We start from the raw sequence: 540,035 nt of genomic DNA on the forward strand, positions 1-540,035 counted from the left end.
CCGAGATTGTGCCACTACACTCCAGCCTGGGCGACAGAGCAAGACTCCATCAAAAAAATACAAAAAAAAAACCTCACAAATCTTTTTTTTCTTTTTTAGTACCTTTAATTAAAAGGCACAAATCTCAGGTGTTCAGCTTGATGGGTTTTTTCCCCTCTGAGTCTTCTAGGAAGACTTTTTACAAATGTATACACCCATGAGGTCTTTATGTAGAAGAAAATGTAAAATGTTTCTGTCATTACAGAAAGTTCCCTTATGTCCCTTTCAGCTTGATACCCACCTCCCAGAGATAACCATCATTCATTTAAATGGAATGTAATAATATAGCATAAATTCTTTTATGTCTGGTTTTATTATTAAGCATAATATTTTTGAGAGTCACCTATGTTATTCTCATGACAGTTTGTTCTTTTTTATACTGAGTGGTATTCCACTATATAAATGTTCCACATGTTGTTTGTCTGTCCTCCCTCTAATGGACATTTAGGGTGTGAGTTAGTCAAGATGGGATTAGATGTGCAAGAGATTTATTAGACGTTATGCTTTTTTTTATTGCATTTTAGGTTTTGGGGTACATGTGATGAACATGCAAGATTGTTGCATAGGTACACACATGGCAGTGTGGTTTGCTGCCTTCCGTCCCCTCACCTGTATCTGTCATTTCTCCCCATGCTATCCCTTCCCACCTCCCCACCCCCCCGACGTTATGCTTAATAGGGAACATGGAAAGGAAGCTAGGAGCTAGGGAAGACTCTGAGAGACATCAGATCTCAATGCAGATGAAAGAGAAAAGAAAGGAAGGAAGGTTGAGTGGAAGGGTTTTAGAGTGCACTGCAGTTCTAAGAAAGTTAGGCAAGACTAAATATACTCAGAGGAGTGCTGCATCTTCTAGGATGGGCCTGTCTTAGTACTCCTTCTCTGCACGGAATAATCAGGGGGAGCAGCCTGTGGAAAACATTTATCCAGAGGTAAATGCAGGGATTGATTTTGGAGCACAGCAGCTAAGATGGTCAGTAAAGTATGCTCCCCACAGCCAGAAATCTGCGAAGAGCAGATTTTTTTTTTTTTTTTTTTTTTTTTTTGAGACAGAGTCTTGCTCTGTCGCCAGGTGCCAGGCTGGAGTGCAATGGTGTGATCTCGATCTCGGCTCTCTGCAAACTCCGCCTCCCGGGTTCAAGCAATTCTCCTGCCTCAGCCTCCCGAGTAGCTGGGACACCAGGCGCGCTACCACACCCAACTAATTTTTGTATTTTTAGCAGACATGGGTTTTCACCATGTTGGCCGGGATGGTCTCGATCTCTTGACTTCGTGATCCGCCCGCCTCGGCTTCCCAAAGTGCTGGTATTACAGGCGTGAACCACCGCGCTCGGCTGAGAAGAGCATTTTCGTGACTGCCACAGTTCACCTCTTGTACCTCACCAATTTACTTCTTCATGCAGGATCAGGGAGCAGATTTTCCATAGTTCTCTTCCGGAGGGGAAACTCAGAAGAGGATAATTAATGGGATGAGCTATATTGCCCATTGTTACAACTAGTCTTGGGGCCACAACTGGAACTCATCTTTTTCTTCTTCCACCATCCATTCTGAATTCCCCTCACCCTCAGTTATTACCTCAGCAGGTCTCGGAGCTTGCTTAGGGATGTGATGCAAGCCCTCAGTCCTTAGATTTCTGAACCCTCAGCAATCATACCTTTATAGGCCAGTATTATTTCATATGTCTGTTCATAGTCACACTGGGGCAGGGAAGCACCAGGTAGATGTCTTCAGTTCTACATGTATTCCTTCCTGCCTACACTGTATAAAAGGAATACGGCCGGCCAGGTGCGGTGGCTCAAGCCTGTAATTCCAGCACTTTGGGAGGCCGAGGTGGGTGGATCAAGAGGTCAAGAGATCGAGGCCATCCTGGTCAACATCGTGAAACCCCGTCTCTACTAAAAATACAAAAAATTAGCTGAGCATGGCGGCGCGTGCCTGTAATCCCAGCTACTCAGGCAAGAGAATTGCCTGAACCCAGGAGGCGGAGGTTGCGGTGAGCCGAGATCGCACCATTGCACTCCAGCCTGGGTAACAAGAGTGAAACTCCGTCTCAAAAAAAAAAAAAAAGAATACTGCCTCCTTCTGCTTAAGGGTCAATGACTTCTGCCACTATGCTAACTCCTTTTCTCACCTGCTAGCCCCTGGGAACAAGGAGTCTCTGCTGCCCTGGCGGCAGCTGTAACTTAGGGTGCAATGGATTCGAACCTTTAGTCCTATAGAACCTAGAGTTGTGGGGTCAGAAAGCACAAAATCTCCCAGAAGGTCATTGTAAATGATGATAAATAATGAGGCCACTCTTGCCTCTACTCCTTGGTTTCTAAATCCATGTCTCCTTTCCGTTGGAGCCACAACACTATATAGAGGTGCCTAATTGATTGCATACTTATCGCCTCTAGGATGCCACCCCATCCCTTCAAAATGTGGTCTCTGAACTAAGCATATCAAATGTGTCTATAGAAGGCCATTTGAGCATTTTATAAGGTTGGCTGCTTCTATGCCTATAGAAGGTCTTTCCAGCACTTTATAAGGCTAGCTGGATAATGTGTTATATGATATGACTAGGGTATTCAACGGTCATGCCAGATGTCTTGTCTGTTTTGTGCTGCAATAACAGAATACCACAGACTGGGTAAAGAATATAAGCTTATTCAATACATGATTTGGAGGTTGGGAAGTCCAAGAGCATGGCCCCAACATCTAGTGAGGGCCTTTGTGCTGTGCTTTCCCGCAGTGGAAGGGGAAGTGAGCATGTGAGACAGAAAGAGGATGGGGGCCAAACTTCATCCTTTTGTCAGGAACCCACTCCTGTGATAACTAACCTACTCTCATGATAATGACGGCAGGGTCCTCATGACCTAATCACCTCTTAAAGGTCCCGTCTCTCAATGCTGTTACAATGGCAATTAAATTTCAACATGAGTTTTAGAAGGGACATTCACACTATAGTACCAGATGACTCTCACACACCTTTTGCTGTGAAGTGAGTTCCCTGGTTGGATGCTATTCCATGTTGAATTCTATGCCTATGGGTCAGGCATTTCAGGTGCTAGTTGAGATCTGTAGGCAGGAAAGGCAAACTCATATGCAGGTATCTCTACCTTTGAAAACAAACTCTTGATCCTTTTAGAATGAAAGAAACTGGTATGCTGCATCTGCCACCAGAGACCAGGTGGCCCATGTCAGGAACAGTGCTATATCAGGAGCTTAGTTGTTCATTTTGGTTGCCAACAGATTGGACATTTAAGGCAGCAATAACTAGATAAATCTTGATAGGCGGGAATGCCTGCTGTTGAGCCTATATGTAATTTCCACTTATGCCACCATGAGTTCTCTGTCATGTCCCCATCACACCAGTCCTGGGGCAGTCAATAACAAAGGCTGGTTAGCACCACATGGCCAAGTCATTTTTGTCTGCTTAACTGTTCAATGTCTCTTTCATGATGGATGCTTTTAAGTGGGCATTAATATGTGACATAAAAATCCTTTCCCTTTCAGGTCCCTGACCAGAGGGACCAAGCCCTCTGGTCACTGCCTTGTGGTCACTGCCCGGGAATCTATATTTTCACCTCCTCTAGCCACTTTTCACCTGCTCACAAAGCAGCTAGCCAGATGCATCACTCCAGCTCTACTCATTTGGAAGAGATTTCCTTTACAGTTTTTCAGGGCCACTGCTGAATATGACTATAATGCCATTACAGTCCATTTTTGGCTTGTATCCACATTCCAAATAGGCCTAGCCATAAACCAAGCTCGGGCTTTTTCTTCCTTTTTCAGCTATCATATCAGTCTTCCCTTCCCTCATTTAGATATAAACACAAGCTTAGGGAAGAGCAATAATACAACTATAGCAGGTGGTATGGAAGGCCTAGACTTCCCGCTCATGCTCTCTGTTCCTCTTAAAGCTCTTATAGTCCTGGATGTAATGTCTCTATCTAATGACAGATGTTGGGTATGGCTGAATTTATGAATTGGCAGGTCCAACAGAACGCAACTCATAATGGAAAGTTTCATACTCAAAGTCACCAGGTGCCCCAGAGTCAAGTGTCCTTTCTCTACCAGGGCCCAGTAAGGCACCAGGAGCTGTTTCTCTTAGAGTGTATAATCCTCTCTTGTGAATAACATGACCTTGTTCCAAATTCCTAGGACCTGCACTGTGATTCTTCCACTGGGGCTTGCAATAAACTTTATACTGCATCTTTTCCCACCACTGATACCTTCACCTGGACCTGCTGGCTTATATAGCCCAAGCATCAAGGCTGCTTCTCCTACTGCTTCGCCCTGCTTCAGAGCCCCTTCCTACTCCAAGCACCACGGAGGATGATAGCATTCTGCGTTACTTCAGTATAGGGGCTAGAACAGTATTCCTAGGTATGAAATCTCTTACCTTAAGAACCTCAGCTGGGCATGGTGGCACGTGTTTGTAATCCCAGCTACTCAGGAGGCTGAGGCAGGAGAATTGCCTGAACCCAGGAGGCGGAGGTTGCAGTGAGCCGAGATTGCGCCATTGCACTCCAGCCTGGGTAACAAGAGCCAAACTCCATCTCAAAAAAAAAAAAAAACCCAAAACAAAACAAAAAAAAGAAAAGAGAACCTGAAGAGCTTATGTAGCACTGTGCTTCTTTCTATGTACTTGGGATGCAAGATGAAACAATTTTATCTTTCACTTTGGAGGGAATATTCTAGCATTCCCTGAAACTGGGCCCCTAAGCATTTTACCAAAATGACATGTCTCCAATTCACTTCAGAATTTTTTCCCACCCTGCACAGTACATATGTGTCTTACCAAAGCCACCAGCGTCATAGCAAACTTTCGCTCATTCTGTTCAGTCAACTTGATGTTATCAATGTAATGAATCAACATCATGTTCTTTGAGATGGTCAGGATCATACAGCATTATGACAAAGGGCAGGAAATGTAATATAACCCCAAGGCAAAACTATAAATAACTGTAATGGTTAATTTTTTGTGTCAACTTGATTCTAGGCCCCAGGGTGCCCAGATATTTGGTCAAACGTTATTCCTGGTGTTTCTCTGAGGGAATTTTTGAATGAAATTAATATTTATTTATTTATTTATTTATTTATTTTTGAGACGGAGTTTCGCTCTTGTTACCCAGGCTGGAGTGCAATGGCGCGATCTCGGCTCACCGCAACCTCCGCCTCCTGGGCTCAGGCAATTCTCCTGCCTCAGCCTCCTGAGTAGCTGGGATTACAGGCACGCGCCACCACGCCCAGCTAATTTTTTGTATTTTTAGTAGAGACGGGGTTTCACCATGTTGACCAGGATGGTCTCGATCTCTCGACCTCGTGATCCACCCGCCTCGGCCTCCCAAAGTGCTGGGATTACAGGCTTGAGCCACCGCGCCCGGCCGAAATTAATATTTAAATCAGTAGACTGAGTTAAACAGATTGCCTACCTGGATGTGAGTGAGCCTTATCCAACTAGTTGAAGGTCTGAATAGAACAAAAAGGCTGACCTTCCCCTTAGTAAGTCAGAGTTTTTTCCTGCTTGACTGCCTTTGAATGGGGACATCAGCTTTTTTCCTGCCTTCAGACTCAAACGGAAATGTTAGTTTTTCCTGGGTCTCAAGCCTGCCACCATTTAGACAGAAATTATACTATCAGCTCCCCTGGTTCTTACACCTTCAGACTCAGACTAGAAATAAGCCATTGGCTCTCCTGGGTCTCCAGGCAAGGTAAACTTGCCAACTTACCTTCTAGATCTTCTCTGGAGAACCCTGACTAATACAATAACTACGTTTCATGTGAACGTATGTCATTCTGATTCTTTCTTGATTAGGACAGAAAAGAATGCATTTGCCAACAAAATGGCTACATACTATGTACCTGAGTCCATATTAATCTAATCTAGTGATAGTACCATGTCCAGTATGGCAGTTGCTACTGCCATATGATCAGGGCTGCTACTTGGTTAAGATTTCGGTAATCCGCAGGCATCCTTTGGAATCATTCTAGGTTCTGCAGGGGCCACACTGGCAAGTTAAATGGAGTTACAGTAGGGATCACAACCCCTTGCATCCTCTGCATCCTCTCAATCTTTAAACATGGCATTAATCTCCTGCACTGCCCCCACCCCAGCTCTGAGGGTTCATAGGGATGGGGCATTTTCAGAGGCATGGGGGGATCAGACAGGCAGAATGGTCAGATCATAATGTTAACCTTTCGAGGTCTTTGCCAGTCAACTAGAGGGCTTCGGGGCAAAGATTTCACTTTAAAGGAGACCCACATTAAGCACAAATGGCAAGGCACATGTACAGTCATTGGTTGGAGCCTCTCTGAGAAAAGCATTCCCTCAGCTCACAAACTGAGGTAGATCCTGATGAAGCTAACAGCTAGAAACCATTAGCTAAACAAATTCCTTGCAGTGGAGCTAATAGTCCTTCTCAAAAAGGGATATCAGTGACTCATTTGTGTGTCTGCCACCTTTTCCTTTCTTCCTATACACCCACCCTTATCAACTTTTCCAGGCACCTGGTAACTCTAAGCCCTGAGCTTTTCTATGGTTTGTAATATAAACAAACCTTTGTGGATTTACCCCCATGAAGCCTCCCAGGTTTCTTCTTACTCCATTCAGCAAAGACAATTTGTCCATCTCCTTTTCATCTTCCAGATTTTTAAAAAATGTTGGTCCTCTGTTGTAATCTTATTTGTTCTTTCCATGGGTTTATACTTTTCTCATTCTCTTTTTGCCATCTAGATCAGGGCTGGCAAAACTTTTTCTATATAGAGCCAGAGAGTATACATTTTAGGCTTTATAGGCCATGCAAAAAACAGCTTGTGGCTATAGTTCATCAGCCCCTGATCCAGAGCCTTACTACTAAAAATGTGATCCACAGATCAGTAACACTGGCATCACCTAGAAACTTGATAGAAACTTTAACATGCATTTTAATGAGCTCCCCAGTTGATTAATATGCATGTTAAAGTTTGAGAAGTACTGATCTAGAGAGATTCAGAGGAAGGAGCAGAGATAAATGCAAATGTTCAACCCATTAAAGTTACTCTGAGTTGGGGATTCTAATACTTGCAATTGAGGGTGTACTAATTCATATCTCCTTGGTGATGGAGCCTCATGCAAATCATTTCACTTTTCTTGACCTTATTCTCCTTTCTATATTTAAATGTTTGTATCAGACAATCCTTTAAGGACCCTGTGTCTCTAGTCTTGAGAAAGAAAGAGAAACTGAAGCCCTGGGCAGAAAATAAAAATAAAATGAACTCAGACACAGAGACGCAAAGACCCAGTCACTGGACTTTAAATAAGAGAAGGTTTGATCTCTGAATAAAAACAGATATAACATAATTACAATGAAGCTTAAGTTTCAAGACTCCTCATTTGCACTAGCTGCTTTTTTTTTTTTTTTTTTTTTTTTTTTTTTTTTTTTTTTTTTGAGACAAGAGTCCTCTTCGGTCTCTCAGGATGGAGTGCAATGGTGTGATCTCAGCTCACTGCAACCTCCCCCTCCCGGGTCCAAGTGATTTTCCTGCTTCAGGCTCCTGAGAAGCAGCTGGGATAACAGGCGCGTGCCAGCATGCCCAGCTAATTTTTTGTATTTTTAGTAGAGACAAGAGTTCACCATGTTGGCCAGGCTGGTCTTGAACTCCTGACCTCAGATGATCTACCTGCCTCAGCCTCCCAAAGTGCTAGGATTACAGGTTTAAGCCACTGCTCCCAGCCACACTGGTTGCTTTTAAACCACCATCCACCCCTACCGCGTCCCCACGCTTTTTTTTTTTAGGCAGAGTCTTGCTCTATCACCCGGGCTGGAGCACAGTGGTGCAATCTCGGCTCACTGCAACCTCTGCGTCCCAGGTTCAAGAAATTATTCTTCCTTGGCCTCCTGAGTAGCTGGAATTACAGATACACACCACCATGCCCGGCTAATTTTTGTATTTTGTAGAGAGGCATTTCACTATGTTGGCCAGGCTGGTCTCAAACTCCTGACCTCAAAAGATCTGCCCATCTAGGCCTCCCAAAGTGTTGGGATTACAGGCGTGAGCCACCGCACCTAGCCCCGTTTAAACTCTTATACTCAATTTGCTTTTGTGCTTACTCTTATATTCATAATTGTGCTCCTTTTCTTAAAGAGAGCACCTAGATTACATAGGCTCCTGGTCCCAAAAAATTTGGACCTGCCCCAATTTCTGAAAAGTAATGAGGAATAATTACCAGAACCATATATAAGAAGAGAACAAGAACAGGCCAGGCATGGTGGCTCATGCCAGCACTTTGGGAGACCCAGGCAGGAAAATCACAAAGGCAGGAGCTTGAGACCAGCCTGGCCAGCATGATGAAACCCGTCTGTACCAAAAATACAAAAATCAGCTGGGCATGGTGGCGTGCACCTGTAGTCCCAGCTACTCTGGAGGCTGAGGCAAGAGAATCACTTAAACCAGGAGGCAGAGGTTGCAGTGAGCTGAGATCATGCCACTACATTTAGCCTGGACGTCAGAGAGAGACTCCATCTTAAAAAAAAAAAAGAGGCCGGGCGCGGTGGCTCAAGCCTGTAATCCCAGCACTTTGGGAGGCCGAGGCGGGTGGATCACGAGGTCGAGAGATCGTGACCATCCTGGTCAACATGGTGAAACCCCGTCTCTACTAAAAATACAAAAAAACTAGCTGGGCGTGGTGGCGCGTGCCTGTAATCCCAGCTACTCAGGAGGCTGAGGCAGGAGAATTGCCTGAGCCCAGGAGGCGGAGGTTGTGGTGAGCCGAGATCGCGCCATTGCACTCCAGCCTGGGTAACAAGAGCGAAACTCCGTCTCAAAAAAAAAAAAGAAAAAAAAGAAAAAGAAATGTTTGAGCCTAGTTATAAGGATTTAAAATTCATGATCTGAAACTGCAATTCCTTTTGCGCCAACCTAATAAGTTTGCCTCGAATTTAATCATGGTCCCACTGAACATTCTTTTACCTAAAGACACACTTGTAAAGTTAACTTCTAACAACTGGTATATAAAATAAGTGGAAAAAAAGAGAGAGAATGATAAATAGTTAAATATACAAATAAACATACATATAGTAAACAAAGAAAAAATAGGTAATGGTTCTACAGTCCTCACTTCTATAACTGGCCATAGTTGATGTCTATTACTTCTTTCTTCCACTAATCATCTTGTTCTTTTATGTTGTAGAAGTGAGCTGAACCATCATTCCTGAAAGGTCCTCAATAGTCTTGTGCTTTTAAAAATTGTTCTAGGCCGGGCGCGGTGGCTCAAGCCTGTAATCCCAGCACTTTGGGAGGCCGAGGCGGGTGGATCACGAGGTCAAGAGATCGAGACCATCCTGGTCAACATGGTGAAACCCCGTCTCTACTAAAAATACAAAAAAAAAAAAAAATTAGCTGGGCATGGTGGCGTGTGCCTGTAATCCCAGCTACTCAGGAGGCTGAGGCAGGAGAATTGCCTGAACCCAGGAGGCGGAGGTTGCGGTGAGCCGAGATCGCGCCATTGCACTACAGCCTGGGTAACAAGAGCGAAACTCCGTCTCAAAAAAAAAAAAAAAAAAAAAAAAAAAAGTTCTAGTTTTCAGTAACCTTAACTTTGAGTGTGAAAGTATCAAAAGTAGCTGGGTGCAGTGGCTCATGCCTGTAATCCCAGCACTTTGGGAGGCCCAGGCGGGCAGATCACTTGAGGTCAGGAGTTCAAGACCAGCCTGCCCAACATGGTAAAACCCTGTCTCTACTAAAAATACAAAAATTAGCCTGGGGTGGTGTCAGTTGCCTGTAATCCCAGCTACTTGGAAGGCTGAGACAGGAGAATTGCTTGAACTCAGGAGGCAGAGGTTGCACTATTGCACTCTAGCCTGGGCAAAAAGAATGAAACTCTACCTCAAAAAACAAAAAAAAAAAAAAAAAAAAAGGAAAGAAAGAAAGAAAAGAAAAAGAAAAGATAGTATTAAAAGTAGCTCTAGAGTATCCCCTGCTGTCAGAATCATTCTTTCTGTTCTATTGTATAGCAGCAACTCAATTTTCCCATGGTGCTAAGGAAGTTATCAGTGGATAAAGTAATTGTATCTGCCTGTTGGTTCAGTGACATAGGGAGCCCAAATAGTCAAACGGAGTTTCATCTTCTAATTCAGTGGAATCATTGTTTTATTCCCCATTAGAACCAAAGATCTCCAAACCAATAGAGCTCAAAATAGCTAAAAGGGGAAGCAAAAATCTGGTGAGTGGGTTATTAGGTGTAATAGAGAAAATAGCCACTTTCATCCCTTGATTTCTGGATTCTAGTTATGGAAGAGACAGTGCCATATAATGGTCTCTGATTCAAAGCATATACTGCATGCTGTAAGACAAAATCCCATCCTTTTCATGATGTTGTCTTGTGACCTGATTATCTATAATCATTCTCTAAGATTTATCCAATTTCTGTAGAGGCCAAATATATATATATATATATATATATATATATTTTTTTTTTTTTTTTTTTTTTTTTTTTTGAGACAGAGTTTTGCTCTTGTTACCCAGGCTGGAGTGCAATGGCGCGATCTCGGCTCACTGCAACCTCCGCCTCCTGGGTTCAAGCAATTCTCCTGCCTCAGCCTCCCGAGTAGCTGGGACTACAGGCACGCACCACCATGCCCAGCTAATTTTTGTATTTTTAGTAAAGACGGGGTTTCACCATGTTGACCAGGATGGTCTCGATCTCTTGACCTCGTGATCCACCCGCCTCGGCCTCCCAAAGTGCTAGGATTACAGGCGTGAGCCACTGGGCCCAGCCCAAATATATATATATATATATATATATATATTTTTTTTTTTTTTAAAGATAGAATCTCACTGTGTCTCCGAGGCTGGAGTGCAATGGTGTGATTTTGGCCCACTGCAACCTCCACCTCCTGGGTTCAAGTGATTCTCCTATCTCAGCCTCCCAAATAGTTGGTATTACAGTCATGCACCATCATGCCCAGCTAATTTTTGTATTTTTGATAGAGACAGGGTTTCACCATGTTGGGTACGCTGGTCTCGAACTCCTGACCTCAAGTGATCTGCCACTCATCGGCCTCCCAAAGTTCTGGGATTACTGATGTGAGCCACTGTGCCTGGCCGAAATAGATATTTTGGATGTGGACATGAAGGGTAACAGCATCTCGGCTGTTTCAAGTCTTTGAGGGTGGTGCTAATATCTGCAATTCCTGTAGGGATGCAGTATTGCTTTTGGTTTGCTGTTTTGATAGACAGGTTAGGCCATTCTACCACAATGGTGCTCATAAACATGTTTATGTCAACTATATGTTCAGGAGATAGGGAAACAACCATAGGATGTATCTGTGGACAAACCAGTCCCACTTTAACTTAGGCTAAGATTCCATCTATCCACCTGTCACTGATAGCCCCCACTGTGAGCCACCCATGTCATTTTGAATCCCCATTACTTAGCATCAATTCAGAGACAGTGCCTGTTAATACCTTAAAGGTCTGGATATTCCTTTTTTTTCCTAGTGTACAGCCACTCTAGCAAATGGCAAAGGTCTCTTTGAATAAGGCCTAGGGAAAGATTTACAATGTATTCTTGCAGTTGGATGGAATATAATGTTTCCGGATCACTCCTTAAGGGAGAGAAGGCTCCCATTCAGTGAATGGCTCTACGATTTGTGAACTGAGTTATATATGTCAACTGGCTGAGAGGCCATGACTCTCCATTATGGTAACTCAAGTCAGGTTTTTGGCTACCAGACATAGGATAGGCTGCTCTATTTCACTCCAAGGAACATCGTAATTAATTGCCTAAAACCAAAGGTCATTATGGGTCTGCTATAGAACGAATGCTTATAGTTGTATTTGGTCAAGGCTTCATTGCGTTAGCTTTGCCCACTCCTCTACCAGAGGAGGAGGGAGGTTTGTAGTTTACCACGGCTCAGAAAGTTCTTCCCTGATCCTTCCTTCTGGGGTGGTGCTGCCACCTGGAGCAAGTAGGCAGGAAGCAGCCTCTCACTGTCACTATCACCAACACATACTACTTACTCTTGCCAGTTTGCCAGTTCCCCCCAAGTGTAGCCTGAGTGTTAGGTCACACTTCCCTAAGTCAACATGAATTTTTTAAATGCAGAAAACATACCAAGACACAGAGTCTGTTTGACAAGATGAAACCTAATAAGCTTTTATTTCTCTTAGTTGCCCCATTTAGAAAGAATACAAATTTAGGAGTAATGAAGCCTAAAATTTTGGAGAGAGGAGTTTTAAGGGAAAAAAAACTCTCAAGACCGTTGGCAATGACCCATGATGATAAATAGTGGATGCCTTAGGTCCAAATAGCACAGTGAAACAGTGCTATGGGGAAAGCAGTATTAGAAACACAATTGAGGCTGGGTGCAGTGGCTTATGTCTGAAATCCCACCACTTTGGGAAGCCAAGGTGGGCTGGCTTACGTCTGAAATCCCACCACTTTGGGAAGCCAAGGTGGGCAGATCACTTGACGTCAGGAGTCTGAGACCAGCCTGGCCAACATGTGAAACCCTGTCTCTACTAAAAATACAAAAATTAGCTGGATGTCATGGCACACATCTCTAATCCCTTTCTCCTGAGGCAGGAGAATTGCTTGAACCCAGGAGGCAGATGTTGCAGTGAGCAGAAATCATGTGACGGCACTCCAGCCTGGGCAACAGAGCAAGACTGCCTCAAACAAACAAACAAACAAAAACCCATAACTGAGTCACATAAATCATGTGAAATTTCTAGGAATTATCATATATTTACTGTAAGCCTCTTATTCTTCTTGGGCTGAAATGAGAGGTCTGAAGAAGGAAATATAGACAAGTGACATAGTCATCAGAGAATATATAAAATTTTGAATGAAAAGCGCATCTGGAATCTGTGAATTGAATATGTTCGTACCTTCTTCTTGGTTACACTAAAACATTACATCTCATGTCATGCTCTCTATTCTGTATATTAGGTGATACATCTTTTCTGGGCCTCTAAACCATATTGTCTCCCACATCCATCAAGAAGTAAATTATGAACTAGCTATGCTTCTTAAATTCAAACCTTAGCTCTCTCATTTTAACCCAACAAATGTCATTTCAACACCTTACTTATATGGTGAGTGGAGTGCTGGTCATGAGGACATCAGGACTCTTCACTAGAAAATATGTCCAGCCAGCTAATTATTAGATTGGTGCAAAAGTAATTGCAGGTTTCCATTAAAAGTAATGGCAAAAATCACAATTACTTTTGCACCAACCTAATACTTTGTATTTACATTAAATTCACTTGTTTTTTATGTCACAAGTTCTATGGGAATCAGCATTTTTAAATATAGAAAATTTGTCGATTGACAGCATATTCAGATTTAGAAAAAAAAATCACTATCTCTTTCCTCCCAGGAACAAAAGCTAAGAGCAGGTAAGAACCCAGAAAGTTATTCATCAGTGCAGAATAATAGGCTTAGGGTCTTTCCTTTGCTGCCAGAGTAGTGCTGATTTCAGCATAAAGACATCCTTCAGTTGAGAGGCCTTGCCACTCATCAGTGATGTGCATTTTGGTTAATTAGAAATACTAAACTAACATGGGAATAATTCTGCTAGCCTAAAAGAGCATTAACAAATTATATAAAAGCCATGAATAAACAGAACATTCACATTAGCTTTTCATAATGATTCCCATCTCAACTTTACAGACTTGAAAAGGCTCCAAAGTTCAATGTGATGGAAAGTCAGACTAAGACTCAACCAGGCCCATTCACACTTCAGATACATAACTAGCTCGTATGCAACAGACAGCATGCTGCAGGGGTAAGGAATCAGTTTCCCTAAAATGCATTTTTGCCACGCTTTCATGTATACTTAAATAGAAATAAGAGGTAGATTTTTGGTCAAGAATGCAGTTATGATAAGTTATTTTCCTGTGAGATTCCATTTCAGAGGCTTTGGTGAGATTGGGGAAATATAATGAACTACCTTTCTCTGAGGTCCCAGAAAGGTAAAGAGAATAGTGGTCTTGCCAGAATGAATGTTCTCACATAAAGGAGAACAGAACTCTCTTGATATACGGTTTCTCTCCTCCCCTAAGTGGGACAACCACACATCTGGTTAGGGCTGCCCCTAAAAAGTAAAGGGTATTGGAAAAAAACTTCTAGGGCCCCTACCTGTATAAACAATTTAATTCGCCGGCGCAGTGGCTCAAGCCTGTAATCCCAGCACTTTGGGAGGCCGAGGCGGGTGATTCACGAGGTCGAGAGATCGAGACCATCCTGTCAACATGGTGAAACCCCGTCTCTACTAAAAATACAAAAAATTAGCTGGGCATGGTGGCTCGTGCCTGTAATCCCAGCTACTCAGGAGGCTGAGGCAGGAGAATTGCCTGAACCCAGGAGGCGGAGGTTGCGGTGAGCCGAGATCGCGCCATTGCACTCCAGCCTGGGTAACAAGAATGAAACTCCGTCTCAAAAAAAAAAAAAAAAAAAAATTAATTCACCCCAAGTCAGCATGTCAGCACTATTTTGGTTGTTCAATTTCATGCAATTCTATGAAATAAATGCCTTGTTGGGTGGGGAGTATCCAATCTCCAGGCCACCTTTCTAGAACTGGGTCCCAGCCATGGAAGCCCGGAATTACCCCATAGCATGAGTCAGACAGTTCCTCAGAATATCTGATCAACTTAATGCATGAGGTATAAATAAATAATTGGAAAATGAGATCTAAAATAATTCAATTTTCGGCCAGGTGTGGTGGCTCAATGCCTGTAATCCTAGGAGATAATCCCTCCCTCCCTGTAATCCCAGGAGGCAGAGGTTGCAGTGAGCCTAGATTGTGCCACTGCACTCCAGCTTGGCGCCTGGGGACAGAGTGAGACTCTGTCTCAAAAAAACAAACAAACAAACAAACAAAAACAAAAAAACTCTAGGAAGCTGAGATGGGTGGATCACCTGAGGTCAAGAGTTCGAGATCAGCCTGGCCAACACTGTGAAACCTGGTCTCTACTAGAAATACAAAAATTAGCCAGACATGGTGGCAGATGCCTATAATCTCAGCTTCTCAGGAGGCTGAGGCTGGAGAATCACTTGAACCCAGGAGGCAGAGGTCACGGTGAGCTGAGATTGTGCCACCCCACTCCAGCCTGGGCAACAGAGTGAGACCATCTCAAAAAAAAAAAAAAAAAAATTCAATTTTCAGTAACATCAAAAAACATGAAATACTTAGGTATAAATTTAACAAAGCATATGAAATCCTGTACACTAAAAACTACAAAACAGCTGTAAGAGATATATCAAAAGATCTATATAAATGGAGAAATATATCATATTCATGGGTCAGAAGACTCAGTCATGTTAAGGTGTCAGTTCTCCCCAAACTTATCTGTAGATCCAATCAGTTTAGGCAGGTTTATTTTTAAGTAGAAACTGATAAGCAGTTTCTTAAATGTATATGGAAATGCAAAGGACCTAGAATGGGCTAAACAACCCTGAAAAGGAAACACACTAGAGGACTCATACTACCTGACTTCAAGACCTATTATAAAACTATAGCTTTAAGACGGTATGGGCCAGGCTCAGTGGCTTATGTCTGTAATCCCAGCACTTTGAGAGGCCAAGGGGGGTGAATCATTTGAGCCCAGGAATTTGAGACCAGGCTGGGCAACATGGCAAAATGTCATCTCTACAAAAAAATAAATAAATAAATACAAAAATTAGCTGGACATAGTGGCACACACCTGTTGTGTCAGCCACTCAGGGGGCTGAGGTTGAAGGATTGCTTGAGCCCAGGAGGTCAAGGCTGCAGTAAGCCATGATTGCACCACTGCACTCCAGCTTGGGAGACAGAGTGAGACCCTGTCTCAAAAAACAAACAGGCCGGGTGTGGTGGCTCAAGCCTGTAGTCCCAGCACTTTGGGAGGCTGAGGCGGGCGGATCACGAAGTCAAAAGATCGAGACCAGCCTGGCCAACATGGTGAAACCCTGTCTCTACTAAAAATACAAAAATTAGCTGGGCATGGTGGTTTGTGCCTGTAGTCCCAGCTACTTGGGAGGCTGAGCAGGAGAATTGCTTGAACCCGGGAGGCAGAGGTTGCAGTGAGCCAAGATGGTGCCACTGCACTCCAGCTTGGCGCCTGGGGACAGAGTGAGACTCTGTCTCAAACAAACAAACAAACAAACAAAAACAAAAACAAAAAACAAACTTATGGTGGCATAATGATAGACATATGGACCATTGGAACTGAATAGAGAACCCATAAATAAACATATATATGATGAGTCAAAGGCACTAATATAGTTTGGATGCTTGTCTCCTCCAAATCTCATGCTGAAATAAAATCCCCAGTATTGAAGATGGGGCCTGGTGGAAAGTATTTAGATCAGGAGGAAGATGCCTTATGACTAGCTTGGTGCCATGCTTGTGGCAATGAGTGAATTCACAAGATCTGGTTGTTTAAAAGAATGTGGTACCTCTTCCCTCTCTCTTGCCCCGACTCTTGCCATGTGACATGCTGGCTCCCTGTTACCTTCTACCATGATTGTAAGTTGGTTGAGGCCCTCACCAGGAGCAGTTGCCAGCACCATGCTTCCTGTAAAGCCTGCAGAACTGTAAGTCAATTAAACCTCTTTTCTTTATAAATTACCCAGCCTCGGGTATTTCTTTACAGCAATGCAAAAAATGACCTAATACAGAAAATTGGTACTGAGAGTGGGGCATTGCCATAAAGATAGCTGAAAATGTACAAGTGGCTTTGGAACTGGGTAATGGGCAGAGGCTGGAAGTTTGGAGGGCTCAGAAGAAGACAGGAAATGAGAGAAAATTGGAATGTTTAGAGACTGGTTACATAATTGTGACCAAAATGTTGATAGAGATAGGGACAGTGAAGGCCAGGCTGATGAAATCTCAGATGGAAATTGGGAAATTATTAGGAACTAGAGTAAAAATCACTCATGTTAAGCTCTACCAAAGAGCTTGGCTGACTTGTGTCCACATTGTAGAGAGCTATGAACAGTTGAACTTAAGAGTGATGACTTATGGTATCTTGCAGAAGAAATTTCTAAGCAGCAAAGTATTCAAGAATTAGTGTGCATTCAAGAATTAGTGTGGTTGCTTCTAACATCTACACAGAAGCAAAGTAATGACTTAAAGTCAGAACTTATATTTAAAAGGGAAACAGAGTGTAAAAGTTTAGACTTGCCACCTGGCCAAGTGGGAAAGAAAGAAGTCAAGCAAGCTGCAGAGTAATCAATTACTAGAGAGATTTGTATCACTAAAAGGGAACCAGGTGCTGATAGCCAAGACAATGGGAAAAGGGCCTTGAAGGCATTTTAGAGATCTGCCAGGTAGCTCTTCCCATCACAGGCCCAGAGGCCTAAGAGGAAACAATAGTTTAATGGGCAAGCCTGGATCACCAAAGCCCTGAACCACTCAGGAGGCTGCTCCCTGCATCCTTGCTGCTCTAGCTACAGCCACAGCACAAAGGGCCCCAGGTATTGCTTGGGCTGCCACTTTGGAAAGCACAAGCTTTGGTGGCTTCTATATGGTGTTAAGTCTGTGGACACATGGAATGCAAAAGTAAAGGAGGCTTGCAGCTTCCACTTACATTTCAGGGGATGTATGAGAAAGCCTGGGTGCCCAGGCAGAAGCCTGCCTTAGGCGTGGAGCACTCACAGATGACCTCTATTAAGGCAATGCTGAGGGGAAATGTGGAGTTGGAGCCCCCACACAGAACCATCATCAGGGAACTGACTTGTAGAGTTGTGGAAAGGGGGCTACTGCCCTCTAGACCCAAGAATGGTAGAGCCACCAGCAAGCTTGCAACCTGACTCAACTACAGCCTATGAAAGTAGTCACAGGGCTGGTCACGGTGGCTCACGCCTGTAACCTAACACTTCGGGAGGCTGAGGCAGGTGGATCATGAGGTCAAGAGATCGAGACCATCCTGGTCAACATGGTGAAACCCCGTCTCTACTAAAAATACAAAAAATTAGCTAGGCATGGTGGCGCATGCCTGTAATCTCAGCTACTCAGGAGGCTGAGGCAGGAGAATTGCCTGAACCCAGGAGGCGGAGGTTGCGGTGAGCCAAGACCGCGCCATTGCACTCCAGCCTGGGTAACAAGAGTGAAACTCTGCCTCAAAAAAAAAAAAAAAAGAAAGAAAGAAAGTAGTCACAGAGTCCTGCAAAACCACAGGGGAGGAGCTGCCCAAGGCTTGGGAGCCCATCTCTTGCACCAGTGTGCCCTGGATACAGGACATGGAGTCAGAGATTATTTTGGAGCTTTAGTTTTAATGACTGCCCTGCTGGGTTTAGGAGTTCTGTGGTGCCTGTTGCCCCTTTCCTTTGGCCTACTACTCCCTTTTGAAATGGGAATGCTTACCCAATGCCTATACCACCACTGGATCTTGGAAATAAATAACTTGTTTAATTTTATAGGATTATAGGTAGAAAAAGATGAGTCTCAAATGAGACTTAGGACTTTGGACTTCATGTTGGAATGAATTAAGACCTTGGGGACTGTTGGGAGAAGTTGATGATACTTTGCAATGTGAGAGGACAGCAGATTTGGGAGGCCGGGAGTGGAATGATATGGTTTAGATATTTGTCCCCTCCAAATCTCATGTTGAAATGTGATTCCCAATGTCAGAGGTGGGACCTAGAGGGAGTTGTTTGGATTGTGGAGACAGATCCCTCCTGAATGGCTTAGCACCATCCTCTTTGTGATGAGACTTCTCATTCAGTTAGATCAGGCAAAGCTGGTTGTTTAAAAGCATGTAGCACTTCCCCACTCTCTCTTTTGCTCCAACTCTAACTGTGTGACATGCTTGCTCCCCCTTTGTCTTCCACCATGTTTATAAGCTTCCTCAGACCCAGGAGAAGATGCTGGAGCCATGCTTGAGCATGTGTTGCAATACGTAAATATCTGGGATTGGGTAATTTATAAAGTCCTGCAGTCTCCAGCAGAACTGTGAGCCAATTAATCCTCTTATCTTTATAAACTACGCAGCCTCAGACATTTATTTATAGCAACACAAGGACAAGCTAACAGAAAATCAAAGCAATCTAATAGAAAAGGGAAATCCTTTCAATAAATAGAGCTAGAGGGCCGGGTGCGGTGGCTCAAGCCTGTAATCCCAGCACTTTGGGAGGCCGAGGCGGGTGGATCACGAGGTCGAGAGATCAAGACCATCCTGGTCAACATGGTGAAACCCCGTCTCTACTAAAAATACAAAAAATTAGCTGGGCATGGTGGCTCGTGCCTGTAATCCTAGCTACTCAGGAGGCTGAGGCAGGAGAATTGCCTGAACCCAGGAGGCGGAGGTTGCAGTGAGCCGAGATCGCGCCATTGCACTACAGCCTGGGTAACAAGAGCGAAACTCCGTCTCAAAAAAAAAAAAAAAAAAAAAAAAATAGTGCTAGAATAGATGAATATCCATATAAAAAATGAACCTCAACCCTTACTTCATGCCATATGCAAAAATTAATTCATGACAGACCTAAATGTAAAACCTAAAGCTAAAGCTTTTATGGGGAATAAAAGTCAGCTTGGGAGTAGACAAATTTTCTTAGATATGACATGGAAAGCAATAATAATTTTTAAAGTAATAAGTTAGACTTCATCGAAATTAAAACTTCTATTCATCAAAAAAATATCATTAAGAAAATAATAGGAGGTCAGGTACAATGGTTCATGCCTGTAATCCCAGGATTTTGGGAAGTCAACATGGGAGGATCACTTGAGTCCAGGACTTCAAGACCAGCCTTAGCAACAGAGCAAGATCCCATCTCCAAAAAAATTTTAAAACATTAGCCAGGCATTGTGGCATGTGCCTATAGTCCCAGCTACTTGAGAGACTGAGGCAGGAGGATCACTTGAGCCTGGGAGGTTGAGACTACGGTAAGCTATGATTGTGCCATTTCACTCCAGCCTTGATGACAGAGTGAGACCCTGTCTCCAAAAAACAAGAACAACAACAACAAAAAGAAAATAATAGGCAAAACCACAAACTGGAAGAATATATCCACAAAACATATATTTGACAAAGGACTTGTATTCAAAATACATAAAGAATTACTAAAATTAATATTAATAAATAGGCAAATTATTTGAACAGACACTTGTCAAAGCAAGATATATGAAAAGCCAATATCAACATCATAAAGTAGTCAATCTCATTACTCACCAGTAAAATGCAAATTTAAAGCGCTACACACCCACTAGAATGGCTATACTTTTTAAAAACTGGCATCCCCATGGCTGGGCATGGTGGTTCACACCTGTAATCCCAGCATTTTGGGAGGCCGAGGCAGGTGGATCACCTGAGGTTGGGAGTTTGAAACCAGCCTGACCAACATGGAGAAACCCTGTCTCTACTAAAAATACGAAATTAGCCAGGCATGGTGGTGCATACCTGTAATCCCAGCTACTTGGGAGGCTGAGGCAGGAGAATTGCTTGAACCCGGGAGGTAGAGGTTGCAGTGAGCTGAGATCTGCCATTGCGCTCCAGCCTAAGCAACAAGAGCGAAACTCTGTCTCAAAACAAAACAAAAAACTGACATCACCAAATGTTGGAAAGGATGTGGATCAAAGAGAACTCTCATACGTTCTCGTAAAAATGTAAAATACTGGCCGGGCGCGGTGGCTCACGCCTGTAATCCCAGCACTTTGGGAGGCCGAGGCGGGTGGATCACGAGGTCAAGAGATCGAGACCACCCTGATCAACATGGTGAAACCCCGTCTCTACTAAAAATACAAAACATTAGTTGGGCATGGTGGCGCATGCCTGTAATCCCAGCTACTCAGGAGGCTGAGGCAGGAGAATTGCCTGAACCCAGGAGGCGGAGGTTGCGGTGAGCTGAGATTGCGCCATTGCACTCCAGCCTGGGTAACAAGAGCAAAACTCTGTCTCAAAAAAAAAAAAAAAAAAAAGTAAAATAAAACAACCATTTTGGAAAAATGTTCTGTAAAATCAAATTTCACTCCTGGGTATTTAGTCAAGTAATTTCACTCCTAGGTATTCAGCCAAGATAAATAAAAACAAATATCCACAAAAAGAATTGTACAGAATGTTTGTAGCAGCTTTAGTCACAATAGCATAAAACAGGAAACAACCCAAACATTCTTCAGCAGTCAAGTGGATAAACAAACGGTGGAATAGTCTTACAGCTGAATACTACTAAGAAATATAAAGAAACAAGTTACTAATACATGTGCCAACGTGGAAAGACCTCACAGACATTGCTAAGCAAAAGAGATTTTGTACAAAAGAGTACATAATGTATGATTCCATTTATAGGAAGTTCTAGAAAAGGCAAAATCAGTCTAAAGTGAAAATGATCAGAATAGTGGTTCTCTCTGGGGGTCAGGAGAAAGGACTGATACAGAAAGGACACATAGAGCTTTCTGTATTATGAAGGTATGGGTTATAGACGTATATCTATTTGTCAAAATTATACAGTTAATTTTTTTGTATTTAAGTACATGTAAATTTTACCTTAAAAATAACTGCAGGGCCAGACGCAGTGGCTCACACCTGTCATCCCAGCTCTATGAGAGGGTGAGGCAGGTGGATTGCTTGACCCCAGAGTTTGAGACCTGCCTGGGCAACATGGTGAAACTCCATCTCTACAAAAAAGAAAAAAAATCAGCCAGGCATGGTGGCGCATGCCTGTGGTCCCAGCTACTCCTGGGGTGCTAAGGTGGGAGAATCATCTGAGCCCAGGAAGTCAAGGCTTCAGTGAGCCATGATTGTGCCACTACACTCCAGCCTGAGCAACGGGAATGAGACTGTCTGAAAACAAAAACAAAAACAACTGCAAAAGCAAAATAATAGCAATTGCAGGTGAGTGGGTGGAAGCCAAATAAAACAAAAATGACAGAAAGTTGATAATTACTGAATGTAGGTGATAATATGTTGAGTTCATCATACTATTCTGTTTGCTATGTATATGTTTGCAATTTTTCATAATAAAAAGTTTTAAAAATCAGCTGGACCTGCCACCCATCAGACAGCTCATCTTCCCTGGACCTGAAGACTATTTTAAACCTCCTTCTCCACTCTGCTCAAACCTTCCACCTCCCCTCCCATTCTCAGGAGTTGACTTTGTCTCCTATGTCACAAAGGAAACAGAGCCACCAGAGAGGAATTCTTCTGACTTCCTACCACCAAACCTACAGCTCTACCAGTTTCTCATCCACACCTTTCTTTTTCCTTCCTGTTCCAAAGAAAAGGTCTTTCTTCTGTCGAAGTTCAGTCGCTCTACCTGGGTCCTAGATGGGCGGCTCCCCCCCATCCCCACCCCACTTTCTCAGACATCTTGTGCCTTTGCTTATCCATTCTTCTATGTCATCTCTGCTGGCTCCATCCCATCAAACTTCAACCATATCACGTCTTCTCTCCTATCCTGAAAACAAAACGTATATCTTAAGTCCACATCTTCCTCTACTACTGCATTGTCCCCTCCTCTTCATGACCAGATTTCTGAAAGAATTGTGACACTTGTCTCCACCTCTTCTTCCCATTTCCCTCACTCTTTGGCTGCTTCAGTCTGGCTTCCACTTCCACCACTTCATTGAAATGGCTCTTACTAAGATCACCAATGACCTCCATGTCACTAAAGCTCAAGAATATTTTTCAGTCCTATGTTGCCTGCAGCCTTGTTTCACAACTCTTCCCCCAGTTTTCTATATTCTGGCTATAATAAGACAAATGTGGCAGTTGAAGCCTATAGGAAATAGACACTAAGTGGAGTCAGGAAGGCAAAGGGGTTACTGGGGAGTAGCACCTGTGAAAGGAAAAGGGAGGAAACAAGATCAGGCAGAAGGAGACATCAGGATGCACTGCAGATATGTCAAAGTCTTTACCAGTCTAGTCAGAAGCTCTGGAACAAAGATTGCACATTGCAGAATTCCAGATTAAGCAAAAATGGCCAGGATCCTTTACCACAGTCTTAGTCATTGGCTAGGCCATTGGGGAAAAGTATACTCTCCTCTCAGAAGCTGACTCAGTTAACAACTGGCAGCTGTCAATTAACCTTACTCTTCATGGACTTTTGTTGAGGGGGGACTATTTCAGTGTCTGGCACGAGGGGTAGTACAACAAAAGCCCCTGCTGAAGCCTAGGGGATTAGTGAACATTTCTCAAGGAAGTCATATTTAGACTGAAGACTGTTGATTGATTAAAGTTAACAAGGGAACAGTGAGAGTATTCCAAGCCGGGGAATAGCATGTGTGAATCCTCTCAGTGGCAAAGGTGTTGGATATTGAAGGAACCGAAAAGAGATCCAGATGGTTGAGTATAATGTGCTTAGCACACAGTGTGCACTCAAGAAATGAATCTTTTTATTTTATTTATTAATTTTAGCAGCAGCATCTTTCTAGGAATGAGTCATTTTCAGAATGTGTATAAGAATTCTTTGAAGACTTTTAGTTAAAAATGCAGATCCCGGCCGGGCGCGGTGGCTCAAGCCTGTAATCCCAGCACTTTGGGAGGCCGAGGTGGGTGGATCACAAGGTCGAGAGATCGAGACCATCCTGGTCAACATGGTGAAACCCTGTCTCTACTAAAAATACAAAAAATTAGCTGGGCATGGTGGTACGTGCCTGTAATCCCAGCTACTCAGGAGGCTGAGGCAGGAGAATTGCCTGAGCCCAGGAGGCGGAGGTTGCGGTGAGCCGAGATCGCGCCATTGCACTCCAGCCCGGGTAACAAGAGTGAAACTCCGTCTCAAAAAAAAAAAAAAAAAAAAAAATGCAGATCCCTGAGCCCTACCCTGAGATTCTGATTCAGTAGGTATACTGCACAGCTCAGTACCTGTATAATAATCACTTCCCCATACAGATTCCAAAATAAGTGGTTCATGAAAAACACTTCAAGGATTGGAATAAACAGTAACTGTTATTATTGTCTCTTTACTTGCCTGTCTTTCATAGACTGTGAGCTCCTCTCAGAGTGTTCTAGCACTTGGTATAATATATACCATATATAAAAAATGTTCTATATAATAAAGCCTCCATATATAAAATGTTCTATACCATAAAGCCGTCACTATCAAACTTTTGACCATGTCCTATAGCAAGAAATACATTCTACATTTTGACCCAGTACACACACACACACACACACACACACACACACACATACAAATGCACATAACTAAAACAAGAATTTCACATACCTGTGTTTTAATGAGTCATGAATGGGTCCTATGCAGTTTGTTTTTCTTTTCTTTTCTTTTTTTTTTTTTTTTTTTTGAGGCAGGGTCTGGCTCTGTAACCCAGGCTGGAGTGTAGCAGCATGATCAAGGCTCACTGCAGCTTTAACCTCCTGGGGTCAAGCAATCCTCCCACCTCAGCCTCCTGAATACCTAGAACTACAGGCACATGCCACCATGCCTGGCTAATTTTTTTTTGAGGGAAGAGACAAGGTTTTGCTATGTTGCCCAGGCTGGTTTCAAACTCCTATGCTCAAGTGATCCACCCACCTTGGCCTCCTAAAGTACTGGGATTGTAGACATGAGCCATGCATGGCTCAAGTACTGGGATTATAGACATGAGCCATGGCTCACATGGCATGAACCTAAAGTGCTGGGATTACAGGTATGAGCCATGGCTCAGCCCCTATGCAGTTTTAAAAACAATGAATAAAGTGCTTTCTTTGCCACTATCCCCCATCCACCCTGCCCCCACTCGCCCAATATGATCTGGTCTCCCTAAATTAGCAACAAGGATCCAGGAGCACGCTGACCTATTTCTTCTCAAATCTTGCACATGCTTCCTCCTCTGACTCAAAAGGCCCTTCTCCCTTTCCTTACTTGAATAATTCCCATTTTATTCTTACTGTCCTGTGACCTGGGGAGTTTTCCCTTCCATGGGCACTCTTACCTCTGTCAAACCACTTACCACTCTGCATGGCAACTGTCTGTTTACCTAATGCATACTCCTCAGCATGCTGTGAGCACTTGCAAGTTGAGGATTGGACAAAGTGAGCACTCAAAAAATGCTTGTTGAATGCCAGAATAAAATGCAAAGTGTTGTTAAATGCTATTTTGAGAGGGAAAATTTGGGTGCTATGGTGGGGAGGAGGCATGAACTGAACAACACAACTATGTTGTTAAAAACATAAAACTGCTGTAAATAGGCCAGGAGAAATGTCACTTTTTTTTTAGATCTCTTCTGGTTGTATGATTCACTAAAACTCTTCATTATTTTAGTCAGGTTTTAGTTCAAATAGAGGCAGGTTTTGCTGTGTGGTTTTCTTATAGGGCCTAAATATCTAAGAATTTTTTTTTTTTTTTGAGACGGAGTTTCGCCCTTGTTACCCAGGCTGGAGTGCAATGGCGCGATCTCGGCTCACCGCAACCTCCGCCTCCTGGGCTCAGGCAATTCTCCTGCCTCAGCCTCCTGAGTAGCTGGGATTACAGGCACGCGCCACCATGCCCAGCTAATTTTTTGCACTTTTTAGTAGAGACAGGGTTTCACCATGTTGACCAGGATGGTCTCGATCTCTTGACCTCGTGATCCACCCGCCTCGGCCTCCCAAAGTGCTGGGATTATAGGCTTGAGCCACCGCGCCCGGTGCAATATCTAAGAATTTTAAACATAAATATTAATAGAAATATTGATTCACTGAGACATGATAAACGCTTTGGTACTGGAATCAAACCAGATTGGGTCAAGCTCAAAACTGTAACCTCAAAGTGCCCAGTATTATGGCCACGAAATTAATGGAACACAGACTTTACAGGGGATAGAATCGTTGTTTCTCAGTACACCTGTATTAATCCATTTTCACACTGCTGATAAAGACATATCTAAGACTGGGCAATTTACAAAAGAAAGAGATTTAATGGACTTACAGTTCCATGTAACTAGGCCTCATAATCATGGTGGAAGGCAAAAGGCACTTCTCACATGGTGGCAGTAAGAGAGAGAACTTGTGCAGGGAAACTCCTATTTTTAAAACCATCAGATCTCATGAGATTCACTCACTATCATGAGAAAAGCACAGAAATAATAATTCAATCACCTGTCACTAGGTTCCTCTAACAACATGTGGGAATTGTAGGAGTTACAATTCAAGACGAGATTTGGGTGGAGACACAGCCAAACCATATCATTCTGCCCCTGGCCCCTTCCAAATCTCATGTCCTCACATTTTAAAACCAATCATGCCTTCCCAACAATCCCCCAAAGTCTTAACTCATTTCAGCATTAACTCAAAAGTCCACAGTCCAATGTCTCATCTGAGACAAGGCAAGTCCTTTCTGCCTATGAGCCAAAATCAAAAGCAAGTTAGTTACTTCCTAGTTGCAATGAGGTTACAGGCATTGGGTAAATACAGCCATTCCAAATGAGAGATACTGGCCAAAACAAAGGTGCTACAGGTCCCATGCAAGTCCAAAATCCAGCTAGACAGTCAAATCTTTTTTTTTTTTAATTTGAGATGGGGTCTCACTCTGTCACCCAGGCTGCAGTGCAGTGGCACCATCTCAGCTCACTGTAACCTCTGCCTCCAGGGCTCAAATGATTCTCATGCCTCAACCTCCCTAGTAGCTGGGATTACAGGCATCTGCCACCGTGCCCAGCTAATTTCTTGTATTTTTAGTAGAGATGGGGTTTCACAATGTTGGCCAGGCTGGTCTCGAACTCCTGACCTCAGGTTATCTGCCTGCCTCAGCCTCCCAAAATGCTGGGATTACAGGCATGAGCCACTGTACCCAGCCTAGTCAAACCTTAAAGCTCCAAAATGACCTCCTTGACTCCATGTCTCACATCAAGGTCATGCTCATGCAAGAAGTGGGTTCCCATGGTCTTGGGCAGCTCCACTCCAGTAGCTTTGCAGGGTACAGCCTCCCTTCCAGCTGCTTTCACAGGCTGGTATTGAGTGTCTGTGGCTTTTCCAGACACATGGTGCAAGCTGTCAGTGGATCTACCATTCTGGGGTCTGGAGGATGGTGGCTCTCTTCTCACAACTCCATTAGGCAGTGCCCCAGTAGGGACTCTGTATGGGGGCTTTCACCTGACATTTCCCTTCTGCACTGCCTTAGCAGAGGTTCTCCATGAGAGCCCCACCCTGCAGCAAACTTCTGCCTGTACATCCAGGCATTTCCATAAATCCTCTGAAATCTAGGTTGAGGTTCTCAAACCTCAATTCTTGACTTCTGTGCACTCGCAGCCTCAACACTACATAGCAGCTGCCAAAGGCTGGGGCTTGAACCCTCTGAAGCCACAGCCCAAGCTATACCTTGGCACTTTTTAGTCACAACTGGAGCAGCTGGGACACAGGGCACCAAGTCCCTAGACCGCACATAGCACAGGGACACTAGACCCAGTCCACAAAACCATTTTTTCCTCCTAGGCTTCCTGGCCTGTGATGGGAGGGGCTATCGTGAAAACCTCTGACATGCCCTGGAGACATTTTTGCATTGTCTTGGAGATTAACATTTGGCTCCTCATTACTTATTCAAATTCCTGCAGCCACTTGAATCTCTTCAGAAAATGGGATTTTCTTTTTTATCGTAGTGTCAGCCTGCAAAGTTTCCAAACTTGTATGCTCTGCTTCCCTTCTAAAACTCAATGCCTTTAGCAGCACCCAATTCATCTCTTGAATGCTTTGCTTCTTAGAAATTTCTTCCTCCCAATACCCTAAATCAGGCATCCCAAACTTTTTCCACAGGGGGCCAGTTCACTGTCCCTCAGACCGTTGGTGGGCCGCCACATACTGTGCTCCTCTCACTGACCACCAGTGAAAGAGGTGCCCCTTCCTGAAGTGTGTCAGGGGGCCGGATAAATGGCCTCAGGGGGCTGCATGCGGCCCGCGGGCTGTAATTTGGGGATGCCTGCCCTAAATCATCTCTCTCAAGTTCAAAGTTCCACAGATCTCTAAGTCAGGGGAAAATGCCACCAGTCTCTTTGCTAAAACATGAGAGTCATCTCTGCTCCAGTTCCCAATGAGTTCCTCATCTCCATGTGAGACCATCTCAGCCTGAACTTTACTGTTCATATCACTATTGGCAGTTTTGTCAAAGCCATTCAACAAGTCTCTAGGAAGTTCCAACCCTTCCCACATTTTCCTGTCATCTTCTGAGCCCTCCAAACTATTCCAACTTCTGCCTGTTAGTAGTTCCAAAGTTGCTTCCACATTTTTGGGTATCTTTTCAGCAATGCTCCACTCTATTGATACCAATGTACTATATTAGTCCATTTTCACGCTGCTGATAAAGACATACCTGAGACTGGGCAACTTACAAAAGAAAGAAGTTTAATGGACTTATACTTTCACATGGCTAGGGAGGCCTGACACTCATGACAGAAGGTGAAAGTCACTTCTTATATGGTGGTGGCAAGACAGAGAATTTGTGCAGGGAACCCACATTTGTTAAAACTATCAGATCTCATGAGACTCATTCACTATCATCAGAAAAGTGCAGGAAAAACCTGCCCCCATAATCCAATCACTGCCCACCAGGTTGGTGGAAATTGTGGGAGTTACAATTCAAGATGAGATTTGGGTAGGGACACAGTGAAACTATATCAACACCCCCAAAGATCCCTGGCTAATGTCTACATCAGGCATGCCCAAACTACGGCCTGCAGGCCACATGCGGCCCCCTGAGGCCATTTATCTGGCCCCCCCGCCGCACTTCAGGAAGGGGCACCTCTTTCATTGGTGGTCAGTGAGAGGAGCACAGTATGTGGCGGCCCTCCAACAGTCTGAGGGACAGTGAACTGGCCCCCTGTGTAAAAAGTTTGGGGATGCCTGGTCTACATAAAAGATGAGGAGTTACAATTATAAGGTTTTAAATTTTCTGCATTCCTAAGGTTACTTCTATTAGTTGAATTTATTTATTCTGTAGTGTTTGGACAGTATTAACAAAATCTCTGGGCCTAAAATTTGTATGGAACCAAAAAAGAGCCCAAATAGCCAAACCAATCCTGTGCAAAAAGAACAAAGCTGGAGGCATCACACTATTGAGGAAAGGTGTTCTCTTTCCAGGTCCACAAAGGGGCATAGTTTTAAGGGGAAGAACTTCCTAGCGCCATGACCCCCTCCCATTTCTCTCCATCTGGGAGATTTAATGGTTTATGTTTAAATTTCGTGGGCATGAGAAGAAACTAAGAGTTAATCACTCCAGTGGAAGTTCTAAGGAACTCCTTTCAGTGGCCAGAGGTCTTAGAGAAGGTGGGGGTTCCTCCCAGGTTAAAAGTCCCATTCTTCCACACCCCCTGGACTCCATGTTTGGGTCCCCTTCCATGAACACTCTCGTGGAAGCCATCTTTTTCTCTCCTGAATTTCCCCTCTGGATTCCCCTTCTGCACTCTCTCGTGGAAGCCTGTCTTCCTTTCCTAAACTCCATCTCTCTCTCTATTCCCTTCCACTCATTGTGGAAGCTGCTTTCCTCTCCTGGATTCCGTCTTGCTGGATTCTCTCACTCAGTGTGAGAGTTAGCTGTTTCTTTCTCTCTCCTTCTCCTGTTTCTCTCTCTCTCTTTAAATAAATCACTTTCTACAAACACTTTTGAGTCCGGCATTTACTGTGCACTGCACTGTGGTCCCCTCTCTCATTCTTGAGAGGGCAGGAGACCAGGAACCTGGAGAAACATCCTCTCAGGGGAGCTGAGGGCACCCTGAACCCCTGAACCCCAATATTACACTATTTGACTTCAAAAGATATTACAAGCTTATAGTAACCAAAACAGCATGACATTGGTATAAAAACAGACATATACTCATACCTGTAATCCCAGCACTTTGGGAGGCTGAAGTGAGTAGATCACTTGAGCTTAGGAATTCAAGACCAGCCTGGGCAATGTGGCAAAATCCTGTCTCTACAAAAAATATAAAAAGTAGCCAGACGTGGTGGTTACTATCTGTACACCCAGCTGTTTGGGAGGCTGAGGTGGGAGGATGGCTTGAGCCCAGGAGACAGAGGTTACAGTGATCCAAGATTGTGCCACTGCCCTCCAGCCTGTGTGACAGTCAGACCTTGTCTCAAAAACAAACAAACAAAAAACAGACATTTAGACAAATGAAACAGAACAGAAAACCCAGAAATAAATGCATGTGTTTACAGCCAATTGATTTTTTAAAAGGTGTCAAGAACATACACTGGGGAAAAGAACATCTTTTTCAATAAATGGTGCTGGGAAAAATGAACCCAGACCCCTCTCTCTTACCATATACAAAAACCAACTCAAAATGGATTAAAGACTTAAGCAAAGACCTGAAACTACAAAACTACTCAAAGAAAATGTAGGAGAAACACTTCAGAACATTGATCTAGGCAAAGACTTTATGGCTAGACCTCAGAAGCACAGATAATAAAAATAGACAAATGGGACTATATTGAACTAAAAGGCCTTCTGTACAGCAAAGGAAACAGTCAGCAGAGTGAAGAGACAATTTGTTGAATGGGCAAAAATATTTGCAAACTATTTATTTGCTATAGGACTAATATTCAGAATATACAAGGAATTGAAACAATAACAAAAAACAAATAATCCCATTAAAAAGTGACCAAAGGATCCAAATAGATATTTCTCAAAAGAAAACATAAAATGACCAACAGGCATATAAAAAAATGCTCAACATTATTAATCATCAGGGAAATAGAAATCAAAACCAAAGTGAGGTATCATATTACCCCACTTAGAATGACTATTATTAAAAGGAAAATAACATATGCTGGCAAGGAAGCAGAGAAAAGGGAACTCTTATATACTGTTGATGGAAATGTAAATTATGGAAAACAGTATGGAGATTTCTCAAAAAACTAAATCAGTACTGGAAATGGCGGCTCACATCTTTAATCCCAGTAACTCAGGAGGCTGAGGAAGAAGGATGGCTTCAGCCCAGAGTTTGACATTATGGTGAGCCATGATTGTACCACTGCATTCTAGCCTGGATAACAGAGCAAGAATCTATCTCTTAAAAAACAACACCAGCAACAAAAACTCTAAAAATAGAACTATCATATGATCCAGGAATCGCACTAATGAGTATTTATCGAAAAGAAAGAAAACCAGCATATCAGACAGATACCTGAACTCCCATGTTTATTGCAGCACTATCCACAATAGCAAAAATATGGAATCAACCCAAGTGTCCATCAATGGATAAAGGGATAAAGAAAATGTATTTGGGCCGGGCGTGGTGGCTCAAGCCTGTAATCCCAGGACTTTGGGAGGCCGAGGCGGGTGGATCACAAGGTCGAGAGATCGAGACCAACCTGGTCAACATGGCGAAACCCCGTCTCTACTAAAAATACAAAAAATTAGCTGGGCATGGTGGCACGTGCCTGTAATCCCAGCTACTCAGGAGGCTGAGGCAGGAGAATTGCTTGAAACCAGGAGGTGGAGGTTGCGGCAAGCCGAGATCGCGCCATTGCACTCCAGCCTGGGTAACAAGAGCGAAACTCCGTCTCAAAAAAAAAAAAAAAAGAAAATGTATTTATCCACAACAGAACACTTCTGAGCCATAAAAAGAATGAAATCATGTTATTTTCAGCAACATTGATGAAACTTGGGGTCATTATGTTAAATGAAATAAGCCAGGCACAGAAAAATAAATATTGCATGTTCTCACTCATATGTGGAAGCTAAAAAATTTGATCTCATGGAGGTAAAGTAGAATGATAGTTACCACAGACTAGGAAGAGTGTGTGAAGCAAGGGAGATGAAGACAGGTGGGTTAATAGGTACAAACATATACTTGGACAGAAAGAAAAAAGTTATAATGTTCAATACCAGAGTAGGATGACTATGGTTAATAATGTATTGTATATTTTAAATTAGGTAGAAGAGAGAATTTGAAATGTTCCCAATGAAAATAAATGATAAATGCTCAAGGTGATGGATAGCCTAAATATGCTGACTTACTTATTACACATCCTATGTGTGTGTCAAAGTATCATATGTACCCCATAAACATGTACAAATATTATGTATTAATTTTAAAACACCCAAAAAACCCAGTGGTGTATCTTCTTTCAGAAGAGTTATAAATAATACACATAGATATTCTCAACTTGAGGAGTTGGAGCTTAATTTCTACCATCTCCCTTTTAAAGATGAGCTATGCAGAGTAACTCTCTATAAAAGGATAAAGCAGAGAAAGGGAGAAATAGTAACTTTACAGTAGGCGTCCCCAAACTACAGCCCGCGGGCCGCATGCGGCCCCCTGAGGCCATTTATCCAGCCCCCCGCTGCACTTCAGGAAGGGGCACCTCTTTCATTGGTGGTCAGTGAGAGGAGCGCAGTATGTGACGGCCCTCCAACGGTCTGAGGGACAGTGAACTGGCCCCCTGTGTAAAAAGTTTGGGGACACCTGCTTTACAGTGTAGAAAGCTAGCAGAACCACTTTAACCAAGGGATGAAAGTTAACATCATTAGTGATATCATGTGGGTATCACTCATTGTTGACGGAATGTGATGAGAAGGGTACTTCACGTCTGTGATACTCTTTCCAAAAACCTAAAAGTCCAGTCTAATCATGAGAAAACATTAGACAAACCCAGACTGAGGAGCATTATGAAATACCTAGCCAGTACTCCTCAAGAAAGTCAAGGTCATGAAAAACAAGGGAGGACTGAGAAACTATTACAGACTAGAAAGACTGTGAAAACATGCCAACTAAATAACTAGCATGTAGACATACAGGTACAGAAAAAACATTGATGTATCAGAAATGTATTTAAGCTGGGTCCAGTGTCTTACACCTGTAATCCCAACACTTTGGGATTGCTTGAGGCCAAGAGTTCAAGACAAGCCTGGGCAACATAGCAAAATTCTATCTATATATATAGTATCTATACACATAGTTCAAGTATATATATATAGCATCTATATATATAGTTCAACTATCTATACATATAGTTCAAGACAAGCTTGGGCAACATAGCAAAATTCTATCTATATAATTTTGCTATATATTAAGTTTATATATATACATAAATTCATATATATAGTTATATATAACTATATATAGTTATATATAGTTAAATATGTTATACATATAGTTATATATATAGTTATATATATATAGTTTGCTATAATATATATTTATATATAGTATACATATGTATACTATATATACCAGGCGCCCCCAAACTTTTTACAAAGGGGGCCAGTTCACTGTCCCTCAGACCGTTGGAGGGCCGTCACATACTGTGCTCCTGTCACTGACCACCAATGAAAGAGGTGCCCCTTCCTGAAATGCAGCAGGGGGCCGGATAAATGGCCTCAGGGGGCCGCATGCGGCCCATGGGCCGTAGTTTGGGGATGCCTGATATATACACATGTATATATGTATACTACATACATAAAATAAATATATAATGTATATAAATTTTATATATATCGTAGATATAATATATACATATATTTATATACACATACATATTTATATATACATATACATACATATACATATATTTATTTTATATATATAGTATTTAGAGACAGAGCCAATAGACTTTGGTGTTGGAACTCATGTGAGAGTAAAGAAATTTGAGGATTCATGAATAAACCCCTTTGATTCAGCAACTACTGGATGGTGGAGCCATTTTGCAAAACAGAAAACAATGCAAATGAAGACGGAAGTGAGGAGAATAATAATGTCAGTTTTGTACACCTACAGCTAAAGAGAAAATTCTGACCTGGAGATAAAGTTGAGCACAATTGGCATATAGATGGTAACTGAAATTATGACAATAAATAAAATCTCAAATATATGGTAACTGAAGCGATGACAATGAATGAAATCATCTAAGAAGAGAAGCAAGTGTGGCAAGAAAAGAAAAGAGCTGAAGAAATAGTCCTAAAGCACCCTAACACTGGAGGATTTATAGTGGAGGAAGAGCCAGCCATTAGATGAGGAAGAAGCAGAGATACGTAATGAACTCCAAAAGGGAATGGCAGCATGGAGGCCAAGAATAGAAATTGTTGAATGCTGCTAAAGGTTGAAGCATCCCTTGGATTTAGCAACATGAGGTTATTGATAATCTTAATAAGAGCATTGGAATGATATAAATGAAAGATTAAGCGCTTAGGGCTTCTGACTTTAAGGTGGCAGAATGATCACTTACAGTAGTCTCCTAAAAATATAGGACACTCCTTTAACCCAAGCTTTAAGAAGGGCATTGGTGAGAGAAGCACTAGCATCCTTGAAAGGCTCTGTATTGGCCATTTTCTGCAAGTCAGGAATGACGGTGAGTGATATGGTTTGGCTGTGTTCCCAGTCAAATCTCATTTTGAATTGTAGCTACCATAATTCCCATGTATTGTGGGAGGGACCTGGTAGGAGATAATTGAGTCATGGAGGCAGTTTCCCCGATACTATTCTTGTGGTAGTGAATAAGTCTCACAAGATTGGATGATTTTACAAGGGGTTTTCCCTTTCGCTTGGCTCTCATTCTCTCCTTGCCTGCTGCCATGTAAAATGTGCCTTTTGCCATGATTGTGAGGTCTCCCCAGCCATGTGGGACTGTGAGTCCATTAAACCTCTTTTTCTTTATAAATTACCCAGTCTCAGGTATGTCTTTATCAGCAGCATGGAAACAGACTAATATAGTGGGCAATGTTGCATTGAAATGGGCTCCCTGAATTCAGTGTTTTTGATAAGATCTCAGAATGGCAGAGATCAAGTGGAGTGCTTAAGTGTCAGAGATAAGGTGGCCATCTCTCTCTCTCTTTCTGGTGTGTGTGTGTGTGTGTAGACAACCAAAAGCCCAGAACCAGTATGCTCTGGTAGAGACAGACAGAAGTACACTTTCACTATCTTGCCTCTGTTGATAGTTTCTTCTGTTGTGCAAAAGCCCTTAAGTTCAATTAGATCCCATTTGTCAATTTTTGCTTTAGTTGTGATTGCTTTCAGCATCTTCATCATGAAATCTTTATGTCCAGAATGGTATTGCCTAGGTTGTCTTCCAGGGTATTTTTTTTTTTTTTTGAGACAGAGTTTTGCTCTTGTTACCCAGGCTGGAGGGCAGTGGTGCGATCTCGGCTCACCGCAACCTCCGCCTCCTGGGTTCAGGCAATTCTCCTGCCTCAGCCTCCTGAGTAGCTGGGACTACAGGCATGCGCCACCATGCCCAGCTAATTTTTTGTATTTTTAGTAGAGATGGGGTTTCACCATGTTGACCAGGATGGTCTCGATCTCTTGACCTAGTGATCCACCTGCATCGGCCTCCCAAAGTGCTGGGATTACAGGCATGAGCCACTGCACCCGGCCTGTCTTCCAGGGTTTTTATAGTTTGAGGCTTTACATTTAAGTCTGTAATCCATTTTGAATTGATTTTTGTATATGATGTAAGGAAGAGGTCCAGTTTCAATCTTTTGCATATAGCTAGCCAGTTATCCCAGTACATTTATTGAATAGGGAATCCTTTTTCCATTGCCTGTTTTTATCAGCTTTGTCAAACATCCGATGGTTGTAGTTGTGTGGCCTTATTTCTGGGCTCTCTATTCTGTTCCATTGATCTATGTCTCTGTTTTTATACCAATACCATGCTGTTTTTGTTAATGCAGCCCTGTAGCATAGTTTGAAATTGGGTAACTCCAGCTTTGCTCTTTTTGCTTAGGATTACCTTGGTTATTCGGGCTCTTTTTTGGTTTCATATGAATGCGTGTGTGTGTGTGTGTGTGTGTGTGTGTGTGTGTGTGACAGAGTCACGCTCTGTCACCAAGTCTGGAGTGTAGTAGAACAATCACAGCTCACTGTAACCTCTGCCTCCCAGGTTCAAGTGAATCTCATGCCTCAGCTGAGTAGCCAGGACTACAGGTGTGTGCCTGCCATTCCCTGCTAATTTTTGTATTTTTAGTAGAGACAGGGTTTTGCCATATTGGCCAGGCTGCTCTTGAACTCCTGGCCTCAAGTGATCTGCTGGCTTCAGCCTCCCAAAGTGCTGGGATTTGATAGGAATAGCATTGAATCTGTGAATTGCTTTGGGCAGTTTGGTCATTTTAATCTTCCTATCCATAAGCATGGAATGTTTTTGCATTTGTGTTATCTCTTGTTTCTTTGAGCTGTGTTTTGTAATTCTCTCTTTTTTTTTTTTTTTTTTTTTTTTTTTTGAGACAGAGTTTCGCTCTTGTTACCCAGGCTGGAGTGCAATGGCGCGATCTTGTCTCACCGCAACCTCCGCCTCCTGGGTTCAGGCAATTCTCCTGCCTCAGCCTCCTGAGCAGCTGGGATTACAGGCATGCGCCACCATGCCCAGCTAATTTTTTGTATTTTTTTTTAGTAGAGACGGGGTTTCACCATGTTGACCAGGATGGTCTCAATTTCTTGACCTCGTGATCCACCTGCCTCGGCCTCCCAAAGTGCTGGGATTACAGGCTTGAGCCACCGCACCCGGCCTGTAATTCTCATTGTAGAGATCTTTTCCCTGGTTAACTGTATTCCTAGGTATTTTATTCTTTTTGTGACAACTGTGAATGAGATTGCATTCCTGATTTGGCCCTCAGCTTGGCTGTTGGTGGATAAGAATGCTAATGATTTTTGTACATTGATTTTTGTTTCCTGAAACTTTGTTGAAGTTGTTTACTGGTTGAAGGAGTTTTGGACGAGACTATGGGGTTTTCCTGATATAAAATCATGTCATCTTCAAACAGGGATTGAATTATCTTTATTTCTTTCTTTTGCCTGATTGCTCTGGCCAGGACTTCCAATCCTATGTTAAATAGGAGTGGCAAGAGAGGGCAAATAGGGGAATTAAATGGGTATATGATAGGTATTCCCATGTTTCAAGTGTTTGATGTGATGACACTACTCTCTGTAATTCCCTAGGAACGCTACATTGTTTCCAGTTTGCTATGTTGGTAAGAAGGGGAAAGTTCCAGGAGAACTTCCATTGAACACTACCATAATGACCTTCATCCAACGGATTTAGAGAGCCAGTACAGGAGTTCTCCCTTTGGTCAAGAATGTCTGTTCCAATCATTCTTTCAGGAACTGGGGAAATAGCTACCGGACGACCCTATAGACAAACTGGTTCCATATTTGATGAGCCACAGTGGCATTTTCGGGTCCCCAAGAGTTGTATCAATCCAGACATAGTGTCTAGTCACCTCCCAAAGGCCTGGATCTCTAGTAAATGTCATTAGGTCTCATTAAAAAAGACTCAGAGGAATACTTAATCATATACTTGTAGCAATTCTGCAGGCTTGTGTTTTGTTTTGTTTTGAGACAGGGTCTCACTGTTGCTGAGGGGTGCAGTGGGGTGATCGCGGCTCACTGCAGCCTTGACCTCCTCGGGCTCAGGTGATCCTCCCACCTCAGTTTCTTGAGTACCTGAGACTACAAGAATGCGCCACCACACCCAGCTAATTTTTCTGCTTTTTTTTTTTTTTTTTTGGGGACGGAGTTTCGCTCTTGTTACCCAGGCTGGAGTGCAATGGCGCGATCTCGGCTCACCGCAACCTCCGCCTCCTGGGTTCAAGCAATTCTCCTGCCTCAGCCTCCTGAGTAGCTGGGATTACAGGCACGTGCCACCATGCCCAGCTAATTTTTTGTATTTTTAGTAGAGACGGGGTTTCTACAAGAGTGAAACTCTGTCTCAAAAAAAAAAAAAAAAAAAAGAAAGTAAGTAATCTTTGGGCCAGGCATGGTGGCTCACACCTGTAATCCTAGGACTTTGGGAGGTTGAGGCAAATGGACCAGTTGAGGCCAGAAGTTCAAGACCAGCCTGGCCAACACAGTGAAACCCTGTCTCTTCTAAAAATACAAAAAATAGCCAGGTGTGGTGGTGCATGCCTGTAATCCCAGTTATTGGGCAACAGAGTGAGACTCCATCTCAAAAAAAAAAACTTTTGGGGCTCACACCTGTAATCCTAACACTTTGGGAAGCCAAGGCAGGCAGATCGCTTGAGCCCAGGAGTTCAAGACCAGCCTGGGCAATATGGTGAAACCCAGTCTCTACAAAAACACAAAAATTTGCTGGCCATGGTGGTTAGCTCCTGTAGTCCCAGCTACTTGGAGGCTGAGGCAGAAGGATTCCTTGAGCTTGGGAGGTAAAGGCTGCAGTGAGCCATGATCACGCCACTGCACTCCAGCTTTGGCAACAGAGAGAAACACCGTCTCCAATAAAAAAAGAAAGTGCCGTGCAGAAGCTGTGGAGTTTGATTAGGTCCCATTTGTCTATTTTGGCTTTTGTTGCCAATGCTTTTGGTGTTTTGGTCATGAAGTCCTTGCCTACGCCTATGTCCTAAACGGTTTTGCCTAGAGTTTCTTCTAGGGTTTTTATGGTGTTAGGTCTTATGTTTAAGTCTTTATTCCATCTGGAGTTAATTTTAGTGTAAGGTGTCAGGAAGGGGTCCAGTTTCTGCTTTCTGTATATGGCTAGCCAGTTTTCCCAACACCGTTTATTAAACAGGGAATCCTTTCCCCATTGCTTCTTTTTTTCAGGTTTGTCAAAGATCGGATGGTTGTAGATATGTTGTGTTGCCTCCGAGGCCTCTGTTCTGTTCCATTGGTTGATATCTCTGTTTTGGTACCAGTACCATGCTGTTTTGATTACTGTAGTCTTGTAGTATAGTTTGAAGTCTGGTAGTGTGATGCCTCCCACTTTCTTCTTTTTGCTTAGAACTGACTTGGCTATGTGGGCTCTCTTTTGGTTCCATATGAAGTTTAAGGTGTTTTTTTCCAGTTCTGTGAAGAAGGTCATTGGTAGCTTGATGGGGACAGTGTTGAATCTGTAAATTACTTTGGACAGTATGGCCATTTTCACAACATTGATTCTTCCTAACCATGAGCATGGAATGTTTCTCCATCTGTTTGTGTCCTCTCTTATTTCATTGAGCAGTGGCTTGTAGTTCTCCTTGAAGAGGTCCTTTACGTTCCTTGTTAGTTGTATTCCTAGGTATTTTATTCTCTTTGTAGCAATTGTGAATGGTAGTTCAGAAAAAAATTTTGCAGTCTACCCATCTGACAAAGGGCTGATATCCAGAATTTACAAAGAACTAAAACAGATTTATAAGAAAAAAACAAACAAGCCCATTCAAAAGTGGGTGAAGGATATGAACAGACACTTTGCAAATGAAGACATTTATGCAGCCAACAAACATATGAAAAATGCTCATCATCACTGGTCATTAGAGAAATGCACATCAAAACTGCATTGAGATATCATCTCACGCCAGTTAGAATGGCGATCATTAAAAAATCTGAAGACAACAGATGCGGGAGAGGATGTGGAGAAATAGGAACACTTTTACACTGTTGGTGGGAGTGTAAATTAGTTCAACCATTGTGGAAGACAGTGTGGCGATTCCTCAAGGACCTAGAAATAGAAATTCCATTTGACCCAGCAAGCCCATTACTGGGTATATATCCAAAGGATTATAAGTCGTTCTACTATAGGGACACATGCACACAAATATTCATTGCAGCACTGTTTACAATAGCAAAGACCTGGAACCAACCCAAATGCCCATCGATGATAGACTGGACAGGGAAAATGTGGCACAAATACACCATGGAATATTATGCAGCCATCAAAAACGATGAGCTCACGTAGGGACATGGATGAACCTGGAAACCATTATTCTCAGCAAACTGACACAAGAACAGAAAATCAAACACTGCATATTCTCACTCATAGGCAGGTGTTGAACAATGAGAATACATGGACACAGGGAGGGGAACATCACACACTGGGGTCTATTGGGGGGATATAGGGGAGGGACAGTGGGAGGTGGGGAGTTGGGGAGAGATGGCATGGGGAGAAATGCCAGATATAGGTGAAGGGAAGGAAGGCAGCAAATCACGCTGCCATGTGTGTACCTATGTAACAATCTTGCATGTTCTTCACATGTACCCCCAAACCTAAAATGCAATTAAAAAAAAAAGTGATCTTTGTTCTTACAGCATATGGTGTAAAAAGCACCTTTTTTCTTCAGGAATGATTGGATGTTCATAGAAATGCCCACTTAAATTCCTAGAGGCCAGGCATGGTGGCTCACACCTGTAATCCCAGCACTTCAGGATGCCAAGTCTGGTAGATCACTTGAGATCAGGAGTCAGAGACCAGACTGGCCAACATGGTAAAACCCATCTCCACTAAAAATACAAAAATTACCTGGACATGGTGGTGCATGCCTGTAATTCCAGCTACTCAGGAGGCTGAAACATGAGAATTGCTTGAACCCAGCAGGAAGAGGTCGTAGTGAGCCGAAATTACACACTACACTTCAGCCTAGGTGACAGAGCAAGAGTCTGTCTCAAAAAAAAAAAAGAAAGAAAAAGAAAAAGAAAAAGTTCCTTGAACTCTAGGCTGAGCTGGCAGAAAGGTGAGGGTGTGTTTATTTATTAGGGATTGTAGTTGGTGAGTAGTAACAGAGATCTAACTATGATGGCTTCTACAAATTTATTCTAGCACATAAGAGAATTCCAGAGGCAGGCAGTCTAGGACTGGAGTGCTCTAGAAAGTCACCTAGGATTCTAAAAAAGAATGGTGCCTCACTATTCTTTATGCAGTTTCTACCTTCAAGATCAAAATATGGCCACTGGCACTCCAGTCATCATATCATAGTTCTGGGCAGGGAGATGAAAGTAAAGGAATTAAAGTTAGAGGGCTTCTCTGGAAGCCCTACTGCTCATTGGCCACCCTATCTAAAAGAGAGGTTAGGATGTAAAATTTTCCATCTAGACATGTGGCCAATAAATTTTCCCTAATTAAGAAGGGAAAAATGAATACTAAATAGGCAATTAATAGTCTGTAGATCAGAAGAAACAAAACATGGCCTGGCACATACTGTGCCAGGCCAAGGAGGGTGGAGAAAGGGAGAGAGAGAGTGTGTGTACCATGAGATTAATTATAAGGAATTGGCTCAGTTACAGAAGCTGCAAAGTCCCATGATCTGTTATCTGCAGGCTGAAGACCCAGGGAAGCCAGTGGTATGGACTTCAGCTTGAGTCCAAAGGCCTGAGAACCAGGAGCACTGATGGTGTAAGTCCCAGTCTAAGGACCAGAGAAGACCAGCATCTCAGCTCAAGCCATCTGGAAGCCCCAGCAAACTAATATAGCCCCATTTAATCCTCCCACCAACCCTGCAAAGTCAATTCATTAGCTCAATTTTATAGGTAAGAAAACTGAAGCACAGAGAAATGGCATGACTTTCCGCCTCTTCCAGCCCATAAATGAGAGGCTAGGGATGACAGACCAGGTTTGCTTGACATAGAGACACATGGCAACCAGAGCCCTTCCTTCTAGGGGTCTGGGCTACTCAGAATTTGACAGAAATGTGGTGTACTCCCAGTCACCTCCCCTTCTCTCCCTGACCTTTGTGCGTTATCTTGACCTCCTTCTCCTTTTGAGTACCCCAGCCCATCCCCAGGCATTGTCAATGACTCTTTGGCACAATTAGCTCTTCACTTTCATTCAGGTCACTCAGAAATCTTCCAGTGCCCTTGTAGAGATGCTCTTCTCTAAAATCCTCGCATTTAGAACCTATATCACCCCAACATCCCCAGCTATTGTTAATTGAGAAGGATCTCTCCACCACTTTCTCCCTCTAGAGAACTAGCCAGGGGTCAGGACAACTAGGCAAGCAGGCCCTGCACCAGCTGCCCTCACAGCAGTTCCCATGAGACATTCTATTTAATCCTTACAACAAACCTGTGAGGTAGGCATTGTTATACCGTCATTTTACTGATGAGACAACGGAGGCACCAAGCAGTAAAGAAACTTCCCTAAGCTGGGCACGGTGACTCACACCTGTATTCCCAACACCTTGTGAGGTCAAGGCAGGAGCATCACTTGAGCCCAGGAGTTCAAGGCTACAATGAGCCATGATCACGTCACTGCACTCCAGTCTGAGCAACAGAGGAAGTCCCCGGTCTCATTAAATAAATAAATAAATAAATAAATAAATAAACAAAAGAAACTTGCCTAATGCCAAATAGTTAGTGACACTTGACCTAGACTAGGGTCAGAGAAAGCTTCCTTGAGAAGCTTTGAGCTGAAGTAGAAAATACAAGAATATTGCTATGGTCTGAATGTTTATGTCCCTTAAGTTTCATGTTAAAATTTTAACTCCCAAGGTAATGATATTAAGATAGGGGCCTTTGGAAGAAAATTAGATCATGAGGGTTCCTCATGAATGGGATTAGTGCCCGTATTAAAGAAGCTCAAGGGAGTTTGTTTGCTCTCTCAGCATGTGAGAACACAGCAAGAAGGTGCCATCTATGAACCAGGAAGAGGGCCCTCGCCAGACATCAAATTTGCCAGCACCTTTATCTTGGAGTTCTTAGCCTCCAGAACTGTGAGAAATAAAGTTCTTTTGTTCTATAAGCTACCTGATCTATGGTATTCTTACAGCAGCCCAAACAGACTAAGATGAATACCATGTGCAAAGGTCCTGCAGCAGGAGGTAGCCTGTGTGTTTGAGAGAACATGTGGCTGAAGCAGAGTAAAAGGAGAGCAGAGCAAGATGGGGCAAAGGCCAGGCTAAACAAGGCCTTGGCGGCCTCCCTGAAGTTTTGAATCTCTGTCATAAGAGCAACAGGCAGTCATCAGCTGGCTTTAAACAGGGAGATAATGAGGTAAAGCCATCAGTGGGTTTTAAGCAGTTGGGAAAGGTTCTTCTGAGGACAGTGTAGATAAATAATTGCAGGGAGAGTGAAATGCAGGGAGAAAATTAGGGTCCATGGTGGTAATCTAAGCAAGAGATGCTGGTAGCACAGATTAGGAAAACAATAGTAGAGATAGAAGTCGAGATGGAAAGAAGTCGATGTTTTCAAGAGCCATGTAAGAGAAAATTGACAGCATTTGGTGGTTGGACATGGCTACGGGGCAAGGGAGAGGTTGAGGTCCAGGTTTCTGGCTGGTGCACCTAGCTGGGTGATACATATTTCACTCAAATAGAGGATCCTGGACAAAGAAAAGATGTAGGGGAAACTGTGTTCAGCTTGAGACCTGTTGGATTTGAGAAAGACACCAAAGGGGAACTACCCAGAAGATAGTTGGATACGGGAGCTCGAAGGTCAAAACAGAGGTGTGGGCCAGAGGTATGTATTTGGGACCTGTAATCAGGACCAGCCTATCAGTAAGTAGAGACATGGGTGCCCCCATACTTTTAGGGCTCACAAAAATGCTTTAATTCCTGATATGGTTTGGACGTTTGTCCCCACCCAAATGTCATGTCAAATAATAATCCCTAGTGTTGAAGTGGGGCCTGGTGGGAGGCGACTGAATCACAGGGATGAACTTCTTATGAATGGTTTGGCACTGTCCTCTTGGTGCTGTCCTCACAATAGTGAGTTCTTGCAAGATCTGGTCATTTAAAAGTGTGAGGCACCTCCCCGCCCCACCCTCTCACTCCTGCTTTCCTCAAGTGATGGGCCTGCTCTCCCTTTACTTTCCACCGTGATTGGAAGCTTCCCAAGGCCTTCCCAGAAGCAGATACTATGATGCTTCCTGTACAGCCCGTAGAACCACGAGCCAAGTAAACCTCTTTTCTTTTTCATCTTTTTAAAATAATTGAGATGGGGTCTTGCCATGTTGCCCAGGCTGGTCTCAAACTCCTGGGCTCAAGTTATCCTCCTGCCTTAGCCTCCCAAAATGCTACAAGCTACCCGATCTATGGTATTTTGGGTGTGAGCCACTGTCCAAGCCAAATCTCCTTTCCTATAAGTTACCCAGTCTCAGGTATTTCTTTTTCTTTCTTTCTTTTTCTTTTTTTGAGACAAAGTTTCGCTCTTGTTACCCAGGCTGGAGTGCAATGGTACGATCTCGGCTCACCACAACCTCCGCCTCCTGGGTTCAGGCAATTCTCCTGCCTCAGCCTCCTGAATAGCTGGGATTACAGGCACGCGCCACCATGCCCAGCTAATTTTTTGTATTTTTAGTAGAGACGGGGTTTCACCATGTTGACCAGGATGGTCTCGATCTCTTGACCTTGTGATTCACCCGCCTCGGCCTCCCAAAGTGCTGGGATTACAGGCGTGAGCCACCATGCCCGGCTCTTTCTTTCTTTCGAGACAGGGTCTTGCTCTGTCATCCAGGCTGAAGTACAGTGGTGCAATCTCAGCTCACTGCAACCTCAGCCTCCTGGGTTCGAGTAATCTTCCCACCTCAGCCTCCCTAGTAGCTGAGACTACAGGCACATACCACCACAACTGGCTAATTTTTTATTTTTCTGTAATTTTTGGTAGACATGAGGTTTTTCCATGTTTCCCAGGCTGGAGTAATTTCTTTCTAGCAGTTCAAAAACACCCTAATACAATTCCCTTTAAATCAGAAGAAAAAACAACCTTTTAAGTCAAAGGTTTTTTTGTTTGTTTTTGAGACAGAGTCTTGCTCTGTCACCCAGGCTGGAGTACAGTGACATGACCTTGGCTCATTGCAATCTCCACCTTCTGGATTCAGGCGATTCTCCCTGGGAATCTGCCTGAGCCTCCTGAGTAGCTGGGATTACAGGTGCATACCACCATACCTGGTTAATTTTTATTTCTTTTAGTACAGACAGGGTTTCACCATGTTGACCAGGCTGGTCTTGAACTCCTGACCTCAAGTGATCTGCCCACCTTAGCCTCCCAAAGTGCTGGGATTACAGGCATGAGCCACTGCACCCAGCCTGTTTGTGTGTTTGTTTGTTTTAAGAGATAGAGTCACTCTGTTGCCCAGGAGGGAGTGCAGTGGCTAGATGGTAGCTCACTACAGCCTCGACCTCCTGGGTTTGAGGGACTCTCCTGCCTTAGCCTCCCAAGTAGCTGGGACTATAGGCTTGATCATGCGTGGCAAAAAAGATGTTTTAATAAATAATGTTAATATAATTCATCTTCGTGCTAATGCAGTCATAAAATATAATGTTAAAAAATGTTGGCCGGGCGCGGTAGCTCACGCCTGTAATCCCAGCACTTTGGGAGGCCGAGGCGGGCGGATCACCTGAAGTCAGGAGCTCCAGACCAGCCTGACTAACATGGTGAAACCCTGTCTCCAAAAAAAAAAAAAAAAAAAAATGTTTACATAGGAAGGGGCCCACAAAAGTCTTAATTCTACTCTGTTTGTAACAATAAAATGCTTTCTGGTATAATAGAAATCCACTGACAATGGCTCCAACAGTGACAATGTTTAACTTCCCTTGTATGAGAAAGTTCAGCATTAGTGTGGCATCCAGGGTTGGCAGATCAAGTGCCCTTAAGGGCAAAGACTCTTCCAGCTCTCCACTCTGCCATTTTTTTTTTTTTTTTTTTTTTGAGACGGAGTTTCGCTCTTGTTACCCAGGCTGGAGTGCAATGGCGCAATCTCGGCTCACCGCAACCTCCGCCTCCTGGGCTCAGGCAATTCTCCTGCCTCAGCCTCCTAAGTAGCTGGGATTACAGGCACGTGCCACCACGCCCAGCTAGTTTTTTGTATTTTTAGTAGAGACGGGGTTTCACTATGTTGACCAGGATGGTCTCAATCTCTCGACCTCGTGATCCACCCGCCTCGGCCTCCCAAAGTGCTGGGATTACAGGCTTGAGCCACCGCGCCTGGCCGCTCCACTCTGCCATTTTTACTGTTGGTCCCATCCTCAGGTGTTAGCAAAAGAGCTGCAGCAGTTCCAGGACACCTTCAGACTTGACAACATTCCCAGGAAAAAGAGATACTGCTGTTTACATCGCTCTCACCTAGGGATGAGGAAACCTTTCCCAGAAGGCCTTCAGCAAATGTCCTTGTTACGGAATAAACGTTGGTGTCCTCCAACATTCATATGTTAAAATCCTAACCCCCACGGTATGCATTAGGAGATGGGGCCTTTGGGAGGTGATTAGGTGTTTGGTGCCCTTATAAAAGAGACCCCCAAAGAGCTCTCTTCTTATTTTTATTTTTTTAGAGACAGGGTTTTGCTCTGTCACCCAGGCTGCAGTGCAGTGGCCTGATCATAGCTTACTGCAGCCTTGAACTCCTGACCTCAAGTGATGGTCCTGCCTTAGCCCCCCCAGGTAGCTGGAACTGCAGGTTCTTGCTATGTTGCCCAGGTTGGTCTTGAATTCCTGGCCTCAAGCAAGCTGTCTGCCTTGGTCTCTCAAAGTGTTGATATTACAGGTGTGAGCCACAGTGCCCTGCCCCCAGATAACTCACTCTTTCCGCCAAGTGAGGTCACAGCAAGAAGACAGTCAATGAACCAGGTAACCAGCCCTCACCAGACAGGGAATCTTCCTATGCTTTGATCTTGGTTCCCAGCCTCCAGAACTGTAAGAAATGCATGTGTACTGTTTAAACCATCTTGTCTATGCTATTCTGTTACAGCAGCCTCTACTAAGATGGTCCCTTTCATCTCACTAGGCAGGACGGTAACATATCTTCATTCCTAAACCAACTACTGCCAAGAAGGATGCAATGAATGTGATGGGTTCAAGTCAATCATGTGGGGTGGAAGAGTGCTTAGGGAGTCAATCCTATGCCTTCTCTAGAAGTCTTCCTCTGGGAGGTGGGAATTGAAGCTGAAAGTGTGGTTGAGTTCACAGAGAGTGTTCAGAGGGAGAAGCACAAAGGACCTAGGAGCTTCAGCATCTCCAGCTCAACTGGAAGGCCACAGAGGCAGAGACTGAATCAGTTATGACTCCTGCTGCGGAGGGGCTTCCTGTCTGACAGAAGAGACCACCGTCAAATGCAGTTACACAGGAACCGGAGATGTAGTTGGGTCAGCCTGTGACAGTAAACTGAATTTGGAGTCCCAGCTGTGTTAATAACTGTATGACTTTGGGCAGGCCACTTAAGCTCTCTCACTCAGTTTCTCCCTGTATAAAGCACCCTATACATAGTACATATCAAATAACTACAGTTATTATTATCTACATGATTATCGTATTTAGGTGGTGGGAGCCCAATGGATGGGATCTAAGCAGGAAAGCATCCTGGTCAGCTTTGCGTCACAATCAGGTGGCTTGGGCAGTCTGTTTTCTGTCCCTGCTCACAGGTACCTCTTCCCCTCACTGAGTTTATATGCAGCTTGCCCCGCAACTGAGACCCACCAGACCCCTTCAGGCCCTAGCAGCATCTCTATAAAATCTCTCTGCTGATTTTAGTTGTGCTTCTGTGCCTCGGAATCAGGATGAATTACTGTCCCTCATTTCACCTCTGTCCACTTCCATTCTTGCCGCTCCAAGAAACTAATCAGGTTTATTAAGCATGACCTCTCTTTTGTGAGCCCTGCTCCTGGCCGGCTGATCTGTACCTGTCTGCTGCTCTTCTGGCTCGGCTCAACTGGAGAGGCCTCAGCCTCCATTACTGCTTTGGTGGGGGCAGGGATAGGCGGCTGGGTGGCCACATCTTTTGTTTGCAGAGACTGACGCACCAGGCTGGATCAGAGACAAAGGCAGGACGCTCTGCTATAGTGAGCACAAGGCCCTTTGTTGCTATGGCTGTGGAAAAATCAGAACAAAAAGGATGAACGTTGCATCCAAGTATGCTAATAATTAACACTTAGCACCATGGATATAAAAAGCACTTAATGCTAAATTACAATAATCATAATAGCTAGTCTTTATTCAGCCCTACTCCATATGGCACCATGGCTTGGTAGCTAAGTATGTGTGAGCTGGAGCCTAAGTGCTTGGGTCCAAATCCTGGCTCTGCTATTTACTAGCTCTGTGACCTCGGGCAAGTTACTCAAGCTCTCCTACCTTAATCTTTGCATCTATAAAGTAATCTTTGCATCTATAAAGCACACATAATAAAAGTACACAGCTCATAGGGTATACGAGTTCACACCATGCTTAGAAAGCACTTCAACATGGCCTGCCACATAATAACCACTCAATGAATATTTTATTTATACATATATTTTTATAGACATTGATCAGCAAATTTAGACCTCAAAACAAACTTGTGACATAGATATTATTATTCCTATTTATCAGTTGAAGAACTCAGAACTCAGAGAGGTTGAGTAACTTTCCCAAGGTCACCCAGCAAGAAAATAGCAGAACCCAATTCTGTCTGACTATAAAGTTCTGTGCTTTCCACTGCACCAGGTGACTGTCTTCTATGAGCTCCTGGCAAGAAGCCGCAGGTCAGTGAAAGGATATATTGTTGCTGACTGTCTGTTTCCTTTTCCCTTTAGTCACAGTTGGAACACACTAGGTGTTTTCAGAATGAAGGACAGAGGAGTCCTGAGTACAAGGCAGCTTCATCAATAGTTTCTATCCACTCCAACCCTACATTATGCTCAGCCTGCCCTAGATCGTGCCAGGCCCAGATCTCTGGTAGAAGATGGAAGGCAAGCTGTGGAAGGACAGAGACATGACCCAGCTCTGATGAGGACTTGCTCAAGCTCCACCTGTCCAATGATGTGGCTGGCTGAGTGGAGCCACAGGGCAGAAACTGGCCGCAGGGTAACAGGTGACACCAGGCACAGGGGCTGGGTAGGTCTGGGGCCAAGGTAGCCTTGGACAGATTTTTGCACCCTAAGACTCTTGAACAGAGTCAAGGAAATGCAGTGAAACTGCACAGCCTAAAGCCCATTGCATTTGAATAGCAGCTCCCTGCCAGAGAACTTAAGATTCTTGAAGGATGTTTGTATTTTGTTTTTTAATATGAAGGAATCCCAGTCTGGCTTATCGTACCTCCTGTGGAGGGGGCATCTGGCTGCCAGACCACTGCCTATCCCAGTCAGTCCTCGGTCCATACCTGTACACAACGAACTTTTGTTCAATGTTCAAAAGCAGCTCAATTCCTAAGTGACTGCGTGGGCAAAATAAAACTCAGACTTACAATATCCCTGGCAAGGAGAGAAGCCTGGCTATGCAATTAACAGCAGCCATTCACTGAGCATGATCCTGGTCACAGCCCTCACCTAGCCCCAGCTATCACTGGTCCCTCCAGTTTATGGCAAAGTCCTGTGTTCTCCCATGTCCAGATGTCCTTTTGCAATCATAACAGTGGGCTGGGTCCATCCTGGACTCTGGGAAACACAGCCCTGGCTCCTCAGTTAGGACCCAGCCTGGTGTCAGAATAAGGGCCCATGAAAGAGCCTCCCTGGATGTCCCCAGGCTATGTCTACATTTAGCTCAAAGTGGCAGAGCCCACTCATGAAAGGATAAGCAAGCTGTCAATGCCATATGCCCATCCCTTTCCCCAAGCCCAGATCACAGGCCTTCCTCAACCCCTTCCATTCACACCTGCCTCTTGCTTTCCATTCACATCTCTGGGTTCCCAAATGAAGATCAGAGCAGCAGGAAAATGGCCAGGCTGCAGATTCAGGGAAAATCGCAGAAGCTCTGTGGTTGGACAGACACGGGTCTGAATTTCACCACTTAACACCTATGTGACTTGGGCTGGTCACTTCATCTCCGAGTCTGTTTTCTCATTTCTGAAAGGGGAGTAATCTATACTCTTAGGGTTACTATAAAGATTAGAAACAGTATGTATAAGTGTGTTATGCCCAGTGGTACTCACTAAATGGTAGCAATTGCCTGACAAAGGTGAGTCTCTTTGTATTTATTTACAGTGTCAATACAGTTTCTCTCTTAATTCTTACAACCACCAGGCTGCATGCAGGGTCTGCCCACCATGGACATTGCTGTGAGGGGCTTGGCTTGGTTGAAGCTAAGCCCTCTTGCCGGGCTTAGACCTTGGGCCAGGGCAGATATGGGAGTTCTGGCTCTTTTGTCTGTGGTTGGGTGACCAACTCACCTAACTGCCTGGGATTATCCTGGCTTTAGCACTGAAAATTCCTTGTCCTTGGAAAACTGAAAGTTCAGTCCTGGGAAAACTGGGATGGTTGGTCACCCTATCAAGGCAGCTGGCCAGGGCAGATGGAGAAGATATCAGACCTGTGAGAAGAAGCTGGGCTTTTCAACATCCTTCCCAGCTTGCTGGATGGACACATTAGGCTGGGGACCACTCAGTCTAGACCGAGTTAAGCTGAGGCCAATGATGACATCTACAGGTCATGTGAAAAAACTGCAGCCTGGGAATCATCCACTTGGCCTATAAGGCAGTAGTTGGTTTATTCACGTATTTACTGAGCTCTCAACACTGGACATGAGTCTCTGGGGTCTTGGAAGGCATCTGCAGGTTAAGTGATATTTATGCTGAGGCTTGGTGATCGAGAAAGTTTTAGCCAGGTTAAGGTGGGAGGGAAAGAAAGAGCATTCCGCCGGGTGCGGTGGCTCAAGCCTGTAATCCCAGCACTTTGGGAGGCTGAGGCGGGCGGATCACAAGGTCAAGAGATCGAGACCATCCTGGTCAACATGGTGAAACCCCGTCTCTACTAAAAATACAAAAAATTAGCTGGGCATGGTGGCACATGGCTGTAATCCCAGCTACTCAGGAGGCTGAGGCAGGAGAATTGCCTGAACCCAGGGGGCGGAGGTTGCGGTGAGCCGAGATCGCGCCATTGCACTCCAGCCCGGATAACAAGAGCGAAACTCCGTCTCACAAAAAAAAAAAAAAAAAAAAAAAAAAAAGAGCATTCCAGGATGGAGAGAACAGCAAAGACAAAAGCTCTGAGTGCAAAGGAACAGAAAACTTTCAAGAAACAAATTACAGCATGGGAAAGGGCACAGTAACCAAGAAAAGGCTGGAGAGTTTGTTTGAGCCTAACAGCCACGGAAAAGGTTTCTGTCTTTACCCTAAGAGCAATCAGAACTTACTGAAAGGTTTTAAAAAGCAGGACAGTAACATAATTAGATCTGCATTTCTCAAAGTTAACTCTGGCTGCAGGGTAGAGACTGGTTTAAAGAGTAGCAAGCCTATCACTTCAACCTGGGAGGACAAGGCTGCAGGGAGCGGAAATCATGCCAGGGCACTCCAGCCTGGGAGACAAAGTGAGACTCTGTATCAAAAACAAAACAAAACAAACAAACAAAAAAAAGTAGCAAGCCTAAAGCCAGGGAAGGGGAGCCAGGAAGGCAATTAGAATATCATTGCAGTGTTCAGGTGGTGCAGATGGTGGTGGGGACAAGGGGAGGATAAGAAAGGTGACCATTGTTAAGAAATAATGGAAAATTATCCAGGCATGGTAGTGTGTGCCTGTGGTCCCAGTTTTGTGGGAGGCTAAGGCAGGAGGATCACTTACAGCCAGAGAGGTTGAGGTTGCAGTGAGGTGTGATTGCACCACTGCACTCCAGCCTGGGTGAGAGTGACATCCTGTCTCAAAAGAAAAAAAAAGTCAGGGGGAAGAGATTATGGAAATAGAATGGGTAGGGCCACAGTGATTGATTAGAGGTACAGATCGAGGAATATGGAGGTTCAAAAATGACATGTAGGTTTCTGGGTAGGATCACTGGAAAGCAGTGGAACAGCTACTGAGATGGGAGCATAAGAAGGGGGAGGATAATGTTGGATAGGATTGACTTGAGGTCCCTGTGGAACATTCAACTCAAGATGACAAGCAGTTGAACAAAGGTAGGAAGGGGTGACTTAACTGTGTGGACCAACTGCATGTAAATGGTAACCAAATCCCTGAGCCACATGAACATTTCAGAGTGGGCAGAGGAAAGACAACATGGCTAGAGGAAAACCAGGAGAGTATGGCAAGAAGCTGGGACAAGAATGTTTCAAAAAGGAGAGAACTGTCAACTGTATAAAGTCTATTTGAGAAGCAGTGAAATGAGATCTGAAAATTGTCCACTGGACAACATGAAGATCATTGGTGCCCTTAGAGCCTTTGAAGGTGGAGTGATAGAGAGAAGACAAATTAGAATGAGTTGTGGAGTAGGAGGCAAAGCGGTGGAGAAAGCCAGTGTACACAATTTGAATAAATTTGGCTAAACAAGTCATCAGTGGGAGTGTAAATAGGTAAAATCATAAATTAAGGACACACATAGCTTTTACCCCAACAATTCTAATTCCAAGAAGTCAGCCTACAAATATACTCCACATGTGCACAAAGACCTACAGAGTGAATGTTTACTACAGCATTTTATAAATAGCTACAATGTTCATCAAGAGGGAGTTGGTTAAATAAACATAAGGCATTCACACAGGCCAGGCATGCTGGCTCACGCCTGTAATCCAAGCAATTTGGAGGCCAAGGCAGGCAGATCACCTGAGGTCGAGAATTCAAGACCAGCCTGACCAACATGGTGAAACCCCGTCTTTTTTATAAAAAAAAAAAAAGAGGCCGGGCGCGGTGGCTCAAGCCTGTAATCCCAGCACTTTGGGAGGCCAAGGCAGGTGGATCACGAGGTCGAGAGATCGAGACCATCCTGGTCAACATGGTGAAACCCCGTCTCTACTAAAAATACAAAAATTAGCTGGGCATGGTGGCGTGTGCCTGTAATCCCAGCTACTCAGGAGGCTGAGGCAGGAGAATTGCTTGAACCCAGGAGGTGGAGGTTGCGGTGAGCCGAGATCGCGCCATTGCACTCCAGCCTGGGTAACAAGAGCGGAACTCCGTCTCAAAAAAAAAAAAAAAAAAAAAGACATTCACACAGCAAGGTATTATGTGGTCACTAAAAAATATCATGGGGCCGGGCGCGGTGGCTCAAGCCTGTAATCCTAGCACTTTGGGAGGCTGAGGCGGGTGGATCACCAGGTCGAGAGATCGAGACCATCCTAGTCAACATGGTGAAACCCCGTCTCTACTAAAAATACAAAAAATTAGCTGGGCATGGTGGCGCGTGCCTGTAATCCCAGCTACTCAGGAGGCTGAGGTAGGAGAATTGCCTGAACCCAGGAGGTGGAGGAGGTTGTGGTGAGCCGAGATCGCACCATTGCACTCCAGCCTGGGTAACAAGAGCGAAACTCCGTCTCAAAAAAAAAAAAAAAAAAATCATGGGAGGGCTGGGCCTGGTGGCTCGGCCTGTAATCCCAGCACTTTGGAAGGCCAAGGTGGACAGATTGTCCGAGACCAGGAGTTCCAGAGCAGCCTGGTCAACATGGCAGAAACCCCCGTCTCTACTAAAAATACAAATAGCTGGCCGTGGTAGCGGACGCCTGTAATCCCAGATGGTTGGGTGGCTGAGACACAAGAATCACTTGAACCCAGGTGGTGTGCCACTGCACTGTGGCCTGGGTAAGACAGCCAGACTCCGTTTCAAAAAAAAAAAAAGTACATATGGTAAATATGTGTACTTTATTAAAACAATTCTTTATTTTTAAGACAGAGTCTTGCTCTGTCGCCCAGGCTGGAGTGCAGTGGCGCAATCACCGCTCACTGCAGCCTCAACCTCCCCCAGCTCAGGTGATCCTCCCACCTCAGCCTCGCTAGTAGCTGGAACCACAGGCCTGCGCCACCACGCCCGGTTAACATTTGTATTTTTGTAGAGATGGAGTTTCACCATGTTGGCCAGGCTGATCTCGAACTCCAGACCTCAAGTGATCTGCCCTCCTCGTCCTCCCAAAGCGATGGGATTGATTACAGGGCTGAGCCAGCACACCTAGCCGAAAAAGAATTTTTTTAAAGTCACCATCTCTGCAAGGTTTTCTGGGCCACCTCCGGTAAAATGTCAAGCCTTCACAAGCCGGAAGAGAGTCGGAGACCTGTGTGGGGAGGAAGGCGCATGCCCAGAAAGGCGAGAGCTTCCGGAGCCGCTTAGAGCCAAGGGAGTTCCGAGCCTCGCCGAGGCCAGAGGAGGGCGGAGTGGGGTGGGGAAGAGGCGGGTCCAGAAAAAACCGGAGCTTCCGAAGCCGCCTCCGCGGGAAGGGAAAGGGGCGGGCCCTTGGAGGGGGCGGGCCCAGAAAGGCGGGAGCTTCCGGGGCTGCCTTCGCTCGAAGGGAAAGGGGAGGGAACCTAGAGGGGCCGGGACAGTTGGGTGTCTGGGGTCTCTGCTGGCGTCCACTGGGACGGGCTAGATAAGGGAAGGGAAGAGGCTCACATTTTCGAAGCAATGGGAGCTGCTCGGCTAGCCGCCTCGCGTGGGTTAAGAGCAGCAGGAGGAACGTGGCTTCACGACTTAACCTCCTCGGCCCTCCACAGCCCCTGCCACCGCCTCTGCTGACCTGACCGCTGTAGAAGGCGGAAGAGACCTGAAGCCCGCAGCAGCCGCAGCAGCACCCTGTCCCGCCGCCTCGCGCGCCCCCCAGTGGCGTCATCACATTCGCTTTGGTCTCGACTGGCGCGCCTCCCCCAGCCAACGGCAGTGGGAGGGCAATCGCGGCCAAGGCTCCGAGGAGCCATCTTGGGAAGTTCCGCAGAGTCCTGACTGTAAGGGAACAGTGGTCGTACGTGGGCCACGGCCGGAAGAGAGACCAACATCATGACGACGTCTACCCCCAGCCTACCTCTTCAGAGCCCAGTCTCTGCCTTGCATCAAAGTCAAGCACAGGACCATGCAGGACACCGAGCTCCAGCCAGAATCACCCTTTTCTTTCAGATAGCCCCGCTTACTCTTAGAAACCTTACTCTCTCAGGAGCAGGGGGAAAGTGAAAGGCGAGAGGGGGACTGTTTCTGCTCCCTCTGTACTTGTGGCCCTTGAGTGGAAACCCCTGCCCCTGGACCAAAGACCTGGAGGCTCTAGGATTGCTCACTTGAGACCCTGACTTTGAAGGGTCAGGATAGGCCATTCTGCCCCAGCCCTCACAGAGCCCTATTACCAAGGCTCCTGCCCCAAGAATCCACCATCAAAACCAGGGCCCTGCTAGTGCCTTCCCAGTGCGCAGGCCTAGGGAGGAGCAGCCCCAGTATGCCTGTTATTCCTAATCCTACTACAGTCTCTCTCTGTGACCCCATGGCCTTTGCTGGTATGTCTGCCCTGGCCCCACAGAGAGCCAGGTCAGAGCTATCCTGGCCTACATAGCCAGGCCCAGGTTCACAGGCTAAAACCTAGGCCTCTCACCAGGCTGCAGCTCCCAGCTGCACACTACAACCTGAGAAATCTCAGCACAGCCTAGGAATTAGTAACGGGGACACTTCTGTCTTGGTGGGAAAGGGAGATGAAGGCCTCTAGGTCTCTATGCCCAGTCTCTCATCATCAAAGTCATTTAAAGCCGCAGCACAAGACCCCGGGTTCAGCAGCATCCTGTTCATCATGAACAGAGGGGTGACTTTGAATAAAACGGGAGGCAGGTATGCCCTGAGCAGTTCCCAACTTGAATTTTCCTTTGGGCTTAGTGATTTGGGGCTGGGTGGGACTGGGGGAGGACGGATATTTTCCTTGTACATGTGGGAAATCTTGGGGCCCCCAAAATCACTAAGCTGATGGGAAGAGGCAAGCTGGGAACTACTCAGGGCAAACCTGCCTCCCATTTTAATTCAGTCATCCCTCTCCTGAGATAGACACATATCTGATTGCCTCTTTTGGAGAGGCTTATCAGAAACTCAAAATAATGCAACCATTTGTCCCTCACCTACCTGTGACCTGGAAGCCCCCTCCCTGCTTTGAGTTGTCCCTGTCTTTCTGGACTGAACCAACATACTTCTTACATATATTGATTGATGGCTCTTGTCTCCCTAAAATGAATGAAAGCAAGCTGTGCCCTGATCACCTTGGGCACATGTCTTTAGGACCCCCTGAGGCTGTATCACAGGCACGTGTCCTCAACCTTGGCACAATAAACTTTGTAAATTAACTGAGACCTGTCTCAAATTTTCAGGGTTCACATTTTGGTAAACATAGACAGATTCTGAGTGGAGATGGCCCTGATCTTTGACAAATCTCCTATCTGTGCTTGGTACCAGAGTGAGCTAATTTTATGGCTCAAACAAACAGGAAAATTTGCTGAGGTCTGAGAGTACACACTCCAGAGTTGTTATTTGTGTCCAATAGTACCGAATATTAAACTCATTTAATAAAGAGATCTTCCAAACAGGCTATGTGTGTGCAACAAGGCCGTTTTATTTTGCATTTATGTGCAAGCTGGCTGAATCTGAGAAAGGACAGGTGAAGGGAGTAAGGGCCGGAATTGGTTTTCTAGGTTGGGGCAATTTTTTGGGGGGTGGGATGTTACAGAGTAAGATCAGTTATAGTGGTGGGGGGTAAGGGCAAGGAGTATACATTACCATAAGTTCAGTTACAATGGCAGGTGGGGTAAGACATAAGAGTAGTTAAGATGGTAGGGTGGGGTGAAGAGTGTTCATATTATCATAAGAACAGTTAAGATGGCAGAATGGGTTGAGGGGTATTCACATTATCATAAGAACAGTTAAGATGGCAGGATGGAGCCGGGCGCGGTGGTTCAAGCCTGTAATCCCAGCACTTTGGGAGGCCAAGGCGGGTGGATCACAAGGTCAAGAGATCGAGACCATCCTGGTCAACATGGTGAAACCCCGTCTCTACTAAAAATACAAAAAATTATCTGGGCACGGTGGCACATGCCTGTAATCCCAGCTACTCAGGAGGCTGAGGCAGGAGAATTGCCTGAACCCAGGAGGCAGAGGTTGTGGTGAGCCGAGATCGCGCCATTGCACTCCAGCCTGGGTAACAAGAGCGAAACTCCGTCTCAAAAAAAAAAAAAAAAAGATGGCAGGTTGAGGGGTATTCACATTATCAGAAGTTAAGGTGGCAGGGTGGGGTGAGAGGCTCCTGGGGGAACCTCCGCTGGGCGTTTAGGGTTCATGGCGAAGTCGGGGGTGGGTGCGATCAGCCGAGGCAGGCAGGACTTCAGACTTTCTGGGTCCACGCTTGTACGTGGAGACCTGACACAGAGAATCCCTCATCTTCCCAAATTTGGTCAAGTTCTAAAGCTGATTTTGCTATACAACTCCTCTTTTTCTGGAGTTTTACTTACTTCCAACACAAGGAAGGCAACTCTTTTTTGCTTCCATGAGAATGGAACGCAGGTAGATGAGGGTTTTTTGTATTTGTTTTTGTTTTTGTTTTCCTGCTTCTAGGATGGTAGAATGCAGTCCTCAGTCTGAGACTCATCTCTTGGTAAGTAACTAAATTGGTGTTTGTCTTGGATAAAATTAAGATTAACAACCAGCTGGTCTTAATTTCTCCTTACCATTAGAGTGCTCAGTGATCATATTGTTGGGGGTTTTTTGTTGTTTGTTCCATTCTGAAGTTATTGTTTAAGGATCCTAGTTCTAGTTCTGAGATGAGTTCTAAAGGGTCTTCTCTATTGCTTTTTCTCCCAAATTTAAACTTAATTTGGTTTGTGTGTGTGCATTTGTGTGAAGAAATTAACTGTTGTTTTCATATGTTAATGACAGTTTTCTCAGCTCCAAAGAGAAAGGGCATTTGTTCCTCCCAGCTGAAAGGCGCCCCTGGGTGACTGGGGACTTCATGACAGTCTCTGGGGGGTTGACCCCTTGCAACATGCAGCAACCCTGGAGGGAAATCCCCAACAAAAATTAATTTTAAAAATGGCTCATCCAGGAAACGCTTATAAGGCTGATCACCCAACCTCTCTGAGGTGGTAAACCTCTGGAGACAGAAACTGAGATATCTAAGAGGGTGAAACGACTCAGTGATGACATACTGTAGAGTCCTGCCCACAAGCAGCACATGTCAATCCACCACAGAAAAATCCTAGGCCACAGCTCAGTTCCTCCTAAGAACAAAAAAAAGGCAGGAAATAATCTAAGAATGAGGAGGAAACAAGGAGAATGACCCCCTTTCAAGCACTCCATAGGTTTTATGGCACCTCTACTTGCCAAAGTTTAGGTAAAATGGAAATAATACCCTCTTTGTGCACATTTACATTAACAAAAAAGAGCCCTAAGATCAACCTGCAAATTACAGAGTTCCTAAGTGCTCTTTTCCTCTATTTTTTCTTTTCTGCCTGCTCTAAACCTGCTGTTATTTTTCTATTAAGATAAAAACCACTGTATCGGGCGGGGCGCGGTGACTCAAGCCTGTAATCCCAGCACTTTGGGAGGCTGAGGTGGGTGGATCACGAGGTCGAAAGATCGAGACCATCCTGGTCAACATGGTGAAACCCCGTCTCTACTAAAAATACAAAAATTAGCTGGGCGTGGTGGCGTGTGCCTGTAATCCCAGCTACTCAGGAGGCTGAGGCAGGAGAATTGCCTGAACCCAGGAGGCGGAGGTTGCAGTGAGCCGAGATCGCGCCATTGCACTCCAGCCTGGGTAACAAGAGCGAAACTCTGTCTCAAAAAAAAAAAAAAAAAAAAGAGAGATCGAGACCATCCTGGTTAACATGGTGAAACCCCGTCTCTACTAAAAATACAAAACATTAGCTGGGCATGGTGGCACATGCCTGTAATCCCAGCTACTCAGGAGGCTGAGGCAGGAGAATTGCCTGAACCCAGGAGGCGGAGGTTGCGGTGAGCCGAGATTGCGCCATTGCACTCCAGCCTGGGTAATGAGCGAAACTCCGTCTCAAAAAAAAAAAAACAAAAAAAATAAACAAAAAAAAAACACTGTATCCAGCAAGTTTTTTGCAAGCTGGTGAATTTGTATTTATCTCATGGCTAAAAGTTCTGAAGTAAAAGCCATAAGATCTGTGTGTGTGTGCGTGTGTGTGTGTCTATGTGTGTGTATATTTAAAAGGTCTTTATAATTTCTACAATTTTATGCTTAATTGGCAATTAAATCTATTTTAATTTCCCTCTAGCACACCAAATGTTTTCTCTCCTACCTTATAATATAAATTTTGCTATTTGACTATCACCTGAGTTGTTTTCTTTAATATGCAAATTTAAGGATATTTAGCTGACAACTGCCCAGGATTATGAAACAGGTTTTCAAGAATCTGAAAGTCTAAGATAGGGAAAATAAAACGTTTTCATAAATCTGTAAAATGTACTTCTATCGACATGCCTAATATGTCTACCAATTTATGTGTTACATACAGTGTTTCACTACTAAAAATATATAAAAGAGCACTAATTAGAAACAAACCAAAAAAAGCACTAATTGTCTTAAAAATGAAATAAAAGCACTTAAATCATATACTACAAAATAAGACTAGTCAAATGCTCTTTCAAGTTTATGTAACTTAAAATGTTCAATAAATAACTAGCTTTAAAATCAATGGTAAATCTTAGAGATGTTTTAAGAATTGCCAGCATACATTTTTCTTTGCATGTATTTTGTTTGTTTGTTTGTTTGAGACGGAGTTTCGCTCTCGTTACCCAGGCTGGAGTGCAATTGGCACGATCTCGGCTCACCGCAACCTCCGCCTCCTGGGTTCAGGCAATTCTCCTGCCTCAGCCTCCTGAGTAGCTGGGATTACAGGCACGTGCCACCATGCCCAGCTAATTTTTTTGTATTTTTAGTAGAGACGGGGTTTCACCATGTTGACCAGGATGGTCTCGATCTTTCGACCTCGTGATCCACCCGCCTCGGCCTCCCAAAGTGCTGGGATTACAAGCTTGAGCCACTGCGCCCAGCCCTTTTTTACATTTTTTAATGTCTAAACTACACTCTCTTTAAAAAAAAAAAAAAAAAACCCTCTGTTTCAATAATGATTATAGTAAATAAATCAGGTAACACAGTACAAAAGCAAGCAGTTTAAAAGCCGAGATGAACTTGTCTGTTCTCATGTTTGGGGTTCCATAAAGAAAAACAAGTTTCTCCCCCAAAGGGAGAAACTTTTTTTTAAAGGAATCCCAGGCTATTATAAATTATTTTAGGTCCCTCATGCAGCAGAGGGTACAAGAGAAAGGAGAGATAGCAGAAGTAAATGAAGAAAACAGAATTCAGTCAACTTAGAAGAAAAAACTTCTGCTCAAAAAAAAAAAAAAAGGATCCTAGGAGAGCAAAAAAAACAAAAACAAGAAGGGCTCTTTTAAATACAAATAAACATGTACGCACACGTACACACATACCCGGCCCCATTGAGCTCCTTTAAAAAAAAGTTTTTGCCTAGCGCGGTGGCTCAAGCCTGTAATCCCAGCACTTTGGGAGGCCGAGGCGGGTGGATCACGAGGTCAAGAGATCGAGACCATCCTGGTCAACATGGTGAAACCTCGTCTCTACTAAAATTACAAAAAATTAGCTGGGCATGGTGGCGCGTGCCTGTAATCCCAGCTACTCAGGAGGCTGAGGCAGGAGAATTGCCTGAACCCAGGAGGCGGAGGTTGCGGTGAGCCGAGATCGCGCCATTGCACTCCAGCCTGGGTAACAAGAGTGAAACTCTGTCTCCAAAAAAAAAAAAAAAAGTTTTTAAATCGCATTAGCATATTTCAGCTGGGACAAATTGCTGCTATTTCAGAAGTACAGCCATTGCTCTTTCAGTGTGGGCTGGCTAGCAGAAAGGCAGCCTTGTTATACAAATAAAGCCCCTTTAGTAGTCAAAATAAAAAATCTGTCCTCTTTTTTTTCTTTTTGCTGGTCTTTTATCTCCCCCAGCACATGACCCCTCCTGTTTTGGAGGGAATTTGACAGTTTGAAAGGCCTCATTCCCCATAATTTGGAACTTTCCTTCTGATTTGATCAAGTCAGATCAAGTTGATCAAAACCAATGAGAGAAAGACTGAAACAACAAAAACATAAACAAACAACAACAAAAAACACAGTTAAGCAAAACCAACAATCACACAACTTAAATTACTACTGAGTGCTGTAATGCTAAGAGGAAATTAAGAGCAGCTGGTTGTTAACTTTAGCCAAGACAAAATCTCAATTCAGTTACTTACCTAGGGATGGTAGGTCTCAGGCTGAAGACTGCTCTCTGCCATCTAGGAAGCAGGAAAAAGAAAAAAAAAACTAATCTTCACTGTTGGAGGTGAGCTCAAACTCCATAAAGGAGTTACCTGCATTCCATCATCATGGAAACAAGAAAACTTGCCTTTCTTATTTTGGAAGCAAGTAAAATTCAAAAAAAAGGGAGTTGTTTAGCAAAATAAACTTCAGATCTTATCTAGGACTGGTGGCTAACACCTGTAGTCCCAGCACTTTGGAAAGCCGAGGCAGGTGGATCACCTGAGGTCAGGAGTTTGAGACCCGCCCTACCAACATAGCGAAACTCCATCTCTACTAAAAATACAAAAATTAGCCAGGCGTGGTGGCAGGTGCCTATAATCCCAGCTACTCGGGAGGCTGAGGCAGGAGAATCCCTTGAACCTGGGAGGTGGAGGCTGCAGTGAGCCAAGATGGCACCACTGCACTCCAGCCTAGGCAATAAGAACAAAACTCCATCTCAAAAAAAAAAAAAAAAAAAGGCCGGGCGGGGTGGCTCAAGCCTGTAATCCCAGCACTTTGGGAGGCTGAGGCGGGTGGATCACGAGGTCAAGAGATTGAGACCATCCTGGTCAACATGGTGAAACCCCGTCTCTATTAAAAATACAAAAAATCAGCTGGGCATGGTGGCACGTGCCTGTAATCCCAGCTACTCAGGAGGCTGAGGCAGGAGAATTGCCTGAACCCAGGAGGCGGAGGTTGCGGTGAGCCGAGATCGCACCATTGCACTCCAGCCTGGGTAACAAGAGCGAAACTCCGTCTCAAAAAAAAAAAAAAAGCTTTAGATCTTGATCAAATTTGGGGAGATCAGGATTCTCCGGAGGGCATGCTCCCAGACCTCAGCAAATTGTCGTATTGGTTTGAGCCATTAAATTAGTTCATGCTGGTACCAAGCACCAACAGGAGATTTTTCAAAGGTTAGGAGCACCTCCACTCAAATTTCTTCATTGTTACCAAAATGTGAACCCCCAAAATTTGAGAAAGGTATCAATGAATTTAGAAAGTTTATTTTGCCAAAGTTGAGGACACGTGCCTGTGACACAGCCTCAGGAAGTCCTGACGCCATGTGCCCAAGGTGGTCGGGGCACAGCTTGCTTTCACACATTCTAGGGAGACATGAGCCATCAATCAACCTTTCCATCGAAGCAAAGGTGGAAAGACTGGAAGCAGGGATGGGGCTTCCAGGTCATAGATGTATAAGAGACAAATGGTTGGATTCTCTTGAGTTTCTGATTAGCCTCTCCAGAGGAGGGAGTCAGATATGCATTTGTGTCAGCAGAGAGGTGGCTGACAAAGCAGCCAAACCAGGCCGGGCGTGGTGGCTCACGCCTGTAATCCAAGCACTCTGGAGGCCAAGGCGGGCAGATCACCTGAGGTCGGGAGTTCAAGACCAGCCTGACCAACATGGTAAAACCCGGTCTTATTTAAAAAAAAAAAAACAGCCAAACCGTCTTGGACCAGCACCACAATTTTAGTTTGACCTTCATCAAAGACTGCCTAAATCCAAAGGGCATCAGCCTAATGGCAAAGGTCAGCATGACCATAAACCACAAATAACATCTCTGACCAGAAACATTCCAAGCCCCTCCCCAACCACAGACATGCCAGCCCCAAGATAACCTCCCCTCTGACCAGAGACATTACAACAGTGCCATAAACTTCCCCACACAGAAACACCCCAAGCTCTCTCACCAATAAATACTCTGTCTGTAAGAGAGAGCACTCCTGACTGAAATCAGCCAGAAGCCCCTCTCATGTTTATTCTCCAAAATAAACTTGTCTTTGACTGTTGAGCCACTTTTCATGTTTCTGTCCTCTTTCTTTAACTCTTACATTTGATGCCAAAATGTGGGACTAGTGTTGTGGGTAGAGGCTGTCTTGCAAGCCAGGAAGCAGTGGACAGTAGCTGCTCATCCTGCTGGATCCTGAAAGTCTCTAGCCACCCACCCTGTCTTGTCTCTCACTTTGCTTTGCTCTTTTTTTTTTTTTTTTTTTTTGAGACGGAGTTTCACTCTTGTTACCCAGGCTGGAGTGCAATGGCGCGATCTCGGCTCACCGCAACCTCCGCCTCCTGGGTTCAGGCAATTCTCCTGCCTCAGCCTCCTGAGTATCTGGGATTACAGGCACGTGCCACCATGCCCAGCTAATTTTTTGTATTTTTAGTAGAGACAGGGTTTCACCATGTTGACCAGGATGGTCTTGATCTCTTGACCTCGTGATCCACCTGCCTCAGCCTCCCAAAGTTCTGGGATTACAGGCTTGAGCCACCATCCCCGGCCTAAATCAAATACTTTTAAGGGAAAAGTAAAATTTGTGGGACCTTTCAGTTCACATGACTTTAAAACTTACTGATACAATAAGATTAGAAATGTCTTGAGAGTTGCCAGTATACATTTTTGTTTGCATTTATCGATCAAGTAATTTCATACTTAGCTCTGCCAAATACTATAAGGTGTCAAAATTTGGCGTACAGGCTACAAAACTGTAACTCAGCCCAAACAGAATAATCTCCACTTATGTAACTTCTTAATAAGTGAAACATTAATATTAGTTTAATAAAGATAGCTACATCTTGAACTGTTTAGTGAAATGCCCTAACTTCTAATCCTGTGGCCTTAGGCAGTCTAGTCCACAAACATTAAGGAAGTTTGTTTTGGGAAAGGACTGGTATAATCTTTGATGTTAAAGAAAACAAAATTTATATAAAAGAATTTTATACGGTAAATTCTTGTTTTAAAGTAAATTAACTGATTTTTTTTTTTTTTTGAGACGGAGTTTCGCTCTTGTTACCCAGGCTGGAGTGCAATGGCGCGATCTCGGCTCACTGCAACCTCCGCCTCCTGGGTTCAGGCAATTCTCCTGCCTCAGCCTCCTCAGTAGCTGGGATTACAGGCACGCGCCACCACGCCCAGCTAATTTTTTGTATTTTTAGTAGAGACGGGGTTTCACCATGTTGACCAGGATGGTCTCGATCTCTCGACCTCGTGATCCACCCGCCTCGGCCTCCCAAAGTGCTGGGATTACAGGTTTGAGCCACCGCGCCCGGCAACAATAAATACTCTTAGTTTGTAAGAGAGCACACTCCTGACGGAAATCAGCCAGAAGCCCCTCACAGGTTTATTCTCCAAAATAAACCTTTTAAAGTGACTTTGAATGGAATGGGAGGCAGATTGGCCCTAAGAAGTTCCCAGCTTGACTTTTCCCTTTAGCTTAGTGACTTGGGGCCCCCAAGATTTTTTTTCCTTTCTCACTACCCAGGATTTCTTGGGGAGAGCTGCTCACTGACTAGGCTGCCTAGCCTTTGGCCCATGCCAGTGAAGCCCCTGCCCCCATCTCTCTAGCAGGCCACACAGCACCTTCTGGGAGGTGCCACTGGCATTGTATCATGAGATAGAATATAACAATACAGAAGATAACTACAATAGTCAGGCATTGTGCACCTGTAGTCCCAAGTTACTTGGGAGACTGAAGCAGAAGGATTGCTTAAACCCACGAGTTGGAGCCTGCAGTGAGATTCCAGCCTAGGTGACAGACTGATCATGCCACAGCACTCCAGCCTAGGTGACAGAGTGAGACCCCATCTCTAAAAAACTTTTTAAAATAAATAAATATTAGAACATGTGGCAAAATAAAATTTAAAAAAATTTTAAAAGAATAACTACAATAGCAACAGCTACTATTAACTGAACACTTACTCCACCTCATTTAATCACAACTCTATGAAGTAGGCACTATTATTCCCATTTTTACTGAGCAAAGTAAACTCAGAGGAGTTAAGCAGCTTGCCCATACAGACAGTAAGTGTTGCAGGTGAAATTCAAACCCAGGTCCATTTGGCTTTTGGAACCCATGGCCTCCCATTCACTGGTCTGCAGAGTAGCACCAAGTACCTTTTACCACCCTGACCAGCTCCTGGGTACTGCCCTCCTGCCTGCAGGCCTGAACAGCCACCCAGGCCCTTGTCCCCCATGACATCCTTCTCCCTCTTACCAGTGAAACCCCACAGATCATACTGCCTGACAAAGGAATCTCTTGTGATGCCTTGGGCTGTGGCATTCATCCTAAATACCTCCCTTATGGCATGCCCCTTGCTCCTCTAAGAGTTTGGCTCACCTTCTTAGTGAATTTTGCTTATGCCTTTTGCCCTTCTTGGATGCCCTTCCCTAACCCTTCAAGGGCCACTCAGTTGAAGTTCCAGAAGACTCCGAATTTCCTCAATCCACTCATCTCACACAATTTTGGGTTCCAGAGCTAGAAATACCCCCTGCCAAAATCTCCTCTGACTCAATGCCAAGTCAGGAAGCTGCAAAGAGCGAGGAGAACCTGAGTTCCAGTCCTTAGAGGAAGGGGAAGGGGAAGAAGGACAGCCAGGCAGCTGTTCCTTTCAGATCCCAAACCATCAGGTTTTATTCCTCCAAATCTTGCTTGGGACAAGGGGTTAAATGATGTTGACAGAAGTGGGATTGAAGAAAGAGACAGGAGTGGCTGAGAGATTGCCCAACACTTTGGGAGGCTGAGGTGAGAGGATTGCTTGAGCCCAGGAGTTTGAGACCAGTTTGGGGCAATATAGTGAGGTCCCAGCTCTACAAAACAAAAATTATTATTATTTCATATTATTTTATTTTTTGAGACTGAGTCTCACTCTGTCGCCCAGGTGGGAGTGCAAAGGCATGGTCTCAGCTCACTGCAACCTCCTCATCTCAGGTGTTACAATGTGCGAGCTAAATGAAGAGACCCCCTCAAACAGGCTTTGTGTGGGCAACAAGGCTGTTCATTCACCTGGGTGCAGGTGGGTTGAGGCCAAAAAAGGCATCAGCGAAGAGTGGTGGGATAGGAGTTGGTTTTATTATTATTATTATTTTTTGAGATGGAGTTCCACCCCGGCTGGAGTGCAATGGCACTATCTCGGCTCACTGCAACCTCTACCTCCCGGGTTCAAGGGATTCTCCTGCCTTAGCCTCCCAAGTAGCTGGGATTATAGGCGCCTGCCACCATGCCCAGCTAATTTTTCGTATTTTTAGTAGAGACGGGTTTTCACTATGTTGGTCAGGCTGGTCCTGAACTCCTGACCTCAGGCAATCCTCCTGCCTCGGCCTCCCAAGGTGCTGAGATTACAGGCGTGAGCCACCACGCCCAGCCAGGAGTTGGTTTTATAGCTTGCAGGGGTTTTAGTGGAAAGTTACAAAATTAAGTTTAGGGTGGTTCTTTTTTTTTTTTTTTTTTTTGAGACGGAGTTTCGCTCTTGTTACCCAGGCTGGAGTGCAATGGCGCGATCTCGGCTCACCGCAACCTCCGCCTCCTGGGTTCAGGCAATTCTCCTGCCTCAGCCTCCTAAGTAGCTGGGATTACAGGCACGCGCCACCATGCCCAGCTAATTTTTTGTATTTTTAGTAGAGACGGGGTTTCACCATGTTGACCAGGTTGGTCTCGATCTCTCGACCTCGTGATCCACCCGCCTCGGCCTCCCAAAGTGCTGGGATTACAGGCTTGAGCCACCGCGCCCGGCTAGGGTGGTTCTTTGCAAGCTGGGAGGAAGTAGTAGGTTTGCAAGTTGGGAGGGGGTCCTCAGGTGTGGAGTCATGAGGTTACAAAGTCCAATGGCCTTATCAATTGGGGCAGGAATGAGGAACAACAGAGAATATCTTAAAGTTAAGTAGGCTCCACAGGGGTTAATCGTTCTTCCTTCGAGCTACTTCAGGTTTTCTAATTCCGGAAAGCGCTCCAGAGGTGTACATGTGGTTCATGGGGGTCGCCATGCTGTCCACGGTGTGGGCAGACCTTACACCGGGTTCGAGCGATTCTTCTGCCTCAGACTTCCTAGTAGCTGGAATTACAGGTGCCTGTCACCATGCCGGGCTAATTTTTGTATTTTTAGCAGAGACGGGGTTTCACCCCGTCTGGCCTGGCTGGTCTTCAACTTCTGACCCTGTGATCTGCCCACCTGGGCCTCCCAAAGTTTACAGCTCCCTAGTATTACAGGTGTCAGCCACCGCGAACAGCCAAAAAATTATTTTTAATTAGCTGGGGTGTGGTAGCGTGGGCATGTGGTCCCAGCTATTTGTGTGCTGAGGCAGGAAAATCGCCTGAACCCAGAAGACTGAGGCTGCAGAGTGAACTGTGATTGTGCCACTGGGTGACAGAGTGAGACCCTGTCTCAAAACATGTGGAGAGCGAATTCCAACTCCTCTCTGAACCCGGGCTGAATCCCTTCGCTGTGAGGTTGGGGAGATAAGTGGGAGCCCAGCGTCTCTGGCGCCTAGTGAAGGCAGCCATTGTGAGTTCCCGGGCTGGGGAAAGGAGGCTCAGTGCCCAAGAACGTGACCGGACCTGAGGCCCTGGGAAGGAGCAGCGCGGCGACCCCGCAGTATCCTAGGCGACAGGGTGTGGGCAGAGGGTGGGGAGTCAAAGGCGGAGTCACGGGCTCCGCCCTCTTTCTCCGGCTCGGCTGGTGCACTGGCTCCGCGTGGTTCTCACAACCCGCAGCTCAGCTCAGTGAGACCCGGTGGTCCCGGGACTGCTCCTGGCTGGGGTGGCGCTGCAGGGAGAACCGCGAGCTCTCAGGGGTCGGCCGGTGACTTCTTTCCGGAAGAAAGCGAGGAACGTGCTCTGCGGGAAAAACTGGACTCCGCAAAATTCCAAGGATCAGCCCAGGACTGAGAGCCCCGAAGTCCCCAACCACAAGTGAGTGGTCCCAAAAGGACAAATCCAGGTTGCCATCCGGAGCGCCATGGCCGCGCCCGCCCTTCGTTTGTGCCATATCACCTTCCACGTGCCCTCGGGGCAGCCCCTCGCCCGGGACCTGCAGCGCCTCTTCAGCTTCCAGCCCTTGGCTTCGCGGGAGGCGGGTGGCTGGCGTCAGCTGGCCCTACGCAGCGGCGACGCGGTATTTTTGGTGAACGAGGGCGCGGGGCCAGGAGAGCCACTGTATGGCCTGGACCCGCATCACGCCGTGCCCAGCGCCACGAACCTGTGCTTCGACGTGGCGGACGCCGGCGCCGCAGCTCGGGAGCTGGCAGCGCTGGGCTGCAGCGTGCCCGTCCCTCCGGTTCGCGTGCGGGACGCGCAGGGTGCTGCCACCTACGCCGTGGTCAACTCACCCGCCGGCAACCTCAGCCTGACCTTATTGGAGCGCGCCGGCTACCGCGGACCCTTCCTGCCTGGCTTCAGGCCCTTGCTCTCTGCGTCTGGCCCCGGGTGGGTCAGCCACGTGGACCACCTGACCTTGGCCTGCAACCCCGGCAGCTCCCCGGCACTCCTGCGCTGGTTCCACGACTGCCTGGGCTTTTGCCACTTGCCGCTGAGCCCAGGTGAGGATCCCGAGTTGGGCCTCGAAATAGCAGCAGGGTTTGGGCTGGGGGGACTGAGGCTCACAGCCCTGCAGGCCCAGGCGGGCAGCGTTGTCCCAACTCTCGTGCTGGCTGAGCCCCTGCCAAGGGCCACAGCAGGACAGGACCAGGTGGAGCAGTTCCTGGCCCGGCACAAGGGGCCAGGGCTGCAGCACGTGGGGCTGTATACGCCTAACATCGTGGAGGCCACTGAAGGGGTGGCAACTGCTGGAGGCCAGTTCCTGACTCCCCCTGGTGCATACTACCAGCAGCCAGGAAAGGAGAGGCAGATCCGAGCTGCAGGGCACCAGCCTCATCTGCTTGCCCGGCAGGGCATCCTGCTAGATGGTGATAAAGGCAAGTTTCTGCTTCAGGTCTTCACCAAGTCCCTTTTTACTGAGGACACTTTCTTCCTGGAGCTGATTCAGAGGCAGGGAGCCACTGGCTTTGGTCAGGGCAACATCAGAGCCCTGTGGCAGTCTGTACAGGAGCAAGCTGCCCGGAGCCAGGAAGCCTAAGGAGGCCCAAAGGTGGTTGCAGCCCGTTGTCCTGCGCTCAGGAGGTCAGCACAGAGCTTAAGATCCACAGGAGGCCCAACTAGTGAAAAGCTTTGCCTCCTGAGGGCACGTATGACTTCCATCTCATCGGTACCTGCCAGAAGCTGTCTCTCTCACTGGGCTTCAAAGAGGTGGGACTTTTAAAAACTAAAACATTTCTTATATACAGTCCATGATAAATATGCAAGATACACAGAACAATAAAATAATCACACAACTAGAAAACAGAACCAAGTATTGGTTAATACTTAGGAATCCTTGTGTCCCATTGATTCTATTTCCTCCCACCCACACCTCAAATCCTGTCATTATTAGCCATTTGCTTTTCTGTAGTTTCACTCTACATAACATAGCCCAAAATAAATGATTTCCTACTTGAGGTAGGAATTTAAAACAGAACAAATCTTCTGTGCTTCCTCCCCCGCTAGGGAGCAAGCGCTGCAGGTGGGGAAGATCTGGGTGAGAGTTGAGCCCAGCTACCTGCTCCAGAGTGATGCCACCGCTCCAATCAGAGCTGACCTGAGACCTAGACAGAGGGTGTTGGGTGTCAGCCAGTGGCAGGTGCTCCCTGCAGCTGCCTTGCTTTCTCCTGGGGGATGGAGGACAGATCAGTCTGGACAGAACACGGACCCATCCCATCTGCCCAGGGCTGGCTGGGAGTTCAGCCAGAGGAAGTTAGGACCAAGCACAATGTCACCACTTTCTGCATCCCTCCCTCAGATGTGAGGAGTGAGGGGACAAGGGAGAGGGTGGAACGCTCCAAAACAGCTACAAAAGGGTAGGCGTGGTGGCTCCTGCCTGTAATACAAACACTTTAGGAGGCTGAAGTGGGAGAATCACTTGAGTTCAAAACTGGCTTGGGAAACATAGCAAAACCCACGTCTCAAAAATAAAACACAAAATAACTACAAAAATAAGCACTTTATTAACAACAGGATTCTCAGGGAATGGGAGCTTTCAGAGGTGTCACTGGGCTGCACTGTTGAGGCTGGGTGCATCAGTGGAGATGTGAGGCCGAAAGAAATCATCCAGGACTTGCTGGCCCATGCTGGGCTTTTTCCGACTGGATGGAGAGGACACCTGGGGCCTTTTGAAACCCTGTGGAAAAAAATGGAAGGAGGGAGCCCTTGTAGTAGTGGGGGAGAAGACAATCCTCTCCTTGCCCTCCTTCCCTTTCCCGGACTCTACGGATAGCTCAGGCTTAACCTGGAATGCTGTAGAGCTTTCATCCTGCCTCAATTATCTGCCCCACCAATCAAATCTCCAAAACGTTGCCTGAGGGAATAGAATTGTCTTAAAAATGCAAATTTGAGTCCTCTCTCCATCTAAAATGGGTCATTGGCCTGAGGCTCACACCCTGACTGACCCAGCAGGCCCTGCTCACCTTTCCAGTTAAAGCAACTGCTCACAGCTCCTTAAGCACTATTGCAGCCTGCACTGGTCCCCTCCTTTGCTCACACACTACTCTTGGGACCCGAAAGAACATTGCTACGGCTGATTCCCCTCCCAAACCTGAAGAAATGATTGATTTCTAGGACCCAGATTACCAGCTGCTTCCTCCAAACAGCCTTTCCTGATCCTTGCCTCCCAGATAGAACTGATGGCTCCCATGGATGGGTGCCGTGGCTCACACCTGTAATCCCAGCACTTTGGGAGGCAGAGGCAGGCAGATCACTTGAGGTCAGGTGTTTGAGACCAGTCTAGCTAACACGGTAAAACCCTGTCTCTACTAAAAATACAAAAATTAGCCAGGCGTGGTGGCAGGTGCCTATAATCCCAGCTACTCAGGAGACTGAATTAGGAGAATCACTTGAATCCAGGAGGCAGAGGTTGCAGTGAGCCAAGATCAGGCCACTGCACTCCAGCTTGGGCGACAGAGTGAGACTCCATCTCAAAAAAAAGGACTGATGGCTCCCCAGTTCATATCCCATAAAACCCAGCACATGACACATCTGTGACACTGGATTGTCCTCATCAATTTGTTCCTTTCCCTCTACCCTGCACCCCCTACTGCAAGGTCTCCAGGTCAAGACCTAGTCCTCTCTCCAGTGAAGCCTGGAGTGGAGAATGTTTACCCAAACATGCATCAATTAACTGACTAAAAACCCATGGACTCAAGCCTGGGGAAACACAGCTGGGAGGGGGCTAAGAGACTTACCTTGCAGGTCCCTGGCTGTTGGCCCTCATACACATGGAAAACCTAGTCAAGAAGACAGGGAAGACAGGGCTGGCACTTTCTCCAAAAGAGCCAAATTGGTGTTCTGCCCTTAACTTCATGTCCCAGTACTTTTTTTTGGCCAGGCATAGTGGCTCATGCCTGTGATCTCAGCATTTTGGGAGGCCAAGGTGGGCAGATCATTTGAGGCCATGAGTTCAAGACCAGTTTGGCAAACATGGTAAAACTCCATCTCTAAAAATACAAAAAAATCAGGGCTGGGCTTGGTGGCTCACGCCTGTAATCCCAGCATTTTGGGAGGCTGAGGCAGGTGGATCGCTTGAGGTCAAGAGTTCAAGACCAGCCTGGCCAACATGATGAAACCTCATCTCTACCAAAAATGGAAAAAAAAAAGCCAGGTGTGATGGTGTGTGGTAGGGAGATCCCATAAGCGCCAAGGCAGGAGCAAAAGGCCTCAGCCTATTTCCATATAAATAATGAAGAAGAAAGTAACTACAAATATAACTGTAGTAGTTACTAGTTATTCATATGTGATCTTAGTTATTCATAGGTGATCTTAATTCTTTTACTAATGCCTCTCAGGTTGGAAGTGTGAACCTGGGGTGACATTGTGAAATGAATGACACTAAGGGAAGATGCTTTAAGCCGTCTGTCACGCCCGCATAAAGGCTGCTGGAGGGCGCCTTGGCTGTGCAGCAGCGTCCACTGTTTAGCCAGCTAGGGAAGGAGACATACAAAATGGCCGAGAAATCTCCTTCCTGGGGAAGTTAGGAGAAAACTCCACTTCTCCAAGCTCTTGTGGCGAGGCCTGACTGCTGTCTGGTGGGCCCGCAGACATCCAGGGGCTTAACTGTCTCTATATGATGCTGTGCTTCAGTGGTCACGTTCCATATCTACTCCCATGTTCCACTTCTGCACCTGGTTCCTTTTTTCTTAGAAAAGATAATCAGTAATAGTAATAAAAATTGGCTCACTGCAACATCCGCCTCCTGGGTTCAAGCAATCCTCCTGCCTCAGCCTCCCCAGTAGCTGGGACTACAGGCACGCGCCACCATGCCCAGCTAATTTTTGTATTTTTAGTAGAGACGGGGTTTCACCATGTTGACCAGGATGGTCTCTATCTCTTGACCTCGTGATCCACCCGCCTCGGCCTCCCAAAGTGCTGCGATTACAGGAGTGAGCCACCACGCCCGGCCTAAAATCTTAATGTTTTAGTTCTTTCTTGATAAGTATGGAAAAGGTGCTGATGCATTAGGCTCCTTACCTCACTTCAGGTGCCAGAAATTCCTGACTCCCTACCTGAATGACACAAAAAGTACTTGACCCTATCACTGCCACATCCTACCTACCCTGCCCCCAAGTCTCTGACCACCAAGACCACGCCCTACCTACCTGGCCCCCAGATTTGCAACTCAATAAAAGTGAGAGTGTCTCAGCATTCAGGGCCACTGCTGGTCTCCATGATTTGGGTAGCAGTGGACCCTTGGGCCCAAACTCTCTTTTCTCTATCTTTGTGTCTGTGTCTTTTATTTCTACAATTTCTCATCTCTGCACCAGCCGGGAGAGGCTCACAGAACCCTGTAGGGCTGGACCCTATATCTGGCACCCAACGTGGTAGTGGACCCTAGAGTGGTGCACACTTTGAGGCAGGAGAATTACTTCAACTTGGGAATCAGGGTTTGTAGTGACCTCAGATCACACCACTGTACTCCAGCCTTGGTGACAGACAGAGACTCCGTCTCCCCACCCAAAGAATAAAAATAAAAAATTAAAATTAAAAAACAAAAAGTCAGCCAGGCATGGTGGTACATACCTGCAATCCCAGCTATGTGGGAGGCTGAGGCAAGAGAATCACTTGAACCTGGGAGGCAAGGCTGCTGTGAGCCAAGATTGTGCCACTGCACTCCAGCCTGGGCAACACAGTAAGACTCTGTTTCAATAAAAGAAAATATAAAAAGCGTGTATGTTTTTTTGACCAGGTGCAGTGGCTCATGCCTATAATCCCAGCACTTTGGGAGGCTGAGGTGGGTGGATCACTTGAGGCCAGGAGTTTGAGACCAGCCTGGCCAACATGGTAAAACCCCCATCTCTACAAAAAGTACAAAACAGCTGGGTATGGTGGTGCACACCTGTAATCCCAGCTACTCAGGACGGTGAAGCACAAAAATCGCTTGAACCTGGGAGGCAAAGGTTGCAGTTAAGCCAAGATCGCACCATGATACTCCAGCCTGGGCAACAGAGTGAGTCTCCATCTCAAACAATAAAATCAACATGCCTTTTTTTCCTGTTTACACAGTAATATGTTCATGTAGAACACGTAGGAAACACAAAGAAGTACAACAAAGACAACAAAGGTCATGCCTTTTTCATGGCGGTGGAGACAGCTGCGGTGTGAAATTCTTCCCGGGTCAGCCAGCGAGCGCCTGGTGGTACGGTGGTCACCGGGGTCTGCCCTTCCAGGGCAAGACCATAGACTTGATAAGTCAGCTTGATGTGAGAGAAGACATGGACAACCTGGAGGAGGGACCAAGGGCTTCAAATAGGCCTGTGGATATAGCCTCAAAAGCCAACATTGCTGGCCCTCCCGCTGCTCACTTACCTCCCCGAGGTGCCGGAGGTGGGTGGCTGGGAGGGGCCCAGCCCAACGCTGAAGTTCTTGCAGCAGGGCCTTGCGCTGAAGCTTCTCTGAGGGCTCCCAGGTCACAGACGGGAACTCCCACAGTCCTGCCAGCAGACCTGAGAGGGAGGGCAGGCAGGCAGGGGTCAGGCATCAGCTGCCAATTCCCTCCATTCTCCCTTGTTACTCATGCCACTGCCCTCCATGCACAGTATCCAGGTACCTGAGTTGGGCCTTTGCACCAGCAGAATTCGTGCACTCCCAAGGGCCCTGGACTGTTCCAGAACACAGGTGGCAGAGCTCTCCTCCCTGGGGGGCTTACGGCTGGCCTTTCTGGGGAAGTTGACCACTCCCAGGGTCTGGTCCCAGGGCTCCGAGGGAGGCAGGCACAGCTGGCACTGTCCAGTGCTGGGAGCTGGGAAGGGAGATCCCTGAGCCCTACTCAGGCCAAGAGGGCTTAGGTGTCAAGCCTAGAGAGCAGGCTTTGGCCGGGTTCTGCAGACTCTTACTCAGGTTAGAAGAGGAACTGGAATGAGGCTTCTGACAGGGCCAGGAAGGGCTGGGGAGAGGGCTAGGTTTGGTGCTCACCGCACTCCTCCACATCAGGACTGTCCAACAGGCTCCGTGAGGCTAAGGGCCGTTCCCGCTCCACCTGAGAGGCACAGGGTTGGGTGTCATGGGACAGAGTCACTCCTTAGGACTCCTCATTGCCCCTTCCCAATTAGGCTTACTCTCTGGCGTGCCCGGCACAGGCTCTGCACAGGGCACTGGCTGCACAGTGGGCGCTGTGGGGTACACACTGTGGCCCCTAGCTCCATGGCTGCTTGGTTGAAATCTCCTGGTCGGGCTGGGTCCACTAACTGCTGGGCTAGACTCCTAAAAGAAGGGAACACTGGGCCGGGTGCGGTGGCTCAAGCCTGTAATCCCAGCACTTTGGGAGGCCAAGGCGGGTGGATCACGAGGTCAAGAGATCGAGACCATCCTGGTCCACATGGTGAAACCCCGTCTCTACTAAAAATACAAAACATTAGCTGGGCATGGTGGCACGTGCCTGTAATCCCAGCTACTCAGGAGGCTGAGGCAGGAGAATTGCCTGAACCCAGGAGGCGGAGGTTGCGGTGAGCCGAGATTGCACCATTGCACTCCAGCCTGGGTAACAAGAGCAAAACTCCGTCTCAAAAAAAAAAAAGAAGGGAACACTGCTATGAGCCAAAGCTCCTTTGGAGACACCCCTGAAGTACCCTTGTCACCCCGACATCCTACCAGAGCTGCTGGGAGATGAGACTGCTGCTAGGATCAGCACCAATGGCCCGGACACGGCACAGCACCCGTGCTACGTTGCCATCTACCACACCGGTTGCCTGGCACAGAGGAGCCAAAGAGTCAGCCTGGGCTGGGAGGAAGGAGGTTGAGCACACACAAAATGGGGGTGGGCTGTGGGCTTACCTGGCCAAAGGCAATAGAGGCAATGGCCCCAGCCGTGTAGCGCCCCACACCGGGCAGGAGCTGCTGCAGGGTCTCTGCTGTACGTGGCATGTGGCCCCCTAGCTCCTCTACTACCTGATTGGAGTGTAAGACTCAAGCTTATGAGACACCAAGACTCCTAGGTTCCCACCCTCCTGCCATCTCCGTACCTTCCGAGCTCCCTCCTGCAGCCGCCGGCCGCGAGAATAGTAGCCCAGGCCGGCCCAGAGCTGATTCACCTCCTGTGGGTGGGATCAGAGGTCAAAGAGATCACTCATCAGTCCCTCCATTGTTCCTATCCCCCCTACCCTTGGGTAGCTCTCACCTCCAGGGAAGCGCTGGCCAGATCCTGCAGTGTAGGCCACTTCTACAGCCACAGGCAGGCAGAAAGAGACAAGGTCAAGGGTGAGGGTGGTAGAGGAAGCATTCTCTACACCCACCCCAAAGTAGAGGCTCTCATCTGGGGTCTGACCCATGACCCTCCCCTTCGTCCCCTGGAGTCACCTGCATCCATTTGATATAGTAGTTGATCACCGTGGCAACCTGGGTCTGCTGCAGCATGACCTCTGAGACCCACACTGGGGGAAAGGAGTTGGCATGAGGACACTGCTGACCTGCCCTATCCTGGCCCACAGCCCCCAGACCCAAGGTCCTCAACGCAAAGTGCCCTGCTCTCAGGAGATGTACTGACCAGCATATGCCCGCCTCTCCGGGTCCACCTCATCTTCTGCCTGTCAGTGTAATAACCCCAGATGAGGAGTTAGGGTGGAGGGGGATAGGTGCCTGCCTCCCACCTACTGTCCCTGTTCCTCGCCTGCCTACCTGTCTCCTCCATGGTAGGTCCCGCTTCTCTTGGTCGTACCAGCTTAGCAGACTTCCTCGGAAGGCTGTGACTTCGGCTATGTCTCTGAATAGATGGTATGAGGAGACAGAGGCCTGCAATACCACCTCTTCCAGCTGTCTGGCCAGGCCTGCTGGAGCCCCAGGACACTCAGAAATCATCCCTGCACAGGGTCTCGGGACACAGCAGCCTGTGGCAGTATGCTCCCACTTGGGGCTTCCTCCAACCAACCCCCTTACTTAAGCTTTGGAGTTGGAGTCAGACCAGAGTTCTGTAATTGCATGTAACTGTGGCTAAGTTTCTGGCCTTAATTTTCTCAGGGTGGTACTGTTGGCTTCTTTGTTTCTGAGCCATAATGAAAACCTAAGAGTTTTAGCCAGGTGTAATTTATACCTGAGCAGGGCTTTCTTATTTACAAAACACTTTCAGGCTCATAAACTCATTTGGTCCCATGAAAGCCACATGAGGGAGGAAATGCTGAACTACTGCTCCATTTGACTGGTAAGAAAGCAGCCATTCAGAGCAATTATCCTAATGTCACACAGCAATATAGTCAGAATTACACCCTTAGTGAGTCTCTCTTTTTCTTTTCTTTTTTTTCTTTTTCTTTTTTTTTTTTTTAATTTTTTTTTTTTTTGAGACGGAGTTTCGCTCTTGTTACCCAGGCTGGAGTGCAATGGCGCGATCTTGGCTCACCGCAACCTCCGCCTCCTGGGTTCAGGCAATTCTCCTGCCTCAGCCTCCTGGGTAGCTGGGATTACAGGCACGCGCCACCATGCCCAGCTAATTTTTTGTATTTTGAGTAGAGACGGGGTTTCACCATGTTGACCAGGATGGTCTCGATCTCTTGACCTCGTGATCCACCCGCCTCGGCCTCCCAAAGTGCTGGGATTACAGGCGTGAGCCACCGCGCCCGGCCATCTTTTTCTTTTCTTTTCTTTTTTTTTTTTTTGAGACAGAGTCTGGCTCTGTTGCGCAGGCTGGAGTGCAGTGGCACTATCTCCACTCAGTGCAACCTCTGCCTTCCAGGGTCAAGCAATCATCCCACCTCAGCCTCTCGAGTAGCTGCGACTACATGACGCTCACCACCACATAAGCATAGAGATGGGGTTTTGCCATGTTACCAAGGCTGGTCTCAAACTCCTGGGCTCAAGGGATCCACCCACCTTGGCCTCCCAAAGTGTTGGGATTACAGGTGTGAGCTATCACACCTGGCCCTTAGTAAGTCTCTTAATGATACTTATCGAAATCCCTTCCCAGCCTGAATCTGCCCCCTTTCATGGCCGATGAGCCTTGGACCACAACTGAGTTCCTTACCATTAGGGGCAGAAGGTTTGGCCTGACTGCTGCTCTTAGCATGTTTCTGCCTCCCTTCCTGGCTGGCTGCCTGCTTCCTGTGACCACTTCCCATGGCTGCTCGTGGTTTCCTCATGATGATCTGAAACAAAAAGATCCAGCCAAAGTAGTCAGTCACAATGAGGCTGAAACTTGAGGTCTTCCAGGGGTGATAGCCACTTCCCTCCCTACATCATTCACATAGGGTCTAGCTTTTCTCAAGCACTCTGAAGATGCTCATGGGTTTACCCCTGGCTGGCTGCAGCACTGAGATACAACTGGTAGAGATGAGCAAGTGGCCTCAAGGGGGTTAGCGTTATATCCCTGGAGACATGCAAAGATTGAGAGGCCAGGGCTGGGATGGATGCAGGACCAGAGCCTCCTGTTTGGGAGCATTTGTGTATCTCTGATGCTTATTGTAACTGTGTGTGTGGATAGGGGCTGTTTAGGTATGCCTGGGAGAACTGGGGTAGATGGTTTCTCTGCCTCTTAGAGATGTAGCATTTTTACACTGAAACAGTCTTTGGTAGTCATATAGTCTAAGACCTGCATTCTTTTTTTTTTTTTGAGATGGAATTTTACTTGTTGCCCAGGCTGGAGTGCAATGAATGGTGCAATCTTGGCTCACCACAACATCTGCTTCCTGAGTTCAGGCAATTCTCCTACTTCAGCCTCCCGAATAACTAGGATTACAGGCATGTGCCACCATGCCTGGCTAATTCTGTATTTTTAGCAGAGTTGGCGTTTCTCCATGTTGGTCAGGCTGGTCTCAAACTCCCGACCTCAGGTGATTTGCTCACTTCTGCCTCCCAAAGTGCTGGGATTACAGGCATGAGCCACCAAACCTGGCCCCAAAATCTGCATTCTATCCTAGAAGAAACCAAGGATAAGAGGGACAAAAGATCTGCCTAAGAACAGATGGCAAATCAGTGGGAGAATAGAGATGAGCTATTTTTATTCCTAATCTTTTCCTGATCTAGTAAACCATAGGTGGCTGACCATTAGCAATGAGAAAGTGTGCCTGGTTGATTTTCACTGCTCCCTGACTGTTCTTAAGGCTACCTTTTCTCTAACAGCTAAAAGGAGCTAATACTTTGTGAGTGCTTACTCTATGTCAGACCCCATGAAGAGGTTTACCAGATGTCTCAATTTCCTGGTAACTCCATGAAGTATGTACCAGTATCACCTCCATCTATAAGGAAATTGAGGTTTATGGAGATTAGGTAACTTGTTCTTTCAAATCCACAACATGCTGTGTGATAAAATGCAGTCCCTGCTAAGCCTCTGTATCAACCCCCCAACCCCCGCCAAACCTTTGATTTTACCACCTCATTTGCATCAAAAGAGCTTGCCTCCTCCTTCAAATCTACCTCCATTTGCACTGTCTCAACTTCCACCTCTTCAGGGTCCTGCTCCTCTAATCCTTTCTAACTGCTGGAGCTCAGAAACCAATACCCCAGGCTGGGTGCCTGTAATCCCAACACTGCAGGAGGCCAAGGCAGGTGGATCACTTGAGGTCAGGAATTTGAGACCAGCCTGGCCAACGTGGGGAAATCCCATCTCTACTAAAAACACAAAAAATTAGCCGGATGTGCTCACTTGAACCCAGGAGGCAGAGCTTGCAGTGAGCTGAGATCGTGCCACTGCACAGCCTGGGCAACAGAGACAGAGCAAGACTCTGTCTCAAAAAAAAAGAAACCAATACCTACAAATATGGCACTTTGACATGCTGAATTCGAGAAGCCTCAAGGTCCCTCTGATCCTTCCACCCCACACAGACTCTCCCAAAGCCAGGATGAAGTTGTTGTCTGGAACTCTTTATCTGCCTAAAGTCCAAACCCACTAAAAAGAATACTTGTTTTGTTTTCTCTTCCTGCTAAGACTAACACGAAACCATACCTGAACAATAATTCAAATTCCAAAGAGAACTATTTACAAATTAATCTCTGTCCTCATTCCATTCTCCCTAGTAATCCTTTATTGTCCTTCAACAAAATCTCCTTAAACAAAAAGGGCTGGACATGCTGGCTCAGACCTGTAAGCCTCGTACTTTGGGAAGCCAAGGCAGAAAGATCGCTTGAGCCCAGGAGTTCGAGACTAGGCCTGCAACATAGCAAGACCCCATCTCTACAAAACAAAAAACAGAATTTCTCTTCTACCCCTCCCATAATGTTTTGCCAGACAGTATATAAACTTCTGAACTCTTTAGGGGGATGGGTAATCACTTTGTGGTTCTTCCAGTGTGCATGTTAATACACTTGCATGCCTTTTCTCTAGTTAATCTGCCTTTTGAGTTGATTTTTCAGGAGATCTTCAGAGAGCAAAGGGGAAGTTCTTCCCTTGGCTCGTATACAATCAAGTCTCACCCTCCTTCCCTTCATAACCAAACATCCTTCACCAAACTTGCTTACTTCCATATTCATTCTACAATTCATTCTCCAAAGAGCAAAGCAACCTTTCTGGATCATGTCACTTCCTTCCTTTTTTTTTTTTTTTTTGAGACAGAGTTTCGCTCTTGTTACCCAGGCTGGAGTGTAATGGCGCCATCTCGGCTCACCGCAACCTCCGCCTCCTGGGTTCAGGCAATTCTCCTGCCTCAGCCTCCTGAGTAGCTGGGATTACAGGCACGCGCCACCATGCCCAGCTAATTTTTTATATTTTTAGTAGAGACGGGGTTTCACCATGTTGACCAGGATGGTCTCGATCTCGTGATCCACCCGCCTCGGCCTCCCAAAGTGCTGGGATTACAGGCTTGAGCCACCGCGCCCAGCCTGAGACAAGGTTTCACTATGTTGCCCAGGCTAGTCTTTTTCTTCTTCTTCTTTTTTTTCATCTCACGCATTTATTCTCTGAGGCTAGTCTTGAGCTCCTGGGCTCACGCGATCCTCCCAGCTTGGCCTCCTAAAGTGATTATAGGCGTGAGCCACTGTGCCTGGCCCAAGCAGTTCCGAATAATAAGAGAAGCTGAAGATGAACTATAAACAATGAGTAACCAAGGAGAGTTGGTAGGCAGAGGTGGATGGGAATCGGAGTGTCTGAGGAGGGACTAGTTTCCAATAGGAACCTCTTTCAAGTTCAGTCACCCTCTAGGTCGAGTATACCACCTAGCTGCTTCACAATTTGTCCCTTCCTCGCCATCCATACTGTCAGTCTTAATTCAAGTTCACATTATCACTTAGATTACTTATTTCCTTTTTTTTTTTTTTTTTTTTTTTTTTTTTTTTTTTTTTTGAGACAGAGTTTTGCTCTTGTTGCCCGGGCTGGAGTGCAACGGCGCCATCTCAGCTCACCGCAACCTCCACCTCCCAGGTGGAGCAATTCTCTTGCCTCAAACTCCCAAGTAGATGGGATTACAGGCATGCATCACCATACCCAGCTAATTTTGTATTTTTAGTAGAGGCGTGGTTTCTCCATGTTGATTAGGCTGGTCTCAAACTCCTGACCTCAGGTGGTCCGCCTGCCTCAGCCTCCCAAAGTGTTGGGATAAAAGCTTCCTTAACTAGTCTGTTGCCCTACCCCCTCCTCAGACTCCTCTGAAGGCAAACTCTTCGCCTCTTTCACTTTCTGGCGAGCACTGAGCTCTCTGGGAATTTACCGATGCCCAGAACACCGTCTTTCCCCGACACGACCCTCTCCTAGCCTAACTCCTGCGCGTGTTTTAAGCTCAGCTCAGGCAGCATCACCTTTTCTGGAAAGTCCAAACCCGGATACCCCAACACACCCCACCCCCGGCCCACGCTGATGAAGACAGCAGGACACCGAGGGCCCGCGTTTCCGCCACGAGCGCGGGAAAGATTACCTCCGGTGCGCTCTAGCGCTCCTGGCTTTCCGGCTCACTCCAGGGGGCGTGGTTCGAGTCCAACCCGGCGGCGAGGCGGCTGCCAATAGGCAACTAGCGAGCGCCTGGCTCCCTTCCCCGTGCCGGACCCGGGAGGTCTGAACGGAAGTCCGACCCCCCGGCGATGTGACGGCGAGACTCCGCCCCATCCCCGACTGTCTGAGCCGCGCAAGGAGACCCAGCGGAAGCTTTGCGTACCCACAGACGACTCAGGCGGGAGACGAGCGGTGTCATGGCCGCCGACAGTGACGATGGCGCAGGTTCAGCTCCCGCAGCCTCCGACGGTGAGCGGCTTCCCAGGGGTAGCCTTCAAAGCCTCTGCTCTCGGGAGAGGGGAAGGCCTCGCGTTCATAGTTCTAGAGACTCCTCAGGCTTCAGAGGATTACGCTTTCCGCCTGAACTAGCCACGAGGAGACTACGAGTCCCGATGTGCACCGCGGCTCGGGCTGCAAAAGCCTGGAGCATTGGGAGTATGGGGCTGATGGAGGCATGGCGGGAGATGTAGTCTGGAGCTTATAACGGTTAGTAACAGTTGTAATTCAGTTCAGTGGAGTGGATTGGGCGTTGTGGTGCAAAGGAATGTAGGACGTATTGGGAGCTCTGGAGTTGGGCGCTATCAGGCTCTGGGAACTGTTGTTTGTGGTGCTGGGTCACCATGAGAACAGTAGTATGGATCCCTGTGGGATATTAAGGAAGCTGAGATCCTCAAACCCTGCTAAATGTTTCCTGCAGGACCTGGGAAAAAAGAATCTCAAAGGTCATCTAGTCCAACTTTCTCCTCTACGGATTGTGACAGCGAGGTGGGAAGTAATTTTCCCAGTCTCGTATAAGCCATTGGAAGACCCAGGCTTCCTCTCCCCAAATTCAGGGCACTCTCCGAGTCCTGTGTGTAGAACGCGTGGGATACAAAGGCTTGTGGGAAAAGCTACCAGTGGAAACTACCACCATCACAGTGGCCCAGCTTGGGGGTGTCTGTTCGCCTAGGCTGTTTCCTTAAGCATGAACATCCGTCACCCTCCTTACCCCAGGTGGTGTCAGCAAGAGCACAACATCTGTGGAGGAGCTAATAGTCCGGGTTCCTGTAGTAGATGTTCAAAGCAACAACTTTAAGGAGATGTGGCCATCCCTCCTGCTAGCCATAAAGACAGCCAATTTCGTGGCTGTGGACACGGTGAGAACTGGGAAACAAGGAGGGCAGGTGGTTGTGAAGGGGCTGGTGCTGAGGGCTTGTCACAGCCCTCCCTTTACCTATCCACAGGAGCTGAGTGGGCTTGGGGACAGGAAGAGTTTGTTGAACCAGTAAGTATAAGCCCTGTTCTCTTTAGTGCCCACCCTCAACTGTGGAGTGGTGGTGGGAGGGGGGTCACAGACCTGGGTGGTTTGGGTCCTTCATGAGGCTAACTCCCAGCCACAGTAACCCCCAAACCGAACCCCAAGGTGCATCGAGGAACGTTACAAGGCTGTGTGTCATGCTGCCAGGACCCGTTCTATCCTCTCCCTGGGCCTCGCCTGCTTCAAGCGGCAGCCAGACAAGGTATGGGCTGATCTCACCCCTATCCTAGGTCTGGCTGTGGGGAGGAGGGTACAGAGATTCTGGAGAACATCAGATAGGAAGTTTTTTTGTCCCAAATCTCTTTTAACTTGATAGGTTTTTTTTGTTTGTTTGTTTGAAATTTCAATAGATTTATGGGGAACAGGTGGTGTTTGATTACATGAATAAGTTCTTTAGTAAGGTTTTGGTGCACCCATCACCCGAACAGTGTACACTGTACCCAATGTGTAGTCTTTTATCCCTCACCCACCTCCCACCCCTAGTCCCCAGAGTCCATTGTATCATTCTTAAGCCTTTGCATCCTTGTAGCTTAGCTCCCCCAAATCTTTATATAGCAGTCTTCCTTTTTCTCCCAGGGTGAACATTCCTACCTAGCTCAAGTGTTCAATCTCACTCTGCTGTGCATGGAGGAGTATGTCATAGAACCAAAGTCTGTGCAGTTTCTGATACAGCATGGCTTCAACTTCAACCAGCAGTATGCCCAGGGCATCCCCTACCATAAGGGCAATGACAAGGTAAGCCTCCAGCCTCCCTAGCCTCGAGGCCTGCCCCTTCTGTGACTTTATTTCTTCCTACCCTAGGCTGGATGCCTGGGGAGAATCTGCTTCTTAGGGAGTATGGGGAATCACTAATGGCAAGGCTTGGGAAATAAGACTGGTATGAGGAAGGTGGGTAGAGTTGGGTTAGGTAGAGAGAAAGAGAGCATTCCAGGTGGGGGAGCCTGGTAAGTGCCCAGCAGAAGAGGCTACCTGGGGGACTCTGTCCTTCTCATTGACCTCTTTATTTTCACCTAGGGTGATGAGAGCCAGAGCCAGTCAGTACGGACCCTATTCCTGGAGCTAATCCGAGCCCGCCGGCCCCTGGTGCTACACAATGGCCTTATAGACTTGGTGTTCCTGTACCAGAACTTCTATGCACACCTCCCTGAGAGTCTGGGAACATTCACCGCTGACCTGTGTGAGATGTTCCCGGCAGGCATTTATGACACCAAATATGCTGCTGAGTTTCATGCACGCTTCGTAGCCTCCTACTTAGAATATGCCTTCCGGAAATGGTGAGAAAATGGTTGAGGGAAAGGGGTGGGACCTGATACGAATTTATTTCATTCACTTAAGATATTTATTGAGCTCCTACCATGTGCCCAGGCAGTGTTTTAGGTGCTGAGGATTCAGCAGTGAGCAAAACAGACCCAAAAAACCTGCTCTTATGGAGCTTTTATGCTAGTGGACCATTACCCTCTTGCGCTGTTGCAGTGAACGGGAAAATGGGAAGCAGCGGGCAGCTGGCAGCCCACACCTTACCCTGGAGTTCTGCAACTATCCTTCCAGCATGAGGGCCCATATTGATTACCGCTGCTGCCTGCCCCCAGCAACCCACCGTCCTCATCCCACCAGCATTTGTGACAACTTCTCGGTGAGAGCACCCACCTATTTCTTGGGAAGGGAGGTTCCGATATCTGGAGCCCCTTTCTAAGCCTCTTTCCCACTCGTAGGCTTATGGCTGGTGCTCCCTGGGACCGCAGTGTCCTCAGTCCCACGACATTGACCTTATCATTGACACGGATGAGGCTGCGGCAGAGGATAAGCGGCGACGGCGGCGGCGGCGGGAAAAACGGAAGAGGGCTTTGTTGAACCTACGGGGTGCACAGACGTCTGGGGAAGAAGCTAAGGATGGTCCTCCCAAGAAGCAGGTCCGTGGGGATAGCCTCAAGGCTGAAGACACTGAGCAGGAAGCGGCTGAGGATGAAACTAGGAACCTGTCTCACTCCAAGCAAGGCAACAAAAATGACTTAGAGATAGGGATTAAGGCAGCAAGGCCTGAAATAGCTGATACAGCCACCTCAGAAGTGCCAGGGAGCCAAGCCAGTCCTAACCCAGTGCCTGGGGATGGATTGCACCGAGCTGGTTTTGATGCCTTTATGACAGGTTATGTGATGGCCTATGTGGAAGTGAGCCAGGGACCCCAGCCCTGTAGCTCTGGACCCTGGCTCCCTGAATGCCACAATAAGGTATATTTGAGTGGCAAAGCTGTACCCCTCACAGTGGCCAAGAGCCAGTTCTCTCGTTCCTCCAAAGCCCACAATCAGAAGATGAAGCTCGCTTGGGGCAGCAGCTGATGCAACTTCTACCTAGCACTCAGGTGTAACATATTTTGGGTCTCTCTAGCCTGTAAATGTCATACTCAACTACTAATGAGTTCAGGGGATGGGGAGTGTCCTGGAAGACATCAATGCATTGCCCTGGACCTCCTCCTTTATCTCAGTGTCTGAGGTACAAGTAAGAAGGCTGACCAGCACCTGTAACACCGACTTTATTTTTAAGTCTGAAAATGTCTTGGGAAAGTTTTGCAAAAAAAAAAAAAAAAAAAATCAACAGAAGCAAGTTATGAAAATATTTGACCAGCTTCATCTTTGGTTATTTCTTATTGCAGCTCTATAAGGAAAGACTGTTCCCAAGCTCCAGCCATAGCAGGAAGGGAAGAAAATCAGTCCATGTATAAACCATTTAACCAATTGAATGTATCATCACATGTTGACAAATACATAGAAGCAGGCCCTAGGGCCTACAAAACCAGCCCCACTCCCAACCACAAGGTTGAAAGTCTTACGGGGCAGAACATTAAGACTTCTTTATAAATATGAAAATAGATTAATCAACTGGAAAAGGTCTTTGAATAGGTTAGCTAAGAGCCATGACCACCACGCTACCTTGCCTTCCCGTTGCATAGAAATGTAGTGACGTGGTCTGACCATGCAGTCAGTGCAAACAGCAATTACTCAAGTGTCTTAGACATACTGGCAAGAAGCACCCCAATCTTCAGGTCTGGGAAACAGCCATGCCCATTATGGCCTCCTGATCAGCTCCATATTCCACTCAATAGCTTATATGCCCCAAGAAAGGGCAAGAGACAGACCTGGGGTGGGGAAAGAACCAGGGTAATAGCTACCTGCCAGCCCAGCCTAGAACTAGACATCCTCTGGACCTGTCTAGGGAAGTGCACTGGAAGGTCCGGTGGGAGGCAGACCTCCTTGCTGGATTTCAGAGGCTTGGTATCAGCTGTTGGCCCTAACTAGGAAGACCTCTCACTGCTGCCTCCCCATCATACACAGCCAATGGGCACTGGGAGCCCAGAAGTTGAGCCTGGCTTGGCTTAGCCTGCCTACTCTGTGGTCTCCAGGGAAGAGTCAAGGCTGTGTACCTACAGGGCCATATGGTTTCAGCTGAAGGTCCATCCCCAAGGTGAGACAGGGACTAAACTCCCCTCACCCATCCTGCTTTCCCTGGGTCTGCAGGCCGATGCCTGAGGTGGAGAAGGTAGCTAGAGTTGAGCCTACTGGCCTTTCTTCTATCTCCATCTCCTCAGAAGCACCTGCAGGGTGTGGACTGGTCCCCTGGGGCCTGGACCCAAAACCGTTTTCTTCCTGGAGACTGGAGCAGTCCATAGCCTCATGGGCTTGAGCAGCTGGTAGGGCAGATGCCCGGAATGGTGGAATCTCTTTTACTCTGTACTTGAGACTACTTAGGCGTGGTGGGGGCCCATCAGATAGCGATTCTTCCCGGCCCACAAATGGACAAGCCTCTTGATGCAAGAACTCGGGTGAACCAGGCAAGGAACGCCACCGGCGAATAGGTGGGGCCAGGGGTTCCTGCCAGTCAGCCAGGGGCATAGTTCCGGGCCCTGGTGCATCCAAGTCAAATACCAGAGAGATGACAGACTTGCTGGGCAGGTCAAAAAACTTGATCTTGCCCCCCTTGAGGTCCTGGCGAGCACTAAAAGGGTTGACTTTGGGGGTGCGGGCAGCACCATCTCGTGGACGGTAGTATGGGTCCAAGACGTTCACTGTACGTGGGGGCTTTCGGGAAAAGATGTCTGACTGGCTTCGAGACAGCCAGATGGTACGTCTCGGGCATGGTGACTTGTGGGGGATCTTGTCATCCAGTGAGCTTAGTCGCTTCACCCCAGGTGTTTTCTCCAAGAGTCCTAAAGAATAGTCGAGTCTGGGTAAGTCTTACTAGTCATAACAAATAAAAGCAGCATTTTACCACAAAATGTTTTCCCTCATGAAAGCAAAGTGTAGGTACCACTGTCTCGTTTCACCAATGAAGAAACAGACTCAGAGATGGGAAGCAGTATGCCAAGCCATGGCTCTTAAAGAGGCCAGTACTTTCTGTGTCATCTCCTTCCCCTCCCCTTTGTTTCTGGACCTGGGATCCCCTAAGAGGGGAAGGCCCCACATCCTAATTCCCTTAGGGTTAGGTTAGGCTCCTGGGTCTAATTTCTTACCTTTGGCTGTGGGCTGCAGCTTCCTATCCCTCTCCTGATCATCTTCCTGTAGGCGGCTTAGAATTTCCTCCAGGGTCTTCCCAATCTCCACAAAGGATGGGCGCAGTTTGGGGTCCATCTGTAGGCATCCACAACAACCATTAGCCCTGCCCTCCATCTCACACCCCAAAGATGAAAGTCTATTTCTAGCATCTTTTAAGATTCAGATGTGCAGCTAAGAGACCTTTTTAAGGCCCCAGACAATGGAGGTGATCCCTATAGCTCAGGTCAGGGAAAACACTTGTCTACTACCCTCCCTGTCTTACGTGTCTTTTTTTTTTTTAAACAGTCTCACCATGTTAGGCTGGTCTCAAACTCCTGAACTCGGGTGATCTGCCCATCTCTGCCTCCCAAAGTGCTGGTGGGATTACAGGTGTGAGCCACCACGCCTGGCCTAGTGTTTGTCTTATCACCTTGTCACAGAACCTTCCAAAAGTATGCTCCTATTAGTTGATTCTGTTCTTGAGTTCTGCTCCTAATGTGTTTCTGGGAGGTATCTGAACAAAGCCCACCTATCCCTTGATCTTAACAGGTAAGGTCCAGCCCCAGAGCTATATACATGAAGGCTAGGAATTGCCTTTCTCGGCCTGGTGCGGTGGCTCACACCTGTAATCCCAGCACTTTGGGAAGCCAAGGCAGGTGGATCACAAAGTCAGGAATTCAAGACCAGCCTGGCCAACGTAGTGAAACCCTGTCTCTACTAAAGATACAAAAAAAATTAGCTGGGCGTGGTGCGTGCACCTGTAATCCCTGTTACTTGGGAGGGTGAGGCAGGAGAATAGCTTGAACCTGGGAGGTAGAGGTTGCAGTGAGCAGAGATCACGCCACTACACTCCAGCCTGGGCAACAGTGTGAGACTGTCTTTTTTTTTTTTTTTTTTTTGAGACGGAGTTTTGCTCTTGTTACCCAGGCTGGAGTGCCATGGCGCGATCTTGGCTCACTGCAACCTCCGCCTCCTGGGTTCAGGCAATTCTCCTGCCTCAGCCTCCTGAGTAGCTGGGACTACAGGCATGCGCCACCATGCCCAGCTAATTTTTTTTATTTTTAGTAGAGACGGGGTTTCACCATGTTGACCAGGATGGTCTTGATCTCTTGACCTCGTGATCCACCCACCACAGCCTCCCAAAGTGCTGGGATTACAGGCTTGAGCCACCGCGCCCGGCCGAGACTGTCTTTTAAAAAAAAAAAAAAAAAAAAAAAGCCTTTCTCATGTGCCTCAGGACCAGTTGGGTCCACAGTCCATCCAACAAAAAAAACCTGTCCAGAGTTCCATCAACACTCAAGGCAAGGAGTGATGGGTCTAACCTACTGGCTGAGGACCACGTAATACAAAGCAATTTTTTTCTTTGCTTGGTCCAGGGCTCTGAATAGCTTAGCTAAGAGCCAGAGGGAGGAGGAGGAGGTGTGGTTGCTGTTAATACAGTGAAAATGAAGTTCCTGATGAAGCTAATTAGCAGCCTCTCTGTTCAGTCCTAACCTGGTGAAAATGGTTCAGCCAGCCCCTGAGGAAAAGCAGAGGGAAAAAAACACTCACATTACAGCAGTTGAAGGTGAGCTGCAGAAAGTCTGGGGGACAGTCTCCCACCATGTGCTGGAAAGCGTCATAGTCCAGCCCAAAATTCTATGGATGGGATGGAAAGCATAGGTAGACAGGTCATCAATCCCCCCCACCCATCCTAGCCTTCTCAGAAGAGCCTGGGAGCTGCCCCTAGGGTGGACCTGCTGGAACCAGCAACTGACAGTTCCAGCAAGTCCACCCCAGGGAACAGTTCCATTGCTTCAAACTAGCCCCATCCCAGTGACAACGATCCCCATGCTTGCAGCTCACCTCTGTGCGGGGAAGGTAGTCCGGATCGGCCTGGATGCGGGCGATGATCTCGCAAAGGATGATACCATAAGAGAACACATCCGCCTAGTGGGTAGTCAGACTTTGGTTTCCCTCTCAATGGGTTGAGGGGTAGAGTATCTGGTCCCCGCCCCCCCACCCCGCCACCCACATCTAACAGCCCAGGCCTGGGTCATATTGCCCATATTTCATCCAAGTCAGTCACTGGGCAGCTGCCAGGTACCAGCCCTGCTCTTAGTAGGAACATCTTGGACACTCTGCTAAGAGTAGATTCTAAGGAGAATCAGAGTTGAGCACAGTGGCTCATGCCTGTAATCCCAGCACTTTGGAAGGCTGAGGAGGACAGATCACTTGAGGTCAGAAGTTTGAGACCAGCCTGGCCAACATGGTGAAACCCCTTCTTTACTAAAAATATGAAAATTAGCTGGACACATGCTTGTAATTCCAGCTACTTGGGAACCTGAGGTGGGAGAACTGCTTGAACCTGGGAGGCAGAGGTTGCAGTGAGCTGAGATTGTGCCAATGCACTCCAGCCTGGGCAACAGGGAGACTCCATCTCAAAAAAAAAGGAGAATCAGACCTTGAGATCCTCCAAACTTACCTTCTCATTATAGGGCTCACCTCGGAGAACCTCAGGTGCCATCCAGAATGGGGAACCCACCACGGCCAGCTTCTCACTCCCCATGCTGTGGGAGGAGATTATACAGAAAATCAGCTTGCCACTGGCTGATGCAATGGAATCTTTTGACCATTGGGAATTCCTCTGCCCCAAGGATGGGTACAGACTAGGACTGACCAAATTTAGGGAGCTGAGGTTGAGCTGTGTCCAAGTCACAGCTCTAGGGAGGAGGCTAGAATTTTCCCTTCTCTTCAGCCCCCTGTCCTTGGACCCCAGTATCCATTAGGGCTACACACCTGACATCGGGGATCTTCTCAGCCAGGCCAAAGTCAGCTACCACTGCAGAGTAACCATTCTCATCCCTCTTTATCAGGCAGTTCTAGGGTTCGCACGAAGGAAGAGAAAATAATGTGGCTCAGAAGTGGGGATCAGCCAGCCATAGAGTTACCACCCATTCTTCCCTACTACGGGGCACCTTTTTCCTCTGCTCCTTGGTGAACCACACTCTTAAGCTGACCCCACTGGTCAGATCAGGAGCTCTAAGACAGCCAGGTGAGATGAGTTCGTCCTGGGTCTTGGGTGGCTGCCCTAGGATTTACTTCATATTCCAAACACAATTACTCATCTTTGCTTTCTAAGTGTTAGACATAGTTTCAAGTGCTAGAAATAGCTTGATGGGCAAAACCAATACCCTTGCCCTCTTGGAGCTTGCAATATAGGTGAGAACAATGGACCATCAGGCCTGTGGCCTCCCTTCCTCCTTCCTCAGAATACAAAGACCCAAAGTGCAACCCTTGCCAAGTTGATGTAAGCACAAGACAAGTGTCTAAATGTACACTAACTTTCACTGTTGACAGGATTACAACCAACCTCCTCTCTGGCATTAAAAGTCTATGATCTGGCTTTCTCCAACTAGCCTAGCCACTGTCCCCCTGCTCCTGGTGCCCCTATGCACATATCCTCATCCAAACTTGTCACAGACAAGCTTGACTTAACCAAACCTGAACCTTTGCCTTTGCTTAAATTGTTCCCTTCCATTTGAAATATTCTCCCAATTATCCTTTTTACCTAAGAAAATTTTGTCTTTTAAGGCAAGCTGTCTTTTTAGCCATGACCTCATCTTTCTCTCTCCCTCTCAATTCCTTTAGCTCCTCCTCTATGTCACTTCCTCTTACAGTCTAGCAGAAAAGCTATGAAGCCCTCAGGAGCAAGTTCTGGTTTGGGCCTTGCTTCCTCACAGCTTTCAATTAATAGGCTGAGAGCATGCTCACTCAACAAATGCTGTCTTCAGGTCAACCCAAATGACCTGCAAATAAACAAAAAGCAGCAACCAGCTCTCCCCAAATAGCTGCTTTCAAAATAGCCCTACACCGCTCTAGCTCAAGAGGCACCTCACCCCACCCCCTTCCTTCAGAATAGCATAAAAGCAGGGATCCTTGGCTCACAGCAACACTTCTGGAGCCAGCAAGGCCCCATCTGACCCAAACCGGCCCTCCCTCTTCCTTGCCAGCTTTGGCATCTAGTTGCTAAGACATGGCCAAGTCACTTCCTGCTTACTCCCATCAGGTACAAATCAATCCCCTACTCTGGCCTTGACATGATTATACTATTCCCCTTCCCCAAGCTGGAAGGAGCCTGTGATTTCATTACTTCTACCCTGGATCACAGGTAGATGTGCATCATCTCTGGCTTCCAAGCAGGACAGTCCTTATGCTTGTCCTGGCTTTGGCTCTCTCATCAGTCCTGCTGGCTCAGCATCCCCGGCTCCCTGACTTTGACTGTTTGTAAGAAGATGGGCCCTAGGCCAGCCTATTAGCCAACACCCCAACTACAGGGCACCAGCCTGTGAGGCAGTGGCAGCTCAGATATGTCACCTATGTCTCTTCCCTACTAGAAGAATACTTTTGAGTGAGGTACCCCTGCCTACAATAAGCAATAAAAGAGGCCCAGTCAGATTTCCCTGAGGCAAGAGGTGACCTTTTCAGTTTCAAAAAGCAGCCCACGCTTGTAATCCCAGCACTTTGGGAGGCCGAGGTGGGAGGATCACTAGAGGTCAGGAGTTCAAGACCAACCTGGCCAATATGGTGAAACCCCATCTTAAAAATAAATAAATAGCTGGGCGCGATGGCTCAAGCCTGTAATCCCAGCACTTTGGGAGGCTGAGGCGGGTGGATCACGAGGTCAAGAGATTGAGACTATCCTGGTCAACATGGTGAAACCCCGTCTCTACTAAAAATACAAAAAATTAGCTGGGCGTGGTGACGCGTGCCTGTAATCCCAGCTACTCAGGAGGCTGAGGCAGGAGAATTGCCTGAACCCAGGAGGCGGAGGTTGTGGTGAGCCAAGATCGCGCCATTGCACTCCAGCCTGGGTAACAAGAGCGAAAACTCCGTCTCAAAAAAAAAAAAAAAAAAAAAGAGAGATCAAGACCATCCTGGTCAACATGGTGAAACCCTGTCTCTACTGAAAATACAAAAAATTAGCTGGGCATGGTGGCGCGTGCCTGTAATCCCAGCTACTCAGGAGGCTGAGGCAGGAGAGCTGCCTGAACCCAGGAGGCGGAGGTTGCAGTGAGCCGAGATCGCGCCATTGCACTCCAGCCTGGGTAATGAGAGCGAAACTCCGTCTCAAAAATAAATAAATAAACAAACAAACAAACAAACAAACAAACAAAAAGCAGCCCAGGCACTGCTGCTGCCTGGTTCCCATTTCTCATTGTCCTCATACCTATTATATCACACTGCAGCAGTGACTTACATGTTTGCCTCTTTAAGGGCAAGGAATGATTCTATTGACTCTGCATCTGTAACCTAGCACAGGTACCCAGAAGGAGCTTGGCAAAAGTGTGTTAAATGAAAGTTTGGTCTGATGACTAAAGCATGTGTCAGGCTGGGTGTGGTGGCTCATGCCTGTAATTCCAGCACTTTGGGAGGCCAAGGTGGGCGGATTACCTGAGGTCAGGAATTCGAGACCAGCCTGGTCAACATGGTGAAATCTCGTCTCTACTAAAAATACAAAAATTAGCCAGGCATGGTGGCGGGTACCTGTAATCCCAGCTACGGGGAGGCTGAGGCAGGAGAATCACTTGAACCCAGGAGGTGGAGGTTGCAGTGAGCCAAGATTGCACCCTGCACTCCAGCCTGGGTGATAGAGGGACTCTGTCTCAAAAATAAAAATTAAAAAAAGCATGTGTCAAATGTATACAATAATAATACATTCCATTCTCCATAGTGAGGACTGAGCTGACAAGAAACTCAAAAGGGTGGCCATGGATGCACTTCCTGGAAACCAACACAAATTCTTCAGAACTGGGCCAGATCAGACACCTGAGAGAAGTTCCTGAAGTGTCCTGGAACAGCTGCACTGTCAGTATCAACACTGAATAAAACTATCTGAGTGGAGAAATGCCAAGTCTATTAATTCATGTTCACTCTAAAGCTGTTTCTGCAACAAAAACACTTTCAGTGTGGCATCACCTCTTTCTCCCCATACCCAACAAACTCACTCCATAAACCTAGTTAGGATCAGGCAGGAAAAGACTGATTCTACTGAAAGACTGAACAGTTAAGAGGTTCTTTTCATAGCACAGGGAGATCAGTGACCGAACTGCCGGATTCCTAAATGCCTCAGGGACTGCTATATTTCAAGTCTCTTAGAAGACTATCTATTTTGGGCTGGGCGCGGTGGCTCAAGCCTGTAATCCCAGCACTTTGGGAGGCCAAGGCGGGTGGATCACAAGGTCAAGAGATCGAGACCATCCTGGTCAACATGGTGAAACCCTGTCTCTACTAAAAATACAAAAAAATTAGCTGGGCATGGTGGTGCGTGCCTGTAATCCCAGCTATTCAGGAGGCTGAGGCAGGAGAATTGCCTGAACCCAGGAGGCGGAGGTTGCGCCATTGCACTCCAGCCTGGGTAACAAGAGCGAAACTCCGTCTCAAAAAAAAAAAAAAAAAAAAAAAAGAAGATTATCTATTTTGGTTTGATGTTTCCCATCTCTTGCCCTCAGTCTTACCATGTGATCCCCTACCTTTACCATAGCTCTTATGTAATGACCTGCTGATTTAAATGTCTCTACAACTATAGTAGAGCCCATGGAAGGTAATTGGATTCCCCAATATTGTGCCCTCTAATAGCCTGTCATAAATAATTCCCAGAAGGTGCTGATGGTTTTCTTTTTTTTTTTTTTTTGTTTGTTTGTTTGTTTTTGTTTTTTTGTTGTTTTTTTTTTTTTTGAGACGGAGTTTCGCTCTTGTTACCCAGGCTGGAGTGCAATGGCGTGATCTCGGCTCACTGCAACCTCCGCCTCCTGGGTTCAGGCAATTCTCCTGCCTCAGCCTCCTGAGTAGCTGGGATTACAGGCACGAGCCACCATGCCCAGCTAATTTTTTGTATTTTTAGTAGAGACGGGGTTTCACCATGTTGACCAGGATGGTCTCGATCTCTCAACCTCGTGATCCACCCGCCTCGGCCTCCCAAAGTGCTGGGATTACAGGCTTGAGCCACCGCACCCGGCCTAATGGTTTTCATTATAAAAATTAACTGCAGGGAACACTAACAGTCATTCTCTACATCCCTGCAGCATTTAACTTTCCTAATTTATGCTCTCCTCACTCTGAAAATTGGCATTTTCTATTCCTAGCTATGTGGCATAGCCCAAGACCATAGCTGAATAGGCTTTTCATTCTAACGAAATCACCTAAGTGGCTTCTATGCAGTCAACAATAACAACAGAAAACAACTGAGAACTAAAGGTGCAATTCATAATTCATACTCATTCCCAATAATAACCACAGAAGATCAGTAGTACTTTCCTGATGTTCGGCAGTAATGATATTACGCAGAAGCAAATTACTTTCTCAGCTGCCCTCAAGAGCCAAGGCTTGGGTATATGTGTACTGGTTACTCCTAGAGCTACTGAAAAAGCCTATGTGTGGTTATTGGTACTGCTTCATAGTGCTCATGAGCTGAATATATATATATATATTTTTTTTGAGACGGAGTTTCACTCTTGTTACCCAGGCTGGAGTGCAATGGTGCGATCTCGGCTCACCGCAACCTCCGCCTCCTAGATTCAGGCAATTCTCCTGCCTCAGCCACCTGAGTAGCTGGGATTACAGGCACATGCCACCATGCCCAGCTAATTTTTTTGTATTTTTAGTAGAGACGGGGTTTCACCATGTTGACCAGGATGGTCTTGATCTCTTGACCTCGTGATCCACCCGCCTCAGCCTCCCAAAGTGCTGGGATTACAGGCTTGAGCCACCGCGCCCGGCTAAGCTGAATATTTTTAAAGCCACACTGCCTCCCACTTCCAAGTAAGTTCTTAGCCTTGCCACTGCAAAAGTCTGTTTCAGGCTGTTTCTTAGAAGTAATTATAAAATTAGACTGAACAGCTATATCTGACAGACATTTTACTTTTAGAGCATTATTGCAGTAGCTGCTGACATGAATCCTATAAAGGCAATTTGCAGGAGGCACGGTGATAGGAAAATAGGGATCTTTTTGCTTCTACCACAGGCTTAGGATCATTTGGAAAAAAGCATCTACTTCTGTCTGTCCTGGTTTACCCACATGGAACATGTTACCTCTACTTTATTTATTTATTTATTTATTTATTTATTTATTTATTTGAGATGGAGTTTCGCTCTTGTTACCCAGGCTGGAGTGCAATGGCGCGATCTCGGCTCACCACAACCTCCGCCTCCTGGGTTCAGGCAATTCTCCTGCCTCAGCCTCCTGAGTAGCTGGGATTATAGGCACACGCCACCATGCCCAGCTATTTTTTTGTATTTTTAGTAGAGACGGGGTTTCACCATGTTGACCAGGTTTGTCTCGATCTCTCGACCTTGTAATCCACCCGCCTCGGCCTCCCAAAGTGCTGGGATTACAGGCTTGAGCCACCACGCCCGGCCTACCTCTACTTTAAATCCCTCCTGTCAGCTCTGGTCTGAGCAGTGTGGACCGATCACTCCTGCAAAGTCAAGGACAGCATCTATTTTACAAACTGGGAGCAAGGAGGTCCCAAGGGCACTGAGGTCATTCAGAGAAAGGGACAAAAGTGAGCCTGGGACCCAGAATCTCAGCTCTGGATTAGGTATTTTGGCCTCTTTGCTATCAAGCCCTTCTCTGAAATAGGCCCAGGAAGCCCCTACTCTCATAGGCTCTGTGCTAGGTGCTAAGCAAACAAATGTAAATAAGAGGAGCACTTGAGAAACTCTATCCTGGTGGGAGATACAGACAGAAAAATCAAGTAATATGAAGTGTACAATACTAAAATATAAGTAAACCTGATACGGTCCTTAAAGAAATCAAACACAGACCCAAGACGGACTATGAAGAGATAATTTGGAAACCTCAGAGCTCTCTACTGTCCCTTTTAGCCTTGTTTCTCCCTCGGGATTTTTCATTCTTTTTTTTTTTTTTTTTTTTTTTTGAGATGGAGTTTCACTCTTGTTACCCAGGCTGGAGTGCAATGGCGCGATCTCGGCTCACTGCAACCTCCGCCTCCTGGGCTCAGGCAATTCTCCTGCCTCAGCCTCCTAAGTAGCTGGGATTACAGGCACGCGCCACCACGCCCAGCTAGTTTTTTGTATTTTTAGTAGAGACGGGGTTTCACCATGTTGACCAGGATGGTCTCGATCTCTCGACTTCGTGATCCACCCGCCTCGGCCTCCCAAAGTGCTGGGATTACAGGCTTGAGCCACCGCGCCCGGCCTGATTTTTCATTCTTAAGTCCACCGCTACCACCACACAGGTATCCTTGGTGCGTCTTCTCTGGCCTAGGTGTAGACATACACTCCTCTCCCTCATTCCTACAATATAGTTACAATGAGACAAAACTTTACCAAAAAAATCTCAGAGATGATAAAAGGGCAACAAACACAAACAGTATCTCAAATTGGACAGTCTGGTTCATAAGACTCACTTGCCTTCAACTCGAGATCCCCTATAGTGTACTTCCCAGCCTTCCTCTAGAGTTTACAAAAGTGCTTTGTTCTCACCACCTGGAAGTATCCTCAAAACCTCCTTAAAGTGCAGACCCAAGAAAGCACAGCCCAGAAATATAGGGAGTTATTTCCCCTGTGTTCCTAGTTTCTTGTCTCAAGCCAACTGACACTGGGAATACCCATTCCCCATAAGGAAAACCAAAGGATAGTGGTCTTATCCTATAGTCCAAAAAGGTTAGTTATTTTTACAATACAGCACAAGGCCAGACAGAACCACACTTGTACACCAGCACAATGGGACAAAGTGTTTTTGGGGCACAGAGGGAATATGATGAACTCTTAGGGAATGCAGGCTTTCCTCCAGGAAGCCTGTCTACCCTGGCCTAGAGTGATCTTTCCTGATCTGAAAACTTGTAGTCTATGCAGCTAAACAATTATAAAATGCTGTGCACTACTTTTTAGTTATTTGCCATCAAGACTGCATGTACCTTCTAGGTTAGAAATTCCTCCTTTCTAATGTTCCTTCTTCCTTGGAGACAGGTACAGGAGACACTCGTCTGTGTGTGTGTGTGTGGTGGTGGGCGGATATCTGTGTGACTGATACATATTTTGTCACAAACTCCCTCTATCTTAGAAAAAAAATGTGCTTTCTGAGTAGGAAACAAAGATTAACTTTGGCTGGATGCCTGAGGTGAGAGTATCAACTTAAGGAAGTATCTAAGTTGATTCAATCCAATCCATTTGCCTGAAACAAATGCATTTTTCTTAGTCTTGATTTTCCAAAACATTCTGGGGGAGAATAAATGGCTAATGAAGAGATAAGATATCACCTTCCAGGTCCCAACTGCCTAACTGTGCAGTTCTTACAGACAGTAATGTAGATAAAGGGCTTCTTACAATTAGGCCTCAGCTGGTCCCAGTTTCTACTTGCCAGTCTTGTGCTCCTTCAGGAATAGTGCAGCTGACTACAAATGGTTCTGACACACCCAGTGGCCCTACAATCACAAAGCTACTTCCTGTACAGTAGTTTATAAACCAAGGGCAAGGGTCCCTCAGGGACAGTACTGGTGTTTGGAAAACCAGAACTACTCCATGTGAGGCATCCAGGTCCTTACTGCTTTAGGCTTTACTGACTCAGTAAAGTTACATTTGTTTCCTTTGCAAGCTTTTTCTTAAGACAGGCTCCCTTCCCCTTCATCTAGGGCAGAAGGAGTAGGAGTATGTGCATGCATGTGTGGATATGTGTACATGTATGTATTGAGGGGGGGAATGAAGTGTCAGCTACTGTTAGGCAGGTACAAAACTCTTATACACCCCCCTAGCAGACTTTAATTCAGTTCTTGAGCTAAATATTAGATATGTTAGAAGTCATATTAGATATGTTAGATTGCCTTATAGTTCCCCCATCAATAATCAAACAATACTATTTATATAAGCCTTGTCATGATGGTATCTTAGGCCATTTGGCTATGAGGTACCTGTTTCGCGAGGTGGCCAACTTCCTCTGAAAGCAACTCTTTTCTAACCTGATCACACAGCAATTTGGACAGCAAGAGAGTGCTACAGAGATCAGCTGATGCCAAAGAGGAACTGGCAGGGCAGCAGAAACTCAATCACACAGGCAGAAAATGGGTCAGTACATTATGGCCCTAAAAACCTGCAGTCAAGTGACTAAAAAGCACTGAACTCCTGCTCTTAGCTAAGAACTACATCCTGGAGGCCACGAGAAAGAAAATTAATAGGCCCCTATACTGCCTTGACTGCTGTCACTCCTATAGGGCAAGAATTTCTTAACCCTTCTCATGTTATTTGCTCCTGTAACCTACATTCAGGAGACTGAATTTAAACATGAAGGCTCTCAAGATGTATGTGTTGGCTGGGCACAGTGGCTCATGCCTGTAATCTCAGCACCTTAGAAGGCTGAGGTGGGTGGACTGCTTGAGCTCAGGAGTTTGAGACCAGTCTGGGCAACATGGCAAGACCACATCTCTATTAAAAATATTTTTTTAAAAAGCTGGGTACTGTGGCTCAAGTCTGTAATCCCAGCATTTTGGGAGGCTGAGGCGGGTGGATCACCTGAGGTCAGGAGTTTCAGGCCACCCTGGCCAACATGGTGAAACCCCATCTCTACTAAAAATACAAAAAATTAGCTGGAGGTTGGGGTGGGTGCCAATAATCCCAGCTACTCAGGAGGCTGAGGCAAGAGAGTCACTTGAACCTGGGAGGCGGAGGTTGAGGTGAGCGAAGATCACTCACTGCACTCCAGCCTGGGCAACAAGAGCGAAACTCCATCTCAAAAAATAAAACAAACAAAAATACAGCCAGGCGTGGTGGTGTGCCCCTGTTGTCCCAGCTATTCAGGAGGTTGAGGTAGGATAACTGCTTGAGCCCACGGAGTGGAGGTTGTAGTGAGCCGAGATTATGCCACTGCACTCCAGCCTGAGTGACAGAGCAAGACCCTGTGTCAAAAAAAAAAAAAAAAAAAAAGTATGTGTTGGTTCACTCAGCACTGAAAGGAACCTGCTATAAGAAAATATGGGCTTATGGTGGGACACAGTGACTCACGTCTGTAATCCCAGCACTTTGGGAGGTGGAGGCAGGTGGATTATTTGCAGTTGGAAGTTCAAGACCAGCTTGGTCAACATGGCAAAATTCTGTCTCTACTAAAAATTAGCCGAGTGTGGTAATGCGTACTTGTAGTCCCAGCTACTCAGGAGGCTGAGGCATGAGAATCCTTGAACCCAGGAGGCAGAAACATTCCGGCCTGGGCAACAAAGTGAGACTCTATCTCAAAAAAAGAAAGAAAAGATGTAGGCTTTCCAAGAACGAATTATAAAGTGTAATGAGTTATGTCCTCTGTGATTAAATGTTAAATCTAACACCGCTTTCTTGGCAGAAGAGAAGGATGGCATCTCTCAATGAGTTGTGAAAGTAAAGCCTTCATACCTTAGATGTGAGGTCCCGATGAAAAATGCCTTTGAAGTGAAGGTAGCTGAGGCCCACTGCTATGTCATAGGCCAGTTTTACCCTCACAGTCCAAGGCAAATGCAGGTTACTGTCTAGCAACTGTTCCAGGTTCCCGGAGTTGATATACTGCAAAACAGAAGGAAAATCCAGCTACCATTTATCAGAAATGTTTAGTCTAGTGGTGAAACCACTAGGGATTAAACACCTAGAAGAGAGAAACTATAGATATATATAAATTACTGAGGGCTTATTCTGCCTCCAGGCACTGTGGTAGGGGCTACACACAATGACACTTTCCTTTAAGGAGATCACAAGTATTAAGGGATATAGACAAACAATATCATATACTAAATGTTAAAATACAGTTATGTGCAGGTAGGACAACACCATGCAGTGCCAAGGATAAAGCTACTAACTGTCAAGGCATATCAGAGGAAGATGCAGAGAGGAAATGAATCGGATAGGATGACCTGGAGTAGCAGGAAAGAGGGACACAGAGGGAGCAGCATATGCAAAGTTACAGGTTAAGTGCATGATGCATTCAGGAACTTAATTTACTTCAATATGGCCAGAGTGCATTTACAGCAAGTCAGGAAGTAAGGCTGATATGTTTTGCTAAGATATGTGAACTTTATCCTGTTTATAGGAAACAAAAGAAGCATTTTAAGCAGGAGACCCACATGGCTACATTTCCTTTTTAAAGAAAATATTACTTTAGCAATGGTATGATAGATGGATTAGAGAGAAAAATACAGAGAAAGAGAAACAGGAGATTACTACAATAATCTTAATAAAAGAAGGGTATCTGAATCATGGCAATAGTGGAGGCATTGGAACAAGGCAAGATTTAAAATGTATTTAGATGGCAGAGTTTAAAAAAAAAACTTGATAGTTGCCTGGATTAGAGAATGAGGGCAATTGGCTATTGGTCCCTGGATATAATTATTAAATACTCAGAGAGAAAGAAGAGGAGCAGGTTTTTAGAAGAAGAGGCAATGTTAAAAGATAGTGAGTTCGGACCAGGTGTGGTGACTCATGCCTGTAATCCTAGAACTTTGAGAGGTAGGAGGATCGCTTCAGCTCAGGAGTTCATACTAGCTTGAACAGCATAGTGAGAGACTTAGTCTCTACAAAAAATAAACAGAATTAGCTAAATGTGTGATGGTACACACCTGTAGTCCTAGCTACATGGGAAGATTGCTTGAACCTGGGAGGTTGAGGCTGCAGTGAGCTAAGATCATGCCAATGCACTCCAGCCTGGGTGACAGACAGAGTGAGACCCTGTCTTTAAATAAATTAAAAAAAAAAAAAAGGGCTGGGCGCGGTGGCTCAAGCCTGTAATCCCAGCACTTTGGGAGGCCGAGGCGGGTGGATCACGAGGTCAAGAGATTGAGACCATCCTGGTCAACATGGTGAAACCCCGTCTCTACTAAAAATACAAAAAATTAGCTGGGCATGGTGGTGCGTGCCTGTAATCCCAGCTACTCAGGAGGCTGAGGCAGGAGAATTGCCTGAACCCAGGAGGTGGAGGTTGTGGTGAGTCGAGATTGCGCCATTGCACTCCAGCCTGGGTAACAAGAGCGAAACTCCGTCTCAAAAAAAAAAAAGTTCAGCTGGGAGAAGTTAAATTATTAAAGATGCAGATGCTTATTGGACAACCAAGGTGGCAATGATCTAAATAGAGTCAGTTTGAAGTTTAAGAACAAAGTCTGGCCGGGCATGGTGGCTCACATCTGTAATCCCAGCACTTTAGGAGGCTGAGGTGGGAGGATCACCTAAGGTCGGGAGTTCAAGACCAAACCGACCAACATGGCGAAACCCCGTCTCTACTAAAAATACAAAATTAGCTGGGCATGGTGGTGGGTGCCTGTAATCCCAGCTACTCAGGAGGCTGAGGCAGGAGAATCGCTTGAACCCAGGAGGTGGAGGTTGCACTGAGCCGAGATTCATGCCATTGCACTGTAGCCTTGGCAACAAGAAACTCTATCACACACACACACACACACACACACACACACAAAAGTCTAAGTCAGAGACTAATATTTAGGAGGCAAAAACACTGAGCTGAAGCAGTCATGCATTCCAAAGTCATGCATGCCCAGGGTTTAACATGTAAGATGGGAAATTAACAGAATCCCAAGGAACAGGCAAGAATGTCAATAGGAGAACATTCTAAATGTTCAGAAGGCCAACTGGGAGTGGTGGCTCATCCCTGTAATCCTAGCACTTTGGGAGGCCAAGGTGGGTAGATCACTTGATGTCAGAAGTTCAAGACCACCCTGGCCAATATGGTGAAACCTCGACTCTACTAAAAATATAAAAAATTAGTCAGGCATAGTGGCAGGCATCTGTAATCCCAGCTACTACTTGGGGAGCTGAGGCAGGAGAATCACTTGAACCTGGGAGGCGGAGGTTGCAGTGAGCAGAGATCGTGCCATTGTACTCCAGCCTGGGCAACAAGAGTGAAACTCCATCTCAAAAATAAATAATGTTCAGAAGTACAATGACACTCTAAATGTCAGAAGGAAAACATTCTACAAAGGAAATCACCAACTGTATCAAAAGCTATGAATGAGGAAGATGAGCCTGAAAGGTGTCCACTGAATTTGCAACCAGGAAATAACCGGCAACCTTGGACACAGCAGTTTCAGTAAAGTGGTTAAGACAAGAGTAAGACTAAAGTGAATGGAGGAGGAAGTAGCAGATAAGGCTACGGAGAAACTTTGTGAAGATAGTCTGGTTGTTCTTCATCATTCCTATATACCCATGAAGGGCAGCTTTGCTTTATTATTAAAAACAAAAACCAAAGAGCGAACTAAGGGTGGGCACAGTGGCTCATCCCTGTTTGGGAGGCCGAGGTAGGAGGGCCACTTGAGCCCAGGAGCTGGAGACCAGTGGAGGCTATGTGGCAAAATCCTATCCCTACAAAAAATACAAAAATTGGCTGGGTGCAGTGGCTCATGCCTGTAATCCCAGCACTTTGGGAGGCTGAGGTGGGCAGATCACCTGAGGTCAGGAGTTCGAGACCAGCCTGACCAACATGGAGAAAGCCCATCTCTACTAAAAATACAAAATTAGCTGGGCATGGTGGTGCATGCCTATAATCTCAACTACTCAGGAGGATGAGGCAGGAGAATCGCTTGAACCTAGGAGGCAGAGGTTTCAGTGAGCAGAGTGCACCATTGCACTCCAGCCTGGGCAACAAGAGCAAAACTCCATCTCGACAACAACAAAAGAAACAAAAAAACAAAAATTAGTTGAGCATGGTGGTGTGAACCTGTAGTCCAAGCTACTTACTCATGAGGTTGAGGTTTTGGGATGATCACTTGAACCTCAGGAGGTCAAGGCTATAGTGAGCCATGATTGTGCCACTAGATTCCAGACTGGGAAACAGAGTGAGACTCAGTCTCAAAAAAAAAAAAAAGTGAGGCCGGGCGCAGTGGCTCACGCCTGTAATCCTAGCACTTTGGGAGGCCGAGGTGGGTGGATCACCTGAGGTCAGAAGTTCAAGACCAGCCTGGCCATCTTGGTGAAATCCCATCTTTAAAAAATAAATAAATAAATAAATAAGTATATTTGTTTATAGATAATAATAGCAGCTGATATTTATATAGTATTTAAATTGTGTCAGGCACTGTTCTGAGAGCTTTGCATATATTATCTCATTTAATCTGCACAATAATCCTATAAGGTAAATATACTGTTACTTTCTTTTTCCTTTTTGCTTTTTTTTTTCATGTCAGACAGGCAACATGCAGACATTAACAAGGTTTGAGGGCAGTATACTTCACATGTGCACATGCAAATCCAATCACTGTGCTATGGACTACAATAAGACAAACAATTACTCTTATTTTAGAGAGGGCATTTAGAGATTAAGCAACTTGCTTAAGGTTATCCACTTGTTAATAGGCAGAGACTGGCAGAATCTGCAGACTGGCTCCAGAGTTCATACTCTTTACCACTATGTTGCATTGGAGAGTTACAGACCATAGCATCTGAGTCAGAGAGCCTCATGCAGCACAGGAGCTCAAAAATGAATTTACCCAAACCTTATATCATGCATTATCTCCCTCCTCTTCCCAAGGGAGAAAAAGAAGGAAATTCCTCTAAGCCTAATTTTTTTTTTTTTTTTTTTTTTTGAGACAGAGTGTTACTCTGTCACCCAGGCTAGAGTGCAGTGGCACAATCTTGGTTCACCGCAACCTCCACCTCCAGGGTTCAAGAGATTCTCCTGTCTCAGCCTCCGGAGTACCTAGGATTACAGGTATGTGCCACTATGCTCAGCTAAGTTTTTGTATTTTTTAGCAGAGACGGGCTTTCACCATGTTGGCCAGGGTAGTCTTGAACTGCTGACGTCAGGCGATCTACCTGTAATCATCTGAGACAGAGTGAGACTCTGTCTTGAACAAAACGTGAAAGTTGGCCAGGTGCAATGGCTCATACCTGTAATCCTAGCACTTTGGGAGGCCAAGGCAGGTGGGTTGCCTGAGGCCAGGAGTTTGAGACCAGCCTGGTCAATATGGCAAAACCCCATCACTACTAAAAATACAAAAATAAGCTGGGTATGTTGGCAGATACCTGTGATCCCAGCTACTCAGGAGGCTGTGGCACGAGAATCGCTTGAACCTGGGAGGCAGAGGTTGCAGTGAGCAGAGATCACATCAATGCACTCCAGCCTGGGCAACAGTGAGACTCTGTCTCAAAAAAATAATAAAATATGTAGAAGTGCTTCAAAAAAAATTTAAATGTGATGTATTTTCTGATGTGGTAATAATATAAGCACCAAAAAGAACCAGTTGGGGGCAGCACCATGCAGCACTTCAGATCCTTGGAAGCCTCGGATCAGTTTTGGCAAGGCAGAAAGAATGACTAAAAATAAATCTTCTAACTTCTCAAAAGGGAAACTTGTTGATCTGCTTCATCCTGCTTGATAATCCATCTTTGAAAAATCTTAAAATAAGGCATAATGACTACATAAGCAGTGTCTTGCTCTCTTCATTCTAGTTGAATCTGCCCAAGGTTCACATTTGAGGTGCCCATTTGCTGAAAAGAAACTGAGCTTGTGAACTTCAAGTTACAAGTGGGCAATGAAGCTGACATCTAATCAGGCAGGCAGATTGCTTTTGCTCTGAAAGTCAAAAGGTAGGCAGTGGTTCACTTCTTTAGCATGATGACAGTGTGATATAAAGGGCCTGTCTTCAGGAGCCACTCAGGTTTCCCAACTGAGTGCCAGGCAGAAGATACTATAATGAAAAGGCTATATGTGCACTCTCTAGAGGCCAGGTGAGGCCAGGACTCTTCGCTCTGGGAAACACTTGTTTACTCTGTTCAGCAATGTCTCTCTGAAGGCTAGAGAAATCCATATGCGAAGGCCAGGGAAATCCATATGCAAAACCAGAGGGTACAGAGCACAGGAAAAGGTGACAAAAGATGAAGAATCACACTTGGCTAATAGATTCTGGCTTTTCCAGGCAAAATGGAAAGAGCACAAACCAAGGGCCAGAGAGGGAAAACAAATGGAATTTGTTTTTTACAACCCATTTATCTTGCCTGCTTTTGGTGAATACATTAATTGGGCTGATAAGCCTCTAGGCCCTCAGAAATCACTTCTCAATGTTTCAAGACCTTTGCGTGTATGAGAAAATGAAATTTGAGATCCGTCAACAAGGAAGAGGTTTTTTTTTTTTTTTTTTTCTTTTTTTGAGATGGAGTCTCACTCTTGCCAGGCTGGAGTGCTGTGGTGCAATCTCAGCTCACTGCAACCTCAGCTTCCCAGGTTTAAGTAATTCCCGTGCCTCAGCCTCCTGAGTAGCTGGAACTACAGGTGCATGCCACCACTCCCAGCTAATTTTTGTATTTTGAGTAGAGATGGGGTTTCACCATGTTGGCCAGGATGGTCTCAATCTCTTGACCTCATGATCTGCCCGCCTTGGCCTCCCAAATTGTTGGGATTATAGGCATGAGCCACTGCACCAGGCCTTTTTTTTTTTTTTTTTTTTTTTTTTTTTTTTTTTTTTTTTTAATGAGACAGAGTCTTGCTCTGTTGCCCAGGCTGGAGTGCAGCTGGCGTGATCTTGGTTCACTGCAACTTCCACCTCCCGGGTTCAAGTGATTCTCTAGCCTCAGCTTCTGGAGTAGCTGGGATTACAGCCATGTTTCACCATGGCCAGCTAATTTTTGTATTTTTTGGTAGAGACAGGGTTTCACCATGTTGGCCAGGCTGGTCTGGAACTCCTGGCCTCAGGTGATCCACCTGCCTCGGCCTCCCAAAGTGCTGGGATTATAGGCATGAGCCACCCCACCCGGCTGGAAGATTTCTAGGTTGCTACACAGTCTCTGTGCCCATTAGCTGGAACATTCACTTCTTCATAAGCAACTCCCAGTGCAGACTCAGCTGGTGTGGGCTCTGAACAAATCCCTCTGCAGGAAGCAGAGACAAGATCAACTGCAGTAGCATGGTCAGCTTTCCCGGCTGGGGATAACAGCTGCTTTGCTTTCATTTTCAGCTAGATCACTCCCTCGGTCAGCTTTATAAAACAACCTAAGGCATTAGTAATACATTTAAGTAATACAGAAGTTTTAACATTTTTGTTATTTTAAAATTTCAAGTTAGAAAACTATAATACAGCCAATAAAATGTGTTACAGGTACTTCAATACCTCTCAGTGGGTGTTGTTACCTTTTTCTTTCTTTCTTTTTTTTTTTTAAGAGACGGGGTTTCACCATGTTGGCCAGGCTGGTCTTGAACTCCTGACCTCAAGTGATCCACCCACCTTGGCCTCCCAAAGTGTTGGGATTACAGGTGTGAGCCACTGCGCCCAGCCTGTTACCTTTTTCCATACCAAATTTACCTACAGCAAAACCTGCCTCTCTTCCTCAAGGTCTAATAAAATATTATAACAGAGTTTCTTCCATTTCATTTGTGTTTGATACTTGGTTTCATTAAATATACACAGCCTTTTCCTAGAAGGCACTCAATAACTAAAAGTGTATTGGTTATTCAACTATATTATATAAATAAACCTTTGTTATTAAAATATAAGAAATAGGCCGGGCACTGTGGCTCATGCCTGTAATCCAAGCACTCTGGGAGGCCGAGGTGGGTGGATCGCCTGAGGTCAGGAATTCAAGACCAGCCTGGCCATTATGGTGAAACCCCATCTTTAAAAAAAAAAAAAAGAAAGAAAGAAAAGAAATTACATGCCAACATCTTTTTTTGTTTGTTTGTTTTTGAGATGGAGTCTCACTCTGTTGGCCAGGCTAAAGTGCCGTGACACCTTCTCAGCTCACTGCAAGCTCTGCCTCCAAGGTTCAAGCAATTCTCCTGCCTCAGCCTCCTGAGTAGCTGGGATTACAGGTACCTGCCACCATGCCTGGCTAATTTTTTGTATTATTAGTAGAGTGGGGTTTCACCATGTTGGCCAGGCTGGTCTCGAACCCCTGACCTTGTGATCCACACGCCTCAACCTCCCAAAGCACTGGGATTACAGGCGTGAGCCACTGCACCTGGCCTCTTTTTTAAAGTCACCAAATGGACAGGGAAGTGGACACTCAATTCTATACTCACGAATATCAATTCAGGTTATTTCTACAAACATTTATGGAACACTTCTCCCCCTACTGCCACTGCCATATGAGAGTAAGAACTTGTCTCTTAGCCAGGCATGGTGGCTCTCGCCTGTAATCCTAGCACTTTGGGAAGCTGATGTGGGAGGATCGCTTGAGGCCAGGAGCTCAAGACCAGCCTAGGCAACATAGCAAGACCCCATCTCAAAAAAAAAGATGGTAAATTATATGTTATATGTATTTTACCACAACAGAGTATGTGTACAAGCGTCCCCATAGTACTTTAGTCCCTTCCACTATGTAGTGACACAGCAAAAAGACAGGTATCTATAAACCATGAAGTAGTCCGTCACCAGTGTTTGAATCTGCCTATGCCTAGATCTTAGATTGCGCAGCCTCCAGAAGTGTGAGAAATAAATTTCTGTTGTTTATAAGCTACCCAGTATATATTTTTTTATAGCAGCACAAATCTACCAAGACAATTGCCTAGGCTGAAGAGTATAGGTTCTTCCCCACATATCCCCTATAGGGTCTGGTAGGTACAAATTTAGGCACAGACAAGCACATAAACATATCCATACAGAGAATATTCTAGAGTGGCTCTAGGGAATATGTACCTCTCTCTGAGGTTAATGCAACCGGGACTCCAGTTCCCAATTCTTGCTGATCCTTGTCAGCTACAATAGTCTCAACCAATCATAACTAGTCAGAACAATAAGACAAAACGGTAGCTTTAAAAAAATGTTGAATTATCAATGTACTGATACCAGCAACCAAATAAGTTTATCTCTGAAAAGTGGCTCAGAGGCATTCAGAGAAGGTCTGGAGAAAATATGAACTGTAAGATGTATTATTCCTTTTTGAAAAACCTGCCCAACTGGCCAGGATTTAGGGCACTTACTCAAGGAAGATAACTGTGCCACCATCCTACTAGCAGAGATCATTTGCTACCATCTAATTACCAACACTGTACTAAGGAAGATTCATTCACCCTTCTACTCACCTACCCCAACACTGAAAACCTACAATGTGATATACAAAGACAAGAGGGGCCAGTCTCTGCCCACAGAGACTAGTCTAACCTAGAGTGTCTAGTAGAGATGCCATACAATCAACTAACATTTTTTTTTCACGCAGAAGAATAACATGATCAGATATGCTACATAGAAATATCATTCTAACAGTAGTATAAAAATTGTATAGAAAGGTCAGGAACTGAGGCTGGGAGAATAGTTAGGATAACCAAGTCCTGAATAAGACAATGGCAGCAAGAATGGAAAGGAGGTTAATGTCTGAGAGACATCAAAGGTAGAATTAACAAGATTTGGTGTTTTTTCAAAGGTAAGGAGTAATTAAAGAGATAAGGTGTAAATACAAAGTCAGTCCAGCATGGTGCTTAGCTCATAGTACACAACTCATTCTTCCAATTAACAATATCATTTTAAAATTTCATTTTCAGTTTTTAGAACAGGTAGAACCCACTATCAATATTTTTATCATTCTTATCCTTACACTAGGTTATTCCATTAGCTTTCTAACTTGTTTTCTTGGCCCCTTTCAAATCTTGAAAAGATTTAGCCCTCATTCTGGTCCATTTTCCACAATATAGCCAAGATAGTTTTTCTGAAATGCCAACCTGAAGCCACTCTCCTGTTAAAATTATTCAGTGACACTCTTATTACTTATAGGATAAAACCCATAATCCTTAAAGGCACACAAAGCCTTTCATTCCTGCTTATAAAAGTCTGGCTCCTGCTTACCTGCACATTTGTACACATTGCTGGTCACTTTACCTGGAATATCCTTCCCCTTCCCCCAACTAGGCCTGGCTAATATTCACTCATTGCTGAGGATTCAGTTCCATTTCATGGTAACCCATAGGCAAGGTTGGGAATACGAAAGACAGTCTATGCAAAAGGAACACAAAGATAACAATGTAGAGAAATTAGTAAGTATTCTCTCTCTCTCTCTCTCTCTTTTTTCTGTATAAGTAGGGGAGAAAGGATGAAGTTATTTAAAAAGTTAAGATGGGCAGTATAATATAGTGGAGACTGCAGTTAGACTGGCTAGGATTGAATATCATCTCAGACTATAATAGCCGTAGAGCCCTGAGTTGGTTACTCAGTTTGTTTAACACACATCTATAAAATGGGGATAATAATAGTACCTAACCCACAGCGTTGTTGTGAAGATTCAGTAAGTTGATACATGTAAAATGCTAAGAATAATGTCAAGAAAAGTGTTCAATATGTCGGTAATGACTATTCCTATTATTATTATATTTATTATTAGTGTAGAAGTTCTGGAATATCAAGATGAAGCACTTACAGTTAATTCAGCAGACCACAGGCGCCACAGAAGGTTTATAGGTAAAGGTATAATATGACCTAATGGAGGTTGAATTATATCCCCCTGAAAGATGCAAGTTGAATTATATCCCCCCCAAAAGATGTATGCCAGTCCTAAGCCCTGGTAACCATAAATGTGACCTTATTTGGAAACAGGGTCTTTGCCAATGTAATCAAGTTAAGATGAGGTCATATTGGAGTAGGGCAGGCCCTTAATCCAATGACTGGAATTCTTATAAAAAGAGGGGCAAGAGATACAGGCACACAGAGAAAATGTCATGTTAAGATAGAGGCAGAAATTGGAGTGAGACATCTACAAGCCAAAGAACACCAAAAACCTACCAAAAACTAGGAAAAGGCAAGGAAGGATCTTCCCCTAGAACCTTCAAAGAGAGTAGGTCCCTACCAACACTTTGATTTTGGACTTCCAGCCTTCAGAACTGTGAGACAATAAAGTTCTGTTATGTCAGCCACATTGTAATGCTTTGCTATGGCAGCTCTAAGAAACTAACACATGACCCAAACTCCATTTTAGAAAGATCATTCTGGTAGCAGGATAGAGAATTAACTAGAGGCAAGTTTGGAGGGTACTGCAACAGCCAGATGAGAGGTGACCAAACATCTAACTTACAGTGCTATTTATGGGCAAGAAAAAGTTGGCTATAGTCAGAATATAAAGGCTTTTAGCAACCAAGTGGTAGATATGAGAAATAAGGAAAAAGAGTCAAAGACAACTCAGAGATTCCAAATTGAAATGTTCAGACAGCAATGGAAAAAGATTTCAGAATCATCTTTCTTTTCTTTCTTTTTTTAAGAGGATTTCAGAATCTTTTTTTTTTTTTTTTTGAGACGGAGTTTCGCTCTTGTTACCTAGGCTGGAGTGCAATGGCTCGATATCGGCTCACTGCAACCTCTGCCTCCTGGGTTCAAGCAATTCTCCTGCCTCAGCCTCCCGAGTAGCTGGGACTATAGGTATGTGCCACCATGCCCAGCTAATTTTTGTATTTTTAGTAGAGACGGGGTTTCACCATGTTGACCAGGATGGTCTCGATCTCTTGACCTCGTGATCCACCCGCCTCGGCCTCCCAAAGTGCTGGGATTATAGGCCTGAGCCACTGTGCCTGGCCTGATTTCAGAATCTTAAATTACTCAATTTGCCATCAGTAAGTCAGAAACCTGTCAGAAACCAGTATCAATATCAAACAGCCAAATCAGTGGCTTGTCGGCACTCCACTCTTTGGAGGGGCTCTTTGCAGAAAAGAGCCTGGGCCCCGACCTATTTTCACTGTAGCCCAACAATGCTTTTGTGCTGGCCACTGTATGTTTGTTGGTCGGCTCTAAACACAAAGGCTAGCCGATATTCCATCCTGCTGGCTTGGGTTAAAGAAGAAAAGAAAGCTTTGTTACTGCTATGGGTAATTTCAGGACAGACATCCCAAGAGTGCCCTGTGGGAGGCTTGTGCTCCAATGAAGCCTGCTGTTCTCAGCTCGAGAATCCACAGCCACTACAAGCGTACATCCGTACATCTGCCAAGGACTGAATTTGCCTCCCACTCCAGGAGGTTCTCCAGGGCCTGCCTGACTAAACAGTCAGTAGTAATGAGCTGGCTCAAAAAGAGAATGGGAACACTAGTTCCAGCCACAGTGTAAAACATTCTTAATAACTCAAAAGATACTTCAGAATATTTAAGTGTTTAACTCGTTGCCTTCATATATGCTTACTACCCTTCTTAATGCCCTGAATACCCTTCTTCATAGCTTTGCTAATTCTTATCCTTATTTATTTTTATTTTTATATTTTATTTTTTTGAGATGGAGTTTCATTCTTGTCATCCAGGCTGGAGTGCAATGGCACCATCTTGGCTCACTGCAACCTCCACCACTTGGGTTTGAGTGATTCTCCTGCCTCAGCCTCCCGAGTAGCTGGGATTACAGGCACATACCAGCACGCCCAGCTAATTCTGTATTTTTAGTAGAGACCGGGTATCACCAAGTTGGCCAGGCTGCTCTTGAACTCCTGACCTCAGGTGATCCGCCCACCTCAGCCTCCCAAAGTGCTGGGATTACAGGCATGACAGATGGAGTATCACTCTGTTGTCCAGGCTGGAGTGCAGTGGCGTGATGTCAGCTCACTGCAACCTCCACCTCCAGGGTTTAAGCAATTCTCCTGCCTCAGCTTCCTGAGTAATTGGGTTTACAGGCATGGACCACCATATCAGGCTAATGTTTTGTATTTTTAGTAGAGATGGAATTTCACCACATTGGCCAGCTGGTCTTAAACTCCTGACCTCAAGTGATCTGTCCACCTTAGCCTCCCAAAGTGTTGGGATTACAGGTGTAAGCCACCATGCCCAGCCATTTATTCATCCTTCTAAACTCAACTTGAGCCCTTTATTTTGAAAAGCATTCCTTGATACTCCATCCCATTCTTTGTGCTAGGCTGCGCACAATGGTTCACGCCTGTAACCCCAGTATTTTGGGAGGCTGAGACGGGAGGATCACTGGAGCCCAGGCGTTCAAGCCCATTCTTTGTGCCACTTTAGCACCCTGCACATATTTCTACTATTGTTCATCACACATCACACTGTACTATAACATTTATGGCAGGAAGTAGGTCCTTCTCAACTTTATAAGCCCCTTTGTGAAACTCAGTGAAATTGTTGAACAAACAAATGCATAATTAAGTGAATTTAAATAAACAGAGGTGGCGTTTAAGTTTCCTTTTATTGGAAGCCCCAATTTAGTCATTTTGTCATTAAAATGTAATTTAAGATATAAAAGAGAAATGTGCTATTAATTTTCCAATAAATAGCATGCCAAAACAAATATTTTAATAATGCTGCTGGGTGCAGTGGCTTACACCTGTAATTCTAGCACTTTTGGAGGCAGAGGTGGGCAGATTGCTTGAGCTTACCAGTTTGAGACCAGCCTGGGTAACATGGCAAAACCTTGTCTTTACAAAAAATACAAAACTTAGCTGGACATAGTGGTGCATGTCAGTAGTCTCAGCTATTCAGCAGGCTGAGGTGGAAGGATGGCTTGAGCTGGGGAGGCAGAGGTTGCAGTGAGCCAACATTGTACCCCTGTACTTCTGTCTGGGCATTAGAGTCAGACCTTGCCTCAAAAAAATTAATTTAAGCCAGGCGCGGTGGCTCAAGCCTGTAATCCCAGCACTTTGGGAGGCTGAGGCAGTTGGATCACGAGGTCGAGAGATCGAGACCATCCTGGTCAACATGGTGAAACCCCGTCTCTACTAAAGATACAAAAAATTAGCTGGGCATGGTGGCACGTGCCTGTAATCCCAGCTACTCAGGAGGCTGAGGCAGGAGAATTGCCTGAGCCCAGGAGGCGGAGGTTGCGGTGAGCCGAGATCACGCCATTGCACTCCAGCCTGGGTAACAAGAGCGAAACTCCGTCTCAAAAAAAAAAAAAAAAAAAAAAAAAATTAATTTAATTTAATTTAAAAAATAAAATATTTAATAATGCCTACTCAGACAAAGAAAGGCTCAGGGAAAACACTGAATCTGATTTTCTACATTGAGAAGACGGTTGATTAGTGTTATGTTAAAAAAAAAAAAAAAAAAAAAAAAAAAACAGTTCCCAAGTAATACATACACAACTGAAAGAAGGAAGTATTCCAGCTGCGCCCTCCAAGTTTTCTACATCACAGTAAATCGCATTACTACCCACCTAGAAACTGGGCATCATTTGGTTCCTCATTCTCCTTCCTTTTTTTTTTTTTTTTGAGACCCAATTTCTATTGTCGCTGGGTTCAAGTAATTCTCCTGCCTCAGCCTCCTAAGTAACTGGGATTCAGGCACCTGCCAATATATCCAGCAAATTTTTTTATTTTTAGTAAAGATGGAGTTTCACCTGGTCTCGAACTTCTGACCTCAGGTGATCCACCTGCCTCAGCCTCCCAAAGTGCTGGGATTCCAGGCATGAGCCACCATGCCCGGCCATAAAGCACTTTTTTTTTTTTTTTTTTAATGGAGTTTCGCTCTTGTTGCCCAGGCTGGAGTGCAATGCCATGATCTCAGCTCACTGCAACCCCACCTCCCAGGTTCAAGTGATTCTCTTGCCTCAGCCTCCCAAGTAACTAGGGATTACAGGCCCCGCCACCATATCCAGCTAATTTTTTCTACTTTTTTTCTTTTTTTGTTTGTTTGTTTAATTTTTTGTATTTTTAGTAGAGTACTTTCACCATGTTGGCCAGGCTGGTTTCGAACTCCTGACCTCAGGTGATCTACCCACCTCAGGTGATCTACCCGCCTCAGCCTCCCAAAGTGCTGGGATTACAGGCATGAGCTACCACACCCAGCCTGATCATTGGAGTATCTTAAAACATTCTTGACATCTTTTTGTGTTTTTTTTTTCCTTTTATCTTTCTGTTTTTTGTTTTTGTTTGTTTGTTGTTTTTTGAGACGGAGTTTTGCTCTTGTTGCCCAGGCTGGAGTGCAATGGTGCCATCTTGGCTCACTGCAATCTCTGCCTCCTGGGTCCAAGCAATTCTCCTGCCTCAGCTTCCCAAGTAGCTGGGATTATAAGTGTGCACCACCATGCCCAGTTAATTTTTTTTTTTTTTTTTTTTTGTATTTTTAGAAGAGATGGGGTCTCACCATGTTGGTCAGGCTGGTCTTGAACTCCTGACCTCAAGTGATCCACCAGCCTCAGCCTCCCAAAGTGCTGGCATTACAGGCATGAGCCACTGCGCCTGGCCTGTTTGTGTGTTTGGTTTTTTGGTAGAGACTGGGAGGTGTGGGATGAGGGGCATCTTGCTATGTTGCCCAGGCTGGTCTCAAACTCCTGGTCTCAAGTGATCCTTCTGCCTTGGCCTCCCAAAGTGCTGGGATTACCTGTGTGAGCCACCAGGCCTGGCCCAGAGAATTTAAGTAACTTGCCTATGATTATTCAACTAGTAACCAGTACAGCCTGGATTTGCATCCAAGCCTTGTGCCCTGAAAGCCTGGGTTACTTCTACTATAGGAGCATACACTTATGTAGGGAAGCTAAAGCAAAAACAACTTTAATAAATGAAAGAATGTGTAATAACAAAGGAACAAAAATTCTATATAGAAGATGAATGGAGGGAAACATGACCAAATGAGTGGTGACAGTGGAGGTGGGTAGAAAGGAGAGGATCCACCAAAGAAAAAGAATCAGGAAAGGTTTTATGGGGAAATAAGTGGACTTTGAGCCAGGTCTTGAAGGGAAGATTCCTTTTTTTTTTTTTTTTTTTTTTTTTTTTTTTTTTTTTTTGAGATGGAGTCTTGCTCTATCATCCAGGCTGGAGTGCAGTGGCACAATCTCAGCTCACTGCAACCTCTACCTCCTGGGTTCAAGCCACTCTCCTGCCTCAGCCTCCCCAGCAGTTGGGATTACAGGTGTGCACCACCATGCCCTGCTAATTTTTGCATTTTTAGTAGAGATGGGGTTGCACCATGTTGGCCAGGCTGGTCTCAAACTCCTGACCTTGTGATCTGCCTGCCTTGGCTGCCCAAAGTGCTGGGATTACAGGTGTGAGCCACTGTGCCCAGTCAGGGAAGATGGTTTCTATGGGACAGAGGAAAAGAATATATTAGTTTCTTCATTTTTTAAATTTTATAAATCTTCGGTCGGGCGCGGTGGCTCAAGCCTGTAATCCCAGCACTTTGGGAGGCCGAGGCGGGCGGATCACGAGGTCAAGAGATGGAGACCAGCCTGGTCAACATGGTGAAACCCTGTCTCTACTAAAAATACAAAAAATTAGCTGGGCGTGGTGGCGCGTGCCTGTAATCCCAGCTACTCAGGAGGCTGAGGCAGGAGAATTGCCTGAACCCAGGAGGCGGAGGTTGCGGTAAGCTGAGATCGCCCCATTGCACTCCAGCCTGGGTAACAAGAGCGAAACTCCGTCTCACACACACACACACAAACACACACACACACACACACAAATTTTATAAATCTTCTAGGTAAGTGCAAAAGTAAATTGTTTTTGTTTTTGTTTTCTTTGTTATTGAGACAGAGTCTCGCTCTATCGCCAGGCTGGAGTGCTGGAGTGCAGTGGCGTGATCTCGGCTCACTGCAATCTATACCTCCCATGTTCAAGTGATTCTCCTTCCTCAGCCTCCTGAGTAGCTGGGACTATAGGCGTGCCTCACCATGCCCAGCTAATTTTTATATTTTTAGTAGAGATGGGGTTTCACCATGTTGGACAGGATGGTCTCGATCTCTTGACCTCGTGAGCCACCTGCCTCAGCCTCCCAAAGTGCTGGGATTACAGACGTGAGCCACTGCGGCCAGCTGGAAAGAGTATATTCTAGGTTGAAGAAACAATATGGATAAAGAGGCAGGAAAACACAGACCATGTTCAGTAAACAATAAGAAATTCAGTTTGCCTGAATTATAAAGTACTTGTTAAAGAAGAGGAGAACTAGGAGAAAAGTAGTATTATGATAGGGTATAAAAGACTAGAATATTAGGCTGAGTTTATCCTGAATTCCATTGTTAAACTATAGCTGTGAATCAAAATAATCTGTATAGAGTTTTATTGATTTATTAATTTTATTTTATTTTATTTTATTTTATTTTTTGAGACAGAGTCTCACTGTGTCACCAGGTGCCAGGCTGGAGTACAGTGGCGTGATCTCGGCTCACTGCAACCTCCACCTCCCAGGTTCAAGCAATTCTCCTGCCTCAGCCTCCCAAGCAGCTGGGACTACAGGCACACGCCACCACACCCAGCTAATTTTTGTATTTTTTAGTAGAGACGGGGTTTCACCATGTTGTCCAGTATGGTCTCAATTTCTTGACCTTGTGATCTGTCCACCTTGGCTTCCCAAAGTGCTGGGATCACAGGCATGAGCCACCGTGCCTGGCCTATTTATTTATTTTTAAATACAGATATCTGCACCTCACCCAAGACTTTAATCAATGAGGAAATCACTGAAGGTTTTTGATCCAGGAAATGCCATTGTTAATTTATTTATTCAATCAAATATGATAAGTAGCTACCATTTTTCAGGCACTGTGCTAGGAACCAGTGGATGTCAATGTAAATAAAACAATGCTTGCCCTCAAGGAATTTATAATCAGGCCGTGCGTGGTGGCTCACGCCTGTAATCCTAGCACTTTGGGAGGCTGAGGTGGGTGGATCACCTGAGGTCAGAAGTTCAAGACCAGCCTGGCCATCATGGTGAAACCCCATCTTTAAAAAAAAAAAAAAAAAAAAAAGAAATTTATAATCTACTTATCTGTCGAATAGTCAGTTGAAACCAATGATAAATTCTATTGTATTATAAGAGCTTATAGGAGGTGTATCAAACTAATCTTGGAAGATCAGAAAAGGATTCCCAGAGAAAATAAATTCTAAACTAGGGCCTGTAAAATTGGTTGGGTCAGGGGGGATGAAGAGGCATGTTCTGGGCAAATAAAAAAATCTGGTACAGAGCTCCAAAGGTAGAAAGGGTCATGTCCCATTTGTGGAACTGAAAGAAGTTCAGTACGCACAGTTGAGACAGGAGCAGAGAGGCCAAAGAAGTAAGCAGGGGGGCCACAGAGATAAGCAGTAGCAAGATTGGTTTTGACTTTACCCCGAGGACAACGAGGAGCCATAGAAGGGTTTTCGCAGGGAGAAATAAAATAGACGTGTATTCAACAGTGGTACTGGCATAAAAACAGACATATAAGCCAATGTAATGGAATAGAGAGCCCAGAAATAAACACTCACCTATCATTTGGGAAAAGACAGTCTTTGCAACAAATGAGAAATGCAAATCAAAACCACAATGAGAAATCACCTCACACCCATTAAAATAGCTACTATCAAGAAAAAAAAACCCACAGAAAATAACAAGTGTTGGTGAGAATGTGGAGAAATTGGAACCCTTAAAAACCCACTGTCAGTGGGATTGTAAAATGGTACAACTGCTACAGAAAAAAATATGGCAGTTCCTCAAAAAATTAAAAATAGAACTACTGTATAGTCCAGCAATCCTATTTCTGGGTATGTACCCAAAAGTCTGGAAAATAGGGTCTTAAAGAGATATTTGCATACCCATGTTCATTGCAGCATAATTTACAATAGCCAAGAAGTGAAAGCAACGCAAATGTTCATCAACCCATGAATGGATAAACAAAGTATGGCATATACATACAATAAAATATTTATGCAGCCATAAAAAGGAAGGAAATACTGTCACATACAACATGGATGAACCTTGTGAACATTATGCTAAGTGAAATAATGCGATCCCAAAAGACAAATACCATATGATTCCACTTATATGAGGTATCAAAAGTAGTCAAATTCATAGAAACTGAAAGTAGAGGCTGGGTGTGGTCGCTCGTGCCTGTAATCCAGCACTTTAGGAGGCCAAGGTGGATGGATTGCCTGAGTTCAGGAGTTCAAGACCATCCTGGCCAACATGGTGAAACCCTGTCTCTACTAAAAAATACAAAAATTAGCTGGGCGTGGTGGCGTGCGCCTGTAGTCCCAGCTACTAGGGAGGCTAAGGCAGGAGAATTGCTTGAACCCGGGAGGCAGAGATTGCAGTGAGCCGAGATTGTGCCACTGTACTCCAGCCTGGTGCCTAGTGACAGAGCAAGACTGTCTCAAAAAAAAAAAAAAAAATTAGCTGGGTATGGTGATGTACGCCTGTAGTACCAGCTACTTGGGAGGCTAAGGTGGGAGAATCTCTTGAGCCTTGGAGGCGGAGGTTGCAGGGAGCCGAGATCACACCACTGCACTCCAGCATGGGTGACAGTGAGACTCTGTCTCAAAAGCAAAAAGAAAATAGAATGGTTGTTAGCAGGAGCTGGAGAGATGGAGAAATGAGGAATTGTTATTTAATGGGTATAGAGTTTGTTTTACAAGATGAAAAAGGCTAGCCATAGTGGCTCAATTCTATAATCCCAGCACTTTAGGAGAACAAGGTGGGAGGACTGCTTGAGCCCTCGAAAGTTCGAGACCAGCCTGGGCAACATAGTGAGACCTCATAGCTACAAAAAATAAAAAATTAGCCAGATCTAGTGGTACATGCCTGTAGTACCAGCTACTCGGAAGGCTGAAACAGGATGATCACTTGAGCTTGGGATATCAAGGCTGCGGTAAGCCATGATGCATTCTAGCCTGGATGATGGAGTGAGACCCCATCTCATTTTTTAAAAAATAACAATTAAAAAAAAGATGAAAGGGCCAGGCGCGGTGGCTCACGCCTATAATCCCAGCACTTTGGGAGGCCGAGGCGGGTGGATCACAAGGTCAAGAGATCAAGACCATCCTGGTCAACAAGGTGAAACCTCGTCTCTACTAAAAATACAAAAATTAGCTGAGCATGGTGGCGCGCGCCTGTAGTCCTAGCTACTCGGGAGGCTGAGGTAGGAGAATTGCTTGAACTCAGGAGGCGGAGGTTGTGGTGAGCTGAGATCGTGCCATTGCACTCCAGCCTGGGTAACAAGAGCGAAACTCCATCTCAAAAAAAAAAAAAAAAAAAAGATGAAAAAGACCTAATGGCAAGGCGCGGTGGCTCACGCCTGTAATCCCAACACTTTGGGAGGCTGAGGCGGGCAGATCACCTGAGCTCAGGAGTTCAAGACCAGCCTTGGTAACATGGTGAAATCCCATCTCCACTAAAAATACAAAAAATTAGCCAGGTGTGGTGGTGCATGCCTGTAATCCCGGCTACTCGGGAGGCTGAGGCAGGAGAATTGCTTGAATCTGGGAGGCGGAGGTTGCAGTGAGCCAAAAATTGCGCCGCTGCACTCCAGCCTGGGTGACAGAGCGAGACTCTGTCTCAAAAAAACATATATCTGGCCTGGTACAGTAGCTACTGTCCTTGTTATGTGGGAGGATAAAGCAGGAGGGCTGCTTGATCCCAAGAATTTGAGGCTGTAATGCACTATGAACTCCAGCTTGGGCAACAGAACAAGACTCCGCTTCTTTCTTAAAAAAAAAAAAAGAAAAGAAAAAGGTCTGGAGATCTGTTGCACAACACTGTGAAAATACTTAGTGCTAACTACTGAACTATATTCTTAAAAATGGCTAACATACTTCAAAAGAAACAACAAAAAAAAGATTTGTATTTTAGGACCATTCTGGCTGGCAATATAGACTACAGATTTAAAGTGTGAAACAAGGCTGACAGACTAGTTAGAAGGTTATGACAAGAGATGTGAAGGTGCAAGAAATGGTGTTGGATAACTGATTCAAGATAGTAAAAAGGTAAGATGAAAGGACATGGATAAGATTTGGAAAAGAGACAGATTAGGGATGAAGTAAAAGGAAACTATCATTTGTAGAAGAGCTAAGTACTATATTAATATTTTTGCAAGTTATTAATTTAACAAAACCTTTATTGAGCAGCTACTTGTGCCTAGTATTACAGAAGATTTTAGACAGTCATTCTGCCACTATCATAGAATAGTTTCTCATTTTTTGAAGTTCATTAAACTGGCCTTTGACACTGTACCTGCTTAATAATTATTAAGTAAGAAATAGACATAAGCAATGAGCTAACATGAGCAAGTAAGGAAATAAATGCCTATAATTGACTCTGGAAACCACTGATCTAAGAATTTATTATCTAAGCAAATAATGGTGACCAGGATAACAAGAAAAGACCACATAAAGAGAAAGAGAAAGTAAACATAGAAAATGCAGACAGTGATTATGTATCAGGTGCAGGAATGCAGAAATGCACCTGAGTAGTAGCACCTGAGAGGTATATTGGGAGACCCTCCTACCATGGTCCTACAGCTCCCAGGAGCCAACAGAATCAATTCCTGGAAATGATACCACTTATCAAGTTAGAAAAATTACACTTGGCAAATCTATTAGAAGCACATCTAGCCTAAACTCAAAAAGAACTCTGTGAATTCAACTGTCACACTACTTTAACAATCATGAGGGGATTAGGAGAAAGATTAGCTAGAAATCCTCTGAAGAACTTTCCAAATCCTTCTGCTGTCCTCATACTACCAAAGCTGTAAAAGGATTCATCAAATGGATGGCCAAAATAACCTTGAAAGAGGCAGATATCTTTGCAGCTAACAGTTTAACTGTTAAAAGCTCAAGTGTTAGGAAGCAGTATTCATTTATCCATTTTCCACTTACCCAACAAATATTTATTGCATGCCTTTATGCTCCAGTTACCGACAATTCAGCAGTGAACAACAGCCAAGCCCAAGGAGCTCAAAGTCTAGTAAGTGCAGGATGACAGTCAGCCAAAACTTGATTTAAATCCTAGCTCAGCTAAGAGACCTTAGCTAAATTAATCTCTTTCTGAGCCTCAGATTTCTCATCTGTAAAATGGGAAAAATATCATCTATTTCATATGATTGTGAGCTAATTAAATATTGAGAGGCAGGAAAAAATGCTTAGCAGACTCTGGCACATAGAAAACATTTAGTATGAAAAATCACTTAATGATTTTTTATTTATTTCTTTATTCAGGAGATAATACAGCAGTTGAAAATGCCTCCTTTCAAATCAATGAAATATTCTCTAATGAAAAGTATTTCGATAAACAGGATATGAACAAGGAAGGCATCACTCAGAGTACTCCTTTAGACACCAATACTCAATGAAGATATCTCAACTCAAATGTCCAATAAACATCTCAAACTTAACCTGATCAAAAATGACCTCTTGATCATCTCCCACTGTGTACCTCCTATAGTCTTCCCCAACTGCATTAAAGGCAATGCTTTTCTTTAGGTGTTCAATCAAAAAAACCTCAGAGTTATCCTTGACTTCTTTCATCCTCTCATACCCCACAGCGAATGCATCAGGAAAGCCTATTTGTTTTTCTTCTACTTTCAAAATGGATCCAGAATTCTCGGCTCCACTGCTATCATTCTGGTCCATTACCATGAACTCTCACCTTTTTTTAAGTCTTTATTTATTGCACAGACTTTATTGTAACAGTCTCTTTAACTGGTTTTCCTGCTTTCTTCCACCTTTTCTCTTTTTTCAGTCATTCACCAAACAGAAGCCAGGATGATCCCACTAAAGTATAAGTCACAAAAACCTGAGTAATTCACAATTCATCCTGAGTAAAATCTAAAATTCTTACAATGGTATATATGAGACTCTCTGATCTAGCTGGTGCTTCCTCTCTGACCCCATCTATTACTGTTCTCTTCATGCTCTCCACTGCAGTCACATTACCCACCTTGAGTTATTCAACCAGACAAGGCACACTTCTGCCTCCACGCCTTTGCACATGCTATTCCAACTACCTAGAACACTTTCATATCCACACAGCTGGTTCCTTCACCTTAAATTTTAGCCTCTTTTGTGAGGCCTTCTCTGTCTACTTGTTGAAAGTTATAAACCACTTAGCACTTAATATCATATATATTACAATTTGTTTTCTTGTTTAGTTTAACTCCTCTGCCCACCCCTTGCTGATTAAACTATAAATTCTAGCTGGGTACAGTGGCTCATGCCTGCAGTCCCAGTGCTTTGGGAGGCCAAAGTGGAAAGATCACTTGAGCCCAGGAGTCCAAGATCAGCCTGGACAACATAGCAGGATCCTTGTCACTACCAAAAATTAAAAAAAAAAAAAAAAAGTTAAACTTAAAAAAAAATTAAAATGTAAATGCCATGAGGACATGGATTTTTATTTGTTCATTATTGTATTCCTAGTACCTGGAATAGTGCCAGACATGGTAGGAGCCAAATAAATATCTTTTAGATGAATAAATGAGCCAAAAGCAAGCAAGCAAGTCAGAGAAAAACTGTTTTAAGGATAAAGTAAACTAAATAAACTCTTCCATTATTTGTGGGCTAGCTTGCCAACCTCAAATTCTTGTTTCTCAAATGTCACAGGGAGTTACTAAAAATAAGAACAGAAAACATGTATCACAGTTTGAGAGTTTTTTATTACTAAATGAGCAAAGCAAAAATATAAGTTACTTTTTCCAAAAGTAAAGTATATGTCAAACTATATTCATAGAAATACTTTTTGCAGGTAGAAATTTAAGTGAAATAAACTTCTAATTATGAAAATGATTTGAGATGTAATATTTCATACTTTTTTTTTTTTTTTTTTTTTTGAGACATAGTTTCACTCTGTCACCCAAGCTAGAGTGTAGTGAGTGGCGCAATCTTGGCTCTGCAGCCTCCACCTCTGGGGCTGAAGCGATTCTCCTCCCTCAGCCTCTTGAGTAGCTAGGATTAGAGGCGCCTGCCACCATGGCTATTTTTTAATCTTTTCTTTTCTTTTTTGTATTTTTAGTAGAGACAGGGTTTCACCATGTTAGCTAGGCTGGTCTTGAACTCCTGACCTCAAGTGATCCACTCACCTTGGCCTCCCAAAGTGTTAGGATTATAGCCACTGTGCCACTGTGCCTGGCCTTCACACTATTTTTGATTTCTGGCTCTTTTTACTAGGGCTAATTCAGCTTTCTTAGAGCTGGGTTTACACTAGACCATCAACTACAAACACACACTAAGCATATACGATGGGCCCAGACACATAGGGTATTATTATACGCCCTATCTAGGAGACTGAGTTCCCTTAGAGAACCTGGGATTTCACACAGCTCTAAGATTGGGAGAGAGAAGAGAGATAAGGACATTCCTAGTCCTAGAAGGAATACCTAAAGCCAGAATGTATAGAAGAAAGCAAAAAAGACCCATGTAACTAAAGGAGGGATTCATATTATGAAACCAGATTAGAGAGAGTTTAGAATATGAAACAGGTTTTTTTAAATTCAATATTGAAGAAACAGAATTTTTTAGACAGAAGCAACACATTATCAATTGTGCTTTGATGAAGATTATTCAGATAGTAGTATGTTGAAATGAAGAAAAGAGGTCAGGTGTGGTAGTTCACACTGTAATCCCCACACTTTGGCAGGCCCGGTGGGAGGATCCCTTAAGGTCAGGAGTTCAAGACGAGCCTGGGCAATATAGTGAGACTCAATCTCTACAAAAACAAACAAACAAACAAAAAAAAAAAACTTAAAAATTAGCTGGGTGTGATGGCATGCATCTGTAGTTCTAACTAATGGGGAAGCTGACACAGGAGGATCACTTGAGCCCAAGGGTTTGAGGCTGCAATGAGCTATGATGGTGCCACTGTATTCCATCTTGGGTGACAAAGAAGCAAGACCTTGTCTCTCTCTTTTTTTTTTTTTTTTTTTAAGACCTTGTCTCTTAGAGAAAAAAATATTTTCAAGCCTGTAATCCCAGCACTTTGGGAGGCCGAGGCGGGTGGATCACGAGGTCGAGAGATCGAGACCATCCTGGTCAACATGGTGAAACCCCGTCTCTACTAAAAGTGCAAAAAATTAGCTGGGCATGGTGGCATGTGCCTGTAATCCCAGCTACTCAGGAGGCTGAGGCAGGAGAATTGCCTGACCCCAGGAGGCGGAGGTTGCGGTGAGCCAAGATCGTGCCATTGCACTCCAGCCTGGGTAACAAGGGTGAAACTCTGTCTCAAAAAAAAAAAAAAAAAAAAAACATTTGTAGGAATTGAGGCATAAAATAATATTATGGTTTTGGAATGAAGAGAAAGAAGAATAATCAGAAAGATACAACAAACAAAAATAGGATAAGACTGCGGACTGATTATATTCAAGTGATGAGAAAAAGTCAAAACTAATCCCAAAGAACAAAGGATTCTAATAAGAGAAATAATAAAAATCGGGCATAGTGGCTCACGCCTATAATCCCAACACTTTGGGAGGCTGAGGCAGGCGGATCATGAGGTCAGAAGCTTGAGACCAGCCTGGTCAGTATGGTGAAACCCCATCTCTACTAAAAATACAAATATTAGCAGGCTGTGGTGGTGCCCACCTGTAGTCTCAGCCACTTGGAGGCTGAGGCAGGAGAATCACTTGAACCTGGAAGGTGGAGGTTGCAGTGAGCCGAGATGGTGCGTGCCACTGCACTCCAGCCTGGGTGACAGAACAAAACTCCGTATCAAAAGGAAAAAAAAAAAAAAAGAGAAATGAAAAGAAATGAAGGTTGGAATGGATGGCCACTTCGGGGAGGGTAACAAGCTAAGCTGTACTGCAAACACTAGCAGAATAACTGACTAGAAAAAAAAGAATATGAACTATAATGAATAACAACTATTAATATATAGAGAGATCTGAGAGTTAACAGCATGGGATAACATTTTTTTTTAAACAGTTTCTAAGGAAGGGCACAGTAAGAATTTTCTCACTATCCCAGCCATTAACCATTGAGTTCATGAAAGACTGCAGTAGAATAAAGATGGTCATTAAGAGATGGAGTCTAATTCCCCTCCCCTTTAATCAAAGCTGGCCTTAGTGACTTGCTTGACCAACAGAATGCAGCTTAAGGGACATTTTGGAACTTGCAAGGCTAGGTCATAGAAGTCTTGCAGCTTCCACTTGGGTGGTTTGTACCACTCACCAGTCACTGCACGAAAAGCCTAACTATCCTAAGATCACCATGCTGTGTGTGGGAAGCCTAAACCATATGGAGATGATCTAGGGCAGGCTTCCCCAAACTTTTTACACAGGGGGCCAGTTCACTGTCCTCAGACCGCTGGAGGGCTGCCACATACTGTGCTCCTCTCACTGACCACCAATGAAAGAGGTGCCCTTCCCGAAGTGCGGCGGGGGGCTGGATAAATGGCCTCAGGGGGCCGCATGCGGCCGCGGGCCGTAGTTTGGGGACGCCTGATCTAGAGAATGAGACACCATGTGGAAAAAAGGAAGAGCCAAGGAGTACCATGGCACCAGACATGTAAATGAAGAAGCCATCTTGGAAATGGATTTGCCAGCTCAGTCACTGCAGCTGACACATATGGATCAAAAATCCAGCAACACCCTTCTGCAAACCTGACCTACAAAATCACAAGCAAAATAAAATTTAACAGCCACTAAGTTTTGGGGTAGTTTTTTGTGTAACAATAGATCATGGAAACAGGTCTCTTTTTATCCTAAACCCAGAGCCTAGCAAAGTACCTAGCCCATAGTAGATTCATTCAAAGTGGTGTGTATCAAGTGAATCTCTCTCTTCCCTTATATTTTCTAATTTACCTCTTTGTCATTTTCCCTCACTGTCCTTTAGGAAAACCTGAATCACAGACACAATCACTGTTAGTACCTCTGGTATGTCCTCTTAACTACCATGTGGTGGTAACAGCTGCCAGCCCCAAACTTTAAAGATAGGTATGTCTTTGGTGCCAAAGTTAACCCAAGGCAGGGCACCAAGCAACTTCACTTCTGGCTCAAGGTAAATAAGGCTAGGAAAATATTCTGTACTGGAACACACAAAAAAATAAGAAGCAGGCACAATTAATAACAATATCACATATCACAGTACACCAAAAAAACTGGAATCAGGGTCTGCCTGGCTCATTTTTCCTTTTTTTTTTTTTTTTTTTCTTTTTGAGACGGGGTATCACTCTGTTGCCCAGGCTAGGGTGCAGTGGCAGAATCCTAGCTCATTGAAGCCTCGCCCTCTTAGCCTCAAGCAATTCTCCTGCCTCAGCCTCCTGAGTAGCTGGGACCACAGGCACAAACTGTAATGCCTGGCTAATTTTTAAATTTTTTCTAGAGATAAGGTCTTACTATGTTGCCCACGCTGGTCTTAAACTCCTCCTGGCCTCATATAATCCTCCCATTTCAGCCTCCCAAAGCGCTGAGATCACAGGTGTGAGCCACTGCACATGCCTTGGTTTGCCCATTTTTATATATAATGCATGAGTTTGGTCACAGAACCCATAGAGTTTCCTTTCACTGTAAGCTATCTAATTATGCCTTCTTATAAGTCTGACGAAACAAACTCAGAAGCAATACATATCAACTCACATAAACAAGAAATTTCTAAAGTAACTACTACTCTTTAATAAAGAAAGAAGGTGTATGGTTGGGTGAGAATAGGAAGTGACATGAGGATCAGGGCTATGTGAATAAAAAACTCTCTCCAACAGCCTTCAGCTAAAAGCATTTCTTTCAGTACTAAGCATCTGCTCCACTGAGGTGGTTCTGTTGTAAAAAGACTAAATCACCTCAACCAGGCCAAGGAATATTCTGCAACTGAAGAACTGGCTGAGTGGTTCTCATCGCCACAGAAGAAAAAAAAAAAAAAAGTTTCTTTTCTTTTCTTTCTTTCTTTTTTTTTTTTTTTTTGAGACACAGTCTCGCTTTGTTGCCCAGGCTACAGCATAGTGGCATGATCTCGGCTCACTGCAACCTCCACCTTCTGGGTTCAAGTGATTTTCCTGCCACAGCCTTCCGAGTAGCTGGGACCACAGGCATACCCCACCCACTCCTGGCTAATTTTTGTATTTTTTTGTAGAAAGGGAGTTTTGCCATGCTGGCCAGGCTGGTTTCAAACTCCTGGCCTCAAATGATTTACCCACCTCTTCCTCCCAAAGTGCTGGGATTACAGGTGTGAGCCACCATACCTGGCTGGATAGTTTTCTTCATGGCAGAAAAGGCAAGAGAGACCCCCCAAAATATCCTTCTCACCAAGCAATTCATTTGCTGTCTCCCCTGATCAGAGAGTACTGTCATTTGAGATCCCTCTCCACAACCATATACCTTACCCAGTTCCCCAATCTTCTAGCTACTGAGAGGCTCTTCGCTAACAGATTCCCAAACTGCTTGACTGTGAGGATATTTCCTTCCCTGTGCCTTTCTTAACAATATTAAAATGAAAAAGTACTTTGAGATGACACACGATCTATCCAGAGGCATCTCTTTTCTCTTCTCTCATTGTTTCTCTCTCTTTCCTCTCTATCCCAATCTCCCATGAATCTTGCATACGCAAGAAAAAACATATACCATGTAAGTTTTTGGCAGCTACTTTTTGATTATGAATGATAGACATCTTTATTTTAGGATGAAGTTGACAACATGAAGACAGAGCAAAGAGAAAGAATAAGGTTCTGGACAGCATCACTTTAACCACTGAATTGTATTAATACTTAATCTAATAAACTGCCAACATTCCAGTTATATAAATCCTTTTGTTGTTTAAGGCCCATTTAACTATTTTCTATTACTTGCTCCCAAACACATCCTAATATACCCAATGACCAGTATCTTTTCCAAATAACCTAGAATACATAAAAAGTGAGTCAGAATTGAATTCTACAAACACTATGCATGCTACACATATAAGATCCTGTACTTAGCACTATGGGAAATATAAAAATCAATTAACCACAGCATGTTGTAATAGAAATTTGAAGTCAGATGAACCTGGATCCAATCCTACTTTGGGGAAGTAACTTAATTTCTCTAAGCTTTAGTTTTCTCATCTACAAAATGGAAGAAACAGGATTACAGCATTGTGAGAATTATAGTTAACATAAAGTACCAACCATAGCATTCTGCCCATAGTGGGAGTTTAATAATTAATAGTTGTTATGGTTTAAGAAATGGGAGAAATTCTTTACCCTCAAATGGGGCAGAAAACACAAATACTTATGATCTGCTGAGTGGAATATTTATAGGGCATGGATGATTGTCAAGGGTTCCAATTCTTCACCTCCTACTGAATTTGCAGGACACTCCTGATAAGGGCAGAGCATATTTCCTACCCCTGGACTTAAGCATGTGACTTGCTTTGTCCAATGGGATGTTGGCCAAGCAAACTTGAACATAAGGAAAGTCATGAAAAGTAGTTGTGCAAATGGATTGGCATATTCTTGCAATTCTATCATTTTAAAAAGGACAAATCCAGTCTAGCCCACTGGCCCCAGAAAGGGGATGAGCTAGAGCAAAGCTGCCCCAGCAAGTCCCAGACTACGGCAGACCACCAGCTGACCAGCAGCTGCATGAGTGAGCCTATGTTAGATCAGCACAACTGCTCAATCTAGCCCCGCTCAGTTCAGCTAACCCTGGAAATGTATGAGAAATAAATGTTTATTGTATGCTTTTGTGGCTGGATGGCAGTAGCTAACCAAATATAATTCATAGAGTTATATTTTCTGTTTAAAAAAAAACAAGGATTTACACTTCCCTGATACTTGTCACTAAGTGAAAGACAAGGTTAGCTCTTGTGAGTCAATGACATATTTATGTTATATTCCTATTCCTTTTTTTTTTTTTTTAAGAGGTCTCTCTCTGTTGCCCAGGTTGGAGTGCAGGGGTACAATCATGCCTAATTGCAGCCTCAACCTTCAACCTCCTGGGCTCAAGCAATCATCCTGTCTTAGCCTCCCAAGTAGCTGAGACTATAGGTGTGTGTCACCACATCTGGCTGATTTTTAAAATTTTTTGAAAGGTCAGGGTCTTACTATATTGCCAAGGCTGGTTCCAAAATTATGACCTTAAGCAATCCTTCTGCCTTGACCTCCCAAAAGTGTTGTTATTATAGATATGAGCCACTGCATTCAGCCTCAATACAGATTCCTATTTCAACTAATTAAATTTTAAAAGTTTCATGTGACCTTTCACCAAACTGTTTTTATATATTTTTTGAGACAGGGTCTTACTCTGTTACTAAGGCTAGAATACAGTGGTGCAATTATGGCTTACTGCAGCCTCAACCTCCTGGGCTCAGGTGATCCTCCTACCTCAGCCCCTCCAGTAGCTAGGACTACAGGTGCATGCCACTACACCTGACTAATTTTTGTATTTTTTGAAGAGACAGTCTTTTGCCATGTTGCCCAAGCTGGTCTCAAATTCCTGAGCTCTAGCGATCTGCCCACCTTGGCCTCTCGAAGTGTTGGGATTACAGGAGTGAACCACCATGCCTGGCCTATGCTTTCACTCTAACAAATACTAGTTTGCTTAAAAATGTGAGTCAGCTGGCTGGGCGAGGTGGCTTATACCTGTAATCCCAGCACTTTGGGAGGCTGAGGCAGGTGGATCACCTGAACTCAGGAGTTGGAAATCAGCCTGACTAACATGAAGAAACCCTATCTCTACTAAAAATACAAAATTAGCCAGGCATGGTGATGCATGCCTGTAATCCCAACTACTCAGGAGGCTGAGGCAGGAGAATCACTTGAACCCAGAAGGCGAAGGTTGTGGTGAGCCGAGATAGGGGCACTGCACTCCAGTCTGGGCAATAAGAGTGAAACTCTGGCTCAAAAAGAAAAAAACAAAAAAAAAACAAAACAACAACAACAAAAAACTTGACTCTATCCTAACTACAGGTAGTTTAAAAACAAAAACAAAATAAAAACCTAAGTGTCTGACTGTTCCACGTTCAATTAATGTCTATAATTACAAAGAAGACTCATGGAAATGGTTCAAGTCCACAAAAATGCAGATCACTAATATATATGAGAAATATTCTTCCTAATAATGAGTACTATGCTTGCCTACTGTAATGATTGACAAATAAATATGAAGAGAAATGACGAATGGTACTCATATCACTTTGGAAGATAAAAATTCCACCATCTGAAAAGTATTTACTGAATGTCATCTAAGTTTCAAGGGCTATGCTAGATATTATTAATAATTTATTTTTTATGATCCTTAGTGAAACCAATAGTTGTGCTTCCAAGGTAAATTATACGGTAATTAAACCTAGAAGTCTCCAAAGACCTGTGCCACCAAGGCCTTTGCTGATCCCCTTCTAAAAATAACCAAAAGCATTTGGCTATTTGGGCTTTATCACTATTAGTCTGTTAATATCACATTAAAAATTACTAATATCATAAGCTATGTCAAAATCTCATTAATGCTACTGGAAAGACTGGCAATAAATACTCTTTCATAAAGCACACACTGTATGTTGTAAATGGCTAAAAACAAGCTAACAAGCAGCAGATTAAGTACAACATGGCCAAGAAAATATTCCATTATGATCACTTATTACTGTCATTGCCACCATATCCTGCTTTAAAATATGCAACTTAACACAGATTTCAAAAGATGTTCTTCTTTATCAGCAAAACTTACACACCAGCCCTTTCAATGAATTTACATTTCAGAGAACAATCACATACACAGGGAATGCAACAAATATTTCAATGCTTCTTAGCATCAGAACTCTGGTGGGTAGAAGGAAGGGGAGAACTTTATCTTTGAAGAATTTATAGACTCAATTCCAAGAATAGAAATACATGGGAAATGTTTCTTGATCTGGGGTGCTGGTTATGGGTGTGTTCATTTGCAAAAATTTAGTGAGCTGTACTTTTCATATGTACATTTTTTCTCATATGTTATACTTCAGTAAAAGGTCTAATTTTTTTAAAAAACTTATTTTTACCGCTGCTTTACCAGGAAAAAGTCTAATTTAATGACACTAAGAGCAGTATAGGACTAAGTACAAAATGAAAAATATTAACAACTCAGAGTTCAGAAGAGGAACTAGTCATTGTTAATACAAGTTCAAAGAGTTAACATGTATTAAATAATTTCTATATGCCAGGCATTTTACTAAATATTTTATATATATATATATATATATATTTTTTTTTTTTTTTTTTAAAGATGGGGTTTCACCATGATGGCCAGGCTGGTCTTGAACTCCTGACCTCAGGTGATCCACCCACTGCAGCCCCCAGAGTGCTAGGATTACAGGCGTGAGCCACTGCGCCTGGCCATATTTTATATTTCATCTTCACAACATCCTTGTGAGGTCAACATGATATCAACAGCATTTGCCACAATTAATACTACCTCCTTGAACTCCTTCCTTTCCATTCCAGGCCAATGTGCTCTCCTGGTTTTCTTCCTACCTCACTAACTGCTCCTTCTCAGTCTGCCCGTCTCCCCAGACTTTCTTTCATCTATCTATCTATCTATCTATCTATCTATCTATCTATCTATCTATTTGGAGACAGGGTCTCACTCTGTTGCCCAGGCTAGAGTGCAGTGACATAATCATGGCTCTCTGTAGCCTCAAACTCCTGGGCTCGAGTGATCCTCTTGCCTTAGCCTCCTCAGTAACTAGGACTATAGGTGCATGCCATCACACCCAGATTATTTTTATTTTTATTTTTTGTAGAGACAGTCTCGCTATGTTGCCCAGGCTGGTCTCAAAATCCTAGTCTCAGGCAACCCTCTCACTTCAGCCTCCCAAAGTACTGGAATTACAGGTGTGAGCTATAGCACCCTGCCTTCCCTAGACAGTTAAAATTTAAATACTCTAGGGCTCAGCTCTTGGTCATCTTCTCTATCTATACTCCCTGGGACAGGCATTATTATTATTATTTTGAGACAGAGTCTTGCTCTGTCACCCAAGCTGGAGTGCAGTGGCACAATCTCAGCTCACTGCAACAATCTCCGCCTCCAAGGTTCAAGCAATTCTCCTGCCTCAGCCTCCTGAGTAGCTGGGATTACAGGCATGCACCACCATGCCCGGCTAATTTTTGAATTTTTAGTAGAGACAGGTATTATTAATTATTATTATTATTCCCATTATACAAACTTTGAGATGCAGAGAGATTCAGACCTATGCAATCAAGACTTCAGAGGCCATACTCAACCTCTTCACCATTCTGCCTTCTTTGGCTTTCCATTTAAGAGGCAGGGCATAGCTGCACACATTCCACATTCTAGTGCCTTCAGTAACTGAGAAAAGAGACAGAGAGAGGCACACGGGACCCTCTTCCATAAGATATGAAGGACTAATAGTAGACACCAAGCCAGTAGAAAACCAACATTCTTGCAAATTCTGTTAAACAATCTTCCTTCCTAAGTTTCTTCACTTTGTACTTTGGTAATTGCTTCTCAAGGAAGAATGTGAAAAGAAACTAGAACATACAGACTCCAATCTTAGATGCTCATGAAATAATCTGGGGAGCTTTTAAAAATATAGATATAATAGGCCCTATATGAACATATTAAACATAGAAGATTCCAGTAATCTGTGTTTCCAAGGAGCACCCAAGCAAGGTCTGAAGCTGACAAGTTGGCACCTGAATTTGCTCTCAAGAGAGTTTCTCTGATCCTCAAAGGATGAATAATGACTATCACATATTTATCTATCTAGCAGAGGCTGGAAATGAAATGAGAATGAAGATGTAAACTGATTCCAACAAATAATAAGACCAATGAGGAAAACCACAGCAAGGACTGTGGAATTCTGGTTCAGGACACCAAACATTACCATGTGGTCTGGTAATTTGTTGCCACAGAGAGTTTGTAGTCAAGTGTTGCTATCCCTTGGTTTCGGAGGGAATCATATCTGGGCAGCAAGAGCCAATTTAATATTTTAATAATATATATGCTCCGAGTATTCACCAAGTATTATGAGGCAATACAAGAATATTAAGAAATCCTGTCATTGTTCCAAGGCAACAGAAGAAAGCATTATTAACATTGCCATTTTCGCATAAACATAAATGCACATGCATTTTGTTTACATATGCAAGCAACACTTACTATGAAATTATAAATGCTGAAACTAAAGCAAATAAGTTACTTCAACACTTACTGACATCTTACCTCTGTAAGTGCATGCAGTTGTCCTTGATGAACACACACACCCATGAACCTAAAGAACAAAACGGAATTATTTTACAAGTGAAAAGGACACAAACTTAAATGTCAAGACCATCCTGGTCAACACGGCAAACCCCCTTCTCTACTAAAAATACAAAATTAGCCAGGCATGGTGGCACATGCCTGTAGTCCCAGCTACTCAGGAAGCTGAGGCAGGGGAACCTCTTGAATCTGGGAGGCAAAGGTTGCAGTCAGCCAAGATCATACCACTCCAGCCTGGGTGAGAGAGAGAGACTGCATCTCAAAAAGAAAAAAAGAAACCACCTGTGAAGTTCCCTGGGATCTTGTACAATCCTGTAGACTCTTAACCTTTTTTTTTTTTTTTTTTTGAGATGGAGTTTCGCTCTTGTTACCCAGGCTGGAGTGCAATGGCGCGATCTCGGCTCACCGCAACCTCCGCCTCCTGGGTTCAGGCAATTCTCCTGCCTCAGCCTCCCGAGTAGCTGGGATTACAGGCACAGGCCACCACGCCCAGCTAATTTTTTGTATTTTTAGTAGAGACGGGGTTTCATCATGTTGACCAGGACGGTCTCGATCTCTTGACCTCGTGATCCAACTGCCTCGGCGTCCCAAAGTGCTAGGATTACAGGCGTGAGCCACCGAGCCCGGCCACTCTCTTAATCTTTTTTTTTAAAAAATTTTATCTCGGGTCAGGTGCGGTGGTTCACGCCTGTAATCCCAGCACTTTGGGAGGCCGAGGCAGTTGGATCACGAGGTCATGAGATCGAGACCATCCTGGTCAACATGGTGAAACCCCGTCTCTACTAAAAATACAAAAAAAAATTAGCTGGGCATGGTGGCGCGTGCCTGTAATCCCAGCTACTCAGGAGGCTGAGGCAGGAGAATTGCCTGAACCCAGGAGGCAGAGGTTGCGGTGAGCCGAGGTCGCGCCATTGCACTCCAGCCTGGGTAACAAGAGCGAAACTCCGTCTCAAAAAAAAAAAAAAAAAAAAAATAGATGTCAGGCTGATAAATTTCTAAATTTACCATGAAATATCTGGTTGTAGCAAGATCTAGCGGTAAAAAGCAATGGTGGAAGAGGGACAGTAGGAAGTCTTGAAAATATCATGGTATAATGAAAAAAGCCCCAGCTGGGAGTAAGTAAACTTGGTGCTGGTTTCACCTCTGCCATTACCTGACTACATGCTCACACACACACACACACAAAAGTCACCAACTTTTTAGTTTACACACTTCAGTGATACTTGATGTTTTTCTCAACCAACAGGTTATATTTATATACATAAGTGATTTTTAAATAAAAACCATAAATGAATGATTATGACTGATGATGATCATAAAGTAGGAGAAGATAAATGCCTTAAAGACATTAACAGTACACAAGTCCCAAGTAAGTTCTAGTTTGGAAGAGCAAAGGAACGGGAAGAGACTGACTACAAGCAGACTGCAAGGCAGAGCAGTGACTGTGTTAGAACAGACCCTAAAATTTCCGTGAATACAGAGTCTATGTCCTCTTCTTCCCTGTGTTCACAGAACCTAACGGTACCTAGTAAACAGAGAGTAAGCAAATTCAGTAAATGATTGCTGAGTGAGAAGAAACAAAGTAGGAAGGATGCCTGGTTGGCTGTAATATCACAGCAGAGTTTGTAAGACATGCTGCTTCCATATTTCAACGAATGTGGAAATATGAGAGTTTCTCCAAGGGTTGGTTTCTGGACTGCTAGTTTTCTGTAAATTCATCCAGAGACTTGACAGGAATTTGAGAACGGAAAGAATCTAAGAAAAGATCCAGGTAGTACTAAGAGCTGGGCACAGACTCCAAAGACTAGTTGAAACTTAACCCTGGCTTGGAAAGAAGTGGGAAGTGAAATAATAGAGTAGTTAAAAGGACTCTGAAATTAGAGAGTTGGGTTCAAGTCCCACCTTCACTCTTTTATTAGCAAGCAATAGTTGCCCTCTTTGTTTTTTTTTTTTTTTTGGTGTTGTTTTTAGCCCTTTTGCTTTTTCTCTCAAGATGGAGTCTTGCTTTGTTGCCAGGCTGGAGTGCAATGGTGGGATCCTGGCTCACTGCAACCTCCGCCTCCCAGGTTTAAGCAATTCTCCTGCCTCAGCCTCCTGAGTAGCTGGGACTACAGGTGCACACCACCACACCTGGCTAATTTTTTGTAATTTTTGTAGAGACTGGGTTTCACCATGTTGGCCAGGCTGGTCTCAAACTCCTGACCTCGTGATCTACCCACCTTGGCCTCCCAAAGTGCTGGGATTACAGGTGTGAGCCATCACGTCTGGCTGCCCTCTTTGTAAAATGGGGATAATGGTGTCCACAACATAAGGTTTTAGAAAGATTGAATGAATAATAAATGTAAAGTGCATAGCATGGTGACTAGCATGTAATAAGAGTTAAAAAAAAATGGTAAGCAATTATCACTATTATAACTTAGAAGTGGACCAGGTAAGAATCAAACTTGGTCACAGATGCCTGGATAAAAGCTGGTTTCCCCATATATCCACTTTTCTCTCCATTCCCCAACCCTTTTTCCTACTCCCCTCCCTGCTTTATAAAAGTAGGGCATTTGACTTCATTCATCTGTTAGTTTCTTCACTATGAAACTCACCACCTAATATGGAAAGGAGAAGTTGGGAGGAAGTGGGGTAGGTCTAACAAACAATGGACGTAAGCACCATAGAGTACGAAGGACTGAATCTCCAATGCTGAAACTATTTCTGGCCAAACAGGGCACAGTATCTATAAGATGTACGGATAGAACATCTGAGAGGTTTAGTCAACATCAGAAACTTTAGTTGAGTAGATGAGTAGAAGTGAACAAGTTGCCCTGAAGTAGGAAAAATCTGGGCTAGATGAATGAAAAGACAATAGATCTAGGAGAGCTGTATTTGTATAGGTGTCTCTACAATAATAGGTCACTTTGGCCAAGCGCAGTGGCTCATGCCTTTAATCCTAACACTTTGGGAGGATGAGGTGGACAAACCATCTGAGGTCAGGAGTTCCAGACCAGCCTGGCCAATATAGTGAAACCCTGTCTCTAGTAAAAATATAGAAGTTAGCCAGGTGTGGTGGCGGGCGCCTATGGTCCCAGCTACTTGAGAGGCTGAGGCAGGAAAATCACTTGACCCGGGAGGAAGAGGTTGCAGTGAGCCAAGATCATGCCACTGCACTCTAGCCTGGGCAACAGAAGCAAAACTCTGTCTCAAAAAATTAAAAATAAATAACAAATAAAAATAAAATAAGATAGGTCATTTTTCTCTAAATGTTCATACAACTCCCCAATCACTGGAATTATGAGAGTGTGCCATTAAAATTATTTATTGAATGGCTGCTATTTTGAAAGTATTAAGGACAGAGAGTGAATAAAAACTTTCATTCTAGGATCATTATGTCGGAGGGAAATTATAATAAAAAGATAAATTATGTAGAATGTGGTTAAATTAGATACATGAACTGCTGTTTCTAGTTAGCCTCTTTTAGAAAGACTGCTTCTCTGAGATTAAATGATATCCCTGCCTAGGAATAATTCTATTCCCATTATCCCACTATAACAAAAAGAGTTAAAGTAAAATAAGATAAGCTACATTTTCTCCTTGAATAATGCTTTCCAAACTATGATGGATACTAGCAGGAGTTGGCTAACTATGACCAACCGCCCGTTTTTATAAATTAAATTTTACTAGAACATAGCTATAGTATTGTCTTTGATGTTACAAAGAGTTGAATAGTTGCGACAGGGACTGTATGACTTGTAAATGACTAAAATATTTACTATCTAGCACTTTATAGAAAAAGTCTGCTAACTACTATGGTTTGAATGTTTGCTCCCTCCAAAACTCACAGTGAAACTTAATTCCCAATGTGGCAGCAGTGAGAAGTATGACTTTTAAGAGATGATTGGGTCATGAAGGCTCTGCTTAATCTATTCATAGATTAATGGATTATTGCAGGAATGAGTCTGGTAGATATATAAGAGGAGGAAGAGACTGGGCACAGTGGCTCATGCATATAATCCCAATACTTCAAGTGGCCAAGGCAGGAGGATTGCTTGAATCTGAGAGTTCAAGACTAGCCTGGGCATTATAGGGAGACCTGAAACCAGCCAAAGTGGACAGACCTCTTGAGCCCAGGAGATGGAGACCAGCCTGGAAATATAGTGAAATATGATCTTTACAAAAAATACAAAATAATAAGTTTTCTTTTTTTTCTTTTTTTTAAAGATGGGGTTTCACCATGATGGCCAGGCTGGTCTTGAACTCCTGAAGTGTTTAAGACCTCGGCCTCCCAAAGTGCTGGGATTACAGGCATGAGCCACCGTGCCGGGCCAATAATTGTATTTTTATACAAAAAAATTAAAAAATTAGCCAGGCATGGTAGTATGCCTGTGGTCCTAGCTACTCAGTAGGCTGAGGCAGGAGTATCACTTGAGCCCAGGAGGCAGAAGTTGCAGCAAGGCAAGATCATGCCATTGCACTCCAGCCTGGGCAACAGAGCAAGACTCTGTTTAAAAAATAAAAATAAAAATCTTCCCTTGCCCCCTCCCTAAAATATAAATCTAATTCACTCTTTTTATTTGTTACCAAACTTTAAGAATAGGTTACATTTTCTATGTTTCTACATTTCTTACTTTGTTGCCCAAACTGGAGTGCAGTGGTGTGATCACCGCTCATTGCAACCTTGAACTCCTGGGCTCAAGCAATCCTCCCACCTTAGCCTCCTGAGCAGCTAGGACTAGAGATGTGCACCACCACACCCAGATATCATTTGTATTATTATTATTATTATTATTATTATTATTAGAGACAGAGTCTCGGTCTGTCACCCAGGCTGGAGTGCAGTAGTGTGATCTCGGCTCACTGCAACCTCCGCCTCCCAGGCTGAAGTGATTCTCCTGCCTCAGCCTCATGAGTAGCTGGGATTACAGGCTCGTGCCACTATGCTCGGCTAATTTTTTTGTAGTTTTAGTAGAGACAGGGTTTCACCATGTTGGTGAGGCTGGTCTTGAACTCTTGACCTCGTGATCCACCCAGCTCAGCCTCCCAAAGTGCTGGGATTATAGGCATGAGCCACCATGCCCAGCCCTTACTGTTATTTGTGTAGCAATAGGGTCTCATTATGTCACCTAGGCTGGTCTGGAACTCCTGGCCTCAAGCAATCCTCCTACCTTAGCCTCCTAAAGTGCTGAACTTACAACAGACATGAGCCACTGCACCCAGCCTCTATCTACATTTCTTTAACTTCCACTCCTTCCTAATTTCATTTTAATCTGCCTTATTCCCACATCACTCCTTTGCGAGTTTTTTTAGTTGTTTTTTTGGTGGCAGTGGCTGTTTTTTTTTTAGACAGGGTCTTGCTTTATTGTCCAGGTTGGAGTACAACAGTGTGATCGTAGCTCATGCAACCTCAACCTTGCTGGCTCACATGATCCTCCCACCTCAGCCTCCTGAGTAGCTGGGACTATAGGCACACATTGCCACACCTAGCTAATTTTTTAAATAGAGATGGAGTCTTGCTGTTGTCCAGGCTGGTCTTGAACTCCTTGGTTCAAACAAACCTTCTGCACTGGTCCCACATCACTCTTGTAACTTTTCTTACTATGGAAGATTCAGAGCTTTATTTATCTCTGCATTTCTACTACCTAGTATAGTGTCTGGCACACAGTAAGCTAGTTCTCAGTAAAGATTTATTGAATGGCATGAATGATTTTTATGACTTGGAAACTTGGTTGACGTTCCTTCCTTGAATGGAAATACTATATTTACTGAAAATCATCCTTCCAAGATCATCCTTCCAAGATGAAGTTATTTCATCTTCTCTATAAAGGATCTCCCGGATGCCCTTAGCATTAATCCCTTCTCTCTCTCCTTTTGTCTCTCCTTACCACCCACAGTATAACTAGCACTTTTCACCCTACTTTGAATGACTGCTAATTAGTATTAAGTGAAGTGGTCTAGATGTAGAGTTAGACTGCTTTGATTTGAATCCTGGCTTTATCACTTACTGATGACCTCTCTGCATTTCAGTTTCTTCACATGCAAAATGGAAATATTAATATTACCTAACCCATATGGTTATTTTGAAGATGCAATGAGGTAACTTGGGCTCCTGGAACATAATAAGCACTAAAAAATATTAACTATTCTTGCAATTCTTCTTTTAACATGTCTGACTCCTTCCCCATACTGGAATATAAGGTTTTTATTTATTTAAAAAAATTTTTTTTTTTTTTTTGAGACAGTCTTGCTCTGTCACCCAGGCTGGACTGCAGTGGTGCAATCTCACCTCACTGTAACCCAGGTTCCAGCGATTCTCCTGCCTCAGCCTCCCAAGTACCTGGGATTACAGGCGCCCACCACCACACTCAGTTCATTTTTGTGTTTTTAGTAGAGACAGGGTTTCACCATGTTGGCCAGGCTTGTCTTGAACTCCTGACCTCAGGTGATCTGCCAGCCTCAGCCTCCCAAAGTGCTAGGATTACAAGTGTGAGCCACCATGCTGAGCCAAGGCTTTTAAGAGTATAGATCTTGTCTCATTTGTTTCTATATACAATGTCTGACACAAAATGTTTTGTACACAGTTGCAAAACACATTTATTGAATGCAGAAGCAATAAATACCAAATTAACTTCACAATGTCAACTCATTTTACAAGAAAGAACATTAGAAGCAGGTACAAGGTGGCAAAGCCAAGAGTTATTTGATTTTCTTTAATCAAATATTTATAAATTAGGCAAGAGGGTTCTACTAGAAAAACAATGGCTACATTCTAAAATCATGGGTTTTCTAAAAGCTGTAAAGATCTGGTTTGGATGTGACACACCCTTGCTTTGCTTCCTCCCAGACCCACTATCATTTTGGCCATGCCATCTACAGAGATATCACAGATAGGACATCCAGGCAGGCACTGGCTTCATGTAACAGTTTTCTGTCTGCTTTCTTCCCACCCTCTATTCACATAACCATATCACAGTTGTGTCACACAACTCTACTTGTATGTGCGACTTTATTGCTTGACCTCTCCCACTTTATTCCTAACATAGAAATCCACCACCACCACCACATCCAAAATGGTGTCATGAGCTGGCAAGCTGAAACATGCATTAGCTTTATATTGGAAAAAGAGTGGCCCGGTGCGGTGGCTCACACCTGTTCCCTCAGCCTTTGGGAGGCCAAGGCGGGTGGATCACAAGGTCAGGAGTTCAAGACCAGCCTAGCCAGTATCGTGAAATCCCATCTCTACAAAAATTCAAAAATTAGCCAGGTGTGGTGGCGGGCACAAAACTCTGTCTCACGAAGCTTACAGTGAGCCGATATTGCACCACTGCACTCCAGCCTGCGCAACAGAGCAAGACTCCATCTCAAAACAAAAAAAGAGCTTGAACAGAGTTAATTACTTTAAATGTTATAAACAGAATATACTATAAAGGGGAAATATTACTCATTTTTGACAGGGAAGTGACATGTGCCTAGAAAAGCGAAAAGCATGTAATATCAACAGTAAGTTTTCACTGGTTTTTATTCCTAACTATACCAAAATCTAAATAAAGCCTGAAATCATTTTTGGTATAAGACAAGACCTTAACAATTATATTCTGAATGATTTTTTTTTTTTTTTTTTTTGAGACGGAGTTTTGCTGTTGTTACCCAGGCTGGAGTGCAATGGCGCGATCTCGGCTCACTGCAACCTCCGCCTCCTGTGTTCAGGCAATTCTCCTGCCTCAGCCTCCCGAGTAGCTGGGATTACAGGCACGCCCCACCATGCCCAGCTAATTTTTTTTATTTTTAGTAGAGACGGGGTTTCACCATGTTGACCAGGATCGTCTCGATCTCTTGACCTCATGATTCACCCGCCTTGGCCTCCCAAAGTGCGGGGATTACAGGCGTGAGCCACCATGCCCGGCATTCTGAATGACTTTTATTCCCCTATCCCCACACCCCACCCCAAATCAAACCAGCTAAAATTACTTAACTCAAGAAGGGAGGTGCTTTCTTAATGCACGTGCTTTGAGAGTAAGTGATTATTCAAGTTTTATTTTTAGTTTCATATGACATACAGATTCATGTTGAGAAGGAGGGTTGCTTTTTTCTTTTTTGAGGTGGAGTCTCGCTCTGTCACCCAGGCTGGAGTGCAATGGCACAATCTTAGCTCACCACAACCTCCACCTACCAGGTTCAAGAGATTCTCCTGCCTCAGCCTCCTGAGTAGCTGTGATTACAGGTGCACAGCAACCACGCCCCGCTAATTTTGTATTTGTAGTAAAGATGGGGGTTTCACCATGTTGGTTAGGCTGGTCTCAAACTCCTGACCTCATGATCCACCTGCCTTGGCCCCCCAAAGTGCTGGGATTACAGATGTGAGCCACCGCACCCGGCCATTTTTATTTATTTATTTATTTATTTATTTATTTATTTATTTATTTGAGACGGAGTTTCGCTCTTGTTACCCAGGCTGGAGTGCAATGGTGCGATCTCAGCTCACCGTAACCTCCGCCTCCCGGGTTCAAGCAATTCTCCTGCCTCAGCCTCCTGAGTAGCTGGGATTACAGGCACATGCCAACATGCCCAGCTAATTTTTTGTATTTTTATTAGAGACGGGGTTTCACCATGTTGACCAGGATGGTCTCGATCTCTTGACCTCGTGATCCACCCGCCTCGGCCTCCCAAAGTGCTGGGATTACAGGCTTGAGCCACCGCGCCCGGCCTATTTATTTTTTTAAGACAAGGTCTTGCTCTGTCGCCCAGGCTGGAGTGCAGTGGCACAGTGCAATAGTGTGATCATAAGCTCACTGCAGCCTCAACCTCCTGGGCGCAACTGAGTCTCCTGTCTTAGCCTCAGGAGTAAGTGGGACTACAGGCACACACCACCACAGCTGGCTTTTTTTTTTGGGGGGGGTGGAGAAAGGGTCTCACTTTGTTGCCTAGGCTGGTCTCAAACTCCTGGCCTCAAGTGATCCTCCTGCCTTGGCCTCCCAAAGTGAGCCAACATGCTAGGCTGTGGACTGCTTTTGTACTTTAGACCACTGTGAAAACAAATCCATGAGGGATCTTGTCAAAATGCAGGCTCACATTCTGTAGGTCAGGGGTGGGGCCTAAAAATCTGAATTTCTAAACTCCCAGGTGATACTGATGTCACTTGGTCTATGGACTGACTATATGTACTGAGTAGCAAGGCCTTGTCTAAACAAAGGCCTTGTTCTAAAGATAGTAAGACCAACAGGAAACTCTTCTTTTTTTTTTTTTTTGAGACCAAGTCTTGCTCTGTTGCCCAGGCTATAGTGCAATGGCATGATCTCAGCTCACTGCATCCTCTGCCTCCTGGGTTCAAGCGATTCTCCTGCCTCAGCCTCCCGAGTAGCTGGGATTACAGGCACCTGTCACCATAGCTGGCTAATTTTTGTATTTTTAGTAGAAACAGGGTTTCACCATGTTGGCCAGGCTGGTCTTGAACTCCTGCCCTCAAGTGATCCGCCCATTTCGGCCTCCCAAAGTGCTGGGATTACAGGCATGAGCCACCGCACCCAGCCCCAACAGGAAACTAATTCTTAACTCTGATACTACTGGTAAACTAGACTTTGTCCACAGACCAGAGTCTTTTCTATAGCATGATTTTCCATTCCCCCAAAAGTGTCATTATTAAGTTTTTCCACACCTTTGTCTTTTCTCAGGCTCTTCCCACTACCTAAAATGTCTGTCTCTTCATTTCCACACACCTCACTTAATGATGGGAATACATTCTGAGAAATGCAATCTTAGGTGATTTTGTGGTTGTGTAACCATAGAGTGTACTTATACAAACCTACATAGTATAGCCTACAGTACTCTCGGCTATATGGTATAGTCTATTAATCCTAGGCTACAAGCCTATACAGCGTATTACTGTACTGAATACTGTAGGCAACTGCAACACAATGGTAAATACTTGTGTATCTTAACATATCTAAACATAGAAAAGGTACAGTAAAAATATGGTATAATCTCATGGAACTACCATCATGTATGTGCTTTGTTATTGACCAAAACATCTTATGTAGTGCATGACTGTAGTTAGATTCTACTTATCCTCAAAGACCAGTTCAAATACTTCCTTCCCATGTTCTTGAACTACCAAGGCACCCATTTACACTCCTTTTCTTTTTTGAGACAAGGTCTCACTCTGTCACCCAGGAGTAAGACCTTATCTCAAGAAGTGCAGTGGTGCACTCCTTGGAGTGCAGTGGTGCAATCACAGTTCACTGTAACCTTGAACTCCTGGACTCCAACAATCCTTCTGCCTCACACTCCCAAACATGCTAGGATTGTAGGTGTGAGCCAACATGCCCAGCCTATACCACTTTCCTATAGCATCACCATTTCCAACCTTTAACAATGTTTGATCACATGCCTTATATCTTTTTTACTAGATCACAAGTTTCTTAACAGCAAGATCTCATTCTGTTGCCTGGCACATGGCAATATATAAACACCTGTTAGTCTTTCTCTGAAGGAGGTTAAAAATAAATAAAAAAACACTTGCCGGGTAAATTATGTTGTTGGGTTTTTATTTTTGTTTTTAAGGCAAGATCTAGCTCTGTCAACTAGGCTGAAGAGCAGTAGCCCCATCATAGCTCACTGCAGCCTCAAACTCCTGGGCTCAAATGATTCTCACTGGGTAAAATTATTTTTTTTATTTTTATTTTTTGAGATGGAGTCTCACTCTCTCACCCAGACTAGAGTACAGCGGCACTATCTCGCCTCCCAGGTTCAAGTGATTCTCCTGCTTCACCCTCCCAAGTAGCTAGGATTACAGGCACATGCCCCCACACTCAGCTAATTTTTTTTTGTATTTTTAGTAGAGACAGAGTTTAACCATGTTGGCCAGGCTGGTCTTGAACTCCTGATCTCAGGTGATCCGCCCACCTCGGCCTCCCAAAGTGCTGGGGTTACAGGTGTGGGCCACCGTGCCCAGCCCTCACTGGGTAAATTTAAAACACAATTAGAAATTTTTGCATGCCTAATATGTGCCAGGCACTAGTAATGATAATAACGATGACGGTATTTTTTTTTTTTTTTTTTTTTGAGACAGAGTCTCACTCTGCTGCCAGGCTGGAGTGCAGTGGTGCCATCTCGGCTCTCTGCAACCTTCGCTTCCCAGGTTCGAGCGATTATCTTGCCTCAGCCTCCCGAGTAGCTGGTATTACAGGCGCCTGCCACCACACCCATCTAATTTTTATATTTTTAGTAGAGATAGGGTTTTGCCTTGTTGGCCAGGCTGGTCTCAAACTCCTGACCTCAGGTGTTCCACCCAGCTCTTGGACTCCCAAAAAGCTGGATTACAGGCGTGAGCCACCACACCCAGCCTGGTATCAGCTAACTCTTAATGAACGCTGACTATGCAGGCATTGTTCTGAGCAGTTTACCTTATATTAAATCATTTAATCCTCACAATAACCCAATGAAGTAGTATTTTTATTATCCCAATCATATCAATAAAGAAACTGAGGCACAGAGATTAAGTAACTTGCCCCAAGTTATACAGCTAATAAATGGCAGAGCTGGAAGTCAAACCTAAACAGTTGGTTACAGAGTCTGTGTTCTTTATCACAATGTTATATTACCTCTTCATATAGTTATTAAAAGTATATAAAGATGAGCAAGACACAATCTCTTCCCTTGAGAAACTGCTACTCAAAAAGCTTTTGTGGCAGCTTACAGCTCCCGATTAAAGTCCAAATTCCTTACCATGTTAGTCAAAGGTCTGAATGATCTGATCCAAACTCTCCTGCTTTATCTCCTATTACGTTCACCTGCATTATCTCTCTTTTCATTTTACATTTTATAAAATTTTTATTTTTCCAACCTGGACCTGGAGCCAGCACCACCCGCAGGCTCTGAAGCCACAGGCTCCACCTGCATTCTCTACGTAACTTGCCACTTCTAAATATGTCCTGAATCCGCCCACTTCCACATTGTTGCGAGAGTGAGTCTCTACCTGGAATCCATTTTTCAAAGCTCTATGAATCCTTAAAAACTTGGCTCAAGAACATCTCCAAATAACAACAATAATAGCACAAAGCATTTATATAGCATTTAGTGTGCCAGACATGTCCACATATTAAATCACCAAACTCTTTTTGTTTTTTAAGAGACGGGTCTTGCTCTGTCACGCTGCAATGCAGTGGCATAATCATAGCTTACTGCAGGCTTGAACTCATGGGCTCACACGATCCTCCCACCTCGGCCTCCAAAGTAGCTGGGACTACAGGCATGCTTGTAGCCCATCATACTTGGCTAATTTTAATTTTTTTTTGTAGAGATGGGGTTTCCCTCTGTTGTCCAGACTAGTCTCGAACTCCTGGCCTCAAGCAATTCTTTTGTTTCAGCCTCCCAAAGTGCTGGGATTACAGGTGAGAGCCACTGTGCCCAGCCTGTCACTTAATTCTTAAAATAGCTCTTTCAAGTTGGTTACAAGAATGTCTAATTCAGAGATGTAATTTCAAATATTTCTAATCAAATTAATCTTTCTCAAGGTGGGCGAATCACTTGAGTTCAAGAGTTTGAGACCAGTCTGGCAAACATGGTGAAACCCTGACTCCACCAAAAATACAAAAAAATTAGCCAGTGTGGTGGTGTGTGCCTGTAGTCCCAGTTACTCAGGAGGCTGAGGCAGGAGAAAATCGCTTGAACCCAGGAGCCAAAGGCTGCAGTGAGTCGAGATTGTACCACTGCACCACTGCACTACAGCCTGAGCGACAGAGCAAGAATCCATTTCAAAAAATAATAATAATAAACACAAAAATAAACCTCTACTGGATCACTTATTAGGCTCTGCCTTCTACATCAAGTTTTACCTAATGTCTACCTCTTCCACTAAATTAAAAGGTTTTTGAGGGCAGGGATCCTGTGTGTGGAAGACAATACTCATTCAACAAATTTCTTTCCCTTTTCTCCTGAAGTATATTACATTTCTCAGTGTTCATTACAATTGATTAAGATTGTAACACTAAGATCTGGCCAGTGGTATATGGGCAGAAGTGATTATGTCATTTCCAGGCCTGTTCCATAAAACCTCAACACTATCTTCCACACCTTCTTCCTTCATCTGCCAGCAGATACAGAAGATCCAGTGGAGGAATCTGAGGCCCTGTTTTAGATGAAAATGAGCTCCCCTTCCACCTCCACCCAAACTGCATTGGACTAGGACATGACTAAAAAATAAGACTTTAAGCCTTTAAACCAATGAGATTTTAAGTTGTTTACTGCAGTAGTTAGTCCACCTGGACAACATATACCATCCAGTTTTGTGTCTCTCCGTATACTTAAAACATTGCCTTGTTCATAGTTAGTGCTTAATAGTTACTGAATTTAAATAATAGTTGAAATTCCTTTTTTTTTTTTTTTTTTTCTGAGACAAGGTCTCCATCTTTTGCCCAGACTGGAGTACAGTGGCACAATCTTGGCTCACTGCAGTCTCCACCTCCTGGGTTTAAGCAATCCTCCCACCTCAGCCTCCCAAGTAGCTGGGACTACAGGCACGCACCACCACACCTAGCTAATTTTTGTATTTTTGTAGAGATGGGGTTTTGTTATGTTTCCCAGGCTGGTCTTGAACTCCTGTGCTCAAGCAATCTGCCCACCTCAGCCTCCCAAATTGCTGGAATTTCACAGGCACGGAAACACTGCGCCCTGCCAAAAGTTGAAATTCTTTTTTTTTTTTTTTTGAGGCGGAGTTTCGCTCTTGTTACCCAGGCTGGAGTGCAATGGCACGATCTCGGCTCACCGCAACCTCCGCCTCCTGGGTTCAGGCAATTCTCCTGCCTCAGCCTCCGGAGTAGCTGGGATTACAGGCACGAGCCACCATGCCCAGCTAATTTTTTTTGTATTTTTAGTAGAGACGGGGTTTCACTATGTTGACCAGGATGGTCTCGATCTCTCGACCTCGTGATCCACCCGCCTCGGCCTCCCAAAGTGCTGGGATTACAGGCTTGAGCCACCGCGCCCGGCTGAAATTCTTACTCCAAGTCAGGACTTTTCCTAGGACCTACTATTAGCCAGCAGTCTCCAAAATGGGTAATGAGCAAGGTTATCCATTGGAGTATGGGAAGAAAATTAAAACTTTTACTTATTTTTTATAAAAAGAGAAATTTCATTTTACTGATATTTAATTATAGATTAATAGTAGCACATGGGGATGTGCTCAAAAATGCCTTCCTAATGGGATACTAAAGTAGGCAGACTAATGGTCCCCCAGAGATGTCTATGTCCTAATCCCCAGAACCTGTGACTATGTCACATTATATGGCAAGGGAAATAAATCAAAATTGCAAATGCAATTAAAGTTCCTGGTCAAAGAATTTAAAGAGAGATTATCCTGGACTATTAAGGTGGCTCCAAAGTAATCACAAGATCCTCATAGGCGGAAGGAGGCAGAAGAGTCAATATCTGAGTGATCCAATGTGAGAAAAACTCACTGCTGGGTTTGACGAAGGGATCTATGAACTGAGGAATTCGAACAGCCACTTTCAGTTGAAAAAAGAATGCAGCCCTGCTGATACCTTGATTTTAACCCAATGAGACCCCTGTCAGACCTCTGACTTATAGAACAGTAGGATAAAATAAATGTGTGTTGTTTAAGCTACTGGGTTTGTGGTAATTTGTTATAACAGCCGCAGAAAACTAATAGATACATAATAAAATGTAGGGGTCACTCTCCTGTGATACAATGTTCACAGATCTAAAATAAGGTTTAGGCTTTGACTCTTTGTAAACTAGCATAAGGAAAATAACATTAACATGTTCCTTGGTGGCATTCACATTCAGTCAAATTGAACGCACAGTTCTGCATAAAGCTCAGAGTTAAACATTAAACTATAAATGCCCCCCCTCAAAACTTTATTCCCTAAACAAAGAAATGAAGGAAGAGCCAGGCATGGTGGCTCATGCCTATAATCCCAGCACTTTGGGAGCCCAAGGCAGGCAGATCACCTGAAGCTAGGAGTTCCAGACCAGCCTGGCCGACATGGTGAAACCCCATCTCTACTAAAAATACAAAGGTTAGGCGTGTGTGGTGGCACACACCTATAATCCCAGCTACTCAGGAGGCTGAGGCACAACCGTTGCTTGAAACTGGGAGATGGAGGTTGCAGTGAGCTGAGATCATGCCACTGCACTCCATCCAGCCTGGCCAACAGAGCAAGACTCTGTCCAAAAAATAAGTGAAAAAAGGAGTGAAGAGGTATGACATAGTTTAAAACACATCTAGCTGTCCTTACTCTGATTTAAAAAACACTGACACTACTGGCCAGGCGTGGTGGCTCATGTCTATAAACCCAGCACTTTGGGATGCCACGGCAGGTAGATCGCCTGAGGTCAGGAGTTTGAGACCAGCCTGGCCAATGTGGTGAAACGTCATCTACACTAAAAAGAAAAAAATTAGCTGGGCATGGTGGTAGCCACCTGTAATCCTAGCTACTCAGGAGGCTAAGGCAGGAAAATCGCTTGAACCTGGGAGGCAGAGGTTGCAGTGAGTCGAGATCACACCATTGCATTCCAGCCTGGGCAACAAGAGCAAAACTCCGTCTCAAAAAATAAAAATTAAAAATTAAAAATTAAAAATAAAAAAACCCTGACACTACTATTATCCATGAACTACTGTTCATGGACCTCCTCAAGGCTGAATATCAGCCCCTGGTGGGAACAGTTCTGTGGCCACTGTATCAAAGCTGTCAAGAAAATTACTTACTGCTGGTTGGGCATTGTGGCTCACACTTGTAATCCCAGCACTTTGGGAGGCCAACGTGATGGATCACTAGGTCAGGAGTTCAAGACCAGCCTGGCCAACACAGTGAAACCCCATCTCTACTAAAATACAAAAATTAGCAGGGCATGGTGGCAAGTGCCTATAATCCCAGCTACTTGGGAAGCTGAGGCAGGATAATCGCTTGAACCTGGGTGGTGGAGGTTGCAATGAGCAGAGATTGTGCCACTGCACTCCAGCCTGGGTGACAGAGCTAGACTTTGTCTAAAAAAAAAAAAAGAAAGAAAGAAAAGAAAAGAAAAAGGAAATTATTTACTGCTTACCTACAACATATATACCTGGAAACTGAGCTAGGTGCTTTATAAATGTATTACCTGAGATGAAATTACTCCCACTTGTAAACAAAGTTGCTGGGAAGTTACACACACACACACACACACACACTCACACACACACACACTCACACAAAAGAAATTATCCCCACTTTATCATCTAGGAAAATGAGGTTCAGAGTATTTAAATAACTTGAGAAAGGTTAAAGAGGGTACTGGAATCTGGTGTTTGGCTCCAAAGTCTATGTTTTGCCCTGTGATAATGAGTAAGAAAAAAAGGCTAGTGGTTCAATAAAATCACTTTGATTTTTGATTCATAAAAAAGAACTGCTTATCTATGACCAATGAAAATCTAGCTGGTTTGCTTTATGAGCTTTTCTGCTGCCAATGTTGAGCAGTAGTGGCATCCATATTAAAGGGGTTCTTCTGATCCATACTGGTCTTTCCAGAAAAATGTCTAATTCTAAAGGTTACAGTAAGAACAATAAGAGGCCTAAATAAATCGATAATACAATATTAAAATGTGGACATAATTTTGATACTTACATTTTCTAAAAGACCTACATTTAAAATACTGAAACGATGCTAAGAAAATAACCACTTAAAAAAAAAAAAAAGAAAGAAAGAAAAGAGGCCAGGTACCGTGACTCACACAGGTAATCCCAGCACTTTGGGAAATCAAGGTGGAGGAACACTTGAAGCCAGAAGTTCAGGACCAGGCTGGGAAACACAAGAAGACCCTGTCTCTAAAAAAATTAAAAAATTAAATTAGCCAGGCATGGTGGTGTATGCTTGTAGTCCCAGCTACTAAGAAGACAGGCAGGAGGATCACTTGAAGTCAGAAGGTCAAGGTTATAGTGAGCTGTGATCATACTACTGTACTTCTCTGCCTGGGCAAAACAGTAAGACCCTGCCTTAAAAAAAAAAAAAAAATAGAAAGAAAGAAGAAAAAGAAACAGAGATGCATATAAAGATTGATGAAATCTACTTAAATTTGTTTCCCTCTTGTTGCCCAGGCTGGAGTGTAATGGCTCAATCTCAGCTCACCACAACCTCCGCTTCCTGGGTTCAAGTGATTCTCCTGCCTCAGCCTCCTGAGTACCTGGGATTACAGGCATGCATCACCACACCCAGCTAGTTTTGCAATTTTAATAGAGACAGAGTTTCTCCACGTTGGTCAGGCTGGTCTCAAACTCCCGATCTCAAGTGATTCACTGCCTCCGCCTCCCAAAGTGCTGGGATTATAGGTGTGAGCCACCAAGCCCAGCCCACTCTTTTTTAAAAAAGTATGTTTTTCCAGAATTTTTATCTAATTTCCTCCCATAATTTTGAAAGAAAGGGACCCGTAACACACTCTACCAGACTCCACTAACCTTTAACATGTAGCACAAAATAAACTGCTTTGCATTTTACGTCCAAATAATGCAAAGATACTATCATTTCTTGGACTTAGACTAGAAAAAAAAAAAATCACCATTAACAACATCAAAAAGGCCAGGCATAGCGGCTCACACCTATAATCCTAGTACTTTGGGAGGCTGAGGTAGGAGGATTGCTTGAGCCCAAGAGTTCAAGATCAGCCTGGGCAACATAGGGAGACCTCATCTCTACTAAAAATAAAAAAAAAATAGCTGGGTGTGGGTCACGCCTGAGGTCATAGCTACAGTGAGCCATGCTGAAGAAAAAAAAGAAAAAGAAAAAAGAGCAATAATAAGAGAGGGCAATGGCTCAGATCTCAAGTCCCAAAAGAACTATGAATCTAAACCCATAAAAAGGCAGTAATATACTCAGGTAAGGCTCACTGCAGTTCAAACATGTTTTAGAGGTATTACATCATGGAAAACTGGTTGTGCTAGGTCCTAGATATGAGAACTCATAAAGAAAACTCAGCTGAACAGACATTAACCACCAGAGTCTCACACCAGGTGACACTAAGCAGAGCTGGCTCAGTCTGGCTTTCTCCTTTTTGTCTATGGTTTTTAACAGTCCAATTTTAAGACAGCCAACGGCAGAACAAGCATTGCTCAGCAATCAGATCATGTCGATAGCACTACACATGATAACAAGAGGACCAATCAGGTTCATGGTCTAATTTTACTTTTTTGGGAAGAAGCAATACAAAGATCTAAAAAGTTAAAGTCAGATCTGTTGGCTTACAGATATTAAAGTAGTTTAACAAATAAAAAACATCCAAGATTTCTGGGAGGAAAGCAGATATCCTCTATCTTGAATAGCAAACTGAAATCAAACTAAGAATGACTTTATAAGTAGTTTAACAAAAATTTTAAATCGCATTGCTCAAAACTGCCATGCAAGCAAAAAAAATACCAAGTCTCCTGACAAAGGCAGAACTATTAATACATGTACATACAGTGACTGTAAATATTGCCAAAAGGTTTTTTTTTAATACAGGAAGTTCAAAACAGAACTAATATCCATGAACACAAGTATCTAAGTTGTCTCCCCAAGCCCTGAAAAAGTTTCTTTTTCTTTCCCAAATTTCTCCTTTATTCTAAAATTACTTATAAATTTACACCAAAATAACAAAATACAAACATAGGCATCAACTTATGTGAGCATACTTCTGAAACAATACTCTCACAATTATTTATTTCTTCTCTTTCCTAAAGTGAATGAAATGTGTAGAGGAAAGAAAACATCAATCTAATAAGGATATATCAAGCAATTAATATGTACAAGATTTGTGCTCTCCACAGATAAGTATTAGAATACTTGAAATTTTTTTACTGCCTGTCATATATATATTAAGCATAGTGCCATGCAAAGGGGTGAAGTTGGGGCTAGAGAAATAAATGTGATGTTCCCTTGAACAATGACGGTGATGTATAACACTTACTGAGCACCTTAAGAATATGTCAGACACTGTTCTAAATACTTTTAGAGTTTATCTCACTTAATCCTTATGAAAATATGTGATAAGTATATTTCTATTTTATTTTTATTTATTTATTTATTTATTTTTGAGACAAAATCTCACTCTGTCACCGAGGCTGGAGTGTGGCGGCGCAATCTTGGCTCACTGTAACCTCTACCTCCTGGGTTCAAGTGATTCTCCTGCCTGAGCCTCCCAAGTAGCCAGGATTATAGACGTGTGCCACCATGCTTGGTTAATATTTGTATTTTTATTAGAGACGGGTTTCATTACGTTGGCCAGGTTGGTCTTGAACTCCTGACCTCTGGTGATTTGCCTGCCTTGGCCTCCCAAAGCACTAGGATTACAGGCATGAGCTATCACACCAGGCCTATTTCTATTTTAGAGATAAGAAAAACAAAGATAAGTGGCTCATGCAAGGGCACATAATGAGCAAATGGCAGAGTCAGGGAGTGGATTTTTAACTTTTAAACTTTAAGCTATGCAGCTTCCATATATGATACTTCAGATTATGATGACAGTAGTAATAACAATTAAAAAAATGACTGGTAAGAGTTAGTGCCTTTGTACTGTGATCAATTCTTTATATATACTATCTCATTTAATCTCCTCATCAAGCTGATATAGCAGTACTATTTTTTTTATTTTTATTTATTTTTTTTTTAGCAGTACTATTGTTATGCCCTACTTCACAGATGAGAAAACTAAGGTTACAGGTATTACATAATTTGCTCAAGATCCCCTAAATTACTATGAGGCATAACCCTCCTGAATCTCTCCTTTGAATTCCAAACTTGTTTATCCAACTGCCAAGTTAATTATCTCCTGATCTCTCATTTCCAGAACTGTTTCCCCAGAGTCTCCACAGTACAGTACTGGCAATTCAATTTTTCCAGTTGTTCAAGTCAAAACCTAAGTAATCTGCACATGTGTATGGGGGTTTGAAATACAAAATAAATAAATTTAAAGTTTAAAAATTAACAAACAAAAAACCTAATTAAGAGTTGTCCTGGCCGGGCGCGGTGGCTCAAGCCTGTGATCCCAGCACTTTGGGAGGTCGAGGTGGGTGGATCACGAGGTCAAGAGATCGAGACCATCCTGGTCAACATGGTGAAACCCCGACTCTACTAAAAAAAAAAAAAATACAAAAATTAGCTGGGCATAGTGGTGCGTGCCTGTTATCCCAGCTACTCAGGAGGCTGAGACAGGAGAATTGCCTGAACCCAGGAGGCGGAGGTTGCGGTGAGCCAGATCCCACCATTGCACTCCAGCCTGGGTAACAAGAGCGAAACTCCGTCTCAAAAAAAAAAAAAAAAAAAAAGAGTTGTCCTTTGTGCCTCCTTCTCTTGTGCTAATATCCCACACCTATTCCCTCTTTAAAAAATATTCAGGGCCATGTGCAATGACTCATGCCTGTAATCCCAACGCTTTGAGAGGCTGAGGTGGGCAGATCACTTGAGCTCAGGAATTCAAGACCAATCTGCACAACATGGTAAAACACCATCTCTAAAAATATATATATATAAATATATATATATATTTTTGTGTGTATATACGTAGATATACATGTAATGTAGATATATAAACATGCCTGTAGTCTCAGCTGTTGTGAAGGCTAAGGTAGGAGGATCACTTGAGCACAGGAGGTCGAGGCTGCATTGACCCATGATCGCACCACTGCACTCCAGCCTGGGTTACAGAGCAAGGCTCTGTCTAAAAATAAAAATAAAAATAAAAAAATTCAAAACCCAACTCCTCTTCACCTCTACTACCACCACATGGCCCCAGTCAACATCAGCTCTATCTAGATGATTGCAATAGCCTCTTTAAGTAACTTAAGTTACACACTTACACAGCTTCAAATAGGCATATAATAAAAAATAACAGTCCCCTACCCTGCCAACACCACATTGAATCTCCTCCTCAGAGGGAACCACTTTGAACTCTTTTTAGCTATTTATTCTATTTACCTTCATACATCTAGCTAACATACACTGCCATTTCTGACCTTATCTACTGATTTTACAGTATAGCAGCTGAGGATTTAGCTCTCTTAAATACTTCCCTTCCAATACTGTGCAAGACAATTTGGGGTAAAATCAATATCCAGGGGGAAAAAGTCGAGACTCGGCATTGACATTGTTAAAATTCTTGTTATTTTTTAGAGACAAGGTCTTGCTCTGTCACTCAGGCTGGACTGCAGCAGTATGATTACAGCTTACTGTAACCTTGAACTCTTAGGCTCAAGAGATCCTTACACCTCAGCCTCCTGGGTAAGTAGGACTACAGGTACATGCCACCACAATGGGCTTTTGTTTTTCTTTTTTATCTTTTGTTGAGACAGGGTCCCACTATGCTGTCCAGGCTGGTCTCAAACACCTGGGCTCAGCCTCCCAAAGGGCTAGGATTATAGATGTGAGCCACTGTGCCTGGCCAGCATTTACATGATTATGATGGATTATAATCACTACTAGGCCAAGTACTATATTATGATTCCACTTTATTTCTTCTATAATTTTTTGTGTTTTACCCTTTTTTTATTTGCTTAGTTATTACATGCTATTAAACAAAAATAAAATTTTTTAAAATAAAAATATTGGTTTAGCTGTGTTTCCTGCCAAATCTCATCTTGAATTGTAGCTCCCACAAATCCCATTTTTGGAGGGAGCTGATGGGAGGTAATTGAATCATGGGGACAGGTCTCTCCAGTGCTGTTCTCGTGATAGTAAGTCTCACGAGATCTGACGGTTTTATAAAGGGGAGTTCCTTTGCACATGTTCTCTTGCCCTGCCTCCATGTAAGACATCCATTTGCTCTTCCTTCATCTTCTGCCATGATTATGAGGCCTGCCCAGGCATGTGGAACCATGAGTCCATTAAATTTCTTTCCTTTATAAATTAGTCTCAGGTATGTCTTTATTAGCAACATGAGAAAGGACTAATACACATGCCTACTGCTACTTCTTTCCAAAGCCTCCAACAAAATTGTAACATTCTTCTGAATACAGATTTCCACCCTGCCAAACATCAGGAAATCTATAAGTTCTTTCCTCGCTCCCAACTTCCCAACATCTCTCCTCAATCTTGTAATCCTTTCAACCCAATCAGAACTGCTTATTCTCTAGTCTGTTGCACAGCAGTCATCCTGGGACTTCCCATTACCTTTACATTACCCTTCTTTTTAGGTCTTAAGCCTTCCATTTTATTTTTATTAGGGAGTTCTGTTTACTCCCCTGTTTTGAAGGGACACATCTTCCAATAGCATCATGAGAGGCAATTTTTTTGTGTGTGACAATTTGCCGATCTAAAAATGTCTTCATTCTACTCTCATGCTTGATTGGTAGTAGAGCTGGACATAGGATTCTAAGTAGGAAATCATTTTCTCTCAGAAACCATCATTTCATTGCTCTAGTTTTTTTGTATGGCATGTTTTTTTTTTTCTTTTTTCCTCCATGAAAATGTTTAGAATCTTTTTATTACCTGTATTCTAAAATTTCATAATGATATGCTCTGGGTGTCTGTTTTTTCATTCATTATGCTGGGCCCTTTCAATCTGGAAGCTCATGTCCTTTGGTTCCCTGCTCTAGGTATTAGCCAGGCCCAGCACAATGGGTTAGTCTGCATAGTAAATGGTGAGAACTCAAAAGAGCATGAGTCTATGGCCGTACCACTTAGCTCCACCCTGAAAGTGCCTCATCTCATTTGATCTTAGCTAAGATCTTAGGTGGTATGGCCATTGACTCATGCTCTCTGGGTTCTTGAAAATGTTTTCTTATCAGTCAAAATTAAACTTCCCAGGTTAATCTTTTAATTTTCATATCTTTCCTCTCTTATCTTCTATTTTTTCCTACTAATGCAGGATTTCCTCAACTTTATCTCCTTAACCATCTATTTAATTTTTAAATATATTTTAAAATTTCTAAAAACAATAATGTTTGTGGTTTTCTATTCACATTTTATAGTATTCTATTCTTGTTTCATGGATGCAGTATCTTCTCCTTTTTTTTTTTTTTTTTTTTTCTGAGACGGAGTTTCGCTCGTTACCCAGGCTGGAGTGCAATGGTGTGATCCTGGCTCACTGCAACCTCCGCCTCCTGGGTTCAGGCAATTCTCCTGCCTCAGCCTCCTGAGTAGCTGGGATTACAGGCATGCGCCACCACGCCCAGCTAATTTTTTGTATTTTTAGTAGAGATGGGGTTTCACCATGTTGACCAGGATGATTTCGATTTCTTGACCTTATGATCCACCTGCCTCGGCCTCCCAAAGTGCTGGGATTACAGGCTTGAGCCACCACACCCAGCCAGATGCAGTATCTTCTCTAACCTCCTGAAAGGATGATAATTGTAAGATATTTTGGTTATTACTTTTTAAATTTTTTCATTTTTTCATTTTTTTTTTTTTTTTTTTTGAGATGAAGTTTCGCTCTTGTTACCCAGGCTGGAGTGCAATGGCGGGATCTGGCTCACCGCAACCTCCGCCTCCTGGGTTCAGGCAATTCTCCTGCCTCAGCCTCCTGAGTAGCTGGGATTACAGGCACGCACCACCATGCCCAGCTAATTTTTTGTATTTTTAATAGAGACGGGGTTTCACCATGTTGACCAGGATAGTCTCAATCTCTTGACCTCGTGATCCACCTGCCTCGGCCTCCCAAAGTGCTGGGATTACAGGCTTCATTTTTTATTATAGTGCCAAAGCCAAATACTTCTGAGAAAGGTTGACACTTTAAAAAAAAAAATCTGTCTTCTTTTATTTGGGGATATTCATTTTCTTCGGGAAAAAAAAAATCTATCAATTTCCTGGCAAGTGGCAGGGTTGAGGGAAGAATAGGAATGATTGCTGCATGCCTGAGAGTCAGATGATGAAAGGTGACTAGAAGTCTTATGAGCCTCACCAATCAAATATACAGACTATCCCCTCATCTCCTCTCTTAAGTATTACATTCTTCCCCATGTTCTATCAGATATTCACTAGTATGAACATTTGGTTCAATTTTCTCCAAAAATAAACCATGTCTTATGGGGATGGGTGATATTTAATCGATTCGTTGCAAGAAATAGGGATGGTGACTTCTAGGCCCAGGTATCCCTTAAAAGACTCAATAGCCCTCTTATTTTTAGCCCAAGCCAAACACCCACCTTAAGCTCCTAAGCTTTTGTAAGTTTCTGTGATGCAAACTGGTTTGGTTCTAACTGGCATCAGCTTCTAGAGATACTACACTATAAGCACTACAAATACAATGGTGAAAAAGATAAACTTCTACCCTCAGAGAGCTCACTCAACACTGGAGGCTTTAAGCAATAAGTAAACAAACAAATGAATATAGTGTTTTCAGAAGTAATGAGAATTTGTAACAAAGCATGGTAAAAGGATATATATAGTGATATCGATGTCTATTTTAGACTAGTCAAAAAGACTTCGAGGAGGAGCTATCCCAGAAGAAATATGTTATATGATTCTGGAATAAAGTAAGTACAAAGGCCCTGAAATTGGGGGAAAAGCTTAATGTGTCTGAGAAACAAGAAGGTTAGTGAGTATGGTTAGAATGATGTAACAAAAAAGAAAGAATGATTGGAAATACGGTCAGAGCCAGGTAGGCTAAATAATTTAGAGCTTGATAGGTTAAAGCCCAGAGTATGAACTTTATTTGAAAAATGACAAAAAGCTGTATTAGGAAATTCAGCAGAGAAATGACATAATCTGATTTACCTTCTTAAAACTCAATCTGGCTATTGTGGGGCAAAGGGGGAAGACAAAAGATCAATTAGGATGGTTGGGCTAGAGCAGATGTAGAGGTGGCACATAGACTCAGGACATATTTTCAAGATAATGCTAAACTACTTGATGGTTTGAAATAGAGTGTAAGAGAAAAATAATAAGGATGTCTGGTAAGTTTTTGGCTCAAGTGATAGATGAATGGTGGGAGAGGTCTGGAAAGGAAGAAATGGAATGCAGCAGAAAATTAATTAATAGTGCTCTATAATGGGTACTCAACAACTAGTAATCATTTTTTATATTAAAAATCTTCAGCCAAGTGCAGTGGCTCACACCTGTAATACCAGCACTTTGGGAGGCCAAGGTGGGCAGATCACTTGAGGCCAGGAGTTTGAGACCAGCCTGGACAACATGGTGAAGACCCTATCTCTACTAAAAACACAAAAATTAGCTGGGTGTGGTGGCACATGCCTGTAATCCTAGCTACTCGGGAGGCTGAAGCACGAGAATCTAGGAGGCAGATGTTGCAGTGAACAGAGAGATTGTACCACTGTATTCCAGCCTCGGTGACAGAGTGAGACTCTGTCTCAAAAAAAAAAAAAAAAAAATCACCTCACCAATATGCTAGTGTTACAAAAGATGCTTTGTGAAGTCTCTTAAGATTCTTTCACCTAGTTACCCACCAGGATTACAATTTTAAAATCAAAGAGATCCACTTTATTTTTATTTATTTATTTATTTGAGATGGAGTTTCACTCTTGTTGCCCAGGCTGGAGTGCAATGGCACAATCTTGGCTCACCACAAACTCTGCCTCCGGTGTTCAAGCAATTCTGCCTCAGCCTCCAGAGCAGGCGCCTGCCACCACAGCCAGCTAATTTTGTATTTTAAGTAGAGATGGGGTTTCTCCATATTGGTCTTGAACTCCCAACCTCAAGTGATCTGCCCACCTAAGCCTCCCAAAGTGCTGGGATTATAGGCATGAGCCACTACACCCAGTCTTATTTATTTATTTATTTATTTGATCATCAACAGATACAAAAAAAAATTTTAGGCGAGGTACAGTGGCTCACACCTGTAATCCCAGTACTTTGGAGGGCCTAGGCAAGCAGATCACCTGAGGTTGTGAGTTCGAGAACAGCCTGGCTAACATGGTGAAAGCCCATTTCTACTAAAAATACAAAAAACTAGCCAGGTGTGGTGGCGTGCACCTGTAATCCCAGCTACTCGGGAGGCTGAGGCAGAAGACTATCGCTTGAACCTGGGAGGCAGAGGTTGCAGTGAGCCGAGATTGCACCACTGCATTCCAGCTTGAGCAATAAGACCAAAACTCTGTCTCAAAAAAAAAATTTTTTTTTAAGATTTCCCATTTATTCTGGAACACACCCACCCCATTCACATTCACTTACCCTTAAGATATTTTAAAAACATGATCATTTAAAAATTATTCAACATTAGGCTGGGCGTGGTAGCTCAAGCCTGTAATCCCAGCACTTTGGGAGGCCGAGGTGGGTGGATCACGAGGTCAAGAGATCGAGACCATCCTGGTCAACATGGTGAAACCCCATCTCTACTAAAAATACAAAAAATTAGCTGGGCATGGTGGCGTGTGCCTGTAATCCCAGCTACTCAGGAGGCTGAGGCAGGAGAATTGCCTGAACCCAGGAGGCGGAGGTTGCGGTGAGCCAACAACGTGCCATTGCACTCCAGCCTGGGTAACAAGAGCGAAACTCCATCTCAAAATAAAATAAAATAAAATAAAATAAAAATTATTCAACATTAAATTCAATGTGATTTCTTATTTATTTATTTATTTTTTACATACAGGGCCTCACTATATCACCCAGTCTGGGGTGCAGTGGCACAACTGAAACCACCTTTGCAAAAGATAAATTTGACATAGTTAACTCTATCTTGCCTCCGACCTCCAAGCTGTTTGTCTTTGGTCATTCCTGGGGATAGGCCAAGCTAACTTTGGGAGGAATTTAATTTACAGTTTAACCTTAAAGCAAGAATGATAATAGCCCTTCCCAAAACTAAGCCACCTTTGCAAAACTAACTAAAGGCCACAAGGTTAGGATTATGAGAGGGGCCAGAATTCTGCTAAAATGTAGGTATAGTTCTACAGTCTCTTACTGTTCAGGAGTCATGTGGCTAGAGATCACAAGATTTGTGACTTCACCAATTGCTCCTATAGATAATATCACTATTATAGAACCTAACACTTGTTTTCTGAGAGGTTTTTTTAGACTGACCCCACCCAGACTGGTGACTCATCACTCAACTGGTCCTGTAGCCCCAAATTCCCCAATCTTTTTGGCACCAGGGACTGGTCTTATGGAAGACAATTTTTCACAGACTTGGGGAAGGGGTGGGTGGAGGGATGATTTTGGGATGAAACTGTTCCACCTCAGATCATCAAGGCATTTGATTATCATAAGGAGTACACAACCAAGATCCCTCGCATGCACAGTTCACAACAGGATTCATGCTTCCATGAAAATCTAATGCTACTACTGATCCGACAGGAAGCAGAGCTCAGGCAGTAATGCTCACTTGCCTGCTCATCTCCTGCTGTGCGGCCCAGTTCCTAATAGGCCACAGACTGGTACCTGTCCATAACCTGGGGGTTGAGGACTCCTGCTGTAGCCCTACACAGAGGTACATTCAGTGCACAAGGACTTTTTCCACACCCCCATAATTTCATCCCTAATCAAACAGCAGCACCCATTCCCTCAGCCTTGCCCATTGTCCATAAAAATTCTTAACATCTAGAGGGCCTTCAGGAAGACTGATTCGAGTGATAACCACCTCTTCAACATGGCTGGCCTTGAGTCAATTAAACTCTTTCTCTACTGTAATGCCATGATCTCAGGGAATTGCTTTTGTCTGTATAGCTGGCAGGAAGAAACCAGCTGTAATCTTGAACTCCTAGGCTCAAATGATCCTCCTGCCTCAGCCTCCCAAGTGCTGGGATTATAGGTGTGAGCCACCATGCCCTGCCTCAATGTGATTTCTAACCACTGATCTGGTCCATTCACATTTAACAGGGGAAATCAAAGCACAGAGGTTAAATAACTTGTCCTAGTGAATATAATTAGGAAATAGTGGAGCCATCTGAATTGTACAAAAGAAAGAGTGGAAGAAAAGGCTGGAAAACAGATTGAACCTTAACTGCCAGTCTAAAAGATTTTTTACTCAATTCTGAAACCAATGTGAGCCACAAAAAAATTTTAAGAAATAAACTATACAACTAGAGCTGTGTATCAGGAATAGTAAAAAAGAGGGCAAAGAGGGAAAATAATTCACTCCAGGTGAAAGTGAAGAAGGCTGAATTACGGCATACATATAAGGGAAGAAATAGATGCAAAAGCCTTTGAATACTTAGAATCACAGCTCAGCTTCTGATTAGAAGCAAGGAACACACAGAATAACTAAAGATGGCTGGAATTTTTCACGATAGATAACAGGAAAGATGCCTATCTTAATAATTGAGACAGGGAAAAATATCCTGCCATATTCTCATGGCATTAGCTAATGCTAGTCTATTTCCTACATAGTACAGTTTACTTCCTTTGGTTTTGTTGTTGCTGTTGTTGTTTTTGAGATGGAATCTCACTCTCTGTAGTGGCGCAATCTCAGCTCACTGCAACCTCCGCCTCCTGGATTCAAGCGGTTCTTCTGCCTCAGCCTCCCAAGTGGCTGGGACTACAGGCATGTGCCACAATGCCCAGCTAAATTTTGTATTTTTAGTAGAGATGGGGTTTCACCATATTGGCCAGGCTGTTCTCAAACTCCTGACCTCGTGATCAGCCCACTTCGGCCTCCCAAAGTGCTGGAATTACAGGCATGAGCCACCACACCCAGTCTAGTTTACTTCTTCTTCTTCTTTTTTCTTTTTTTTTTTAAAGATGGGGTTTCACCATGTTGGTGAGGCTGGTCTTGAACTCTCGACTTCAGGTGGTCCGCCAGCCTCGGCCCCCCAGAGTGCTGGGATTACAGCGTGAGCGGCCCTAGTTTACTTCTTTTTTTTTTTTTTTTTGAGGCGGAGTTTCGCTCTTGTTACCCAGGCTGGAGTGCAATGGCACGGTCTCGGCTCACCGCAACCTCCACCTCCTGGGTTCAGGCAATTCTCCTGCCTCAGCCTCCTGAGTAGCTGGGATTACAGGCACGCGCCACCATGCCCAGCTAATTTTTTTGTATTTTTAGTAGAGACGGGGTTTCACCATGTTGACCAGGATGGTCTCGATCTCTTGACCTCGTGATCCACCCGCCTTGGCCTCCCAAAGTGCTGGGATTACAGGCTTGAGCCACCGCGCCCAGCCTTACTTCTTAAGGACACTCTCTGGGAGACAAGAAGCCTCTATTTCTCTTGCATTAATCATATTACCTAGCACAGGAAGGAACTCAGTAGTTCCAAGTAAATATTTGGAGAATTGAAGGCTTAGCTGGTGAAGTGAAAGAGGAGTCTAAAAGAAATATTAAATTTCTCATGGCATAAAAGAACAAAAAAAAGGGACCCAGTGCAGTGGCTTAAGCATGTAATTCCAGCACTTTGGGAGGCAAAGGTGGGAGGACTGCTTGAGCTCAGGAGTTCGAGACCAGCCTGGCCAATATAGTGAGACCTCTGTTTACAAAAAACAAATTTCAAAATTAGCCAAGTGTGGTGGTATACACCTGTAGTCCCAGCTACTCAGGAAGCTGAGGTGGGAGGATTGCTTGAGCCCAGGAGGCAGAGGTTGCAATGAGCCAAGATCACGCCACTGTACTCTGGCCTGGGCGACAGAGTGAGACCCTGTCTCAGGGTCGGGGGGAGGTATGAGAACAAATCCTGGTGTATAATTCCTCAGAAAGGCCATTGGGGAGTGGAAGTGAGCAGGGCATGGAATTGGGTTTCAGATCTTGAGCATAAGACTTCCTGGCGTAAACAACTTTATTCACAAGAGACCTAAACAATCAGTCCCTGCACTCAACAAAGTACTTTATTGTTTTTTTTTTAACTGATAACTTTGAGCAACTGATAATAAAACAACCAATCTTAACTGAGCCCATATATAAACAGAATACATACACATGAACAAAATTTACACAAGTACTACCTCTATGACTTACCAGGCCCCTACTTTTCCTTCCAAATAGAAATCTTAGGAGGAAGGGTAATAAAAGGAAAAAGGGAAACTGGGAGATTGGGGTCAAGAAAAAGAGAACTACAAAGGTTCTGCTCGCTCATTCCTGCTGGGCACACAACAGTTCTGGCAGAAGAGAACCAAGGCATGACCAGAGGATTAAATCACTACCATCTGGCAGATCATGCAGACAGTCTTCTTTCCCAAGTAGACTTTCCAAAGCACTAACAGAGTAATTTTCAATTCACTCTTTTTCTTCTTTCTTCCTTTTCTTCCTTCATTTTTTTTTCTCTCTCTCTTTTAAGCAGGAGACCTTTTCTTCAAAACTCTTATACAAAAGCTCAATATAAAAAATAAAGTGGAACTGTTTTGACAAGATGAAGCCGAGAGGAGAACAGAAGTCTCATCTACTCAGCAACCTCTCACCCGGGGCCAGCACCTGAGAAGGCACATCTGTGTAATCCTAGGATTCCAAGAGATGGATTCTTCCCAATTTACATCTAATCTCAATTTGGGGGAAAACTCTGGTTCATATTTCTGCACCTATAAAAGAGAGCTCATAATGTTTACAGCTTGAAAATAAAATAAGAGCCATACTAACAAATAGTAACCAAAAAACTTAAATTCTAAGTGTTAACAGCAAATTTCTAAGACAACTAAAAAGCATCTAGAAAATACAAATTCTAAGAACTCTGAGAATGAAACATAGTCATGCTAGTTTGACATTTAAGGAGTCCCAGGAGGCTGGGCGTGGTGGCTCAAGCCTGTAATCCCAGCACTTTGGGAGGCCAAGGCAGGTGGATCACAAGGTCAAGAGATCGAGACCATCCTGGTCAACATGGTGAAACCCCGTCTCTACTAAAAATACAAAAAACATTAGCTGGGTATGGTGGTGCGTGCCTGTAATCCCAGCTACTCAGGAGGCTGAGGCAGGAGAATTGCCTGAACCCAGGAGGCGGAGGTTGCGGTGAGCCGAGATCGCGCCATTGCACTCCAGCCTGGGTAACAAGAGCAAAACTCCGTCTCAAAAAAAAAAAAAAAAAAAAAAGGAGTCCCAGGGAAGTATAATAAAGGTTTTTATTATATTAATATTCCTCTGGGTAACAAAAGCCAAGAGAACTTTGCTCTAGGCCACTGATTAGAATAATTTCCCTTTGTTGTATTCAAAATATATAGTGAAAGTGAAGACATAAAAACATAAAAGATATAAATAATTAGAAGCATCTTTTAAAAAGTAATCCACTTTCAGGCTTTTAAACCACAGTATATTTGAGACAGATGGCTTATGCACAACAAAAATGGTCACCGTCAGAGTACAAACCAATGTGGTTAACAAAAATGATCATTCTCATGTATTATACTTGCAGTGTGACAATTCCTGTGCCAGAGGCTTTATATATATCATCTCATTTGTGGGCTTACTAGGAAGATCAAGATAGACTAAATGCTACCTTTAATATACTAGAAAACTTAGCTGACAGCAAAGAACATTACTTTTAAGTTAATGGGGGTGAAGGTGGAGGTGAAGATCATTCCTAAGCAATAGGACCAAAAGGAGATAAGCTAAGAAAGTACATCAAGGAGATATGGAATAGGAATGGTAATGTTGGTCTCATCCCAACACTACATTTCTAGGCTGGAACACACGTACCTGCAGTGAAACAAAGGCAAAAATGTAGGTAGCCCAGCATTATCGAATACAGTAGGCACTAGCTTCAGCAGAAATACAGAACATTTCCATCACTGCAGAAAGTTCTATTGGACAGCATTGCTTTAGTAGAAAACTCTTGAATGTATTAAAAGCAGCAGTAGGCACTAAACAAGTGTTTGGTGATTAAATGAATTTTAAAAAGATAGGTGCTTTGTAGACACTGCTGCTGCTGCAGGGAGCCCTGTACTACCAGCCATGGTCAAACCCACCATGCTCTTCAACATGGTAGTAGATGCCAAGCCCTTGGACTGTGTCTCCTTTAAGCTGTTTGCAGACAAGTTTCCAAAGACACCAGAAAACTTTTGTTCTCTGAGCACTGGAGAGAAAGGATTTGGTTATAAGAGTTCCTGCTTTCACAGAATTATTCCAGAGTTTATGAGTCAAGTTGGATGGCAAGCATGTGGTCTTTGGCAAAGTGAAAGAAGGTATGAATATTGTGGAGGCCATGGAGCTCTTTTGGTCCAGGAATGGCAAGACCAGCAATAAGATCACCATTGCAGACTGGACAACTCTAGTAATTTTGACTTGTGTTTCTTAACCACCAGACCATTCCTCTTGTAGGTCAGGAGAGCACCCCTCCACCCCATTTGCTCACAGTATCCTAAATCTTTGTGCTTTTGTTGCAGTTCCCTTTGGGTATCATGTTTTCCTTCTTCCCTTCCATGCCTAACTGGATTGCAAAGTTAAGTTTATGATTATGAAATAAAAACTAAATAACAACAACAAAAAAAGATAGGCTATAATAGGCCACTGAAATAAGCAAAAAGAGGAAAAGAAACTAATAATAATAGCTAGCATTTACTGAACGCTTACCACGCACCAGGTACTATTCTAAGCGATTTATCTGTACTAATTTAATTAATCTTCAGTAACAACTCCATAAAATATTTATTGTCATTACCCTCATTTTATAGATGGGAAAACTAAGGCTCAGAGAGGTTAATTAAACTTTCCTAAGATCCAGGGTTTGAATCCAGACAGTTTGATCTAGAATCTAGAGCAAGCTTGTCCAACCCTCGGCCCACGGGCCACGTACAGCCCAGAATGGCTTTGAATGTTGCACAACACAAATTCATAAACTTTCTTAAAACATTATGAGATTTTTTTCCCAACAGTTTGTTTGTTTGGCTCATCAGCTATTGTTAGTGTTAGAGCATTTTATATGTGACCCAAGACAATTCTTTTTCCAGTATGACCCAGGGAAGCCAAAAGATTAGATACCCCTAATCTAGAGCCCCTCCCCAACTTTTTTTGAGACAAGCTCTGGTTCTGTCACCGAGGCTGGAGTGTAGTGGTGTGATCTCAGCTCACTGCAGGTTCTGCCTCCTAGGCTCAAGCCATCCTCCCAACTCAGCGTCTAAAGCAGCTGCAGCTATAGGCGCACACCACGATGCCCAGCTAATTTTTGTATTTTTTTGTAGAGAAAACATTTTTTCTACAAAAAATACAAAAGAAAACATCATTTCACCATGTTGCCCAGGCTGGTCTCAAACTTGTGAGCTCAAGGGATCTGTCCACCTTCACCTTCCATAGTGCTAGGATTATAGGTGTGAGCTACTGCAACCAGTCTAAAGCCTTCATTTTAAATCATACCATACTATTACTTTTAAAAATAGGTTAAACATAAATGTATACAGTATAGAATGATTAAATCAAGCTAATTGCCGGGCGCAGTGGCTCAAGCCTGTAATCCCAGCACTTTGGGAGGCTGAGGCGGGTGGATCACAAGGTCAAGAGATCGAGACCATCCTGGTAAACATGGTGAAACCCCGTCTCTACTAAAAATACAAAAATTAGCTGGGCACGGTGGCGTGTGCCTGTAATCCCAGCTACTCAGGAGGCTGAGGCAGGAGAATTGTCTGAACCCAGGAGGCGGAGGTTGCAGTGAGCCAAGATGGCGCCATTGCACTCCAGCCTGGGTAACAAGAGCGAAACTCCTCCTCAAAAAAAAAAAAAATCAAGCTAATTAACATATCTATTACCTCACATCATTTTTTGTGGTAAGATATTTGAAATTTATTCCCATTGCTGGATCATATAGCAGTTCTATTTTTCCTGGATTTTAAAAAAAATATATACAGTATTATTAACTATTGTCACTATGCTGTGCAACAGATTTCAGATATTTATTCCTCCTATGTAACTGAAACTTTGTGTCTCTGACCAACATCTCCCCATTTCCTCCTCCATCTCACCCCACTTACCCCTATCCTCTGGTAACCACCATTGTACTCTCTACTTCTATGAGATTGACATTTTTAGATTTCACATATAAAATTAGATCATGGGTTATTTGTCTTTCTGTGTCTGGCTTATTTCATTTAGTGTAACATCCTGCAGGTTCATTTCAACCAAGTTGTCCCAAATGACAGTATTTCCTTCTTTTTTTTTTCTTTTTGAGACAGAGTTTTGCTCTTGTTGCCCAGGCTGGAGTGCAATGGTGCAATCTCAGCTCAGCTCACTACAACCTCCGCCTCCCCGGTTCAGGCGATTCTCCTGCCTCAGCTTCCCTAATAGCTGGGATTATAGGCACCTGCCACTAAGTCTGGCTAATTTTTGTATTTTTATTAGAGACGAGGTTTCACCATGTTACCAGGCTGGTCTTGAACTCCTGACCTCAAGTGATTCACCCTCCTTGGCCTCCCAAAGTGCTGGGATTACAGGCATGAGCCACCTTGCCTGGCCTCCTGCTTTTTCTTAATTACATTTTTTTGTAGAGACAGGGCCTCATTTTGTTGCCCAGGCTGGTCTCAAACTCCTGGGCTCAAGTGATGCCCCCACCTGGGCGTCCCAAAGTGCTAGGATTACATCCATGAGCCACCATGCCCAGCCAAGTACTGCGTTCTTTTTAAAGGCCATATAGTACTCTATTGTGTATATATGCCACATCTTATCAATTCATTGGTTGATGGACACTTGGGTTGATTCCATATCTTGGCTATTGTGAATAATGCTGCAATGAACACGGGAGTGCAGATACCTCTTTGATATACTGGTTTCAATTCCTTCTGATATATCCCCAGAAATGAGATTGCTGGATCATAAAGTGTTCTATTCTTAGGTTTTTGAGAAACTTCATACTGTTTTCTATAATGGCTGTACTAATTTACACTCCAGCCAACAGTGTAAAAGGGTTCCCTTGCAAACACTTATCTTTCTTTTTTTTTTTTTTTTTTTTGAGACGGAGTTTCGCTCTTGTTACCCAGGCTGGAGTGCAATGGCGCGATCTCGGCTCACCGCAACCTCCGCCTCCTGGGTTCAGGCAATTCTCCTGCCTCAGCCTCCTGAGTAGCTGGGATTACAGGCACGCACCACCACGCCCAGCTATTTTTTTTTGTATTTTTAGTAGAGACGGGGTTTCACCATGTTGACCAAGATGTCCTCGATCTCTTGACCTTGTGATCCACCCGCCTCGGCCTCCCAAAGTGCTGGGATTACAGGCTTGAGCCACCGCGCCCGGCCGCAAACACTTATCTTTCATCATTTTGATAACAGCCATTCAAACAGGTGAGAAGTGGTAGTATTTTTTAAAAATTTTTTTATAGAGACAGGGTCACACTATGGTGCCCAGGCTGGTCTTAGACTCAAACAATCCTCCCATCTAGGCATGAACCACTGCATCTGGCCAGAGGTGATATCTCATTGTGGTTATAATTTTCATTCCCCTAATTATTAAGGATGTTGAGTATTTTTTCATGAACCTCTTGGTCATCTTCATGTCTTCTACTGAGAAATATCTATTCAGGTCTTTTGCTCATTTTAAAAATTGGGTTTTCTTGTTATTGAGGTGTTTGAGTTCCTTATACATTTTGGATATTAGCCCCTTATGGGATGTATGATTTGCAAATATTTTCTTCCACTCTAAGCATTGCCTCTTTATTGTTTCCTTTGCTGCACAGAAGCTTTTAGTTTGATGCAATCCCATTTGTCTATTTTTGCTTTTGTTGCTTGTGCACATCTAAAAAATTATTGCCTAGACCAATCTCATGGAGATTTTTCCATTATGTTTTCTTTTAGTAGTTTTACAGTTTTCAGGTTATACTATACCACTTTTATTATATTACAACTATATCTAAAAATTTCGCTGTAATGAAATAAAATGAATTTAAAGTCAACCTGCCATGCATTTCCTAGCTCAGTTCACAGTGAAGAGAATGAGAAAAGGAATGGTAGAATAATAAGCAGGAAAGATGCCAAAATGCTAATACTAGTTTTAGCCCTACATGCTGAGACTGAGAGCTAGTTTTGTTTTGTTGTTCTTACTAATTCTTTCTTTTTTTTATAAAGACGGGGTTTCACCATGTTGGTCAGGCTGGTCTTGAACTCCCGACCTCAGGTGATCTGCCCGCCTTGGCCTCCAAAGTGCTTGGATTACAGGTGTGAGCCACCACGCCTGACCACTAATTCTATTTTCTAAATGCTTCCATTGCAATCATGTATCACTTCTGTAATAATAAAAAAATTAAAATATGACTTTTTAAGCTAGATTATATTACTTAAAATATGATCATCTTAAAAATTCCTAAGCAGAATATCAAATCAAGCCTCATCTACCTCACTCTCAAACATAGTATAGGCCCCCTAACTGATCTCTCTGCTACCAGTCTCCCAAACACTAAACCATTCTACATCTTGTCATCAACTACCTTATCATTCTAGTTCCTGCTCAGAATCCAATCACAGATCATAAACTACAACTTTGGATTTATGCAAAGCATTTCTGGGTAATTTGACCCAATTCAACTTTTCCACCTTTATCTACCAATACTGTCCTATCAAATTCTCAGTTCTTCTAAGAGAATCCTGGTGGAAAGAACCCAGGCCTAAGAGGAGACTTTGGCCTAGGTTACATAATCTCTTGGCCTCAATGGAGAGTGAGTGTGAAGATTAAATCTTTAAATAAGTAACATACACAGTATACAACAAGCCTTCAATAAAAGGTCGTTATTATTATTATCATTATTAGCCAAATGAGTTTTTATTCACTGACTCCTCAAAAAGCTTTGCATTTTTATATCTGTGCTTTCTTTTTTTCTTTCTTTTTTTTTTTTTTCTTCCTTTTTTTTTTTTTTTTTTTTTGAGACGGAGTTTCGCTCTTGTTGCCCAGGCTGGAGTGCAATGGCGCGATCTCGGCTCACCGCAACCTCTGCCTCCTGGGTTCAGGCAATTCTCCTGCCTCAGCCTCCTGAGTAGCTGGGATTACAGGCACGCGCCACCATGCCCAGCTAATGTTTTGTATTTTTAGTAGAGACGGGGTTTCACCATGTTGACCAGGATGGTCTCGATCTCTTGACCTCGTGATCCACCCACCTCGGCCTTCCAAAGTGCTGGGATTACAGGCTTGAGCCACCGTGCCCGGCTATCTGTGCTTTCTATATCACTATTTGCTCTAAGTTCCTCCCCTATCTTCTAAAATTCTATTAAAATTCAAGGTTCATTATTACGCACTACATGCCTGCATCAAAATACCTTATGTAATCCATAAGTATGTATACCTACTATGTAACCACAAAAATTATAAGTAATTTTTTTAAAAAATTCAAAGTCCAGTTCAAGTCCCCTCCTCTTAGAAGGCTTCCCTGACTCTTCAAAGTTAATATGACCCCTCACTCATTTGAACTCCTATAGCACTTAGAGTTTATTCTACTCAAATGGTGGTGTCTTAGTTAATTTATTAGTTCTCTTTCCATCAGTGTAAGTCCCCAAGTAGAGCAAGTAAAGTATAAATTCCTTGCTAGCAGAGACTCCATTTTATATATATCTTGATACCTTTCTGATGTCTGAATATATCACCAGGCATATATAGTAGATGTTCAAAAAATGTGTTAATCTGGCCAGGCATGGTGGCTCACCCCTGAAATCCCAGCACTTTGAGAAGCCGAGGTGGGTGGATCATCTGAGGTCAGGAGTTTGAGACCAGCCTGGCCAACATGGTGAAGCCCTGTCTTTAAAAAAATACAAACATTAGCCAGGTGTGGTAAGCAGGCACCTGTAATCCTAGCTACTTGGGATGCTTGAACCCGGGAGGTAGAGTTTGCAGTGAGCCAAGATCACACCATTGCACTCCATGCTGGGTGACAAGAGCAAAACTCCGTCTCAGGAAAAAAAAAAAAGGGTTAATCTGACTTACACATTTGAAAGAAAGTTATCACAATAAAAATACTAGCTGAATATTTTTGTAGTAGACTAGGAAGCCAATAATTCTATATAAAAATTGAAAGTTTCAAGTAAACAGTGTAATTTAATTCCATAATTAAATACCATTGACCAAACATGTAAGTCATACTTAAGCCATATGAGTTCTCTCTAGAGAACATATACAAATTAGCAGTAAATAACCCTAAGTAAATAGCACTTTAAACTTTCCAAAGCACCTGCACATAAACCCTAACTAAATATACATTGAATTAATTAAATGTCTTATTTGGTCTCATTTGAAAATATATTTGGCCAAGTGTGGTGGATTACACCTGTAATCCCAGCCTGAGCGACATAGTGAGACCTTGTCTTATTTAAAAAAATATCTATCTATCTATCTATCTATTTATCTATGGGCTCTCGTCAAGATGGCATAAAAATATTTTTTTAATAAAATATATATATTTTTTGAAGACAGGGTCTCATTCCATCATTCAGACTGGAGTGCAGTGCTGTGACCATGGCTCAATGCAGCTGCAAACTCATGGGCTCAAGAGATCCTCCCACCTCAGCCTCCAGAGTAGCTGAAACTATAGGCACATGCCACCATACCTGGCTAATTTTTTTGGTTGTTTTTGTTGTTGTTGTTGTTGTTTTGTAGAGATAGGGTTTCATCATGTTGCCCAGGCTGGACTTGAACTCCTGGGTTCAAGAGATCCACCCACCTTGCCCTCCCCAAAGTGCTGATATTATAGGTGTGAGCCACCATGCCCAACCAAATAAAATTTTTTTTAAGTGGCCGGGCACAGTGGCTCACGCCTGTAGTCCCAACACTTTGGGAGGCCGAGGCAGGCGGATCACATGGTCAAGAGATCAAGACCATCCTGGCCAACATGGTGAAACCCCAACTCAAAAATAAATAAATAAATAAATAATAAATAATAAAAAAATAACAAAATAATTTTTTTAAAAAGAAAATATATTTGCCTGACTAAAATATCAAAATAATTAAAGTGAGAAAGATTCAGATACAGATTATTTAAAAGCAAATTATATAAACTTACAAAAATAATTCTCCACTTTGGGAGGCCGAGGAGGGCAAATTGCTTGAGCCCAGGAATTTGAGACCAGCCTAGGCAACATGGTGGAACTCTGACTCTACAAAGCATGCGAAAGTTAGCTGGATGTGGTGGCACATGTGTAGTTCCAGCTGCACCAGAATCTGAGTCGGGGAAGATTAATTGAGCCCAGGAGGTCGAGGCTGCAGTGAACCATGATCATGCCACTGTACTCCAGCCTGGGTGACAGAGTGAGACACTATCTCAAAAAATAATAATAATTCTCACAGGCAAAATGTGTCTCCTCAAGTGAGTGCTAAAAGTTAAGGATAGATAACTTGAGGGCGTAATTTTACTTTTATTGTCACTTATTGATTTAATTATAATTTCCCATAAAGCAATCAGGAAAATTAAATAACCACATAAAGACCAATCTTTCCTCTCTGATAAATTACCAATCAGCAATAGAAAACAACTATTCTCAGCCGGGCACGGTGGTTCATGCCTGTAACCCCAACACTTTGGATGGCTGAGGCAGGCGGATCACAAGGTCAGGAAATCAAGATCATCCTGGCCAATACAGTGAAACCCCATCTCTACTGAAAATACAAAAAAATTAGCTGGGCATGGTGGTGCAGGCCTGTAGTCCCAGCTACTCAGGAGACTGAGGCAGGAGAATTGCATGAACCCAGGAGGTGGAGATTGCAGTGAGCCGACATTGTGCCACTGCACTACAGCCTGGGCGACAGTGTGAGACTCCATCTCAAAAAGATTTAAAAAAAAAGAAAAAAGAAAAAGAAAACAACTGTTCTAATGAACAAATGTTCAAATGAGAGTAAAGCAACTTAAGAGACAGAGAAAGTTTCTTTATTAAATGCAGTTATTACCAATAAATTAAGTCTCGATGGGTAGAAAACAAACTTGAGTACTGCTAAACCCCAATAAGATAGATTCAGCATGATAAATCCTGAATCCCTCCTCTTTTTGCTATTAGTGCTAGTGTTGCGAGCCTCCAAAGTTTCAGTTTTCTCATTTATCAGAAGGAAGGAAAGGCCATTACCTAAGGATGTTGGGATGGGAGAGTCTATTCATGAGCTGTACTTCTTTCAGCATGTTTGCCCGGTTACTACTCAACGTGTTCATCTTAAGAGCCATCACCTGACCAGAAGCTCGGTGTCGTACCTAGAATATTAAATAGAACAAGAAAAGAGAGTCAAAGGCAATAGCTATATATGAGGTCAATATCTCCAAATGTATAATATGCCAAGATATTTTCATGCCACTTTATATGAAAAATACATCTAATTACATTAAAGTATCACTTCCATTAAGATGAATTATTCTGGCCAGGCGCGGTGGCTCACGCCTGTAATCCCAACACTTCGGGAGGTCGAGGCAGGTGGATCACAAGGTCAAGAGATTGAGACCATCCTGGTCAACATGGTGAAACCCCATCTCTACTAAAAATACAAAAAATTAGCTGGGCATGGTGGCGCGTGCCTGTAATCCCAGCTACTCAGGAGGCTGAGGCGGGAGGACTGCCTGAACCCAGGAGGCAGAGGTTGCGGTGAGCCGAGATCGCGCCATTGCACTTCAGCCTGGGTAACAAGTGAAACCCCATCTCCAAAAAAAAAAAAAAAAAAAAAGATGAATTATTCTACTCAAGACCAATATTATTTCACATTGAGTTAGACAGAAAAACATTGTTAATAACATCTCATGAAATTATGTCTGATATACACTATGAAATACTACGCAGCCATACAAAGGAATGAGATCATATCCATTGCAGGGACATGAATGAAACTGGAAGCCATCATCCTCAGCAAACTAACACAGGAACAGAAAAGAAATCACCACATGTTTTCACTCATAAATGGGAGTTGAACATTGAGAACACATGGACACAGAGAGGGGAACAACACGTGCCAGAGTCTGTTGGGCGGTGAAGGAAGGGAACTTAGACGATGAGTAAATAGGCGCAGCAAACCACCATGGGACAAAACTGCACGTTCTGCACATGTATCCCATTTTTGTTTGTTTTTAGAAGAAAAAAAGAAAAAATAAACAAATAAATCATGTCTGATTTGCTGTTGTTTTTGTTGTTGGTGTTGTTTTCTTTTTTCTGAGACGGAGTTTCACTCTAGTTACCCAGGCTGGAGTGCAATGGCGCGATCTCGGCTCACCGCAACCTCCGCCTCCTGGGTTCAAGCAATTCTCCTGCCTCAGCCTCCTGAGTAGCTGGGATTACAGGCACGCGCCACCATGCCCAGCTAATGTTTTGTATTTTTAGTAGAGACGGGGTTTCACCATGTTGACCAGGATGGTCTCAATCTCTTGACCTTGTGATCCACCTGCCTCGGCCTCCCAAAATGCTGGGATTACAGGCTTGAGCCACCGCGCCCGGCTGTTGTTGTTGTTTGAGACAGGGTCTCACTGTGTCATCCAGACTGGAGTACAGCACCCTTTGCCTCCGGGTTCAAGTGATTTTCCTGCCTCGGCCTCCTGAGTAGCTGGCATGTACCAACACAACTGGCTGATTTTTGTATTTTTAGTAGAGATGGGGTTTCATTTTTGGTAGAGATGAGATTTCAACATGTTGGCCAGGCTGGTCTCGAACTCTTGACCTCAGGTGATTCTCCTGTCTCGGCCTCCCAAAGTGCTGGGATTACAGGTGTGAGTCACCATGCCCAGCCAATCATGTCTGTTTTTGATACCTTAAAAAAAAATGAGGGAAAATTTCTAGGTTGGTTGGTCATAGCTGACCTTGGTGAGTCTTAAGACACCAACAGAAAAAAGTCCCTTCTGTGGTATTCTAAGTGTGCAAAAAGAAGATATATACATAAGCCTTATATAATACTTAATGAAACTGTCTTTATAAGATACTCAAAGTCTCCCCCAAGTACCATAAAAATACATCTATAAGAAAAATGCATACTCAAACCCACATACTCAAAGTCTCCCCCAAGTACCATAAAAAGGTATCTATAAGAAAAATGCATTTCATGTTAAATATAGAAAGAAGTCTGTAAAACTTTTAGAACTAATATTGTAGTAACTCTACCCAAAGCCCCTCATAATCATTTAAACACACTGAAGTTAAATACAACAAACACGGGGCACACCACTTACCCATATGCACAGAGGAAAGTCTCTTTTTTTTTTTTTTTTTTGAGACAGAGGAAAGTCTCTTTTTTTTTTTTTTTTTTTTTTTTTTTTGAAACAGAGTCTTACTCTGTTACCCAGGCTGGAGTGCAGTGGTGCAATCTCAGCTCACTGCAACCTCCGCCTCCCAGGTCAAGTGATTCTCCTGCCTCAGCCTCCTGAGTAGCTGAGATTACAGGCACGCACCACCACACCCGGCTAATTTTTGTATTTTTAGTAGAGACGGTGTTTCACCATGTTGATCAGGCTGGTCTTGAACTCCTGGTTGTGATCCACCCACCTCAGCCTCCCAAAGTGCTGGGATTACAGGCGTGAGCCACCGTGCCCAGGCGGAAAGTCTACTTCTAAAAGCATTCACCCTCTATAGAACTCAATCTATTGTGCATGTGTAAATATCATTTATCATTTAAATGCACACTCCACAGGTTTCATAAACCAGAATGCCTTACTTGCAAAAAGATTGTTTTCACCCTGTAAATTATGTGGTCTCATTGGCTGCAAAATAAGACCATCAGACTTGATTTGATTCAAAGAAGTTAAACTGAGATACGTGTGTTTCCTGCTTAGGAATTATGAATGAGGCAGTAGAAAAATCATCAAGTCACAAAGATCATTCCGGGTAAAAAAAAATGCATTTTATCCTATAGACTTCAGGAGTATTATTTCAGTATGCTATACTTGACCAAACGGAAATTCCAAAAGAAAACATGACAGCTTACTTAAACTCTTCAATAACCAAAAACTCCTTGAGATGTCAATAGTTCCAGAAGTTTATCATAGCTATTAATACAGGTTAGACATCACAGCTTATCTTAGAATTCAAAGAAGCAATGTTTCAGAGTGGCCAGACAGAAGAGGGAAGGTTTTTGATGGAGAGGCCGGGTCAAAACAAGCAGAGCCACAGGAACCCAGATCGGAAAAATTGAGGGAGGCAGAACACTGGCTGCTTCTCCTCTTCTAGATTACTGAGTGAGATTTGGAACCCAGCTCTCTTCTCAATACATCAATGATTCTGTTGTAATGAACCTCCTGACTGATGAAAGAGAAGTAGCTTTCCATTTCAGATCCTGCATGGATAAGTTAAAAGAAACATTTATACACAAAGAGCTCACTGACAGTATTTTTCTAACTCTATTTATAGAAGACATCTGTGTTTTAATAAGGGCTCTCCATCTGAAAGTCACTCCTTTTATTTTTCCATCATCTGAAAACTGTCACACTGAGATTTTAACAAAATGGTGAAACTCATAAAAAGATAGTCCATCATGACCAAGTAGGATTTACCCCTGGGATGCAAGGATAGTTGAACATAACGTAAATCAATCAATGTGATACCTCATATCAACAGAATGAGGGTCAAAAACCATATGATCATTTCAATTGATGCTGAAAAAGCATTTGACGAAATTCAACATCTCTTCATGATAAAAAAAAAAAACCCTGAAAAAACTAGATATAGAAGGAACATAGCTCAAAAAGCCATATATGACAGACCCAAAACTAGTATCATACTGAAAAACTGAAAGCCTTTCCTCTGAGATGTGGAACACAAAAAGGATGCCCATTTTCACCACGGTTATTCAACATAGTACTGGACATCTTAGGTAGAGCAATCAGACAAGAGAAAGAAATAAAGGGCATCCAAATCGGAAAGGAAAAAGCCAAATTATTCTTGTTTGCAGATGATATGACCTTATATTTGGAAAAAAACTAAAGACTCCACTAAAAAAACTATTATAACTGATATATTCAGAAAAATTGAAGCATACAAATCAGGCTACTGATTTTTGTATGTTGATATGCCAACAGTGAACAATTTCAAAAAGAAATCAAAAAAGTAAAACAATTTTTAATAGCTTCAAATAAAATTAAATACCTAGAAATTAAGGTAACCAATGAAGTAAAAGATCTCTAAAAGGCCAGGCACTGTGGTTCATGCCTATAATCCCAATATTTTGGGACACCAAAGTGGGAGGATTGCTGGAGTCCAGGAGTTCGAGACCAGCCTGGGCAACATAGTGAGACACCATCTCTACTAAAAATACAAAACAAAACAAAAAAAAATTTAACTGGGCTTGGTGGCTTAAGCCTGTGGTCCCAGCTAGTTGGGAAGCTGAGGTGATAGGATTGCTTGAGCCCAGGAAGTCGAGGCTGCAGTGAGCTATGGTCATGGCACTATATACTCCAGCCTAGGCAACAGAGCAAGACTCTGCCTTAGGTCGGGCATGGTGGCTCACGCCTGTAATCCAAGCACTTTGGAGGCCAAGGCGGGCAGATCACCTGAGGTCGGGAGTTCAAGACCAGCCTGACCAACGTGGTGAAACCCCGTCTTAAAAAAAAAAAAAAAAGACTGTCTCAAAAACAAACAAAAAAGAGCTCTACAATGAAAATTTAAAAACACTGATATAAGAAATTAGAGAAGAGGGCCGGGTGCAGTGGCTCAAGCCTGTAATCCCAGCACTTTGGGAGGCCGAGGCAGGTGGATCACAAGGTCAAGAGATCGAGACCATCCTGGTCAACATGGTGAAACCCCGTCTCTACTAAAAATAAAAAAAATTAGCTGGGCATGGTGGGGCGTGCCTGTAATCCCAGCTACTCGGGAGGCGGAGGCAGGAGAATTGCCTGAACCCAGGAGTCGGAGGTTGCGGTGAGCCGAGATCGCACCATTGCACTCCAGCCTGGGTAGCAAGAGCGAAACTTTGTCTCAAAAAAAAAAAAAAGAAATTAGAGAAGATACAAAAAAAGAAAGATATTTCATATTCATTAATTGGGATTAGAAGAATCAATATTTTTAAAATTCCCATAATAATCAAATAATACCAAACTTTATATGGAATCTCAAAGAGCCAGAATCACCAAAGACATACTGAGCAAAAGCAAAAAACTGAAGGAATCACATTACTTAACTTCAAATTACACCACAGAGCTATTGTAAACAAAACAACATGGTATTGGGATAAAAACAGAAACATAGACCAATGGAACAGAACAGAGAACCCAGAAACAAATCCATAAATCTACAGTAAACTCATTTTCAACAAAAGTGCCACAAACATACACTGGGGAAAAGGGAGTCTCTTCAATAAATAGTGCTGGGAAAACTGTATAGCTATATGCAGAAGAATGAAACTAGACTCCTATCTCTAGTAATATACAAAAATCTAATCAAAATGGATTAAAGACTTCAATCTAAGACCTCCAACTACGAAACTACTACAGGAAAACATAGGGAAAACTCTTCGATTGGTCTGGGCAAAGATTTCTCAACTGATACTAAAAAGCATAGGCAACCAAAGCAAAAATGGACATATGGGATCACATCCAGTTAAAAAGCTTCTGCACAGCAAATGAAACAACCAACAAAGAGTCAACCCAGAATGGGAGAAAATATCTGCAAACTATCTGTCTGACAAAGGATTAATAACCAGAATATATAAAGAGCTCAAACAACTCTACAGGAAAAAAAAAATCTAACAATGAGATTTTAAAAATAGGCAAAAGCCAATGGCCTCTGTTAGGAAGGGAAGGGGCTCAACACAGTGATGGACTGATCCAGATGGCTCCTGGGGATGAATGTGAGTGCGTGGCTTCTGCCAGCATGAATGCTTGGAGATATGTCCTTTGCTTTAAAAGAAAATATCTTCTATTTAGAGTACATAGGGCATGACGTGGATTTATTAGTCTGGTAGATAAAATGAAAAGCCACTCAGGTAAGAGCACTCACTCGTGGCAGTTTTTAAGCATGAAAATCGTCTTCTCAAAGTATCATCACTTTTTTTTTTTTCTTTTTTTTTTTTGAGACGGAGATTTGCTCTTGTTACCCAGGCTGGAATGCAATGGCGCAATCTCGGCTCACCGCAGCCTCCGCCTCCTGGGTTCAAGCAATTCTCCTGCCTCAGCCTCCCGAGCTGGGATTACAGGCAGGCGCCACCACGCCCAGCTAATTTTTGTATTTTTAGTAGAGACGGGGTTTCACCATGTTGACCAGGATGATCTCCATCTCTTGACCTCGTGATCTCTTGGCCTCGGCTTCCGAAAGTGCTGGGATTACAGGCGTGAGCCACCGGGCCCCGCCCACTTTTAAAAGAAGGCTGCTAATTGCATTTTGGTAGTTCTTCAGTCAAGAAAACTTGAATTGTTTGGGGGAAAGTGGGTTCAAAAGAGCATATATCTTTCACATCCACATTCAGAACCCAGCAACCTGGAGTCCAATTTTCAATATTTTAACTACCTCAATAATGCTATGAATGTAAGATACTGGGATAGAGATCCCAACTTGAAACAATAACCAGTGCCTGTAGTAACTTAATGTCTGTCAAATACTTTCATTGATTGGTTTATATGCCATTCTTGTTATAGAAGAATATGCCTTTTTTAAAAGTTTATTTATAACACTTTCCCAATTTATATTTTAAAAAGCTACAGAATACTGGATCAATAATCTTTTTGGGGGGTAGAATAAAATAATTGATTACTTCTGGATACCCAGGGTGGGAAGGGGTGGTTGGAAAACCAGAACTATTTTTTAAAACATTAGGTTTCAACATAAATACAACTCACAACTGCTAGATTTGGTGGGGGCAAGCATTGTGTGGGTTTTGTTTTGTTTAATTTATTGATTAGTCTTTCAGTAGGCTTTTTTTTTTTTTTGAGATTCCTGGACCATCATTAAATATGCACTGTGAAGAGATTAATATGTATAAAGGGCTTTACCAAAGTCCACTAAATAAACACTACTCAAGTATAGACTGCACACCAAAATGTATCTGTGTTATGACATTAATTGCAAATAGCAAGTATGGTGCTAATGTCTACGCCAGTGGAATTAGATGAGTGCTATGCACTTAATTTTAAAATAAAACTGGTTTTCAGTTAAAAAAAATAGGCAAAAGATCTCAATAGACATTTCTCAAAAGAAGACAAATGGCAAACAGGCACATTTAAAGGTGTTCAACATCACTGATCATTATAGAAATGCAAATCAAAACTGCAATGAGATATCATCTCACCCTAGTTAAAATGGCTTTTATCCAAAAGAAGGGTTTGAATTCTTGCAGGCCAGGCACAGTGGGTCAAGCCTTTAATTCCAGCACTTTGGGAGGCAAGGTAGGTGAATCACCTGAGGTCAGGAGTTCGAGACCAGCCTGGCCAACATGGTGGCACCCCATCTCTACAAAAAATGCAAAAATTAGCTGGGCTTGGTGACGCATGTCTGTAATTCCAGCTACTTGGGAGGCTGAAGCAAAAGAATTGCTTGAACCTGGGAGGCAGAAGTTGCAGTGAGCTGAGACTACGTCACTGCACTCCAGCCTGAGCAACAGAGTGAGACGAGCAACAGCGCAAGACTCCATCTCAAAAAAATAATTATTATTATTGCAAAGATATGAAGAAAGGGGAAGACTTGTGTACTGTTGGTAGGAATGTAAATTAGTGTAAGCCATTATGGAGACTAGTTTGGAGGTTCCTCAAAAAACTAGGAATAGAGCTACCATATGATCCAACAATCCCACTGCTGGGTATATACCAAAAGAAGGGAAATCAGTATGTCAAATAGATATCTGCATTCCCATGTTTATTGCAGCACTATTCACAATAGCTAAGATTTGGATGCAACCTAAGTGTCCATCAACAAACAAATGGATAAAGAAAATGTAGTATATACACACAATGGAGTACTAATCAGCCATAAGAAAGGATGAGAACCTGTCATTTGCAACAACATGGATAGAACTGACACTATGTTCAGTGAAATAAGCCAGACATAGAAAGACAAACTTCACATGTTCTCATTTATTTGTGGGAGCTAAAAATTAAAACAATTGAACTCATGGAAATAGAGTAGAATGATGGTTAACAGAGGCTGGGAAGGGTAGTGCAGGGTGTGGAGGATTGGGGGCAGTTATGGGTACAAAAATATAGTTAGAATGAAGATCTAGTACAATAGGGTGATTACACTCAACAATAATTTAATTGTACATTTTAAAATAACTAAGAGTATAACTGGAATGTTTGCAATACAAAGAAATGATAAATGCTTGAGGTGATGGATATCCCATTTACCCTGATGTGATTATTACAAATTGTATGACTGTATCAGAATATCTCATGCACCTCATAAATATATACACCTACTATGTACCTATAAACAAAAGTTTAGGCCGGGCAAGGTGGCTTATGCCTGTAATCTCAGCACTTTGGGAGGCCGAGGCGGGTGGATCATAAGATCAGTTCAAGACCAGACTGGCCAACATGGTGAAACCCCATCTCTACTAAAAAATAAAAAAATTAGCTGGGCATGGTGGCTCATGTCTATAATCCCAGCTACTTGGGAGGCTGTGGTAGGAGAATTGCTTGAACCGGGACCCAGGAGGCAGAGGCTGCAGTGAGCCAAGATCGCGCCACTGCACTCCAGCCAGGGCTACAGAGCGAGACTCCATCTCAAAAAATATAAATAAATAAATAAATAAAAGTTTTAAAAAGATGCCCCAACCATCACACACAGTTATAAAATAGCAATGACATAGCTAACATTTATAGCACTGGCTACATACTGCCGTGTAACTGCTTTATACATATTCACTTATTTAATCTTCAAAATAATCCTGTGAGGCAAATATTACTAATAACCTCACTTTGCAGCCATGGAAACTGAGGCACAGAGAGATTAAATATTTCTCAAGATCATACATGAAGTAAATGGCAAAGACACAATTTGAATACAAACTATGCAAAGAATATTGAGCCTCATACAGTGAGACCAACTGATTTAAGAAAAAAAACACTGTGTGAACACTGCATAAAAATTATTCTATCATTCAAGATGAGAGTTGGGTGAAAAAAATTAATTGTATCAAGGAATAGTAATCATGATCTTGCATGTATCTAACAACATGCTCTTATAATAGAGAAAACAAAAACTGACAATGTAAGGCAAATATGACAAATCTATGTTCTTTATTTTTTTTTTTTTAAAACAGGGTCTCGCTCTATCACCTATGCTTGAGTGCAGTGGTGTGAACTCAGCTCACTGCAGCCTCCCACTCCTGGGATCAAGCAATCCTCCCACCTCAGCCACTTAAGTAGCTGAGACCACAGGTGTGCACCACCATGCCCAGCTAATTTTTGTATTTTTTGTAGAGATGGGGTTTCACAATGTTGCCCAGGCTGATCTCAAATTCCTAGGCTCAAGCAGTCTGCCTGTCTTGGCCTCCCAAAGTGCTAAGATGACAGACATGAGCCACTGCGTCCAGCCCTAAATCCATTATCTTTATGAGACATTTTAACACATCTCTTAAAAACTGAAAGCTTGCTGGGCACGGTGGCTCAAGCCTGTAATCCCAGCACTGTGGGAGGCCGAGGCGGGTGGATCACGAGGTCAAGAGATCGAGACCATCCTGGTCAACATGGTGAAACCCCGTCTCTACTAAAAATACAAAAAATTAGCTGGGCATGGTGGTACGTGCCTGTAATCCCAGCTACTCAGGAGGCTGAGGCAGGAGAATTGCCTGAACCCAGGAGGCGGAGGTTGTGGTGAGCCGAGATCGTGCCATTGCACTCCAGCCTGGGTAACGAGAGAGAAATTCCGTCAAAAAAAAAAAAAAAACAGGCCGGGCACGGTGGCTCAAGCCTGTAATCCCAGCACTTTGGGAGGCCGAGGCGGGTGGGTCACGAGGTCAAGAGATCGAGACCATCCTGGTCAACATGGTGAAACCCCGTCTCTACTAAAAATACAAAAAAATTAGCTGGGCATGGTGGTGCGTGCCTGTAATCCCAGCTACTCAGGAGGCTGAGGCAGGAGAATTGCCTGAACCCAGGAGGTGGAGGTTGCGGTGAGCCGAGATCGCGCCATTGCACTCCAGCCTGGGTAACAAGAGCGAAACTCCGTCTCAAAAAAAAAAAACAAACTGAAAGCTTGCTGGGCACGGTGGCTTACCCCTGTAATCACAGACCTTTGGGAGGCCAAGGCAAGCAGATCACAAGGTCAGGAGTTTGAGACCACTGACCAATATGGTGAAACCCCGTATCCACTGTGAATACAAAAATTAGCCAGGCATGGTGGTGTGCACCTGTAGTAGTCCCAGCTACTCAGGAGGCTGAGGCAGAAAAATTGCTTGAACTCGGGAGGTGGAGGTTGCAGTGAGCCAAGATCATGCCACTGCACACCAGTTTAAAAAAAAAAAAAAAAAAAAAAAACAAAAAACAAAAAACTGAAAGCTCAAGAAGATAAGAAATTAGTAAGATCAATAACAAAACTGGCATGCTTTATGCAATCTTTCTTCATCAAAGGCAGGCATTTATTTTTTTCAAGTATATATGACAAAATTTACCAAAATGCTTCTAAACAAAAATTATAGGAGGTCATAGTTTTGGATTGAGTTCCTGCACTGGGCTTCAAAGAACAAGACTAAAAATGAAAACGGAGTTGCCAGGCATAGTCAATCACACCTGCAATCCCAGCACTTTGGGAGGCAGAGGCAGGCAGATCACCTGAGGTCGGGAGTTCCAGACCAGCCTGACCAGAATGGAGAAACCCCAACTCCACTAAAAATACAAAAAGTTAGCCAGGCATGGTGGCATATGCCTGTGATCCCAGTTACTTGGGAGGCTGACGCAGGAGAATCGCTTGAACCCAGGAGGCAGAGATTGCAGTGAGCCAAGACCACACCATTGCACTCCAGCCCAGGCAACAAGAGCCAAAAAAGAAAAAAAGAAAATGGAGTTACCCGTGCTAAAGTTCTACTAAGTCATTGTTCCACTAAGTTATTATCTGACCTTCCAAGAAATCAGGTAAGAGAGATAACACCCAATTACCCAAACTGGTCATCTTCAATCTTCAATTGGTATGGTAAAGTCCCTTGACTTTAACTCTTACACAAAAGAAGTAGCTTGAAGTAAGTTGATGTTAACAAATTAGTTACTTTTCTTTGGTTTTATACCCTGTCTTTGCATTATAAGAACTTTGTAAGGGCTAACAATATACTCTCAGGTCTTTGCTTCTACTTTTTTAAGCCCTTCTCTGTCTATAAAGCAAAATTCTTCTGCTCAGCTCATTGGTACGCTTATTCTATTTTAGGAAATGAAGTGTTGCCGAACTCTAGAATAACAATAAAGGCAATTTAAATCTTTAAATTTCTTGTCATTTTGTCCTTTAACAGATCCTGGCAGCCACAAAGGGACCTGAAGGAAACTGCTGAAGACCCTGACACTCTTGGAGAAACACAGAAAGGCTCTGCTAATTCCTTTCTGGAGGAGAATCTGTCTTCTCATGGAGCCTAAAGAGTTGAAGATGGGTATGTTGGCTTACAGCTGTAATACCAACACTTTGGGAGGCCGAGGCAGGTGGACTGCTTGAGCCCAGGAGTTTGCAATAGCCTGGGTCATACAGTAAAACCCATTTCTACAAAAAAATATGAAAATTAGCTGGGTGTGGTGGTGTGCACTTGTGGTCCCAGCTACTTAAGAGGCTGAGGTGGGAAGATCACTTGAGCCCAAGAGATCAAGGCTACAGTAAGCCATGATTGCAACACCGCAATCCAGCCTTGGCAACACAGTGAGACCCTATCTAACACAAACAAACAGAAAAAATAGAGTTGTGAATAAATCTCTCTCAGGTCTGTGCTCTGCTCTCCTTTGCCTTTGATTTCTCTGATCTCTTTGCCTTTTGGGGTACCAAGGGTTAGTTTGTGCCATGAGAGAGCACTTGACGGTGAGGCAGCTAGGGTTAGTTTGCTGTAGCATGGCACATGACTTTTGGGTTTGTAGTGAATGACAACTCACTAGCAAGGGTTGCATCTTTTTGCTTCCTCTTTAGAGACATTTCATGTGTAGTTCTAAAAAAGGCTTGAGCCAAGCCCCCAAGAATATGGCTGGACAGAAATGTGGATTGTACCTCACTTGCTACTACTATATGGATGGACAGAAATACAGGTTGTATTATATTTGTGGTTAAAGAGCTACAGTTTTATAAGGCACAATCACCCAAAAAGTTCTTAAGATAATCATCCACTGACTTATACTTCTTGGACAAAAACTGAGCTTATGGCCTGTAACCCATCTACTAAAAAGTAAGCAAATTAGACAATACTTTTTTTTTTTTTTTTGAAACAGAATTTCGTTCTTGTTGCCCAGGCTGATCTTGGCTCTCCGCAACCTCTGCTTCTCGGGTTCAAGTGATTCTCCGCCTCAGCCTCCTGAGTAGCTGGGATTATAGGCATGCACCACCACGCCCAACTAATTACGTATTTTTAGTAGAGACAGGGTTTCACCATGTTGGTCAGGCTGGTCTCAAACTCCTGACCTCAGGTGGTCTGCTTGCCTCAGCCTCCCAAAGTGCTGGGATTACATGCGTGAGCTATCATGCCTGGCCCTAGACAATACTAATTGTTTACCCAATACCAATTTTTCTCTTGTTCATGACTGAAAGAACCTCAATCTGGCAATATTCCTTGCAACTGGGAGAATCCATGTAATATAGTGCTAGTAAAAAGATGCAAGTGGGAATTGCTACATGGAATTTCTGGGAATACTATTGCTTTCTTGATAAAATTGTACTTTTTGCTTCCCCCTTATTACAGCTGGAGCAGAGACATGATGCTTATATCAAGAGTAGTTATTAGGGATGCTCAACCAGTAAGTATAATGCAAATACTCAAAAAAAAAATTTCCGAAATCCAAAACACTTCCGATTCCCAGCATTTTGGATAAGGTTTATTCAACCTTTTACTAGCCACCAGTAAAAACCTTATTTGAAGGAGTCAGAGAACACTTCCCAGAGAAAGTCGTCCTTCAGTTTTCTTAAAGGATCTAGAAATAGAAATTCCATTTGACCTAGCAATCCCATTACTAGGTATATGCCCAAAGGATTATAAATCGCTCTATTATAAAGACACATGCACATGTATGTTCACTGCGGCACTGTTTACAACAGCAAAGACCTGGAACCAACCCAAATACCCATCAATAATAGATTGGTCAAAGAAATGTGGCACATATATACCACAGAATACTATGCAGCCATAAAAATGACGAGTTCATGTCCTTTGTAGGGACATGAATGAATTTGGAAACCATCATTCTCAGCAAACTGACACAAGAATAGAAAATCAAACACCGCATGGTCTTACTCACAGGCGGGTATTGAACAATGAGAATACGTGGGCACAGGTAGGGGAACGTCACACACTGGGGCCTGCTGGGGAATGGGGGTGGCTAGGGGAGGGAGAGCAGGTGGTGGGGAGATTGGGGAGGGATAAAATTGGGAGAAATGCCTGGAGAGAGCAAATCACCATGGCATGTGTGTACCTATGCAACAATCCTGCACCATCAGCACATGTACCCCAGAACTTAAAGTACAATTAAAAAAATAATAATAATAAGAAAGAGCTTGTCAAATGGAACAAGCTCAAGAAGGACATACTGAGCAAGTATAAAAGCATGTGCAGAGGCTAGAGGAATAAGAGCATGGGATATTCTAAGGAATGGTGAGAATCTGGGTTTGGCTCAAGGCCTGGTGGGTACATACAAAGGAATTGCAAGCCTGTGATGAGTCTAGCATGGAAAGCAAGAAACAGAAAATATAAAAGATTTTTAGGACAAGGCACAGTGGCTCATACCTGTAATCCTGGCACTCTGGGAGGCTGAGACAGGAGGATCACTTAAGCCCAAGAGTTCAAGACCAGCCTGGGAAACATGGCAAAACCCCATCTCTACAAAAAAAAAAAAAACCATTATCCAGGCATGGTGGCACATGCCTGTGGTCCCAGCTACTTGGGAGGCTCAGATGGGAGGCTCACTTGAGCCCAAGAGGTTGAAGCTGCAGTGGGGAGGTTGAAGCTGCAGTGAGCAGAGATCACGCCTCTTGCCTGGGTACAAAAAAAATAGAAAGTATGAATTGGATTGTTTATATCACAAAAGGGTTATAAACAATCCAATTGAGGGGATGGATCCCCCATTTTCTATGATATGATTATTATGCATTGCATGCCTATATCAAAATAACTCATGTACCCCCCCATAAATATATAAACCTAATATTGTACCCACAAAAACTAAAACAAAAAAAAAGAAGGCCAGGCGCAGTGGTTCACGCCTGTAATCCCAGCACTTTGGGAGGCCGAGGCAGGCGGATCATCTGAGGTCAGGAGTTTGAGACCAGCCTGATCAACATACTAAAACCCCGTCTCTACTAAAAATACAAAAAATTAGCTAGGCGTGGTGGTACATGCCTGTAATCCCAGCTACTCAGGAGGCTGAGGCAGGAGAATTGCTTGAACCCAGGAGGCACAGAGAAGAAGAAATACTTCCTACATCAGCTCTGGAGCAAATGCAAAATGTACTGAAAATGACCAAAAACACACTGTTGTGTGTGAACCTTAAGTATCAATTCACACACCCCAAAACACTGAATTTTCCCAGGAAAGCTTTGTCTCTGAAACCTCTTGTACCTCAAAGGGATTACAAAACCAGATAAATGCAACAGGAAAAATAATAGGAAATTTAGCAAGAAGTAGTTTGAGAAGCAATAAGGATATGCAATGAAGACCATTTCCAAAGTGCAGAGTCCCAAGAAGCATTGAACTGTTATTATCCTTTTTGTCCCAGGCTTTTCAATGCCAAAATCTTTTTAAAAGGGTGGTAATTCAAGATCAAGATAATGGTAAAATAAAGAAAAAAATGAAAAAAAAAAAAAAAAAAAAGAGTGGTAAGAGGTGGGGAGGTGAGTTCTTTTCCCTCTTTATTCACTCTTTTGTAAATTCCTGCACTATGGTTTCAGCCCCTTGGAATATATGTTTGGGAGATTTGGCAACTTTCCTGACCGTTAGGAACCTATCTCTGACTGCAGCTCCACTCTCTTGCTATTTTGTTGTTGTTGCTCATTTAAGTTTGAATTGGACAAATCTTGTATTACATTTCTTTTCCTCTTCTCTACACCTTCCCCAAACAAAGAGACTCAAGGTTCAGTTCTTGTTGTTCTAGTCTTCTCTATTCACAGTCTTTTCCTTGACTGTTTCTGACATTGAAAACATTTTCTGATGGTAAAAATGGTCTCAATAACAACAACTTTATGTCAGAGAAGTATTGCACAATTAAGCATTTTCTCTACATTTGTTCTTTCTTAACCTTATTCTTTTTTAACTGATATATAATATGGAGTACATATGACATTTATTTATTTATTTATTTATTTATTTATTTATTTATTTATTTTGAGACGGAGTTTTGCTCTTGTTACCCAGGCTGGAGTGCAATGGCGCAATCTCGGCTCACCGCAACCTCCGCCTCCTGGGTTCAGGCAATTCTCCTGCCTCAGCCTCCTGAGTGGCTGGGACTACAGGCGTGAGCCACCATGCCCGGCTAATTTTTTGTATTTTTAGTAGAGACGGGTTTCACCATGTTGGCCAGGATGGTCTCGATCTCTTGACTTCATGATCCACCCGCCTCGGCCTCCCAAAGTGCTGGGATTACAGGCGTGAGCCACCGCGCCCGGCCGTACATATGACATTTTTTTACATGAATAGATTGTGCAGGGTTCAAGTCAGGGTATTTTGGGTTTCCATCACCTTGAGTATTTACCGTTTATTTATTTGATTATTTATTCTTTTTGTGAGACAAGATTTCACTTGCCAAGTCTGGAGTACAGTGGCGCAATCATGGCTCATTGCAGCCTTGAACTCACAGGCTCAAGCAATCCTCCCACCTCAGTTTCCTAAGTAGCTGGGACTACAGGCATGCACCACTACACCTGACTATTTTTATTTCTGTAGAGACAGGGTCTTGCTTTGTTGCCCAGACTGGTCTTGAATTCCTGGCCTTAAGTGATCCTCCTGCCTTGGCCTTCCAAAGTGCTAGAATTACAGGTGTGAGCCACCACACTAGGCCGAGTATTTATCATTTACATGTGTTGGGAACATTTCAAGTTCTTTCTTCTAACTACTTAGAAATATATATATTTTTATTGCATTTTAGGTTTTAGGGTACATGTGAAGAACATGCAGGATTGTTACATAGGTACACACATGGCAGTGTGATGTGCTGCCTTCCTTCCCATCACCTATATCTGGCATTTCTCCCCATGTTCTCTCTCCCCAACTCCCCACCTCCTGCTGTCCCTCCCCTATTTCCTTATTTCCTCCCTACAGACCCCAGTGTGTGATGCTTCCCTCCCTATGTCCATGTGTTCTCATTGTTCAACACCCAACTATGAGTGAGAACATGCAGTGTTTGATTTTCTGTTCTTGTGTCAGTTTGCTGAGAATGATGGTTTCCAGGTTCATCCATGTCCCTACAAAGGACACAAACTCATTGTTTTTTGATGGCTGCATAGTATTCCATGGTGTATATGTGCCACATTTTCCCTGTCCAGTCTACCATTGATGAGCATTTGGGTTGGTTCCAGGTCTTTGCTATTGTAAACAGTGTTGCAATGAACATTCGTGTGCATGTGTCCTTATAGAAGAACAATTTATAATCCTTTGGATATATACCCAGTAATGGGATTGCTGGGTCAAATGGAATTTCTATTTCTAGGTCCTTGAGGAATCGCCACACTGTCTTCCACAATGGTTGAACTAATTTTACACTCCCACCAACAGTGTAAAAGTGTTCCTATTTCTCCACATCCTCTCCCGCATCTGTTGTCTCCAGATTTTTTAATGATCGCCATTCTAACTGGTGTGAGGTAGTATCTCAATGTCGTTTTGATTTGCATTTCTCTAATGACCAGTGATGATGAGCATTTTTTCATATGTTTGTTGGCCTCATGTATGGCTTCTTTTGTAAAGTGTCTGTTCGTGTCCTTTGCCCACTTTTGAATGGGCTTGTTTGTTTTTTTCTTGTAAATCTGTTTTAGTTCTTTATATACATTAATAATGATAGTCACTCTACTCTTCTATTGAATATTAAAACTTTATTTTTATTTGTTTGGAGATGTAGTCTTGTTCTGTCACCCAGTCTGGAGTGCAGTGGTATGATCTCTACTCACTGCAACCTCCACCTCCCGGATACAAGCAATTATCCTGCCTCAGCATCCTGAGTAGCTGGAACAACAGGAGCATGCCGCCACACCCAGCTAATTTTTTTTATTTTAGCAGAGACAGAGTTTCACCATGTTGCCCAGGCTAGTGTTGAACTCCTGAGCTCAGCCAATCCGCTCACTTCAGCCTTCTAAAGTGCTAGGATTACAAGAATGAGCCACCGCACCCAGCGTTTTTTTTTTTTTTTTTTTTTTTTTTTTGAGACCAAGTCTTACTCTGTTACCCAGGCTGGAGTGCAGTGGCACAATCTCGGTTCGCTGTGACCTCCTCCTCCTGGGTTCAAGTGATTCTTGTACCTCAGCCTCCCAAGTAGCTGGGACTATAGGCAGGTGCTCGCCACATCCAGCTAATTTTTTTTGTATTTTCAGTAGAGACAGGGTTTTGCCATGTTGGCTAGGCTGATCTCAAACTCCTGGACTCAAGTGATCCGCCCTCTTTGGCCTTTGGTCTTTGTCTTTTTGATGGTAGCCATTCTAACTGAGGTAAGACAATATATCATTATGATATTGATTTGCATCTCCCTGATTAGCATTTTTATGATGTTCGGCATTTTTCATACACCTATTGACCATTCATATATTTTCTTTCAAGAAATTTCTGTTCATGTCCTTTGTTCACTTTTAAATGGGATTATCAGGGTGGGGGGAGATGGTTTTTGATTTTTTACTGTTGAGTTGTTCAAGTTCCTTGTATATTCTAAATATTAGCCCCTTTTTGGATCAATAGTTTACAATTATTTACTCCCATTCAAAAGGTTGTCTCTTCACTCTTTTGTTTCCTTTGCTGCGCAGTTTTTTAGTTTAATATAGTTCCATTTGCCTATTTTTGGTTTTGCTACCTATGCTTTTGAGGTCTTTGCCTAGACCAATGTCTTGAAGTGTTTCCTCTGTTTTCTTTTCCTTTATTTATTTTTTCTTTTTTTGAAACAAGGTCTCTCTCTCTTTCTCTCTCTCTCTTACCCAGGCTGGAGTGCAATGGCTCAATCACAATTCACTGTAATCTTGAACTTCTAGCCTCAAGCAATCCTCCCACTTCAGCCTCCCAAGTAGCTGGAACTACAGGTGTGTACCACCATGGCTGGCTAATTTTTTATTTCTCTGAGTCAGAGTCTCACTCTGTTACCCAGGCTGGAATGCAGTGGTGTGATCACAGCTCACTGCAGCCTCAACCTCCTGGGCTTAAGCAATTCTCCCACCTCCCAAGTAGTTGGGACTACAGGTGCACACTACCATACCCAGCTAATTTTTTTATATTGTTTGTAGAGACAGGGCTTCACCAGGTTGCCCAGGCTAGTCTCAAACTCGTGAGCTCAAGCAATCTGTGTGCCTTGGCGTCCCAAAGTGCTAGAATTACAGGCATGGGCTACTGTACCCAACCAAAATTTTTTTTTTCTAAAGACAGGGCCTCACTGTGTTACCCAAACTCATCTTGAACTCCTGGGCTCAAGCGATCTTCCTGCCTTAGCCTCCCAAAGCACTAGGATTATAGGCATAAGCCACTGTGCCCTAATTTTTTTTTGGGGGGGTGGAGACAAGGTCTATGTTGCCCCAGTATTTATTATTATTATTATTATTATTTTGAGATGGAGAGTCTTGCTCTGTTGCCCAAGCTGGAGTGCAGTGGCACAATCTTGGCTCACTACAACCTCCACCTCCTGGGTTCAAGTGATTATTCTGCCTCAGCCTCCTGAGTAGCTGGGACTACAGGTGCACACCACCACGACCAGCTAATTTTTGTATTTTTAGTAGAGACAAGGTTTCACCATATTGGTCAGGCTGGTTTCGAACTCCTGACCTTGTGATCCACCCACCTCAGCCTCCCAAAGTGCTGTGATTACAGGCATGAGCCACCACGCTCGACCTTTTTTTAAATTTTATTTTATTTTTAAGACTCAGAATAACATGCTGAAACCCCTATGCTTTCTTCTAGCAGTTTTGCAGTTCGGGTTTTTACATTTAAGTCTTTAAACTATCTTGATTTGATTTTTTTTTTTTTATTTTTGAGACAAGAGTCTCACTCTGTTGCCCAGACTGGAGTGCACTGGCATGACTGGATTTGATTTTTGTATATGGTAAGAGATCTCCATCTCTTGAAATGAAACTGGTCTCCAGTTTCATTCTTCTGCAAATAGATATACCATGTTCTCAGCACCATTTATTGAAGAAAGTATCCTGTTCCCAGTGTATTTTCTTGATGGCTTTTTTGAAAATTAGTTGGCTATAAAAATGTGGATTTATTCTGTTTCATTGGTCTATGTGTCTGACTTATACTAATACCATGCTGCTGTGGTTACTATAGCCTTGTAATATATTTTGAAGTCAGGTAGTATGATGCCTCCAGCTTTGTTCTTTTTGCTCAGGACTGCTTTGGCTATTTGGGCTCTTTTTTGGTTCCATACCAATTTTAGGATTGCTTTTTCTATTTCTGCAAAAAATGACATTGGTATCTTTTTTTTTTTTTTTTTTTTTTTTTGAGACAGAATCTCATTCCATCACCCAGGCTGGAGGGCAGATACTAGCTCTTTTAGTTTATACATCTTTGAACCTCAATTTTCTTATTTATAAAATGAAAGTGTAACTACTTATAAGATTGTTATAAATACTATGCAAGGGAGAAAATGTGTATAGGTTCTTAATACAGTACCTAGCTCAAAGAAATAGCTCCATAGATATTAGCTGCCTATATAATAGAAATAACTAGCCCTTAAATAGGGTGAATTATTTATAACATTATTCTAAGTGTTTTACATATACTAGTTCATTATATTTTCTCAAGAACTCTATAAGGTGGATATTGTTACAATTCTCATTTTGCAAATGAGGAAATGGAGTCACAGAAGTCAAGGTAAGAAAGTTTTTAAGTGGTACAGCCAAGACTCAAAACCAGCCAGACATGGTAGCATACACCTGTAGTCTCAGCAACTCAGGAATCTGAGATGGGAGAATTGCTTGAGTCCAGGAGTTCAAGACAAGCCTGGGCAACACAGCAAGACCCTATCTCTCAAAAAAATTTAAAAATTAGCCAGGCATGCTGGTGGTACATGCCTGTAGTCCTAGCCATTCAAGAGGCTGAGGCAGGAGGATCACTTGAGCCTAGGAGTTCCAGGTTACAGTAAGCTAAAATTGTGCCACTGCACTCCAGCTTGGGCTGGAGAAAAAAGAAACTTTTCTTTTTTTTTGAGACAGATTATATTGCTAGGTCACCTGGGCTGGAGTACAGTGGCATGATCTTGGCTCACAGCAACCTCCGCCTCAAATGATTCGCATTCCTCACCTCTGGAGTAGCTGCGATTATAGACATGCACCAATACACCATTTTGTAGAGATGGGGATTCACCATGTTGGCCAGGTTGGTCTCAAACTCCTGGCTTCATGTGATCCCCCACCTCTGCCTCCTAAAGTGCTGGGATTACAGGCGTGAGCCACTGCATCTGGCCAAGGCCCCCCCAAGAAAAGGTATCATTGCTCCAATAAAAGTCTGTGTAAAACAGACAGAAGGCACAAAGGAGGGAATGATCAATCATGCTAGGAAAAATATGATAATGGTAAGAAAACAAGGCATATCATTTCATATAATCATCAAAAATAAAATCACATCTAAAAAATAGTGGGGCTGGGGGCTGGGTGCGGTGGTTCACGCCTGTAATCCCAACACTTTGGGAGGTCAAGGTGGGTGAATCACTTGAGGCTAGGAGTTCAAGACCAGCCTGGCCAACATGGTAAAAACCCATCTCTACTAAAAATTAAAAAATTAAAAAAAAAAAACAGTCGGGAGCTATGGCTCATGCCTATAATCCCAGTACTTTGGGAGGACAAGGTGGATGGATCACCTGAGGTTGAGAGTTCGAGACCAGCCTGACCAATGTGAAGAAATCCCATCTCTACTAGAAATACAAAATTATCTGGGCGTGGTAATGCATGCCTGTAATCCCAGCTACTCAGGAGGCTGTAATCCCAGCTACTCAGGAGGTTGAGGTAGGAGAATTGTTTTATCCTAGGAGGCAGAGGTTGCATGCCATTGCACTCCAGCCTGGGCAACAAAAACAAAACTCCATCTCAAAAAAAAAAAAAAAAAAAAATTATCTGGGCGTGGTGGTGCATGCCTGTATTCCCAGCTACCCAGGAGGCTGAGGCATGAGAGTCACTTGAACCTGGGAGGCAGAGACTGCAGTGAGCCACAATCGCACCAGTGCACTCCAGCCGAGGTCAGAGAGCAAGATTCTGTCTCCAAAAAAAGAAGAAAAAAAAAATACTGGGCTGACCTAAGATCAAATTTGAACTGCCATGTAAAACTGAGAGACAATACATCAAAAATAGAAGTTGTTATTTCCTTGGTGTACTAGGCGTTGCACAAAGTGCTGTATATGTTTCATTTGATCTCTGTAACACTACAAGGTGGATATTGTTATACAGTACAGCTAAAAGAACACAAATTTTGTGCTTATCTTAGGTTCATATTTCTTTATCAAGTCTCTCTTTTTCACTCATTCACTAACACAGATGCACATATACACACACTGGTTCTCTCCTCTCTCTTGCTACTCCTATTGAGGTTCCTTTGCCAGTTTTTCCTTCCTTTATTCACTCTTTTTTTTTTTTTTTTTTTTGAGACGGAGTTTCACTCTTGTTACCCAGGCTGGAGTGCAATGGCGCGATCTCGGCTCACTGCAGCCTCCACCTCCTGGGTTCAGGCAATTCTCCTGCCTCAGCCTCCTGAGTAGCTGGGATTACAGGCACGAGCCACCATGCCCAACTAATTTTTTTTTTGTATTTTTAGTAGAGACAGGGTTTCACCATGTCGACCAGGATGGTCTCGAACTCTCGACCTCGTGATCCACCCACCTCGGCCTCCCAAAGTGCTGGGATTACAGGCTTGAGCCACCGCGCCCGGCCTGTTATTCACTCTTAAATGTTGGAGTTTCTCAATGCTTGGTCCCAGGCCCTCTTCTATTTTTGGTCTATTTCCAGACCTTGTATAATCTCATTTATATCCATGGCTTCAGTTACTCTACTGTTGTTGTGTGTGTGTGTGTGTGTGTGTGTGTGTGTGTTCTGTTTTTTGTTTTTGAGATGGAGTTTCGCTCTTGTCACCCAAGTTGGAATGCAATGGCACAATCTCAGCTCACTGCAACCTCTGCCTCCTGGGTTCGAGCAATTCTCCTGCCTCAGCCTCACAAGTAGCTGGGATTACAGGTACCTGCCACCACATCCAGCTAATTATTTTGAATTTTTAGTAGAAATGGGAGTTTTACCACGTTGGCCAGGCTGGTCTCAAACTCTTTACCTCAGGTGATCCACCCACCTCAGCCTCCCAAAGTGCTGGAATTACAGGTGTAAGCCACTGTGCCTGGCCTAGCGTGTGTGTGTATATGTTTTATTTTTTGTTTTTTGAGCTTTTTTTGAGACAGGGACTCACTCTGTGCCAAGGCTGGAGTGCAATGGTGCAATCTCAGCTCACTGCACCCTCCACCTCCCAGGTTTAAGTGATTCTCCTGCCTCGGCCTCCTGAGCAGCTGGGATTACAGGCATCTGCCACCATGCCTAGCTAATTTTTGTATTTTTAGTAGAGATGGGTTTTCGCCATCTTGGACAGACTGGTCTTGAACTCCTGACCTCAGGTGTTTTATCCACCTCGACCTCCGAAAATGCTGGGATTCCAGGCATGAGCCACCACAGTCAGCCATGTGTGTATGTTTTTAAGAAATGGCATGTCTCATCACATTGTCCAGGCTACTCTCAAACTTCTGTCCTCAAGCAATCCTGCCACATCAGCCTCCCAAACTGCCAAGATTACAGATGCAAGCCACTGAGCATGGCTCAATTACTCCATTTTAATGGCTCTTAAAACTACATTTCGGGCCGGGCACAGTGGCTCAAGCCTGTAATCCCAGCACTTTGGGAGGCCGAGGCGGGTGGATCACAAGGTCAAGAGATCAAGACCACCCTGGCCAACATGGTGAAACCCCGTCTCTACTAAAAATACAAAAAATTAGCTGGGCATGGTGGCGCATGCCTGTAATCCCAGCGACTCAGGAGGCTGAGGCAGGAGAATTGCCTGAACCCAGGAGGTGGAGGCTGCAGTGAGCCGAGATCGCGCCATTGCACTCCAGCCTGGGTAACAAGAGCGAAACTCTGTCTCAAAAAAAAAAAAAAAAAAAAACTACATTTCCAGGTTGCAGTGAGCCATGATCCCGCCACTGCAATCCAGCCTGGGTGACAGAGTAAGACCTCATCTCAAAAAAAAAAAAAAAAAAAAAAAATAGCCGGGCGCGGTGGCTCAAGCCTGTAATCCCAGCACTTTGGGAGGCCAAGGCGGGTGGATCACAAGGTCAAGAGATCGAGACCACCCTGGCCAACATGGTGAAACCCCGTCTCTACTAAAAATACAAAAAATTAGCTGAGCATGGTGGCGCGTGCCTGTAATCCCAGCTACTCAGGAGGCTGAGGCAGGAGAATTGCCTGAACCCAGGAGGCGGAGGTTGCGGTGAGCCGAGATCGCGCCATTGCACTCCAGCCTGGGTAACAAGAGTGAAACTCCGTCTCAAAAAACAAAACAAAACAAAAAAAACACACTGCATTTCCAAGCCAGATCTGTCTTCTGAGCTCCAGATTTGTATAAGCAATTATTTGTTGATCATTTTCATGTGGAGGACCCATAAGTACCTCACACTTTAGTACAAATCTGAAATCATCAAATGTGCTTTTCCTTCAGGATTTAAACATCATTGCTCAAACTTAAAATCATCTTTCAATCTTCTTTTCCTTCAACATCACATCAGCCATTCACCAAATGCTACAGATACCACGCTCTAAATCTCTCTCAATTTTTTTTTTTTTTTTTTTTTTTGAGACTAAGTTTCGCTCTTGTTACCCAGGCTAGAGTGCAATGGCCGCGATGTCGGCTCACCGCAACCTCCGCCTCCTGGGTTCAGGCAATTCTCCTGCCTCAGCCTCCTGAGTAGCTGGGATTACAGGCACGCACCACTGTGCCCAGCTAATTTTTTTTTTTTTTTTTTTTTTTTTTTTTGAGACGGAGTTTCACTCTGGTTACCCAGGCTGGAGTGCAATGGTGGCGATCTCGGCTCACCGCAACCTCCGCCTCCTGGGTTCAGGCAATTCTCCTGCCTCAGCCTCCTAAGTAGCTGGGATTACAGGCACGCGCCACCACGCCCAGCTAGTTTTTTGTATTTTTAGTAGAGACGGGGTTTCACCATGTTGACCAGGATGGTCTTGATCTCTCGACCTCGTGATCCACCCGCCTTGGCCTCCCAAAGTGCTGGGATTACAGGCTTGAGCCACCGCGCCCGGCCCCCCAGCTAATTTTTTGTATTTTTAGTAGAGACGGGGTTTCACCATGTTGACCAGGATGGTCTTGATCTCTTGACCTCATCATCCACCTGCCTCGGCCTCCCAAAGTGCTGAGATTACAGGCGTGAGCCACTGCGCCCGGCCTAATATCTCTAAATTTTTACAAGCTTATTTAAATTGGTAAATTTTACCCAGGTGAGGTAGTGCACGCCTGTAATCCCAGAACTTTGGGAGGCCGAGGCAGGTGGATCACTTGAGGTCGAGAGTTCAAGACTAGCCTGGCCAACATGGTAAAACCCTGTCTCTACTAAAATACAAAAATTAGCCAGACATGGTGGCACGCACCTGTAATCCCAGCTACTAGGGAGGCTGAGGCAGGAGAATTGCTTGAACCCAGGTGGCGGAGGTTGTAGTGAGCCAAGATCATACCACTACACCTCAGCCTATGTGACAGAGTGAGACTCCATCTCAAGAAAAAAAAATTGGTAAAATTTAAAATATGTTTAATATTTCAAATAATTTCACTTTTTTCCATCCTCACTGCCAAGCCCCCTACCCCACCTGTGATACACAAATCACATCACATCTTTCAACTGGACCACTAACAAACTGAATCTATTCTTACCCTCTCCAATTCATTTGATGTCTTGCAATCAGAGCAATCTTTTTAGAAAGAATATCAGACAGAACACATTATGCCCTGCTTAAAAGCAAGTCCTGTAAGATAAAGTCCCAAATCCTTCTCCCTGAGGACCTCTATAAATGATGAGATCTTCAACAACAAGCCTCTGCTTACCTCTGCAACATCATTTCATCAATCACCAGTCTCTCCTTCACCATCTGCTCTGGCCATCCTGGACTTCTTTCAGACCCTCAGTTGCACCTCAGACTTCACTCATCTAAGCCTATGAACAGACTGTTTCTTCTGCCTAGAATGCTTATCTCCAACCTACTCCTTTTGTAATGAAATGTCACCTGGCTAATTGCTAAGTACTCTGCAGGTCTCAGTTTAAACTTCACTTTCTCAGGAAGATCATCTCCCTCCTCAAATTAGATTATGTTCTTTTTGTACTCCCACTGTCATCTGTGTGTGGTTACAGACTCTAGGTTGCTCCCATGGTTCCCACTTCCTAGTGTTCATGCTGTTGTATAGCCCTCCTCCCCTTAAAGATAAGCAGAATCTGTGACTTCCTTCTAACCAACACAATATGGTAGCCTGAGCAACATAGCGAGACCATCTCTACCAAAAAAAATTTTTAATTAGCCGAGTGTGATGGCAAGTGCCTGTAGTCCCAGCTATCTGGGAGGCTGAAGTGGGACGACTGCTTGAGCCCGAGAGGTCAAGTCTGCAGTGAGCTGTGATCATGCCTCTGCACTCCAGCCTGGGTGACAGAGCAAGATCCTGTCTCAAAAAAAAAAAAGGCAAAGGTGATTTTAACCTAAATCAAAAACATTTGTTTAAAAATTAACTGTAGGGGCAGGGCGCGGTGGCTCAAGCCTGTAATCCCAGCACTTTGGGAGGCCGAGGCGGGTGGATCACGAGGTCAAGAGATCGAGACCATCCTGGTCAACATGGTGAAACCCCGTCTCTACTAAAAATACAAAAAATTAGCTGGGCATGGTGGCGCGTGCCTATAATCCCAGCTACTCAGGAGGCTGAGGCAGGAGAATTGCCTGAACTCAGGAGGCGGAGGTTGCGGTGAGCCAAGATCGTGCCATTGCACTCGAGCCTGGGTAACAAGAGTGAAACTCCGTCTCAAAAAAAAAAAAAAAAAAAAAAAAAAAAATTAACTGTAGGGCTAGGTGTGGTGGCTCATGCCTATAATCCCAGTACTTTGGGAGACTGAGGTGGGCAGATCACTTGAGTTCTGGAGTCTGAGACCAACCTGGGCAACATGGTGAAACCCTATCTCTACAAAAAAATATAAAAATTAGCTGGGTGTGGTGGCATGTGCCTGTGGTCCCAGCTACTTGGGAGGCTGAAGTAGGAGGATCACTTGAGTCCAGGTGGTTGAGGCTGCAGTGAGTGGAGATCACACCACTGCAGGTGACAGAGTGAGATTCCTGACACTCTCATTTTCTGACTTTAATGAATCAGGCAACCACATTATGTGCTGTCAAAGTCAAAAGGCCATAATGGCAAGGGACTGAAGGCAGCCTTCATCGAGAACTTGAGGCCCTCAGTTCAGTGGCCTGCAAGGAACTGAATGCTTCCAACAACCACATGAAGTTAGTAGCAGATCCTTCCCCAGCTGAACTTCACATGAGAGAGTAGCTCTGGCTGACACCCTGACTAAAGCTTTGAGAGACCTTGAAGAAGGCAATCCAGTTAAGTCAGACTGGGACTCTTTACCTAGAGAAACAGACATAAAAAAAACGTGCTCTTTTAAACCACTACATTTGTGGTAATATTGCTTTGATGTTGTGTTTTTCTGTTTTTTGAGACAGGGTCTCCCTCTATTGCCCAGGCTGGAATGCAGTTGGTGCAATCTCGGCTCACTGCAACCTCCGCCTCCCAGATTCAAGCGATTCTCCTGCCTCAACCACCTGAGTAGCTGGGACTACAGGTGCCCACCACCATGCCTGGCTAATTTTGTATTTTTAGTAGAAATGGGGTTTCGCCATGTTGGTCAGGCTGGTCTCGAACTCCTGACCTCAGGTGATCCACCCACCTCAGCCTCCCAAAGTGCTGGGATTACAGGGGTGAGCCACCATGCCTAGCCTGTTGTTTTTTAATAGAGACAGTCTTGCTATGTTGCCTAGGCTGGTCTTGAACTGCTGGCCTCAAGCAACCCTTCTGCCTCAGCCTCCCAAAGTGCTGGGATTACAAGCGTGAACCACTGCACCCAGCCAAATTGCTTTTTTTTTTCGAGACAGTCTCGCTTTATTGACCAGGCTGGAATGCAGTGGTGCAATCTCGGCTCACTGCAGCCTCCACCTCCTGGGTTCAAGTGATTCTCCTGCTTAAGTGTCCTGAGTAGCTGGAATTACAGGTGTGTGCTACCATGCCCGGCTAATTTTTGTATTTTATATTTTTAGTAGAGATGGGGTTTTACCATGTTAGCCAGGCTGCTCTCAAACTCTGACCTCAACTAATCCACCTGCCTTGGCCTCCCAAAGTGCTGGGATTACAGGCGTGAGCCACCGTTCCTGGCAAAATTGTTCATTTTTAAAGAGAGACTTTTATAGTATGTGAATTATTTCTCACTAAAGCTGTTTTTTTTTTTTGTTGTTGTTGTTTTTAATTTATATTGACACTTCGTTCTGGGATGAGATTCCAGGTTTTACACTTTTCATGATACATACCAACAGATTTATCTCATAGATAATGAAGTGTACTTGAGTTATCTCATGAGACTAGAACAATCTTTTTTTTTTTTTACAAGATTTCAAGGTAGGAGACTTTCAAGGAAGTTTCCAATTATACTCCCAAACAAAACTAGGACTATTATAAAAAGAAAGCAAGAGCCTTTCACTGTATCCCAACAGAACCAGCCTTTTTTCTTTCTGACATCCTTTAACAACAGAAGCACTCCTAATCTGAAACATTAAACAGATTGTCAGCTACTGCTACACTGCAGCTGAAAAGCTTTTCCATTTCCTAGAGGGTAGAGGCTGGCATAATTATGCCATTTGCTTTTACCTTCTCTCACAAATGCACACACATGTGCCACTCACACTTAAACATACTTCAGCTCTTCCCTAAACAGATTTCCCTAACATTCAAACTGTTCTCATTTTCTTTTTTTGAGATGGAGTCTCACCCCATCGCCCAGACTCGAGTACAACAGCATGATCTCGGCCCACAGCAACCTCCGCTTTCCGGCCTGAAGAGATTCCCCTGCCTCAGCTTCCCCAAGTAGCTGGGATTACAGGTGTGTGCCACCATACCTGGCTAATTTTGTTTTTTGTATCTTTAGTAGAGACGAGGTTTCAACATATTGGCCAGGCTGGTATTGAACTTCTGACCTTGTGATTTGCCTGCCTCGGCCTCCCAAAGTGCTGGGATTCCAGGTGTAAGCCACTGTGCCCGGCCAACTAAGGTCTATTTTTTAAGGATGACTAGATGATCCTAAATTCCAAAACTAAATTATTTTAAAGGAAGACAAATAAACTGGCTAGGGGTGGTGGCTCACATCTATAATCCCAGCACTTTGGGAGGTTAAGGCAGGAGGATCACTTAAGGTCAGGAGTTCAAGACCAGCCTGGCCAACATGGCGAAGGTGCCAACATGGCACCCGTCTCTACTAAAAAATACAAAAAAAAAATAATTAGCTGAGGCCGGGCGCGGTGGCTCACACCTGTAATCTCAGTACTTTGGGAAGCCGAGGCGGGCAGATCATGAGGTCAAGAGATCAAGACCATCCAGGCCAACATGGTGAAACTCCGTCTGTACTAAAAAATACAAAAAATTAGCTGGGCGTCGTGGCATGTCTATAGTTCCAGCTACTCGGGAGACTAAGGCAGGAGAATTGCTTGAACCTGGCAGTCGGAGGTTGCAGTGAGCTGAGAACGCGCCACTGCACTCCAGCCTGGTGCCTGGTGACAGAGTGACTCTGTCTCAAAAAATAATAATAATAATTAGCTGAACATGGTGGCACAAGCCTGTGGTCCCAGCTACTTGGGAGGCTGAGGCAGGCTAATCGCTTGAACCGAGGAGGTGGAGTTTGCAGTGAGTTAAGATCACACCACTGCACTCCAACCTGGGTGACAGAGCAAGCTCCATCTCAAATTAAAAAATAAAAAAAAAAAAAAAAAAAAAGAGGAATACAAATAAACTACATAAATCCACACTCTAAATGTAAAGTAATCCATCAACCAATCTTTATTTTGCTATCTAGGACAACTAAAAGTCCTTAAGTTACCTGCACAATTTGTATCTCCTACACTACAAGTCAAATATTTCCTTTTATTACCACTGATACACTTTTTATTTAACCTGACCTTTAAAGCTCAATAATCATCTGTACTTTGTAATCAAAGATAAAAACTAAACATCACCTAGCTGTGTACTGTAACTATTAGATCAAGAGTTGGCAACTTTTTCTGTAAAGGGTAAAACAGTAAATATCTTATGTTTTGAAGGCCAGGTACAGTGGCTTCTGCCTGTAATCTCAATGCTTTGAGAAGCCAAGGTGAGAGGATTGCTTGAGGCGGCAGTTTGATACCAGCCTAGGCAACACAGCGATACCCTGTCTCTACAGAAAAATTTAAAAATTAGCTGGGTGTGGTGGCACATGCCTGTATTCCTATCTACTTGGGAAGCTAAGATGGGAGGATCCCTTGAGCTCAGGAGTTCAAAGTTACAGTGAGCTATGATCATGACACGCACTCCAGCCTGTGTGACAAAAGTGAGACTCTATTAAAAAAAAAAAAAAAAAAAAAAAAAAAAGGCTTTGAGGGCCATATGATCTCTTATAAGTACTCAATGAGTGCAGATGTGTCCCAATAAAACTTTATTTCCAAAACATTGGTCCAAGGGCTATAGTTTACGAAATACTGTATCAGACTATATTACATGCACAGCTAATTTTGTGCATATAATTTTGTGCATGTAAACAAAAATAAACAGACCCATTCCTCCCTTTCCCAATGATAATGTTTTCACCGTAAAATTAAATAATTATGGCTGGGCCCAGTAGCTCACACCTGTAATCTCAGCACTTTGGGAGTCTGAGGCAGGCAAATCACGAGGTCAGGAGTTCAAGACCAGCCTGGCCAACATGATGAAACCCCATCTCTACTAAAAACACGAAAAAAATTGGCTAGGCATAATGGCAGGTGCCTGTAATCCCAGCTACTCAGGAGGCTGAGGCAGGAAAATTGCTTGAACCTGGGAGGCAGAGGTTGCAGTGAGCCAAGATTGTGCCACTATACTCCAGCCAGGTTGACAAAGTAAAACTCCAAGTCAAAAAAAAAGAAAATTAAATAATTACTTTCTAAAATATCACAAAATACATTTAACTAGCTTTCTCCTATTTTGTAATAGGTATTCATGGTGGGATAATGCTATCCCTATTGCCTCGAATGAAGAATAACAACCAACTAACTATGAGATTCAGGTTTAGGATTCAAATTTGAACCATACATATTATACAGAAAGACTGAGCCAAAAAATAAAAATAAAGCATTTAGGTTCAGATCCAATATCTATTTGACCCCAGCAGAGACAAAACTGAGCTCAACATATTGGAACATAACCACAACCTTTTTATTTTTTATTTTTTAATTTTTATATTTTTTAAGACGGGGTTTCACCATGTTAGTCAGGCTGGTCTTGAACTCCTGACCTCAGGTGATCCGCCCGCCTTGGCCTCCAAAGTGCTTGGATTACGGGCTTGAGCCACTACACCCAGCCGATAACCACAACCTTGAATAAAATAACTCCTAGAGAAAATGAAATGGCCTTTGCAAAATTGTAACTGTTAAAAAAATCTAACATCGCTGATTCCATCTTGCTTCTAACCACACAAGCTAACTGCCCCTGCCCATATCTGGGCATAAGCCAAGCTAACTATGGGAAGACTTTAGTTCATGGTTTAACTTGAAAAAAAAGATGGTAATAGTCCCTTCAGGAAACTAATCCCCTCTTTGCTTAGGATGAAACTGCCTTTATAAAAGTAACAGACTGGCCACACAGTTAGAATTATGGTTCAGGAGTCATGTAGCCAGAGGTTACAAGATTTTTAACTTCCCCCAACTGCTCCTAAGATAACATCACTACTGTAGGTCAGGCACAGTGGCTCACATCTGTATCCTAGCACTTTGGGAGGTCGAGGTGGGTGGACTACCTGAGGTCAGGAGTTCGAGACCAGCCTGGCCAACATGACAAAATCCCATCTCTACCAAAAATACAAAATTAGCCATGGTGGTTCATGCCTATAATCCCAGCTACTCGGGAGGCTGAGGCAGGAGAATCGATTGAACCTGGGAGGCCGAGGTTGCAGTGAGCCAAGATCACACCACTGCACTCCAGCCTGGGCAACAAAAGTGAAACTCTGTCTCAAAAAAATAAAATAAAACAGGAAATATTAAAGCTTAAATGCATATATTAGGAAATATGAAATATTAGGAAAAACTGAGATAAGAATAAAATTCCAGATCCTAGAAAAACAAAAATATAGGCCCAAGAAAGTAAGCAAAAGAAAGTAACAATGATAGAAAACAATGAACTATAAAATGCATATAAATAGTAGATAATCAGTACAATCAAAGAGTAATTATTTGACTGTCAGTTTCTGTCCAGGGTGAAGCTATCAGCAGGTATGGCAAATATACAAAGTCAAACTTCCCTAAGGCAGGTTCGGGGCAAAACCAAAGGGATTTCACAGCTATACCCCTGTCTCCAGAATCCATTTTTTAAGCTTTCCATTTACCAATAAACAACAGCTAGTTTAAAAAAGGGAAAAGGAGCCAGGCGCGGTGGCTCAAGTCTGTAATCCCAGCACTTTGGGAGGCCGAGGCGGGTGGATCACGAGGTCAAGAGATCAAGACCATCCTGGTCAACATGGTGAAACCCCGTCTCTACTAAAAATACAAAAAATTAGCTGGGCATGGTGGCACGTGCCTGTAATCCCAGCTACTCAGGAGACTGAGGCAGGAGAATTGCCTGAACCCAGGAGGTGGAGGTTGCGGTGAGCCAAGACTGCGCCATTGCACTCCAGCCTGGGTAACAAGAGCGAAACTCTATCTCAAAAAACAAAAGAAACAAACAAAAAAGGAAAAAGGAGGCCAGGCACAATGGCACAAACCTGTAATTCTAGCACTTTGTGAGTCTAAGGCAGGTGGATCACCTGAGGCCAGGAGTTTGAGACCAGCCTGACCAACATGGTGAAACCCTGTCTTTAAAAAAAAAAAAAAGAGAGACAGAGATCAAGACCATCCTAGCCAACACAGTAAAACCCATCTCTACTAAAAATAGAAAAATAAGCTGGGCATGCTGGTGTGCGCCTGTAGGTCCAGCTACTCAGGAGGTCGAGACAAGCACATCGCTTGAACCCAGGAGGCAGAGGTTGCAGTAAGCTGATATCATGCCACTGCACCCCAGCCTGGTGACAGAGCAAGACTCCATCTCAAAAAAAAAAAAAAGAAAAAAGGATATCCTTTGAAATAAAACATAAATTTGTGTTAAGTGTGATTTTTTTTAATGGGGACCTCAGCCAGGTACAGTGGTTCACACCTATAATCCCAGCACTTTGGAAGGCCAAGGTAGGAGGATCACATAAGCCCAGGAGTTAGAGACCAGCCTGAGAAACATAGTGAGACCTCAACTCTACAAATAATTTTAAACATTAGCCAGGCACAGTAGTATCCCCATAGTCCCAGATACTCGAGACTGAAGCAGAAGGATCTCCTGAGCCCAGGAGTTCAAGGGTGCAGTGAGCCAAGGTTGTACCACTGCATTCTGGCCTAGGTGACAAAGTGAGATCTACCTCAAAAACAAAACAGAATGAAATTTAAAAAACATAATTGCTTGATTCTTTCACAGTAACAATCAGCTTAAAACAAAAACCCATTGTACCAAGCTGTAGAAAAATATTTTCTTTCTTTATTCTGTACGTTTTTTCTTTTTTTCTTTTCTTTTTTTTTTTTTTTAAAGATGGGGTTTTACCATGTTGGTCAGGCTGGTCTTGAAATCCCAACCTCAGGTGATCCGCCTGCCTTGGCCTCCAAAGTGCTTGGATTACAGGCGTGAGCCACCACGCCTGGCCTTCTGTATGTTTTTTCTATTGAAAAAATTTTTTTTTACTCTTTAAACATTTATGTTAAAATTAAGACACAGCCTGGGCGCGGTGGCTCAAGCCTGTAATCCCAGCACTTTGGGAGGCCGAGGCGGGTGGATCACCTGAGGTCGAGATTTCAAGACCAGCCTGACCAACATGGTGAAACCCCGTCTCTAGTAAAAATACAAAAAAGTAGCTGGGCATGGTGGCACATGCCTGTAATCTGAGCTACTCAGGAGGCTGAGGCAGGAGAATTGCCTGAACCCAGGAGGCGGAGGTTGCGGTGAGCCGAGACCACGCCATTGCACTCCAGCCTGGGTAACAAGAGCGAAACTCCGTCTCAAAAAATAAAATAAAATAAAAAATTAAGACACAAACGCACACATTAGCCCAGGCCTACAGAGGGTCAGGATCATCAATATCACTGTCACCCATGTCCACATCTTGTCTCACCAGAAGGTCTTAGGAACAATAACACACATGGAGCTAACATATCCTATGATAAAAATGCCTTCTTCTGGAATATCTCCTAGAGGACCTGCCTGAGGCTGTTTTGTAGTTAACTTTTTTTAAAATAAGTAGAAGGAGAACACTCTAAAATAACAATTAAAAGTATAATATAGTATATAGAAACCATTAACATAGTCAATTATTATCATAATCAAGTATTATGTTCTGTACCTAATTGTATGTGCTATACTTTATATAGCTGGCACTGTAGTAGGTTTAGTAGCACCCTCAATACCACTATCATGAGTAACATATTGCACTATGATGTTACAACAGGTACAAAATGTCACTAGGCCACAGGAATTTCCCATCTCTATAATAACCTTATAGGACCACCATTTTATATGCAGTCCATCATTGTTTGAAATGTCATTATGACTGTATTTACAGGATCTATATGAGAAAAAACACAAAACTCTGATGATGAAAGACATCAAAGAAGAACTATATAAAATGGAGAGATAGTTCATGTTCATGGATAGGAAGACTCAACGTTTTTTTTTTTGTAGAGATCTCATATCTACAAAAAGTACAAAAATTAGCCAAGCATGCTAATGCATGCTTGTACTCTCAGCCACTCAGGAGGCTAAGGTGGAAGGATCACTTGAGCCTGGTAGTACAAGGCTTCAGTGAGCCATGACCACACCACTGCACTCCAGCCTGGGCAACACAGTGAGACCCTGTCTAAAAAAAAAAGAAACCAACCTGATTTAAAAAATTGAACAGACATATCTCCAAGTAAAATATACAGATGGCAAGTAAGTTTATGAAAAAATATTTGGCGGGGCACAGGGGCTCATGCCTGTAATTCCAGCACTTCGGGAGGTTGAGGCAGGCAGATCACGAGGTCAAGAGATGAAGATCATCCTGGCCAACATGGTGAAACCCTGTCTCTACTAAAAACACAAAAATTAGCCAGACATGGTGGCATGCAGTGGCTCATTCCTGTCATGCCAGCACTTTGGGAGGCTAAAGCAGGAGGATCATTTGAGCCCAGGAATTCAAGATCAGCCTGGGCAACATAGCAAGATTCCATCTGTACAAAATACTTTAAAATTGACCAGCGTGACAGTAACATGCCTGTAATCCCAGCTACTTGGGAGGCTGGGATGGGAGAGTCACTTGAGTCCAGGAGTTTGAGAATGCAGTAAGCTATGATCACACTATTACACTCCAGCCTGGTGACAAAGTGAGACCCTGTCTCTAAGAAAAAGAAAAAGAAAAAGAAAGAGGCTGGGCACAGCAGTGCATACCTGTAATCCCAGCACTTTGGGATGCAGAGGCAGGCTGATCACTTGAGCCCAAGAGTTCAAGACCAGCCTAGGCAACATCATGAAACCAAAACTCTACAAAAAAATATGAAAATCAGCCAGGCATGGTGGTGTGTGCCTGTAGTCCCACATACTCGTGAGGCTGAGGTGGGAGGATAATTTGAGCCTGGGAGGTCAAGGGTGCAGTGAGATAGCGCCACTGCACTCAGCCTAGGTGACAGAATGAGACTCTGTCTCAAAAAAAAACAAAAACAAAAACAAAAACAAAGAGAGAGAGATCAACCCTTGCTAACACAGTTGACTGTGACATGAAGGGTGCCAAAACCATTCATTGGGAAATGAACAGTCTTTTCAACAAATAGTGCTTGTAAAACTTGGTATCCAGGGCGAAAGAATGAAATTGGACCCTTATTTACACCATATTGAAAAATTAACTTAAAATGATCAATAACCTAAATATAAGAGTTAAAACTATAAACTCTTAGAAGAAAACGTTGTGGCAAATCTTCATTATATTGGATTTGGTAATGATTTCTTGGATTGACACAAAGCAAAGGTAACAAAAGAAAAAATTAATTGGACTTAATCAAATTTTACATCTGTGCAAACAATGACGCCATCAAGGGAGTAAAAAGACAAACTACAACTTGTGAGAAAATATTTGCGCCGGGCGCGGTGGCTCAAGCCTGTAATCCCAGCACTTTGGGAGGCCGAGGCGGGTGGATCACGAGGTCGAGAGATCGAGACCATCCTGGTCAACATAGTGAAACCCCGTCTCTACTAAAATTGCAAAAAATTAGCTGGACATGGTGGCACGTGCCTGTAATCCCAGCTACTCAGGAGGCTGAGGCAGGAGAATTGCCTAAGCCCAGGAGGCGGAGGTTGCGGTGAGCCGAGATCGCGCCATTGCACTCCAGCCTGGGTAACAAGGGCGAAACTCCGTCTCAAAAAAAAAAAAAAAAAAAAAAATATTTGCAAATCATATATCTAGGAAGGGATAAATATTTCCTATATAGAAAATAAATAAATACAACACAATTCAAAAAAGAGCAAAGGATTCAAATACACATTTCTCCAAGAAGATATACAAAAAAGATCAATAAGCACACGAAACGATGCTCAATATGACCAGTAATTTAGAAAAATGCAAATCAAAGCCACGAGACACCACTTTTCACATCAATTAGGATGACTATCATGAAAAAGAAAAAGAGAAAAATAAGTGCCAGTGAGCATGTGGAGAAATTAGAATCCTTATGTATTGCTGATAGAATTGTAACATGGCACAACCACTATGGAAAACAGTTTGGTGGGTCTTCAAAAAATTAAACATAGATTGACTAAGTGAAATAAGGCAGTCAAAAAAAAAAAAAAAGACAAATACTCTATGTTTTCACTTACATAAAAGATACCTAGGGTAGTCAAACTCTTAGAAATAAAGTAGGATAGTCGTTGCCAGGGGTTGGAGGGAATGGAGAAATGGGGAGTTGTTTAATGAGTACAGAGTTTCAGTTTTGCAAAATGAAAAAGTTCTGGAGTTTGGATGCACAACCATGTGTACATACGTAACACAACTGTTAAGTATGTACTTAACATACTTACATAACTACTAAGATGGTAAGAAAAAAATGCGTTTTTGTTTTGTTTTTTTCTTTCCCCAGAGACAGGGTTTCATTATGTTGCCCAGGCTGGTCCAAACTCCTGGGCTCAGTCAATCCTCCCTCCTTGGCCTTTCAAACTGCTGGGATCACACGTGTGAGTCACCATGCCCAGCCAAGATAGTAAATTTTGTATGTATTTTACCATAGTATTTTCTTAAAGTTAAACATAGAAGTACTCATACGACTTAGCAATTCCATTTATTGCTAAATACCCAAAAAAACTCCAAGCAGAGAACCAAACAGATACTTGTATATCAATATTCATAGCAGTATCATTCACAATAGCCCAAAGGTGGAAACACCATCAACAAACAGATAAAATATGACATATACATATAATAAAATATTAGCCAGAATGAAATTCTGATATATGCTACAACATGGATAACCCTGAAAACATTATGCTAAGTGAATTAACTCTGACACAAATGGATAAATATTATATAATCTACTTACATAAGATACTTAGAATAAGCAAGTTCATAAAAACAGAAAGTGGAATAGAAGATATTATGACTTCCCCTGTACTCTTTAACCAGTAAACAATTGCCACAGTTTGGCCCACTCCAAAACCCTTAAAAACCTTAGCCCCAAACTCCTAGAGAGATGGATTTGAGGTTTCCCTCCATCTCCTCATCAGTGGCCCTATGATTAAACCTTTCTCTGCTGCAACCTGGTGTTTCACCTTATTGATTTGCTGTGTGCATTGGGTAATGAACCTACTTACAATTACAGAAGGGAGAATTAGTGAGTTAATGTTTCATGGATACAGAGATTCTGCTTAGAATGATGAGGAAGTTCCGGAAAAGGATAATGGGGATGGTTGTACAACATTATACAATTGTTGTACAATTGTATAATGTACAATGGTTGTACAAAATATAATTAATTAATGACACTGAATTGTACACTTAAAAAATGACTAAGATGATGAATTTGTTATATACATTTTACTACGATAAAAAGTATTTTAGAGAAGGTATGTAGAGACAGTTTTGGAGCTGTTTTGGTCCAAAAATAAAAGACATGGAAAAGTATAGTTATTAATAAAAGAAACAATAGGGACTGAGTGTGGTGGCTCTTGCCTGTAATCCCAACACTTTGGGAGGCCAAGGCAGGTGGATCACTTGAGCCCAGGAGTTTGAGAATAGCCTGGGCAACAACGTGAAACCCCATCTCTCCAAAAAATACAAAAATTAGCCGGGCATGGTGTCATGCACCTTTAGTTCCAGTTACTCTGGAGACTATGGTGGGAGAATCATCTGAGCCCAAGGAGGTCAAGACTGCAGTGAGCCATGATCACACCACACTACACTCTAGCCTGGGTGACAGAGCAAGACCCTGTCTCAAAAAATAAAATAAAATAATAAAATAGGTTGGGCACAGTGGCTCATGCCTGCAATCCCAGCACTTTGGGAGGCTGAGGCGGGCGGATCACTTGAGGTCAGGAGTTCGAGACCAGCCTGGCCAAAATGGTGAAACCCTGTCTCTACTAAAAATATAAAAATTAGCCAGGTGTGGTTGTGGGGCCTGTAATCCCAGCTACTAGGGAGGCTGAGGCAGGAGAATTGCTTAAACCTGGAAAGCAGAGGTTGCAGTGAGCCAAGATTGCACCACTGCATTCCAGCCTGGGTGACAGAGTGAGACTCCATCTCAAAATACAAAATAAAATAAATAATAGAGCCAAAATGTTTTTTTTTCCTTAAAATAATTTTTTTAACATGCCAATGGGAATACTTAGTAGTGAATATACAATGCAGAAAAGAGAGGGGAGAATTTCTTAGGCAATGCCTATCAGTAGGCAAGTAGAAATGGGATGTACAACATAAACAGAAATAATGAACTTAGGAGCATGGGTAGTTGATCCATAGCACAACGCGTAAGGGCCAAATAACTGTGTAAAGATGTGTGTGGATAGCTATTTGTAGTAATGGGAGTCTGTGGAAGTTCTCTTCCGCTTGCTTCAATTTTCTCAGTGAATTAGGAAGCAATTCATTAATTACTGACAATAAGGATAAGAGAGGAAATACTGGGATTTGTTGAGAGAAGAAAAGACCCTCCTGAGGGAGGGTGTGAACTAGGGAAATATGAACGCTTAAGAGCATTAAGGGCTCATGTTTTTTTGAGACAGAGCCTTGCTATGTTGTCCAGGTTGCTCTTGAACTCATAGCCTCAAGCGAGCCTCCTGAGTAGCTCAGACTACAGATGCATGCCACTATACCCAACTATCAATTTTACTGAAGATAAGCAAACAAAAACTATGTATGTGGGTGTATATATATATAATCTTAATATATGTATATAAGGTATGTGCATGATGTATGTATAAGCACAGAGTTCAGAAGTATACACACCAAATTGTTAATAGTGGTTATTACTAGAGAATGTATGTGGATACATATACACATGTGTGGGTAGAGGTAAAGGTGAGGTGGAAGAGACTCCTATACAATTTGAATTTTTAACCAGCACATATTATTTTTGGGATTCAAACAAAATATCTTAATGTAGGTTAATAAATAGCTTGAAAGGAGAATTTAGAACAATGTTCAATCTACAGCACTTTGATTAGGCAAATCCTACATCCTAATTAAACATGACCATCAACCTGCAGTAAATGTGACCATAGCAAGACAATATGAGAAAAGCTGAAGTATCACTCACCTTGAACACTTCAGAAAAGAAGCCAGACCCTATTTTTTCACAGGTGAAATCATCCAAACGCGTCAGTCTGGAAAAGGCACTTATAAGAGCTCTATATGAAGATGGCCAAACTCTTCCGACCTGGCTCACATTTCCATCTCCTCCACCACCTCCTTCAAACTCTTCAAGACGCTCTACACGTGGAGGAAATCCCGCAATTGAATTCCGTTTGCTCCGATCCATAGTCTCAGTAATCACCTTTTTCTTCTTTTAAGAAGGAACTCCACACATAAATTTTTGTTGAATTTCACCTTTCTGGTTTGACACTAAACAAGAGATCAAAAAAAATTCCATTTAAATTATTTAATGAATAAATACATAGCATTACATGCTCAATGCAAAAATATTTCATTTCACATTCTAGTTCTCGGTTTTCAGATCTAAAAAATGCTTTATGTCTTTACCCTCAAATAACACTGATATATTTAGAGCCCAAGATACAGTCAGTCTTCGCCATGAGTAGAATATCATAAAGATCACCAATTACATTCTAAGTAACAAAATAACAATGATAATATCTATCATTCATTGAGCACCTGCTTTCTAGGAAACATAGTATAAGAGCTTGACACACATCATGACATTTGATTCTCAGATAATCCATGATATAAGGATTATTATGCTCATTTCACAGAGAGATAAAAAAATCAGTCACTAAAAGGCAGAGATAAAATTAAAATGGAGGCTGGGCACAGTGGCTCACATCTGTAATCCCAGCACTTTCGGAGGCCGAGGAGGGTGGATTACTTGAGGTCAGGAGTTTGAGACCAGCCTAGCCAACACAGTGAAACCCCATATCTACTGAAAATACAAAAATTAGCCAGGCATGGTAGCAAGCACCTATAATCTCAGCTACTCTATTATTTATTTGGACCTGGGAGGCAGAGGTTGCAGCGAGCCAAGATCATGCCACTGCACTCCAGCCTGGGCAGCAGAGTGAGACACTGTCTCAAAAAAAAAAAAAAAAAAAAAAAATTAAAATGCAAAGCCTGTCTGCTTCTTTTTACCAATGCCCTTTACAGCCTCATATAATTTTCTCTTTATTTGAAAAATTAATTCCAAATACATAAAACAAAGATTACAAGGAGACTTTAAAATTATATATTATATAATTTTTAAAAAGGAAAACTATATCTAAACGCAATCTAAAAATTCCCTGTTGATGAAACAGCACAGTCCAGTAGAAGTAACTATAGAAGGCTCCATCCCATCTGGTACATAACTAAGAATAAAGCATAAGCCTACTTTTTCTTTTCTTTCTTTTTTTTTTTTTTTTTTTTTTGAGACGGAGTTTCGCTCTTGTTACCCAGGCTGGAGTGCAATGGCGCGATCTCTGCTCACCGCAACCTCCGCCTCCTGGGTTCAGGCAATTCTCCTGCCTCAGCCTCCTGAGTAGCTGGGATTATAGGCACGCGCCACCATGCCCAGCTAATTTTTTTTTTTTTTTTTGTATTTTTAGTAGAGACGGGGTTTCACCATGTTGACCAGGTTGGTCTCAATCTCTCGACCTTGTGATCCACCCGCCTCGGCCTCCCAAAGTGCTGGGATTACAGGCTTGAGCCACCGCGCCTGGCAAGCCTACTTTTTCTTTTAGCCTGTCTCTCCCTATTTCTACTTTTTTCCATGAGACTCAATTTTAAGGGTTCTATGCAAAATACAACATTGTGATTCCTCAATTAGTGAAATAGTTTCATAAAGGAGGTGGCTACCTACCCAGTTTACCACTACCACTTCCAACCAAGCCCTGCAACTCAAAGAAAAGTGGCAAGAATCCCAGGGCCATCTTAACAACATGAGTCTGCCTTCTTAGACATTGCCAGAAGTCAGCACTGTATCCAGTGCGTACAACCACAGTTACCTTCCTGGCTATTTGCAATTGGAATAAGATATTCCAGTCTCAATGGCAGCTTTCTAAAATGGAAGCCATGTAAACTCAGGAGCTGCTGGCCAAGGCCATTTTCTACAATACTGCCTGGAAGGCAGAAGCCAAGAGATTGAGGCCAATTTACAGGGGGGAAACATTTCCCTATTCTGCTCTAATCTCCAATTCTTAAGGCCTAACTGCATCCTGAGGTTCCATGAGATCTCCCTAAATACTTTTGCTTAATCTAGTTCTACCACGGTCTTCAAAGAAGGAAGAATACTCTGAGTTCCCAAATAACAAAACATTTAAGTTCTTCCATTAAATCGGTGCTAAAAAATGGCATCAGCACCAGACCAAATATTTACATCCACAAGAACAAAAATTTAGGGTTGGCTGGCTGCAGTAGCTCATACCAGTAATCCTAGCACTTTGGGAGGCCAAGGCCAGAGGATCGCTTGAGCTCAGGAGTTTGAGACCAGCCAGAGCAACATAGTGAGACCTTGTCTCTACGAAAAAAATGTAAAAATTAGCTAGGCATGATGGCATACACCTGTAGTCCTAGCTACACAGGTGGCTGAGGCAGGAAGACTGCCTGACTCCAGGAGTTTGAGGCTGCAGCAAGCTACGACAGCGCCACTGTATGCCAGTCTGGGCAACAGAGCGAGACCTTGTCTCAAAAAAAAATTTAGGGTTATAAGACAAAAACTTTGCAGTCACAAAAAAGAATGAAATCATGTCCTTTGCAGCAACACAGATGCAGCTAAAAGCCATTATTCTAAGTGAACTAATGCAGAAACAAAAAACCAAATATCGCATGTTCTCAGTTATAACCAGGAGCTAAATCTTGGGTTCACATGAACATAAAGATGGAAACAACAGACACTGAGAGTTCCAAAAGGAAGGAGGCAGGCAAGGGCTAAAAAAACTTCCTATTGTGTATGTTCACTATCTGGGTGATAGAATCAGTAGAGGCCCAAACCTCAGCACTACACAATACCGTTGTAACAAATCTGCCATACCTCCTGAATCTAAAATATAAATAGAAATTTAAAAATAAAACACAGGCTGAGCACGGTGGCTCACACCTGTAATTCCAGCACTTTGGGAGGCCAAGCCGGGTGGATCACTGAGGTCAGGAATTCAAGACCAGCCTGGCCAACATGATAAAACACTGTCTCTACTAAAATTAGCCAGGCATGGTGGTGGACACCTATAATCTCAGCTACTCAGGAGGGTGAAGCAGGAGAATCGCTTGAACCCAGGAGGCAGAGGTTACAGTAAGACAAGATCATGACATTGTACTCCAGCCTGGGCAAGAAGAGTGAAATTCCATCTCAAAATAAACAAAGTAATAAAAATCAAAATAAAATAGCCAGGCGCGGTGGCTCACACCTGTAATCCCAGCACTTTGGGAGGCTGAGGCGGGTGGATCATGAGGTCAAGAGATTGAGACCATCCTGGTCAACATGGTGAAACCCCATCTCTACTAAAAATACAAAACAGTAGCTGGGCATGGTGGCGCGTGCCTATAATCCCAGCTACTCAGGAGGCTGAGGCAGGAGAATTGCCTGAACCCAGGAGGTGGAGGTTGTGGTGAGCCGAGATGGCGCCATTGCACTCCAGCCTGGGTAACAAGAGTGAAACTCTGTCTCAAAAAAAAAAAAAAAGAAGAAGTTACTGAGAAAAATTGCACAACCACCCCATAGTATACCATTTTTATAAAAATGTATTTTTAAAAGTATGCAAAACATTGGATACATCTTTGTAGCAAAAAATAAATAAATAAATAAGAAAAAAGAAAAAGAAAAATACACAATATATACTACTCATGAGCGATGGCTCACATCTATAATCCCAACACTTTGTAAGGCCAAGGTGGTGGACTGCTTGAGCCCAGGAGTTGGAGATTAGCCTGAGCAACATGGTGAAACCTCATCTCTACAGAAAATACAAAAATTAGCCAGGCATGGTGGCATGTACCTGTAGTCCCAGCTACTCAGGAGGCTGAGGCAGGAGGATCAGTTAGGCCCAGAAGGTCAGGGCTACAGTGAGCCATGATCACATCACTGCACTCCAGTCTGGGCAACAAAGCAAGACTCTGTCTCAAATAATACTAATTATAATATATATTATATATTATAGAAAAGCAGAATAGCATAGTGATGAATAGTATGATACCCACAGCCAAACAATGTAGTTTCAAATCCTTGCTCCATAACTTGTAGTTACCTGAACTTGGGATATGTTATTTAATCTCTCTAAATGTCTAGTTCCCTATTTTTAGAATGAAAATAAAAACAGTGCCTATGTTATATCTATTAACTCATTTAATCCTTACAATAACCACAAGGTTATTGATCAAGTAGTACCTGATCAACAATAAGCATTCAACTCATGTTATAATTATCATTAAAGATACTACATATTCATAGTGAACGTCTAAAAGCATGAACGAGGCCAGGCGCAGTGGCTCAAGCCTGTAATCCCAGCACTTTGGGAGGCCGAGGCGGGTGGATCACGAGGTCGAGAGATCGAGACCATCCTGGTCATCATGGTGAAACCCTGTCTCTACTAAAAATACAAAAAGGTGAGGCAGGAGAATTGCTTGAACCCAGGAGGCGGAGGTTGCGGTGAGCCGAGATCGCGCCATTGCACTCCAGCCTGGGTAACAAGAGCGAAACTCCGTCTCAAAAAAAATAAAAAATAAAAAATAAAAAATAAAATAAAATAAAAGCATGAACGAAAAATGAAGACCAGGCGTCCCCAAACTACGGCCCACGGGCCACATGCGGCCCCCTAAGGCCATTTATGGGCCCCCCGCCACACTTCAGGAAGGGGCACCTCTTTCACTGGTGGTCAGTGAGAGGAGCACAGTATGTGGCAGCCCTCCAATGGTCTGAGGGACAGTGAACTGGCCCCCTGTGTAAAAAGTTTGGGGATGCCTGATGTAGACACTAAATTCATAATAGTATTTGCCTCAGGGGGAAGGAAGAGAAATGACAAGGAAAGGAAACAAGAGACTAAGATTTTGTTTCCTTAACTTGAAGAAGTGGCCAAGTAATTAAGGTGATGAATTGCCAATAATATTTTTGTTTCCTTTTATTGAAAAATAAGGCAGGGTGTGGTGGGTCACACCTGTAATCCCAGGACTTTGGGAGGCCAACATGGGCAGATCACAAGGTCAGGAGATCAAGACTAGTTTGGCCAACATGGTGAAACCCCATCTCTACTAAAAATACAAAAATTAGCCAGGCGTGGTGGCAGATGCCTGTAATCCCAGCTACTCGGGAGGCTGAGACAAGAGAATCATTTGAACCCAGGAAGCAGAGGTTGCGGTGAGCCAAGATCTCGCCATTATACTCCAACCTGGGTGACACAGCGAGACTCCATCTCAAAAAAAAAAAAAAAAACCTATGACAAACAACACACAAAATGATATATCTGTTGTTAATCTGATCATTTTTCATTAACTAATATTTGTTAATTCTGGGTGGTGTTTATTACACTATACTCTTTTCTGCATTTATGTTTTTTTAGTTTGAAAAAAGTTTAACAGTTTTTTCTTTTTTTTTTTTAAGTCTATTTGTCATGCAACAGCTATGTAGCATGCTTAGGCCAAAAAATTGAGAACAATTTGGCAAATAAACAACATCCCAGTGTGCAAGCCAAGCCTCTAGACTCTCAAACTTTTATCTGCCAAATTTCCACTGTAGCTTTTGGTCCTAGGAGTATTTATATCTTAGGCTATAACTTCAAAATCATTAGGTGAATTTTTGGATGGCCTAACTTATTTAAGTCCACAAACTTAAAATACTAGGTAGGAGGCCAGGAGTGGTGGCTCACACCTGTAATCCCAGCACTTTGTGAGGCCAAGGTGGGCAGGCAGATCACCTGAGGTCACAAGTTCGAGGCCAGCCTGGTCAACATGGTAAAACCTTGTCTCTACTAAAAATACAAAAAAATCAGCCAGGCATGGTTGTGCACGCCTGTAATCCCAGCCACTCAGGAGGCTGAGGCAGGAGAATCACTTGAACCCGGGAGGCAGAGGTTGCAGTGGGCTGAGATCCCACCATTGCACTCCAGCTTCAGCAACAAAAGTGAAACCCTGTCTCAAAAAAAAAAAAAATAAATGGGTGGGAGCAGTGGCTCATGTTTGTAATCCCAGCACTTTTAGAGGTTCAGGCAGGATGACTGCTTGAGCCCAGGAGTTCAAGATAGGCCTGGACAACATAGTCAAACCCCTGCCTCTAAAAAAATACAAAAATCAGGCTGGCATGGTGGTGCATACCTGCAGTGAGCTGTGTTTGTGCCACTGCATTCCAGCCTGGGCAACAGAGCAAGAACCTGTCTCAAAAAAAAAAAAAAAAAAAAAATCAGAGAGCTCATAACAAACACTGATATTTAGTGTAGAGCCCCTATCACATGCTAAAGTAATATTAATGATTAGATAGTTGAGATGAGTGGTAAGAAGTAGAGTCCTCTCCATGAGAGTAAGAACTGTATTAATCCATTTTGGACAAGTCCTGAGCAAGAGAAAACTTCCAAACCATGCCTTCTGCTCCCTTGGCCAACATACTAAAGGACTACATTTTAAATTAAATCAACCAAGCTATAAATGGCTGTCAATTTAGTCTGATAAATTTTAATAACTAATAAAAGGCAGCAAAGGTGTACATGCACAAACTCTAAAGCCAAGCCTGATTTTACGAAATCTGGAAATGATTACTTTTAAAATAAGAAAGTACATACTTGAAATACACAACATTTTATGATGGTTTCTGCCTCTAGATTACCTCTCTTGGTCTTATTTATGGAGTATTATCTATTGATACTAATAGTGTCCCTCAAAGAATATACATTTTTTGTATGTTAATGCATATTAATATATACATTTTATATGTGTGTGTGTGTGTGTGTGTGTGTGTGTGTGTACCTCTCTTGGTCTTATTTATGAAGTATTATCTATTGATACTAATAGTGTCCCTCAAATAATATAAATTTTTTGTATGTTAATGCATATTAATATATACATTTTATGTATGTGTGTGTGTGTGTGTATATATATATATATATATATATATATATATATATATATCTCCACACAATGTATCTCTTTTGGAACAGAGATAACTACAGTTACCATCAAATTACCAGAAAAATATAAGGCGTTATTGTCACAATGGTGGAGGTGTGGGATGAGCACTACTGGTATTTTAGTGGGCAGGGGCTAGGGAAGCTAAATATCATACAATGCACAAAACAAAGAATTGTTCTTCGTTAAATGCCAATAGTGCCCTGGTTGAGAAACACTGTGTTAGAAAAGCTTAATCATTTTTGTTCTTAGACTAGAAAATAGCATTTAGCAGTCTTTCAAAAATGTCCAAATTATGTGGCTTATGAGGATACAAGTAATTTTTTACTGACCAAGTTCTCTACTTAAATATTATAAACTTGGATGTTCAAAACTTTTTCTTTTCTACACAGGTAGGTTTGTTTTTTCGAATATTAATTACAGTTATATAGAGGTTGATTTGTTTTTCACAAAGAAAATATAATTAAAAGCTTTGATTGGGGAAAGTAATTTGAAAAGCTACCAATAAAAAAAGTTGGTGAACGGCCGGGCACGGTGGCTCAAGCCTGTAATCCCAGCACTTTGGGAGGCCGAGGCAGGTGGATCACGAGGTCGAGAGATCGAGACCATCCTGGTCAACATGGTGAAACCCCGTCTCTACTAAAAATACTAAAAAAAATTAGCTGGGCATGGTGGTGTGTGCCTGTAATCCCAGCTACTCATGAGGCTGAGGCAGGAGAATTGCTTGAACCCAGGAGGCGGAGGTTGCGGTGAGCCGAGATCGCGCCATTGCACTCCAGCCTGGGTAACAAGAGTGAAACTCCGTCTCCAAAAAAAAAAAAAAAAAAAAAAAAGTTGGTGAACTAAATAGCCTATCTTCAATATTATATATATTTTTTTATCTTAACAAAGTAAGAATTCCACAAATTATTTTCCAGAAATATCAAGGAAATTTTTAGGACTCTCAGACCACATTCCTGTCTGAAATGCTTCTGGAAGTAATTACTGTAGCCACTATTTATTTACTATAGACCATGCATTCTACCAAGCGTTTTGTATGTTATCTCTAATCTTTATGACAACTCGGCAAAGTATGTATTATCACCTCTAAATAAAGAGAAAAAAATCAAAATCCTGAGAGATTATGACTTCTCCAGACAAATAACTAGTGACACTCAGGACTCAAATCCAGTAGTTTCAAACCTAAGCACTTCCCATTTAACATATCTCCTTCAAAAATACAGTCAAATTTCTGCGAAAAATGATTTGTGGGTTAGCTACGTAGAAAGCACCTGACTTCGCCGGGCGCGGTGGCTCAAGCCTGTAATCCCAGCACTTCGGGAGGCCGAGGCGGGTGGATCATGAGGTCGAGAGATCGAGACCATCCTGGTCAACATGGTGAAACCCCGTCTCTACTAAAAATACAAAAAATTAGCTGGGCATGGTGACGTGTGCCTGTAATCCCAGTTACTCAGGAGGCTGAGGCAGGAGAATTGCTTGAACCCAGGAGGCGGAGGTTGCGGTGAGCCGAGATCGCGCCATTGCACTCCAGCCTGGGTAACAAGAGCGAAACTCCGTCTCGAAAAAAAAAAAAAAAAGAAAGCACCTGACTTCAAACTATACTACAAGGCTATAGTAATCAAAAAAAAAGAAAGAAAGAAAGCTACTACTATTCCCCAATTTCTCTGAATAGGGAGACTAAAAAGTGTACAAATGATAGCTCTCCCAGTGTCTGAGGCAAAAGCCTTCCTTCATTCAATCATATTCTACAGACATAATTAGCATTGATTTAAACAGACTTTCTAAAGAATGGATGCCACGCTGACAAGGAAAATATAACAAATCCCAATCATTCTCTATTTTCCATTCAAATGCACATTATCTGTTATTTCTTACCCATTCATTTCACCAAAACAAGTAGATAAAACAATAGTGCAGACACAAACATAATCCTGGAATGCACTAAAAAGCTATCTACCAACAGGTAGCTGGATTAGGCAAAGTGTCAGCCAGCAATCAAAAATTGTCAATGTCCGGCCGGGCTCGGTGGCTCAAGCCTGTAATCCCAGCACTTTGGGAGGCCGAGGCGGGTGGATCACGAGGTCGAGAGATCGAGACCATTTTGGTCAACATAGTGAAACCCCGTCTCTACTAAAAATACAAAAAACTAGCTGGGCGTGGTGGCGCGTGCCTGTAATCCCAGCTACTTAGGAGGCTGAGGCAGGAGAATTGCCTGAACCCAGGAGGCGGAGGTTGCGGTGAGCCGAGATCGCGCCATTGCACTCCAGCCTGGGTAACGAGAGCGAAACTCCGTCTCAAAAAAAAAAAAAAAAAAAAAAAATTGTCAATGTCCATCTAAATACAGAATCATATGTACACAAAGTTGGTAATATTATCCCACAAAATAAGCAAAAAGGATTTCTGAGAATTCAGTGAACTTTTATACCCTAGATAGAAAGAGCAGAAAAAGAGGCCAGGCACGGGGTGGCTCGTGCCTGCAATCCCAGCACTTTGGGAGGCCAAGGCAGGCAGATCACGAGTTCAGGAGATCAAGGCCATCCTGGTGAACACGGTGAAACCCCATCTCTACTAAAAATACAAAATATTAGCCAAGTAGTGGTGTGCACCTGTAGTCCCAGCTACTTGGGAGGCTGAGGCAGGAGAATCTCTAGAACCCAGGAGGTGGAGGTTGCAGTGAGCTGTGATCACGCCATTGCACTCTAGCCTGGGTGACACAGCAAGAGCAAGACTTCATCTCAAAAAAAGGAAAAAAAAAGAAAAAGAATGCAAACATAACATATCAATATCCTCATCACATTGTTTTCTTTCTATAATCATAAAAAGTCCCTACCTAATTCAAAATAAATTCAGGATTCATTATGAGCAGTATGTAGCCCAGAAAACTGGCCATTTATTTTCTAGAATGAGAATACTGAAGAGTACATTAGCTAGGTGTCAATACCAAACACATGGCAAATCTATATGACAGGTCTGCTCAGCTGTTTTCCTTTCTATGGACCAACACAGCAAATACAGACACATTTCAGAATGACTGTCTAATTAAAAATAAAAGCAATACTGCTGAGCTTGCCATCCTGCTGTGAAATAATGAGTTGCAGTTTCCATTCAAACCAAAGGCAATCTAGCATAAAAACTGGCATCCCTATCTAATTAACCATGAATATACACAATGGCATATATTAGAAGTAGACAGATCAAAAGCCAGTTCTTAAAAGCATATTAGCTCTTCTAAATAAGCATCATTTTGCTGTGTAACTTCAATCCACCAGGCCCTAAGCCATGACATAAAACAGAAACTTAGAGGGGGAAGTTATAAAGGCAGTTAGAGGTGAAATAGTTTAATCTTTTGATCAATTCAGGAATCCCCTCTATTGACTCAAATTTTTTTTGGAACAGAGATAACTACGGTTACCATAACATTACCAGAAAAATATAAGGTGTTATTGTCACAATGGTGGGGTTTAGGATGAGCACTACTGGTATTTTAGTGGGCAGGGACTAGGGAAGCTAAACTGAGTAGACTAGGTGCAAGGCATTATGACAGGTGCCATAGTATTTACTGAGCATTTACTGTTATGTCCATAACAATCCTATAAAATAGATACTACTATTACCCGCAATTTACAACTGTGTAAATGAAGGCATTAAGGAATTATTTAACTTGCTCAATCTCATGACCAAGAAGTGGTAGAGCCGGCTGGGCATAGTGGCTCACGCCTATAATGTCAGCACTTTGGGAGGCCAAGGTGGGTGGATTACCTGAGGCCAGGAGTTCAAGACCAGCCTGGCCAACATGGTGAAACCCTGTCTTAAAAAAATATAAAAACAGGCCAGGAGCGGTGGCTCAAGCCTGTAATTCCAGCACTGTGGGAGGCCGAGGCGGGTGGATCACGAGGTCAAGAGATCGAGACCATCCTGGTCAACTTGGTGAAACCCCGTCTCTACTAAAAATACAAAAAATTAGCTGGGCATAGTGGCGCATGCCTATAATCCCAGCTACTCAGGAGGCTGAGGCAGGAGAATTGCCTGAACCCAGGAGACAGAGGTTGCGGTGAGCCAAGATCGCGCCATTGCACTCCAGCCTGGGTAACAAGAGTGAAACTCCATCTAAAAATAAAAATTAAAAAAAAATAATTTTATATATATATATATGTGTTTGTATATATATATATATAAAAGAAGTGGTAGATTCAAACACAGAGATTGTACTCTTAATCGCTACATTAATATTGCCTTTCTGGTAGGAGGATGTACAAAATGGAATAAAACATGACTCCATCTTTCCAGGAGCTCAGTCTCCCAGAAAGACATATGTAAATCAATGAATATAATGCAGTGCAATAAGATAATTATTAATGACAGATAAGAGGGAAGGCTTAATTAAGGTACTGGCAGTGAGGACAGAGAAGTGAGAGAAAATAAGTGATCTATTTTTTTTAGAGATGGGGGGGTCTCAGACCGGACATGGTGGCTCATGCCTATAATCCCAGCACTTTGGGAGGCCAACACGGGCGGATCACCTGAGATCAGGGGTTCAAGACCAGCCTGATCAACATGGCAAAACCCTGTCTCCACTAAAAATACAAAACAATTAGCTGGGCGTGACGGCAGGTGCGTGTAATCCCAGCTACTCAGGAGGCTGAGGCAGGAGAATCGCTTGAACCTGGGAGGTATAGGTTGCAGTGAGCTGAGATCGCTCCACTGCACTCCAGCCTTGGTGACAGAACGAGACTCTGTCTCCAAAAAAAAAAAAGAGAGAAAGATGATAGGAGTCTCATTATATTGCCCAGGCTGGACTTCACAGGCATGATTATTGCACACTACAGTCTCAAACTCATAAACTCAAGGGATCCCCTTGGCCTCAGCTTCCTTAATAGCTGGGACTACAACCCAGCATTACCATGCTGGGTAGAGATAAGTGACATTTTTAAAAAGGTGATCAAGGCTGGTCACAGTGGCTCACACCTGTAATCCCAGCACTTTGGGAGGTAGAAGAGGGTAGATCACCTGAGGTCAGAAGTTCAAGACCACCCTGTCCAACATGGAGAAACCCTATCTCTATTAAAAATATAAAACTGGCTGGGCATGGTGGTGCATGCCTGTAATCCCAGCTACTAAGGAGGCTTGAGGCAGGAGAATCGCTTGAACCTGGGAGGAAGAGGTTACGGTGAGCCGAGATCGTGCCACTGCACTCCAGCCTGGGCAACAAGAGCAAAACTCCATCTCAAAAATAATAATAATAATAATAATAATAGTATTTCTACTATTTCATAGGTATGAAAGATTTCAGCTGGGCACAGTGGCTCACACCTATCATCATAGCACTTTGGGAGGCTGAGGCGGGCAGATCACCTGAGGTCAGGAATTCAATACCAGCCCGGCCAACATGGTGAAACTGTCTCTACTAAAATACAAAAATTAGCCAGGCATGATGTCAGGTACCTGTAATCCCAGCTACTCGGGAGGCTAAGACAGGAGAATTGCTTGAACCCAGGAAGCGGTGGTTGCAGTGAGCCGAGATCGAACCACTGCAATCCAACCTGGGCAGCTGAGCAAGACTCCTACTCATAAAAAAAAAAAAAGAAAGAAAGAAAGATTTCAACAGCATTTCAGACTAGCTGGAAGGAAGCAAATCACAACCTGTAACAGTTCACACAATACAGGTGACAGTTAAAAATCTTCAATGATATCTATTGCTTATAAAATTATTTAGCCTGGCATTCGAAGACTCTGCTCTACTATAATTAGCCTAATCATTATTCCCACACTTAACCCACTTTTCTGATGTAGTGTTGACCTCCTACCTCAGCTTATACCTTTCTGATATAGTGTTGACTTCCTACCTCAGGTCATTCTGGCTCTCGTAGCAATCTGACTATACTACTTTCTTGGCACTCAATTAATGTCTTTTTGGTCTTCCTAGCTCCACTCTCACACCTTTTTCAATCTGTTTACCAGGCTAAGTAAATTGGCGAATCATTCATGTGTCATACAAAAGTTCTGCCTCATTTGACTCCTACCCACATCTCCAGCCTCATCTGTCTCCATTACTCTATCCACAGTCACAGTCTACTCCAAACATAAAGAACTGCTATATTTGTAGAGCCCTGCTCACACTTCAATATCTACGCGTGTAATATTCTTTCTCCCTGGTGTGTTCTTCCCAGCCTCTTCCACTTGACTCTGTCAGTAATCATCTCATGTTGGAGGTGTTCTCTGACCCTTCAATCTAATTTTCTGTGCTTTGATACCACCCTGAACAAGTCTTGGTTATTACAGTCATCATACAGTATTTTAATTGTTGCTTATCATCTCTTTTACTGGACTATGAGCTTCATAACGGCTTGGACTCAAACTTACCTTCAAACAAACTATGGCAATACAAAGTGTAATGCTACAATATTGAATCAAAATGTACAGTGGAGAAAAAAGAAAATAAATAGGACGTCGAGATTCCACATTTTCGATGTAAAAAACATACTCATTCTTTCATTCACTCAACCAACATATTCTCTGCCTCCTGGGTTCAAGCAATTCCCCTGCTTCAGCCTCCCAAGTAGCTGGGATTACAGGTATGCACCACCATGCCCAGCTAATTTTTGTATTTTTAGTAGAGATGGGGTTTCACCATGTTGGCCAGGCTGGTCTCAAACTCCTGAGCTCACGTGATCCATTTGCCTCAGCCTCCCAAAGTGCTGGGATTACAGGGGTAAGCCACAGTGCCCAGCCTGTTTTTAACTTTTTGAATTGTGGGCAAATTATCAATAATGTATATCTTCTCCTTTAAAATCTTCTGCATTTTCCAATTATTCCTTAATAAATATGCATTACTTTTATAATCACCAAAAAATTTTTAGCGTCCTCCCAAATTACAAATTCCTACCAAAGTAAATGCTATGCAATGTGAAAGTGAAACAAATGTTGACAACTTTTTGTCAGATTATAATTATACCTAATACAAAGAATAAAGAGACTAAACTTTAAAAAAAATTTATGATTTCTACAGTGAAATCATTGTGAAAGTCACTGTGAAAAATACTCTTGTGTAATTGCCCAAGGAAAACACTGACTACAAGATCAACACCACCCTAGTTTTCCACACTACAAAAAAAAAAAAATTTTTTTTTTTTTTTTTTTTTTGAGACAGAGTTTTCGTCTTGTTGACCAGGCTGGAGTGCAATGGCTCAGTCTTGGCTCACTGCAACCTCTGCCTCCCAGGTTCAAGCAATTCTCCTGCCTTAGCCTCCCAAGCAGCTGGGATTACAAGTGTACGCCACCATGACCAGTCCAAAAAGAAAATTATATCATTCTATTTTATTTAATGCAGAGGAAAAGAGAACAGCCTCCTTACTTGTTCCAAAGACAAATTAATAAATAACACCATATTTAATCAGTATAATGATTTACAGTTTACAGTTCACAGAGCACTTTGACCTTCACGATAATTGTTTTCTTGTTCCCATTGGATAGATTTTAAAACTACAGACTGAAATGCATAAGGCTCTTCTATTTTTTTTACTCAAAATCCAAAAGCCATAAAAGAAAAGACTGAGGACCAGGCATGGTGGCTCACACCATTACACCCAGCACTTTGAGAGGCCAAGGAGAGCAGATCACAAGGTCAGGAGTTTGACACCAGCCTGGCCAATGTGGTAAAACCCCGTCTCTACTAAAAACACCAAAAAAAATTAGCTTGGCATGGTGGTAAGTGCCTGTAGTCCCAGCTACTCAGGAGGCTGAGGCAGGAGAATCACTTGAATCCAGGAGGCAGAAGTTGCAGGGAGCCGAGATCGTACCACTGCACTCCAGCCTGGGTGACAGCAAGACTCAGTCTAAAAAAAAAAAAAAAACACTGAGAAGTCTCTCTATATAAAAATCTAAAACTTCTGCTTGGGAATGAAAGAAGTCAGGAGATAAATATAAAAATGAAGAAAATATCTCCAATACATATCACCAATAAAACATGTATCTTTTTAGAGAAATTCCTAGAAATCAGTAGGAAAGTGACCTATGACTCAACAAAAAACAGGTAAAGGATTTAAACAGGCAGTTCACAGAATAGGAAATATGAGTGACTCCAATATAAAAAGATTGGCCAGTCCGGGCGCGGTGGCTCAAGCCTGTAATCCCAGCACTTTGGGAGGCCGAGGCGGGTAGATCACGAGGTCAATAGATCGAGACCATCCTGGTCAACATGGTGAAACCCCGTCTCTACTAAAAACACAAAAAATTAGCTGGGCATGGTGGCGCGTGCCTGTAATCCCAGCTACTCAGGAGGCTGAGGCAGGAGAATTGCCTGAACCCAGGAGGCGGAGGTTGCGGTGAGCAGAGATCGCGCCATTACACTCCAGCCTGGGCAACAAGAGCGAAACTCCGTCTCAAAAAAAAAAAAAAAAAAAAAAAAAGATTGGCCAGGCACAGTGGCTCACATCTGTAATCCCAGCACTTTCGAAGGCTGAGGCAGGAGGATCACTTGAGCCCAGGAGTTTGAGACCACCCTGGGCAACACAGTGAGACCCTGTCTCTACAAAAAAATTTTGTAAAATTAGACAGGTGTGGTGATGCATGTTTGTAGACCCAGCTACTTGGGAGGCTGAGGTGAGGAGATCCCTTAAGCCCAGAAAGTCAAGGTTGCAATGAGCTGTGATTAAGCCACTGCACTCCAGCCTGGCCAATAGAGTGAGTCCTGCTTCAAAAATAAAATGTGTGTGTGTGTGTGTGTGTGTGTGTGTGTGTGTGTGTGTGTGTGCGCGCGCACGCGCGCGCACGCACAAAAGCTTAACCTTCAGATAATATTCTTAAAAATTAAAATACTTATGCCAGGTATGGTGGTTCACCACTGTAATCCCAGCACTTTGGGAGGCCAAGATGAGTGAATCACCTGAGGAGTTTGAGACCAGCCTGGCTAACATGGCAAAATTCTGTTTCTACTAAAAATACAAAAAATTAGCTGGGCTTGGTGGTGCAGACCTGTAATCCCAGCTACTCAGGAGGCTGAGGCAGGAGAATCACTTGAACCTGGGAGGTGAAGGTTACACCTCATGCCATTGCACTCCAGCTTGGGCAACAAAAGCAAAAAAGCCCATTTCAAAAAAAAAAAAAAAAAAAACGGCTGGGCACAGTGGCTCACGCCTGTAATCCCAGCACTTTTGGAGGCCAAGGCAGGAGGATCACCTGAGCTCATTAGTTTGAGACCACTCTGGGCAACATGGTGAAACCCAGTCTCTACTAAAATACAAAAAATTAGCTGGGTGTGGTGGCGAATACCTGTAGTCCCAGCTACTCGGGAGGCTAAGGCAAAAGAATCACTTGAGCCCCAGAGGCGGAGGTTGCAGTAAGCTAAGATCGCACAACTGTACTCCAGCTTGGGCTGGAGTGAGTGAGACTGAGTCTCAAACAAAAAAAAAAAATTAAATACTCTGAAGTATCATTTCTATCAGACTGACAAAAATCGAAGGTCCATAACAGCAAGGCATAATATTAACAACACTTATCCTTTAGCCAGAGTGATTTCTGCTACTTAGAGACTATGATTTGGGCAAGTCACTTAAATTATTTATTCATCAATGTATTTATCTGAAAAAAGAAGGTAATAATAGTACCTACCTCAAAAAATGTTATTAGATTGAATAAGAATGTATACAAAGCACTTAAAACAGTACCTGACACATAATAAGCACTGTGTAAATATTAACTATGACATAGCCAATGTTAGTGAGTAAACAGGAAACATATATTAGAACAACCCATAAAAAAGGGAACTTAGCAATATATTTCATAGTAATAAATGCATATATCCTTAAAAAAAAAAAAAAAAAAAAGACAGCGTCTCCTTCTGTCTCCCAGGCTGGAATGCAATGGTGTGATCTCAGCTCACTGCAACCTTCGCCTCTCAGACTCAAGTAAGCCTCCCACTTCAGCCTCCCTAGTAGCTGGGACTATCAGTGTGCACTACCACACTTAGCTAATTTTTTTATTTTTGTAGAGATGAGGTCTTACTATATTACCCAGCCTGGTCTTGAACTCCTGGGCTCAAGCGATCTTCCTGCATCAGCTTCCCAAAGTGCTGAGATTACAGGCGTGAGATATGGCAACTGGCCTACACATCTTTTAATTTAGAAATCTCACTTCTGTGAATTTATCCCACATATATCCTTGCACACACATAAAATGACATGTTCAATGATCCTTTTTACAGCATTGTTTATAATATCAAAACATAAATGTCCATTATAAGAAATTAGTTGCCGCTGGGCGCGGTGGCTCACGCCTGTAATCCCAGCACTTTGGGAGGCCGAAGTGGGTGGATCACGAGGTCAGAGATCGAGACCATCCTGGTCAACATGGTGAAACCCCGTCTCTACTAAAAATCCAAAAATTAGCTGGGCATGGTGGCGCGTGCCTGTAATCCCAGCTACTCAGGAGGCTGAGGCAGGAGAATTGCCTGAACCCAGAAGGCGGAGGTTGCAGTGAGCTGAGATCGCGCCATTGCACGCCAGCCTGGGTAACAAGAGTGAAACTCCGTCTCAAAAAAAAAAAAAAAAAAAAAAAATTAAGGGCCGGGCACGGTGGCTCACGCCTGTAATCCCAGCACTTTGGGAGGCCGAGGCGGGTGGATCACGAGGTCAAGAGATCAAGACCATCCTGGTCAACAAGTTGAAACTCCGTCTCTACTAAAAATACAAAAATTAGCTGGGCATGGTGGTACGTGCCTGTAGTCCCAGCTACTCAGGAGGCTGAGGCAGGAGAACTGCTTGAACCCAGGAGGCAGAGGTTGCGGTGAGCTGAGATCACACCATTGCACTCCTAGCCAGAGTAACGAGCGAACTCCGTCTCAAAAAAAAAAAAAAAAAAAAAAAAGAAAAAGAAATTAGTTAAATAAATTATGATATATCCATTCAATGGAATACTACGCAGGTGTTTAAAAAGAGAATAATAGGGGAGTGGGGAGTTGGGGAGAGATAGCATGGGGAGAAATGCCAGATATAGGTGATGGGGAGGAAGGCAGCAAATCACACTGCCATGTGTGTACCTATGCAACAATCTTGCATGTTCTTCACATGTACCCCAAAACCTAAAATGCAATTTAAAAAAAGAAAGAAAAAGAGAAAGAAAAAAAAGAGAGAGAATAATAAATAAATGAATAAATAAATAGTATATATAGGCCACAGTGGCTCATGCCTGTAATCCCAGCACTTTGGGAGGCCAAGGTGGGTAGACCACTTGAGGTTAGAAGTTCAAGACTAACCTGGCCAACATGGTCAAACCCCCATCTTTACTAAAAACACAAAAATGAGCTGTGTGTGATGATGTACTCCTGTAATCCCAGCTACTCAGGAGGCTGAGGCAGAGAATCACTTGAACCCAGGAGACAGAGGTTGCAGTAAGCCAAGATCATGCACTCCAACCTGGGCGACAAAGTGAGACTCTGTCTCAAAAAACAATAATAATATTTATATAACCAAAACAAGAAAAAGGAGTGAGGAAGCTCTCTATGCAGTGATCTGGAAAGGTCTCCAAGATATATGAAGTAAATAATCAAGATTGGGGGTGGGAAGTACAGAATAGTGGGGAACCATGGACAACTTTAAATGAAAGTGGGAAAAACAAGATTATACAATTGACCCTTGAACAACACAAGTTTGAACCACACAGGTCCACTCATGTGCAGTAGCTACTCAAAGTGTGATCATAGCATGCTACGGCCTCAAACTCCTGGCCTGGGACAATCTTCCCAAGTCAGCCTTTGGAGTAGCTAAAACTACAGGCAAACCTGGATTACACAGAGATTTTTTTTTTCAACAAATGTATTTTTTAAATTTTTGGATATTTGTTAACACTTTGAAAAAACTCACAAAGCACCTAACCTAGAAATATCAAAAATACTAAGAAAAAGTCTTAACTTATGCCATGAATGCAGAAAATATATGTAGATACTAGTCTATTTCATCATTTACTATAAGATATACACAAATCTATTATAAAAAGTTAAAATTTGGCCGGGCGCGGTGGCTCAAGCCTGTAATCCCAGCACTTTGGGAGGCCGAGGCGGGTGAATCACGAGGTCGAGAGATCAAGACCATCCTGGTCAACATGGTGAAACCCCGTCTCTACTAAAAATACAAAAAATTAGCTGGGCATGGTGGCGTGTGCCTGTAATCCCAGCTACTCAGGAGGCTGAGGCAGGAGAATTGCCTGAACCCAGGAGGCGGAGGTTGCGGTGAGCCGAGATCGCGCCATTGCACTCCAGCCTGGGTAACAAGAGCGAAACTCTGTCTCAAAAAAAAAAAAAAAAAAAAAAAAAAAAAAGTTAAAATTTATAGAAACTTAAGCACACAGGCCAGGCACAGTGGCTCACACCTATAATAGCAGCACTTTGAGAGGCCAAGGTCAGGAGTTCAAGACTAGCCTGACCAACATGGAGGAAATGCCATCTCTACTAAAAATACAAAATTAGCCGGGCATGGTGGTGTGTGCCTGTAATCGCAGCTACTTGGGGAGCTGAGGAAGAAGACCCGCTTGAATCCAGGAGGTGGAGGTTGTGGTAAGCCGAGATCACATCATTGCACTCCAGCCTGAGCAACAAGAACAAAACTCTGGCTCAAAAAAAAAAAAAAAATTGGCCGGGCGCGGTGGCTCAAGCCTGTAATCCCAGCACTTTGGGAGGCCGAGGCGGGCGGATCACGAGGTCAAGAGATTGAGACCATCCTGGTCAACATGGTGAAACCCCGTCTCTACTAAAAATACAAAAAATTAGCTGGGCATGGTGGCGCGTGCCTGTAATCCCAGCTACTCAGGAGGCTGAGGCAGGAGAATTGCCTGAACCCAGGAGGCGGAGGTTGCGGTGAGCCGAGATCGCGCCATTGCACTCCAGCCTGGGTAACAAGAGCGAAACTCAGTCTCAAAAAAAAAAAAAAAAATTATGCACACAAACACAGACCATACATGGTCCCATTCACAGTCAACAGTAAATGGGAAGATACGAACATGTAGTATTAAATAATAACTGCATTAAATCAACTGTAGTACCTACTGTACTTCTGTAATAATTCTGGAGCCACCTACTGTTGCTGTTTCAGTGAGCAAGCATTGTGAGTATCCCTTAAAATGCTATGTGATGCTAATTATCTCTACATGAACAGTTCCTTCCTCCAGTAAAAAGTGTCACAGTAAAAAGTGATCTCTCGAGGTTCTTGCATATTTTTCGTCATGCTTAGTACAATACTGTAAACCCTGAATAACACCGTGAGATCCATACCAAGTGCCACTAATGCTGGAAGTGCTCTCAAGAAACAGAGAAAAGTCATGACATTACAAAAAAAAAGTTGGCCAGGCGTGGTGGCTCATGCTTATAATCTCAGCACTTTGGGAGGCTGAGGCAGGAAGATCGCTTGAGCCCAGGAGTTTGAGACCAGCCATGGTAACATAGTGAGACTGTGCCTCTACAAAAAAATGAAAACTTATCCTGGAGTGGTGGCACATAGCTGTAGTCCCAGCTACTCAGGAGGCGGAGATGGGAGGATGGCTTGAGCCTGGGAGGTCAAGGCCCTAGTGACTCATGATCAGACCACTGCACTCCAGCCTGGGTAACAACCCATATCAAAATAAATAAATAAATAAATAAATATAAGACAAATTTGAATTGCTTGATATATACCACAGATTTAGATCTGCAGCGGCAGTAGTCAGCCATTTCAAAAAAAAAAAAAGGTAATTCATGAAGCCAGGCTATGCAATGAGAACAGCAGAAAAAGTTAAGTTTTGGGGGAGGTCAAAAATTATACCTGGGGCTGGGTATGGTCGTTCACACCTGTAATCCCAGCACTCTGGGAGGTTGAGGTGGGTGGATCACCTGAGAGGTCAGGAGTTTGAAACCAGCCTGGTCAACATGGTGAAATCCTGCTCCACTAAAAAATACAAAAATTAGCTGGGCATGGTGGCAGGCCCCTGTAATCCCAGCTACTTGGGAGGCTGAGGCAGGAGAATCACTTGAACCCAGGAGGTAAAGGTTGCAGTGAGCTGAGATCGTGCCATTGCACTCCAGTCTGGGTGACAAGCACAAAACTCCATTTCAAAAAAAAAAAAAAAGGAAATTCATGAAGCCAGGCTATGCAACACCACCAACAACAGCAGTAGTTAAGTTTTGCAGAAGGTGGGGGTGGGGTCAAAAATTATACTTGGGCCAAGGCACAGTGGCTCATGCCAGTAATTCCAGCACTTTGGGAGGCTAAAATGAGAGGACTGTTGATGCCCAGCAGTTTGAGACCAGCCTAGGCAACATAGGGAGGCAATCTCCACAAAAAAAAAAAAAAAAAAAAAAAGCTGGGCATGGTGGCATGGTCCCAGCTACTCATTCAGGAGGCTAAAAGGGGAGAATCACTTGAGTCCACAAAGTTGAGTCTGCAGTGAGCCTTGATGCTGCCACTGCACTCCAGCCTGAGCAACAGCATGATCCTGTCTCAAAAAAAAAAAAAAAATTGTACTTGGATTTTCTACTGCGCAGGGGTTGGCTATCCAACCCCTACATTGCCCAAGGGCCAACTGTCTATTCCTTTTTGTTTGTTTTTTTGATATGAAGTCTCTCTTGTTGCCCAGCTGGAATGCATTGGCACAATCTCAGCTCACTACAACCTCCGCCTCCCAGGTTCAAGTGATTCTCCTGCTTCAGCCTCCCAAGTAGCTGGGACTACAGGCATGTGCCACCACACCCAGCTAATTTTTGTATTTTTAGTAGAGACAGGGTTTCACTATGTTGGCCAGGATGGTGTCAATCTCTTGAGCTCGTGGTCTGCCCTCCTTGGCCTCCCAAGTGCTGGGATTACAGGTATGAGCCACTGTACCTGGCCATGATTCAATTTCTCTTAAAAAAAACAACTAAAGTTCACAAAGGATAAGTAATTTGCCTTTGTATTAACTATCATATAGTTAATAACAACAGAGTTGAATACACTTAAGACTTTCCTAATTTTCTTTTCCTTTTATCACACTGCCTTTTTGAAATTTTCAGGAATGGAAGATATAACACATTTTACAAGCAGGCTTTTCTCTGAAACTGCCACTGTCTCTGATTGTTCAGGAAAAATAACACTGGTGAGACTATAGTGAAGTCATCTCCATATGATGACTTGGTAAATAGTATAATGGCCATTGTTGGGTCAAAACATTCACCATCACCCACACAATACAATGTAATAATTGGGCTTCATCTACCAGAAGAAGATGAAACCCATAAATGCCCTTATCATAGGTTTCAAATTCCAACACTATATTCTTTTTGCAAAACAAAATGAAATGTATGACACTAAGAATATATCTATAAATACTTTCATACAGGGAAGAAAGCATAAAAGCAAGTCAGTTTTCTACTCTAAATAAGCCCAGGATGAGCATATGTAAATGTGTAATTTTCTTTTTACAATGAACTAAAACTGTTCAAGACCAGCCTGGCCAACATAGTGAAACCCCATCTCTACTAAAAATACAAAAACTATCACCGCGTGCGTGGCCCCCATCCATAATCCCAGCTACTCAGGAGGATGAGGAGCAGGAGAATCGTGTTAACCTGGGAAGCAGAGGCTACAGTGAACCAAGATCACGCCACTGTACTCTAGCCTCAGCGACAGAGCAAGACTCCATCTCAAAAAAAAAAAAAAAAAGAACAATTAACTAAAACCATAAAAAATTTTATTCAGGATCCTGAGGTGGAGAGTCCCTAGCCTCCCAGCACGTATATTTTTAAACAGAATCAAAGTCCATCATATGTCAAGTTTACAAAGGATTTTTGTGTTTGAGGGTCTATCCCAAACATATATCTGTAAGAGAGAATAACACATCGTATATCCAGGGCATCAAGTATCTGAAGATATCACCATTAATTCACACACAAACATCTGTACCATTCAGTACTACTTTTTAGCAAGTGCCAAGGAACCACGCCCCCAATTCTGGGTCCCTCCTTTGTGAGCAGGTCCACCTGTAGGTCTTACTATGTCGCCTGCTCAATAATCCTTCTATCACGCTGGACAAGTATGACATTCATGCTGATGACACAGTCAACACATCCCCTTAATCTCCTACTACTTTCATAACCTACACCTCCATTCCCCTTCAACAGCTTTAAGACAGTTAAGTCAGTTTTGTTTTGTTTTTTGAGACTATGCCTCACCCAGGCTGGGCTACAGTGACACAATCTTGGCTCACTGCAACCTCCACCTCCTGGGTTCAAGTGATTCTCCTGCCTCAGCTTCCTGAGCAGCTGGGATTACAGGTGCGTGCACCACCAGGTCCAGCTAATTTTTGTATTTTTAGTAGAGACAGGGTTTCACTATGTTAGCCAGGCTGGTTTCAAACTCCTGACCTCATGATCCACCCACCTCAGCCTCCCAAAGTGCTGGGATTACAGGCATGAGCCACCACACCCGGCCAGTTAAGCCAGTTTTTGTCTTTACCTTGAAATAATGAACTCTGAGCTATCCAATTATATATTTCTTACAAAATCTGGTCTTCAACCACAGTTCTGATTGTCTTTTCATTCTCCAAGTACACCAGCCTCCCTGTAGATTTTGCTTCTTATAACTCCCAGCTTGGTCCCTTGGACTCAAACATATCTCCTACACTATCAATAGCAGTGTAAAGTTGCTTCCCATTTTATCTTTCTGTCCTGCAAGTTCCAATTTTGAATCAATCCAACCATCTTTTTTGTCCTACTATTCTTAGGCTGTCAAAGAAAGTGTAAAATCCATGCTACTGGGCCCTACTACAAATATATTATTTCTAACTAGTAGGACCCTCAATGTGGTCAACAATCTTTTAGCTCCTGAGTTTCTTTTGCTTCCTTTTTTTTTTTTTTTTTTTTAAAGACAGGGTTTCACCATGTTGGTCAGGCTGGTCTTGAACTCCTGACCTCAGGTGATCCACCCACCTTGGCCTCAAAAGTGCTTGGATTACAGGCATGAGCCACCGCGCCCGGACTTTTTTTTTTTTTTTGCCCAGGCTGAAGTGCAGTGGCGCAATCTTGACTCACTACAACCTCCGTCTCCCAATTCTCAAGCAAATCCTCCCACCTCAGCCTCTCAAGTAGCTGGGACCACAACCAAACACCACTACACCCAGCTAATTTTTAAATTTTCTGTAGAGATGAGGTCTCATGATGTTGCCCATGCTGGTCTCAAACTCCTGGGTCAAGTAGTCCTCCCACCTCAAGCCTCCCAAAGTGCTGGGATTAAAAAATCCAAAGTGTGCCACCACACCTGGCCAACGATCTTTTTTTGTTAAATCTTTATTCTGTTTCATTTTCCATTTAAGATTCCCATGGCCATAATACTCAAGTCAGAAACTCGCCATAGTGTCTTCAGTCTCCAAACTGACTTCTCCACAGATAACTGATCACATCAATAAGACCATTTGTCAAACTCCCTCACCTTCCTTCCCTTCTACCGCATTGTTATCCATTTTCACTTCTATCTTTTTGGTGTCAAAGGACAAAATGCCTGACATATTTCCTAGATGAACTTTCTCCTCAACTTACAGAATTGTTTCACCTGTACTGAAAAGTAAAACACACATGGGCCATAATGGAAAGAACACAGGTTTCAGAACTTGACGTACCTGCTCAAATCCTTGTCTTCGGTATTGTCAACTGTAAAAGAGGGATACTGACATCTAAACGACAAGCCTGTTGTGATCTATAAAGTGTCTTTATGTACCTGGCATATAGTATATTCTCAGTAAAGACAAGTTTCACTAGTATTAGCTCTCCTTCACAACCAAACTCTGGATAATGATTTTACTCACTCCCTCTCATTAATAATTCATCATGATCTCACTACTGCCTTCACTGCCACCCTACCAAAACTGCCTTTCAGAGGAAACAAGTGACCACCTAATTGCTAAATTCAGGGCAGGTGGGGCATGGTGGCTCATGCCTGTAACCCCAGCAATTTGGGAGGCCGAGGAAGGCAGATAGCTTTGAGCTCAGGAGTTCAAGACCAGCCTAGGCAACACGGATTAAACCCCATCTTTACAAAAAATTATCTGGGTATGGTGGCTCCTGCCTGTGCTCCCAGCTACTCAGAAGGCTGAGGTGGAAGGATCGCCTGAGCTCTGGAGGCTGCAGTGAGCCAAGATTGCACCACTGAACTCCAGCCTGGGTGACAGAGTGAGACTCTGCCACCAAAGAAAAAAAAAGAAAATTCAGGGCTTTTTATTATTATTATTATTTATAAGACGGGGTTTCACATGTTGGTCAGGCTGGTCTTGAACTCCCAACCTCAGGTGATCTGCCTGCCTTGGCCTCCAAAGTGCCTGGATTACAAGCATGAGCCACTACGCCTGGCCAGGGCTTCTTAATTCTTTCTTTCTTTCTTTCTTTCTTTTTTTATAAGATGGGGTTTCACCATGATGGCAGGCTGGTCTTGAACTCCTGACCTCAGGTGATCCACCCACCTCGGCCTCCCAAAGTGCTAGGATTACAGGCATGAGCCACCGTGACCGGCCTGGGCTTCTTAATTCTTATTCAGCTGGACCTCTGGAGCACATGACATTGATAGTCACCCCCTCCCTTCCTGAAATCCTTTCTTTGGCTCCTATGATAATACTGTTACGTTCTAGTTCTTGCCCCATTCCCTTAATTTCTTTTTCAGTGTCTATTACCTTTCAAACAATGATGCTCCTTCTGGTCCACAGTGCTTCTCCTCTTTCAGTATTACCATTCCATACTAAGGCATGCAAATATCCCCCATATATTCTCTTGACCCTCTAAATTTACATATCTGGGTCCAAGCTTTCTCCCAATTTTCAGACCCGAATTTCCAGCTACCCACAGTGATATCAAAACATCTCAAACTCGGCTAAGAGCAGCGACTCATGATTGTAACCCCAGCACTGTGAGAGGCCGAGGCAGGCAGATCACCTTAGGTCAGACGTTCGAGACCAGCCTGGCCAACATGGGGAAACCCCATCTCTACTAAAAATACAAAAATTAGCTGGGCCTGGTGGCGCATGCCTGCAATCCCAGCTATTCAGGAAGCTTAGGCAGAATTGCTTGAACCCAAGAGGAAGAGGTTAAAGTTAGCCAAGATCATGCCACTGAACTCCAGCCTGGGTGACAGAATGAGACTCTGTCTCAAAAACAAACAAACAACCCTGAAACTTAACTTGTTCAAAACCAAATTCATGGCTGAGCGCGGTGGCTTGTGCATGTTATCCTAGCACTTTGGGAGGCCGAGGCAGGCAGATCACCTGAGGTCAGGAGTTCAAGACCAGCCTGGCCAACATGGTGAAATCCCGTATCTACTAAAAATGCAAAAATCGGCCAGGCATGGTGGCAGGTGCCTGTAATCCCAGCTCCTCAGGAGGCTGAGGCAGGAGAATGGCTTAAACCTGGGAGATGAAGGTTGCAGTGAGCTGATCGGGCCACTGCACTCTAGCCTGGGAGACAAGATCGAGACTTCGTCTCAAAAAAAAAAAAAAAAATTCATTACCTTCCCTTAAAATTGCTTATTTATGCTCCCTATTTGAGATGAGATCGGGCGAGTTCAAGGTGGTATGGCCAGACACTGTGTTCCCTATGTCAATTAACACTACCGACTCACACTATCACCCAAGTCAGAAACTTCCTACTATTCCACTCAACTCTATTTGAAACCTCTTGGAATTTCGTGCCATTCTCTCCCGCCTGGATAAGCACACTCGTTTTCTGCCTACCTGGCGTTTCCGCGTCTACACGGTCTTCACCTTCAATCCTTCCTCTATAGTTTCACCAGAGATAATGCAATCATACCAAACTCCTGCTTACAAAACCTTCAACGGCTCCCCATGCCCGTAGCATAAAGTCCAAATTCCTCCGTAAGTTCTTCTCAGCGGTATACAATTTAAAGCTTTTTAAATTACACAAACCTGGGTTCCACTTCTAGCAAAATCTGAACACTGGCTTAGTTCAGTCTTCAAACTGAAGCGTAAAAAGCAGAGAGGGGAAAGGAGGGGAGATGATGACAAGGAAGGAAAGAAGGGGGGACGGCAGTAGGGTCTGAGGGGAGGGAAGTGTTTTTCCGGGTAGAGGTGAACGTTTTCAAGGGAGGAGTGTGTCTGAGTGAAGTCAAGTGAAGAAGCCCAGATCTCTGGGGCAGGAGCGGGTATGGGAGCAGGGAGGCACTCACTGGGGAGCTGGAAGTCTCTGAAACAAGAGTTTTCCGAGAAAACGAAAGATCCCTAAATATCTGGAGTGAGAAAGGTCCCTAATGCGAGCGAGGTAACTTCTAACGGGTTCCCAGGTTCTAAGGGGGAACAGACGCGGCAGGGAGCCTGAGGCAAGTGAGAAGGAGAGGGGAAAGCGGCCGGGAAGGGAGCGTCCGCCGCCGCTGAGAGGGGGACCTCTGGGAAGCCGAGGGGTGCCGTCGGGTGCGGAGGGACGCAAGCGCCTCTGACCCGGGACCGAGGAGGCGGAGGGACAGCGCGCGCCGGCCGGGCGGATGCCGGGGTTTCTGTCCCCAGTCCTCTCTTCACTTTACCTGAGGCAGGACTGAGCAGCCAGAGGGGTGCCTGCTCGGGCAGGAGGGGGAGGCGGCGGCAAAGAGGGAGCATAGTAACCCTCACAGCTCGGTGGTGGCAGCGGCTCCTTAGCCTGCGGAGGCGGTGGGAGTCCCTTGCGCAGAAGCCGGCGACTCAGCGGAGCTAGCGGCGGCGGAGAACGAGGAGGCTACTGCCATGGCCCCACAGTCGGGGCCGCTCCCCCCGCCTGTTTGGCGGGGCCAGGAGGACAATCCGACCAGAGAAACCAAGAGGGCAGCTGGTAGCGCTGCTGAGCTCCCGGGCCGCGAGAGACTGAAACGCCCGCTCGGCCCAGCAGGGGGGCTGGGGGCGGGGTCTCGGATGGCCACGCCCCCTCAGGCCCTCCCTCAGAGTAGCCAATCAACCGTCAACTCCTGATAAACGAGCTAGTGGAATTGCCCAATTAGAGCTAGGAATGCCACGTGGTATGAGGGTGGGCACAATGGGCGTCCAGAAAAGCCAATGAACAGCCGTAGGCGCCAACTCCGGAGGACTAAGGGAACGAATAGGGAGGAAGGCGAGGTAAAAACAGAAGAAGCAGTGTGTGGGAAAGGCGGAACCGAGGAGGAGGGAATACACCTGGGGGAAACCCAAGTCCAGGCGCCTCTTAGAGGGCGGGGCGGTAAACACAAGATGGACCAATAAATATGTTAAACACAGAAACAATTGGTAACTTATAAAACGAATTGAAAATGGACTAGACTGGCGCGGCTTTCGGGTTGGTCAAGGTATTGGTAAGGAAAAGCGGTAAGAATGCGGCGTCCTGCAGGATCTAGGTATAGTGAGGAGGAAAAAAATACAAATAATAGCGACTCGAAATAAAGCAATCAGTAGAGCTAAACAAAATGCTAGAGAAGCAATTAAGCAGGACTAAGAGATTCGATTCGGTGAAGGCTTAGAGGAGATAACACTTCAGCTAGCTTGAAAACAGATTTTGAAAGAAAGCTGGTGGGGAATAAGTTGGGTTTTCTTTTTGGGTTTTGTTTTTCTGTTTTTTTTTTTTTTTTTCCAGAAGGGTCTCACTCTATCGCCCAGGATGGAGTGCAGTGGTGATCACGGTTCACTTGCAGCCTCAAACTCCTGGACTAAGATGATCCCCCCAATTCAGCCTCCAGGGTATAGCTGGGACTAGAGGCGCACACCACCATGCCCAGCTAATTTTTTTTTTTTTTTTTTTAGATTGAGTCTTCCTCTGTCTCCAGACTGGAGTGCAGTACTGCTATCTTGGCTTACTGCAATCTCAGACTCCCAGGTTCAAGCAATTCTCCTGCCTCAGCCTCCCTAGTAGCTGCGACTACAGGTATGTGCCACAACACCCAGCTAATTTTTTTTTTTTTTTTTTAAAGAGACAGAGTTTCACCTTGTTGGCCAGGCTGGTCTCAAACTCCTGACCTCGGGTGATCCACCCACTTCAGCCTCCCAAAGTGCTGGGATTGCAGGTGTGAGCCAAAGCACCTGGCCTATTTTTTTTATATTTAGCAGAGACAGGGTTTCACTGTATTGGCCAGGATGGTCTCAATCTCTTGACCTTGTGATTCACCCACCTCGACCTCCAGAAGTGCTGGGATTGCAGGCATGAGCCACCGCACCCAGCCCAATTTTCTGTAGAGACAGAGTTTGCCATGTTGCCCAGACTGGTCTGGAACTCCTGGACTCAAGTGATCCACCCACCTTGGTCTCCCAGAGTGCAGGGATTACAGATGTGAGCCACTGATTTCAGCTAAGAATTCTGCCCAGCTGTTCGACAGGCACATATTTCTTCTCTCTTTGCATGTGCCTGGACCTCAGGAGCTCATAATCTCATGCCTGAGGAAACTGGAACAGGAGGAGGGCAAGAGCAAGCAGTATGGGCTTTACTGCATCAGCACTCCCAGATGTTAGAGACCCCTTTTCAGACATCTTTAGACTCCCATCCTCCTGGAAGAGTATAGGTGGTATGCATTCCTAGTGGCAATAAAGTTTAAGAAATATGGCCAGGCATGGTAATTCATTTCTGTAATCCCAGCACTTTAGGAGGCCAAGGTGGATCACTTGAGGCCAGGAGATTGAGACCAGCCTGAGCAACAAAGCAAGACCCTGTCTGTACAGAAAAAAAGTTAGCCTGGCATGGTGGCATGTACTTGTGGTCCTAGCTGCTTGGTAGGCTGAGGCTGGAAGATCACCTGAGCCCAGGAGGTCAGGGCTACAGTGAGCTGTGGATGGTGCCACTGCACTCCAGCCTGGACAGCAGAGCAGGACCCTGTCTCAAAAAATAAAAAGAAACAAAGAAGTGTGGTAGGAGATATTGGAGAGAGAAGAGGCTGCATGTGGGTTGGGCTTAAATGCCAATTTTCAGATTTGTCCTTTGTTTTTTATGCTATGAGAGCTATTCTTTTTTTTTTTTTTTTTTTTGAGAAGGAGTTTTGCTCTTGTTACCCAGGCTCGAGTGCAATGGCACGATCTCGGCTCACCGCAACCTCTGCCTCCCGGGTTCAGGTAATTCTCCTGCCTCAGCCTCCTGAGTAGCTGGGATTACAGGCACGCGCCACCATGCCCAGCTAATTTTTTGTATTTTTAGTAGAGACGGGGTTTCACCATGTTGACCAGGATGGTCTCCATCTCTTGACCTCGTGATCCACCCGCCTCGGCCCCCCAAAGTGCTGGGATTACAGGCTTGAGCCACCACACCCGCCCGAGAGCTATTCTTGAGCAGGACCATAAACTAAACAGGGCAGTGTTAGGAAGATTATTTGGTAGGTAGCTCACAGACTCTCTGAAGGGAGAAGAGAGATCACCCCAGCCCAGTCCCCCTGACCAAAGGCTTCTGATCTCAAGTGATCCCCCTGCCTTGGTCTCCCAAAGTGCTGGGATTAAAGGTGTGAGCCACTGCGCTCAGCCTACAGCTGTACCTTCTGAGTACAAGCTCAGTGGAACTTGGAAAGAGATGGGAACAAATCATGTGCTGCCACCTAGTGACAGCTCAAATAACAATTTTCCACATTTCTATTTAGTATTTCTGTTGAGGTTGGGTATGTTGGCTCAGGCTGTAATCCCAAATTTTAGGCTTTGGGAGACTGAGGCAGGAAAATCACTTAAGCCCTGGAGTTCGAGACTAGCCTGGGTAAGACGGTGAAACCCTGTCTTTACAAAAAGTACAAAAAATTAGCCATGCATGGTGGCACATGCCTGTGGTCCTCACTACTTGGGAGGCTGAGGTTGGAGGATCACTTGATCCCAGGAAGCTGAGGCTCCAGAGAGCTGTGATCTCACCACTGCACTCCAGCCTGAATAACAGAGTGAAACTCTAACTCCAAAAAAAAAAAAAAGTGGACCCATGCAGTCCATTGTCCAAGTAGTGAAAGGATCAGGATCATTAGTCACAAGGCATTTTTAAATGAAATATAATAAATAGAAGATATCAGAGTATATCACTCCTACTAAGGAAAAAATTAAATCATAAAATTTTAGTTTCACTTAATAAATCTAAACACATATTTACTATGTCACAATATAAAGTGTATTTCTTTTTTTTTTTTTTTTTCTTGAGACAGAGTTTCGCTCTTGTTACCGCAGGCTGGAGTGCAATGGCACGATCTCGGCTCACCGCAACCTCCGCCTCCTGGGTTCAGGTAATTCTCCTGCCTCAGCCTCCTGAGTAGCTGGGATTACAGGCACACGCCACCATGCCCAGCTAATTTTTTGTATTTTTAGTAGAGACAGGGTTTCAACATGTTGACCGGAATGGTCTCGATCTCTTGACCTCGTGATCCACCCACCTCGGCCTCCCAAAGTGCTGGGATTACAGGCTGAGCCACAGCGCCCGGCCTTCTTTTTTATTTTCTTGAGACCGAGTCTCACTCTGTCACCCAGACTGAAGCACAGTGATGTGATCACAGCTCACTTCAACCTTCGCCTCCCGGGTTTATGCAATTCACTGCCTCAGCCTCCCGAGTAGCTGGGATTACAGGCACCTGCCACCATGCTCGGCTAATTTTTGTATTTTTGGTAGAGACCGGGTTTCACCATGATGGCCAGGCTGGTCTTGAGCTCTTGACCGCGTGATCCACCTGCCTTGGCATCCCAAAGTGCTGGGATTACAGGCGTGAGCCACCATGCCCAGCCAGTAAATTGTATTTTTTACTGTTGTATTTCTTTTTTTTTTTTTTTTTTTTTTTTTGAGATGGAGTTTCGCTCTTGTTACCCAGGCTGGAGTGCAATGGCGCGATCTCGGCTCACCGCAACCTCCGCCCCCTGGGCTCAGGCAATTCTCCTGCCTCAGCCTCCTAAGTAGCTGGGATTACAGGCACGCACCACCATGCCCAGCTAACTTTTTGTATTTTTAGTAGAGACGGGGTTTCACCTTGTTGACCAGGATGGTCTCGATCTCTCGACCTCGTGATCCACCCGCCTCGGCCTCCCAAAGTGCTGGGATTACAGGCTTGAGCCACCGCGCCCGGCCTACTGTTGTATTTCTTATTTCACAGCCAATTTTTTTCTTTTTTTTTTTTTTTTTTTTTTGAGATGCAGTCTTGCTCTGTCACCCAGGCTGGAGTGCAGTGGTACAATCTCAGCTCACTACAATCTCTGCCTCATGGGTTCAAGCAATTCTCCTGCCTCAGCCACCAGAAAATATCAGAGTATATCACTCCTACTCCTACTCTACTCTATAGCACACACCACCACACCCGGCTAATTTTTGTATTTTCAATAGAGACAAGGTTTTGCCATCTTAGCCAGGCTGGTCTTGAACTCCTGACCTCAGGTGATAAGCCCACCCTGACCTCCCAAAGTGCTGGGATTACAGGCATGAGCCACCATGCCTGGCCCCAAAATTTTTTTTTTTTTTTTTTTTTGAGATGGAGTTTCGCTCTTGTTACCCAGGCTGGAGTGCAATGGCGCGATCTCGGCTCACCGCAACCTCCGCCTCCTGGATTCAGGCAATTCTCCTGCCTCAGCCTCCTGAGTAGCTGGGATTACAGGCACACGCCACCACGCCCAGCTAATTTTTTTTGTATTTTTAGTAGAGACGGGGTTTCACCATGTTGACCAGGATGGTCTCGATCTCTTGACCTCGTGATCCACCCGCCTCGGCCTCCCAAAGGGCTGGGATTACAGGCCTGAGCCACCGTGCCCGGCCCCAAAAATTTCTTAAAGCCACTGGATTAAAGGTAGAGACACGGCCGGGCGCGGTGGCTCAAGCCTGTAATCCCAGCACTTTGGGAGGCCGAGGTGGGTGGATCATGAGGTCGAGAGATCGAGACCATCCTGGTCAACATGGTGAAACCCCGTCTCTACTAAAAATACAAAAAACTAGCTGGGCGTGGTGGCGCGTGTCTGTAATCCCAGCTACTCAGGAGGCTGAGGCAGGAGAATTGCCTGAGCCCAGGAGGCGGACATTGCGGTGAGCCGAGATCGTGCCATTGCACTCCAGCCTGGGTAACAAGAGCGAAACTCCGTCTCAAAAAAAAAAAAGAAAAAGGTAGAGACACTGAAAGAAGAGACCAGGGAAGAGACTGCTACAGAAATGCAGTCTGGGCTGCTAAGGATGATGTGTAGAGATGCTGGAAAAAGCCTCAAGTGGCAGAAGCTGGGGCCAGGTATGGAGCTCACACCTGTAATCCCAACACTTTGGAAGGCTGAAGCAGGGGGATCAGTTGAGCCCAGGAGATCGAGAACAGCCTGGGCAATATGGTGAAACCTCATCTCTACGAAAAATACAAAAAACTTAGTCAGGCATGATGGCGTGTGCCTGTAATCCCATATATTATTACTTGGAAGGCTAAGGTAGGAGGATTGCTTTAGCCCAGAAGGGATAGGCTGCAGTGAGCCAAGATCATGTTACTGTACTCCAGCGTGGGCAACAGAGTGAGATCTTGTCTCAAAAAAAAAAAAAGCCGGGCGCGGTGGCTCAAGCCTGTAATCCCAGCACTTTGGGAGGCCGAGGCGGGTGGATCACGAGGTCAAGAGATCGAGACCATCCTGGTCAACATGGTGAAACCCCGTCTCTACTAAAAATACAAAAAATTAGCTGGGCATAGTTGTGCATGCCTGTAATCCCAGCTACTCAGGAGGCTGAGGCAGGAGAATTGCCTGAACCCAGGAGGCGGAGGTTGCGGTGAGCCGAGATCGCACCATTGCACTCCAACCTGGGTAACAAGAGTGAAACTCCGTCTCAAAAAAAAAAAAAAAAAAAAAAAAGGCAGAAGCTGGAGATGAAGAAAGGTAGCCTCCTACTGTCCTGATCCAGGTCCCACCAGAATATCTCATCCTCCTTTGCATTCCCCAGCACTACTGCCCCAGAGCAGTATCCTACCTCATTCTACTCACTAGAATGGGAGCTCCCATCTCTTTCCAAGTTCAACTGAGCTTGCACTCAGAAGGTACAACTGTAGGCCAAGCACAGTGGCTCACACCTGTAATCCCAGCACTTTGGGAGGCCAAAGCAAGAGGATCATTTGAGATCACAAGTTTAAGACTAGCTACCGGTCGGGCGCAGTGGCTCACACCTGTAATCCCAGCACTTTGGGAGGCCGAGGCGGGTGGATCACGAGGTCAAGAGATCGAGACCATCCTGGTCAACATGGTGAAACCCCATCTCTACTAAAAAATACAAAAAATTGGCCGGGCGCGGTGGCTCAAGCCTGTAATCCCAGCACTTTGGGAGGCCGAGGCGGGTGGATCACGAGGTCAAGAGATCGAGACCATCCTGGTCAACTTGGTGAAACCCTGTCTCTACTAAAAATACAAAAAATTAGTTGGACATGGTGGCGCATGCCTGTAATCCCAGCTACTCAGGAGGCTGAGGCAGGAGAATTGCCTGAGCCCAGGAGGTGGAGGTTACGGTGAGCCGAGATCACGCCATTGCACTCCAGCCTGGGTAACAAGAGCGAAACTCTGTATAAAAAAAAAAAAGAAGAAGAAGAAGACCAGCTACCCTGTCTCTACTAAAAATATAAAAATTAGTCAGGCATGGTGGCACGTGCCCATAATCCCAGCTACTCGGGAGGCTGAGGCAGGAAAATCGCTTGAACCTGGGAGGCGGAGGTTGCAGCGAGCTGAGATGGCACCACTGTACTCCAGCCTGAGTGACAGAGCAAGACTCCATCTCAACAACAACAACAAAAAAGTACAGCTATAAATGTCTATGAACTTGGATTTCAAGAGTAGAGGTCATAGAAAGCACTTCAAGTAACAGGAAGATTAACAGGTATATCTGATTCTATCCCATGTGGTGCTGACTCATAGAAAACACATCAGGGAGGGTTAAATCATTTTATTGCAGTTTGAGGGCAAGGGTGGGCAGGCAGTGAAAAGCCTCAGTAGAGAGGACAGATAATAGCTACATCAAGAGGGAAGGGGCAGACAGCCCAGAAACAGCTTAGATTGGAGAACATGAATGGAGGTCCTGGAAAGGGAAACAGAACCAGAAACAGAGATGATGATGATGTGTCAAGGGGGCCCTTCCAGCACAGAACTGTCCTCCTGCCTGAGACTAGGACTCTGGTCTCCTCCCTTTTTTTTTTTTTTTTTTATTTTGAGACAGAGTATCACTCTATCACCCAGGCTGGAGTGTAATGGCGTAATCTCAGCTCCACCTCCTGGGTTCAAGTAATTCTCCCAACTCAGCCTCCCAAGTTGCTGGGATTACAGACACCTGCCATCATGCCCAGCTAATTTTTGTAGAGATGGAGTTTCACCATGTTAGGCAAGCTGGTCTTGAACTTTTTTTTTTTTTTTTTTTAAGACAGAGTTTTGCTCTTGTTGCCCAAGCTGGAGTACAATGGCGCGATCTCAGCTCACTGCAACCTCCGCCTCCTGGGTTTAAGTGATTCTCCTGCCTCAGCCTCCCTAGTAGCTGGGATTACAGGCATGCGCCACCACGCCCGGCTAATTTTGTATTTTTAGTAAAGATGGGGTTTCTTCTCTATGTTGGTCAGGCTGATCTCAAACTCCCAACCTCAGGTGATCTGCCCACCTCGGCCTCCCAAAGTCCTGGGATTACAGGCGTGAACCACCGTGCCTGGCGGTCTTGAACTTTTGACCTCAGGTAATCTGCACAACCCAGCCTCCCAAAGTGCTGTGATTATAGGCATGAGCTACAGTGACCAGCCAATCTCCTCCCTCTTTAACATCCAAACATATAAAGGTACCTCAGTGACTTCGTATCAAGTAAAGAATGCCCTTATGGGCTACAATCCAGATACTCATACTGCCCCCATAAACCCAAGCCAAATCTAGAACAGCTGAACTTTGGTCCCCAGTGGCTGACCTTTGAGACAAACCCCCTCCACTGGCACAGCGCCCACACTCCCTGACCTGAGGAGATTGTGCTTCCTCCAGGCATCTTGGTCCTCTGTCCTGGCAGCCTCCAGGGTATGACCCTTGCCTTCCTGGCCACTTTGCAATTGCTCCAACATCTGTCAGATCATGGGCTCAGGTGGAACCAAACCTCTCCCTCTCTCCCTCCCTATGACTGTCCTCTTCAGCATACTTGGAACCCTCATGTGGGCGAGGACAGTTTCTCATGGCAGGGAGCAGAAGGGTTAGGAAGAAGAGCTCTGGAAAGAGAGAGAGTCAGCACAGGGAAGAGAGGGATGGAGATAGGACAAGAGAAAGTATCCTGGCCTGTGTGCAGAACAAGATGAAGAGAGAAAGGAAGGGTCCTCCATAGAGAAATATGCAGACACGAGTCTGATCCTAGTCCTACCTTATAATTGCAGGCCTGAGACTGTCATCCCTCAGCCAGCTGTTTCAGCAGCAGCTCCTGGTGCTGGCCTGCAGATGAGAAAGAATGTAAGGGGGCTGTTCCCCAACTTCTTTCCTTCTCCCTCCCTGCCTGTGACCAGCCTGGTGCTGAAAACTGAGACAGAAACATTCTGGCTCACCTGTTGGGAAGCTTCCAAAGTGACTGAAGGGACTAAACTCACATCATGAGAGGCAAAGAGTGCGACAAAATACTTGGCCAGACTTCTCAGTAGCTCAGGCAGTTGGAGCCATGGTCACTTAATGGGAGAACAAGAAGACTTTCCAGGCCGGGTGTGGTGGCTCACACCTATAATCCCAGCACTTTGCAAGGCAGGTAGATCATTTGAGGTCAGGAACCTGGCTCAGAAGGCCCATCTCAGCCCTCCCCTTTGGGCCCCCCTGCAGCAATCTTAATGTGATACTACAGTGGGACTAGCTGGGGATCATCCTCTCTAAGAGTTTCAGAAGAGCCTATATACTCTACTTGCAAATCAAGATATATGTATTCATATAACATGTGTGTGGCAAAATTGTGTGCATACATATGAAGTTGTGTGTACAAAGAAAAGAACTGGCCAAATACCTTCCAGGACACTGATCTGGTACTTCTGCTGCTCTCACTCTTCTAGCATACCCTGCACTGCCTGCCTTAGTGCCTCAGTCACCTCCCCAGGCAGAAAAAAACACATGAGCTACTGTGTTAACAGATTTTCCCAACCCCTAGTATCCTCATATCACACAAACATCACATATACACACCAAGGACTCCAAGCCTCACCTCAGCCTGAGATGGAACCTAGGATCATAGAAGAGTAACTTCATCTTAGAGAGAGAGGATGGGCTATAGGACTCAGGCCAGCACAACCTTTGCGGGGCTGTGGGAGTCTTTAAAGCCCAAAGCTGTTGAGCTTGGACTCCTAACTGCAGAGGCAAGTGATGAGAGGAAATCCAGGTTTCAGACAGGTCCCCTATTGAGGGAATAAGGAAGGTTTAAGTGCAGGGTCTGTGTGGGGAAACAGAGTTTAGGAAAGGACAGAGTTGGAATTTGGAAGGAGTAATGGATGATACAGGCACTGGAAGAAGGCACAGAAAGAGAAAGGGGGTGGAAGTAGAAAGAAACATTACTCGCCTGCGGTGGAGACCCCCAGAAAGATCCGCCGCTATAAAAGAAACAGTTGCACGGGCCAATGAGCTCTGAGAGTCCCTTAACCTGCCCATGCAAACTGGGAGCCTCCACCGACCCCTCACCTTAATTTGGGACATATTTCCATCAGTAGCGTCGAGAAGCACATTGAGCTGCTCAAACCAGTTGAGGCTCCTACTCATATCCTGTGGCGGGGAGCGGCAAGGGTCTGGCTCCCTGGTGTCTTGTGCTTGCTCTCCCAGCTGGGAATATCCAATGCACAGCCCAGGAAGAGCCACCACGGTAGATGGAAAGAGGGAAGTGAGGATGCAACATTCGGGATAGGGGGATGCACTATCAGACCAAAACTGCGATTCTGGGACTAGTGAAAGGAGGGAAGCTCCTGGGGAACTGGAGGAAAAGCGGGATATTCTGATGATACGCAGACATCAGGTCGGGGTTGAAGGTGCCAGAACCTGATCGAGACCTCCCCAGAACAAGTATACTGACACTATCACGCCAAACGTGTGCAAGCCACAACTGCCGCCGCCGGGTTCAAAACTACGTGTTAGTTTTGAAAGTCCGACTTTGGACTGGCTGCCGCAGGGCCACCTGGGAAACTGAGTTCGTCTCTCGCGAACACAACCGGCGATGGAGGTGGAGGAACTACCTTACCCCGGAAGAGACACGTACATGCACACACCCACCGTGAAGCTTGCTGGGAAACTGAGTCCTCCTGACTTGGCGTGGCTGTCTCCAAGGATCAAACTACGCATCCCAAGATGCATCGCGCATAGCCAATAATGTCCCACTACTGGTCCCAATGCTATCTGGGAAACGTAGTCGAAGCTGCCTTAAAAAGAAACGGCCCAGTAGTCCTTGAGACTTCATTCCCCAGCAACCTCAGCGTGTAACGTGCGCTATGGAGCCGAAAGTAGCAGAGCTGAAGCAGAAGATCGAGGACACGCTGTGTCCTTTTGGCTTCGAGGTTTACCCCTTCCAGGTTAGTTTATCCCTCTTGCTGTTCTAGGGTCCTGCTGTTCTAGAGCGACATGATTGGCTTCGTTGCAATTAACATTAGGCCTCGGGAGCCTCTGATCCTCCTGGGTTCCTGTGGCCCGGTGTCCTTTTGACGACAGAGAGTTTCACTGGGGGCTTGGGTTAAAAAGGTAATGGTCGCGGCCAGTCATGGTGGCTCACGCCTGTAATTCCAGTACTGTGGAAGGTCGAGGTGGGCGGATCACCTGAGGTCAGGAGTTCGAGACCAGCCTGGCCACCATGGTGAAACCCTGTCTCTACTAAAAAAAAAAAATGCAAAATTAGCCGGCCGTGGTGACGCATGCCTGTAATCCTAGCTACTCCGGAGGCTAAGGCAGGAGATCGCTTGAACCCAGGAGGCGGAGGTTGCAGTGAGCCGAGATCTCGCAATGGTACTCCAGCCTGGGCAAAAAGAGTGAAACTCTGTCTCAAAAAAAAAAAAGTAGTTGTTGCATGTATGTCCTTTTACCTCCATATAATGCTGGATTGGTTAACGGGAGACACCATATGACCTCTAACTTGTGTGGCTCAGATTGTCACCTACATAAATTACAAAAAGAAAGGGACCTGTGAGGCAGAGTTACCTTGGAACTTCCTAAAGGATTTAGGAGAGGGCAAAGCCTAGAAGGTTTGCATAGCTATGATTTAGGTCAGCTGAGGAGAGAAAGGCATTCGTGGTGATGAACAAGCAAACAATTGGCTGGTTTGTTCCCTCTACCAACAGAAGGGTATTTCATGACGTTGCCAGTCATCGGTGCTGGGCTGAGTAATGAAACTTTGTGCATTCGCTTGGCACAGCAGTCTCGGCACTACACCCCCACCCCATTTACACAGGTACATTTCCCCACATCAGTGCCCTGTTCCCTGAGCAGTTTAAGTTACAAAGCTAAATCAACCCAGTTTGAGCCCTCTGCCTGATGCTTAAGAGAAGAGACAGCCCACTTCCAAATCCTTCCACTGAGTGGCTCACAGCAGTGCTGGAGGAGGATATAGAGGGAGAAGAAGGCTGGGTCTAGTTTGAGAGCGGTCTTGCCAGAAAAAATGGAATTGAGCTATATATAAAAAGATAGAATGAAAGGAAGGAGGATTATGTACATCCCAAATACCAGAAAAAGCTTGAGTAAAGGTGTGGAGACAGGAGTGGTGTTACCAAGTAAAAGGGCTGGATGCCTGATGTGCTAAAAGCCAGTATTATGACACTGGGTTTTTGTGAAAAGAAAAGCTATTTTTTGCAGATCAACCTTTAACTCTTTGAGACACTGTTTCAGTGGATGGCAGGTGAGAACGTCTATTCTGGCAAGTTGAGTACACCTGGGTATTAGGAGCTTTTGTACTGAACAAAGCCAATTGCAGCCCTGCCAATCATCCTAGGCTCCTACCTCTCACCGCCCTACTCCCACATCCAATCTGCCACCAAGACCTACCTATAAGACTGTCTACTGAAGCCAGGCACAGTGGCTCATGCCTGTAATCCCAGCACTTTGGATGGCTGAGGCTGGTGGATCACAAGGTCAAGAGATTGAGACCATCCTGGCCAACATGGTGAAACCCTGTCTCTACTAAAAATACAAAAATTAGCTGGGTGTGGTGGCATGCACCTGTAGTCCCAGCTACTGGGGAAGCTGAAGCAGGAGAATTACTTGAACACAGGAGGTGGAGGATGCAGTGAGCTGAGACTGCGCCAGTATACTCCAGCCTGAGCAACAGAGTGAAACTCTGTCTCAAAAAAAAAAAAAAAAAAAAAAAAAAAAGACTGTCTAGTGAATCTCCCAAATCCATTCCCTTCTATTCCACCCATCTATGCTGTGGTCCAGGACACCATTTCTCACTTGGATTACTCTAATAACCTCCTTGCTGTCATTTTACCTCCAGTCCATCCTCCACACTGCAGCCAGACTGATCTAAAACTGATCATGCTAATTTACTCCTTAAATCTTCAGTGGCTGTTCATTGTCACCAAATTAAATCCATATTCTTTAAATTGGTATTCAAAGCCAATCACAATCTCACTCCTATTGATCTCTCCAGCCTTCTCTCCCTCTGATCCCCTCTAAAGACCTTTTACTTCCACCAAACTAGACAATTTTCAAATATGCCCCGGAATTTTCTGCCAGTGTGTTTGCTTATGCTGTGACCTCTGTTTATTTTATTCTTTATTTATTTAGAGACAAAGTCTCACTCTGTTCCCCAGGCTGGAGTACAGTGGTGCAATCATACCTCACTGCCACCTCAAACTCCTGGACTCAAGAGATCCTCCCACTTCAGTCTCCCAAGTAGCTGACTCCAGGCATGCACCAAAACCAACACGCACCAACATCTCACTTTGTTGCCCTGGCTGGTCTTGAACTCCTGGCCTCAAGTGATCCTCCTGTTTTGGCCACCCAAAGCACTGGGATTACACACGAGTCACCGTGCTCAGTCTGTGACTTGTTTTTAAAATACACACCAGTAAGTTTTTTTTGGAGAAATATAAATAATAAATAACACCAGATTATCTTCCCCACATCAACCTGACAGTTGACTTTCCAGCCTTTAAGACTTAGCATCCAGGCCGGGCGCGGTGGCTCAAGCCTGTAATCCCAGCACTTTGGGAGGCCGAGGCGGGTGGATCATGAGGTCAAGAGATCAAGACCATCCTGGTCAACATGGTGAAACCCCGTCTCTACTAAAAATACAAAACATTAGCTGAGCATGGTGGCGCGTGCCTGTAATCCCAGCTACTCAGGAGGCTGAGGCAGGAGAATTGCCTGAGCCCAGGAGGCGGAGGTTGCGGTTTGCCGAGATCGCGCCATTGCACTCCAGCCTGGGTAACAAGAGCAAAACTCCATCTCAAAAAAAAAAAAAAGAAAGACTTAGCATCCAAGAAAGCCTTTTCTAATTTTAGAAGCCCCTCATCTGGCCCTGTCATTGCACTAGCCATAGTAGAGTCATTTCTATTGTTCTTAGTGGTTCTGCCTTTCTTTTTTTTTTTTTTTTGAGACAGAGTTTCGCTCTTGTTACCCAGGCTGGAGTGCAATGGCGCAATCTCGGCTCACCGCAACCTCCGCCTCCTGGGTTCAGGCAATTCTCCTGCCTCAGCCTCCCGAGTAGCTGGGATTACAGGCACGCGCCACCATGCCCAGCTAACTGCCTTTCTATTAGAACTCTCTGTAGCCAGGTGCAGTGGCTCATGCCTATAATCCCAGCACTTTAGGAGGCCAAGACAGGGAGCGGGGGTGGGGGTGGGGCACAGAGATTACTGGAGGTCAGGAGTTCAAGACCAGCCTGGCCAACGTGGTGAAACCCCATCTCTACAAAAAATACAAAATTAGCTGGGTGTGGTGGCGTGCACCTGTAATCTGAGCTACTCGGGAGGCTGAGGCAGGAGAAGTTCCCTGTCATATAATACATGAACCTATAGTAAACATGAAGGGGAACAGACCTAACCACAACAGTCACATTTAAGCAGATTTCACTTATCTGTTACAGCAGTTAATACCAGCTACAATCAAGTAAGTAATGGTTATCCCACTCTGTCCCATTAAGGCACAACCCCCAGGTATCCTGTGTAGACCTGTATAAAGTGTTCTGCACTATAAGTCAGAAATCCCCAGTAAGTGATGCAGGTATATCCATAGCACTTTGTGTGAACAGCCACAACCTCCACAACTATGTGATTTAGCAAGTTCATTGCAGGTTATGTTACAGGTCTTTGGTTCAGGCTTCTTGTGACATCTCTTCTCCATGTTCAGTGTGTGAATGTGGGTACAGACAGTGTGTTTCAGTGGAATCCAATTTCTTGGATGTACAGGCCAAGTAGACCAAAGCAAATATTGTGTATCCTAAAACTAAAAACAAAGTTTGCATTAATCACACCTTCGCTTTGCTGATTGGTCAACCTCGAAAACATAAGCTTGCTGGCCAGGAACAGTGGCTCCCACCTGTAATCCCAGCACTTTGGGAGGGATTATCCCAGACCGGCGGATAACCTGAAGTCAGGAGTTCGAGACCACCCTAGCCAACATGATGAAACCCCGTCTCTACTAAAAATACAAAAAATGCACCAAGCATGCTGGCAGGCACCTATCATCCCAGCTACTTGGGAGGGTGAGACAGGAGAATCCCTTGAGCCCAGGAGGCAGAGGGTGCAGTAAGCCAAGATTGCACCACTGAACTCCAGCCTGGGGAACAAGAGCAAAATTCTATCTCAGAAAAAAAAACAGGCCGGGCACAGTGGCTCAAGCCTGTAATCCCAGCACTTTGGGAGGCCGAGGCGGGTGGATCACGAGGTCAAGAGATCGAGACCATCCTGGTCAACATGGTGAAACCCCATCTCTACTAAAAATACAAAAAATTAGCTGGGCATCGTGGCTCGTGCCTGTAATCCCAGCTACTCAGGAGGCTGAGGCAGGAGAATTGCCTGAACCCAGGAGGCGGAGGTTGCGGTGAGCCGAGATCGCGCCATTGCACTCCAGCCTGGGTAACAAGAGCGAAATTCCGTCTCAAAAAAAAAAAAGAAAAGAAAAAAAAACAACCCACAAAATTGCTAATAGGGATTTTGTAGACTAATATGGTGTTGAGCATGGTAACAAGAAAGTCTGTCAAAAGTAGGAAAACCCCATCCTGGGCAACATAGGGAGACCCTGTCTCTATGAAATTTTTTTTTTTTTTTTTTAGACGGAATTTCGCTCTTGTTACCCAGGCTGGAGTGCAATGGCGCGATCTCGGCTCACCGCAACCTCCGCCTCCTGGGTTCAAGCAATTCTGCCTCAGCCTCCTTATTTTTTTGTTTTAATCAGCTATCCAGGTGTGGTGGCTCACACCTGTGGTCCCAGCCACTCAGGAGGCTGAGGTGGGATGATTGCTTGAGTGCGGGAGGTTGAGGCTGCAGTGAGCTGTGATCACATCACTGCACTCTAGCCTAGGCAACAGAACAAGACTGTTTCAAAAAAAAAAAAAGTAGGAAAACCCCTGATGGGCTCAAGTCAGAGGTTAAGTACATTTCTAGCCTCTTTAGTAGCGTCAATTCATTAACTGATAAAAATGTTTTCTTTGGCCTGGTACAGAAGCTCGCTCACGCCTGTAATTTTAGCACTTTGGGAGGCCAAGGTGGGCAGATCACTTGAGGCCAGCAGTTTGAGACCACCCTGGACAACATGGTGAAACCTCATCTCTACTAAAAATACAAAAATTTAGCCAGGCCTGGTAGCATATGCCCGCAATCCCAGCTACTTGGGAGGCTGAGGCACAAGAATTGTTTGAACCCAGGAGGCAGAGGTTGCAGTGAGCCAAGATCATGCCACTGCACTGTAACCCCTGGGTAACAGGGAGACTATGTACATTTTAAAAATAAAGGTTTTTGTTTTTGTTTTTGTGTTTTTGAGACAGAGCTTCACTGTTGCCCAGGCTGGAGTTCAATGGCGTGATCTCAGCTCACTGCAACCGCCGCCTCTCAGGCTCAAGCAATTCTGTTGCCTCAGCCTCCTGAGTAACTAGGATTAAAGGCACCCACCACCACGCCTGAATAATTTTTTGTATTTTTAGTAGAGACGGTTTCACCATGTTAACCATGGCTGGCCTCAAACTCCTGACCTCAGGTGATGCGCTCACCTCAGCCTCCCAGAGTGTTGGGATTTCAGGTGTGAGCCACCACAACTGGCCAGGTTTCTTGTTTTTAAAGACAGGTTCTCACTGTCTTGCCCAGCCTGGTCTCAAACACTTGACTTCAAGCAATTCTGCTTCTATTTAGCCTCCCAAAGTGCTGGGATTGCAGGCATGAGCCACCATGCCCAGCCTAAAAACAGTATTTTAAGAAACTGCCTGTTCTCTGCAAATTCTCTCTAGAGTTAAGGTTATATAGCCTGGAACATAATCGTGTCTTTGCTCTGTCTATGAAGATGCTTTGGACATAGTTCAAGGTTTTGTTTTTTTGACACAGAGTTTCCCTCTTGTCGGCCAGGCTGGGGCTGGAGTGCAGTGGCGAGATCTCAGCTCACTGCAACTTCCACCTCCCAGATTGAAGCAATTCTCCTGCCTCAGCCTCCCCAGTAGCTGGGATTACAGGGGCACACTACTATGCCTGGCTTTTTTTTTTTTTTTTTTTTTTAGTAGCGACAGGGTTTCACCATGCTGGCCAGGCTGGTCTGGAAATCCTGACCTCATGATCCACCCATCTTGGCCTCCCGAAGTGCTGGGATTACAGGTGTGAGCCACTGCACCCAGCCCCCATAAGGTAATCTGCTATAACCCTTTGATCTTCGACGTAGACATAGGTTGCTGCCACTGATGGTTTCCCCTGGCAACATATCAAAAGGGTAAAGTGCTGGTTGGGAAGGGATTGGTGAAACCACATTGTTTTGCGTCATTTGAAGATGAGTTGGGCTGTGGCATAAACAGCATTGAAGGTTCGGGTGGCTTTCTCCCTCTCAGGCTTGGCTGCAGCAACATGCTTTTCCAGATTAACAATATTCTTCTGAACAACTGTTAAGGCATCATATGCTTCTGCTTTGAGAAATCTCCAATCTTGCTTTTGTCTTAGAATGCCAAGGTGTTGGACTTGGAGGGCGAGTGTGTTGACAGCCACTTTGACTGTTCCCATGCTTCATGTACCTCAGTCAGTTGTGGATTTAGGAACTCTGCTCTGTTGGACCTTGTTCCTGAGTTTTTCATTTTCCTTTTTTTTTTTTTTTTTTTTTTGAGATGGAGTCTTGCTTTGTTACCGAAGCTGGAATGCAGTGGCACAGTCTTGGCTCACCACAACCTCCACCAACCCCCTGGGCTGAAACAATTCTCCTGCTTCAGCACCCTGAGTAGCTGGGACTATACCATACCCGGCTACTTGTTTTGTATTTTTCATAGGGACAGGGTTTCACTATGTTGGCCAGGCTGGTCTCAAACTCCTGACCTCATGATCCACCCACCTCGGCCTCCCAAAGTGCTGGGATTACAGGCGTGAGCCACCAGGCCTGGTGGAATTTTTCATTTTCATTGGCTCATTTGTAGTTGGATGAGGCCTGAATTCTTTGTTGTCAGTCAGTCCATCAATCAATAAATAATTCCCTGGGCCAGGCATGGTGGCTTAAGCCTATAATCTCAGCACTTTGGGATGCTGAAACTGGTGGATCCTAGCTAAGGCCAGGAGTTCGGGACCAGCCTGGCCAACTTGGCAAAACCCTATCTCTACTAAAAATACAAAAACTAGCCAGGCGTGGTGGTACACATATGTAATCCCAGCTACTTGGGAGGCTGAGGCAGGAGAATCACTTGAACCTGAGAGGCAGAAATTGCAGTGAGCCAAGATCATGCCATTGCACTCCAGCCTGGGCGACAGAGCAAGGCTCTGTCTCAAAAAATAATCAATTCCCTGTCAAATTCAGTTGAGTTGCTTATAAAAATATATCACATAGCATCAGTGAAAATTCATTGAATGAATAAGACGGATGCTGGGGCAAAAGTATGAGGCCTGAAGGTTAAGGTTTGGGCCAGGCTAAGGCCTAGACTGGCCCTCTCCAGCCTGGACTGAATTTTCTGTTTCAGGTGGCATGGTACAATGAACTCTTGCCTCCAGCCTTCCACCTACCCCTGTCAGGACCTACCCTGGCCTTCTTGGTACTCAGCACGCCTGCCATGTTTGACCGGGCCCTCAAGCCCTTCTTGCAGAGCTGCCACCTCCAAATGCTGACCGACCCAGTGGACCAATGTGTGGCCTACCATCTGAACCGTGTTAGAGAGGTGAGGAAGGCTGTTTTCCCCCAGCTCCCAAACCTACAGCTGCCTCCAGTTCCTCCAGGCTCAATGCAGGATCTAGCCTAGGGCTGGAAGCCACGTCAAAGGTGAAATGATACCCTAAAGCCAGGCTTGACATTCTGTGATATTTCCCCATTCTGCTTTCTCACACACCCAGGTTCCACCACCCTCCTCCAGCAGTCCCCCCGTGTGCAGTCTAACTCACCCTACACTGATGGGCAACTATTATGAACCTCACACCAGGCTTTCCTTGGCCTCCAAGTGGAATAGGAGTGAGTCCAACATTCCTGCAAGCTTTACCTTGTCTTTTTGAGGACAGAACAGTATAGGCCATTCTGGAAATAACTATAACTAGGTCCACATTGGAGCCTCCCAGGATAAGGTCATGTTTTCCCTTTTGAAGACAGTACCATGTTGACACACACACACACACACACACACACAACAAACTAAGGCTCCCTAGGACAAGGTTATAACTTCTCTCGTGCTAACAGTAGCCTCTAATGTGTCCACTATTCCAGAGCCTCCCAGAGCTACAGATAGAAGTCATTGCTGACTATGAGGTACACCCCAACCGACGCCCCAAGATCCTGGCCCAGACAGCAGCCCATGTAGCAGGTGCTGCTTACTACTACCAACGAAAAGATGTGGAGGCTGACCCGTGGGGAAACCAGGTGAGAAGGAAAATGTAAATAGAGGCTGAGAGACTGGTAAAGGCCTCTGCCTACCAGGTCCCACATTCTTCAGCCTTCCCTGGATGGATTTGTTTGACACAACTCATAGAGTTGCAAGCTGTGTCCTGGCCAGGGGGCAGTCCTGTCACATGCTTTCTGTTGTCTAACTGGGGACTTGAGAGTGAGAAAACCTGATGTGCAGAACTGTCTTAGGATACAGAGAGAATAGCAGTGTTCAGACTAGTGAGACTGGGAAGCCTAGCCCTTCCTTGTGCCCAGGGTAGTTTATAAAAGGGTTTGCCGAAAGAAAGACAGAGGTTTACGTAGAGTCAGTGTACACTGAGTGGGGAAATAAGTGAACAGGCCTAGCTTGCAGTGATAGCAGTTGGACTTGAGGACCTCCATGACCCTGATTTTCTTCACCCTCTTCCCAGCACATATCAGGTGTGTGCATACACCCCCAATTTGGGGGCTGGTTTGCCATCCGAGGGGTTGTGCTGCTGCCAGGGATAGAGGTACCAGATCTGCCACCCAGAAAACCTCATGACTGTGTACCTACAAGAGCTGACCGTATCGCCCTACTCGAAGGCTTCAATTTCCACTGGCGTGACTGGACTTACCGGGATGCTGTGACACCCCAGGAGCGCTACTCAGAAGAGCAGAAGGCTTACTTCTCCACGCCACCTGCCCAACGACTGGCCCTGCTGGGCTTGGCTCAGCCCTCAGAGAAGCCTAGTTCTCCATCCCCGGACTTTCCCTTTACCATACATACCGCCAAGACGCCTGGGAATCCCAGCAGAGCCCGGAGCTGGCTTAGCCCCAGGGTCTCACCACCTGCATCCCCTGGCCCTTGATAGCTTTCTCCCATGTCGACTCTGATTTATGGTGGTACCTGCTAGAACTTAATTGGCTTTAGCAAAGTAAAGGTTTTGAGTATAAGATTACTACTTTCAATATCTTCCATGAAGATAACAAGCTCAAGGAAATTAAGTTTGGCCAACATAAAGGCCAGGGAAGATCCAGAATTTCCATCTGCCTTTGGCTCACGCCTATAATCCCAGCACTTTGGGAGGCTGAGGCGGGTCGATCACGAGGTCAGGAATTCGAGACTAGCCTGGCCAACATGATGAAGCCCTGCCTCTACTAAAACTATAAAAAGTTAGCCAGGCATGGTGGTGCAAGCCTGTAGTCCCAGCTTCTCGGTCAGCTGAGGCAGGAGAATCGCTTGCACCTGGGAAGCAGAGGTTGCAGTGAGCCAACATTGTACCACCACGCTCAAGCTTGGGTGACAGTGTGAGACTTTCTCCAAAAAGAAAAAAGAGTGCCTATCTCATATGGACTAAAAAAACACACATAGCCGGGCGCGGTGGCTCAAGCCTGTAATCCCAGCACTTTGGGAGGCCGAGGCGGGTGGATCACAAGGTCGAGAGATCGAGACCAACCTGATCAACATGGTGAAACCCCGTCTCTACTAAAAATACAAAAAATTAGCTGGGCATGGTGGCGCGTGCCTATAATCCCAGCTACTCAGGAGGCTGAGGCAGGAGAATTGCCTGAACCCAGGAGGCGGAGGTTGCGGTGAGCCGAGATCGCGCCATTGCACTCCAGCCTGGGTAACAAGGGCGAAACTCCGTCTCAAAAAAAAAAAAAAAAAAAAAAAACACACATAAAGCAGTTTGGAAAAGTACCTGGGATCGCTTCTCGGCCTTTTGGCTAAGATCAAGTGTAGTATCTGTTCTTAACAGTTTAATTTAATAAATAAATAAATAAAAGTATCTGCTATGTTGGCTGTTACCAAAGGCCTGGGAATTCTGTACTGCTGTTCATGGGTATAGTCTGGGTTCTAGAGGAGGAGGGGACAGACTGGAGTAGCTGATGAACACAAGTGGCTGGAATAGCACCATATGATACACAGGAAGTCTCCTCAGTTCGAATCTACCCTGGCTTAGAGGGCCCAGGAGAATAACTTTTCCCAGCTGACAACCTCTGGGGAAAATGATGTTATGAATGAGGATCAAAACTGGCTTTCTGGCCGGGCACGGTGGCTCAAGCCTGTAATCCCAGCACTTTGGGAGGCCGAGGTGGGTGAATCACGAGGTCAAGAGATCGAGACCATCCTGGTCAACATGGTGAAACCCCGTCTCTACTAAAATACAAAAAAATTAGCTGGGCATGGTGGTGCGTGCCTGTAATCCCAGCTACTCAGGAGGCTGAGGCAGGAGAATTGCCTGAACCCAGGAGGCGGAGGTTGCGGTGAGCCGAGATCGCGCCATTGCACTCCAGCCTGGGTAATAAGAGCGAAACTCCGTCTCAAAAAAAAAAAAAAAAAAAAAAAAAAAAAAAACTGGCTTTCTTTGGCCAGGCACTGTGGCTTTCACCTGTAATCCCACCACTTCGGGAGGCTGACGTGGAAGATCGTTTGAGGCCAGGAGTTCAGAACCAGTCTGGGAAACAGTGACACTGAAAAAGACTTATCTCTAATCAAGGCTAGAACCCAGGAAAGGCTAAGAATTGCTCAGTACTATATACAACTATTACCGAAAGCCCTACCCAAGACCACAAGCCCTTTCTGTCTTCCTCTTTCCACCATCAGTTCAATAGGAACAGAAACCTCCAACTTTTTTTTTGAGATGGAGTCTGGCTCTGTCGCCAGGCTGGAATACAGTGGCATGATCTCAGCTCACTGCAATCTCCACCTCCCGAGTTCAAGGGCTCCTCCTGCCTCAGCCTCCTGAGTAGTTGGGACTATAGGCACGCACCACAATGCCCAGCACATTTTTTGTATTTTTAGTAGAGACGGGGTTTCACCATGTTGGCCAAGATGATCTCAATCTCTTGACCTCGTGACCTGCCTGCCTTGGCCTCCCAAAGTGTTGAGGATTACAGGAATGAACCACTGTGCCCAGCCCCTGTTTTTTTACAAAGCAGATACAGGCATTTAACAGAAGAGGCCAAGCTTTTGGTTCCCATGCAGCCCTTTGAATAGTGTGTTCAAGTAAAAATAGGTGTCCAAGTAATCACATTGAGACTTAACTGGGAACCCAGCCCGTGGCATTAATTCGCAGTGGTCCCACCAACACTATAGCAGGGCTTATTCTTCTCCCTCACGTGTAGTGAAACTAAATGTAACACTGTGGGTTCACTCAATTCCATTTCCTGTGTCTATATTATTCCCTGATTCTTAGGCAGCTCTCCTCATTTTGCCCTAAAGAGGAAAAGCAAAGAGCAAATTCCTCTTAAAATAAAAGGCTAATAATATGTCTCCTAAAATAGAGACTCATCAAGGTCTCAGTTCAAGTTGAATACAAACTACAAAAGATCAATGGGTTGATGCCCTCTACTGATACATCATACAAATCAATGGCCTGCCCACAACACAACTCTGGCTATTCCTATTGTAGGAAGAAAGGCTGGTCTCTCCACTCTCTGTAGCAAAGGACTCCCCTGTAACACACCACAATTCAGCTGAATCTGAAGTCTTGTGTTTTACTTATGGGGGGAAAAAATACAAAAGAGGTTTTGTTCTCATGGCTGCCCACTGCAAGCCTGGCATAAACAGCCCGCTCACTTCTGTTTGGAGAAATATTCTTTGCTCTTTTGGACATCAGGCTTGATGGTATCACTGCCAGGTTTCCAGCCAGCTGGGCACACTGCAAGAGAAAGGTACCACTAATTAATAACCTCTTATTATGGTGTGCACCATTCTCCTATGGACAAAACCAGTTCTGCACCCTAAAGGGCCCCTGAACATGTAGAAACCAGGAAACCTACCCCCGCAATCAGCCTAAGATCATTCAGCCTTTTAGTGTAAGCTAACCATTTTACAAACATTATGTAATTTAATCACCATAGCCTTAAGATGCTATTATTCCTAATTTATTCATACAGCACTTGAAATTTAAATGTTCCACCAAAAAGGCAAAGTTTAAATAATTTGCCAACATTCCCCAATCCTTAAGGGGAAAAAAAAAGCTAAATAAATGACACACATAGGACTATGTAAACCCTTAGCACTAAACTGCTGTTTCCCTCTGACAGTCCTTTAGAGCTCTGAAGGCAACAACCTCAGTTTGCCTTCTCAGCATTTTTTTTTTTTTTTCTGAGGCAGAATTTTACTCTTGTTGCCTCCAGGCTGGAGTGCAATGTCACAATCTTGGCTCACTGCAACCTCCTTCTTCCAAGTTCAAGTGATTCTCCTGCCTTAGCCTCCCAAATAGCTGGGATTACAGGCACCCCGCCACAATACCCAGCTAATTTTTGTATTTTTAGTAAAAACAAGGTTTCACCATGTTGGCCAGGCTGCCCTCCTGACCTTAGGTGATCCACCCACCTCAGCCTCCCAAAGTGCTGGGATAAATGGCATGAGCCATCAAACCTGGCCCAATTTTCCCACTGCCATGTGCTATCATATTCTAGGAGACATGCAGTCACCAAAGTACAGTAGAAACAGCAAGTGTCTCAACTGCTCAAGTGAGAGATGGGGAAGCCCCTTTTTGGTCCAAGGATATCATAACCTCAGATGTCCAGACTCTATAAAAAGAAGACTATAAACAGCTCTCTAGGCACAAAGTATAGATAGAACAAGAGCTAAATAGAAGGACGAGCTGCCATTATTTTTCTAAAATCTCCATCTGATTGTTAGTTACTGGCTACAGTAATATCAAAGGGTCCTAAAGATAAACAAGTTGCAGAGAACAAAGAACAGCATAAAAGCAAAGACTAGGCCAGGCCAGAGCCAGCTAGTGGTTTGCCAATAGGTGCTACAAAGGGACTAAAAAAAATTCCTCTGGCTGGGCATGGTGGCTCACGCCTGTAATCCAAGCACTGTGGAGGCCAAGGCGGGTAGATCACCTGAGGTCGGGAGTTCAAAACCAGCCTGACCAACATGGTGAAATCCCATCTTTAAAAATAAATTAAATAATAATTTTTTTAAAATTTCCTCTGTCCAGGATGAAATAACTGGACTATACAGATAAGTAAGACGAATAATGAACCAGAAAGGACCTTGCCAACTCAGTTTCCTGACACTAAGGCCTCATGGGTCTTACAATCATATTAGTGACAGATCCCTAGTTAAATGTTTCGCTCATACCCAACAGTGGTGGATTATTTTAAAATAATGGCAGCTGATCCACTTTCAAGTTCATCTAAAGTGCCATGACTCTCCAAAGAGAAAATTAGTCACATTTACCTCACTCAGTACAGAAGACCCTAAACAATGTCTTTTTTCAGCATTTTAATTACCAACAAGAGGCAGGTTTTGAATGTGGATCCCACTTCCACCATTTACAATGAATAAACAGTGTGTTTTAAATATTGGTTTATTGATCCTAATTAACATAGACTTATTTGTCAAACATAACACATATTAAGTATATATAAAAATAGTGTTTGGCAGCTGGGCACAGTGGTTCACACCTATAATCTCAGCACTTTGGGAGGCCAAGACAGGATTGCTTGCACTCAGGAGTTTAAGACCAGCCTGGTCAACATGGCAAAATCCCATCTCTACAAAATATACAAAAACTACCAGAACATGGTGGTGGAACACTGTAGACCTAGCTACTCAGGAGGCTGAGGGAAGAGAATCGCTTGAACTCAGGAGGTGGAGGTTGCAGTGAGCCAAGATCACACCACTGCATTCCAGTCTGAGCAACAAAACAAGATTCTGTCTCAAAAAAAAAAAAAAAAAAAGAAACAGTGTTTGGCATTCATAGGCTCTTAAATGGTGCCTATTTAAAAGGCTGTATATGTTCCAGTGGGATGGGAAGCAGCAGAAACCAAGAGTGTGAAGAAGCAAGCTTCAGACTCATGAAAGCTTGGATTCAGAAGACTAACCTAGGAAAGTGCACTTAAAGGGCCTACCTTTGCCATTCTCTGCTCCTTAATGCTGAACCTCATCCCCCACCAGGGGGCAGTCTCAGCAGGTGTCAGCTGAGCAACATGTTATCTGGCCAGGCTAATTGCCCAGACATCCTGCTGCAATGGGTACTTCCTGGTTATCAGTGCTCACTGATCCCTATATGTTTGGAAAGTCCCAAAGGTAGCACCAAGTACAGACATACACCACTAATCCTTCTTTTTTTTTTTTTTTTTGAGCTTTCTAAGGCCCATTTCAGCTCCGATCTTGTGATTTAAAGAAAATGGGGGCCGGGTGCCGTAGCTCAAGCCTGTAATCCCAGCACTTTGGGAGGCCGAGGTGGGTGGATCACGAGGTCAAGAGATCGAGACCATCCTGGTCAACATGGTGAAACCCCGTCTCTACTAAAAATACAAAAAATTAGCTGGGCATGGTGGTGCGTGCCTGTAATCCCAGCTACTCAGGAGGCTGAGGCAGGAGAATTGCCTGAACCCAGGAGGCGGAGGTTGCGGTGAGCTGAGATTGCTCCATTGCACTCCAGCAGCCTGGGCAACAAGAGTGAAACTCCGTCTCAAAAAAAAAAAAAAAAAAAAAGGAAATGAAGTTATTGGAGTATGGATTAAGGCCAGGCATGGCGACTCATGCCTGTAATTCCAGCATTTTGGGAGGCCAAGGCAGGCAGATCACGTGATGTCAGGAGTTTGAGAACAGCCTGACCAATATGGTAAAATGCCGTCTCCACTAAAAATACAAAAATTAGCTGGGTATGGTGGCAGGCACCTGTAATCCCCACTACTCAGGAAGCTGAGATGGAAGAATTGCTTGAACCTGGGAGGTTGACGTTGCAGTAAGCCGAGATCAAGCCACTGCACTCCAACCTGGGCAACAGAGCAAGACTCCATCTAGGAGAAAAAAACAACACACACATACAAAACAAAAATCATCCAGGCATGGTAGCGCAGGCCTATAATCTCAACCACTCAGGAGGCTGAGGTACAAGAATCACTTGAACCAAGCAGGTAGAGGTTGCAGTGAGCCAAGAACATGCTACTGCACTCCATCACGGGTAACAGAATAAGACTATGTCTCAAAAAATAATAATAATAATAGTAACAGGCCGGGTTCGGTGGCTCATGCCTGTAATCCCAGCACTTTGGGAGGCCAAGGCAGGTGGATCGATCACAAGGTCAGCAGTTCAAGACCAGGCTGGCCAAGACGATGGTGATACACCATGTCTAAGAAAACTAAAAAATTAGCCAGGTGTGGTGGCAGGTGCCTATAATCCCAGCTATTTGGGAGGCTGAGACAGGAGAATCACTTGAACCTGGGCAGCAGAGGTTGCAGTGAGCCAAGATCGCACCACTGCACTCCAGCCTGGGCAACAGAGTGAAACTTCATCTCAAAAAAAATTAATAGAATTATCAGCCAAATGCAGTAGCTCACACTTGTAATCCCAACACTTTGGGAGGCGTAAGTGGGCAGATCACCTGAAGTAGGGAGTTTGAGACCAGCCTGGCCAACATAGTGAATGAAATCCTGTCTCTACTAAAAATACAAAAATTAGCCAGGCATGGTGGCTCACACCTGTAGTCCCAGCTACACAGGAAGCTGAGGCACCGGAATCGCTTCAACTCAGGAGGTGGAGGTTGCAGTGAGCCAAGATTGTGCCACTGTACTCCAGCCTGGGCAATAGAGCAAGACTCTATCTCACAAAAAATAAATCAACACAAACAAATATGTAAACAAACTATATGGATTAACCTCTTCTCTCAATAAAGTTTTTTTTTTTTTTTTTTTTGAGACGGAGTTTCACTCTTGATACCCAGGCTGGAGTGCAATGGCGCGATCTCGGCTCACCGCAACCTCCGCCTCCTGGGTTCAGGCAATTCTCCTGCCTCAGCCTCCTGAGTAGCTGGGATTACAGGCACGTGCCACCATGCCCAGCTAATTTTTTGCATTTTTAGTAGAGATGGGGTTTCACCATGTTGACCAGGATGGTCTCGATCTCTTGACGTCGTTATCCACCCGCCTCGGCCTCCCAAAGTGCTGGGATTACAGGCTTGAGTAACTGCACCCGGCCCAATAAAGTTATTTTTTAAATGGCATGCTTTATCTCTAGATGTGATTCCCAACAATTTTGTTTTGCCCTAATACATCTGTGAGCTCCTCCTACATTCAGTAAATTACATCTTTAGCAGTGACTGATTCTATTTTTTTTTTTTTTTTTTTTTTTTTTTTTTTTTTTTGAGACGGAGTTTCGCTCTTGTTACCCAGGCTGGAGTGCAATGGCGCGATCTCGGCTCACCGCAACCTCCGCCTCCTGGGCTCAGGCAATTCTCCTGCCTAAGCCTCCTGAGTAGCTGGGATTACAGGCACGCGCCACCATGCCCAGCTAATTTTTTGTATTTTTAGTAGAGACGGGGTTTCACCATGTTGACCAGGTTGGTCTCGATCTCTCGACCTTGTGATCCACCCGCCTCGGCCTCCCAAAGTGCTGGGATTACAGGCTTGAGCCACCGCGCCCGGCCTAGCAGTGACTGATTCTAAATGAGCAGGGCAGAAGAGAAGAGTACGTATAGTTTGAATAAAAAGCCTTATATTCTCCTTCCCAAGCTTTTCCATTACTCTCAACCCTCACAACACACTTCAAGTATTTCTTGAAGAGAAATACTTACCCTCCTTTTCTTATTTGATAGCTGTCCTACCATCTTTCCCATTCTACCACCACTCTGTTGTCCTGTTGTCAAACAGATGGCTTACCTTCCCCATGTTTGTCAGTGAACTGGAAGGCCTGAACGAGTCTCAAAGTCTCATCCACAGAGCGGCCAACAGGGAGGTCATTTACAGTGATCTGCCGAAGAATACCCTTATCATCAATGATAAAGAGGCCCCTGGAAAAAGAGATGAAAGGAAAAGCAATGTGCTTTTGTTAAAATACAGAAGCTTTAAGTCTTAAGAAAATGGACTGGTCTCCACACTTGCACTGGCCTGGCCCTTAGTGAGGAGGCCCCTGCATAAGGGAATGAAATGACGAAGGAGTCTACAGATTAGGGCTCTAGACTTCTCCAGATAAAAGGCTTTCAGCCAACTGGATACTTGTCCTGATGACATACCTGAATGAGATGCCTTCATCAGCCTTTAAGACCCCATAATCCTGAGCAATGGTACGCTTTGGGTCTGATATCAAAGGAATGTTCATGGGTCCCAGTCCTCCTTGTTTCTTAGGTGTGTTGATCCTATGGCAAAAGGCAAACATACAGTTACATTCACTCAAACTCTTGCCTTAACTGTACCTATTCCTCTTTCCCCTTTCCCTTTTTTCTTTTTTTTTTTGAGACGGAGTTTCGCTCTTGTTACCCAGGCTGGAGTGCAATGGCGCGATCTCGGCTCACCGCAACCTCCGCCTCCTGGGCTCAGGCAATTCTCCTGCCTCAGCCTCCTGAGTAGCTGGGATTACAGGCACGTGCCACCATGCCCAGCTAATTTTTTTGTATTTTTAGTAGAGACGGGGTTTCACCATGTTGACCAGGATGGTCTCGATCTCTCGACCTTGTGATCCACCTGCCTCGGCCTCCCAAAGTGCTGGGATTACAGGCTTGAGCCACCGCGCCCGGCCCCATTTTTCTAATCTAACTTTCCCAAAAAACTTTTTTGTTTTTTCCTTTTCCAGCAATAAAGTGAATGCTAAGAACAGTTAAGGTAAGTCACTAGGGTACACTCAACTGCAACTAAAGCAGCTTCTCCTCTATTGCCAGCAATAAGAGAAAGTCAGACTTTGCACTCCTTCCATGAGAAGCCAATACTTGAAAGTCTACTGCCAAAGAATCCCAGTTGCTGTTTAAAAAGTTCCTATGGTGGCCGGGCGCGGTGGCTCACGCCTGTAATCTCAGCACTTTGGGAGGCCGAGGTGGGCGGATCATGAGGCCAAGAGATGGAGACCATCCTGGCCAACATGGTGAAACCCCGTCTCTACTAAAAATACAAAAAATTAGCTGGGCATGGTGGCGTGCACCTGTAGTCCCAGCTACTCAGAAGGCTGAGGCAGGAGAATTGCTTGAACCCAGGAGGCGGAGGTTGCAGTGAGCCAAGATCGTGCCACTGCACTCCAGCCTGGAGCCTAGTGATGCAGTGAGACTCTGTCTCAAAAAAAGTAATAAAATAAAATAAAATAAATAAATAAAAAGTTCATATGCCAAATGGACCAAGAGATTTACCATGCCAGGTGACAGAAGTGAGAATCCACAGAAGCACCAATCACTTGGCAGTTGAGTTTCTTAAATTCTTCTGCCCTATCACTGAAAGCAATGATCTCCGTGGGGCACACAAAGGTGAAGTCAAGAGGGTAAAAGAAGAATACAACATATTTTCCTGGGGGAAAAATAGGAGTCATAGGTTAGCATTTGAAACAGACTTCCTTGCTTTATATTTTTTCCCTATAACCACTAAATGCCAAGATGCTCAATATGGATGTCCTCCTAATAGCTACTTTTAGAACCTACTGTAGTAGGAAGACCTGAATGAAAAAAAGTTCCTTCCAATCCAATGATTTATTTGCCTGCCTCCATGTTCTTAGCTGCCAACTACAAAATAAACACTCTTCAGTCTAATTTTGATCTTTTCTGAGTGGTTAAAATAAACATAAATACCAAGTTCTCCAAAGAAGACAGCAAAAGCAAGGACACAATTATCTACTGCATGGCCTAATGCCAACGCTTAACAAACAGTGCCCAGAAAAAGCTGAACTGCAGAGCTCCTCTCCTGCAGAGATAAAAAACCAGTAAGAAGTCACAGCCTTTGCACTTCTCTCATGATGAAATATAGTAATGGAACAAGTATGGTTTACGTAATCATACGTGTGTTCTTACTCTGCCTGATAAGACAGGAAAAATTTTAAGCTAGGCACAGTGGTGTGTGCCTATAGTCCCAGCTACCTGGGAGGCTGAGGTGGGAGGATCCCTTGAGCCAGGAGTTTGAAGCTAGTCTGGGCAACATAGCAAGACTGTCTCAAAGCAACAAAAATATATACACACACACACACACACACACAAAAGACAAACGTATTAGTGAGTAACAGAACCTCTAGCTGCAATTTTAATGAAGTCACTCAGATTAACCATTGAAATAGCTCTTCAAACTGGCCAGGCAGCCTTCTAGCCACACCCAACAGGCCTAAATACTTAAACAATTCCAAATATTCACTCATATCCAGGGAGCAGCAATGTTTGAAAGTCAGACAGGCTGGGTGTTGTGGCTCAGTCTGGCATGGTGGCTCATGCCTGTAATCCTAGCACTTTGGGAGGCTAAGTCAGGTGGATCACCTGAGGTCAGGAGTTGAAGACCAGCCTCATCAACAGGGTGAAACTAGTCTCTATTAAAAATACAAAAATTAGCTGGACATGGTGGCAGGCACCTGCAATCCCATAATCCCAGCTACTCGGAAGACTGAGGCAGAAGAATCACTTGAACTGGGGAGGTGGAGGTTGCAATGAGCCAAGATCACACCACTGCACTCTAGCCTGGGTGACAAAGCAAGACGCAATCTCTCAAAAAAAAAAACAAACAAACAAAAAACAAAAAACAGAAAAACAAGAACTAAGGAGGCTGGGCAATGTGGCTCAGGTGCTGTAATTCCAGCACTTTTGGAGGCCAAGGTGGAAGGATTGCTTGAGGTTAGGAGTTCAAGACCAGCCGAGATCTCACCACTACACTACAGCCTGTGCTACAAGAGCAAAACTCCATCTCAAAAAAAAAAAAAAAAAGTCGAGTCAAATAAGCAGCCTTTTTGACATTTACCACTTTGTAGTATCACTGGAAACTAACTCATCTAAATAACTCCTCAGGGCTTTGCCTAACAAGCACCATGGGGCCTCAGCAGGTCAAGCCCTGGAGGGCAGAAAGCAGCTCCTCCTAGACCCTTATACTCCTGGACCAAGGTCACCTCTCTATGGTACAACTTAATCTTGTTTGCCAGGAAAAGCCCCAAGAACAAAGTGTGATTATGTTCAGGAAAAATAGTCAAATGCTCTACCAAAAGCTAACTCCCGGAACTGATGCTACCCCACTGAGAAAAGGACACTTTACACCTGAGTTTCAGGTTTGTATTCTAAGGAATCTATATCCTCAACTGCCCCAGGAGATCCAGCTGCTCTGGGACTACAAGACAAAGGGAGAGCCTCAACAGAACTTGCCAAGTGTCTGCATGAAACTATGACAACAGAAAGAAGAGCTGTTCCATCTGTAACATCAACTCTCCTCTGAGGTCAAAACAGTCTAGGCAAAGTGCCTAGCCCTCAGCCTAATATTAACAGCTCTGATATATACGTTACCCAAACAAGCTTTACAAGCAGTGTCACAGCTCCAAAGATTTGAGTGAGCTCTTGAGACTTTAAATGTAGAATGTCTCTTATAACGAGATAATGAGAATTTCTCCAATAATAAAACAGAGGAGGGCTGAATGCAGTGGCTCATGCCTGTAATCCCAGCACTTTGAAAGGCTGGGGCAGGCAGAGGGCCTGAGACCAGGAGCTGGAGACCAGCCTGGGCAACATGGTGCCCATCTCTACAAAAAATGCAAAAACTAGCCGGGCGTGGTGGCATGTCCGTACAGTCCCAGCTACTCAAGAGGCTAAGGTGGGAGGATCAGCTGAGCCCAGAGAGGCAGAGGCCTCAGTGAGCCATGACTGCAACACTGCACTCCAGCCTGGGTGATGCAATGAAACCCTGTCTCAAAAATTAAAATAAAATAAATAAAATAAAACACACAAGGAATACTGAAGAGAAAATTGCACTACTATGTCCAAACATAATGGAGCATGTGGTTTCTCCAGAAGTGGTCTGGTTCTAGGATATATATGCTGTAATCACTTGATTAATCACCACTTCACTTCAACATGAAAGCAACAACCAAAATACTTATTCCTAGGAGACAAAACATTTTACAGTCAAACACATCATTGACACAAATCTAACATGCCATTCCTAGAATATAAAATAACTCCATCTCAATGAGCCCAGTGTAATTACTTTTACCTTTGTAGTCAGACAGGCTGATATCTTTAAACTGACCATCTGGCATAACAGCTGTGGCTTTGAAGTTGGGGGCAGGGTGCCCAATTTTAGCATTTCCTGAAGACATCTTCTTATAAGCTAGAAAAGAGAAATGAATTAGAAACAAGCCTTAATTTTCTAGATAACCAGCAGCCTTCACCTACTAAGAGACTTAGCTGTAGAACAATCAAGGAATTGTCCAGTATGTCCCTGAATACATTAAATGTTGTATTAGTAAGAAGCTCAAGCAATCTGAGCTTTCCAACTTTTGAAAAAAAACAAGACTCTGAATCTCAGCCTTTGTTTCCATTTAAAAACAGCAAGGCAATTTCTTTATATACTGAAGTCACCTCTCACTCTTTCTGAATCATGATTTGTGCAGGCATCTTACTCATTATACAGAAGCAGAGATGGAGGCAGGTGAAGCCTCTCAAACCAGAATCCAAATGCACAATGCCACAAACACTTTTGTTTGGCCTGGAAAAAATCATGTTGACCTTTCCTTATGAAGGCTACTGGGCCTCCACCAGCCTTCATAACATCAGAAGCATATCTGACTTTTCTCCAGGTAGCTATGTCTAAAACAACACACACCTATAGCCAACCCAACTTTTTTTTTTTTTTTTTGAGACATAGTTTCGCTCTTTGTTGCCCAGGCTGGAATGCAATGGCACAATCTCGGCTCACCGCAACCTCAGCCCTCCAGGGTACAAGTGATTCTCCTGCCTCAGACTCCTGAGTGGCTGGGATTACAGGCATGGGCCACCACAACCGGCTAATTGTTTTGTATTTCTAGTAGAGACAGGATTTCTCCATGATGGTCAGACTGGTCTCGAACTGCCAACCTCAAGTGATCCACCCGCATTGGCCTCCCAAAATGCTGGGATTACAGGAGCGAGCCATCGCGAGGGTAAGCAAAGATCGCGCCACTACAGTCCAGTATGGGCGACAGAGCAACACACCGTCTCAAAAAAAAAAAAGGAAAGAAAAACACAAAAAGAAAAGAGACAAGACCAAGATATTGGCATCTGCTCAACTTCAAATCTTTAGGTATCCTGTACACCCGAGAAATCCCTTCACAAACGGGTTCCTAACCTCGGGGCTAATATCCCAGAACGAAAATAAGAACAAGAACAAACTTACTGCTGAAAAGAAATGTTGCGCTGGATTCATCCAGGTCAACACCAAGATAAGTATCGAAATTTTGGCCAAAAGCCCCGTCTCAAGCCTGTAATCCTAGCTACTAGGGAGGCTGGGGCAGGAGAAACGCTTGAACCCAGGAGGCGGAGGTTGCAGTGAGCCGAGATCGCACCACTGCACTCCAGCCTGGCTGACAAAGCGAAATTCCGTCTCAAAAAACACACACACACACCAGAGATTTAACCTATTAAGCCTCAGTCCGAAACTTTTTTCAAAGTCCCACAGTTCTTGGTTCATAATACCACAACCAAAAGAAACTCTGAGCAAGGATCTTGGCCAGCTTTTTACTGCTTTTTAAAAAGCCCTTTAAAAAAAAAAAAAAAGTCCTTAAAACCTTTAACGACAAAAAACAAAAACAGCCGGGTGCGGTGGCTCACGCCTGTAATCCTAACACTCTGGGAGGCCGAGGTGGGTGGATCACCTGAGGTCCGGAGTTCAAAACGAGCCTGGCCATCGTGGTGAAACCGCACCTTATTAAAAACAAACAAACAAACAAAACTAAGGCATACTGCAACTTGGTGACCCTATAAATGGCCTTCTTGTCCAAACCTACATTCCCGGTTGGCCCCAAAGCCCAAAACCCAACCAATTCTGGGCAAAGGCTGCTGGGTTTCAGGGCGACGCCGGGTCCCTTCAGGGGATCTGGCCAGTGCCGAGGGCCACAACCCTAATCTCCAGGTACCCGGCTCTATCACATCCCAGCACAAGGAAAGCACCGGCAGAAAGTGCTTCAGCGGGGGCATTTGGGCTCTTAACTCCATTCCACGTACAAGAAAATAAAGATGGGTAAAGTACCCGAAGCTCCGCATCTAGTCAAGGCTCAGGGACCGAAACAACCTTTACCCTATCACAAGAGAGACAAGTATAGGCTGTTTTCTACAGCCACGAGTCCGGATACAGGTCCATTCCAGAAGCTTCCCGAACCCACCCAGCCCAGCAGGAAGCTAGTGTTGGAGACCGCAGCACCAGCCCGCCCCGATGCCGCGTCACGTGCTCGGGTTGCCGGGATAAGATTCGACTCGCATGCACGATAGCCTTGGGATTCAACTGGCTGCCCCCACCTACGCAGGGCGGGGGGCACGTGAAGGGGTGCACGTAGCGCTCAGGCAGTCTCGGGCTCCGGGCCTCCCCCCACTGCCTCAAGCACCACAGAACCCCAAGCCGAGGGCGGGCGGGCCCGGGACAGGAGGAGGAAGAGGCAACAGACAAGTACGCGCCGCACCTCGCTCCGCCGAGGCCGCGCTGCCCACACTCACCAGTCCTGACACAAGTATCCGAGAACCAACCACCGGACAGAAAGAGGACCCGCAAAACTCGCTCGAGGCGCAGCCTTTATAGCTAATACGGCTCTCGCGAGAGTCGAAGCAGGCCGGGGGTGCTGGAGGAGGAGAGAGAGGAGGGGGATGTGGCAGGAGCCCCGCCCCACCCTGGCGCGCCCCGCCAGAATGACTCGGCGCTTTCCCTCTTGGGGGCGGGCGCGGAAATGCTAATCCCCCTCCCTGCTGCGGACCGCAGAGGTTGGAGTGAGGCGCCCTTGTGGCCGCTCCCAAACCCAAACGTTTAGGTTGATCCTAGATCTCTGCGGAAAGCCAGGATTCTCTTTACTTCCAGGACCACTGCGCACTGTACCCTCAATGCCCAAACCGGAGTAAGCCTCCTAGCTGCTGCCCACGGAGGACCAAGTCGAACCACACCAAGCCCTGAGAATTGTATATCCAAATATTTCTTAAGTTCGCAAACTTAACCCCACCTCAGATCCTGAGTAACCCTCATGGCTTACATCGTTTCCTTCATTGTTCTCTTTGATTACAGGGTTGCTGCTTTCTGTTGTAAAGGAAAATAAAGTCTGAGGACGCCTAAACTTGTGCCAAAGAGAAAGTTCAGCTTGGGAGGCTGACTCAGGTACACGACCATCCTCTCCACGGAAGAATAACTGACTTTACAGTCTTGGATCAAAGCATCACACATTAGCCATCCATCACACACGGTTAGGCAAAAGGCCTCAGTCATTTCCTGATGACTACCCCCAACAAACACACACAAAATCATTCCTAATTGTTTGCTACCCTGGAAACCGTTATAGCCTCCCATAAAACAAGGACGTGTCAACTGTTAGATCTTCAATCTAAAGTCTAGCTCCTACAACTAAAGTTTGTTCTATTCCACTTTTTTTTTTTTTTTTTTTGAGACGAAGTCTCACTCACTTTGTCTCCCAGGCTACAGTGCCGTGGCCAGGTGTTGGCTCGCTGCAACCTTCGCCCGCCCGGCTCAAGCGATTCTTCCGTCTAGACTCCGGAGTAGCTGGGACTACAGGCACACGTCACCATGCCCGGCTAATTTTTGGTATTTTTAGAAAAGATGGAATTTTACCTTGTTGGATTCCAACGCCTGGAATCCAACCGCACACCTTGGCCTCCCAAAGTGCTGGAATTAGAGGCGTGAGCCACCGCAGCTGGCCTCTATTCCAGAAATTCCATAAATGTTGACTACTAGATAATCTTTTCAGGTGCAGATTCCCTCACCCCTCCCTGAGTCCACCGCATGATTGTTTTTTTCCTGTATTCCCTTTTTCCTCAAACATTCACCTTATGTAAAAATGTACATTTGCTGAGCATTAGCTAAGGTCTTCGCCTCACTCTTTCCCACCCCCACTTTTCAAAGAAAATGTATAAATACTAAAAACCTCCTGAGAACCACTTGGGAAGAAACAGTCACAGAAGTGTCTCTGAGGTAGTTTAGTCAGTTTAGTCGTTCATTTCAATTAATGCTATCTCTTCTTCATCCCTTCCACTGCAGCTAAAGGAAATCCTTCTGAAATCTGATCATGTCACTCTTATTTATGGTTTAAAAGCTGGGGCTAAATTAAGAATAAAATGTTAAAGGAAAATTTAAAAAAGAAATTGAAAGGCCGGGCGCGGAGGCTCATGCCTCTCTAATCCCAGCACTTTGGGAGGCCGAGGCAAGCAGATTACTGAGATCAGGAGTTCAAGACCAGCCTGGCCAACATGGTGAAACCCTGTCTCTACAAACCAAAAGTTAGCTGGGCATGATGGTGGGTGCCTGTAATCCCAGCTAATCAGGAGGCTGAAGCAGGAGAATCACTTGAACCCAGGAGGCCATCCTGGGCAACAGAGTGAGACTCTGTCTCAAATAAATAAATAAATAAAAGCTGGGGCTCTGTAGTCAATTTACCGAGTTAAAACTCCTCACTGGCCAGTCACGGTGGCTCACACCTATAATCCCAACACTTTGGGAGGCTGAGGTGGGGGGATCACCTGAGGTCAGGAGTTCGAGACCAGCCTGGCCAACATGGTGAAACCCCGTCTCTACTAAAAATACAAAAAAAATTAGCTGGGCATGGTGGCGGGTGCCTGTAATCCCAGCTACTCCGGAGGCTGAGGCAGGAGAATCTCTTAAACTCAGGAGGCGAAGGATACAGTGAGCTGTGATTGCGCTAATGCATTCCATCCTGGGCAACAGAGTGACTTTGTCTCAAAAAAAAAAAAAAAAAAGCTCCTCTATGTCATTTTAGGTATGACCTTGGGCAATTCTTTTTTTTTTTTTTTTTGAGACGGAGTTTCACTCTTGTTACCCAGGCTGGAGTGCAATGGCGCGATCTCAGCTCACCGCAACCTCCGCCTCCTGGGCTCAGGCAATTCTCCTGCCTCAGCCTCCTAAGTAGCTGGGATTACAGGCACGCGCCACCACGCCCAGCTAGTTTTTTGTATTTTTAGTAGAGACGGGGTTTCACCATGTTGACCACGATGGTCTCGATCTCTCGACCTCGTGATCCACCCGCCTCGGCCTCCCAAAGTGCTGGGAGGGCAATTCTTAAACCCATCAAACCTTACTTTTCTCACCTGTAAAATGGGAATAATATTAATACTTCATTGTGATTACCTATGTAGCTCAGTATAGTTCTTAGCTCTTATAAATTAAAAATGTTAGCAGTTACTGTAAGTCTTCCATTCCTCTCACTTATAACACCCAGAACACAGCGTAGCTGTTTCAAGCCTTCAGACATTTTTTATTTATTTATTTATTTATTATTATTTTCTTTTGAGACAGAGTTTCGCTCTTGTTACCCAAGCTGGAGTGCAATGGCACCATCTCGGCTCACCGCAACCTCCGCCTCCTGGGTTCAAGCAATTCTCCTGCCTCAGCCTCCTGAGTAGCTGGGATTACAGGCACGTGCCACCATGCCCAGCTAATTTTTTGTATTTTTAGTAGAGACGGGGTTTCACCATGTTGACCAGGATGGTCTCGATCTCTTGACCTCGTGATCCACCCGCCTTGGCCTCCCAAAGTGCTGGGATTACAGGCTTGAGCCACCGCGCCTGGCCTATTTATTTATTTTTTGAGACGGAGTTTCGTTTGTGCTGCCCAGGCTGGAGTGCAACGTCGAGATTTCAGCTCATTGCAGCCTCTGCCTCCCAGGTTCAAGTGATTCTCCCGCCTCAGCCTCCTGAGTAGCTAGAACTACAGGCATGTATTACCACACCCGGCTAATTTTTTGTATTTTCAGTAGAGACAGGATTTCACCATGTTGGCCAGGCTGGTCTCAAACTCCTGACCTCAGGTGATCCACCCACGTCAGCCTCCCAAAGTGCTGGTATTACAGGCATGAGCCACTATGCCTGGCCCAAAAATATATTTTAAGCAATTTTATTTTTACATATCTGCCTCTGCCTGCTAGAGTGACTTTCTGGAGAGTAAGATGTGGGTCACATCTGTCTCTGTGTCCCCCAACTCACAACACAGCATCTGATGTAAAATAGAAGCTCACTCAGTGAGCATTCAATCAAAAGTATTCCATCCCTCTCTCTGTCCCCATCTCCCCAACTAACTCCCTTGGCTTTTATAGTAGGATAATGAATGAGAAAGTGCTATGTCATGATGACTGAGCATCTCAATTTTTGTTATTTATCATACAACCTTGCATAGTAATGATTTGTTTGCTTTTTCCTTCTTTGCTTGAGGCTGAATAGTTATTTGGCATTATTCCTCTCTCTTTTTTTTTTTTTTTTTTTTTTTTTTTTACTTTTTTTGTTTTGTTTTTGTTTTCTATTTCTGTCCTTACTGCTTATGCATTTTTTTTAACTTTTATACCACTTTCATTCAGGCAGCCACTCAAGCCAGTTTAGGCTCAGAGAGACTCCCCTTTCTTTCTTGAAGGAGCAGAAGCAGCATAAAAGTTGAGAGCTTAATAATGGAAGCTACGGCCAGGCGCGGTGGCTCAAGCCTGTAATCCCAGCACTTTGGGAGGCCGAGGCGGGTGGATCACGAGGTCAGGAGATCAAGACCATCCTGATCAACACGGTGAAACCCCGTCTCTACTAAAAATACAAAAAGTTAGCTGAGCATGGTGGCGCGTGCCTGTAATCCCAGCTACTCAGGAGGCTGAGGCAGGAGAATTGCCTGAACCCAGGAAGTGGAGGTTGCGGTGAGCCGAGATCACGCCATTGCACTCCAGCCTGGGTAACAAGAGTGAAACTCCGTCTCAAAAAATAATAATAGGCCGGGCGCGGTGGCTCAAGCCTGTAATCCCAGCACTTTGGGAGGCCGAGGCGGGTGGATCACGAGGTCAAGAGATCAAGACCATCCTGGTCAGCAAGGTGAAACCCCGTCTCTACTAAAAATACAAAAAGTTAGCTGGGCATGGTGGTGCGTGCCTGTAATCCCAGCTACTCAGGAGGCTGAGGCAGGAGAATTGCCTGAACCCAGGAGGCGGAGGTTGCGGTGAGCCGAGATCGCACCATTGCACTCCAGCCTGGGTAACAAGAGCGAAACTCCGCCTCAAAAAAAAAAAAAAAAAAAAAAAAAAAAATAATTATAATAATAATAGGCCGGGCGCAGTGGCTCACGCCTGTAATCCCAGCACTTTGGGAGGCTGAGGCAGGTGGATCACGAGGTCAAGAGATCGAGACCATCCTGGTCACCATGGTGAAACCCCATCTCTACTAAAAATACCAAAAAAAATTAGTTGGACATGGTGGCACGTGTCTGTAATCCCAGCTACTCAGGAGGCTGAGGCAGGAGAATTGCCTGAACCCAGGACACGGAGGTTGCAGTGAGCTGAGATCGCGCCATTGCACTCCAGCCTGGGTGACAAGAGCGAAACTCTGTCTCAAAAAATAATAATAATAATAATAATGGAGGCTACGGGCAGACTAAACCAATACGTAGTACACACAATCATACTTCAGCCCAAAGAAAATTGCCACCTATTGTATCCACCATGTGTCAGGCATTGGGCTGGGCACTTGAGTTTATTTATCTCATTTAAGAACCAAAAGAGGCCCAGCATGGCGGCTCACACCTGTAATCTGAACATTTTGGGAGGCCGAGGTGGGCTGATCACCAGAAGTCGGGAGTTTGAAACCAGCCTGACCAACATGAAGAAACCCTGTCTCTACTAAAATATATAAAAATGGCCGGGTGCGGTGGCTCAAGCCTGTAATCCCAGCACTTTAGGAGGCCGAGGCGGGTGGATCACGAGGTCAAGAGATTGAGACCATCCTGGTCAACAAGGTGAAACCCCGTCTCTACTAAAAATACAAAAAGTAGCCGGGTGCGGTGGCTCAAGCCTGTAATCCCAGCACTTTGGGAGGCTGAGGCGGGTGGATCACGAGGTCGAGAGATCAAGACCATCCTGGTCAACATGGTGAAACCCCGTCTCTACTAAAGATACAAAAAATTAGCTGGGCATGGTGGCACGTGCCTGTAATCCCAGCTACTCAGGAGGCTGAGGCAGGAGAATTGCCTGAGCCCAGGAGGCGGAGGTTGCAGTGAGCCGAGATCGCGCCATTGCACTCCAGCCTGGGTAACAAGAACGAAACTCCGTCTCAAAAAAAAAAAAAAAAAAAAAATACAAAAAGTTAGCTGAGCATGGTGGTTCGTACCTGTAATCCCAGCTGCTCAGGAGGCTGAGACAGGAGAATTGCCTGAACCCAAGAGGCAGAGGTTGCGGTGAGCCGAGATCATGCCATTGCACTCCAGCCTGGGTAACAAGAGCGAAACTCCGTCTCAAAAAATAAACAAATAAATAAATAAATAAAAATTAAAAAATAAAAATTTAGCTGGGCATGGTAGTACATGCCTGTAATCCCAGCTACTTGGGAGACTGAGGCAGGGAAATCGCTTGAATCTGGGAGGTGGAGGTTGCAGTGAGCCTAGATCATGTCAGTGCACTCCAGCTTGGGCAACAAGAGCAAAACCTTGTCTCAGAAAAAAAAAAGAACCAAAAAAGGACAGGTACAGAGGCTCACATGTGTAATCCTAGCATTTTGGGAGGCTCAGGCGGGCAGATCACTAGGTCAGGAGTTCGAGACCAGCCTGACCAACATGGTGAAACCCCATTTCTACTAAAAATACAAAAATTATCTGGGTTTGGTGGCGAGTGCCTGTAATTCCAGCTACTTAGGAGGCTGATGCAAGAGAATTGCTTGAACCCAGGAGGGGGAGGTTGTACTAAGCCAAGATCACGCCACTGCACTCCAGCCTGGGTGACAGAGCGAGACTCCTTCCCCCCGCCCAAAAAAGAAAAAAGAACCAAAAGAGAGTGGGGCACATTGGCACATGCCTGTAGTTCCAGCTACTTGGTAGGCTGAGGTGGGAGGATCACTTGAGCGCTGGAGTTTGAGCCCAGTTCAGGTAATTAATGCTGCAAGACCCAGTCTCTAAACAAACAAACAGGAAAAAAAAAAAGACCATGCGCGGTGGCTCACGCCTGTAATCCCAGCACTTTGGGAAGCCAAGGCGGGCAGATCACGAGGTCGGGAGTTAGAGACCAGCCTGACCAACATAGTGAAAGCCCATCTCTACTAAAAATATAAAAAATTAGCCAGTAATTCCAGTGATCCCAGCCGAGATCGCGCCATTGCACTCCAGCCTGGGTAACAAGAGCGAAACTCCGTGTCACAAAAAAAAAAAAAAAAAAAAAAATTAGCTGGGCATGGTGGCACATGCCTGTAATCCCAGCTACTTTGGAGGCTGAGGCAGGAGAATGGCTTGAACCAGGGAGGCAGAGGTTGCAGTGAGCCAAGATCACGCCATTGCACTCCAGCCTGGGCAACAAGAGTGAAACTCTGTCTCAAAAAAAAAAAGAAAAGAAAGAAAAGAAAAAAAAAAAAAGAAACACTGGAAGAGAAGAAGGTTTGAGGCTTTTTGTTGTTTTTTATTTTTGAGACAGAGTTTCGCTCTTGTTACCCAGGCTGGAGTGCAATGGCGTGAACTTGGCTCACCACAATCTCAGCTCACCGCAACCTCCGCCTCCTGGGTTCAGGCAATTCTCCTGCCTCAGCCTCCTGAGTAGTTAGGATTACAGGCACGTGCCACTATGCCCAGCTAATTTTTTTGTATTTTTAGTAGAGACGGGGTTTCACCATTTTGACCAGGATGGTCTCATCTCTTGACCTTGTGATCCACCCGCCTCGGCCTCCCAAAGTGCTGGGATTACAGGCTTGAGCCACCGCACCTAGGCTCTGAGGTTTAAAATAATGACAAACAGGCCAGGAGCAGTGGCTCACACCTGTAATCCCAACACTTTGGGAGGCTGAGGCAGGAGAATTACCTGAAGTCAGGACTTCGAGACCAGCCTGGCCAACATGGTAAAAGCCCATCTCCACTAAAAATACAAAAATTATCTGGGCATGGTGGCCCACGCCTATACTCCCAGCTACTCGAGGCTGAGGCAGGAGAAGTGCTTGAACCCAGAAGACAGCGGTTGCAGCGAGCAGAGATCCCACCACTGCACTCCAGCCTGGGCAACAAAAGGGAGACTACATCTCAAAATGGTAAATAAATTAAAAGTAGTATTTACATCATTGCACTAATTTGCTGTAGGAGACAGTTACCTGACTCATCAACAGCCATTATCTCTTATTCACAGCCAACTAAATGTAAAAGGTAAAGCAATTCTGTGTAAGTGCAAAGCCCATGTCTGAGGATAGCAATCATTTTAACAGTAGGACTTGCTAACCTAGTAGCAGCCTGCTATAAACTTATAAACCATTAAAATTAAACCCATAAGCCGGGCGCGGTGGCTCAAACCTGTAATCCCAGCACTTTGGGAGGCTGAGACGGGTGGATCACAAGGTCGAGAGATCGAGACCATCCTGGTCAACATGGTGAAACCCCGTCTCTACTAAAGATACAAAAAATTAGCTGGGCATGGTGGCACGTGCCTGGAATCCCAGCTACTCAGGAGGCTGAGGCAGGAGAATTGCCTGAGCCCAGGAGGCGGAGGTTGCGGTGAGCCGAGATCGCGCCATTGCACTCCAGCCTGGGTAACAAGAGCGAAACTCCGTCTCAAAAAAAAAAAAAAAAAAAAAAAATTAAACCCATAAACCATGAAAACCAAATGCTGTCAAAAAATTGTAACAACAAATACAAAATAAAATAATGGATGCCAGGCACGGTGGTGCATACCTGTAAAACCAGCTCTTTGGGAGACTGAGGTAGGCAGATTACTTGAGCCCAGGAGTTTGAGATCAGCCTGGACAACATGATGAAACCCCATCTCTAAAAAAAATAAAATATTAGCCCAGTGTGGCCATCTGTGCCTGTGGTCCAAACTACGCTGGAGGCTAAGGTGGGAGAATCACTTGAGTCCTGGAGCTTGAGGCTACAGTGAGCCAAGATGGTACCACTGCACTCTACCCTGGGCGAAAGAGTGAGCAGAGTTAGACCCTGTCTCAAAAAATAATAATAAAATAAAATAATGGGAACTAAAACCTCAAGAAAGCACTTTTTTCTTTTCTTTTTTTTTTTTTTCTGAGATGGAGTCTTGCTCTGTTGCTCAGGGTGGAGTGCAGTGGCACCATTTCAGCTCACTGCAACCTCCGCCTTCTGAGTTCAAGCAATTCTGCCTCAGCTTCCTGAGTAGCTGGGATTACAGGTGCCCACCACCACGCCTGGCTAATTTTTGTATTTTTAGTAGACACAAGCTTTCACCATCTTGACCAGGCTGGTCTTGAACTCCTGACCTCATGATCCACCCACCTTAGCCTCCCAAAGTGCTGGAATTACAAACATGAGCCACTGTGCCCCTCCTTTTTTGTTGTTGTTTTTGAGACAGAGTCTTGCTCTGTCGCCCAGGCTGGAGTGCAGTGGCACAGTCTTGGCTTGCTGTAAACTCCGCCTCCTAAATTCAAGAGATTCTTGTGCCTCAGCTTCCCGAGTAGCTGGCATTACAGGTGTGTGCCACCATGCCTCGCTGATTTTTGTTTTTTTTTTTTTTTTTTTTGAGACGGAGTTTCGCTCTTGTTACCCAGGCTGGAGTGCAATGGCACGATCTCGGCTCACTGCAACCTCCGCCTCCTGGGCTCAGGCAATTCTCCTGCCTCAGCCTCCTAAGTAGCTGGGATTACAGGCACACGCCACCACGCCCAGCTAGTTTTTGTATTTTTAGTAGAGACGGGGTTACACTATGTTGACCAGGATGGTCTCGATCTCTCGACCTCGTGATCCACCCGCCTCGGCCTCCCAAAGTGCTGGGATTACAGGCTTGAGCCACCGCGCCCGGCCTGATTTTTGTATTTTTAGTAGAAACAGGGTTACACCATGTTGGCCAGACTGTTTTTGAACTTCTGGTCTCAGGTAATGCACCTGCCTCAGCCTCACAAAGTGCTGGGATTACAGGCTGAGGCACCACAACCAGGCTCATTTTTCATACAGATGATTCGGAATATTTTTTTAGATTATCACTAAAAGAAAAATATTATATTCAACCGTTCTCAGAGAAGACTTGAATTCTCCAGTTTACAAGGATTCAATTTACAAAATTATATTTGAATTTACAGAGGCCTACAAATACCAATTTCAGAAACAGTCTTTCTTTTTTTTTTTTTTTTTTTTTTTTGAGGCGGAGTTTCGCTCTTGTTACCCAGGCTGGAGTGCAATGGCGCGATCTCGGCTCACCGCAACCTCCGCCTCCTGGGTTCAGGCAATTCTCCTGCCTCAGCCTCCTGAGTAGCTGGGATTACAGGCACGTGCCACCATGCCCAGCTAATTTTTTGTATTTTTAGTAGAGACGGGGTTTCACCATGTTGACCAGGATGGTCTCGATCTCTCGATCTCGTGATCCACCCGCCTCGGCCTCCCAAAGTGCTAGGATTACAGGCTTGAGCCACCGCGCCCGGCTTCAGAAACAGTCTTATTAAGGATGATCTGTTTGTTAAAATTGAATACAACTGGCCAAGTGCGGTGGCTCACGCCTGTAATCCTCCCACTTTGGGAGGCTGAGGCGGGTGGATCACCTGAGGTCAGGAGTTCAAGACCAGCCTGGCCATTTTTGTGAAACCCCATCTTATCAAAAAAAAAAAAAAAAAGCCAGGTGCGGTGGCTGAAGCCTGTAATCCCAGCACTATGGGAGGCTGAGGCGGGTGGATCACGAGGTCAAGAGATCGAGACCATCCTGGTCAACATGGTGAAACCCCGTCTCTACTAAAAATACAAAAAATTAGCTGGGCATGGTGGCGCATGCCTGTAATCCCAGCTACTCAAGAGACTGAGGCAGGAGAATTGCCTGAACCCAGGAGGCGGAGGTTGTGGTGAGCCGAGATCATGCCATTGCACTCTAGCCTAGGTAGCAGAAGTGAAACTCCGTCTCAAAAAAAAAAAAAAAAAAAAAAAAAAAAAAATTGAATACAACTGAAAGTAACAGATAAACTGCAAATAACAAGCTTAACCAATTAGAGGATTAATTTTTCCCAGTTAGCAAGTTGACAGGGCCAGGGTGCAGTGGCTCACAATTGTGAGCCCCCCTTTGGGAGACCAAGATGGGAAGATCATTTGAGCCCAGGAATTTGAGACCAGCCTGGGCAACATAGGGGGACCCATCTCTGTAAAAAATTAAACAAACAAAAAATAGCCAAACATGATGATGCATGCCTGTTGTCCCAGCTACTTAGGAGGCTGGGGTGAGAGGACTGCTTGAATCCAGGAGGTTTTTTTTTTGTTTTTTTTTTTTAGACGGAGTTTTGCTCTTGTTACCCAGGCTGGAGTGCAATGGCGCAATCTCGGCTCACCGCAACTTCCGCCTCCTGGGCTCAGGCAGTTCTCCTGCCTCAGCCTCCTGAGTAGCTGGGATTACAGGCACATGCCACCATGCCCAGCTAATTTTTTTGTATTTTAGTAGAGAGGGGGTTTCACCATGTTGACCAGGATGGTCTCGATCTCTTGACCTTGTGATCCACCCGCCTTGGCCTCCCAAAGTGCTGGGATTACAGGCTTGAGCCACCGTGCCCGGCCTATACACTAGTTTTAACAGGGAAGGGGAAGCAAACATTTTACAAAAGCAGAGAAAGCAAAAGGTTAAAAGATTAACTGATACATGAGAAATAAAACAGTGCCAGGTGTGAGGAGTAAAGCTGCCATGGAAGACAACTTATAGATAATGGGGTCTCTGGGCACTCCCTGCACCTGCATTTCCAGGCTCTGCTGATACTACTTCACTTGGCTTATTATTAACGAACGCATTCCTGGGTGCCCAGTGTCAGCCTGACCCAGCTTTATACTATAGTTACATCCTCAATGTGGAGAAAATAACTAAAATGAAGAAGCCAAGATGGAGTCTGTCCTGCTCAAGAAGCTAACATAAAGCCTGAACAGCTTTTAGTCTGGGAAAGGGAGAATTAGTTTTAGCTGGCAGAAAGCAGGTTATCACAGTTTAGGCCACAGTGAGCCATTAGTGAGCCTCTGCACTCCAGCCTGAGCAATGCAGCAAGACCCTGTCTCAAAAAAAAGAAAAGCAGTCTGGGCCTGGTGGCTCATGTCTGTAATCCTAGCACTTTGGGAGGCTGAGGCAAGCAGATCACCTGAAGTCAGGAGTTCAAGACCAGCCTGATCAACATGGTGAAACCCTGTCTCTACTAAAAGTACAAAATTAGCCAGGCATGGTGGCACATGCCTGTAATCCCAGCTGAGGCAGGAGAATCACTTGAACCAAGGAGGCAGAGGTTGCAGTGAGCTGAGTTCGCACCATTGCACTCCAGCCTGGGTAACAAGAGCAAAACTCCAACTCAAAAAAAAAAAAAGCAAAACAAAGTGATAAAAAGCAAGTAAGGCCAGGCACGGTGGTTCAAACCTGTAATCCCAGCACTTTGGGAGGCCAAGGCAGGCAGATTACTTGAGGTCAGGAGTTCAAAACCAGCCTGGCCAACAGGGTGATACCTCGTCTCTACTAAAATTACAAAAAAAAAAAGCTGGGCATGGTGGTGGGAACCTGTAATCCCAGCTACTCGAGAGGCTGAGGCCTAAGAATCGCTTGAACTGGCCGGGCGCGGTGGCTCAAGCCTGTAATCCCAGCACTTTGGGAGGCCGAGGCGGGTGGATCACAAGGTCCAGAGATCGACACCATCCTGGTCAACATGGTGAAACCCTGTCTCTACTAAAAATACAAAAATTAGCTGGGCATGGTGGCGCGTGCCTGTAATCCCAGCTACTCAGGAGGCTGAGGCAGGAGAATTGCCTGAACCCAGGAGGCAGAGGTTGCGGTGAGCCGAGATCGCGCCATTGCACTCCAGCCTGGATAACGAGAGTGAAAACTCCGTCTCAAAAAAAAAAAAAAAGAATTGCTTGAACCCGGGAAGCAGAGGTTGCAGTGAGCCAAGATCACATCCCTGCGCTCCAGCCTAGGCTACAGAGCAAGGCTATGTCAAAAAAAAAAAAGCAAGCAGACAGCTGTTGCAAGTATGTTAAGCTCCACAGAGACTACACCAGGGCAAGTGAGAGCCTGACAGGCACAGGGTGACTCTGTGCTTCACTGAGGAAAAATAAATAAACATGAACAAAGGAGATCCTCAGAAACCTAGAGCCAAAATGTCATCATATGCATTCTTTGTGCAAACTTGTTGGGAGGAACATTAAGTTCCCAGAAGCTTCAGTCAGCTTCTCAGAGTTTTCTAAGAAGTACTCAGAGAGGTAGAAAACTGTGTCTGCTAAAGAGAAAGGAAAATTTGAAAACATGGAAAAGGCAGACAAGGCCCATTATAAAAAAGAAATGAAAACCTAAATCCCGGCTGGGCGCAGTGACTCACACCTGAAATCCAAACACTTTGGAGGCCAAGGCGGGCGGATCACCTAAGGTCGGTGAGTTCAAGACCAGCCTGGCCATCATGGTGAAACCCCATCATCTTTTTTTTTTTTTTTTTTTTTTTTTTTTTTTTTTTTTTTTTTTTTTTGAGACGGAGTTTCACTCTTGTTACCCAGGCTGGAGTGCAATGGCACAATCTCGGCTCACCACAACCTCCGCCTCTTGGGTTCAAGCAATTCTCCTGCCTCAGCCTCCTGAGTAGCTGGGATTACAGGCACGCGCCACCATGCCCAGCTAATTTTTTGTATTTTTAGTAGAGACGGGGTTTCACCATGTTGACCAGGATGGTCTCGATCTCTTGACCTTGTGATCTGCCCGCCTCGGCCTCCCAAAGTGCTGGGATTACAGGCGTGAGCCACCGCGCCCGGCCTGAAACCCCATCTTAAAAAAGGAAAGAAAGAAAGAAAGAAAACCTAAATCCCTTCAGAGGGACAGCTTGGAAAATAAAAATTTAAAAAATGAAATTAAGAAAAAAAAAGGAAAACCGAAATCCCCCCTAAAGGGGAGACAAAAAGAAATTCAGGGATCCCAATGCACCCAAGAGGACTCCTTCAGCCTTTTTGTCATTCTGTTCTGAGTATTGCCCAAAAATCAAAGGCGAACACCCTGGTCTATTCACTGGTGATGTTGCAAAGAAACTGGGAAAGATGTGGAGTAACACTGCTGCAGATGACAAGTAGCCATATGAAAAGAATGCTGAGAAGCTGAAGGAAAAATAGGAAGTGGCTATTGCTGCATATCGAGCTAAAGGAAAGCCTGATAAAGCAAAAGAGGGAGTCATCAAGGCTGAAAAAAGTAAGAGAAAGAAGGAAGGGGAGAGAGATGAGGAAGATGAGGAGGAGGAGGAAGATGAAGATAATAAATTGATTCTATCACAGGTTTTTTTTTTTTTGTCTAAAAAGCATTTAATTACTACTTTTTTTTTTTTTTTTTTTTTTTTGAGACGGAGTTTCGCTCTTGTCACCCAGGCTGGAGTGCAATGGCGCGATCTCGGCTCACCGCAACCTCCGCCTCCTGGGTTCAGGCAATTCTCCTGCCTCAGCCTCCTGAGTGGCTGGGATTACAGGCATGCACCACCATGCCCAGCTAATTTTTTGTATTTTTAGTGGAGACGGGGTTTCACCATGTTGACCAGGTTGGTCTCGATCTCTCGACCTTGTGATCCACCCACCTCGGCCTCCCAAAGTGCTGGGATTACAGGCTTGAGCCACCGCGCCCAGCCACAAATTACTACTTTTTTTTTTTTTTTTTTTTTTGAGACGGAGTTTCACTCTTGTTACCCAGGCTGGAGTGCAATGGCGCGATCTCGGCTCACCGCAACCTCAGCCTCCTAGGTTCAGGCAATTCTCCTGCCTCAGCCTCCTGAGTAGCTGGGATTATAGGCACGTGCCACCATGGCCAGCTAATTTTTTGTATTTTTAATAGAGACGGGGTTTCACCATGTTGACCAGGATGGTCTCGATCTATTGACCTCGTGATCCACCCGCCTCGGCCTCCCAAAGTGCTGGGATTATAGGCGTGAGCCACCGCGCCCGGCCAATATTATTTTTTAATTTTTTTAGAGACAGGGTCTTGTTCTGTTGCCCAGGCTGGAGTGCAGTGGCACGATCATAGCTCACTGCAGCCTGGAATTATCGGGTTCAAGCAGTCCTCTTACCTCAGCCTTCCGAGTAGCTGGGACTACAGATGGGTGCCACCATGCCTGGCTAATTAAAAAAAAATTTGTGGGCCGGGCGCAGTGGCTCAACCTGTAATCCCAGCACTTTGGGAGGCCGAGGCGGGTGGATCACGAGGTCGAGAGATAGAGACCATCCTGGTCAACATGGTGAAACCCCATCTCTACTAAAAATACAAAAAAATCAGCTGGGCATGGTGGCACGTGCCTGTAATCCCAGCTACTCAGGAGGCTGAGGCAGGAGAATTGCCTGAACCCAGGAGGCGGAGGTTGCCGTGAGCCGAGATCGCGCCATTGCACTCCAGCCTGGGTAACAAGAGCGAAACTCCGTCTCAAAAAAAAAAAAAAAAAAAAAAAAAGAATAAACTTTTTGCTGGGTGTGGTGTTGTGTGCCTGTAGTCCCAGCTACTTGGGAGACTGAGGCTGGAGGATCTCTTGAGTACAGGAGTTCTGGGCTGTGTAGTGCGCTATGCCGATCGGGTGTCTGCACTAAGTTCAGCATCAATATGGTGACCTCCCGGGAGCCGGGGACCACCAGGTCGCCTAAGGAGGGGTGAACCTGCCTAGCTCGGAAACGGAGCAGGTTAGAACTCCCGTGCTGATGAGTAGTGGGATCGCGCCTGTGAATAGCCACTGCACTCCAGCCTGGGCAACATAGCGAGACCCCATCTCTTAAATAAATAAATAAATAAATAAATAATTTTTTTTTGCCTGGGTGCAATGGCTCACACCTGTAATTCCAGTGCTTTGGGAGGTCAAGGCAGGTAGATCACAAGGTCAGGAGTGTGATATCATCCTGATCAACATGGTGAAACCTTGTCTCTACTCAAAATACAAAAAATTAGCCAGGTATAGTGGCAGACACCTGTAATCCCAACTACTTGGGAGGCTGAGGCAGGAGAATCACTTAAACTGGGGAGGCAGAGTTTGCAGTGAGCCGAGACCAAGCCACTACACTCCAGCCTGGGCAGCAGAGTGAGACTGTCTCAAAAAAATTAAAAAAATAAAATAAAATTTTGGGGGGCTGGGCGCGGTGGCTTATGCCTGTAATCCCAGAATTTTGGGAGGCCAAGGTGGATGGATCACCTGAGGTCGGGAGTTCGAGACCAGCCTGACCAACATGGAGAAACCCTGTCTCTACTAAAAATACAAAATTAGCCAGGCACGGTGGTGCATGCCTGTAATCCTGGCTACTCAGGAGGCTGAGGCAGGAGAATCGCTTGAACCCCGGAAATGGAGGTTGCCCTAAGACAAGATTGAGCCATTGGGCTCCAGCCTGGGCAACAAGAGTGAAACTCTATCTCAAAAAAAGAAGAAGAAGAAACTTTTATAGAAAAGAAAAAAAATCATACAGTGGCTCATCATCTCCTAGCCCAGAATCCTAAATCCCACCAGAGTTGTCCCTTTGGTCTTTGTTCTACTCTAAATTCTGGAATTAAATCAACTGATTTAAAAAAAGAAGAAAGAGGCTGGGCGCCGGTGGCTCAAGCCTGTAATCCCAGCACTTTGGGAGGCCGAGGCGGGTGGATCACGAGGTCGAGAGATCGAGACCATCCTGGTCAACGTGGTGAAACCCCGTCTCTACTAAAAATACAAAAAATTAGCTGGGCATGGTGGTGCGTGCCTGTAGTCCCAGCTACTCAGGAGGCTGAGGCAGAAGAATTGCTTGAACCCAGGAGGCGGAGGTTGCGGTGAGCCGAGATCGTGCCATTGCACTCCAGCCTGGGTAACAAGAGCGACACTCTGTCTCAAAAAAAAAAAAAAATAAAATAAATAAATAAATAAATAAAGAAGAAAGAAAGGAAATCAGGTTCCCAAAGCCCAGCACTAGCAGAGCTCAGACAAGTTACATTTTTATCCTAATGAAGTAGGAAGGGCACCACTACCTACCCAGCACCTGAAGCGTTTAACCTTTATTCACATTCTGCCTAGAGAAGGAAGCCAGGTTGCAATGCAGAGATACAGTTCCTGAACTCTCTTGAGGCTGAGGCAGGGCTAGAGAAGAAATCTCTACCCCCACGTCAGGCTTGTGACCAGCCTCCTCCCTCATCTTGCGCAACCTTGATCCAGGGGCAGGAACTGGTAAATTGGCCTTTGGAAGCCATAGGACTTTGATCTTCAGAGCTCAAGAGAGCTGGTGCCAAACCCACTTTTAGTAACCCTGTAGTTTTTTTCCCCCCACTTAACAACATATCAAAGACATTTTTTCCACAACAATACTTACATATATACTTTATCCTTGTTGTGACTGTATTTACCACATGAATGCACAACAATTTATTTTGGTTATTCTCTTCCTACAAACATTTAGGTAATATGTTTTAATTTAATTTAATTTTTTTATATTAAAAAAGAGACAGGGTCTCACTATGTTGCCCAGGCTGGTCTTGAACTACTGGTCCCAAGAAATCCTCCAATCTCAGCTGGGATTACAGGCATGAGCCACCACGCTCAGCTGATTTGGATAATTTAAACAACACAGTAAACAGCCTTGTCACTTTTCTATTATTTCCTTAAATTAAGTTCCTTACAATTACTGAATCAGAGGAATGCACATTTAACATTTTATACATATTACCAAATTACCTTATATGGATGTTTTCTTTTTTTCTTTTTTCTTTTCTTTTTTGACAGCAAGGATTTGAGTTACTAAGATCTGGTTTTCTTTCTTTCTTTTTTTTTTTTTAATAGAGATGGGGTCTCACTATGCTGCAGCCCAGGCTGGAGTGCAGTGGCTATTCACAGACGCGATCCCACAACCAATCAGCACAGGAGTTTTGACCTGCTCCGTTTCTGACCTGGGCTGGTTCACTCCTCCTTAGGCAACCTGGTGGTCCTCCGCTCCCAGGAGGTCACCATATTGATGTCAAACTTAGTGCAGACACCCAATCAGCATAGCATACTACAGCCCAGAACTCCTGGGCTCAAGCTATCCTCCCACCTCAGCCTCCTGAGTAGCTGGGACTACAGGCATGCGCCACCATGCCCAGCCTTATATGTATGTTTTCTTTTTCTTCCTCCTACTTGTATTTTGAAGTATATATATTTAAATTTTTTAGTAATTTTTTTTATTTTGAGACAGGGTCTCTCTTTGTCACCCAGGCTGGGTGTGCAGTAGCACGATTATAGTTCACTGTAACCTCTAACTCCTGGGCTTCAATGATCCTCCCACCTCAGCCTCTCAAGTAGCTGGGACTACAGGTGTATAACACCTCTATTTTCGTAGAGACAGGGTCTCACAATGTTGCCCTAGCCTTATGTGAACCTCCCACCCTTTTTTTTTTTTTTTTTTTTTTGGATGGAGTTTCAGTCTTGTTGCAGGCTGGAGTGTAATGGCGCGATCTTGACTCACCACAACCTTCGCCTCCCAGGTTCAAGCAATTCTCCTGCCTCAGCCTCCCAAGCAGCTGGGATTACAGGCATGCGCCACCATGCCCGGCTAATTTTGTATTTTTAGCAGAGATAGCGTTTCTCCTTGTTTCTTTTTGGTCAAGCTGGTATTGAACTCCCAACCTCAGGTGGTCTGCCTACCTCAGCCTCCTAAAGTGTTGAGATTACAGGAGTGAGCCACCCACCTTTATTCCACCCCACCGTTTTTTTTGGTTTGTTTGTTTGTTTGTTTTTTGAGAAGGAGTCTCGCTCTGTCACCTAGGCTGGAGTGCAATGGCACCATCTTGGCTCACTGCAACCTCCTCCTCCTGGGTTCAAGTGATTCTTCTGCCTCAGCCTCCTGAGTAGCTGGGACTACAGGCAAGCACCACCATGCCCGGCTAATTTTTGTATTTTTAGTAGAGACAGGGTTTCACCATATTGGCCAGGCTGATCTCAAATTCCTGACCTAGTGATCCGCCCACCTCAGCCTTCCAAAGTGCTGGGATTACAGGCCTGAGCCACTACACCTGGCCCTATGCTCCCTTCTTATCAAAACACATGTAGTTCCTGGTATGTAACATCCTGCTTCTTTCTTCCACAATTTGGCACATATTATCAGTTCCTCTGCTCAGACTACCCATTCTCTAGCTTCCTTTAGCTCCCTTACCAACAATAGTTTATTTTTCCAAAACACTCCTGGTACATGGTAGATATCACTAAATGTCTGTCAGTTGAATGAATAAATCAATCACTTCTACCCACTTTTAGCACAGACGAGCCTCTGTGGGTAAAATGTGCAATAGAAGATCATAAAATTAGGAAATGCAGTTGACAGGGGAAATCCGCACCACCATATGACAGGCTGTCTACTTCCTTCAGTGGTTATTCCCTTGCCTACCAGCCCTAGTCCACACCACTTCCTCCTCTCCTCGCCACCCCCGACTTTCCAGCCCAGTCCTCCATTGGTTTCAGTTGGCTGCAGCCTCCTTTCCACTTTACTGCATCATTGATCTGTGTAACTGCCCGGATCTAACTGATTGATGTCCTGATATAACTATAGCTTCTATGCCAACAGCTGTAGCTCTACATAATCATGTGTATGCATATACATGTGGGAATGTGCTTGCCTGGGTGCATGAGTGTATATGTGCATGCCCAAGAGAGAAAAAGAGAATCCAACCCTGTGCAGAGTTCTCTTACTCTATTCTGGAGTCCTGTGTCTGTCAGGCCTGGGTAGCAGTTTTCAGCAGTTTTACTGGAAGGGGTAGGAGAAGAGAGGGAACAGTTTTCCTATTTCAGTCTAGCTTGTAGCAACCTATTTTTAATACAAATAATAATCATTACCACTCACTAAATCTCTACGTACCACCAGCCACTTTACATCCAATGTTTAATTTAATCCCCAAACAGCTCAGAAAAGTAGGTACTGGCCACCTTGGTGGCTCATGCCTATAATTCCAGCACTTTTGAGAGGCCAACGTAGGAGAATAACTTGAGCCCAGGAGTTCGAGACCACCTGGGCAATATAGTAAGACCTTGTCTCTACAAAAAATAAAATTAGCTGGGCATAATAGTAGACACCTGCAGTCCCAGCTACTTGGAAGACTGAGGTGGAAGGATTGCTTGAGCCTGAGAGGTCGACACTGCAGTGAACCATGATCATGCCACTGCACTCTAGCCTAGATGATAGAGCAAGACCCTGTCTCAAAAAAATATATAAATAAAACATATTTTAAAAACTAAGAATTGACTGTGCGTGGTGGCTCACGCCAGTAATCCCGGCACTTTGGGAGGCCAAAGTGGGCAGATCGTGAGGTCAAGAGATTAAGACCAGCCTGGCCAACATGGTGAAACCCCATCTCTACTAAAAAATACAAAAATTAGCTGGGTGTGGTGGCACGCACCTGTAATCCCAGCTACTCGGGAGGCTGAGGCAGGAGAATAGCTTGAACCCAGGTGGCGGAGGTTGCAGTGAGCTGAGATTGCGCCACTGCACTCCAGCCTGAGAGACAGAGTGAGACTCTGCCTCAAAAAAAGAAAAAACCTAATAATTTTGCTTTAGTGTATAATCAGGAAAAAAAACAATGAAATGGTTCTGAAGACCAAGTAACTCTGGTGGGATTGGAGCTCAGATCCTAAAGGATGAGGTAGCTAACTGCATGATGCAGTCCCCGGGGCCCGGTGCCAGCCTTGCTGGCCCTCAGAAGCCATTTGAATGGGACCACAGGATTCGAGGGGATTGACAGGGAGAATAATGCCTCAGTGCGCAGGCCCAGGGCCATTTCCAGTAGCTACCTGGGTAGGGACTTTCACTATTTGGGAGAAAAGGAGTCAGGTCTTGTCAAGTTGATTTCTGAGCTGGCCAGAGTTTAGGAATGATTCTCCTTAATAAGGGATTCGAAGGAGCTTAAATGTGTTCCTTAAATGTGCGCTCATTACAATGTCACTAGAAGGTCCGATAAAGTCAAGATCTTGTTCAGGTCCCCTTATCGCCTTTCTTTGCATATGGGTCCTCTGGGAACCTGAACTCTATTATTCATTCACACTCAGACAGCCTAGCCTACAGTAAGCAGGAAGCAAACAAGTCACTAGATTAGCCCCAGGATGAACTTGGAGACTTGGACAGCAGGTATTTATTTCCTCACCCTTTCCACCTGGCCGCATTCCTCTTAGGGTCTAGAAACTCCTGCCAAATGCTAAAACACTCATGAGGGGCGCTGAGAACTTAACCTTTCCCTCCTTCCTGCCTAGTTGTCCAGAAAGGGATGCTCCCTTCTCCTTCCTAGACAGCTCCTCTGATTTTCTGGTTCAGCTTCATCTGGTTCAGCCTCCTTCTCTTGTGCCACACAAGGCCACCCCTGCACACATACATCTAGGTATGCATTCTGCCTGTTGTTCTACATTAGCTCCTCTGGACTGTGAACCTTGAAGGCAGAGGACAAGGCTGGTTCATTTTTTTTTTTTTTTTTTCTTTTTGAGACGGAGTCTCTCTCTGTCGCTCAGGCTGGAGAGCAGTGAATGATCTTGGCTCACTGCAACCTCCACCGCCTGAGTTCAAGCAATTCTCCTGAGTAGCTGGGATTACAGGCACCTGCCACCATACCTGGCTAATTTTTGTATTTTTTGGTTTTTTGTTTTGTTTTTTGTTTTTCCATCTGATTTATTTCTTCACATTACAGCCTACTTTGCATATCAGCCCACACATAACAGATGGTAACTCTGGAATGGGTGGGTCTGTGCCATTGACCCAGCACAGCTGTGAGGGTGATGACAGGCAGGTTAACAGGTGCGCACAGAGGGGCTTTCTTTTAAACTGGAGTTCAGATTAGATGATTTGGATCCACAGAGCTCATTCAGTGCTCCGTGTTCTGGTGGCTTCCCTTGATTTCTAATAAAAGCTGTAGACTGAGCCACTCAGTTCCACATGGCTGGGGAGGTCTCAGGAAACTTACAATAAAGGTGGAAGGCACCTTTTCACAGGGTGACAGGAGAGAGAATGAGTGCCTAATTTTTGTATTTTTAGTGGAGATGGGGTTTCATCATGTGGACGAGGCTGGTCTCAAACTCCTAACCTCAAGTGATTCTAGCACCTCAGCTCCCAAAGTGCTGGGATTACAGGCATGAGCCACCATGCCCAGCCAAGGCTGGTTCATTTTTGGCCCCAGTGAAAGGATTATGGCATAGTAAATGCTAAGTAAATGTTAGCCAAATGCATTATTTCCCCCAATTCTTTTTTTTTTTTTTTTTTTTGAGACGGAGTTTCACTCTTGTTACCCAGGCTGGAGTGCAATGGCACGGTCTCGGCTCACCGCAACCTCCTCCTCCTGGGTTCAGGCAATTCTCCTGCCTCAGCCTCCTGAGTAGCTGGGATGACAGGCACACGCCACCATGCCCAGCTAATTTTTTGTATTTTTTGTATTTTTTTTTTTTTGAGACGGGGTTTCACTCTTGTTACCCAGGCTGGAGTGCAATGGCACGATCTCGGCTCACCGCAACCTCCACTTCCTGGTTCAGGCAATTCTCCTGCCTCAGCCTCCTGAGTAGCTGGGATTACAGGCACACGCCACCATGCCCAGCTAATTTTTTTTGTATTTTTAGTAGAGACAGGGTTTCACCATGGTGACCAGGATGGTCTCGATCTCTTGACCTCATGATCCACCCGCCTCGGCCTCCCAAAGTGTTGGGATTACAGGCTTGAGCCACCGCGCCTGGCCCAATTCTTTCATTTTTTCCTTTTCTTTTTTTTTTTTTTTTGAAACAAAGTCTCACTCTGTCACCCAGGCTGAAGGGTAGTGGCATGATCTCAACCCACTGCAACTTTTGCCACCTGGATTCAAGCTATTCTTGTGCTCATGGTCATGCTCACATTTCCCACATAGTGAAAAACTCTCCCTCCATCTGCATCAAGCCACTACTAACCCATTACGTTTTTTCCTCTAATTTTTTTTTTTTTTTTTTGGAGACAGGGTCTCGTTGTAGACTAGGCTGCTGTGCAGTGGTACAATCACAGCTCACTGAAGCCTCCACCTCCCAGGCTCAGGTGATCCTTCTACCTCAGCCTCCCAAGTAGCTGAGGCCACAGGTGTGTGCCACTACACCCAGCTAATTTTGGTATTTTTTGGTAGAGATGGGATTTCACCATGTTGCCTAGGCTGGCCTTGAGAACTCCTGGGTTCAAGTGATCTGCCTGCCTTGGCCTCCCAAAGTGCTGGAATTACAGGCACAAAGCCATTGTGCCTGGCCTTTACTATATCCTTGAGAAGTCCTTCCCCTTATTCTCCAAGTCTTCCTCTCCTGCTCATTCCTAAATTCAGGTCATCTGGCTCAGGATTAACCATTCCACGGAACGAGCTCTCCACATTGGTCACCAGTGATCTTCATGTCAACCAAATCCAAAAGTCTCTGCTGTGGATATAAGACAACATGACTATAAAGAGTATGGTAAATAGTGGATGCTCGATAAAATGCTGTTCTTATATTCTTATTTGCACTCTTCTGTTTGTTGTTGTTTATTATTTGTTTATTTATTTTTGAGATGGAGTCTTGCTCCATTGCCTAGGCTGGAGTGCAGTGGTGCCATCTTGACTTACTGCAACTTCCACCTCCCAGGTTCAGCAATTCTCCTGCCTCAGCCTCCCAAGTAGCTGGGAATAAGGGTGCATGCCATCATGCCCATCTAATTTTTGTATTTTTAGTAGAGATGGGGTTTCACCATGTTGGCCAGGCTGGCCTCAAACTTCTGACCTCAGGTGATCCGCTCGCCTCGGCCTTCCAAAACGCTGGGATTACAGGTATGAGTCACCACACGCAACCTGTTGGTTTGTTTTTAGACAGGGTCCTGAGTAAAAAAAATTTGAGGGGATTCTGAGGCCCTTTTTTGCCTCAGCTCGCCTGCACCTATGTGAATAAACAGCCATGTCGCTCACACAAAGCCTGTTTGGGGGTCTCTTCATTCAGAGCATGCATTTTAACATTTGGTGTGGGAAACCCAGGACAGGGGTACTCCTTTAGGGAGAATAGCCCTTTCCTTGTTCCTGCTCTCCCTCTGTGAAGAGACCTACCTGAGACCTCAACACATCAGACCAGCAGCTGGCGCTTAGTGTGCCGAACAGCTCTCTTGCCACCGGCAGATCAGGTAAGAAGTCTCTCCTCCTTTCTCTCTCTTTTCCTTTAGAGAACGGCCTCTCTCTCTTTTTCTTTAAATCCTTCTTCTTCTAGGTAGAGAAAAGGAGACAAATGTCTCCCTCTTTCTCTCTCTTTTCCTTTAAATCTTTCTCCTTCTAGTAGAAAAAAAGAGACACTCTTTATCCATATGGAGCCAAAGGAGGCAAGTCTTTCCCTCTTGCTCAAAAACTATTACTTCAGTCATGGACTCAGGAAGACAAGACTCTTCCCTTGGTGTCTGGTCAATTGCAGGGACACCTGCCTTGATCACTCACTCACATTACAGTCCAGGAATCAGTCAGGGATGCCTACTGAATGAACCAATAAATTTACTTCCTGTCAAAGAAATAAAAAAGAATTTGAGGGGAAAAAATAAGAAACAAGGTTTTGCTCTGTTGTTCAGGCTGGAGTATAGTGGCATGATCATGACTCACTGTAGCCTCAAATTCCTGGGCTCAGGCAATCCTCTCACTTCAGCCTCCTAAATAGCTGGGACTACAGGTATACACTACCATGCCCAGCTAATTTTTAAATATTTTTATAGAGATGAAGTTTCACTATATTGCCCAGGCTGGTCTTGAACTCCTAGGCTCAAATGATCCTCCCTCCTCAGTCTTCCAAAGTGCTAGGATTACAGGCATAAGCCACTGTGGCTGGCCTGGTTCTTTTATGTTTTGTTCTTGTTTTTGTTGTTGTTTGTTTTTTGAGACAGAGTCTCACTCTGTTGTCCAGGCTGGAGTGCAGTTGCGTGCCTCACCCTAACTAACCTCCGCCTCCCAGGTTCAAGTGATTCTTCTGCATCAGTCTCACAAGTAGCTAAGACTATAGTCTTGCGCCACCATGCCCGGCTAATTTTTGTATTTTTAGTAGAGACAGGGTTTCACCATATTGGCCAAGCTGGTCTCAAACTCCTGACCTCGGGATCTGCCCGCCTTGGCCTCTCAAAGTGTGGGGATTACAAGCATTAGCCATTGTGCCTGTCCCTTTGTGTTTGTGTATAGAGACAAGGCTTCACTATGTTGCCCAGACTGGTTTCAAACTCCTAAGCTCAAACAATCTATCTGCCTCAGCCTTCCAAAATGCTATGATTACAGGTGTGAGCCACTGCACCTGGCCTGGTTCTTTTATTTATTATTATTATTATTATTATTATTATTATTATTTGAGACGGAGTCTTGCTCTGTCACTGAGGCTGGAGTGCAGCGGCCCCATTTCAGATCACTGCAAGCTCCGACTCCAGGTTCAAGCAATTCTCCTGCCTCAGCCTCTTGAATAGCTGGGATTACAGGCACACACCATCATACCCAGCTAATTTTTTGTATTTTAAGTAGAGATGGGGTTTTATCATGTTGCCAGGCTGGTCTTGAACTCAGGTGATCTGCCTGCCTTGGCCTCCCAAAATGCTGAGATTACAGGCATGAGCCACCGTGCCCAGCCTATTTTATTTATTTTTTTGAGACTGAATCTTGGTCTGCTGCCTAGGCTGGAGTGCAGTAGCACGATATTGGCCCACTGCAATCTCTGCCTGGGTTCAGGTGGTTCTCTTGCTCAGCCTCCCAGGGCATGTGCCCCACAACCGGCGATTTTTTTTTTTTTTTTTTTTTTTGAAGACAGAGTCTCACTCTGTTGCCAGGCTGGAGTGCAGTGGCGCAATCTCAGCTCACTGCAACCTCTGCCTCCCAGGTGCAAGCAACTCTCCTGCCTCAGCCTTCCGAGTAGCTGGGACTACAGGTGCATGCCATCACGCCCAGTTAATTTTTGTATTTTTAGTAGCAACTGGGTTTCACCATGTTGGCCAGGATGGTCTTGATCTCTTTTTTTTTTTTTTTTTTTTTTTTTTTGAGACGGAGTTTCGCTCTTGTTACCCAGGCTGGAGTGCAATGGCGCGATCTCGGCTCACCGCAACCTCCGCCTCCTGGGTTCAGGCAATTCTCCTGCCTCAGCCTCCGGAGTAGCTGGGATTACAGGCACGCGCCACCATGCCCAACTAATTTTTTGGTCTTGATCTCTTGACCTTGTGATCCGCCCGCCTCAGCCTCCCAAAGTGCTGAGATTACAGGGGTGAGCCACTGTGCCTGGCCATTTTTGTGTTTTTATGAGATATGGGATTTCACCATGTTGGCCAGGCTGGTCTCAAACTCCTGACCTCAAGTGATCCACCCTCCTTAGCCTACCAAAGGGCTGAGATTACAGGCATGAGACACCGTGACTGGCCCTGACCTGGTTATTTTAAATCATTCTTTTCTTCTCTCTCTTTCCGCTTCTCATAAAATCAATATAGTTTTAGCTTGTTTCCCTAGAAAACCAGAACTGAAGGCAAAGCTTACATGCTAAGGACTTGATGGGAGGTGTAATCTCAGAACAAGAATGAGAGAAAAACAGAAATGAACCAGGGAAGAAGGGAAAGAAAATAACAGGTGGTGTGTCACAGACCTAGTTATAGCCTCATAAGAAGACAGCTAAGCACTCAGTTACATAGAACTGAGAGGCTATATGAAACCACTATTTGTATGGTGTCTGGGGACCGTGTTTTAGGGTCAACAAAGGCCAACTATCTGTTGGCTCTTTCCATCTTTCTCATTGGTTACTTTCCTTATACCCAATGACACATTAACTCCCTGACATTTACAGGTTTTGTTACCTAGCTCCTCCAGACAGCCTGGGGAGACTGATCCCAATTCTCACAGTAAGTGCTTCAGCTTACTCTGGAAGTAGTAAAAGTGGCAAGTCTCTTTGTGGAACTGGTTAAGTCAGATACAAGTGCCATAGTTGCTGCAGCTCCTGTTATAGCAGGTGCAATAAAGAAAGTACAGAAGTCCGGTCCACACACTTGGTGAGGTTGGGACAGACTACCGCATCAGGAGATGGGACAACAGTGATGACTGGGGCTCTCCACTGAGTAAGCGGCTGAGGCCTACAGCAGGTGAGTCCCAGTGAATCTGGAGAGGTACTAAACTTAGAACCCATTATACTAGCTGTTCAAAACTTAATACTGAAGGGTGCAGAAGCAGTTGCTGAACAAAAAGAAAATAAAAATAAAAATAAATAAATACTGAAGGGAAAGCAAAATAACCTACACTTCCATTGATCACATGCAACTGTGGTAATTAGTTTGGTATGTTTCCATCTAGTCTTTTTCCCTATACATACAGGTTTTTCTTTTTTTTTAATTTGAAATATTTCTCTCTCTCTCTCTCTTTTTTTTTTTTTTTTTTTTTTTTTTTTTTTTTTTTTTTTTTGAGGCAGAGTTTCACTCTTGTTATCCAGGCTGGAGTGCAATGGCATAATCTCGGCTCACTGCAACCTCCGCCTCCTGGGTTCAGGCAATTCTCCTGCCTCAGCCTCCTGAGTAGCTGGGATTACAGGCACGCGCCACCATGCCCAGCTAATTTTTTGTATTTTTAGTAGAGACGGGGTTTCACCATGTTGACCAGGATGGTCTCGATCTCTTGACCTCGTGATCCACCCACCTCAGCCTCCCAAAGTGCTGGGATTACAGGCTTGAGCCACCGCGCCCAGCCTCTTTTTTTTTTTTTCCTTGAGACAAGGTCTGATTCTGTCACCCAGGCTGGAGTGCAGTGGCACTATTGTGGACAGCTCAATGGGGACGCTCAGACTCAAGTGATCCTCCCACCTCAGCCTCCTGAGTAGTTGGGACCACAGGCACACACCACCATGCCTTGCTTTTTCTTTCTTTTTTTTTTTTTTTTTTTTTTTTTTTTTTTTTTGGCACAGACAGGATCTTGCTATGTTGCCCAGGCTGGACAACAACTCCTGGACTAAAGCAGTCCTCCTGCCTAGGATCGCCAAAATGCTGGGATTACAGGCTGAGCCACCACGACCAGCCAGAGTCTGAGTGGTTTTGTTTGTTTGTTTGTTTGTTTTGAGACAGAGTTTCATGCTTGTTGCCCGGGCTGGAATTCAATGGTGCAATATCAGCTTAAGGCAACCTCCGCCTCCCAGGTTCAAGCAATTCTCCTGCCTCAGCCTCCCAAGTAACTGGGATTACAGGCATGCATCACCATGCCTGGCTAATTTTGTATTTTTAGTAGAGATGGGGTTTCTCCATATTGTTCAGGCTGGTCTCAAACTCCTGACCTAAGGTGATCCACTCACCTCAGCCACCCAAAGTGCTGGGAATACAGGCGTGAGCAACTGCCAAGTCTGAGTGTTTTCATGAGAATGGCGTAATAGGTTAGACATTTGGTCCACCAGGACATCACTTATTTGGGGGAGACAGTAGGGGATAATGGGGGTGGGGAAATGGGAAGCGTGGCACTGGGGGAGCAAAGGTGTGGGGAAAAGCAGAGCCAAACTGAGGTAACCCGGCATCTTGCCCATTCCTGCCAAGGAAAACACATAAATGCAAGACCTCTCCATTCAAACAGCACAGGCGATTTCAAATCTCAGATCTGTCATTTAATTAATACCTGTGTGACTTTGGGAAAATTATAAATAGCTTTATCCTTGCTGAGACTGTCCAATCTGTAAAACAGATCACGAATACTTTCCTCACAGGTTTACGGCGTGCTGGTAATATCTATATCTTCATCTCGATGGCAGTTACATTGCAAAAAATAACAGTAATAGAACTGTATACATTTAAGATTTGTACATTTTCTTTCCTCCTGGATGTAGAATAGAAAAAAAAAAAGATTTGTGTATTTTCTGTATGTATGCTATACTACCATTTTAAAAGGCTTGTACGGAATAAAATAATATTCCTTTTCCAGTGTTATTGTGAAGATTCGATAAGATCATATTAAGTGTTAAGCACAGGGCCTGGCACATAACGTGCTGCACGGGTCCATGGTCCAGACAGAAGGGGGACCCAGGCACTTTCCAGCGTCTGGATCTGTAGACCCGACGTGTTCTCTATTCTGGCCAACCTTCAGGTTGCAGCTGCTCTCTGGGCCTGTTTGCTTTAACTAAATGTAAAGCGGCCAACTTAGGTGAACTTTGGGAATCCAGCCAACATGACTTTAGGGAGAGTATGGAGCCAGGGATGGCATTGTGGATCCGGAGGTCGGAAGCCAGAACCTGCAACGTGGCATCTGCGACTCTACTTCCCCCGGAAAAGCGCCAGCAATTGCGCCCAGGCGCGCGGTGCAATGTGGGCCAGCAAGAGGCGCGGCTGGCCCCGCCCTCCGGACCGCCCGCGAGGCCAGCGCCCCCTGCCTCATTACGCTAAGAAGTTCTCCAGACCCACGCGGCGGAGTGAGTGACCCTGTTCCGGCCAGTTCGACCTCGAGGATCCAGAGGTGAAGACGGCACTACTTCCCCGCTCTGGCTTCCATCCGCTTCAGGTCCTTCCTATGGAGGCGGGGAAGGAGGTACACCCTGCGCGTGATCCTGGATGCCCGCCCCCTGCCCCTCCCTCCGGGTGGAGCTGCCTCATCACCGCCAGACTTAAGCTGAGGCCTGTTGGCTCTCTGGCAGGGTGTAGAACTGAGCCCAGGCCACACGATCCTGTTCACGCTCTGCGCTTGTGCCAAGGTGAGTTTCTCCTGCTGCTAGCCCATCTTTCTCCTGGAGAAGATAGCCTCGATCCTTTACTACTGAGATGTCAGCCCGTGGGGTTGAGCGAAGAGCGCAAGGCACTGGAGGGGACGAGAGTTGGTTTCCGATTTGAGCTCCTGTTTTTCTCTGTATGATCTTGGCTAACTTACCAGTTTCTCTGAACCTCAGTTTCCTCACCGATAAAATGAGTTCCTACATTAGAGCTGTAGCAAGAACTGAGATAAACCTTTGAAGGCACACAGCGCATGCTAGGTGATTTATAAGTTTTAATTGCCATCTTTTTGTTTGCTCATCTACGTCCTTTTTCCAGACGCTCGGGCTTTCTTATGCAGGTGCAGGGATGCCTCTCAGCAGTGGCCAGAAGTGAGGATAAAATTGCCTTGGGTCTGAGAAACTCCGACACGTTATTCTGTTGCCCCAGGACTCTGTTAAAGTGAGACACAGATCAGAACCTTCACTGGATGAGGCTACTGTTAATTAACTCTTCCTCTTCAGATCGTTCATATTCAGGGCTGCGGGTCTGTTACTTTTCCAAGGTTTGTTTCCTTATCTGTAATAAAGGAGCAATCTCAGTATGATTCTATCTGGTCCATTGGGATTTTTTTGCCGAATATAGTAAAGTGCTTTTATATTCTCCAAGAGGATTATTTCCAAGTTTTCCAAGAAGTAAAGGAAGAGGGTGACAGAGGCAGTGACTTCCTCAAATGTCCTTCCAGCTGGTCAAACTCCACCTGTCAGGCCGGGCGCGGTGGCTCAAGCCTGTAATCCCAGCACTTTGGGAGGCCAAGGCGGGTGGATCATGAAGTCAAGAGATCGAGACCATCCTGGTCAACGTGGTGAAACCCCGTCTCTACTAAAAATACAAAAAATTAGCTGGGCATGGTGGCGCATGCCTGTAATCCCAGCTACTCAGGAGGCTGAGGCACGAGAATTGCCTGAATCCAGGAGGCGGAGGTTGCGGTGAGCCGAGATCGCGCCATTGCACTCCAGCCTGGGTAACAAGAGCGAAACTCCGTCTCAAAAAAAAGAAAAACTCCACTTGTCAAGATCTCTTCCCCCATTAGCCGTGTGTGTGTGTGTGTGTGTGTGTGTGTGTGTGTGTCTGTGTGTGTGTGTACATTGTATGTGTATATGTTTGTATGGGACAGATACTCTAGGAGTGAGGGGTTCAGGCAGGTGACAGCTCAGACCTCAAGGAGTAGCCGGGTTTGTGGGGTAAATTTATATATAAACAGAAAAATGCAGTGATGTGCACATGCTATCAGTACATGGAGGTAGCCATCCATTTATTTATTTATTTTCTTTTCAGAGATGGATGGGGGTTTCTCGCTCTGTTGCCCAGGCTGAATCCTTGCTCATTGCAGACTAAAACTTCTGGGTTCAAGTGGTCTTGCCCTCTCAGCCTCCCTTTGGACTAGAAGCACATGCCACTGTGCCCAGTTAATTTTTAAAAATTAAAAAAAAAAAAAATCTGCCTAACAAGCAGACTCAAAGAATTTATTTATTTATTTATTTTTGTAGAGACAGTTTCTCCCTTTGTTGCCCAGGTTTCAAGTGATCCTCCTGCCTCAGCCTGCCCAGGTGCTGAGATTACATGTATAAGCCACTGCACCTGGAAAGGAGCCAGAAATGTAAAGTGCTAGCTTAAGGATGAGCAGTAGTTAACCAGGCAAAGGAAGGGTTTGGGGAAGGAAAGTGTGCGGACACCTAGAGTCAGGTAAGTGGTGCAACCCTGTTGAGGGTTCAGAGTCTGGAATACAGTCTATCATGAGGAGGTGGTGAAATGAAGAAGATAGGACACAGGTTTCGAGGAGCCTGGAATTTATCCTGAATCCAGGGGAGAACTCCTAGAAGGGTTTGAGAGCGGGAGTCACATGGTTGGATCTGGTGATGGACTGTGGGAAGAGGAACCACATTAGAAGCCAAGATCTGTGGTTTAAGTAAACAGTAATGGTCAGCTGGGCACAGTGGGTCATGCCTGTAATCCTAGCACTTTGGGAGGCGAAGGCAGGCAGATCACCTGAGGTCAGGAGTTCCAGACTAGCCTGGCCAACATGGCAAAACCCTGTCTCTACTAAAAATACAAAAAGCAGCTGGGTGTGGTAGCACACACCTGTAATCCTAGCTACTCAGGAGTCTGACGCAGGAGAATCACTTGAACCCAGGAGGCAGAGGTTGCAGTGAGCCAAGATCATGCCACTGCACTCTAGTCTGGGCAACAGCAAGACTTGGTCTCAAAAAAAAAAAAAAAAAAACGCTGGGTGCAGTGGCTCACACCTGTAATCCCAGCATTTTGGGAGGCTGATGCGGTTGGATCACAAGGTCAAGAGATCAAGACCATACTGGCCAACATGGAAACCCTGTCTCTGCTAAAACTACAAAAATTAGCTGGATGTGGTAGTTTGTACCTGTAATCCCAGCTACTTGGGAGGCTAAGGCAGGAGAATCGCTTGAACCAGGGAGTTGAAGGTTGCAGTGAGCCAAGATGGTGCCACTGCACTCCAGCCTAGTGACAGAGTGAGTCTAAAAAAAAAAATACAATATATGCTGGGCCTAGTGGCTCACGCCTATAATTTCAGCACTTTGGGAGGCTGAGGCAGGTGGATCACCTGAGGTTGGGAGTTCAAGACCAGACTGACCAACATGGAAAAACCCCATCTCTACTAAAAATACAAAATTAACCGGACCTGGTTGCACATGCCTGTAATCCCAGCTACGTGGGAGGCTGAGGCAGGAGAATCACTTCAACCGGGAACCAGAGGTTGCTGTGAGCTGAGATCATGCCATTGCATTCCAACCTGGGCAACAAGAGCAAAACTATGTTTCAAAAAAAAAAAAAAATACAGTATAACACCTATTTACCTAGCATTTAGCATTTATACTGTATTAGGAATTATAAGTATTCTAGAGATGATTTAAAACAGGCGTCCCCAAACTTTTTACACAGGGGGCCAGTTCACTGTCCTTCAGACCGTTGGAGGGCCGCCACATACTGTGCTCCTTTCACTGACCACCAATGAAAGAGGTGCCTCTTCCTGAAGTGTGGCGGGGGACCGGATAAATGGCCTCAGGGGGCTGCATGCGGCCCGCGGGCCGTAGTTTGGGGACGCCTGATTTAAAATGTACAGGAACATGTACTTGGGTTATATGCAAATACTGTCCCATTTTATATAAGGGACTGGAGCATCCCAGGATCTTGATATCTAAAGGGGTCTTGGAACCAGTCTCCTGTGGATACCAAGGGATGAGTATACAGAAAGAAGAGCATGGGATGAATATACAGAAAGAAAAGCATGGGTCAGGCCTTGTGCAAGGTGCTTTAGATATAGTATCTCTTGAAATATCAGAACTAAGTGTCAAATAGCCTTAACTGTTTCCTCTGCACTCTACTACTGGATTTGATGAGTACAGTGTTGGACATGGTGAATCTCAGGTGCCTGTGGAACATACTAGTGGAGAGGTCCAGAGGGCACTGAATATACAGAACTGGGGTGGGAAGAATCAAAGCTTAAGGTGATAATTGAAGACACAAATTGCCTGAACCCAGGAGGGGGAGATTGCAGTGAGCTGAGATCATGCCACTGCACTCCAGCCTTGTGACAGAGTGCGACTCTGTCTCAAAAAAAAAAAAATAAATAAAACCACAAAAATTAGCCGGTTGTGGTGGCGTACGCCTGCAATGCCAGCTACTTGGGATGCTGAGGCAGGAGAATCACTTGAACCTGGGAGTGGGAGGTTGCAGTGAGCCAAGATCACGCCATTGCACTCCCGCCTGGGCGACAAGCGAAACTCCATCTCAAAAAAAAAAAAAAAAAAGATATCATGAGAGTTTTTGAATGCTGCCAGAGGTCCAGGTAGGTAGTTCATGACAAGCTCAGAATCTGGAATCTATTAATGCATGGCTAGTCTGGAAAGCACTAGTATTAAGCAGAAGATGAGGAAGTCAAGAGCTGGCTGAGGATGACTTTCTGTCCTAAAGAAAAACATCTATGTGGCACCTTCATTCTTAGGAAGCTCTTGTTCTTTGCAGATCTCCTCCTACCTCTTTTACCCCTGTCCCCCAAGCCTCATCCCTTTTGGTGTTCAGTTTCACCAGCAAAAGAAAGGGAGAAGCAAGATTCAGGTTTCTTCTTCCTTTTCTGCTTCACCCAGGGTGTTGTTGAAGCTCCCACCCCAGGTGTAATTTCAGAACCTTCTCATGTGTGGTGGGTAATCTGTGAGAGGCCAACAGGTCATTGGGCATTAAGCCCAGGAAACCAGCCTTAGACCTTGGTGGCAGCAGGCCACCAGGTTCCTCTTGTCAACTCCAGACTTGCTTGCTTGATTCCTTAGAAATTTGTGTCCTTGGCCAGGCACAGTGGCTCATGCCTGTAATCCCAGCACTTTGGGAGGCCAAGGCGGGTGGATCACCTGAGGTCAGGAGTTCGAGACCGGCCTGGCCAACATAGAGAAACCCTGTTTCTAAAAAAAGAAAAAAAAAAGAAATTTGTGTCCCTGAGAAGTTTGATTATAAAGAGATGCTCAGATTGAACAGTTTTGATTTTGTTTTAGCAGAAAAGAGTGGTTTCCAATCAAGTTATACTACACTATGAAATTCTTGGCTGGATGTAGTGGCTCACGCCTATAATCCCAGCACTTTGGGTGGTGGAGGCAGGCAGATCACCTGAGGTTGGGAGTTCGAGCCCAACCTCGTCTCTACTAAAAATACAAAATTAGCCTGGTGTGGTAGCACGTGTCTGTAATCCCAGCTACTCGGGAGGCTGAGGCAGGAGAATCACTTGAACCCAGGAGGTTGCAGTGAGCTGAGATCCTGCCACTGCACTCCAGCCTGGGCAACAATAGCCTAACAACATGTCAAAAAAAAAATAAAAATTCCTGGGTCAGAAGTATCAGGAAAGACAGTGTTGGTGTATTGGCTTTACTCACAACTTGGCTTTTTTTTCTTTTCTTTTTTTTTTTTCTTGAGATGGAGTCTCACTCTGTAGCCCAGGCTGTAGTGCAGTGGTGTGATCTCAGCTCACTGCAACCTCTGCCTTATGGGCTCAAGCAATTCTGCCTCAGCCTCCCAAGTAGCTGGGATTACAGGCATGCACCACCATGCCTGGCTAATTTTGGTATTTTTAGTAGAGATGGGGTTTCACTATGTTGGCTAGACTGTTCTCAAACTTCTGATCTCAAGTGATCCACCTGCCTCAGCCTCCCACAGTGCTGGGATTACAGACGTGAGCCACTGTGTCCAGATTAACTTGTCTTCTTTGAGACAGGGTCTCGCTCTGTCTCCCAGACTGGAGTGCAGTGACATGGTCTCAGCTCACTGCAGCCTCGACCTCCTGGGTTTGGGCGATTCTCTGGCCTCAGGCTCCTGAGTAGCAGCTGGGATTACAGATGAGCACCACCACAACTGGCTGATTTTTTTTTTTTTTTTTTTTTAATAGACAGAGTCTTGCGCTTTTACCCAAACTGGAGTGCAGTGATGCGATCTCGGCTCACTGAAACCTCCGCCTCCCAGGTTCCAGCAGTTCTCCTGCCTCAGCCTCCCGAGTAGCTGGGACTACAGGCATGTGCCACCATGCACCCGGCTAATTTTTGTGTTTTTATTACAGATGGGGTTCTTTTTTTTTTGAGACGGAGTTTCACTCTTGTTACCCAGGCTGGAGTGCAATGGCGCGATCTCGGCTCACCGCAACCTCCGCCTCCTGGGTTCAAGCAATTCTCCTGCCTCAGCCTCCTGAGTAGCTGGGATTACAGGCACGCGTCACCATGCCCAGCTAATTTTTTGTATTTTTAGTAGAGACGGGGTTTCACCATGTTGACCAGGATGGTCTCGATCTCTTGACCTTGTGATCCACCCGCCTCGGCCTCCCAAAGTGCTGGGATTACAGGCTTAAGCCACCGTGCCCGGCCAAAAGATGGGGTTTTACCATATTGGTCAGGCTGGTTTCAAACTCCTGACTTTGTGATCCGCCTGCCTCAGCCTCCCAGGCATGAGCCACTGCGCCCGGCCACAACTTGTCTTATTACTTACTCTATCCTATATCCTTTTAGATCCTAGAAACTAAAATTATATTTATAAAGATATTATTGGCAATTAAATCAGTCCCAAGAATGATATTCATGGTGCTGATGAGATCAAGGGAAAAGGTTGTATCTATCTTATTGGCTGTTTGCATGAACATTTTCTCTCCTTTCTCTTTCACTTGGATAACTCCTGTTCATTTATTCTTTAGGACTTGACTCAGGAAGAAATGGCCTCCAAGAAGCCATCCTAGCAAGGTTACTCTTTTCTTGCCATTCTTGTGCAGCTTTTGTGCAGAGTTTGATCAAATCTCTTAATCACAATGTACTAATATCATCTGTTTCCATTACAAGACCATAAACTGAAAGAAGGCAGGGACCCTATTTCAATATGTTTGTCTCTTGGGTTTTTTTTTTTTTTTTTTTTTTTTTTTTTTTTTGAGACAGAGTTTCGCTCTTGTTACCCAGGCTGGAGTGCAATGGCGCGATCTCGGCTCACCGCAACCTCCGCCTCCTGGGTTCAGGCAATTCTTCTGCCTCAGCCTCCTGAGTAGCTGGGATTACAGGCACGCACCACCATGCCCAGCTAATGTTTTGTATTTTTAGTAGAGATGGGGTTTCACCATGTTGACCAGGATGGTCTCGATCTCTTGACCTCGTGATCCACCCACCTCAGCCTCCCAAAGTGCTGGGATTACAGGCTTGAGCCACCGCGCCCGGCCCTGTCTCTTGGGTTTAACACAAAATTAGAACATTCAATTTACTGACTAAATGAGCATTTTTGGGCCATTTGGAGACTTCCTATTTTCATAACTCTCCAGAGGGGGAGGCTCTAGTTACCTGCTTTGCTTGGTTGGAAATTTACTTGTATCGGCCGGGTGTGGTGGCTCACACCTGTAATCCAAGCACTAAGGAGGCCAAGGTGGCCAGATCACCTGTGGTCAGGAGTTCGAGACCAGCCTGACCAACATGGTGAAACCCTGTCTTTATTAAAAAAAAAAAAAAAAAAAAAAAAAAAAAGAAAGGAAATTTACTTCTGTCTAATTTGTCATTTTTCTGCTATACTGAAGTCATGTATATAGTTTCTCCTTCCTGGAAAGACTTCTTCTTCTTGACTGTTGGGAATTCTTTTTTTTTTTTTTTTTTTTTTTTGAGACGGAGTTTCACTCTTGTTACCCAGGCTGGAGTGCAATGGCGTGATCTCGGCTCACCACAACCTCCGCCTCGTGGGGTTCAGGCAATTCTCCTTCCTCAGCCTCCTGAGTAGCTGGGATTACAGGCATGTGCCACCATGCCCAGCTAATTTTTTGTATTTTGAGTAGAGACGGGGTTTCACCTTGTTGACCAGTATGGTCTCGATCTCTTGACCTCGTGACCCACCCGCCTTGGCCTCCCAAAGTGCTGGGATTACAGGCTTGAGCCACCGCGCCCGGCTGACTGTTGGGAATTCTTTTTTTTTTTTTTTTTTTTTGAGACGGAGTTTCGCTCTTGTTACCCAGGCTGGAATGCAATGGCGCGATCTCGGCTCACCGCAACCTCCGCCTCCTGGGTTCAGGCAATTCTCCTGCCTCAGCCTCCTGAGTAGCTGGGATTACAGGCACGTGCCACCATGCCCAGCTAATTTTTTGTATTTTTAGTAGAGACGGGGTTTCACTGTGTTGACCGGGATGGTCTCGATCTCTTGACCTCGTGATCCACCCGCCTCGGCCTCCCAAAGTGCTGGGATTACAGGCTTGAGCCACCGCGCCCGGCAGCTGTTGGGAATTCTTAAAAGCCAATGTCAATGTTTCTTTGTCCTTGCCCTTTTCTGTAGCACATCATACATGTTTCTATTGTGAGGCGTAGTGCATATCTTCTTATAGGTTTGTGTTTATTTGCCTTTTCTCCATTAGCTCCTCCTTAGATCCTTGGTTTTGCCGCTTCTTAGCTGTAGATTTGGAGCAAATAACTTCAGTTTCACTTTTTTTTTTGAGCTGGAGTCTCACTCTGACACCCTGACTGGAGTATAGTGGCACAATTTTGGCTCACTGCAACCTCCGCCTCCCATGTTCAAACAATTCTCCCACCTCAGCCTCCAGAATAGCTGGGACTATAGGCGCATACAACTACACCCAGTTAATTTTTGTATTTTTTGGTAGAAACAGAGTTTCACCATGTTGGCCAGGCTGGTCTCTAACTCCTAACCTCAAGTGATCTGTCTGCCTTGGCCTCCTTACATACTGGTATTACAGGCATTTGCCACTGCACCCAGCCTAACTTCACTTCTTTGAGTCTATTTTCTCATCTAAAAAATTAAAGATCTGGACATGGTGGCTCATACCTGTAATCTGAGAGACTCAGGGTACTGAAGTACTTGGATAGCCTAAGGCCAGAAGTTCAAGACTAGCCTGGGCAACCTAGCCATACCTCATCTCTAAAAAAATTTTAAAACATCCTATTGGCTGGGCTTGGGGGCTCACACCTGTAATCCCTAGCACTTTGGGAGGCCGAGGCAGGTGGATTGCCTGAACTCAGGAGTTCAAGACCAGCCTGGACAATATGGTAAAACCCTATCTGTACTAAAACATAAAAAAATTAGCTGGGCGTAGAGGCATGCACCTGTAGTACCAGCTACTAGGGGGGCTGAGGAAGAATTGCTAGAATTGGGGAGGTGGAGCTTACAGTGAGCCGAGATTGTGACACTCCACACTCCAGCCTGGGCAACAGAGGGAGACTCCATCTCCAAAAAAAAAAAAAAAATCCAGTTTTGGTGGCATAGGCATATAGTCGCAGCTACCTGGAAGGCTGAGGCAGGAATATCACTTGAGTTTAGGAGTTCAAGGATGCAATGAGCCATGATCACACCACTCTACTCCAACCTAGGAGACAGGAAAAGACCCTGACTCTAGAGGAGAAAAAGATATACCTTCCCTGTAGGAGCCCACTCAGACCTACCAGCATGGCTGATCAGACCTCTGTGAGAGGTACTTAGAGAATCTCTGTAGTTCTGACAACCTCCTGGGAACATTCATTTCATTCTCAGAGAAGTGGCCCCCCTCCTGGGCCTATTCAATTACCTGGTCTCACTTTCTTTCATAATGGTCTTTGTCTGCCTTACACTGGCTTGAGACCTTATTAAGTCAAGACTGGGTACTTTGGTGTGGCCACTCTGCTTTCGTTTTTAGATAATGCAGTTTGTTTTTTGTTTTGTTTTGTTTTGTTTTTTGAGACAGAGTCTCATTCTTGTTGCCCAAGCTGGAGTGCCGTCTTGGCTCACTACAACCTCCCCCTCCTCGGTTCAAGCTATTCTCCTGCCTCAGCCTCCCAAATAGCTGGGATTACAGGCATGCACCACCACGCCCATCCAATTTTGTATTTTTTTAGTAGAGATGGGGTTTCTCCCTGTTGGTCAGGCTGGTCTCAAACTCCTGATCTCAGGTGATCTGCCCACCTTGGCTTCCTAGGTGCTGGGATTACAGGCATAAGCCACCGCGCCTGCCCTGATAGTACAGGTCTTTAACAGAGATCTGTAGCTTGGCACAAAGAAGGGCAGCCAGGCTGGTGGTCTGGTTAGTGTTCGTCCAGGACTTACTGGCCATGGTTGGTTTTGGGCACCCTGTCTCTACTGCCTTTGCTCACAGGCACATACATAACCACGTGTTTGTCCTCCACATCTGTCCCCTCTTCCCACCCCTTCCTGGCCCATGTTTTGCAGTAGTATTCTTTTTGAGACAGAGTCTTACTCTGTTGCCCAGGCTCGAGTGCAGTGATGTGATCTTGGCTCACTGCAACCTCCGCCTCCTGGGTTCAAGCGATTCTTGTGCTTCAGACTCCCCAGTAGCTTGGACTACAGGTATGCACCACCATGCCCAGCTAATTTTTGTATTTTTAGTAGAGATGGGGTTTCACCATGTTGGCCCAGCTGGTCTTGAACTCTTGACCTCTGGTGATCTGCCTGCCTCAGCCTCCCAAAGTGCTGGGATTACAGGTGTGAGCCACTGCATCTGGCTGCTTTACAGTATTCTTGAGAGTGGATATCTGAGACCTGAACAACAGCACTAACCCCTACACCATTCTCTTCCCATCTGTGTTTCAGAGGGCAATGGCGGTTTCCTGTGTTCTCCTGCACACTGGGCAGAAGATGCCCCTGATTGGTCTGGGTACCTGGAAGAGTGAGCCTGGTCAGGTGAGGGATGGGAGAAGAAAAAAAAACTTGTGGAGCCTCTGCCTGCATTTTTCTAGCAGCTCCAGCCCCATACTGCCCTTCCAGTAGGGATGACCCTGGAGAGCAATGGGAAGAGATAAGACAAGAGTACAGTTATACACCCTGGACTTCTCCAGCTGACTCAGAGTGGGCTGAGGGGCCCAGCAGGGCCAGGGCCATCGGAAGGACATCTTTCTCTAACTGGATCTGCACTGAGTGCTGTGGCAGACATGGGGCCCCTCTGTGACCATTCCTGTGCTATGACCCCTAATATGGCAGTTATTACCCTGTGCTGTGATCATGTCTCCTCTCCCACACTGGGCTCTTTGAGGGCTGGGCCTTTCTGTACTGCTCAGTCCAGAATTAGGCACAAAGCAGATGTCAAGATTTGAAGAAGAACTGGGTGAATTGTATAAACCAAAGGTCAGCAAGCTTTTTTTTTTTTCTTCTTGAGACAGGGTCTTGCTCTGTCGCCCAGGCTGGAGTTCAGTGGCATAATCTTGGCTCATGGCAGCTTTGACCTCCTGAACTCAAGTGATCCTCCCACCTCAGCCTCCTAAGTAGCTTGGGCAACTGGCATACACTAACATACAGGCCCAGCAAACTTTTTTTTTTTTTTTTTTTTTTTGAGACAGAGTCTCACTCTGTGGCCCAGGCTAGAGTGCAGTGGCATGATCTTGGCTCAGTGCAACGTCCGCCTCCTGGGTTCAAGCAATTCTTCTGCCTCAGCCTCCCACGTGCTGGAACTACAGGCATGTGCCACTATGCCTAGCTATTTTTTGTATTTTTAGTAGACTCAGAGTTTTGCCATATTGGCCAGGCTGGTCTCGAACTCCTGACCTCGTGATTCACCTGCCTCAGCCTCCCAAAGTGCTGGGATTACAGGTGTGAGCCACCATGCCCAGCCAGCAAACTTTTTTTTTGAGACTGAGTCTCACTCTTGCCCAGGCTGGAGTGCAGTGGTGTGATCTCCGCTCACTGCAACCTCTGCCTCCTGGGTTCAGGTGATCTTGTGCCTCAGTGTCCCAAGTAGCTGGGACTACAGTCATGAGCCACCACGCCTGGCTAATTTTTGTATTTTTAGTAGAGATGGGGTTTCACCATGTTGACAAGTGATTACCACAGGTGATCTATCTGCTTTGGCCTCCCAAAGTGCTGGGATTACAGGGGTGAGCCACCACCCCTGGCCACTAACTTTTTTCTAAAGAACAAGATGGGGTCGAGTGTGGTAGCTGATGCCTGTAATCCCAGCACATTGGGAGGCTGAGGCAGGAAGATGGCTTGAGCTCAGGAATTTGAGATCAGACTGGGCAACATATTGAGACCCTGTCTTTACAAAAATTTAAACAATGAGAACATGCCTGTGGTTCCAACTACTTGAGAGGTCTGAGGTAGAAGGATTGCTTAAGCCTGGGAAGTCAAGGCTGCAGTGACCTATGATCATGCCACTGTACTCTAGCCTTGGCAACAGAGCGAGATCATCTTAAAAAAAAAAAAAGTGGTCTGGGCACAGTGGCTCACATCTGTAATCCCAGCACTTTGGGAGGCAGAGGCAGGTAGATCACAAGGTCAGGAGTTCAAGACCAGCCTGGCCAACATGGTGAAACCCCGTCTCTACTAAAAATACAAAATATCGTGGTGTGGTGACATGCACCTATAATCCCAGCTACTCAGGAGACTGAGGCAGGAGAATCACTTGAACCCAGGAGGCAGAGGTTGCAGTGAGCCAATATCATGGCACTACACTCCAGCTTGGGCAACAGAGCAAGATTCTGTCTTGGAAAAAAAAAAGGTAGGCCGACGCGGTGGCTCACGCCTGTAATCCCACCACTTTGGGAGGCCGAGGCGGGTGGATCACGAGGTCAAGAGATCGAGACCATCCTGGTCAACATGGTGAAACCCCGTCTCTACTAAAAATTAGCTGGGCATGGTGGCGCGTGCCTGTAATCCCAGCTACTCCGGAGGCTGAGGCAGGAGAATTGCCTGAACCCAGGAGGTGGAGGTTGCGGTGAGCCGAGATCACGCCATTGCACTCCAGCCTGGGTAACAAGAGCGAAACTCCGTCTCAAAAAAAAAAAAAAAAAAAGAAAAGAAGGCCGGGCGCGGTGGCTCAGCCTGTAGTCCCAGCACTTTGGGAGGCCGAGGCGGGTGGATCACGAGGTCGAGAGATCGAGACCATCCTGGTCAACATAGTGAAACCCCGTCTCTACTAAAAATACAAAAAACTAGCTGGGCGTGGTGGCGCGTGCCTGTAATCCCAGCTACTTAGGAGGCTGAGGCAGGAGAATTGCCTGAGCCCAGGAGGCAGAGGTTGCGGTGAGCCAAGTTCGCGCCATTGCACTCCAGCCTGGGTAACGAGAGCGAAACTCCGTCTCAAAAAAAAAAAAAAAAAAAAAAGAAAAGAAAAAAGTTGATAATTGATTGACTCCTGGTGTAGACCTTTTTAGCTGATGGGAGTCTGGGAATGTAGACCTGCGTTCTTCTTTCTTTCTTTTTTTTTTTTTATTGAGATGGAGTCTCGCTCTGTAGCCCAGGCTGGAGCACAGTTGTGCGATCTTGGCTCACTACAACCTCTGCCTCCCAGGTTCAAGTGATTCTCCTGCCTCAGCCTCCCTAGTAGCTGGGACTACAGGCATGTGCCACCACAACTGGCTAATTTATTGTATTTTTATTAGAGACGGGGTTTCACCGTGTTAGCCAGGATGATCTTGATCTCCTGACCTTGTGATCTGCCCGCCTTGGCCTCTCGCCACCACATCCTACTGTAGACCTGCTTTCTTAGCATGGATGTAGCTATGAGATATGGCTCCTGCCTGGAATGGGGCATTTCCCCAGGGCTTTTTCCTTCTTCCTTGGAAATCTTGAGTCAGAGTGAAGAGAAGTCTGGGGATTAAGTTTGAGAGAAGCCCCAGCAGAGGACAGATTCTTCTGTCTGGGATTTAGACTGGTATTTGTGGTGTGCTTGGATGACATGTGCCTTTTTTCCCTTTTGCTTTCTTTCCTATAGCTGCCTAGGAGCCTGGAGTCAGGTTCCCTGTGCTTCAGGCAGGCACTTGACACAGCCTGGGATAAGTCTAGGACCTAGGTCAAGGCAGGGGTGGGAGCCAGAGCCAGGGCCAAGGTGGGGCATGGAACAGCAGGGGTTAGATATTAAGGGAAGTACATCTGCACCCAGGTGGGGATCTTGAATGCTATGCCAGGCATCCACAACAAGAGCTTTGGGTGCTTTAGTTCTGCTGCTGATGCCATGTTTCCAGTCTGGATTTTAGCAAAATTAACTGACCTATCATTCTACTTGACGCCTGTTTTCTTCTCTATCATTAGGGGGTTCTGGGTCCAGCTTCCAGCCCACTTATCTGCCTTCCTTAATCTTTTCCCCCTTCTCACCCCCTTGCTAGCCTGAGCTCCCAGAACTCCCAGAGTCTGTCTACATGAATCCCTGAGGGTCTTTCCCTGTGTGGCCTTGGCCTAGGAATTTTTTTCTTAAGTTTCTCTAACCAGCTCCTTAGAACTTGGAACTCATTTCCATGTTCTATACTTCTTTCTTTTTTTTTTTTTTTTTTTTTTTGAGACGGAGTTTCGCTCTTGTTACCCAGGCTGGAGTGCAATGGCACGATCTCAGCTCACCGCAACCTCCGCCTCCTGAGTTCAGGCAATTCTCCTGCCTCAGCCTCCTGAGTAGCTGGGATTACAGGCACGCGCCACCATGCCCAGCTAATGCTTTGTATTTTTAGTAGAGACGGGGTTTCACCATGTTGACCAGGATGGTCTCGATCTCTTGACCTCGTGATCCACCCGCCTCGGCCTCCCAAAGTGCTGGGATTACAGGCTTGAGCCACCGCGCCTGGCAAATTTTTACTTTTCTTTTTTTTTTTTTGAGATGGAGTTTCGCTCTTGTTACCCAGGCTGGAGTGCAATGGCACGATCTCGGCTCACCGCAACCTCCGCCTCTTGGGTTCAGGCGATTCTCCTGCCTCAGCCTCCTGAGTAGCTGGGATTACAGGCACGCGCCACCATGCCCAGCTAATGTTTTGTATTTTTAGTAGAGATGGGGTTTCACCATGTTGACCAGGATGGTCTCGATCTCTTGACCTTGTGATCCACCTGCCTCGGCCTCCCAAAGTGCTGGGATTACAGGCGTGAGCCACCGCACCCAGCCTTTTTTTTTTTTTTTAGACAGAGTCTTGCTCTGTTGCCCGGGCTGGAGTGCAGTAGCGTGATCTCAGCTCACTGCAACTTCAGCCTCCTAGGTTCAAGCAATTCTCCTGCCTCAGTTTCCTGAGTGAGTAGCTGGCATTACAGGCGTGCGCCACCATGCTCAACTAATTTTTGTATTTTTAGTTGAGACAGGGTTTCACCATATTGGTCAGGCTGATCTTGAACTCCTGACCTTGTGATCCACCTGCCTCAGCCTCCCAAAGTGCTGGGATTACAAGTGTGAGCCACAGCGCCTGGCCTATACTTCTTTTTTTCTGTCTATTTATCCATCTGTTTTCTGATTGAAAAATTTTTTTTAATTTTTAAAAAAATTTTTTGTTTGTTTGAGACAAAGTCTCGCTCTTGTCCTCCAGGCTGGAGTACAATGGCATGATCTCGGCTTACTGTAACCTCCACCTTCCGGGTTCAAGTGATTCTCCTGCCTCAGCCTCATGAGTAGCTGGGATTACAGGTGCCTGCCATTATATCTGCCTAATTTTTGCATTTTTAATAGAGACAGGGTTTCACCATGTTGGTCAGCCTGGTCTTGAACTTCTGGCCTCAGGAGATCCACCTGTCTCTGCCTCCCAAAGTGCTGGGATTATAGGCATGAGCCACCATGCCTGGCCTTAATTTTTTTTTAAAAAAAGGTGGAGAAAAAAATTAGCTGGGCATGGTGGCGCATGCCTATAATCCCAGCTACTCAGGAGGCTGAGGCAGGAGAATTGCCTGAACCCAGGAGGCAGAGGTTGCAGTGAGCCGAGATCATGCCATTGCACTCCAGCCTGGGTAACAAGAGCGAAACTCCGTCTCAGAAAAAAAAAAAAAAAAAAAAAAAAGGTGGAGTCTTGCTATGTTGACCAGGTTGGTCTTGAACTCTTGGCCTCAAGCAGTCTTCCCATGTCGGCCTCCCAAAGTGCTAGAATTACAGGTGTGAGCCGCTGTGCTCAGCCTGAAAAAAATATTTACTAAAGCCCTGTTTATGGTAGATGGTGGGAAAATATTATTAGTTTTTGCTAGACATTGCCGAGATGGCTTGAGTAGGAAGGCATCTTAGAGACTGACTAGAGTAGGGGCAGGGCAAAGGGTTTGGGGCCTCTGAACAGGCTTCTGGTTTCTTAGACTGAAACCATCTTCCTTTTTCTTTTTTTTTCTTTTTTTTTTTTTTGAGGTGGAATTTCGCTCTCATTGCCCAGGCCGGATTGCAGTGGCACGATCTCAGCTTACTACTACTTCCACCTCTTAGGTTCAAGCAATTCTCTTGCCTTAGCCTCCCGAGTAGCTGGGATTACAGGCGCATGCCATCACACCCAGCTAATTTTGCATTTTTAGTAGAGACAGGGTTTCACCAGATTGGTCAGGCTGACTTCCAGTTGGCCAGGCTGTTTTCAAACTCCTGACCTCAGGTGATCTGCCTGCCTCAGCCTCCCAAAGTGCTGGGATTACAGGTATGAACCACCGTGTCCAATCCATCTTTCATCTTTCACCTCCACTGCATGGAGGGCCCTGTTATATTTCTGACCCACCTCCTGCAACACTGACCTTGGGGTGGCGACATTAGAATGCGGAAACCAACAAAGCTGAAACCTCTGCTTCTTTCACCTGGCAGGTAAAAGCAGCTGTTAAGTATGCCCTTAGTGTAGGCTACCGCCACATTGACTGTGCTGCTATCTACGGCAATGAGCCTGAGATTGGGGAAGCCCTGAAGGAGGACGTGGGACCAGGCAAGGTAAGGACTGGAGTTGTCAAGAGAGGTGGAATAAAAGAACTCAGAAGCTGAAGCTGGGGCTGGGGCCCAGCTGGAGGGAATCTGGCATCAGCTTCCTTCCAGTTCCTCTCTCAGAGTTGAGGGTGGGTGAGACCAGGTGCTCGTGGCTCTCCTCACTGTGGGCTCTGCACCCTGCACTAGGCAGTGCCTCGAGAGGAGCTCTTTGTGACATCCAAGCTGTGGAACACCAAACACCACCCCAAAGATGTGGAGCCTGCCCTCCGGAAGACTCTGGCTGACCTTCAGCTGGAATATCTGGACCTGTACCTGATGCACTGGCCTTATGCCTTCGAGTGAGCCTTCCCAGAGCCTCATCTGGGGAATCGGGGTGGAACAGGATGGTGTTAGTAACTTACTATAAGTCACAGCAGCAAAGCAGGATAGGAACACTCATCTGTGTGGCAAGCTGAGGAGCTTGACATGGAATCTGAGCCTCTTCTGCTACTGCAGCTTAGTGGAACTACAGGAGTTTAACTCTAGAAAAAGGAAGAGAGCCTCACATGGCATGTACCCTAGGATGTATGCCTGTAACCCTCCTGCTCATTTATTCATGCAGGAAAGGTGCTGACCTTTCTGTTGAGCACCTAGAGTTACAGTAATAAGTAAGTCTCAGCAGAGGATGTGAGAAGAGCCCACCATTAGTGCTGTGCCCTGTGCTGGAAAAAGGGCGGAAGGGTGGATAACTCCCTGAGGACGAGTTAAGGAAGACTTCCGAGAGGAGAGGAGATATCTGGATCTAGGAAGAGGAGGGGGCATAAGCATTCCATGTAGACTTAACACTTGGGTTACAATCTGGAAGGATGAAAAAGCATGGCTTTTTAAAAATTCTTGGCCCTTTGTCCTCTCTGGGATTGGAGTTGGGGACATAGAGTAGCTGGATGGGAAGTCAGGGCAGAAAACTGGTATTTGTGTCCACACTTAGTGGGGCTGTCTCTCACTCAGGCGGGGAGACAATCCCTTCCCGAAGAATGCTGATGGGACTATACGCTATGACTCCACCCACTACAAGGAGACTTGGAAGGCTCTGGAGGCACTGGTAGCTAAGGGGCTGGTGCGAGCGCTGGGCCTGTCCAACTTCAACAGTCGGCAGATTGATGACATACTCAGTGTGGCTTCCGTGCGTCCAGCTGTCTTGCAGGTAAGGACAGCAAGCAGATGAGTGGTTAAGGGTTGTGTGCTCAAGAGCATGAGTGAGCAAATGATGGATCTGCTTAATGGAGATGGCTAGCAAGTTGTCAGAGTGTTGGTGCAGAAGTCCACTGCATAAAGATGGGCATTGAAGCACTGGGAGAAAATGAAATTGCTGATGGGAAACAGTGAAAAAGCAGGCTGAGGGGAAGTGGGGGCATGGGGGTCAGCAACAGGGGGCTGGTCCAGACATGGATGTCTGGGATGGAACAGGCAAACTGGGTGTGACCGCTTCATGGTGACAGGTTATTCCTTGGCTCAGGTGGAATGCCACCCATACTTGGCTCAGAATGAGCTAATTACCCACTGCCAAGCACGTGGCCTGGAGGTAACTGCTTATAGTCCTTTGGGCTCCTCTGATCGTGCATGGCGTGATCCTAATGAACCTGTCCTGCTAGAGGAACCAGTAGTCCTGGCATTGGCTGAAAAGTATGGCCGATCTCCAGCTCAGATCTTGCTCAGGTATGGAGCAGTCTTAGGGAAAGTGCCCTGGGTTGGGAGGCAAGGGTTAAGGGATTTTTTAATTTCAGTGTCTGGGTGAGGAGGGAGGCCACTCTAGGCATATTCCCCATTTCGATGGGCTCAGGTGCTCCAGGAGCTTAGGGAAGGCTGGATGGAGAACAAAATGATGTTTATGAATAATGATCCCTTTTCCTCATCTACCTAATCCCCCAACTTAGGTGGCAGGTCCAGCGGAAAGTCATCTGCATCCCCAAAAGTATCACTCCTTCTCGAATCCTTCAGAACATCAAGGTACTTGGAATGGTTCTATCTTCTTCAGCTCTTTGGGATATTTTCTTGGCCCTGACTCTGCCTGGCTAAAAAGGCAGTGTTGTGGAACCCCAGCTTCTGCTCACAAGACTGGCTTTCCTGAACCCCACTCTCCTCCTCAGGTGTTTGACTTCACCTTTAGCCCGGAAGAGATGAAGCAGCTAAATGCCCTGAACAAAAATTGGCGATATATTGTGCCTATGCTTACGGTAAGGATGTATCAGCCCGCTAGACTCGGGGCATGTGAAATTTGGGGTGGGATTCTGACCCAAGTGTGACCTCAGACTTGCTGGTTGTGAAAGGGACACAATGTTGTGGGTGGGATTGCTATGCTGGACATAGTGCACTCATTTCTCTTCATTGAGCTCAGGGAAGTAGTATGGCTCGGGGATAAGGCATATAACCTGTGAGTCCCAGTCCTGCTTCTTGATATCTTGCAACCCAGAGCAAGTTACTAAACTTCTCCAAGCCTCAACTTCCCATATGTAATATGAGCCCGATTCCTGACATATAGTAGATTCTCAGTAAATGATATGAGGAGAGCCCAGAAGGCACTGTTGACCTCCATCAAGGGGTTGGGTTGGGAGGAAAGTCTGCTGTACTTAGGGAAATAAATGGTTCCTGGCCTCTTGATCTCAGTTGAGACTGCAAACTCTTAGGAGAAGAGGCAGCTACATGTCAGGCTATAGGTTTGGTGCTGGAATGCTGTTGACACTTTGCTGTTCTCTGAGATGGGGATCCCGGCCACTGCCATCTGATACAGTGCTGTACACAGATGAATTTGTTTAGGAAGATTTGGGGAAGATGCCTGGAGTCTTTGGAATGGTAGCTCCTGCTGATGGAGTAATCTATCTGTCTCTCTTTCCAGGTGGATGGGAAAAGAGTTCCAAGGGATGCAGGGCATCCTCTGTACCCCTTTAATGACCCATACTGAGACCACAGCTTCTTGGCCTTCCTTCCAGCTCTCCGGCTAATGAGGTCCTATTACAACGGAAAGAGAGAGTTAATAAAGCCATGAGAACATTCGCATTGCTTGCTTGTCTTATTTGCTTGGTCAGGCCTGGGATGGAGGCTGTTTCCCCCAGGGATGACAGACCTAGGGCTGCTGGATGTGACCTGCCCTTGAAGCCCAAACATACATGCCACAGGTTCTGAAGGAACCTGTGAGGTGACGAATTCTGAATCCTTGCATTAGTCACATTGGGAAGTAGCACCATCTAGTGGCAAATCTTAAGTATTGCATGCTTCCGGGGAGTCTTACCAAGAATGCCTCTAATTGGTTACCTCAGGAATGAACTATCATGGCAATGATTGTCCTTTGGTTTCAAGGTAGTGCTGGACCTGGGCCTTGAGTTCCCATCCCCCATCCTGATCAGTGCCTAGGATTAGGAATATGAAGAGTCCAAACAACTTACATTCAGAAGTTAGGGGGATCCCAGCTTGCAAAATCACAAAAGGTGGGCATGGGCTTTTTCCGTCAGACACTGTAGTCAATGTGTGTAAGTGACCTGCAGGAGGCAGAGTCCAGCCCAGATCTTGTCACTCAGCCCTTAAGGCCCATCTTATGCACTTTTTATTAGTGGCCACCAGAGGCCACTGATAAACAGGTTGTAGGAAGATTTTTGGCAAATCTCTCTAAACTCCAGTAACACAAATCTCAGTTTACTTTCCCAAACCATTGCTCCTCATTCAAGAGGTATTTACTGGGTACGTATGCGTTAGGCAAGATGCTAGGCCCCAGGGATATAGCTATAACCAAGACATACAAGTCCCTATAGCCTACTTGAGGAGACAGACTAATTGCATAATTAGTTTAATTACAGTTGGAAGAGGTGTCATGAAGAAGTGTAGGGTGAGAAGCTTACTTATTTAATCAGCTAAGATCTGAAGATGAATAGGGATTAACTAGTTAAAGGAGATAAGAGTGGGAACAGCATTCCATACAAATTGGACAGCTTAGGGAGAAGTCTTGAAACTGGAAGAAGCTGCTGGAAAAACCTAAAGAAGACTTGTATTGATAGCAACTAAAAGTGAGTGAGGGGGACCTGGCGGTACAGGTAATGGCATAAAACAGTGCTGGAGGCTGGGCCGGGTGGCTCACGCCTGTAATCACAACACTCTAGGAGACCGAGGTGGGCGGATCACCTGAGGTCGGGAGTTTGAGACCAGCCTGACCAACATGGAGAAACCCTGTCTCTACTAAATATACAAAATTAGCCAGGTGTGGTGGCATATGCTTGTAATCCCAGCTACTTGAGAGACTGAGGCAGGAGAATTGCTTGAACCCTGGAGGTGGAAGTTGCAGTGAGCTGACATTTACATTGGCCTTTTAGACTGGCTTTGATGGAACTCTGTTCCACAAGGACCATCAGAGAAAAACTTTTTTTTTTTTTTTTTTTTTGAGATAGGGTTTTCTTCTTGTTGCCCAGGCTGGAGTGCAGTGGCACAATCTTGGCTCACTGTAACCGCCGCCTTACGGTTTCAAGCAATTCTCTTGCCTCAGCCTCCCAAGTAGCTGGGATTATAGGCGCCTGCCATCATGCTCAGCTAATTTTGTATTTTTAGTAGAGATGGGATTTCACTATGTTGGCCAGGCTAGTCTCAAACTCCTAACCTCGTGATCCACCCGCCTCAGCCTCCCAAAGTGGTGGGAGTACAAGTATGAGCCACTGTGCCCAACCAGAGAAGACCTTTTAAAGCCAAGTTCAGCCATGGGGTTGTATCCGCAAATACCTCTGAGCTGGGTGACCCTCTCCTCTTAAGGTCCCAAGATAAACTTGGAACTCCTAGGCCTGTTAGAAAGTGACATTCTTTACTGACCACAGGTCAGGAACTCTGTACAGGGACTCTGTAGGCAAGGGTATGAAGCCAGTTTTTTTCCCCCCAAATTTTTTTCAGCTCTGCAAGTCCAGCTTGACTGCTTAAAGGGAAGGGAAGCATACCCTTCCTGTCAAAGCCTTGGTAAAACAACCAGTTTCTCCAAATGCATCCTATTACAAAAGAAAATGGATACTTATTGCAGTAATGCAAACAACTATATTACCACAAGTTAAGAATACTCACAGTTTCCAAATTCTAGAGGAACAAGACCAAAAGAAACAAATACGCTCCAGATTTTGTTCACAAGAGTATACATAGCTAAGCTGGGCACGGTGGCTCATGCCTGTAATCCCAGCACTTTGGGAAGCCAAGGTGGGCGGATCAAGAGGTCAAAAGATCAAGACTATCCTGGCCAACATGATAAAACCTTGTCTCTACTAAAATAACAAAAATTAGCTGGGCATGGTGGCATGTGCCTGTAGTCCTGGCTACTCAGGAGACTGACACAGAATTGCTTGAACCGGGAGGTGGAGTTTGCAGTGAGCCAAGATCATGCCACTGCACTCCAGCCTGGGCAACCAGAGCAAAAATACCCTCCGAAAAGACAAAAAAAAGAGTGTAGCTAACTCAAATTATTAAAGGCCATAAATAGTTCAAAATAAGTTTCCTTGACTCTGAAAAACAAAACAAAGATCAGCAATATTCCAAGCAAAACTTAAAAAGGTTTCTTCAGTTTCCTGAGTACATTCAGTTAACTCTTGCTTTGCTTGATATTTGTGAATATTTTAGCTCTTAATGAGTCCTGTATGTTTTTCCTTTATTCCAATGTTACAGTCTCCAAAGTTATCAGAAGCCTGTATTTAAGAGCACCTGTCAAAGTTCTGTAGCTTATTATAAACAATGTTTTGAAAAGAATTAAAACAAAACAATAATTGTCTATGAATAACAAAATGTTCAGGGTAGTTACAGTTAGAAGCACAATTGACAAGGAAGTTTGATTATCTCCATGGTTTACAAAAACTTAACAACTTTAATTATGCTTGATAGCATATACTCAGACATTAGAATTTTAGAAATTCCATAAAATTTTGGAACATATGTTAGTATTATTCACCAAAATATAACCTAAAGAAGACTAAACACAGTTCCATGTATCTAAACATTTCTATTTTTTGTTTCTTATGCATTCCTCATAGAGACTGTCAAAAATTGCTATTGCGGACTATATTTCAAGTCGTCATGGCAGGGTATTGGGAAAGATTTTCAATTAGCAATAATCGTGCCTTGGATAAACCTCACTGGCTACGATACTGCCACTGTGCAAAGCATACCTAAACATTTCAAATAATCCTGTTTACCTCTGTTTTCTGGACACTCCAGGGGCTCTTCTGAAGTATTCGAAAACCCAGGTGTCAGGAAAGACAATTGTGAAACTGAAGTTTGATTTTTGGAAAGTCTGTTAAATATGTTAGAGGTTTAAAACACTTGATGTTATGAAATAGAATTCCAGACTACCATAAATTATTTAGTTTGCCAAAACGATGACTCAGAAACATAAAAAGAAATAAAACCCTTTTATAACCCTTTACAAATTTTGCCAAAGAGCAGATTAATGACTTAAGAGTACCTTGTTGTGCTTTTATTTCAATGCTCAATTTACAGAAAAATCATGTAATACCCTTTCAAATTTAGTCAAAATAATGACCTTTAGAATTTAGTCAGTTTTGTTTTTCAGTGTCAAGGAAATATTTTGAACTATTTACGGCCTTTAACAAATTGAGTAAGGTACTTTAAAAAATAAAAAAGAAAAGAAAAGAAAAAGAGAAAAAAAGCCAGGTGCAGTGGCTCATGCCTGTAATCCTAGCACTTTGGGAGGCTGAGGTGGGTGGATCACCTGAGGTCAGGAGTTCATGACCAGCCTGGCCATCATGGTGAAACCTCATCCTTAAAAAATAAAATAAAATAAAATAAAACAAAAAACAAATTGAATAAGGTATACTCTTGTGAACAAAATCTAGAGCATTGTTCTCTGCCTTGTTCCTCTAGAATTTAGAAACTATCTGTGAGTATTCTTAACTTGTGGTAATATAGTTGTTTGCATTAGTGCAAAAAATTTCTTTTGTAAGTTTAATTTTTATTTTATTTATTTATATTTTATTTTTTTAATTTTTATTTATTTTATTTAATTAATTTATTTATTTATTTATTTATTTATTTAAAGACGGGGTTTCACCATGTTGGTCAGGCTGGTCTTGAACTCCCGACCTCAGGTGATTCACCCGCCTTGGCCTCCAAAGTGCTTGGATTACAGGCGTGAGCCACCACGCCCGGCCCGTATTTATTTATTTATTTATTTTTTTTTTTTTGAGACGGAGTTTCGCTCGTTACCCAGGCTGGAGTGCAATGGCGTGATCTCGGCACACCGCAACCTCCACCTCCTGGGTTCAGGCAATTCTCCTGCCTCAGCCTCCTGAGTAGCTGGGATTACAGGCATGCACTACCATGCCCAGCTAATTTTTTGTATTTTTAGTAGAGACGGGGTTTCACCATGTTGACCAGGATGGTCTCGATCTCTTGACCTTGTGATCCACCTGCCTCGGCCTCCCAAAGTGCTGGGATTACAGGCTTGAGCCACCGCGCCCGGCTATTTATTTATTTATTTATTTATTTTTTTTTTTTTTGAGACGGAGTTTCGCTCTTGTTCCCCAGGCTGGAGTGCAATGGCGCGATCTCGGCTCACCGCAACCTCCGCCTCCTGGGTTCAGGCAATTCTCCTGCCTCAGCCTCCTGAGTAGCTGGGATTACAGGCACGCGCCACCATGCCCAGCTATTTTTTTTTGTATTTTTAGTAGAGACGGGGTTTCACCATGTTGACCAGGATGGTCTCGATCTCTCGACCTTGTGATCCACCCGCCTCGGCCTCCCAAAGTGCTGGGATTACAGGCTTGAGCCACCGCGCCCGGCCTTATTTATTTTTAAAGATGGGGTTTCACCTTGTTGGTCAGGCTGGTCTTGAACTCCTGACCTCAGGTGATCCGCCCACCTTGGCCTCCAAAGTGCTTGGATTACAGGCATGAGCCACCACGCCCAGCCAATTTTTTTTTTTAAAGATGGAAATGGAGTCTTACTCTGTTGCCCAGTCTGGAGTGCAGTGGCATGATCTTGGCTTACTGCAACCTCTGTCTCATGGGTTCAAGCAATTCTTGTGTTTCAGTCTCCTGAGTAGCTGGGACTACACGTATCTGCCACCATGCCTGACTAATTTTTGTATTTTTAGTAGAGACCAAAAAACAGTTTATAACCTTAAAACCTTTAGTCAACCTAGTATCTGACCTGTATAATCTAGTCCACCCATTTTTTTTTTATTTTTTTTTTGAGACAGTCTCACTCTGTCACCCAGGATAGAGTGCAGTGCCATGATCTCAGCTCACTGCAACTTCTGCCTCCCAGGTTCAAGCAATTCTGCCTCAGCTCCCTAAGTACCTGGGACTACAGGCACACACTGGCATACCTGGCAAATTTTTTGTATTTTAGCATAGACAGGGTTTCACTGTCTTGTCCAGGCTGGTCTCAAACTCCGGAGCTCATGCAATCCACCTGCCTTGGCCTCCCAAAGTGCTGGGATTACAGGTGTGAGCCACTGTGCCCAGCCCAGTCTACCTATTTACATTTTGATGACATCTGCTTTTTACCATTAATCTTTAAGGCTGTTTTCATTTCTCAAAGATTAAAGTCATGTGAACTGAAAACTACCGCAGCTTTTATCTCCCCCCCTTTTTTTTTGTGGCAAAGTTTCACTTTTGTTGCCCAGGTTGGAGGGCAATGGTGCGATCTTTTTTTTGAGATGGAGTTTCGCTCTTGTTACCCAGGCTGGAGTGCAATGGCGCCATCTCGGCTCACTGCAACCTCTGCCTCCTGGGTTCCAGTAATTCTCCTGCCTCCCGCTCCCCAGGACATCAGAGAGAGAACACCTAGTTCTGCCGCCAACACCCAAAGCTGAAGTTCTGATCTTAAACTACTCTCTGAGTAACAAATTGTACTAATTTATATTATTGATGGACTAACAGCAATGTGTTTTCCAAGCATACACAACACCGTTACCTTATGTAATTAGTGCATTAATGTTTAACCCCATGAATAATGCACAGTACTAGGAATGCTTAATCATACATAGCACATTACACCAAAATGTGCATAACTTACCAAACAACATGCTTACAAGCAAGAACTCTAATTCCACACAGGACCATAGCACATAACAACCTAATTCCCCATTAAGTCACACAACACATGGATATCATCCAGCAATGTAGATCATTAACCGTACATTCATACATCAAGTTATTGATCGGACATAGCACATTCTAATTCTACAGTCCTTGTAACCATGGATATCCCCTTCCCTATTTGGTCTCTTAATCTACCAACCTCCGTGAAACCAGCAACCCGCCCACATCTGCGGCTCTTCTCGCTCCGGGCCCATATAGACAGGGCTTGGTTATACTGAAACTATATCTGGCATTTGGTTCCTACCTCAGGGCCATCCCATCAAAACCGTGCATACGTTCCTCTTAAATAAGACATCATGATGGTGTAGCGCTATCACCCTCTTAACCGCGTCACTGGATGCATGTAGTGCCTATATGGGGAAGGGGGCGGGGGGAGGGAAATCCTCAGCATTGCCGTAGGCTCCGGTAGGAGTCCCCCTACCGTCTTGTGGGACCTGTCTGTGCCTTGCCAGACCTTATGCTATCATCGCACCTAAATTGAATGTCTTGGCCCCCAACCCACCCACTAAGGTGTTATTCAGTCAATGGTTTCAGGACATAATAAGTAATTGACTAGAATTTGCCCAACCAACTTTACACAATTTACCTCCACTCCCATCTCTAACCACCTCCATTTTCTGAGGTACATAATGATAAAGAGAGATTTTACTATTAATATTTAGCCACCCTAACCCCACAGGCTAAAATAGATAGCCACCCAGCAACAACCTGCCCATTCAAATAAATAGCACTAGCCAGCCCCCATCCTTCAGAAAGCATACTAATGCCAATATAACAGCGGACTAAGCTCTAATATCAACTAACCCACTGCTTACCGCCCCAAATAGGCCAAGTTAATGTAGCTTAATATTTAAAGCAAGACACTGAAAATGTCTGGAAGGGTGGCTACTGCCCCATAAACACAAAGGTTTGGTCCGAGCCTTTCTATTAGCTCTCAGAGAGATTACACATGCAAGCATCTGCAGCCCTTTGAAAATGCCCTCTAGAACGCCAGAACATGAGGAGTGAGCATCAAGCACGCACACATGCAGCTCAAAACGCTTTGCTTAGCCACGCCCCCACGGGAGACAGCAGTGACAAACTTTTAGCAATGAACAAAAGTTCAACTAAGCTACGCTATCAGAGTCGGTCAATTTCGTGCCAGCCACCGCGGCCATATGATTGACTCAAGTTAATAAAGCCCGGTGTAAAGAGTGTTTAAGATTTTATATCAATAAAGCTGACCTATGACCAAGTTGTAGAAAACCCCGGTTATAGTAAAATACCCTACGAAAGTGGCTTTAATATCCTGAACACACTATAGCTAAGGTACAAACTGGGATTAGATACCCCACTATGCTTAGCCCTAAACCTCAATAATTTAGACAACAAAATTATTTGCCAGAACACTACAAGCAACAGCTCGAAACTCAAAGGACCTGGGGGTGCTTTACATCCGTCTAGAGGAGCCTGTTCTATAATCGATATACCCCGATAAACCTTACCACCTCTTGCCCTCAGTCTGTATACCGCCACCTTCAGCAAACTCCCTAAAGATCGCAGAGTAAGCAGGAGTATTATCATAAAAACGTTAGGTCAAGGTGCAGCCAATGAAGTGGGAAGAAATGGGCTACATTTTCTAAACTAGAAAATTACACGATAACCCTTATGAAATCTAAGGACACAAGGTGAATTTAGCAGTAAACCAAGAATAGAGAGCTTGATTGAAGCAAGGCCATTAAGCACGCACACACCGCCCGTCACCCTCCTCAACCATCACACAAAGTACATTAACAACTAAGCCACTAAATACTGATGTAGAGGGGATAAGTCGTAACATGGTAAGCATACTGGAAAGTGCGCTTGGATGAATCAAAGTGTAGCTTAAAACAAAGCACCCGGCCTACACCCGGAAGATCTCAAAACAACTGATCACTTTGAGCTAACCCTAGCCCAAATCCTATTTAACTTTACTATATAAACATAACAATTAAACCATTTACCCCTTATAAAAGTATAGGCGATAGAAATTTCACCCTAGGAGCAATAGACGGAGTACCGCAAGGGAAAGACAACCCCATAAGCACAAAAAAGCAAAGATAAACCCTTCTACCTCCTGCATAATGAGTTAACTAGACATGGCCTTATATAGAGAACTTCAACAATGTCTCCCGAAACCAGACGAGCTACCCAAAGATAGCTAAAAGAGCACACCCATCTATGTGGCAAAATAGTGGGAAAATCTGTGGGTAGAGGCGACAAACCTACCGAGCCTGGTTGTCCAAGACAGAATTTCAGTTCAGCCTTAAACTTACTTATGGAATCGCCCAATCCCCCCGTAAGTTTAATTGTTAGTCTAAAGAGGGACAGCTCTTCAGACCAAAGGAAACAACCTTAACATAGAGAGTAAGACACTTTATCACCACAGTTGGCCTAGAAGCAGCCATCAATTAAGAAAGCGTTTAAGCTCAATATCCAACAATTCTTAATCCTGCTCATACCACCGAACTCCTAATATACATTGGACTAATCTATTAACTAATAGAAGCAATAATGTTAGTATAAGTAACATGAAATTATTCTCCTTGCATAAGCTTATCTCAGACCAAAACAGTGACCGTTAGTTAACAGCTAAATCACAAGACCCTACAACTTAACACGCCTATTATTCTAACTGTTAACCCAACACAGGTATGCACTAAGGAAAGATTAAAAAAAGTAAAAGGAACTCGGCAAACTCTACCCCGCCTGTTTACCAAAAACATCACCTCTAGCATTACCATTATTAGAGGCACTGCCTGCCCAGTGACACATGTTCAACGGCCGCGGTACCCTAACTGTGCAAAGGTAGCATAATCACTTGTTCTCTAAATAAGGACTTGTATGAATGGCCACACGAGGGTTTAACTGTCTCTTACTTTCTTTTTTTTTTTTTTGAGACGGAGTTTCGCTCTTGTTACCCAGGCTGGAGTGCAATGGCACGATCTCGGCTCACCGCAACCTCCGCCTCCTGGGTTCAGGCAATTCTCCTGCCTCAGCCTCCTGAGTAGCTGGGATTACAGGCACGTGCCACCATGCCCAGCTAATTTTTTGTATTTATAGTAGAGACGGGGTTTCACCATGTTGACCAGGATGGTCTCGATCTCTCGACCTCATGATCCACCCGCCTCGGCCTCCCAAAGTGCTGGGATTACAAGCTTGAGCCACCGCGCCCGGCCTCTTTTTTTTTTTTTTTCTGAGACGGAGTTTCGCTCTTGTTACCCAGGCTGGAGTGCAATGGCGCGATCTCGGCTCACCGCAACCTCCGCCTCCTGGGTTCAGGCAATTCTCCTGTCTCAGCCTCCTGAGTAGCTGGGATTACAGGTACGCACAACCATGCTCAGCTAATTTTTTGTATTTTTAGTAGAGATGGGGTTTCACCTTGTTGACCAGGATGGTCTCCATCTCTTGACCTTGTGATCCACCCGCCTCAGCCTCCCAAAGTGCTGGGATTACAGGCGTGAGCCACCGCGCCCGGTTGTCTCTTACTTTCAATCAGTGAAATTGACCTGTCCGTGAAGAGGCGGATATACACAAATAAGACGAGAAGACCCTATGGAGCTTCAATTTAATAGTACAAATCAATACCTTAAGGTACCTCAGCCTCCCGAGTAGCTGAGACTACAGGCATGCACCACCATGCCCAGCTAATTTTTGTATTTTTTTTTTTTTTTTTTTTTTTTTTTTTGAGACGGAGTTTCGCTCTTGTTACCCAGGCTGGAGTGCAATGGCGCGATCTCCGCTCACCGCAACCTCCGCCTCCTGGGCTCAGGCAATTCTCCTGCCTCAGCCTCCTAAGTAGCTGGGATTACAGGCATGCACCACCACGCCCAGCTAGTTTTTTGTATTTTTAGTAGAGACGGGGTTTCACCATGTTGACCAGGATGGTCTCGATCTCTCGACCTCGTGATCCACCCGCCTCGGCCTCCCAAAGTGCTGGGATTACAGGCTTGAGCCACCGCGCCCGGCCTAATTTTTGTATTTTTAATAGAGACAGGGTTTGACCATGTTGACCAGAATGGTCTCAATCTCTTTTTTTTTTTTTTTTTTTTTTTTTTTTTTTTTTTTTTTGAGACGGAGTTTCGCTCTTGTTACCCAGGCTGGAGTGCAATGGCGCGATCTCGGCTCACCGCAACCTCCGCCTCCTGGGCTCAGGCAATTCTCCTGTCTCAGCCTCCTGAGTAGCTGGGATTACAGGCACGCACCACCATGCCCAGCTAATTTTTTGCACTTTTAGTAGAGACGGGGTTTCACCATGTTGACCAGGATGGTCTCAATCTCTTGACCTCGTGATCCACCTGCCTCAGCCTCCCAAAGTGCTGGGATTACAGGTATGAGCCACTGCACCCAGCAATGGTGTGATCTTGACACATCACAACCTCTGTCTCCCAGGTACAAGTGATTCTCCTGTCTTAGTTGCCAGAGTAGCTAGGAATACAGGCATGGGCCACCATGTCTGCTTAATTTTGTATTTTTAGTAGAGATGGGGTTTCTCCACGTTGATCAGGCTGGTCTCAAACTCCCAACCTCAGGTAATCTGCCTGCCTCGGCCTTCCAAAATGCTGGGATTACAGGCATGAGCCACCACACTTGGCCTATCTTCCCTTTACGAAATATTTGATTCAGCCAGGCATGGTGGCTCATGCCTGTAATCCCAGCACTTTGGGAAGCTGAGGTGTGTGGATCACTTGGGGTCAGGAGTTCAAGACCAGCCGTACTAACATGGTGAAACCCGTCTCAACTAAAAATACAAAAAATTAGCTGGGCTCCGTGGTAGGCACCTGTAATCTCAGCTACTCGGGAGAATGAGGCGGGAGAATCACTTGAACCCGGGAGGTGGAGGTTATAGAGAGCTGAGATTGTGCCACTGCACCGCAGCCTGGACAACAAGAGTGAGACTCCATCTCAAAAAAAAAAAAAAAAAAAGAAAAGAAAAGAAATATTTGATTCAAGTGCTTATTTTCCTTTTGGCTAATTAATTTGAGCTATTTTATAGACATCACACACACAACACATATATAACTCCACGGACTGGCAGAAGAAAACTCAGCCTCCACAAGATCCTTCATTTGCCAATCTCCTATTTGGACTACTGGTCTTTGGGTAATTTTAATTCCTGGGGTTTCATGAAGAAAGCAGACTGGACATGGTGGCTCACTCCTGTAATTCCAGCACTTTGAGAGGCTGAGGTGGGTAGATTACCTGAGGTCAGGAGACCAAGATCAGCCTGGCCAATGTGGTAAAACCCTGTCTCTACTAAAAATACAAAAATTAGCTGAGCATGGTGGTGCACGCCTGTAATGCCAGCTACTCAGGAGGCTGAGGCAGGAGAATTGCTTGAACCTAGGAGGGGGAGGTTGAAGTGAGCTGAGATCATGCCATTGCACTCCAGCCTGGGTAACAAGAGCAAAACTCCGTCTCAAAAAAAAAAAAAAAAAAAAACTCCAGCCTGGGCAACAGCCTGGGCCCAAGGGGCTGGGATTACAGGTGTCTGCCACGCATGCCCGGCTAATTTTTGTATTTTTAGTAGAGACAGGGTTTCACTATCTTGGCCAGGCTGGTCTTTAACTCCTGTCCTCATGATCCACCCGTCTTCACCTCCCAAAGTGCTGGGCTTACAGGCGTGAGCCACCATGCCTGGCCTATTTATTTATTTATTTTTGAGCTGGCGTCTGGCACTGCCGCCTGGGCTGGAGTTCAGCGGTCTGATCTTGGCTCAATGTAACCTCCGCCTCTCAGGTTCAAGTGATTCTCCTGCCTCAGCGTCCGGAGTAGCTGAGATTACCGGTGCCTGCCACCACTCCCAGCTAATTTTTTGCATTTTTAGTCCAGATGGGTTTCACCATGTTGGTCAGGCTGGTCTTGGACGCCTAACCTTGTGATCCACCCACCTCGGTTTTCCAAAGTACTGGGATTACAGGCTTGAGCCACACACCTGGTCCATTAATTTTTTTTTTTTTTTTTTTTTTGAGTCGGAGTCTCGCTCTATTGCCCAGGCTGGAGTGAAGTGGTGCGATCTCCGCTCACTGAAACCTCCACCTCTGGGGTTCAAGTGATTCTCTTGCCTCAGCCTCCAGAGTAGCTGGGATTATAGGCGCCTGCCACCACGCCTGGTTACTTTTTGGATTTTTAGTAGAGATAGGGCTTCATCATATTGGTCAGGCTGGAAACTTGGGTTACTATTTTTTTGAGATGGAGTCTTGCTCTGTCGCTCGGGTTGGAGCACAATGGCATGCTCTCGGCTCACCGCAACCTCCGCCTCCCTGGTTGAAGCGATTCTCCTGCCTCAGCCTCCCTAGCAGCTGGGATTATAGGCGCATCGCACCACACCTGGCTAATTTTTTTATATTTAGTAGAGAAGGGGTTTCACCATGTTGGTCAGGCTGGTCTCAAACTCCTGACCTGCCCGCCTTGGCTTCCCAAAATGCTGGGATTACAGGCTTGAGCCACTGCGCCCAGCCTGGTTTTTGTTTTTGAAATGTAGTCTCACTCTGTTGCCCAGGCTAGAATGCAGTGGCACGAACTCGGCTCACTGCAACCTCCATCCCCTGGGTTCAAGCGATTCTCCTGCCTCAGCCCCTCAAGTAGCTGGGATATCAGGCGCCTGCCACCACACGTCTAATTTTTGTATTTTTTAGTACAGATGGGGTTTCACCATCTTGGCCAGGCTGGTCTTGAACTTCTGACTTAGTGATCGCATCCACTTCGGCCTCCCAAAGTGCTCTGATTACAGGCGTGAGCCACCACGCCCAGCCCCTTGGCTTATTTTTCTAAGAAACAGACTAACACCGATCTCACTAGTAGCATTGTTAAGACTGAATAAGATGGCGAATAGCTTTAAAGCGTCTAATCACAGTACCCCCACATGTAGTAGTCACTGAGCAAATCAGCCAAGAATGGACGAAAAGCACTGTGCGCATTAAACCAGCCAGATTTGGAGTCTGGGCAGGGCCTAAGAGGATGGCATCAGCGGATTGGGCCAGCCAAAGGGGGCGGGTCCAAAGGGAGGAGCCAGACGTTTCCCGCTGCGGCCAGAGCTTTGAATCAAGAGCGGTAGCTTCAGCTGTAGCCAATCCTAGAACAACTGTTCTTGCGTCAGTTGTTGCCTAGGCCCAGATGTCATCCAGATCAGTTGTAGGAGCTGCAGTTGTACTCTTCCTCGCTCTTGAGTGTCCATCCGTTATGACTGAGAGGGCAGACAGAAAATCTAAGTCACCTTACTCAGTATCCAGGCTGGAAGGGGACTTTCGGCTACTCGCCCTACACAGGCAGAGCAGCACTGGCTTCCTTTTCTGTGGATGCCGCAGGGGCTTCCTGTCAGGAGTTACACTGTCAAGATTCCAGTTCTTACGCGTCTTGCTGGAGAAGTAGGAAGTTGCTGTTTATCGGAGAAGGCAGGCTAGGGAGGGCAACAACCCCGCGGAGCCATCTGGAGAGGGCAGGAGGTGTCCTTCGATAGTGGGAGGCCGGTTGGGGGCGGGGGTATTGAGTCCTGGCCCTTTAAACCCGGGGATGGAGGGGGGGAAGATCCGGAAGTTGATGGGCGGGGCCAAGGGCCATTGTATATAAGAGGGCCCAGCCGCGCGGGGTCTCCAATCTGCCATTTTCTGTCCCTGAGTGGGTCCTTGGCGTCCCAAATCGCCTGTTATCTCACAGGCTCTGTTCCGTTCGCTGGTTCGCCACCTCAGGGGAACGATGGCCACAGAGTCCACAGCCGCTGCCGCCGTCGCCGCGGAGCTGGTTTCTGCTGACAAGTAAGCGGGACTGTGGACAGCCTTAGGCACTGGCCAGTCCGCGGGGAGGGCTAATGGACGGGAGCTCCGGGGAAGGGATAGACCTGTGGGTGGGAGTACTTGCCTTCCCAGGAGCAACTGTCGCTGTTCGGGGAGGCCTGGTCACTGGAGCAGTTCTCTTGCTGAGCGCCTAGCGCTCTAGTGGTAACGGCGGTCGGCTGGCGCCCCTTGCCCCGCTTTTCGCGGCCGCCATCTTGCCGGGGGCAGCGGCGGCTGTATCCATCGCCTGCCCCTCTCTTTCCTCCCCCGTCCCGGGGCGGTTGGCCGGGAGGCGGGGCCGTGGCTCGCGGGTTGGCCCTTAACGCCCCTTCTGTCCCCAGCTTATGCCTCGGGTAGAATTCCTGGATAACCTCGTAATAGAACCAACGGAGATTTGGCGCCAAAAGAAAAAAAAAAACCCTGCACGAGGAAGGAGGCTGAACCTTAGGGGTCGGGATGGGCGGGGCCTTGCTGTGGGCGGGGTTTTGCGCGCGAGCGTTCGCTTCCCTCCCTGGCTCCGGAGCAGGGGGGCGGGACCTCGGAGGCGGGAAAACTCCATTGTTCGCGGCCGCAGCAGCTCCAACCGGATCCTTGGACTTGCCTTGGTGCGGGCAGCGAGGCTAGTTCTCCCCACGCCTCGTGCTGGGGGATAGTTATCGCTTCCTCCGACTCAGTGAGCCCCTGCCTGTGGTAGGGAGGATTGTAGTTCTTTTTTTTTTTTTTTCCCGAGATGGAGTTTCGTTCTTGTTACCCAGGCTGGAGTGCAATGGCGCGATCTCGGCTCACCGCAACCTCCACCTCCCGGGTTCAGGCAATTCTCCTGCCTCAGCCTCCTGAGTAGCTGGGATTACAGGCATGCGCCACCATGCCCAGCTAATTTTTTGTATTTTTAGTAGAGATGGGGTTTCACCATGTTGACCAGGATGGTCTCGATCTCTCGACCTCGTGATCCACCCGCCTCGGCCTCCCAAAGTGTTGGGATTACAGGCTTGAGCCACCGCGCCCGGCCCTAATTTTTTGTGTTTTTAGTAGAGACGGGGTTTAACCATGTTGACCAGGATGGTCTCGATCTGTTGACCTCGTGATCCACCCGCCTCGGCCTCCCAAAGTGCTGAGATTACAGGCTTGAGCCACCGCGCCCGGCCGATTGTAGTTCTTTATACTTTGGAGGTGGTGCCTGTTTTAGGGGAACGTTATCCGGATGCAAAGCGTCTTCAGGAAGCGGTGTCTGGAGCTCTCACCAGCAGTGTTTGGTTGCTAGGTGAATCCACAGTAGGATGCACGACGTGGAGAAGAACTGGAGGGAAATAAGATAGGATTGCTTTGAAAGTGGCACAGTGCTACTCAGGCTCATCATTTTTTTGAACAGTGGAGGGAAACACTACGTCAGTTCAAGGAAACAGGTGCTGTTTTCCATAGAGTAGTTCTGATTTCCCATTCTTGTCTTATCTTTTTGGGGATCTGGTTCAATTTCTTTTCTCTAATATGCACTTTAGAGGTTAGCTTCGTTCCCTGTAAAAGGGATGGTTGTGAAGTTTTTAAAATTAATATTCTATAGGCTTACACTGACATGATTATGTCTTAGTATATTTATAGTTACTAGAGATTTACTTATATTTCCGCTTACCCCTTTTTGTTTTCTCTGCCGTCTTGTAGAGCAGTGGTTCTCAAGTCACCCCGAGAATCACCTGGCAACTCATGGGAAATAAAATTTTAATTTCAAACTTACATAACCTGCCTGTTTCCCCATTGATTCGATAGGAGCAGTATAGACGGGTCGGGAGTCGTGCTATAGCTATTATTTAAAAAAAAAAAAAAAAAAAGCTTTTTATCATATTTCCTAGACAACTGCAGCATTCAGTATTTCACTGATAGGTGTCTGTTTTTGGAGACAGGGTCTGGCTCTCCAGGCTAGAGTGCAGTCAGTGGTGGGATCATAGTCTCTGCAACCTCGGACTCCAGTGCTCAAGCGATCCTCCTGAGTGAACCTCAGACTGCTGGGACTGCAGTCATTTGCCACCACGCCTGGCTAATTGTTTGTAAATACAGGGTCTTGATGTTGCCCAGATTGGTCTCAGACTCTTGGGCTCAAGCGATCCTCCTGCCTTGGCCTCCCAAAGTGTTGGGGCTATAGGTGTGAGCCACTGCAAAGGGCCAGGTGTTTTATCTCTTGTAGGTCCTCTGTGTCTAGCCAGTTAGGTCATTAGTGAACTTAGTCTCAGCTTCCTGGCAGGTTATACATAGAGAAAGTTTATGTTTATATGGCTAGAACGAACTATTTAAGTAGTTCCTCACACCATAAATTGAAAGCTAAAACTGAGCAATTATATGTGCTGGGTGTGTGTGTGTGGTAGGGGGCAGGATCTCTTTCACCCAGGCAGAAGTGCAGTGATACCACCTCGGCCCACTGCAACCTCTACCTCCTGGGCTCAAGTGATTCTCCTGCCTCAGCCTCCTGAGTAGCTAGGACTACAGGCACCTGGTACAAGTCCCAGCTGATTTTTGTATTTATTTTGTAGAGATGGGTTTCACCATGTTGCCTAAGCTGGTTTCCAACTCCTAGGCTCAAAGGATCTATCTGCTTGGGCCTCTCATCAAAGTGCTGAGATTACCCATGTAAGCTACCAAGCCCAGCCAGTATTTTCATTTTCATTCCCTCATTGCCCCATCTCATTAGTGTGAGAGAACAATGAAAGCAGTGTACCTCGGTTAAGTTAGTGGGGACATTTAAAAGTAAAGTTTATAAGGTACTCATGTTTGAGGGTAGGATGAAGAAAATGGTGTGAATTTAGACTTTAGGTAAGAATGTACATTATAATTTGAGGATAAACGTTGTAAGAATAAATGTAACTTCCAAACCAGTAGAAAGAAAAAAAATGGAATGAGAAACCTCAGTTCAGGTTTTTTAAATTTAGGAGATGGAGATCTTGCTATGTTGCCCAGGCTGAATTCCCAACTCTTAGGCTCAAGCAATCCTTCCACCTCAGCCTTCTGGGTAGCTGGGACTACAGGTGTGCATCACCTCACCTGGTTTGGAATTGGCTTTGATACCAGCTTCATTGCTTCAGTAGTGATAATGGACCACAATTCTGTAAGAAGTCTTAGGTTGGCTTTTGCCACCTCATGCCATTAAAACAGTATTGTTTAAGATAATGCATATCTAAATGCTAAAGTAATCCTCTCATTCTTAGCTTTCAAACTAGTTCTTAGTTTTTTGTTTGTTTGTTTTTTGAGAGAGAGAGTTTTGTCATCCAGGCTGGAGTGCAGTGGAATAATCTCTGCCCACTACAACCTCTGCCTCCCAGGTTCAAGTGATTCTCCTGCCCCAGCCTCCCAAGTAAATGGGACTGCAGGTGTGTACCACCACACCTGGCTAATTTTTTGTGTTTTTAGTAGAGAAGGGATTTTGCCTTGTTGGCCAGTCTGGTTGCAAACATCTGACCTCAGGTGATCTACCCTCCTCTGCCTCCCAAAGTGCTGGGATTACAGGTGTGAGCTACTGTGCCTGGCCACCACTTATAAAAACAGGTGTCCACTGGGTGCAGTGGCTCATGCCTTTAGTCCCAGCACACTTTGGGAGGCTGAGGTGGGCAGATCACTTAAACCCAGGAGTTTGAGACCAGCCTGGGCAACGTGGCAAAACCCTGTCTCTACAAAAAAATGTAAATTTGCCAAGTGTGGTGGCACATGCCTGTAATCCTAGCTTTTTGGGAGGCTGAAATGGGAGGATCACTTGAGCCTGGGAGATTAAGGCTGCCATTAGCTATGATGGTGCCACTGCACTTAGGCCTGGGTAATAGAGCAAGACCCTGTCTCAAACAAACGAAAACTCAGCAGTGACATAGCACCTCATACTCATAATGATGCTATAATTAAAAAAAAAAAAAAAACAAGGCTGGGTGCTGTGACTCATGCCTGAAATTCCAGCACTTTGGGAGGCCGAAGCAGGTGGATCATGAGGTCAGGAGATTGAGACCATCCTGGCCAACATAGTGAAACCCCTTCTCTACTAAAAATACAAAAAAATTAGCTGGGCGTGGTGGCACACACCTGTAGTCCCAGCTACTCGGGAGTCTGAGGCAGGAGAATTGCTTGAGCCCAGAAGGCAGAGATTACAGGGAGCTGAGATCACGCCACTGCACTACAGCCTGGGTGACAGTGCGAGACTGTCTCAAAAAAAAAAAAAAAGTGTTGGCAAGGCTATGGAGAAATTGGAGCCCTTGGGACACTGTTGGTTAGATAATAAAGTAGTGCTCACAGAGAGAGACCCTGTCAAAAAAAAAAAAAACAGTATTGTATGATTCCACACAGGAGGTGTCTGAAGTTTCAACATAGGATCAAGTCAGATTCATTGGAACAAAGTAGAATAGTGGTTACCAGAAGCTGGGGAAAAAGAGGGGAAAGGGAAGTTATTTAATTGGTATAAAGTTGAGATTTGCAAGATTAAAGGGTTCTGGAGATCTGTTTTATCGCAAAGTGAATATACCTAACTGTACTGAATTGTACACTTAAGATGGTAAATTTTATGTGTTCTTTCCCACATACGAAAAAGTTAAAACCATAGGATGAACAAAAGTTTGCCTCTTCAAATGAAAGAAACACTTTTCCTCATGGAAAAAAATGTAGATCACTGGCATCATTCATAATTATTTACAGTCCTCTTAACCTTTAATTTGAACTAACATGGTTGAGTTTAAAACTTGGAGCTACATCATCACTGGTCATTAGAGAAATGCAAATCAAAACCGCATTGAGATACCATCTCATGCCAGTTAGAATGGCGATCATTAAAAAATTGAGACAACAGTTGCGGGAGAGGATGTGGAGAAAGAGGAACACTTTTACACTGTTGGTAGGAGTGTAAAATTAGTTCAACCATTGTGGAAGACAGTGTGGCGATTCCTCAAGGACCTAGAAATAGAAATTCCATTTGACCCAGCAATCCCATTACTGGCTATATATCCAAAGGATTATAAATCATTCTACTATAAGGACACACGCACACGAATGTTCATTGCAGCACTGTTTACGATAGCAAAGACCTGGAACCAACCCAAATGCCCATCGATGATAGACTGGACAGGGAAAATGTGGCACATATACACCATGAAATATTATGCAGCCATCAAAAACGATGAGTTTGTGTCCTTTGTAGGGACATGGATGAACCTGGAAACCATCATCCTCAGCAAACAGACAGAAGAACAGAAAATCAAATACTGTATGTTCTCACTCATAGGCGGGTGTTGAAAAATGAGAACACATGGACACAGGAAGGGGAGCATCTCACACAGGGGTCTGTTGGGGGGAAATGGGGGAGGGACAGTGGGGGGTGGGGAGTTGGGGAGAGAGAACATGGGGAGAAATGCCAGATACAGGTGAAGGGGAGGAAGGCAGCACATCACACTGCCATGTGTGTACCTATGCAACAATCTTGCATGTTCTTCACATGTACCCCAAAACCTAAAATGCAAAAAAAAACAAAAACAAAAAAAACTTGGAGCTAGTGGAAAATAAAGTATATAGAGAAACATCTCGAAAACAAATGTGGGGGGAAAAAAAGCTGGGTGTGGTGGCTCACACCTGTAATTCCAGCATTTTGGGAGGCTGAGGTGGACAGATCACAAGGTCAGGAGATAGAGACCATCCTAGCCATGGTGAAACCACGTCAAAAAAGAAAACAGATGTGAAATCACGTTACCACTTTTTTTTTTTTTTTTTTTTTTTTTTTTTAATGAGATGGAGTCTCACTCTGTTTCCCAGGCTGGAGTACAGTGGCACAATAGTGGCTTGCTGCAACTTCTGCCTCCTGGGTTCAAGCAATTCTCCTGCATGAGCCTCCTGACTAGCTGGGATTACAGGCACCTGCCACCATGCCTGGCTAATTTTTGTGTTTTTAGAAGAGACAGGGTTTCACTGTCTTGGTCAGGTTGATGTCAAACTCCTGACCTCAGGTGATCCACCTGCCTCAGCCTCCCACAGTGCTGGGATTACGGGTGTGAGCCACTGTGCCCAGCCAAGTTACCATTTTTCTTATTTAAATCTGCAGTGGAAAATTGAGTTGACAGAGCCAGGTGCTGATTTAAAAGAATCGATTATAGATTTCTGCTATTTAACTTTAATTTTTGTTTTATTTTTTATTTATTTTGTTTTCGAAATGGAGTCTCACTCTGTTGCCTAGGCTGGAGTGCAGCACACCTGGCTAATTTTTGTATTTTTAGTAGAGATGGGATTTCACCAGGTTGGCCAGACAGGTCTCCAACTTCTGACCTCAGGTGGTCTACCTGCCTCAGCCTCCTAAAGTTCTGGGATTACAGGTGTGAGCCACCTCGGCTGGCCCAGTTTTTCTTTTCAAAGATTGGATTTCTGAGCCAGGCGTGGTGGCTCATGCCTGTATTCCCAGTACTTTGGGAGGCTAAGGTGGGTGGATCATCTGAGGTCAGGAGTTGAGTCTAGGCTTGCCAACATGGCAAAACCCTGTCTCTACTAAAAATACAACAGATTAGGTAGGTGTGGTGGCAGGTGTCTGTATTCCCAGCTACTAGGAAGGCCAAAGCAGGAGAATTGCTTGAACCCAGGAGGCAGAGGTTGCAGTGAGCTGAGATCATGTCATTGCATTCCTGGGCAACAGGAGCGAAACTCTGTTAAGGTAAAGGTACAAGGCAAATAATTGAACTTAAAAAAGTTAACCTTCTAGTTTTCCTGTATATTTTATAAAAATGTACTATACTACAAAGAATAGTGCACAAATGATGAGTGTACAAGTCAAGGAATTTCCACAAATGGAAGTAAGAAACAAAAAATAGGCCAGTTGTGGTGGCTCGTTCCTATTGTTTTAGTCCGTTTTTACACTGCTGATAAAGACATACCTGAGATGATGTAGTTCACAAAAGAAAGGTTTAATGAGACTTACAGTTACACATGGCTGGGGAGGCCTCACTATCATGGTGGAAGGCAAGGAGGAGCAGGTCACATGATGGCAGCAAGCAAAGAGAGTGCTTGTTCAGGGAAAATCCCGGTTTTAAAACCAACAGATCTCATGAGACTCATTCACTATCATGAGAACAGAGCAGGAAAGACCTGCCTCCAGCCCCAATAATTCAAGTACCTCCCATTGGGTTCCTCCCATGACATGTGGGAGTTACAATTCAAGATGAGATGTGGATGAAGACAAAACCAAACCATATCACCTGTAATTCCAGCACTTTGGGAGGCTGAGGTGGGAGGATTGCTTGAGCCCAGGAGGTTGACGCTGCAGTCAGCCATGTTCATGCCAACATGGGCAACAGAGCAAGACACTGACGGACTTAAAAACATATAAAACAATAACGTGCTAGGTGTGGTAGCTCATGCCTGTAATTCCAGCACTTTGGGAGGCCAAGGATGGCAGATCACTTGAAGTCAAGAGTTCAAGATCAGCCTGGCCAACTGGTGAAACCCCGTCTCTCTCTCTTTTTTTAATGTGAGCCAAATATTTATTTCTTCACTTCTTGTATTTGAAGTACTCTTCGATGACATCTTTGGCCTGAGACTCCTTGGCATAGTCCTTAATTGCTACACAACTGCAACCAACCACTTAATGGGGCTTCCCCTCTCTTGTCAGTTTTATTTATTTATTTTTTTTTTTTTGGAGACGGAGTTTCGCTCTTGTTACCCAGGCTGGAGTGCAATGGCACGATCTCGGCTCACCGCAACCTCCGCCTCCTGGGTTCAGGCAATTCTCCTGCCTCAGCCTCCTGAGTAGCTGGGATTACAGGCATGCGCCACCATGCCCAGCTAATTTTTTGTGTTTTTAGTAGAGACGGGGTTTCACCATGTTGACCAGGATGGTCTCGATCTATTGACCTCGTGATCTACCCGCCTCGGCCTCCCAAAGTGCTGGGATTACAGGCTTGAGCCACCGCGCCCGGCCTCTTGTCAGTTTTAAAGAGGCCTACCCATTCCCTTAGTTTCTTTTTGTCATCAACCTTAACTAGGTTGATTTGATGTTTAGCACAAAGGGCCTCCACCAACTTGACATACATAGGCTCATCACAGTTGGATGCAAGCACATAAAGATGGACTTGGTGCTTTGGCAGCTTTGCGAATTCCATGTGCTAGGCCATCATGGCAGTCTTCAGTACCTCTTATAAAGCAGTATTAATGTCCATTACACCACCAGCAGCAATGCCTTCCTCGGCCATGGCAGTGTGAAGCCAAATCTTCAATGCACCCAAGCTTCCTGCACGATTCAGCGGCGGCAGGAAAAGAGCAGTGAAACCCGAACTCTACTAAAAAAAGTTAGCTGGATGTGATGGCAGGCACATGTAATCCCAGCTACTTGGGAGGCTGAGGCAGGAGGATTGCTTGAACTCCAGCCAGAGGTTGCAGTAAGCCAAGATTGTGCTGCTGCTCTCCAGCCTGGGTGAAAGAGCAAGACCCTGTCTCAAAAAAAAGGAAGAAAACAATATAGGCAATCCAGAAACTTCTTTTTTTGGTTGCCTCCCCACCCAGCTCTTCTGACTTGAACATCACAGATTAGTTTTGCCTGTTTTCGAACTTCATATAAACTGAATCACAGAGTATCTAGTCATATTTGGCTTCAAATACTCAACTTTTGTGAAAATCATTTATGTGTTATTACAGTGATTTCTTTCTGCTCTATAGTGTTCCGTTTGTGTGAGTATATCACATTTTATCCATTCTTTTTTTTTTTTGGGATTGAGTTTCGTTCTTGTTACCCAGGCTGGAGTGCAATGGCGCAATCTCGGCTCACCGCAACCTCCGCCTCCTGGGCTCAGGCAATTCTCGTGCCTCAGCCTCCTGAGTAGCTGGGATTACAGGCATGCGCCACCACGCCCAGCTAGTTTTTTGTATTTTTAGTAGAGACAGGGTTTCACCATGTTGACCAGGATGGTCTCGATCTTTCGACCTCGTGATCCACCCGCCTCGGCCTCCCAAAGTGCTGAGATTACAGGCTTGAGCCACCGTGCCTGGCCTTTATCCATTCTTTTGTAGGTGAACTCTGAACTTATGTTTATTTATAAGAGCTTTCTACGGAGGATGAGAGATGATGCTAAATTTTTATGCCTGGAGGTCAGGAAAGCTGAATTCTCTCTGCCACTGTGGGCCTCAGTTTTCCTATTGTAAAATGGTGGCAGTAGCGGGGAGATTGAACAAGTTCAGATTTCATTTCGTTAGGAACATTTTGTGCGGCGGGTTTTTTTTCCCTTCCAGATTATATTTTTAATGTATTAAGCATTTCTTTTAGGTACTAGAGATAGATGGCTATGAAGACAGAAATAAGTTGACACTTAAAGAACTCAGGGCTGCCCGGGCTGGCCGGGCGCGGTGGCTCAAGCCTGTAATCTCAGCACTTTGGGAGGCCGAGGCGGGTGGATCACAAGGTCAAGAGATCGAGACCATCCTGGTCAACATGGTGAAACCCCGTCTCTACTAAAGGTGCAAAAACTTAGCTGGGCATGGTGGCACGTGCCTGTAATCCCAGCTACTCAGGAGGCTGAGGCAGGAGAATTGCCTGAACCCAGGAGGCAGAGGTTGCGGTGAGCCGAGATCGCGCCATTGCACTCCAGCCTGGGTAACGAGTGAAACTCCCATCTCAAAAAAAAAAATAAGAAGAACTCAGGGCTTAGGGTTGCTGACTTCCGATACAGTCAGAAATCCACATTATTTTTTTCATTATTTTTTCCCCAATGTATTAATTTTTGACTCTACAAAAATTTAACTATTAATAGCCTACTGTGGACTGAGCATCCCCCTTCCCTTTTTTTTTAAATTTTAAAAGACGGGATTTCACCGTGTTGGTCAGGCTGGTCTTGAACTCCTGACCTCAAGTGATCTGACCGCCTTGGCATTCAAAGTGCTTGGATTACAGGCGTGAGCCACCATGCCTGGCCTTTTTTTTTTTTTTTTTTTTTTTTTTTTTATGATGGGGTTTCACCATGATGGCCAGGCTGGTCTTGAACTCCTGACCTCAGGTGATCCTCCTTGGCCTCCCAAAGTGCTAGGATTATAGGTGTGAGCCATTGCGCCCGGCCCTCCCCCTGCACCTTTTTTTTTTTTTTTTTTTTTTTTTGTGAGACAGGGTCTTACTCCGGTTGTCCAGGCTGGAGTGCAGTGGCACCCTCTCAGCTCTCTGCAGCCTCAACCTCCTGAGCTCATGTGATTCTCCTACCTCAATCTCCCAAGTAGCTGAGATTACAGGCACACACCACCGTGCCTGGCAAATTTTTTATTAGAGTTTTAGTAAAGGGGTTTCACTGTATTGGCTAGGCTGGTCTCCACTCCTTGACTCAGTCCACTTGCTTCAGCATCCCAGAATGCTGGAATTACAGGCATGAGTCACTGCGCCTGGCCGTCTACTGTATTCTTAAAATAAGCTAGAGGGAAACAAAGGTTATTAAAATCATAAGGAAGAGAAAATATACTTACAGTACTATTCAGTATTCATCACAACTGTTAAGTCATGTATAGGATTATCTGTCTGAAATGATGGGCTGTAATTGCAGCTCTCTATCATACAAGCTGTTTAACTTTTTCCTGTAATGTCATGACTTTTCTCAGCTTCCTGGGGAAACTTCCAGGATTACCAGTGGCGCTTCATATAGGTCTCATGGTGTATTCAAGGTTTACAGTATTGAAATAAACATGAATAAAAATATGTGAAAACTTCTTGTTTCAGCAGCACAAATTTTTTTTTTTTTTTTTTTTTTGAAACGGAGTTTCGCTCTTGTTACCCAGGCTGGAGTGCAATGACGCGATCTCGACTCACCGCAACCTCCGCCTCCTGGGTTCAGGCAATTCTCCTGCCTCAGCCTCCTGAGTAGCTGGAATTACAGGCACGTGCCACCATGCCCAGCTAATTTTTTGCACCTTTAGTAGAGACGGGGTTTCACCATGTTGACCAGGATGGTCTCGATCTCTTGACCTCGTGATCCACCCGCCTCGGCCTCCCAAAGTGCTGGGATTACAGGCTTGAACCACGGCGCCCGGTCAGCAGCACAAATATTAAAATAGGAAAAAAATTCGAGAAGTGAGTAAGATCACTTACTACAATATACAGTTTACTGGAGAGACTAAGGGCTCATGCAGAGATGATTACTTTCACACAGCATTATGAGGGATACCTGCAGACCAGGTGTGGCTCATGCCTGTGATCTCAGCACTTTGGGAGGCCGAGGCAGGCAGATCATGAGGTCAGGAGTTTGAGATCACCCTGACCAACATGGTGAAACTCCGTCTCTACTAAAAATAACAAAAATTAGCCAGGCATGATGGTGCTCACCTGTACTTCCAGTTACTCAGGAGGCTGAAGCAGGAGTATTGCCTGAACCCGGGAGGTGGAGGTTAAGGTGAGCTAAGATCACGCCACTGCACTCCAACCTGGGCCACAGAGTGATTTTTTTTTTTTTGAGACGGAGTTTCGCTCTTGTTACCCAGGCTGGAGTGCAATGGCGCCATCTAAGCTCACCGCAACCTCTGCCTCCTGGGTCCAGGCAATTCTCCTGCCTCAGCCTCCTGAGTAGCTGGGATTACAGGCACGTGCCACCATGCCCAGCTAATTTTTTGCACCTTTAGTAGAGACGGGGTTTCACCATGTTGACCAGGATGGTCTCAATCTGTTGACCTCGTGATCCACCCCCCTCGGCCTCCCAAAGTGCTGAGATTACAGGCTTGAGCCACGGCGCCTGGCCTTAGAGTGATTCTTGTCTCAAAAACAAAAAAAGGAAAACAGGATACTGCAAGACTCTGTCTCAAAAAAAAAAAAAGGAGCTCATAGCAGAAGCAACAGGACGTGACTTAAGAAATTTTTACAGTATATACTATACTGAATTTTATGCAATTAAGATTTTTTATTTTTTGAGAGAGTTTCCCTGTGTTGCCCAGGCTGAAGTGCAGTGGTGAGATCTCGCTCATCGTAACCTCTGCCTCCTAGGTTCAAACGATTCTCCTGCCTAAGCCTCCTGAGTAGCTGCAACTACAGGTGTGTGCCACTATGCCCGGCTGATTTTTTTGCATTTTTAGTAGAGACAGGGTTTCACCATGATGGCCAGGCTGGTCTTGAACTCCTGACCTCTGTTGATCCCCCTGCCTCAGCCTCCCAAAGTGCTGGGATTACAGGCGTGAGCCACTGCCCCCAGCCTAGTCTGTTTTATTTTTTATTTTATTTTATTTTATTTTATTTTATTTTATTTTTTTTTGAGACGGAGTTTCGCTCTTGTTACCCAGGCTGGAGTGCAATGGCGCGATCTCGGCTCACCACAACCTCCGCCTCCTGGGTTCAGGCAATTCTCCTGCCTCAGCCTCCTGAGTAGCTGGGATTACAGGCACACGCCACCATGCCCAGCTAATTTTTTGTATTTATAGTAGAGACGGGGTTTCACCATGTTGACCAGGATGGTCTTGATCTCTCGACCTGGTGATTCACCTGCCTCGGCCTCCCAAAGTGCTGGGATTACAGGCTTGAGCCACCGCGCCCGGCCTATTTTATTTTATTTTTATTGTTTTTTGAGATGGAGCCTTGCTCTGTAACCCAGACTGGTGTGCAGTTGTGCAATCTTGGCTCACTGCAACATCCACCTCCCTGGTCCCAGTTCAGACAATTCTGCCTTAGCCTCCCGAGTAGCTTCGATTACAGGTGCATGCCACCGTGCCTAGTTAATTTTTGTTTTTTTTTGTTTTTTTTTTTTTTTGAGACGGAGTTTCGCTCTTGTTACCCAGGCTGGAGTGCAATGGCACGATCTCGGCTCACCGCAACCTTCGCCTCCTGGGTTCAGGCAATTCTCCTGTCTCAGCCTCCTGAGTAGCTGGTATTACAGGCACGCACCACCATGCCCAGCTAATATTTTGTAATTTTAGTAGAGACGAGGTTTCACCTTGCTGACCAGGATGGTCTCGATCTCTTGACCTTGTGATCCACCCGCCTCGGCCTCCCAAAGTGCTGGGATTACAGGCTTGAGCCACCGCGCCTGGCCCAATTTTTGTATTTTTAGTAGAGATGGGGTTTCACCATGTTGGCCAGGCTAGTCTTGCACTGCTTGCCTTGGCCTCCCAAAGTGCTGGAATTACGGTTGTGAGCTGCTGTGCCTGGCCACCTAGTCTGTATTTTAATGTTAGGGTTTAAGGATTCAGACATGAATAAGGTCCTGGTTCCTGGTCATCAGATCACAACCCAATAGGACAGGTAGCTACACAGAGTATACACATTTATTGAACCTGCTTCAATTTGACTTCTTTCCCTTCGCATCATTTGAATAACATTACTAAATGTAATGAACAATGCCAAATTAGTCCTCAGCATTCTTAGCTTTGTTATTAGTTCTTTTTTTTTTTTGGAGACTGAGTTTTGCTCTTGTTACCCAGGCTGGAGTGCAATGGCGCGATCGTGGCTCACCACAACCTCTGCCTCCTGGGTTCAAGCAATTCTCCTGCCTCAGCCTCTCTAGTTGCTGGGACTACAGGCATGCGCCACAATGCCCAGCTAATTTTTGTATTTTTAGTAGAGATGAGGTTTTACCATGTTGACCAGAATGGTCTCGATCTCTTGACCTCGTAATACACCTGCCTCGGCCTCCCAAAGTGCTGGGATTACAGGCATGAGCCACCGTGTCCAGCCGAAAACATAATTTCTTAGTATAGCTTTTTTTGGTTTCTCTTAAGAAGGAGCAGGAACATGTGGTCAAGTGTTTGTGTTTTGGTTTTTTTGTGAATGTGTTTGTTTATATTAAATCCAATCCCATTGGGCTTTTTATATCCCATTGATTGTGATTCTATGTGTATTTGCTAAGTTATTATTTTTTATTGCATTTTAGGTTTTGGGGTACATGTGAAGAACTTACAAGATTGTTGCATAGGTACACACATGGCAGCGTGATTTGCTGCATTCCTCCCCTTCACCTATATCTGGCATTTCTCCCCATGTTCTCTCTCCCCAACTCCCCACCCCCCCATCCCTCCCTCATTTCCCCCCAACGGACCCCAGTGTGTAGTGCTCCCCTCCCCGTGTCCATGTGTTCTCATTGTTCAACACCCGCCTATGAGTGAGAACATGCGGTGTTTGATTTTCTGTTCTTGTGTCAATTTGCTGAGGATGATGGTTTCCAGGTTCATCCATGTCCCTATGAAGGACACGAACTCATCGTTTTTGATGGCTGCGTAATATTCCATGGTGTATATGTACCACATTTTCTCTGTCCAGTCTATAATCGATGGGCATTTGGTTTGGTTCCAGGTCTTTGCTATTGTAAACAGTGCTGCAATGAACATTCGTGTGCATGTGTCCTTACAGTAGAATGATTTATAATCCTTTGGATATATACCCAGTAATGGGATTGCTGGGTCAAATGGGATTTCTATTTTTAGGTCATTGAGGAATCGCCACACTGTCTTCCACAATGGTTGAACTAATTTACACTTCCACCAAGTGTAAAAGTGTTCCTATTTCTCCACACCCTCTCCAGCATCTGTTGTCTCCAGATTTTTTAATGATCGCCATTCTAACTGGTGTGAGATGGTATCTTAATGTAGTTTTGATTTGCATTTCTCTAATGACCAGTGATGATGAGCATTTTTTCATATGTTTGTTGGCCTCCTGTATGTCTTCTTTTGTAAAGTGTCTGTTCATATCCTTCGCCCACTTTTGAATGGGCTTGTTTGTTTTTTTCTTGTATATCTGTTTTAGTTCTTTGTAAATTCTGGATATCAGCCCCTTGTCAGATGGGTAGACTGCAAAAATTTTTTCCCATTCTGTTGGTTGCTGATTCACTCTAATGACGATTTCTTTTGCTGTGCAGAAGCTGTGGAGTTTGATTAGTTCCCTTTTGTCTATTTTGGCTTTTGTTGCCAATGCTTTTGGCGTTTTGGTCATGAAGTCCTTCCCTATGCCTATGTCCTGAATGGTTTTGCCTAGATTTTCTTCTAGGGTTTTTATGGTGTTAGGTGGATTTATTATTTATTTGAGACGGGATCTTGCTCTGTCACCAGGCTGGAATATAGTGGCATGATCATAGCTCACTGCAGGTTCCATCTTCTGGGCTCAAGCAGTCTTCCCACATCAGTCTCTGGAGTAGCTGGGACTAGAGGCATATACCACCATGCCCAGCTCATTTTGTTTTTGGTAGAGACAGGTCTCGCCATGTTGCCCAGGTTGCTTTTGAGCTCCTGAGCTCAGGCAGTTCTCCCACCTTGGTCTCATAAAGTGTTGGGATTACAGGAGAGAGCCATTTCACCCAGTCTGATTTCTGGATTTTGGAAGGCCTTCTCCAGATAATTACTAAGTAATTTTCCTATGATTTCCTCTAGTACTTTGCTGGTTTCATACTAATTCTAAAAATTCATAATGGTTTTTTTAAGGAAATCAGAAATCCAGATTAAGTCATAGCTTCATAGTTTTACATGTAGTGACTACTAGAATTAACATTTTAAAAAGTAACTGGATCAGGCCTGGTGCAGTGGCTCACACCTGTAATCCCAGCACTCTGGGAGGCTGAGGCCGGAGGATCACTTGAGGTGTTCCTCAAGGTCAGGAGTTTGAGAATAATCTGGCCAACATGGTGAAACCTGCTTGCTACTAAAAAATATAAAAATCAGCTGGGTGTCATAGCAGGCACCTGTAATCCCAGCTACTTTAGAGGCTGAGGCAGGAGAATTGCTTGACCCTGGGAGTCAGAGGTTGCAGTGAGCTGAGATGGCGCCACTGCACTCCAGCCTGGGTCACAGAGTAAGACACCATCTCAAAAAAACAACTGGATCAGACATAGCTATTGCTCAGATAGGACATGAACATTCATCTATAATTTTTGTTCTAATCCAGTAGTCCTCAGAGTATGGTTGCAGAAACCGTGTGTGTCACCTAGGGAATGTGTCATCTGGGCAGTTGTTAGAAATGCAGATTCTTGAAACTTACCTGAAATCTTCTGACTCAGAAACTGAAGGGGGTGGAGTTCAATCTGTTTAACAGTTCTCCAGATGGTTTGCATACAGACTAAAATTTGAGAAACATTGCTTTAATTCATTTTTTTTCCAACTTTACCAGTACTGCCTTAGTTCAATCTCTTTTCTATTTGTCTAGGTTTCTGCTAAGCAAGAAGTAATTTTATCACTGATAAGTAGTGTTTTTGGTTCTTTGCTTTTAATGGTATTCACTTCAAAGAATCTTTTATATTGCAGTGATAGTGTATGAAAAGTAAATTTGAGGCCGGGCGCGGTGGCTCAAGCCTGTAATCCCAGCACTTTGGGAGGCCGAGGCGGGTGGATCACGAGGTCAAGAGATCGAGACCATCCTGGTCAACACGGTAAAACCCCGTCTCTACTAAAAATACTAAAAATTAGCTGGGCATGGTGGCGGGTGCCTGTAATCCCAGCTACTCAGGAGGCTGAGGCAGGAGAATTGCCTGAGCCCAGGAGGCGGAGGTTGCGGTGAGCCGAGATCGCGCCATTGCACTCCAGCCTGGGCAACAAGAGCGAAACTCCGTCTAAAAAAAAAAAAAAAAAAGAAAAGTAAATTTGATAATATTTTTAGTGACTCCTGACTTCAGAATAAAAAATGTTAAACCTCAGGTTGGCATCAAAAGTAAATGGTCTGGCTGCTGTCTACCTGTCCAGCTTTGTAGCTTTGTTCCTGGTTACATTTTGGGATAGAAAGTGGGAGGAGGAAAGTTTAGAAAAATAATTGTCCTATTCCTGGACTTTACATGATATATAAAGAAGTGTTCTTAAAAATAGAGAGTAATTAAGCTTTAATAATAGAAACAATTGACTTATGTTTTTTAGAGATGAGGGTCTTGCTATGCTGCACAGCCTGAACTAAACCACCTAGGCTGAAGCTATCATCCCACCTTAGCTTCCTGAATATTTGGAAATAGCAATGTGTGCCACCACATCCAGTTGACAGTTGCCTTATTTGTGACTTAATTTATCTAATTAAAACTAGCTCTTACCAAATGGATATATTTAAAAGATACTAGAAATTGCTTGGAGTCCTTGAAGGAATTTGGTGGCAGCATAGAGTGGGAGGAGTGAATTAGGAAGATAAATGGTAATCAAGGCCGGGCGTGGTGGCTCAAGCCTGTAATCCCAGCACTTTGGGCCGAGGCGGGTGGATCATGAGGTCAAGAGATTGAGACCATCCTGGTCAACATGGTGAAACCCCATCTCTACTAAAAATACAAGAAATTAGCTGGGCATGGTGGCGCGTGCCTGTAATCCCAGCTACTCAGGAGGCTGAGGCAGGAGAATTGCCTGAACCCAGGAGGCAGAGGTTGTGGTGAGCCAAGATGGCGCCATTGCACTCCAGCCTGGGTAACAAGAGTGAAACTCCGTCTCAAAAAAAAAAAAAAAAAGTCATCAAAACATTTCTAGACTGAGCACAGTGGGTCACGCCTGTAATCCTAGCACTTTGGGAGGCCAGGGTGGGTGGATCACCTGAAGTCAGGAGTTCGAGACTAGCTGAGCAAGAGTCCCATCTCAAAAAGAAAAAAAATTTCTTTTTCTAATTTTGATGAGAAATTAGAAACCCACAGATCCAAGAATCTACAAACCTAAGCAAAAGAAATCTGAAGAAAACCACATGTAATCAAATTGTACACTAGAATTAAATTGCTGAAAACCAGCAATTTAAAAAAATGCTAAATCAGGCAAATGAAAAGCCACATTACAAACAGAATCAGGGTTGAATTCTGTTTTTTGGCCCCGCCCCTGGTTAATGTATAAGCAGGACTTTTTTTTGTTTTTGTTTTTTTGAGACTTATTGCCCAGGCTGGAGTGCCATGGCACGATTTTGGCCCACCACAACCTCTGCCTCCCAGGTTCAAGCAGTTCTCCTGCCTCAGCCTCCCGAGTAGCTGGGATTACAGGCATGAGCCACCATGCCTAGCTAATTTTGTATTTTTAGTAGAGTCGGGGCTTCTCCATGTTGGTCAGGCTGGTCTCAAACTCCTGACCTCAGGCGATCCCGCCCTCAGCCTCCCAGAGTGCAAGGATTACAGGTGTGAGCCACTGTGTCCGGCTATTTTGTTTTTTTTTTTTTTTTTTTTTTTTTGAGACGGAGTTTCGCTCTTGTTACCCAGGCTGGAGTGCAATGGCGCGATCTCGGCTCACCGCAACCTCCGCCTCCTGGGTTCAGTCAATTCTCCTGTCTCAGCCTCCTGAGTAGCTGGGATTACAGGCACGCACCACCATGCCCAGCTAATTTTTTGTATTTTTAGTAGAGACGGGGTTTCACCATGTTGACCAGGATGGTCTCGATCTCTTGACCTCGTGATCCACCCGCCTCGGCCTCCCAAAGTGCTGGGATTACAGGCTTGAGCCACCGCGCCCGGCGCTATTTTTGTTTTTTAAATCAAATTTTTTTCCCCCCAGATTCTTTCCATGTTATCCAGGCCGGAGTGCAGTGGCTCTTCACAGGCAACATGCACTGCATCCTTGAACTCTTGATTCCAAGTGATCCTTCCACCTCGGCTTCCCTGGCACCCACCCCCCTCCTTTTTTTTTTTTTTTTTGAGTCTTTGTCTCTTCTTTTAGAATAGTTTCTAGTGCTATGTTTTTAGGTTTGTAAATTTTTTTTATTAGGTTCTAATTTATTATTCATCCTATGAGGTGTATTTTCATCTCTAAAAGTTTGACTTTTAGAGTTTAAAAAATCTTTTTTGTTTCTCTATGCTTTTAACTTTGTGAGCTTGTGGGATATATTTATAACTAAATATATCCATATCATCTATATATTTTTCTGGATCTGTTTCTGTTGTGCTTGTTTATTTGTGTGTGTGTGTGTGTGTGTTTTGTTTTTTTGAGACAGAGTGTCATTGTCGCCCAGGCTGGAGTGTAATGGTGTGATCTCAGCTCACTGCAACTTCTACCTCCCGGGTTCAAGTGATTCTCCTGTCTCGGCCTCCCTAGTAGCTGGGAATACAGGTGCATGCTGCCACGCCCAGCTAGTTTTTTGTACTTCAGTAGAGACAGGGTTTCACCATGTTGCCCAGGCTGATCACTAAGTCCTGAGCTCAGGCATTCCACCTTCCTGGGCCTCCCAAAGTGCTAGGATTACAGGCGTGAGCCACTGCACCCAGCCTGTTTAGTATTTTTAAAGGTGGTCTCAGTGTATTGCCCAGTGCAGTGGCTTGATCATGGCTTCCTGCAGCTTTGACCTCTTGGGCTCAAGGAATCTTCCCACCACAGCCTCCTGAGTAGCTGTAACTATGGGCACATGCCACCATGCCTGGCTAACTTTTATTTTTTGTATAAATAGATAAAATTTAAAACCATTTATTTTTTTGTATAAATACAAAGACCATGTTGTCCAGGCTTGAAAGACTATGTTGTCCAGGCTTGTGTCGAGCTCCTGGGCTGAGTGATCCTCCAAGTGAAGCCATCCAAAGTGTGGGGATTACAGGTATGAGCCAGTATGCCTGCCTAATTATTTTCCCTACAGGTTTGACTTTCTGTTTCATTTGTTTCCCTGGTAATTTTTTTTTGGAGCGGGAGGGAGGTATCAGAGATTATGAAATTTGGTATTGGTTGCCGGATGTTTTGTTTCTTTGGATATATTTTGGCTTTGTTCTAGGATGGTTATTTGGAAAGTTCAATCCTTTTGAGGTTTTTAAGTTTTCTTTAGGCAGGTCTGGAATACTCTTTAGTACTAATTTGGCTCCATTACTAAAGCACTACTTTCTGCTCTTGATTTTAGAACCTTTGTGAATTCTGAGGTTTCATCTACTCCTTTCTGGTGTTTGTCTTCCAGGCTTCAGTAGTTTTCTCATACAGTAAGCTGGTTGAAACCTAGCCATAGACTGAGGGGACACTCTGTAGATCTCTGGAGGTTGTTTGCTCTCTTCTCTCTACTTACTCTGTTCTACAAATTCTAGCCTCCTTGGTCTTTCTAAACTGTCTCTTCAATTTGGTGAGATTGTTGGACTCTGTTTGGGTCCGCCTGTATGCTGTGGATAAAACTCCACAAGGTAGCCGGGCGCGGTGGCTCAAGCCTGTAATCCCAGCACTTTGGGAGGCTGAGGCGGGTGGATCACGAAGTCGAGAGATCGAGACCATCCTGGTCAACATGGTGAAACCCCGTCTCTACTAAAAGTGCAAAAAATTAGCTGGGCATGGTGGCACGTGCCTGTAATCCCAGCTACTCAGGAGGCTGAGGCAGGAGAATTGCCTGAGCCCAGGAGGCGGAGGTTGCGGTGAGCCGAGATCGCGCCATTGCACTCCAGCCTGGGCAACAAGGGCGAAACTCCGTCTCAAAAAAAAAAAAAAACTCCACAAGGTAAGCTGGGATAGTCAGTAGGCTCACCTCATTCCCCTCACTGTCTCTGAGATCACTGTTGTGGGCTACTAGTTCAGTGTCTCCAATATTTCACGTATTTCGGGTATTTTTCTAGTTGTCTGAGTTAGAAGGGTGAGTCCTCTCCAGTTACATCCATCGTGGCTAGCTAAATAGTATTGTATTACAGTCTCTCACTGATATAGGTACAAAATATTTTGGATTTTTTTTGGGGGGGGCGTGCTGAGGAACGGAGTCTCACTCTGTCACCCAGAGTGGAGTACAGTGGTATGATCTTGGCTCACTGCAACCTCTGCCTCTCAGGTTCAAGCAATTCTCCTTCCTTAGCCTACGGAGTAGCTGGGATTACAGGCACGTGCCACCATGCCCAGCTAATTTTTGTATTGTTAGAAGAGATGGGGTTTTGCCATGTTGGCCAGGCTGGTCTCGAACTCCTGATCTCAGGTGATCCACCTGCCTCAGCCTCCCCAAAGTGTTGGGATTATAGGTGTGAGCCGCTGCGCCTGGACACATTTTGGGTATTCTTGTTGCCAGTGGTGCCTGAATGTTTGTAATGCATGTACAGTATTATAATGTTTTATTTTTAGTATTCAAACTCTTATTTGGACATTTGTGATATATTGTGTGGTTCATAGGATAGTGTTAGTTTGCTACTGGTCTACAAAGAGATAAGTACAAAAGTTTGGAGTAAGCATTTAGAAACAAAGCAATTTGATATCTCCCTGACACTGTATTTAAAAAAAACCTATGGTTACAGACTAGAAATAAAAGACTTAGTTCTTTAACCACAGGTAGTTTGAGAAGCTCTGTGCTAGATCATTTGGTCAAAATGACCCCTTAATAAAACTATTTGACATAAATAACTGGCTGTGACAGAGTTTGTAGATAAGGATCCAAGACCATTTCAAGATTTAGGCAAATGGCCCAGATAGCTTACTTAACCTGTATCTGAAAGCACTGCCTGCACTGCCCTTTAAGTTGTTCCTCATCCCTGTGGTTATAGCTGTGAAGTTACTACTTATTTTCAGCCCTGGATATTTGAATGAATAAGAATTAATTTTTTTTTTTAAGAATCACATAGTCACAGAATTAGAAGGGACCTTGGGGCCAACCGTTCCAACTCTCTACATGGTACTAATATTTTGAAATGCTCTCATCAGGTGGTATCCTACTCTGATTAAAACTGATGGGCACATTTTACCTTATTAGTCTGTCTCCATTTAAAGAGCTCTAAGTGTTTAAAAGCTCTTTATTATAATAATATGACTTCCCATGACTTTTACACACTGGTCTTGGTTCTGCCATCTGGTGCCACATACAATGGATGATAGCTGGAGACAGTCATCATTCCCCTAAATAATCTCTTCTCCACCCTAAATGACTGAAGTTCTTCTTTAACATGTTCCTCATATCCAAGATTGCTCATTTCTGGATAAGCTTGTTTTTCTTTGCAAGGATGGAATGAGGATTAGAGCACAATAGGATGTGAGCTTAAGCCCAGGAGGCAGACGTTACAGTGAGCTGAGATTGCACACCGCAGTTCAGCCTGGGTGACAGAGTGAGACCATGTCAAAAAAGAAAGAGTGAAAAGAGAGGAAGGAAGGAAGAAAAAGAAAGAGGAAGGAAGGAGGGAAGGAAGAGAAGGAACAAGAAGGGAAGAGAGGAAAGAAAACAGTACACTCAAGAGCTGGACCAATCTCTTTCTGTGTTCTATGCAATATATTTCTATTGGTGCCCCTACAATCACATTATTTTTTGTCCCCCTCCCTCACCTTGCTTTATATTCCTCTTGAAATCAGCATTGAAATCCCCTAAGATTTTTTCCCCCAGGCTTTGATATTTAGCTGTTCCTCCCTGATTCTGCATATATGTAGCTAGTTTTTTGGGCACAGGAGTAGGACTTCATGAAGATTCTTATTAAAATAGGCCTATTGTACCATTCTATGGAGACTTTTTATATCCTGACTCTATCACTAAATATATTTACTGTTGCCACTGGCTCCACATTGGCTGCAACCTCTATATAAACAGTCCTTGAGTCCTTTCTTAAAATTGTTGAGAAGACACTTGAGCATAAAATGGTGAAAAGGAAATCATTAGAAAGCTATACATTCTTACTGTAACATTTTGACCTATTAATGTTAAAAATTTTTTAAATTTTTTTTTATTGCATTTTAGGTTTTGGGGTACATGTGAAGAACATACAAGATTGTTGCATAGGTACACACATGGCAGCGTGATTTGCTGCCTTCCTCCCCTTCACCTATATCTGGCATTTCTCCCCATGTTCTCTCTCCCCAACTCCCCACCCCTCCGTCCCTCCCCCATTGTCCCCCAACAGACCCCAATGTGTAGTGCTCCCCTCCCCGTGTCCATGTGTTCTCATTGTTCAACACCCGCCTATGAGTGAGAACATGCGGTGTTTGATTTTCTGTTTTTGTGTCAATTTGCTGAGGATGATGGTTTCCAGGTTCATCCATGTCCCTACGAAGGACACGAACTCATCGTTTTTGATGGCTGCGTAATATTTCATGGTGTATATGTGCCACATTTTCTCTGTCCAGTCTATCATCGATGGGCATTTGGGTTGGTTCCAGGTCTTTGCTATTGTGATCTGTACTACAGTGAACATTCGTGTGCATGTGTCCTTATAGCAGAATGATTTATCATCCTTTGGATATATACCCAGTAATGGGATTGCTGGGTCAAATGAGATTTCTATTTTTAGGTCATTGAGGAATCGCCACACTGTCTTCCACAATGGTTGAACTAATTTTACACTCCCACTGACAGTGTAAAAGTGTTCCTCTTTCTCCACATCCTCTTCCGCATCTGTTGTCTCTAGATTTTTTAATGATCGCCATTCTAAGTGGTGTGAGATAGTATCTTAATGTAGTTTTGATTTGCATTTCTCTAATGACCAGTGATGATGAGCATTTTTTTATATGTGTGTTGGCCTCATGTATGTCTTCTTTTGTAAAGTGTTCATATCCTTCACCCACTTTTGAATGGGCTTTTTTTTTTTTCTTGTAAATATGTTTTAGTTCTTTGTAAATTCTGGATATCAACCCTTTGTCAGATGGGTAGATTGCAAAAATTTTTTCCCATTCTCTTGGTTGCTGATTCACTCTAATGACGATTTCTTTTGCTGTGCAGAAGCTGTGGAGTTTGATTAGTTCCCTTTTGTCTATTTTGGCTTTTGCTGCCAATGCTTTTGGTGTTTTGGTCATGAAGTCCTTGCCTGTGACTCTGTCCTGAATGGTTTTGCCTAGATTTTCTTCTAGGGTTTTTATGGTGTTAGGTCTTATGTTTAAGTCTTTCTGGAGTTAATTTTAGTGTAAGGTGTCAGGAAGGGTCCAGTTTCTGCTTTCTGCACATGGCTAGCCAGTTCTTCCAACTCCATTTATTAAATAGGGAATCCTTTCCCCATTGCTTGTTTTTGTCAGGTTTGTCAAAGATGGGATGGTTGTAGATATGGTGTGTTGCCTCCGAGGCCTCTGTTCTGTTCCATTGGTCTATATCTTTGTTTTGGTACCAGTACCATGCTGTTTTGATTACTGTAGCCTTGTAGTATAGTTTGAAGTCCGGTGGTGTGATGCCTCTCGCTTTGTATTTTTTTGCTTAGAATTGACTTGGCTATGCAGGTTCTCTTTTGGTTCCATATGAAGTTTAAGGTGTTTTTTTCCATTCTGTGAAGGTCATTCGTAGCTTGATGGGGATAGCATTTAATCTGTAAATTACTTTGGGTAGTATGGCCGTTTTCATGATACTGATTCTGAATTAAATTTGGTAAGGCAAGTATGTAAATAATACTTTGGTATTTAATAAATGACAGCTCTTTTTTTATTTTTTATTTTCAGGCTTAATGATTGCCTCCAGTTTTACCTTTTTCCCCCTTTTTTATTACAGAATTGAAGATGTTCCTGCTCCTTCTACATCTGCAGATAACGTGGAGAGGTAAGATTATTTACATGGTACAATTAGACTTGTATCTGAAACATAAGCTAAGAACAATATAACATGAGTACAGTTTCATTTTTTATTTTTAAATTATTATTATTATTATTATTATTTTTGATAGAGGCAAGATCTCGATTTGTTGCTCAGGCTGAAGTACAATGTGCTGTCCGGGCTCCCAATAGCCTTGAACTCCTGGGTTTAAGCAGTCCTCCCACCTCAACCCCTGAGAAGCTAGGACAACAGGCACATACCACTACACTTGGCTCACTTTAAATTTTTTGGAGAGATGGGGTCTTGCTATGTTGCCAAGGTTGGTCTCAAAACTCCTAGCCTCATGCAGTTCTCCCTGCCTCAGCCTTCCAGAGTTCTGGGTTATAGGTTTGAACTACCAGGCTCGTCTCACATACTTCCCGTAACTTTTCTATCTTGATATGACTGTGTTTTTTTTTTCTTCTTAATCTCAGATCTATATCTGCAGAGTTACTTTTTTTTTGGGGTGGGGTGGGGTGGGGAGGCAGAGTTTCACTCTTGTTGCCCAGGCTGGAGTGCAGTGGCGCAACCTCCACTTTCCCGGTTCAGGTGATTCTCCTGCCTCAGCCTCCCAAATAGTTGGGATTACAGGCATGTGCTGCCATGTCCGTCTGATAACTGTATTTTTAGTAGAGACGGGGTTTCTCCATGTTGGTCGGGCTGGTCTCGAACTCGTGGACTCAGATGATTCCCCCCGCCTCGGCCTCCCAAAGTGCTGGGATTACAGGTGTGAGCCATTGCACCCAGCCCATGGCTATGTTTCTTAATCAGAAGTGGGCATAACAATTAACTAAAAAGCTTACCCAGAAGGTAGATAATAGGTTGCATCCCTAGAGATTTTTGTTACTGTTTTAGTTTTTAGAACAGCGTCTTATTCCGTTACCCAAGCTGGAGTACAGTGATGTGATCATAGCTCACCATCACCTTGAACTCCTGGACTAAGATTCTTCTGCCTTAGCCTCTTGAGTAGCTGGGTAGGCAGGCACCACCACATGTGGCTATTTTATTTTCTTTGAGACGGATTCTTGCTCTGTTGCCTAGGCTGGAATGCAGTGGTACAATCTTGGCTCACTGCAACCTCCGCCTCCTTGGTTCAAGCAATTCTCGCACCTCAGTGTCCCGAGTAGCTGGGATTACAGGCATGCACCACCATGCCCTGCTAATTTTTTGTTTTTTTGGTAGAGACAGGCTCTCATCTTGTTGCCCTGGCTGGTCTTGAACTCCTGACCTCAAGTGATTCGCTTGCCTTGGCCTCCCAAAGAACTGGGATTATAGGTATGAGCCACCATGCCCAGTCTATTTATTTTTGAGATGGAGTTTCGCTCTTGTTGTCCAGGCTGGAGTGCAGTGACGCAATCTTTGCTCACTGCAATCTCCGTTTCCTGGGTTGAAGTGATTCTCCTGCCTCAGTCTCCTGAGTAGCTGGATTTACAGGCAGGCCTCACCAAATCCGGCCAATTTTTGTATTTTTAGTAGAGATGGGGTTTCACCATGTTGACTAGGCTGGTCTTGAACTCCTGACCTCAGGTGATCTGCCCGCCTTGGCCTCCCAGTGTTGGGATTACAGGCATGGGCCACTGTACCCGGCTGAATTATTTTATTTTTTGGAGTGGAGTTTTGGCTTGTTGGCCAGGCTGGTCTCCAGCAATCCCCCTGCCTTGGCTTCCGAAAGTGTTCCGATTAGAAACCTGATCTACCATGCCCAGCTGATTTTATTTGTTAAGTTTGAGATAAAAATTCTGTTTTCTTTGTTATGGAAAACCTTTCTGATAAAGGTTGAGAATTATTGCTGTTTCTGTTTAAACCTTGTGCAGAATATCTTAAAAATACTTTTTTCTTTTTTTGGAGACGGAGTAAAATGGCATGATTTCAGCTCACTGCAACCTCTGCTTACTGGGTTCAAGTGATTCTCCTGCCTCAGCCTCCTGAGTAGTTGGGATTACAGGCGCCCACCACCTCACCCGGCTAATATATGTATATATATTTTTATTTTATTTTATTTTTCCCTCTCCGAGAGTGGGTCTTGTTCTGTTGCCCAGGCTAGAGTACAGTGGCATGATCTCGGCTCACTGCAGCCTCTGCTTCCTGAGTTCAAGCAGTTCTCCTGCCAAACCTATGGAGTAGCTGGGATTACAGGCGCCTGCCACCACGCCCGGCTAATTTTTGTTTTCTTTTTTTTTGAGATGGAGTCTCGCTCTGTTGCCAGGCGCCAGGCTGGAGTGCAGTGGTGTCATCTCGGCTCAGTGCAACCTCCGCCTCCTGGGTTCAAGCAATTCTTCTGCCTCAGCCTCCTGAGTAGCTGGTACTACAGGCGTGTGCCACCACGCCCAACTAATTTTTGTATTTTTAATAGAGACGGGGTTTCACCATGTTGGCCAGGATGGTCTTGATCTCTTGACCTTGTGATCCACCCGCCTTGGCCTCCCAAAGTTCTGGGATTATAGGTGTGAGCCACTGCACCCAGCTTGATTTTTGTATTTTTAGTAGAGACAGTGTTTCACCATTGTGACCTGGCTGTTCTCAAGCTCCTGACCTTGTGATCTGCCCACCTTGGCCTCCCTGAGTGCTGGGATTACAGGGGTGAGCCATCACGTCCAGCTGTAATTTTTGTATTTTTAGTAGAGACAGGTTTTCACCGTGTTGGCCAGGCTGGTCTTGAACTGACCTCAGGTGATCCACCCGCCTCGGCCTCCCAAAGTGATGGGATTACAGGTGTGAGCTATCGCGCCTGGCCACAAATATGCTTTTTAAGTGTCCATACGGTCTTATGTTTTTCATGTTTGAAATCCAGTTGTCATCTTGGTTATTTAACCCTTTTCTTATTTGCCCCAAGAATATGTGCTAGTGGTGCTTGGGGCTGCAGCATTTACCCAGTGATAACTGCCACAAGATAGCTCCTCTTAATTGTTATTTTCACATCGCTCTAATACATCGATTTTGGGGAAAAAAAAGACATCATTCTATTTATAGCACTGTTTTTAGTAGTTGTATTTTCATTTACAGAATATAGTAATTCTTGATCACTGTCAATGTCAAATCCTAGAAAACATAGCATTTCTGTGTGTGATGTTAACACCATTCTCAAATGGTTGTTAGCCACAGATTCATTTGATGAATTCGATTTTTCTGAAATAGATGATTCCGATGTTGTGTTTAGAAATAACTCCAGCCAGGTGCAGTGACTTATGTCTGTAATCCCAGCACTTTCAGAGGCCTAGGTGGGTGGATCACTTGAGGTTAGGAGTTCAAGATCAGCCTAGCCAACATGATGAAACCCTGTGTCTAGTAATAAATACAAAAATTAGCTGGATGTGGTGGCAAGCGCCTGCAATTCCAGCTACTTGGGAGGCTGAGGTAGGAGAATCATTTGAACCTGGGAGGTGGAGGTTACAGTGAGCCAAGATTGCCCCACTGCACTCCAGTCTGGGTGATGAGCGAAACTTCATCTCAAAAAAAAAGAAAAATAATAATAATTTGTGAGTTAATCAGGTATTTGTATGGTATGAATACTGTTTAGGATTGATCCTAAACACAATACTTTCTTTTTTTAAGAAACGATATCTCACCATGTTGCCCAGGGTGGAGTGCAGTGGCTATTCACAGGCACTATCCCACTACTGATCAGCATGGGCATTTTGACCTGCTCCGTTTTCCACCTGGGCCAGTTCACCCCTCCTTAGGCAACCTGGTGGTTCCCCGGTCCCAGGAGGTCACCATAGTGATGCCGAACTTAGTGTGGACACCTGATCGGCATAGCGCACTACAGCACAGAACTCCTGGGCTCAAGCGATCCTCCCACCTCAGTCTCCCGAGTAGCTGGGACTATAGGCATGCGCCACTGCACCCAGCTAAACAATACTTTCAAGAGGGTTGCTCATAGGATATGCCATAGTATTTTAAGTTTCTGGACTGACTAAATGTAGCTAGGCTACCCAAAACAGTGCTTGATAACGTAATCATCAGTATTCAACTTTGTAGCCCAGGCTGCAATGTTAGTGGTGCAATCACAGCCCACTGCAGCCTTGACCTTCCCTGGGCCCAGGTGATGCTCCTGCTTTAGCCTTTTTTTTTTTTTTTTTTTTTTTTTTTGAGACGGAGTTTCGCTCTTGTTACCCAGGCTGGAGTGCAATGGCACGATCTCGGCTCACTGCAACCTCCGCCTCCTGGGTTCAGGCAATTCTCCTGCTTCAGCCTCCTGAGTAGTTGGGATTACAGGCACGCGCCACCATGCCCAGCTAATTTTTTGTATTTTTAGTAGAGACGGGGTTTCACCATGTTGACCAGGATGGTCTCAATCTCTGGACCTCGTGATCCACCCACCTCAGCCTCCCAAAAGGCTGGGATTACAGGCTTGAGCCACCGTGCCCGGCCTTGCCTTAGCCTTCCGAGTAGATAGGACCACACAAATGCGTGCCATCATGACTGGCTAATTTTTGTATTTTGTTTTCAGTGATGAGGTTTCGCCGCTGGCCTCAAACTTCTGGGGCTCAAGCTGTCTTCTCCACACAGCCTCCCGAAGTGCTAGGATTACAAGTTGGGGGACCACCGTGTTGGCCTAAGCATTTGATTTTTAAAGGATTAGAATATTCTTATTCTTCGAGAAATGTGAAGGATGGTTGGGAAACACATTTATTTGTCTCACCTTAAATTTATAACCTCTGACCTCAAGTGGGTTTTTTGTTTTGATTGGCAGTTATACCACATTTTTCTGGTCAAGTTATGTTTTTTTTTTTTTTTTTTTGAGACGGAGTTTGGCTCTTGTTACCCAGGCTGGAGTGCAATGGCACGATCCCGGCTCACCGCAACCTCCGCCTCCTGGGTTCAGGCAGTTCTCCTGCCTCAGCCTCCTGAGTAGCTGGGATTACAGGCACGTGCCACCATGCCCAGCTAATTTTTTGTATTTTTAGTAGAGACGGGGTTTCACCATGTTGACCAGGATGGTCTTGATCTCTCGACCTCGTGATCCACCCGCCTCCCAAAGTGCTGGGATTACAGGCTTGAGCCACCGCGCCCGGCCCTAAGTTATTTTTTCATTCTGCTCAACTGCTTAATCTCCCTCCCCCCGCCCCCACTTGAGTAAGGGTATTACTCAGCCACTTAGGCTGGAGTACAGTGGTCCTGATCCTGGCTCAGTGCAGCCTCAAACTGCTGGGCTCAAGATATCCTCCCGCATCAGCCTCTCAAGCTACGTTTTTTGTGTGTGTTTCAGAGTCAGGGTCTTATGTTGCTGACGCAGTATTGAACTCCTGACCTCTCTATGATGCTCTCTCATCAGCTTCCTGAATTGTTACAATTACCAGCATAAGCCACTGCACCTAGCTGATCAAACTCCTTTTCTTTACATTTCTTTTTTTTTTTTGAGACTGAGTCTTGCTCTGTTGCCCATGCTGGAGTGTAGTGGTTTGATCTTGGGTCACTGCAACCTCTACCTCCCAGGTTCAAGCGATTCTCCTGCCTCAGCCACCTGAGTAGCTGGGATTACATGCATGTACCACCATGTTCGGCTAATTTTTGTATTTTTAGTAGAGATGGGGTTTCATCATGTTGGTCAGGCTGGTCTCGAACTGACCTCATGATCTGCTCGCCTTGGCCTCCAAAAGTTACTGGGATTACAGGTGTGAGCCACCGTACCCGGCCTTTATATTTTCTTAAACTTTCAATATCATACTCCTCATCTTGCTTTTACCTGATGATTTTGCTTTATGTTTGGTTCTGGATTTTTGTTTGTTCACTGAATAAACTATACAAAGAAAAATTTCTTAACATTGTGCCATTGTTTGTACCCATATATTCTTTCCTTTTGAATGTCTGTTCATGCTCTTTTTCAGCAGTTCTCAAGGTTTTTTTCTTGTATACCCTTGGGTCTCCAGTACTGTTTCAGGAATAATGTAAGATTAAAACTTTACATAGTAGCAAGACTGCCTTTTTATTGTGTTGACCACTGGCACTGATATGCTAGAATAATGGTGGATAAAACTGCTGTTCTCTTAACATAAATCAGGGCAGTGTCAACAAACAGTAATCACTCTTGTGTTCTTCACTGTCACCTTCACTTAGAAAATGGCCATGATGAGGCCGGGCGCGGTGGCTCAAGCCTGTAATCCCAGCACTTTGGGAGGCCGAGGCGGGTGGATCACGAGGTCAAGAGATCGAGACCAGCCTGGTCAACATGGTGAAACCTCGTCTCTACTAAAAATTAGCTGGGCATGGTGGCACGTGCCTGTAATCCCAGCTACTCAGGAGGCTGAGGCAGGAGAATTGCCTGAACTCAGGAGGCGGAGGTTGCGGTGAGCCGAGATCGCGCCATTGCACTCCAGCCTGGGTAACAAGAGTGAAACTCCGCCTCAAAAAAAAAAAAAAAAAGAAAGAAAATGGCCATGATGAAGCACTGCAAACTTAAGTTTATTAATTCTCAGTCCTTGACTACATGGCTTTAAAATAACCTGGTAAAATAGGAATTATGGATGGAGTGCTTCAGCATATCAAAAATAAGTGTGGTTTTCTTTTTTTTCCCCCCTCCAAGATGAGGTTTTGCTGTAGTTGCCCAGCCTGGAGTGCAACGGTGTTATCTCGGCTCACTGTAACCTCTGCCTCCTGGGTTCAGGCACTCTCCTGCCTCAGCCTCCTGAGTAGCTGGGATTACAGATGTGCACCAGCATGCCCAGCTAATTTTTGCATTTTTAGTAGAGATGGGGTTTCACCATGTTGGTCAGGCTGGTCTTGAACTCCTGACCACAGGTGATCCACCCTCCCTGGCCTCCCAAAGGGCTGGGATTACGGGCTTGAGCCACTGCGCCTGGCTGGCACAGTGGTTTTCTCTAGGAAAAGCCCTTGTGTGATTTTAATTAAGAGTTGAGGCGGCGTGTGGTGGCTCATGCCTGTAATCCCCAGCACTTTGGGAGGCCAAGGTGGGTGGATCACGAGGTCAGGAGTTTGAGACCAGCTTGGCCAACGTGGTGAAACTCTGTCTCTACTAAAAATGCAAAAATTAGCCAGGTGTGGTGGCAGACACTTGTAATCTCAGTTACTCGGGACATTGAGGCAGGACAATTGCTTGATCTTGGGAGGCAGAGGTAGCAGTGAGCTGAGATTGCACCATTGCACTCCAGTCTAGGTGACAGAGCAAGACTCCATTGAGGGTGGGGGGGGGGGATTGATTGAGCTACTTTTTTTTTTTTTTTTTTTTTGAGACGGAGTTTCGCTCTTGTTACCCAGGCTGGAGTGCAATGGCGCGATCTCGGCTCACCGCAACCTCCGCCTCCTGGGCTCAGGCAATTCTCCTGTCTCGGCCTCCTGAGTAGCTGGGATTACAGGCACGCGCCACCATGCCCAGCTAATTTTTTGTATTTTTAGTAGAGACGGGGTTTCACTATGTTGACCAGGATGATCTAGATCTCTTGACCTCGTGATCCACCCGCCTTGGCCTCCCAAAGTGCTGGGATTACAGGCTTGAGCCACCGCGCCCGGCCTGAGCTACTTTTTAATGTAAGTTTATTTTTTTTATTTTTTTAATTTTTTTTTTGAGACGGAGTTTCGCTCTTGTTACCCAGGCTGGAGTGCAATGGCACGATCTCGGCTCACTGCAACCTCCGCCTCCTGGGTTCAGGCAATTCTCCTGCCTCAACCTCCTGAGTAGCTGGGATTACAGGCACGCGCCACCATGCCCAGCTAGTTTTTTGTATATTTTAGTAGAGACGGGGTTTCACCATGTTGACCAGGTTGGTCTTGATCTCTCAACCTTGTGATCCACCCGCCTCGGCCTCCCAAAGTGCTGGGATTACAGGCTTGAGCCACCGCGCCCGGCCAATGTAAGTTTATTTACTGGCTTTGTTTTGAAAGAATCTTATTTGAAAGTTTTATTTTTGAAAGAATGACCAACAGACAAACTTTTATTTAGACTTGATATTTAGCAGATGTTTTCTCCACAATGAATACGGTGAGCCTGTCTCTTTAAGGGAAGTAACTGACAGTATCAGGTGCCAGTGATAGAATGTGAACTTTCATATGAAAAATAGAAATTTTGGGTAAGTTATCAATTGCTGTTGTGAGACTGACAGTATCCTAATACTTTATGACTGTTCTGATGAAATTGATTTTTAAGTTGTGGTAAAATACACATAATATAAAAAGTTAGTGTCAAATACGTTCACATTGTTGTACACCCAATCTTATCTTACAAATCTGAAACTATTACCCATTAAGCAGCTTACTCTTTCTCCTATAGCCCCTGGCAGCCACCATTCTGCTTTCTGTCTGTCTGACTTTGGCTGCTTTAGGCACCTCATATAAATGGAATAATAGAATGTTTATCCTTTTGTGACTGGCTTATTTCACTTAGCATAGTGTTCTTAACATTCCTCCATGTTGTGGTGTCTCAGAATTTCCTTGCTTTTATTGTGAGTACTGCTGCTATGACCATGGGTTTATGTAATCATTTATAAGTAGATCCAGAATACAAGATAGACTGGTTTTTAATGTATCAGTATGAGGAGTTCATCAGTGTTCTCAGATTGTACAGTACAACTAACCTTTAAGAGATTATCACTTGTTGGCCTGGTAGAGTGGCTCATGCCTGCAATCCCAGCACTTCGGGAGGCCAAGGCTTCGGATCACTTGAGGTCAGGAGTTTGAGAACAGCCTGGTCAACATGGTGAAACTGTCTCTACTAAAAATACAATAAGTAGCTGGGTATGGTGGCGCCTACCTGTAATCCCAGCTACTCCGGAGGCTGAGGCAGGAGAATTGCCTGAACCCAGGAGGCGGAGGTTGCGGTGAGCCGAGATCGCGCCATTGCACTCCAGCCTGGGTAACAAGAGCGAAACTCCGTCTCAAAAAAAAAAAAAAAAAAAAAGTCATGTTAACATGTACCATTTTAAAATATTTAAAATTATTTATTTTAGTTTTAATTTCAGTATGGTGGATACTGATATAACTTGCATACACAGAGACTTTTGGGGGACTTCAGTAATGTAACGGTGTAAAGCAGGCATCCCCCTGAGGCCATTTATCCTCCCCCACCCGCCGCACTTCAGGAAGGGGCACCTCTTTCATTGGTGGTCAGTGAGAGGAGCACAGTATGTGGCGGCCCTCCAACGGTCTGAGGGACAGTGAACTGGCCCCCTGTGTAAAAAGTTTGGGGACTCCTGGTGTAAAGGATCCTGATACCAAAGTTTCTTTGCTCTTACATAACATCATCATCTCCATTTGTTCACAAAATCCCACTCATCATTTTCTTAAGAATAGAGCTCCTGTAGTTCTCTATGCAACAATACTACTCTTGTTTCCTATGAGATAAGTTGTATCAACCCACTAGGTATCACCGGGTTTAACTGTTGACTCCTCATACCTCCCTTCATCTATTACCTCACATCAATTTCTTTGACAGGAGAATATTTAACAGGTGTCTACTCTTTCTCTACTTCCTCTTTTGTTAATTGAAGCTTCAAGTTTTTCTCTGTCGTTCTACTAAAATAGTCTTGTTTGTGGTCATTAACACCACCCATATTCCTTACTCTAGTAGTCATCTCTCAGCTGAGTTAAGGTTTTTTTTTTTTAAGTAGTCCTATTGTCTGAGTTAATCTTGTCATTGGGAATTGACCCAATCCATTACTCCCATTACTTTATTTTCTTTCCTTTGTTGTTGTTGTTTGTTTTTGTTTGTTTGAGATGGAGTCTGTCACTCAGCCTGGAGTGCAATGGTGCAATCTTGGCTCACTGCAACCTCTGCCTCCTGCGTTCAAGCAGTTCTGCTGTCCCAGCCTCCCCAGTAGCTGGTATTACAGGTGTGCACCACCATGCCTGGCTAATTTTTGTATTTTTAGTAGAGACGGGTTTCACCATGTTGGTCAGCCCCTGCACCCAGTTCTGTTACTTTACTTCATATTATTTTCTTGTCTCTTTTCCTTTACTGACTTTTCCCCCAAACCCTTATTCTTACCTACATTTAAATGTTGGAAGGCTTCCTACTAATGAAGAGGTCTCAGTCCTACCTCTTCATTAGTAGCCACTCCATATGTATTCTCCCTGTTAAGTCCTGTGGCTTTAAGCACCTGAATCCCATTTGTATCTGTAGTCCCCACATATCTCCCCAAAATTTTCCCTTATAATATCTTGGAGGTCTAATAGGGATCTTAGAATTAACATATCCAAAGCTAAATACTGTACAGTAATCGATTGCCTTGTTCCTCACTGGATTTTCCTTCAACTGACTTTTTCTCAGTAAATGGCAATGTTCTAGAATTTTGAATCTAGATTGTGTAGATTTGAATCACTGACTGCCATTAATACTCAGTTTTCCATATGTAAAGTGGGGGTAATGATTCGACAATTTTATGAGGTTTGGATCCTAGAATTTAAATGTAGGTAAAAGTTCTACATAGTTCATTAATAACACTTAATACCAGTTGGCTAGGCCATAAAACGTTTGCTTGATCTCTCTTTCATTCAAGAAATTACATATCTAGGCTATTAGTACATTGTAAAGTATATTCAGAACCTAATCCTCTGTAATACTCTTCAGGTTCTTGTCTAGATTCTTATGGTTTCCTTCTTTCGTTTCTTATGGAAAAGGAATTTTTTGTTTTTGTTTTTGTTTTTTAAAGACCTGGAGTGCAGTCGTATAATCTTGGCTCACTGTAACCTCTGCCTCCTGGGTTCAAGCAATTCTCCTGCCTCAGCCTCCCTAGTAGCTGGGACTACAGGTGTGTGCCACTATGCCCAGCTAATTTCTTTATTTTTAGTAGAGATGAGGTTTCACCATGTTGGCCAGGATGGTCTCGATCTCCTGACCTCGTGATCCGCCCACCTTGACCCCACAAAGTGCTAGGATTACAGGCATGAGCCACCATGCCCCACCAGGCGACCTTTTTAAATTTATTTTTTTGACATAGGGTCTTGCTCTGTTGCTCAGGCTGGAGTGTAGTGGTGTGATCATAGTTCACTGCAGCCTTGAGTTCCTGGGCTCAGACAGTCCTCCTGCCTCAGCCTCCCAAGTAGCTGGGACTGCAGGTGCACACCAGGATGTCAGCTAATTTTGATATTTTCCTGTAGAGATGCTAGTCTGGAACTCCTGGGCTCAAGTGATCATCCCACCTTGGCCTCCCAAAGTGCTGGGATTGTAGGTAGGAGCCACCTGCCTTAGACTTTATTTCTAACTGGTTTTCTCCCCAATTCTATTCTTGTTCTGTCTTAAAGTCTATTCTAATGTGATGCTACCCTCTCCCTCTTTCTCTTTATTTCCCATATTTCTTCCCCAGCTTACTCTAGCTGGAAAATTTTTCTGTTTCTCAAGTATTTTAAGCAAACTTCTTTAAGCTTTGAACTTATTGTTGCCTCTGCCCTAGAGTGCTTTTTCCCTCCCTGTATTTCTTTGGGGCTTGCCTTCTTAAAGTCTTTGCTTCAATTTGACATTGTCTATGTGTTCTTAGTTCACTCTTGTTATAATCAGTGTCTTGAATTGTGCCCAGCAATATTAGGTGCCCAAGTATTGTTGATTGAATTAAGAAGAGCAATTATCCTTCCAAATAATTTGGTTTCCATTAATGGAACTGCCCCAGGATTTTCTTAAAGCTGTAAGAAACATTAAATGAAGGTGTAATTAACACACAGGAAACTGCATATAACTTTAAAGTAACAATTACGAGTTTTTATATATATACACTTGTAAACCATTATCACAATCAAGATAATGAGTGTATTCATCACCTCAAAGTTTCCTCATGTGCCTTTGTACTTCATTCCCTCCCCAGCAACCATTAATCTGCTTTCTGTCACTGAAGATGGGTTGCATTTTGTAGACTATTATCTAAATAGAATCATACAGTAAGTACTGTTTCTTTTTGTGGTTATTTTGATTCAGCACAATTATTTTGTGATTCATCCATGTTACCACATGTATTAATAGTACATTGTTGTTAGTGAATGATATTTCATTATGTAGAATTTGTCCATTTGGGTTTCCAGTTTTTGGCATACAAAAAAAGCTGCTGTGAATATTTGTGTGCAAGGCTTTGTATGGGCATTCATTTCCATTTTTGCGGTTCATACCTAGGAGTAGAATGGCAAGATAATATGGCTGGTATATATCTAAGAAACTCCAAAACTGTTTTCTGAAGTGATTCTACCATTATATTCTTTCTAGCAGTGTTTAAGAGTTCTAGTTGCTCTACATCGTCATCATCACTTGAGTCAGTCTTTAACATTTTAGCCCTTACAGTGAGTATAACAGTACCTTATTGTGGGTTTAGTTAGTAGTTTTTTGAGTGATGAGTAATACTGACATCTTTTCATGTGCTTATTTGCCATCCTTGTATCTTTGATGACATGTTTGTTAAAATCTTTGCCCCCTTTGTATTGGATTGTTAATTTTATTGTGCTCTAAGAGTTATGTATTCAAGTCCTTTCTCAGAAGTTTTGCATATATTTTCTCCCAGTTTGGCTTAAAACAGTGTTTCAAAAAGCAAACATTCTTCATTTTAGTGGTTTGTCTGGTTTATTGATTTTTTTTCTCTTGTTAATAGTTTGTGCTGCTTTCATATTTAAAAAGTCTTTGCCAAACCCAAAGTCACTAAGATATTCTTCTGTATATTTTTGTAGAAATTTTATCGTTTAAATCTTTTTTTTTTTTTTTTGAGATGGAATCTCACTCTGTCACCGAGGTTGGAGTGCAGTGGCGCGATCTCAGCTCACCGCAACCACCGCCTCCTGGGTTCAATCAATTCTTCTGTCTCAGCCTCCCAAGTAGCTGGGATTACAGGCGCCTGCCACCAAGACCAGCTAATTTATGTGTATTTTTACTAGAGACAGGGTTTCACCATGTTGGTCAGGATGGTCTTGATCTCTTTGTCATCCACCTGCCTCGGCCTCCCAAAGTGCTGGGATTACAGGTGTGAGCTACCGTGCCTGGCCGGTTTAAATCTTATATTTAGAAAGCCTATGATCCATTTCAAATTAATTTTTGTATGAGGTATAATAGCTGAAGTTCACTTTATTGCATGTGGATTTATAGTCACTGCAGCACCATTTGTTGGAAAGATTATCCATTCCCAATTGCATTGTCTTGGTACCTTTGTCAGAATTTCAGTTAGTCATATATTTGTGGATCTATTTTTGTACTCTGTGTTCTATCTGATCCATTTGCTTTGCTTTATGGGAATACTACATTGTCTTAATCTTAAAATCACTGCCTCTTGCCCTGTTTACCTAAATACTTCTTAATTTTAATATTTCTTTTAGCTAGTACAGTTTGTATGAATTTATGATTCTTTTATGATGCCTTTTTTGTTGTTTTATTGGCAAATATTTATAGTAACATACAATACAGGCTTTGTGAGTAGATGAGGCATTATGAGAAAATACTCTAGTCAAGTTTCTGAGAATGTTGCCTTTAAGATTTCTTTTGGTTTTGCGATGGTAAATACGTGTTATCCAGGCCTTGCCAGAGTAGTCCAAAAGTTTAAAAAAATTAAACTATTGTTCAAATGTAATAGGTATTCAGAAAATATTGATTTAAACAGTACTTGACACTATAAAAAAAAAATCTTTTTTTTTTTTGCAGTCTGGATGTGGATAGTGAAGCTAAGAAATTACTGGGTTTAGGACAGAAACATCTGGTGATGGGGGATATTCCAGCAGCTGTCAATGCATTCCAGGAAGCAGCTAGTCTTTTGTAAGTATTGTATATTTTGCTATGATGTAATATTATGTTCCTAATAAACCTTGAGTTATAAAAGATTGTTTAATAGGGAAAAAGCATGAAGAGCAAGAGTTTAAAAACATTTGATTAGCTGGGCATGGTGGCTCATGCCTGTAATCCTAGCACTTTGGGAGGCCGAGGTGGGTGGATCACCTGAGGTGAGGATTTCAAAACCAGCCTGGCCATCATGGTGAAACCCCATCTTTTTAAAAAAACCAAAACAAAACAAAACAGATTTGATTATTTTTCATTTAGTTTGTATCACTAACTGTAGGTGTAAAACCTAAATGTCACCTAGCAATTCTACCCTTTCATTTTCCTGATTAACGTAACTTACATTTCAGTCATCACAAATTTGGGTGACTACACCTTGGCCTGGTTTGTCCAGGACTTACCCCCGCCACACCCTCTCCACCCCTGACTTTTTTGAGACAGTCTCTTGTCACCCAGGCTGAAGGGCAGTGGGATGCTCTCATACTCACTTCCCAGGTTCAATTTATCCCCCTATGGACAACAGGTGTGTTCCACTATGCCCAGCTAATATTTGTATTTTCTTTGTAGAGATGGTATTTGTATTTTCTTTGTAGAGATGGGGTTTCCCCAAATTGCCCAGGCTGGTCTCAAACTCTTGGGCTTAAGGAATTTGTCTGCCTTGGCCTCCCAAAGTGCTTTGTAAAGGGATTGCAGGCATGAGCCACTGAGCCCAGCCTGGCTTTCCCAATTGTGAACACTGGAAATTCTATGTCTGTGGAAACCCTTTAGGCCCAAGGAAGTCATGATTGATAGTGCTGTTATTAGCACAACATTTTTCATACATCTTTGGCACATTTTTCTTTTTTTTTTTTTTTTTTTTTTGAGACAGAGTTTTGCTCTTGTTACCCAGGCCGGAGTGCAATGGCGCGATCTCGGCTCATCGCAACCTCCGCCTCCTGGGTTCAGGCAATTCTCCTGCCTCAGCCTCCTGAGTAGCTGGGATTACAGGCACGTGCCACCATGCCCAGCTAATTTTTTGTATTTTTAGTAGAGACGGGGTTTCACTATGTTGACCGGGATGGTCTCGATCTCTTGACCTCGTGATCCACCCGCCTCGGCCTCCCAAAGTGCTGGGATTACAGGCTTGAGCCACCGCGCCCGGCAGATTTTTCATACATTCTTAGCATTGTTGCAGTTGCTTAGAAGTTGGTCGCTAAACATTGTTTTTAGTGCTTTTACATATATTATTTAGTTCTTTCAGTAGCTCTTTTAACAAACAGTTATTAACATTCCCATTTGACAGATGAGAAAACTAAGGGACTTTGAGACTAATTTGTCTAAGGTCTCACAGTTAGTTATTGGTTAAAGATAGTATTTGAACCCAGGCAGAACAACTCCAGGTATTCTGCTCTTTACATCATGCCTTTCTGTGGGCCTTAATCATCTTCTAGGTCCCAGCTAAAGGTCCTTTAACTATTCTGGTCCATATTGACATCTTGTAGTAGGAGGAATACCTGTTTTAATACCTAAATTATATTACCAATTATAGCACAGTATGTCGCTTAGGATATATGTTGATAAAGAGCATACAGGATTTTCATGCATCGTTTCTTAACGTCCTTTTGATCTTGACTTGAAAGCAAGAGGGATATTGGTTTCTTTGGAAGGAGTATGTCATGGAAGAAATATTAATTTATAACTGAAGAACTAGAACTAAATGTTTTAGACTAGATGTTAATTCAGATTTTAAATGTTTATTCTCTTTGTAGAGGTAAGAAGTATGGAGAGACAGCTAATGAGTGTGGAGAAGCCTTCTTTTTCTATGGGAAATCACTTCTGGAGTTAGCAAGGTATGGATGTTGTATTTACAAACTGAAGTTTCCTTGTTAAGATTATTTACCAGCTTTGAGATTTAGCCAAGCAAGATTGCCTAGAGAGTTTTGAAGGAGCTCGAAGTAGTGTTGGAAGTTGTGAATGGCACTTGATGCAATTAGTAGTTATATTTAAGTTTTGACTTTTTGAGTCATTAGAAGGAAAGATTATCCAATAGTGAATGATCCAAAGTTCAATACAGAGAATCTTTATTTTTCTTTTCTTTTTTTTTTTTGTGAGACAGAGTTTCACTCTTGTTACCCAGGCTAGAGTGCAATGGCGCGATCTCGGCTCACCGCAACCTCCGCCCCCTGGGTTCAGGCAATTCTCCTGTCTCAGTCTCCTGAGTAGCTGGGATTACAGGCACGCGCCACCATGCCCAGCTAATTTTTTGTATTTTTAGTAGAGACGGGGTTTCACCATGTTGACCAGGATGGTCTCGATCTCTTGACCTCGTGATCCGCCCGCCTCGGCCTCCCAAAGTGCTGGGATTACAGGCTTGAGCCACCGCGCCCGGCCCGAGAATCTTTATTTTTATTTATTTATTTTTGAGACAGAGTTTCGCTCTTGTTGCCCAGGCTGGAGTGCAATGGTGCTATCTTGGCTCACCACAGCCTCTGCCTCCCGGGGTCAAGCAGTTCTCCTTCCTCAGAGTCCCAAGTAGCTAGGATTACAGCCATGTGCCACCATGTCTGGCTAATTTTATATATATATATTTTTTTGAGACGGAATTTCGCTCTTGTTACCCAGGCTGGAGTGCAATGTCGCGATCTCGGCTCACCGCAACCTCCGCCTCCTGGGTTCAGGCAATTCTCCTGCCTCAGCCTCCTGAGTAACTGGGATTACAGGCACACGCCACCATGCCCAGCTAGTTTTTTGTATTTTTAGTAGAGACGGGGTTTCACCATGTTGACCAGGATGGTCTCGATCTCTTGACCTCGTGATCTGCCCGCCTCGGCCTCCCAAAGAGCTGGGATTACAGGCTTGAGCCACCGCTCCCGGCCTTAGTTTTTTGTATTTTTAGTAGAGACAGGGTTTCACCATGTTGACCAGGATGGTCTCGATCTCTTGACCTCGTGATCCACCCGCCTCGGCCTCCCAACGTGCTGGGATTACAGGCTTGAGCCACCGCGCCCTGCTTTAATTTTATATTTTTAGTAGAGGTGGGGTTTCTCCATGTTGGTCAGGCTGGTCTTGAACTCCCAACCTCAGCTGATCCACCCGCCTTGGCCTCCCAAAGTGCTGGGATTATAGGTGTGAGCCACTGCGCCCAGTTTAGAGTGAGAATCTTTAAAAGCACCCTGAGCTAGCTCAAAACAAGGACTGAAAAGAGTGACAACTGGAAAGAACTAGCATGTAATACTGTTGAAAATAAACTCTTTCTATTGAAAAGGTCTTGGCTATGTTCTACTAGAATTTATTAACCAGAGTAAGTTCTGTTGAGGGTATGTACAAACTAGGAAATGATGTCATTAACAGAACTGTTAATCTCAGTTCTGGTGAGAGAGAGAGAGAGAGAGAGTGTGTTTGTGTTTTTGTTTTAAGACAAAGCCTTTTTTGGCCCAGGCTGGAGTGCAGTGGTGTGATCTCAGCTTGCTGCATCCTCCATCTTGTGGGTTCAAGCGATTCTCCTGCCTCAGCCTCTCTAGTAGCTGGGATTACAGGCATGTGCCACCATGCTCAACTAATTTTTGTATTTTTAGTATAGACGGAGTTTCACTATGTTAGTTGGGCTGGTCTCGAACTCCTGACCTCAGGTAATCAGCCTGCCCTGGCCTCCCAAAGTGCCGGGATTACAGGCCTGAGCCACAGTGCTGTGGTTCACGCCTGTAATCCCGGCACTTTGGGAGGCGGGAAAAACAAACAAACAAAAAATCCCAGCACTTTGGGAGGAGAAAAAAAAATTTTTTTTCTAAGACAAAAAATATAGGACTATATTTTTTGTCTTAGAAAAAATTGTTAGGTTCTAGCCATCAAACCTTTGGTGCTTTCTCCTCTTGTTCTTCTAGAATGGAGAATGGTGTGTTGGGAAACGCCTTGGAAGGTGTGCATGTGGAAGAGGAAGAAGGAGAAAAAACAGAAGATGAATCTCTAGTAGAAAATAATGATAACATAGATGGTATGTAGAGTTGCATGTGACATTCAAGAGATGCGACATTGTATATTTCTTGTATACAAGTGGTGGAAACAGGGCTCTACCTGTCCTGGATGGTCTCTCCTAAGATGCTTGGGGTGATGCCTGCATCTGGTGGAGATTGCAGTAGGGGTAGCTGATTACTGAAACTCACAGCAGGTTTTCATAAGAGAATAACTTAATTTCTTAAGTGAATCTGGTTATTTCAATTGGGGGTTTTTAAACCAAAAAGATAAAAAGCAAAATTAAATTGGTGTTTTAAATACTATTACAACCTTAAATATTTTTGCAATGCAGATTTTTTTAAACAGCCTGTGCAGTTCAGTTATTTTAATAGCGGTACTTTTAGAGCCCTTTTACATTTTTTAATGTCTATGAAATTTATATATAATTTCTAAGCTGAATTTGGCTACTAGAGTTTTACATACCAGATGGGGGAGAATGAAAAGCTTAGCATCTCTTACCTAACTGGTAATCGGAATGCTCAAGTAAAACAGTATCTAGTTTAACAAGCTTGGGTTTCTTTTGCAGTAAGTCGCTCTGCTAGCTGGGACGTTCCCTTTCCTTTTCTCTAGGGGGCAGATAATTTTTAGGCCATCTGCTAAAACTTGGTAGGCTTTTTGAGGGTTTAAAGGGAATGTATTTTTAGTTTCCATTTATGCCTTTATCATTAAACTCGAAGACATGTTTATGCTTCATGTTCTTTAACCATGTAGAGGAAGCAAGGGAAGAGTTGAGAGAACAGGTTTATGACGCCATGGGAGAAAAAGAAGAAGCCAAAAAAACAGAAGACAAGTCTTTGGCAAAGCATGAAATTGATAAAGAACAGGAGAGTGAAATGGAGAAGGGTGGAAGAGAAGATATGGAGATAAGTGAATCTGCAGAGGAGCCACAGGAAAAAGTTGACTTGACTCTAGATCGGTTAACTGAAACCTCTGAAGAGGCAAGAGGAGCAGCACCAGAAGGACCGAATGAAGCTGAGGTCCCTTCTGGGAAGCCAGAACAGGAAATACCAGATGCTGAGGAAGAACAGTCAGTTTCTGGAACTGATGTCCAGGAGGAGTACAGAGAAAAAGGAGGTCAGGAGAAGCAGGGAGAGGTAATTGTAAGCGTAGAGGAGAAGCCAAAAGAAGGTTCAGAAGAGCAGCCTATGGTGACTGTAGAAAAGCAGGGCACTGCAGTGGAGGTAGAAGCAGAGTCTTTAGACCCGACAGTCAAGCCAGTGGATGTGGGCGGGGACAAGCCAGAGGAGGAGGTAGTTACCTCTGAAAATGATGCAGGAAAGGTAGTTCTTGAGCAGCTGGTAGGTCAAGAAGTGCCATCTGCTGAAGAGTTGCCAGAGGTGACAACAGAGGCTGCAGAGGCCTCAGTTGTAGAGGTTGGATCAGAAGTCTCTGAAAAGCCTGGGCAGGAGGCTACAGTTGTCCCTAAAGATGGTGCAGTCAATGGACCGTCAGCTGTAGGAGATCAGACTTCTGTTGAACCACAGACTTCTATAGAAAGACTGACAGAAACAAAAGATGGCTCAGGACTAGAGAAGGTCAGGGCAAAGCTGGTTCCTAGTCAGGAGGAGACTAAGCTGTCTGTAGAAGAGTCTGAGGCAGCTGGAAATGGGGTTGATACCAAGGTAGCCCAGGGAGCTACTGAGAAATCACCTGAAGACAAAGTTCAGATAGCTGCTAATGAAGAGACACAAGAGAGAGAAGAACAGATGAAAGAGGGTGAAGGTAACCGGGATATGCAAGAGCTGCAGTGGGTGGAGTACATTCTGGATTTGACTCACTAATTATGGGTAAAAGTCAGCCTTCCATTCAGGATTTTCCGTCTGCCTTTGGATTAGGAAAGGGCTAAATGAAAAAGGGGGTAGTTTAAGAAGGTTGTGACAGTCAAGTAAGTTAAATCAAAAGCAGCAAGTCTAGCTGGCTTATAAACTAACACTTTTACTAACTGCAAAATAGGTCTTCTGTGATTTCTGAGACTTGGCTAGCTATTAGTAACTTGTTGCAGCATACTAGCCAATAAAGTGGGACGGAAAAGGTAGATGAGGGGAGGGGTGGGCTAGGCTGGCAGAGAATGCTGAATGGATGTTCACTTGCATGCCTCTGGATTTTTAAATTTATTGTTCACATAACTCCTTTTCTGTGCATTAGGAAGCAGGAACAGCAGTAGAATCCACTGAATTGGTACACTGAAGCAGGCATGCCATTTTAATTGAATGTTGTATCACCAGAGTTAAAGAATTCTGTTGCCCTTCTCTACGTTTAAGTCTTCAGGAAGTGTTTAGAGCCTTATTCATATGAGTTAAAACAGGCCTTCCACCTTCCTCAAGGCAACAAAAAACATAACCATTAGCTCTCTTGCTGCTTTTCTTCCTCATTTCATGCTTGCTTTGGCTGCTAAACTCAATTTTTTCTTACTTAGAATTTTATAAAGCGTGGATGCTTTCTATAGTGCTATTGGTCTAATTGTGATTAAATTTCATCAAGATGTATAAACCTCTATTCCATAATTGGCACGTCTGACTTGTGCTATCATTTGAGGATTCTACTGTATATAAGGTTCATCTAACATTGGCATTAATAACCACAGGTATATTCCAACTAATTTGTTACTTTTTGTAATTGCCAGACTATTTCAAGAGTTCTCTTTAAGTTTTAGATTTTCAGAGACCCATCTTCAGTACTTGGAGCTCATTCTGGTAAACTTCCTTCTACCTATGTGCAAGTCCCTGTACTCCAGCTAGCACAGGCTCAGTAACTGGAAGTGAATTGGCTAAAATGGTAGCACCATTGTGTTTGTCATTGAGCTTTAGGAGTTCTTTATAGAAAAAACAAAACAAAATTCCTATGTCTTAATCTTAATGATTGTGAGCAAGGATGGTAAAAAGCTCTGCTAACTGGCTCTCTTAAAGACCTTGAATGATAAGCTACAATAGAGATGTCATAGTCCCCTACAGTTTGTTCAAAAAGTAGTTGGATCATAATTAACATTGTTAGAGCTCTCTCACATGAATTACATCTGATTCTAAAACAATACCATGTGGTAGGTAGTGTTGCTCAAGTTACAATGATGAGGTTGAGGTTTAAAGGTTACATGACTTGTTTAGGGTCATAGTACTGAATCCGAACCTAGATCTGCCTTGAATATATTATTCTTCCCAAGTTGCTGCATGCACATCGGAGAAGGCAGTATTTATCCCTTCCCTATACCCACTTAGAAATTTTGTCATGGGCTAGCATGGTTGCTCACAGCTGTAATCCCAGCACTTTTGGAGGCTGAGGTGGGCGGATGACAAAGTCAGGAGTTCGAGACCAGCCTGGCCAGCACGGTGAAACCCCATCTCTACTAAAAATACACACACGAAAAATTAGCTGGGTATGGTGGCAGGCACCTGTAGCCCCAGCTACTTGGGAGGCTGAGGTAGGAGAATTGCTTGAACCCAGGAGGTGGAGGTTGCAGTGAGCTGAGATTGTGCCACTGCACTCCAGCCTGGGCAACACAATGAGAGACTGTCTCCAAAAAAAAAAAGAAATTTTGTCATTTATTAATAAAAATTACTATCTTTTAAAAGTCCCAAGCTTTTCATATACTGTATCTTTTGGCATTATATATCCGATATTGTTCTGCTTGTAAAGACAATATAGTTTTCCTTATTTTACAAAAGAACAAATGGGAGAAAGGAGTTTAATTAAATTGTCCTAGTCACACAGTAAGAAGGCTGGGTACCCAGACAACTGGCTTGAATACCCAACCACTTACTTTCTGTGCTTTGTCTTTATGTGGCAGCACCATTCTGCAGAAATCTTACAGGCAGTTTTGTTTTTATCTTCACTGAAAAATTAAAACCCGGCCGGGCGCGGTGGCTCACGCCTGTAATCCCAGCACTTTGGGAGGCTGAGGTGGGTGGATCACGAGGTCAAGAGATCGAGACCATCCCGGTCAACATGGTGAAACCCCGTCTCTACTAAAAATATAAAAAATTAGCTGGGCATGGTGGCGCATGCCTGTAATCCCAGCTACTCAGGAGGCTGAGGCAGGAGAATTGCCTGAACCCGGGAGGCGGAGGTTGCGGTGAGCTGAGATCGCGCCATTGCACTCCAGCCTGGGTAACAAGAGTGAAACTCCGTCTCAAAAAAAATAAAAAAATTAAAACCCCATTTACTGCCACCTCTTGACTTTTTGCCATGTCTTGTGCTGTACATACCCTTCTAATGAAGATAATTGGTCTGTTTTTCTCTTTGAATCGGGGTCTTGCTCGTTTGCCAGGCTGGAGTGCAGTGGTGTTGCAATCATGGGCTTACTACAGCCCAAACTCCTATGCCCAAGCCATCCTCCTGCCTCAGCCTCTTGAGCAGCTGGCACTACAGGTATGCATCATCATGCCCAGCTGTTTTCCCTCCTCTTCCCTCCCCTCCCCTTCTTGACGGTGCTTCACTCTTGTCACCCAGGCTGGAGTGCAGTGATGTGATCTCAGCTTACTGCAGCCTCTACCTCCCAGGTTCAAGTGATTCTCCTGCCTCATCCTCCCGAGTAGCTGGGATTACAGGCACATGCCCCCCAGGCCCAACTGATTTTTTTGTATTTTTAGTAGAGATGGGGGTTTCAGTATATTGGCCAGGCTGGTCTCAAATTCCTGTCCTCAGATGATTCATTTGCCTTGGCCTAACAAAGTTTTGGGATTACAGGTGTGAGCCATCATGCCTAGCCCATCATACATCTTTTTTTTTTTTTTTTGTATTTTTAGTAGAGACAGGCTTTCATCAGGTTGGCCAGGATGGTCTTGGTCTCCTGACCTTGTGATCCACCTGCCTCAGCCTCCCAAAATGCTGGGATTACAGGTGTGAGCCATTGTGTCTGGCCTATCTTTTCATCCAAATTTCCAAGTGGGTCTGGGCCTAGTTTCCAAACTTTAGACCAGATGAGTGGTTTTATTAACTCTGCCCATCCTCTAGCTGAATATGCAGAAAAGCTGAACTAGATGTATATATTTAGTATAATTAACAGAAAAATAAATACTCATCTTACCAATCTGTAGGAAAAATTAAATTGATACTATTTATCCTCTTATCTGGTATCTCTTCCTACTCATACCAGAATACTAGAAGACAACCTCTAATTTAGAAAATATCTTAATTACTTCAAAGTTTTACATTAAAATTTTAAAGTTCCTATAATTACCTCAGAGTTATATTATTGGTTTCTCTTGAGGAATCTACACTATCCTCAAAGAATGGTAGAGAGCTAACTTAAGGAGAAGGTCATTGCCATTACTTTAAAATCTTTTCCCACCTGTACTCAGTTACCAATGGCAATGCCCTGATGCCCCCAGTAAAGAAATTTGTTGAAATATTTTCTGAGCTTCTTTTTAGCTGCTGCTGATAAAAATCCTTTAACCCGACATTATTACTCTTAAGGCCTAATTGCCATATTTATATTCCCATGGTAGGGTGTTTGGGGATAGTATTTGAACTCTTTTGCTGGTGTTAAAAATGCTTAATGAAAGATGGCAGAGAGAGGCACATTATATCCAGTTCATGAATTGTTTATATCAACAAAAAGCCCATTTTGCTCACTTAACATTGTTGATTTGTCTTATCACTGACAGTAGAGCTATTGATAGAAGCCTAACCTTTAGATGGTTGACTTGTGAGTGTATTCAGTATGGTAAAATATACAGGAGTAAAATAGGGGTTATAGTATTCCTTACTCAAATTCTGTATGTGCTAGAGCTGGCTGGAGGCTGTGGCATGCTCATTGGTGCAGGTTGGTAAGGACTATGCTTTTTGCTCCACAGCTCAGTTGTGGGAAAGCTAGTCTCTTGAGCATTCTTGATCAGAATGGACTGGAATAATTTAACTTTTGGTAAAAAGTTATTTTCTCAGGCTGTTAGTATTATCTAATGAGTGGCTTAAAGACACCAGAAACACTGACTAAGGTCTCCACTTGCTTCTGGCTGAATGGATGGGAGCTTCTAGCCAGTGAAGAAGAGGCAGTAGCCAATGTGTCTTATTCTGAATGGTCCAGGTTGACTTTTATAAGAGAAACACTCAGCCTTTTAACTGCTGAAGGTCTGACCCATACACTATAAGATACACATTCCTAGTCTAAGTTACATTTGAATTAGACTGCACCTACTGACAGTATATTCACTTCAGGTGTTAACTCACTTGGATTAGCATCTGGCCTATCCTATCTCTGAATATAGGTTGACACGTGTATTGGAATGTCTGAGTAGTCAGAAGATACTCTTAGTTACATTCTCAATACTGAGGAATTTTTACTTCTAGAAACTGAAGGCTCAGAAGAAGATGATAAAGAAAATGATAAGGCTGAAGAAATGCCAAACGATTCAGTCCTTGAAAACAAGGTACATTGTTAGCCACTCAGTACTATTGTCAGCCTTTTTCCTTTTTGGGGAGACAGGAGCTCACTTTGTTGCCTAGGCTGGATTGCAGTGGGGTGATCATGATCATGGCTCACTGCAGCCTAGACCCTCTGGGCTTAAGTAATCCCTTCACGTCAGCCACTCAAGTAGCTGGGACTACAGGCTTATGCCAACATGGCCAGCTAATTTGCAGGACTGTAGCTTAACTAGTTTAGGCACGATGATTATTTTTTAAAGAGATAGAATCCCTGTTTCTGTTGCCCAGGCTGGCATGAACATGGCTCATTGTATCTTCAGCCTCCTGAGCTCAAGGAATCCTCTCACCTCAGCCTCTGAGATAGCTGGGTCTCTAGATATCTGCCACCATGCCTGGTTAATTTGTTCTCTTAATTTTATTTGTTTAGATGTTACGCTGCCCAGGCTAGTCTCAATCCTTGCCTCAAATATTCCTCCTGCCTCAGCCTCCCAAAGTGTTTGATAGGCATGAGCCACCATGCCCAGCCCTAGGAATGATTATTATAATTATCTCTTGGTTATGAATTAGGGACTCTTTATTCATGACTAGGATGTAAGGATATATTGATTAGGGGTCATGTGTGTTAATATGTGACCCAACATTTCACTGTTAAATACCACTGACGTGGTCATGATTTAGGATAGTATGTGGACCCATTCTCTAGATTATAGGGAGAAAGTTCAAATTTTGAATTGTATGTCAACTATTTTGTTTTTAGCTATGCTAAATTATACATTTAGATTTGTACTGTAAAAAGATGCCTATCTTTTTGATTTGGATATACTTTAGTCTCCTCAGGAAAATGAAGAGGAGGAGATTGGGAATCTAGAGCTTGCCTGGGATATGCTGGATTTAGCAAAGATCATTTTTAAAAGGTAAAACTCTTAGTGCTTCTAGGCTCAGGTTGGGAGCTTGGTGATTAAGTCGAAATCAGGGATAGACAAGTACCGTTAAGGTTTTCCATCAGCTTTCCTTCTTTTAGGCAAGAAACAAAAGAAGCCCAGCTTTATGCTGCCCAGGCGCATCTTAAACTCGGAGAAGTCAGTGTTGAATCTGGTAATGCATTTTCCATTTTATACTCTCCTACTCTGTTCATCTCTCCTGTTCTCCCCATAACAAATTCTCTAGAACCCAACTTGATTTAAAAAGACAGGTTTAGATTCCCTGTAGAACATGGAACAATGAACAGTCTCTTCCAAATGGTACTCTGATAGAAAGTCTTTGAGTAGATTTTTAAAAGTCATTTTGACATTCTTTATAGTCAAGGGGATTGGAAACATACTACATACAAAAATGAAATATTAAATAGGGATATATTCCCGTAGGATGGGTCTGAATTCTGGAAGTATTTTATGTTAAATGCTGTCCATTTACTTGCTCTTTCTCTCTTCGTTAGAGAACTATGTACAAGCTGTGGAGGAATTCCAGTCCTGCCTAAACCTGCAGGAACAGTACTTGGAAGCCCATGACCGTCTCCTTGCAGAGACCCACTACCAGCTGGGCTTGGCTTATGGGTACAACTCTCAGTATGATGAGGCAGTGGCACAGTTCAGCAAATCTATTGAAGTTATTGAGAAGAGAATGGGTGAGTGAAGACGAGCTGCTTCATGGTGATGCTGGATCCAGCAATTAACAAGGAAAAAAGTGGTTCTTTTTTGTGCTGTTACTTATCACTTCTTCTTTTTACAGCTGTACTAAATGAGCAAGTGAAGGAGGCAGAACGATCATCTGCTGAATGTAAGAAAGAAATTGAGGAGCTGAAGGAACTGCTACCTGAAATTAGAGAGAAGATAGAAGATGCAAAGGAGTCCCAGCGTAGTGGGAATGTAGCTGAACTGGCTCTGAAAGCTACTCTGGTTGGTTCCGTTTCCTTTTAAGATTTTGATAATAGTATGTTTGTACCATTTATGTTAGTACTCCATTTGCCGGGAACTTTTCATCATGACTTGGGTTCCACGCAGTTGGTGGGCTCATCTCATTATTCCTATCAAATAATATAGTGGTTAAGAGGAAATACCCTGGAGCCCCAGACTTATCTCGGTTTTAATTCCATACTTAGTGTGTGTGGCCATGGGCATTTCTCTCCCTCAGTTGACCCATTTGAAAAATGGATAATACAGCTTGAGTATCCTTACCTGAATGCTTGAGACCAGAAGTGTTTTTGCATTTCAGATGCTTTTGGATTTTGGAATACTTGCATCATACTAACAGTTGGATGTCTTTAACCCAAAATACGAAATGCTCCAGAGAGTATTTCCTTTTGAGTGTCATGTCAGTCCTCAAAAAGTTTCAGATTGTTGGATTAAGAGATGGGATGCCCAACCTGTAGTACATATGTATAAAATATAATACTTCTGACAGTACTGGACAAATAGACATTTCTTAACAAATGTAAGTTGCTGTTTCCATCTGAGAACTTAATTTGCATAAATTGGTGACTTACTGAGAGGCATTCACCACAAATTGCCTGGTACTGTTTTTGGCTGTCAGGATGTCACAGAGCTTTTTACCCTGCAGGTAGGATATGGAAGATTTAGTTTATTATGTGCACTCTGACTGTGCTTTGGGTGGCTGCTAGACAGGCATAGGTTGGCCAGGGTTAGATGATCTTCACACTACATGGAGGCAACTAGCATTTGAGGTCAGTTGTTTGGTTGGTGATTGGTACCTGTGAGTGGCTGGGTTCTATCCTGAAACCAATTTGGGTTTGTCATTTCACATACAGGTGGAGAGCTCTACTTCAGGTTTTACTCCTAGTGGAGGAGTCTCTTCAGTCTCTATGGTGGGTATTCAGGTGGTTTTTGGTCACTTACTAAGTCTCAGTATTGGCACAGTGTGGTGGCGCTTGCCTGTAATCCCAGCACTTTGGGAGGCCAAAGCAGGAGGATTGCTTGAGGCTTGGGAATTCAATACTTGCCTTAGAAACATAGTGAGACTGTCTCTAAAAAACTAAACACAAAAGTAAATCATATAAGCCTTAGCATTGCTCTTGTATAGCTTGAACAATTACTAATAAAGACTTATTTTGCCAGATTGCCAGTAGAAAGCCAACAGACGGTGCTTCCTCATCAAATTGTGTAACTGATATTTCCCACCTTGTTAGAAAGAAGGTAAGTCTGCATGCAGTGTTTTCTACCTTTTCCTCAGACTCCATTTTTAATACCTTTCCTATAAACCCCTCTCTATATAGTTGGTACATGTAAGACATTTTTTCCAAAGATTTGTAAGTGAAGACAGGTGTGTGTGTGTGGGTATGTTTTGAGACGGAGTATTGCTCTGTTGCCCAGGCTGGAGTGCAGTGGTGTGATCTCAGGTCACTGCAACCTCCGCCTCCCTGGTCCAGCAATTCTTCTGCCTCAGCCTCCCGAGTAGTTGGTACTACAAGTGCCACCATGCACGGCTAATTTTTATACTTTTAGTAGAGATGGGGTTTCACCATATTGACCAGGCTGGTCTTAAACTCCTGACCTTGTGATCCATCTGCCTTGGCCTCCCAAAGTGCAGGCATGAGCTACTGTTCCTGACTGTGAAGACAGGTTTTATTTGTACATCTCTTCTAGGAAAGAGTCCTGGCCTTTTAAAGCCCAAAGGACTATCATGAAAGCTGCAGAGGAGGATTGGATTAGCAGCTGGCAGGTTTTCTTTGACAGTAGTCATTCAGCAGCAGGCCTATTGGTACTTAGTCTGCCTTTTGCCTACAGTTGGCGGTGGCTGTTTTCTTTTGGTGGATAGGGGAAGTCAAACTTCCCTGACTCAAACACAGGAATCCAAACTTCTACAGTAATTTCCATTCACACCTCCTCACCCCAACCTTACCCCACTCTGCTTTTGGTACAGAGGCCTCGAGTGTTATGATGGGACAGATTTATTCTGAGAGTACAGGTTAGCATCTGTCTGTGGCTAGAGAGAGAGACCCTTAGACCTGTGAATCTTGGTGTTCAGGATCTTTGCCCCACAAGGATTGAGGAAATGTTTTTCAGTTGTCTTTTTAAAAACATTAAGCACATTTGTGAAGTCTTTATAATTATCTCTTCAGAGGAAACCAGAGGAAGAGAGTCCCCGGAAAGATGATGCAAAGAAAGCCAAACAAGAGCTGGAGGTGAATGGAGGCAGTGGGGATGCTGTCTCCAGTGGAAATGAAGTTTTGGAAAACACAGAGGAGGTGGGCAGTTAAGCAGGGGTTGGCCTCTTGCCTCATTCCTTGTTCTCAGGACCTGCGAAAAAAAACCATTAGGTCATTTCTCCTTTTCATGTGATAGGATTATTGGCTCTGTCAGCCCTATTATCACAAAGAATTCAAGAAATGTCCTTGTACATTGTGGTCACTGCCCTCTTAATAGAGGGAGCAAAGCAGAGTTTGGGTGATTTGTATGTAGTTCCTTTGACTGAGGCCTGACTTATGTAAGACAGAATGGCTTAAAGTAGGCTCACTCATGCCCAGGCTCCATTTATCTTCCAGGCTGAGAAACAGGCTGAAAGCCGAGTGGCAGTGGAGGGGACAGTGGAGGCTGGCGCTACAGTTGAAAGCACTGCATGTTAAGAGGGGGCAGAGCCTTCCTCCCAAGGGAAAGTGTTTTTGTATATAATGTATTTTTTCACTTTTGGAGGATTCTTTTTGTATAACTTCAATAAAGATTGTAAGCAAAGGTTGAGGCTTTGATGTTTTTTTTCTTAATTGACTGAATCTGCCTTGGAGCACTCCTCGTTTTATATAGTAGCTAAAGGTTTTGTTTTGGCCTTCTGTACCGATCTGTGTTGCAAGTCCTGATCCCTAATTCCTGTCTGTCTAACGTAGAGTTGATTAAGTGTGGCTGTAGGCCTTTGTTTTCCAATGGTGCTATATTTCTTTTGTTTTCAACTACTTCACTGAACCCAGCTGTCTTGCAACCTTCAGTGGTGCTGTCTCTGGATGGGGGCTACAAAAACAAGACTTGGTGAATATCTTGCTCTTTGGTGCTGAAAATGGATAATGGACTTTGGCTGTGAGCCAGGGTTAGGATGGTACTTGTCTTACATCCACCTCGTCTTCAACTGGGGCTATATTTCTGTCCTGGAAAACGAACTCTGAAGAAAACATGGGTTGGGGGAATGATCCCTAAGGAAAACAGTTTACACTTGAGCTCTGGTTTGAAAGTACAAGGGACTGATGGTGATGGACAGTTCAGATGTGGATGGAAGAATACGTGGGGAGGCTGGCTGGTTGAGTTTGTTATTTTCTGTATATAGAGGTTGGAATATATCAACACTTGGAATTGTTACCCATCTACAGAATTGACTTCTCAAATAAAGATGCTAAAAATCTCCTGGTCTGGAATTGTGTTTAAAGATCTTACAGAGGGATCCTAGGCTGTTTTTTCTTGAGGTGCAATCTCTGCTCACTGCAACGTCTGCCCCTCCTGGGTTCAAGAGATTCTCTTGCCTCAACCTCCTGAGTAGGTAACACTACAGGCCAGTACCACCACACCTGGCTAATTTTTGTATTTTTACTGGAGGGTGAGGTTTCACCATGTTGTCCAGGCTGGTCGCAAACTCCTGATGCAGAGTGATGTGCCCACCTCACCCTCCCAAAGTGCCAGGATTCCAGGTGCGGTACCGCACCTGACTGCCTGGAGTATTTCTATGTGCAGTAGAGGGTTTGAAAGACAGAAACCACCACCCCAAAGATGCTGCTGGTGAAGGCACTAGTAGTAATGCCATCCGGGTTGGGCTCTCACTAGTGTCTAGTGTTCAGGGCTTTCTTGAGACTGAACTGCCTCTGACCAGACTCAGTTTAAGAACCTGTTAGGATCTGAATTCCAAACAGTGCCTACCCTGCATCACCCAAGGGGATTCAATTTAGTAGTCTTGACACCTGTAGGGCTGCTCTAGGCCAACCCCTCAACTTAATCCCATTTTTCAGACTAGGAGTTTTTCTGGGCTGGTTATCCTGGCTTCGGAGTTTCTTCCTGAAAATGCCCTTGCAATATATGTTCCAGGTCCTGAGGACTCCTTGCCCTGCTCCCCCCGCCCCCCCTTTTAATAGCCTCATTTTTTATTTGTTTTTGAGACAGTTTCACTCTTGCTGCTCAGGCTGGAGTACAATGGCACGATCTCAGCTCACTGCAATCTCTGCCTCCTGGGTTTAAGCAATACTCTTGGCCTCAGCTTCCCAAGTAGCTGGGATTGCAGGCATGTCTCTGCAATCTGCTTTTTTCCCCTTTATTGGTCAGGACAGTCATGATGTAGTTTACTCCCAGGTGCTTGACCACCTCTGGTTGGCACTAGGAACTAGGGCTAGGCACAGTATCTCATTTTATCTAGGTCTCACATGTAACCCTTGTGGGGGAACAACCTTAGGCTGGGGCCCTATCCCAGAATCTAAGTACATAAGGCCGCAGGAGTTTCCTGTTTATGGGTATCTTGAGCAACCTGAAAGGTTTCCTGGCAGAAGTACTGAGGAAACAGATTTGAATAAGTTTGGTGATAAAACTGGCTTTACCAAAAAACCAGTGGGAATTTATAGTTAAACTTTCGTTGGAATTAAAGAATGCCCCCTAGTCACCTGTATATGTGCCAGACAATAGCATAAATACCTGACCACTCATTTAATCCTTAGTCTGCTTTATAAAAAACAGAAGAGGTATAGAAAAATTAAGGACTTGGGGGAGATGATGGTAAAGCTGTGGTTGGAGCTCATATTCTCAACTCAGCTGCTAGTTGCTTCTAGACCCAATGTCAGAACATAAAGTAGTAAAGCTGTAGGTCTGCAAATAGGCCTCCATCTAGGCCCCAGTTGTGTATGTTCAGATGCTCATCCCCTTATTCACTTGGGTTCAGAAACTCACTGGGGCAAGTCAGAACTGGTGAAGGCCCAAACCCTCATCTCTCCTTGATGCCACTGAGGGGCTCTTCTGTAGGAGGTAGGGGATCAGCAAACCCAACTGTGGGGGTGAAGAAGTTGGCTTCCAGTGAAGACGTGCTGGATACCTGTGGAACAGGGAGAAAGCAGGTTTGGAGCAAAAATGTAAAAGTTAAGCACATAGGTTTTGGAGTTAGGTCTCACTATGAACCAAGTTTAACTGATCCCGCTTTGATTCCCTTATCTATTATGTAGGACTTCATATAGATATGAGCATCAAACAAGGAAGCATTGCTAATGACTGACCACTCATGAGTGGTCAATAAAGGCTGGCTGTTAGCCCTACCAGCCACACTGGTACGGGTAGCTGTGGTATCCCTAGCTGTAGTTGGGCCCTCACCAGAGGTGGGTACTGGTACTCATGGACACTTGCTGGATTGATCTCTGCCAGTTCCTGGACAGCTGCATCTCTTGCATTTACCAGCCGCAGAAAGAGCTCAGCCTGACCTGCCTGGGGAAAGATGGAATAGTATTACATTTGTACCTTGGTGTATGCCCAATGCCCGCCCTCCACACTCACCTGAGGAATCCCATTCAGTTGCCCAAGGCTAAGGCTAGGGTCTAGAGGAAGGGCCCGAAGTGGGAGGCGCCAGCGGCCACTTAGCACCCGCTGATCTTGGTCAAATAGCCCAAGTGAGACCCAAGCCTTTGGCTGTGGTGCCCTAGTCCATGCCAGCCCCTGCCAGACCTGCAGCTCACAGACCAATGATACTGATGGTGAGGGTGGCAGTCTGTAGAATAACCAAAAAGCAGTGTTGGAAACCAGAGCTGCAGTCCCTTCCTAGGACTTAGCCCTTCAGAGCCAGTGGACTTTCTATACAGACGAGAAAACTTAGCAGAATGATGAATAAGCCTCAATTGTGGCAGAGTACCAGAGTCATGATCCCCACCTACTGACCTGGGCACAGGTTGCCTGCTAGCAAGGATGGCACAGTTGCCCGTGGGCCCGGGAGCGGGAGGTGGGGGCAGGCAAAGGGCTGGGGGCACTGCTGTGGTCCCTTCTGTATCCTGTCCATTGCATGCCAAGCCAGTCCTTAGCTGCACCCAAATCCAGGAAGCCTCAAGGCCCCGCAGAAAATCATAGAAAATGACCAGGCCAGCCCTGGGGGACATAAAAGTCTTAGCACAGACACACCCAACTCCTGTTAACCTCCCTCCTCTTAAGGCAGCTCCCCAATCCTATATGGCCCTAGTGGGCTCCCTTAACCAGCAGTGCTGGCCAAGTCACAGAGGGTGTCAAAGATGGCATAGGCCTCACTCAGGATCGTAGGGTGCAGGGCCCAGGACGTCCGATGTGGGCAGGAGGAAGTATGGGTGCAGGCCCAAGTTTCTGGTCATTGTTCCAGGAAGCTGTGGCTATGGGGAAGAGAGTTGACTCCTCTGGAAAGCCTTGTAAATGCCCATGTTCCCCCAACTGCTCAGACAGAGCTCCCAACCTGCTCCCCCCTCTACCAACTCCACCCTGTTACTCTCACAGCCTTTCCCAAGCCACTTAAGAACCGTACCTCCCTGAAGCTTGGAAGTGGCGGCAGCGGAGGTGCCACCGGCGGCGGTGGGAGGAGTGGGGGATTTCTCCTGCCCTTCAGTCGGTGGCTGGGACCTCCCAAGAGTCGCAGATCCTGGGGCCCTGGGAGCAGAAGAGTTTTAGGGTGCCCCTAAGTTGGACAAAGGGAACCAGCTGAGACACCCCTTCCCCAAGAGCTGGGCCCATAAATGGGTGGCAGATCCCTGAGGACACAGGAATACACACATGCAGACACGACCTAGGGGGTGACAAACACGGGTCTTGTTCCCCATACACTGCCTGAGCCAGGCCTGCTGGGGAGGGATAGGTGGGATGGGATAAGGTTGGGGTATTCACTGACCCAAGGGTGCCTGACCCCGCTGCATTTGCAAGGCGAAGATTTCTGCCTCCAGGCGCCGGTTTTCAGCCTCCACTACTGGAAGCTCCCCTGAGGAGGCACCTGCCCTTCCTGCAATGAACAAGTGTGACCTCCAGAGACCTGAGCAGCCCTCCAACACTAAGGCTCTTTGGATAAGGCTGGAGTTGACAGCCTACATCCTATCCACAGCCACAGGCCCTCCCTCGGGTTTTTTTCTCTTCCCAGGATTGACCACCGCTGCCGACAGGCCCTCCTGTTCACCTGGGCGGGTCTGCGACCGCTGCAACTCCAGTGCTGATGCCTCCACCTGCAACTGCCACATCTGGCCCAGCACGCCGGGGTCCCGTCCTCCACCTTGAATGTAGGCCTCCCGCAGGGCCCTAGTGAGTGGGGGACAGGAAGGCCGTCTTTCCAGAACTGCTCAGCGCTTCGCCCCATGCCCATTTCTGGACCCTGGCCCTCACCAGATTTCGGCAGCCAGAGTTCCCGGGTTGGCCTTTAACACTGGACAATAGAGTTCTGTCTCTCGCCCGGAGTTCAGTGTGGTGCTGGGGTGGCAGGCAACACTCAGACGGTGACGCATCAGAGGCCCGAGCAACAGCCAGCCCGCCACTCCCGCCCCGCAGCTGCACGTTCCGGGGGTGCGCTACGTCAGGCCTTACCCTGTCTCCGTCTGCAGCTCTTGAACGCGGGCCCCCAACACCTCTAGAGCTCCCTGCGTCTGCCCGGCCTCAGCTCGGAGTTCCCGAATCTCCCGCTCCAGGACAGATAGGCGGGCCATCCCGCCCCATGGGCGCGCCACACCTTGGAGGCGCTGGCTCAGTTCTGAGGGAGTGCAGGACAGAGTCAGAACCAGGCCGAGCAAGCTTAAGTCAAAGGGCGAGGGCAGAGGAGGTCCTTGGTCCCCGCCATTCTCCTTCACCCTCGCCGCGTCGTTGCAGGGCCCGGCTCTGAGCTTCCGTCTCCACCACGCGCCTTGCGCGACTCCTAAGCAGCGCCCGCAGCCGCTCGCTGGGGCTTCCCACCGCCTTGGACAAGGGGCTCTGAGGCCGCGCCTCGGAATGCGCCCAGGGCCGCGCGGACACCCTGGGGACCTCTGTTATCCAGGGCCACATTTCCTGTAGGGACAGCCGCAGCCACTGCACCTGGAGGTAAATAATCCTTGATCTTTTGTATGGGCAGAATCTGTCCCAAGTATGATCGGTTTGGGTAAGATGCTCAACATTTTGAGCCCTGGGGAAAGGTAGGTGGCCCTACCTCCTCTGCTAAACTCTTTAGAGCAGATTTACTGGTCTGCTGGTCTGGGAGGCCCTGGAGTTCTTGTGGTACAACCTGGGGACAGGGTGTAGTAGGATGAGGAATTGTAAGGTCCTGCTCCTTTCAATCCCCACCCATGGCCACAGAAGCCCTTACCGCAGCCTGCTGGAGTTCAGTGTCAACTGAGGCCTGTGCTCCAAATGTCATCTCTTGGGTCGGGTGGCCAATGCAGAAGCGCTGTGTGTGGGCGGCTAACAGAGCTGAGGAGCGGAAAACCATGTCACAGGTCCTACAGGGAAGGAGCTCTGGCTCCCCAGAGTGGGAGTCCATGGATGGGACCAGTTTCCTGAAATCAGCCAAGACCTGCAGAAGGGAGCAAGAGCAGGGGAAAGGCAGAAGGGGATGAAAGAGAAAGCAAGGTAGAGAAGAAAGGCCAGGTCTGTTAAGTCTGCGAGATCTTCAAGTTTATGTTTGGGGAGAGCCTTAGCTCCCTGGACAGCAACCACAGGCCTGGGCAGGTCAGGAGAATGGGTGGGGAAACCTTGGCTGTCTGGGAGGAGCCACTGGCTTGAAAAAGTAGTACGAAGTTTGAATGTGGGCAAATCTCTAACTGTATATTGGTTTCCCTGTTAATAAGGAGGAAAAACAGCTGCTTCCTAGACTAGCTGGACCCTTATCACTTACTCCATCATTGGTCATTTAATAGCCTCTAAAAGGCAAGTGTCATCTTTTTCACTGCTGTGTTAACAGTCTCTACCAGTCTCCAATCCAGAGAACTACTTTGTAAAGGAGGCACTCTGACCTTTCCAGCATTCTGCCTGGAAACCATGTCACACCAGGGATAGCAGTTTCTAACTCCCATTCCCTGATTTGTTTTTTAGCTGTAGATGGAGTTAATCAGCACAGTCCAAGAAATGAAAGCTGTGAGAGAACAGAAGGAATCTATCAGATGAGGGAATCAAGTCCAGAAAGAAACCCTTTCTCTTCCAAGATTGGCCAGAAGCCAAAAAGGACCTTAACTGTTGGTCAAATTCTTGACTCCCCTCTCTCAAAGATATGCAGAAGCTCTGAGATGGCCACGTATTTCTTAAGAAACCCCCTTTTCTAACCAAGATAGGGACTTGAGACATTTCCTTACACAGTACCTAAAGTCAAGGTATGACTGACCAGCAGCAAGTTAAAAAGTGTTCAAAGTATGTCATCTCAGTTCAGCTTAATTCCAAATGACATAGAATACATTTTTAGCAATACGTTCTGAGAGAATAATAGCAAAGTCTATTTTTCAATAACTAAGTTTGTCCCAATTTCAATGGTTAGACTTTTGATTGTTTTGACTTTACAATGGTGCAACAGTGATAGGTATTCAGTAGAAAAACTATTATTACCACCCCCCACCAAGAGATAGGGTCTCACTCTGTCATCCAGGCTAGACTGCAGTGGTGCCATCACGGCTCACCGTAGCCCTGAACTCTCTTGGAATCAAGCAATCCTCCTCCCTTAGCCTCCTGAAAAGCTAGCCTACAACTGTCTGCCACCATGTGGACCTGGCTATTTTGTTTTTGAGACAGAGTCTCTGCTCTTTTGCCCAGGCTGGAGTGCAATGCCACCATCTCGGCTCACTGCAAACTCTGCCTCTCAGGTTCAAGTAATTAATTCTTCTGCCTCATCCTCCAAAGTAGTTGGGATTACAGGCACCTGTCACCACACCTGCTAATTTTTCTTGTATTTTTAGTAGAGATGGGGTTTTGCCATGTTGGCCAGGCTGGTCTCGAACTCCTGACCTCGGTTGATCCACCCACTTTGGACTCCGAAAGTGCTGGGATTACAGGCATGAACCACTGCACCTGGCCAGATCTGGCTATTTTAATGATTTTATTTTTTTGTAGAGACAGGTTGCTGTGTTCCCCAGGCCGCTCCTGAACACTTGGCCTTTTCTTAGGTTACTGTCTATTCTCTCCCCTGCTGGGCTGGGTACTCCATGCAACCTTACAGCCTTGCATAATGCCTACAACTTACAACAAGGGATTAGAAAGTATTTGATGAATTAAAAAACCTGCTTTCTCCACTAGCCATCCAGCTAGCACCATTCAACTCTCCCCCAGTCCCCACTCCAAGTTCTTATTCAGTAGGAAAACAGAACAGACTTCCCTTAAAATATGTACATTGGTAAATACATGGGCACTAAAAAACAGTTTGAGAAAAAAAAAAATTTGGTTTCTGACTTTATTACTGAATTTATTGCACAGGTTTTTCTGCATCAAAAAAGTATCTGCTAAAAAGAGAAACAGTTGTGTCTGAAATTCACATTCCCCTCAACTTCTAAAAATATTTCCCCTAAAAAAGAATCCACTCATCTGATTTTAAAGAAAATATACTTCTTACACCAGACAATCCAAACTGATGCAAAATATTTATTCCAAGTTAGTTATTTTATGCAGTAGTTTCCCCCTCAAGACTTGTGATAACCGCATCTTTTAAATCTGTAAATAATGTTATCAAAATAATCTTAATCTTTGAAATCTCACAAAAATTTATATTTTACAATCCACCCTGAATATCAAGGCTGCAAGAATAACACAACATTTCCTATATCCAAATATTTTACAGCTGTACCCAAAAAGGAAAAAGAAAAAAAACAACAAAAAAACATAAAACCACATATGCTTGGTTAAGGGCTAAAGTTACCCGAGCAGCCAAAAATAAAATAAAATATCCAAATTATTAGCATTAATTTAATACAATTATAACTTCAATAGTCACTTTGTCATTGACAATGATTGCTTGAGCACAGGGGTGAGTGCCCCAAGGGCTGGTAGTAGAAGCTGTTGCTGCAGACCAGTGTCTCTTCTCTCTGCATTGCCAGCTCCTACCTGTGCATCGCCCCATATATACTATGTGTGTGTGTGTGTGCGTGTGTGTGTATGTTTAAAAAATCTGTTCCACCACACAAACTTCTCTCTATTAAGCAGATAACAGGGAAGAACAACAACAAAAGCAAAACAAGCCAATCGCTCTGTCTTTGGGATATGATTATTTCCCTTCTGAATGACGTATTCAACAATGTAAGAAAAGGAAAAGAACGATTTCTTTTGTATACTCCCTAAACACACAGAGTTTACTGGGTCTGATCTAATGGTGAGCATTATATGCCTACTTCCAGGCATCGTCATCTGATGTCTCACTGCTACTGGTTTCGGTATCTGAGTCCTCAAATTCTGCTTTGCAAGTGCTTCTCCAAGGGGAGAATAGGCTGGAACTGCGGTTCTGCAAGAAGCCATTCTTTCCAAAGCCATTTCTTCTCAGCTGTGGTTAGTATGGGAGAGAAAGAAAAAGAAAAAAAACATCAATGTCTGTACTGACCCATGAGCCCTGGGAAAGGCCAGGCCTCAATTCAATTATAGGTAGAATGTGGAGTGGGGGTGCTTCTAAGAAACCCTCCAAGATCCCTTATAGCAGTGCTTTCAAAACTTTAATGTACAATGAGTCATCTACCCATCTTTCAAAAATGCAGATCCAGATTCAGTATGTCTAGGATGGGGCCTCAAAGTCCTTTTTTTTTTTTGAGACAGAGTCTCACTCTGTCACCAGGCACTAGGCTGCAGTGCAGTGGCTCAATCTCAGCTCACTGCAACCTCCGCCTCCTGGGTTCAGGCAATTCCCTTGCCTCAGCCTCCCAAGTAGCTGGGACTACAGGTGCACTCCGCCACGCCCAGCTAATTTTTTGTATTTTTAGTAGAGACAGGGTTTCACCATGTTGGCCAGGATAGTCTCGATCTCTTGACCTTGTGATCCGCCCGCCTCAGCCTCCCAAAGTGCTGGGATTACAGGCTTGAGCCACCGCACCTGGCCCGGGGCCTGAAAGTCCTTATTCCTTGCTTTGTCATCCAGGCTGGACAAAAGACAGCCTTGCTCTGTTGCCCAGGCTGGAAGTGCAGTGGTGCGATCTTGGCTCACTGCAACCTCTGTCTCCTGGGTTCGAGTGATTCTTCTTCCTCAGCCTCCTGAGTAGCTGGGACTACAGGTGCACACCATCACACCTGGCTAATTTTTGTACTTTTGGTAGAGACGGAGGTTTCACCATATTGGCCTTGAACTCCTGACCTCGTGATCTGCCCACCTTGGCCCCCCGCAAAATGCTGGGATTATAGGCGTGAGCCACTGAACCCAGCCAAAAGTCTTTAGTTCTAACAGAGTTCTGAGTGTCAAGGTCTCACGTCAGCCTGTGCTGTGCCCCTTTTAAAGACATAGCCAATAATAATTTGTGCTATAAATATATGCCACCAGAAGTTCAAGGATTTTTGTAGAAATCTCATTTGTCTTGTTCACCCTAGATGTAGCAGTGTTTTATTCAGAGAAAGAATCCAAGCAACTGTTGGAAAAACTGACACAAGCTATTTAGCTCTGGCCAGAGGACCAGGAAACTACAGCGCAGAACAGGAAGCAGAGAAGGTGAACCTGCTTCCTTAAAGACCAAGAGCTCAGACCATAACTCTGGAACACAGCCTGTGGTTCTAGTAAGGAGTTAGAGCTGTGAGGATGAAAGAGCATAATATTTTCTAGAATCTGCTAATCACTGACACTTAGTTTTTGTATCCACCACTGGAGATCCTTATTTCCCAGGCAGATTTAGGAGCCCCACTATATTTCTACTAAGGTAATCTTTTTCCCCAAAGTCTTTCTCTCACATGAAACTAGGCTCCTTAATGGCAAGGATTGTCCTGACTCCTTATTCTCCAGGTTACGAACTGGTCTCTAGGAAAAAGGCTGACAACAAACCTGTTCTGTCTTCATGTGGAACTCTTTGAGCTCATCCTCTGTGAGGGGAAGGCAATTCTCATCATTTTCAGGATATTCTTGCCATCCCATTGCTTTCAATAACCTGGCAGACATAGAAGGAGAGGTAAAGAAAATATGCCATCATTAAGCCTAAGTGAACAGCTTACCACTTTCCACAGAAAACTTTTCTGCCCAGGGGCAACTGATATTAAAGAAGGAATTGTTTTCCTCCCTGTAGGATAAGCTTTAATTTCAGCTACTTAAGTGATTATAAATAACTGGAGGCTCTTCACTGTTGAGAGAGGAAGAGCTACAGAAGAGACAGCAGAAGCAGAAACCAAGATAGCATTAAGGAAGAAACAGCACTTGCTTTCTAAGAAAGGCTTTTTGTTGTTGTTGAGATGGCACCTCTGTCACCCAGGCTAGAGTGCAGTGGTGCAATCTCAGCTCAGTGCAGCTGTTGCCTCCTGGGTTCAAGCCATTCTCCTGTCCCAGCCTCCCTAGTAGCTGGGGTTACAGGCATGTACTACCATGCCCAGCTCATTTTTGTATTTTTAGTAGACAAGGTTTCACCACGTTGGCCAGACTGGTCACGAACTACTCTTGATCTCAAGTGATCCATCCACCACCTCAGCTTCCCAAAGTACTGTGATTACAGGTGTGAGCCACTCCGCCTGGCCTGAAGTTAAAATATATTAAAGTCTTGGAGAGCAGACTGTGAAAAAGATGGCTGAGTCTAGGAAAGAATGCTTGATGGGCAACAGACCAACCTGGGGCATACACAGAAAACAAGTTTTAATCGGGCCACTTCTCTCTGCATGTGGGCCTCTATCTGAGGTATCTTCTCCAGTATGTTCAAGGTCCTTAAGGGTCATATACTGCATGCCCTGTGATGTCTTCCCTCACTTACCTGTGCTCTGCTTCCAGAGAGTGTGAGAGAACCTCCCCTTCTTCCACTACAGGGAGGGCAAGACCATTCTGATGACAGCCTTCCTCCCCATTTTCCTTTGGTTCAGGTGTACTGTTGTCCTCCAACTGCAATAAGGAAAAGTAAGGACATACTTGGTTTAAGGTTCCTTTGTGGTAATATAAGCAACCTACGAATCAAGGAGTCACCACCCAGAAAGTGTTTTCCAAGATAGCCTCAGCCCATAGATTGTCCCCATTTATAAATGAGGTCCTGCTGTATCACCAAACTGATTCTAAAGTTTTTTTTTTTTTTTTTTTGAAACGGAGTTTTGCTCTTGTTACCCAGGCTGGAGTGCAATGGTGCGATCTCGGCTCACCGCAACCTCCGCCTCCTGGGTTCAGGCAATTCTCCTGCCTCAGCCTCCTGAGTAGCTGGGATTACAGGCACGCGCCACCATGCCCAGCTAATTTTTTTGTATTTTTAGTAGAGACGGGGTTTCACCATGTTGACCAGGATGGTCTCGATCTCTTGACCTTGTGATCCACCCGCCTCGGCCTCCCAAAGTGCTGGGATTACAGGCTTGAGTCACCGTGCCCGGCTGATTCTAAAGTTTTAATGAAAAGGCAAGGCCGGGAGCAGTGGCTCATGCCTGTCATCACAGCACTTTGGGAGGCCAAGGCGGGCGGGTCACTTGAGGTCATGAGTTCGAGACCAGCCTGGCCAACATGGTAAAACCCCGTCTCTACTAAAAATACAAAAATTAGCTGGGTGTAGTGGTGCATGCCTGTAATCACAGCTACTCTGGACGCTGAGGCAGGAGAATTGCTTGAACCTGGGAGGCAGAGGTTGCAGTGAGCTGAGATTGCGCCATTGCACTCCAGCCTGGGCAACAAGAGTAAAACTCTGCCTCAAAAGAAAAAAAAAAAAAAAAGAAAAGAAAAGAAAAGAAGAAAGAGAAAGAAAAGGCAAAAGATCCAGGACAGCTAACACGATACAGAAGAATAAAACCAGAGGACTGATAACTACCTGACATCAAGACTTAGCACAAAAGCTAGAGCAATTAAAACAGTGTGGTAAAGTGCTCATAAGAGGTGTGGAGGGAAAAAAAGTGGGGTGCTGACAGAAAATGACACAAATAGTTCAATGGGACAGAACAGAGAGCCCACAAATAGACAACTGATCTTTGACAAAGGAAATACAACGGAGAAAAGATAGTCTTTTCAACAAACGGTGAGGGAACAACTGGACGCTCACATAAAAAAAAAATCAATCTAAACAAAGACCTTATAACCTTCACAAAAATAAAATGGGTCACAGATATAAATGTAAAACACAAACTTTTAAAGGATTAATCTCAATTTACTATATGGTCTAGAAGGAAGTTACAGCTACAGATACTGTCTCTGTATATTTAAAAATATTGCCACATCTTTATCCTTTCAGAAGAAGCAAGCACCTATGTATGAAAGGAAAATTCCTAGGCTACCCCAGAGAAAGCCTATGCTCTTACATCTTCCAGCTTGTCACAGTCTCTGTTCTCTGAGAAGTCTCCATTCCGGTCATCCTTCAGAGTCTTCAGGAACTCACTCTTTCTGTCAGTGGTTCGGCGGGTCAACTTGGTCAGACGAGAGGAGCTGATCTCAATTGGAGGGGTGGTGCTGGAAGGACTCTGGGCAAATACCACAAATAGGTTGCTCCTGACAGCAAAGAGCAGGAACTGGGGTTCTCTTCTACACAGCACTGACTTCAGGAATTTGGTAGCCTATTTATCACTCTGTCTTAAACCAAACAATCCTTTTATTTAAGCAGAATTTAGTTTTGTAGGGTTTATATAGTTAAGAGTAGCTGGCTTACAAGGCACCTCTTTGATCTTTCTACAGACACCAGCAGAATGCCAATCTAACACAGCATGACCTTGGTCTACCACAGAGCATTTACCCCATTTAGCTACTGCCCACTTTTGGATGTGAACAGAAAACATCAATAAAGAAACAATTCTCAGCTATAAAAGAAAGTGTCACAGCTATACATGTTACACTGGTTATCTTAGTATAAGTGAATGGGAAATGGAAATTTCAGAAAAAGCTGCCTTGCTTTTCCTTACTTACCTCTTTGGGAGAACTCAGAGCTGCACCGCCAGCCAGTACCACTGGTTTAATAACAGAGATTGGACTGGTAAAAGCGGACTCCCGGCTAGAGGAAAGGGATCCTGACTTGTGCTCCATTCTGTTAGCTTTCCATGCATTAGGCTACAAAGGATGAAAGAACAAATCAGTCAGAACAAGCACACAAACAGAAGCTCAGCTTACAAAATCATAAAGCAAAGAGTGAAATGTTACATGAGAACATAAGTTTCCAGGGCATACCTGTCTTAACATGTTTGGGAAGTATGCAACCTCTTTTAGAGGTGAGGCACTTCAAGGAAAAAGGCAGATGGGATACAGAAGAGCCATGGGACAATAATAGGGACTTCTCAAAAAGAGGGCTCTAGCTCAATGAGTTTGGGAGGGACTAGGGTGAAAAAAGTTCAACACGGTTCTTTACTGTGCAATTTTTCAAAACATTAACTGCACATAAGAACTTGAGAGGTAGTTATACAGCATTTTCCAAATTTACTGAATCCCAAAACATTTTTTAATAGTGTTTAATTTTGGATGTAATCCTGATAGCCCACAAAATGCATCAGAAAATTGCTGTTTTCCAGGAACTCTAATGGCAATAGCCTAGTTCTAGGCCAGGGTAGCTATTTTTTTTTTTTTTGAGACAGAGTGTCGCTCTTGTTACCCAGGCTGGAGTGCAATGGCACGATCTCGGCTCACCGCAACCTCCGCCTCCTGGGTTCAGGCAATTCTCCTGCCTCAGCCTCCTGAGTAGCTGGGACTACAGGCACGCACCACCATGCCCAGCTAATTTTTTTGTATTTTTAGTAGAGACGGGGTTTCACCACGTTGACCAGGATGGTCTCGATCTCTCGACCTCGTGATCCACCCGCCTCGGCCTCCCAAAGTGCTGGGATTACAGGCTTGAGCCACTGCGCCCGGCCAGGGTGGCTATTGTAAATGGCCGAACAATCTGATTTAGTCTGGAGGCCTGTCTACTCAACCTTGCAAGGTCTGGGCCCATTCTGTCACTCTGGTCATATCCCCTACTATGATGGATAGCTGGAATACGGAGTTAACCACGCTGTCTGAGGAGAGGAAGGAAGATGAGGCAGGTCAATGGAATGGTGTTTCTCCAGAATAAACACTTAGAACTGAGGACCTCCAGGACAAAGAAGGGGCCTAAGTGAAATAAATTCACTTCCTGAGTGCTTTCTTAGTTGATTGGTATTAAACGAAGACACAATAATAGCTTTAGGAACGGAATTAACTTCACTATCTGCCATGTACAAGATGATGGTCACAGTTGTATTTAATTTTTAAATCAATGAGGTCTAATAATTGTTATGTTGACTTTTAATAGAGAATGATACTGACCATAAGAATTTGTTCAAGGTTATTCAGCTGGTAAATGAAATTGCCTTTTCACTATCCCAAAATGCCTCCAAAAAGAACAAGCAAGCAAATCAGAGAAACAATGACCCAACCAGAAAGAGGATTAATTGTTTTCTTGCACTGATAAAAATCTAAAGATAGTTGCTTGTGTCAGATTAGCTATCAAAGACAATTTGTGACCTTTCCTGAGTTGTAGAGTCACCAGATGTCCTGTCTTTAAAACAATGTCACTTCAGAGCACAGAAACACTTGGGTTTCTGCCACAGTAGTACAAAAGATTTACTCTGTTACATAAAACAGAGTATCTACATCTCTGTCAATTTTATTTCAACTTAATTGATAGTAACTTAAACCCTGTGGGATACCTGGACTACCCCCTGGAAAAATCATTGTCCCATACCTGTTTTTATTAGATGATTATATATGTAAAAGTCCATTAAAGTGAACTGTATAACCAGTTTTTGTTGTTGTTTTTTAAATGTTCTCTCCTTTTCCTCTAAATTCTGAATCAGCCCTAACTTGCTCCACTTCAAGTGGTCATCTTCTCCTACTGGACTGAAAATTCTAAAATCACTGGGCTCAAACTTTCTCCCACCCCCTCTCCCATTTGCCCCTCAAGTTCAAAGGAAATCCTTTCTAACACTGTTCTCTTTCAAGTTTACCAAATATGCTAACCCACCTTACTGAAATTAGGAGAAAAAAGCCAGACTTCTTATTTTCCCTCAATCTTATATATCACGTTCCTTTTATTGCCAAACTTCCGAGTAAGACAGTATCAACTTTCACTTGCTCATTAACTGCTTACTGCTTAGTTACCTGCAATACTCACCTCTATCCCCATTTTAGTAAAATAACTCTTTCATAAATAACCAACAATTTCATCTTTATTTTTCTTATTTTTTTTTTGAAACAGAGTCTCACTCTGTAGCCCAGGCTGGAATGCAGTGGCGTGATCTCAGCTCACTGCAACCTCTGCCTCCTGGATCCTAGTTCAAACAACGCTCCTGCCTCAGCCTCCCAAGTGGCTGGGATTACAGGCATGCACCACCATTTCCAGCTAATTTTTATATTTTTAGTAGAGACAGGTTTCACCATGTTGGCCAGGCTGGTCTTGAATTCTTGACCTTGTGATCCACCCACCTCAGCCTCCCAAAGTGCTGGGATTACAAGCATGAGCCACTGCGCCTGGCCCAAATTTCATCTTTAGAATACAAAGGCCAGCTCTAAAAAATCTGTCTTCTTTAGGAAATGTGACATTGCTCATTACAATATTTTCTAAACCTGTCCCTTTTTCCTTTCTTGAGTTCCGGATGCTTCACTCTCTTGGTTCTCTTTTTACCTCTTGAATTCCCTTCTTTTCAATGGATGTAAGGATTCTAGCATTCTAGCCTCAGTACTCTTCTTCTGCTATAATCTGTTCAACCAGGTGAACTTCATTAAAAAAAGCAATTACTTGTAACTGTTTATTCAGTTTAAAATGTTAAAATTTTGTAGATAATATGTAAAATTGCACCTCCTACCTACTTTAACCTCTCTATTATGCTTTTTATATAGGCCTCCATGAAGTCTTACTTCCCCATCCACTTTCACATACCAGCCAAACCAAACCCTATATGGTTCCTTTATTCCAAACATACCATATTCTGCATCAATTTTCTGGGTAACAACAGGTTCCCTCTGCCGAGAATGTCCCACCTACTTGCTTTCTAATGAACTTTTTTTTTTTTGAGATGGAGTCTCACACTGTCACCCAGCCTGGAGTGTAGTGGCGCAATCGTGGCTCACTGCAACCTCCACCTCCCAGGTTCAAGCAATTCTCCTGCCTCAGCCTCCCAAGCAGCTGGGGGGCACCCTTGGCTAATGTTTTGTACTTTTAGTAGATACAGGGTTTCACTATATTGGCCAGGCTGGTCTTGAACTCCTGACCTCGTGGCCTCCCAAAATGCTGGGATTACAGGTGTGAGCCACCACGCCTGACCGGTACTAATGTCCATTTACTGAAGAATTAGGATGATTCAAAAACTGTTTCCCAATTACTTGCTTCAATTTACTGTTAAGAAAATCTTGGCCGGGCGCGGTGGGTCAAGCCTGTAATCCCAGAACTTTGGGAGGCCGAGGCGGGTGGATCATGAGGTCAAGAAATCGAGACCATCCTGGTCAACATGGTGAAACCCCGTCTCTACTAAAAATACAAAAAAATTAGCTGGGCATGGTGGCGCGTGCCTGTAATCCCAGCTACTCAGGAGGCTGAGGCAGGAGAATTGCCTGAACCCAGGAGGCGGAGGTTGCGGTGAGCCAAGATCGCACCATTGGACTCCAGCCTGGGTAACAAGAGTGAAACTCTGTCTCAAAAAAAAAAAAAAAAGAAAGAAAAGAAAAAAAAGAAAATTTTAGCAAAATCAAATAACTTGCTTAAGATCACAACTCTAGAAAGTGTCACAACGATTTCAACTTAGTTAAGTTTGACTCAAAAGACTAAATTCTCACCTTCCTTTTCTATTTTTCATCCTTCAAGACAGAAGGCATTCTAGAACAGTAGAAAGGGGTCTGGTTTTGAAGTCAGACCTGGGTTAAAAGCCCGACTCTACCACTTATTAGCTATGTAACAGCACAGTAGGTAATTCCCTATATCCCAGGATTAAATGAGTAAATGCTTTAATATGTGTAAAAGGTCTAACAAAGAAACACAGTAAGATTTTAACAAATGGACATTCTCTTTATCATATATTTGAACCCCAGTTATCTGTAAAGACTCTGACAACCCTTCCCAGGCAGAAAAGGACAATTTTTTTTTAATGTCTGTTTCTTCATTAGATGGTAAACTCTGGGATTAAAGGCCAAGTATTATTTTGTGCATCTAGTGACACCCAGTGTTTACTACATAGATACTCAATAATTATTGCTAATGTCTAGATAGAATTAATGGATAAATCAACATTTGCTTATTAGTTATCTTAGGTCTTCCTCCCTCTAACATCTCACATTCTAGGTACCCAGAATCACAATCCCATTTCCTGAAACCAATCTTTCAGAGTTACCCCAATTTCCCAGGGTAGAATGTCTTCTGTTTTCTTTTGCTAATTTTCCTCTATCTTCCATTACCACCTACCTCCCTTCTCTGCCAACTTTCACCAACCTGTTCAAGCTTCAAGAGCAGCAGCTTTATATTTGTTTTCCAATCTTCATTCTACCCCTGACTTACAACAGGGCTAAAATGATCTTAAATTTTGTATCGTAATTTTTATCCTTGTCACTTTTTTACCTTTTATTAGATCCTTGAGGACACTATGACATTTTCTTACTCATTTTTGTATTTTCTTTTTTCTTTCTTTCTTTTTTTTTTTTTTTTGAGACGGAGTTTCGCTCTTGTTACCCAGGCTGGAGTCCAATGGTGCGATCTCGGCTCACCGCAACCTCCGCCTCCTGGGTTCAGGCAATTCTCCTGCCTCAGCCCCTGAGCAGCTGGGATTACAGGCACGAGCCACCATGCCCAGCTAATTTTCTGTATTTTTAGTAGAGACGGGGTTTCACCATGTTGACCAGGATGGTCTTGATCTCTTGACCTCGTGATCCACCCGCCTCGGCCTCCCAAAGTGCTGGGATTACAGGCTTGAGCCACCGCGCCCGGCCTCATTTTCGTATTTTCTATAGTCCTGCAGAATGCTCGCAGACATCTGAAAGTAACACTTAAGAAGTCTTTATAAGCGCTCAAGAAGTGGGATAAACACAAGGTGTGCTGGCAGTTTGGGAACAATAACATTTATTGGCACTTACATGCCAGTTTTTAGGTATTTCATGAAATTTTCTTATTTACTTCTCACCAAGAAAGGTGGGTATTATTATTATTATTATTATTATTATTATTTTTATGGAGACGGAGTTTCGCTCTTGTTACCCAGGCTGGAGTGCAATGGCGCGATCTTGGCTCACCGCAACCTCTGCCTCCTGGGTTCAGGCAATTCTCCTGCCTCAGCCTCCTGAGTAGCTGGGATTACAGGCACGCGCCACCATGCCCAGCTAATTTTCTGTATTTTTAGTAGAGACGGGGTTTCACCATGTTGACCAGGATGGTCTTGATCTCTTGACCTCATGATCCACCCGCCTCGGCCTCCCAAAGTGCTGGGATTACAGGCTTGAGCCACCGTGCCCGGCCTCATTTTTGTATTTTCTATAGTCCTGCAGAATGCTCGCAGACATCTGAAAGTAACACTTAAGAAAGTCTTTATAAGCGCTCAAGAAGTGGGACAAACACAAGGTGTGCTGGCAGTTTGGGAACAGTAACATTTATTGGCACTTACATGCCAGTTTTTAGGTATTTCATGAAATTTTCTTATTTACTTCTCACCAAGAAAGGTGGGTATTATTATTATTATTGTTATTTTTGTGGAGACGGAGTTTCGCTCTTGTTACCCAGGCTGGAGTGCAATGGCGCGATCTTGGCTCACCGCAACCTCTGCCTCCTGGGTTCAGGCAATTTTCCTGCCTCAGCCTCCCAATTAGCTGGGATTATAGACGCGCGCCACCACACCCAGCTAATTTTTGTATTTTTAGTAGAGATGGGGTTTCACCTTGTTGACCAGGATAGTCTCCATCTCTTCACCTCATGATCCACCCGCCTTGGCCTCCCAACGTGCTGGGATTATAGGAGTGAGCCACCGCGCCCGGCCAAAGGTGGGTATTATTATCCCTAGTTTATACAAGAAGAAACTGAGACTTGGAAGTGAAAAAATCTGCCCAAGGTCGTAAGACGAAGAAGGAGCAAGGTAGGTAGAATCTGTCTATTCCAGAGACCGACAGTTAACTTCCATGCTTGGCTGTTTCCTTCTTTGTAATTGCTCTCTTCACCTGAATTCACATTCTTTTTCTTCTACATCAGAGGGAAGTAAGTATCCTAAACCCTTTTCAAAGATAGTTGTACTTGTCAATTAAGTTTTATTTCCACATATTTGTTCTTGGTCCAAGACCCTTTACTGACCTCCTCTCTTCCAAGTACATTTCAAGTTGCTTCCAGTGGCTTCTTCCTACAGATTTCCTCATTTATGCACTTATCCCTTCCACCACCTATATTTGATCTAGTTCCTTTTACTGTCAAGGTTAAAAGGTGCCACTACCTCCACGTATTTGCAAAAGTCCTTGAAATATTGTTTCAGATCTACTTTACCTAAAAAAATAAACTCAAAAGTCTCCTGGACACCAGGGGGAAATGCCTGATGTAGGTGACTGGGGGAGGTGGAGATGGAGACAGCAAACCACCATGGCATGGATGTACCCCATGCAACAATCCTGCAGTATGTGCACATGTACCCCAGAGCCCAAATACAATAAAAAAAAAAGTCTCTTGTAACTTTCTAATCACTAAGGCTTTTTTTTCAGTTGTTTTCCTCAACTTGCTTCCCCTGTTGCTATTGCAAACTCACCCACTTGTATTTCTGTGATAGTTTACCATTTTTTTCTGAAATACAGTTTGTCAGTACTATCCCACTCTGTACTCCTCTTCTTCTATCCTCTTCTCTTGTAGATCTAATCCATCTTGAAAACGCCAATCATTATCAGTAGAATAATTATTCTCAGTGAAATTATTAAGAGACCAGGCTTGGTGGCTCAAGGCCGTAATCCCAGCACTTTGCAAGGTTGAGGCCGGAGGATGGCTTGAGCCCAGAAGTTTGAGACCAGCCTGGGCAATACTGTGAGAACCCATCACTATTTAAGATAAATAAGTATTAGAGTTTGGCTATGAGAAAACTTCATGTGCCGCTGCTTAGTCTGGACACTGATGAAAAGACTGGCAAACTATGATCCATGGGCCAAATCTTGCCTGAAGCATTTCTGTATATTCATGAGCTCATGATATTTTTTCACATTTTTAGGGAGTTGAAAAAAAAAGCAATGTGTAACAAAAATCATATGTATCAAGCAAAGCTTAAAATATTTATTATCTGGCCCTTCAAATAAAAGAATTTACCACTCGCTTCTTTTTTTTTTTTTTTTTAAGATGGAGTTTCGCTCTTGTTACCCAGGCTGGAGTGCAATGGCGCGATCTCTGCTCACCGCAACCTCCGCCTCCTGGGTTCAGGCAATTCTCCTGCCTCAGCCTCCTGAGTAGCTGGGATTACAGGCACGCGCCACCATGCCCAGCTACTTTTTTGTGTTTTTAGTAGAGACGGGGTTTCACAATGTTGGCCAGGATGGTCTCGATCTCTTGACCTTGTGATCCACCCGCCTCGGCCTCCCAAAGTGCTGGGATTATAGGCTTGAGCCATTGCGCCCGGCCACCACTCCCTTCTATAAATGGTTTGGAGCCACTGAAGGGATTCAGGAAGGAATGTGATATATTCAGTTGTTCTGGGATGATCATTCTGGCAGTTCTGCAGGACACAGAGACATGAGAAAATAGAAAGGTATACTACGATAGTAAATGTGAGAAGGCAAAGTCCTGAACAAGGACAGCATAGAAAGAGTAATAGGGACTTTGTAATTCCTTGGCTGAGAAGAATGACTAAGGAGGAAGAGAAGTAGCCAAGGTAGTCAAGCTGAGTGATCAGATGGATGTTGTTGCTCTTACAGAAAATCAGAAGGGCCACGTGCCAATTTCTCGGTGCTTTGGGAACCTGAGGTGGGAGGATTGCTTGAGGCCAGGAGTTAAAGAGACGAGCCTGGGCAACAGAATGAGAAGATCCTGTCTCTACAAAAAATAAGCCAGGCATAGTGGCATGCACCGGTAGTTCCAGCTACTTGGGAGGCTGAGGTTATGCTGAGCCATGATTGTGCCACTGAACTCCAATGTGGGTGACAGTGAGAAACTGTCTCAAAAAAAAAAAAGAAAAAAAAAAAGAAAAGAAAGAAAACTGCAAATCAGGAGAAAGATTATGAAATGATGAAGCTAATGAGTCTGAAAGGTTTACTAAAAATCCAACTGGCAGGAGTAGAATCTGGAGACAGTAAAATACTATACATATAACAGGTACTGAGTATCTGGTGACTGATTTGGTAAGAAAAAACAAACTTAATTATTTTTTTTCTGATTTATTCCCAAACTTGTCTTGTACAAGGTTCTTAACCTGATTCTAATCATACCTTAGAAGGAGGTGGTACAGGCTTAGGAACCAGGTTCTTATAGACACTTGGAACCAAGGATGAAGATTTGTTCCCATTTGCATGGTGAGATCCTGGTGAGGTGAATGCAGCAGAGAAGGCAGCAGCAGGATCCTCTTTGGAAACTTTTTTGATAACTAGCATCTTGGAGGGTTGCTTGGCACTAGGTGGGTTTTCTGTGAAATATAATAGTGGAGAGACAAAAGAATGTCAAACCTGTTGTGTAACATGAAGCATAGTTTACAAAGGCCTTAGTCAACAAAACAACTCACAGTTAAGACAGAGAGATTAAACATTCCCTGGTATGCACTTATAGATACTCTCAAAAGTGAGACTACTCAGGAACGTACAAAAAATGCAGCATATGAGGAACTTGATACTAAATTTATAAATCAGCCAGAAGCCCAAAGATGTTTGCAGTCCTTCAAGGGCACAGTATGTCTCATGTACAATGTAATCAGTCAGGCATGAACCAAACAATAAATCCAAGGGCCAGGCACTGTGTCTCACACCTGTAATTCCAGCACTTGGAGGTGCTGAGGTGGGCACATCACTTGAGTCCAGGAGTTTGAGACCAGCCTGGGCAATGTGGAAAAATGCCACAAATTAGGTTTGGTTCCTTTCTTGTACAGATTCCTTTCTTGTCACTGCATTCTAGCCTGGGTGACAGAGCAAGACTCCATCTCAAAAATAAAAAAATAAAAAAATTTAAAAAAAAAAAAGCCAGATTCATATCTGTTATTTTTTTATTCCCAACATATATATGCAAACACGTGGCATTTATATATGTTTCCCCCTTGCCTTCTATAACAAGTATTATTTATAACTGCCAAAACATAAAAGATCAGACAATTGGAAACTGGTTGAATGAAATGGTATATTCACAGGATATGGTATTATACAACAAAGAATACTTCTGAATTGTATTTAATAATATTGAGAAGCCAGGCAGGGCGGCATGTGCCTATAATCCCAGCTACTCAGAAGGCTGAGGCAGGAGGAATGCTGGAGGCCAGTAGTTCAAGACCAGACTGGAGAACATAATGAGACCTCATCTCCTTAAAAAAAATAAATAAATAGGGCCGGGCGCGGTGGCTCAAGCCTGTAATCCCAGCACTTTGGGAGGCCGAGGCGGGTGGATCACGAGGTCAAGAGATCGAGACCATCCTGGTCAGCAAGGTGAAACCCCGTCTCTACTAAAAATACAAAAAGTTAGCTGGGCATGGTGGTGCGTGCCTGTAATCCCAGCTACTCAGGAGGCTGAGGCAGAAGAATTGCCTGAACCCAGGAGGCGGAGGTTGCGGTGAGCCGAGATCGTGCCAATTGCACTCCAGCCTGGGTAACAAGAGCGAAACTCCGTCTCAAAAAAAAAAAAAATAATAATAAATATATATATATAAATTTATATGTATATACACACACGTATATTCATATATTATTCATACATTTATTCATATATATATGTATACTCAGCATATATTTAGAAAGACAACCATAACATAAAATTTAGTTATTGCAAGTGAATTAGCAATGTTAATTAAAAGTTACTTTTTATGAACTTTTTCTACTTAAAATCTGCTTCTAGGCTGGGTGCAGTGGCTCATGCCTGTAATCCCAGCACTTTGGGAGACCAAGGCAGGTGTATTGCTTCAGGCCAGGAATTTGAGACAAGCCTGACCAACGTGGTAAAACCCCGTCCGGACTAAAAATACAAAAATTAGCCAGGTGTGGTGTAATCCCAGCTAAGGAGGTGGAGATTGCAGTTAAGCCGAGGTCATGCCACTGCACTACAGCCTGGGCAACAGAATGAGATTGTCTCAAACAAACCACCACCAACACCGAAACAACTGCTTCTAAATTCAGGGTTCTATAAGCTCTCGGTTGTCTGTATTCTGACTCCAGTACCATGATAACAGTTTGTTTTTTTTTTTGAGACAGAGTGCAATGGTACGATCTCAGCTCACTGCAACCTCTACCACCCAAGTTCAAGCAATTCTCCTGTCTCAGCCTCCTGAGCAGCTGGGACTACAGGTGCACGCCATCATGCCCGGCTAAATTTTTTTGTAGTTTTAGTAGAGACAGGGTTTCACCATGTTGGCCAAGATGTTCTCCATCTCCTGACCTTGTGATTCACTCACCTCAGCCTCCTAAACTGCTGGGATTTATAGGTGTGAGCCACTGCGCCCTGCCCCATGATACCATTTCAGTGGTATTTGGGGTTGGGGTGGGATGGGGCGGAGTAACCTGCTGTAGTTGGATGTTAGTTACCATGGGCAAATGCATGTGATGAGAAACAAGATAAAACAAAACAAGATAAAGGAATCTTTGTTCCTCTCTCTGCTAAGAAAAAAATTTTTAAGTTATGCCTTTAAAATGGCAAAATCTACCTACCCCATACTCCAGAAGGGGTCCCAATAGGTCTGCATGGCTGATTCTGTTTGCCAGCTTCTGGATTCAAGGAAGGCTAGGAAAAAAGGGATATGAATGGTTGATACAGAAAGCTCATCATTTTGGCACTTTTCACAAAGTAACCATCACCATGGAACCTATCAAATAATTACATATTTGCAGCACTTATTAACAGTGTATTCAGAATTATAACAAACAGAAGATGTTGAAATACAAAATCAGTAGGTAGTATGTTAATCTTATGCTCTCCTGAGTTTCATTTCCTTTGATATAAGGAATTTTATTTATTTTTTAAATAAATAGACCAAATGTGCAAATTCCCACTTTTCTATAGGATATGTATGCCAAATAAGGAGGCACTGAAAGTTAGATGAACAAGGATGTGGATCATTTTCCTCAGATTAAAGGACATTCTGGTTAGCGAAATGTATAGTGTTCACTCCTCTAAGACAGGTGTAGGGCGGGGTAGACGATATGCCAGAGACTGCCAGAAATACAATCGATAAGAGCCCCTGTCTTCACAAGGGTCAGTTTCACTACAAAACCTTGTAACAAGTACAATAAAAGGTTACAGGGACTATTAAAAAAAAATTCTGTATTAGGGAATAAGGAGTACTCAGGAAGAAATGTCAATTCTGCTTAATAGAGAAGTCCTATCAGAAAAGGTTTCACTGCCAGTGACTTAGGAATCCTTAAAGATGAATTCCAAAGCTGGAAAATGAATAATTTCAGGAAAAGAAAGCTCACTGCACACCATTAAATAGAATAGAATATTCACAGATCTGCAAATAGTTCAGCATGATTAGTGCTAGGGAAGGAGGGGACCCTTCTGTGGGGAAAGAGATCGTCTGGCAAAATAGGCAAAAGTCAGCTAGTAGAGAATTTTTAATGGGAGAATAAGTTTTATTCTGCAGGTAATGGGAAGCCGTCTTTCATGCAGAGTTAACACAATCTAATTATTAATTTACAAGAGCCACTCTAGTAGCAGCTTGAAAAATAGATCTGAGGGGTTTAAATATCAACTAAGAGACCAGTAGGAGATCAATTGCATAGTCCAGGAGAGTAATAAAGGCAACAGAAGTAGAGAAAGAGGTAAGTAAAAGGGCAGAGAAGAGTTAAGAGTAATAGACTAGACAGTAATTGTATGATACTGCTGTCCTAGCCTAAACTTTACAATATTGGTAACAGGGTAGGAAAGAAAATGTTTTTTGTTTTGTTTTATGAGACGGAGTCTTGCTCTGTTGCCCATGTTGGAGTGCAGTGATAGGATCTCGGCTCACTGCAACCTCCACCTCCCAGGTTCAAGCAATTCTCCTGCCTCAGTCTCTCGAGTAACTGGGATTACAGGTGCGTGCTGCCACACCTGGCTATATTTTTTATTTTTAGTAGAGATGGGGTTTCACCATGTTGGTCAGGCTGGTCTGGACCTTCTCACCTCAAGTGATCCGCTCACCTTGGCCTCCCATAGCTTAGTGCTGGGATTACAGGTGTGAGCCACTGTGCCCAGCTAGAAAATGGCTTTTCAGCACAATTGCTTCTAAACATTGTACAAACAACAAAAAGACACCTGGACTCCACTACAGAGCTTCTAAATCAGAATCTTTAGGGGCAGGGCCTCTGGCAGGTATGTATTTTTCAACCAATCAAGGTGAGAACCACTATAAAGAGAACAAGCACAAATGCAAATAAACTACCAACTTGCTATTTAAATGGACAAATCAGTGACAGTTTTGAAGGACAGATAAATTCATTCCCCTAGACGGAACAGTATAGGTACAAAGAGTACCCGACAATAAAAGCCCTGGTTGTTTCCTTGCTTCATTTTAACAGGCATGTGTTCTTAGCCATATTGTATCCAGGGTTCTCAGAGACAATGCTCTTATTTATACAGTATCTTTTACCTCTTTCCACTGTTTTAAAACTATGTATAGTTTTTGTTTTGTTGGAGACAGTCTCGCTTCTGTCACCCAGGCTGGAGTGCAGTGGTACGATTTCCATTCACTGCAACCTCTGCCTCTCTAGGTTCAAGCAGTTCTTCTGCCTCAGCCTACTGAGTAGCTGGAATTACAGGCACCCACCACCATGCCCAGCCTTCGTGCGTGCATGTGTGCGCGTGTGTGTGTTTTTGTTTACCTCAGGTTATACACCAACCTCGGCCTCCCAAAGTGCTGGGATTACAGGTGTGAGCCACTGCGTCCAGCCAAAAATGTACAGTTTTAAAACTTTCAAAAATAGTAAAATATAGGCCGGGCGCAGTGGCTCAAGCCTGTAATCCCAGCACTTTGGGAGGCTGAGGCGGGTGGATCACGAGGTCGAGAGATTGAGACCATCCTGGTCAACACGGTGAAACCCCGTCTCTACTAAAAATGCAAAACATTAGCTGGGCATGGTGGCACGTGCCTGTAATCCCAGCTACTCAGGAGGCTGAGGCAGGAGAATTGCCTGAACCCAGGAGGCGGAGGTTGCGGTGAGCCGAGATCGCACCATTGCACTCCAGCCTGGGTAACAAGGGCGAAACTCCGTCTCAAAAATAAATAAATAAATAAATAAATAAATAAATAAATAAAAATGGTAAAATACAAAAAGAGAAAAAAATATATAACAAATAAATAACAGTCAAAGTTATTTTAAACACATGGCTTAAGCAACATAACATTACCAGTCAAACCAGAAAGATATTACAAATCTCATTAAGAAAAAAACAAAAAAACAAAAAAAAAAGCTTATGGTGATCACTGCATTTTTTTTTTTTTTTTTTTTTTTTTAACTATCCAACTGTGTCTCACTGGACACTATAGTTTTGTCTCCAAAATAATCTCAACTTTTAATCTACTAGTTTTTAGAAAATCTTACACCTCTGCATTTTGTATAAATTGGTAGTTGGTTTTAAACATTACAGAATCCTTGGTGGTGGTTTTGTATTCTTCCATTAGGAGAAACACCCATGTGGCTGTGCTTCTTTTGGTGATGTTGGCAGACACTGATGCTCATAGCCTAAAACTGCTGACTCAATACAAGATACAAAAACAATGATGTAACTTTATCTTTTTTTTTTTTTTTTTTTTTAATGAGACGGAGTTTCGCTCTTGTTACCCAGGCTGGAGTGCAATGGCGTGATATCGGCTCACCGCAACCTCCGCCTCCTGGGTTCAGGCAATTCTCCTGCCTCAGCCTCCTGAGTAGCTGGGATTACAGGTACGTGCCACCATGCCCAGCTGATTTTTTGTATTTTTAGTAGAGACGGGGTTTCACCATGTTGACCAGGATGGTCTCGATCTCTTGACCTCGTGATCCACCCGCCTCGGCCTCCCAAAGTGCTGGGATTACAGGCGTGAGCCACCGCGCCCGGCTGTAACTTTATAATTCTTTATAAACTAGTACATTTCCACAAATAGGAACTTCCCCTCATCTACTATTTGGTGATTCAATGGTACGGTTCATATAGAAAAGATAAGATACATGCTTGTTCCTAAGGTGAGGCAGGTATCATTGTGAATTCACAGATTTAAATCCTATTTGATGTGACTCAAACCCTCGCTGTTAATATTAGTAATTGATGGATAAAACTGTCTGACGCTTGGCCTGTGGAACCCTCTTCAATTTGGCTTCTAAATCCTTTTGCTACAACCCAAGTAGTTAGTTAATTACTTGTTATCTGTATGAAAAAAATATTCCAAGCTCTTCTTATAAGTATCCTGACCAGATAAACTATTTCAAGATCACAATCTGGGCAGTAGTGTCACTCATTGCTATGGGGTTGTTCATTGTTTTTATGCCTTTTCAGTGGACAGAACCACCAAGAAGTATGTATTTTTCTCCCCAAAGCTAACACCTCATAACCTATTATTGATATTTCCAATTTAAACTGAGAAATCTTGTGGTTTTTATGGAACATCAATTTTATGCTTTTATTTTCTTCTACACAGAATCCTGATTCTCAAGCATACAAAGGACAGAATATCACTATCTAGTTGCTTTATCCCATATTACGTACAAGTTTCAGAATAGCAATGTATTTCACCAGATACCAAAATGTTTATTTTTTTTGGACATGTTCTCCCCATCTTTCCACTTTGAAAAAGTTATACTTTAACCAGATTGTCAGATCACATTAACTATCACACGCTAACTCTCTTTTAACCCTCATTTCATCTTAGTTCTGCAATTAGCCATACATTTAATATTTACCACCCTTTTTTTTGTTATCGTCTTTCTGGTTAGTTTGTCAGAAGCTTATTCTCTAGTATTTCTCAGGAAATGCCATGGGAACAATATTCCAATTTTTTTTGAGGCATTTTATTTGTAAATATGTGCTGCATCCCTAGAAATAAAATCCAAGGATTTTCCCTCCTGTGTGCTTTTTCCTTGCTTCTTCATGACCCCCAATACCAGCTGAGGTTGTCAATACGATGAAGTCAAACTGTGGGAGAGAAGCAGATAATTCTGCCATTTTTCTAGATCTTGTGAGTTACACATCAAAGCTGGAGCTCTGTACTTGTTTAGCCCTCCTGCAAAGTTCACAATTTTCCCAGCTCTATAATCAATGATTTCAAATGCACCAATGTAACCATGCTTCATCATCACAGCTAGAAGTTGGACCATGACTTTGGAGCATGGCCTAATTAAGAACCTGGCGTTTGCCTCTTTTTAGCACTGGTGATACTCTTGAGAGCATCAGGCAGGACGTTCACTCATACCATTGTGGCAGGGCAGAAAGAGCAATATTCCAAGTACTTAAACATTGATGTTTGTCTGTGATCTTTATAATGGAAGATTAGCTTGACAAAGCACAAAATCTTCAGCTCACATTTTCTTTGAATATCGTAATTGTTACTCCATTTACTTGTTATAAATCTTTGCTGTCACAGTCTATCTGGTTTTCTCTATTTTTTTTTTTTTTTTTTTTTTTTTGAGACGGAGTTTCGCTCTTGTTACCCAGGCTGGAGTGCAATGGCGCGATCTCGGCTCACCACAACCTCCGCCTCCTGGGCTCAGGCAATTCTCCTGCCTCAGCTTCCTGAGTAGCTCGGATTACAGGCATGCGCCACCATGCCCAGCTAATTTTTTGTATTTTTAGTAGAGACGGGGTTTCACCATATTGACCAGGATGGTCTCGATCTCTCGACCTCATGATCCACCCGCCTCAGCCTCCCAAAGTGCTGGGATTACAGGCTTGAGCCACCGCGCCCGGCCTGGTTTTCTGTCTCTTAACAACTCAGTCTTTATGTCTGAATAGCCAAAGGATATCTTTTTTTTTGTTCAAGTCTAGTATTTTCTAAGAGTATGTCTTACTCATCCTGGCTGTCCTTTCAATTTATAGATTCAAATCTAAATGTATTTCAGAAAAATTTTCTTGAATTATAATTTTCAGTATTTAAGCTATTCCTTTGTTTTGGTTTGCTTTGTGGTGGGGGAGCGGGAGGATCTTATTATATATCTATATTAGTCTTTTCTGCCAAACTAATTTTTTTCCCAGTTTTAACTTACCTATATATTTCTTGTTCATTTAAAATTTTTTCCTTTTCTGTCTTCTAATTCTTGAAAACTATTAGTACTTATTATCTTTACTCTTTCTTGTTTAGTCTTTTTCTGAAATATTTTATTACTTCTTTCTAGAGTTGCAGCCCATTTGAGTTTTTCCAGATTATGATTTCTTTTTGTTATATGTAATTTTGCTCTTGTTGCGCAGGCTGGAGTGCAACAGCGTGATCAGTTTACTGCAATCTCCACCTCCCAGTTTTTTTTTTGTTGTTGTTGTTTTATTTTTTGAGACAGAGTTTTACTGTTGTTACCCAGGCTGGAGTACAATGGCGCGATCTCGGCTCACCGCAACCTCCGCCTCCTGGGTTCAGGCAATTCTCCTGCCTCAGCCTCCTGAGTAGCTGAGATTACAGGCACGCACCACCATGCCCAGCTAATGTTTTGTATTTTTAGTAGAGATGGGGTTTCACCATGTTGACCAGGATGGTCTCAATCTCTTGACCTCGTGATCCACCCGCCTCGGCCTCCCAAAGTGCTGGGATTACAGGCTTGAGCCACCGCGCCCAGCTTCTACCTCTGAGTTTTAAGCCATTCTCCTGCCTCAGTCTTTCAAGTAGCTGGGACTACAGGAATGTGCCACCATGCCCGGCTAATTTTTTGTTTTTAGTAGAGATGAGGTTTCACCATGTTGGTGAGGTTGGTCTCAAACTCCTGACCTCAGGTGATCCACCCACCTTGAACTCCCAAAGTGCTGGGATTACAGGCATGAGCCACCGCACCCAGTATGAGCATTAAGTTTTAAGATAGTATGTTATAGTTCTTAACTGTATACAGATACACTGCATTTGCACTGTCTGTTGTGATGTTAACCTGCTCCTTAGGCTTTTTCCTTATAAGATTTGCAGCTCAATCTGGATTGTATTTTCAACAGTTTGTCCTGAGTGAGGGGCTTTGTTCTGCAAAGGAACAGTGGCCAGTTAGTATGAACAATGATAGAACCCTGTGCTGGTTACTGCTTCTTAGTTACAAAGTCATCCCTTCTGCTGGTTCTGCATAAATGTGTCTGGACGTTTTAAAAATTTCCTTTGGCGCCGGGCGCGGTGGCTCAAGCCTGTAATCCCAGCACTTTGGGAGGCCGAGGCAGGAGGATCACGAGGTCAAGAGATCAAGACCATCCTGGTCAACATAGTGAAACCCCGTCTCTACTAAAAATACAAAAAATTAGCTAGGCATGGTGGTGCATGCTTGTAATCCCAGCTACTCTGGAGGCTGAGGCAGGAGAATTGCCTGAGCCCAGGAGGTGGAGGTTGCGGTAAGCCAAGATCGCGCCATTGCACTCCAGCCTGGGGAACAGGAGCGAAACTCCATCTCAAAGAAAAAAAAAAATTTCCTTTGACAGCTGGCATGTTAACTTCTGCCAGTGGAGAACAATGGAGAGATTTTTACATTCTGCTCCCATGTGCATTTTCAGCAGGCTCCTGAAACATGCAGTTCCTCAAAGCCAGGTTCTGACGTACAAGTGAGCTCAGAGACTGGTAGCTTCCCTCAGCACCTCACCTGAGTTTTGTAGCAGAGTGACACCTCTCATGAGCGCGCTTCCCCAGAGAAGCATATCAGCAATTACTCTGCCATTCAGTGAGCTGCAACTGAGCCCTTTCTAACCAGGTATGAATCTCAGCCCTGGAGTGGTGGTAGGGAAAGAAGGACTCATCTTGGACACTCCATCTTAGCCCTAAGGGTAGTGGCTGCTCCTTATATGTGTGGGGTTTTTTTTCCTCTTATTTTTTTTTTTTTGAGACAGGATCTCACTCTGTCAAGTAGGGTGGGGTACAGTGATGCCATCTGGGCTCACTGCAGTTACAACCTCTCAAACTCAAGCAATCCTCCCACCTCAGCCCCAAGTAGCTGGTACTACCAGGTATGCACCACATCCAGCTAATTTGCTGGGATTACAGGTGTGAGCTGCCAAACTGCACCTATATGCTATTTCTATTTTCTTTGAAGTTCTTCTTCTTAATAGCCAATCCTTCATTACTCCAATCTTACTATAGTTAATAATTCCCTGTATTAATTTTCTCTATTCAAACTACTGTGTGGTATGAAGTCTTGACTGGTCCAGTCAGATCCTTCATACTTTATCCCAGAGCCCCTGTATTTACCAGTATTCCGTTACAGAAAACCACTCCCAATTAACTGCTGTTCTTCTCAAATATGCCCTCCAAGCTTTCCTGAAAAACAGTTGGCTCTGCTGGCATTCTTTATGCTGTCCGGTGTCCTGCTGTTTCCCCTCAGTTCCCTCTGCACAAATGCTGGTACTACCCAAGCCTCTTTTTGGTGGTTTGTCCTTACCTACTTAAGGGGTTTGTGGGAAATTTTATTTTGCTTTGATATAGATGGTATCTGTGGATTTTTTTGGTTTTTCAACTCTATTGCTTTGTCTTATTTTTAACTTTACTTTAAAATAATTTCAGGGCCGCTGGGCGCGGTGGCTCACACCTGTAATCCCAGCACTTTGGGAGGCTGAGGCGGGTAGATCACGAGGTCGAGAGATTGAGACCATCCTGGTCAACACAGTGAAACCCTGTCTCTACTAAAAATACAAAAAATTAGCTGGGCACGGTGGCACGTGCCTGTAATCCCAGCTACTCAAGAGGCTGAGGCAGGAGAATTGCCTGAACCCAGGAGGCGGAGGTTGCGGTAAGCCGAGATCGCGCCATTGCACTCCAGCCTGGGTAACAAGAGCGAAACTCCGTCTCAAAAAAAAAAAAAAAAAAAAATTTCAGGGCTGAGTGCGGTGGCTCTTGCCTCTAATCCCAGCACTTTGGGAGACTGAGACGGGTTGAACACCTGAGGTCAGGAGTTCAAGACCAGCCTGAACAACATGGCAAAACCCTGTCTCTACTAAAAATACAAAAATTAGTTGGGCGTGGTGGCACATGCCTAGCTACTTGGGAGGCTGAGGCAGGAGAATGCCTTAAACCTGGGAGGCAGAGGTTGCAGCAAGTCGAGATCATGCCATTGCACTCCAACCTGAGAGACAAGAACGAGATTCTGTCTCAAAAAATAAATAAATAATAACATAAAATAATTTCAGACTTACAAAACAGTGGCAAAAATAGTACCAAGAATTCCTGTACAACCTTCATCTAGACTGTCATAAAAGTTTAAGTATCCCTTATGTTTAGGACCACAAGTGTTTCAAAATTTGGATTTTGGAACATTTGCACATTATATTTGCACATGTGAGACACCCTGAGGATTGGAACCAAATCTAAACATGAAATTCATATTGGTTTCATATACACATAGCCCGAAGGTATTCTATACAATATTTTAAATAATTTTGTGCATGAAACAAAGTTTTGACTGTGACCTGTCACATGAGCAGGTATGGAATTTTCTACTTGTGGTGTGTGACATCCACACTCAAAAAGTTTTAGACTGCAGATGCTCAACCTGTATTAGTATTTTACATTTGCATCCCCATTCTATCTTTTTCCTGAACCATGTGCAAGTTGTAGGACTTGATGCCACTCTTAAATACGTATTTCCTTAAAAGGATATCTTTTACATAATCAGCATAATTATTAACACTTACACATAACATTATTAATCTGTAATTAATACTTATTCAAATTGTCCCATTAATGTTTTAGCAAAAGAAAATTTTTGCAAAATGGTTTTTGCCTCACCCAATATTTATTTAATCTAGGTTTACACGTTGCTTTTAGTTGTCATTTCTCTAGTTCTTTAATCTAGAGTTGTTTTTTTGTTTTTTTGTTTTTTTTTTTTTCATGGCCTTAACATTTTTGAAGACTACAGGCCAGTTCTTTTGTCATTCTTTTGTAGAATCCCCAATTGGGCTTGTCTGATGTCTCCTATGATTAGATCCAGGCTATGCATTTCTGGAAGGAATGTCAGAGGTGATGGTGCATACCTCTCAGTGCTATCATATCAGGAGGCTTATAATATTTGTGTCACTACTGGTAATCTTAATATTTTTCTTAATATTAAAACTTTCATAAAGTAAAATGCATAAATATAAAACATACTCAATTCCATGAGTTTTTAAAATGCTAATATCTTCCCAACTCCTACGAAGATTATTAACACTTCCCTCAACCAGAAAGTTCCTTTCACACCCTTTCCCAGTCAATCCCCACTGTGCACAGGCAACCACAAAACCATCTGGATTTTCTTTCCCATCACAGATTATTTGGCTGTTCCGGAATCTCATATATAGTTTTCTAGAGTCCTTAGGATTTTCCTGTCACCTGCAAACACAAAGTTTTATTTCCTCTTTTTAAACTGTATACATTTCTTTTTCTTGACTTACTGTACTTGTTAGGACCTCCAATACAATGATAAATACAAGTGATAAGAGTAAACATCTTAAATATTACTCTCAATATTAAAGGGAGCTCTGTTTTTACACTGGAGAATTTGGGAAGATGAAAAATCAGTAGCCAACACTGCTGGCATCCTCTCAAGAGTTCCTTGTCTCCACAAATTTATTACTCCTCAGGTTTCAAACACATTCAAGTCTCCTAACCCTAGAAAACTCTACCCTCACACCTGGCTCTTTATTCTCCATACCATTTATCACCAACTTAAAACCCTTCCAACCAAACTTCTCACTTTTGAAAGGGCATCCCAAACTGCCAGATTCAAAGCTCTCTCCCATACTTAATAACAGCTACTATTTAAAAATCTGTGTTCTTGTCTATAACATATACTTCAAAAAAGTAAACAAACAAACAAACAAAACAACCTGTCAAGGCCTATACTGAATGTGTCACATACATCCTCTAACAACTCAGGGACAATCAGGACTATTTAACTTGTCCAGGTAACAATATAGGATTGTTAATTACAGTAAACTGATAATATTTAAAAGTAATTTTCTGGCCGGGCGCGGTGGCTCAAGCCTGTAATCCCAGCACTTTGGGAGGCCGAGGCGGGTGGATCACGAGGTCGAGAGATCGAGACCATCCTGGTCAACATGGTGAAACCCCGTCTCTACTAAAAATACAAAAAAAACTAGCTGGGCGTGGTGGCGCGTGCCTGTAATCCCAGCTACTCAGGAGGCTGAGGCAGGAGAATTGCCTGAACCCAGGAGGTGGAGGTTGCGGTGAGCCAAGATCGCGCCATTGCACTCCAGCCTGGGTAACAAGAGCAAAACTCCGTCTCAAAAAATATATATATATATTAATAATAATTTTCTAATTATACAAACGTATGATACAGAAAAAATAATAATATAGAAAATGTACCGCAAACAACCAGGTCCCAAAACTCTTCAATTTGTGAATTTTATCTACCTACTTTTTCTTGGTATACTCATTCCTTCTTCAGCTAATCACTTCCCAGTCTCCCTTACTGCTACTCCACAGGTTCTGCTCTACACCTTCCCTTCTTTCCAATTTATTATTCTTCTTAGGCGATTTTATTCTATCCACAAACCTCAACTATTACCTCTATTTCCATGTGCACAGCTGTATATCTAACCCATCTCTTTGGCGTCAAGAATTTGTTATCGTCTCTGGCCAATTCTGCTCCTTCTGTTTTCTCTCTTCAAGTTAATTACAAATTACTCATCAAGTCACTCTGGATAGAAATTTTTCTTTTTTTTTTTTTAAGGAAAAATTGTATTACTCTAATTATTTTTTAAGCTCAACAGTGTACATTTAACCCAATTTGGTGGCAAGTTCTTTAGCCTTTGCCTTTTCGAGCTTGGCAATGCAAGTCACAGACTTCGGACTCAGGAGGCTGCCTCCCCAGTGATGGTGGATCTCATCATATCTGTCATTGTAATTGGTCCTGATAGCTTCCACCACCTTAGCTTTAGCTCCTTTGTCTTCTGAATTAAACTGTGTGAAGGCAACCAGTGGCGCAGGTCTTTCTGTGGACTAGATGTCCCACTCTTGCCTTCCCCCTGATAATGCAGTAAGGGACCCCAATTTTATGACACAGGGCAGGCAGGAAGACAACCAGTTCGATGGGACCCATGTCATACGCCATCAACACTAGCTGAGCATTCCTTCTCGTTTTCTACCGAAGTGGAGACAGCGTTGACTCTTGCTTGAAAGACAGGTGGTCTTAGTGGGAACGTCCCCTTTGCTGGCAGCTTTCTTCTCAGCCTGGGCCAATAGCCTCTGCTTCTCTTGCTTTGTGTCTGGTCTGTACTTGTGGGCCAGCTTAAGCAGCTGAGTAGCTGTTTGGCAGTGCAGGGCCTGGGTGAACTGGTAATCGCAGAAGCCACTTTCAGCCGCTTATAGAGAATATAAGCCACTGTAACCTGATTATAGCAAGGCCATTTCACAAAGTGGGTGAGGTCCCTTTTGGACTGGATGTCCCTATCCAATGCCAAAATTCTTAGGCCTTTTCTCCAATAGGGGATTCACCACTTTCTTGACCTTCTGCTTCTTGATGACAGCAGGGGCTGGAGCCACCTTCTTCCCGTTGGCCTTTTCTTTCAGCATCTTGAGCGGTGGGAGAATAGATCTTATTTTGACTCTTCCTTCTCTAATACAATACTGCAGTTCTAATCCTTTAAGTTTAGCCTCCAAAACAAGGTCTTTTACAAACTGAATTTCCATTAACAGAAAAATGGATAAATAAATCTAGTATATTCACATAATATTTGCTATACAACAGTAAAAAAGGTCTAGTTTGTTAAACATGGCACTACTGAGATTTTAGGCTGGTTAATTCTGTTATGGGGCTTTCCAGTGCATTGTCAGTGTTTAGCAATATCCCTGATCGCTACATATTAGATGCTACTAACACTATCCCCAGCTATGACAACAAAGATGTCTCCAGATAATGCCAAATATCCCCTAGTCGGCAAACTTGCCTCTAGTTGAGAACCACTGAGCTAGAGCCCCATAATTCAACACATGTAAGCTTTAAACAATTTTACATAAATAAAAGAATTACAGTGTGCTAGTCAATATAAAGGTTAAAATGTGCATATTTCTAGAATGTATCATTACCACTGGGAATGTCACAGGACTGATAATGAAGCTTCTAATGAAACTATGCTAATCAGTAGCATACTGCCCAGTTTAAAAGGTACTCTTACATCTACTTCACACTATTTCTTGTTTGCCACAATCTTCTTTTTCTTATCAAAGTACGTAACAACACTATTGGTGATTCAAATAAATTTGTTTTCTATACGCACAGCTGACTATGTTATAATAGTAAATATACTCTAAATATTTCATTTCAGATACAGATTATGTTAAAATCATTATGTTTATTTGAGCATAGAAAAAAAGTATTAAAAGAAAGTTGCCTTTTTTTTTTTAAAGTCAGAGTCTTGCTGTGTTGCCCCAGCTGGAGTGCAACGGCATAATCTCGGCTCACTGCAACTTCTGCCTCCCGGGTTCAAGCAATTCCCCTGCCTCAGCCTCCTACCAAGTAGCTGGGATTACAGGCGTGAGCCACTGCATCTGGTACTTTAAAAAAAAAAAAAAAAGGGGGGTGGTGGTGTCTTGCTCCCACATACACCTCCCAAGTAGCTTCGACTAAGGATGCACACCACCCACGTCCACCGGCTCTGTTGCTAATGCTTTTGCTGCAGTTTGCGATGAATTTTATCAAGTTCCTTAAGTGTAATAAGCAACATATATTGTTTTCAAATCATTTCCACTGGTCTTTCTTGGATTTGCTTCTAAGTTTATTGTATAAATAATAAAGATTACAATTTGATATTGGACTACTTGATATCTACAACATCCTGGACAAGTATTTAATATGTAAGGGCAGTACAGCCCTTTCTGAGGATAAAGTTTTGAAGAACAGTCACCTGGGAATAGGAATTCACATTAACATACAATTTAAATCAAGAACTCCAGGTCACTTGCTAGACTTGAAGGTAGAGGGGCTAATGCCTAAATTTCACTCCTCTTTAGGTGACTCTATTAACCAATGTAATGACTGTAATAGAAGTGACTGATTAATGTGCTACTTAAAAATAGCCAGAGGCTGGGTGCAGTGGCTGATGTTTATAATCCTAGCACTTTGGGAGGCCAAACTGGGAAGATCACTTCAGGTCAGGCGTTCAAGACTGGCCTGGGCAATAAAGTGGTATCTGGTCTCTATAGAAATAAAAAAATTAGCTGGATGTGGTGGCATGAATGCAGTAGTGCAATCATAGCTCGCTACAGCCTCAAACTACTGGGCTCAAGAAATCCTCCTGTTTCAGCCTCCCTAGTGGCTGGGACTACGGGCATGTGCCATCATGCCTGGATATTTTTTTTTTTTTTTTTTTTGAGACGGAGTTTCGCTCTTGTTACCCAGGCTGGAGTGCAATGGCGCGATCTGGGCTCACCGCAACCTCCGCCTCCTGGGCTCAGGCAATTCTCCTGCCTCAGCCTCCTGAGTAGCTGGGATTACAGGCACACGCCACCATGCCCAGCTAATTTTTTGCACCTTTAGTAGAGACGGGGTTTCACCATGTTGACCAGGATGGTCTCGATCTCTCAACCTCGTGATCCACCCGCCTCGGCCTCCCAAAGTGCTGGGATTACAGGCTTGAGCCACCGCGCCCGGCCTATGCCTGGATATTTTTTAAAAAGTTTTAAAGAGACAACGGTCTCACTGTGTTGCCGAGGGTGGTCTCAAACTCCTGGCATCAAGCAGTCCTCCTGCCTTGGTCTCTGAAAGTGCTGGGATTATAGGCATGAGCCACCATGACTGGCCAACTTAAAGATATTGATTACATGTTAAAATGATAATCTTTTCTTTTCTTTTTGAGATGGAGTCTCCCTCTGTTGCCCAGGCTGGAGTGCAATGGTGCAATCTTGGTCCACTGCAACCTCTGCCTCCTGGGTTCAAGCAATTCTCCTGCCTCAGTCTCCCAAATAGCTGGGATTACAGGTGCTCGCCCCCACGCCCAGCTAATTTTTTTATTTTTAGTAGAGACAAGGTTCCACCATGTTGGTCAGGCTGGTCTTGAACTCCTGACCTCAGGTGATCCAGACGCCTCAGCTTCTCAAAGTGCTGAGATTACATCCATGAGCCACCGTGCCCGGCCTGATAATCTTTTCTTAAATAAAATATATTTTAAAATTTTAAAGATACTCTAAAAACGCTACCTTTGATTTAGAGGCTAAAAGGCATGTAATTTAACACACAATAACATCTAGTGTTACAGTTATTTTGTATGATAGAGAACAAAATCAAGAGGAAAAAAAGTTTAAGTAGTTAAAGACAATTTTACATTCAAGACTACATTTTAACATAATTATATTTGAGTATTAAACGTTGTATGACTTAAGAGAAATTAAAGATTTTTCTAAATTCGAAAGACATAAAGATAAAAACTTAGCTACAAGTTACATCAAAGTTTTGGTCACCATTTTCAAATGTATCAACTCCTTTCTTCTAAAAACAATAAAAACCTCAACTTATAAATTACTTTTTCTGCAATTTCTGAAATGTTCTCATTACTAACAGGGTCTCCTATTTCAGACATCATTTGTTGGGTTATAACCACACATCTAAAGATTCATACTTACAAAGTCTTCCTCTTCAAACTGCAACTTTTCCATCTTGTCTTCTTTCTTTTCTTCTCTAATCTCCATAGGTGGCTTTTCCTGAAAAGCACACCCTTTCCGGGAGTGGAAGCTGCCATTCCAGTGGCGATAGTTCCCTGTGCCACCTCCACTACGTTGGCTCATGCCATCATGACCTCGAGAAGAGCCATGCCAACCAGATGGGTTCCCTGTGATTCCAGCATATGCTCCCTTAGAGACACCAGAGTCCACAGAATCATGGCGGAACAGGGAGGGCTGGTGCCAAGAATCTAGAATAATAAAGAAAAGGAACTCATTAGATTGTTTTCTTCCTGATTTGGTTTACTGTATTGCCAAAAGGTCTTCGGGGACCTTGTTAATAAAAAGTCTACATAAAAAAATCACAAAATGTATCTTTTCTTTGTGAGGAAATTTCTGAATGCATTCAACTGAACAGATGATTCACAAGAATCATAATTATAGTTAGACCTAGAAAGCCATGTATTTGGGTAATGACTACTAGAGAATCCAACTGAAAACTACGTTCAGGAAGATCCTATTTCAAGATTACAGACATGTACCCTCAGCCTGGGCTTGTCCTGTATGAGTAACTTAAATACAGTCATGAAAGCTGGACATGGCTCACCTCCTGCAGTTCGTAGGGGACCATTGTTAAAAAAACCATCAGAGGAATTATGTCGACGGCGGCTTACTCCACATCTACCTTCTCCTCTGGGTAGGTGCTCTCCGTGTTTTTCGAAGGTGGCAGTAGGTGACTAGGATGATGGGATAAATAACTATTAGTCCCTTTCAATATCTCAACAGGCTTTGCATCAGGCTTTCAAAACATAAGTAATAATGGTGGTAGAAACCCATATAATAAGCATATAGACCCTAAGGGTATCCCCAGGCGCCCGAGTTAATTTAGAGAAGTCTTAGGTTGTATATTCAATCATTAATTCACTTCCTTTATTCTAGAAGAGGAGAAAAGCTAGCCACTTCAATTGTTTGCATGAAAGGGGGCAGGGGAAACCTTGTAAATATCCATAGGCATAAGCTCCAAAACTTTACACTTAAAAATATTTATCTTTCAACGGGAGAGGGAAATCAAGATGACTGCCTAAAAAGCAATTCTAAATAATTCTAAACAGGCTTAGTATTTCTGGAATAGGGCAAAGACAGTGGTTGAAATATCACCTTGGTAGGTTAGTAGTAATCACAGAGTTGTGTTTTTTTTTTTTTGTTTCTTTTTTTTGTTGTTGTTTTTTAAAGAGAGAGAGAGATGGAGTCTTACTGTTGCCCAGGCTGGAGTGTAGTGGCACAATTAAAGCTCACTGCAGCTTCTTACCCTTGAGCTTAAAGGATCCTCCTGCCTCAGCCTATGAAGTAGCTAGTACTACAGGCACATACCACTAAGCCTGGCTAATTTTTAAAATTTTTTGTAGAGATGGGGGTATCACCAGGCTGATCCCTCACTCCTGGCCTCAAGCAATCCTCCTGCCTTGGCCTCCCAAAGCTCTGGGATTACAGTTGTGAACCACAGCATCCAGCTGCTAGAGTTTTTACAGTTTTATAAAACATTTATTTCCAAATATAATACTTCTAACAATACTACACTTTTGGCATCATACCCATTTTACTCATTTACACACAATGGAAGAGGTCAGAGAGAAAAAATGTCTTTGAGGTAACAAAACTGAATGGAAGCAGTTTGAGAAACATTACTATAGATGAACTCTAATGTCCCTTCCTATTTCAAAGAATTTTATTCCAACATTCTTAAATAATAGAGACCATAAAGCCATGAAAAGTATGATTATGTCTGACAAGGAAAACTGTAAGTTGGGGCATGTTTACATTTATTTTTCTTACTATTAATATCTTGCCAATATTTTACCCATTCCTGTGGGTTAAAAAATATTTTCTCCTAAAAGTTTTATGGTTTTAGCTTTTTAACTTATGTTCCATTTTAAGTTAATTTTTCTGTGTATGAAGTAAAGGCTAAAGTTCTTTACTCTGCCTCCATACAAAGAGGCGCTGGTTCTTCTAGCACTGTTTCAAACAAAAACGTAACACTATCACTTCCTCATTGAATTACCTTTGTACTTTAATCAAAAATCAACACAAAATACATAAACGAGCCTTTTTTTTTTTTTAAAGAGACAGGGTCTCACTCTGTCACCCAGGCTGGAGTACACTGGCCTGATCATAGCCCACTGTAGCCTCAAACTCCTGGGCTCAAGCAATCCTTCTACCTTAGCCTCCCAAGCAGCTGAGATGACAGCTATTCGCCATCACACCTAGCTAGTTTTTTGTTTGTTTTTTCAAATTTTTCTTGGAGAGACAAGGTCTCACTTTGGTGCCCAAACTGGTCTCAAACTCTGGGCTTTCAAGCAATCCTCCTGCCTCAGGCTCTCAAAGTGCCGGGATTACAGGCATGAGCCACTGAGCCCAGCCTGTACAGGTCTATTTTTGAACTCTCTATTCTGTTCTATTCCTTTCATGTCTATCCTTATGCCAAAACCACAGGACTTTGCTTATTGTAGTTTTGAAAATGAAAGAACATCTTCTAATTCTTTTTACTTAGTTTACTGTGCTAAAACAATTATTCTTTACTGATAGATCTGTATACTTTTCATGTAACCTCCAAGCACCGGGTCAGATTAGGCCAATTATGAGATCTTGCAAATTTCATGAAGACAATTTGAAACGAAGTTTACAGCTGGGTGTGGTGGTTAGTTCCTATAATCCCAACACTTTGGGAGACTAAGGCAGGCAGATCGCTTGAGCCCAGGAGTTCAAGACAAGCTGGGCAACATGGCAAAACTCTGTCTCTACAAAAAAATTTGAGGCTGCAATGAGCTATGATCATGCCACTGGACTCCAGCCTGGGCGACAGAGGCTCTGTCCCAAAAATAAGTAAAATAGAAAGAAAATGAAGTTTAAAGCAAAAAGCTGAGACTGGAAGTACCTTCCCAAAAGTCCACATTTTAAAATATCAAAGGTAGGCCTTTTTTTGACAATACCTATCGATTTCATTCTTCCTCTATTCATTGACAAAATGGGAAGCATTTTAAAATTTACTAGCTTCCCAAACTATCAGTAATGCAGGCTGATTCTTTTGTGTAGTGTGACTAGGTCTGCTTTAATCTATATAAACTGGTAATTTCATCTGTGTTTACCCCTACTGCAACACGTATCTCCCCTGAAACTATTAAGTAGGTTAATGCCTCTAAAACAGTTTCTGGGATTTAACCTGAGATCCATGTAGTAGTTAAATGAGCACTGTCTCTACCTTTTCCTTCTCTTCATCTATTACCATAGACAAATGTGTGTTCACTCCAAAGGTCTGTTTACCTAAGAACCATTCCCCTTTTACTTCTGCCCCTTTGACCTCGACAATAGGTTAGCAGTTTGTTTAATCTCCAAAGTGTGCTGCAGCTAATACAAGACTTAACTGTCATGCAATGAGAAAAGCCTTAGGATGTAATGAAAAAAGTGAGATACTTAAAAAGAAAAACTAACATAAAATAGTGAGATACTTGGTAGTAATAAGGTACACATTCATGTGGACTGCCTAATTATTTACATCTTTCTAACAGAAAGCTATTAAGTCTATGAAAATGTTTTTGAAATCCTCACGAGGCTGAATGTATTAAAAAACACCCAGAATGGGCTGAGTGTAGTGGCTCATGCCTGTAATCCAGCACTTTGGGAGGCCCAGGCAGGCAGATCATTTGAGCTTAGGAGCTGAAGACCAGCCTGGCTAACGTGGTAAAATTCCATCTCTACAAAACAATAACAAAAATTAGCAGGGCATGGTGGTGTGCAGCCGATAGGCCTAGATACTCTGGGGGCTGAGTCAGGAGGACTGCCTGAGCCCAGAAGGTCAAAGCCACAGTGAGCTGTGATTATATTACTGAACTTCATCCTGGGTGACAGAGGGAGACCCTGTCTCAAAACAAAGAAACAAACAAAAAAAAAACCCCAAACCCTCTGGTATTTGAGTAGATACTACAGGAATTGAGAACAGTACCTTAGCTGACTGTGGTGTTGAGAAATTTAGCCAAGCAGGAACAAAATCATGCTGCGCCATTTAGGTCCAGTGTCTCCTTTCAGCAAGGTGAGGCATCCAACCTCATGGCCAGGATCTGAAAACAAAACAACTCAACTAACTTATATTTACAAGAACCTGATACCAATGTGTAAAGGTATCTGTAATTATTCTAAGATTCCTCTTTACAGAAAGACCTGCCCTCTGAGCCTCTCTATAGATTACTAAGCCTTATAACTCAGAGAAGTTCTAAATAAAAGCAATTTTTGTTAAAACAAAAATTCTAAACAAAAGAAAATTGTAACATGAGTCTGGAAGATTTATTTTTTACAGGAAGGATCTTGCTATAGAGTCCAGGCTGGTCTCAAACTCCTGGCCTCAAGTGATTTTCCTGCTACAACCTCTCAAAGTATTGGGATTATAGGTGTGAGCCACTGCGCCCAGCGAATATGGAAGGTTTTATGAAGGAAGCTAACAAATTATTGATTGCTACATCAAAGAACTTGAAGAATTTAACATCTATTTAAAACTACAGATACTTATGAAAAGAGATTAATCTGCTTCAAATACTCAGATAACTTCTAGCAAAAGCAGTAGAAAAGATCTTCCTGGCTGGGCACAGTGGCTCACACCTGTAATCCCAGCACCCTGGGAGGCTGAGGCAGATCGCTTGAACCCAGAAGTTCAAGACCAACGTGGGCAAAGTGGCAAAACTCCATACATACAAAAACTAATAAAGAAGCCAGGTCTGGTGGCACATGCGTGTGGTCCCAGCTACTCTGGAGTTGCTAAGGTGGGAGAATTATCTGAGCTGGGAAGGTTGGGGCTGCAGTGATTGAGATTGCACCATGGCACTCCAGCCTGGATGATAGAGTGAGACCCTGCCTCAGGGTAGGGGAAAAAAGATCTTCCTAGAGAAGGATCATGCAGCCTCTTAAGAGCTTTTCTATTTAGTTCATATTAATTTCTTCAAATACCAACTAGCATCAGTTTTCCTGAAATCTGTTGGTGTCTTCAAACCACCCTACTGATATTCTCCAAAATTAAATACATCAGAAAGGAGTATGTGTTTTTCGTGATGCATATACACAGTTTTCTTTCAAAGTAAGATATATGGAGAATATTTACCCCAGAGTGCAACCTCTGTGGTCCTGTTTCTGAACTCAAGTCAGCCAGTTGGATCTCCCACAAGGTTTTCTTCATAAAAGGATGCTTAAGTAATCTGGCCGGCAGCACGACTTAGGATGAGGCACAAAGAAGCCAGGTTCTGTGTGGATCTCTCAGTCCCCTCAACTGCTCATCTTAAACTATTTGGTTCCTGACACGTTTTCAAAAGGGGAAAGGGGAAAAGGGGAAGGGGGGAAGGGGAACATAAAAAGTATTTGTTACATTTAAAAAAGGGGGGGAAGGGGAAAGAGCTGTATCTATGTTCACCTCATTCAACTTTCTTGAGTTACGGCACTATGATGTTGCTTAATTAGGTAAGACATGGATATCTGCACTGAGTGCAAACACTGTTCATAACAAGGTCATAGCTAGAAAGACTGATAGGCTCAAGTGTGGACAAGTAATGTCATCAAGGTGATAGATCAAAAATATATTAAAGCCCTATAAAAGATCTGAGCAGTCAACTCCAAAACATCCACATGATAAGGTCATTAAAATACAAATCTCATTATTCTTACTCACGCAACTGCTAAAAGATAGTGTGCAGATATGTATTTGTATTTGCCTTAACCTTCAAATTCTAGGACATAAATCTTGTCTTTGCTAAAAAAATAGAAATAAAAATATATCAGACAGGAACTTGCTACACTTTTCTTTCCACAAACAGCAGCTTTCAAGGCAAATTTCTTGGTATAAAGCTCCTAAATGTATATTCTATTTCTTTGGCCTTTACTATTTGTAAATTGAGAGCAAAGTTAAAACATTAGAAAGATAGGTGGGATAAGTATTAAGAAACAGTCAAGGAGAAATATAGTTCCAAAATGAGGATTTCTTCTCTTCAGTTTTCTGTGTTTCACTTGTTCTGCTCCTTCTCAATAACTGAATGGAGCCACTGGAAGGAGATACGAAGAATCTTCTACTGCTTTGGTAGAGAAGTCACTTATTAATATTATTTTGGATCCATTTCCACCATTTCACAATCATTTGAAAGGCCACACGAATCTATCACTCTGTGAATGAAAAAACAAAACACATGAAATCACATATGTTTATGTCATATATACATATATATATAAAGAAAGAGAGAGAGAGAGAGAGAGAGAGAGAGAGAGAGAGAGAGAGAGAGAGAGAGATGCTAAAATGAGACACAGTGAAATAATCAAATCAAGGTCCTGAGAACCAAAACCCTTAAGTCCAATTTAGATACTAGGAATTTATTATGTTCACCACCTACAGATGACTTGGACATAAATCTTTTGGGATTTCAGAAAAGTTACCTAAACAGAGTTTGCTTTTTTATATAACCACTTTTGCAGTCAGCTAAGGTATTCAGAAATGCAACATAATGGGTCTTTCAGATTTTAGATTTTTCTCTCATAAATGGAACAGGGTGCCATGAGTGGTCAAAGGGCCATATAGTTTGCTGGTATATTACCAAAGTCACCAACTACCTATTTGTTTAGGACTAGCCACAGCTAGGATCCTTAAATTAAGATATCTGTCACAGTATTTTTTATGTATTTATATGGTATATATTTTTATATATCTGGCTCTCAATTCAGAGATTTAAAACTTTTATAATTTAACTTGCTATGCACTGAGATGAAACAAAAATTTCTTTGGTAGTTTATCAACATTCTTTCAGGGGATACAAATTATTTAATTACTTATCATTTAAAAAACAGGGTTTCCGCCAGGCGCGGTGGCTCAAGCCTGTAATCCCAGCACTTTGGGAGGCCGAGGCAGGTGGATCACAAGGTCAAGAGATCGAGACCATCCCGGTCAACATAGTGAAACCCCGTCTCTACTAAAAATACAAAAAATTAGCTGGGCATGGTGGCGCGCGCCTGTAATCCCAGCTACTCAGGAGACTGAGGCAGGAGAATTGCCTGAACCCAGGAGGCGGAGGTTGCGGTGAGCCGAGATCACGCCATTGCACTCCAGCCTGGGTAACAAGAGTGAAACTCAGTCTCAAACAAAAAAAAAAAAAAAAAAAAAAAGAAACAGGGTCTCACCCTATCACCTAGGCTGGAGCGCACTGACTTAATTGTAGTTCACTGCAGCCTTGAACTCCCAGGCTTAAGCAATCCTCTCACCTCAGCTTCCTGAGTAGCAAAAACCATGGGACCACAAGTTTGCACCATCATGCCCATCTAATTTTTAAAAACGTTTTTTGTAGACACAGGGTCTCACTTTGTTGCCCAGGCTGGTCTTGAATTCCTAGCTTCAAGCAATCCTCCTGTTTTGGCCTCTCAAAGTGCTAAAATTACAGGTGTGAGCCACAGTGGTTGGCTGTAGGAAGATACTCAGAAGCCTTGCACTACTGTTTTAAAGTTCATGGGAATAAGAAATACCAAATTCAGGATAGTAAGTCTCTGGGGAAATGAAGGGAAATAAAAAAAGAGGTCCCAGAGAGTTTCAACTGTATCTGTAATGTATTATTTCTCAAGTTGAGTAATGGGTACAAGATGACTATTCACTTGCTGCTCCTTTTATAAACTTCTAACACTTAGAAGAATATTAGGCCGGGCGCAGTGGCTCATGCCTATAATCCCAGCACTTTGGGAGGCCGAGGTGCATGGATTACTGGAGGTGAGGAGTTCAAGACCAGCCTGGCCAACATGGTAAAACCCCACCTCTACTAAAAATACAAAATTAGGCTGGGTGCAGTGGCTCACGCTGTAATCTCAGCAAGTTGGGAGGCTGAGGCAGGCAGATCACAAGGTCAGGAGATTGAGACCATCCTGGCCAACATGGTGAAACTCCATCTCTACTAAAAACACAAAAAAATTAGCTGGGCATGGTGGTGCATGCCTGTAGTCCCAGCTACTCTGGAGGCTGAGGCAGGAGAATTGCTTGAACCCAGGAGGCAGAGATTGAGCCGAGATTGAGCCACCGTACTACAGCCTGGGTGACAGCACAAGAATCTGCCTCAAAAAAAAAAAAAAAAAAAAAAATCAGCTGGGCGTGCTGGCATGTGCCTGTAATCCCAGTTTCTTAGGAGGCTGAATCAGAAGAATCTCTTGAACCCAGGAGTTGGAGGGTTGCAGTGAGCTGAGATCGCACCATTGCACTCTAGCCTGGGCAAAAAGGGCAAAACCTCATCTTAAAACAAACAAAAAAGAGTATTAATAGGACAAGTATATAAAAAGTTAAGTATAAAATACTTGAAAAGAAAAAATATTTCAATAATATAATTTATAAGCTGAAATATATGTATCACCCAGACTATACATTCCTTGGGCACACAAGGAATAGTCATAAAAATGGGACTATAAGCCAGGCGCGGTGGCTCACGCCTGTAATCCCAGCACTTTGGGAGGCCGAGGCGGGTGGATCACGAGGTCGAGAGATCGAGACCATCCTGGTCAACATGGTGAAACCCCGTCTCTACTAAAAATACAAAAAATTAGCTGGGCGTGGTGGCGTGTGCCTGTAATCCCAGCTACTCAGGAGGCTGAGGCAGGAGAATTGCCTGAACCCAGGAGGCGGAGGTTGCGGTGAGCTGAGATCGCGCCATTGCACTCCAGCCTGGGTAACAAGAGCGAAACTCCGTCTCAAAAAAAAAAAAAAAAAAAAATTGGGACTATATACCAGTTTAAAGAGGTAAATTAGTTCCAAAGAATAAGACATTCTTTGTTCTCTGACAATACAGTACCAAAATTAAAAATGACTTTGTCTCATAGTTCCCACTCTCCCCCATCCTAAAGCAATTCTGTTTAAAAATTACTAGGTGGAACCAAGCAAGGTAACAATCTATGGGCAGCAGAAGTGGGAGCTGCAGAGGGCTGGAGTAGACTGTTCTGCCTAACCAGTATGTGAAGGGTAACCATGAGGGGTGGGGAATGGAGAAATGTGCGTGTGGCCGTAGCCCAGATGCAGGGTGTCAGCACTCATTCAGTGGTGTAAGAGAATGTACCCGTAGGAGGGCGGCCCAACACAGAGTATGGGAGACTTGAGTGGAGTGAGGAGGGCATCCTGGGAGAGGAACAAAGCCAAGCAGATTGGGGACCTCTATGTAGTAAGGTGCTTTGCACAGATGTTCCATCGTTGGTGTGGTAAGGAGGGAAATGCGTGGTAAGGGAGGAGGTGGTTTAACTAGAAGTTGGTTAATACTAAGAAATGATTAAAGTTAAAAAATATTAAAAAAAAAAAATGGGGCCCGGGCTCAAGCCTGTAGTCCCAGCACTTTGGGAGGCTGAGGCAGGTGGATCACGAGGTCAAGAGATCGAGACCAACCTGGTCAACATGGTGAAACCCCGTCTCTACTAAAAATACAAAAAATTAGCTGGGCATGGTGGCGCATGCCTATAATCCCAGCTACTCAGGAGGCTGAGGCAGGAGAATTGTCTGAACCCAGGAGGCGGAGGTTGCGGTGAGCCGAGATCGCGCCATTGCACTCCAGCCTGGGTAACAAGAGCGAAACTCCGTCTCAAAAAAAAAAAAAAGAAAAAGAAAAAGAAAAAAATGGGAGCCATATTTCTTATCATGGGAGAAAGGAGGCAATGAGAAAGAGAATTTCAAAATACTTAAACAGAATAACACTAGGAATAAATATGCAATATAACATCTGGAGCAGTATTTAATAAAAAATGAGGTTTAAAAACATTATTCTCAGCCGTCTGCAGTCCTAACAGTTTGGGAGGCTGAGGTGGGTAGATCACTTGAGGTCAGGAGTTCAAGACCAGCCTGGCCAACATGGTGAAACCCCGTTGCTATTAAAAATACAAAAATTAGCCAGGGGTGGTGACGCATGCCTATAATCCCTGCTACTTGGGACACTGAGGCATGAGAATTGCTTGAACCTGGGAAGTGGAGGTTGCAGTGAGTCAAGATCATGCCACTGCACTCCAGTCTCCAGCCTGGGCAACAGAGTAAGACTGCCTCAAACAAACAAACAAAAACAACAAAACCACCACCACTAACAACAACAAAAGCCAACATCAACCTCCACCTCCTAGGCTCAAGCGATTCCCCTGCCTCAGCCTCCAGAGTAGGAGGGATTGTACAGGCATATGCCACTATCGTCCAGCTACTTTTTGTATTTTTAGTAGAGACGGAGTTTCACCATGTTGGCCAGGCTGGTCTTGAACTCCTGACCTCAAAAGATCCACCCTCCTCAACCTCCCAATGTGCTGAGATTACAGGCATGATCCACTGTACCTGGCCTGGCTACTGTTTCTTTAGTATAATTCAAAATTGTTGGCCAGAGACAGTGGCTCACGCCTGTAATGGCAGCACTTTGGGAGGCTAAGATGAGCTGAGACATGGTGAAACCTGTCTCTACTAATACAAAAATTAGCCAGGCCTGGTGGTACATGCCTGTGGTTCCAGCTACTCAGGAGGCTGAGGCAGGAGAATCACTTGAACCTGGGAGGCAGTGAGCTAAGATCCTGTCACTGCACTCCAGCCTGGGTTACAGAGCCAGATTCCATCTCAAAAAAAATTAAAAAGCAAAAAAACTCCAAAACTGTTTTTATATAGGCCTATACCTGTAACTCCCAGTAATAGATACATGATGAAACTATCCCTGTAGTGAAGTTATTCTGGAAAAATAATCAAATCAAGCATCCTTATGGAAAAGATATAATCAACTGTTTGGTGCATACATTTTATCTTAAGAATTCTGGTTGAGGGCCGGGCGCGGTGGCTCAAGCCTGTAATCCCAGCATTTTGGGAGGCTGAGGCAGGTGGACCACAAGGTCAAGAGATTGAGACCATCCTGGTCAAAATGGTGAAACCCCGTCTCTACTAAAAATACAAAAAATTAGCTGGGCATGGTGGCACGTGCCTGTAATCCCAGCTACTCAGGAGGCTGGCAGGAGAATTGCCTGAACCCAGGAGGCGGAGGTTGCTGTGAGCCGAGATCGCACCATTGCACTCCAGCCTGGGTAACAAGAGTGAAACTCCGTCTCAAAAAAAAAGAATTCTGGTTGAAACCACAGAGAACCTCAAGCTCAAGGCAGAGAGATAAATCACCTAATGGGGTATAAAACTGTTGGAAACAAAGGAAAATGCCTCAATTTTCAACATAAACAGTTCCCTCTTTTCAATCCCCACTAGGTACTTTCCAGTTTTCCAACTGACACACACCACCACCTTTCAGTGTTTCACATACCAAATCCTAAATTTCTGTAGCAGAGTCCCAACCTAGGCAGTGACTGTAGAAGAAATACTAACTAACAATACTTTGCTACTGTTACAGGTCCTACAACTGTTATATATCCCATAACAATTACTTACCCATCACCCGCAACATACTCTGATACCTGAAGGGTAAAAAATGTAACCTAGGGCCGGGCGCAGTGGCTCAAGCCTGTAATCCCAGCACTTTGGGGAGGTCAAGGCAGGTGGATCACGAGGTCAAGAGATCGAGACCACCCTGGTCAACATGGTGAAACCGTCTCTACTAAAAATACAAAAAAATAGCTGGGCATGGTGGCGCGTGCCTGTAATCCCAGCTACTCAGGAGGCTGAGGCAGGAGAACTGCCTGAACCCAGGAGGCGGAGGTTGCGGTGAGCCGAGATGGCGCCATTGCGCTCCAGCCTGGGTAACAAGAGCAAAACTCCGTCTCAAAAAAATAAATAAAAAATAAAAATAAAAATAAAATAAGAGTGTAACCTAAACATGTATGTGCAGAGTATGTGGTTGAGAGGAGATGTACTGTAAATGGGGGCATTTAATCAAACAGCACAAATAAAAGAAGATAGATAAAAATAAATTTCTGTTCTGGAAGTAAAAGACTATGAGGAAAAATGCCAAAATGTTAATAACGGTTTTATTAGGATGGTGGAATTATCGGCATTTTGTTTGTTTTATCTTTTCTATTAGGCAAAATGTTTTATAATAAACTTACTTTGCTTTGCAAATTTTAAATTAAAGATCTTTAGTGATGTCTTTTGGGGCTATGGCTATTTTTACAGAATGACTAACTGGGAGATTTCTGCTTATTACCAAAAAATCCTGAGAAGAAAAATTCTCTTAAACTTTTTTTTTTTTTTTTTTTTTTTTGAGAAAGTAGAACAGGATCCTGAGTAGCTGGGACTATGGGTGAGTACCCCCATGCTCAGCTAATTTTAAAAAAATTCTTGGGCCGGGTGCAGTGGCTCACGCCTGTAATCCTAGCACTTTGGGAGGTCAAGGTGGGTGGATCAACTAAGGTCAGGAGTTCACGACCAGCCTGGCCATGATGGTGAAACCCCATCTTAAAAAAAAAATTCTTCTGCACAGATGAGGCCTCACTATGTTGCCTAGAGTGGTCTCAAACACCTCAGCTCAAGCATATTATACAATCTTTTTTCTGACATGGAGTCTTGCTCTGTCGCCCAGACTAAAGTGCAGTGGTGCGATCTCGGATCACTGCAATCTCTGCCTCCCAGGTTTAAGCAATTCTCCTGCCTCAGCCTCCTGAGTAGCTGGGACTACAGGTGCGTACCACCATGCCTGGCTAATTTTTTTGTATTTTTAGTAGAGATACGGTTTCACCATATTGTTCAGGGTGGACTTGAATTCCTGACTTCAGGCGATCCATCCACCTCAGCCTCCCAAAGTGCCAGGATTATAGGCGTGAGCCACCATGGTGGGCCTTTCTTTCTTTTTTTTTTTTTTTGAGACAAAGTCTTACTTTGTCACCCTATCTGGAGTGCAGTAGCACGATCCAGGCCCATTGCAACCTTTGCCTCCTCCAAGCAATTCTCATGCTTCAGCCTCCTGAGTAGCTGGGATTACAAGCACCCTCCACCACACCCATCTAATTTTTGTATTTTTAGTAGAGATAGGGTTGCGCCATGTTAGCCAGGCTGGTCTTGAACTCCTGAGTCACCGCGCCTGGCCTCACAGAAGTTTTAAAAAACATGAAAGATGGCCAAGTGTTGTGACTCATGCCTGTACTTCCAGCACTTTGGGAGGCTGAGGCAGGTGGATCACCTGAGGTCAGGACTTCAACACCAGGTGGGCCAACATGCTGAAACCCCGTCTCTACTGAAAATATAAAAATTACCTGGGTGTGGCTACTGAAAATATAAAAATTAGCTGGGTGTGGTGGCTGACACTTGTAATACCAACTACTTGAGAGGCTGAGGCAGGAGAATCACTTAAACCCGGGAGTCAAAGGAGGTTGCAGTAAGCCAAGATCACACCATTACACTCCAGCCTGGGTGACAAAGCAAGGCTGTCTCACAAAAACAAAAACAAAAACAAAAACAAAAAAACACAAAAGACTAGATTGGAGGGGAAATCAAGATTCTTTCTTTGAATAATTTTAAATGTGAGATGTCAAGCATGTGCTCTAGAGCTAAAAGGAGAGGTGTGTTCTAGGAGTAGAATTATGGTTATTTTCAGTATTTGATAGACAAAATGCTGACAATTACCAGAATTGGTTGGGGAATAGGTGAAATCTAAAAAGAATATAAAGATGCAGAAGTTTTCAAGTCTTGTCTATTTCATTACTTCTTTTCCATCTGTTACTTGTGCCTCTTCTTCAAGGTCAAATTACTCTCCAACTTAAAAAAACTAATTTCTTAGGCCCTACTAGTCTCTTTCCACCATCTGCCTCAGGCTCTCCTAGTTGCCACTCTCTGCTCCTAGACCTAGGATCTAATTATATCACTCCCTGCTCAAAAATTTCTGGTTTTCCACCAACAAGACAATAGGATTTAAATTTCTCAGTCTAAGAGACAAGAAATAAGCCTTTCCCCCACTCCTCACAAAACAGCCTAAAAAGTCTCATTTAATTTTCTATCTGGAAGTAATCCCTGCCTCTGAAATCTTCAAAGTCTGTTCTGTTTTTTTTTTTGGAGACAGAGACTTGCTCTGTTGCCCAAGCTAGAGTGCAGTGGCATCTTGGCTCACCGTAACTTCCACCTCCCAGCTTCAAGCAACTCTCCTGTCTTAGCCTCCCAAATAGCTGGGATTATAGGTGTCCACCGCCACGCCCAGCTAATTTTTGTATTTCTAATGGAGACGAGATTTCACCATGTTGGCCAGGCTGGTCTCAAACTCCTGACCTCTTGATCCACCTACCTAGGCCTCCCAAAGTGCTGGGATTACAGGCCTGAGCCACTGCGCCCACCCTCAAAGTACTTTAATTGTGCCTGCTAGGCTACTAACACTTACTTCCTCCAGAATAGTCATAAATGTTTATCTTAGCTCCAAAAGTAGCCAAACACTTGTCACTTCTAAGAATCCCAACTTGGCCGGGCGCGGTGGCTCAAGCCTGTAATCCCAGCACTTTGGGAGGCCGAGGCGGGTGGATCACGAGGTCGAGAGATCGAGACCATCCTGGTCAACAAGGTGAAACCCCGTCTCTACTAAAAATACAAAAAGTTAGCTGGGCATGGTGGTGCGTGCCTGTAATCCCAGCTACTTAGGAGGCTGAGGCAGGAGAATTGCCTGAGCCCAGGAGGCGGAGGTTGCGGTGAGCCGAGATCGCGCCATTGCACTCCAGCCTGGGTAACAAGAGCGAAACTCCGTCTCAAAAAAAAAAAAAAAAAAAAAAAAGAATCCCAACTTGCTATTCTTTGTAACACACATATGATGTATCTAGCATGATACCAAGCATATGGTAAGGATTCAAAATTTGATAAATTTTTACAAATTACAATAAAGTAAAAATGCCGAGAAATTAGCAACCTCATGTATTGCTGGTAGAAATGTAAAATGGTGCAGCTACTATGGATAACTGGTTAAACAATGAAGTACCATATGATCTAGTAATTCTACTTCTAGGTATATATCCAAGACAAATAAAAACGTGTCCACACAAATATCTGTACATGAATGTTCACAGCAGCCTTATTTACAATAGCTACAAAGCAGAAACAACTCAAATGTCCATCAATAGATGGATTAACAAAATACTGTATATTATACGACAATTATTTAGCTCTAAAAAGGAAAGGAAGTACTGATATAAGCTACAACATAGATGAATCATGAAAATATGTTAAATGAAAAAAGGCAGACATAAAAACTATAAATTGTATTATTGCACTTATATGAAACATCCAATTCCACAGAGCTAGAAAACACATCAGTGATTAGCAGGGACTGGGAAGGGGAGGGAATTGGGGTATGACTGCTTAATATATATAAAAATTTGGTTTGGGGTAATGAAAGGTTCTAGAACTACATAGTGGCACAATCCTGAGAATGTACTCATGCCATGGAATTGCACACTTTTTCAATTGGTTACAATGGTAAATCTTGTGTGTATTTTCCCATAATTACAAGAAGTATAGGCCAGACATGGTGGCTCACACCTGTAATCCCAGCACTTTGGGAGGGCAAGGCAGGCAGATCATGAGGTCAGGAGTTCCAGACTGGCTTGGCCAACGTGGTGAAACCCCATCTCTAATAAAAATACAAAAATTAGCTGGGCATGGTGATGGGTGCCTTGAACCCAGGTGGCAAAGGTGGAAATGAGCCAAGACACCATTGCACTCCAGCCAGCATGGGCAACACAGTGAGATTTCATCTCAAAGAAAAAACAAACAAACAAAAAATATGTGTGTATATATGCAGTCAATGTTAATATTAAATACATACAATGCCCTACATCACCTGTTCTTTTTCAGATTACATAAGTACTTTTGCTCCCTCTACAAATTCCCTGTATCTGAATACTTGATTCAACCATTCATTCATAAACATTTGTCAAATACTTTACCTCTTCAAAACCTCCAACTTAATGAGCACCTCACGTGTCAGGCACTCTATTTGGTTCTTCACAACATGACCTAACTTTGTATTTTATAATTAAGTTTATACTGCTAGGAGAGTACCTCCCTGGCCAAGGGCCTTATCTCAGTTGTCTCTACTTCAGGCTCCTCTTACCTAGATACAACACTACTATTGCTCTTGACTTCAACCACTCATTTTCTCTAGAGTCCAGCAGCATCACCAATTACTCCTTCTGGTAACTTCAACTTTGATTTATAGTCCACTCAATTAACAAAAAACTGTACTCAATTCTCCAACTGGAAACAAACCCCCTTCTTAGAACCTGTATCTTGCTCCAGGTATATACTTTACCTGCTTTACTCTCCCGTTTTTTTTTTTTTTTTTTTTTTTTGAGACAGTCTCACTGTGTCACCCAGGGTGGAGTGCAATGATGCAATATGGGCTCACTGCAACCTCCACCTCCTGGGTTCAAGTGATTCTTGTGCCTCAGCCTCTCAAGTAGCTCAGATTACAGGCATATACATCTGTATTTTTGTATTTTCAGTAGAGACACAGTTTCACCATGTTGGCTAGGCTGGTCTCCAACTCCTGGCCTCAAGTGATCCACATGCCTCAACCTCCCGGTGTGCTGGAATTACAGGTGCTAGCCACTCCACCTGGCCTGTCTTCCAGTCTTAACAAAAATCTATACAGAATAGTGTACCCTTATTGTCCTCATTTCCTCACTCCCCCATTTACTCCTCAACCCACAGAAAACTACCTTTCCCCCACAGCTCTAATGACTGATGCCCTTCTAATTTCAAAATATTCCCATTAAGTTAATCTAACTAGTATGCAGAGAAATGGTTGAATGACAGTGAACAAGAGATTTGCATTGAAAGAAAAATGAATACATTTATAGTATTCAAAATACTATAGGAATATTTATCATTTAAAAAAAATTCCTAACTAAATTAAATCTCACACTTAATAGAACATGAGCCGGGTACAGTGGCTCACACCTGTAATCCCAGCACTTTGGAAGGCTGAGGAGGGTGGATCACGAGGTTAAAAGATCAAGGGAATCCTGGTCAACATAGTGAAACCCTGTCTCTACCAAAAATACAAAAATTAGCTGGGCATGGTGGCAGAGGCTGCGGTGAGCCGAGATCAAGCCACTGCACTCCAGCTTGGTGACAGAGTGAGACTCTGTCTCAAAAAGAAAACAAAAAACACAAAACCACCACGTGGCCAGGCATGGTGGCTCATGTCTGTAATCTCAGCACTCTGAGAGGCTGAGGCAGGTGGATCACTTGAGGTCAGGGGTTCAAGGCCAGCTTGGCCAACGTAGTGAAACGTCGTCTCTACTACAAATACAAAAATTAGCTGGGCGTGATGGCACACACCTGTAATCCTAGCTACTTGGGAGACTGAGGCACAAGCGTTGCTTAAGTGACAGAGGTTGCAGCAAGCCAAGATCACACCACTACACTCCAGCCTGGGCAACAGAGCAAGACTGTCTCAAAAACAAAAACAAAACAAAAAACCCCAAACAGAACGTCTGCATCTACATATAAGGCTGAACAAATGTTCCTGAAATTAATCTAGTAAGTTAATGGCTGATATAATGCCCTAAACTTGAAAAACTTCATCAGCCTGGGCAAAATAGGGAGAGCTGGGACCTACAAAAAATTTAAAACTTAGCCAGGCATGGTGGTAGGTACCTCTAGTTTCAGCTACTTGGGAGGCTGAGGTGAGAGAATCACTTGAGCCCAGGACTTCAAGGTTACAGTGGTGCTATGACTGTAGCACTGCACTCCAGTCTAGGTAACAGTGAGACCCTGTCTAAAAAAATTGAAATTAAAAACTTCATTTAATTTCAATACATTCTCCAACTGTCATTTACATAACATTTTAATTTTGTCAAAGGCATAATTTTGAGCACATCTTCAACCATGAAATAAGATTTCCATTCTAACTATACTATATACAATAATTTACTAGTAGAGTAGTTGGGACTACAGGTGCACACCACTATGCCTGGCTAATTTTTTGTATTTTTAGTAGAGACAGGGTTTCACTGTGTTAGTTAGGATGGTCTTGATCTCCTGACTTCGGGATCTGCCTGCCTCAGCCTCCCAAAATGCTGGGATTACAGGTATGAGCCACTGCACCCAGCCATTAAAACTAATTTTTGGGCCGGGCGCGGTGGCTCAAGCCTGTAATCCCAGCACTTTGGGAGGCCGAGGCGGGTGGATCACGAGGTCGAGAGATCGAGACCATCCTGGTCAACAAGGTGAAACCCCGTCTCTACTAAAAATACAAAAAGTTAGCTGGGCATGGTGGTGCGTGCCTGTAATCCCAGCTACTTAGGAGGCTGAGGCAGGAGAATTACCTGAGCCCAGGAGGCGGAGGTTGCGGTGAGCCGAGATCGCGCCATTGCACTCCAGCCTGGGTAACAAGAGCGAAACTCCGTCTCAAAAAAAAAAAAAAAAAAAAAAAAACTAATTTTTGATGGATTGTGAAATGATTTTTAGTAAATAAAAGGATCCAAAGAACTGAGTAGCACTGATATAACAGTTACCTAACATCCTTAGAACTTACATCCATAAAAACATAAGCTGATCCAAAACTGAATTCATTTTAGTAAGTAATATTTTCCCATAGCACTGGTCATCTATCTTTATCTGTCTCCCACTGATCCCAAGCACATAGAATACTATCTAGCACATAGCAGATAATAAATATTGCCTGAATGAGTACATTAATAAATGGTTTGGTGACTAGCAGGGCATCTACTACTTCATCTACATCAGGCGTCCCCAAATTTTTTACACAGGGGGCCAGTTCACTGTCCCTCAGACCGTTGGAGGGCCGCCACATACTGTGCTCCTCTCACTGATCACCAACGAAAGAGGTGACCCTTCCTGAAGTGCGGCGGGGGGCCGGATAAATGGCCTCAGGGAGCCGCATGCGGCCCGCAGGCCGTAGTTTGGGGATGCCTGATCTACATCTTCAACTTCACAAGGTAAGTCATAATACTTCCGAATAATTGTAACCAGTTTCCATCATCAGCAGGGGCATTTTAAGCGTTCCATCTGCTTTACATCTTCAACCAAACTATATACGGCTAGACTGGGTTATTCTTTGCTCTGCTGGCGGTATAACATGGTCACCTACTGTGATCTTTTAATCTATTTATCAGGTCTTTATATTTCCCTTTTTATAACTTATTCTTTCTATCATTCTTCTTTTGGTTGTTGATCTTATTTAATGTAAGCAAATAAATCAGATACGAATCCTCTGATTATGTGATTGCAAATATCTTTTCCACTTCATGGGTTATCTTTTGATTTTCTTTTCTATGTTTCTGATGAACATACTTTTTTTTTTTTCTTTTTTTGAGACGGAGTTTCGCTCTTGTTACCCAGGCTGGAGTGCAATGGCACGATCTCGGCTCACCGCAACCTCCGCCTCCTGGGTTCAGGCAATTCTTCTGCCTCAGCCTCCTGAGTAGCTGGGATTACAGGCACGTGCCACCATGCCCAACTAATGTTTTGTATTTTTAGTAGAGATGGGGTTTCACCATGTTCACCAGGATGGTCTCGATCTCTCGACCTCGTGATCCACCCGCCTCGGCCTCCCAAAGGGCTGGGATTACAGGCTTCAGCCACCGCGCCCGGCCTGAACATACGTTCTTAATTTAGATGCAGTCAAAGCTGTTGGTCATTTCCTTTATGATTCACATCTCTACGTCTTATTTATCACAGTCTTCTCCAAGGTCCAAAGAATTTATCTATATCGACTTCCTAGTTTTGTCTTTCACATTTAGGACTTCAATCAGCTGGAAATGATTTGTATATGGTTGAAACCCAGGTCCAATTTCATTATTTTCCACATGAAAAAAAAAATTATCCCAGACATATTCTTTTTCCACTGATTTATACAGGCAGCTCTATCAAATATCGTTTCTATGTATGTATGCATCTGCTGCCAAATTTCTGTTCCACTGACTTATTTACATATTTCTACACTATTACCATATGTCTTAACTCTTATGCCTTTACAACAATATTCTGATATGTATCAGAGCAAGGCCCTCTCCCTTCATAATATACCTATTAAATGCCTTGGCTATTCTTGGCTCTCTGGCTTTTTTTTTTGAGACAGAGTCTTACTCCATCACCTACACTGGAGTACAATGGTGCGATCTTGGCTGACTGCAACCTCTGCCTCCCAAGTTCAAGTGACTCTCATGCCTCACCCTCCCAAGTAGCTGGGATTACAGGCATGTGCCACCATGCCCGGCTAATTTTTGTAGTTTTAGTATACACAGGGGATCACCATGTTGGCCTGGCTGATCTTAAACTCTGGCCTCAAGTGACCCACCTCCCTCGGCCTCCCAAAATGCTGGGATTATAGGGATGAGCCACCATGCCCAGCCTTTCTGGCTCTATAATATAAATTTTAAAATAGGCCAGGCACAGTGAGTGGTACATGCCTGTAATTCCAGCACTTTGGGAGGCTGAGGTGAGAGAATTGCTTGAGCTCAGGAGTTTGAAATCAACCTCAGCAGCATGATGAAAACCCATCTCTACAACAAAGAAAATACAAAAACTGGCCGGGCGCGGTGGCTCACGCCTGTAATCCCAGCACTTTGGGAGGCCAAGGCGGGTGGATCACGAGGTCAAGAGATCGAAAACCATCCTGGTCAACATGGTGAAACCCCGTCTCTACTAAAAATACAAAAAATTAGCTGGGCATGGTGGCACGTGCCTGTAATCCCAGCTACTCAGCAGGCTGAGGCAGGAGAATTGCCTGAACTCAGGAGGCGGAGGTTGTGGTGAGCCGAGATGGCGCCATTGCACTCTAGCCTGGGTAACAAGAGCGAAACTCCATCTCAAAAAAATAAAAAAATAAATAAAAACAGAACATACAAAAATTAGCTGGGTGTGGTGGCCCTGTAGACCCAGCTATGCAGAAGGGTAAGGTGGGAAGATTGCTTGAACCTGGGAAGTGGAGGCTGCAGTGAACAGAGATGGCATCAGTGCACTCCAGGCCTTGGTGACAGAGCAAGACTGTGTCTCAATAAATAAATAAATAAATTTTAAAACAACTACATCAAATTTAAGGGGGAAAATCCTGACATTGCTTGCAATGGCAATAAATATAGATCAAAATGGGAGAAATGACATCTTCATAATAAATGGTCCAAATCATAAGCATGGTTAATTTATTATTTAGGTCTTCCTTAACATCTTCAAATAAAATTCTAAACTTTTCTCCATAAAGATGCAGTATGCTGTGTATCTTTTTTAATAGATTTACTCGGACCGGGCGCGGTGGCTCACCCCTGTAATCTCAGCACTTTGGGAGGCTGAGGGGAGCGGATCACAAGGTTAGGAATTTGAGACCAGCCTGGCCAACATGGTGAAACCCCACCTGTACTAAAAATATAAAAAATTAGCTGGGCATGGTAGCAGGCACCTGTAATCCCAGCTACTTGGGAGGCTGAGGCAGGAGAACTGCTTGAACCCCAGAGGCAGAGGTTGCAAGGAGCTGAGATTGTACCACTGCACTCCAGCCTGGGCAACTGTGAGACTCCTCTCAAAAAAAAAAAAAAAGGATTTACTCTTAGATACCATATATATATATATATTTTTATGCTATTGCATTATTTCCTTTAAATGGATGTTTACTGCTGGCATAAACTATATCCAGTAACCTTGCTAAACTCTTTAATTCTAATAATTTGTCTATAGATTCCACAAATAATACGTGACAGAAAAACTCTTTTTATAAACATGTTAACTTTTAGGTGTCCATAAGACATTGAAGTGGAGATGTTAAATAGATAGTTGGATAAGAGTCTGTAGTTCATGGTAGAAGTACAGGCTGGAGACAAATTTTATTTCAATCCATGGACCTAGATGAGATCACCAACAAAGTGAATGTAAAAAGAGATAGAACCTTGATATGCAACTTTAAATATTGGGGAGGTGGAGCAAAAAAAAAACATCAAAGTGTAGGAACCCAGAATCTAAGCAGAAATGTATTTCAAGAAGGTACGAGTGACCTTTATCAAATGTTACTAAATAGCATAAAAAGCTGAGAACTGATCACTGGATTCACACGAAGTGTCAGTGATGATGTTGGATAGGGGAAGTGGTGAAAGTCTAATTTCAATGAGATCGAGAAGGAAGGAATTTGAGATTAAAAGTGCAGACAACCTATTTATTTATTTTTGAGACAGAGTTTCACTCTTGTTGCCCAGGCTGGAATGCAATGCCACGCTCTCAGCCACCTCTGGCTCCCAGGTTCAAGTGGTTCTCCTACCTCAGCCTCCAGAGTAGTTGGGATTACAGGCATGTGCCACCATGCCTGTCTAATTTTATATTTTTAGTAGAGATGGGGTTTTTCCCTGTTGGTCAGGCTGGTCTTGAACTCCCAACTTCAGGTGATCCGCCTGCTCCGGCCTCCCAAAGTCCTGAGATTACACGCATGAGCCACTGTGCCCAACCTAAGAGTTCCTTTTTTTTTTTTTGAGATGGACTTTTCACTCTTGTTGCCTAGGTTGGAGTGTAGTGCACGATCTTGGCTCACTGCAACCTTCGCCTCCCAAGTAGCTGAGATTAGGTACACACCACCATGCTTGGCTAATACTTTCATATTTTTATTATTATTAATTTTTTGAGACAGAGTTTCACTCTTATTGTCCAGGCTGGAGTGTAATGGCACAATCTCGGCTCACCGAAACCTCCACCTCCTGGGTTCAAATGATTCTCCTGCCTCAGCCTCCCAAGTAGCTAGGATTACAGGCATGCCCACCACGCCCAGCTAATTTTGTATTTTTAGTAGAGATGGGGTTTCTCCATGTTGGTCAGGCTGGTCTCAAACTCCAGACCTCAGGTGATCTGCTCGCCTCGGCCTCCCAAAGTGCTGGGATTACAGGCATGAGCCACTGTGCCTGGTCTGACAACTCTTTTGAGAAGTGTTGCTACAGAACAGAGAAAAGGAACATGTAGACTAGAAGGGGATTTGTGGTCAAAAGAAGTTTTTTACTGCAGTGATAGGAATAACCCAGTAGAGAGAGAAAACTTGATGCAGCTGATACAGAAACTGCTGAAATAATATCTTCAGTAGTTCAGAGGGGTGAGATCTGACATACCAATAGAGACTGGTCTTTAACAGGCTCATGCATATTTCATTTACAGGAAAAGGTGGAAAGACAGAATACATGGCTACTAATGCAATGAGAGCCTGGAAGTAGTCTACCCTGATTGCTTCTATCTTTTCAATAAAGTAGAAAGTAAGACCTTCAGCTGAAAGTACGGGTTGGTGCAGAGGAGTTGAGGGGTATGAGAAGAATTAAAGCATGAAACTGGAGAATGAGCTACAGAGATACAGTAGAGCTTCCCAGCAGAGTAAGGGCCCACACCTGTAAGCTATCATGACTTTGACTCCCTGAAGCCTCTTGCTGTTCTCACTGACTCATACCCAATTCCCCAAACGCCAATCTAAGATCCCAGTTCTTTCTTACTTTGCTCATCACCCATGAAGCTGACTGTGGCTGAAAGAGACACAAGCATGCTTTTAAATGTTTGTTTTCTACAACAAAAAACCCTAACCAATATACTCTCAAAAGTCAATGACAGCTGGGCAGTGGCTCGAGCTTATAATCCCAGCTACTCCAGAGGCTAAATACAAGAATCTCCCGAATCCAGGAGGCGAAGCTTGCAGTGAGGCAAGATTTCGTCATTCTACTCCTGCCTGGGTGACAGATCAACACTGTCAAAAAAAAAAAAAAAAAAAGAGAGAGAGAAAAAAAGTCAATGTCTTGTGAATCACCAACTTCAATGGCTTACACTGTTCATATACATTACATCATTAGACCAGCAGTTCTCAAACCTGGATTTCATCAAACTAAATAATTTAAAAAAAAAAAGTTAACAATCTTACATTGATAATATTCTTAAAGGGTTGAGGTCTTTGTCAGAGACCAGCACTGAGTGACAACCACTGCATTAAGATATCCTAACTTGTGATTACAGATGGTTCCCTAACTTACGATAGTTCAATTTAAAATTGTTCAACTTTGGTGAGAGGTGAGAAAGCAACTCAGTAGAAACCATACTTTGAATTGTGACCTTTGCCCAGGCTAGCAATATGCAGTACAATACTTTCATGTGATGCTGGGCAGTGGCAGGGAGCCACAGCTCCCAGTCAGTCACAAGGGTCAGACAAGAGTAAACAACTGATACTGTACAGGGTATGTGTTGCCAGATGATTTTGCCCAATAGCAAGCTAGTGTAACTGTTCTGAAAACGCATAAGGTAGGCCAAGCTAAGCTATGATGATGCTTGGTACGTTAGGCATATAAAGTGCATTTTCAACTTAACAATATTCTCAAATTACAATGGGTTTATCAGGATGTAAGTTAAGGAGCATCTCTACTTTTTATCGGATTCTTTTCCTTTCTCCTGCCAATGTAATGGTTCTGTAAATGCTTTCACATAGCCCTTTTCTTGTTTTTCTGTGCTCTTCATTATCTCACCAATTTTCAAGACTTCAGGTCTCTGAGTGACTTAAATTCTTGCTTCATGGACTCATCACAATGCATTACACTTACCTTTTTACGTATTTATCTCCCTTACAAATTGGACACACTTGGTAGAGATTAAAAGTAAAGGTGATCATCTCCATCTTTTTATAGACAGGGTATATATATTGGGTGCCCAATAAATGGTATTTTTTAAAGAAGTGTGACAATTCCACCAATTAATATCCCCTTCACCTTAACTGCTCTTTTTTGAGAGAGGGTCTCACTCCATTGCCCAGGCTGGAGTGCAGTGGCACAATCATGGCTTATTTCAGTTGACCTCCCAGGCTTGAGCAATCCTCCCACCTCAGCCTCCCAAGTAGCTGGGACTACAGGCACATATCACAATAGCCAGCTAAATTCTGTATTTTTTTGTAGAGACAGGGTCTTGGCCATGTTGCCCACGCTGGTCTCAAAATCCTGAACTCAAGCAATCCACCAGCCTCAGCCTCCTAAAGTGCTAGGATTATAGGCATGAGCCACCGTGCCCAGCCTTCTTACTGTTCTTAAGGGCTCTCCTTGAGCATTTCTTATTCCTTAAACTGCAGATCCTAAGACTATAGTATGTTTATCTTTAAATATTCACTAGCCCTAATGTTTCTTTTCCAAAATCTCATGATATGAACCACATAGGTTTAAGAGACTTCCTTCAAAGGACTGTATAGCCCTACAGTGGCCTATATCCATTTTCCAGCTTCCCTCCTAAGTTCTCAATAAGGAAAACTCAGGGGTTATTGGTGCCTTCTTCTTTTATTTCTAATTCTCAACAGAAAAGAGCCCCAAGCCATTTTCTACCTTAGTACTGCTTATTTTAACTACAGCAAAGAGAAATTCCCATTTAAGATTTTCTGAAGAACATGAAATTTGAGCAAGTCTTTCACAAACCAAAAGGGGATATAAGATACTTTAAGATTTTATTCCCCATACAGCAGTTCTGTCTATTAAGAAAATATTTGGGACTGGCCAGGCGTGGTGGCTCACACCTGTAATTCCAGCACTTTGGGAGGCTGAGGTGGGCGGATCATGAGGTCAAGAGATCGAGACCATCCTGGCCAACGTGGTGAAACCCCTTCTCTACTAAAAAATACAAAAATTAACTTAGTGTGGTGGCATGTACCTGAAGTCCCAGCTACTTGGGAGGCTGAGGCAGGAGCACTGCTTGAACTCAGGAAGCAGAGGTTGCAGTGAGCCGAGATCGCACCATTGCACTCCAGCCTGGTGACAGAGCGAGACTCTGTCTCAAAGAAAAAAAAAAAAGAAAGAAAGTACATGGGGCCAAGTGCAGTGGCTCATACCTGTAACTCCAGCCCTTTGGGAGGCCAGGGTGAACAAACTGCTTGAGCTGAGGATTTTGTGACAAACCTGGGCAACATGGCAATATCCCATCTCTACAAAAAGAAAAAAAAAAAAAAAAGCCAGGCATGGTAGCACACGCCTGTAACCCCAGCTACTTGAGATGCTGAGGCACAAGAATTGCTTGAGCCTGGGAAGCAGAGGTTGCAGTGAGCTGAGACTGTGCCACTGCACTTCAGCCTGGGCAACAGAGGAAGAGTCGATCTCAGGAAGAAAAAAAAAATTAAGCCAGGCATAGTCGTGTTGTAGTCCCAATTACTGGGAAGGCTGGGGTGGGAGGATTGCTTGAGCCTGGGAAGGTGAAGGCTGCAGTGAGCCGTGATGATCATGCCACTGCACTCCAGCCTGTGCTACAGTGCAAGACCCTGTCTTACAAAAGCAAAAACAAACAAAAGGGGAAGTACCTAATGCTACTGTGATTAATATGGATATGTAACGTCTACTATGGAGTCTAATAAAATCTCTATAGTGGATAGAAAAAGAAAAAAATATAAATGAACGAAAAAATCTTTTTTCTATTACAAATTCAATTAACAATGGGATTTCTGTACCCTTAAGACGTACATGAGAGAATTTAAGTGAAGTGCTATGAAATAACATAAAGCACAATATAAAACATTATCTTGAATTATTTACTAATTCATACTCTTAAAACCTGACTCAAATCATAAGAGAGTATTTTACAACTATCAAACTGGCAAAAAAAATTCTGACACTATAAAGTGTTGATGAAGATGAGGCACAAAGAATTCTCATATATTGCTGATTAGAGTGCAAACTGTTACACAACCACTTTGGAAACTGGCAAACAACAAGCTGAAGTTGTAAAACCTCTATGCTTAGGCCGGGCATGGTGGCTCACGCCTGTAATCCCAGCACTTTGGGAGACCAAGGTAGGCAGATCACAAGGTCAGGAGCTTTGGTCAATATGGTGAAATCCCGTCTCTACTATATATACAAAAATTAGCCAGGCATGGTGGCACATGTCTATAATTCCAGCTACTTGGGAGGCTGAGACAGGAGAATCGCTTGAACCCAGTTGGAAGAGGTTGTAGTGAGCTGAGGTCACACCACTGCACTCCAGCCTGGGCAACAGCAAGACTCCGTCTCAAATTAAAAACAAAAAACACTTCTAGGATCCATTAATCCTAATCACTTACAACCACAAGAAATACCAGTAACATCCTATGACAGGGATGAACCTTTTAACACTGTGTTACATGAAAGAAGCCAAACACAAAAGATCACATATTCTATTCTATTTATATGAAACATCTAGAACAGGCAAATTCAGAGAGAGAGAAAATAGATTAGTAGTTGTCTAGAGCTGGAGAGGAATGAAGAATGACTGCTAATGGTTACAGTTTATTTTGGGATAATAAAAACGTTCTACAATTAGTAGCAATCGTTGCACAACTCCGAACATACTAAAACCACTAAACTGTATACTTTAAGTGTATTTTGTTGTTCGCAAAAAAGTTAAGACCAATGATTGACAAGGGAATGGGAAATCCTTCACCACCAAGGTTAACACCATGCAAATTAGTTTCTTGCTCTAAGGGGAAAGGTTGTTTAATATATAGCTAGAACTACCTTAATAACCAATTTTAGCATTACAATGTCTTTTGTGATATGATGCAAAATGAGGAACTGCTATGCTGTATTTTAGTCAACAATGTTTAAAGGTGAATCCATCAATCTGTGAGCTATGAACTTTAGAGAAAAGTACAGGCATTAAAAAAGAAACAAGCTAAATAATACCACAAGGATGCAATCATACAAAACCACTCTAGGGTGAGTGACACAGTCTCAAAATCAGTGTCACTGAAAAATAAAGACTATACAATATTAAAAAGATATAGAGAAATTAAACAAACATATGCAACAAGGTCCTAAATCAGATAATGGCTTGGATAGCTAGCTGTAATAAACATTTTTTTTGGATCAGCCAGGGAAATACGAATGGCACCTGGGTATTAGAGGAAATGAACATTTACTCACATGGAAAGTGGGTATCACCAACTAAAAAAAGCAAGTTGATCTCATTTAGTAAAATAAAAATAGAAACCTAAATATATATGCTTAGACAACAATCTGGAAAAAAATGCACCAAGTTGTTAACAGTAGTAGTAACTCCTTTGTGATGGGAATGCCAAGGCTTTATTTTTGCATATCTATAGAGCCTAATATTCTATATTATACATACACTGCTTCTGTAATAGAAAAATTATTAAAAGAAAGAATAACTTGGAGAGCTTTAATAAACCACTGATGTCCAGGCCTTACCCCAGAAAAATTTAAAAAGGTTGAGAACTATCGCTTTTGAGAATTGGGGCAGATAAACAGAAAAACTGTCTGATAGGTCTTTTAAAAAGGCATTTATCAGAAGAACCCCGAAAATTCAGAGAACAAATGAGAGTTTCCCCTAACTTGACAAACACCAAAAACCAAAGGAAGCTAACCAATCAAAATCCCTGCCAAGGTCATGCCACAGGAAGAGCCTGCTTAGGAAACTGCTCCAGCTAGCAATGCCACCACCAACAGCCACTGGCATGAATTCCAAACGGTCCTGCATCTTTGCATCTCTCTCTTCTGGTGCAAGTCCCCAAAGTGAAGGGCATCTGACTGGCACAGGTTGGGTAATATGACTCAGCTCTAGCTGACAGGGGTCCAGCACAGAAAGTTTATCTATATGGTATGTGTACATGTGCACCCAACCTTCTTTCCCAGCATCCTCTCCCACTAAGATTCACAAGAAAGCAGTACTGGAAGGAGGTTAAAATGGTAAACAGACAAAAGAAACCACAAAGGATCATTTCAAAGCCCAACTGGTAGAATGTCCAACACAGGAATTCTGCCAGTCCTGCCATTAGAAATAAACTTGAATTACTTTGCCTTTTTCTGCTTCACTGTTCCAAACGAATTTCCTAAAAAGTAATTTTAGGCACAGTGGTTCACGTCTGTAATCCCATCATTCTGGAAGGCAAAGGTGGGAGGAATTGCTTGAGCCCAGGAGTTCAAGATCAGCCTGGACAACAGAGTAAGACTCTAGCTATACAAAAAATAATAATAATAATTAGCCCAGGATGGTGGCACACACTTGTATTCCCAGCAGGGCTGGGGGCGAGGGGGGACTGGGCGTGTGGGGATCCAGGGCAGAGCTGAGGTGGAAGGAGGTCAAGGCTGCAGTGAGCTATGATCATGCCACTGCACTCTAGTCTGAGCAACAGAGCAAGACTCTCTCTACTTTTATCAGTTTCAGCAGCACCAAAAGGCTCTCTAATTCCCTATAACTGTAAGTAAACAGACTATTTATAACATTTCAAAAACTATACAGTTTTTTCTTTAATAATACCTAGCTAATTTGGAGACACCTGCATTGTTGTTGATTAGATGAGTGAATGTATGTAAAGTGTTAAGAATAATGCCCTGATGTTGTTCCCCGCAAAAAAAAGAGTAATGCCTAGCCTATAGTGAGTATACCATTAAGTGCAAATAATAAAATACCTAATGGTTGGAGGGCAGATAATAGGGAAAAAAATTCAGTTTTGAGGAATTTTCAGATTGAATATGCTGAGACACCTATTCATTAGTAACCCAAACCGGGAAATAACAACACTAAAAACCTATCATATGGCCAAGTGTGGTGGCTCATGCCTGTAATCCAAGCACTTTGGAGGCCAAGGCAGGTGGATCACCTGAGGTTGGGAGTTCAAGACCAGCCTGACCAACATGGTGAAATCCTGTCTTAAAAACAAAACAAAACAGGCCAGGCGCGGTGGCTCAAGCCTGTAATCCCAGCACTTTGGGAGGCCAAGGTGGGTGGATCACAAGGTCAAGAGATCGAGACCATCCTGGTCAACATGGTGAAACCCCGTCTCTACTACAAATACAAAAAATTAGCTTGGCATGGTGGTGCATGCCTGTAATCCCAGCTACTCAGGAGGTTGAGGCAGGAGAATTGCCTGAACCCAGGAGGCGGAGGTTGCAGTGAGCTGAGATCACGCCATTGCACTCCAGCCTGGGTAACAAGAGTGAAACTCCCTCTCAAAAAAAAAAAAAAAAAAAAAAAAAACCAAAACAAAACAAAACAAAAACCTATCATACTTAGCTCAATTTTATAACAGAATAAATACACAAGTCAGGGGAAAAAAAGGGCAGGAAACAAACTACCTGGAAAAGTTAATACTGAATTGGGCACCAAAGCAAACCAAACACTCTACATAAACATCTCAAACGAGAGTAAATAACCCATAAAGTTACTTACTCTATGTTGCTCAACAGGGAAATTGCAAGAAAATGATACAGATGAGAACCTCTGGACAAACTAGAAAATAAAATCCCCAAATACACAGAATCACCTAACAAATTTAGTCTTATTAGTCCTCTCTATCTCCAAATCAAATCTCAATCTAAGCCTCTATATCCAACTACCAATTTACAAGCAATCAAGAAAATCTAGAATGTGGGAAACTGCAGGATAAATGACCTGGTTCCTTAAACAAAGTAAAGGAAAAAAACTGAGAAATATGCAAATTAAGGTTTTTTAAATGGCAGCCAATTGCTGTTTGTGGGACCTAGATACTGATTCAAATAAATTACAAAAGTCAACAGAAAAGTAATATCTATGAAAGAAAACCACCACTCCGTGTGCAACTCATCTGTGCAGATTTCACTAAATTTAATTAGATTGGTGTGTAAAACGATGTTCATTAAAGACAACTTCTCTAATAATAATGTTCTTACAGACCTTATTTTATAAATAACTCTACAAATATTATTTATTACAACAACCCTAGGAGAAGGTACTATTATTATCCCCATTTAACAGATGAAGAAATAGGCAAAGAATCTCATTAAAGTAATTCACTCAAAGTCACAAAGCTATAAGGAGCAAAGCTGAGATTTGAACCCAAATGGTCTGGCTACAAAGCCAACCACTGATTACCATACTACACCATTTCTCTGTAGGCTGTGGTGGAAACTATGCTTTGGAATTACAGAAAGCTACCCAAATCTCCATCTCTGACTATGTTACCCAAATTACTTAACTTCTTGGAACCTCTGTATACTTACTTGTAGAAGGGTTAATATCTATTTCTTTAAATTGTAAGGAATCATGAGATTATATAATTGACTCTATTATAGCATCTAAGTTTATGAAGCCCACAATGAATGGTTCCTATTGCCCTTCCCGCCATACGAGGTAAGATGAATTAAAAAGTAGAATAATTTACAAACAGCACAAAAACTGGAATAGTTCTACTTTTAAATTAACTAAGCAGCTCCAAAACCAGCTTTTCTACATATTTATAAACTTTAAGGATAGCAGTAATTCAGACAATAACTTTTTTATACACCAAACTTTTAAACTTAAGTAGAAGCAGGCTTTGCAAGCTCAATTTAAAGTATAGCTAGGCCAGGCATGGTGGCTCACGCCTGTAATCCAAGCCCTTTGGAGGCCAAGGCGGGTGGATCACCTGAGGTCGGGAGTTCAAGACCAGCCTGACCAACATGGTCAAACCCCGTCTTAAAAATAAATAAATAAAATAAAAAATAAAGGATAGCCAAACTTAAACAAGTGAGATTTTTCTGTAGGAAAAAACTTACTCCACACAAACAGAGTCAGCAAAGGGTACTAAAATTTTGTTCCTCTAGTGATTCTCTAGCCTGAAGTCTGGTTAACAAAAGGCAAGTGGTTTTATCTTAGAAAAGGAAGGTGGACGTAATGAGTTTGTTAAAATCAACTCCCTTAATGATTTTTTGTTATCTTCCATAACGTTTATACTTGTTAAACCATAAAATTCTTTAGGGGCAGGAATGTTTTATGGTCATCTAGATACTCCCAGTGCCTAGTACACTGAAACTGGGACAGTAATCCTTCAGTGTTTTTCTTTTTCCCTATTAACCTCAACAGGGACAGTGTTTCTTAAAAAAATGATTGAGCTATTTTATTTGAAAAATGATCAGCTAATAGATCAATTAAAGACTAATTATTTGCCTTAGTAAAGAAAAATAATAAGCTCTTTTAAATGTTTGCCTAGCATGTTTGAAGTCACCAATAAAAATTCAATTTACGGCTGGGCCCGATGGCTCACACTTGTAATCCCAGCACTTTGGGAGGCTGAGGCGGGCAGATCACGAGGTCAAGAGATCGAGACCATCCTGGCCAACATGGTGAAATGCCATCTCTACTAAAAAAAAAATACAAAAATCAGCTGGGCATGGTGGCGCAAGCCTGTAGTCTCAGCTACTCAGGAGGCTGAGGCAGGAGAATTGCTTGGATCCGGGAGGAGGAGGTTGCAGTGAGCCAAGATTGCACCACTGCACTCCAGCCTGGTGACAGAGCAAGACTCCGTCTAAAAAAAGAAAAAAACAATTCAATTTACACAACATTAAAAATATATCTCAGCTGCAAATATTGAAAAAACAAACAAAAAAGAAATATACCTACCTCACTTAAGGTATACCTGTGGACAAAAGTTCAGTTCCTCTTACTGAACTATTTTTCAAGTTTGATTGTAGGCTGTTTGGGGCAGACTGCAGTGGGAAATAGGAAACACTGAGTCTAATTTAGAAGTAACTTGGGGGCCAAGCACAGTGGCTCAAGCCTGTAATCCCAGCACTTTGGGAGGCCGAGGCTGGTGGATCACGAGGTCAAGAGATCAAGATTATCCTGGACAACATGGCGAAACCCTGTCTCTAATAAAAATACAAAAAGTAGCTGGGCCGGGCGCGGTGGCTTACGCCTGTAATCCCAGCACTTCGGGAGGCCAAGGCGGGGGGATCACAGGGTCAAGAGATCGAGACAATCCTGGTCAACATGGTGAAACCCCGTCTCTACTAAAAATACAAAAAAAAAAAAAAAAAAATTAGCTGGGCATGGTGGCGCGTGCCTGTAGTCCCAGCTACTTGGGAGGCGAGGCAGAATTGCCTGAACCCAGGAGGTGGAGGTTGCGGTGAGCCAAGATCGCACCATTGCACTCCAGCCTGGGTAACAGGAGCGAAACTCCGTCTCAAAACAAACAAACAAACAAACAAAAAGAATAAAAAGAAAAAATTAGCTGGGTGTGGCAGCACATGCCTGTAGTCCCAGCTACTTGGGAGGCTGAGGCAGGAGAACTGCTTGAACCCAGGAGGCAGAGGTTGCAGTGAGATCCCACCACTGCACTCCAGCCTGGCACCTGGTGACAGAGCAAGACTCTGTCACCAAAAAAAAAAAAAGTAATTTGGGCAATTAACTAGGTCTCTACAGCAGAATCACATATTTAATTCCAGACAACAACAACTACAGCCACTTATGAGGTAGTATGTCATTTCTCTTCCACCTAGATTTTTCCCCTCATCTATCTGAAAAATCATAAATACACCAAAATTTGTCTTTCCCATTAAATACTTTTTTTGGTTGTAATCCTTTAAAATTTTGTGTGCCTCTCATCTTTTAGACCAACAGTCTTACTTTCATGTTTAAAGGCAGTGACCGTACAGTTAAACACAAGGACTTAAGATTGCCTAAATTTAAATACAGGCTGTTTACCTACTAGCTGAATGAATCTCTGGACTACTTTTCTTCAACTATAAAATGGGCTACAAAACAGTATCTACTTAAGCCTGGTGCCGTGGCTCAGGCCTGTTAATCCCAACACTTTGGGAGGTCAAAGCCAGCAGATCACTTGAGCACCCGAGTTCGAGACCAGCTTAGGCAATATGGCGAAACCTCCTCTCTAACAAAATACAAATAAAAAAAAAATCAGCCCAGTGCAGTTGCATGCATCTGTGGTCCCAGCTACTAGGGAGGCTGAGGTGACCAAAACCTTGATAGTTTGAGCCTGAGAAGTTCAGGCTGCAGTGAGCCAAGATCTTGCCACTGCACTCCAATCTGAGTGACAGAGAGAGACACCATATCAAAACAAAACAAAACAAACCAACAAGTATACTTAGAAAAGTAAACCACAGGCTGGTGGCTCATGCCTGCAATCCCAGTACTTTGGGAGACTGAGGCAGGCGGATCACCTAAAGTCAGGAGTTAGAGACCGGCCTGGACAATGTAGTGAAAACCCGTCTCTATTAAAAACACAAAAATTAGGAGGGCATGATGGCACGCTCCTGTAATCCCAGCTACTGGGGAGGCTGAAACAGGACAATCACTTGAACCCAGGAGGTGGAGGTTGCAGTGAGCCAAGATCGCGCCACTGCACTCCAGCCTGGGAAACGAGAGAAACTCTGTACCCTCCATAACCTCCTCCAAAAAAAGTTAAATGACAAATATAAAGTACCTTAAACAACAGTCAGTCCTTGGCACATCAGTTATAAAATAGAGATATGCAATTTTCTTAAGTATGATTGTGTTTTACCTTTAACTCAGCATTAAAAATGAATTATAAGCAGAACTGTGAACCAGATTTCTTATCATTCTAAACATAAATAAATGATTGATTGCATCCTCCTCAGTTAAGCTTTTAAACAGCCACTGATGAGCCATCTAGTAAATTGAATTTGCTCAAAATAAGGAGGCCTCTCAAGAGTTCCCCCCACACCACAAATTAAGAGTTCTGAAAACACACACCTTCCAAAATCAATTGAAAGAATGTTTACATTTAACAAATGTACAAACCGTTGAGTACCCAAAAAAAAACACCTCTCACTTCAATTTAATAGTTAACAGTGACAAAACACGAAGCAATTAACTTGTAATTTCTATTAAAAACTTTAAATGTTTTTCCTGTAAAACCACCGAAATAATTTAACAAAAAAAATTATAGGGGAATTAACAAAAACAAACTTTTGTATTTGAAAAAACGTCAAAAGGCACATTGAAAATGGACTCCCTAGGAAAGATGACAGTTTATTTGACCATTAATTTCAAAGTTCTCATTCATAATTAACATTTCACTCTTTTATCTCTTAAAAATAGACTACAGGCTGAAACTCCAACACCTTTCCAAATACTGAAATTTACTGGTTTTGGTTTCTAATATATGACTTTTGGTTTAAACTTCTGGATCTACTGTTAAAAAAACAAACAAACAAAAGACAGCCTTTTGTTTAAAAGGGCACAACAATCAGGCTCTCCACACCTAAAGTATGTTTCACTTCGTCTTAACACTATTCTAGTAAATATCTCAAACTAAATAACACCCTAATTTCCTTTCAAATATTGGATATAAAAGACCTTAGAAAAGATCAGCAGTCTACCAAATTACAAATACAAGTCTACTGAGGAGTGACTACCAATCACTTTACTTTGGGATAGGGTTTACACAGGAACATGACTTGTTACTAAACTAAAACACGAACCACTATTATTAACTCTGTATTTTCCTGGTAAGCAATGAGTATCAACGTTAAAAGTATTTCAACAAATATGACAAGCCACCCTCAGAGCACAAAGTTGGCAGATACAATTGACACCACAGCACAATCTGAAAACTATAAGCAACTATTACACACACACAGCACTGCACCGCACCCATTCTTATGTAAACTTTTGGAGTAAGTCAACTTTGTGAGTCTCACCTTTGTTTTCACCTAGCAAGAGAGTTAAAGATGAGACACCAATTGTAAAAAGCCAAAAGATCAAAAGATTCAATTAATGTCCCCATAGGGGAAACGACTAAAATTTTAAAACGTTACTGTATTTAAGTAATCAAAGGGCAGGGCACTTCCCCAAGCTACAGCCATTTTAGATTCAGACTTTCTTTTGAATTTCTCGGGTTGAGGAGAAGCAGATTTAAGACGAGAAAAAAATAACACTCTTGAAACATTTCAGGATCGACCAGGTTCCCCCGCAACCTCCGCAAGGGAAGGGGGTTGGCAGATATTGGATAGACTCAATCTAAACGAAAACACCTCGCTACCACGGAGAACCGGAACGCTGGGGGTTAAAACTTTTTTCCCCTCAAATATCCCACATTTGACTTAAACTTTTTCCTCCTTAGGTTTTTCTATGAAGGCAAACAAAAGCTCTTAGCTCTCATTTCAAGAGGGAAAGAAAAAAACCCGTAAACCAAGTCCCTCAACCAGCACCAAGCCGGATCGCCTGGAGAGGAGCCAAAAAGCCGCAGGTGAGCGTTCTGACCCGACGACCAAAGTTAAAGTAGCAGCGCTTACGCGGAGCCCCGGCAACGCTCGCGTGCAAAGCTCCAAGCACTGCGGTGGAGGGAGTGTCCCGTTCGAACCACTTGACCCGTGGGCTCCGCTCGCCCCTCTCGGGTAGGACCTAAAACCAACCACCTGTGTGAGAGCTTCTTTCACCTAGTTTTAACAGCCGGTTGGTTAGGCACCGGGCGGAGCCCCGCGCCGGAACAACTCCAAGATCTCCTACTGCCCTGTTGTCCCCAACTCCCACTCACCGGGCAGCGCTGGCGCTACGGCCAGGGACGAGACGCGGCGTCTAAGGACGCGTCCGCAGCTTCTCGACCCGGCAGAGGCGGCTAGCCCGCAACCATAACAAAGCTCTTCCCAAAATGGCTGCCCGGCCCACAAGGCCCAGGAGGGGCAGAGCGGGTGGAGGAGGAGGAGCGACGAGCAGCACGGCCCTCCCCTCCCCCGTCCGACCCCGCCTTCACACGCCCACCTGAAGGAGCGCATGCGCACGGGACCTGCCCGGCGACAGTGCCTGACGGACGCTCGCACCCCAAGCTGCCAACGTTCGGCCTCCAGAACGGCGGTTATGCCCTGCCCTGCCCCTGGCTCCCTTCCTCGCCGCTCGAGGCGGCGCGTGGTCGCCTCCGCCCCCTACAGAATTGAATCCTCTGCCTTTCCTCGTGCCGCCTGAAGCAAGGACAAGCCTAGTTTAGTACGCCCCTTCTTACCCCCCTGCCCACTTTCAGGGCCTGAGCGCGTATGAATGCGTGGGTGGGTATGTATATGTGTATCCCTTCTTTCTTCACCTTCCCACAGCCCTCCCGTGGGCCGGTACGCATCCCGAAACTACCTCTACAAGGACTTGCAAACCGGTTTCGGAGGAACGTGTGTTTTTCAGCCCTTTCCCACCTTCCGCTCCTTCCTTCACGTGTGCATGTCGTTGAGACTCCAGCCCCCAGCAGCCCACACGGCCTGGCTCCGGAGGCTGCGCGACTGGGTCAGCCGCGCTACCCACTGGGAGTAGTAGTTCCTTGGGAGCGCAAGCGTCATGCCCCGCCCCAGCGGAGGGCGGGCTTTTGGCTAGAGTCTGCGCCAGTGACAGTGCCGTTTCTTCTACCTTAAATGTCATTGGGTATCGCACTACTGGAAGGGGCGGCGCTGCCATGACAGAGAAGGCACTAAAACTGAAGGCCTAGCTTTACTAAAAGCGCTATTAACGAAGACTGCTGTGGCTCCATCCGGCACGGAACGCTAAACCATGTGATGGGTGGCAACCAGGAAGCTACACTACCTAGAATCCGGAGGAATGGAGGGGCTGGCCGGCGTGGGCCCCTGAGATCTCCTATTACATGTCTTCAGCTTTATCCATACACACGGAAGGACACTCAGATTGCCTAGTGCCATTTCCTGTGAAACAAGTCCAGATAAGAGAAGGGACTTACCCAAGGTCACATAGCGGAGAAATAAAGCCGAGGGCGGCAGGAGAAATGATGTGACTTTCCGCACCACCCGCAAGCCCAGGGCTCTTATCACCACACCTTTCATGAAAGTAGAAATCCTGCTCTTGTGCTATTTAATCCTTAACGAAGTTTCTAGCTCCTAGCAAAGAAAATAAATGTAATAATTGGGCTTTTTCTCCCTCTAACTAATAGTAAAGGTCCGTAATGCGGAGTGACATGGGCCCCATAGGTCTTAAAACCCTGTATTGCAAAGTAAAAAATAAATTCCACAGATAACAAGCAATTTGGCCAGGTCACTCTGGGCCTAAAATCCCGTCTCTTACCTTCCTTCACCACCATCATTCTGAGATTGTTTCAGTACTTGCACTCTACCTTCTCGAACTCTGTGGGCAGATTCTGCTGCCTGGGAGCCATGAAACAGAAAGTCAAGAACGGTTCAGGTACCTTGTTCAACATCTGGCTTCAACTAGAAATTAAGAATGGTCCCCAAACAGAAAGCCGGGCGTAGGAACCAGTTAGCATAGGTCAAGGCCCTACCCGGACTTATTTTCTTTTGAGTCCTCAGGAAGTAGGGGGCTTTCTCTGATTCCACTTGCCGGAAGTGTGTTTCCAGGGAGAGGCGGGCTGTTTTCTTGCGGCTGTTTTCCATCTCTCTGTGCAACGCTGGTAAGTCTCAAAGCCGCCACAGATACAGGGTGGGATGGGAGGCACCAAGGGTTGGTAGTAAATTGTAGACGCAGGCACTGTAGGGCAAGGTTTCCCGAAGACACTGGCGTCTAAACTCCTCCCCCCTTTCTCAGAGGTCTTTTTGAAGTTGGCAGTTGCAGTCTTCCTATTAGGGCAATGGGAATATTGAGCTTTTTCATCCAAATTAGGAGGATTAACCTTTGAGTCTCAGTACTTAATCCCCGCATCACCTGCTGTCGCTGGACTTTAGGTTATCACTTTTTAATACCCATTAGTTGGAAAGCTTGTGCCACAGACGATAGGAAGTTTCCAAAGGTGGGGGATGGTTGAGATTTTAAATGGAGTGGTCTGGAAAGTCTTACGAAGAAAGTGATTTTGACAAAAGTGATGGGTACACTCTGCGGGCATTTTGGTCTGGGGCTTAGGTGCGTGGGTGTGGGTGTGATCTAACTTACCTGTTCCTTTAGAATGAAGACATTCACTGGTATACAGGGTTTCTTGACCCAACCCTAAGATATGTGGATCTGCGATCAATAAATTAGTTCAATTTTTTTTTCTTTTCTTTTTTTTTTTTTTAGACGGAGTCTCGCACTGTCGCCTGGGCTGGAGTGCAGTGGCTCGATCTTGGCTCATTGCAACCGCTGCTCTCAGGTTCAAGTGATTCTCCTTTGTCAGCCTCCCAAGTAGCTGCGATTACAGGCACCCGCCACCATGCCCTGCTAATATTCTGTATCTTTTTTTTGTTTTTTACTTCCTCTAACATGGATCATAGGAAACAAATTTTTTGTATCTTTAGTAGAGATGGGGTTTCACTATGTTGGCCAGCTGGTCTTGAACTCCTAGACCTCCTAGGCCTGCCTCAGCCTCCCAAAGTCTTGGGATTACAGGAGTGAGCCACTGCGCCGCCCCAATCTATTTTTTAAAATTAAACAGCAACTATAGATTTTTCAGACATCTCATTCTCCTGGCTAAGAATGGAATTGTCGGCCGGGTATGGTGGCTCATGCCTTTAATCCCAGCACTTTGGGAGGCCGAGGAGGGTGGATCACTAGGTCAGGAGTTAGAGACCAGCCTGGCCGAGATGGTGAAACCACATCTCTACTAAAAATACAAAAATTAGCCAGACACGGTGGCGAGTGCCTATAATCTCAGCTATTTGGGAGGCTGAGGCAGGAGAATTGCTTGAATCTGGGAGGCAGAGGTTGCAGTGATCCAAGATGGGGCCACTGCACTCTAGCCTGGGTGACAGAGCAAGGCTGTCTTTTAAAAAAAAAAAAAATGGAATTGTCAGATCTAGATTCATATTCTCATTCAACTGTTTTTACTGGTTACTTACTAATCAGTGTCTCCTCTGTAAGGTGCTTATTTTGTGCCAGGGGCAGTTCTCAGCTATTTACATGAATTAACTTATTAAATGTTACATCAGACTAAGTGTGGTGGCACACACCTGTAATCCCAGCACTTTAGGAGGTCAGACAGGCAGATCGCTTGAGCTCCGGAGTTTGAGACCAGCCTGGGCAATATGGCAAAACCCCTTCCATACAAAAAATACAAAAGTTAGCTGGGCATGGTGGCATGGCCTATAGTCCCAGCTACTTAGGGAGCTGAGGTGGTAAGATCCCTCCAGCCCAGGAGGTTGGGGCTGCAGAGAGCAGAGATCATGCCACTGCACTCCATACTGGGCAACAGAGCAACACGCTGTCTCCAAAAAAAAAAAAAAAAAAAAAAAAAATTTACATCAACCCTATGAAGTAGTTAGTACCTTTATTTCAAAGGTGAATGAACTGCACCATAACAAGATTAAATAATTTGTTCAAAGACACACAGCTAATAAGTAGTGGAGCCAGAATTCCAACCAAGTTTGATTCCAGAGTCTGTATTCCAACAGGCTATTCTCTTTCTCCGTACCAAGTTAATAAAATGCTTGCGGGGCATGGTGGCTCATGCCTGTAATCCCAACACTTTGGGAAGCCAAGGCAGGTGGATCACCTGAGGTCAGGAGTTCAAGACCAGCCTGGCCAACATAGTGAAACCCCATCTCTACTAAAAATACAAAAATCAGCTTGGGAGGCTAAAGTATGGGAATCACTTGAACGTAGGAGGCAGAGGATGCAGTGAGCCAAGATTGTGCCATTGCACTCCAGCCTGGGTGACAGAGCAAGTCTGTCTTAAAAAAAAAAAAAAAAAAAAAAAAAAACTCAAAAAACTAAGTTATATTGGTTGGTACTATCATTATTTTGAATTGTGAACTCTTAAGCACCAAAGTAAATAACTAAGGAGGAAAAAAGGAAACAGAAGCTATGACCTTCCAGTTGTTTTTTTAAATCTCACAAAAATGCCATTTAGAAGACCTTTCATTTTAAAGATGAGAAAACTGGTACTCAGGCAATTTACCCAGTGTCACACAGCTAGGAAGTGGTGGAGGTATCTGTAAAATCCCTGTATGCATTACTCTTTCTGTTACGTCAGACAGCCAAAGCCAAAAGAACAGTTCAGGTATTAAAAGAATCTATTTCCATACTGTGTTACTGATAGTTTGAAAACATTAATGATTCTTTTCAAAGGAAATTGTTATATTTATGAATTACTACTGTTTAAAAATTAATGTATAAAATGAGGAAAATTAAGTGATGTCTTGTTTCATACACAGAAAAATGCCTCTGAGTCAGAGCCTCCACTGAGCTGTAACAACACGTTAACCAGAACTGCCCGGCATCTTCCTGAACAAGACTTTCAATAGGGGCTAGTATGCTTCGCTTCATCCGGTTTTCTCAAACATCTTCAAAGGTTGGTTTATTCAGCAAATATTTGAGCACTATTTACCAAATATTGCTTGGGCTAGGGCAATTGCAGTAAAATATCATTGTTTATTTAGGTGATGGAGGGAAGAGTTAGGTAAAATACAAGTAAGTAAAATATTTAATATATCAGGCTAGGTGCAGTGGCTCACTCCTGTAGTCCCAGCACTTTGGCAAGCCAAGGTGGGTGGATCACTTGAGCCCAAGGAGTTCAAGTCCAGCCTGGGCACATGGAAAAACCCCAGCTATACAAAAAATTAGCTGGGCATGGAGTCACATGCCTATAGTCCCAGCTACCCTGGAGGCTGAGGTAGGAGGATCACTTGAGCCCAGGAGGTTGAGGCTGCAGTCAGCTGAGATCATGCCACTCCAGCCTGGGCAACACAGCAAAACCCTGTTTCAAAAAAAAAAAAAATTTGTCAGGTGCTGTGACTTAAAGCTCTAATCCCAAATCCCAGCACTTTGGGAGGTTGAGGCAGGCAGATCACTTGAGGTCAGGAGTTCAATACCTGCCTGGCCAACATGGTGAAACCCTATCTCTACTGAAAAATACAAAAATTAGCTGGGCATGGTGGCAGATGCCTGTAATCCCAGCGACTCAGGAGGCTGAGGCACAAGAATCACTTGAACCTGGGAGGCAGAGGTTACAGTGAGCAGAGATCATGCCACTGCACTCCAGGCTGGGTGATAGAGTGAGACTCAGTCTCAAAAAAAACAAAATAATAATAATAGCATATCACTTACCTGCTGTGGAGAACTTTAAAGCAGGGAAGGGGCATAGGGAGTGTCAGGATGTAGGATTGCACTTATAAATGGCAGGGGATCAGAAATAGGGGAATGAGCCATACAGGTAACTGAAGAAAAAGCAGTAAATATGGAAATGTGAAATGGTTTCAAGATGGAACCATTCCTAGTATGTTTGAGTAATCACCAAGAATCTTAAATAACTTCAATTTTTTCTTTAATCCAACACTTTTTAGTTGAAGTCTGGCATCTGCTCACTAAAGCACAGAATCAGCAGAAAAGGTTATTACTTTGCCCATGTACAATGAAAGGCACTGGGGATTTTAAAGCATGGAAAAAAATATGGTCCTGGCTCTCAAGTCTACTGAGACAGAAACAAGTAAACACATAATTTTAATTTACTGTGAGAATAATTATGATAGAAGTGTGCATAGGGTACTTACTATAGGAGCATTAAATCAAACTGTAGAAGGGTTAAGGAAAGCTTTAAGTTGAATGTTGATTGTTGAGGTAAGTTTCCTAGATAGAAAAGGAGTAAGAGCTAGAATTCTAGGCAGAGCATATACAAAGGTGTGGAACTATAAAAAGTATATGGTGTTTATAAAGCTAAGTTGGAAGGCAGATTTATTTTCTCCATATAAAAACACTATTCCCACAGTAATTAGTGCTGCTTCTTTTGCTAGTAATAAATAGAAGAGGCAGTTTAGAAAGCCAGATTCTGCCCCAGGCGCTGTGGCTCACACCTGTAATCCCAGCTCTTAGGGAGGCAGGGGCAGGAAGATAACTTGAGCCCAGGAGTTCAAGATCTGCCTGGGCGATATAGCAAGACCCCATTCTCCACAAAAGAAAAGAAAAACAAAAGGACAGACGGCCAGATTCTGAAGATCTAATGTTTGCTGGCTCCTCTTTTAGGTATTTCTCTCATAGAATAAAATTAAGTGGTAAGTTTAAATATATCATGGTTTGTGTTCAGTGATTTCTTTTTATACATTGTATAGCCATTTAATACTCTTACAAGCAATAACATCACTTTAGAGTCAGTTCATCCTTTCTCTGCAGTTTGATGTGCTAATGGAAAGCAGATCTTTTTTGTTTGCTCCTTCCAAATGATCTTTCATATTGGGATTGACTAAAATCTGATATATATATATATATATATATATATATGTTTCTTTTTTTCAGGTATGTCTTAGTATTGTGAAAACAGAATATATATTTTTTAAATTTTGTCTTCTGGCTCTATTTTCTTTGCAGATGCTGAAGTACTCTTTCCCAGTGGGACTAAGAGCCAGCAGAACAGATACACTTTCTCTCAAGATGTCTCTCCAGCAGAACTTTTCCCTGTTTCCAAGGCCTTGGCTTTCTTCTTCATTTCCAGTGTATATGAGCAAGACACAGTGCTATCATACATCCCCCTGCAGCTTTAAAAAGAAGCAGAAAGCAACACTTCCATCCAGGCCACCAAGCACCATCTCTTATCTGCCTGAGAGCCCAAAGCCAGCATTATATATAACTGTGGCAGGACTAATCCCCTTCGTTGCTCCACCACTGGTCATGCTGATGACAAAAACTTATATTCCCATATTAGCTTTTACTCAGATCGCTTATGGAGTCACTTTCCTATCTTTCTTGGGTGGGATCAGATGGGGTTTTGCTCTACCAGAAGGTAGTCCAGCCAAACCAAATGTCCTTAATTTGGCTAACAGTACAACTCCTCTTTGGTTTTCATGGTTTGCCTTCATTTTTTTTGAAAAACTCAGTGAAGCAGAAGCCATAGTCACAATAATAATGGGTCTGGGGATAGCATTACACCTTGAAGTTTTTCTCTTACCACATTATCCCAACTGGTTCAAAGCCCTGAGGTTAGTAGTCACTTTAGTGGCCACTTTTTCACTGATAATCACTTTAATAGTTAAAGATGCTTTTTCCGAAAAAGAACATAAGAAACCTGGTCAAATATAAAAATACACTGTAGATAACATTAGTATGCTGGTTACACCTTTTTCTGCTTCTGTTTGGCTCTTTTTTCCCACACCAATGGTAATTTACTCTTCACAGATTGTTCTTCATTTCTAGAAGTTGTTATTTCATAGTAATTACTTGAGCAAGAGCTTGAAAATCCCTGTCAAATGCTTTCATTTCATAGTAAACTAGTTTTCGGTCATTTTATGAATAATATAGTTATCATAGTTAAACATTTGAATGTTTTAGCTCTCCTGAAAATTAAAAGATTAAAAATCCCCTTTGTTAGAGTCTTGTGATCATTGAGAAGAATGCACATATTCTCCCACTTCAAGTAGAAAACCTCATATCTGAGTGTCTGGAAATAAAAGGTAGTTCCATTGAAAACTCCTAGTTTTCACAGGAGTTATCCCTGGGAAATCCATGTCCAAACTTATTTCACATGGTATAACCAAATTATATGCGCTAAAAGGATCTGTAACTCTAGAGTCAATAGGGAGCAGTATCATGAGGGAAAGCCACGTTCAAAGGTAAGCTGAACATGTTTTCCAGTTTTTATTAGGATATTTGGCATGGTATAGATATAATTTATCCCTTACCACCAAACACATAGCTGGTCAAAATGATTATTTTCAACAGAAACTATCTAAAAAGTCCTAGTATATATAAATTAAAAAAGAAAAGGCAAGCTGGAGCCATCTTGATATTCTAATGAGCAGGCCTATCTAGTTCTACATCATTTTTTGAGATGGAGTTTCATTCTGTTGCCCAGGCTGGAGTGCAGTGGCACAATCTCGGCTCATTGTAACCTCTGCCTCCCAGGTTCAAGTGATTCTCCTGCCTCAGCCTCTCTAGAGTAGCTGGGATTACAGGTACGTGCTATCATGTCTGGCTAATTTTTTCATGTGTATGTTCAGTAGAGGCAGCATTTCACTGTGTTGGACAGGCTGGTCTAGATCTACAGCTTTTAAATCACAGAGATGCTTTTAGCTTTCATGTCTTTTTGTTTTCTTGTTTTTTGTTTTGTTTTAAAGACAGAGTCTCACTCTGTCACCCAGGCTTCAATGTAGTGGTGTGATAATGACTCACTCACTGCAGCTTCAACCTCCTGGGCTCAAGCAATTCTCCCACATCAGCCTCCTGACTAATTTTTAAATTTTTTTTTTTTTTTTGAGACGGAGTTTCGCTCTTGTTACCCAGGCTGGAGTGCAATGGCACGATCTCGGCTCACCGCAACCTCCGCCTCCTGGGTTCAGGCAATTCTCCTGCCTCAGCCTCCTGAGTAGCTGGGATTACAGGCACGTGCCACCATGCCCAGCTAATTTTTTGTATTTTTAGTAGAGACGGGGTTTCACCATGTTGACCAGGATGGTCTCGATCTCTTGACCTTGTGATCCACCCGCCTCGGCCTCCCAAAGTGCTGGGATTACAGGCTCGAGCCACCGCGTCCGGCTAATTTTTAAATTTTTTATAGAGACAGGGTATCCCTATGTTGCCCAGGCTGGTCTCGAACTCCTGAGCTCAAGCGATCCTCCCGCCTAGGCTCCCAAAGTGTTGGGATTACAGGTGTGAGCCACTGCACCCAGTGGAGAAGCTTTCTTAAAAGCAACACCTTAGATTTTCACTTGAAAACCTAGTCTCTAATCACCCTACTTAAGGTGGAGAAAAAATTAAGAAAAAAGAAAACCTAGTTTTCTGAAATTTTTTTTTTTTTTTTTGAGACGGAGTTTCACCCTTGTTACCCAGGCTGGAGTGCAATGGCCTGATCTTGGCTCACCGCAACCTCTGCCTTCTGGGTTCAGGCAGTTCTCCTGCCTCAGCCTCCTGAGTAGCTGGGATTACAGGCATGCACCACCATGCCCAGCTAATGTTTTTTGTATTTTTTTTTTTTTTTTTTTGAGACGGAGTTTCGCTCTCGTTACCCAGGCTGGAGTGCAATGGCGCGATCTCAGCTCACGGCAACCTCCACCTCCTGGGTTCAGGCAATTCTCCTGCCTCAGCCTCCTGAGTAGCTGGGATTACAGGCACGCGCCACCATGCCCAGCTAATTTTTTGTATTTTTAGTAGAGACGGGGTTTCACCATGTTGACCAGGATGGTCTCGATCTCTTGACCTCGTGATCCACCCGCCTCGGCCTCCCAAAGTGCTGGGATTACAGGCTTGATCCACCGCGCCTGGCCTGTTTTCTGAAATTTCTAGTCTCACCAGAAAGGAAAAACATTTAAAATAGTGTACAGAATATAGATCTGGAATTTTTTTTGAGATGGAGTTTCACTCTAGTTTTCCAGGCTGGAGTTCAGTGGTGCCATCTCAGCTCACTGCAACCTCTGCCTCCTGGGTTCAAGCAATTCTGCCTAAGCCTCCTGTGTAGCTGGCATTACAGGCATGTGCCACCATGCCCAGCTAATTTTGTATTTTTAGTAGATAGGGTTTCTCCATGTTGGTCAGACTGGTCTTGAACTCCCGACCTCAGGTGATCCGCCCACCTCAGCCTCCCAAAGTGCTGGGATTATAGGCATGAACCACCGTGCCCGGCCTGTAATGTGTTTTTTTTACATAACATTCAAATATTAGATAACTCAAATTTCTTTTTTAAAAAACGATTTTGTTCATTCATTCATTCGTTCATTCATTCATTTGAGGTAGAGTCTTGCTCTGTTGCCCAGGCTACAGTGTAGTGGGATTACAGGCATGTACCACCATGCCCGGCTAAAATTTTTGTATTTTTAGTAAAGGTGGGGTTTCATCATGTTGGTCAGGCTGGTCTTGGACTCCTTTTTGTGTGTGTGTGTGTGTGTGTGTGTGTGTGTGTGTGCACGCGCCTTCTCTGCACTAGCAGGTGTTGAACTCCTGACCTCAGGTGATCCGCCCGCCTTGGCATCCCAAAGGGCTGGGATCACAGGCATGAGCCACTGCACCTGGCCAGATAACTCAAATTTCTTTTTTTTTTTTTTTTTTTTGAGACAGAGTTTCGCTCTTGTTACCCAGGCTGGAGTGCAATGGCGCAATCTCGGCTCACCGCAACCTCCGCCTCCTGGGTTCAGGCAATTCTCCTGCCTCAGCCTCCTGCGTAGCTGGGATTACAGGCATGTGCCACCATGCCCAGCTAATTTTTTGTATTTTTAGTAGAGACGGGGTTTCACCATGTTGACCAGGATGGTCTCGATCTCTTGACCTCGTGATCCACCTGCCTCGGCCTCCCAAAGTGCTGGGATTACAGGCTTGAGCCACCGCACCCAGCCGATAACTCAAATTTCATAAGTAAATTATATGCATATGATTTCCACTCTAGTGATTCTTATTGTGAAGAGATTTATTAGACTTTACAGTAGTAACTTGTTTACCTTTTTTTTTTTTTTTTTTTTTTTTGAGACACTCTCACTGTCATCCAGGCTGCAGTGCAATGGCACCATCTTGACTCACTATAACCACTGCCTCCTGGGTTCAAGTGATTCTCCTGCCTCAGTCTCTGGAGTAGCTGGGACTGTAGGTACCTGCCACCATGCCCAGCTAATTTTTGTATTTTTAGTAAAGACGGGGTTTCACCATGTTGGCCAGGCTGGTCTCTACTCCTGGCCTCAGGTGATCCACCTGTCTCAGCCTCCCAAAGTGCTGGGATTACAGGCATGAGCCACCACACCCAGCCCAACTTGTTTATCTTACACACCTGTAATGAGTTGAATTGTGTGATGAAGCCCTAACCCAGAGTACCTCAGAATGTGAGCTTATTTATAGATAGGGCCTTTACAGGGATAATAATGTTAATATAAAGTGATAAGGGTGGTCTCCAATTCAATTTGACCTGTGTTCTTAGAAAAAGGGAAAATTTGGGGACAGACACATACAGAGATAATTGTCATGTGAACATGAAGATGGCCATCTACAGGCTAATGAGAAAGGCATGAAATAGATCCTATCACCGGCCGGGCGCGGTGGCTCAAGCCTGTAATCCCAGCTCTTTGAGAGGCCAAGGCGGGTGGATCACGAGGTCGAGAGATCGAGACCATCCTGGTCAACGTGGTGAAACCCCGTCTCTACTAAAAATACGAAAAATTAGCTGGGCACGGTGGCGCGTGCCTGTAGTCCCAGCTACTCAGGAGGCTGAGGCAGGAGAATTGCTTGAACCCAGGAGGCGGAGGTTGCGGTGAGCCGAGATCGTGCCATTGCACTCCAGCCTGGGTAACAAGAGCGACACTCTGTCTCAAAAAAAAAAAAGAAATAGATACTATCCTCACAGCCCTCAGAAGGAACTTACTCTACCAATACCTTGATTTCATTCATATTTCTAGCCTCAAGCACTGTGAGATGTTAAGTTTTTGTTAAAATTTGTGTGGTGTTTGGTTAACAGCAACACGAGCAAACTAATACAATACCATAGAACTAGACCTCATTCTGATCATTGAGAAGCTTACCAGTTAAAAGTCCATGGCTGAAACAACTATGGAATCTTCTTTCTTTTCTTTCCTTTTTTTTTTTTTTTTCAGATAAGGGGCTGGCCAGATACAGTGGCTCACACCTGTAATCCCAACATTTTGGGAGTACGAGGTAGGCAGATCACTTGAGTCCAGAAGATCAAGACCAGCCTGGGCAGCATGTCAAAACCCCATAGCAAAAAAAATAAAGTGTATGGCTATGCTGCTGAGGCTGGCATCAAAATCCCGGCCTCAAGTGATTCTCCTGCCTCTATGCTGCTGAGGCTGGCATCAAAACCCTGACCTCAAGTGATTCTTCTGCCTCAGCCTCCTGAATAGCTGGGACTACAGGTACACACCATACTCAGTTAGGCTTTTTTTTTTTTTTTTTTTTTTTTTTTTGAGACGGAGTTTCGCTCTTGTTACCCAGGCTGGAGTGCAATGGCGCGATCTCGGCTCACCGCAACCTCCGCCTCCTGGGTTCAAGCAATTCTCCTGCCTCAGCCTCCTGAGTAGCTGGGATTGCAGGCAAGTGCCACCATGCCCAGCTACTTTTTTGTGTTTTTAGTAGAGACGGGGTTTCACCATGTTGACCAGGATGGTCTCGCTCTCTCGACCTCGTGATCCACCCGCCTCGGCCTCCCAAAGCGCTGGGATTACAGGCTTGAGTCACCGCGCCCGGCCCTTTTTTTTTTTTTTTTTTAAATATTTGGTGTTCTGGGATTTATTTATTTTTTTTTTAAGACAAGGTCTCACTCTGTTGCCTAGACTGGAGTGCAGTGGCACAATCTTGGCTCACTGCAGCCTCAAGCTCCCAGAATCAAGCAATCATTCCACCTTAGCCTCCTTAGTAGCTGGGACTATAGGCATGCACCATCATGCCTGGCTAATTTTTTTTTTTTTTTTTTTTTGGAGAGGGAGTTTCACTCTAGTTGCCCAGGATGGAGTGCAATGGCACAATCTCAGCTCACCATAACCTCTGCCTCCCAGGTTCAAGTGATTCTCCTGCCTCTGCCTCCCGAGTAGCTGGGATTACAGGCATGCATCACCACACCTGGCTCATTTTGTATTTTTAATAGAGACGGGGTTTCTCCATGTTGGTCAGGCTGGTCTCGAACTCCTAACCTCAGGTGATCCAGCCACCTCAGCCTCCCAAAGCACTGGGATTACAGGCGTGAGCCACGGTGCCTGGCCTGTACTTTTTTTTTTTTTTTTTTTTTTTGAGACAGAGTTTCGCGCTTTGTACCCAGGCTGGAGTGCAATGGCGCCATCTTGGCTCACCACAACCTCTGCCTCCTGGGTTCAGGCAATTCTCCTGCCTCAGCCTCCTGAGTAGCTAGGATTACAGGCACGCACCACCATGCCTAGCTAATTTTTTGTATTTTTAGTAGAGACGGGGTGTCACCATGTTGACCAGGATGGTCTCGATCTCCTGACCTCCTGATCCACTCACCTCGGCCTCCCCTGTAATTTAAGAGAGGTGTTTCTAGTCAGTCTCAATCTGAGTCTACTCAGATTGTTTTGATAAGGAAACTCACTTCTTTGCTACTAAATTGCAAGAATGCTATACAGATTTAAGACTTGTCCATAATCTGGACCAGGAGAGGCGGCTCACACCTGTAATCCCAGCACTTTGGGAGGGCCAGGCTGATGGATCACGAGGTCATGAGTTCGAGACCAGCCTGACCAACATAGTGAAACCCCTTCTCTACTGAAAATATAAAAATTAGCCGGGCATGGTGGCGTGCGCCAGTAATCCCCGCTGCTGAGGAGACCGAGACAGGAGAATTGCTTGAACCCAGGAGGCAGAGGTTAAGTGAGCCAAGATCATGCCACTGTACTCCAGCCTGGCGACACAGCGAGACTCTATCTCAAAATCTGAATTAAATAAATTATTTTCCAGAATGGAGGCAAATACTATTTTTAGGCTAATTACCCAATTTTGCTTTAAAAATGCTATTTTCGAAGTCAGGCACGTAGCTCAGCAGCGGCCACAGCGCGTGCATCTGTGCCTCTGTGCAGGTCTCCGGGTCCCTCTGCCATCATACCAATGTTCATGGTAAACACCAACGTGCCCCGCGCCTCCGTGCTGCACGGGTTCCTCTCCGAGCTCACCCAGCAGCTAGTGCAGGCCACTGGCAAGCCACCCCAGTACACTGCGGTGCACTTGGTCCCGGATCAACTCGTGGCCTTGGGCGGCTCCAGCGAGCTGTGCGCGCTCTGCAGCCTGCACAGCATCTGCAATCTTAGCGGCGCGCAGAACCGCTCTTAACAGGAAGAGATTATGCTGCCTGCGGGCAGAGCACCTGCGTATCAGCCCAGACAGAGTCCACAACAACTATAACATAAACGCAGCCAATGTTTGAACTTTAGGCTGGAACAAGTGCACCTTTACCTAAGAGCCGCACCAAACCCGCGCTGTCTGCACTGGCCCGAGCCAGAAACCCCGTCCCAAGCAGTGTTATAGGCCCGCCCAACCCCACCTTCTGGTGGGGAGAAATAAAGTTTAGAAAACAACAACAACAAAAAGCTATTTTCCAGGTGAATTACAGTGTATGCTTCTTTAAGAAAATGGATTTTTAAGTACATTTGATTAAGTACATTGGCAAGAAACTTAGAAGCCTATCGAATTGTTAAGCATTTTGGCGGTAGATCACTTTAATCATTTCTCAAAAAACAATTAAATGTAAAACTAAATGTGCAAGTCCCTAAAGTTAAAACAAACTAAAAAAAGAAAATAAAGAAAAGAAGAAGAAGAAAACAAAACAAAATAAAACAAACTAAAAAACTTGTGTAATCCTACTACAGTTTGGTAACCCAGAAAGCCACTGATAAATACAAAGAAACAAAAAAAACCTAGATACTTTATTAGTACATTCTTTTAAAAACAATGTTTTAATTACCTAAGAAACAATAAGCATATTTACAGTTACCTATTTTCAGAGATCTTCGGGACCTGTTAAACACTGATTGTCCTGACATTACATTTCTGCCACAGCTGTGCAAAGCACCCCCCTTCACAGTGTCATTTTCAGTTGCTACTAGACAATAATGAGAAATAAGTTGTAAAAATATTTTGTAAATCTGTTTTGAATCAGAATACAGATTCTCTGTAACTAGAAATAGTAAAGGCACATGAGTTAAAGTTTAGTCTATAAATTATCTTTATGCTTTATTCTTTGATATCTTACAGATCTCTATACAGACATCCATGACCCTTCAGATTTTCAGGATGCCCCAGAAAAGGAAACACAAAGCTTCCTGTCGGCATTACATAAGCTTTTCCTAATAAATGCATATGGCTAAATTATAAAGAAAGCATACTTGTGTATTAAACCAAATATTATTTTATTTTATTTTATTTTGTTGAGACAAAGTCTTGCTCTATGGCCCAGACTGGAATGCAGTGGTGGGATCTTGAGTCACTACAACGTCCTCCCAGGTTCAAGCAAGTCTCCTGCCTCAGACTCCTGAGCAACTGGGATTACAGGTGTGTACCACCACCCGCTGTTAATTTTTTGTATTTTTAGTAGAGACAGGGTTTTACCATGTTGGCTAGACTGGTCTTGAACCCCTGACCTCAAGTGATCCACGCACCTCGGCCTCCCAAAGTGCTGGGATTACAGGTATGAGATACCATGCCCAGCCTAAACCAAAAAATTTGGATATGAGTGCTATCTGATTCATTAATACAATTAAAGATTTTCTATTTAAATAAGTTGATGATGCTTATATTAATATACTTTAGGACCTTAGTAAAGAAAGGGTAAATCAAATCTGTAAGTCAACTAGTTAAATTTTACCGTATGTGGCCGGGTGGCTCACACCTGTAATCCCAGCACCTTAGGAGGCTGAGGCTGGTAGATCACCTGAAGTCAGGAGTTCGAGACCAATCTGTTCAACATGATGAAACCCTGTACAAAAAATTAGCCGGGCATGGTAGTGGGGGCGCCTGTCATCCCAGCTATTTGGGAGGCTGAGGCAGGAGAATCACTTGAACCTGGGAGGTGGACATTAGAGTGAGCCAAGTGTGCCACTGCACTCCAACCTAGACAACAGGAATGAAACTGTCTCAAAAAAAAAAAATTTTTACTGGATGCAAAATATATATGGCTCCAACTTGCCAGCAGAAATAAAAGTAACCCCATCACACACCCAGTGAATCTTCCTCTTTTAAATGAACAGAGAACAATTCTTTTTTTCTGAGACGGAGTTTCGCTCTTGTTACCCAGGCTGGAGTGCAATGGCGCGATCTCAGCTCACTGTAACCTCCGCCTCCTGGGTTCAGGCAATTCTCCTGCCTCAGCCTCCTGAGTAGCTGGGATTACAGGCATGTGCCACCATGCCCAGCTAATTTTTTGTATTTTTAGTAGAGACGGGGTTTCACCATGTTTACCAGGATGGTCTCGATCTCTTGATCTCATGATCCACCCGCCTCGGCCTCCCAAAGTGCTGGGATTACAGGCTTGAGCCACCGCGTCCGGCCTAGAACAATTCTTTAGAATACTTCTCAAGGAGAAAATGAGAAGTTTTGAAAAGCAGTTTTGGGTCAAGGGGGCTTTTCAAATTACACTTATGAGTCAGTGTCTATAAAAATTTTCACAAGTACCTACAATTTAGCCCTCTACATCCAAGCAGTAGCTTTGTAGTGTGCTCTTACTTAGGTTTGTCCAAACACAAATAAAGTTCACAAAGCTTGATAATCTAATAAAATTCCCTCTTCCTAAAGCCAAACTGATAATTTTGATGACAACAATCTAGCAAAAAAGAAAAAATTTTCTTTTTTTTCTTTTTTTTCTTTTTTTTTTTGAGACAGGGTCTCATGCTGTCACACAGGCCAGAATACAGTAGCACAATCTCAGCTCACTGCAGCCTTCACCTCCTGGGCTCAAGTGATCCTGCAACCTCAGTCTCCCAAGCAAATGGGACCACAGGCATAAACGACCATGGCTGACTAATTTTTACATTTTTTTTTTATAGAGATGGAGTCTCGTCATGTTGCCCAGGCTGGTCTTGAACTCCTGAGTTCAAGTGATCTGCCCACCTCGCCTCAGCCTAAAGGTGTGAGCCACCTCGCCCAGTCTAAAACAGGAATAAATTTCTAGATGCATGCTGCCTGCGGGACTCTATAGTATATTACAACATCCAGTCACTAAGAACCTTCTATTAATTCCTTACTTGCATTCTCAGGATCAAGACCAAAACATATGAGTAAGCAAAAGCTTATCATCAAGCAAAAAGGTATCTATCTATAAAAATAGCTAGATAGGCCGGGCATGGTGGCTCAAGCCTGTAATCCCACCACTTTGGGAGGCCGAGGCGGGTGGATCACGAGGTCAAGAGATCGAGACCATCCTGGTCAACATGGTGAAACCCTGTCTCTACTAAAAAAAAATACAAAAAATTAGCTGGGCATGGTGGCGCATGCCTGTGATCCCAGCTACTCAGGAGGCTGAGGCAGGAGAATTGCCTGAACCCAGGAGGCGGAGGTTGCAGTGAGCTGAGATTGTGCCATTGCACTCCAGCCTGGGTAACAAGAGCTCAAAAAAAAAAAATAAAATAAAATAAATAAAAGCTAGATATAGGCCAGGAGCAGTGGCTCACGCCTGTAATCCCAGCATTTTGGGAGGTCAAGGCAGGCGGATCATGAGGCCAGGAGATTAAGACCATCCTGGCCAACATGGTGAAACCTTGTCTCTACTAAAAATACAAAAATTATCTGGGTATGGTGGCGCATGCCTGTAATCCCAGCTACTTGGGAGGCTGAGGCAGGAGAATCATTTAAACCTGGGAGGCAGAGATTGCAGTAAACCAAGATCATGCCACTGCACTTAGCACAACAGACTCCATCTCAAATAAAAAAGATAGGTATTTCCCAAACACGCTCTTAGTATATCTGCTGCCAATAAAAAGCTTGAGGCGAGTGAAAACTGGCATCAAATAAAAGTAGGAATTTGTTTCATTGGCTTTTCTCTGTGGCTCAAACTATGGCAATGGAAAATTATGCTCTGGATAGAATTGTCAATATACAGAGATCTTTAAATTGTGTCATTGATACTATTTCTACACCACATAAAGGTTACGTTACAACTTATATTGCACGGGAAGAAGTAGCTAAAGGGGCTATTTGCCAGGGAACTTCTAGTAAATAATTTTTTTTTTTTTTTTTTTTTGAGACGGAGTTTCGCTCTTGTTACCCAGGCTGGAGTGCAATGGCACCATCTCAGCTCACCGCAACCTCCGCCTCCTGGGTTCAGGCAATTCTCCTGCCTCAGCCTCCTGAGTAGCTGGAATTACAGGCATGCGCCACCATGCCCAGCTAATTTTTTGTATTTTTAGTAGAGACAGGGTTTCACCATGTTGACCAGGATGGTCTCGATCTCTTGACCTCGTGATCCACCCGCCTCGGCCTCCCAAAGTGCTGGGATTACAGGCGTGAGCCACCGCGCCCAGCCCCTTCTAGTAAATAATTTTTACAAATTTATAAAATAGGACTTGTCTACACTTAACTGGAGAATTCTACAGCATAAATGGCATTTCTACTTTTATTAAGCTTGGTAATTCTGTGTGAGCTCTTTATTAATTGAGATATATTCCATATCTGTTCTCACTTACATTTTTAGAAAAATCACTCTGGTTTAGTTTTGTTTTGTTTTGTTTTTTTCTCTAAGAGACAGGATCTCATTCTATTGCCCAGAGCGGACAGCAGGTGGCATGATCATAGCTCACTATAACCTCAAATTCCTGGTCTCAAGTGATCCTTCTGCCTCAGCCTTCCAAAGTGCTGGGATTTTAGACATGAGGCCACTGTGCTCAGCCTCATTAGTCATTTATCTACCAAACCACATGGAAAACTCAAAGACTCAGAGGGTCTTATCACCAAATGTACGTTTGCTTTGCAAAAGGTCAGATCCTGCGTTTTCAAAATGTTCCTTATGCTCTGTTATGCTTTATATTTCATAGCACAGCAACACCCCCTTCACAACGACTGGTGATCATGTTACCAATTTCTGTCCATGTATCTGAATGAGGATTATAAACTTCAACTGAGTCCAAGGTACCTGGGGCCAAAAAATCATGGCTGGAAGATCGACCTCCAGAGACATACAGAAGACCATTGACTGCCACAACGCACATGCCTGCTCTAGGCACTTTCATTGAGGCAACTTCAACCCACTTTTCCTGGTTAAGAGAGAAAAAAATAAATATGTTAGCAGTGTTATGAAATGATGGAAAGAAAACCACTGAGAAATTTGATATTCCAGTTCTTTTTACATGTCTAAATGTAAAACAGTCTAGTCGGGTAAGCATACAGATTTTTTTTGTTTTTGCTTTTTTCCTTGGAGACAGGGTCTCACTCTGTCACCCAAGCTGGACTGCATGGCATGATCTCGGCTCACTGCAGGCTCAACCTCCCAGACTCTAGAGATCCCCCTGCCTCAGCCTCCTGAGGAGGTAGGACTACAGGTATACACCACTATGTCCAGCTAACTTTTCTAGTGCAGAGATGGAGTTTTACCATGTTGTCTTAAACTCCTAAGCTCAAAGTGATTGTCCCAACTCAGCCTCCCAAAGTGCTGGGATTACAGGTGTAATCTGGGCACCCGGCCCAGAATATTTTATAATAAACTTGAAGTAGCCATGGACAAAGTAAATCTAGAGAAATATATATTTTTAAAGGTCTGATTATAAAATATGATCAGGAGATGACCTAGAAATCATGTACAGGACAACATTCTAAAAAACAAAGTCTCACTCAAAAATAAGCAAGTCAAAAGAACCACAAAGCTCCAAGGAGAAAGAAGCTTATAAACCAAAGGATTTTTTTTTTAAATGGAGTCTTGCTCTGTCACCCAGGCTGGAGTACAGTGGCACGATCTCGGCTCACTGCAACCTCCGTCTCCCCGGTTCAAGCAATTCTCCTGTCTCAACCTCCTGAGTAGCTGGGACTACAGGTGCCTGCCACCATGCCCAGCTAATTTTTGTATTTTTAGTAGAGACAGGGTTTCACCATATTGGTCAGGCTGGTCTGAAACTCCTGACCTCAGGTGATATGCCCACCTCGGCCTTCCAAAATGCTGGGATTACAGGTGTGAGCCACCACGCCCTGCCAAACCAAAGGATTTTTTAAAGCCTTTAGTATTCTAACAAGTCTTAAAAATGTTCAAGAAAATGACACAGCATGGAACATTTGGCTAATTTATTTGACCATGGAATCCTTTTTACAAGGAGTATCCAGTGGAGTTAGTGATCTGCAGAACATATTTTCAAAAAGGTGGGCTAACCAGGGGGTTAGGAACAATAGCCTAATATGGTATAGCCTGAGAACAATGATATTCCCATATTAAAAGTCATTTAAAAAAAAAAAGAAGCATATGTCAAAAAAGGAAATTGTATGTTGCCCACAGGCCAAAAATATTTACTATCTGGCCTTTTACACAAAAAGTTTGCTAACTCCTATTATACATTGTTCTCTGAAAAAATTTAAATATGCTGCTATAGCCAAAATGACTAGCAGTGTCTTACTTGAGGGAAACGTCCATACTTAGAAAACAAGAAAGCTACTAAAGGTCCTAAGAAGTAATTAGGAGAACAAAGAACAAGTAACCAGGTAATGGGAGAACAGATTATCAATCTTTAAATAAAGCATATAATGAACAAAGTTTTTTTAATCATTACAAGTGAAGACTGATTATTCATCAATGTTAAAAAGTGAATTTTTGAGAATAGGGACTTGAGCTTCTCATCGTGGTACCCACATAGGTACTAGGATAGTGCCATCACATTATAAACAGTTAATGTACATTTGCTGATATGAACTTAAATAAGATTATGAAATACTAAACCAGGGACAATTCTTTGAAAATGAAGGACCAGATTAAATTTGAAAGCTATTTGATCATCTGAAAGTACAGAGCACATCACAAAGCTGACATACCTGAAAAAAATACTCATATTTTAAAAGATAAATATATTCTCATTTCTGGTTAAGATAAATTAGGGTAATTTGGGTTATGTTTATAATTAGAGAGAACTAACCTTTGCTCTCCCACAAAAATACCCCTTGACAATAATAAAGGGAACTTAGGTCTCATCCTATATTGTTCCTATTTCATTTCTACCAATGTATTAGAACTGGTTTGCTTTTTAAATTTTTATTATTTTATTTTTGATGTTCTTTTTTTTTTTTTTTTTTTTTTGAGACAGAGTTTCGCTCTTGTTACCCAGGCTGGAGTGCAATGGCGCAATCTCGGCTCACCGCAACCTCCGCCTCCTGGGTTCAGGCAATTCTCCTGCCTCAGCCTCCTGAGTAACTGGGATTACAGGCACACGCCACCATGCCAAGCTAGTTTTTTGTATTTTTAGTAGAGACAGGGTTTCACCATGTTGACCGGGATGGTCTCAATCTCTTGACCTCGTGATCCACCCGCCTCGGCCTCCCAAAGTGCTGGGATTACAGGCTTGAGCCACAGCACCCAGCAATTGACATGTTCTTATCTGACATAGTTTCATAGTTTACTTTTTATACCATGTTACCTCAAAAAAAAAAAAAAAAAAAAAAAACCTCTGTAAGACTACCAACATGTTTTACATTATGTTTAGGGCCTGGATTTGTAATGCAAATTGTTAGTAGGTAGTCAATAACAATAAAATTTCATATTTATGCATAAAAACCAAGGTAATACATTATTAATAAGACTTAATTTGAAACAAAAATCTATTCATTTCAAAGCCATTCATTTCTAATACAGAAAGTGCCCTAAAAAAGTTCACTTTCTGTATCAGATAAACCCAAAGAGAATCATGGAGAAAGGCATTTGCAATGCCACCAAAGTTTAAAACTTGTCAGAAATGAGAATCAAAATCCTCATGCTTTACAACAAGACATGGAAGTCCATTCTTGCCATTTCAACATTATACTGGAGGTCCTAGCTAGGGTAAGGAGGGGAAAACAATGAAATAAAAGGCATCTTAGTTTTAATTCAGATTTAAGAAGTAAACAATCTTTTTTTTTTTTTTTTAAGCCAAGATCTCACTCTGTGGCCCAGGCTAGAGTGTACTGGTACAATCATGGCTTACTGTATCCTTGACCTCCCTGGGCTCAGGTGATCCTCCCACTTCAACCTCCCAAGGAGCTGGGACTACAGCTGTGTACTACCACACCTGGCTAGTTTTTGCATTTTTTATAAAGACAGGGTTTCATCATGTTGCCCAGGCTGGTCTTGAACTCCCGGGCTCAAGTGATCCACCCATGCCTCCCAAAGTGCTGGGATTATAGGTTTAAGTCACTGCACCCAGCCAACAATTTTTTTTTTTTTTTTTTTTTTTTTTTTAAGACGGAGTTTCGTTCTTGTTACCCAGGCTGGAGTGCAATAGCGTGATCTCGGCTCACTGCAACCTCCGCCTCCTGGGTTCAGGCAATTCTCCTGCCTCAGCCTCCTGAGTAGCTGGGACTACAGGCACATGCCACCATGCCCAGCTAATGTTTTGTATTTTTTTAGTAGAGACGGGGTTTCACCATGTTGACCAGGATGGTCTCGATCTCTTGACCTTGTGATCCACCCGCCTCAGCCTCCCAAAGTGCTGGGATTACAGGCTTGAGCCACCATGCCCGGCTAACAATCTTTATTTATAGATGATATGATCTTGTATAGAGAAAATCCTAAGGAATACATAAAATTAAAAAAAAAAACATTAGATTATGAGTGCAGCAAGGTCACAGAATAAACTGTATTTCTATGTACTGGCAATGAACAATCTGAACATGAAATTAATAAACAATTCAATTTACAATAGCATTAAAAGGAATAAAATAATTCAGAATAAATTTAACCAAAAAAAGTACAAGGAACTGAAAATTATAAAACATTGTTGAAACAATCTGAAGACCTAAATTAAAGACATCCTATGATGAATCAAAAGACTTATTAATAGTGTTAAGTTGGTGATAATCTCCAAATTGATCTCAAATTCAATGCAATCTCTGTAAAAAAGCCAACTGGCTTCTCTGCAGGAACTGACAAGCTGATCCTAAAATGCATATGAAATTCAAGGTACCCAGGATAGCCAAATTTTTAAAAGATCAAATTTGAAGGAATCACACTTTCTGATTTCAAAACTTACTACAATGCTATAATAAGAGAGTATGGCACTGGCATAATGATAGAGAGACATATAGATAAGTGAACAAAATAGAAAGCTCAGAAATAAACCCTCACATGTATGGTCAACTGATTTTCAACAAAGGTCCTAAGACAATTCAATGGGGAAAGAACAGTGTTTGCTTGTTTGTTTGTTTTTTAAAGATGGAGTTTCACCATGATGGCCAGGCTGGTCTTGAACTCCTAACCTCAGGTGATCCACCCACCTCAGCCTCCCAAAGTGTTAGGATTATAGGCGTGAGCCACCGCGCCCGGCACAAGAACAGTGTTTTTAATAAATGATGCTGGGACAACTGGATACCCAAATACAAATGAGGGTGGATCTCTACCTCACATCACATATAAAATTAAATCAAAATGCATCAAAGACCTAAATACAAAAATTAAAACTATAAAACTCTTAGAAGAAAGCATAACTGTAAGTCCTTATGACCCTGGATTCAGCAATGCTTTCTTAATTATAATAAAAGCATAAGTAACAAAGGAAAAAAGTAAATTAGACATTCAAAATTTAAATTTTTATGCTTGAATAGCATCAAGAAAGTGAAGAAAACACACATAATGGGAGAGAAAATTTGCAAATTATATATTTGACAAATAATCCAATTTTAAAACATAAATTCAATAGATATTTCTTCAAAGAAGATAAACAGATGACCAAAATACACATGAAAAGATGCTTAACATTATTAGCCATCAGGGAAATGCAAATCAAAGCCACAATGAGATACCCATTTATACTTATTAGAACAGCTATAAAAGAAAAAGCAAATAATAACAAGCATTGGATGTGGAGAAACTGGAGCCCTCAGACACTGATGGTGGTTATATAAAATGGTGCAGATAGCTTAGGAAACAGTCTGGGAGATCCTAAAAAAGGTTAAACACGGTGAGGTGCGGTGGCTCACACCTGTAATCCAAGCCCTTTGGGAGGCTGAGGTGGGTAGATCAGTTCAGGTCAGGAGTTCAAAACCAGCCTGGCCAACATGGTGAAACCCTGTCTCTACTAAAATACAAAAATTAGCTGGGCATGGTGATGTGTGCCTGTAATCTCAACCACTTTGGAGGCTGAGGTACAAGAATTGCTTGAAGCCAGGAGATGGAGGTGGCAGTGAGCCAAGATTGCCCCACTGAACTCCAGCTTGGAAGACAGAATGAGTCATTGCCTCAAAAAAACAAAAAACTTCTCAGACATTAGATAACAGGCAATGTAAAACTGTGATCCCTGAGAAAATGAAACAAGGTAAACATAGCTAGGGAGAGGCTTTCTGAAAAGAGGTACAAGGAAGGGGATCTGAAGCAGAGTACAGAAGACAGAGCTGATACAGAAGACAGAGATCAGAGTTTGGTACAGTATAGAGGTCCCCTTCATAATATTTACAATGTCTATCATCCAATCAAAAGTAAACAGAAATGTGGAGAAGCCAGAAAAAAAAATGTTACTCAAACCAGGAATTTAAAAAGTGAAAAAGATAGGCACCATGGTACATGTCTGTAGTGCCAGTTACTCAGGAGGCTGAGGCAGAAAGACCACTTGAGCTCAGGAGTTTGATATCAGACTGAGCAACATAGCAAAACCTTGTCTCTAACATTTTAAAAGTCAACAGATACAGATCCAAACATTACAGAGATGATGAAATTAGCAAAGACTTTAAAACCAATATTATTAATTGTTAGGGGATCCAAAGGAAAATATAAACATAAGGAGAGAAAAAGAAGACCTAAGAAAACGGATCTTCTAGAGCTAAAAAATACAATATCTAAAATGAATAATTCCATAGATGGTATTGAACATAGCAATCTATAAGTCGGGATACTCTAAAGGATTCATAAACTTGAAGACAGAGCAAAACAAACTACCCAAACTGAAGCACAGAGAGAAAAAAAGAGTGGGAAAATATGTAATATATGCATATGTACATATATATAAATAACTGGAGTCCCAGAAAGACAGGAGAATATTTGAAAAAATATGGCAGAAAACATTCGAATTTGATTAAAGCTATAATCCCACAGATTCAAGAAGTACAGTGAATTCCAAGAAGGTTAAACACAAAATCCCAACAAGACACATCATAATCAAATTACTGAAGACCCATGATGAAGAGAAAATCTTAAAAGCTGAAAAAGAAGAAATACATTACATATGGGGAAACAAAGATAAAAATCACTACTGACTTCTTGTCAGAAACAATTTAAGAAATTAAAAAACATCGGCCAGGCGCGGTGGCTCAAGCCTGTAATCCCAGCACTTTGGGAGGCCGAGGCGGGTGGATCACAAGGTCAAGAGGTCGAGACCATCCTGGTCAACATGGTGAAACCCCGTCTCTACTAAAAATACAAAAATTAGCTGGGTGTTGTGGCACACTCCTGTAATCCCAGCTACTCAGGAGGCTGAGGCAGGAGAATTGCCTGAACCCAGAGGCGGAGGTTGCAGTGAGCTGAGATCATGCCATTGCACTCAAGCCTGGGTAACGAGAGCAAAACTCCGTCTCAAAAAAAAGAAATTAAAGAACATCTTCAGGGTGATGAAAGATAAAAAAAGCAACCTAAGGCCAGATGCAGTGGCTCATACATATAATCCCAGCATTTGGGAAGCCAAGGTGGGTGGATCATCTGAGTTGGAGACCAGCCTGGCCAACATGGTGAAACCCCATCTTTACTAATAATATAATAATACAAAAATTAGCCAAGCATGGTGGTGCACACCTGTTATCCCAGCTACTCAGGAAGCTGAGGCAGGAGAATCACTTGAATCCTGGAAGTGGATGTTACAGTGACCCAAGATTACGCCATTGCACTCCGCTATGGGTGACAAGAGTGAAACTCATCTAAAAAAAAAAGCAAATTCTATACCCAGCAAAAAATTCTATACCCAGCAAAAAAATCTTTCAAAAATGAGTACAGGTTGGGTGCAGTGGCTCACACCTGTAATCCCAGCACTTTGGGAGGCCAAGGTGGGTGAATCACCTGAGGTCTGGAATTCAAGACCAGCCTGGCCAACATGGTGAAACCCATCTCTACTAAAAAATACAAAAATTAGCAGGGTGTGATGGCGGGCACCCATAATCCCAGCTACTTAAGAGGATGAGGCAGGAGAATTGCTTGAATCTGAGAGGTGGGGTGTAGTGAGCTGAGCTCATATCACGGCACTCCAGCCCAGGCAACAGAGCAAAACTGCCTCAAAAAAAAAAAAAAAAAAAAAAAAAGGAGAAAAAAAAGACAGTTTTAGAAAATAAGAGAAGTTAATCACTACCAGACCTGCATGGGAATAAATATTAAAAGAAGTTCTTTGAGCTAAGAGAAAATGATGTGAGACAGAAATTAAATTCGACACAAAAGAATGAATAGAACTATGCGTTGGAACCAAATTATTTTCTGTGTCAAAAAAAAAAAAAAGAATGAATAGAACTAGCAATAGTAAACATATAGGTAATTATAAAAGACTTTCTCATTTTAAAACTTTTTGAACATATTTATATAAAACAACACATGAGTTTTACAACACATAGAAATATAGAAGTTGAACAATAGCACAAAGTATGGGGGGGGGAAATAAAAAATTATATATATACTTTTGGGGATCTAAGGAAAAATATAAACATGAGAACAGAAAAAGAAGACATAAGAAAACAGATCTTCTAGAACTAAAAAATACAATATCTAAAACAAAAAAATCCATAGATGGGATTAAACACCGTGAACTAGAAGTCTGGATACTTTAAAGCAGGCATCCCCAAACTACGGCCCGTGGGCCGCATGCGGTCCCCTGAGGCCATTTATCCAGCCCCCCGCTGCACTTCAGAAAGGGGCAACTCTTTCATTGGTGGTCAGTGAGAGGAGCACAGTATGTGGCAGCCCTCCAACGGTCTGAGGGACAGTGAACTGGCCCCCTCTGTAAAAAGTTTGGGGATGCCTGCTTTAAAGGATTAATAAACTTGAAGACGGAGCAAAACAAACTACCCACACTGAAGCACAGAGGGAAAAAAGAGTGAGAAAAAATTAACAGAGCTTTAATGGCTGTAGGACAATATTGGGTGGTCTTACTTATACATATACGTGTATAATTGGCGTTCCAGAAAAGAAAAAAAATATATATATATATATATAAAATTTTATTTTAATTTTCACACACACACACATACACACCCCTAAAAATATATATTTTTTGCCGGGCGCGGTGGCTCACGCCTGTAATCCCAGCACTTTGGGAGGCCGAGGCGGGTGGATCACGAGGTCAAGAGATCGAGACCATCCTGGTCAACATGGTGAAACCCCGTCTCTACTAAAAATACAAAAAATTAGCTGGGCATGGTGGCGCGTGCCTGTAATCCCAGCTACTCAGGAGGCTGAGGCAGGAGAATTGCCTGAGCCCGGGAGGCGGAGGTTGCGGTGAGCCAAGATCGCGCCATTGCACTCCAGCCTGGGTAACAAGAGCGAAACTCCGTCTCAAAAAAAAAAAAAAAAAAAAATAGGCCGGGCGCGGTGGCTCAAGCTTGTAATCCCAGCACTTTGGGAGGCCGAGGTGGGTGGATCACGAGGTCGAGAGATCGAGACCATCCTGGTCAACATGGTGAAACCCCGTCTCTACTAAAAATACAAAAAATTAGCTGGGCATGGTGGCACGTGCCTGTAATCCCAGCTACTCAGGAGGCTGAGGCAGGAGAATTGCCTGAACCCGGGAGGCGGAGGTTGCGGTGAGCCGAGATCGCGCCATTGCACTCCAGCCTGGGTAACAAGAGCGAAACTCCGTCTCAAAAAAAAAAAAAAAAAAAAAATATATATATATATATATATATATATTTTTTTTTAAACTATTTTTTTTTCTTTTTTGAGACAGAGTCTCACTCTGTCACCCAGACTAGAGTGCAGTGGCACAGTCTCAGGTCACTGCAACCTCCGCCTCCTGGGTTTAAGTGATTCTCCTGCCTCAGCTTCCCGAGTAGTGGGGACTACAGGCATGTGCCACCACACCCAGCTAATTTTTGTATTTTTGGTAGAGACAAGGTATCACCATGTTGACCAGGATGGTCTTGAACTTCTGACCTCAGGTGATCAACCCGCCTCTGTCTCTCAAAGTGCTGGATTTGAGCCACCGTGCCCGGCAAAAGTATATTTTTATAAGGTCCTTACTTTCTTTCTGTCTTTTTTTTTGAAAGTCTCGCTCTGTCACCTAGGCTGGAGTGCAGTGGTGCCATCTCCTCCCTGGTTCAAGCGATTCTCCTGCCTCAGCCTCCCGAGTAGCTGAGACTACAGGCATGCACCACCACGCCTGGCTAATTTTTTGTGTTTTTTTTAGTAGAGAAGGGGTTTCACCGTGTTATCCAGGATGGTCTCGATCTCCTAACCTCATGACCTGCCCACCTCAGCTTTCCAAAGTGCTGGGATTACAGGCATGAGCCACTGTGCCCAGCCAAGGTCCTCACTTTGAAGTGATGCAGTATATTGTAGATTTCATACACTAAAAATATAAAATGTAAACCTGTGATATTATGAAGTACATACTTAGTCTTCAACCCACTTTCTGGCAATGACTGATGGCTGGAAGCCCATAGCTTCAGAATCGGGGCTGGTCACCAGAAGGACCAAGACATGATGAGAGGATTAGAACTTTCAGTCCCATCCACTGACTTTCGGGGAGGGGAGAGAAGCTGAAGATTAAGTTAATGATTTAATCAATCATGCCAATGTAATAAAGTCTCCATAAAAACCCGAAAGGGCTGAATTCAGAGAACTTTCTGATAGTTGAGCACCTGGAAGTTTTCAGAGGGTGGCATAACCAGAGGGCATAGAAGTATCATGCCATACCCCCATACCTCCCCTATGTATCTCTTCATCTGTATCCTTTGAAATATCCCTTATCATAACCTGATAAACACAAGTAAGTGTTTCCCTGAGTTCTATGAGCCACTCTAGCAAATTAATTGACTCCAAAGAAGGTGTGAGAACCCCAACTTGGAGCCAGTTGGTCAGAAGTTCCAGAGGCCTGGACTTGGACGGGTGCCTGAAGGAGGGGGCAGTCGTGAGGACTGAGCCCTCAACTGTGAAGTCTGAGGCTATCTCCGTAGATAGTATCAGAATTTAACTGAATTAGAGGACACCTAGCTGGTGTCTGCTGCTTGATGTATAGGGGAAAACCCACACACAGATTCACTCACAGAAGTTTTCTGTGTTAATGATTGTTGTGATGTGAGATCAGAGTAGAAAAACATGTTGAGTATGTTTTTTCCACCCACAAAATCCTAAAGCCATCACCAAGAAAAAGGTTGAAGAAATATAGCTAACTAGACAATAAAAGAAATAAAACAGAATACTAAAACAATCAACATAATGATAAAAAGAGGAAAAAAGAATCAAAGAATAGACTTCATACACAGAAAACAAACGGCAAGGCCAGCCACGGTGGCTCACACCTATAATCCCAGCATTTTGGGAGGCCAAAGTAGGGGGATTGCTCAAGGTCAGGAGTTTGAGAACAACCTGGCCCAAATGGTGAAAGCCCATCTTTACTAAAAATATAAAAATTAGCTGGGCATGGTGGTGGGCACCCATAATCCCAGCTACTCGGAGGCTGAGGCAGGAAAATCGCTTGAACCTGGGAAGCAGAGGTTGCAGTGAGCCAAGATCATGCCACTGAACTCCAGCCTGAGCAACAAAGCAAGGTTCTGCCTCAAAAAAAAAAAAAAAAAAAAAAAGAAAGAAAGAAAGAAAGAAAAGAAAAGAAAAAGAAAAAGAAAAAAACAAAAACAAACAGCAAAATAGGAGTCTACAAACCAACTATATTTGTAATTACATAAAATATAAGGCTGGGCACGGTGGTTCATGCCGATAATCCTAGCACTTTGGGAGGCTGAGGCATGCAGATCACAAGGTCAGGAGATGAAGACCACCCTGGCCAACATGTAAAACCCAGGATCTACTAAAAATACAAAAAATTAGCCAGGCATCATGGTGCACACCTGTAGTCCCAGCTATTCAGGAGGCTGAGGCAGGGGAATCGCTTGAGCCCAGGAGGTGGAGACTGTAGTGAGCCAAGATCCTGTCACTGCACTCCAGCCTGGCAACAAAGCAAGACTACGTCTCAAATTAAAAAAAAAAAACAGGCCGGGCGCGGTGGCTCAAGCCTGTAATCCCAGCACTTTGGGAGGCCGAGGCGGGTGGATCACGAGGTCAAAAGATCGAGACCAACCTGATCAACATGGTGAAACCCTGTCTCTACTAAAAATACAAAAAATTAGCTGGGCATGGTGGCGCGTGCCTGTAATCCCAGCTACTCAGGAGGCTGAGGAAGGAGAATTGCCTGAACCCAGGAGGCGGAGGTTGCGGTGAGCCTAGATCGCGCCATTGCACTCCAGCCTGGGTAACAAGAGCGAAACACCGTCTCAAAAAAAAAAACAAAAAACAAAAAAAAACATATATATATGTGTGTGTATACATATACATACATACATACATACATACATATATATATATATATATATATATATGAACTCTAAAACATTTGAAGTCAGAGATTGTCAAAGTGAACTTAAAAAAAGACCACAACTGGCCAGGCGCGGTGGCTCAAGCCTGTAATCCCAGCACTTTGGGAGGCCGAGGCGGGTGGATCACGAGGTCAAGAGATCAAGACCATCCTGGTCAACATGGTGAAACCCCATCTCTACTAAAAATACAAAAAAATTAGCTGGGCATGGTGGCTCGTGTCTGTAAACCCACCTACTCGGGAGGCTGAGGCAGGAGAATTGCCTGAATCCAGGAGGCGGAGGTTGTGGTGAGCCAAGATCGCGCCATTGCACTCCAGCCTGGGTAACAAGAGCAAGACTCTGTATCAAAAAAAAAAAAAGACCACAACTATATGCTGTCTACAAGTGCAATTTGTAAAGATACAGAGAAGCAAGGCCGGGCGTGGTGGCTCACGCCTGTAATCCCAGCACTTTGGGAGGCCGAGGCGGGTGGATCACGAGGTCAAGAGATCGAGACCATCCTGGTCAACATGGTGAAACCCCATCTCTACTAAAAATACAAAAAATTAGCTGGGCATGGTGGCGCGTGCCTGTAATCCCAGCTACTCAGGAGGCTGAGGCAGGAGAATTGCCTGAACCCAGGAGGCGGAGGTTGCGGTGAGCCGAGATCACGCCATTGCACTCCAGCCTGGGTAACAAGAGCAAAACTCTGTCTCGGGAAAAAAAAAAAAAAAAAAAAAAGATATAGAGAAGCAGAAGGAAAGAGAAAGATATACTATACCATGAAAACACTAATGAAAAGAATGCTTAGAGGCTAGGTGTGATGGCTCACACCTGTAATCCTAGCACTTTGGGAGGCCAAGGCAGGCAGACTACTTGAGGTCAGGAGTTTAAGACCAGCCTGGCCAACACAGCAAAATACCATCTCTACTAAAAATACAAAAAGTAGCTGGGCATGGTAGCACATGCCTGTAATCCCAGCTACTCGGGTGGCTGAGGCACAAGAATCCCTTGAACCCAGGAGACAAAGGTTGCAGTGAGCTGTGATCATGCCACTGTACTCTAGCCTGGGTGACAGAGTGAGACTCTGTCTCAAAAAAAAAAAAAAAAAAAAAGTAGACTTCAGTATAAAGAATTACCAGAGACAAATCAAAATATGTGAAGCAGCTAGGGGCAGTAGTTCACGCCTCTAATCCCAATCCCAGCACTTTGGGAGGCCAAGGCAGGCAGATCACGAGGTCAGGAGTTCAAGACCAGCCCACCCAACATGGTGAAACCCTCTTGCTACTAAAAATACAAAAATTCGCTGGGTGTCATGGTGCATGCCTGTAATCCCAGCTACTCAGAAGGCTGAGGTGGGAGAATCGCTTGAACCCAGGACATGGAGGTTGCAGTGAGCCGAGGTTGCACCACTGCATTCTAGCATGGGCGACAGAGCAAGACTCCATCTCAGAAAATAAATAAGCCCCCCGAGTAGCTAGAACCAAAGGTGCATACCACCATGCCCAACTAATTTTGTTGTTTATTGTACAGACAGTCTCACTGTGTTGCCTAGGCTGGTCTTGAACTCCTGGGCTCAAAGGATCCTGTCATCTTGGCTTCCCAAAGTGCTGGGATTACAGGTATGAGCAACCATGCCCAGCAGTACAAAAAAAATTTTTTTAATTAGCTGGGCAGGAGTTCAGTGTTACAGTGAGCTATAATAATTATATCAGTATACTCCAGCATGGGCAACAGAACAAGACCCTGTCTCTAAAAAAATTTAAAAATAAATATATAATCCAGAAAAGAGCAAACTCAATTAAAAACAAACAGAGAAAAGGGAAAACTAAGAACAGAAATCAATATAACAGAAAATCGACAATAGAAAAAAGCAAATACACCGAAAATTACTTCTTTGAAAGGAAAAAAAGTTCATGAATGATCAATATCTGAAAGACAGTGCATCACCACAGATCATACAGACAATGAAAGAATACCAGGAGACTAAACATCTGAAATCATCCAACCTACCTCTTCAAAGGAATATTTTTCTACAGTATGAAGAGCATCATGGGTCTCATTCCATCCTCCAATAGAATAGATGCAGTCATTGAGTGCAGCCACGCCAAGATATGCTCTCCTGGTTCCCATTGGAGGAAGTGGAGACCAACGCTTAGAAAGTGGATCATAGACTTCAAAAGAACGAAGTTCTAGTCCTTCATTGCTGATGCCCCCAATTACATAAATTAAACCTGGAAATGAAATATTTTTGCTCAGATGCCATAGAAAGTAGGATACAAATAGTGACAAAAAGTAATGACTGTGATCTATGTTTCCTATGCTGATGCTATGTTTAATCTAGGGCTTAAAATATTATTTAAGAGAAAATCAACTTTGTCAAGTTTATCACCTTACTATTCGGCAAGTTGCAAAAAAAGAAGTGGAATTAATTTAAAATGGTATGGAGTTTTCAAATAACTTGAAATAATCTGTCAGCCAAGGATTTTCTTTTTTTGGAGATGGAGTTTCGCTCTTGCTGCCTAGGCTGGAGTACAATGGCATGATCTTGGCTTACTACAACTTCCACCTCCTGGGTTCAAGCGATTCTCCTTCCTCAGCCTCCTGAGTAGCTGGGATTACAGGCATGCACCACCATGCCCAGCTAATTTTGTATTTTTAGTAGAGATGGAGTTTCTCCATGTTGGTCAGGGTGGTCTCAAACTCCTGATCTCAGGTGATCCACCCACCTTCATCTTCCAAAGTGCTGGGATTACAGGCGTGAGCCACCATGCCCAGCCCAGCCAAGAATTTTCTATCTAATTGTCTGCTTGGTGATCTCAGGTTCCAGATCCCCTGCTACCACCCATATATAAAACAGGAAAGAGGTTGGGCGCGGTGGCTCACACCTGTAATCCCAGCACTTTGGGGGCCCGAGGTGGGCAGATCACAAGGGCAAGAAATCGAGACCATCCTGGCCAACGTGGTGAAACCCCCTCTCTACTAAAAATAATACTAAAAAAAAAAATTAGCCCAGCGTGGTGGTGTGTGCCTGTAGTCACAGCTACTGGGGAGGCTGAGGCAGGAGAATTGCTTGAAACCAGAAAACAAAAGCTGCAGTGAGCCAGCATGGTGCCATTGTACTCCAGCCTGGTGACAGAGCGAGACTGTCTCAAAAAAAAAAAAAAAATCATGAATTTTTTTTTTTTTTTTTTTTTTTAGAGACGGGGGACGGGGTTTCACCATGCTGGCCAGGATGGTCTCGAATTCTTGACCTCGTGATCTGCCTACCTCGGCCTCCCAAAGTGCTGGGATTACAGGCATGAGCCACCGTGCCCGGCCTAGAAACTTGGATTTTTTTTTCCCCTAAAAAATGTTATGCACTTAAGCTGGGAATGACATGGCCCTCTTTAATGACGACCTATCTGTTACTCAGCTAGACATAAAGTAGGGAATTTAAATTTAAATTGTATGTGGCTAAATTAAGGTATCAGAATAAATTACTACAGTACACAGTTGGGCACAGTGGTTCACAATCTCAGCACTTTGAGAGGACAGGGCAGGCAGATCACTTGAGTTTGAAACCAACCTGGGTAAAAAATACAAAAAATACAAAATCAGCCAGGCATGGTGGTGCATGCCTGCAGTCCCAGCTACTCAGGAGACTGTGGTGGGAGGATAGCTTGAGACTGGGAGGCAAAGGTATAGTGAGCCAAGATTGCACCACTGCACTCCAGCCTGGGCAATAGAGCCAGATCTTGTCTTAAAAAAAAAAAAAGCCGGGCGCGGTGGCTCAAGCCTGTAATCCCAGCACTTTGGGAGGCCGAGGCGGGCGGATCACAAGGTCAAGAGATCGAGACCATCCTGGTCAACATGGTGAAACCCCGTCTCTACTAAAAAAAATACAAAAAATTAGCTGGGCATGGTGGTGCATGCCTGTAATCCCAGCTACTCAGGAGGCTGAGGCAGGAGAATTGCCTGAACCCAGGGGGCGGAGGTTGCGGTGAGCCGAGAACGCGCCATTGCACTCCAGCCTGGGTAACAAGAGCGAAACTCCGTCTCAAAAAAAAAAAAAAAAAAAAATTACTACAGTAAAATATAATGTAATTTACATAGAATTTCCTTATAAACTCTGGCAATCTACAATTATTTTTGAATCTCTAGTGTTCTTCTTCATCTTCCAAAGTGAGGAGTTATGAAGAATGATATTTTAAGAAATGTGGGCTATACGTTAGTAAATTTGGGTTTTAGTTCCAGCCTTGCCAGTAACCAGCTATGAAAAAGCAACTCACAACCTTCCTGATCTCCAGCTTCCTCATCTATACTTAAAAACACTAAAATAGATAAGTTCAGGCCAGGCCTGGTGGCTCACGCCTGTAATCCAAGCACCTTAGAGGCCAAGGCAAGCGGATCACCTGAGGTCGGGAGTTCAAAGACCAGCCTGACCAACATGGTGAAACCCTGTCTTAAAAAAAAAAAAAAAAAGAGTGCCGGGCGCGGTGGCTCAAGCCTGTAATCCCAGCACTTTGGGAAGCCGAGGCGGGTGGATCACGAGATCAAGAGATCGAGACCATCCTGGTCAACATAGTGAAACCTCGTCTCTACTAAAAATACAAAAAATTAGCTGAGCATGGTGGCACGTGCCTATAATCCCAGCTACTCAGGAGGCTGAGGCAGGAGAATTGCCTGAACCCAGGAGGCTGAGGTTGCGGTGAGCCAAGATCGCGCCATTGCACTCCAGCCCGGGTAACAAGAGCGAAACTCCATCTCGAAAAAAAAAAAAAAGAAAAAAAGAAAAAGAAACTAAAACAGATAAGTTCAAAGATCCCTTTCTAGTTAGCTCTATGATTTTAGATGGGATGATAAAAATAATAAATAGAAAACAATATAACATTAAACAGTAAGATATAGTTGGCACCACATAATTTGCTAGTGGAAATCAGAGAAGGTAATCACAAAGCAGAGGAACTTCAGCAGGCTAGGCTGTCATACTACAATGAGAAAGTTGTTTTCTTCTCCACAGGTGCATATAAATCAGCTCTCCAATCCTAGACAGAGAATCAGGTTCTAGTTAAAACAGCTTACTACCTACCTCTCAGAGTGTAGTAGATAATTAAAATAATGTTTGTATACCACTTTAATATGTAACATAGAATTTTTAAAATCTGTCACAGAATTATATGCTATGTGAACTAAATTGCAATGTACTTTGTAGAAAAAAAAAAAAAAAGCTAAAGAAGCCTACAAATAGAGACCATGAAAATAGTTTGTATTTTTATTTATTTTTTGACACAGAGTCTCACTGTTGTCCAGGCTGTAGTGCAGTGGCACCATCTCACTCACTGCAACCTCTGTCTCTTGGGTTCAAGCAAATTCTCCTGCCTCAGCCTCCCTAGTAGCTGGGATTACAGGAGTGTGGTACCATGCCCAGCTAATTTTTGTATTTTTAGTAGAAATGAGGTTTCACCATTTCTTTGGTCTGGTTGGCCTCGAACTCCTGACCTCAGGTAATCCTCCTGCCTCAGCCTCTCAAAGTGCTGGGATTACAGGCATGAACCACCAAGCCTCAAAATTATTTTTGATATTCTCTTCCTACTTAGAAATATTTACTTAGATGTTCATGGGAGAGAAAAGACAATAACAGATAACACTTTAAATGCTTATTTTGCTAGTCAGATATTCCTGCTTATTTGCAATTTTTAATTCTAGCCTTGTTTATTTTGAAAAAAATCAATTATTTTGGCAATACAGAAATAAAAGTCAATAATAGGAGGTATCCGGGCGCGGTGGCTCAAGCCTGTAATCCCAGCACTTTGGGAGGCTGAGGCGGGTGGATCACGAGGTCGAGAGATCGAGACCATCCTGGTCAACGTGGTGAAACCCCGTCTCTACTAAAAATACAAAAAATTAGCTGGGCATGGTGGCACGTGCCTGTAATCCCAGCTACTCAGGAGGCTGAGGCAGGAGAATTGCTTGAACCCAGGAGGCGGAGGTTGCGGTGAGCCGAGATCGCGCCATTGCACTCCAGCCTGGGTAACAAGAGTGAAACTCCGTCTCAAAAAATAAATAAATAAAAAATAATAGGAGGTAAAAAGCAGAACTTCTATGCTGCTAATACCAGTCATTCAATACTAACAGACCTAAAACATACTTCTGTGAAAATAAGGCCTCAAACTCAAACAGTTTTGCAGAACTACATTTTCAGAAAAAAAAATTAATTTTTTTTTTTTTTTTTTTGAGACAGAGTCTCTGTTGCCCAGGCTGGAGTGCAGTAGCGCAATCTTGGCTCACTGGAACCTCTGCCTCCTGGGTTCCAGTAAATTCTCCTGCCTCAGCTTCTCAAGTAGCTAGGTCTACAGGCACACGCTACCACATCCAGATAATTTTTGTATTTTTTAGTAGAGACAAGGTTTTAACATATTGGGCAGGCTGGTCTCAAACTCCTGACCTTGTAATCTGCCTGCATCGGCCTCCCAAAGTGCTAGGATTATAGGCGTGAGCCACCATGCCCAGCTGAGGAAAAATATTTTATAGTCATTACCTTCCATTTCACAGCACCCAAAGTAGTAGCGTGACACAGCCATGTTGCCCACTACTTCCCATTTATTTTCATCAGGATCAAATCGTTCAATTGTGTTCCCTATCTCAGCTCCAACCCATCCACCTGTAACAAAATAGAAAAATGTTTATTTCTGGGATAAAGAAATCTTATTTATGACAAAGACCTTACAAAACATCTAAACCAAATACTTCATATTATGGATGAGTATCACATGAACCAAAGAGGTTATCTGTTCCATGATCACATGAAAAAGTCAGAATCTGACTACGAGTAGAACTCAGGTCCTTTGCAAAATTGATGCTCTTCTGAGAAAAAAAAAAAAAGAATTCAAGTATTTTAATTTGGTGTCAAATTTTCACTAAAGACTAAAACAAAACAAAACAAACAAGCCCCAAAACTTCAATATATTGCATGGGAAAGATGGTATTTTGCAAAACTATCTTTTTAAATGACTTCTGGCTATTCAGAATGTTTATCCTAATCAAGGAGAGCTCCAAGTCTAATCAGTGTATTCTGTGTATTTGGTGTAATTTCAAGAACTTCAAAAAGGCCCTTAATCCCCACAACAACATACTCTCCAATTCTTTTTTTTTTTTTTTTTTTTTTTTTTTTTTTGAGACGGAGTTTCGCTCTTGTTACCCAAGCTGGAGTGCAATGGCACGATCTCAGCTCACCGCAACCTCCGCCTCCTGGGTTCAGGCAATTCTGTCAGCCTCCTGAGTAGCTGGGATTACAGGCACGCACCACCATGCCCAGCTAATTTTTAGTATTTTTAGTAGAGACGGGGTTTCACCATGTTGACCAGGATGGTCTCGATCTCTTGACCTCGTGATCCACCCGCCTCGGCCTCCCAAAGTGCTGGGATTACAGGCTTGAGCCACCGCGCCCAGCCTCTCCAATTCTTAAAATTGAAAATATTATTTCTGAAAATTAACTAAAAAATGCAGATACTTATGGAAGTAATAGAATGTAATAGATTAAATCCACCTTCAGGTAAGTGATACTTTTTACACAATAGGTTTTGATGGGGGAAAGACCCTGAGTTAGAGTGAACTGAAGGAATGACAAGGAGAAAATAGGGGAGACTGAGGGCTATGTCAACTTATAAGTTCCCTAAGAACAACTTTGGTTCTAACATGCATTACACGGATAATTAAAGAAGTAGAATAGCTTACTCATAATCATTCACTACATCTACAAAAATAAAAATAATATAGTGCAGAATTTCCTTGTGATACATTTAAGTTTTTGGCATGTGCTTTCTTATATTAGACATAATTAGGCCACTAGGCAGAGTGGTGAAAATGTTATATATTATGGCCAGGTGTGGTGGCTCAAGCCTGTAATCCCAGCACTTTGGGAGGCCAAGGCGGGTAGATCACGAAGTCAAGAGATTGAGATCATCCTGGTCAACATGGTGAAACCCCCTCTCTACTAAAATACAAAAAAAATTAGCTGGGCATGGTGGCGCGTACCTGTAATCCCAGCTACTCAGGAAGCTGAGGCAGGAGAATTGCCTGAACTCAGGAGGCGGAGGTTGCGGTGAGCCGAGATCACGCCATTGCACTCCAGCCTGGGTAACAAGAGCAAAACTCCACCTCAAAAAAAAAAAAAAAAAAAAATGTTATATATTGCCGGGCATGGTGGCTCACACCTGTAATCCCAGCACTTTGGGAGGCCGAGGCGGGTGGATCACGAGGTCAAGAGATCAACACCATCTTGGTCAACATGGTGAAACCCCGTCTCTATTAAAAATACAAAAAATTAGCTGGGCATGGTGGCGTGTGCCTGTAATCCCAGCTACTTAAGAGGCTGAGGCAGGAGAATTGCCTGAACCCAGGAGGTGGAGGTTGCGGTGAGCCGAGATTGCACCATTGCACTCCAGCCTGGGTAACAAGAGCAAAACTCCCACTCAAAAAAAAAAAAAAAAAAGTTATATATTTAATTAAAATAATGAGATTTAACTACTCAGCTAAAGGACTTCACTGGATGTCTCATCTATACTTTATCTCCAATGATACAATTTTGAGAATAAGAATTTAAAGAGCTGAAGAGCACATTTACAGCATACAGTAGCTCCGGAGCTACCTGCAGAAGAATGTGTGTGACTGGCAGCTTGGTCAGCCAGCCAACTGGCCAGGCAGGCATCTACCATCTGCCCAAGAACTGATGCACCTGCCCTACAAGGCTCTGCCCTGCAGGTGCTCAGGTCCTCCTGTACCATTCACTGCCTGAGTGCCTCCTCAGGATGGACAGCCCAGGAGCATCACCCCAACCCCCCCGACCCCTATCTATACCTTTCCCTAAGACCTTGCACAGCCTCCAGAGTATGCAGATTAAAGCCAATTGGTTTTTTTAAAAAAAGAATTTAAAGAGCTGAAAAGAGGGAAAGATATCTCCACGGTAATCAGAACCCAATAATTTAAATAATATTAGCTATCTTTACGAACATTCCATATTCTCACTTCTTTGTGGGATCTAAAAATCAAAACAATTGAACTCATGGAGATAGAGTAGAAGGATGGTTACCAGAGGCCAGGAAGGTTGGTGGAGGGTGGGGAGGAGGTGAGCATGATTAATGAGTAAAAAATAACAAAAACAGAAATAATGAATAAGACCTAGCATTTGATAGCACAACAGGATGACTATAGTCAATAATAATTTAATTGTACATTTAAAAATAACTACAAGAGTATTGTTCTAGTTATTTTTAATAACTGGATTGTTTATAACACAAAGGATAAATACTTGAGGGGCTGGATATCCCATTTTACATGATGTGATTATTACACATTGTGTACCTGTATCTCATGTGCCCCAAAATATATATACCTATTACATACCCACAAAAGTGAAAATTAAAAATAAATACATAAATAATATTAGCTCTCTTTAAATTGAACAGCATAATTACCCAAAGCATAGATAGCTCCATAACACACACACACTCCTAAACCACAGCGGGGATGATTCATTGAAGCTACAGTTGTCCACTGTTTAGTAACTGGATCATAGCATTCAGTACAATCAAAAATCATCGAATCCTTTTCACCTGAGTTAAATAAAAGAGACATATATTAGAAAGTTTAGTAATGCTAATAGATTAGCACCCTTATACAACATTCGGTAGTATTCTTTATTGTCAAAAATGCAACCATTATGTCTGATTTTATACTATTCATTAACTTTCATTTGCCTATTAAGCATTATTATGATCTATTTTACTGTCATTTATTAAAGCCCACTTATGAAACAGAGGCACAATTTTCCTGTTATCTATTTCTACCACCCACGCAATCCATGTAATTTTTTTAGGACACAATTTACATTTTAACACTTCTATATTTTTTTCATGTATTAGTTTGGGTGGCTGGCCCTGGTACAATTTGAGTTTAAATGTAATCCTTTTCTAACAAACAGAAAATGAAACTTTTTTAAAAAGATACCTGAATTTTCATTTTTGGTATTTATTTATTTATTTTTAGAGACAGAGTCTGGCTCTGTCACCTAGGCTAGAGTGCAATGGTACAATCATTGCTCACTAAAGCCTTGAACTCCTGGGCTCAAGTGATCCTCCTGCCTCAGCCTCCCAAGTAGATAGGACTATGAGCATATGCCACTATGTCCAGCTAATTTGGAATTTTAAAATAAGATATTTAAGAGTAAATCAAGGCCGGGCGCGGTGGCTCAAGCCTGTAATCCCAGCACTTTGGGAGGCCGAGGCGGGTGGATCACGAGGTCGACAGATCGAGACCATCCTGGTCAACATGGTGAAACCCCGTCTCTACTAAAAATACAAAAAATTAGCTGGGCATGGTGGCACGTGCCTGTAATTCCAGCTACTGAGGAGGCTGAGGCAGGAGAATTGCTTGAACCCAGGAGGCGGAGGTTGTGGTGGGCCGAGATCGTGCCATTGCACTCCAGCCTGGGTAACAAGAGCAAAAAATTCCGTCTCAAAAAAAAAAAAAAAAAAGAGTAAATCTAACCAAAGATTACGCAATGCCTCTTTGGATAACATTTGTAAATTTTATTTAGATAAAACTTTAAATTATGGAACATCTAAATAAATAATGTTCATGAATTATAAGAGTCAATGGATCATGAAGATTATTCTTTTTTTTTTTTTTTTTTTTTTTTTTTTCAGGGAATAAACACTTTATTTTAAAAATTCAAATATGCTTCAAATGAAAACTCCTGTCCATTTATTAAGCACCCACAGAGTGCCAGGCACTATACAAAACATTAAAAAGATTTGTTCATGCTCTTTTAGAGCAAAATCCACTATTCCGTTGCACTTGGTGTAATGCTGACATTTTAGATCCATTGTCATAAAACAACCAAGATCTTCAAGACTTGCTCAAGAAACAAGTTTCCAATCCACAGTAGAAACAGATCATGCAGGTTTATGCAGAAGTCAACTGGTGATGTCTGCCAACTATTTCACTTAATGTCCTCTCCCTCTGAAACCACCACCCCCTCTTCCTCCTCGGAAGCCCCCACCTCCACCTCCTCTTCCACCTCTAAAACCACCGCCTCTGCCACCACCTCTGCCACCTCCTCCTCGGCCTCCTCCTCGGCCTCCCCTGCCACCACCTCTTGGAGGTCCTTTCTCACCAGGAGGTCGAGGTAAAAACCTCTGCAGTGGCAGCAGCTTATACGGGTCTATATAAAACTTCTGTAGTTTTTTAAAGGATGAAGCCTTCATATTTTCTGACAATTTAACTGAAAAATAAAAATCTCTAAGTTGTCCAAATATTTCATCCACTTTTCCAATTTGTTCTTTGTTTTCTAAGTAAACAGGGGCATTGAAATAAGGCACTTTATTTTCATCTGTGGTACATTTACAAACTATGTCATCTTCACAGGGATGCAGGAACTCTCCTAATAAGACTACACGTTCTGGAGGTCCTTGGTCTTGGCCTTTGTTAAAGCCTCCGCGGCCACCCCCTCGTCCAAATCCTCCCCTGCCGCCGCCTCTGAAATTGCCGCCGCCTCCGCCACCGCCTCCACCTCCACCTCGGAAGTGGTTGCTGCTGCTGCCACGGCTGAAGCCGCCACCTCCACCACCTCGATTAAAGCCTCCACGACCTCCGCCTCGAAAAGACATTCTCTTTACTCCCGGCGCCACGTGCACCTCTGGTCCCGGCCTTGCGCGCGCACACACCCACCCGCGGGGTACTTCCGCCGCACTGGAACCTCCTCAGCTACCGTACCGCCAGAGGTTTTTTTTTTTTTTTAATACCAGAAATTCGAATGACTGACTTGCCAAAAAAAAAAAAAAAAAAAAAAAAAGCCAGTCACCCGCGAAACCAGAGACACTTGGTTCCAAAACAGCCTTCAGGGCTGGAAAAGGGGCAATAATATCGAACCTTAACCACTAATTTACAACCATGAAGTCAACTTGCCCAGAGTGGAGCAGCGGAAGTCCATGAAGATTATTCTATTAAAAAAGTCAGTGTAAAGATGATAGTTATCCCCACATTGATTTATAGATTTAATGTATTCCCAATCCAAAAAAATCCATTTTTTAACAGATTTGACAAACTAATTCTAAAATTCATATAAAAGCACAAAGGACCTAGAACAGCCAAGCATTCTCAGAAAAGAATAAGGAGAGAGAAACAGTCCCATCATATATCAAGACACATAACAAAACTATAGTAATTAAGAAAGGGATAGACAGAGAGACTAATGGAACAGAAAAAAAGATTCTAAAAACAGAGACATACATATACGATTACTTGATAGAAGACAGAGTTGGCACTACAGAGCAGTGGGGAAACAACATTCTTTCATGCTAGGATAATTGATTATACATCAGGAGGAAAATGAAATGAATTTCCTACTGCATATTATCCATAAAAACTCAATTCTAGGTAGATTACTGACATAAAGGGGGATGGAAAAACTATAAAACTGTATAAAACAAAGAAGGGATAGATCCTTATGACTTTGGAATATGGAAGGATGTCTTAAATAGGGTGCAAGAAACATTAACCATAAAGGGGAAAAAAATAAGAGATTTGACTACATTAAAATTTAAAACATCTGTTCATCAAAGGATACCATAAAGAGAACAAAAGATGAAACAGCAGAGTAGAAGAAGATATTTATAGCATTTATATAGTCATATATATATGACTTTATGAGGGCCTAGAATCCGGAATATAAACAAAATTCCTATTGTACATAAAATAGTTAACATAGCAGGCCTAAAACTGACTGTCCTTAGAAAGGCCTATTGCATTAGCTGGGCATGGTGGCGTGTGCCTGTAATCCCAGCTACTCAGGAGGCTGAGGCAGGAGAATTGCCTGAACCCAGGAGGCAGAGGTTGCGGTGAGCCGAGATCGCACCATTGCACTCCAGCCTGGGTAACAAGAGCGAAACTCCGTCTAAAAAATAAAAATAAAAATAAAAATAAAAATAAAAATAAAAATAAAAAAAGAAAGGCCTATTGCAAAGTTGACCCTTTGCTGGAATCTGGGAACATGGCTGGTTAACAGTTCCCCACAATGAAATAAAATTTTCCCAAAATGGTAAGAGTGGCTCCCTGTGCTTAAACTGTACAAACAATGTGGTTTATGATGAACACATGCTTTCCTTCTGAGGGTCTGGAATTTGGGTATGTGCTAGGAAGAAAGAGGCTATGTGATCAGCTGCCAACAAAAACCTTAGGCACTATGTCTCTAATGAGCTTCCCTGGTAGACAACACTTCCCAGATGTTGTTACAACTAATTGCTGTGGAATTACGCATGTCATGTATGACTCTACTGGGTGAGGACTCTGGAAAGCTGCCAACAGTTTCCTTGCAGACTTCATCACATGTGCAACTTTTCCTTTTGCTGATTTTGTTTTGTACATTTCACTATAATAAATCTTAGCTGTGGATACAATTACATGCTAAATTTTGCAAGTACTTTAGGCAAATCACTAAACCTGGGGGTGGTCTTGGGGACCCTGATGTACCTACAAATCAACAAAACAGACAATTTTTTAAATTGACCAAAGATTTTAAAAGTTAATTCTTGAAAGAAAAAATCTAAATGACCAGAAAAAAATGAAAAAGTGCTCAATGTCATATTTATCAGGGAAATGCAAATTAAAACCATAATAAGATATCACTATATTGTCACCAACAGGCAAAAATGTGAAAGTTTGATAGTATCAAGAGTTGACAAAAAAATTGGATGAAGTATATACAGGCACTTTCTTAAAAGTTTGGCATTATCTATTAAAAGTAAAGACCTGAATGGATTATGACCCACTCCTAGCTACAGAAACCATTGATTTTACTCCTAGGTATATATATCTAGAAAAACTCACACACAGGGCATCTGCTAGTATGTACAAATATTTTGACAGCAGCATTGTTGTTCACAGTCAGAAGGGAGAAATAGTCCAAATGTCTACCAATTACTTAGAATGGCTAAGTCAAGTAGGTAAGTTAAAATAATCCAAATGTCTCATGATAATAGAATGAATATATAAATTTTGGTATACTCCAGCCGGGCGCAGTGGCTCACACTTGTAATCCCAGCACTTTGGGAGTCTGAGGTGGGTGGATCACCTGGGGTCAGGAGTTCGAGACCAGCCTGGCAAACATGGTGAACCAGTCTCTACTAAAAATACAAAAATTAGCTGGGCATCATGGCACACGCCTGTAATCCCAGCTACTTGGAAGGCTGAGGGAGGATAATCACTTGAACCTGGGAAGCAGAAGTTGCAGTGAGTTGACATTGTGTCACTGCACTCCAGCCTGCGTGACAGAGCGAGATTCCGTGTCTCAAAAAATAAAAAATAATAATAAATAAATTTTGGTATACTACACAGTGTACAATAGGACACTGTACAGCAATGACTACATGAAAGAAACAAGATGCAGGCTGGGCATGGTAGCTCATGCCTGTAATCCCAGCACTTTGAGGGGCCTACGTAGGTGGATTACCTGAGGTCAGGAGTTTGAGACTAGCCTGACAAACACGGAGAAAGCCTGTCTCTACTAAAAATACAAAATCACACCATTGTACTCCAGCCTGTGCAACAAGAGCAAAACTGTCTCAAAAAAAAAAAAAGAAAGAAAGAAACAGAAACAAGATGCACAAATATCAGAGACACAATGTTCGATAAAACAAAGCAAGAATATTTATATAATTCATTTAGATAGAGTTCAAAAACGACAAATGTCTCAAGTATACTGCTTAGGGAAGTCTACATAGGAGGTGAAAAGTATAAAGAAACAAAAGGAAATGATTATCGTAAAAGTTTCTTCAACTAATTATCAAACTGTAGATACATTCATATACTTTTTACATGTATTAATGTGTTATATTCCACATCCCAAAATTTAAAATATAAACTTTCACTTTGTAAAAGTGAAGTTAGGAAGGCCAAGGCGGGAGGACTGCCTGAGTGCAGGAGTTCAAGACCAGCCTGGGCAACATGGTAACACCATCTCTGCTAAAAACATAAAAAATTAGCTGGGCATGGTGGCCAGCACCTGTAATCCCAGCTGCTTGGGAGGTTGAGATGGGAAAATTGCTTGAGCCTGGGAGGCAGAGGTTGCAGGGAGGCAGAGGTTGCAGGGAGCCGAGATCGAGCCACTGCACTCTAGCTTAGGCAAAAGAGCAAGACTCTGTCTCCAAAAAAAAAAAAAGAAAAGAAAAGAAAAGAAAAAATGTAAACCTTATGAATACAATCAACAACAATTACGTTTATTGAGCATAAGGGGCTTATTGAGCACCTAATATATTCCAGATAAAGAAAAGCTAAAAAGCTAGGTGCAGTAGCTCACACCTGTAATCCCAGCACTTTGGAAGGCCAAGGCAGGCGGATGGATCACCTGAGTCTGACCAACATGGAGAAACCCCGTCTCTACAAAAAATACAAAATTAGCCGGGTGTGGTGGCACATGCTTGTCATCCCAGCTACTCAGGAGGCTGAGGCAGAAGAATCGCTTGAACCTGGGAGGCAGAGGTTGTGGTGAACCGAGATCATGCCATTGCACTCCAGCCTGGGCAACAAACCGAAACTCCATCTCAAAAAGAAAAAAAAAGAAAAGCTAAAAAAATGGTTCTTATGTTTTAAAGATTACAACCATTTGGGCAGACAAGAATTAATCAGCAAACACTATTCAGCTAAAATAATTAAGTACTAAATTGTCATACTACAAACTGCACTGGGAGTTCTGGGAAGAAACCTAGAGGATCCTGAGTTCAATCAGGATAGAGACATAACAAATCATATTGCTGATGAATTTCTTACCTATGCTTAAGAAAGCACAACAGTGGCTAATGCCTGTAATCCCAGCACTTTGGGAGATCGAGGTGGGCAGATTATTTGAGGTCAGACGTTTGAAACCAGCCTGACCAACGTGGTGAAACCACATCTATGCTAAAAATGCAGAAAAATTAGCCAAGCATGTTGACATATGCCTGTAGTGCCAGCTACTCGGGGGAGCTACTTGGAAGGCTGAGACAGGAGAATCACTTGAACTCAGGAGGCAGAGGTTGCAATGAGCTGAGATAGCACCAAGGCACTCCAGCCTGGGTGACAGAGTGAGACTTCATCTCAAAAAAAAAAAAAAAAAAAAAAGGCCAGGCGTGGTGGCTCAAGCCTGTAATCCCAGCACTTTGGGAGGCTGAGGCGGGTGGATCACGAGGTCAAGAGATCGAGACCATCCTGGTCAACACGGTGAAACCCCGTCTCTACTAAAAATACAAAAAAGTAGCTGGGCATGGTGGTGCGTGCCTGTATTACCAGCTACTCAGGAGGCTGAGGCAGGAGAATTGCCTGAACCCAGGAGGCGGAGGTCACAGTGAGCCGAGATTGCACCATTGCACTCCAGCCTGGGTAACAAGAGCGAAACTCCCTCTCAAAAAAAAAAAAAAAATTAAATGAAAAGTAAAACAAACCTGAACTACTTTTATAATTTTAAAAGTATTTAGGCTGGGTGCAGTGGCTCATGCCTGTAATCCCAGCACTTTGGGAGGCTGAGGCAGGTGGATCATGAGGTCAAGAGATTGAGACCATCCTGGCCAACATGGTGAAACCCCGTCTCTTCTAAAAATACAAAAATTAGATGGGCATGGTGACACGCATCTGTAGTCCCAGCTACTCAGGAGGCTGAGGCAAGTGAATCGTTTGAACCAAGGAGGTGGACGTTGCAGTGAGCTGAGATCACACCACTGCACTCCAGTCTGGGCAACAGAGCGACACTCCGTCTCAGAAAAAAAAAAATTATTTCAAAGTTATATATTTAGGAATATCTTTTTTTTTTTTTTTGAGACGGAGTTTCGCTCTTGTTACCCAGGTTGGAGTGCAATGGCGCAATCTCGGCTCACCGCAACCTCCGCCTCCTGGGTTCAGGCAATTCTCCTGCCTCAGCCTCCTGAGTAGCTGGGATTACAGGCACGCACAACTATGCCCAGCTAATTTTTTGTATTTTTAGTAGAGACGGGGTTTCACCATGTTGACCAGGATGGTCTCGATCTCTTGACCTCGTGATCCACCCGCCTCGGCCTCCCAAAGTGCTGGGATTACAGGCTTGAGCCACCGCGCCCGGCCTAGGAATATCTTAAGACAGCAATGTTGACAGTATTAACAGCTAGCAAAGTCACAGCAGTTTTGAAGAGCCTCTGTAAGCACTTTTGTGATATCTGGAGAGGGAATACATACATACGTAACTGTCACACAAGGACACTGTGACCCTAAGTTAAACAGAAGAGTTCAAGTGATAAAACTATGCACAATTGACAAAAAAATATGTCAAAAGCATTATAACAGTTGTAGTCAAAGTCTATATAGAATTGTGGTCTTTATGCAGATAGAAATGTATTGCTTAAAATTCTAATTTCTTTGTTGGAATTTTCTGATGCACATGTCATTTCTTGATTTAATAAATAGTTCTGAGTTATATATCCTTTAAACTAAAAACAAAAATCAAACAGTTCCTACATCTCTCATAATTTAAACTGACAGTACCTCATGGTTAGAAAATATTTATAAAATTTTTGAACAGAGATGGCTTACCAAACCCTGGCCCACTAACAATATATATAAATAAAGTAAAAATAAAATAATTATAATTTTTTTAATATACAGGCTGGATGCCATGGCTCACATCTGTAATCCCAGCACTTTGGGAGGCTGAGGCAAGAGAATCATTTGAGCTCAGGAGTTCAAGACCAGCCTGGGCAAGATAGTGAGACCCCCAACTATAAAAAATAAAAATTTGTAATGAGCCAAGCATGGTGATGCATGCCTGTAGTCAAAGTTACTTTATTATTTCATAATTCATAAAAATAGTTTTACATGGCTGGGTGCAGTGGCTCATGCCTATAATCCAGCATTTTGGGAGGCTAAGGCAGGCGAATCATGAGGTCAGGGGATTGAGACCATCCTGGCCAACATGGTGAAACCCCGTCTCTACTTAAAAAACACAAAATTAGCTGGGCATGGTGGTGCCTGGCTGTAATTCCAGCTACTCGGGAGGCTGAGGCAGGAGAATCACTTGAACCCGGGAGGCAGAGATTGCCGTGAGCTGAGATCACACCACTGCACTCCAGCCTGGTGACAGAGGAAAACTCCATTTCAAAAAAAAATTAGTTTTACAAAACACCATGATTTCAATCAAGAAATATATCCTACTTTCCAATGCAAGCTACCCGAATTACCTGAAAAGGAAGAAGTAAAAAGCGAATAAGAAGAAGAAAAAAAAGACTTGTTGACTTGATTTTTAAATATCCAGTATCCATACAACTTGGTTTATTAAAAATGAATCATAATGCAGCTTTCAGAATTTAAGAAATTTCAATAATAAATAATAGTGGACACCCCATCGGCATAGCACACTACAGCCCAGAACTCCTGGACTCAAGAGATCCTCCAGCCTCAGCCTCTCAAGTAGCTGGGACTACAGGCATGCGCCACCGCGACCGGCCACATTTTAATTTTTTTTAGATGGACTTTCTCTCGTTGCCGAGGCTGGAGTGCAATGGTGCGATCTTGGCTCACTACAACCTCCACCTCCCACATTCTCCTGCCTCAGCCTCCCAAGTAGCTGAAATTATAGATGACTGTCACCACAGCTGGCTAATTTTTTTGTATTTTTAGTAGAGACAGGGTTTCACCATTTTGGCCAGGCTGGTCTTGAACTCCTGATCTCAAGTGATCTCCTCTCTTGTACTTCCAAAGTGCTAGGATTACAGGTGTGAGCCACTGCACCTGGCCAGATGTCACATTTTATAAACAACTTTTCTTTTCTTTTTTGAGAGAAGGTCTTTCTCTGTCACCCAGGCTGGAGTACGGTGGCACAATCACGGCTCACTGCAACCTTTGACTCCTGGGCTCAAGAGATCTTCCCACATCATCCTCACAAACAGCTGGAACTACAGGAATGTGCCACCACACTATTTTAAAGTTTTTGTAGAGACAGTCTCACTATATTGCCCAGGCTGATCTCTAAGTCCTGGGCTCAAGCGATCCTCCTGCCTTGGCCTCCAAAAGTGCTGGGATTATGGGTGTGAGCATCCAGCCACAACTTTTCATTAAAACCAAACCTAATTATTCTGGCTGTGATAAATCACAGTATCTGATATGAAATATTCAACAACTTGTGTTTCTTCTTTCTTTCTTCTTTCTTTAGTAAATACTTATTAAGGACAATGAGATACATGTATATCACATAGCAATATATAAAGCATATTAGAATATAGTTAACAAGATAAATAAGGAAAATAAGACATTTTTATTATTACCTCCAATAGCGTAGACCATCCCTCCCAGAACTGTTACTCCCAGCCCACTTCGAGCCTGATGAAGTGAAGACACAGTAGTCCAGTATTGGCTAAAGGTGTCAAAACGTTCTACACAGCTGAGGGCTCTGCTGTCACTCCAACGACCCCCCTGTAACCGAGTATATCCACCTAAACAAAAGAAGAAAAGGGATTACACAGCAAATCCCTTACTATTAAATATAAAAATGGTAGTACTGAAAATCTAGCATTCTACATGTAAACATTTAGTTTAACTATTTTTTTTAGTTTAACTATTATATAGCAAGAAATAAATGGTTTAGAGTTTACTTTCTCTATATACTTATAATGTAATATTCTTTTTTTTTTTTTGAGATGGAGTCTCACTTTGTTACCCAGGCTGGAGTGCAATGGTGCGATCTTGGCTCACTGCAACCTCTGCCTCCTGGGTTCAAGTGATTCTCCTGTCTCAGCCTCCCAAGTAGCTGGCATTACAGGCATATACCACCACACCAGACAAATTTTTCTATTTTTAGTAGAGCTGGGGTTTTGCCATGTTGGCCAGGCTGGTCTCGAACTCCTGACCTCAAGTGATCCACCCAGCTCAGCTTCCCAAAGTGCTGGGTTTACAGATGTGAACCACCGTGCCTGGCCATAATATAATATTCTTTTTTTTTTTTTTTTTTGAGACAGAGTGTCACTCTTGTTACCCAGGCTGGAGTGCAATGGCACAATCTCGGCTCACCGCAACCTCCACCTCCTGGGTTCAGGCAATTCTCCTGCCTCAGCCTCCTGAGTAGCTGGGACTACAGGCACGCGCCACCATGCCCAGCTAATTTTTTGTATTTTTAGTAGAGACGGGGTTTCACCACGTTGACCAGGATGGTCTCGATCTCTCGACCTCGTGATCCACCCGCCTCGGCCTCCCAAAGTGCTGGGATTACAGGCTTGAGCCACCGCGCCCAGCTAATATAATATTCTTAAATGTGCCAATTCCTGAATGATTGTGGCTTAAATACGGTAAGAAGATTAGCCTCAAAAAAACCAAAACAAACAAAAAAAAACCCCGAAGGTTAGCCTCAGTGTATTACCACTTGGTCTTGGTTATAAATAGATTATATAAAATATGAATCTATATATTGCTTATCTGTTAAGTTAGGAAAGTTTCATTATAACTTTCATTAGTGTCTTTTTCAGTTAAAAATAGTGAGTTGAAAGCTGTGTGTGTGTGTGTGTGTTTGAGGCAGGGTTATTGCTCTCTCTCTCGCCCAGGCTGGAATGCAGTGATGTGATCACAGCTCACTGTAGCCTCAATCCTCCCCCATCAGCCTCCTGATGAAATCCTTGTTTTGACTACACATCCAATCAGCAAAAAAATTTTAGCATGTAGCCAAAAGCATTATACTTAAATATTAATATATATAATTATACATATATGTAAATTATAAATTATATATAAAGTACTTATATGAAAACTGTATTATATATACGGATCTGGACAATCTGTATATGTATCTATATATTATATGTGTTTTAAATGCTGATAAAGTTTAATGCTTTTTTTCTCGTTTTTTGAGACAGGGTCTTGCTCTGTTGCCCAGGCTGGAGTGCAGTGGTACAATCTCAGTTCATTGCAACCTCTGCCTCCTCAGCTCAAGTGATCCCCCGACCTCAGCTTCCCAAGTAGCTGGGACTACAGGCACACCCCACCACACCAGGCTAATTTCTGCATTTTTTTTTCTTTTTTTTTTTTTCTGTGTCTCACTCTGTCTCCCAGGCTGGAGTGCAGTGGTGTGATCTTGGCTCACTGCAACCTCCACCTCCCGGGTTCAAGCAGTTCTCTGCCTCAGCCTCCCAGGTAGTGGGGACTACAGGCGCCCAGAACCATGCCCAGCTAATTTTTGCATTTTTAGTAGAGACGGGGTTTCACCACCTTGGCTAGGCTGGTCTTGAACTCCTGACCTCGTGATTCACCTGCCTCAGCCTCCCAATGTGCTGGTAGTACAGGCATGAGCCACTGTGCCCAGCCAATTTTTGCATTTTTTTGTAGAGACCAGGTCTCATCATGTTGCCTAGGCTGGTCTTAAACTTCTAGGCTCAAGCAATCCTCCCACCTCAGCCTCCCAAAGTGCTAGGATTACAGGCCATAAGTCACCACAACCAGATGTATGTAAGTTTAATTTTTTTTTTTTTTTTTTTTTTTGAGACGGAGTCTCACTCTGTCACCCAGGCTGGAGTTCAGTGGTGTGACCTCAGCTCACGGCGACCTCCATCTGTTGGGTTCAAGCAATTCTCCTGCCTCAGCCTCCTGAGTAGCTGGGACTATAGCTGTGTGCCACCATGCCTGGCTAATTTTTTATATTTTTAGTAAAGATGGGGTTTCTCCATGCTGGCCAGGCTGGTCTTGAACTCCTGACCTTGTGATCCACCCACCTCAGCCTCCCAAAGTGCTGGGATTACAGGTGTGAGCCACCACACCCAGCCTTATAATATTTTATTAAACACCCAGCCTTATAATATTTATTAAACACCCAGTTAAATATTTTTAAAAATAAAAATGAAAAGAAGGCCGGGCGCGGTGGCTCACGTCTGAATCCCAGCACTTTGGGAGGCCGAGGCGGCTGGATCACAAGGTCAAGAGATCAAGACCATCCTGGTCAACACGGTGAAACCCTGTCTCGACTAAAAATACAAAAATTAGCTGGGCATGGTGGCGCATGCCTGTAGTCCCAGCTACTCGAGAGGCTGAGGCAGGAGAATTGCTTGAACCCAGGAGGCGGAGGTTGCAGTGAGCCGAGATCACGCCATTGCACTCCAGCCTGGGTAACAAGAGCGAAACTCCATCTCAAAAAAAAAAAAAAAAAAGAAAAAAAAAGAAAAGAAGTTTAATATGTTCCTCTGATATTCCTGTGGATCCTTTACAACCACACTTTGGACATCACTGATGCCCATCACTCCTAATGACTAAAATACTGTGAATAGTTTAAAAACTTGAGATTCATTTTCTTTATTTTTCATAAGAATTCAAATTTTTTACTTTTAAAGCAGAACTTCTTTAGTCACTTATTTGATAACCGGGTAATCTACAAACTCAAAGGTTTAGCTCACAGAATAACAGATATCAAATGAACAGCTATTTCATTTTAAATGTATTTATCATAATATATAAATTCAGTTTATGAATCTGCAGACTGTATGTGAAATTAAATATGCCTCTTCGACACACCCACATATTCTGACATGTATAGTAATAACAACAAAATATTAAAAAGGTTTGATCTGGAACACAAATATAATTTCTATTACTTAAGGGCTCTCACCTACTGCATACAGGTACTTTCTTGCTTTCTTCCGAGGTCGAACCTTAGATGTCTGCAGAAAACTACAAAACTTATTCTCTTTGGGAGATTTGCATACTTCACAGTACTCTTTCAAAAGTGTTTGCAATGCAACACGAAGATTAAAATCAGATACTCCTAAAGCAATATTTTAAAAGATAATATTTTAAACAACTTATGAATATTGAAAAAACACATTTTTATAAAGATCAGACACATTTAACAATCAAGAAATAAAAAAATCATCAACAAACAATGGTGTTTGTTTCCTAGACAATACCAAATATTGGTACTAAATATTTTAAGGAAAGTATTTTCTTCACTAATAAAGAACAAAAAAGATTATTATTAAAAAATATGCTTCATATGTAAGCAGAATAGCCACTAAAAAAATATGCTTCACAATATCCTATTCAAAAGCACATGTATAAGAATTTCTAGGTCGAGCATGGTAGCTTATGCCTGTAATCTCAGTACTTTGGGAGGCCAAGTGGAGTGGATTGCTTGAGCCCAGGAGTTAGAGACCAGCCTGGCCAACATGACAAAAACCTCGTCTCTACAAAAAATACACAGATTAGCCAGGTGTGGTGGCACATGCCTATAGTTTTAGCTACTCAGGAGGTTCATGTAGGAGTACCATTTGAGCTCAGGAGGCAGAGTTTGCAGTGAGCCAGGACTGTGCCACTGCCCTCCAGCCCGGATGACAGAGCAAGACCCTGTCTCAAAAAAAAAAAAAGAAGAATTTCCAAATAACAATTGCAAACTGAAACAAGATCACAATTATCTAACAAAATTTAAAAATTAAAACAGCCCAAAATTCTACATTTATAATATAATAACAAAAAGATATAAAATTATGATTAATGCTTAAGAATGATAGACAAAGCAAGAAAAATAAATTCTGGTGGAATGAGTACCATATCCTAAAAGGATCATACATATGAGGTAAGTTGTCCTTGCTCAAGGGTGCTTAGCTGAGGAGGTAAACTGGAGATGAGAGTCAACCTGTGTTCATTTGCCAGGCTGCAAGACTTGTTCTCCCTGAAAGAGCACTATTTTCTAATTTGCACAAAGGCATTACACATGCTAGCAAGAGATTGTCTCCTACCCTTTCATCTCTAACCTTGTCTCTAGATCCCAGACAAGAAGCAATATTGAGGAAAATGGTCCACTAACAAAATCTTTAGAATTCTCACTAATAATTAATAATTTGCAGACAGACTGAATAGTGAAAAGCAGAACTGAGAAAGGTTGAACAAAATCAAAAGCAGGCCAGGTACGGTGGCTCATGCCTGTAATCCCAGCACTTTTGGAGGCCGAGGTGGGTGGATCACGAGGTCAAGAGATCAACACCATCCTGGCCAACATGGTGAAACCCCGTCTCTACTAAAAAAGTGCAAAAATTAGCTGGGCATGGTGGCACGTGCCTGTAGTCCCAGCTACTTGGGAGGCTGAGGCAGGAGAATTGCTTGAACCCAGGAGGTGGACGTTGCAGTGAGCCGAGATCACGCCACTATACTCCAGCCTGGTGCCTGGTGACAGAGCGAGACTCTGTTTCCAAAAAAAAAACCATTAAAAGGAAGTCTTTACAGGACCATCAGCTAAGGCAGAAAGGATCACCTGGATTTGCTATCTAACAGAATACAGTGGTAGCCAAAGTCCACACAAGTGGGATACATCTCTGGCTAGGTTAAGTAGGCCCAGATATAAGATAAATAGCAGGGTCTCGTTCTCTGACCCAGGCTAGAGTACAGTGACATGATCACAGCTCACTGCAGCTTCAACCTCCTTGGCTCAATTGATCCTCCTAGCTGGACTACAGGCATGCACCACCACACCTGGCTAATTTTTTAAAAAATTTTTATAGAGACATGGTCTCACTATGTTGCCCAGGCTAGTCTCAAACTCCTGGCCTCAAGTGATCCTCCTGATTTGGCCTCCCAAAGTGTTGGAATTACAGTTGTGACTACCATGCCTGGCCCGTTGTTTTTATATTTCTGTATCGCCTAAACTTTTTATAATGAGCATATTCCATTTAAAGATAAGTAAAATTGGCCAGGTGCAGTGGCTCACGCCTATAATCCCAGCACTTTGGGAGGCTGAGGAGGGGGGATTACAAGGTTAGGAGTTTGAGGCCAGCCTGGCCAACATAGTGAAACTCCATCTCTACTAAAAATACAAAAAATCAGCTGGGCATGATGGCGGGCACCTGTAATCCCAGCTACTCCGGAGGCTGAGGCAGAAGAATCACTTGAACCTGGCAGGCAAAGGTTGCAGTGAGCCAAGAGAATGCCATTGCACTCCAGCCTGGGTGACAAAGTAAAATCATTCTCTAAAATACAAGAAATAGACATATAATCAAATATCTAATAATATTAAATTGCCTAAATTATTTCAGTTGTAAGTACAAAAATATATATACAAGGAAAAAAAACAATACAGTTCATCTAATACAACTTAACCATTTAAGATTTTGCTCCCTCTGAATTTTATAGTCTCATATTTTTGTATACAAGTTGCTCATATTTTCTCCAATATAATCAAAGAGAAAACATTTAAAGTTGGAAAATATTATGGCTGCCTTACAAAAATCAATTTACTGCTGGGTGCGGTGGCTCACACCTGTAATCCCAGCACTTTGGGAGGCCGAGGTGGGTGGATCACGAGGTCAAGAGTTCAGAAGACTGACCAGTATGGTGAATCCCCATCTCTACTAAAAATACAAAAAGTAGTCTGGCATGGTGGTGCATGCCTGTAATAGCAGCTACTCAGGAGGCTAAGGCAGGAGAATCACTTGAACCCGGGAGGCAGAGGTTGCAGTGAGCCGAGATTGCACCACTGCACTTCAGCCTGGGCCACAGAGCAAGACTCTGTCTCAAAAGAAAGAAAGAAAGAAAGAAAGAAAAGAAAGAGAGAGAGAGAAAGAAAGAAAGAAAGAAAGAAAGAAAGAAAGAAAGAAAGAAAGAAAGAAAAAATCAGGCCGAGTGCGGTGGCTCATGCCTGTAATCCCAGCACTTTGGGAGGCCAAGGTGGGCGGATCATGAGGTCAAGAGATTGAGACCATCCTCGCCAACATGGTGAAACCCTGTCTCTACCGAAAATACAAAAATTAGCTGGGTGTGGTGGTACACGCCTATAGTCCCAGCTACTCAGGAGGCTGAGGCAGGAGAATTGCTTGAACCTGGGAGGCAGAGGTTGCAGTGAGCCGAGCCGAGGTCATGCCATTGCACTCCAACCTGGCACCTGGCACCTGGCGATGGAGGGAGACTTTGTGTCAAAAAAAAAAAAAAAAAGAAAAAATCAATTTACTTCTCCCTCCTTGGAATATTTTCCTTCACTGAACTACTACTAGATAACTACTGGGCATGCTTAGAAAACAGTTCAGGACTTGAATTAGATACTCCTACTGCATCTAATTTATAAATTATAATTTTAAAAAGCTGTAAGAAAACATCCCCCATCTCTAGGGGACATTGCCTTTCTCCTAGCAGAAGAAATTTCCATTAGTACTCTATGTCTGCTACACTTGGAAAAATCAACTCAATCATGAAATCTTTTGTCCCACTCCTAAATTCTCATCTGATTCATGTCAATGTGTGTCTGGATAATTTTTTGTTTTAGCATTTAAATAGTGTATTCCTATACACTATTTTTTTTTTTTTTTTTTTTTTTGGAGACGGAGTTTTGCTCTTGTTACCCAGGCTGGAGTGCAATGGCGCGATCTCGGCTCACCGCAACCTCCGCCTCCTGGGTTCAGGCAATTCTCCTGCCTCAGCCTCCTGAGTAGCTGGGATGACAGGCACGCGCCACCATGCCCAGCTAATTTTTTTGTATTTTAGTAGAGACGGGGTTTCACCATGTTGACCAGGATGGTCTCGATCCCTTGACCTCGTGATCCACCCGCCTCGGCCTCCCAAAGTGCTGGGATTACAGGCTTGAGCCACCGCGCCCGGCCTCCTATACACTATTAAATAAGGAATAAGATATATTCCTTATTTGTGAATATACCTACTTGCTAAAATGTATTTGTAACCCCAAAATTAATATAGTAGTCTTTCTTATCTACGGTTTTACTTTCCATGGTTTCAATTACCCAATAATATTAAGTGGAAATTCCCGAAATAAACAATTCCTTTTTTTTTTTTTTTTTTTTTTTGAGACAGGATCTGGCTCTGACACCCAGGCTTAAGTGCAGTGGCACGATCTTGGCTCACTGCAACCTCAACCTCCTGGGTTGAAGTGACCTTCCCACCTCACCCCCAGAGTAGCTGGGTCTACAGGCACATGCCATCACATCCAGCTAATTTTTTTTTTTTTTTTTTTTTTTTTTTTTTTTTTTTTTGAGACGGAGTTTCGCTCTTGTTACCCAGGCTGGAGTGCAATGGCGCGATCTCGGCTCACCGCAACCTCCGCCTCCTGGGTTCAAGCAATTCTCCTGCCTCAGCCTCCTGAGTAGCTGGGATTACAGGCACGTGCCACCATGCCCAGCTAATTTTTTGTATTTTTAGTCGAGACGGGGTTTCACCATGTTGACCAGGATGGTCTCGATCTCTTGACCTCGTGATCCACCCGCCTCGGCCTCCCAAAGTGCTGGGATTACAGGCATGAGCCACCGCGCCCGGCCACATCCAGCTAATTTTTCTATTTTTTGTAGACACAGGTTTCATTCACCATGTTGCCCAGGCTGGTCTCAAAGTCCTGGGCTCAAGTGATCTGCCCACCTCATCCTCCCAAAGTGCTGCGATTACAGGCGTGAGGCCACCATGCCTTGCCCAGAAATAAACAATTCTTTTTTTTTTTTTTTTTTTTTAATAATAGAGACAGGATTTCACCATGTTGGACAGGCTGGTTTCGAACTCCTGACCTCAAGTGATCCACCCTCCTTGGCCTCCCAAAGTGCTGGGATTACAGGAGTGAGCTGCCTCACCTGGCCTAAACAATTCTTAAGTTTGTTTTTTTGATACAGAGTTTTGCTCTTTTTGCCCAGACTGGAGTGCAATGGTGCGGTCTCGGCACACTGCAACCTCTGCCTCCTGGGTTCAAGCGATTCTCTTGCCTCAGCCTCCCGAGTAGCTGGGATTATAGGTGCCCGTGACCATGCCCAGCTAATTTTTGTGTTTTTAGTAGAGGCAGGGTTTCACCAAGTCAAGTCTTGGTGAAAGGGTTTCACCAAGAGTTCAAGTCTTGAACTCTTGATGTCAAGTGATCCGCCCGTCTCGGCTTCCCAAAGTGCTGGGATTACAGGCATGAGCCACTATGTCTGGCCAACAATTCTTAAGTTTTATTTTTTATTTATTTATTTTTCTTTACAGTGCATTTTTTCAAGGTGCTGTTTAAACATTCTTAAGTTTTATACAAGTTTTCAATAATAGCCTAACACTATATCACAATGCATAACTCATTCACCTCACTTCATTTTATCAGGTAGGCACTTTACCATCTCATATCATCACCAGAAAAAGGGTAAGGACAATATAATATTTTAAGAGAGAGCACATCCACATAACTTTTGTTACAGAATATCAATATAATTGTTCTACTTTATTATTAGCTATTATTAATCTCTTACTTGGTCTAATTTATAAATTAAACTTTATCATAGGTATATATTTATAGGAAAAAACATAATGTACATTAGGTTCAGTATTACCTACAGTTTCGGGCATCCACTGGGGGGATTTCAGAATGCATCCCCCATGAGTAAAGGGGGACTGCTGTACTTGTTCTTTTGCAGTCATTCACAGACATGCATAAAGTGGCAAAAAATGTGAATCACCCTACATGCATTTTCTGGGTGAGATCAAACAAAGTTTCACTCTGCCTTCTCATTTCAACTCTTATTAGAAAGAGTCTTATTAAAAGACTACTTGTCGGCCGGGTGCGGTGGCTCAAGCCTGTAATCCCAGCACTTTGGGAGGCCGAGGCAGGTGGATCACAAGGTCGAGAGATCAAGACCATCCTGGTCAACATGGTGAAACCCCTTCTCTACTAAAAATACAAAAAATTAGCTGGGCATGGTGGTGCGTGCCTGTAATCCCAGCTACTCAGGAGGCTGAGGCAGGAGAATTGCCTGAACCCAGGAGGCAGAGATTGTGGTGAGCCGAGATCGCGCCATTGCACTCCAGCCTGGGTAACAAGAGCGAAACTCCGTCTCAAAAAAAAAAAAAAAAAAAAAAGACTACTTGTCTTTTCCACAGTCTATTTAGTGTCTTTTTTTTTTTTTTTCACTTTTGTGCTTTTTGTTGGTAATTTTGCTGTTTAAAATGGCCCCTAATAGCCGGGCGCGGTGGCTCAAGCCTGTAATCCCAGCACTTTGGGAGGCCGAGACGGGTGGATCACGAGGTCGAGAGATCGAGACCATCCTGGTCAACATGGTGAAACCCCGTCTCTACTAAAAGTGCAAAAAATTAGCTGGGCATGGTGGCACGTGCCTGTAATCCCAGCTACTCAGGAGGCTGAAGCAGGAGAATTGCCTGACCCCAGGAGGCGGAGGTTGCGGTGAGCTGAGATCGCGCCATTGCACTCCAGCCTGGGTAACAAGGGCGAAACTCCGTCTCAAAAAAAAAAAAAAAAAAAAAAAAAAAGGCCCCTAACCATAATGTTCAGGTATTATCTAGTACCTCTAAGTGCAAAAAAGCTATGAAGTGCCCTACAGAGAAAATGCCTATGTTAGATAAAGTTTCATTCAGGGATGAGTTATATCACTGGTGGCCATGAGTTCAATGTTAATAAATCAATAATACATATTCAATAAGGTGTTTTTAGGCATAAACCTATATAAAACAAGGCTATATTGACTATGTGACAAAAATGTTTTAACTATAGGCTTGCAGGAACATAAACCTATATTTCCCCTAGGAGCAATCATTCAGTATTTGCTAATTCTCTGTTCATAGCAGACTTGTAAAACATAATTACTACAAATAACAATCAACTATATATGTAGTAAAACAAGGTATCACTCAGGAAAACCTACAAAATTATGTTAACACTGCTAAGAGTGGAGAAAAACTAATAATCCATTATTTTAAATTACGTATTTAAAGAATTATACCTTCAATGTTTAGTAGTGCATTTAACTTGTAATAGATCATTTGTAATTCAATAGCAATGTAATGTTTCAGTGCATGACAACAGTAAAAACTTCAAATCTCAAAACCAAGTCTAAAGTAGGCTGGAGAACAGTGGCATGATCCTGGCTCACTGGGGCCCCTGCGCTCAGGTGATCCTCCCACCTCAGCCTTCCAGGTAGCTGGGACTATAGGTGCATGCCCCAATACCTCACTAATTTTTTGCTTTTGTTGTTGTAGAGACAGGGTTTCACCATGTTGCCCAGGCTGGTCTTAAATTCCTGGGCTAAAGCGATCTGCCTGCCTTGGCCTCCTAAAGTACTGGAATTACAGGCATGAGCCACTGCACCTGGCTTAAAGTAATTCTTAGAAATAAATTTAAATATAATTTTTCTAATATAAAGATAAAAACTTTCTTATTATGGTAAAATAAATTTTCAGAATTAAGTTTAGCATCTAAAGATAATTCAAAGGCTACTCAGAGGCTATAATAGTGTATTAATACCAAATTTATTTTATAATGAAAGAACTTATAGGATTCATTGAGTTTTTTTATTTTTAGTGTATGCATTTTCTTCAAGTATTAGGTTTTGCTTAATTTTCAGAGTAGCAAGGGGAAATCTTACACAGAAGAAGTTCTGTCAATAGCAGTTGTTATGGTAGCTCTGTCAGTAATTTTATATATAACACTAATTTGCCTTAGTAATCAATCTCAAGAAAGAGTTTGATAAAAATAATGGGTATTTTAAAATATTACCCATATTAAATATTAAAAGACTATTGCCCACCCACAAAACACAAAAGTTGTATCTTACATAATCATTCAATAAGTGTAAAAGAAGAAAATAAGAGTAGTCATTCAATAAATGTCTGTTACTGAACCAAAAAAAAATGAAAACACTCTCCCACATTTCAGAGAACACATCACTGGATAATTAATCAACTAATTGATATATAGCAAAAAAAAGGTACCTTCTATATACTTTAAAAGCCTCTGAGGAGGTAATAAAGGGAATCGAATTGGGTCTAGCACTTCCACCACATGTTTTCTTCTTTTTCCCAAATCTTTCAGAATCCATTGCATTGCAGCTAAGAAGACCTGGTATTCATCCTCAATGCTAAGCTCTTCACTTCGCAAAATTTTGATCAGCTGATCTTTTGTAAGTGCCAGGAACTCTTCCCCACTATGAACCTCTAAGAAATGGACGTGAATGTAGTTTTCTGAGAATTCCAATAGATCATGGCAGGCAATCTGCTCAGAGAACTGAAAGATCCCAATGCAGTTCAGCGGATCAATTTGTCCTTTCAGAAATTCACAGCAAAGATGAACAACTTCAGTCAACTGTAGCATGTCTGCTGCAACAATCAACTCCTGGACATTATTCACACCTATGTTCACTATCCCTAGAGAAGTAGGAAGACAAAATGGCCAATAAAATAAAAACAAACATTGGCTTACCATATTCAAAAAGTGTTCTATTTGATTTCACTGATAGTTTGATGCTTGCAGAGTAGACAAATGCTAAAAAAGACAACCAAGGATTTGTGTAAAGAGCACAAAATTTAAATGATAACAATACCTAACACATTTATGAAAAACTTAAAATAAACCAGATGCAGCATTAATTGCTTTATATCCTCATTTAATCCTCACTACAATCCGATGTGGTAGATATTATTATTTTTCTTATTTTCATATTAAGGAAACAGAATCAAAGTTTAAGTAACTTGTCCATAAGTTGTATGGTCAAGCAAGTTGCAAGGTAGGGGTTGACATCAAAGTCCATGCTTTTGCCATAAAAAAGAAGAAAATCCCAGCACTTTGGGAGGCCGAGTCGGGCAGATCACAAGGTCAAGAGATCGAGACCATCCTGGCCAACATAGTGAAACCCTGTCTCTACTAAAAATACAAAAACTGCAGGCCGGGCGCGGTGGCTCAAGCCTGTAATCCCAGAACTTTGGGAGGCCGAGGCGGGTGGATCACGAGGTCAAGAGATCGAGACCATCCTGGTCAACACAGTGAAACTCCGTCTGTACTAAAAATACAAAAAATTAGCTGGGCATGATGGCTCGTGCCTGTAATCCCAGCTACTCAGGAGGCTGCGGCAGGAGAATTGCCTGAACCCAGGAGGCGGAGGTTGCGGTGAGCTGAGATCGCGCCATTGCACTCCAGCCTGGGTAACAAGAGCGAAACTCTGTCTCAAAAAAAAAAAAAAAAAAAAAGAGAGAAACTCCGTCTAAAAAAAAACCACACACACAAAAATTAGTTGGGCGTGGTGGCACATGCCTGTAGTCCCAGCTACTCGGGAGGCTGAGGCAGGAGAATTGCTTGAACCCAGGAGGTGGAGGTTGCAGTGAGCCGAGATCGTGCCACTGTACTCCAGCCTGGCGCCTGGCAACAAAGCAAGACTCTGTCTCAAAAAAAAAAAAAACAAGAAGAAAATCATGTGCTTTAGAACAACATAAATGGGGCTGGAGGCCATGATTCTAAGCAAATTAACACAAGAACAGAAAACCAAATATCACGTTTTCACTTATAAGTGGCAGCTAAACACTGCATACATATGGACACAAAGAAAGCATGGATACACTTAGAATGGAGGGTAGGAGGAAAGTAAGAACTGCAAAATTACGGCCAGGCATGGTGGCTCACGGGTGTAATCCCTGCACTTTGGGAGGCCGAGGCAGGTGGACCACTTGAGGTCAGGAGTTCGAGACCAGCCTGGCCAACACACGAAAACCCTGTCTGTACTAAAAGTACAAAAAAAATTATCTGGGCGTCGTGGTGGACGCCTGTAATCCCAGCTACTTGGGAGGCTGAGGCAGGAGAATCACTTGAACCCAGGAGGCAGAGGTTGCAGTGAGCCGAAATTGCACCAATGCACTCCAGCCTAGGTGACAGTAAGACTCTGTCTCAAAAAAAAAAAAAAAAGGAAAAAAGAAAGAAAGAAAGAAAGAAAAATTACCTATCGGGCATTATACCGATTATCTGGGGGACAAAATTATCTACATACCAAGCCCCCAAGACATGTAATTTATCCATGGAACAAACTTACACATGAACCTAAAATAAAAATTGGAAAGAAAAAAAACAAGCAACAACAACAAATAAAGTCTATGCTTTTAACATAAGGTTATATGCATGTAACAAACATTTACTGAGGCACTGGGGAGAGTAAGACAGGGTCTCTACCTTCAATTACGATAAAATGCCATACAATGCTCATTTTTTGTTTGTCTGTCTGTTTTGAGACAGTGTCTCGTTCTGTTGCCCAGGCTGGAGTGCAGTGGTGCAATCTTGGCTCACTGCAACCTCCTCCTCCTGGGCTCAGGTAAGCCTCCCACCTCAGCCTCCCAAGTAGCTGGTACTACAGACACCACAACAACCAGCTAGTTTTTTGTATTTTTTTATAGAGACAGGGTTTCGCCGCATTGCCCAGGCTGATCTCAAACTCCTGGACTCAAGCAATCCGTCCACCTCAGCCTCCCAAAGTGCTGGGATTACAGGTATGAGCCGCCATACTCAGCACAATGTTAGTTTTTAGTATTAGGAATAACCAAGAATCAACATATGAGAAACTATTAAATACTTAAACTATGTATACCACTCTCTTTTCCAAGGGCTTCATTTTCTTTTTTATAACATTTATTCCACTTAACTATGTGTCTAAAGTTTGTATTCCAGATAGATTTACAAAGACTCTTAGGGCACGGTTTGTCTGCTCTGTATTCCTAACACCTACCACAGGCGTCCCCAAACTACAGCCCACGGGCCACATGCGGCCCCCTGAGGCGATTTATCCGGCCCCCCTCCGAACTTCAGGAAGGGGCACCTCTTTCATTGGTGGTCAGTGAGAGAAGCACAGTATGTGGCGGCCCTCTAACGGTCTGAGGGACAGTGAACTGGCCCCCTGTGTAAAAAGTTTGGGGACACCTAACCTAGCATATACCAGATGCTTAAAAAAATTTTTTTTAAGTGAATGAAAGGCTAAAGAGATCATACTGAGAAACAGAATATGGTTCACTGAATGCAAACAAGGGGTTTTCCAAAAGTGTAAGAAATTGACTCCAGCAAGGGAATAAATAGTAGTTGCTGCAGAGAAAACGAATTAAGATTTACTTGAATGAAATGGGAATTAATGACAAACTTAGAGAAGATAGGTTGTGATGTAAGGAGGCTGAATGACTGTTACTAGAATAATGCCAAGTGTTACTTGAGAGTTAAGGCTATACAATTTAATATGGTTTTATAGTTAACAAAGCACTTTCACATTTACTAAAATTTATCTTGTTTAACCTTTACATAAATTATAAAATGCTACTGTATCTAATCTGCATTACCTAGAAAGCTCTGTAAAGGCAGAGAGTATGTTTGTCTGCTTTACTGTCTTATCTCCAGTGACTAGCTCAAAAGGAGTATTCAATAGACATTTGTTGAAAAATAAACAAACGATTGACTAAAGTTAAATGAAATGCCTAGTATCACAGAGCTAATTAGTGGCACACAGCTAGATCTCAATCCCAGGTCATTTGATTGATTCCAAGTAAAATGCATAAAAGTCTTAAGGTGATGTGTGGTGGCATATGCCTGTAGTCCTAGTTACTCAAGAGGAGAGGTGGAAGGATTTTTTGAGCCAAAGAGTTGGAGGCTGCAGTGAACTACGATTGTGTCACTGCACTTTAGCCTGGCTGACAGAGTGAGACCTTGTCTCTTTTAAAAAAAAAAAAAAAGGCCAGGTGTGGTGGCACGTGCCTATAATCCAAGCACTTTGGAGGCCAAGGCGGGCGGATCACCTGGTGAAACCCCGTCTTAAAAAAAAAAAAAAAAAAAAAATATATATATATATATATATATATATACATATATATATATACAAAAAGGTACAGTGGCTCACACCTGTAATCACCCCCCTGCACATTAAGAGGCTGAGGCAGGAGGATCACTTAGTCCCAGGAGTTTGAGATCTGCCTAGGCAACATAGCAAGACCTTGTCTCTACAAATAATAATAACAAATTGGCCAGGTGCAGTGGCTTATGCCTGTAATCCCAGCACTTTGGGAGGCCAAGGAGAGCAGCTCACTTGAGGCCAGGAGTTCGAGACTAGCCTGGCCAACATGGTAAAACTCGGTCTCTACTAAAAATACAAAAATTAACCTGCCTGGTAGCACATGCCTGTAATACCAGCCACTTGGGAGACTGACGCATGAAAATCGCTTGAACCTGGGAGGTGAAGGGTGCAATGAGGCAAGATTGCACCACCACTGTACTCTAGTCTGGGCAACACAGCAAAACTGTCTCAAAAAAAAAAAAAAAAATTAGTTGGGCATAGTGGCGTGAGGCTGTGGTCCCAGCTACTTTGGGAGGCTAAGGTGGTAGGTCATTTGAGCCTGAGAGGTTGAGTCCACACTGAGCCATAATCACGCGACTGCATTCCAGCCTGGGTGACAGGGTGAGACCCTATCTCAAAAATAAATAAATAAATAAATAAATAGGCTGGGCACAGTGGCTCACGCCTGTAATCCCAGCACTCTGGGAAGCCGAGGAGGGTGGATTGTCTGAGGTAAGGAGTTCATGACCAGTGTGGCCAACATGGCGAAACCCTGTCTCTACTAAAAATACAAAAAAATTAGCCAGGCATAATGGCATGCACCAAGGCCAGAGTGCAGTGGTATGATCTTGGCTCACTGCAACCTCTGCCTCCTGGGTTCAAGCGATTCTTCTGCTTCAGCTTCTGAGTAGCTGGAATTACTGGCACTCACCACCACACCTGGCTAATTTTTGTATTTTTAGTAAAGACAGGGTTTCATCATGTTGGTCAGGCTGATCTCAACCTCCTGACCTTGTGATCTGCCTGCTTCGGCCTCCCAAAGTGCTGGGATTACAGGGTGAGCCACCGCACCTGACATTTTATTTCTTTAATGGAAGTGCCAGTATTCAGAAATGTGGTAAGGATGCTATGAATGGTCTCGTTTACTAAATATCTCATTTGCTACTATCAGATAACAGAGGCAGAATAAATAACTTGTGACATTCCTCCTGTTTCTATGGTAGCTCAACACAAATTCCATAGAATAATCTGTGTTAATGTATATTTTTTCAAGTAAAAGAAACAGGGAACATTTAACAAGTAGTTTAATCAGCTCACACAAGTCATTTTGAATAGTGAGGTCAAGAATCCCTCAATGTTAGTTTGTACATAAGCCAATAGACAGAGCTTCATTTCTTTTAATAGATAAAAGATAATCATTTACAGTCCCCAAATTAAGGTTATCATTGTTTTCTGAAATGTTCCAAAAAGAAATAGGAAATAACAGAGAAATCGCCTTTTGTCATTTTCCAAGTTTAAATACCATGTATTTAAAAAAAGCAACAGGCCAGGTGTGCTGACTCATACCTGTGCTCCCAGCACTTTGGGAGGCCCAGGTGGGCAGATCACTTGAGGTCAGGAGTTTGAGACCAGCCTGGCCATGGGTGAAACCCAGTCTCTACTAAAAATACAAAAATCAGCCAGGGATGGTGGCAGGCACCTATAATCCAAGCTATTTGAGAGACTGAGGTAGGAGAATCGCTTGAACCTGGGAGGTGGAGGTAGTAGTGAGCTGAGATCATGCCAATACACTCCAGTCTAAGCAACAGAGTGAGACTCTTGTCTGAAAAACAAATAATAAAAATAAAAATAAAAATAACAAAATAAAATAAAGCAACAGGTGGCCATGGTGGCTCATGCCTGTAATCCTAGTACTTTGAGAGGCCAAGGCAGGTAGATCACTTGAGTCCAGGAGTTTGAGAGCAGACTGGGCAACACAGCAAAACCCCGTCTCTACAAAAAATTTAAAAATTAGCCAGGTCTGGCCGGGTATGGAGGCTCACACCTATAATCCCATCACCTTAGGAGGCCAAGGCAGGTGGATCACCTGAGGTCAGGAGTTCAAGACCAGCCTGGCCAACATGGCAAAATCCCATTTCTAATAAAAATACGGAAATTAACCAGTTGTGGTACCAGGTGCCTGTAATCCCAGCTACTCAAGAGGCTGAGGCAGGAGAATTGCTGTAACCCAGGAGGCGGAGGCTGCAGTGAGCCACAATCACACCACTGCACTCCAGCCTTGGCTACAGAGCAAGGCTCCATCTAAACAACACCACCACAAAATTAGGTGGTATGTGCAGCTGTAGTCCTAGCTACTTAGGAGTCTGAGGTGGGAGGATTGCTTGAGCCCAGGAGTTTGAGATCATTCTGGACAAGACAGCCAGACCTCATCTCTACCAAAAAATTTTAAAAATTTGCCAGGCATGGTGTTGTGTGTTGTGGTCCCACAAGTACTCACGAGGCTGAGGTGGGAGGAGAGCTTGAGCCCTGAAGATTGAGGCTGCAACGATCTTGCCACTGCATTTCAGCATGGGCAACAAAGCAACACTCTGTCTCAAAAAATAAAAATAAAAACAAAAGAGTCTAGGCACGGTGGCTCGCACCTGTAATACCAGCACTTAAGAGGCTGAGGTGAGTGGATTACTTGAGGTCAGGAGTTTGAGACCAGCCTGGCCAACATGGTGAAACCCCATCTCTACTAAAAAAAATACAAAAATTAGCTGGGTGTGTTAGCGCACGCCTGTATTCCCAGCTACTCACAGGAGAATCGCTTGAACCTGGGAGGCAGAGGTGGCAGTGAGCCAAGATTGCCCCACTATATTACAGCCTGGGCAACAGAGGGAAACTCCATCAGCCTCCCATTATCAGGGACTATAGACACAAGCCACCACACCCAGCTAATTTAAAAAAAATTTTTTATAGCCTAGGCAATATAGTGAGACACTGTCTCTACAAAAAAAATTTTTTTACATTAGCCAGGCATGGTGACATGTAACTGTAGTCACAGCTATGCAGGAGGGTGAGATGTTAACACTGCTTGAACCTAGATCAAGGCTGCACTGAGCTGTGTGTGTACCACTGCACTCCAACCTGGACAACAGAGAGAGACTCTGTCTCAAAAAAACCTCTTTTTTATAGAAACAGGGTCTTGCTATGTTGTCCTGCCTAGTCTCAAACTTCTGGCCTCAAGTAATCCTCTCCCACTGGCCCCTCGAACTGTTGGGATTACAGGCATGAACCACTATGCCCTTGTGTACATTCTCTAATGTTATTAAAACTCTTCAAAAACATTTAAGAAATAGTTTGAGGCTGGGCGCGGTGGCTCAAGCTTGTAATCCCAGCACTTTGGGAGGCCGAGGCGGGCGGATCACGAGGTCGAGAGATCTAGACCATCCTGGTCAACATGGTGAAACCCCATCTCTACTAAAAATACAAAAAATTAGCTGGGCATGGTGGTGCGTGCCTGTAATCCCAGCTACTCAGGAGGCTGAGGCAGGAGAATTGCCTGAACCCAGGAGGCGGAGGTTGCGGTGAGCCGAGAACGCGCCATTGCACTCCAGCCTGGGTAACAAGAGCAAAACTCCGTCTCAAAAAAAAAAAAAAAAAAAAAAAAAAAAAGAAATAGTTTGAGTAAAATAACATATGCTGATTATAAGCACTTTGTGGAAAAAAACTACCTACAGATAAACACTATCAAATATTCTGGTCATGGTCTCTTTCTCATGTGCAAATACACGTTTTTTGGGTTTTGTTTAAAACAAAATAGGGGTCTATTTATATGCTGATTCTTAAAATTTTAAATATTGTGCTGGGTGTGGTGGCTCACGTCTGTAATCCCAGCACTTTTGGAGGCCGAGGTGGGTGGATCGCCTGAGGCTGGGAGTTCGAGACCAGTCTGACCAACATGAAGAAACCCCGTCTCTACTAAAAATACAAAACTAGCCAGGTGTGGTGGTAGGTGCCTGTAATACCAGCTACTTGGGTGGCTGAGGTAGGAGAATTGCTTGAACCTGGGAGGTGGATGTTGCAGTGAGCCAAGATTGTGCTATTGCACTTGAGCCAGGGCAACAAGAGTGAAACTCCATCTCGAAAAAAATAAAGAAAAAAAGAAACAAAGCCAAATATTTCTACTAGTGCGTGACAAGGAAAAAAATACTGCAAGGAGTTGTTATTGTTAAAGGATTGTGTTAGGAATTGGAGCTTCCTAGAAATGCTCTTTGAAAAAAAAAATTTTTTTTTATATTGTAAACATTCTTCCATAATACTGTACATATATTTTAATATTTGTTAGATCTCATTTGTGAGATCTATACATTATCATAATTTATTTACCCATGTAACCTGCTGAGAGAGACAAGATTTTATTCAATTATATACTACTATAAATAATGTTACAGGCCAGGCATAGTGGCTCACATCTGTAATCTCAGCACTTTGCGGGCTGAGGCAGGCAGATCACGAGGTCAGGAGATCAAGACCATCATGGTCAAAGTGGTGAAACGCTGTCTCTACAAAATAAAATACAAAAATTAGCTAGGCGTGTTAGTGCATACCTGTAATCCCAGCTATTCAAGCGGCTGAGGCAGGAGAATTGCTTGAACCCAGGAGGCGAGGTTGCAGTGAGCCAAGATCATGCCACTGCACTCCAGCCTGGATTACAGAACAAGACTCTGTCTCAAATAATAATAATAATAATGTTACAACAAAATCCTGATATGTAAATATTTCCTTGCATCACTAATTCCTTCAGATTCCTAGAAAAAGAGCACCAGGTCAAAAGATATGAAATTTTCAGCTTCATAATAACATGTTGCTATAAGTTACCTTCTTGTTAAGTTACATCAATTTATATTCCCCCATTAGAGCATGAGTGATTGAATCATTCTTCACTAAAAGCAACAGGCTCATGTAACATACCTGTGTAAATGAAATCTAGAAGTATCTGAAAAATTGCAGCTTCGATTCCTAGAATCGGTACAACATCTTTTGAAGACTCTTTCATTCCTCCAGTGAACAAAGCTGCAAAGTAAGGACTGCTGGCAGCCAAAACGAGCCGATGAGCTTTAAAAGTTTCCTTTCCAACTTGCAGCTGCACATCACAGAAATGCTGTCCACTTCTCATCTTATTGATTTGGGCCAAGATGAGTTGGGCATGTTTATCTGATGAAAAAGGACTATCGGTAGCCTTAGGATAGCCTTCATTAGCCATGATGATGATAGATTAATTAAAAGGACTATTGCCCATAATCTGTTACTACACTGAAAAACAAAATACAGAGATCAAGCAACACATTTTTTTAACATGCTTCCTATTCATACATAAGAAACATTCTCTATACTTAAAATCTACTTAAGGACAAAAAAACAAAACAAGGACTAAAGTGTGGTACTATTAATATTTTTTTTTTTTTTTTTTTTTTTTTAGATGGAGTTTCGCTCTTGTTACCCAGGCTGGAGTGCAATGGCGCAATCTTGGCTCACCGCAACTTCCGCCTCCTGGGTTCAGGCAATTCTCCTGCCTCAGCCTCCTGAGTAGCTGGGATTACAGGCACGCGCCACCATGCCCAGCTAATTTTTTGTATTTTTAGTAGAGATGGGGTTTTACCATGTTGACCAGGATGGTCTCAATCTCTTGACCTCGTGATCCACCCACCTCGGCCTCCCGAAGTGCTGGGATTACAGGCTTGAGCCACCGCGCCTGGCCAATATTTCTAATACGGTTTTAGAGAACAAATAAGTAGGGGGCTAAAATAATTGGATAATGTTTGACACAAGAAATGGACCTACACTAGAAACTGAAAGATAAACAGTTAATATTAAGGTATGAGGAGAGAATATAAACCCTTCTTGATGGAGTAAAAAAATAATAATAAAGCACAAAGACAGAAAGTTAACAAAGCACACATCACAGCCAATATGAACTTTCAAAAAGCAGTTGTGATCAGTCTAACTGCTTAAAATTCTTCAATGTGTACACTTCCTGTAGCACACAAAGCCCTTGGAGATCCTTGTTATAATTCAAGACTTTGTTCAAATATAACTTCCTCCAGGAACCTTTCCGTTCCTCTTCTGGAATAGCGGAAATAGGGTCCCAAATTCATCTGGGTTTGTTGCTTACCCTAAGCTTATTAGTTTTACATTCTATAGTATAATCTACCTTATCAAATACCCTACCACCCTACTCCTGGCATACACACACACAGTCTGAAAGCTCCTTGAAAGACAGCCCTTTAAGGGCTCTATCTTTCGTAGCTATAGCACCAGTATATAACATATGTTAGGTTTCCAGTGTTTGTGAAATGAATGAGAACAAAGAGAAATAACAATAGCTTAGGGTTTTTTTTTTGTTTGTTTGTTTGTTTTTGAGACGGAGCCTCACTCTGTTGCCAGGCTAGAGTGCAGTGGCACTATCTCAGCTCACTGTAACCTCTGCCTCCTGGGTTCAAGCAATTCTCCTGCCGCAGCCCCCTGAGTTGCTGGGATTACAGGTGCTCCCCACCATGCCCAGCTAATTTTTGTACTTTATTAGTAGAGACAGGGTTTCACCATGTTCGCCAGGATGGTCTTGATCTCTTGATAGTGCTGGGATTACAGGCGTGAGTCACTGATCCTGGCCTGGGTTTTGTTTTGTTTTTTTTTTTTTAACTTTTAGCTTCTCCACATATTATGTCAGTAGTAGTTATTACAATAATTTAGAGGTGAGAAGAAACAAAAATCTTACCTAAAATGAGAGGAAGGAAACTGAAGCTCAGAGTTTCCCCAAGGATACAATGTTAGTACCACAATCTCAGTATCTGACTCCAGGCTTTCTTAATCTAAATCCATGACGGTTCCACCACATCACACTGCACAGGAATTATTAGGCCACCAAGCCTGTTCTAAATTGCTTTTTTGTTTCGTTTTGTTTTGTTTTTTGTTTCTAAATTGCGTTTTAAATAAAGAAACTGCTTGACACGGTGGCTCATGCATATAATCCCAGCACTTTGGGATGCCGAGGCATGCAAACCACTTGAATCCAGGAGTTCAAGACCAGCCTGGGCAACAGACAAAACCCATCTCTACTAAAAATACAACAATTATCCAGGCTTGGTGGCACCGGCTTATAATCCCAGCTACTTGAGAGGCTAAGGCACAAGAATCGCCTGAACCCAGGAGACAGAGGTTGCAGTGAGCTGAGATCGTACCACTGCCCTCTACCCTCTAGCCTGGGTGACAGAGCAAGACTCTGTCTCAAAACAAACAAACAAACAAAGAACCCAAGAGAACCTGTAATATAAGAGATATAGAATAGCATAGGGAAATTTAAGATGACTAAGATTTTGTAATTTAGATATAATTGACAACTGATAATAAGACATAGTGTAGGCCGGGCATGGTGGCTCATGCCTGTAATCCCAGTACTTTGGGAGGCCGAGGCAGGTGGATTATCTGAGGTCAGGAGTTCGAGACCAGTCTGACCAGCATGGTGAAACCCCATCTCAAAAAAAAAAAAAGACATAGTGTGGGCTGATGGTAGAAAAAAATGGTTACATTTACAATATTTAAACTTATCAAAGTTTAAATACAATTGATAATAAGACATAGTGTGGGCTGATGATAGAAAAAATGGTTACCTTTACAGTATTTAAACTTATCAAAGTCGAAATAACAAGGCTGATTATTATGACTTTCTAGGAATTAATTTACTGAGATATTTGAGAGGTTTGAAAGTAGCTGCTGACTGGGCACGGTGGCTCAAGCCTGTAATCCCAGCACTTTGGGAGGCTGAGGCAGGTGGATCACGAGGTCAAGAGATCGAGACCATCCTGGTCAACATGGTGAAACCCCGTCTCTACTAAAGATACAAAAAATTAGCTGGGCATGGTGGCACATGCCTGTAATCCCAGCTACTCAGGAGGCTGAGGCAGGAGAATTGCTTGAACCCAGGAGGCGGAGGTTGCAGTGAGCCGAGATCGCGCCATTGCACTCCAGCCTGGGTAACAAGAGCGAAACTCCGTCTCAAAAAAAAAAAAAGTAGCTGCTAAAACTTCCTATCACCATCTACAGAATATCAACATATTACATATAACTAGCATATAAAAGCAAGCAGTGTTTGAGGTGACAAATATGCTAATTACCCTGATTTGATCATTACGCATTCTATACATGTATCAAAATATCACACTGTTCCCCATACATGTAAATATAAAATAATCATTATGTATCAATTTAAAAAATATGTATTTGGGGGGACAGGGTCTCACTCTGTCACCCAAATTAGAGTAAACAATAAATTTTTAAAAGTGGGTGAAAGGGGCTGGGCACAGTGGCTCATACCTGTCAGTACAGATCTTTGGGAGGCTGAGGTGGGCAGATCACTTGAGTCCAGGAGTTTGAGATTAGCCTGGGCAACATGGCTACACCCAGTCTCTACTAAAAATACAAAAAAAATTATCCAGGCACGATAGCACAGACCTGTAGTCCCAGCTACTCAGGGGAGGCTGAGGAGGAAGGACCACCTGAGCCAGGAAAGTCGAGGCTGCAGTTAGCTGAGATGGCACCACTGCACTCCAGCCTAGATGATAGAGCAAGACCCTGTCTCAAAAAAAAAAAAAAAAAAAAAAAAAAAAAAAAAAAAGCCTGGGGCAGTGGCTCAAGCCTGTAATCCCAGCACTCTGGGAAGCTGAGGGGGGTGGCTCACCTGAGGTCAGGAGTTCAAGACCAGCCTGGCCAACATGGCGAAATCCTCTCTACTAAAAAATACAAAAATTGGCTGGGTGCGGTGGCTCACACCTGTATACCAGCACTTTCGGAGGCTGAGGTGGGTAAATCATGAGGTCAAGGGATCGAGACCATCCTGGCCAACATGGTGAAACCCTGTCTCTATTAAAAATACAAAAATCGGCTGGGCATGGTGGTGCGCGCCTGTAGTCGCAGCTACTTGGGAGGCTGAGGCAGGAGAATCGCTTCAACCCAGAAAGTGGAGGTTGCAGTGAGCTGAGATGGTGCCACTGCCCTCCAGCCTGGCGACAGAGACAGACTCTGTCTCAAAAAAAGAAAAAAGAAAAAAAATTAGCCAGGTGACGGCCGGGCGCGGTGGCTCAAGCCTGTAATCCCAGCACTTTGGGAGGCTGAGGCGGGTGGATCACGAGGTCAAGAGATCGAGACCATCCTGGTCAACATGGTGAAACCCCGTCTCTACTAAAAATACTAAAAATTAGCTGGGCATGGCGGCGCGTGCCTGTAATCCCAGCTACTCAGGAGGCTGAGGCAGGAGAATTGCTTGAATCCAGGAGGCGGAGGCTGCGGTGAGCCGAGATCGCGCCATTGCACTCCAGCCTGGGTAACAAGAGCGAAACTCCGCCTCAAAAAAAAAAAAAAAAAAATTAGCCAGGTGTGGTGGTGGTCACCTGTAATCCCAGCATTCGGGAGGCTGAGGCAGGATAATCACTTGAACCAAGGAGGCAGAGATTGCAGTGGGCCGAGATTGTACCACTGCACTCCAGCCTGGGCAACAGAAAACTGCGTCTTAAAAAAAAAAAAAAAAAAGCCGGGGTGGGGGGCAGGTGGCGCACCTCCCTCCAGTCACTTTTCGGCGGCGCAAGCAGAGTCTATTCCGACCAGCCCCACTTTTAAAAATAAAGTTAAATAAAAAAAGAAAAAAGGGATGGGGAAGAAAGCATGTATTTTTTCTGTTTCCCATTTCTCTCTGTCAGAACATTTAAAACTCTAGTGGTGTAACTACAAAGTACTTCCTCTGTCCCTTATTTCAAGGCATCAAGCATAGCCACTGAGCTAAAATGCTGCCTCCTGCTACCAAGAAGAGTTGACTGAATATCCTTCGGGTAGCAGACAACAGAAATACTAGCCTGTTACCATGCTTCTCAGTAACTGCTGACACCACCCCACTATCAGTGGGGTAGGAACATCATCCCCAAAGGTAGCATGTGGAGTGACCGTATTTGCAAAGGAAAAGAGCGCAGTTCTGTGACATTGCATAGGGATATAAGGGACGTGCCTTATGTGCCCCAAGTTTGAAAAGCACATTATTGGCTGGGCAAGGTGGCTCACCTCTGTAATCCCGGCATTTTGGTAGGCCCTAATGGGAGGATCGCTTGAATCCAGGATTTCAAGACCGGCCTGGGCAACATAGAGAGACCCTCCCCCACCCCCTCCGCAAAAAAATTTTTAAACATTAACTGGGTCTGATGGGGCACGCCTGTACTTCCAGCTACTTAACAGACTGAGATGGGAGGATGGCTGCAGCCTGAGAAGTCGAGCGGCTGCAGTGAGTTGTGATCGCGCCACTGAACTACACCCTGAGCGACAGGGCGAGACTGTCTCAAAAAAAAAAAAAAAAAAAAAGTGCGGATAAAGAAAAGCAGATTATTAGGAAACGGTAGAAATGCCCAGAGGAACTAAAGCGGACCTATGCTTGCTGGCTTTGAATTCACTGCTGAGAACATGTGGAAGCTGCTTCAGCAAAGGGGTGTCGGAAAGAACATCCCAGACAAGCGTCAAAACATCGAGGTTCTTTGTGCTGGCGTTGGGGGCCCGACCTACAGAGCTAGCCCTAAGCTGCTGCTACACTAAAAGCTGATACTCGTTCCCGCGATACCTAAAGGTCAGGGAAGGCATCTCAGACAAACGAGGCGACAACCGAGGGACTGCGGGCACGGCCTCAGGATCCCCCAGTGGGGGTGCGGGAGGCCGGGGCGGTCGGGACGAGAAGGTCTGGGAAGGGCAACACTTAAAGACTGTCGGAGGAAGGCATGCGGCGGCCGGAGGAAAGGCGAGGAAATACACAGTTCTAGAGGGTCCTCTCACTCCAGTTCTCAGGGGTCTGGAATGCCGGAGACAGCAGAGGAGGAAGTTCCCCACCCTGTCAGAGACGTGCCCGGAAGCAGGCCCTCCTTACCCGCCGCTTCCCCTTCCCTCCAGCGCCCACTCAGGCTCGGCGCGCGCAGTCGTGACCGGCCCCGGCCGGGGAGGGCGGGGGAAAGCCTGCGTGGGTGACGAGGCGGGAGTGACGAGGCCGTGCGGTCCCCGGAGGACCGGATGAGAAGCCCGGCGGGGTGAAGAGGCTTCCGACGCTTCACCGGCGCTGGACTGTCACTGCGCGTGCGCGGGGTTCTTCCGCTCGCGGGTGGCTGGGCCGCCGGCGCCTGTCGTTGCCCACTGCTTGGGCCCCGGGCTTGGACTTGCTTCCCCGCGGACCAGCTGCCCGGCTGCAAGCCTCTGCTCCTGCCTGCTGGCCGACTGGCTCACCCTTTCCATGCCGCTTGCACTCTTGATTCTTGGGGTGTCCTAGGAAGGCCGCGGATCTCAGTGTTAAGGAGAGACGACCGGTACTCCTGGCACGGTGCTTCTCTACCATTCTCTTAAATCGTT

General features: G+C 43.9%; 13 protein-coding genes, 3 non-coding genes and 3 pseudogenes across 39 annotated transcripts; 10 read left to right on the top strand and 9 right to left on the bottom strand.

Moving 5' to 3' along the window:
* The first annotated feature begins 66,886 nt into the window (after positions 1-66,886).
* Positions 66,887-68,824, top strand: HPDL (4-hydroxyphenylpyruvate dioxygenase like). Its single transcript, XM_003936911.3, has one exon. The coding sequence runs from the start codon at positions 67,161-67,163 to the stop codon at positions 68,274-68,276; it is 1,116 nt and encodes a 371-aa protein (XP_003936960.1). The 5' UTR covers positions 66,887-67,160; the 3' UTR covers positions 68,277-68,824.
* A 397-nt stretch (positions 68,825-69,221) lies between these two features.
* On the bottom strand, positions 69,222-80,870 carry MUTYH (mutY DNA glycosylase). 8 transcript variants are annotated; one of them, XM_003936903.4, is made up of 16 exons: positions 80,785-80,864; positions 76,731-76,851; positions 75,395-75,543; positions 75,264-75,303; positions 75,077-75,150; positions 74,898-74,939; positions 74,743-74,814; positions 74,555-74,668; positions 74,372-74,469; positions 73,840-73,984; positions 73,697-73,760; positions 73,332-73,523; positions 73,091-73,227; positions 72,853-73,005; positions 70,474-70,515; positions 69,222-69,413 (listed from the first exon to the last, which is right to left on the bottom strand). In XM_003936903.4, the coding sequence occupies exons 1-16, from the start codon at positions 80,818-80,820 to the stop codon at positions 69,282-69,284; spliced, it is 1,611 nt and encodes a 536-aa protein (XP_003936952.3). In that variant the 5' UTR covers positions 80,821-80,864; the 3' UTR covers positions 69,222-69,281. The 8 variants fall into 8 exon arrangements, with proteins under 8 accessions (XP_003936952.3, XP_010345723.3, XP_010345724.1 ...); XM_010347421.3 differs by having other exon boundaries at positions 75,395-75,546; XM_010347422.3 differs by lacking the exon at positions 80,785-80,864 and adding an exon at positions 80,548-80,718 and having other exon boundaries at positions 75,395-75,546.
* Positions 80,790-84,254, top strand: TOE1 (target of EGR1, exonuclease). 2 transcript variants are annotated; one of them, XM_003936908.4, is made up of 8 exons: positions 80,790-80,870; positions 81,615-81,757; positions 81,845-81,885; positions 82,024-82,120; positions 82,495-82,653; positions 82,933-83,192; positions 83,392-83,551; positions 83,631-84,254. In XM_003936908.4, the coding sequence occupies exons 1-8, from the start codon at positions 80,819-80,821 to the stop codon at positions 84,252-84,254; spliced, it is 1,536 nt and encodes a 511-aa protein (XP_003936957.3). In that variant the 5' UTR covers positions 80,790-80,818. The 2 variants fall into 2 exon arrangements, with proteins under 2 accessions (XP_003936957.3, XP_010345726.3); XM_010347424.3 differs by having other exon boundaries at positions 83,467-83,551.
* Positions 82,423-247,444, bottom strand: TESK2 (testis associated actin remodelling kinase 2). 3 transcript variants are annotated; one of them, XM_074380715.1, is made up of 11 exons: positions 247,371-247,444; positions 211,143-211,447; positions 171,870-171,991; positions 132,086-132,134; positions 98,823-98,969; positions 89,223-89,305; positions 88,909-88,993; positions 88,290-88,373; positions 87,996-88,082; positions 86,423-86,540; positions 82,423-86,119 (listed from the first exon to the last, which is right to left on the bottom strand). In XM_074380715.1, exons 2-11 carry the CDS (start codon positions 211,362-211,364, stop codon positions 85,401-85,403), a joined length of 1,716 nt encoding a protein of 571 aa, XP_074236816.1. In that variant the 5' UTR covers positions 211,365-211,447; positions 247,371-247,444; the 3' UTR covers positions 82,423-85,400. The 3 variants fall into 3 exon arrangements, with proteins under 3 accessions (XP_074236816.1, XP_010345728.1, XP_010345732.1); XM_010347426.3 differs by lacking the exon at positions 247,371-247,444 and adding an exon at positions 238,645-238,969; XM_010347430.3 differs by lacking the exon at positions 247,371-247,444 and adding an exon at positions 185,587-185,679 and having other exon boundaries at positions 211,143-211,228.
* Positions 102,581-102,681, bottom strand: LOC120366265 (small nucleolar RNA U13). Its single transcript, XR_005580994.1, has one exon. It is a non-coding gene; the product is annotated as a small nucleolar RNA U13 (small nucleolar RNA).
* Positions 247,445-249,407: 1,963 nt separating the features above from the next.
* On the top strand, positions 249,408-259,743 carry MMACHC (metabolism of cobalamin associated C). Of its 2 annotated transcripts, XM_074380720.1 has the most exons (5): positions 249,446-249,534; positions 255,657-255,780; positions 257,085-257,279; positions 257,816-257,968; positions 258,403-259,743. In XM_074380720.1, the coding sequence occupies exons 3-5, from the start codon at positions 257,175-257,177 to the stop codon at positions 258,820-258,822; spliced, it is 678 nt and encodes a 225-aa protein (XP_074236821.1). In that variant the 5' UTR covers positions 249,446-249,534; positions 255,657-255,780; positions 257,085-257,174; the 3' UTR covers positions 258,823-259,743. The 2 variants fall into 2 exon arrangements, with proteins under 2 accessions (XP_010345722.1, XP_074236821.1); XM_010347420.3 differs by lacking the exon at positions 255,657-255,780 and having other exon boundaries at positions 249,408-249,534.
* On the top strand, positions 259,662-259,806 carry LOC120366273 (U2 spliceosomal RNA; annotated as a pseudogene).
* Positions 259,807-261,440: 1,634 nt separating this feature from the next.
* On the bottom strand, positions 261,441-273,440 carry PRDX1 (peroxiredoxin 1). Of its 3 annotated transcripts, XM_039473626.2 has the most exons (6): positions 273,332-273,440; positions 270,858-270,974; positions 268,043-268,196; positions 266,942-267,064; positions 266,589-266,719; positions 261,441-261,618 (listed from the first exon to the last, which is right to left on the bottom strand). In XM_039473626.2, exons 2-6 carry the CDS (start codon positions 270,961-270,963, stop codon positions 261,533-261,535), a joined length of 600 nt encoding a protein of 199 aa, XP_039329560.1. In that variant the 5' UTR covers positions 270,964-270,974; positions 273,332-273,440; the 3' UTR covers positions 261,441-261,532. The 3 variants fall into 3 exon arrangements, with proteins under 3 accessions (XP_039329560.1, XP_074236822.1, XP_074236823.1); XM_074380721.1 differs by having other exon boundaries at positions 261,441-266,719; positions 273,298-273,437; XM_074380722.1 differs by lacking the exon at positions 273,332-273,440 and adding an exon at positions 272,871-272,978 and having other exon boundaries at positions 261,441-266,719.
* Positions 273,441-285,906: 12,466 nt separating this feature from the next.
* Positions 285,907-302,146, top strand: LOC120366076 (uncharacterized; annotated as a pseudogene).
* On the top strand, positions 302,038-321,549 carry AKR1A1 (aldo-keto reductase family 1 member A1). 2 transcript variants are annotated; one of them, XM_039473948.2, is made up of 10 exons: positions 302,038-302,377; positions 308,629-308,674; positions 312,492-312,581; positions 318,406-318,525; positions 318,706-318,857; positions 319,507-319,702; positions 320,015-320,214; positions 320,433-320,505; positions 320,646-320,732; positions 321,392-321,549. In XM_039473948.2, exons 3-10 carry the CDS (start codon positions 312,498-312,500, stop codon positions 321,455-321,457), a joined length of 978 nt encoding a protein of 325 aa, XP_039329882.1. In that variant the 5' UTR covers positions 302,038-302,377; positions 308,629-308,674; positions 312,492-312,497; the 3' UTR covers positions 321,458-321,549. The 2 variants fall into 2 exon arrangements, with proteins under 2 accessions (XP_039329882.1, XP_003936949.1); XM_003936900.4 differs by lacking the exon at positions 308,629-308,674 and having other exon boundaries at positions 302,040-302,377.
* A 2,982-nt stretch (positions 321,550-324,531) lies between these two features.
* Positions 324,532-324,671, bottom strand: LOC120366285 (U4 spliceosomal RNA). The gene has a single exon (XR_005581012.1). It is a non-coding gene; the product is annotated as a U4 spliceosomal RNA (small nuclear RNA).
* Positions 324,672-328,534: 3,863 nt separating this feature from the next.
* Positions 328,535-329,485, top strand: LOC141580500 (18S ribosomal RNA). Its single transcript, XR_012512668.1, has one exon. It is a non-coding gene; the product is annotated as an 18S ribosomal RNA (ribosomal RNA).
* A 5,714-nt stretch (positions 329,486-335,199) lies between these two features.
* Positions 335,200-393,108, top strand: NASP (nuclear autoantigenic sperm protein). 5 transcript variants are annotated; one of them, XM_074380724.1, is made up of 16 exons: positions 335,200-335,404; positions 359,610-359,657; positions 371,438-371,510; positions 373,246-373,356; positions 375,126-375,206; positions 377,238-377,347; positions 378,079-379,089; positions 383,650-383,729; positions 384,562-384,638; positions 384,746-384,819; positions 385,160-385,348; positions 385,453-385,619; positions 386,489-386,545; positions 386,796-386,873; positions 387,800-387,925; positions 388,223-393,108. In XM_074380724.1, exons 2-16 carry the CDS (start codon positions 359,618-359,620, stop codon positions 388,301-388,303), a joined length of 2,355 nt encoding a protein of 784 aa, XP_074236825.1. In that variant the 5' UTR covers positions 335,200-335,404; positions 359,610-359,617; the 3' UTR covers positions 388,304-393,108. The 5 variants fall into 5 exon arrangements, with proteins under 5 accessions (XP_074236825.1, XP_074236826.1, XP_074236824.1 ...); XM_074380723.1 differs by having other exon boundaries at positions 335,220-335,404; positions 384,553-384,638; XM_074380725.1 differs by lacking the exon at positions 386,489-386,545 and having other exon boundaries at positions 384,553-384,638.
* CCDC17 (coiled-coil domain containing 17) lies at positions 388,584-397,043 on the bottom strand. Its single transcript, XM_074380733.1, is given in 14 exon segments — positions 388,584-390,630; positions 390,632-390,729; positions 391,002-391,112; positions 391,182-391,392; positions 391,560-391,763; positions 391,920-392,017; positions 392,167-392,288; positions 392,527-392,634; positions 392,806-392,924; positions 393,009-393,092; positions 393,207-393,369; positions 393,467-393,689; positions 393,802-394,164; positions 396,956-397,043. Coding segments are annotated over 13 exon segments (1,905 nt in total). The 5' UTR covers positions 394,132-394,164; positions 396,956-397,043; the 3' UTR covers positions 388,584-390,596.
* On the bottom strand, positions 395,651-463,865 carry GPBP1L1 (GC-rich promoter binding protein 1 like 1). Its single transcript, XM_010347418.3, has 12 exons — positions 463,673-463,865; positions 432,670-433,718; positions 431,524-431,638; positions 428,134-428,263; positions 427,491-427,777; positions 412,465-412,537; positions 410,056-410,249; positions 401,596-401,736; positions 400,998-401,156; positions 399,488-399,612; positions 398,578-398,680; positions 395,651-397,104 (listed from the first exon to the last, which is right to left on the bottom strand). The coding sequence occupies exons 3-12, from the start codon at positions 431,581-431,583 to the stop codon at positions 396,952-396,954; spliced, it is 1,425 nt and encodes a 474-aa protein (XP_010345720.1). The 5' UTR covers positions 431,584-431,638; positions 432,670-433,718; positions 463,673-463,865; the 3' UTR covers positions 395,651-396,951.
* A 1,564-nt stretch (positions 463,866-465,429) lies between these two features.
* On the top strand, positions 465,430-471,335 carry TMEM69 (transmembrane protein 69). Its single transcript, XM_039473949.2, has 3 exons — positions 465,430-465,532; positions 468,204-468,340; positions 470,350-471,335. The coding sequence occupies exons 2-3, from the start codon at positions 468,302-468,304 to the stop codon at positions 471,055-471,057; spliced, it is 747 nt and encodes a 248-aa protein (XP_039329883.1). The 5' UTR covers positions 465,430-465,532; positions 468,204-468,301; the 3' UTR covers positions 471,058-471,335.
* Positions 471,336-477,424: 6,089 nt separating this feature from the next.
* LOC101053037 (macrophage migration inhibitory factor pseudogene) lies at positions 477,425-478,258 on the top strand (annotated as a pseudogene).
* Positions 478,259-478,305: 47 nt separating this feature from the next.
* Positions 478,306-539,753, bottom strand: IPP (intracisternal A particle-promoted polypeptide). 6 transcript variants are annotated; one of them, XM_074380727.1, is made up of 10 exons: positions 539,563-539,753; positions 533,583-533,924; positions 524,770-525,201; positions 516,710-516,865; positions 513,393-513,560; positions 509,431-509,508; positions 503,550-503,687; positions 500,615-500,737; positions 496,108-496,328; positions 478,306-482,651 (listed from the first exon to the last, which is right to left on the bottom strand). In XM_074380727.1, the coding sequence occupies exons 2-10, from the start codon at positions 533,872-533,874 to the stop codon at positions 482,427-482,429; spliced, it is 1,833 nt and encodes a 610-aa protein (XP_074236828.1). In that variant the 5' UTR covers positions 533,875-533,924; positions 539,563-539,753; the 3' UTR covers positions 478,306-482,426. The 6 variants fall into 6 exon arrangements, with proteins under 6 accessions (XP_074236828.1, XP_074236830.1, XP_074236829.1 ...); XM_074380729.1 differs by lacking the exon at positions 539,563-539,753 and adding an exon at positions 539,263-539,549; XM_074380728.1 differs by lacking the exon at positions 539,563-539,753 and adding an exon at positions 536,982-537,249.
* Positions 504,781-506,052, bottom strand: LOC120366003 (H/ACA ribonucleoprotein complex subunit 1). The gene has a single exon (XM_039473950.2). The coding sequence runs from the start codon at positions 505,740-505,742 to the stop codon at positions 505,080-505,082; it is 663 nt and encodes a 220-aa protein (XP_039329884.1). The 5' UTR covers positions 505,743-506,052; the 3' UTR covers positions 504,781-505,079.
* Positions 539,754-540,035: the final 282 nt, after the last annotated feature.

Source organism: Saimiri boliviensis, chromosome 11 (genome assembly GCF_048565385.1).
Source record: "Saimiri boliviensis isolate mSaiBol1 chromosome 11, mSaiBol1.pri, whole genome shotgun sequence".
Taxonomy (NCBI): domain Eukaryota; kingdom Metazoa; phylum Chordata; class Mammalia; order Primates; family Cebidae; genus Saimiri; species Saimiri boliviensis.

Excerpts from the sequence above, each read along its gene's own strand:
- HPDL (XM_003936911.3), top strand. The coding sequence starts at position 67,161 with ATGGCCGCGCCCGCCCTTCGTTTGTGCCATATCACCTTCCACGTGCCC.
- TOE1 (XM_003936908.4), top strand. The coding sequence starts at position 80,819 with ATGGCCGCCGACAGTGACGATGGCGCAGGTTCAGCTCCCGCAGCCTCC. Across the intron at positions 81,758-81,844 it reads ATTTCGTGGCTGTGGACACG|GAGCTGAGTGGGCTTGGGGA; the intron begins GTGAGAACTGGG and ends ACCTATCCACAG. Across the intron at positions 81,886-82,023 it reads AGGAAGAGTTTGTTGAACCA|GTGCATCGAGGAACGTTACA; the intron begins GTAAGTATAAGC and ends CCGAACCCCAAG.
- MUTYH (XM_010347421.3), bottom strand. The coding sequence starts at position 80,820 with ATGACACCGCTCGTCTCCCGCCTGAGTCGTCTGTGG. Across the intron at positions 74,669-74,742 it reads TGCAGGAGGGAGCTCGGAAG|GTAGTAGAGGAGCTAGGGGG; the intron begins GTACGGAGATGG and ends CACTCCAATCAG. Across the intron at positions 73,006-73,090 it reads ACCTCCGGCACCTCGGGGAG|GTTGTCCATGTCTTCTCTCA; the intron begins GTAAGTGAGCAG and ends TCCCTCCTCCAG.
- TESK2 (XM_074380715.1), bottom strand. The coding sequence starts at position 211,364 with ATGGATCGGAGCAAACGGAATTCAATTGCGGGATTTCCTCCACGTGTA. Across the intron at positions 89,306-98,822 it reads ATCGGGACCTCACATCTAAG|AACTGCCTGATAAAGAGGGA; the intron begins GTATGAAGGCTT and ends TGCGAACCCTAG. Across the intron at positions 88,083-88,289 it reads ACTACCTTCCCCGCACAGAG|AATTTTGGGCTGGACTATGA; the intron begins GTGAGCTGCAAG and ends TCCCATCCATAG.
- MMACHC (XM_010347420.3), top strand. The coding sequence starts at position 249,454 with ATGGAGCCGAAAGTAGCAGAGCTGAAGCAGAAGATCGAGGACACGCTG. Across the intron at positions 249,535-257,084 it reads TCGAGGTTTACCCCTTCCAG|GTGGCATGGTACAATGAACT; the intron begins GTTAGTTTATCC and ends TTTCTGTTTCAG. Across the intron at positions 257,280-257,815 it reads ATCTGAACCGTGTTAGAGAG|AGCCTCCCAGAGCTACAGAT; the intron begins GTGAGGAAGGCT and ends CCACTATTCCAG.
- PRDX1 (XM_039473626.2), bottom strand. The coding sequence starts at position 270,963 with ATGTCTTCAGGAAATGCTAAAATTGGGCACCCTGCCCCCAACTTCAAA. Across the intron at positions 266,720-266,941 it reads GATGAAGGCATCTCATTCAG|GGGCCTCTTTATCATTGATG; the intron begins GTATGTCATCAG and ends CTCTTTTTCCAG. Across the intron at positions 261,619-266,588 it reads CACTGACAAACATGGGGAAG|TGTGCCCAGCTGGCTGGAAA; the intron begins GTAAGCCATCTG and ends TTTCTCTTGCAG.
- AKR1A1 (XM_039473948.2), top strand. The coding sequence starts at position 312,498 with ATGGCGGTTTCCTGTGTTCTCCTGCACACTGGGCAGAAGATGCCCCTG. Across the intron at positions 312,582-318,405 it reads GGAAGAGTGAGCCTGGTCAG|GTAAAAGCAGCTGTTAAGTA; the intron begins GTGAGGGATGGG and ends TTCACCTGGCAG. Across the intron at positions 318,526-318,705 it reads AGGACGTGGGACCAGGCAAG|GCAGTGCCTCGAGAGGAGCT; the intron begins GTAAGGACTGGA and ends ACCCTGCACTAG.
- NASP (XM_074380723.1), top strand. The coding sequence starts at position 359,618 with ATGTTCCTGCTCCTTCTACATCTGCAGATAACGTGGAGAG. Across the intron at positions 383,730-384,552 it reads ATTCAGTCCTTGAAAACAAG|TCTCCTCAGGAAAATGAAGA; the intron begins GTACATTGTTAG and ends GATATACTTTAG. Across the intron at positions 386,874-387,799 it reads CCCACCTTGTTAGAAAGAAG|AGGAAACCAGAGGAAGAGAG; the intron begins GTAAGTCTGCAT and ends TTATCTCTTCAG.
- GPBP1L1 (XM_010347418.3), bottom strand. The coding sequence starts at position 431,583 with ATGGCGCAGCATGATTTTGTTCCTGCTTGGCTAAATTTCTCAACACCA. Across the intron at positions 401,157-401,595 it reads CTCTGAGTTCTCCCAAAGAG|AGTCCTTCCAGCACCACCCC; the intron begins GTAAGTAAGGAA and ends GTATTTGCCCAG. Across the intron at positions 397,105-398,577 it reads TCCACATGAAGACAGAACAG|CTGAGAAGAAATGGCTTTGG; the intron begins GTTTGTTGTCAG and ends TACTAACCACAG.
- TMEM69 (XM_039473949.2), top strand. The coding sequence starts at position 468,302 with ATGCTTCGCTTCATCCGGTTTTCTCAAACATCTTCAAAG. Across the intron at positions 468,341-470,349 it reads TTTCTCAAACATCTTCAAAG|ATGCTGAAGTACTCTTTCCC; the intron begins GTTGGTTTATTC and ends TTTTCTTTGCAG.
- LOC120366003 (XM_039473950.2), bottom strand. The coding sequence starts at position 505,742 with ATGTCTTTTCGAGGCGGAGGTCGTGGAGGCTTTAATCGAGGTGGTGGA.
- IPP (XM_074380727.1), bottom strand. The coding sequence starts at position 533,874 with ATGGCTAATGAAGGCTATCCTAAGGCTACCGATAGTCCTTTTTCATCA. Across the intron at positions 516,866-524,769 it reads GCTTTTAAAGTATATAGAAG|GAGTATCTGATTTTAATCTT; the intron begins GTACCTTTTTTT and ends ATATTGCTTTAG. Across the intron at positions 500,738-503,549 it reads TGGAGCTATCTATGCTTTGG|GTGGATGGGTTGGAGCTGAG; the intron begins GTAATTATGCTG and ends ATTTTGTTACAG.